The sequence below is a fragment of the Dermochelys coriacea genome, chromosome 7 (assembly GCF_009764565.3).
Source record: "Dermochelys coriacea isolate rDerCor1 chromosome 7, rDerCor1.pri.v4, whole genome shotgun sequence".
In the NCBI taxonomy this organism is placed as follows: domain Eukaryota; kingdom Metazoa; phylum Chordata; order Testudines; family Dermochelyidae; genus Dermochelys; species Dermochelys coriacea.
In genome coordinates this window covers 60735533-61310262 of record NC_050074.1, presented here as the reverse complement: position 1 = coordinate 61310262, position 574730 = coordinate 60735533, and the positions used below count along the sequence as shown (strand labels likewise).

The 574730-nt window shown below is 45.4% G+C and overlaps 6 protein-coding genes, 2 long non-coding RNA genes and 1 other non-coding gene across 32 annotated transcripts; 6 read left to right on the top strand and 3 right to left on the bottom strand.

Annotated features, from left to right (window-relative positions):
• Positions 1–1907: 1907 nt before the first annotated feature.
• On the top strand, positions 1908–12802 carry LOC119859256. Of its 5 annotated transcripts, none has more exons than XR_006283014.1 (7): positions 1908–2006; positions 2281–2474; positions 3212–6618; positions 8854–8962; positions 9259–9397; positions 10786–11045; positions 12223–12802. It is a non-coding gene; the product is annotated as an uncharacterized LOC119859256 (long non-coding RNA). The 5 variants fall into 5 exon arrangements; XR_006283016.1 differs by lacking the exon at positions 1908–2006 and having other exon boundaries at positions 2200–2474; positions 3212–3293; positions 4612–6618; XR_006283017.1 differs by lacking the exon at positions 1908–2006 and having other exon boundaries at positions 2200–2474; positions 3212–5060; positions 5543–6618.
• LOC119859605 lies at positions 6190–6332 on the top strand. The gene has a single exon (XR_005294269.1). It is a non-coding gene; the product is annotated as a small nucleolar RNA SNORA12 (small nucleolar RNA).
• A 4659-nt stretch (positions 12803–17461) lies between the features above and the next one.
• On the top strand, positions 17462–97670 carry CHUK (component of inhibitor of nuclear factor kappa B kinase complex). Its single transcript, XM_038409688.2, has 21 exons — positions 17462–17769; positions 18566–18660; positions 22595–22709; positions 27872–27941; positions 41125–41213; positions 41915–42004; positions 42190–42314; positions 43370–43477; positions 46362–46497; positions 46930–47124; positions 61060–61162; positions 62952–63075; positions 64519–64670; positions 69351–69412; positions 74557–74666; positions 77645–77694; positions 85107–85203; positions 85975–86122; positions 86963–87099; positions 94392–94491; positions 96458–97670. Exons 1-21 carry the CDS (start codon positions 17647–17649, stop codon positions 96482–96484), a joined length of 2256 nt encoding a protein of 751 aa, XP_038265616.1. The 5' UTR covers positions 17462–17646; the 3' UTR covers positions 96485–97670.
• Positions 97671–101625: 3955 nt separating this feature from the next.
• Positions 101626–161347, top strand: ERLIN1 (ER lipid raft associated 1). 9 transcript variants are annotated; one of them, XM_038409689.2, is made up of 12 exons: positions 101626–101647; positions 117883–118006; positions 127507–127588; positions 129033–129079; positions 142531–142592; positions 145045–145170; positions 147965–148038; positions 150885–150943; positions 155010–155101; positions 156340–156429; positions 156801–156880; positions 157145–161347. In XM_038409689.2, exons 1-12 carry the CDS (start codon positions 101641–101643, stop codon positions 157361–157363), a joined length of 1062 nt encoding a protein of 353 aa, XP_038265617.1. In that variant the 5' UTR covers positions 101626–101640; the 3' UTR covers positions 157364–161347. The 9 variants fall into 9 exon arrangements, 8 of the variants coding, with proteins under 8 accessions (XP_038265617.1, XP_038265622.1, XP_038265618.1 ...); XM_038409690.2 differs by lacking the exon at positions 101626–101647 and adding an exon at positions 104406–104516; XM_038409693.2 differs by lacking the exon at positions 101626–101647 and adding an exon at positions 104535–104662.
• ADAM8 (ADAM metallopeptidase domain 8) lies at positions 155322–265164 on the bottom strand. 3 transcript variants are annotated; one of them, XR_006283012.1, is made up of 26 exons: positions 265000–265136; positions 257083–257192; positions 249998–250074; positions 247963–248041; positions 245111–245187; positions 225550–225736; positions 219402–219467; positions 211736–211804; positions 210541–210710; positions 209835–209916; positions 205494–205642; positions 204987–205164; positions 197174–197263; positions 195081–195276; positions 194219–194318; positions 180263–180446; positions 179941–180018; positions 178563–178647; positions 178184–178298; positions 174288–174480; positions 171876–171938; positions 166746–166814; positions 165927–165977; positions 165124–165234; positions 163699–164811; positions 155322–155332 (listed from the first exon to the last, which is right to left on the bottom strand). XR_006283012.1 is itself a non-coding variant. In XM_038409684.2 (25 exons), exons 1-25 carry the CDS (start codon positions 265049–265051, stop codon positions 164761–164763), a joined length of 2682 nt encoding a protein of 893 aa, XP_038265612.1. In that variant the 5' UTR covers positions 265052–265164; the 3' UTR covers positions 163417–164760. The 3 variants fall into 3 exon arrangements, 2 of the variants coding, with proteins under 2 accessions (XP_038265612.1, XP_038265613.1); XM_038409684.2 differs by lacking the exon at positions 155322–155332 and having other exon boundaries at positions 163417–164811; positions 265000–265164; XM_038409685.2 differs by lacking the exon at positions 155322–155332 and having other exon boundaries at positions 163417–164808.
• A 19437-nt stretch (positions 265165–284601) lies between these two features.
• Positions 284602–381530, bottom strand: TUBGCP2 (tubulin gamma complex associated protein 2). Of its 6 annotated transcripts, none has more exons than XM_038408165.2 (18): positions 381363–381530; positions 374764–374921; positions 364328–364456; positions 361309–361485; positions 356846–357005; positions 341277–341484; positions 337627–337826; positions 335419–335608; positions 328356–328501; positions 325595–325775; positions 323007–323187; positions 322091–322263; positions 319008–319136; positions 302390–302510; positions 300326–300469; positions 298799–298927; positions 288248–288411; positions 284602–285000 (listed from the first exon to the last, which is right to left on the bottom strand). In XM_038408165.2, the coding sequence occupies exons 2-18, from the start codon at positions 374911–374913 to the stop codon at positions 284886–284888; spliced, it is 2697 nt and encodes an 898-aa protein (XP_038264093.1). In that variant the 5' UTR covers positions 374914–374921; positions 381363–381530; the 3' UTR covers positions 284602–284885. The 6 variants fall into 6 exon arrangements, with proteins under 6 accessions (XP_038264093.1, XP_043375853.1, XP_043375852.1 ...); XM_043519918.1 differs by lacking the exon at positions 381363–381530 and adding an exon at positions 381216–381320; XM_043519917.1 differs by lacking the exon at positions 381363–381530 and adding an exon at positions 380495–380555.
• ZNF511 (zinc finger protein 511) lies at positions 362416–395205 on the top strand. 5 transcript variants are annotated; one of them, XM_043519924.1, is made up of 6 exons: positions 362416–362490; positions 384311–384384; positions 385704–385905; positions 387348–387472; positions 388951–389139; positions 390197–390939. In XM_043519924.1, the coding sequence occupies exons 3-6, from the start codon at positions 385798–385800 to the stop codon at positions 390513–390515; spliced, it is 741 nt and encodes a 246-aa protein (XP_043375859.1). In that variant the 5' UTR covers positions 362416–362490; positions 384311–384384; positions 385704–385797; the 3' UTR covers positions 390516–390939. The 5 variants fall into 5 exon arrangements, with proteins under 5 accessions (XP_043375859.1, XP_038264100.1, XP_038264099.2 ...); XM_038408172.2 differs by lacking the exons at positions 362416–362490; positions 390197–390939 and adding exons at positions 381863–382003; positions 395043–395205; XM_038408171.2 differs by lacking the exon at positions 362416–362490 and adding an exon at positions 381863–382003 and having other exon boundaries at positions 388954–389139.
• A 10958-nt stretch (positions 395206–406163) lies between these two features.
• On the bottom strand, positions 406164–410805 carry LOC119858182 (homeobox protein MSX-3-like). Its single transcript, XM_038408153.2, has 2 exons — positions 409213–410805; positions 406164–407939 (listed from the first exon to the last, which is right to left on the bottom strand). Exons 1-2 carry the CDS (start codon positions 409643–409645, stop codon positions 407518–407520), a joined length of 855 nt encoding a protein of 284 aa, XP_038264081.1. The 5' UTR covers positions 409646–410805; the 3' UTR covers positions 406164–407517.
• Positions 410806–553268: 142463 nt separating this feature from the next.
• Positions 553269–571444, top strand: LOC122461214. The gene is made up of 3 exons (XR_006283037.1): positions 553269–553481; positions 570565–570573; positions 571435–571444. It is a non-coding gene; the product is annotated as an uncharacterized LOC122461214 (long non-coding RNA).
• Positions 571445–574730: the final 3286 nt, after the last annotated feature.

Genomic DNA, 574730 nt, shown 5'->3' with positions numbered 1-574730 from the left:
CATTTGATACCATGCCTCATGGGGAATTATTAGTTAAATGGGAGAAGATGGGGATCAATATGAACATCAAAAGGTGGATAAGGAATTGGTTAAAGGGGAGACTGCAACGGTCCTACTGAAAGGCGAACTGTCAGGTTGGAGGGAGGTTACCAGTGGAGTTCCTCAGGGATCGGTTTTGGGACCAATCTTATTTAATCTTTTTATTACTGACCTTGGCACAAAAAGTGGGAGTGTGCTAATAAAGTTTGCAGATGATACAAAGCTGGGAGGTATTGCCAATTCAGAGAAGGATCGGGATATTATACAGGAGGATCTGGATGACCTTGTATACTGGAGTAATAGTAATAGGATGAAATTTAATAGTGAGAAGTGTAAGGTTATGCATTTAGGGATTAATAACAAGAATTTTAGTTATAAACTGGGGACGCATCAATTAGAAATAACAGAAGAGGAGAAGGACCTTGGAGTATTGGTTGATCATAGGATGACTATGAGCTGCCAATGTGATATGGCTGTGAAAAAAGCTAACATGGTTTTGGGATGCATCAGGAGAGGCATTTCCAGTTGGGATAAGGAGGTTTTAGTACCGTATACAAGGCACTGGTGAGACCTCACCTAGAATACTGTGTGCAGTTCTGGTCTCCCATGTTTAAAAAGGATGAATTCAAACTAGAGCAGGTACAGAGAAGGGCTACTAGGATGATCCAAGGAATGGAAAACTTGTCTTATGAAAGGAGACTTAGGAGCTTGGCTTGTTTAGCTTAACTAAAAGAAGGTTGAGGGGAGATACAATTGCTCTCTATAAATATATCAGAGGGATAAATACAGGAGAGGGAGAGGAATTATTTCAGCTCAGCACCAATGTGGACACAAGAACAAATGGGTATAAACTGGCCACCAGGAAGTTTAGACTTGAAATTAGACGAAGGTTTCTAACCATCAGAGGTATGAAGTTTGGATAGCCTTCCAAGGGAAGCAGTGGGGGCAAAAGATCTATCTGGTTTTAAGATTCTACTCGATAAGTTTATGGAGAAGATGGGATAATGGGATTTTGGTAAGTAATTGATCTTTAAATATTCAGGGTAAATAGGACTAATCCACTGAGATGGGATATTAGATGGATGGGATCTGAGTTACACAGGAAAGAATTTTCTGTAGTATCTGGCTGGTGAATCTTGCCCATATGCTCAGGGTTTAGCTGATTGCCGTAGTTGGGGTCGGGAAGGAATTTTCCTCCAGGGCAGATTGGAGAGGCCCTGGAGGTTTTTCGCCTTCCTCTGTAGCATGGGGCATGGGTGACTTGAGGGAGGCTTCTCTGCTCCTTGAAGTCCTTAAATCATGGTTTAAAGACTTCAATAGCTCAGACATAGGTGAGGTTTTTCATAGGAGTGGGTGGGTGAGATTCTGTGGCCTGCACTGTGCAGGAGGTCGGACTAGATGATCAGAATGGTCCCTTCTGACCTTAGTATCTATGAATCTGAATGGATTTACATAAACACTAAACATACCAGAAATAGTCCATTTTCCACGTGGGCCATTGGTAAGGGCCACCTTCGGCAAGGGGTGGGGCCCCAAGGCCAAAAGTTCTCTTTGCCAAATCTAAAAAATGACCCTGAGTCTAACCTAAACCCAGCCTTTTATACCAAATGTCTTATTGTGGCTCCCTGCCGCCTGAAAACAGGAAAAACCTTCCCACTGCCTATTATCCAAGAGGTCAAGCTTCAAAGCTAACCTTGGGGTTTTGCATTAAATTGCATCCATGTGATACAAAGCGCTATGGCTATTCCACAGCTCATGCTGTCTGGCCCATTGCAGTAGAATGGCTGGAGCTGGTTCCGGGGGGAAGCCTTTGGGTGACGCACACAGCGCTCAGGACTGCGTGTGCCGCAGGGGAAGGGTTTAGCTAACGCACGGTGCAAGTCGGGCTACGATTCAGGGGAAGGGTTTGAGTGATGCACGGGCTGCTCCGGGTGGTTGGCTCCTACGTCATCGTGCCGCGCGCCGAGGTATGTCCGCGCTAGGCGGAGGGTGCGGGCGGGGCGGACTCGGCGGGTATTTCGGTCTGAGCGCCCGCCGCTTTCAGGCCTGCCCCGGGCGCGGCCCCGATCGAGCTGTTCCACCCCCCGCTCGGGCCGCCCTGCTAGCGCCTGCGGGGCGGGGGGGGGGGGGCTGCGCTGGGCCGGGCCGGGCCGGGCCGGGCCGGGCCGGTTGTGCTGGCTGCTCCCGAGCCGCGCGGTCCCGTCCTGATACGCTCGGGCGCTTTTCCCTGTTTCCTCGTAGCTATAATAGCCGGGCCTGCAGGGAGACTCTCCGGGCCAAAGGAGAGGTCTTCAGGAGGAAGTTGTTGGAAAACAGGCTTCATAATGGAAGTTGCATAGTGCTGCAGTTTCCGCCTTGCTGTTGCTGTCAGCTAGCATAACTGGAAAAGTATGACACGATTCCGAAGATGCCTAAGTATTTCCCATTTGATTTCGGTAAATAAAACGCTTTTGCAATGTTTGGTGTTTTAATACCTCTTAACAGAGAGCTGCACTGTGCAAGGGTCGTATAATTTAACTTTTTTTTTTAGTGGTTTTAATCACCATTTGGGATGGGGTGTGACTTAGACTGTACTAAACCTGAAGGTGAGTAAGGACTGAGCTAAAGGGCATATCTTGCAGCCCAAATGGTGGGGCTTCCATTGGCATCACACACTTTTTTTTGTTTATTTAAAACCGAAAATGTCGGACGTTTCAGAAAAAATTGTAAAAGAGAATATTAATATTCCATGGTTTAAACACCTAAAATTCAAGATGGTGCTAGTTATGGCTACTCATGTAATCCTAATTCGGTCCCTTGTGTGTGTGTGTTTCAATATAAGTTTTAATTATATGATATTATGTGATAAAGTTGACATTGTTGTAGAACAAGTTGGGGAGATGTACATTACATGAGGCAGCACTTGTTTTTTCCTGATCCTCAGAGGTTTCAGGCAGTCTGTCTCTTAGGACTTCTGTTCTGGGAAGTGGCGTCTGTTTGAGTTAATCACCATTTAGACAGTAGTGACATTTTGGGCAGGATTTCCCCAGCCACACGGGTGAATTGAGTGTGTGAATCCTTGATTGTAAGCAGATGGGGTCACAATTTTTAAGATTACCAATTCAAAAATTATAGATACACAGACTCATTATGGCATCATCTTGTCCTTATTTCTACTTTATTTCTCTCCTAGACTGGCCTTTGGGATGTTGAAGAAAAATTTAATGTTGTTCACATTGTGCCAAGCTGTTCAAAAGAAAAGTGGAGAATTTGATGTAAGATTTATATTTCTGCTTCTGCATTGTGGTCTAGGAGATTAGGAGTGTGTTACTGTATAATGGCTCCCATTGGCAAGTGGAAAAATTCCTGGTCTACAACAATGTTAAATTAAGCCAAATGCTTATTTTATTAGACTCCTCTAAATGTAATGTGAATTAGAAGCACAATGCTTAACATGTGCATAGTGCTTCCCATCTTTAAGATATTGAACAAATATTAAGGCTCACAACCTCTTTAAAGTTGGTACTACAGCTTATCCTCATATTTGCAGGTGGGAAACTGAAGCAAAGAGATGCAAAGTGACTTGATCAAGGTCACTCACTGAGAGTATGTTTACACTATGGAGACTGCATGGACATAGCTGTGGCGCTGTAGCTATGTTGGCATAATCCCATAGCGTAGATGCAGCCTACACTGATGAAAGGGATTTTTCTGTTGTCATAAGAATACCACCTCCCCAAGCAACAATATGTGCATCTTCACTGGGGTTTAGGTTGGCGTAGCTATGGCATTCAGGAGTGTAGATTTTTCACAGCCTTAATTTTAAGCGTAGACCGGGTCTTAGTTAGTGGCAGAGCCAGAAATAGAACCCAGGAGTTCTGGCCTTTGGCTCCCATGCTCATTCTATATTAATCAAAATGTAGAACTTGGATTACTTTACTAAAATTGATTTTTGGTTTCTGAGTGGCAGTTCATACAAAGGTAGCTATTTTTCATAAAACCCAGCCATTTCTGAGTTAAAGTGGATGAAAGGAAGGGTGTCTTTGTAAACATTTTGTAAGTTATATTTGTTTTTTAAAAGTGAGTTAAACGACTAGTGTTACCTGTCACTTCATGTACAACCCCAAACACTTAAGAGTGAAGAAATTAATAGCTGCAAGATATTGTAAATCTTGCTCCTACGCATATGAGAAAATATTATTTTCAAATACAAAGAAATGCATATTTCATTATAACACATCAACTTGAAGTTTGGTTTGTTTTGTTAATGCTTTTAAAAATATTTTGATAAGTACTTTCTTCAGATTCCCTTAAATGGGAAAACTTGTGTTCTTTATCAGTTGGCATCAGTATTTTTGGGTGAAGAGTTCCTAATTTTTGTTTCTTGAAAATGATGTATGTAGCTTAATAGGAAAAGTGTGTTCTGTGTTTGTACAGCACCTAGCCCAATAAGGTCCTGATCCATGACAGGGGCTCCTAGCTGCTACAGGATTACAAATAAGTATAAAACAGTATTGATTTATAATAAAATTAGAATGTATGTGGACTTGCATTTGAGACTGATTATGTGTTACTGATGCCTTTGTTTTTCAGACATGTTTATATTTGAGACTGGTGATGAAAGAATATTGATTTTTTTGCGTTGGAGCCAAGATAGTTGTGATATGTTGCAATAGACATTTATCATATTTAATAAACACGTTACTCTCAAGTGGGAGTGTAAAATAGGATAATCTCTAGACTAGTAAATATTGTTTTGAAGGGCTTTAGTGTAGTAAGTGATGTAACAGGTGTGTAGAGTGTTGTCACTTTTGGTACCTTTTACTGCTTTTTTAATGAGATTTGTTTTTGCATGTTTTAACACCTTCTGGTTTTTTATTTTCTTGTAGTAAATTAACATAATTTTTAAATAAATGGGAAGGAGAAACATGGGACTCAGTGGCCTTTTTTCCTGATTCTGAAAGATGCTGTGAAAAAAGCGAACCAAACACCTTCACCATCTCATGACTCTGTCTTGAGCAACTGCAATTCGGTGACCTTCTGTGAGTTAAACAGTGTTAGTAGGAGTCTATTACACTTGCCTAAAACTACTGTTGCTGTGGAATATAATCCAAATTTTGAGCTGAATATGAACTATCATAGGATCAAATTAATTCATTGTTTACTTTATATCCAACCATAAATTCCCAAGTGGATTTTCTTTCAGGCTGCATCCTATCCATAAATCCCATTCATTGCCATACTTGCTAAAGCCCAACTCGCCTGCATTCAAAGTAATTTTTTGCAGTTCCTTGCGCTTTTTTAAGTCAGCTGATAATTGACAGACTGCTACAAAATCTCCTCTCAGATAGGGCATGGGAGGTTTTGTGGCTTTTGTATTTTGAATCTTGCAACTGTGGGCCTGGTTAGCCATGAAAGTCACTCAATGTATTTTGTGTTCAGGAGGGAATTATCATGGCAAGGTCTGAGTTAGTTTGCTGTAAATAGCTGCTTATATGTTTTCTGACCTCTTGTTATGTTCTAGTGCTTCCTTGCTCTGGCTAAGGGTGGCTAATCAACAGATCATGTCTGGATTTTGCCTAGTGGGCATTACCAATCAGTAGTTGAACTCTTTGCAGAGGTGGTGGAAGAAGTAAACAAGTGTCTTTTGAAAGAAATTACCAGAGTCCGCACCTACAGTTGCAGGTAGGGTTATAGTACATCAGTGGAAGAATACAACCTCAACTGCTTTGAAAGGGAACAGGTCACATTTAAACCTAAGCATTGGCAAACTTCTTTCTCTTTTTTTTTTTCCCCCTCCCCCCCCCCCCCCCTTCTTGGCATTCCACATGGTAGATAAAAATTCCCAACCAGCAGACAGGGAACAGGACAAAAGTAAAACCTGTGACCACTTAAATGGCCACTTGAACATGCTAATTTTTCCTGTTACACCAAGTGCAGAGAGCTGATTTTGTTGAAGGACAATGACAATAGACAGGAACGTTTATTGTCTTCAACTGATAAAAACCAGAGGGGCTTCATATAATCCAGGAGGCTTTCCTCTTTGTTTGGGGTACTGAGATAGGAAGGAAAGCTTAAAAGTGTTTGCTGTAACATGTACAAATCTTTGGTCAGTGTCCACAAACATGGATGCTCAGTGCCAGTTTCTGCTGAATTGATTATGGAAGGGTGCATTGTGGTGGTTTTCTACCTGGCGGATCTGTGACAGTGTCAGAGCAGCCTCAACCTACCACAAAGAGTATAAAGGAGAAGGACAGTCATGAAAACTTTTCCAGAACTTTTAGTTTTCAGTTATTCTTCCAGCTCCTACAAGGCAGACCTGCCTCATAAGTTTAAGTCTGTAGAGACAGGTGATCGTCTGTCTCACATGATGACAAGCAGTACTGAGGGGTGTGCAAACCCCCGTGATGGATTTATTGACTTACCTAGGGGAATAGTATGGTTTGTGTCTTCTTTTTCTTATTGTGCCTTCCATCTCCAGGTGATTCCTGTACCACTCACTCTTGTGCTTCTGAAGACATTAAAGAGTCCTTTATTGTACAAGCGCAAGAACAACGGATCGAATTACTAGAAATCTCAGAGTGCTTGGATATCACGCAAGTATGAAACAAGATTTTCACTTCTCATTTATTTAATCTTAATCCTTTTCTGGTTTGTCATTTCATCGAAAAGTATCCTTTATATGACCAGAGTTAAGCTGTAGGCAGTTGTTGTAATAGAAGATACTGTAGGCCTGATTTTTTCAGAGGTGCTGAGTACTTAGTTATCCAGATGAAGACATTGTGAGCTGCAAGTGCTCTGCATCTCTGAACATTAAGCCCTCTATCAATAATTGCTGTAGGTAGATGGTTTGGTGTAGCATTTAATTAAACATTGCTTGTATAATCTCCTATTCCTTTTATTTGAATAAAACCTCTGAGTTTCCCATAGGTAGGTGTGGTTTTTTCAGCGGTTTTCTTAACGATTTAATTTATAAAAACACCCTTTATGTTTTGTAGATTAGTCATCTCTCTGCTATATGGTGTCTGTAAATAAAGCTCAGGAGCAAGGGGGAGTCAGAAATGTCTCAGGAGAGGGGATATAAGAAATAAGTCTTCATCTGGTGTGCCAGTCATGTGCACACGGTCAGCTGAATTTGTTTCTGGAAGAACAGGTGCAGCTCCATTTGCTCCAGTGGATTAGTACTAGTTTATGCCAGCTGACTGGCTTTTTGGTGCACTTGCCTGGGTAGAGTTTAGAAAGCTCTTGCCCTTCTTGTTTGATCAATGGCTAATAACTAGCAGCAGTGTAGCTTGTTGTTGTGTCCTTTGGACCCATTACTCGTTGGAAATCACATCTGCAGCAGAAGTGAGGCACAAGCCAAAAATTAAGTCCCTGCTTTTTCTTTTAACTTGGACACACTCTGGTTTACCTTCATGCAAGCTACCTGGTCAGCACTACACAGAGAAGCCTGACTTCAAGCAAAGCTGAGGCTTTTCTCAGTCTGGCTCAGAGAAAGCTCTTGTGAGGAAATGGGAACAAAAATACTTAACTTCGTAAAGGACCTAGATGCCATGAATAAAACCAGACTCAATTTTCACAGTGAACATTAACACCTCTTCAGTACAGGAAGGGCCAGATCTTGCCTAATGATCCTGAAGAGTTGACTGGCTAGCGTCTGGGCAATGGCACAGATGTGTTTGTCTTACTATTTAAAGGAATGCAAGTGTTTAATAATAAGCTCTGTGCATTGGGAAGTAAAAGGGCTTGATTTTCAGCAGGCTGGGATGTGCAAATTATGTTTATATGTTGAAACCAAACTAAAATAATTAAAGATGCTTCATGCTGGGCTGTGTAAAACTCCACTAAACTGAGACAAAAACAGCAGTAGCCAGACCAACTGCCTTGCTGTGTACAAAACCAGACATCAGCATGAGATGAACTTCCTTTCTCTTTGCATCCTGCAGATCCCCTAATACCACAACTTCTTTACAAACTCTGCATTCTCCAAATGCTTTTCACCATGTACTAATGGTGAGCATATTCAGTCAGTTTCAGTCAAGGAAATGAATGTCTAATTTGAGGGCCCTGTCCTACCAGCAGCATCCTCTCTGGTAACCAAGGAGGCTGTACTCTGAGCACTTCCATTGATCTTGTGTCAGCAGCTCAAAAGGGTAAAGGTATCTCAGGCCGGCAAGCCTCAGGCCATCTAGAGCTTTATAGGCCAAAACATACACCTGAAACTCCACCCAGCGGCCAATAAGCAGCTGGTGCAGATCACAGAACACTGATGGTAGGAGCTCCTGGCAAGTTACCCTAGTTATTCTGAAGCAACTTTAGTTTCCAAATGGATTTAAGGTACTATAGCCCCATGTTGTACTAGTGAATGACGAAGGCCTGCATGACAGAGGACACCCAAATTGGGTTTGACACACAGGCAGAATAAGCTAGCTGCCTGTCTTGCTGTGTGCATGCAGAAAGTGGGGTGTGCATGCAGTGCATTCATGTGCATATGTGCCTAGGAATGTACTGGAAAAACAGGCCCAGTGAGTTGGTAACAAATTTCAGACATGCAAAGTCTTCCCTTCGGTGTTTTATAAATTCATCATCAGTATCATCAAATGTGCACAATATACTGAGGGCCATTGCGCCGCTGGAGTGACCATAGACTCATAGAACTGGAAGGGACCTCGAGGTCATCTAGTAGTCCAATCCCCTGCACTCAAGGTAGGACTAAGTATTATTTAGACCATCCCTGAGAAGGTGTTTGTCCCACCTGCTCTTAAAAATCCCCAGTGATGGAGATACCCACAACCTCACTAGGCAATTTATTCCAGTGCTTAATCATTCTGACAGGAAGTTTTGGATGATGGCATCGTACCAGACATCATAGAGTGAAGTTCCCAGATATGGCTCAATTCTGAGAATCCATGAATCTCTGGGGCAGTCCTGCAGGCAATGTCAGGTAGATGTCAAGGTGCATCAGTGAAGAGTTTGAGAGCACAATGAGCTGGGGTGTTTTTGGCCCTCTTGGCAACATGGCCAAAGAGAAAGCAATTGGAGGAAGGTCAAATCTCACTCAAAGTTCAACCATTTTATGCACAGCATTTGATGCTGATATCGCATATAGAATGCCTCTAGCTGCTCCAAGTCTGCTTGTAGGAGGGTCCAGGTTTCAGACCCAGACAGCAGTGCAGGCAGTACACAGGTCTGATGGATCTTGAACTTTGTCTTAATACAGACATATTTTTGCATTCATAGGTGAGACATAGACTTCATTCAAGAGGCAGTGAGACCTATTCTTCAGTGGATGTCCAGTTTGCTGCGACCATTTGAACTCGTCCCCACCTGCACCAGGGGTTCTGGTAGCCCAGCTCCGAGGCCTGGTCTACACTACAGAGTGAGTTTGTTTGCAAGGCAGCTTACGTTGACCTAATTCTGTAAGCATCTACATTAAAATGTTGCTCCCGCCGATGTAACTCGCCCTCTCCACTGGCTTAGTAACTCCACCTTCATGAGAGGCATAGTGCTTAGGTCAACATAGTTTGGTTGACACAATATCAGTGACACTACGTTACTTATGTCTACATTAGTGGCTTCCAGGAGGTGTCCCATGATGCCCCATCGTAACTGCTCTGGTCACCTTTTAGAACTCCACTGCCTGGCTGTCAGATACGCATGTACATGCCTCTTCCCCCTTTAAAGCCCCACAAATTTTAAATACTATTTCATGTTTGGTTGGTGTGGAGAGCTCACATAGCAACTGCCCAACTGACGACGCTGGCTCCACGCAGCAAACGTGCTCTTGCCTGGAGTACACAGCAGGTGGTGGATCTCCTCCCTCTGTGGGAAGAAGAGGCGGTGCAGGCTCAGCTCTGATCCATCCGTAGAAACGTTGACATCTATGACCAGATCACTTGGGGCATGGGGGAGAAGGGCTACAAAAGGGACATGCAGCAGCACGATGTAAAAATCAAGGAGCTGCGGCAGGCGTACCAGAAGGCAAGGGAGGCAAACTGTCACTCTGGTTTCAGAGTAGCAGCTGTGTTAGTCTGTATTTGCAAAAAAGAAAAGGAGTACTTGTGGCACCTTAGAGACTAACAAATTTATTTGCGCATAAGCTTTTGTGAGCTAAAGGGGAAAAAAAATTTCTTTTCAAATCTGTGCTCCTTGTTCAAAAAATCAAAATTCTAAAAAAACAAACTAACACCTTTGTCTCCAGGCAAATAGGCAGAAAACCACTCTAGTTGCTCTTAGGTTAAAAAAAAACAACAAAAAACTTCAGGTCTTGTGAATTTCCCTGCTGGAGGTTAACTATCCTGCCTTTAGGTAGAGAAAACTCCCCCTCGCAAAAGACAATTGTCTCTGCTCTGGTCTCAAAGCAGAGGAAAAAAAAAAAACCCTCTATATCTGTTTAACCTGCTTTCCAGCAGCCCAAAGGAAAAAAAATTTCCTTTTCAAATCTGTGCTTCTGGTTCAAAAAAAATCTCAAAATGATTTCAAGTTGATCCCACCGCTCTGCCACCATGTCAAGGTTCCTTCCCCACTCTGAACTCTAGGGTACAGATGTGGGGACCTGCATGAAAACCTCCTAAGCTTACTTTTACCAGTTTAGGTTAAAACTTCCCCAAGGTACAAACTATTTTACCCTTTGCCTTTTGACCTCCACTGCCACCACCAAACGTCATCCGATGAAGTGAGCTGTAGCTCACGAAAGCTTATGCTCAAATAAATTTTAGTCTCTAAGGTGCCACAAGTACTCCTTTTCTTTTTGTCACTCTGGTGCAGAACCGCAGACATGCTGCTTCTACAAGGAGCTGCAAGCCTTCCTTGGCGGAGACACCACCACCAAGAGCCCCGTGGATACTTCGGGGGAGCTGAAATCAGAGGCCTCTGCAGTCACGACGAGGAGGAGGAGTTGTGGAGGACAGGTGAATGGGGGAATCCAGTGGCACAGTGAGCCAGGGCCTCTTTCTGACCACTGGAGCAGTCGAGCAAGTCCCTACTGTCTAGCACTGGCGAGCCTGATGCAGGGGTTGGAACCTCTGGTAAGTATGCTGTTTGTTTTGATGTTGCAGGGACACGTGTTCGTTTACTCTCTTTTAATCAGGCAAGAAGAGAGAGCAACTCTGCCTCTACTGGTTATTTCACTGTCTGCCTCTCATTCCCCTGTACAGCTAGGCAAAGAGGGCCCTGTGGAACAGTTTGTTTATGTGCACGGAGATGTCCTGGGAATCCTCCACAGAGATTTCAAGAAAAATTTCCTGGAGGTAGTTTGCAGTCCTCAGCTGAACATTTCTGGGGAGGACTGCTTTATTTCTTCCACTGCAGTAGGACACTTTCTCACACCAGTGAGCAGTTACATCAGCAGGCACCAATGCAGCACACAGGCTAGCAGCATACGGATCTCCAGCCAGACTCGTTCAGGAGCTGTTCCCTTTCAGCCTCTGTTACCCTTGGGAGTGAGATACCGGCTAAAATTACCACCGCCTGTAGAAAATGATGCTAGTATTCCGTTCAATTGCCCTATTGACATATACTGATGCCTGTGTGCTCACCCCTATTATTGTCCCAAATCGTCCCCTTCCTATCCCAGGCCATAATCATGGCTAAGGTTATGTTTTAGTCATGGGTATTTTTAGTAAAAGTCATGGAGGGGCAGTCTGGGGGTACCACAGGAGGTGGCTTGAGTTGGTGGGGCTGGCAGGGGCTTCCTACCTGGCTCCGCATCTCTGCAGCTCCTAGGTGGCGGAGGCAGGGGTCCCACTGCTCCCACCACAAGCACCAACTGCTGTAGTTCCCATTGGTTGGGAACTGCAGCCAATGGGAGGTGCGGGGGTGGGTCCTGCAGATCCCCCCACCTCTCTGCTGCCTAGGAGCTTCAGGGGGGCCATGTCATTGGGAGCCAAGGAGCCCCCGCACCCCGTGGTAAGTTCCCCTAGCCCTGAGCCCCCACCCACACACCCAAACTGCTGCTGCTGGCCCAAGGGCTGCCCAGCTTGGACTGGCCCGGGGCTGCCCAGCTTGGGCAGTCCCTGAGCCAGGACCAGCTGCTGCAGAAGTCATGGAGGTCACTGAAAGTGACGGAATCTGTGACGTCTGTGACAGACTCACAGCCTTAATCTTGGATGAATACCAAGGGAGCATGTAGTGCTTGTAACTTGTGTGGATCAAGGGGAGTGAAAACACTTACAATAGTACCTCTATGCATTGTGCTTTTTGCAGCTGGAAATTTGCCTTGAGGGTCCCTTCATCCACACCACTGGAACAGCTCAGATGATGAGAAGAAAGGGGATGAGGGATGACATGTTCCAAGAGATTCTGCAAGCCTCTGGTGTTGCACATATCGAGCAGAGGGCTTGGAGAAGCATCCTTGTGGACAGAATGGAAAGAGAGAGTGCAGAGAGGAGTGATACACGCAGCAGGTCATGATAGCGCTTCTCAAGCTCCAGACGGACATGCTGGAGATTCTTACAGATATTCAGGTCCAAGTAACCCTTGTTTGCCTCCCGCTGCAGTCTGTCGATAACTGCATTCTGGGACCACCTTACACTACTGGCCCCTACATTCCACATATATTTCTGGGCCACTGCAGTACCCCTACCACTCCACCCCAAGGGGGAGTACACACAATCCGAGCCGAACGTACACTGACGTATGAGAGACATGGTTGGTGTATTTGTGTTTGAAATGAGAATGATTGTTCTTTCTCCTTCAAAGGTTCTTTTCCCTGTAATTTACATAGTTTCATTCAGTTAGTTATTTTTATTTGCACGAGTTTGTAATAAAAGTCTATTTATGGAAACTTAGTTCATCTTTAATAGTTCACAATATATGGTAGCTGGGGCTGACATCATTCAACGATAGTAGCAATAGGTGTATTTGCAATGTGTTATTACCAGACACACAGCACTCATAAGGTTCAAAGTGGAGTGCTAAAAAACAATACCAAGTAGAGCACACTACAATACTTGACGTCTGATTTGTGTCCATTCATTCTTTTACGTAGAGACTGTCCAGTTTGACCAGTGTACATGGCAGAGGGGCATTACTGGCACATGATGGCATATATCACATTGGTAGATGTGCAGGTGAACGTGATATATGCCATCATGTGCCAGCAATGCCCCTCTGCCATGTACATTGGTCAACCTGGACAGTCTCTATGTAAAAGAATAAATGGACACACATCAGACATCAAGAAAGATAACAACATTCAAAAACCAGTTGGAGAACACTTCAGTCTCTCTGGTCACTCGATTATAGACTTAAGAGTGGCTATCCTTCAACAAAAAAGCTTCAAAAACAGACTCCAATGAGAGAGTGCTGAATTGAAATTAATTTGCAAACTGGATACAATTAACTTAGGCTTGAATAGAGACTGGGAGTGGATGGGTCATTACACAAAGTAAAACTGTTTCCCCATGTTTATCCCACCCCCCACTGTTCCTCAGATGTTCTTGTCAACTGCTGGAAATGGCCCACCTTGCTTATCACTACAAAAGGTTCCCCCCCCGCCCTTGCTCTCCTGCTGGTAATAGCTCACCTTAAGTGATCACTCTGGTTACAGTATGTATGGTAACACCCACTGTTTCATGTTCTCTATGTATATAAATCTCCCCACTGTATTTTCCATTGAATGCATCCGATGAAGTGAGCTGCAGCTCACGAAAGCTTATGCTCAAATAAATTTTAGTCTCTAAGGTGCCACAAGTACTCCTTTTCTTTTTGCGAATACAGACTAACACGGCAGTTACGCTGAAACCTGTCATTCCATGAATGTTGTCTTGTGCATCTGAAAGTTCTGCAGCAACTGCTTGTCATCCCAAACCTGCATAACAATGCAATTGTGACAGAATCCAGAGGTCCGGTGCTCTGTGGAACAGTCCCTAGGATTACCCCTTCAGTATGTTACCCCCTGTGGGTCATTCTCAGAGGGTTAAACCCCTTGGCTTTACTGCCTCCTGGGACCAAACCTCTGAGCCTTCAGCACCCTGGTTCCACTCCGTGAGCTCCCCTCATTGAGTTCATTTGAATTGGGCTCCTGGAGAAGGCTTGCACATCCAAAGGGAGCAATGCACCCCTAAATTCCTTAATCAGGAGTGACTCTCAGACAGTGTTGTAAAAAACAGAAGGATTTAGTAGATGTCTGGAACACAGCGTGGAAAGTTTGTGGTGAACATGAGAACAGAAGGTTACAGCAAAGTCCTTGTGGGTCAGTCCTGAGCCGAGAGCTCTCTCTGACCCCCCCCCCCCCCTTGAATAGAGAATGTGCTGCTTCCAGGCACATTGTGTTCGTAACAGTCAGCACAATATTGAATAGCAGTGCAGGATCCATGCTTGTCACAGAGATGGTGCATGTGTGGGTTTGTGGGGCTTTTGAAAAGGTGCATGAAATATTATGGGATGCAGATGATAATATGGGATGGAGAAAACTGCATCATGGGATGTTGAAACCATGTTCCTTGTCACCCCTGCATGACTTGTTTGCCCCCATGAGGCTTTGCAAACCCTTCCCAAAAACCCTGCACCAGATCGTGAGCTACCCACAATGCACTGTTCTCTGCATCAATGCAAGTGCTGCTAGTGAGGACTTGCACTGCTGACACAAGGAGTGTAGCGTGCATGTGGAAAAGTGATTTTAATTACTGCGGCGGCTGTATGTTGACATAACTTTGGTTGACCTAATTTTGCAGCGTAGACATGCCTTGAGGTTTTTGAACCTTGATTTTCTGCTATGAGATGTTTTAATCTCATAGTGCTGGTGGTATCTTAGAAACTTTGAAGGGCACAGCTGAAAATCTCTGGCTTCTTCACAAACAAGGCAGCATCCCTAACTTGGGTGGCAGGTATCGAAGGCTGGGGAAGGCTGAGGCTGCGCCCAGGCCCCTTCCTGTTTTCTGGCACTGTGATGGGGGGGGGCTCTTCCCGCCAGGGCTCCAGGCTGGGGCTAATGCGGGCTGGCTTGCACTCCAGGGCTTGGTGCGGGACATGCCACCTGCTCAGTGCTCTGTGGCTGGAGGGGGCCGTGCCGCCAGCCCTCCTGCCCGGCACTTGTGGGGGTGGGAGGAGGTGTTGCCTGCTCACCCGCCTGGCACTCCAGGGCTGAGGGAGGGGGGGTCACTCGGGTGGCCTGGGGCTGGTGCCACACGGGGGCTCTGGGCTTTGGTGGGAGGGGTGGGGCCGGGGACTAACCTCCCCGAGCCCAGGGTTCAGAGGCGCCGACTTTCTAATTTCCCTGGGCATGCCCCAGCCCTTCCCCTTCCTTCCCTCAAGGCTCCGCCCCTGCTCTGTCCCTGCCCCTTCCCACCCCTGCTCTGCGTCTTCCCACCCCATTCTGCCCCCTTTCCTGAGCATGCCCCAACCTTGCTCCACCACTTCCTGACCCCACTGCTTCCCCTCCCGCCCCCAGTGGCTCCTGCATGCTGCTAAACAGTTGATCGCGGGTTGGGGAGGCAGAGGAGCTGATCGGCAGGGCTGTTGGTGGATGCTATTTTTTTTCCATGGATGCTCCAGCCCCGGAGCACCCACAGAGTTGGTGTCTATGCCGGGGTTCACCCCACCGCCCATGATCCTGAGCATATTCTTAATTGGTAAACATTTCTTGACCAACTTTGGTTCTAATGTGTAGAGCTGCCAAGTCCTTGTTTCCAGTTAACAGCTTGACAGAATAGTGCTGGGGTGGAAATATAGCTCCAGCTGCACCTCTGAGGTTGTGCAGAAAGAAATTTGGTAAAAGCCATGAACCAATACCTTGGCCCAAATTGGCCTAAGCAAATGCCATTTTGTCCTGTGTTACTACTTTTGCTGCTACTAGTCAGGTGTATGGTCTTCTAGGGAAAAAAGAACGTGATACTATTACAGTACAGGTATTCCATTAATCTGGACGCACATAAACTAGACGTCATTTTAAGCTTTTGTCACAAACCAACACACAAATGTTTAAAGTTAAACCAGTTATCACAGGTTATTGATCAAAAACTTCAGTTAAGTTTCTTTCTACCTGGGCTGCAGGCTGATGAAGACTTGCTCCCAATGTGTTTTCTGCTTTCCAGCCTAGTCACTAACTCTTGATGGTGTGCCTAAACAGTGTTATGTCATGAGTTAACAAAAGCCAAGAAATTTCACTGTGCTTCTGCCCTTTAACACTTTTTCTACAATAGCAAATTGAGTTAACCTAAGACTTAATTTGCTAGCTTTTGTTGGTCAATTTCATGATGTTACCCTCATAGAAACTACAGCAGTTGAGAGGGGATCTGGGGCTACTTAAGGTGTTTGCGTAGAAAAATTAACCATTACTAACTTAAGGTAATATTTTAATGAAATAACATTAAGCTCTTAAGAGCTTATTTCGTCTATAGATCTCAGTCACTTACAAAACAGGAATAAGTATTTAAAGATGAGGAAACTGAGGTCCTGAGATGTGAAGTCACTTGTGCAAGGTCAGGCAGCACCATGGTGGCAGAACAAAGAATAGAACACAAATGTCCTGACTCTCAGTCTTGTGCTTTAACCAAAAGACCCTCCATCCTTTCTCTTCTTCGTTTGTGGAATGAGGCCTGGAGTTTTATATTTGTTTGCAAAGATTCCATGTGCTTCCAGTTAGTTATGTGTTACCTACGTAGCCATCTTAAGATAATAAAATCATAGTACTTAAAATGAAGAGGTTAACATAGTGATGCAAAATCAGGTATGTATGACATTCGGTATAAGGTAATGCTCAGTGGTTTACATTTTATTTCCCATAGTAAAATGCCTTTTAAAATTGAAAAGTGGGGGATGCATCTGAGGAGCCCTAATTCTACCTTAATAATGTTTTTGGCTAGGAATTGTATTTGTTTATAAGTAGGCTTGGCAGAATTTGATATTTATTTGTTATAATTTTGACAGACATAGTTTATTCTTAAGCAATTTTAGATGTTTATTTAAACTTTCAGTTGAAGGAAATTATGGGGGTGGGGTTGTCAGACAATTATTTAATGACCGACAGTTATAATAAAGTTATAATACTTTCGAACTTCTAAAACACAAATGGTCAAACTCACATATCAAAATCTACCACATATACTTAAGTCACATTTTCTTACTTTGCTGATCATCTGTAATCTTTGATGATCAGTACGAGAGAGATTTTTCCATAGGTTTGTGTGCCTTTGAGCACCTTGACAGTCTCGAATAAAAATCAAATCCTGCCAACCCTCTGCCTGAGTGGGATGTAGTGGATCTACGCCCCCTTGAATTCAGTGGCAGATTTGCTGCTGTCTTCAACACCCCCCAGCCTGTGTGACATCAGAGTTTTGAGGCCAAATCTGTAACCTGCCCTGCCAAGGCTTTCAGGGAGCATTTCTGCGTCGCTGAGGCGGGTTGGTGTTCGCCCAGGCTGGGGCTTGCTCAGAGGGGGCGGAGCCCAGGAGGGGGCGGGGCCCGGGGTGAAGGGGGGCCCCTCCCCCGAGCCGGGTGGGGGCGGCGCCGTGGGCTCCAGCACGCGCTGCGCCTCGGCCGTTGGCAGGGAGGGCGAGCGAGTGATGCTTTTACGCGCCGGCCCCCGCCCCGAGCCTCGCGGGAAGTGACGTCAGCGAGCTTGGGGAGAAGCCCTGGTTTCCGGGCTGGTGCGGGGGGAGGGGGGGTTGCTGCGGGTCCTGGCGTGGCATGGAGCGGCCCCCGGTGGGCGCGGCGCTGCGGGGACAGCCCGGGGGCAGCTGCGGCCCCTGGGAAATGCGAGAGCGGCTGGGAACTGGCGGCTTCGGCAACGTCTGTCTGTACCAGCACCAGGTGCGGGGGGAGCCTCCAATAGTCACCCGGCGTCACCGCCCTGCTCCCGGCGCGGGTGTCAGCCGAAGCCCCGGTACCCTCCTCCCCCCCGGCCCTCGCGTGAGCCGCTGTCCCGATATTAGGGGCTTTGTCTTACAGAGGCTGCCTGTTGCCGCCCTCCAGGTTTTCACACTTGCTATCTGGTCACACCCCTCCCCCCCCTCCCTTGCCCGGGTAACCTGCCCCTGGGTACTATTCTTCCCCCCGCTCCCCCCGCCAACCGAGTTCATAGCTACCCCCATCCCCAGTAGCTCCTGCCCACTACTGGGTAATCCCAAGGGATCCCTGGGTAGTGCCCCCACCCCTGGGTAGTCCCTGCTGATCATTTCTTCTATCTAACGCCCTCTCAGCCCCTCCAACCAAACCCACTGACCCCTGGATAACCCCTTCCCCACAGATAATTCCCTACCCCCATCAATCTCATTCTGGCCTTTCGGTAACTCCGTGTTGTTCTCTCCACTGCTTTCCCCAGCTCTCACTGATCTCTGTGACTCCTGACCACCCCCAAATACCTAATAACCCTCCCACTTCAGCTCCACATAGATGCCCCTGGTAACCCAATGAACTGACCCCACCAACATCCCTCCATCCTGACCCACTCATTTCCCCCTTGTTCTGGCTCTACACTGATCTCCCCCCCCCATTGATCCCCAGTATCATGCCCCTCTGCTACAACCATCCCACTCCACTGTGTTGAAACCTGGCTAATTCCCAGACTGATTGTTGTGCCATAGCACGTTGATTGTTTTTGTTGTAGGATTTAGGTGATAAGATAGCTATTAAATCTTGTCGACTGGAACTAAGCATGAAAAACAAAGACCGGTGGTGCCACGAAATCCAAATCATGAAGAAGTAAGTATGCGCCGTCATGTCCTTTTCCCTTGCTTTTGGCAGCTGGTGTCCTCAAATCAATTGGGGAGCATTTGCATTTCAGACTCATAAGTAGACCATAGACTTTTGTTTTGGTCTTAACCTTATCTTAAGAGGTGAGAGTGAGCATCTTTAGCCCACTGGAAAGAAAGCTGTATTTTTTTTTTTTTAAAAATCAACTTTACACTGATACTATAAAGGTAAAACACTATAATTATGATAAATTAATAAGCTTCTCTTTTCACAGTCTTATAGTTTTATGGAAAAACTACCCTCTGCAGTGAGATGTCTTGTTTGCTCCTGGCCCAGACATGAACTTTGCATGTGACAGGATTTCATAGAACTCCAGTTGGCTGTTTTGCATTCAAATTACTAGGTTTATTGAAGAGAAGGTTGAGAGGTGACTTGATCAATGTATTTAGGCACTGCTATGCAGAAAAGAGATTTGAGCAGTTTGTTTGTTTGTTTTTTGTTTTTTTTAAACCTGGCAGACAAAGGGTCCAAGGGCTGGAAGCTGTAATTGGACAAATTCTATCCTGAAACAAGACATGGTTTCCTAGTATTGGAACAGCTTTGGAATATTGGAACAGGGGGGAGTGGGGCACCTACCATTGCTTGGAGTCTTTAAAAATCTTTCTGTCATACTGACTGCCAGTTTTGGGGTCGGGCAGGGTGGTATGGGGTGTGGTTCACCTGCAGGGATCATCTGGGCACGACTCACTTAATCAATTTTCTGCCACTGCTGGGGCCTCCTGTATTTGTGGCACCTCAGTCTCTCCTGTCTTCTGTTTGTGGCACACAACAGTTTAGTTTAACCTCTAAGTTATTGGACTCGATATGGAGGTAACTAGGTGAAATTTAATGGTCTATAATTAAGGCTAAGATTATGTTATGGAGGTTATGGAGTCTGTAACACTTTCGTGACATTTTCTGGTTCAGTCACGGGGCGGCAGGGGGCCTAGTATGTTAAGAACTGCTGGCTATGCTCTAGTGATCTAATATTAATGTATTTCCATCCGCAGTCTCAAACAAAATAGAAACTAAATTTTTATTTGATTTTCTATAATTTGAAACTTGGAAAGATGACTGACTTTCTTAAAAGGGTGGTGTGTGTTAGGGTAACTTGTAGTGGACAGACCCCTTAGCTGAGCTGTTAGCTGCACTCTTGACAATTCAACATAAGGAAGTGCACAGGGCAGAGCTGGAGCTGCATTTGGCACATGAGTGCAACTCAGGGCTTTGCTATGTACACAGTACCCATCTTGAGAGCACCTGCACAAGTTCAGCAGCTGTTCTGCAAGTGTGAAGCTATTATTAATGCATCTTGGGCACTTAACTCTTCTGTGTCCCCAGTACATTTGTGAGACGTATATGAATCACAGTAAGCCAAAGTCATTCTAATAGTAACTACTTATTTTAATTATTACTATATAGTGCTAGAAGTATGCATTTCACTTTTCACAAGTGAAATCCCTGGCTCTTGGAGCATCTGATCTCAGTTGGATGATACTCTATAATGAAAGGTTCAGGCTGGAGGGAGGGAGCAGAAGTATATGGGCCCAGATCCATGTGTGTGTCCAGTATATTCTGTTGTATAGACTTTCTGCTACTGCTCTGATTCGTGTCTTTGCTGCAATGGGTTTCATCCTGTTTTTCTCTGAATATTGCATGTGAGTGATGTAGCATATATAACTGATGAACATAAAACAGAAAATGCACAAGTGTAAGTGATCACATAACTAGAGCTTGTTTTTTAAAACAATATTAGGTTAACATAATCCCTGTCCACGGAATTTCCCTGTAAACCTGTATGGCTTTCTATGCTGATACAGCCCTATCTTGTATTTCGGTAATGGAGTCCAGAGCACTTTGGCCTGAATATGTGCCTAGAAATGACATCTGCCTCTAAAATTCAGCTACCTCTCGGATGGAATGTGGCCTGCCATTTAACAGTTCATTGCTGTGCTTTAGAATAGAACGTGAAGTGAATGTTACAATAGCCATTTAAAACTGCAGGAAGAATTTTAGATAAATTATGACGACTCCTATTGGTATTTGGTCAAAACACCAGGGTTCATACATGGCATAGACTTCCTAATAGACATGAAAAGTCAGAACTTCTATTCTACATCTCATCAGAATCACTGTACCTTCAGTAGTATAGTAACATTTAATACCATACAGGTTCAGTCCTGACTCGGAGAAAGAATTTCACCTGCTGAATCTTCTCTTAGCCTTGGTTTGCTTTGGTCTCCCATCAATGAACTAATCAGGCCCAGCCCTGCTTAGCTCAGTAAGAACAGAAGGGTGACATGCAATGTCTACCTGCACTGGCTAAAACACCACTCCTACATGTGAACAAAATTTCTCTTCTTGTAAGAACTGCAGTAGTTTAAAATTTTTGCTTTCAGCATTGTGTTCCTTTTGACAGGATTTTACCACTTGCCCAAAACCTAGTACTTCAAAGGGTCACTGCAGATTCCATTACTTGACTCAGTTCACTCAGATTTGTCAGCTAACCACTTCATTGGACAGCAATACTGTGACGGTGAAATAGTCAAGAATGGATAAGGGCTACTGGTCTGTCACGGGACTGAGAAGGGGGTTCAATAAGGGGCTGTGTTCTGTTTGGGGGTGGGAGGCTTGGAAAAGCCAGGGGTTGAGTGGGAGCATCACTTTATTTTTGTGTACTTCATAAATTTGTGTTGAACAAAATGTTGAGACCATGGGGCGCAAGCCTGAAACACACTTGGGCATGGCACTGGTTCTCTCCTGGGCTGGTCAGAGCACATGCCTGCTTACAGATACCCTGTGCATTCACTGTCATGGGCTCACTCTGAAATCCTTACCTGAATTTAGAGGTCAGGCCGGGCCAGTGCTTTTGCCCACACAAAGGCATTAGAAGCTGGGTTAAAGTGGGGAAGGAGAAGTAGAAATGGAAGAAAGGAGAGAGGGAAGAAACAGTGGTAGGAAGAGACAGGGGAAAGAAGAGGGACAACATTGACAGTAATAATGGATGACAAGGTAACCACCATACAAAAAAGGGCAAAATTTCGTAGAGCGAGAAAGAGCCTTTTGAGAAGGAACTAGCTGGAAATTGAAAAGGGCAAAAATTTTAGAAAAAGCCAGTCTGAGGGGCAATTGTGATTGAAAGGTAGATGATGTGAGTGAGGCTGCAAAATCTAGAAGGGAAGTAGAGACTAGGAAAGAAAATATTACTAGATGAGTTAACAAAATAAAAAAAGATGGAAATGTTTAGAGTGTTATGGAGAGTTTGCTTTATGCAACATTTTGAATCTCTTAGTTGACGCTGAGTTGGCTGTGTGCTTCCATCAGAAGTACAATCTCAATATTCCCAGCTTTGGCTCTTTGGATACTCAGTGTTCCCCTCATATTGTTTTTGAGAAGTTGACAGGTGTATTTTCAGACATGACCAGGAAATAGATATTAAATGGCTCCCCCTTTCCTTATGTACACATCTTCTACCTATGTAGGTATTCACATAGAAAAGTATCTGAGGGCATCACAGACCTTAACAAATGCTGGGAGGTAAGGAGGTATCATTCCCCTTGTACAGATACAGAAATTGAAGTGCAGATTAAGTGACTCTGCCCATCGTCACACAGGGACTTGAACCCAAATCTCTTGAGTCCCAATCCAGTCCTTAGCCATAAGACTAACTTTCTACTCATCACGGTTCTGCTTGTTCTTAGAAGGTATGAACTTTGTTTATTGTCCTTGGGTAACACTGGGATAACTTGCTGACAATTACGTGCTGGCCATCACACTTTTAACATTAAATGTTTTGGGAAAAGAAATCTTACTGTGCACATATTTGAAACATATTTTGCTTCTGCTGCTTGATCTTCTGCTGAAATATGTGTCAAGATTTTCATCATGCTTTCCATTTGTTTAGGTTAAACAACCCCTACGTAGTAAAGGCCTGTGATGTTCCAGAGGAGATGAACTTCCTAGTTAATGATGTCCCTCTTCTTGCAATGGAGTACTGTTCAGGAGGTGATCTCAGAAAGGTAAAACCTGCTTGTTTGAAATTATAGCTGAATAAGTGATTTCAAAGTTGTGACTGTCTGTGGGACTAAATGGATTGGGATTTTTGCACCTATGTAACAAATGTAGTGCACCTGTGGATTTGCACTTGCACCAGTGTAAGAAGGGGTTTGCACCGGAGTATCTTACAGTGGTGAGTAGTACAAGTGCAATCCCCTTTTTACACTCCCATCATAGGAACTACATCAGTGTGGTGCAAATTCTAGTAGTTAAATCAAGCTCTTATTTAACCAGCAGTGTGTTTGATACAGATACATAATAGAGAAGTTAGTTTGGAGTATGTAAAAGTATGAAAGATGTCTCACTAAAATGCCGATTTATTTAGATTCTCACATGGCCTCCATCAGTGTAGAATCTTCCTGGGCTGAAAAAGCTACCAAAATGCTAATATTCCCTATTGATTTAGGAATGTGTTTAGGCCATTGCATGGGCGACTTTCATTTGGGAAGACACTAGACAGCACCTTGGAAGAAATGCTTAATGGTGTATTCACCAGCACCTTTCAGTAGTTTTAATAGAGGGCAGTGATGTAGACCAGTACACTTTGTACTCCCTTCCCTTGCAGTGGGAATTGGGAACGACGCACGTTCATTTGTAGAAGAAGAAACAAAAATAACTAAATGAGGGATTGGACAAGAATTTGATCTTGTATCTAAAATGATGCTGAAGGCTCTTGACGACAATGTAAATAGCAGACAAGTCAGATGTGCCACAGACTAAGGACTGGGAGAGAGGCAAATGGGCTTTAACAATGAGAGACTTTGAATTCTGTTTAATCAGTAAATAACTCTTATCCTATTATATTCATGATTTTTTCCATTTCACTTTCATCTTCTCTTTGTTTTCTATGTTAACTACTTCTGGCTTTATTTGAAGCAATTGGAGCAATCTCTGGTTGGATATCCTCAGGAGGAGGAAACTGAAAGTCTGACCCCAGAGAGGGCAGGTTAGGGATATGTACAGAGATGCTGAACTGATAATATGGATAGCAGGGCCCCACTCAGAGGTTCTGCTTTTGGTGAATAGGAGCATGGGGAAACCCGAAGGACTAGAAGAAAGGCCAGGCTCAGGCGATCTTGGTTACATCAAATCTCATTTCAGTGTAGGATTTGTTAAGTTTTTCAGACCTTGAAAGCTGTATTGGTGCCTGTGTCTGTTCTGGAAGTGAAATGCTATAGTCCAAATGATCACCTCTAATGCTTCACACCTAAAGAGGGAGAAGCACTACAGCATATTTTTAATTATCTGTGATCTCATTTTCATCTCTTTTCTGCACTTGTGTGGTGACATCTTTATTTTGCACTGATGTCAATATCTAGTTAAAGGTCTGTAACAGCACCCAGGCTGGAAAATAGTCTGATACTAAGTTGTGGTCTCTATCAGTTACTGGACATCTTGATCTGTGGGGAGTGTTGTCTAAAGAGAAATGAGTCAGGAATACCTGAGTTTGAAGCCTGATTCTGCCAATGACTCCTCCTCTGTCCTTAGGCATGCTGTGTAGGCACTGTCTACACTAGTAGATCACTAATGTCACCAACTTCTAAAAACATGATCACCCTAGCACGTATTTAAGATGCTTTGGTGATAGGAGACCCAGGACAGAGGATGGGGTCACTAAAGCCAAGGGAGGACAAGATTTCAAGGATAGGAGCATGGTTGACCATGTCAAAGGCAGCTGATAAGTTGAGGAGCATGAGGCTGGAGGACAGGCCTTCATGTTTGGGCAGAAAGATCATTTTAGACTGACAAGAACACTTTCAGGGAGCATAGATGGTGGGAGCTGGAGGAAGGAAACTCCAGGGGTGGTTACAGTGATTGATTGAGCGTTTTGGAAAGAAGAGATTGGGTGTGAGATGGGGGTCTGGGTGAGTGTTCTGTAATCAGGGGACAAAAGCCTTTTTCCCTGGGTGGAGAACACATGATGAAAGTTAGAAGTTGAGAAGAATGAGGGAAAGGGGGGTGCCTCTGGGTGACACAGGAAAGCAGGTGAGAACTCTGTCAGTGATAGGAAGAGGTCATGTTGTGTGTTATGTTTTTTTCCTTGAAGAAATCCTGAGTAGAGGTAGGACTTGAGGGGGTCAAAGATGTGGGGGGGATTGTCTAGGGTTGTGGGTGTGGCATTCAGTCAGAGGGGAGAAGTAGAACTACTTAGCTGAGACAAGGGAGTGAATATGTAGCGGAGAAAGCTTGCATCGCTGTGGGACTTCTGAGATGTGAGAACAAGGGTGGTGAAAAGCAGAAGAGAGATAATAGATGTTGATGAATTGGTGGTTCCTGAAGTGGGGTGGACAGTGCTTAGGAGATGAGGTAATAGTAAGAGAGCGGAATTCAGTGATCGAAAGGTCAGAGAGAGTTGTATTTGGTGAAGACCAGATCAGGTGAATGAAGAAACTAATCAAATGAAGAGATGAAGGCAGGAAGGTGGTCAGCTAGCTAGGGATCTTTTGGGACATCAGTTTGGAGGCTGAAGTAGCCAAAATGAAAGTGAGGGATTGTGAAGCATGGGAGCCAAGAGTCAGTCATTGAGGATGGTCAATGAGATGGAATAAGGTGGGCCATAGATCACAGCAACATGGAGTGGAAAAAAGAGGAGGGTAGTCCAAAAGATGAGTGAAAAGAAGAAGCAGGAAGGCATTGGAAGTGATAGAAATAAGAGGGGGGAGCCAAATACCCCAACTATGACCTGTGCAGGACAATTTTGTGCAAGGAGAGTTGATGAGGAGTGATTGCAATAGGAAAGTTGCAACAGAGGCAGTATGAGGGGGAGAGAAGGGCCAGGGAGAGTCCAGGTCTCGGGTGAGAGCTGGGAGATCATGAAATTGTGGATGGAAGAAGTTTTCTTTTAGATGGAGTTGGCATTTTAGTGGGGACAGGAGGAAAGAAACAGTTGAGTTTAAAGGAAGCAAAGTGTTAGCGAGGGAGGATTGGAGTGGGACAAGTGATTATGGAAGTGAGGAAGGCAGAAGAGGTATGTGGATTTGTGGGAGTGAGAGAGGTAGAGCAAGGACAGGAAGAAGAGATGAAAATGTACAGATAGTGGTGGGGTATGTGTGTGGTGTTAGGATGAAAGGGTAGGGGATGGGGGAATAGAGGAGCAGAGTTGAGGTTAGCACTTTAAGAGGGTAGCAAATGGTAGTAGAGCCAGCCATGCTGGGGGCAATCCAATGGACAGTTGGTTAATAAGGCAAGTGCTTAGCTTTCAAGTAGTGATCGAGTAGGTTGAAAAATCCAAGAATGAGAGACAGAGTACTTAAATCCCAAATAAATTCAGTGATGAAGAGGGGTTAAATGATAGATAACACACAGGTAGCTAGGCCTTATGATGAAATACCAATCACTCTATCTGCCTGGCTAAATATATAATTAGTAGATGAACAGAAATTAGGTGGAGTGATATAAAAGTACTTACTGACTGCTCAATGGTTCAGAATGCCTGCTGGCGTATAATGAACTCAGTTGATCTGGTAAGGGCAGTAACTTGCAGGCCGGCATTGGGTGGATCAGCATTAGAGGGTTATGCAGTCATTGCAGAAGAGAGCACATCTCTTTCTGATACATTCCAGGCATCAGCATGACTGAGGGGCAGGCTCTCTGCACTGCTCAGGTGGTGCAAATGAAATGGAGAATAATTGCAATGCTCTAGTCAGGGATACCCTAGTGTTCGGGAGGGGGAGTCTCTAGCAGGTGCAGAGACCATGTAGCTGGCTTGTGTGCCTTCCTACCCATAGCTCCTTGTGCTGGTGTGTGGCTAAGGTGCCATGCAATTCCTGCTGATGAATGGTCCATTAAGGGCCATAGCCAACTTGTTCAGATTAAAGCAGCTGTCACTCTAGTTCAAGCAGAGAACGGGGAGCTGTAACTGGTTCCCTGACAGCCTCTTCACCCCTTTTCTTTACGTTAGACATAGCAAAAATCTGGCCCCGTGTTTTTCCTTCCTGTTCTTTTCATGGAGTACTAACCTAGGGACTACAGGGCATCATGCTCCGTGTGTGTGTGTATGTATGCATATGCATGTGCTCCTTTCTGTTTCTTCTTGTCACTTGGCCTGATTTTCCTTGGCTCCTCAGAAATGGTTTAGACCAGGGGTCTCAAACTCAATTTACTTTAGGGCCAGTGCCAGTCCTCAAATCCTCCCAGCGGGCCAATAATGTCACTGAAGATGGTGTTCACGCCACCTCCCCAGCCCATTTCCCACCCTTTTCCCTCGCTCCCTTGTCCTCATGCTGCCCCAACTGACTCTCCCTGGCAACTAATGATGCTGCCTCCATGGCTGACTCTGCCCAGCAATTAGTGGTGGTATCTCTATCCCTCTCCCCCAGCAAGTGGGCGCTGCAGGGGGCAGCGCCTGCAGTAGACAGCGTGGCTGCATGGGTCTCTCCTCCACCGGCAACAACAGGGATACGGAACCGCTTGCAGGGAGACGAGCTGCCCGAGATGAATTACACGTTGCCGAGTGCAACACCTGGGAGGGTCCCAGGAGCAGCAGGATGGAGCAACTTCTGGGGAGAGGCATGTGAATCTTTCCCGCCAGCTCCCCTCCTGACCCTCCTCCCCCCTTCCAGCTAGCAGCCATGAGGGCCGAATGAAAGAACTTTATTAAATGTTTCTGCAGGCCGCAGTGGGGAGGTTCTTGGGCTGCAGATGGCCCATGGGCAGGGACTTTGAGACCCCTAGTTTAGATTTGTTTAGAGCAGTTGATTCTCCAAGCAGTGATCCTGCTCCTGAGACTCGGGCCAGTTATAAATTTCATTTGTTTGCTTTCATATGTTTTGAATTTGTCAAGTTTTTCGGGAATGTGCAGACTCTGGGGGCCATGAGCTTGCCATAATGGCTGTCAGTTTTGAATCTGTCATTGCCTGGCTTCTAAACAGCCTACAAAACTGTGTTATATGTAACTGCAACAGCCTTCACACACTTGAAATCTTCTTTTCAAACTATTTTCTTGCTCATATATACTTTTGTCTTTCTGTACCTTTTATTTTTTTTCACAAGACCAATTAATTTTGTAGCCCAGTTTAATTAAGTGTGAATTTAATTGTTTTCTCATGTTGTAGTGATTGAGGACAGAAGATCTTAACAAATAATTCTTGCATTGCCGACTTAGACTTATTTTTCTTTTCTGTAGTTGTTAAACAAACCAGAAAATTGCTGTGGACTTAAGGAAAGTCAAATACTTTCTCTGCTTTGCGACATTGGTACGTAATCTGCTGCCTTTCTTGCCTTTTCATGATCGCTGTATGTAACTCTTTTGATGTTCCTGCAAAAGCAAGTTGTCAAAACAAAGCAGGTTTCTCTAGTAGTGGAAGGCTCTTTTGTCCTGCTTACTGGGTTAATTTGTGACACTTAAGTCTTGTCTGGAGGTTTAAATCTGCCTTAACTCAGGTTAGTCTGGGATGAAAATGCCCACATACACAGTGTGCAGTTCATTACAGCACATTAAGACTAAGTCCACACTACAGACCTTACAGCAGTGCACTGTACTGCTACAGCTGCGCTGTGGTAAGGTCTCCTGCGTAGCTGCTCTATGCCAGCGGGGGAGAGCTCTCCTGCAAGCATAATTAAAATCACTCCCAATGAGTGGTGGTAGCTAAGTTGGCAGGAGAGCATCTCCCGCTGACATAGCGTGGTCCACACTGGCACTGTGTGAAGCAGCTCTTATAATAGCAGATGCTCAGTGTCATCCTCTTGTTCCTCGTCCTGCTTTCTCCACTGCTGCTGAGGGAAGAGTCACATCTGCAGCCACATCTCTGCTTGGTGATGTGGTGAGTGAAGTCCAAAACCAAAGCCATCTGGTTTTCAGTGCTGCAACACAAGGAGTGTCTGCATATTCACAGTTGTCAGCATAGGATCCATGCTGGCCAACAGCAATTCAAAAATGGTGCTAGCCACCCAGAAAGGAAGCAAGGGATTGAGAGTGTAGAACCATAGGATTTAAAAAAAAAAAAAAAATTTGAACTTGCCTGGCTTCTGCTATACATCCCACAATGCATCCTGCAATATGCAGAATGAGAAAAATTCAAAATGCACCCAGTTCAGCAGCAAAGAACCATGGGATTCCCTCAGAAAATGCCTCGCACTTAATATGCAATAAACCTCGCCATTTGTTGCTAATTGAAAGAGGGCACAGCCATTCTGGATGCATGCTATTAGCGTGGCTTACAAATTGCATGCTAACTCAATGTGGATTAACCCCTCATCATGGTGTAGTCAAGCTTCTAGAGTTGTTTCCTGAGAAATTGATGAATTTGTATTGTCTACATTTATCATTCAACCCAAGATACTTTAAAGAGTATACCTGCTAAGCATATTTTACTAATAATAAAGAGTTTGTGAGCACATGATCTATATACATGATTCTCCTCTTCTTGGGACTACAGGGTGAGTCAAATCTACCAAAAGAAATCTGTTTGCTCTTTGAGTGCTCACACAGATCTGTTCCACTTTAGGTGTGTGTGTTTGCCTCATGAACTGCTTTTAGAGAATATTTTTCCCTCAGCTGTACCTATGTGAGCAGCTTGAGCCCCCTCCTATCTGATGCCATTGTGTGGTGGTATAAGAGGGCGGAGCCACCTCTGGACCCTTTTCAGTTCCTTCATGCTGCCAGTGGCAGTTGTTGCAGCAACCTTCGATTTATTATAAGTGCTTCCTTCAATTCTTTGTCTATATACCCTCTTATTATTAGGAGTGAGTAAGTTAATTTAGCTAGTTATTAGGGCTGTCAAGTGATTAAAAAAATCATGATTAATTGTATGATTGATTGCGCTGTTAAACAATAGAATGCCATTTATATAAATATTTTTGGATGTTTTATACATAATCAAATGTATTGATTTTCAATTACAACACAGCATATAAAGTATACAGTGCTCACTTTGTACTTATTTTTGATTACAAATATTTGCACTGTAAAAAACAAGAAATAATATTTTTCAATTCACCTAATACAAGTACTGTAGTGCAATCTGTCGTGAAAGTTGAACTTACAAATAAATTATTTTTGAATGCAATGTAAAACTTTAGAGCCTACAAGTCCGCTCAGTCCTACTACTTGTTCAGCCAATTGCTCAAACAAGTTTTTTTACATTTGCAGGAGATAATGCTGCCTGCTTCTTGTGTACAATGTCACCCGAAAGTGAGAACAGGCATTCATATGGCTCTGTTGTAGACAGCATTGGAGATATTCACGTGCCAGATGTGCTAAACATTCGTATGCACCTTCATGGTTCGGCCACCAATCCAGAGGACATGCTTCCATGCTGATGGCACTCATTTTTAAAAAAAAAAAATGCATCCATTAAATTTGTGACTGAACTCCTTGTATGTCTTCTGCTCTTGTTTTACCCGCCTTCTGCCATATATTTCATGTTATAGCAGTCTCGGATGATGACCCAGCACGTGTTCCTTTTAAGAACTTTCACTGCAGATTTGACAAAACACAGAGGGTACCAATGTGAGATTTCTAAAAATAGCTACAGCACTCGACCCAAGGTTTAAGAATCTGAATTGCCAGATGAGGTGTGGCGCATGCTTTCAGAAATGTTAAGAGTAATACTCTGATGCGGAAACTACAGAACCGGGACCACCAAAAAAGAAAATCAACCTTCCGCTGATGGCATCTGAGCCACATGATGAAAATGAACACGTGTTGGTCTGTACTGCTTTGGATCATTGTTGAGCAGAACCAGTCATCAGCATGTACGCATGTCCTCTGGAATGGTGATTGAAGTATGAAGGGACATATGAATCTATAGTGCATCTGGCATGTAAATATCTTGCAACACCAGCTACAACAGTGACATGCGAACGCCTATTTCTCACTTTCAGGTGACATTGTAAACAAGAAGCGGGCAGCATTATCTCCTGCAAATGTAAACGAACTTGTTTGTCTGAGTGGCTGAAAAAGAAGTAGGACTGAGTGGACTTGTAGACTCTAAAGTTTTACATTGTGTTGTTTTTGAATGCAGTTATGGAACAAAATACCTTTGTAAGTTGCACTTTCAGGATAGAGATTGCACAACAGTACTTGTATGAGATGATTTGCAAAATACTATTTTTTTTGTTCATCTTTACAGTGCAAATGTTTGTAATAAAAATATAGAGCACTGTACACTGTATTCTGTATTGTAATTGAAATCAATATATTTGAAAATGTAGAAAAACATCCAAAAATATTTAATAAATTACAGTCGATATTCTAACGTTTAATAGTGCAATTAAAGCTGATTAATAATGATTAATCACCATTAACTCATGCGATTAACTAAACAAAATTTAATCGACAGCCCTACTAGTTATACTGGTAGTCCTAAGACTAGACTAAGTTGGTTTTCAGATAACTGGCTTTTGGTATCAGAATGATGCTGTGCTCACTGGAGTTTAAATCCTGCCACAGTTGCACTAAACCCATGCCAGTTAGTGATCCACATCCAACCTGTTTAATGTGTTTGGGTGAATCTCATATCCGTGACAATGTCACATCTCCAAAAGGTTTAAGCTCCTCCGAGTGGTGGGCATCTTTGTATCAGCAGCCCCTGCCAGGGTGGTCCTGCCAATTAGTGAAGCCATTATGGAGCCGGTCAAAGTGTTATGACACCATCCTCCTTACCCCACACAGCAAAGTGTGCTGAAAGGAAATACTACGTCCCCTCTAAGGGTTATAAATACTTGTATTCCCATCCTCCCCTGGGTTCCTTGTTGGTGACAGCTGCTAATAAACAGGAGAGATGTGTACCTAGTGTCAACACTGACAGGCAAAAAAGGTGCAAAGGAACTGGACTTGTTTGGATGCAAACTTTATTCCACAGGGAGTCTTCAGCTCAAGAATCAAATCAACTGGCACTTCTGAGCTGCTCTGACTCCACCCTCTAGGAAAACATCATCTTTAAATTTTATAATCTGCCAAAGCACTGTAAGCAGGAGTTTGCAGTAATAGTAGATGATGGCAAGTTGATTGCCAGAACTGTTCTCCAGGACATCATGTGCAGTGCAGATGTGGTGGTTCGAAACACGGTACATCAGCTGTTACAGTGAGAAGATGTTCATGGTTACAGTCATCCAGGATTTCGCCAGAAGTCCAGTAAACCATCATGGACCTCCCTTTCAAAGGTTCCTGTTTGTCTTCAGATAAGATGGACGATGGGCTCTGTAGCTTAAAGGATTCCAGTGATCTATATTTTGGTGAAAGAGAGGAAACATTTTTGGTCATCAACAGCCATACAGACTCCAGGGTTTTCCTCCTCTGTCTCAAGATTCGCCAAGGAGAAAGGGCAGGAGTTATACAGGGCAGTCTCTATCATCCTCCTCTTCAGAATTAGTGGGCTTGTGCTTTCCAGCTGCTGTGTTCAAACAGGCATTTTGACAGATTTGTTGAGGACAGTACACCAGTGTCTGTAGTTCCCTCTATTTCCTGCCCCCCCCTTTTTTTTAACCGATTATCCCACTTTCTAAGACTGTGGGCCCAAATAACCTCCGATCAGTGGGTCTTAAGCATGGTAGAACAAAAATATTCCCTCCGGTTCACTTATATGCCCCCTCCCCGCCTTCCCTACTCTCCTTCAGTGACTGCTCTGACAAGATCATCCTTCATTAGGAGATCCGGTTGCTTCTGCAATTGGGGCCACAAAGGAGAAGGCTTTTATTTCTGATCCCCAAAGCCAAAGAAGTTCTCAGGCCTATTGTAGATCTAAGAGAGTTAAACAAATTCCTGAAGAAAATAAAGTTGCTCATGGTTAGTGGTTACCATAGCCTTGATTATTCCTTCCTGGAATATGGGGACTGACACACTGCCCTCGACTTAAAGAATGCTTGCTTCCAGGTTGTGATTTGACACTGCCATTGGAAGTTTCTCAGATTTGTGGTAAATGGGTCCCACTGTCAGTTCAGTGCTCCAGTTTGGTCTCTCAGCCACTCCTCAGGTGTTCAAAGTGCATGGTGTTAGTGGGAACTCATCTGCATAAATCAGGAGTCCATGTGTTCTCATACCTAGGGTACTATGAAATCTGTGTTGAAGGATGGAATCATGGAATCGGAACGTTAATGCAGAATTCTGCTCTCCCCAGCACTCAGACCACAGTGGCAGGCAGGGTGGGCTGCATGGCTGAGCTACTGTGCAGCTACACTTGAGTCAAGCTGCTCTGGATCGGGAGCCTCCTGTTTTGTGTTGAGCAGAGCCTGAGGGGTGGGGGCTGAAGTTGGGGTGTCCCCTTCCCCTTGCTGGTCTCCATTGGGGTGGGGGGCAGGGGTGATCCTCTGTGTACCAGCCTCTGTTTCAGGAGTCCGTGTTAGTCTGTATCTGCAAAAAGAAAAGGAGTACTTATGGCACCTTGGAGAATAACAAATTTATTTGAGCATAAGCTTTCGTGAGCTACAGCTCACTTCATCGGATGCATGTCTCAGGAGTGCCACTTACTGTCTGAACAAGTATTTAAGCTGTGAGTGCCCTCCTTAAAGAGAGAGCGTCCATGCACCCTGCCCCCCCATGCGTGCCCACACATTTCTGTGGATTTTTTGTATTACTGTTTAGCAATGTCAGTTTGGTCACATTAGCAAGTGCTACTTTAAAAAGTGATTTAAAATGTTAATTTTCACATATACTGTATATCTGCAGCATGTTTTCCTTAAATTGTAGGGTTTGTTTTTGTAAAATCTGTTTTCCCATTGCAATTCAATTCTGAACATTTTAATGCATTTATAGAAAGGCTACTTAATTGTCAGTGTATCAAACAATTTTGATTTTAAAAAAAACCATAAATTTTTTAAAAATGGAAAAAATCTGAAAATCCATAATAAAACATTTCATAGGGCCCTATGTACCTGGATAACTGGTTGAGGCTCAGGTGTTATACAGCATCTTCACTATCGTATCAATGTTAGATGCACTGGAGCTCCTGGTGAATGGGACAGATTAGTTCTACTACCTGTATCCAAGATAGTTTATTGGTGTGGTCTTGGATTCCACAAAGGCCAAGGTCTTACCACCTCAATCCAGGTTTGAGATTCTACAGGATCTGGTGCGATGTCTGAAACCATATCCTCTCACCATGGCACACAACTACCTCTTGCGTACCTGTGTGGTTCAACACACCAGGCTACACCTCAGAAAGCTTCAGCCATGGCTAGCATCTGTGTATACCCCAAATCAACAACATGTGGAAAAAGATGGTTCAGGTGCTAATGTCAGTTTTGTAGTCCCTGGATTGGAGGATAGATCCTCTGAAACTCTGTGTGGATCCCCTTTGCTCCCCTGCAACCAACCCTAACTTTAGTCACAAACACTTCAGACCTGGTCTGGGGCAGCAAGAATGCCAGATGTGTGTTCCTGCTTCTGTATTTCAAGGAATCCCTGTTGAGGTTACAGGGACAAACCATCCCGATGAGTCGAAAGAATAGTAAATATGGCAGGCGACCAGCTTGGCTTAATGGTGAAATCCTAGCGGATCTTAAACATAAAAAAGAAGCTTACAAGAAGTGGAAGGTTGGACATATGACCAGGGAAGAGTATAAAAATATTGCTCGGGCATGTAGGAAAGATATCAGGAGGGCCAAATCGCACCTGGAGCTGCAGCTAGCAAGAGATGTCAAGAGTAACAAGAAGGGTTTCTTCAGGTATGTTGGCAACAAGAAGAAAGCCAAGGAAAGTGTGGGCCCCTTACTGAATGAGGGAGGCAAGCTAGTGACAGAGGATGTGGAAAAAGCTAATGTACTCAATGCTTTTTTTGCCTCTGTTTTCACTAACAAGGTCAGCTCCCAGACTGCTGTGCTGGGCAACACAAAATGGGGAAGAGATGGCCAGCCCTCTGTAGAGATAGAGGTGGTTAGGGACTATTTAGAAAAGCTGGACGTGCACAAGTCCATGGGGCCGGACGAATTGCATCCGAGAGTGCTGAAGGAATTGGCGGCTGTGATTGCAGAGCCCTTGGCCATTATCTTTGAAAACTCGTGGCGAACGGGGGAAGTCCCGGATGACTGGAAAAAGGCTAATGTAGTGCCCATCTTTAAAAAAGGGAAGAAGGAGGATCCTGGGAACTACAGGCCGGTCAGCCTCACCTCAGTCCCTGGAAAAATCATGGAGCAGGTCCTCAAAGAATCAATCCTGAAGCACTTAGAGGAGAGGAAAGTGATCAGGAACAGTCAGCATGGATTCACCAAGGGAAGGTCATGCCTGACTAATCTAATCGCCTTTTATGATGAGATTACTGGTTCTGTGGATGAAGGGAAAGCAGTGGATGTATTGTTTCTTGACTTTAGCAAAGCTTTTGACACGGTCTCCCACAGCATTCTTGTCAGCAAGTTAAGGAAGTATGGGCTGGATGAATGCACTATAAGGTGGGTAGAAAGCTGGCTAGATTGTCGGGCTCAACGGGTAGTGATCAATGGCTCCATGTCTAGTTGGCAGCCGGTGTCAAGTGGAGTGCCCCAGGGGTCGGTCCTGGGGCCCGTTTTGTTCAATATCTTCATAAATGATCTGGAGGATGGTGTGGATTGCACTCTCAGCAAATTTGCGGATGATACTAAACTGGGAGGAGTGGTAGATACGCTGGAGGGGAGGGATAGGATACAGAAGGACCTAGACAAATTGGAGGATTGGGCCAAAAGAAATCTAATGAGGTTCAATAAGGATAAATGCAGGGTCCTGCACTTAGGATGGAAGAATCCAATGCACCGCTACAGACTAGGGACCGAATGGCTCGGCAGCAGTTCTGCGGAAAAGGACCTAGGGGTGACAGTGGACGAGAAGCTGGATATGAGTCAGCAGTGTGCCCTTGTTGCCAAGAAGGCCAATGGCATTTTGGGATGTATAAGTAGGGGCATAGCGAGCAGATCGAGGGACGTGATCGTTCCCCTCTATTCGACACTGGTGAGGCCTCATCTGGAGTACTGTGTCCAGTTTTGGGCCCCACACTACAGGAAGGATGTGGATAAATTGGAAAGAGTACAACGAAGGGCAACAAAATGATTAGGGGTCTAGAGCACATGACTTATGAGGAGAGGCTGAGGGAGCTGGGATTGTTTAGTCTGCAGAAGAGAAGAATGAGGGGGGATTTGATAGCTGCTTTCAACTACCTGAAAGGGGGTTTCAAAGAGGATGGCTCTAGACTGTTCTCAATGGTAGCAGATGACAGAACGAGGAGTAATGGTCTCAAGTTGCAATGGGGGAGGTTTAGATTGGATATTAGGAAAAACTTTTCACTAAGAGGGTGGTGAAACACTGGAATGCGTTACCTAGGGAGGTGGTAGAATCTCCTTCCTTAGAGGTTTTTAAGGTCAGGCTTGACAAAGCCCTGGCTGGGATGATTTAACTGGGACTTGGTCCTGCTTTGAGCAGGGGGTTGGACTAGATGACCTTCTGGGGTCCCTTCCAACCCTGATATTCTATGATTCTATGATTCTGGTGGGCAGCATCTTCTCATTACTCCTTCTGCTGAGTTGGACTGGCGTCTAGAGTCACAGCAATGATATCTTTGCTATACTGCCTTTTCAGATGCCTGCTCTTGGCTTCCATTGCTCTGCCAGCAGCACTGCTAGGAGAGAGTAGCAGCCATGTTAGTCAGTATTTGCAAAAAATAAAAGGAATACTTGTGGCACCTTAGAGACTAACAAATTTGAGCATAAGCTTTTGTGAGCTACAGCTCACTTCATCGGATGCATCCAATGAAGTGAGCTGTAGCTCACGAAAGCTTATGCTCAAATAAATTTGTTAGTCTCTAAGGTGCCACAAGTACTCCTTTTATTTTTTTTGCTAGGAGAGAGTTGGTGCTTTTTAGTCCATCTCGAGTCAGCACAGCTCTCTGTCTAGGGAGATAGTGTTGGGGGTCTTGGCTGGTGAAAATGTCTTCTCTACACCCAGGTGGGCGTATCTGCAGGAAGAGCTTCTGGAGAATGGTCTAATGAAGTCATTCCAAGGAACTGTCCAGCCAGATACACTTTAACATGCACATGGCCATTTAAACAACACTGAATTGTATAGTTCAATAAACAATTAAACATTGGAAAGTGGAAACTTACAAGTAATGTTGCAAAACAAATCTTAACTCTGTCTTGTATTCCTGCCTGCCTTCGACTTTTAGGAAAGGCCCTATGTACTCTGTGGGGAGCTGCATCTAAATTCTTTGGCCTGGTCTATAGGGTCAGAGATTTCCCCAGTGGCTGGCTGGAAATTCTGTGGCCTGGCCCCTGGATCCATAGCACTCTTGTCCAGCTGGCTGGAAATTCTGTTGCCTGGCCCCAAGGGCCTGTGGTGCTCCACTCTAGCTGGCTGGAAATTCTGTGGCGCCTTCAGGTAAACTCAGACTTCTTAAATTAAATTACATACTAAAACTAATAATATGGTATCCCTCGTGTGTTCCTGACATAATGTTCAACTTATTTTACTGTGCCTCTACATTGCCAGTCCTCCATTTCCTGCAGATTTTTGTATTGACTGTGGATAAGTGCATTTTTGAAGCTGTAAATTATGGATTGAAGATTTTTAGCAGCTGGTATGGAAGAGGTGAGGCTTCTGGTACCTGGATCATGTGTGGAAGGCAGCTTGGAATTGTGAGCTAAGCGCATTAGTTTCATATTTTGAAAAAATGATCTATAATGAAATATATTGTAGCACGGTTGAAGATTCACCAGTGCGGCACCTCCTGCTGGTAGTCTTGGGAATTAGCTCTTGTCCAGCCCAGAGCGCCCTCTGCAGGCCGGTGGCTCACCTGCCTCAGGCCCGTCTCCTTCCCGAACCCCGCTGCCCCTTTACCTCGGGGTTCTGTCTCCAGCAGTAATCCACAGTCTGGGTCTTCCCTCCCAGGGGGACACCCCAACCCATTATCCCTAACTTGCCTCAGTGGCTACTGCCAGTCATCATCTAGCTCCCACTCACTGGGGCAGACTGCAGTCTGTAATGGCCACTCATCATTGGCAATGGGGTCTGGACCAGCTGTTTTTGCCTAACCCCGGACTGTACCTCTGCAGCCCCAGTACCTTCTTTAGGCCTTGGACAAGGCCTGCAGTCTGGGGAGTTACCAGGCTGGAGCTCCCCAATTCCTCTTGCCTTTCCCAGCACTACTCTACTTCAGGTACCCTTCTCTCCCAGGCAGCCAGGTCTTTCTCTCTCCAGAGCTAGAGAGAGACTGACTCAGCTCCTGGCTCAGCCCTTTTATAGGGCCAGCTGTGGCCTGATTGTGGCGTTACCCTAGCTGTGGCTGCTTCCCCAATCAGCCTAGCCTTTCACAGGAGCGGGATAACTGCCCCGCTACATACATAACAATGTTCATGATTATTCATTGTTATGTTTCAGAGTTAACATATGGTGCAGATTTAATGGTTTGTAGTGTGCTAAAATTAAAAAGTTGCACTATTGCTACTTATTGCCACATCATTGACAATTGTTTGGTTTGGGGGTTTTGTTGCTAGAATCTTGGTTTCGTTTGCACATCACCAAGCCAAAAAATAAACACGAAGTGCATGCACAGTTGAATCCCAAAAGAGCAAATATATCTTCATTTTAGCAAATTCCCTTTTTCCTTCTGTTTTCAGTTCTTTAGACTCATAGAGGGAAACCCCTAGTATGATCATTTTGTAGGTGTGGCTCAGTGCCCTTGTGTGGATAGGAGAAGAGGATGCACCTCTTTGGATGGCTGTATTTAGTACTCAGGATTTTGTAGTTAGTCTGATCCTGTTTCTTCTTAAATACAAGCACTATATGAAGGAGAAGAAAGGAAAATGCAGCTGTAGTAGAGAGAGCGAGCTTGGAACACTGAGCCTGGTGCAAAATTTAAGGCCTGAATTGGAGGCTGTAAACCAGGGGTTTTCAAACTGGGTTGGGACCACTCAGGGTGTTGCAAGGGTTATTACATAGGGGGTTGTGAGCTGTCAGCCTAGACCCCAAACCCCGCTTTGCCTCCAGCATTTATAATGGTGTTAAATAGATAAACAAGTGTTTTTAATTTGTAAGGAGGTTTCTCACTCAGAGGCTTGCTATGTGAAAGGGGTCACCAGTACAACAGTTTGAGAACCACTTCTGTAAACCAGTCAGGCCATATGTTAAAGCAAACGAACATAAGTTCACTGTCCAGTACATGAACTTGGCAAAGTTGTTGCTATTGTACTAGGCTACAGTATTTACATGCGTATATTTTAACTAGTACAAATGCATCCAAATTTAGTACAAAATAAAATTGTTAGACAAAATAATGAATAAGTATGTTTTATCCAAGATATTAGGAACAAGGGGAAGTAACAAACAAATGTCGTAAAACATGTATAAGGGTATGTAAGTTGTTTATTTCAGTCTATAAATGTTGTCTTAACCCTTTGTGTGGCTGAGGAGACAGCAAAAATTCCTTCTGCTAACTAAACTGTTCCTTGCCCCTGGGCACGTATATATTAGTGTCCTTGTAGCTCCTATAAAACGTTAGTACTGTGCCTTCAGGGCAATAAACCTGGCCAAGTGCCTTTGTTACAAAACTGTGCCTGTTGCCTTTTTTTATAAGTAATATTAAGGTTTGCTAAATTAGCAGGCTGCACTGTTTGCTATTGCTGATAACACTGGAGCGCTAAGGACAAAAGCACCAAGGGGCCGGAACAGCATTACCGAGGCAACAACATTCCATCCTTCAATACTTAGCAGCATAGGAATGGCCCTACTGGGTCAGACCAAAGGTCCATCTAGCTCGGTATCCTCTCTTCCTACAGTGGCTAGTGCCAAGTGCCCCAGAGGGAATGAACAGAACAGGTAATCATCAAATGATCCATCTCCTGTCGCTTATTCCCAGCTTCTGGCAAACAGAGGCTAGGGACACCATTCCTGCCCATCCTGGCTAATAGCCATTGATTGACCTATCCTCCATGAATTTATCTAGTTCTTTTTTGAACCCTGTTATGGTCTTGGCCTGCACAACATCCTCTGGCAAGGAGTTCCAGGTGCTCCTAAAAAAGAAATGTCTGTCTAAGGGGAAGCGTTGTTCAATCAACGTTTAGTTGAAAGCACATTTTCTGATTGAACCTACAGAGATGCTTTCAGTTTAAGAAAGTTTCTGGCCTGTAATTCTGTAACTTCATGAGAAGTTTTGTAACCCCTATTTAGCACTGCCTTTAAGTCAACAAAAACTCAGTTCTCTGCATTCATTTGAATCTGTTCTGTGCTTTCTTTTAGCAACCCTTTACATAACATGCTCTTAACTTAAAACAACCTTTCATCCACTCTGAACAAAGATTATTCCAACACCATGCATCTCACTGAGATAAATGAGGCAGTTGACACTTCTTAGACTGGTTGTTTCAGGCTTTCTGCAGGTGCAGGAAGACTGTTGTAATGGTTTACACTCAGTTCATGTTTTTAATGCTTACTTTGCAACCACAAGCAATGAAAAAAACTTAACAAGAAGTCCAAAACATTTGATGTTTGGAGCACAATTATCCTGCAAGGTACAAATTCTGTAGCAGTCTTGAGTACAGGGACCTGAATTATAAGGTGATGTGTTGGAGTACATTCTTGTTGTGCTGGGATCTGGCACCTATGCAGGTCAATGTGTAATGCACAGCTGATGGGCAGTTGCCAGTAGAATAGTCAGGGAGACTCAGTTAACTGAGCTGGAGGGAGATGTCTAGGATGCGTTTGACACCCTTGTGTGTCATCTGACTTGGGAACCGTCCTAAAGGGAGGGTATAAGGCAGAATATGGCAGCGATGTGCTGCCAAGGGCATGTGGAGTTTCCCAGGCTGCACTTACTAGCTCCCATCTTCCTTCCACACAGAAAGGGTAGAAATATGGCCCCAATTTAGGTGTATGTAGTACTTGGAGGGCTGAGGCCTCTTTGTGCTGAGAGAGTAAGGTAAAGGTAGATTTATATATTATGTCATGAAGGATTGACCCTCCACGTCTTGGAAAGGTGAGAGTAGAAGATGCTATGGAATTTCCAGGTTGTTTTAGCACAGTGGGGGAACAAGTCTGGGAGGTCTGGTCTAGTGAAATGGTAGGTGAGGAACCTCATGTGGCACGTAAAATACAGCATGCTGCTATGTCCTGCAGCAGGAGAATGGGCTGGAGAAGACAGCTGTGTCTGTACGAGGTGCTTCACCAGGCAGTTGATAGGCCAACTGGTTGGTGGCCAATAATGGAAATGCAGATGGCACTTGGTAGGGTAAAAGGTTCTCTGATTTGTTAATGCGGTGTGGGGAGGTTACAGAGGTGAAGGTTAGTATTAGAGCCATAAGTGTAAATTACAAAATTTTATTATATTGTAAACCATTCTTGTTTTTAAAGGGAAATGCATAGAACTTAACTTTATTTATTCTTTTTTTGGTCAGGAAATCATATAGAGGTGTTAGAAATTCTTATAACTTGATTTGTACTGGTGCTGTTTCTGTTTCTTATGTCAAATACTTGATTTTATTCAGGGTCGGGTATCCAGTATTTGCATGAAAACAGAATTATACACAGAGACTTAAAGCCTGAAAATATTGTTCTCCAGGATGATGGTGGAAAGGTAAGTCATATTACTGTGCCAAAGAATATTACCTTTGGTGTCCCAAATATCAGATCTGGAAGTCATGTAACAATTTTGCCTTGACTGATTGAAATGAAGAATGCTGCTGCTTTCTTATTGAGTATAGCACTGAATCCCATAGAATGATGGTCATGCAAAAGACGACCATGATTTTAATAAAGTCATATTCCTTCTTAATATTACAAATTCTATTTGCTTATCCTTGAAGACTTGTCAATTGATTGGTCATTTTACTGTAAAGTATCAACTTTTTTTTTATCCAGTGTTTTTGCTTCCTGCCAGTATCAGCAATGTGACATTGATTGTACCCTGGCATATGTTTTGGATTTCTGTGGGGTACACATCAAAATTGTCCTTGTGCTCAGTTGGATACATTTTTTAGTAAAAAGCGGTATTCTTGATTTACTATTTTTCTGTTTACTTTTCTTGATATCAAAATATTATATCTTGTAAATTCTCAAAAGTATTAGTTTCAGGACAATAATGAATTGTATGTGCATGTTGATGTAAATGAATGAGCTTGGCTTACATGGCTGAACAGCTCTGTGTAGCATTTCATGTTTTTTTAAAATCTTATTTGTGGATTTGTTCCCCCATCCCTGGGTTTGATTCTGCACCTTTTACTTTGAATTTGCCCTTTTCATCATGCTTTATCAAACATTTGTCTTGGATATTGACAGATAATTCACAAAATAATAGACTTGGGATATGCCAAAGATTTGGATCAGGGAAGTTTATGTACATCATTTGTTGGGACCTTACAATATTTGGTAAGTGGTGTTTTTTTGTTTTTTTTTTTTTGGGGTTTTTTTTTCCCATGTTTACAATTTACTTTGGCATAAATTAGCACAATTCTACTTACACATGTTCCTCAAATCATATATTTTCCAGAAATAGAAAAAATACGTTCTCTGGAGTTTTGTCATTTTAAAAATAGTATGATATTGTTTTTTAGGCCCCAGAACTCTTTGAGAGTAAGTCCTACACTGTTACTGTAGATTATTGGAGCTTTGGAACAATGGTGTTCGAGTGTATTGCAGGATTTAGACCCTTTTTACACAATCTACAGCCATTTACCTGGTAAGACATTTGCTATGAAAGAGGGTGCCTGGGTTTGATAGAGTTGCTCTTTTTGTGGGGAGGTGGCTGTATGAACTAGAGCAGTGGTCGCCAACTGGTTGATCGTGATCGAGTGGTCAATCCTAGAGCATCTTCCAGTCGATTGCAATCTCTGGCGGCACAGTGTGTCTACTGTTAAGGCAGATTCCATGCCTACTATCGCCCCATGCCGCTCCCGGAAGCTGCCAGCGTAGCCCCGCGGGCGGGGGGGCAGGAGTCTTCTGCCATGCACTGCTCCTGCCTGCAAGCACTGCCCCCACAGCTTCCATTAGCCGGGAGAGCTGTGGGGGCAGTGCTTGTAGGCAGAAGCAGCACACGGAGACATGAGCTCCCAGCTTCCCTCCTCCCCCAGAGGCCACAGGGGTGCGTTAGTCCCTTCTGGGAGCAGTGTGGGGGCAGGGTAGGCAGGGAGCCTGCCTTAGCCTCTCCGCACGTGCTGCTGACTGGGAGCCGCTGGAGGTAAGTGCTGCTTGGTGGGAGGCCACACCGCAACCCCCATCGCTGAGCGCCCTCCTGCACCCCCAAGCCCCAGCCCTGATCCCCTCCCAGAGCCAGCCTCCTGCCCCAGCTTGGAGCCCCCTCCTAGAGCCAGCACACCATAACCCCTCCTCCAAACCAGCCCCAGCCCAGAGCCCTCTCCTGCACCAAACTCCCTCCTAGAGCTTGCACCCCTCACCCCCTCCTGCATCCCAATCCCCTGCCCCAGGCTCAGCCCAGAGCTCCCTCCCACACTGCTGACCCCTCAGCCCCAGCCCAGAGCCTGCACCCTCTCCCAAGCCCCAACCCCCTGCCGCAGCCTGGTGAAAGTGAGTGAGGGTGGGGGAGAGCGAGTGACGGAGAGAGTGGAGGCTGGAGTGAGTGGGGTGGGGCTTTGGGGAAGAGGCGGGTTAGATCCTGGGTTGCTCTTAGATTCAAAAAGTGATCTTGGGCTTAAAAAGGTTGGAGACCACTGAACTAGAGCAAGTAAAATAAGAGTACATAAAGTCAGTTTGTCCACAGAGAATTTTATTTTATAGGCATGAAAAAATCAAGAAAAAGGATCCAAAGCACATTTTTGCTTTTGAAGAGATGACTGGGGAGGTTCGGTTTAGTACCCATTTGCCACAGCCTAACAGTCTTTGTAGGTAAGTATGTTTATAGTTTTGTGCACATTAATCTCAGAGTTTTCTTTTAAACCATTAAGAGCCAATAGTACATATGACCAGATTTATTATTTCAGGTAGTTTTGCAAGAAAATGGCCACAATTTTACTACAAATCAAAAATATGAAAATTGCAGCAGGTTTCCATTGGTTAATGTGTTTTGCAACACAATAAAGCTAATATCTAGCAGTTGTTTAGAACTTTATCCAAAAACTTTGAAGGTTCTTATGTTTTATGAATGAAAAAGAGGATTACTGGAGTTCTGTGGTTCTCCTTAGAGTAGTTGTCCACGTGCACATTACACTACTTGTGGTGCACATGCACCTCATGTGCCAGAGTTCAGTCTTGTGTCCAGAAGTATCCGCCCAGAGTGTATGTGCCTTGAGTCTTGTCATATCCTTCTGCAAGGGGATATAAGAGAGAAGGGCACTAGTTGCCATTAGTCCCTATCAACCACCTTGTGACTTGGATCACTCATGGTATCTGCAACTGTCAGCAACCTTCCCTACCAGTTAGTTAGCTTACAGTTAGTAAGCTGTTCATTTCAGATGTGTTCCAGTTCTACTAGGGAATGTGTATCCTCTATGCCTTTCTCCCATTTCTTCAAATCCAAAGAGTAGAATGGAAGATAAAGCAGACAATGCCCTTGTAATTCTGGTTATTATAGCAAGGGCAAGATTGCAGTGGTTTCCAGTTCTCCTTCACCTCTCCAAGGGAGTGTACTGTTCTCTTCCTGTGACCACAGATCTGTTATCTCAGTTGGATGCCCAGATCTTGCACCCATGCCTGCAGTCCCTATACGTAACAGCATGGTCTATAGGACTAACTGATCTGGGGGAATCTTGTTTGTCAGATGTGCAACATATCATGCGAAACTTTTGAAGCAATCTATTCATAAGTGGTATGACCTCAAGTGGGTAAGATTTGTCTTCTGGAGATCTGATCTTCATAGTCTGCAACAAATCAGCCCCTGCTTACTGCACCTGATACTATCTAGTATCTATATCCTCTCTGAAAGTCCATTTAGCACCCATTTCAGCCTACCACGTATTAGAAGACAACACAACCTTATTTACTCAGGACTTGATTGAGAAGTTTGATAGGTGTGGTGAATGTATAGCCACCTTGCCATCATAGGACCTTATCTTAGTCCTTACTCAACTTATGAGACCACCTTTTGAGCCAATAAATTAGTGCTCACTGCTTCATCTGTCAGTCAGGACAGCATTTGTTATAGCAGTATTATCGGCCAGAAGGGTAAATGAACTGCAAGTCTTGATGGTGGAACCACAGTTTTCCACAAGGACAAAGTTGGTCCTCTGTCCATATCCTAAATTTTTGCCCAAGGTGGTAACTGATTTCCATCTTAACCAATCGGCTTGTCTACAGATGCTTTCTCAGATTTCATGTGCATTTAGGCAAGTCAAAACTCCACAGACTAGATGCTAAAACGGTATTGGCATTCTATTTTGATTGGACTAAAAACTTTAGAAAGTTCCCAGACCCTTTTATATCCTACAGAGAGAAATAGTTAAAGGTCAGGCAATTTCATCTCAGTGCTTGACTAAATGGGTTACACTATGCATTGAAGAGAGCTACAGACTAGCCTGTGTCCCTCTTCCTGTAAAGGTATGGGCACGTTCCACTAGGATTAAGACAGCCTTAGACATATACCCATTACTGAATTCTGCAGCTCTACAAAGTGGACCTCTATAAAAACATTTATTAAATGTTACTTATTTAGCATTCAGATCGGACATGCACTTTGGTAGGGCAGTACTCCAGTTGCTGTTTAATTAGGACTCTATCCCACTTTCTACACAAGACAATATTGCATAACAAACTATCCCAACAGTGATAATGTGTCGGGGCCTCTCGAAGAAGAAATTCAAGTTACTCGCCTGTAACTAGGGCTTTTTGATATGGACTCTGCACATTCACATTCCCTGCCACTCTTCCTTGGGGTCCTAATAATAATCTCAGACTTGAGGAGGTCACCTCAGTTCCTTCCGCTACTGGAGTGCCACGCTCCCTTTCATTGCCCCTCCCTCAGAACATACAGCAACAGTGAGGAGAAGGGAGGGATGTGAGAGCTCTCCAGTTGGCACTGCTATGGAATGTTCCACTGTTAGAGCTGCACTAAGCACGTCCCCAAAGTGGGAATGTACAGAGTTAATCTCAAATGTCAGTATCAGGTGAGTAATCTTCATTTCTCTTGCCCCCATTTGGAATTGGGAGCCTGGGATGGGCAGCAGCAAAGGCATACTCCTCTCCATTTTTCTCTCTATTGGGTGAACACCAAAGACTAACTGGGACCATTAAAATGCACATATTAAATACAGGCAAATTGTTTTTCCTTTAAAAAATAAAGATTAAATCTACAGAGACCGCATTGAAGTGGAGTGGTTTCAGAAGTCAGGAGATGCAGGAGTTAATGTTCCAGAAGCAACATTCTGGAACCTTCTGCTGTCTTGTTCTTCCTATTTCTTGTTTCATATGTAGATTTCATATGTAGATTTCTATTACAGTTTCATGTAAAACATGTAAACAGTACACTATACGGGATTCCCAGTGTGGCCAAGATAATGTTGTTGTTGAAACTTTAACTTTTGCCTTGCCTAAGGTGTAACTGTTATAGTAATAATTTTCTTGTAACTACTTTATCAGAGGGAAATAAAACAGAGGGTACATACTTTGGATGGAATCCTGGTCCCACTGAAGTCAATGGGATTTTTGTGTCTTAGTATTTTTTTCCTAGTACTGGTAGAAAACACGTTTGAATTAACTGGACTCTTCGTTGTAGAATGCCTGCCTTCTTCGTTTGTATTACACATGTCAATGTATGGTTTGTTTTTGTGTTGTTTAGTATAATTGTAGAACCAACAGAGAGTTGGTTACAACTGATGCTGAATTGGGATCCACAGCAGAGGGGTGGAGGTATAGACACAGAAACCAGTCGACCGAGATGTTTCCTGTTAATGGATCACATACTGAATTTGAAGGTACTTTTTTAAATGTGTTATCTAAATACTGAGGGTAAAGACCTCTCAGTGGACAATGAATGTGCTAATTGAGTGGAAATCCTTGCACCCTCCAAATCCAGTGTCAGGGGATGCATTCTTTCTTTCCTCAGAGAGAAAACACGTAATTCAGTTCATATCTGAAGGTAAGAATATTAGTAGTAATGTGATTCTTTCATCCTTATTCTGGAAGCGTAAGGGTGGCCTCAGACCAATATGTGCCATGTGTTAAGGATGCACTGTTGACAGTAATTAAAACTCAATTTATCTAATCAGCCTAACTTTTATTTATCTGTATATTAGCACATCTTCTTTCTAGGACAGCATATCATTTAGCCTGATACCTTAGTGCCATTTGTCTCTTGAAAGAAATGATGACTAGAAATGAAGATGACTTTGTTCTTGGTTTTACAGATAGTACACATCTTAAATATGACTTCTGCCAAGATTGTTTCTTTCCTCTTGCATCCTGAGGAAAGTCTTCATTCACTTCAGTCTCGCATTGAGCTTGATACTGGAATAAGTACTGGAAATCAAGAGTTGCTTTTGGAGATGGGAATTTCCCTGGATCCTCGGAAACCTGCTTCCCAATGTGTTATTGATGGTGTGGTAAGATTATTTCCATTTTACTCCAGTTGTGTTATATCTGTTTTAAATTTTCACATTGAAAATCTCAGGGAAAATTAATTGCTTTCATTTCATCATAGTGGAGATTGTAGCTTACACTGTGGTCTTTCAGTTTAGTTAGTGGTTAGATAAGTTCTAGCACCCCTTGCTTTACAGATTTAATGTGAAGTCAAGTGAGTGGCTATACAGAATTCCACTCTTGGTGCACATGTACCCCATAGGCATGAGATCACATTCTTTTGAATATCCGTGTCTGCTGTGGCTGTGCTTGTACCCCTCTTGTTCTCTTGCTTCCTTGTCGGAGGGAATAAGGGGTGTGGCAGCTGCAAACTGCACTCAGTTCCTTCTTATCGCCTGTGGCTACAAGATAGAAAATCATAACATCCTTGTTCTTTGTCTAATGTCCTCTGCAGTATTCCCACTCTTGGGAATGCGCCAACCGGTGCAGCTTGGATGGGGGAACCTTCTGGTAGTGTCTGAGTGCTCAGGTGCCCCACCCCTCAGCATCCGAGCATGGTTTGAGGCCATGGCGGCAAAAGGGGGCGTGGCACCAACTGTCACCTCAGTTCATTCCAGCCACCTCAGCAGAAGGACATGGACTTCTCCAGATTGCAAGGATCCATAGCAATAAATAGCTTTCTGTTTTCTAGATTAGCTAATGTTAATAGTTTTTAAACTGAGTTAATTTTAGGTTAAAGTAGTTTAGCTAAGTAGAAGATTGAGAATTAAATATTTACCCAGTACTGACATCATGGTGCATCTAAATGTGAAAAAGGATGGATTTAAAAAGCATGTGTCGTGCCCAGTGGTCTTTCCTGCACCTTCCCCCCCTCCCCATAAAAGTCCAATACCAAAATGCTTAGGAGAGAAGTGTTCTCCTTCATATTGCGATGTTGGCTGCACATTTACTCCTCAGGCCCATAGAGAGATGGAATGGATTTCAGGCCCTTTTGTTACACAAGGCTTGTCAGCCAAATCTCCAGGATCGGATATATAGCTAGAGGATCTGAGTGGAAGGATGGGAGAATTGGCTGATAGTACTTCTGGATCCAAGAAGGCTTCAGTAGTTAAGGCTTTGGTTTTGGGACTGAACTTCACTTCCAAGTGGATTTGAGCTTGCAGTAGCCAAATCCTCTGATCCAACTCCAGAGATATTACAACCTCCATCAGAGCTTGCTCTAGCTAAGGATCACAAAGCTCAGGAGAAATTGCCTCAACCAAGCACTTCAGTTATGCTTCAGTCTGGCCTCTTTTCCTCATATCTCAAGTGGTTCTTTGGGCCATTCAGAACTCGGCGTGGATCCAAAACCTAAAGATATAACAACTAGGAATCATTCTAAGGGAATGGATCTGAAAAAGAGACCAACAGAATCCTGTACCTCAACTCTAAGGATCCTTCAGTTACAGTGCAGGTTCACATAGATCTGCAACATGGACTGATCTGACTACATATCATTTTTCTCTGAACAAGAGACCAAGAAAGTAGCTTGAACATGATAGATCTCCATAGACTGTACTCCCCCATCTAAGACTCCAATTGCCTCTCCAAGAAAGACTGTCTCCATTCTCCAGATCCTAACTTCGGTCATATCTCTTACTGTTTCACTATTGGATCAGGGTAGGAGCCAGATCTGATGATAGCATCTAATAATCAACAGTTTTTCTGAAACAGGGCTTTCCTTTTCTAACAGACATCTCAAGACATTCTACACAGCAGTGTCTTCTGTGGTGCTAGTACGGGGTAAATGGCAAGACTGGCACATGCCACTGTGGATGCCTTGCCCCTGTTGGCCAACTCCTGCTTATCCATACTATGCAAGAAGAGCTGACTCCTGAGTAGCCTCCATCTAAATCTACAGATTTACTTCAATTACATGGACTATTTGATAGGATGGAGTTAACTTTAAATTTGTCATTAGTAGCTTTGGAAGAAGCCACCCACCCAATATTTGACATTGCGTTCTTCTGTGAAAAATAACTTTTTTTGCCAGTACTGGAGGGACTTTGATAACAGGACCAGCTCTAGGCACCAGCAAAGCAAGCATGTGCTTGGGGTGGCACATTTCCAGGGGCGGCATTCCAGCCATCCTTTTTTTTTTTTTTTCGGGTCAGTTGTGCTCTCGGAGCTGTGCCACTTAGATGGGGCGAGGGCTCTGCGCTCCCAGCTGTAGTGGGAAGGGGAAGTCCCAGTCCCGGGATGCTGAGCTGCCAGGGCCCAGCCGCTACCTGGGGAGGAGAGGGCGAGTCCTGCTGGGGAGCTGGGGCTGCGCGGCCTTGTGCCACCCCTTATATCAGGGCTTCTCTGTGCGGCCAGGCCGGGGAGGGAGTAAAGCCCCTGCAGGCACTGGGAGAAGGTGACATCACTCCCTCCGCTTCCAGCGCCACCTGCAAGCCCCAATCCCATCTGAGCTTGGAGCGGCAAATTTTTTGCTTGGGGTGGCAAAAAACCTAGTGCCGGCCTTGTTTGATCATCAGCAAAAGCTATATGAACCAATACTTCCTCTTGTCAACCCATTTAAAAAAGGCTGACAAATTCTGCTAGATCACGTATGAAGAGTTCTCTTCTTTTCATGTTTACCCAGTACAAAGAACCAGATCAGATCTTCCACACTTTATTCCCTGTGAAAGAGAAGGGGAAAAGTTATACTCCTTAGGGAGAAAATTATTTTTTTCAAGCAGAGATGGCCAGATGTTAGTGGGAAAAGACTTTGAATGTCACTAAAACTCTTCCAGAGGATCAGAGAAAATTAATGGTAGCTCTTGTCAAAGAGAGTCAAAACATTGCCAAGCATGCCTTCAGGAGATCATTTAATGTTTCAGGTACTGCCTCATGATCAGTTGCATCAGCTGTAGATCTCCGTAGGCACGCATGGTTAAGATCATCATTATTTATGGAAATGAAATCAAAGATAGAGGATCTTCCCTTTGAAGGGGATGGACTATTCAGTGCTAAAACTGAAGAAGTGTTGGAAAAGATAAGACATTCCACAGCTAGATCTCTTGACTTACTGCATTTTTTTATTTTTTTTTTTTATTTTTTTTTTTAGAAGAGCGGTTTTCAACCTTTTTTCATTTGTGGACCTAAAAAATTTTGAATGGAGATACAGACCTCTTTGGAAATCTTAGACATAGGGTTCTGAGGAGCCTGGGTTGAAAACCACTCTTCTATGGTAATAACTATCTTTCATGGATCCCCTAGATATAGTCTGCGGACCCCTAAGAGTCCACGGACTGCAAACCACTGGTTTAGAAGGAAACCACCTCTGCCTGTGTTGGGATACCATAAGCAGTACTGTCCTCCTTCATTTCTCTTCAAGCTATATGCAAAGGAGACAGCCGTAGCAGCACCAGTCATCTTATCAATTCCAAGAAAGAAGAAAGTCCTTTAAACCTGGGACGAGGACAAAGGATTTTTCAGCTGCATCTTCATTGCCCCATGTCAGGCCTCAGATTTTTACATTGAAATTGAGAGCTTTGAACCAGTTTTAGAAAGCACAACCCATGTTTTTGGAGACTTGTCATACCATTTCTACAATGCATGATCAGCTATCGCCTCTGAGAGAGAGGATTTAGAAACAGTAAGGGGGTATTATACTATTCTGTTTGAATCCCTTTCTCCCTACAGCCCTCTCCTTCCCTCCTTTTTCAGGTATCCTTCTCATAAGATTATATTAAGAACAGAAGTTCTACAGAGGTGGCCCCATTAACTTACAGAAACATGGGGTTCTTCTCTGTAACTTTCTGATCTCCAAGAAGAATGGAGCTTTCAGACCAATTCTGGACCTCGGAGCTCTAAACAAATATATCTGAAAGTTTCAGTTCAGAATGCTACCCCTGCCATTGATTCTTCCTTCCCTGTCCACTCTATCTTGGTTTGCTGCTCTCGGTCTTAGATGCATGCTTTCTTATTTCTATAAGACCCTCACTGCAAATATCTTTGTTCTTTGCTTGGTCAAGACTGTTTTGAGTTCAAAGTTGTCTTTTGGCCTCTCCACTGCACTGAGTTTTTACCATATACCTGTGTCTACTAGCAGCTTACCTATGGAGACAAGGAATTTTTGTCTCCCTATGCTTAGACTATTGACTGCTGAAATAGCATTCCCAGGAGGAATTGAGAAGAACAATTCAAATCACTTGTTCTCTCTTTGAAACGTTGGGCCTTCTAACAAACAGAAGTCTCTACTCTCTGCATCCCAGAAGGTCCCATTCATTGGTACAGTTTTGAAGCCCAGGAAAGAAAGGGCTGTCCTTTTAGAAGAGAGGTTTTTGAAACTACAAACGACTATCTTGAAACTACTTTGGGAGCCCTCTCTAAAACTAATACGCTTTTTTGACTTTACTAGGCCTTATGGTCTCAATGACATTGGTGCCATATGCCAGACTCGGAATGAAGCTACTTCAGCCCTGGGTTTCAAAAAAATTTCAGATGTGCTACAGACAACATGTCAAAGAATCCTTAAAATGCTCAATATTCTGAGAACAATTCAGCTAATCCCTAATGTGGTAGCTAAAACCAGAGTATGTTCTCAAAGGAGTGTGGCTTTTTTTTTTTTCTTCAACCCTGCTCCTCCTGTGTAATAGTTATGACAGATGCTTCCAAAATGAGTTGGGGAGCACATCTCAACAACTTTTTCATTCGAGGGCTTTGGAACCCATAAGAATCTGTATTACACATAAACATATTAACTCACAGCTATTTGGCTCTCAAATCCTTTCTTCCTCAGGTGCAAAATTCAGTAATTCAAGTAGACACACATAGTATGTCAGTTTATATATTACTTGAATAAATAAGGAGGCTCATTTGTCTCAGAACTTGTCTTCGCTACTGTGCTAAATTGGTGCTGCTGCAATCAATACAATGACCTTGATTTAGCAAGTCTGCTGAAGATGCAATAAATTGACGAGAGTACTCTCCCATCAATGTAATTAATCCACCTCAACAAAAAGCAGAAGCCATGTCGAAGGGAGAGTGTCTCCCGCTGACAGTGCGGTGTAGACACCGCGTTAAGTCGATGTAAGTTACGTCACTCAAGGGGGTGCTCTTCTCGACCTCTCCTTTGGTCCAGGACTTGGCCAGGGCTGTATCAGTTTATAGCTCTGTTGGCTGGACGGGCTTCTGAACCCTTGGTTCTGTTGGCACTACTTCCCAGTGTTCCCCTGCCACAGTCCGTGGAAGCAGGGCCAGTACCAGGCTCAGTGCAAGGGACTTCGGCCCTTGGAAACTCCTACGTTGTTGTCAGCACCACAGATGTTACTGTAGTGGATTTCACTTCCCTCTATTTCAGTTTTATCAGCTGTTACAATACCACTACTGACATCAGGAACAATACAGAGTCCAGCACCGATGTACTCTGTGCCGGTGGTACCACTTCCATCATCGCCGCTGGTCCCGTCCTCATTCTCAGTGACTGATGAGTCAGACCAGTTACTCACTCCATCAGGACTGGCTCCACCTTTCTCCCTGGAGACTCGGGATTCCTTGGCATCAAGGTCAGGATCTTCCTCCTCCTGCTCTTCTTCGTTCAATCCACATCAGGGGCCATTTATGGAGTGCTACAGGCACCAGGATTGGCACTCGTCTTGCACTGGGGTTGGGGGCCCCTGGCCCGGTGCCTACTGGCCACCAATGCCCTATCCTTACCAGTGGCCTCCTTGGAATCCATGGGACCTAAGTTCCCTCTAAGCTGCGCAGCTGCCCAGCAGGATATCAAGTGCCGCACAATTTAGGTGTAGCGCTTCAGGTGTCTTTCCCCCCCTCTGCTGTACGGCTCCTGGCCTCTGCTTTGGAGCTTGCTATGCAGAGCAGCGGAGGAGTGGGGTGCTGATGTCAGTGTGTCCCCCTGCCCCTGTACCCCATCTTTACAGAGCAGGGGCGGGGGTACACAACAGGGTCAGGATGGAGGGAGCTTGCTGGCAACTGCTGCTGTGTCTGAACACTGATCTATTTAAAAGGGCAGCATACTTAAACTGGAGACAGTGTATTTAAAGGGGCAACTTGCGTCTGTCTCTCACACACTGTATTTCACACTGCCCTCCCAACACATACTTGTGGTGGTGGTGGTGTTACTACTTGATACTTCTTTCAAAGTGTGTTTTAGTTTTTTGACTGGTCTATGCATTTCATAATTTGTATTTTTCTCATATGGTTACATTTAATTCTTTGATTCTAAAATGCCTAACCTGGCTGGAGTAATTATCTCTATGGTAACTTTTTAAAAATATATATTCTATCTAGGTTTTTGGTTTCTACTGGTGATGCACATCCACACATTACCTCGATATGGTGCACATAACAAACTTCATTCTGCACTTGGATGGAAAAAAATAGAGGGAATGCTGTGTGGGACGCTCATTGTAGAGCTCGCATGCTTCAGCTTGCTCTAAGGCAAAGTCTCACTGGGCAGATTGGTGGGAGAAACTGTGGACTTACCGCAGATTTAGGCACCAGTTAGCCTTCCCCATGCACAGCCTGTGGAGCTGCTCCTTCCAGCTCTGCCAGTTCAGGAATGGGAACCAGCCTTGGCGCAGTTAACCACCTCTTCTTCTTTGAGTAGTATCCCTATGAGTGCTCCACTCTCTAGATGTGTTTGTGCTTCAGATCGGATATTTTATGTAGTAGTGTCCATTCAGCCCACACATGTACTCCCTCTGGTTCATGCCCTGCATCTTAGCTTCTCAACTGCCTTGGTCTGAGCCGGAGCCTCAGCAGCATCCAAATTGAGATGATCTCATTTATGTTTTGTTCTCTTGTTTTGAAATAGTTAATGGATTCTGTTAATAGTAGTAGTACTACCTTTTTCTTAATTTTTTAAAAAAATTCAATATTTTTTTCTTCCCTTATTAGAATGTGAACTAATCCTCATCCTTGTTATATTTTTCCTTGTCTCTTCCCTCTGTGGAAGTGAAATATGGACAGGATATGCCTGTCTCTCCTGGGTTTAAATGTTGCCTTTCCTGCTGAGAAGCAATCCTGGTCAGTGATAGACATTCCCACTACATATGCTGGTCTCGGGGAGTCACATGTCCCTCAAAAGTGTACTTTCTGCCTTAAGTTAAAATCAAGAGCCAGAAAGAACTGAGTTAAAACTGCAGCTGCTAATGGTGGAGAGTTCACTCCAATCAGCTTCCGATCCCAGCCCAGGGACTCACCCTGTACAACAGTCTCTAATGAGGCTGATTCCATCAACTTCCTCGGTGCAACATTCCCCCATGATTTTGAAGAGGAAATCCTTGGATTCCTCTCAAAAAGACTCAAAAAAGCTGGCTTCAAGTCCCTTGGGTAGAGAAGATCCCTGACAAGGTTGACCACCTCAGCACCCACCCATCTCCGACTCGGTACCCATGAGGCTGCAGGCCAGACTTAGTCTGTGGTCCCTGGTAAGAGTGATATCTGCGAAAGAGACATGGTATGGACCAGGTGGTCAGGCTCCCCTGGAAGTCCTCTCCTGTCTAGATTGGTGGACAATTCCAAATCAAGAAGGCAACAGAATAGCCTTCTCAGACATTACCAATAAAGATTGATCACGGATGCCTCCATTGCCGGGTGGGGAGCACACACAGACTGTCTGAAAACTCGGGGACAGTGGCCCCTCTACAGGCTGTTCTGCACATAAACACGCTGGAACTCAGAGCTATCAGATTGGCTTACAAAGCCTTCCTACCCCAATCAAGGATCTGATGATACACGTGCTTGCAGACAACACCACAGCAATGCATTGTGTAAATCAGCAAGGGGGAGCCAGATCCTTTCCCCTTTGTCAGGAAGCTACATGCCTCACACTGGTGCCTCAAGTAGCATGTTGCACTGGTGGTCCTTCATCTCCTGGGTTTCCAAGAGGTTGTCCACCTCAAAAGGGACTTGTTGGGGAACCACAAATGGTCTCTTAAAAAGTGAGGCCCTTCTGGAGGTCTTTCAGAAATGGGGGCTCCCATAGGTGGATTTTTTTTTTGATGAGCGTTAATGCCAGATAGTACAAACAGTTCTGTTCCAAAGGGGGTTTGTGCCTAGATTTGCTGTCAGATATCTGTTCTCCTGGGCCCCCAGCCTGATGCACCTTTTCTCTTATTGCCTCAATATCCACTGTGCTGAAGGAGTTAAGGCAGGGTCAAGGGTCAAGTTGTCATGATAGCACCAGCGTGGGCCAGGTAGTTTTGGTTCTCGGACCTGGTGAACCTGTCCATTTAATGGTCCGTCACTCTGCTCGACCCGCCAAACCTGGTCTCTCTCAGAGCAGTGAATGGATTCTTCATCTGGACTTGATGTCCCTCCTGACCACCTGGATGCTGGCTAGACCCAATCACCTGGTTGCTGGTTATGAAAAGAAACTGCTTTGCTGCAGTGCAAGACCTTCTTTTTCACAATAGGAAACCCTCGACCAGGCTGACACACAGTGCCAAATGGAACAGTCTCTATCTGGGCAATGGAGCTGTTTTGTTAAAGCTGACAGTGCAATACCTGCCATTCTTCAGAGAACTGCAACACAAAGTGGAAGACTTGCCCTTGGACAGAGACAAACTATTTTCGGCCAAAACCGACGACGTTCTCCACTCCATGAAAGACTACAGGGCGACCATTGGAACGTTAGGGCTATACACAATTCCAAACAGGAGACAGCATTATCAGCCATACCACAGAAATAGAGACAACACGTCTCAGTGACAGCAGAGACCATACGAAGCAAGGGGACAAAGAAATAGACTACAAAGATGCCGACAGACCCAACCCCAGTATTCAGTGTCTCCACCACCACCAAACAAACCACAATTTTGAAGTATTGGTCAAGGGTCTGCATGACCTCCCCATAACACCGTCAGCAGACAACATCTAAATCTTTGGGCACCGACTCAGGCCATTTTACACCAACTGGGCCTTGATCACATCTGATCAGTTGGTTTTAGAACTAATTCTAATGGCTATACCATCCGTTTTACATCTATCCAACTACCCACCCCCCTTCCCTGTCCCTCTTCACGGACCTTCCCACGAGCATCTATTGAGACAAGAGATGCATCACCTTCTGCAAATAGGTGTGGTGGAACACAACACACCGGGAAGGGATTTTATTCCCATTACTTTCTGACTTGAAAGAAAAATAGAGGGTGGAGACCCATCCTAGACCTGAGAAAACTCAACAAATTTGTCCGTGCCCACAGATTCAAAATGGTCACCCTGAACTTGATCATCCCTACGCTGGAAGAAGGGGACTGGTTCGCAGCCCTCAACCTGCAAGATGCATACTTTCACATTACAATCCACCTGGCTCACAGACTCTTCCTAAGGTTCACAGTAGGACAAGAACACTTCCATTACAGAGTCCTACCATTCGACTTATCGACAGCACCGAGAGTGTTCACCAAAACACTGGCGGTAGTAGTAACGCACTTATGCAGACAAGGGATACTCCTATTCCTTTACTTAGACAACTGCCTAATCAAGGGCTCCATAAAGACAGAAACAGAAAGAAGTGTTCAACTAACCATCTACCTCTTCAACTCCTTGGGGCTACAAATCAACGAAAAGAAATCCACCCTCACTCCAGTACAACAACTGGAATTCATAAGTGCTCACCTGGGCTCGCTCATGGCCAGAGCATCCCTTCCAGAGCCCCACTTTACAACGATGACCTCCCTTATATCGATGGTCTCACACAGCTCATGGGTGCATGCAGGCACCTGCTTACAACTACTGGCGCACATGGCCCAACACGCCAGATTACACATGCAGTGGTCAAGCATGCCAGGCTACACATGCAGTGCCAACGAAGTCTACATACCATGAAGGCACAGCCTAAACAAGAGAATCACACCCATCGCAGAGGTGATTCAGTCACTGCACTAGTGGACAAACCCATCAAACGTGTGCTCGGGCATATCTTTCCAACAGGAAACACCATCAGTTCAAATTACAACAGATGCCTCCCTGATTGGATCGGGGGCCCACCTGAAACAACGTACTGCCCAGGGCAAATGGTCACCAAGAAGAGAGACACCTTCACATAAACCTGCTAGAACTACATGTGGTCTGCAATGCATGCTACCACTTCCTTCCACTAATAAGAAACGCATACAATGTTGTCTGTTAATATCCTTAATGTTCCATGTTCTTTATCAACCGCCAGGGTGGAGTGTGATCCCACTCGTTATGTGTGGAAGCTCTAAAGTTATGAAACTGGTGCATAAAACACATCATCGCTATAACAGTTTCATATCTACCAGGCCACCTGAATATCATGGCAGACACACTAAGCAGACAGTTCTCACCAGAACACAAATGGGAACTGAATGAAGAAATAACACAACGCGTCTTTCGGAGGAGAGGAAATGTGTCCATAGACCTATTTGTCACATGAGCAAACAAGAAATGCCCAAGATCCTGCTCCTGAGCAGGACAGGGAGCACAATCACTGGGAGATGCATTCATGATCAAATGGAATGCCCCTCTCCTTTATGCTTTCCCTCTAATTTCCTCTAATCTTCAGAGTCATACACAAAATATAAACAGGGCCAAGATCATCCTCTTAATGCCAACATGGTGCAGACTGGCTCGGTTCCCTTACCTGAATCGCAAGGCAATATGCACTGCATTCGCTATCCCTTGATGACACAATCTCCTCTGACAGGACAATGGACATGTCGTCCATCCTGATCCAGGGAAATTTCTCCTGAGAGCGTGGCTCCTTCATGGCTCTGGGGATGAATTAACCTGTTTGGATCAAGTATTAGTAGTACTGATTAACAGCAGGAAAGAAAACACATGACAAACTTACCTCCAAAAATGGGAGATTTTCCATTTGGTGCCAAAGCAAATATCGGCAAACCAGGCCCCACTTCCATTGATCCTGGAGTACCTACTATTGTTAAAGAAATCAGGACTGGCTGCCAACTCGATCAAGGTTCACCTTGTGGCAATAACTGCCTTTCACCAACAAGTAGAAGGGACCTCATTATTCGCCCACCCAATTACAAAGAGATTCATAACGAGCCTACAAAACATGTACCCGGACATCCGTGAACCCACTCCGGCATGGAACTTAAACCTAGTGCTCAAATCCTTAACCGGAAAACCATTCAAACCCTTAGAATCTTTCTTTATGCTTCATTTATCAATGAAAATAGCATTCTTAATATTCATCACATTGGCACGAACAGTGAGCGAGATTGGGGCACTCATGGCTCACCCCCCCATACACAATAGTCTACAAGGAAAAACTGAGGACTCACCCAAAATTCATGCCCAAAATATTGTTCTCATTCCATCTTAACCAGCCAATTCACCTAACCACTTTCCACCCTAAACCATGCAACAACCCACAAGAGGCAACATTACACATGTAAGAAGTCTGCTGCACTCTGGCCTTTTACCTAGACAGGACAAAGACCTTTAGTAAGTCCCCCAGACTGTTCATATCGACAACGGAAAGGTCGAAAGGCACAGCTGTATCAACATAAATACTATTTAAGTGGATATCAAACTGAATCCACTTGTACAACTCCGTATGCAACACTGAAGCTCTAAAGGGTATCGGAAGACGCTCGACAAGGGCTGTAGCAACTTCTACAGCATTTCTGCACTACGTGTCCATTCTTGTTATACGCAGAGCAGCTGCATGGGCATCCGAACACACTTTCACCAATCATTACTCAATCACGCTTAGCTCAAGTGCAGATGCTAAATTAGGCTGCACAGTCCTAGCAGCAGCTACACAATCAACTCCGAAGCCTCTTCCATCCGCATGCGGGCACTGCTCTACGCTTACCTGAAGGGGAGCACCCACAGGGACACAACTCGATGAAGAAAAGTGTGCAGTAACTGAGGTTCTTTGAGACGTGTGTCCCTGTGGGTGTTTCACTACCCACCCTCCTCTCCTCTGCTTTGGAGTAAGAATCAACTGCTCCACGATAGAAAAGGAACTGACGGGATTGAGGCGTGTGCGTGCCAGAAGAGGGGTCAGTGCTACCAAGAGACAGCTACCGCACATGCACACCCCAACCAGACGCTGCTAGCAAAATCTTGGATCGATGGCGCTGGGATGCACCACCACCTGAAGTGGAGCACACACAGGGGGACACCTCTCGAAGAACCTCAGTTACTGCACAAGATGAGTAACCTTTTCTTTTGGACTATTTACTCTTCTTTAAGCTTGGTACAGCTACACCTAGCGGTGATATCTGCTAGTCAGCCCCATGTTCAAGGTCACACTGTTTTTTCACGCCCTATGGCAGGTATGGCCAAACTGCGGCTTGTGAGCTGCTGTAGCTCTTTTACTGTTAAAGCGCAGCTCGTGGAGCCACTTTCCTCCCCCGTCCTCCCACTTCATCTACCAGACTGGGGGCGGGGGGAAAGCTCAGGGCTTCTGTCTTGTGGCAGGGTGGTGGGGCTAGGGGCTTCTGCCTTGTGGGGAGGGGGATGTCTGGGCTTTAGCTTCACAGGAGGTGTTGGGGCAGAAGCCCTGCACCCTGGTATACACCGTCCTGCGGGGCAGATAGTGCATGTCTTGCAGCTTTCGAACTTCTGAAGATTATACTATGCGGCTCGGAGGGTCAGTAAGTTTGGCCACGCCTGCCCTATGGCATCAAAAAATTTTAAGGGGCTCATGTTTTTCCCCATCATCAAATCTCAGCATGGTACTGACAGATGGATGGGCCTTCTCTGTTTGAGTTTCTGGCTGTGCATTCTCTTTACCATCTGTCAATGAACATTGCCTTCTAGATATCCTTCTAGCTGATATGATGGCTAGGAGAGATTCAAGCTTTCAGGGCAAGACCTCCATGTATGATTTTCCTCAGGGCTAGTCTTCCTCGGGGCTCACCTGATATATCCTCCTAAGTTAGTGTCCAACTGTCATACCAACCAATCTATTCACTTCCTGGTTTTCCTTCTGAAACCTCACTCCTCCCTGATCAAAGAGACTTCACATTCTGGATGTTGTTGTTGTTTTATTTTGAACAGAATCAAACCAAAGATGTATGTCTAGACTTTTTTCATGGTGTTTTCTGAGTGGGTTAAGGGTCAATCAATATTTTCACAGAGACTAAGTAGGTCTTGGACTGTGTCAAGACTTGCTATCCCCTAGCCAATAAAGACACACTTGGACAAGTTAGAGCTCACTCCATCTGCCCAGGAAGCCTCTATGGCCTGCCTTACAATGTCTCCATTTCAGAAATATGTGGAGCAGTGGCATGGAATTCAGTCTGCACTTTTATCTCCCAGTATTCCCTTGTGCAAACTTACAATTACTGTTCAAGTAAATGTCCCCTCACCCACCTTCTGGCTTTCAGATGATTGATTGCTAATCATGAAGAGAGGAACCTGTGTGGGCAAATACTTGAAGAAAATATGGTTACTTGCCCTACAGTAATTGTAGTTCTTTGAGATGGGTTATCCACACAGATTCCACATCTTCCCAACGTTCCTGATGATAGAAGTCCTATTAATGGGATTTTTTTTTTTTTTTTTTTACTGGCGAAGGAACAGAGCATGGGTTGCTGCCACCCTGCCCTATATACTTTCTGCTGTGGAAAGCAACAGGGTTTGGGGGTCACAGGCGCAGCCCCAAAGGACACTGCTGTTCAAAATAATCCAATCTTGGGCTTGTGTGTGGGACCGGCCTAAGCTGTGCTCCATGTTTCTATCCCTCTATAGCCAGGGGCCAATATTATAAAAAATAGGTGCTTAACATTAGGATTCTTACTCCCTGTTTAAGGACCTAAATAGAATAGCTCGATTCACCAAAGTGCTGAGTCCTCATCAGCTCTGTGTATAAAATGATGGTTGTATCTGAGATCAGCATCTCCCCTAACTAGTTCATAAAATTGCATAGTAGCAAACCATTGAATTGGTGAGATTTGTTGAAGTCCTTCTGATGACAGTTTGTGTTTGGGATTCTCTCTGTTTATAATCTTTCTTTTCCTCACCAGAGAGGCTGGGACAGTTACATGGTTTATTTGTTCGATAAAAGCAAAATTGTGTATGAAGGACCCTTTGCTTCCAGAAGTCTGTCTGATTGTGTAAATTACATTGGTAAGTGTATTCCAATAGACTTTGAACCTGAATGCCCTTAAACTAGTTTAATATCGAAATTTGTCTTGTCTTAAAAATCTGCATGGGTGTTCTACAGAGCATCTGTCTGAGCTATTTTCTCTTTGAGCTCTTTAAAGATTTATATTAAAATCCCTGAGCATTGAGGGAACACGGTCCATCTCCACTGTCAGTAAATAAATCCCAGCCAAATAGAACCACAATCGGTGTGGCCAAAAACTTTATAGTGTGAGTTCCTGTGGGAGCAGATTGCTATGGAATCATATGAATTGGAAAGGGAAAAGATGTTACCTGACTGTCTCTTAGTCCTCAGGTGTTCCATTACAGCTTTTGGTAACACAGCTGGGTGGAAGTGGACACCTTTGCCCATGCCTTATTGACCAAGATGAGTCGGGGCGGAGATTAGATTCCAGAACCTCTTTTCTCTCCTGTTCCTCTTTGGAGTGTAATAGATTGTATTGTTATGTGGCATACACACAAGGACTAAGGTTATACATGCAACCTTAACTTTGGCATCTCCTAACTGTTGAGTGCTCAACTGTGCAACATTAGTGTTCTTCAAATGGAGTTTTATCTGGAATTATCTGTATTGCACTATAGATGTGCATGGGATTTGACTGACAAATAGCAGTTCTTTTGTGAGTGATTGCACATGTCCATTCCACTGTAGGGGTGTGACTGCTCCAGGGCACAATTGTCAGAGTTTTTCCCCCGTGGTACTCATTGAGGCAGCACAAGCCCCCTCTGTGCCTTGTGCACAGTATGCAGGGAGACAGGGTGGAGCCACCCTGACCCTCCTCAGTTCCTTCCTGCTGCCCACGATGGTTGTTGGCATTCCCTTTTATTGCTTCTGCAAGGCTTTTTGTCAAGCGTGTAAATAGTGCCCATTTGTAAGTTTCTGTACAGTTAGTGTAGGTTGGTTAGTTAGTGTAGTTTAAAAAAAAAATGGTTTTGTTGGTTTTGTGGCTCTGGCACCCAGGCTGGGTACCAGCTCTAATACTGGAGATATGCTGGGCTCTCTGCTTTTCAAGTCCTGCCACTCTTGTAAGTAAGGCAATGCCTAACAGTGACCCTCATCTCATTTCCCTTCAGTGCTTGGGGAAGGCTCACATGAGTGACAAATGTATCATTTGTAAGGGCTTTGAGTGCTGCTCCAAGAAGAACAGGGCAGCCAGACTTAAATATCTGCTGCTGGGATTGGTGCTACATTGTCAGTCTGAACCATCTACCTTGGTCCAGATATGAAGTGCCTTGGCATCAGTTAGTAATGCAGCTCCAGCGTTACTGGTACTGAGAGGCAGATTGGTGTTGCTGGTATTGAAGAGGAGGCATCAAAGGAGACGAAGAGGTTGATCTTATCTAAAGACTTGGGAGTGTGCCCATAGAGGAGGCACAGTCCAGGGCACACCTATAAGCAGGGAAGTTTATTGACTTCAGAGCCCAGTATGGGCCAGTTGAGACCGACAGAAGATCAAAATCCTGTGTGTCCCTGTCTAGCTGTTCTCGCTATCAGGAGTATATGAGAAATCAGTGATGATTTGGCTGAATTAGAAATGTCTCTTAATTCTGATGATGATTTGTAATTTTTTAATGAGTCTGAGTGGATCTTCACCCACTATTTTATTATTCTCTTGAAATAGATTATTTTTATAGCTAAAAGTTTTGCAATGTGAAAAATAACACTGTCAGTGATACAGACATGCAATGCTATCCTCTTACAAATATTCCAGGAAACTTCATTTACACAGTTTTCTTTTTCTCTTGTGTGCAGTTCAGGACAGCAAAATCCAGTTGCCAATTTCACAGCTGCGTAAAGTGTGGGCAGAAGCCGTGCACTATGTGACAGGGCTAAAAGAAGATTACAGCCGGCTATTCCAAGGGCAGAGAGCTGCAATGTAAGTTGGTGCAAATTCAGTAGACCAGGAAGAGAGATGTGAACATGGAAGACGTTTGAACTGAAAGCTGTATGAATTAAAGGATTCTTGGATACCCACTCTTTTGAAGTGAATTGTTTTTTGTCCATAAACTTAAATTGTAAACCAGATGAGAACTTGTCCTAATCTGTTAAATTATCAGTGCTTCTGTATATTATTATTATTTACATCAGTAAAAGCAACTTCAACTTTAAAAATGAATAAGCTAGTCCCAGATTAGTTTAAAGTAAACTGATTTTTTAAAGACGCATTAGATTTTTTTTTTTTCTTCATGGTGTCAGACCATTAGTCTATTTAAAAAAAGAGTATTCAAATGTAGCCTGTGCCCAAGATTTCAGTGAGTGTTAACTATATGGTAAATTGGAAGTTTCTGTTACTGTAAGACTGTTCGGAACACAAGGTAATTACATTATCTTTAGAGAACCCACTTCAGAATTTAAATTTTTAACTCCTAAACTAATGAATTTACCTGCAAATACTCAGAAAATTCATTCTGTGTTCAGAGTAAATGCTGTAAGTTTGGTGAGGGTACGCTGCATTCTTCTTCGTACACCAGAGTGGTCGAATCTTCACCTTATGTGCAAAACTCAATTCAGCCTTAACTGTGGGATCACGCGTAGCAGCTCCATTATATTTACTCAGTTTTATTGAATGTAGCAAAACAGTACTCCTCTCATTGAGGGGTACCTTCACAGGCTAAATTTAAAGTTTCAAAGTTCAGTTCTATGAAATAACACAAGTATCCTGTGTGTTGGAAAATGGTAACTGTAGAATTTTCAGTGGGGAAAACTGGACTTCAGATGTTCATAAACCAGAAAAAGCTAAAAGGGATTTTCAAAAAAAAATTCACCATATTCCAGAAACAGATAACAGATGATGATAAAGATAGTTTTTGCAATTTTAACTGTGATGGTTACTCTGTGACCAATATAATAATACTAATACAGATTGTTCAGAGTGGTTTGTATATGCAGGGATAGATGGTCGTATTTATTATTGGTATTATGGTAGCACCGGGAGGCCCCAGCCATGAACATGCCCCTTTTGTGCTTGGTGCTGTACAAATGCATACCCAGTCAGTCCCAGCCATGGAGAGCTCACTGTCTAAATAGCCAAGACAACTAAAATGGGGGAAAAAATTATTATTCTCCCCAATTTACATATGGGGAACTGAGGCCCAGAGGGATTTAAGTGACTTGCCCAGGGTCATACAGGGAGTCTGTCTCTCTGCTGGAAACCTTATGCCAAAAGGTCGTAAAAAATTCAGTGCCACTGATGCATTTCCTTTAGGTGTTAGAATTCGGGTTCTCCATGCATTGATTATAGCAGTTCATTCTTTGTTACTAACTCACAGAATTGCAGTTGTATTCATTTTAACAGGCTCTGTTTGCAATTATTGTTTAGGTTGAGTCTTCTTCGATATAATGCCAACTTAACCAAGATGAAAAATAATATGGTGTCCGCATCTCAGCAACTGAAAGCAAAGCTGGAATTCTTTCATCAGAGTATTCATCTTGATCTGGAGAGATACAGTGACCAGATGGCTTATGGAATATGTAAGTATTTTCGGAATAGTTGAAGGCCCCAATGAAGGTCAAGGTGGGTGCTATTCCCCATGGTGGGTAGACAGTTCCTGCTGCAGAGAATTTGTAATGTAAAAGATATAGATAGAGGTTTGAGGATGACGACTCACACACAAGCAAATGAACTTATTGGGGGATCAGCACAGTTTTGTTCGTGTGTTGTATTTTTTTAACTGGGGACAGAGTCAGGGGACCTAGTTAACATTTTTATTAATGACCGGGAAGAAAACACACAATCATCACTAATAAAGTTTGCAGATAGATATGGTAGGTGAGTGATGTATTTTATCGGACCTAATTCTGTTGGTGCAAGGTACAAACTTTTGAGTTACACAGAGCTCTTCTTCAGGTCTGAGCTTTCCAATCCTGAAGAAGAGCTCTATGTAGCTCAAAAGTTTGTACCTTCCACCAACAGAAGTTGGTCTGATAAAAGACATCACTTGTTGTGTTTCTTACATCTTAGGACCAATACTTCTGCAACAGCACTGCAAACAAAGTTTGCAGATGAGACACAGATTGAGTGAATGGTAAATAATGAAGAGGAAGTTAATGATACAAAGTGATCAGATCGCGCTGTAAGCTGGGCGCAAGCAAATAATATACGTTTTAATATGGTAAATGTATGCAGGGAGTCCTCGGACTTGCAACACAATTCAATCCTCAGAATTACGTTGTAAGTCGAAACTCCTTTTCCTATAGGAATCCATGGTATAAAGGGGGGATTGGTTCCTGAACCAAGGCATGATGCACTATTTTCACCACACGAACACAGATTTTTGTACTAAATGAATTATAGTATGACTAACGTAGCAACATCAATGTGTGTGTTTGGTCAACAGCATTCAAATAAACACACAAAATCACATATGCTTTGACTTCCCAGAACTCTTGGGCTCTTGGCTGGTGGCTTCTCTGCAATCTTGAAGTGTCCAAGGAAGTTTCGACAGATGTTTTCTTCTTCTTCTTTGTAAATTTCTTTATAGCAGCTGTTATAATGAATGGAGCTGGAAGGGGGACCCTTGGAGTTGCTTGTCTGATGGGCTTCCATGGCTAGGGTAGCTTGTTGCTGGGTAGCCTTGCTGTTTGTTTTTAATTATCTGAGCCCGGGGCCAGGAGCCAATGAGAGCTTGAACAGTGGAAATCGATGATTGGCTGAGGCTCAGCATGTGATGTGTGCTGTTCTCCCTGCCAGCTTTCGTCATAAGGGTGAAACAAGAGTTGTAGGGGCGAAACGGGCAGGCAATTGAAAAGCGTCATAAGTGGCGTCCTACGTAAGTTGGGCATCATAAGTCCAAGGACTCCCTGTACATCTAGGAACAAAGAATGTAGGTCATGCTTGTGGGATGAGGGACTCTATCCTGGGAACCGGTGACTCTGAAAAAGATTTGGTGGGAGAGGAGAATAATCAGCTGAACATTTGCTCCCAGTGTGATGCTGTGGACACAAGGGCTAATGCGATCCTGAGATGTGTAAACGGACATCCTGAGTAGTAGAGACTATTATAAGGCTATATTTGGCACTGGAATGCTGTGTTTAGTTCTAGTGTCCATGGTTCAAGAACAATGTTGAACAATTGGAGAGGGTTCAGAGAAGAGCCCGGAGAATGATTGATTTAAAAACATAGAAAACGTATCTTAGAGTGATTAAGTAGCTCCATAAGCTATTTAACTTAACAAAAAGTAGGTTAAGAGGTGACTTGATTGCAGTTGCTAAGTATGGGGAACAAATACTTAATAATGAAGTCTTCAGCCTAGTGGAGAAAGGTTTAACATGATCCAATGGCTGGACGTTGAAGCTAGACTAATTCAGGTGTACATTTTTAATAGGGTAATTAACCTTTGGAACTATTTACCCAAGGTTGTAGGTAAATTTGTGGTGGATTCTCCATCACTGACTATTTTTAAATCAAGATTGGATATTTTGCTGAAAGACAGGCTCTAAGAATATTTTGGGAACCTTGTATGGTCTGTGTTATACAGCAGGTCCGAGTACATGATCACAATGATCCCTTCTGTCCTTAGAATCTGTGGATGGCAGAAGTGAGGGAATTCATGAGAGAAAGGGAGTAGGAAAAGGAAGAAACAGAAGGATAGTCCTATTTTCGCACACACCTTGTCATGGTAGGGTTTTGTAGGCATCACGGTGGGCATGTCCTAAAGAGGGATTTCTAGGAGATATGGGAAGGGCATGGCTCTGTGAATTTAGTTATGGAATTTTCCTAGGTAGAAAGGTTGTGGGAGAAGATGGCTGGTAGGGAGGGAAGTTGAGAATGTTGGCAGAGTGAAAGTGGGGTCAACATTGCAAAAAACGAATAGAGCAGCTAGATAGGGTGGGACTAAGTTGTCAAGGACCTTAAAGGTGAAGACAAGATGGCTGATGCTTGATGCAAAGTGAAGGAAGAGCAAGGGGTTAATGTGGTCAGTAACAAGCCAGAAAGGTGAATGTAGCCTCAGCGATTTGAATAGGTAAGTCTGTTGTAATCGAGGACAGAAAGGTTGCAGGAGACAGAACGGAAGAAGATGAAACCCTGGATGAGCATTTTGGTGGCATAAACAGAGGATAGGCTGTTACGTATGGAAAAGCAGCAAGATTTATACATGGTTGATATGTGTAGCCATAGAGAGGCTAAAAAATGCCACCTGAATATCTGTTAGGATAGTCATGGTGTCCACAGATATGGAGGAAAGGAGAGAGAGGGCTTCAGGGAATGATTGCAAGATAAATTTTTCCCATGTTGTGTTTAATCTGCCAACAGGACATAATCCATGAAGAGATATCAGAGAGAGGATGAGATGCTGGGTTGGATGGGGGTAGATTTGTGAGTCATCAGCAATGACAGTGGTGGCTGAAGCCGTGCTTGTTAGATATGTGCACCTAGACAGGACATAGAGGGTGTCAATGATTGCGCCAATCAAGAGGATGGGTAAAGAGCCTGCTATAGGAGCGGTCAGAGAAGCAGGAGAAGGACCCTGAGAGAACGGAGCTAGGAAAGCCATTGGAAAAGAGTTAAAAAGTTAGGGAGTGGTCAGTGGTGGGAGAAGCTATCAAAAGGTCGAGGAGGAAGATGATATACGAGATTTGGCTTGGAAGAGGTTATTAGAGGTTTGGTGTGAGCAGCTTCCATGGAACAGAAAGGGTGAAAGCTGGATTGAAGAGTTAGGGTGTGAGGTGTGGGATCGTGGGTTCAGAAAGGCAGTTAAGTAAAGGACTACATTTTTTTTTAAGATAGGGGAGACTCCTATTGGGAGGTGAATGAACCTGAAGTGAAGTGAGTTGAGGGGGTAGCGAGGAAGCTGTTCTAAGCATGCTTTGCTAGGCCTCCAAAAAATCTAGTTGCTATTGTGTTGAGCAGCATTTATTTCAGTTCATTTCCTTCTCAAACTTCAGTTTGTACTTTCCTGAACCTGTTCTCTTAATTGTAATCCATGTGGCTGTCGAGATGTGTGGCACATGTTCATTCCATGACCTGCTCTCCTTCCCCTGTAAATCAGAGTCTATTCATTTTGGATTCTGGTGCGAAGGAACTGAAGGGGGATCAGGGCAGCTCTGCCTTTTATACTTTGGCCTGGGAGCAAAAGCATATGGAGGATGCAAGATGGGTACAGCATTGGGAAAAAGTCTTTGACTTCAGAGTGTGCATGCCCAAAACACCAAAGCGGAATGGATATGTGGAACACATCTTGAAGAACAACTTACAAAAGAAGTGAATAGCTGTCTTTAAAAAATCTGCCACATGTTCATTTCCTTCCCTTGAGTTCCTGCCCATTCCAAAGTTTGAATTCATTGAAGGCTTCCTTGCCCCCTTTGTATAAAGTTTTTTACATTTGAAGCAATGGGCAATTGTCATTGTTGACAGCTTTATACATAGCGCAGTTTTGCTGATCATTTCTCACTTTTGCCATTCTGGTGGCACGTTACTTTTCTGTTGGAAATCTATTTGTACATGTTCCCCATTACCATAGTATCGGAGTCCCTTATTGTCTCGAATATATTTATTCTCACAACAGTCCTATGAGGTAGAAAAGTGCTGTTACCTGCATTTTAGATTCATAGATGTTAAGGCCAGAAGGGACTGTTCTGATCATCTAGTTTGGCACAGACCAGAGGACCTCATCCAATGGTTCCTGCCTCAAGTTCATAACTTCTGGTTGAGCTATTTTTAATAGTGAGGGTGATTAAATGTAGTTACAACTGATATAGGAATGTGGTGAATTTTCCATCATTTGGAGTCTTTGAATCAAAATGGGATGTCTCTTTCTAAGAGACCTGCTCTAGCTCAACCAGAAAATACGAGTTTGATGCTGGAATGACTGTGTGAAGTTCTTTGGCCTATGTTATACAGGCCATGAAAATTTCCAAAAGTGGGAACCTGAAGTTATGAGATGAAGTTCATAGGCTTGATTTTCAAAAAGTAGCTGAACTCAAGATAACTGAAGCCATTGCAAGCTGTTTGGGTTCTCAGTACTCTTGAAGTTCAGGACACTTAGGACACTTGAAGTTAGGTGCCTAACTATGGACTTCAGAGTGTTTCTTTAGGCACTCATTTTCTAAAATTTTTGTCTGTGTATATATATGCATTTATCTAGGTTCGTTCCCAGTTCATTTGATATCTGTGCCTTTTTTGTTCATTAATCAAACTCCATTTCTTTTAAGCCTCAGAAAAGATGCTCAAAGCCTGGAAGGAAATGGAAGTAAAGGCCATCCAGTGTGCTGAGGTATGGGAGTGAAAGCAGGATGCTTGATGTCTAGGGGAGGGGGACTTGGCAGGCAGAGATGCTGAAAAATTTTGTATTTGGGTCAGTTTCCCCTCTGAAGCTTTACCGAGGAATAACTTATGCAGCCACAGAAGCTGTGTATGGTGTAAGAAAACTCAAGGGACTCTCTCAGGCAATTTATAGCATGTTTAAAGGAACTGAATCATTGAGTCTGACTGATGAAATACATTCACTTACATAAATGTTAAATCATGACTTATTAAACTTAAGCTATAGTGTGTGCCATAGCTGAAGCACCTGTTCAAGATGTCTCATGTACTGAGTGAAATAGCAATAACAAAATTACTATTTCAGCCAGAGATCTTCCTCAAGAAACAATCCAACTGTGATCATGTTGTTCAAATATAACAATTTATTTCTCCATTGTACTCTTTCCATTATCTCCTTAGAGTCCATATTAGAAACACAAGATCATAGAAAACTATTATTCATTTGGGATTTGGGAGGTGATTTGGGAGTAACTGAGATTTTTGTAGTCATTACCACTTCCAACCCCCACACAGATATTTTTGGTTTACCAAGCTTGACGGGGAACCAGTCACTTAACATCTTACCACTTCATTTTAAACTTGTCTTGACATCAGAATAATTGAAATACCTAAACCATCCACTTTGACGTTCTCTTTATAAGGCTCACTTCTCATTATGGAAGCATCTCTTATAATACTGTTCATAGCTTCCAAAGCCAGAAGGGACTGCTGTGATCATCTAGTCTGATCTCCTGTGTAACACAGGCCACAGGACTTCCCTGAATTAACTCCTGCTTGAACTAGAGCATCTCTTTTAGAAAAACATCTAATCTTGATTTTAAAATTTCTGGAGATGGCAAATCCACCACAAACCTTGTTAAGTGTCACGGATCCACAGGTTTGGTGCTACATCCTTAGCTTTTGAACAGTCTCTTGGAGGAATCCCCTTCGTATGCCAGACTCTCAAAGGGTCTCATTCTTCCTTCAAGGAAGACAATGCAGACTCAATGCATCCTTGATTGGAGGCTCCAGCATTCCTGCTTCACACCATGAATTCTGCTCAGCAAGTCCAACTGAGAAAGACTCCTGGTAGAGACTTGTATGCTCTTCAGGGACTAATGCATCCTAGCCATTATTTCCAGTGACATCCTAAACAGCGTTTTGAAAACAAAGTAGGATTTATTAGAGATATGACAGGTGAGGTAATATTTTTTTTCTCAGTCCAGTAAAAGATATTACCTCACCTACCTGCCTTCTCTCTCTAATATCCTGGGACCAACATGGCTACAAATACACGGCATACAACAATGTAGGATTTATTAGTCAATTGGAACACAGCGTTGGAAGTCCTTAGATTAGCAAAGAGAAATAAAGGTTAAAGCACAGTCCATTCAGGTCAGCCTAGAACATTTCACCAGCCAAGCCTAAATTTACTTATGGGCAGTTTATTGCCCTTTGCTCTTGTGCTAACATTGTCCTTTAGTTTAAATAGGTCTTCTTCCTCCCTGGTGTTTACTTCCCTCATGTGTTTATAGAGAGCAATCAGATCCCTTCCCAGCCTTCATTTTGCTAGGCTAAGAAAGCCAAGCTCTTTGTCTCTTCTCATAAGAGAGCCTTTCCATTCCCCTAATCATCCTTGCAGCCTTACTCTGCACCTCTTGCAGTTTTAATTAATCTTTCTTGAACATGGGTGATCAGAATTGTATACAGTATTCTGGATTCCTTGTATAATGGTATTAATACTTCCCTATCTCTGCTGGAAATACATCACCTTATACATCCTAGGATCGCCTTTATCTTTTTCATGGCCTTGGTACATTTGTGGCTTATTGTCATTCTGGGATCAATACACCCAGGTCTTTCTCCTCCTCTGTCATTTCCAACTATGAGCTCCCAGTTTATAGCAGAAATCCTTGGTTTTTAGCCCTTAAATACATGACCTTGCACGCTGTACTACTACATGTCATCCCATTTCTATTCCTCCGATGAAGTGAGCTGTAGCTCACGAAAGCTTATGCTCTAATAAATTTGTTAGTCTCTAAGGTGCCACAAGTACTCCTTTTCTTTTTCCAATCCTCTAGGTTATTCAATTCTTACTGGATAATATTTTTTCCTCCTCTGTGTTGATGCCTCCCAATTTTGTGTTGTCAGTGAATTGCATTAGTACATTGCTACTTTTTGTCCCCAGATCACTAATTAAAATATTAAATAATAATTGTCCCAAGACTGATAGTTGGGAGGCTCCACTAATAACCTCCTTCCAGGCACACTCCTGTCCCTTTTAGCCAGTTTATTTTCTCGAATTCATCTAACAATTTCCAATGTGGAACTTGAAATCCAGGTAGATTTGATTGATTGTATTTTCCTGGTCTAGACTATCATTTATCTTACCTAAGAAAGATGATCTGCCTTTTTTAAACCCATGTTGCATTTTGTCCTATTTTCCATTTACCTCCATGTCTTTGGAAAAAACCTTTAATCAATCTTTTCTTTAAAGTCTTGCATGCTATTGAGATCAGACTAATCTGATCTGTAGTTGCCTGGAGCCTTTTTTTCCTTAAACTGCTTTTGATATTCTCTAGTCTATATGGTACTACTATCCATTTACTAGATTTATCAAAAATCCTTGCTGCCGAATTTGTAATGTATGCTGGTTGCTCCAGTATTCTGGGATGGAGATTATCCAGTCCCTCCACTTTGAATTTAAAGATTGGATGGCTCTTTTTAAAAGATAAGCTCCAGCTCAACTACCAGATGTGGGTTTAATGCAGGAATCATTGGTCTGTTTTCACGTCTGTATTGTGCAGGAGCTCAGACTGGATGATCATAATGGTCCCTTCTAGCCTTAACATCTGTGAAACCTTTATTCCACCATAATGTTGTTTTTGCCTTGGAATTGTACTGTTTTTTTTCCTCCAAAACAATCAAGCATCACTTCATGTGTTCTGGAAGTAGTTGTGGGCCAGTCAGATAAATATATTGAAGCAACTTTTACACAGTGCATTCAGATGGTGGAGGTGATTCCTATATTAGTGTTGCCTAATACTCTGCATTTTATTTATTTAAATAAAGTGTGTCCTGTGGAAGTGGGGTGTTATATAGAGTCCCGTCCCTTTCCACAAATTGCTCAAACTTTTTTTCTAGGAGTGGCCAGTTAGGAAAGGCTCAGTTTAAAGGCTGCAGGATCTGACATCCATAATCCTGTTCTTCTGGATAGGGGAGTTTAGGGTCCTACCTCTGATTTTTTTGGATGTCCATAAGATGCGGGGGGTTCCATCTTGATTGTTGTGCTTGCATGACACAGGAAATGTGTACTTGGTGCTGCTGCCAGCACACTAGCTGAATTATGGTCTTTACTGCAGCTTCCCCTGTTGACCATTCTTTGTTCAAGTGTTCAGGATGATTAGAAAATGCTACATCTAGTTTTTCCTCTGGTCCTCCTGACTCAAGGAGGATGTCCATATGTTTCCTTGGTGTTTTTCCCCCACCAGCCTAGATATGCTATTGTAATGTCCAGTGTCTGGGTCCCAGCAGATTTAGTTTGATGACTTGGACCTCAAGGTCCATCTCCCAGAGTAGTAGGTAGATGTTATCTTCTCTGTCTATAGCTAGTGCTGGAAGTCTTCTAATCAGTGCACTCTCAGGATAGCTTTAATGCCACGTCAGTATCTAACAGAACTTGTCTTTGGGTCATATTGGGTGGCTTGACTAATAAGGCTTAGTCTCAGCACTCTATTGCATGGTCCTGTCTTGAGCACCCTGAAGATAGAGCAGTGCTTTGATCCAAGTGCTGCTTCCACCTGGATTCTTTTTCTTAAGAATTAAGAAGTTAAGTTAAGAGTTTGTCTTGTCAAACTCCAGTTGTTTCTCTTAGAAGGATAAGTGACATTTTTATTTTATCCTCAGGATTTTTTTCAACCCAGAGTACTTTTCAAAACTACTCCCAGGTTTCTTGAACTAGTATAGTTGCTCTGTATCATCTCTGTGAGGGGACAACTTTCCTTTCTTATGGCTTAACTTCATGTATTTCCAAGGAAACAGATGCAGTCAACTGGATGTCAGCAGAACAACCAGTTCCATTTGATTAGGACATAGTCCACCTGGAATTCAGATACCTAATTCATATCCTTGCTGGCAAAATCAAAGATCTAAAAGATTCAAAATCTACCATCTCCTGATGACTCAGTTCAGCTATTTTAAAAGAATTTAGGGAAAAAATCTGAACATCTACAAGTCTCAGAGCAAGGTCAACTCATTTGATTCCATAACCTGGGTAGAAAGAAATAGAACCTCTTATGAGAAGAATTGCAGATCTCTGGCAATCAAAGTGTACGTTGATCAGACTCAAGGAGATACACCACCTTCTTCCAATGCTGTCTTTGGTCAGAGTCCTTCAGTCTGCCATTCTCTCTACATGTCTCCTCATCTCATCCTGGTGTCTTCCATATCCCACACTTGGAGTAACAATATGTTCACTTGTCAACATGACTCCAGACTAGTAGGTTCCTTCTACGTGTGAGAACAGACCATATGGACTTACTGCAAGTTTGTCTCCTCTTAACAGAGGAATCACTACAGTGGCATTTTCCTATTCAGATACATAGTTTATCTATTTATAGCTTTTTAAATTTTTCAAGTTCTGGAAGCATCTCAACTTGGACTGTAATACAGTTCCCCAGCTTCTATATGGGAGCAGTTTTGGCACCAAAATTGAGACTATCTGCTTATTCTGTGGTCTTGTGGATGTGGTTAACGTAACAATGCTGACTCTAGAGGAATCCTTTGTTAGAAGAAGATATGTTTTCAGTTTGTTGGTATTGTCTGTGTCTATACAAGGTTGTTGAGGGTATTGTACATTGTGTGGAAATTGGTCTGATTTCTATAGAACTATAGCAGCAACTGATCTAGTGAATGATTATTGTCCCTTAATGACAGCAAGACTCTCACTTTCAGAAAATTGTTTTTCACTCAGATTCACTTGTCTATTGAACAAAGTAATTGGGAGAATCTTTTTGTTGATTTTTATGTATTTCTACTCCTGAAAGTATTTAATACGTGGACTGTTACTTTCCAGTCAAAACTTGAGATCTATGGCGAGTTATTTTTTCTCATTAGGCTGGAGATATCGGATACCTAGATGAACAGATTATGGCTTTGCACACAGAGATTGTGGAACTGCAGAGGAGTCCATATGCAAGGCGCCAGGGAGATGTCATGGAGAGTCTGTAAGGAAAAGGGCTATTCTCTCATACTTGTTGAAATCATTTTACATTGTAACAGGTTTTATATTTTTTGTTCTTTTTTTTTGGTTTTATTCTCCATTTTGAAGAGGTGAAAATAAGTGTGGGGAGGGAGGGTGAAGAGTGGGTTTGTGTTTACTTCAGTGCTCTAGAATTATGTACCCAGGCTCTTTGAAAACTGCATGCTTGAGAGAGCTAAGATTTTTCTTGCTTTGTTTTTAGCCCAAAGAGGGAAGTAAACTTCATTGAGCCATTATTGTATGAAAATGACAATATTTTCTCAAACATCAAGTGTTTCAAATGTGGTTTTGGAGCAATAACATTTGTTTTAAAAAACAACAACCTTGAACTTGAAAATCATTAGTATATTCTATTTAAATCCTACTTTAAAAGAACATAAGGGTTGCAAAGTGAAGCACTCAAGTTAGGAAGTGCCAAAGTAAAGTTTGCACATGCAGTCTTAACTTTGTCCCTTTGTGCATACGTATAACCATATAGCCTGTAGTTACTGGATCTGTTATTTCCAAAGAAACTCTGTTCTATACAGTGCTCAGTGAATACCTACTGACTGAGGTAGGTGTCTTCCCGATCTCTGCTTTATTCACTGTACATCCCTGAATGATTCCCTACGCACTGTCCATTCTGGGCATTCTAGAGCCATATCTGCTCTGAGTTACGCTGCTGTCAATTCAGAGTAAGCGCACACATTTCAGTATATTTGCTTTGGAGTGAAAGCAGCCAATGGGGGAAGGATGAGGGGTGCTGGATACTCTCTGATAATGGTAGTGGATCCAGCTGGCTTGGTGTGCAGTCTCCAGCAGTGCCACAGGTCTGATCAAGGCTGCAGACTACTGCCTGATGTGTTGATGAGTAATTTGTGTTGTGAAATTGCTGGTTTGGGATTGGGGTTCAGAGTGGGTGGAGGAAGCCTACTTGAAACGGATAAGGAAAAAAATGTGCTGCTGAGTATGTAACAAATTATCACGTAAACCACAGATAGGTAGAGAGCAGGAAGAAATGTCCCTTCCCTTCCTGAGGTAAGTGAATGTTTAGAGCCAGGAAATGAGAAGAAAGGATGATCTCGTGGCTAAGGCACGGACAGAGGCACAGGAGATCTCGTTTTTTCCCCAGCTGTGTCAGATTCCCTGTATGACTTTGAGCAGTCACTGTTGCGGGGGGTGAAGAGCAGGCTGGGTGCCTGGCCTCTTGGCAGTTGGGGGCTGGCAGGGGTGAGAAGCATATTGGGGTATGATGGGGTGGGGATTTTCTCTCCTCTATGTATTGATTTTTCAAGCACCAGTGCATACCAACAAGCACCGGACTGGGATTAGGGCACAAGAGAGACTGCTGGATCTTCACACTTGTTTGCACGGCATCTAAAACTTATTTGAGGGAGTTGAATGCTAATAAGCTTTCCTCCCCCTGCATTACAGGTGCAGTGTAGTGGTCTGTTGTCTGGTTTGGGGGTGCCAAGAAGAAGGCAGTCTCTTAGCTATTTCCAGTGCTTATTTAACTCATGACCAACTGGCAATGGCTGTGTAAGCCCTTGTGATCTTGAGACATCAGCTGTTGTAATTCCCTCTTGTAGGGCTGCCAACAAGACTGATGCACCGCTTGCAGCTCATTCAGATTAAATCACATGACAGCTTGCGAGTTTGAGCTGTTGAGCATATTCAGTCTGCATTGTGTTCTTTACATTAGTTGCCTATTAAATGACAGAGTCAGTCAATTATCCTTACTGGTTTATAAAGCTCTGAATGGGACTGGCTCTGGTTATATTTAAGACTCCCTTCTTGAGTCTCTATCTAATGGAATTTTGCTCTCCCACACCACCTGGTGCTTAGGGGTTCTACCATCATGCCTGAAGCAGGCCTGCAGTTGAGCCTTGGCTGTGGCGGTCCCTGCAGTGTGGAACTCCCTCCTTCCTGAAATCTGGCTATTTCATCTCCCCACTCAAAAAACACCAAAAACTTGTTTTTTTCAGAGGTGTTTTTAAATTACTCCTGATGTTGCTGTTGTTCTGTTTTTTTTTTCTTACTATTTTTGTTTACCCACCCTGATGGCAATTTTGTTGAGGTTGGGGTATTTTCTGATAGTTAACAAGAAAATGCTGTTGTGGTTGTTCAGCAACCCCAGCATTTTTGTGGAGGAGGGTGCTCTATACATATTATTATTATTGGGACAAAACACAGGACATTTGACTGGAATATGTGATTCCCTTGAAACTCTTTTGGGGGTGAGTAAAGGTGGGTGGGTGGGCTGGCCAGGGAATGGGAGATTCCAGGTTTATGAATGGTCTGCATGATGGGAGAAACTAATCTGCTGTGAAAGGTTATGCTGAACTTTTTGAAATGGGAAAGGGAGGATTTGACATGTAATTGGAAGCTTCCACATGTAGCTGCTTTTGAGTTATTTAAGGTAGGCAGAGTAGCAAAACTTACTTTAAAGGGAGAAAGAAATGTACCTTTTTGGTGATCTCTTCTCGTACTCTTCCCAAATGTCCACAATGGAACTGAGAGCAATCAAGGAAACATGAGTGCAAATGGGAAATTTGTCAGGCAGTTATACAGAAGAAAAGCAAACACAGTTACTAAAATCAAACCTTCAGTGTTTAAATGTTATATGGGAACAAAATCCTGGTAGATTTTATGGAAATAATAAATATGTTCAAAGTAATTGAAGAAAGCATAGAATTAATGCCATTTAGACTGAATATCAGCAAGGTAAATACAGAATTGTGAAGAAAAGGGGACATCTTTTTAGGAAATGTGGACTTCTATCATGGAATGAATTGACATGGATTCCTAATGTTGGAGGGGCAGGATATCTATTAGAGCCAATTTTTAAATCTTACTATCTTAATAAAGACCTGAATATGAAATCTTGTTACTCTTGAATATTCCAGATGAACAGTTCCTCTGTGTGTGTGAATACATGTATGAAGTGATTTCTTCTTTTTGCAGTGAACAAAAAGCCATAGAACTATACAAGCAATTAAAACCAAGACCTCCAGGTATGGAACAGGCTTATTCTGTGACCTACATAAAACTCAAACTTTGCAAGTAATCTTTGCTTTCAACAGTAAAGATCAGACTTTTTACATTTCCATTTTCAGCAGGGCAGAGGGAATGCTGGGCAGGGAGGGGTGGAGATACACTTAGAGTGATGGGGTGGGGAAGACCGCAAGGTCTTGATGGGAGCTGAGGGGCGTGGTTTGATGGTTTGCCTGTCCAAGACATAGGTGGTGAGTGGAGGAAACGTCGGCAACATTTGTGAGTTGTTTAAATAATATCATGTATCAATTTCACAACCAAAAAATTACATGGCCCGTAAAATGTAATTTGTTTAGTGATCCGTTTCATTACATGTTCTTTTATATAGTGTCAGAACTGCCATGCCCCTTAACTTTGGCCTGGCCCTGACCAGGTGGGTCTGGGGTAGAGGAGGTAGGTGTCATGATGTATAAATCAGTCCGGTGTTACGTAGCATCAAGTATAGGGTAAAAGGTGTTAGGGTTCTGGTCTTGTCATCTAAGGCTTAATTGCTCCAGGGCTATGCATGCTGTTAACCCTTCTTAGTCAGTTACTAAGGTTTTTAGAAAATCATGCAGATTACCAACCCAGCCTTGTTGCTTAGATCTTATTTTAGTGTGGGATGGTGCCGTCAAAATCTTCTGTGCTACTTACAGAGCTTTCAGTTTGTCAGGTCACTGTCACTGGCCAAACCCAAGCTGATTCGCAGATGAGAGGGGAAAGAGGAAGAACAGATGCTCTAATGTGACCGTAGTGCCTTGATGGGCCATACTGAGAAAGTCTCTACTCTATTACTTAGTCTGCCCAGAGCGAAGCAATCTCCCAAACTGGTGGTTTATTCTAAAATTAGATTCACCAAGCCAGTAACAAAATAGCTTCTGAAGTATTGCCACCCTTACTTCTGTGCTGCTGCTGTGACAGCACTGCTTTCAGAGTTAGGCAGCTGGTCGGCAGCTGCTGGTCTCCAGCCATTCAGCTGGGAAGGCAGCGCAAAAGTAAAGGTGACAATACAGTTTTTCATGGCTGTGAATTTGATAGGTCCCTAACCATATTTAAAGCTCTACCACTCCCAAAGGATCAGATACATTGCCCATTAGGTCAATGAATATTTTAGATCGTACCCAAATGCATGCTTACAGCCAATCCTTATTAACTAAGTCTAAGATTTATTAATATATAATATATATATAATATATATAAAAAGAAATATATATTTCTAAGAGATCAATATATATATACAAATGTGTAAAGTTCTTAGGTCAGCTTCGTAGTTGAGATGGTAAGGCTGCTGATTTGTAAAAGTCTTTCTGGAATCAATATAAAAGGTTACAGTCCAGTAGGCAGTCCAGTTATAGAGTCTGTTCACATTGTTCCATGAGAAATTCAGGCTAAACCTGGAAACCTCAGTCTTGTGGCTTAGACCTTCCCTGTTAAAGTTTAAGCAGACCTGAGATGAAAAGGATCAGGGGAGATGAGGACAATATTATTACACCACCAGTCCCATCTAAATGATGATATCCCCTTTGATCTCTGAGTCAATAGAATATAGTAATGAAGTATTATAAGATAGGAACAGGATTTAGCAACTACAAGCTAATCGGATCACATTGTTAGATTTCTACTTGGATGCAGGCAAACAGATACATTTAGCACTTATTCTTTGATTGTCTAACCATACAGGCAAAAAGGATATTCTAGTCTACTTAATGTGGCTCTGATAACTCTACAAGGAATGGCCCTGAGCGTTAAAGACACAGAGAGGAAGCGCACACTTTTTCTGAACTGGTGATGGAGGTGGTAGTTACTGTGAGCCTTAAGCTGGAGTCACACCTCTTCCACTGGGTAGGGGAGTCCTGGCCCTGGTTAGAAGGTTGGGCTGGAGCTGGTGGATGGTGTTTCTCCCTCTCCCTGTGCCAAGAGCCAGTAGGACAATGTCAGGGGAGCAGGCAAAAGCCACACCTCAGTCTGGTTAGGTAACCCTGAGAAACACCATGACCCGAGGTTGACAGGGCTCAAGGCTTTGTAGAACCAGGAATTGATGCAGAAAGCAAAAGTCAGACATGGAACAAACAAAAAACGACCAAAATGCAGTTGTGCCACACCCTGTCCCTCCAGTTACCCTAAATGTTATGCTTCAGTTCATGGAAACTGATCAGCCGTTCTCCCAGAGCTTCCCAGTGGCCTTTTTAACCCATGCATATGGCAATTGTTGAGCAAGATCACCATGACAGACACAGCTGTCCTAAAACCTCACCAAGAGCTCAGCCTTTGTAACAGTTTTCTATATGGCGGAGGTGGTCCTACTACAGTAGTACCTAGAGTTCCCAGTCAGGAATGAGAGCCCCATTGTGCTGGTCACTGGACATATAGAAAAAACAAAGGCAGCTTTTGCCCTCTGAAAGCGCTCACTCCTAGTAGAAGGAGGTGGAACAGATGGATAAACAGTCAAGTCCTTCTTAGCATTGCTCTGGTTTAAATGATTTTTTGGCTTTTTCTCAAAGGTCTAGAAAAATAGCTCATAGGCCTTAAATCCATTAATCTATCTGTGGTAGCCAGTCCTGTGTCTTGATTTCACTCCCATGACCTAGTCAAGTGTAGCTGATCAAGCCAGCATACAAAAAATAAGTCTATCCATGGCACCACAAGTGATGGGAAGGGCTAGGCACCTGTGTATATACCTATGGGCTTAGAAAGGCACATACTCAGATGGCTAGCTGCCCCACCACCACTTACAGCTATGCTTCTATTTTTAGCTCTCTAGCTAAATGAGAACTAGCACAGTTATGCCTCTTGAGTTGGAAGTTACATCTCTAGCTCAAAAATTGATGGACTTTTAGGGAGTGCTTTGGTGGAGGCCTGGAGTGGGAGTGCTGTGGAGATTGTAGCACCCTTCTCTCTGAATGTCCCAACTTGTGCACATTTACATGCTCACATGTGACATTCTCTTCATTTATTAGTTTGTTATATTTATTATTTTGGGGGTTTTCAAACATTTATCAGGTGTTCCCTGCTTACTTAATAATTGTATCCTGGGCTAAACAAACTCTGAAAACTGAAGTCCAAGTCATGTTAGTCCCAGGTTTCCATTATTACTGCATTGATGAGTCTCAAGTTAGTGCTACACTGGAATCATAGACTTTAAGGTCAGAAGGGACCATTATGATCATCTAGTCTGACCTCCTGCACAACACAAGCTACAGAATCTCACCCACCCACTCCTGTAACAAACCTCTAACCTATGTCTGAGCTACTGAAGTCCTCAAATTGTGGTTTAAAGACTTGGAGGTGCAGAGAATCCTCCAGCAAGTGACCCATGCCCAACGCTGCAGAGGAAGGTGAAAAGCCCCCAGGGCCTCTGCCAATCTGCCTTGGAGGAAAATTCCTTCCCGACCCCAAATATGGCGATCAGCTAAACCCTGAGCATGTGGGCAAGACTCACCAGCCAGACACCCAGGAAAGAATTCTCTGTAGTAACTCAGATCCCACCGCATCTAACATCTCATCGCAGGCCATTGGGCATATCTACCGCCAATAGTTGAAGATCAATTAATTGCCGAAAAATTAGGCTATCCCATCCCCTCCATAAACTTATCAAGCTTAGTCTTGAAGCCAGATATGTCTTTTGCCCCCACTGCTTTCCTTGGAAGGCAGTTCCAGAACTTCACTCCTCTGATGGTTAGAAACCTTCATTTAATTTCAAGTCTAAACTTCCTGATGGCCAGTTTATATCCATTTGTTCTTATGTCCGCATTGGTACTGAGCTTAAATAATTCCTCTCCCTCCCTGGTATTTATCCCTCTGATATATTTATAGAGAGCAATCATATCTCCCCTCAGCCTTCTTTTGGTTAGGCTAAGCAAGCCAAGCTCTTTGAGTCTCCTTTCATAAGACAGGTTTTCCATTCCTCGGATCCTCCTAGTAGCCCTTCTCTGTACCTGTTCCAGTTTGAATTAATCTTTCTTAAACATGGGAGACCAGAACTGTACACAATATTCCAGATGAGGTCTCATCAGTGCCTTGTATAACGGTACTAACGCCTCCTTATCTCTACTGGAAATACCTCGCCTGATGCATCCCAAGACCGCATTAGCCTTTTTCACGGCCATATCACATTGGCGGCTCATAATCATCCTGTGATCAACCAATACTCTGAGGTCCTTCTCCTCCTCTGTTACTTCCAAGTAATGCTTCCCCAGTTTATAACAAAAATTCTTGTTGTTAATCCCTAAATGTATGACCTTTCACCTTCAAAATTTTTTTACAAGACCTTGCATACTACAGATGTCAAACTAACAGGCGTGTAGTTACCTGGATCACTTTTTTTCCTTTCTTAAAAATAGAAACTATGTTAGCAATTCTCTAGTCATACGGTACAATCCTGAGTTTACAGATTCATTAAAATTTTTTGCTAATGGGCTTGCAATTTCATGTGCCAGTTCCTTTAATATTCTTGGATGAAGATTATCTGGGCCCCTGATTTAGTCTCATTAAGATGTTCAAGTTTGCCTTCTGCCTCGGATGTGGTAATATCTACCTCCATATCCTCATTCCCATTTGTCGTCCTACCATTATCCCTAAGCTCCTCATTAGTCTCATTAAAGATTGAGGCAAAGTATTTGTTTAGATATTGGGCCATGCCTAGATTATCCTTAACCTCCACTCCATTCTCAGTGTTTAGCGGTCCCACTTCTTCCTTTTGTTTTTCTTATTTATATGGCTATAGGACCCTTTACTATTGGTTTTAATTCCCTTTGCAAGGTCCAACTCTACATGGCTTTTTGGCCTTTCTCACTTTATCCCTACATGTTCTGACCTCAATAAGGTAGCTTTCCTTGCTGATCCCTCCCATCTTCCACTCCTTGCAGGCTTTCTGCTTTTTCTTAAAAAGAAAAGGAGTACTTGTGGCACCTTAGAGACTAACAAATTTATTAGAGCATAAGCTTTTGTGAGCTACAGCTCACTTCATCGGATGCATCCGATGAAGCGAGCTGTAGCTCACGAAAGCTTATGCTCTAATAAATTTGTTAGTCTCTAAGGTGCCACAAGTACTCCTTTTCTTTTTGCGAATACAGACTAACACGGCTGCTACTCTGAAACCTGCTTTTTCTTAATCACCTCTCTAAGATGCTTGCTCATCCAGTTTGGTCTACAACTCTTGCCTATGAATTTTTTCCCCTTTTTTTGGGATGCAGGCTTCTGATAGTTTCTGCAACTTTGACTTGAAGTAATTCCAGGCTTCCTCCACCTTTAGATCCACAAGTTCGTCAGTTCAATCCACTTCCCTAACTAATTTCCTTAATTTTTGAAAGTTAGCTCTTCTGAAATCAAAAACCCTAGTCACAGATCTATTTTTGTTTATCCTTCCATTTAGTTTGAACTGAATTGGCTCATGATCGCTTGAACCAAAGTTGTCCCCTACAACCATTTCTTCTATGAGGTCCTCACTACTCACCAAAACCAAATCTAAAATGGCATCCCCTCTTGTCGCTTCAGCAGCTACTTGGTGAAGGAATCCATCAGCTATTGCATCCAGGAAAATCTGAGCCCTATTATTATTACTAGCACTTGTCCTCCAGTCTATATCTGGGAAGTTAAAGTCTCCCATGATCACGCAGTTTCCATTATTATTTACTTCATTAAAAAGGTCTCTATCCATATCCAGATCGGATCCCGATGGTCTATAGCACACCCCAAGCTCTATCCGAGGGGAGGCTCTAGTAGCTTTCTTCCCCAATGTGATTTTTGCCCAGACTCAGAAATGCTCCTTCTACCTTTTGATTCATGCACTCTTGTGACTATTCTAAGCCCAATGTCCTTGCAGTTCCTCATCCTGATGCCCACAATAAATATGATCGCTTTCTGGCATCTTCCCTTCCTTGCCATTGCATCTAACATTCTTAATCTTTCCCTCTGCTCCTCCTCCCCCACTTCTTAAATTATACTGGCTGACGTGATGGTGGGGACGGTGGCAGAAATTGAGATGGCCCTGAATGTTGTGGCGAGGGTATTCTAAGGGCAGTCAGAGGAGGGATTTTTGCATAGCTATGTGATGGGTAAAGAGCTGTAGTCATTAGGGAAATTCGTGCTCGGCAGAGTGCCTGGAATTGTATAGTGAGTATGGAGAGGTGGATGATTAGTGTCGGCTCCCCTGTGCTCTGACTGGTTCAGATGATTGATGTGTAGTATAACTGCGTGCACCGGAGAAGGCTTTTTGATTTAGTAGATTTAACCCCCTTTTTTTTTTTAATCGGGTCATAAATGATCTGGAAAAAGGGATAAACAGTGAGGTGGCAAAATGTGCAGATACAAAACTACTTAAGATCATTGAATCCCAAGCAGACTGTGAAGAGCTACAAAAGGATCTCTCAGAACTGGGTGGTTGGGCAACAAAATAGCATATGAAATTCAGTGTTTATAAATGCCCGGTGGAAAACATAATCCCAACTATACGTATACAATGATGGGGTCTAAATTAGCTGTTGCCACCCAAGAAAGACATCTTGGAGTCATTGTGGATAGTTCTCTGAAAACATCCTCTCAATGTGCAGCAGCAGTCAAAAAAGCAAACCATGTTGGGAATCGTTAAGAAAGGGATAGATCATAAGACAGAAAATATCATATTGCCTCTATATAAATCCATGCTACGCCCACATCTTGAATATTGTGTGAAGATGTGGTCGCCCTATCTCAAAAAAGATGTATTGGAATTAGAAAAGGTTCACAAAAGGACAACAAAAAAGATTAGGGGTATGGAACGGCTTCCATATGAGGAGAGATTAATAAGAATGGGACTTTTCAGTTTGGAAAAGAGATGACTAAGGAGGGATACGATTGAGGTTATAAAATCATGACTGGTGTGGAGAAAGTAAATAAGGAAGGGTTATTTACTCATAACACAAGAACTAAAAGTCACCAAATGAAATTAATAGGCAGCAGGTTTAAAACAAACAAAAGGAAGTATTTTTTCACACAACGCACAGTCAATCTGTGGAACTCCTTGCCAGAGATTTTGTGAAGGCCAAGACTATAATAGGGTTCAAAAAAGAACTAGATAAGTTCATGGAGGATAGGTCCATCAATGGCTATTAGCCAGGAAGGGCAGGGATGGTGTCCCTAGCCTCAGAAGCTGGGAATAGGTGACAGGGGATGAATCACTTGATGATTAACTGTTAATTCCCTCTGGTGCACCTGGTATTGGCCACTGTTGGAAGACAGGATACTGGGCTATATGGATCTTTGATCTGACCCCGTATGGCTGCTCTTATATTCTTCTGTAGGTCTCTGTTTCTTTGACAGAGCTTGTTGGGTGAAATCCTTCTTTCACTTGTGGGTTTGTGTCTGAACTGTTTGCTGAGAAACACTCTGTTAACCAGACGATTGGTATCCCTTCCAGATCACGCCTACAGTGACAGCACTGACATGGTGAAGATTATCGTGCAGACAGTGCAGAGCCAGGATCGAGTTCTCAAGGAGCTCTTTGGACACCTTAGGTACCAGAAGAGCTTTCCTTTCTGGAGGAAAATGGAGATAAGATGCAGCTTCCGTCATTCTGGGCTGGAGACCTTTTAACATTCTAATTCTGTTTGGAGAGCAGAGAGAGCCCTTGCATTCATATTCCAAGAGCAAAATCTTCATTCAGAGACGGTTCAGATTGCTGAAGGGCACATTCCCATCACTGTCCCTAAACCTTCAGGGCTAGTAAAGGGGAAGATCTGTCTCAGATCTTGCTATATATCCCCCTCAAATTATCTGTTGTCAGTGGGGCACTGCAGCTCCCCACCAAGAATTGCTTTCCCCTTCAAGGACATGCAGACACTCTATACTCCTCACATTCATTTGACTCGTACTGTGACACAACCCCTTAACGCTTTCCCTAAAAGCATTTCACATCTCCTCTGGGAACCTTCCCTCAAGAAACAGTACATATGTGACTGTTGCTGAGGTGGAGGGGTCCATGGCAAGAGGTTTCTTTGTGAAGAAAGACTAAAATACAGCAAATTCTAAGTCCTGAAGCCTTACTTGCATTGAACTTTTTGTGCTGTGTACCTTGATCATTAGACCCGAAGACTTCCAGGAGCCACCATGGTCCTAAAGAATCTCTGTTGTGCATCTGTGCCTGCAGCTATCAGTGTAAATGCTGAGGGACAAGTACATGTTTTTCCTTAAATAGCAAGATGTAAAATCAGTGTAGCCACATTGATTCTTCCAAAGCCTGTGCCCCACTGAATGGCAAAGTGATTGTGATTTCTCCTTTGTTACAGCAAGCTGTTAGGCTGTAAGCAGAAGATTATTGATTTGCTTCCAAAGATTGAAGTGGCTCTGAATAACATCAAGGAGGCTGACAGTTCGGTGATGCAGATGCAGGGAAAAAGGCAGAGGGAGATCTGGCATTTGCTGAAAATAGCTTGTGTAAGTGACTTTAGGATTGAAGTCCCTAAACGCTAACAATAACCTCTTTAGCCAGGCAGTGTGTGACCTGTCAGATCTCTGATGGTTGGTAAAGTGTTGTGAAAGGTTTGAAGTACTACGTGCTGAGTATATACAGGAATTGTTCTGTGGCTTATGCATGCTGTGTGTTTGTTACAGTAGCACTTAGAGGCCTCAGCCAGAATCAGGGCCATGTTTTGCTGGGTGCTGCACAGACACACAGCAAGAGACAGACAGTTGCTACCCTAAAGAACTTAGTCTAAATAGCCAAAACAAGGAAAAAGCCTGCTTTGAAGTAGCACATCTGCTTCCTACATTGCTGCTGTTTTGCTGGGGAAGCAAAGGCAGACTGTGTGGCTGGAGCACCAGTCATATCAGTTTGAGTCTCTGCTCCCCAAGGCTACCCCTTCGGGTCCTGCAGAAGTGCAAGCCTTGCATCTCCTGGCCACTTGCCTGTTCAGTTCTGAAACCATATACAGCTCTTCCCAGCGAGGAGGGTTACTATAGTGCATGGCCTTGGGAGGGCGAGTGCCAAGGTGACTTCAGCTTAAAATGTACAGTATGTGCAATATGGGTGAGTTACTGTGGATGTGAGAACCTTTAACACTGGCAATTCATCGCCCTTTGGGGCTTGAATTTGTTGCCTTGATGCTTCATTGCCATAGCTTTTGCATTAATGTACATTTATCTTGAATGATGCTTATAATGCACTAATCACAGGTCTCTTGGTTTGTATACACAGTATAAACCCAAATGAAGCAGGACTAAAATCTGTGCGTCCACTGAATATGTGCAATGAAAATAATTCTGCTTCTATCCTAGACTCAGAGTTCTGCTCGATCTCTTGTGAGTTCCAGCATTGAAAGTGCAGCCACCCCTCCAACTGCTACATGGTTCCCGCCGAACTCCTCTGGCAACATACCCCATCCCCTCTCTTCTATGGCAGCTCCTCGAGATGGGTAAGAGTCAAGGAGGGGAGGCTATTGCTAAGACCAGTCTGCCTCTTTTCTGAAGAATATACCTATTTTATATGCAAGAGCTCTGAAAGCTTGCCCTCCCTCACTGAGTTGTAGTGTAGACAGGCTCCAACTGCGATACATTAGCATGTTAGACTTCTTGAAAAGCACACAGCTTGTGTGCTGCCTGGTACGTTTTGGAAGAGTAACTGTGACTTTAGACATACCGTTGTGATGGCCATGGTGTAAGAACCAGAATAGAATAAGGCTGGCCTATGAAACACTGTGGACCACAATCCACCCTCTCTTTTTGTCCAAGTCCTCTTGTCGGCAGAGGCTGCCTGGCCTTTCGTTAATTCTGATTAAAGCTGGCCGCATTCGGCGTCCATTGCAGCTGCAGTAGCCTGAATCTTCAGTTCAAGTGGACTCTGATTGTTCAGTGTCTCTTGACTGATCTGGAGCTGGGGTCACTGAGGTCGCCTGGGCTCAGGGCAGCAATTAACCCGTGATCTTGAGCTCCTGTTCAGTTGATTGTTGGTGCCTTTTCTGAGTATGTGGAAGGACAGAGTCCTAATACATCTCGTATGTTACCACCATACTGAATATCAGAATCGGAAACGAGACTGAAGTCTTTTCTTTTATGAAACTTGCTGGCCCCGACTGCGTCTCTTGTGATGCTATGGGGGTCCACCCAAACTAGCAAGGGGTTCTGGCACTGCCTGCTTCTGTGCTGTGCAGCTTTGGCTCAGAGTCCACATACCAGCAGCCTGTTCACTGCACAATGATTTCACCTTGGTTTCCGCCTGCCTGGTTACTCCTTGCAGGGTGACACCAACAGCTCTTTCAATTCTGAGTCTCCTCAAAACAGTGTCCAGTTGCTCTCTCGGATACCCAGAAGTTGTATGTGCTGCCTCCAAAGAGACAGAACACACACCAGCCTGTTAGTTTAGCTGAGGACTTCACCCTTTAGTAGACAGCACTGAGATGGTTTTGTAGTAAAACGAGCAAGTTTTATAACAAAGAGCACATATTTAAGTGATAAGTAAGAATAGAAGACACAGATGTGGTTACAAGTAAAACAAAACATGCTTTCTAGTGACTAAAACTTAACTTCAGCAAGTTCCCAAAGGCTTTAACCCACTTAGCTAAAGGTTCCACCTTTTTCAGATTACCAGGGCTCTGTCCTCTTTTGTCTGCCCAGTGATGGATGCCAAAACGGTTTTATGCTTCTGCTTGTATTTCCCAAAATCTGTTGTCTATTTCAAGAGCTACGAAGGCTTCCTAGAGTGTGGGCTCCATCCTCCATCATGATAGCTAAGCGGTCTTCCCCTTCGCTCATTTAGCTTGATGGCTTTGTTAACTTTATATGTACATGTACTTTTCCTCCGAGATGTTACCTGGCTCAATTTACTCTGGAGATGCAGGAAAGCCGGTGAGATGACATTCCTTTGTCTAGGAAAGGCTGGATTTATGCACTCCTTGCAAAACACCTATTTTCAGCACACATCTATCATTTACACCACCTGTTACATACATCACGTGGTAATATTAAAGATGAGCATGTTACTGGTTTGCATACTTTACATGATGCCTTGTATTTACATATTATGACAACACTGTGTTGAGGCAATGAATGTCAGACCTGATGTGAGTTATGGTATAGTATGCCCTCTGCCAGTTGGCATTGAGGGACTTCCTGGGTTACACCTAACAACTGTAAAAGTTCTTGTCTTAGCTCAGAGCAGTGTGCTTCTTTGCAGGCACCCTACAATGCCGAGAGCATATCTTTAAAAATGGGTAGCTGCTGTGTTCTATTTGTTGAGTCTGTGGTTGAATCTGGTGTACCTGCTGTCTCACCAAAACTAGCTTTTTCTTTACTTTAACTAATTTATGTTCAGTGAATCTAGTCAAGTTGTACCCTGGCAGAGGAAAAGTAATGTGCGCCTCAGAGTTACTCTTAGGCCACTGGAAGTTGGATCAGGAATCTCTTAAGTTGGGTTTATCTGTGTGAAAAAGATTCATGTGATGTCATTCACTCTAGAAGCAGGACAGGTTCTTTTCTGTGTTTGGGAGTTGGCTACTCACAGAGTGGTGCAGACAGTGTCTGCTTGCCCTATTTGGAGTAAGAGAAGACTATTTTGGCACCAGGTATCACCACCTCCATTTTGTCTTTAGAGTGAAGATGCTTGCTAGCAGTCATACAAGTTGCCCAGCACTGACATCTGCTCTATCTGAAGCACTATGAAAGAAAATAAATCAAAGGGCAGTTCATAGAGTTAAAGGCCAGAAGGGACCACCAGATCACCTAGACTGATCTCCTGTATGTCACAGGCCACCAGTATCCGCACGCTAAACCCAACAACCAAAATTAGACCAAAGTATTACAGTCTACAGGAGACTAGACTAATTAGATGCCACAGGGAGGGAAATAGGAAGGACCAAGGTGCACCAGTGCATAAGGCATGGTAGGGAAATGGTGGGAGATAATCCTGGCAAGTGAGCCACACTCCATGCTGCAGAGGAAGGCAAAAAATCCCCAAAGTTATTGTCAGTCTGACCTGAGGGGAAATTCCTTTCTGACCCTACCTTTGGCAAAGTGTTCATTCAGTTTTTGGGCCATACATATATCTTTAATCTCCTTCCCATCTATGCTACATAGCAGCCTGACCTCATCCTTCCTTATTCTCTTTTTATTTCTAAAGTCATATGCAGTGTTGTTGTAGCCATGTTGGTCCCAGGATATTAGAGAGACAAAGTGGGTGAGGTAATATCTTTTATTGGACCAACTTCTGTTGGTGAGAGAGAGACAAGCTTTTGAGCTTACCTGAAGAAGAGCTCTTTGTATGTCTCTCTCACCAACAGAAGTTGGTCCAATAAAAGATATTATCTCACCTACCTTCTCTCTTAAAAAAAAAAAAAAAAAAAAAAATTTCTTTTAATCTCCTTGACAAGAGCTAATTCACATAGACTTTTAGCAGTTCATTTTATTCTTACATTTCTTAACCTCCAAGATGTCGCTTTCATTCCCAAAAGGTTCTCTGCTTACTATTAACTTTTTTGAGGTGGTTATTCATCCAGCTGGGTCTGGAGTCTTTCCCTACAAGATTTTTTTCCCTTGCTTGGGATGCAAATTTCAGACAGTTTTTTGAATAGTTGATCTGAAGAAATTGCAAGCCGCCTTGATTGCTAAGTCTTTGAGCTCTTTAGCCCAGTTGATTTCTTGAATTAATTCCCTTAATTTTCTAAAGTTTTCCCTTTTGAAATGAAAAACCATAATTGATGCTTGGTTTTGATTATCCTTCCATTTAATCGAAACTGAATCACTCGATCCAAGGTTATTTCCTACGACCAGCTCTTTTATGATTTCCTCACTACTTATCAAAACCAAGTATAAAGTTGCATCACCTCTTGTTAATTCAGTGACAAGTTGAAAATAAAAACTGTCATCTATCGCATCCAAGAATACCTGGGCCATATCAGCATTAGCAACATTTATTTTTCAATCTCTATCCAGCATAGTCTCCATTATGACACAATTCCCCAAAGTATTTATCTCTCAAATAATATTAGAGATCTCTATCCATATCTGAGTCCAGTCCTGGAGATCTGTTGCATACCCCAACCATATCCTAATAGAACCTCTTTTACAATCCTTCCCCAAAATGATTTTGACCCAAACGGATTCAGTTTTGTATATGCTATCACATTGTATTTAACGGTTTACTGCATCATTGATATAGAACTCTATCCCTCCACTTTTACCTTTATTCCTATCTTTCCTAAACAGCGCATATCCTTCAATGCCTGTATTCCAGCCATGAGCACTATTCCACCATGATCTCTTATCCCTATAATACCTGGTTTGGCCTCCTGCACCAGTAGTTCCAATTCCACTGTTTTATTGTCCTGACGACTTGCATTCATGTTCAGGCATTTCAGTTGTTTCCCTCAAACCTCACCCAGTTTTCTAGCTGGATTAGGTATATTCCTTTTGCTAACTGTAACACCTGCCTGACTACATTGCAATCAGGTGTACTGATTTTCTCCTTGTACATAGTTTCTTCTTCTTTCTGTCTTTCCTTGTGGTGTTCCATTCTTCCTCGAGTGCTTATCTATATGTGCTCCACATGCACTGGAGATCAGAATGCTTTAGTCAACAGTGTCCGTTGGCTGCAGCTGCTTCCTGCATAGCCTCAAGCTCCTCCCCTATAAAAGGGGATGGAGTGACCAACTGACCCCTCAATTCCTTTCACCACTTTTGACTGTGAGATAATGCCAACTGACAGTGCCATCTCATCCACTCACACATTAGTTTATCTATAAATAGTTTAGTTAGTGGTAGTTAGGGTGTATTGTAGTAGTTGATGGGTTTTAATTTAATAGTATTTTTTTTATTTGGTTTGTTTTTTTCCAAGTAGGGGACCTCCTCGTGTCTGTTTAAAATTGTTGAGGTTTTAAATGTTTGTCATGTGAGGCTGTTATGCATCTTAATAATGCTCACTCCAAGGCTATGTCTATACTACGAACTATGATCGATTCAAGTTACATGGGTGTACAGCTGCCAAAATTAGTACATCACTCATGCGCATTCAAACTTGTCTGCTTGCATCAGAACTGCGTGTACTCACCAGCAGTGCTTGTGTCGATAAAAGTGCAGTGCGCCACAGGTAGGTATTCCACTGTGTCACACCCCACTGTCTGGCACAATGCCTTTTGGGAAACTTTTGCAATGTGTTGTCAGATAGAAACGACTTGCCCAGAGATCTCTGGGAGCTGGGGGCCATGGTCCCAGCATGCAACTTTCTCCATTCGATAATGCCATGCATAGCCTATAATTTTCATACCATTTTTTAAAAATCCCACAAACCTGTGCAGCACTTCTTGATGTTTCCCAATTATGTCTACTTCCTGGGTGAGTGAGATGTTAGGAAATGTTTAAGGATTGCAAGTCCTTATCCAAAGAGCTGCTAGATCCAGAGAAAACTGTCTGAAAACTTTATTGGTTAGAGAAATCAGCGAGACCTGCTTCAGATGGTAACATTACCCAAGGTACAATCTGGACAGTTGAACAGCTTTGTATCCATAACTCTTTAGCCTGGGGTGCCTTTTACACTGTGGTGTTATCAGAACAACCAATTCTTGCCTGTTCACGCAGCCTTCAGCATGCAGATTCACTCCCAGCTAAATAATAAGCACTCTCACCAGTCACTCATACATATAGGGCAACACCCGCAAGCTCTCTAGTCCCAGCCTTGTTCCCGCAGAGATGTGCATCTTGTACTGCTCAGTACCTTTTTGAACAGTGCCAGATCATAGGAAGTCCATCATTTCATCAAAGGAAAATGATGCATGTACTTGCCTTGTTATCCCAAATGGAGTTTCCCACACTTCAATCCAAATACGCTGGTTAAGATAAAACAGTAAGTTTATTAACTACAGAAAGATAGATTTTAAGTGATTACAAATGATGATGCATAAATGTCAGGATTAGTTACAAAAGAAAATGAGTAAAACGCAAGCTAATACTTAATTTAACAAGCTAAGTGGGGCCCACCTGGTGGGGACATCCAAGACATCTTGGAGAAAATTGCTACACCTTTAGAAATCAGGCTTGGCTCCCAGTTCTCTGAGAGTGTACTTGGCAGCAATATCAGTGTTTCATCCCGCTATCGAAGGGAAATCAATTTGTTTCAGTGCCATGGTGATGAGATTTCTGAGAGGACTTCTCCACCTACATTTTTCTGGTCCAAGAGCCAGTCCCTTTATGGGACCTGAATATGATTTTTAACAGCTCTATTGGAGCCTTCATTCGACTCTCTTGCATCCTATCCTGCCACCTCTTAGAAAACTGCATTCATGATAGCCATTACCTCTGTCAGGAGGGTGGGTGAGTTGCAGGCCCTAATGGTGGGGCCTCCTTACATGCAGTTCTCCAAGGACAAGGTAATGTTCCAACCACACCCAAACTTCTTATCCAAGGCAGACTCTGTTTCGTTTGCACCAGGCTGTGTATTTGCCTGTATTTTTCCCTAAGCCGCATCCTTCCCTGGAGGAGTAACCTCCATACGTTAGACTGTGGTTCTTTGACATGTGATGCAGACATGTATTCCAGGGGGCGTGTGTGCACCCCACATGCCGGAGACTTTTGCCTAGCAGTACTCTTAGACTGGTAGCGCTCATGTCTTTTTACAAGACATTGCCACCTAGAGATGGTCCGCACAGAAATTTTGTCCCTTCATGCAATCCGCATACGATATGAACAAGCGAGGCAAGCATGAAACTGTTCAGTCCTGCTCAGATAAAAGGCTAGACAGATGTGTATTCCACAATGGACCCTCTGTCCCCTCTGCATCAGTCTTCCTCTGGACGTTTGGTGCAAAGGAACTGAGCGTTGTTGCTTGCGAATCACCTACCTGGTGGAATATATTCATCTGCATCTACTTGAAGAAGAAACAGTTACTTATAGTAACTGTGGTTCTTTGAGATGTGATGCAGAAGTGTATTCCACAACTCGCCCTCTATTCCTCTGCATCAGTGTCTTCCCCTGGGCGTTCAGTGCCAAGGAACTGAGAGGGGTTGCGGTGGTGCTGCCTCATATAGTCAGGAGAGGGGCTACAGACATGAGTGCCACCCCTCTAAGAGTACTGATAGGCAAAAGTCTCTGGCCTGCAGGGTGAACGTGCCTACCTGGAATACACGTCTGCATCACATCTTGAAGAACAACAATTACAGTAAGTAACCATTTCTACATCATGCAGTATTAATGACCAGAGGGGTCACCAGTTTTTATAAGATGCTTTTTGGATAAATATTATGACAGCAGCGTTAAGATGCAGTGAGTTTGGCAGGCCTGGTAACCATTGTATTTACAGAACAGTGAGTCTTTTGCCATTTGCCATCAAGGGGCTCTTAAGGTCATACTTGGTTACTCAGAATTTTAGAAATTGGCTGCTTCAGATTAGATCCCAGGTAATTCATGATATTTCTGCTCATCTTTGAGGTCTCCGTATTATGGCATCTCTTTGGAACTCTGCTCTGTCCTGAGTGAAGTGCAGGATATTATTGTGCAGCGAATCATTCCTTTGATCCACTTAATCTTTGCCCTGTGGATGGTGGCTGGAAGCCCTTTGTCAATCCCTTGGCATCAGTAGAGTGGCATGCCAAATACAGTTGCAGAGTAACTTTTTGAATTGCAGATAAACTGCTGTAAATTTATCTCCTCCTCTCCCTGTTCTCCTTCCAGAGGAGTGGGTCAGTCACAGTTTAAATCTGCCCCCTTATACCTTTTTTTATAGGGAAGTTTTTGCCCGTGTGATAGAAGAGAATCTGAACTATCTGGACCGCTTTAGCACTATCATTCAAGAGGCAAAACAGGAGCAGAACAGCAGCATGATGGTAAGTCTGTTTCTATGATTCAGAGGCTTGATTTTCAAAGCTGTCATTGGCTTGGAAGCTTTAGCTTACTGAGCACATCTTAAAATATATCTCTGGTCCTTTGTGACAAGTCAGGCTACTGCTGTCAAGCGTATATGTGCAGTGTCCCGGTGAGTTGCTCACAAAGGATACCAGGTGCACTGACAAAAGCATCCGCTAAGGAATCCTATTCCTGGCTCTGGAAATGTGCAAGGTAGATGGGCTATTCAAGCAGGGATGTGGCAAGCAGGGGACAGTGGTGGGAGCATTATCTCTCAAGATCTTGTTATAGAGTAGAAAGAACTGCCTGCAGTAAACCTTTTTTCCTGTTCCTGAGCCCTGTCCACCCTTTGACTTGACAAGAGCAGAAGGGGCAGTAGGAATGGGCTTAAGGTTCAGAGGGAGTAGGCAATAGGAGGAACAAGTAGTGTGACTGGACAAGTATGATGTCAATCTGGGACTTAGTGTCTGAGCAGAAGGATACTTCACCTTTCTCTAAATAATGAGAAACTGGAATTCATAAGTCATTGGGCTAGGCAGAAACTATGGGCCAGCTAGTTCTTCTCCTCCTATCCTTCCCCTTGAGCAGGCAAGGCCCTCACCTGTTTCAGCCCATCTATAATGGATGAAATGAAGCTGTTCCCATGAGCACTCAGTATGGTATCCAGACTAATGATGATGATCTGTTTCAGATGCCACACTCTCTCCTGGCAGCTTTTTCTGTTGCAAGCTCCTTATGCAGTTACATTTATCTAAATGTCCCTGATGTGACCTTGGGATTAAGATTTCATTTATCTCCTCCAACTGTGACATTAAGCTACTCTACTAGCTAGAATGTTAGATGTTCCCTTCAATACACGTTTCCCTGAGAATGATTTCCTATGAAGCCATGCTAAAATCTACATATACAAAATGCTTCCGCTCCTCACCAGCCACTTGAGAACATGTTAAGGGGATCACTGCTCTGACCCCTATAACCTTTGTGGCAGTTGTGTAAGAGACCAGTAAAGAATTTTCCCAACACAGGAACAGCACATGGCCAGTATAATCTGCCCTTTGTGGACCCACAAACCCTAGAGTAGGGTGGGGTAGGGAGGTAGAGTAGCCAAAGTGAACACTGGATTCTTGAACAGCCATAGGCAGCCCTGGGGAAGTTACTGTAAGTTAGATCAGCTCCCAGGGCAGAGCCCAGTTGCCCAGAATCTGGAGGATGAAATGTTATCTAAAGCCTCCTTGGCCTCCTCTCCTGGGCTGCTTTCAGGGGCATAGCACAGAATCTAGCCTTTAGGGTTTAATGTTTGGTTTTGATGACCCTGTGTTGCTTACTACTTACCTTATTTTCTGCTAATTTACAAACCAACTGCTTATGAATAGCTCTGACACTTTATCAAGTAATGCTGCTGAGACTACGACCAAGGTCCAGTTAGTGCCAGCTAATGTGGTCGGTTTGTGATAGTAGGGACTGAGCTGACACCATTAATTCATGTCATGTGGTTACCCAATAGCCTTCAGACAGTAAGGACTTCTGGTCCCTGCTGATCTGTGTCAGATGAAACCAGTAGCTTAGAGGTCAAAGGTTAACTGTCTGCCAGTATACTGAGTTTCAATAGCTCACAGTCCCTGGACATAAAATTCCTCATTTCTGGCTTCTCATCAGTTCCTCCCCAATGCTGAGAATAGATTCAGGGTGACTTCTTTTCAGGCTCTTGATCCAGAAAGTAGTTGCTGTTTGTGAAATGTCAGAAGCCTTTGAAATACCTCGATTAGCTGTGTTTGTTACCAGCGGGTCTTGGATAGTTAAAACACTGCCCACTTCAGTCTCTCCTTATAATTCCAAGACTGCCATCAGTGAGTGGTTTTGGACAATGCGGGCTCCCAGGCAGGTGGTTGTTGATTTGAAAATTGATAAGCTGATTGAACTCTAGTTGCTGTTTTGCTTCTTTTCTAGAGTCTTGATTGGAGTTGGCTGAAATAATTAAGGAAATCAAGCTGGCATTGTTGCCATCCCCAATATGTCCATGTGCTCGAGGTTGGCTGACAGTCTGCGATGAGATGAAACAGCCCAGTATCAATGTTGTGGTGTTGATTCCACACTCTGCTGATTCAGGACTGAATAATCTTCTCTCCCACTGCATCTGGATGACAGTTAGTTCTGCAAGAGGCATTTTGTGTTTTGTAGATGTTAGCAGACTTGATTATAAAGTACATGGGCAGCAACAGAGACCCTACCTTGTATGTTTTGCTGCTAGAGGCAAATGTTTTCCAACCTGCTGCCTCATTTCAAGCCTTTTAAATCCATATTAAGCTACCTAAAGAAGTAGCCTGATTTTCAGAGATGCTATGTGATCCTGGCTCCCACTACATCCCTGGGCACTGCAGATGCTCAGCACATTTGAAAATGACACCCTTTATATTTAGAAGCTTTTTAGGCACCTGGGTTTGGTTTGAAAATGTTTGCAATGGCCAGTCTTTGTAGCAGTATGACCTGTCCATGCAGTCTGTGCCTGATAGGCACTGCTAAGGAAGACAGCTGTTGCTCTGACTGATGAGCTGAGGTTAGAGCACTATTTGAAATTTTCTGTCTATGGAGAACCTCTCCTGGTGGGAGGTACTCTGCCTCAGCATTTGGCGTTAATTTGTTTGGTGTTAGAGCAGCTGTGAGCTCTAGGGGAAGCAGAGGGGGCAGGTACCAGGGAGGTGTTCTCCTTATTTCCTCTGAGTAGGGAGAAGGCAGGGAGTGCCTTCTAGGTGCAGACAGATATCTGCCTTAAGTGGACAAGATGCACAGTACAGGCAACAGCAGTATCTGCAGTGTCCTGCTGGGGTGCTGGGCTACTGCACCCTCATCTCCTGGGGCAGGCATCTCGCATGCAAAATGACATATTACTTAAGTTATCTTGCACCCCAGCCCTCGCTAAATCCCAACCATCTGAGCCCTGGTCTGCGGAATGCAATTTCTGATGGATGAAAGAAAAACACTACAGCCATGGCTTTCCACTCCTGATGTGCGCTCTTGTCTACCAAGAAGCAGTTTTGACAGGTGTTTCTTACTGATCAGAAAATGCTCCCCAATTCCAAACAGAATTTTATTTCCACTGGCTACTTTAAAATATTTAAGACTTCTATTTGTTCATTTGTGATAAATATTATATTATGTAGAACCTCTTTGTGATTCTTATTCTGTTCCAGATTTGCGTCATTTTAAAGATGCTACCCTCAAATGGTTTGACTTGCCAATGTTCTGTTTGGGCAGGATGCAGGATCGGAAGGGTAACAGGCTACCTCTTGGACTTCAGTTTATGAGCAAGATTTTCAAAAATGGCTAGTGATTTTTGGTGTGCAACCCAACCTCTTTAACAGAGGGCAGGTGCTCAGCACTTTCTGAAAATTACGCCCTTTTAAGATGTCTTAAGTTGGGCATTCAAAAGCATAAACTGCTTTTGAAAATCTTGAATCCATGCTAGTCTCTCTCCATATAAGGCTGAATTACTCTAAAACCAAAACATTTCAAAACCAGGTAGCTATGAAGTAACAAGTTCACGTCACTTACCAAATCCAAGTATTGAATAGCAAGAAATAAAAAGCGAAGGAAATTGTAAATTTCACATCACCCACAAAATAACCAGCAATACACTAAGTGGGCCTCCATTCTCTTGCCTTCTTGTGCAGTCATTTACATCTGTGCAAAGTGGGTGTACATTTTACATGCACTTTGCACCAGTATGAGTGATCAAGGATACAAGGCAATAGAGAATGGAGCTCACTAGTAAATGAAGTACAAAAAGGCATTTTTCATCCCAAAACAGCAAACTGAATTCTGATCAATGGGATTAAAATATATTCGAGCACTTGTCTAAATGTCTTCTGTGTCTATACCTCTTCATGCGGGAGATGAAGCTCTCTGATCCAGAGATCAGAACATTTTTGCCAGCAGTGTCCATTGATTTCATCCGTTCCCAGTGTAGCCTCAAGCCTCTCTCCCCTTAAGGAGATGGTCAGGCCATCTACAAGGGGATGGCGTGACCAAAGGACCCCGAGTTCCTTTCACCACTTCTGGCTGTGAGACAGAGCCACCTGGATATGTTACATTTTGTCCACTCACACATTACTTTATCTCAGTGGTTCCCAAACTTTAACAGCCTGTGAACCCATTTCTCTAAATTGTGAACCCCCTCCCAAAAATGAATATTTCCAGGGATTTAAGTTTAAATTTCCACAGTGTGATGGATGCTCTTGCTTTGCTCTGCATAAACAAAAGGAGTACTTGTGGCACCTTAGAGACTAACAAATTTATTTGAGCATAAGCTTTCGTGAGCTACAGCTCATGCTCAAATAAATGTTAGTCTCTAAGGTGCCACAAGTACTCCTTTTCTTTTTGCGAATACAGACTAACACGGCTGCTACTCTGAAACCTGTCATTATGCATTGCTCTGCATAGTTCTTGGAAGTCCGGAACCACTGGAGAAAGATGAAGTCTCAGGTCTGGTTCAGCATCAAGTCTGTTTCTGTATTTGGTTTTCAGATGTGCATATGAGGAAAACGCTTTCTCGCATAAGTACGTTGTTGAAAATGGTAACAAAACTGCAGCAGTTTTTTCTGCCAGAAGGGGGTATTCGTTTCTTAAATTCAGCCAAAAGTTGATCAATGACAGATTTCTGAAACTCCTTTTCAGTTCATAATCACAGGAGATCTCAATCAATTTATCTTTTTCCTTAGTGTTCAGTATCTGTGTGGAGAAAGTGGTATCATCAAATAGGGTTGCGAATCCAGTAATTATCACCTGACGTATCTGGAAAGTATTCCCTGAAAGTTGTGCAAAGTCCTTTTAGGTGTGCAGTTATATTGGTTTTAGTGCACTGATCCAATTGAAGTTCATGTTCTGCCAGGAAGTCATGAAGATTACTGAAACACTCTGTCTGATTGTTTTCCAAACAACTTTCCCAGAACTGCAACTTCTTTGTCATGGATTCAGCTTGCTCTTGCACATTGAAAACTGTTGTATTGAGGCTTTGAAGAGATAAATTTAGGTCATTAATTCTTGAGAAAATACCTGCTAAATAAGCTATGCTATGGAGCCAGACATTATTTTCCATACAGCTGGCAAGGTAGAAAGGATGGCTGTTGAAAAAAACTAGGATTTCCGTTCTAAGCTCAAACAAAGGCACAAGGATTTTGCCCTGTGCGAGCCATCTAACTTCAGTATGAGTCAGACAATTGTGTATGCTACCCATTTCTTCACAAAGTATGTGAAATATTCTGGAATTTTTTGTCCGTGATTTTATGAAATTCACCATTTTCACTGCATTGTCCAGCACTTCCTTCAGTCCCTCAGGCATGCGTTTTGTTGTGAGGGCTTGTCTGTGGATGCTGCAATGAGTCCAAGAGTCTTTTGATGCAACCTTTTTTTGTACGAGCTACAAATCCAGTATACTTCCCCATTATTGATATGGTCCCATCAGTGCAAATGCCTATGCAACGAGACCAATCTATTTCCTTTTCTTGAAAATATGCATTAGTCAGATTGAAGATATCTTCTCCAGTTGTACATTCTTCCAATGGTCAGCAAAACAAGAAGTTGTCTTCAACCATACCTTCATTCACATAATGTACAAACAGTAGCAAAATAGCTAGATTAGCTACATCAGTTGTACATCCAACTGTATAGCATAATATGGACTGTTTTTCACTATGTACAATTGTGGTCTCTACATTATTTGATGTCATTAATTCTTCATGACAACGTATTATTGGACAAAGGTACCATGTGAATCCTTTTTGCAGCCTTTTCTCTGAGCATGCAGTGAATTACGTCTTTTATACATGAACCAATCAAGCTCTCTGCTATGGTATGGGCTTCTGATGCTTTTGCTAATTGGTAGCTCACACAGTATGACGCTTCAAGTGCATTTTCATTATCAGTACTTGCTTTGGATATAAAACTGGTAATGTCACTTTTCCTCTCAGCTAATTTTCGCTTGAAAAAATCAACAGGCTTGTCGAGTTGTGCAGGATGCCCAGTTTCTAAATGGCGCCGAAGTAGAGAAGATTTGAGGCTGCTCTTTGTTAGAACATCACCACAAATCTCACACACTGGTTTTGGATGTTCTTGATCACCAATGCATGTAAAGCCATATTTTATATAATCATAGTCATATTTTCTTTTCTTTGTAAGTGACTTTCTAGGACCATCATGATCATTAGATTTAATTTCCACAGTGTGGACTTGAGGAAACACTAGCTGATTCTTGTGTCTTTACATTTTCCTTTTTCAGCCACTTATCCATTGAACTTGTGTACAAAAGTGCTAATAAAAATAACACAGAGAGACTACTAACAACCAACAAACTAAGAAATGAGAAGATTCATTCAAGTCTCACTGAAGCAAAACAGCACTCCAGAGAGAATGACATTACTGAGGTACCTTAACACTGCTACACTGGCTACAATGTGCTTCCGGCTGGTTTGACTTGCAAACAGCTTTTCTTCCGCCACGAACTCCGTCCCTATGAGGGTGCCCTGCAAGGGACAAATTAGCTTGGACCACTCCCCACATACAGCGTGGCCCCTGTTCACTCTGCCCTCACTGACAAGGACAGGGGTCTGGGCTGCCACCTGCGCGCCTGGGGTCTCAGCTCCCGCCCTGCCCACCACAGGGCTCAGGCTATTGGCCCTGCACCGGGGTCTAGCAGCTCTCCATTGTGTGCAACTGCCTGACCATCCAGGCTGGTTCCAAGCACTAGACATGCGCCTGACTGGAGTAGGCAGAAATACTGGATCTCCTGAGCCTGAGAGAAGAGACTTTGCAAGCACAGCTGCAGAAGAGCTATAGCAATGTGAAAACAGATTGTTCAGGGGATGCAGGCAAAGGGGTATAACAGGGATCAGCAGCAGTGCTGTGTGCACTTTGTCAGGGATGCCATAAAGCTAAGGAGTGCAATAGATTTGGTGCTGTGCCACAGACCTGCCACTTCATGTCATACTTGCTGCAGACCGCACCAGCACCCAGCAGACCATCGTGAATACCTCTGAGGAGCCTAAGCCAGAGACCCCTGCCATGAGTGGTGAAGAGGAGATGGGGCGGGGGACTCCTACCAGGCCATGAGCCAATTTGAGAAGTCAGTGTAGCCAGTCATGCCAGGTGAGTGCAGATGAGCCTGATGAAGGGGAAGGGAACTCGGGTAAGTGTGTGCATGCATTTTTTCTTATATTGCTCAAATTTAAGATGCACCCGAACCATTCCAGGCTAGCACGCCAAAGATACTGACTTTCACTGTTTTACTCATACTAGAAGGGTAATGGTACAAGAGACATATAGACAGATTTGGTATCTTCTTTTCATTCCCATTAGGTTGGGTGGGGTGGTGGTGGCATGCAGAGTATTTTGTTTATATTGCACAGAGATTTCCTTTTTGTCCTCCTGAGAGATCTCGAAACTTTCAGGGAGATGCTCTGCAATCCTCTCCCAAAGGTTCCCATGGATGGCTGCCTTATTTCTTCCTCCACAGGTGAACACTTTCCCACACCGCTCTGTTGTGAGTTCGGTTGATACCATTGCAGTAAACTGGCTAGCAACATTCAAACTCAGGATGCCAGTAGCAGCTGTGTTCTCTGTGCCTTTGTGACCCTTACGTGCGATCAGCTAAAACCACCACCGTCTGTGGAAAATAGTTCTAATATTCATTGCTTTTGTCTTATACCCATGGAACAAGGACCAATATTTTATAGCTTCCTGCAAAAGAAAATCCTTATCCCCCTTGTCCTTGGTGGGGAACAGAGTGGTGCAGGGCTGAGCTGTTCCAATGCTGAAGCATCAATAAGCATTTCTTATTAAAAGTATTTATGCAAATAGGAGAAGGCAGCTTTGAAACTTATCTTTCCCTTTCCCCTGTGACTGTAAATTCAGTGGTACAGCTGTACTACTTTTATAAAGCAGCTTCTCGCATGGTGGCTTTGAGCGATGCTCCCTTTACACCTGCAGAACTCCTGCCCCTGCTAGAGAGAGAGCGAGAGAGAAGAAAACTAGGGAGGACATGTTCTGAGAGATGCTGTACTGGATCATGAAAAAAGGACCGATATGACCAATAGCATGGAAAAATGTGATACTTCCATTGTCGTTTTGCAGTGTTTCTTGGAGCTGTGTTGGTCCTAGGATACTAGAGAAACAAGGTAGGTGAGGTAGTATCTTTTATTGGGCCAACTTTGGTTGGTGAAAAAGTCACAAGCTTTTAGCTCATCACTGAGCTCTTCTTCAGGTCAGGTGTGAAAAACTCTAAGTAAGCTTAAAAGTTTCTCTTCTAGCAACAGAAGTTAGTCTAATAAAAGATACTACCTTGCCCTCTTGTTTCTCCAGCATGGAAAAAAAGTCCCCAGAATCCCACCAGGATAAAGAGGGGAAACACTAAGCCATAATGTAACAAATCCACAGGCTGTACATCCTCGTTCACCCTGCTTGCAGTTTTCAGAACAGCTCTGTGTTCTTAAAGAAGTGAATGTTATGCACTTTCCCTGACCAACCCATGTTGATATCTGTGAAATGTTACTTATAAGTCACTAATGCTTGAAAAAGCATGGAACAGTAGCCATTTTTGCTGATCTGCTTTGTGGCAAGGTGGCCTGTTGCCAAAAGAGGAATATGCGTCCTCTATGTAGCCCCACCTCAGTTTGGGTAGTCTATTATTGCAAATCTATTCACTATGTCCTTCATATTGCCAACAGTCACAGTCCTATGTAGCAGATAACTGGCCCTACACACTTGCATAAGTGAGTTACCTTCTGTTCTTTAGGGGGCATTGTCCTGTCCCCTTCCTTCCTCATGTACTCTCACCCACAACACACCTTCCTTCCTCTCCTTTGTTTTTGTTTCCTCCTGCCACCATCACCCCCCATTTTTGTAACTTCAGCTCTAAATTCTAGATGGTCAGTTCTTCAAGCCAGAATCCAATATATTTTAGAACAGACACCGTCATGGCCTGGCTTTTAAATGCTTGTTTGTGCCATGGGGGGGGGAGATGAGCATCTTTTACTTTTTTATCCTTTATGTAAAGAAATGGAGACGTTAGGTCATTTTTCAGCTTTTTCTCTGGCCCGTTTGTGCTGCCTCGGTGCCACAAAACACTTGACAGCTATCCTGACAAAAGCGCATAGAGCTTCCCCAACCCAACTTTAGTGGATGGCTATAGCTGTTGTAAGAGGAGCAGCCCTATTGTTCCACAAATTAACAATGGGGATCGACGGGGGGGGAGAGTATGGGCTTTTCAGGAGTCAGATCACTTTTAAACAATGTTACAGAAGAACGACACAATACCATTGCCCAGACCTGCCCCCTGGCATCGACCCTCAGTCCTATTGCTCCACTCATGACTCGGCATGCCCCCTACAGTGTGACACTCCCTAGCCCTAACCCTGAGCATCACCCCCACTGTGACACCTCTGGCCCCAGCATTTATCCTCATTGCCGTGAAATTGCCCAGCCCCACCTATGCAGTATAGTACATTGTCCAACCGTGCACCATTGCTCTGTAACACCCCGAGCTGCCCAGTCACGACCCCAGTACTAAGTGCTGCCCCTAGTGTGACGCTGCCCAACCTCATCCCTCCCAGCACTGACTCTCATCCCTGTGTAAGGCTGCCCTATGCCACCCCAGCACTGAGCTCTCCCCCCAACATTGAGCATCACCCCCCAATGTGACACCTCTGCCCCCAACATTGATCCTCATCCCATTCCTGCCCACCCAGCCCAGTGCATCACCTTCACGGTGTGATGCCCCTAGCCCTGATCCTCCTCCTAATGTGGCACTACCCAGCCAGCCCACTCGCACTGAACGTTGCCCCAATGGGCGTGACGTGGCTGAGCCCCACCTCTCAGCTACCCTCAGTGTGACACGGCCCAGTCCTGCACTGAGCCTGCCCCGTAGTGCGGCACCGCCTTGCCCCCAGCACTGAGCCCCGACCCCCCGTTGGATTCGATGTGGGGGGGCTTCTAGTACTACGCGGATCCGTGGCGACAGGTATTTTGTTCTCGCTGCCTTACCGTACATGGGAACTGGCCCCTTCTGGTCGGTGATTGGCTGGTAGGAGGTGGAAGCGGGCGCTGTTAGCTGCGTGTGCGCGGGAGCGACGCGTCCGCTGGCTCGCGAGGGGCGGCGCTGAGCAGGTACCGCGGGGCGGCGGAGATCCCCTCACGCCACATGCCTCGTCTGGGGGAGCGCGCTGGCCCTGCCGCTGGCGCGGCGGCGGCCGAGACCCGCACGGCGTGCCTGGCGGCCGGGCAGCCGCTGCTCCGGGGCGGGGCCCGGGGCCCCTCGCTGCGGCCCGGAGCGTTCTCAGCGGTCCTCTGGCGAGCCCCTGGCTGTGCCTGCGGGGGCGTTGGGGGGCGGCCGGGGACATGGCTCCGGAGGAGCGAGGGAGCTGCTGCGCTGGGCTGGGGAAGGGCCGCGCGGCTGCAGCCTGCCCCTGGGCGGGTGTTGAAAGCGGCAGGACCGTTTCCTCCCGCTTCAGAAAGCGAGTCCGAGGCGGGCGGTGGAACGGTTAGCGCTGAGGCTCCGTAACGCTGCGCCGAGGTCCCCGCGGCTGACTCGGGCTAAGGAGCTGGAGTCCGGGCCCAAGGGCACTGCGAACGGGGAGCCTGCGAGCATGGACACCGCAATAAAACCGCCTCTTAGCCCGAGGTCCACGAGCCGGAGTCGGCGGGTACGGGCCAGCCGCGGGTGTCTAGTCACAGCGTAGACATGTCCTAAGAGCTCAGGTAGAACAGACCCAAACAGTAGGTAAAGCAGTTCTTGCTTACAGGACACGGTGCGCCTTGTCAGGAGAGACTGGGCGATGTGAGGTAAACGTATGAATGCTCGCGTTGCGTTGCAGGATGAGAAGTGCAATAGCGGTGCTTGACGTGCTCCAGAGTTTGAATAGGTCTCGTGGAGAAACTCCCAGACTAATTGATTTTGCAGCAGGTGGGGTGACTAAAGCAGCAATCCAGACTCCTGGCTGCGGAGGTCTGTGCTTAGGAAGCTGCAGCTGTGTCTTAGTTTATTCTCGCTGGGCCATTTTTAATCATGCTGAAGAGTCTGGTGGTGTAGTGCTGTGTGAAAAAGTGTGAGCATATTAATAGTAAGAGCTCTTCACTTTCCCACAAGCTGAAGGTGAAATGTCCTGGGGGGCATGTTCTAGTATGGCTGTCTATTGGTGCTTGCTGAGATAGGCAATCATTACACCAGTTTCTTGATAGCCTCATATGTCAGCTGTGGGTTTCTTAGGCTGATTCTTATGAACACAGACACATTCTACCCAGTCCCTTAGCTTCTGTGGTTTTGGGCTCTCTTCCCCAGTGAATAATTTCACTGCTGCCTACAGTTCTGAGCAGCCACAGGGAGACTTATCCAGAAACTTGATAACTTCATTCTGTAGCTGCTTGGCAAAATTCTGAGCCTTTAATGCTGTTTTATCTGCAGATACAGGAAGACAAGACTGCGCATTAGTTACACCTGATTCTTTGCAATCTGTCACGAGAAATGTCACTTTTTCAAATAAAGGAAAAGCAAAGAGTCTGCAAAAATAGATGACCAGCTTCTCCCCTTCTCACCCTAAACATTCAGAAGTGAGAAGCTTTTGGTTCTCAGCCATTCCCTTGGGGGCCCTTTGATCTCTACCACTCTTCTGATTTGCACCAAGCTAGTCGTCACAGCAGCCCTCAGTCAGGGAAGGACTAGCTTGTCAAAGATTGTTCTAGGAAGTGTCCAGTTTAGTTCAGGAGAAAGATGTTTAGACACCTGGGCTGGATGAGGAACTTAGAGAAAGGCTCCTTAATACTTTTCTAGATAGTTCTGCACCCTGGAGCAACTGTTGGCACCAAAGGGAAAGTTGATCTCCTTGCCCTGCTAAAACCCACAAGCTGAAAAACTTAATTTCAGTTCTGTGAGGTGACTATTTAAAAGTGCATAGTCTTGCTGGCCTCGGTGAAATTGTGAATGTTTATTCCTGCCTGTTCCTGCCACCTTTCAGCTGTTTGGCTGGAGCAGCCTAAGCAAGACATCAAAGAGCTGAGGCTTTACTTTCTGATCAAAGTCCTCCCCCACGCCCCAAGTAAACAAGGCTGTCTCTCAGCTACTTCTGTGCCTGTTTGAGGGAAGGGCAGATTGTGTCTACAATATTTATTACAATGGGAAAAAGTCTTAACAGTCCCATAACTCAGGAGCTCAAGGGCATTTTCTCTAACTGTTTAAATCCTGTCTGGGTAGAGATGACACATGACAAATTTCACTCCCAAATGTGGAAGTTTTGGGATACCCTAGTGTGTGAGTTCTCACCTTTTGTGCATACCCCAGCTAGTCAGTGTTGGCTGAAGGCAGGAACTCCCCCTCCAGGATGCTTTCCATAAGTAGCCAGTCCAAGGGTTCTTGCATCTTCCTCTGAAATACCTGCACTGGCTTCTCTTGGAGAAAAGATACCAGACTACAAGTCATACTCCTGGGGGAATTCTGCACCAAAAAATTAAAAATTCTGCACACAATATTTTAAAACTGCACAATTGTGCAAATTTTATTTGTCAAAATAACACTATATAATCACATCAGTTTCAGTTATTTTGGTTATTTATTTCAAAATATCTGCCATCAAGTATGTCTGTAACTCTCTACTCCTGGGGGAATTTTTTGTCTGTGTTGTTAAAGAAAACCCTCTGACGGCTGGGCAGACTATGGCCTGCGGGCCACATCTGTCCTGTCAGACCATTACATCTGGCCCTCAGCTCCCACTGGGGAGCAGGATCAGGGGCTTGCCCCGCTCCATGAGGCTTCCAGGAAGCAGCCAGCATGATTTCCCCACTGGCTCCTACATAGTACCCAGATTTCAGAGTAGCAGCCGTGTTAGTCTGTATTCGCAAAAAGAAAAGGAGTACTTGTGGCACCTTAGAGACTAACAAATTTATTTGAGCATAAGCTTTCGTGAGCTACAGCTTACACGAAAGCTTATGCTCAAATAAATTTGTTAGTCTCTATGGTGCCACAAGTACTCCTTTTCATAGTACCCAGAGGCGTGGTCAAGTGGCTCTGCACACCACCCCATCCACAGGCGCTGCCCCTGCAGCTCCTGTTGACCGTGGTTCCCAGCCAGTGGGAGCTGCAAGGGTGGCGCTTGCAGATGGGGAGGCGCGCAGAGCCATCTGGCCGTGCATTGGAGCTAGAGGGGGGACATGCCGCCGGGAGCTGCTTGAGGTAGGCGCGCCAATCTCGTGCGCCGGGAGCTTGCCCCAATCCCCTGCCACAGCCCTGATCCCCCTTCAAACTCCTTGATCCCAGCCCAGAGCCCCCTCTTGTACCCCAAGCCCCTCATCCCCAGCCCCATCCCAGAGCCTCCACCCCCAGCCAGAGCCCCAGTAGCCTGCCCCATCCTGATCCCCCTCCGAACCCATTGGTTCCAGCCTGGAGCCCACTCCTGCACCCTGAACTCCTCATTTCTGTCCCCACCCCAGAGTCCACACCCCCAGCAGGAGCCCTTGCCCCCTCCTGCACCCCTACCCTGAATTTCATGAGTATTCATGACCCGCCATGCAATTTCCATATCCCAATGTGGCCCTCATGCCAACAAATTTGCCCACCCCTTCACTCTGACAACTCAATTCCTGTTTCTCTGCTCCCTCCCCCCCCCATAGCCCAGCTGCGGGGACCAGACACACTTTCCCCCACCCTCCCAGAGACCAGCTGCAGGCCCCCCAGAGCCTAGCCATAAGGCCCTTCCTGGCCTAGACACACTCATCCACTCCTCCTAGAGGTTGGCTGCAGCCCCCCCCCACCCAGACACACACACCCTTTCCCCCTCCGAGCCCAGCCATGCACCCTCCCCTAGCCCAGATACTTCCCCTTCTCTCCTCCCCCCCCCCCCCCCCCCCCGAGGCCAGCTGTGGGCCTCCCCTCTCCCAGAAATATACACCCCTCCCCCCCAGCCCAGCCATGCACAACACCCCCCCCAGCCCAGACACTTCCTCTCCCCCTCCCTTGAGGCCAGCTTTGCCTCCCCAGCCCAGACACAGTCACCCCCTCCCACCTAGAGTCCTGCCATAAGGCTTTCCCCAGCCTAGACACTCACTCCTCCCCCTCAGAGCCCAGCTGTGGGGCCTTCCCCAGATCAGACACTCTCACCTCGTACCCAGGGATCCAGAGCAGAAACAGCCTGATACTGGGTTCCAGCTTTGCACAGAGTTTCCTGTGCACCATTGCCTCGTTGCTTCAGGGCATGCTGGGAACTGCAGCTGCTGGGAGCCCTCTACTTCACTCCACTTTCCCCTAGCCTTGTCTTCTATTTGTGAGCTGGGCTCTGCCGGGTCCAGTGGCCCCTGATGGCAGCCAACATCTCTGCAGCCCATTTCTGTGGGAGCGGGAAGGAAATTCTGCGCACACAACATTAATTTCTGCAAAATTCTGCCTTGTGCAGTGGTGCAGAATTCCTCCAGGAGTAAAGTCGGATCCAGTGTGAAAATTGCTATGTTCCTAAAGAAAAATGTGCAAGCTTAAACTTGCTGGGTTAAGAAGTGGGGTATGGGGGGAGTGTTTACCCTTTTTTAGCTGTCTAGAAGTGTTTAATTGCAAATTTTGGGTGTTGGCTATCCATTTTTACCTGGAGAGCTAGTAGGGTTGTGGTACTGTGTGAAGGAAGCAATTCCTGAGCCAACCGAGAGGAAAGGGTTTTTAGTCAGTTTATCTAAAATTGTATTTAAACTCATATTTAACTGAAATGTTAGACAAACAGTTGAGAAGGAAGATCTCTGAAGATCTGCCTTTTCTTCTTAGGGCACAGAGCTCTTTTTCCAGTTCTTTGGCTCTTGTAGGGGACACCTTATTCAAAAGCAGAAAATGAAACGTTGTTATTTTTAAAGGTAAAACAAGCACTGCATCTGCCTTTTGGGGGGAGAGAGAAAATATACGTACAGTATAAAGAAGCAAAAAAGACATAAATTAGGTGACTTATTTTTTGCAGATCACCTTAAATTATAGGTGTGACTAAGTGTCTGCAGTAGCAAAATAAGAACAGCTTGCTGAGGACAGCTGTACACTCCTTCCTGCATACAAAGGTTTTTACTTGGCTGTTTACAGGTTCTAAAGTTGCAGTAAAATTAATAGCCAAGTTCATATAGCGTAGAGGCCAAGATACTTCAGAAACCAATTAAGTACTGAACCCTTGATTCTTTTCAGAGTAGCAGCTGTGTTAGTCTGTATCCGCAAAAAGAAAAGGAGTACGTGTGGCACCTTAAGAGACTAAGAAGTGAGATGTAGCTCACAAAAGCTTATGCTCAAATAAATTTTAGTCTCTAAGGTGCCACAAGTGCTCCTTGATTCTTGTCACTTTGCCACTGTAACTTCCAATTGCATGGAGAATTTAAAGAGGTGTTGTGAGGCGCACAAACAGAGTTCTGTTCTTTTTTTTTTTTTTTTAATTTCCTTATTTGTTACTAATAGCATCTTAGCTGACAGAATTTGAAAATATCAAATTCACTGCACATGACTGCTTAGGCAATAAGAATCGGCAAGTCATTTTCTAATATGTGCCTGCACTGCATTTGGACATGAATCTACAAAGTTCAGGCTACAAATGCTGCAGAACATATTGTGTTCCTTTAAAAAAGCTTTTGTGAAAGTAGAGGGGGGGAAGGTTTCCATGGAAACATTTCTATTGGTGGGAGGCCTTTTTAAACTAGATTTACCTTGGGCCTAAGTCAATTTTTCAGTGTCATTCTAGGCCCATTTACACTACAAGTTCAGCCATATCACAGGGAACCACTTAACATACTGTTGTGTCCCCAGTCATGGTTAGAGTATGACTTTGGTGTTGAAACAGGACCGTTAAAGGATACAGTCAACAGTGGTCCTTGTGACTGAGGTGTTCTTTTAGGTAGCTGGGTGTTTCTGTGGAGGAGCTTGGAAGGCAGGACCCATTGGTGTGACTCCTTATTTAAATTGAGCCAATGCAGGAGCCAGGCTCTGGAGTGATGTCCTTTTGAGTGTTTGTATTGCTAAGAAGATGAGCTGCTGCGGTTTGAACCAGTTGGAGCCTTATGTTGGTGAATTCATTTCTAGATATATTGCTACGGTAATCTAGTTGAACGATCACAAATGCTGAGGTCACTTGTGTCTGGACCCGAGTCTGACAAGCTGAGACAAACACAGATGGAAGAGGATCTTTCCGCAGCTAGAGATTTATGATGGGTTCAAGATTGTGTCTATAGACTTGGCTATCTGAGGAGAGGTAATATGCTGGCAGCAAGTTCTTTGAAGCATTTTACTCCACTGGTATTGGCTCCATCTAAACCAGGTTTAGTTTCATCATTATCTCTTCATCCGGCACTACTGTTTCCTTTTGTATTTGGATAGCTAGGTATCATCCATGTATTGCTGAGTCCATGAGGCCCTGTGATTTTACCTACTGGCTCCATGCAACCCATCTGTCAATAGTATGGATCCCTATGGTACTCCATAGGAGTGGGCTCTGGAGATGGAAGACAGTTTCCCATCATGACTCTTGTGGTTTGGCCTAAAAAGGAAGGATTGGAATGTTTTTTTCAGTGTGCTGTTGCATGCCTCTGCTGTGTCTCTGAGATGGGACAGCTGCATTTTATGACTGACAGTATACAAGGCCTTACAGATCCAGCAGTCATAGTATGGCTATACACCAAAATCCAGGGACAAAAAGCAGTCATCAGTATGTCCACAGCATCAGCTCTATCATGCCCTGGCCTGAAGCTTTATTGGGAGAGATCCAGGATATTCATAGTGGAGTGGGAGACAGCTATTTACTCAGAAATGGGAGGTTGGACTCTGAGCATTGGGCAATGAGATTGGTTACATTGAATAATAGTTTCTTGTTGCATTTGGAATCTTTTCTGAGGGATGGTAGAATTTGCTCCCCAGAAAAGATTTTGGTTGTCGTATGATTTCATGCAGAGCCTCTGGGACTTCCTTTTGGGCCAGTTTGAGAGGAAGGGTGTTGTGTTTTTGGGCCTGTATTTTATTACTGTTTCCTGACACTAATTACTCACGACTTTAATGTGGATTGCGCACATAGTTAGGGTTCCCATCTACACAACAAAATGCAGACATGCTTTAGCCATGTTGGGTCACAGGTGTCTCCTTTGACGTGTCTGCCTGTATTTCTAGCACAAATGGGAAGCCACTTTTGTGTCCTTATATTTTTGCAGCTGTTTATGCCACTGAAACTCAAGAACAAGTTTGTTCTGCCACCTTGCTCACTTAAATATACTTCAGGGAATATATTAAGCTTTTAATAGATTTTTTTTTTTTTTTTTTAATACCAGAAGTGATTCATGATCTAGTCTGACCTCCTGAATAATGCAATTCATGGAGCGTAGTGACTCCTGAATCTTAGGCCTTCTCTACACTGGCAAGTTTCTGCACAGTAAAGCAGCTTTCTGCGGTGTAATTCCCAAGATGTACACACTACCGAGCCATTTAGTGCACAGAAACTGCGCAGTTGCAGCACTGTAAAAAAACAAAAAAAAAAAAAACAAAACCCCACCATCCCGACGATAGGCATACAGCTTTCTGCGCCGGGGCTAGAGCGCTGCAGTGCCAGTGTAGACACCCTGGTTGATTACAGCGCTGCAGTTGGCCTCCAGGAGGTGTGTCTCAATGCCTGTTCTTGCCTCTCTGGTCGTGGGTTTGAACTCTACTACCCTGCCCTCAGATGACCAACTGTGAGCCCCACCCCTTAAATTCCTTGGAATTTTGAAAGTCCCCTTCCTGTTTGCTCGGAGACGCATGCAGTGGTCTCAGTGCATCTTTCCAGGTGACATTGCCTGCTCCATGCACCAGGCAATCCCCCTCTTGGAGCAATGCTAAGCTTCTGGACCTCATTAGCATTTGGGGAGAGGAGGTGGTCCAGTCCCAGCTGTGCTCCAGCAGCAGGAATTATGATACCTATGGGCAGATGTCACAATGCATGACAGAAAGGGGCTGTGACCTGGACACACTACAGTGCAGGGTCAAAGTGAAGGAGCTGCGGATCGCCTACCACAAGGCACAAGAGGCAAACCACTGCTCACGAGCTGCCGGTTCTACAGAGAGCTGGATGCGATACTCTGTGGCGACCCCACTCCACTGCGAAGGCCCCTGTGGATACTTCAGTGGCTCGCGTGCAAGTCGAGACTGGACAGAGCCAGGAGGAGGAAATCTTGGATGAGGATGTGGAGTGGGAGGGGGACCCAGAGGCAGAGGATGACTCGGAGGTCAGAGCTGCATGCAGCCAGGAGCTCTTTTCTACCCCAGAGGAGGCTAGCCAGTCGCAGCTTTCGGAGCTTGGTGAAGCACAAACAGGCAAGGAGGCCCCCGGTAAGTGGCTTTGATTTGGGAATAGTTGAAGCGTGTTGTTGGAGGCAGGAGGATGGCAGAAAGCAGGTTTGTGTCTGACGCACGTACCACCATATGCCTAGTCTGAGCAGCGGAACAGGGTCTTGACTCCCTCACTTCATGGGAATCTCCCTCGGAGATCTCCAGGAAGCTCTCAAGGAGATATTGGGCAATCCACTGCCGCAGGTTCTTTGGCAGAGTTTCTTTGTTTCTTGCCCTATTAAGGGTGACTTTCCCACGCCACTCCGCTGTCACTGGCAGGGTAGACGACTGTTGCGGCACACAGGTGAGCCGCATAAGGGCCAGGGCAGAAGCTGCAGTCTTGGAGAAGACCCTCCCTTGATTCCCTGCTCACCCTCAGCAGTGAGATATCTTCCATAATGAACACAGCCTGTGGAAAATGTGGGGACGGTAATGATTATAAGGCCCCCGCTACGGTGCCGGCTCTCCCCAAGATCCACGTGCCCAGTGTACAGTACGGTCCTGGAACACGGATTTTTTCCCCCTGCAATTACTCACCATTTTGGGGGTCTTGTGGCTTGTGTGCTTGCCTGGGGTCAGCCAGTTAGTGACAGGTATGTGAATAGTGGCTGTGTTTTGAATCACTGAGTCAGTGGTCTGTATGTTGCAAACAATACTGTTTCTGTAAAATGTTGCATTTTGGCTTCACAGGATGCCCATCCTCCCTCTTCATCGGCGGCTGAACAGCTGCGCAGAATTAGAAAGCAGCCATGAAGAACTAAAGGTTTCAGAGTAGCAGCTGTGTTAGTCTGTATTCGCAAAAAGACGAGGAGTACTTGTGGCACCTTAGAGACTAACAAATTTATTTGAGCATAAGCTTTCGTGAGCTACAGCTCACTTCATTGGATGCATTCAGTGGAAAATACAGTGGGGAGATTTACATACACACACAGAGAACATGAAACAATGGGTTTTATCATACACACTGTAAAGAGAAAAGGAGTACTTGTGGCACCTTAGAGACTAACAAATTTATTAGATGCATCCGATGAAGTGAGCTGTAGCTCACGAAAGCTTATGCTCTAATAAATTTGTTAGTCTCTAAGGTGCCACAAGTACTCCTTTTCTTTTTGCGAATACAGACTAACACGGCTGCTACTCTGAAAACTGTAAAGAGAGTGATCGCTTAAGATGAGCTAACTTTGTGACTTTGTCCTCACCCCTAACTATTTCACATTTGGGGACAATGTATACCTTCAAATCAGCGGCACTGCTATGGGAACCCACATGGCCCCACAGTATGCCAACATTTTTATGGCTGACTTAGAACAACGCTTCCTCAGCACTCATCCCCTAATGCCTCTGCTCTTCTTGTGCTACACTGATGACATCTTCATCATCTGGACCCATGGAAAAGAAGCCCTTGAGGAATTCCACCATGATTTCAACAATTTCCATCCCACCATCAACCTCAGCCTGGACCAGTCCACACAAGAGATCCACTTCCTGGACACTACGGTGCTAATAAGCGATGGTCACATAAACACCACCCTATACCGGAAACCTACTGACCGCTATTCCTATCTACATGCCTCCAGCTTTCACCCAGATCGCACCACATGATCCATTGTCTACAGCCAAGCTCTACGATATAACTGCATTTGCTCCAACCCCTCAGGCAGAGACAAACACCTACAAGATCTCTATCATGCATTCTTACAACTGTAGTACCCACCTGCTGAAGTGAAGAAACAGATTGACAGAGCCAGAAGAGTACCCAGAAGTCACCTACTACAGGAGAGGCCCAACCAAGAAAATAACAGAACGCCACTAGCCATCACCTTCAGCCCCCAACTAAAACCTCTCCAATGCATCATCAAGGATCTACAACCTATCCTGAAGGACGACCTATCACTCTCACAGATCTTGGGAGACGGGCCAGTCCTTGCTTACAGACAACCCCCCAACCTGAAGCAGATACTCACCAGCAACCACACACCACACAACAGAACCACTAACCCAGGAACCTATCCTTCCAACAAAGCCCTTTGCCAACTCTGTCCACATAACTATTCAGGGGACACCATCATAGGGCCTAATCACATCAGCCAAACTATCAGAGGCTCGTTCACCTGCACATCTACCAATGTGATATATGCCATCATGTGCCAGCAATGCCCCTCTGCCATGTACATTGGTCAAACTGGACAGTCTCTACGTAAAAGAATAAATGGACACAAATCAGACGTCAAGAATTATAACCTTCAAAAACCAGTCGGAGAACACTTCAATCTCTCTGGTCACTCGATTACAGACCTGAGAGTGGCTAATCTTCAACAAAAAAGCTTCAAAAACAGACTCCAACGAGAGACTGCTGAATTGGAATTAGTTTGCAAACTGGATACAATTAACTTAGGCTTGAATAGAGACTGGGAGTGGATGGGTTATTACACAAAGTAAAACTAAAACTATATTCCCTTCCCCACCCCCCACTGTTCCTCAGGCATTCTTGTCAACTGCTGGAAATGGCCCACCTTGATTATCACCACAAAAGGTTTTCTTCCTCCCCCCTCCTCCCCTTCCTGCTGGTAATAGCTCATCTTAAGTGACCACTCTCCTTACAGTGTGTATGATAAAACCCATTGTTTCATGTTCTCTGTGTATGTATATAAATCTCCCCACTGTATTTTCCGCTGAATGCATCCAATGAAGTGAGCTGTAGCTCACGAAAGCTTATGCTCAAATAAATTTGTTAGTCTCTAAGGTGCCACAAGTACTCCTTTTCTTTTTATGAAGAACTAAAGAGGACTTTCTGCGTGATGTTATGATGCACTCTATGGCCAAAAAACAGGAACTGAAGGCATGGCGGGACAGCGAGAAGAGGGACCAAAAGGAGAATGGGGCGTGCCAGAACAAAGCTATGGAGCGGCTCTTAAATGTTATGGAGAGCCAAGCAGACATGCTCCAGGCACTAGTAGCATTGCAAACCTAGCAGCTCCATGCCTGCCCTCCCCTGCAGCTACTGTAGCAAAACACTTTCCCATGTGCCCCCCAGACACCACCAACACACTCTTATCAACCTCCTGGCTCCAGTCTGTACCCGCTGCATTCCACTCCTGTCCCGTCACAGTCCAGCCTTGCGGACTTCCAGTAACCACTACACTCAGCACCCGCCCCTCTGCCGTTTAGCTCTGCTGAAATACAGTACCCGCTGCGCTGTATTCCAAAGGACAAGGTTGCATATGATACCTGGACATATACAAATCTTTAACTGTCCTGGGACCCCACCTCCTCCTAGGGCTGGATGAATGCACTATAAGGTGGGTAGAAAGCTGGCTAGATTGTCGGGCTCAACGGGTAGTGATCAATGGCTCCATGTCTAGTTGGCAGCCGGTGTCAAGTGGAGTGCCCCAGGGGTCGGTCCTGGGGCCCATTTTGTTCAATATCTTCATAAATGATCTGGAGGATGGTGTGGATTGCACTCTCAGCAAATTTGCGGATGATACTAAACTGGGAGGAGTGGTAGATACGCTGGAGGGGAGGGATAGGATACAGAAGGACCTAGACAAATTGGAAGATTGGGCCAAAAGAAATCTAATGAGGTTCAATAAGGATAAGTGCAGGGTCCTGCACTTAGGATGGAAGAATCCAATGCACCGCTACAGACTAGGGACCGAATGGCTCGGCAGCAGTTCTGCGGAAAAGGACCTAGGGGTGACAGTGGACGAGAAGCTGGATATGAGTCAGCAGTGTGCCCTTGTTGCCAAGAAGGCCAATGGCATTTTGGGATGTATAAGTAGGGGCATAGCGAGCAGATCGAGGGACGTGATCGTTCCCCTCTATTCGACACTGGTGAGGCCTCATCTGGAGTACTGTGTCCAGTTTTGGGCCCCACACTACAAGAAGGATGTGGATAAATTGGAAAGAGTACAGCGAAGGGCAACAAAAATGATTAGGGGTCTAGAGCACATGACTTACGAGGAGAGGCTGAGGGAGCTGGGATTGTTTAGTCTGCAGAAGAGAAGAATGAGGGGGGATTTGATAGCTGCTTTCAACTACCTGAAAGGGGGTTTCAAAGAGGATGGCTCTAGACTGTTCTCAATGGTAGCAGATGACAGAACGAGGAGTAATGGTCTCAAGTTGCAATGGGGGAGGTTTAGATTGGATATTAGGAAAAACTTTTTCACTAAGAGGGTGGTGAAACACTGGAATGCGTTACCTAGGGAGGTGGTAGAATCTCCTTCCTTAGAGGTTTTTAAGGTCAGGCTTGACAAAGCCCTGGCTAGGATGATTTAACTGGGACTTGGTCCTGCTTTGAGCAGGGGGTTGGACTAGATGACCTTCTGGGGTCCCTTCCAACCCTGATATTCTATGATTCTATGATTCTATGTCTCCACTGCCCACCCCGTCAAAGAACAAGGGTTAAAAAACCCCAAAATCTTGTGACTGACTAGAGGAGCAGCACTGAAAATACTCCTCCTCCTTCCTAGCTGCTGACCTGAGTGGCTCGACAGAGGAGGAAGCTGTAGAGCCGCCTTCTGCCTTTTGGTGCTGCTGTGTCCTAGGATGCAGATTACAAATGTGTTGCAATTTCTCTTGAATCTTAGATGTTGTACACAAGGTCTTGAAACAATTGATTTAGCTGGATGGTGCTAAGAAAGCTTGTGCTTCTGAGTTGAGACATCTTAATACAACTGAGTGGGCAAAGCTCTTGTAGGTGGGTCTGTGGAGTACTGGTCAGCCACATGGTCCTAGCTCCTTCTCTTGATTTCCAGCTGACAAATCACATTAAATGAAGTTTAATATATATACAGTACTCTCTGAATATTGGTCGTGTAAGTATAGGATTATCGTGCAATTCTGAGCAGGAATGGAAATGGTCTGTGATCGAGAATGGGAGAGGTGTGTCTGAAATGTTTTCTGTGAAGTTGTGGTCTGCATTATAAAAAGGTTTGGGAGCTTCTGCTAGTAAGAAGAATTCATAGGCAAGGGAGGGATTAGGGAATCCTTTTCATTCACTGACAACAACATTGGTGGATGACCATGTGTTTTGTTCCCACAGATGACGTTAGTATGACTATGGCCCAGCCTGGGGCGGTAGTAGCAGCTGCTGCAGGAGTCCTGATTCTCCTCCTCTACTTCTCCATTCACAAAGTTGATGAGGGCCACCTGGCAGTGTATTACAGGTACTATTCCAATGAGTACACCCAAGGTTCTCAACATTCTGCGTTTAATTCTTTCCATTACGGTTCATCCAAGGAAGGTCTTGTGTAAGAGTTTGCCCTGTTCCATTCCTGGGCCTCATCTCAGGAGGGCAATTATTGCTGACTAAAGCGGTAAAAAATTATGACAGTCTAATAATCATGAGATATTATAAAAACATTTTCTGGTCTGTTTGGATTTTGAACTCCCCTGTCACCCTAGTGTGCATGAAACAATTACAGGCTTAAAATTCAGCTTTAAATGCATACAGACAGAGGCTCTAGCTCCCCAACTCCCTCCCCCAGTACCCAGAGCCTTTTCCACATCCCTGTACGCTTGCTTCACAACTCCCACTCTTCCCATACCACTGTGTGCCTAGTCCCCAAGTCCTACCAATAGTCCTTCCTGTATCCCTGTGCACCTGATCTGACTCCCCACTCCTTCCTGCACCTCTGTATGCCTGCTTTCCAGCTCCTACCATGCAGACCTTCCCAGAACCTCTGATCCTGAACTCCTCACCCTTCTTTGGGTACCTGGTCCCTGCCCAGCGATCTGGCTTAGAGCCCTTCCCCGCTACTCTGTGTGCCTAGTCTCCACCTTCCACTTTGGAGGCCAGCTCCCAACTCTGTCAAAAGGGAGCAGTTGGGGCAAAAAACCTAACTGGCTTCAAGACTGAATTTGATAAGTTTATGGAGGGGGTGGTATGATGGGACTGCCTACAATGGCACGTAGCCAATTTATGACTTTTAGCAGCAAATAGCTCCAATGGCTGATGATGGAGCACTAGCTCTGAGTTAGTACAAAGAATTCTTTCCCAGGTGTCTGGCTGGTGGGTCTTGCCCACATGCTCAGGGTCTGATTGCCATATTTGCAGTTGGGAAGGATTTTTCCCCCAGGTCAGATTGTCAGAGACTCTGAGGATTTTTGCCTTTCTGTGCAGCATAGGGCACAGGTCACCTGTAGGTTTAAAATAGTATAAATGGTGGATTCTCTTAACTTGAAGTCTTTAAATCATGGTTTGAGGACTTCAGTAACTCAGCCAGAGGTTAGGGGTCTGTTACAGGAGTGGGTGGATGAGGTGCTATGGCCTGCGATGTGCAGGAGGTCAAACGAGATGATCATGATGGTCCCATCTAGTCTTAAAGTTTAGTCTACGCAAGTTGTTTTTTGTCCAAGTTTTTAACTGACTATGAATTACCACTGCCCTATTCATCCCAGTTTGTCACAGGTCTTGTCTGCCCTAGGTTTCTAGCTATACTCAATGTGTGTTATGCACTGGGACCGTGACCCACACAGCAGGCACATCGCACACTGAACACAGATGCCCCTAAGGCAGCAACATTGGTGTAAAAAGTCCAGTGTAAGCAAGACCTTAATCTGATGGTCTAATTGATCCTGCTGATATTTAAGAATAGGGAATGAAGGAAACAAGTTACCTCAGTCACAGTCTATCCTGTTGCTAAACTTCCCATGGATACTGGCTGCTGGTAAACTACCTAGAGCAGAGCTCCCCAGACTGCTCTGTGGACTTCTTGCAGGCAGGCTATTGGCTCCTCCTATTCATAGAGTCCAAGGCCAGAAGAGACCATTATGATCTCCTGTATTACACAGGCCAGAGAACTTCCCCCCAAAATAATTCCTATAGCAGAGCTTTTAGGGGAAAAAAAAAATCCAATCGTGATTTAAAAATTATCAGTTATGGAGAATCCACCATGACTCTTGGTAAATTGTTTGAATGGTTAATTACCCTCACTGTTAAAAATTTTTTTGCCTTTATTGGATCATATTTGACCTTTCTCTGTTCGATTGAGGTATGCATTATTAATATTTGTTCTCCATATATTTATAGACTGTAATCAAGTTATCCCTTAACCTTCTTTTTGTTAAGCTAAATAGATTGTGTTCCTTCAGTCCATCACTATAAAGGCATGTTTTCTAATCCTTTAGTCATTCTTGTGGCTCTTCTGTGAATCAATTTATGAACATCTGTCTTGAATTGGACGCAGTATTCCAGCATTGGTCATACCAGTGCCAAATACAGAGGTAAAATAACTGCTCTACTCCTGCTTGAGATTCCCCTGTTTATACATCAAAGGGTCACGTTACCCCATTTGACCACAGTATTGTACTGGGAACCTCATTGTCTACCTCCCTTCCCCCAAAAAATATTTTTCAGTCACTGCTTCCCAGGATAGATTATGGTCGACATCCTTACTTCCAGGATGTATGCTTTTACATATGTATCCATTAAAATGCATGTTGCTTGCTTGCTTATTAGGCAGTGCGGATCACTCTGAATCAATGACCTGTCCTCTTCATCGTTTACCACTCCCTCAATTTTTGTGTTTATCTGCAAATTTTCAGTGATTTGTTTTCTTCCAGGTCATTGATACAAATATTAAATAGCATAGGGCCAACAACCAATCTCTGCAGGACCCCACTAAACACTCCCACTCAGTGATGATTCCCCATTTACAATTGCATTTTGAGGGCGATCATTTAGTCATCATTTAATCCATTTAAAGTGCCATGTTAATTGTTACCTTCTAGTTTATAATCAAAACGTCTTGTGCAACCAAGTTAAAAAAAAAAAAAAAAAGATATCAAATTAGTTTGACAGGATCTGTTTTTCGTAAACTCATGTTGATTGGCATTAATTATATTCCTTGACCTTAGTTCCTTCTGTGCTGCAGACACAGCAGGCAAGTCCAGTTCCTCCGTTGATTATGGCAACTTGCTAGTTGTGGTGTTTCTTCGTAGGCAGTGCCAACACATTCATTTTCCTCTATCCCTGTCTTCTGCCGATTCTTCATTGGCCTTACCCACTTTCTCTTTCTTACCACAAGTACCCAGTTCAATGCTTGCTTAGCATGCCTCCTATTTTCCATACAGTATACATGTCCCAACCACCTGAACTTTTTTTCTTTGGTTATATTTTCTAACATCTCCTGCTCTGTCAGCCCTCTTACTCTTGTGTGAATCATTCAGTGTGTTTTTCAGCCTTCTGGAATGGACATCATCTAATCTCTTTTTGTTAGCCACTGTTATCGGTCAAGTCTCTGCTCCGTATAGCAGCGTGATCCTTACAATTGCACAGTATAATCTGACTTTTAGTTTGTGCCGATCTCTGTGTGATCAGACGTTCCTTCTTCCAAAAATGATGTTTGCTTTTCCTAATCTCATATAAATATGTTTATTACAGCCACCTGAAAATGTCGTCACTGTCCCTGGCTAGCAGAACTTTTTCTATCTGTTAGATTTCATTTCCCTCCACTTCTGCATTTTGTTGTCCAGTTTCCTACCTTCATAGTCTTGGTTTTCTCTGCTTTTACTTTCAGTACTTTTTTTTGGCTTCCTGTTCTGCCACAGAGGGCATCAGAACAAAGGGCAATCTTTCTGTTCTGCATCATACTTAGTAAAGCTATGTTGCCTGTAAAGTCAAGGTCTTGTAACCCATCTACACTAATCCATTATATACTGTCCACCATGCTGCTTGTTGCCCACATCATCACCCAGTCTATTGCTAATGCTAAGAAGATTGGTTACAGGCCTAGGTGAGAGGTTCAATATTGTGACTGGAGTTAGACAAGGATGTGTGTTATCACCAGTCTTACTGCGCATCTGTTTCCATAGCTTCTCTGGTCTCCCTGTGGAATATTGCTAGGGCAATGGGTCTCTGTGAACCCTGTCGGATGTTTTCTTGAAGATGAGAAAGTTGATTAAGGTGGGTTTTTGCCATGCAGTAGTTTTTTCAATGATCTGTTGAAAAGTGAATGCCTGTTCCCAGTGTGATGTACATAGATAGAACTTACCCTGCTAATTATATTGCTCTCCTTTAATTCTTTATTAATTGGGTGCTGTATTAGCAGCTACATTATCTTGCCTGGGATCAATGCCAGACTGCTAGGCCTATAATTACCCAGATTATCCTGTTTACTTTTTTGAATATTGATACATTAACTTTCTTCCAGAACTTTCCCAGTATTCCAAGATTTATTAAAAACCGACATTAATGGTCCAGCGAGCTCCTTAGCCAACTCTCTTTTAAAATGTTGAGATGCATGTTATGTGGACCTGCTGACTTAAAATGCTCTAACCTTAGTAGCTTCTGTTTAATATCCTCCTACTTGTTTTCAGTTGCTAAATACCTCTAACGCAAGTTACATGTACATTATTTTCCTATTATATTTTTCCACATAAGCAATTGCTGTAGATGCCACAGAGATTTTATGCGATTGTGGTTGAGAAGAGATGTCCAGCAGACAGTCTCTCTTCTAAGATGTGGGTGACCCCAGGACACTGTTGGAGCCCCCCCAGTCCAAAGAGTACTAAATGCAGAAATCAATGGCAGTGTAATTGTTACATTCCCCAGCATTTATGGAATGCAGAAGCGAAATCCCACAGCCTCCTTAACTTGGCCATGGTGCTCACCCTGCAGGTTTTGCTTTACACTTTAACATATGCAAATGGAATATTGAACTGCACCCTAATCAGACAAGCAGGAAATATAAGATCTGGGCTATGCTGCCCTTGGAACCATCCCTTTTCTATTAAATAAACCATAAATGTAATTGGGGTATTTCCCAGGTCAGCAAGCATAATGATGAATTCATCATCACTTAGGGTATGTCTACACGGCAATTCAAAAACCCACCGCTGGCCTGTGTCAGACGACTCTGGCTCACAGAGCTCAAGCTATGGGGCTGTTTAATTATGGTGTAGACATTAGGGCTTGGGCTGGAGCCCAGGCTCTGGGATCCCACAAGAGGGGAGGGTCCCTGAACGTTTGTGCTAAATTAACAGATCCACAGCATGAGTCCTGTGAGCCCAAGTCAGCTGACACAGGCCTGCTGTGGGTGCTTAATTGCAGTGTAGATGTACCCTTGGAGTCTTTAAAGTAAGACTGGATGTCTCCGTGTGTGTGTGTGTGTAAAAAAAAAAAAAAAAAAAAAAAAAAAAGCTCTAGTTCCACAGGGTATTGGGTGCTAAAGTGTTCACGTATGTAGTCGGGAAGAACAATTCCTTTGACTGCAGGAATCATTGGGTGAGATTCTCTGGTCTGTGATATCCAGGAAGTCAGACTAGATGATCTAATGGTTCCTTCTGGCTCTAACATCTGTGAAAAATCACCTTGACCCTCAGTTATTACATGCTCCGCACAGTGGCCAAAACATCTGTTGTGTTGGGAGAGAGTAGTGAAGAACTGAAAGATTTTTTTTTTTTTTTTTTTTTTTGCAGCCCCTGCAAAATGCTAAGGTCAAATCTGACTGTTCCTTAACTCCCTGTGTGGCTCATCACACAGCGCACACTTGATAATGTTCTGCTGCATATCTTCAATTTTCGTACATTTTTAAATCTTTTCAAATGTTCCTAACTTCATTTAAAATAATTTTTTGGACTGAGATGACCTCTCTTTGTCAAATTAGAAGTTTCAAAGTTCAGTTGTTTTGAGGTTTCTTCTGACTTCCCCCACAATGAGGGTTTTGGGGGGGTTTTTTGAGTAGGAAAAATATTTTTTTCTAATCTCTCCACTCTTAAATGGCTCAGCAGTTTTACCAATCTTTCTAAAAATGTCACCTTTTGGCAGAGACTGGCCATGGCAGTGTTCAACCCCAAAAATAAATCTTTCAGGAATTCTAAAAGTTAAATCTGGCTATTTCTAAAGAAAGCTGCTTTGTAGCCCTAACTGTAGAAGTTATCACCAGCTGCTATATTCATTAAGTTGATAATACTTATGGCATCTGCTTTATGCTTGTCCCTTCTTCTCATGTTATCAGGTAATCAAGGGTCATGTACTTCATGAGTTATCCAAATGGGATTTCATCTGGGCCAATCCTGTATTAAACTGGGGCCAGTATTTCTCTTGTCTAAAGCATAATTTTATCTGTGGTCAAAATGTTTGATACATCTATTGTTTCTCATTTGGAGGGAAATGTGGTTTTAGAATGTGTCCCAAGACCTCATGCCTTGATGCAGGAGATTATTAAGATGTGGGAAACTATATACATATACACTATAATTTTCATAAACAGACCCAGTAGGGAAATATTTGCCATGATTGGGCTTGTGGGAGCTGAAGCCCTTAAATGTTGGTGTGGATACTGTCTGTGGTTGTGTAATGTGTTATAAGTCTGCCACTGCTTGATTTAAAACATTCTGGGACTTTCTGTCTTAAACTTATGTGTGAAAGTTTTGATATAGTCCTCACGTTTTGGAAGTAGTTTCTATGAATGGAAGGGTAGAAATTAGGGAGAGAGAACCCAGTGCTTTCTATATCCCATTCGTAAAGCCTGTGCTGGATTATTCACTTCAGGGCTTTCTCCATTCGAGCTTCCAGTGACCCAAGTGGCAGGGCTCCTGCCGCTTGCTTAAGAGATGATTCTGTAGTTAATACTTTAGCTCTCGCTGTCATGGACCATTTGGGATAATCCAGGCTGGACTTTTTTCCCTCAGTTTTATCTTGTTACTCTTGTCACCTGACTATCAGTCAATGCTTAGTATTATGGATAGTCTCCTGGGTCTCCCGCCCTCCTTGGCAGTTTATTGCCCCAGGCTGTTCTCTAGTTATTAATTGTACCTAAAGTTCTGCCAAGGACTCTGCAAATTAGATTCAATACCTCTTCCTTTAAATAGAGCACAGATAGTGATAAAACACTGAGGACCATGGAGAGAACTTCAAGCTTTGGCACACTTACTCTTCATTCTTCCTTGCCAGCCCAAAAGTAGGGATTCTAGTTCTTCCCATCCAGCAGATGGAGACAGTGCAGTTTTCATGGCAATGCACATCCTTATTAAAAGGATCCAGCTGTCACTCTAATTGTTTCTGCATATAACCGTGGTTCTCAACCTATTTACAGTTGTGGGCCATATATGCGGCCCATAATGTGTTATGTGGGCCACATCCAATACTACCTGTATGGCCCTGACGATTTCACATGGGCCACAGCTCTGTTTCAGTGGAAGGTGTAAGAGCCTTCAGTAGCGGATGTATAATAATCTGCCGCCACATTAGTTTTCATCCTGGTTTGTAATAGTTATTGATTGGCTTAAGTCCTGAAGCAATAAGTTTAATATCCCTGCCACAATGTTTGTTGTCATTAACTATGCTAACTCTGGACAGTCTTCTATCCCAAGAATAAATGGGATATAAATGTTCCATCCTTTTTTTTTTTTTTAATCTTGTTAAATTCATGGCTTCAACTACTTCATGTGGCAGTGAGTTCTACAGTTTAATCGTGCATTGTATGATAAGGCCCTTTTTTGTTCATTTTGAATTTTCCACCTTTTAATTACGCTGCACGTCCCCTTGTTCTTGTGTTGCGACAAGGAGAACAGATATTTCCAATCTCCCTGAGCAGTCATCATTTAAGATACTTCTGTCGTGCCCCCTGTCAGGGTTCCCTCCCCACTCTGAATTCTAGGGTACAGATGTGGGGACCGGCATGAAAGACCCCCTAAGCTTATTTCTACCAGCTTGTGTTAAAAACTTCCCCAAGGCACAAATCCATCCTTGTCTTTGGATGGGTACTGCTGCCACCACCACGTGAGTTAGAAAAAGATTCAGGAAAAGGACCACTTGGAGTTTGTTTCCCTAAAATATCCCCCCAAACCGCTTCACCCTCTTTTCTGGGGAGGCTTGAGAATTATATGCCAAGCAGATAGGTAAACAAGGTGAGCACAGACCAGACCCTAAAAACCAATCAGTTTCTTAAAAACAGAACTTTATAATAAAACAAAATAAAAGAAGCACCTGTGAAAAATCAGGATGGAAGGTAATTTTACAGGATAGTCAGATTCAAAACACAGAGGATTCCCGTCTAGGCAAAACTTCAAAATTACAAAAAAACCCAGGAATAAACCTCCCTCTTAGCCTAGGGAAAATTCACAAGCTAAAACAAAAGATCCTCTACCGCATTTCCTTGCTATTACTTACTATGTCTGTAAGTTTAGATGTATCATTCAGTGGGAGCTAGATTACTTGCTTGGTTTCTCTCTCTCTCTTTGTCTCCGGAGAGAATACACAAACAAAAACCTTCCCCCACGGATTTGAAAGTATCTTCTTCCCTTATTAGTCCTTTTGGTCGGATGCCAACCTGCTGTCATAAATATAAAGCGAAGGGTAACAACCTTTCTGTATACAGTGCTATAAAATCCCTCCTGGCCAGAGGCAACATCCTGTTGCCTATAAAGGGTTAAGAAGCTCAGTTAACCTGGCTGGCACCTGACCCAAAGGACCAATAAGGGAACAAGATACTTTCAAATCTTGGGCGGGGGGAAGGCTTTTGTTTGTGCTCTTTGTTTACGTGTTTGATCTCTCTTGGGACAGAGAGGCCAAACAGAAATCCATTTTCTCCAATCCATCCTAATCCAAGTCTCCAATATTGCAACCAGTATAAGTAAGTCAGGCAAGGCGGATTAGTTTATCTTTTGTTTTATGTGTATTTTCCCTGTGTTAAGAGGGAGGTTTATTCCTGTTTTCTGTACGTTTAAGGTTTTGCCCAGAGGGGGATCCTCTGTGTTTTAAATCTGAATACCCTGTAAAGTATTTTCCATCCTGATTTTACAGAGGTGATTCTTTTACCTTTTCTTTCATTAAAATTCTTCTTTTAAGATCCTGATTGCTTTTTCATTGTTCTTAAGATCCAAGGGTTTGGGTCTGTGTTCACCTGTACAAATTGGTAAGGATTATTATCAAGCCCTCCCTGGGAAAGGGGGTATAGGGCTTGGGGGGATATTTTGGGAGAAGACGTCTCCAGGTGGTCTCTTTCCCTGTTCTTTGTTTAAAACACTTGGTGGTGGCAGCATACTGTTCAAGGCCAAGGCAAAGTTTGTACCTTAGGGAAGTTTTTAATTTAAACTGGTAAGAATAAGCTTAGGGGGTCTTTCATGTGGGTCCCCACATCTGTACCCTAGAGTTCAGAGTGGGGAAGGAACCCTGACACCTCTCCTCTGCTCCTGACCCCAAAATGAGATCCTTTGTCGTCGTGTCTCTTCTCCCCCCCCCCCCCTTGTCACAAGTGTCACAAAGCTGGCAAACTGAACACAGCAGATACAGGGCAAATGTTATCTTGTACTAGTACCCCATAAAAGAGCTGATGAAATCAATAATTCCTGGGAAACTTTTAGTATTTAGTCTGCATTGAATAGCTTGCTCTTTAGTCCAGTGACCTATTAGGTCACAAATATATTTTCTTTACCATATGTTTCTGTAACGCTGTGTATCAATGGAGCCCTGTCAAATTTGATTTGCCCGGGCAAGTGACTTGTTTTTGGTGGGTGAGCAAAATAATCATTCTCACCCTCCCATTGTCAGTCGTGGTAACAAGCAGGCTAGTAGAGCTTATCTGAGCTGTTGTGACTTATTGATCTATAGAAGCTCGTGGCCATTTCTGTCCAGTACTTTGAACACTTACCAGAGGTCTGGAAGAGTCAGTACATCTACTTCTTCAGCTTCTTGAGAACTGACCCATTTGTCTCTTCACAGGGGTGGTGCATTATTAACCAGCCCAAGTGGACCAGGCTATCACATCATGCTCCCATTCATTACCACCTTCAAATCAGTGCAGGTTAGTAACTTCTCACAGGGGAGCTGGAACCGGGTGGGGTTGTATGGAGTATCTGTCAAATATGACAGTGGAGCTGGAATTTAGCTTAAATAAAGGCCACGTTAGCCAGTTCTTAATAGCATAAGAGCACACTAGTTTGGCACACTGATCAGATTTTAGCCACCCTCCTTTCTGATGTTGGGGTGCAACCCCTAGTGTGCCCATAGTACTACAGATTCCAGTATGCAGCATGGCCTGTAGCAGCTGCAGGTCCCAGAATGCAATGATCCATTTTGCTGCAAGAGGCCAGGCCCCGCTGCACATGGTGGCTGTGCACTACTTAGTAGATCACAATGAACTATGTTTGCTCTATTGCCTTTTGTTGTGCTTTGCTCTCCCCTGAATTGTTACCACTACAGAGAGTTTGGAAGGGCTGAATGAATTAATCTACTTTACTGTGGCTAGAGATGCTGGTGGCTTCCTGAGAGCATGTAGTGTGGAAAAACCCTGCACTGCAAGTAAATGTGGGCTCCATGCTGTGTTTCCAGTGGGAGCTCTTCACTGCACAAACAAAAAGCTACTCAATGACCCTGAGGCTCCTGCCTTGGGACATCTCCGCTGCCGACACCATGTGTCCTCCAAATGCTTGGGTCTGCAAGTGTTCACTTTGTCATTTGCCTGGCAGGGAGCTGCAATCCTTTTGGGCACTGAGGGAAGGAGAGGAAGGGGGAAAGAGAATGGAGTTCCCTGCACCATCCCCTTCTTCCTCAACCATCACCGTGGAGTGGGTGCCAGAGAAGTTCCTTCTGCTCCCTGCCTATAGCAGCCACAACCCCCAACAGTCTGAAGGGTGGTGCTCCTCCTAGTGCAGGGGTGGCAAACCTGAGCCTGAGAAGTGAGCCAGACTTTACCAATGTACATGGCCAAAGAGCCACAGTAATATATCAGCAGCCCCCCATCAACTGCCCCCCCGCTCCCAGCGCCTCCCACCCACCGGCAGCCCCACCAGTCAGCACCTCCCCTCCCTCCCTGCACCTCCCAATCAGCTGTTTTGTGGCATGTGGAGGGGGAGGAGCGAGGGGGGCATGACAGGCTCAGGATAGGGGGCAAGAAGGGGCGGAGTGGGGGCAGGGCCTGTGGCAGAACCAGGAGTTGAGCAGTGAGCACCCCCTTGTACATTATAAAGTTGGAACCTGTAGCTCCAGCCCCAGAGTTGGTGCCTATACAAGGAGCCGCACATTAACTTCTGAAGAGCTGCATGTGGCTCAGGTTGGCCACCCCTGTCCCTGTCCTTGTGCATCTCCCTCTTCTCAGCAACAATTAAAGAGCATGAGTGCTGAGCTTCCACTGAGAGTATGGCCTGAACTGGACTAGAACGCTCTGTGACGGCCTGTGTAGGGCTTGGCCGTTGACTGTTAAGTGTTTGGTTTCTCTGTGAGCCCTGATTACATGTCTCTTGTTTCAGACAACATTGCAAACTGATGAAGTAAAAAACGTGCCTTGTGGGACGAGGTATGTTGCTCCTGTATGTTCTTCCTGGATGTGGCAAGCCAGTGTGGTCAGTCTGATTCTCAACTTGTGGCTAATTCACTCTGAGACACTCAGGCCTGGGGGCTGGGAATTATGGGCAAAGGCCTTTGAGTAGTTTTTGAGGGGGGTTTGATCTGGCATAAAGCCTGTTCAGAGTGTTTGTCTGTAAACAGTGGATATGGGTGGGAATAGTAAAGGTTGCTCTTACTTTGCTCCCTGCTGGGGCCAGAACTGACTTTCTGCAGTTACCTGTGCCACTTTCTCCAGCGTGTGTGCTTGTCTGTCTCTCTCTTGTTTTATTTTTCTCCTGTTATCTGATCCTCCATCACTCATTCTTTCCCTTAGCCAACCTCTTAGTGCTTTTAGTTTGGAATTCGCTCTCTGATAGAAGCCCAACCACTGATTTCCATGCTATCCCAGGGAAGTAAGAACAGCATCCCCTTGGATTGGGCTTGCGCATTTGGAATGTAGTCCCACCACCTGAAATGAACCCTGACGAAAAGCCAGGATCTGGTTCATTGCAGACTAACTGTTAGTCTGGGTGGTCAGAAACTTTCTCTGAAGTAAAAGAACAGATGAATATTATACAAGATATAAACCTTTTAAGTCAAGTTTAGCACTTCAATAGCATTTAAATATCCAAGTGCTGTCTAAGCATTAGTTAAAGGAGCAGTAACAATGCTTTGTATGTGCAGTGCTTATCTTCACAAAGTATTCCAAAGTGCTTTATTTATACACGTGTTCATGCATTGTTAATGTTGCAAAATCAACCTCTTGGGTCTGAAAAATTCTAGAACTGAAAGTTTCTTCTGAAACATTAACCTAGCTGTATTGCACATCCTGTATATTTTATGGCATAAGTCAGTAATATTCCACCTGTTTCTGTGTGTCAGTTAACGAGATCGTGCCACAAAATGAAACCCCTCTTTCTTGAGTTATAGACCAATCAGCCTAACTTTGATACCTGAAAAGATACTGGAACAAACTGTAAGCAATCAGTTTGAAAGTACCTAGAGAATAATAAGGAATACAGCAGGTCCCTGGTATATGTTGAGGTTGTGTTCTTGGAAAGGGCCACATATACCAAAATGATGTATACCAGGCACCCGCTGGTACAGCATAGGCATGGGCAGGAGTGGGGTTGAGGCCTGGGGGCTTCTCCCACTCCGCCTGGCACTCCTGCTGGGGAGCCGGGTGCAGGGGCTTCTTCTGCTCCGCCCGGCGCTCCTGCCAGGGTGCGGGGAAGTGGAGCAGGGCAAGCCACTGACCCTGGAGCGCCAGGTGGGTGGTGTGGGGCAAGCGCTGGGGCAGGAGCAGAGCCAGGATTGGGGAGAGAGGGGGGCTGGATGTATACACCTCCCCCTTATCCCTTGTTTCATGTATCCATCGCTAATCAGTAGGGGAACGTGTTCAGATTCACATCAGTCCGCATATCCATTGTTTGCAGTACTGTACTATAAGTTGCAAACGATGGATATGTGGATTGGGACCGACATGAATCGGAACATGTTCCTCTACGGATGAGTGATGGATATGTGAAATAATGGATAAGGGGGAGACATATACCGGAGACCGCCTGTAGCCAGCATAGATTTGTCAAAAACAAAATCATGCCAAATCAGCTTACTTGACTCTTTTGACAAGGGTTACTGGCCTAGTGTAGAGTGGGGAAGGAGTAGATGTGATATATCTTCATTTTAGTAAGGCTTTTGATTCAGTCTCATAAACAAAAAATAAAATTACTATAAGAGTACAAAACTGGTTGAAAGACCGTACGCAGAGAGTTATCAGTGATTTGCTGTCAAACTGGGAGGGTGTATCTGGTGGGGCGCCACAGGGATCGGTCCTGGGTGCAGTAGTAATCAGTATTGTCATTAACTACTTGGATAATGGAATGGAGAATATGCTTATAAAATCTGCAGATGACACCAAGCTGGGGGGAGGGGTTGCAAGCACTTTGGGGGAAAGGTTTAGCATTCATGATGACCTTGACAAATTGGAGAAATTGGACTGAATTCAACAAGATGAAATCCAATAAAAATAAGGGCAAAGTGCTTCACTTGAGGAAAAATCAAATGCACATCTACAAAATGGGGACTAGCTACTTAAGTGGTAGTACTGCTGAAAACGATCTGGGGGCTATAGTGGATTACAAATTGAATGAGTCAGCAAGCTGAGGCAGGTGTGAAAAAAGACTGATATTCTAGGGTGTATTAACAGGAGTGTTGTATGCACGACATGGAAGGTAATTGTCCTGGTCCACTCAGCACTGGCGAGGCCTCAGCTGGAGTACTGTCCCCATTTCTGGGCTCCACACTTTAGGAAAGATGTGAACAAATTGGGAAGTCCAGAGAAGAGCAACAAAAATGATAAAAGGTTAGAAAACCTGACCTGTGACGAAAGGTTAAAAAAAACTGGGCATGTTTCATCGTGAGAAAAGATGACCCGGGGGGGGCAGGGGGAACCTATAACAGTCTTCAGATATGTTAAGGGCGGCTGTTGTCATAAAGAGGACTCTGATCAGTTGTTCTTCATGTCTAGTAAAGGTTGGACAAGAAGTAATGCACTTAATCTTTAGCGAGGGAGATTTAGGTTAGATATTTAAGAAAAACATTCTAACTATAAGGGTAGTTAAACTCTGGAATAGGCTTCCAGGGGAGGTTTTTGGACCCTTATCTGTTGGAATTAATATTATTTATGTAGGATGTTACCATGGCACTAATTTAACCATAAATTCCTGTATTAAATCCAAAGACCATGTATACAGTTTCTCTAAACATTCCTTAAAAAGCCTAAATAATCAATGTACTACATCCAACAGTAACAAAACATTTATAAACATTTGATCAAGATACTTACAAACAGGCTAAACCCTGGGGTGCTTAGACCTGTATTGGTTGGTTCCAGCATGGTCAGGCAGGTATTAGCAATGAACCCTTTAAGAGTTTACTTTTTTTCCCTTCAACAAATAAGTGATGTCATTCCCAATTACTAATTTTAGCTAAAAACCCATTTAAGACAGTTGATCCTTATTTCCAATGTTAATCCAGATAAGATTTACAACTTCCTTTCTTCCCAGGGCCTTTCCTCCCCACCTTGCTGATCAACAATTTGTCTATTGCCCCTCTGTTCACATTGGCTTTAACACTACTGTGTGGATTGGGAAAGGCTATGTTGGCTCACTTTAAGAAAGATTCTTTGTTTTATTTAAAACAATCTGCAATCACCCACATTGGTCAGAGGCCTTCTTTTTAGAACTTTTCCTTCTCATTAGTTATTCTTTGAACAGACATCATCCTTCCTTCATTCCTTCAGGCCTTATGACTCATTTCCTTCCTTCTACTTGCTAGTCAGGGCCTTTCTTTACAACACATCTATTTCCTTAACTAAATTCAAGCTAACCCTAATCCTTTAGTTTTTGTATTTATTCTACATTCTCTGTCTTAAAAAACCTGCATGCTGTGTGGGTTTTACTACATTTAAGCATTTTAAACATAACTTTTATGATTTTACAACATCTTATATAACCGTTAAACTTGACACTACAAAATCAAAGTTTCAGTTACCACAATTTATATGGTTAACTACCCTAGCTTTAAATGACAGTAGTTACCATGGATATAATCAACTTTGTTTGTGCTTGTTCTACCACCAGGGGCTAGTTAACTCCTGAATTTCCTATTCTTGGCTATTAATATTTGAAGATCCAGGCTCAAGGGAAGACTAGGATGCCCACACTTGGGTACTGCTTTCATAGCGTCCTCTTGGAATTTGAATTCAGCCTGTATTTCAGTTACAGTGGATTTTGTTATGAAACAAAACATTGGCCACTTGAAATAACACTCTGGGTCCACACTAGAAGTGGTTTATTTCCAGTCCCCACACAATATTTACCATTCCACTTCACCAGTTCCTCAGCGACTCAACTATACTATGCAGATTGGAGATGTCTCCCCCAGAGTGAGCCTGCATGCTGGCAACTGTGTCTGTAAGACATTACAGCTGCTGCAGATGTAGGTGTCCCCCACTTTTGAGCAACAGAACAAGTCCAAGGCTCACCAGACCTTGTCATTATCTTGAAACAGTATTTGAGGAGAAACAAACTCTTCTAAAACCTTATGGGTTAGTCCTTTCCAGTACTCCCGGTGGTAGTACCCTAATAATGGTTTGAACATGGTGTTCTGCAGTTATTGGATGGGACAGTATGAGTGGGATAAAGAGTACTATACCAAGTTTTTTAAATTTCTCTGTGGTAATAAGAGGGCAATTTACCTTGCTCTATATGAGTGAGGATGGCCTTGATTTTTGTCTAGTGCATATTGCTCCGTACACACATTGTTATGGCCCTGGCTGTTGGCCTGCTTTGATCTTTATTAGTTTGGTTATCTATTTCATCTACTTTATGCTGTACTTCCTTAAGCAAATTTACTATGTCATGTATATTATATTAAGAACTTTGGAATGTATATGTTCTTTGCTGTGCTCATTCATTGGACTCTATAGGTCCACAGCCAGCTTGTGTTGGAATGCTAGTTTGTGTTCCCACGGGGTCCAGCTGATTCCAGCTTGAAACCACCCTGTACAGCATTGGTGGATAGGCCCCATCGGTTTTGCCTTTGAATTAATTCAAGTGCCTTTTCCTCTACGTTTCTGTCAAGAAAGACTTTCTAATAGTCCTCTATCATTTTATCATACAAGTGGCTAAGCCCTGGCAGACATAACCCTTTTGGCAGCTGCAACCAAGTCAAATTCAACAACACAGGTACATATATAAATTGAACGTCGTTGCACAGCAGTTCTTTAAGGGACCTTAATACCCATTCATTATTAGGTCCTACCTCCACCTTAGAGCATTTTGAGTTTTTCTTTTTTTTCCCCCACCCCCCCCAATGTACAGTATTTGTGCCACCCTTATTGATATGTGCCCTTTTGAGAATCAGGAAGGGTAGAAATAAGCCCTTATTTGAATAAATTTTACAGGAAACACAAAATATGTATAATGTCGCTTATGCCTAGCAGGCACATATGGAAAATTCAGGTTACCATTTCCTAAACGGGGATTGATGCTGATTGTTGTTTCTTACACAATCACCACAATTTCACTTTTCTGTAAGGCCACTTGCGGAATTGTACGTGATACACCGGCATCATTTATTTTGCACCATAATTGAATTGGGCTTCTGGCTGTCACTTTGGATTGTTGTTTCTGTGTTTTATTAAGTTGTGTTCTCTGTGCACCAAGACTACTTATGCATGATTACACCAGCTTCTCCATACAATTCCTACAGACTGAAAAATCAAAACACAATTTCTGGTGCTCCCTTAGTGGGAACCTTTGAACAACTTTTAGCTGAGTAGCATCTAGTCATCAATCCTTGTTTTTTAGATCTTGCTTCTATTCATACCAGATAAACTGCAGGGTTGGCTTTTTGTATTATATAGTAGGCCCCCTCTTGATGCCAGAAACGTTTTTATTTGTTTTTTTTCCCTCCAGTGTTCACTACACCATCACTCTGCCCCCAACTTGACAATCTACACCTTGGGCTGGTTTGTTAAAGTATGCCCTCATTTTGGCATGAACCTGCCCCTGTTGCTGTGTCTGGATAAATCCATGTTTTGTTTTTTCCCTGGTGGTGGATTGCTTTTAGCAGAAACCAGGTAATTGTTAACATGAATTTTTACATCCTTTTTATTTATTTATTTATTTATTTGTACAATAGGGCCACCAGGCTGCCTTAATTAGTCACTGATAAGTGGTATCAGCATTTTGGTGGGTCACTGATGGCACATCATGCACCAGACTTAACATTTCCCTTTTAAGGGGTTATGGTGGAACTTCTCCTGGTAAAGAGTGATTTACCATTTAACTCCCCATGCATTATTTTTTGTGTAAGAGCAGATATCTCTGGATCAGATTCTTGCAATGTTACTAAATCAGTGGTTTTTACTTGTGCTCGAATGGTAATGGCAAGAACTGGATAATCGGGGATGGGACCATACCAAAGCTTGGCTATCAGCACTTTTATTCACTCTGTTTTTTCTTGCTCACTTCCCCATGTCTGGTATGAGCTTTTACTTTAACCACATATACCACTCAGTTAGCCCATTTACCTGCTAGTTCCCACACATAGGACAAAAGGGCTTGATAGCATAAAGGCTTGAAATCTGCACTGCAAAATGAATTTGTACTATACCAAGGAAGGTGGTGGTTGTTAAGGCATCACAGACCCTTCCAGTCTGAACATATTACACTATCTGGCACTTGCCCTTTATTACTGAGCGATAATGCCTCTGATACAGCAGCCAACACAGTATGCAGTGTGTGAACTACATCTGTGTTGCACAAGTTCATCCTGAACCGAGAGAGCCCAAACCATAAATTCTGTGATGGGTCCCTTTTGGTATTAGGGCAACCCATTAGCATATATTGTCAGACCCTCTGGGTGCAGCCCTTCGCAATTTAAACTTATGTACTGCACGTGGATAAAAGGGTTAGGGGCCCCTCGTGAGAGGGAATTTCACCACGACACTTGTATGGATTACCATCAATGAATAGTTCTGCTGGCAAAGGTGAGAGTTGTTTAAGCGAACACACTTCAGTTTGGTGCTCTTCCAGCAGCAGGAACCACAGTGTCAGTCTAGGACTAGACACTGTACTATTTTTAATTTTACCAGACAGAAGACACTGTAGAGGATGACGAGCAATGTACATTTTTATAAAAAGAAAAGGAGTTCTTGTGGCGCCTTAGAGACTAACAAATTTATTTGAGCATAAGCTTTCGTGAGCTACAGCTCACTTCATCGGCTGCACTTCGTCTGAATGCATCCGATGAAGTGAGCTGTAGCTCACGAAAGCTTATGCTCAAATAAATTTTAGTCTCTAAGGTTCCACAAGTACTCCTTTTCTTTTTGCGAATACAGACTAACACAGCTGCTACTCTGAAACCTGTACATTTTTATGCATCCGAACTCCACCAGATATCTGAAATGTGTCGGGGCCCACCACACAGCAAAAATTGGTTTTCATAGGGAGAAAGTAGACTGCTTTTCAACTCCATTCAGTACTCTGGAAGCATAAGCTTTCTCTATAACTAGTCCTGAGTTAACACAGTTGAAATGGCTGTGTCCTTGGTTGCTACAAACAATCCAAAAGCCAAATGGTACAGTTGCTCTAAATTTGCCTAAAAAGCTGCCTAATAAGCAATTTACTACATCCAAACAGTAACAAAACCATTTATACACATTTGATCAAGATACTTAAACAAGAGAAACCTAGGGATGCTTAGACCCGTATTGGTCAGCTCCAACATGGTCAGGCAGGTATTAGCAATGAACCCTTTTAAGAGTTTACCCTTTGAGTTCGCCCTTATTTCCAATCTCTATCTAGATAAAAATTTTTACAACTTCCTTTCTTCTCAAGGCCTTTCCTCCCCTTCTTCTTGCTTACCAGTTTGTCCATTGCCCCAGGTTCATGTAGGCTTTAACACAGGTGTGTGGGTTGAGAAGAGTCATGTTGGGCTCATTTTAAGATGGATCTTTTTTCACATCTATCAGTCAGAGGCCTTCTTTTTAGAAACTTCCCCTTATCTCATTAGTTATTCTTTGAACCAAACATTCTCCCTACTTCATTCCTTCTGGCCTTATAGCTCATTATTTTCAAGGAATTCTACTTGCTAGTGATGGCCTTTCTTTGCAACACACATTTCCTTAACTAAACTTAAGTTAACCATAATTTTTTAATTTCATATTTATCCTACACTGTCATTAGAAGTTTTTATGAACAGGTTGGACAAACACCTCTCAGGGATGGTCTAAGTTTAGTTGGTCCTGCCTCAGCACAAGGGGCTGGACTTGATGACCTCTCAAGGTCTTTTCCAGCCCTACATTTCTATAATTCCCTAACCTCCCAGTCCCGCAGTACATGGTTCTATGTGATCCACTCTTCTGTTGCCATTTCAAAACTTTGTTTTGACTCACCACTCCAATTGTGTTGCTCTCATACATGGTAGTTAACTATGCTCAATGTGAAGCGTCAGAGGAGGAGATAAAGCATTCTCAGTCAAGCTGTGGACCAGACTTCCAAAGGAGCTTAGCCTCATACAGCGTGTGACTGCTCTTGGCTCATTGCAAGATTCTCCCCTTTGGCAAAGTATTTCCACCAATCACAGTAGTGATTTTATTTATGTATGTAATAAACATGATATACTTGTGTTTATATTTGAAGCAAAGTCACCTTATTCAGGGAGGGGGGACAAACAGAAATCCTCATGAAGTTTACAGGAAGCCTGACCCTGGAGATTCAGTCCACAGGGGAAAAGCTTAGATATACCGTGTTGGGCACTACAGACAAACTAAATGCGTCCCAGATATGCCTGGAAGCCTGAACGGCCCATCACATTATCTCAGATCTGGCGTAACCACTAAAAAGGCTCTAAGGACTATAACTGGAGAGAGTAGTATAAATGATTAACAAAAATGTCAGGATTTAGCAATGTTAATAATGACCAAAGGAATGTCAAATACTACTTACATGCAATGTAATTTCAGTTGCAGGGAAAGCTGCTTAGGGACACAAGCTTGAAAATCACATTTCCATCAGCAGAGGTTGTACCTTGTCTCTAGTATAGTTAAAAGTAAACTCTGTGATGCCTGTAACTGGCAGATGTAAGCAAAACAAACTTTTTCCCTGTATTTTCAACATGCGTACTGTCCATGTGACCGCTTGTGTGCTGGGTCAGTGTGACTGGGCTGTTGGCTCATTGCAATTCCTATTTCATCATTAGTATAGTGAGATCACTGTTCTGCAGGGAGAATATATGCATGCTCTGTCTCAAGTCCTGCAGGAAAGGGCGAACCAATAACAGCAAAGCTGAAAAAGAAGAGGCAGCTGGTAGGTGTACACTCGGAGGAAAAGAGAGAGGCCACGCATGTTTGGCAGTGCTCTCAGGACCACCCAGAAGACTCTTCTAAACAGCAGCAGCAGAGCAGTAAACCTTTACAATGTTTCTTAAAAGAGAAATTTTCCAAAAAGTTGGCCATATAAACTGAAGGGCGATCCTACAGGAAAACTATTTTTTACAGTTAAGTTTAAAAAAAAAAAGTTGAGTGTCCCTTTAATTACTGGAATTTCCTAACTCTTCAGAGCTTGATTTCTCCAACTTAACATGAGAATTTAATTTAAAGCACTGCACACCTTTCAGCTTTTGCCATAAGGGTTCCTGCAGATGGCAGCTTCATTCATTGCCAAGCCCTGGTTCATGCCCAGAGCATGTTCCATCCTGAGCACCAAAGCAAGATTTCTATGGAAAAAATAGTATGGAATCATGTAACTAAAGACTCTGTGACAATGCATATGCACAAGGAAGATTGCTTATGCAGCCTTAATCAACCTTAATTCTGGCATTTCCTAACTTATAAGTGCTTGACTTTCATTCTTTTATCCTAGTTCTTGGTGTGAAAGGAACTAGGATTTTTGTAAGGAGCACATGGGAGTATGGGGGTATGCATTCCATTATGTGGAATCAGATTGACCCCAGCAGTGTCATCAGTGGGGTCTGAACACAGGAACTTCAGATCACAGCAAAGACGTCTTCTCCTTGAGCTAAAGGAATAACTGGTAGTATTAGTAAGCTGTTATCCTCTGCAGACTAATCACTCCCAGGAAGAGGACACGTGTTTGCTAGACATCAACAAAATGTTGAAAATCAGGATTTATATGTTCTGTTTTTGGCTCTGGAGGTCAAGTGGTTATAGACTGCAAAGCCAAGTACACATTTGGCAGATTCATTCCAAGCTTCGTTGTGGATGAGATTTAAATCTGCCATATTGGAGACCTTGATTCTATTCTTATCTCTGCTAGAAGTGTGACCTTGTGCAATGTCTGTAACCTCATTTGTAAAATGGGGGAATATTAGCTTGCCTCACAGGGTAGGAGGTATGAGGCTTTGTTCAATATTGAGGGTTGTGAAGAGTGTAGGACTAAGCAGTGAAAGAGTTAGGTTTTGAGTGGTTTTTTTTTTAAAGATAAACTTTTAATAATTGACAAAACTGCCCATTTAGTTTTTACTAACCTTGTTTTTAACAATGGCTGATGATGTTGAAAGTTTTAAAATTCAATCTGAAGTAGAGCGCAAGGTTGAAAGTTTGTCAAGATAGTTAGACTTGAACTTGTGCTCTCTTGGCTCCAAGGCCAGTGCGCACCCTCCTAAGCTAAAAGATATTTTCATGTGGTAGGTGGGCAGGCATTTCCCTAGGCTACAACGCATTTTGAAGTGACTGGCTGGCAGCTCACCAATGTTTAGGAGCACGAGCAATGCAATTAGAATACTTAGAAAATTAAGGAGCAAGAGAAGAACAAGGTCTACTACATGTGTTGCAGTGGGTGATTTTCAGAGGCCAAATATCTGAGTGTCCGTGGGGTAAAGCATCTCCCAGGATGACCTACCTGCCAAATTTCAGGTTCCTTCTCCAAGCCAGGGAGGAGCTAGAGTTGTTTTAAGAAGTTTAATAATCTTTAATTGACAAAACTGCCCGTTTTTTTCACTAATCTTGTTCTTAAAAATGGCTGATTTTTTTGTTGTTGAAAGTTTTAATATAAATTCAGTCTGAGGCAGACAGCAAGATTGAAAAGTTTGTCAAGATCGTTAAAGCTGGATAAAGGTGAAGTACATACTGTCCGAGATTGAAGTGTCAGAAGAGGTGCTAGGGCAAATTGGTAATTTTAAAGAGCAGTAAACTACCAAAGCCCAGATAGTAAATCCAAGAGTTCTGAAGAAGCTTGAGTATGAAATGACTGAGCTGCTAACAATGGCAGGTGCTTGTGCATGTTAGGATACAGAAGGAATGGGATGGAGAATAATGCAGAGAATGTTGTAATGCCATTATATAAATAAATCTGGATATTGTGTGCAGCACCAGTCACTTCATCGTAAACAAAGATGGTAGAAATAGCGGGAGCTCAGAGAAGGCCAGCAAGAATGCTTAAGGGCCTGGAAAATCTCTCATTTGAAAAGATTGGGATTGTTATCTTGGAAAGCAGATGAATAAGAAGGGATGTGATAAAAGTGTATAAAATAATGAATGGTCTAGAGAAAGTAGATTGGGAACTTTTGTTCTCCCTGCCTCCTAAAATAAGACCAAAGGGACATTAAATGAAACATGGGAAAAAAAAGAAATATTTTTCCACACTGTGCATAATTAGACAGTGGAACTTGCTGCCACAGGATATTGTTGAGGCTAAGAAATTAAGATGGAAAAAAGGATTGAACATACATGAATATCTGGAGCTGCTATAACTAATTCTTACAAAAAAGGAATTGCAGCAGAGATAAAGCCTCAGATTTAAGCCACTCTCTCTAATGATCAGGGATGAGGAGACTTTCACAAAAGGAAGATTATGCCTCATATGTCTACTTTTGGGTTCTTGCACCTTCCTCTAAAGCAGCTAATGCTGGCCACTGTCATACCCAGGGTACTGGGCTAGATGGGCCACAGGTGTGATCCCATCTGGAAATTCCTGTATTATTAAAGTTTGTCAAAATTATTAACAACTAAAAACAGGTTTATAATATAAGGTGTTGAGCAATCTTATCTCTGTGCCACAGTGCACTCAGCCATGTTTGTGTAAAACTGAAAATCTCTGAATATAATAGCCTCAAATCTCTGGCCTACATATGTGCAAGATGGCCAGGTTTAATTGCAGGAGAGATTTACACTTCTTGCATTTCCTGACTCTGGAGTGCTTCGTATTGTATTAAATGAGAGGATTTCTTGATTTTTCTTTTTTAAAGAAAAATAATCCAGATCATGTTGATCAAGGAGTTCACAAATTCAGCCAGCAGAGCCCATGATATCATAAACAGGAGTTTTTCATTTTTGGGGCTATGCTTAATCACTTTCTGACTCAGAAGTTCTCTTTCCTACAGGCACCCACCCTTGACAGACCTAACTCAGTCCCCTCCCGCCTGCCAAATGATGCTGATCAGTTCTTTGCTATGAAACATTTTCATTTGCAGTGCTCGTAAGACCCTGTCATTGTGGAGCCCTTAAATGGGAAATCCTTAAAAAGAACAGAAAAATTAGCACATGTGGAATTGTCAAATGTAACAACGTATAACTCAAACTAATGAACTGACTTTCTTCAAACTTGTCTTTGTCTTTTAAGTCTCAGTGAGATCTGCAAAGCAAGTCAAGTCAGAAGTTTGCAGTAAGAGCCATGCTTGAGTTATCTGAGCACACAAATTCAGCTTGGAATATACAAGATCAGTGTTTAGTGTTTATACTTGTGTGATTCAATAATGGCTTAGCTCATTTTGCTAAAGCTTTCCCTCCAAATATTACCTTTGAACTGAGGGAAAAAAGCATGGGAGATCCTAGCCCCAAAGGAATGTGTATTTGAGAAAGTTAAGAGCTTCTGGAAAACGTGGGTTTGGAAAATAGAATTTAGAACTTCCCTTTTCTGTAGTGGATGGTACTGGTTCTCTGTGTGATAAATACAGCTTTAGTTGGTGGGCTTTTTCTGTTATGAATCATATTAAAAAGTGAAGGGATCGAGGGGGAAGGACTTGCCCAGCTAGGAAACAGAAGCATGGCAGAGCAGGTTAACTACTTCACAGCTTTTGGGGAAAGCCTGCAGGCTGTACTTTATTGTACTTCTGGTGCCTTCCCTTAAGGGCTCTTAGGGAGCTGCTCAAATGCTAATGAATTAAGACTCTCAGCCCCTTGTGAGATATAGAGGGAACACAACTTACTCAAGGTCATGTCATGAGCCGTAGCAGAATTGGGAATAGAGTTCACATTATTTCACTCCCAGTGTTTGGGCTTTAGCCATAACACCACCCTAATGTAGTCAGCAGCGTGTCTTGTCTGGCATGGTGTAACTTAAGTTGTGACAGTGATCTTTTTGCAGTGGACATGGTATCCATTGAGCTCAGTTCAGCCTCGCTGCTTGTCGCAAGTGGTCTTGCGTATGGGCCTGTTTGAAGTCACTAAATGTGTGCAACTTGTGCAGACAGAATTCTCTACTTAGGACAGAATATCTGCTGAAGTCTGTCTCCCATCTGTATCTTTTTTTTTTTTTTTTCCTGATGCTAACAGTTGCATGGCCATTCCAAGGGCATTTTCCTTTTCTTATTTACATCCCTGGCTAAACACAGTGAGGCATCAGAAGGAAAAATGAAAGTGCACTGGGGTCATCCTGGAGCTCACTTTGATTCACGCAGAAGGAGTGAAATGCCAGATTATTAAACTGGGATTTACTACCATCTGCAGTCTTCCAAGACAGCATGGAAAAACAGTGTGTCCTGGGTAAAAAGTCAACTCTACAAATCTCCAGCAAATTCCATTAAGGATTGTTGGACTCTGAATTGGGGCTGCTGTGAATATCTGTTCATGTAACTCACAAAGCTTTTTTTTTTTTTTTTTTTTTTAAATAGCGGTGGGGTTATGATCTACATTGACCGAATAGAAGTTGTGAATATGTTAGCACCATATGCAGGTATTTACTCTTTTCTGTTTCATCAAGCAATATTGTACCTGACCATGTATGTCTGTTGGTGCAATGGAATAGTCTCACAAGGGAAGAGGAGGAAGTCCACTATGTGGGACATCTAAAACTGGACTGGTCAAAGCACTTGTAAAAAGCTTGTAGTGAACACTCCTGGGTGGGATACACATGGCCTCCCTTCTGTTGGTATGGATTTTGCCTTTTGACCAGGATGTTTTATCTAGTTCTACCTGAGATTCACTAATCTGTGCTGAAGACTTGCAGCTACTCCCACCCCATGCTCAGACAGGGAAAGCCTTGTTTTCAGAACACTTCAGCACTGAATGCACTCCTCATGTACTGAGCCCTTTGAAAATCTGGCAGCTTATTTGTCTGCCAGTGGGAGCTGGGCTTTTTTGGAAAACTGGCTCCAATTGTGGGTGTCAACCACTTGTAAATGTGGCCCATAGAGTCCAAATCCAGCTCAATTCCTAGATAGTCCTTCTTGTGAATGCCCTAGACTGCCTGGAAGGTGCCCTGGTTAAAGATAATTGAGCCCAGAAGAGAAAAGCACTGATGCCAAACTGTCAAGAGGGTGTTCAGCACTCGAGCGCTGTCTCATCCTGCTGTTTCTACTTCTCTCATGTATCACTCTGTTTGGGCTGAGCTTCCCTGGATCCATCTGAGACACATGATTGAGGCGTCATTGCCATAGTACCCTGGTGACTCGAACACAGTACCCACCTACTAGACCTGTCCCATTCTAGAGCACTTAGAAAAGTGACCCTACAATGAGCATCTCCAAGTATTTGATCTTTTTAAAGCCTTTCTTCAAGTAGCCTAGCATCCAGCAAAGGCCAGGAAACCGCGAAGAAGGATGGCTTTGTGCTTAAGGCCCTGGATTTGGGGCCAGGAAAACCAGGTTCTTTTGGTGCTAACACAGGCTTCCTGTGTGACTTTGTGCCAAGTCCCTGCCTCCCTTTGGCCTCTGTAGGCCACCAATAGCATGGGTAGAATGAGGCTGCCCCCTATCTTTCAGGGTGGCTGGGAGATGCCATGGTTAATGTTTTTATAAGGTGCTGGAGAAGTGCAGAGAGCTTCATAGAGTGTAGCTCTGTGCAGGTCTTGCCTTGAAATGTGGGGGTCTTTCAGAAGATGGGCAGTCTTGTAGGCACAATTGTGCTCTAAACTCATTGCTTGCATTTATTTGCTATGTCGACTCTTAACATTACTGTAACGGACTTTATAAGTGAACAGACAAAATGGTGCCTGCTTTTGAGAGAGTGCAGAGCTAGTGAAGTTACTGCATGTGTCATTAAATAGGGATGTGAACAGCTGAGGGGACTTTCCTTTCTTGGGAGCAGCATCCTCTTTATCTCCTGTTTATAAACCAGTTACTCTTAGCTTGGGCCTTACTCTTAGGCTGACATCTGTGTTTGTAGCCATTGTCCCTCAGGGGAGTGCATTAAACCTGAGCATTGCAGGAATTGCCTACCTGATTTTCCAGATAGCAGGGCAAAAATGGGCATTGCTCACATCAAGTTGCTCCAGACAATTAGAATGGGGGCGAAAGCAGAAAAGCAAAATCTGAATATCTTTACGACATCAGAGCAGCCGTCCTACAGCAGCTATAGCATAGGTTGGCAATACCACTTCCATTCTCCTTATCCTGTTGCTGTTATGGCTCCCCTCACCAGAGAATCTGATTCTAACCCCATGTTTCCACGCTCCCCTAGACTGGAATTTTCCAGGCATGGGTTGTCCGAAGGTGAATGAGCAAGTGTGAACAAACTAAAGAGAGTGACTGCCTCTTGATCTTGAAATCATTTGTGAAATGGCAAGCTTGGTTTGCAAAGAGCCCACATTAGGAAGAACTTAATTTGCTTAGTTTCGGGGGCAAAAACTGCAGAACCAAGCACGTGCAACAAGCTCAGCTACTGAAAAGCTGGCAAAGCTTACAAGTTTTTGAGCAAGGTAGAGTAGCTTGTGAAGGCAGCAGGCTTGGCCTAAGGCTTCTGTTGCTCCACAGGGTCACCAGTTGTGGAACAGGAAAGTGAAATCCCTGCTGCTGCCGCACGTGGAACATGCGAGTTCCATAAGATGAAGAGCCTTTGGCTTTTTTCCCTTCAAAGCAGGGAAACATAATGCTGGAAACTAGTGTTAATGCAGCATTGAGAAAGAAACACCTGCTCGGGTGTCGGGGATTCACAGCATCTACTGTATTCAGCACTGTCTGTTCCTGTATATGGCTCATAGCAGACTTCCCTGTTTTATTTGTTGTTGCAGACCATAAAGCAGGGCTGTGCAATATCCTTATCTGTGCATAATTATCCTACCCTTCTAGGTTTAGTTTCTCCAATCTAGAATGGAGGGTATCTTACCTAGTGAGTGTGCTAGGGCTGTTAGAATGGCCATGTAGACTGAAAAGCATTGTTGTGTTGCCCTGTGGTAACTCTTTCCTCAGTGTACGATGTTGTGAAGAACTACACTGCAGACTACGATAAGACCCTGATCTTCAATAAAATTCACCATGAGCTGAATCAATTCTGCAGTGCCCATACCCTCCAGGAAGTGTACATTGAGCTGTTTGGTAAGTATGTGGGGACCAGGGAGTATACAACAAATGGAAGTGTAATTCAATAGCCAGCTATGCCTCTGCCCACAATTGTCTCCATTCACAATTGTCTCCATTCACAAGTGTCCATCAGGAAGCCAGGATTGTGCTGAGATCACCAACAAGAACAGTCTCCTTGAGAAGGCACAGTTCACTACAATTATTCTAAGTCCTTATCAATGCGGGTTATTTCATTGTTCATGTGATGTCATATTGTGGGTTTATGGAGATAATAGTAGCTGTTAGCCCAGAACTGGACTTTGGATATAAGATCAAAGCAAAGCCTGTGTAAGTGGTCATAACCTGTCACCACTGCAGCGAAAGGAGGTTCCTGGAAACAGAAGTTTGGAATGTCACACATTGCTCAGACCCTTGCACCATTGCTAAATGAGTTGTCTTCACCACCTTGGAATCCTCCTTTGATTTCTGTGTGGAAGAAAGGGAAGGGAGTTCTTTTCAGTCCCTTTGCCTCTTGTTGTAAATATAAAGGGAAGGGTAACCACCTTTCTGTATACAGTGCTATAAAATCCCTCCTGGCCAGAGGCAACATCCTGTTGCCTATAAAGGGTTAAGAAGCTCAGTTAACCTGGCTGGCACCTGACTCAAAGGACCAATAAGGGAACAAGATACTTTCAAATCTTGGGCAGGGGGAAGGCTTTTGTTTGTGCTCTTTGTTTATGTGTTTGATCTCTCTTGGGACTGAGAGAGGCCAGACAAAAATCCATCTTCTCCAACCCATCCTAATCCAAGTCTCCCATATTGCAACCAGTATAGGTAAGACAGGCAAGGCGGATTAGTTTATCTTTTGTTTTATGTGAATTTTCCCTATGTTAAGAGGGAGGTTTATTCCTGTTTTCTGTAACTTTAAGGTTTTGCCCAGAGGGGGATCCTCTGTGTTTTGAATCTGAATACCCTGTAAAGTATTTTCCATCCTGATTTTACAGAGGTGATTCTTTTACCTTTTCTTTCATTAAAATTCTTCTTTTAAGATCCTGATTGCTTTTTCATTGTTCTTAAGATCCAAGGATTTGGGTCTGTGTTCACCTGTACAAATTGGTAAGGATTATTATCAAGCCTTCCCCAGGAAAAGGGGTGTAGGGCTTGGGGGGATATTTTGGGAGAAGACGTCTCCAGGTGGTCTCTTTCCCTGTTCTTTGTTTAAAACACTTGGTGGTGGCAGCATACTGTTCAAGGCCAAGGCAAAGTTTGTACCTTAGGGAAGTTTTTAATTTAAGCTGGTAAGAATAAGCTTAGGGGGTCTTCCATGTGGGTCCCCACATCTGTACCCTAGAGTTCAGAGTGGGGAAGGAACCCTGACACCTCTCCTTTGCTCCTGACCCCAAAATGAGATCCTTTGTCGTCGTCTCTCCCCCCCACTCCCCTTCTCGTCACAAGTGGCACGTGTTGGTGTGTCATGTCTTGACTTGACACCCGAGTTCTAGATGCATGTTACCCATCCTCTACTAGTATCCCAATCAGGGGCAGAGTTTTCGAAGCAGCATCTGGGGGATGCTTGCTTTTGGAAGGGCAGGGCAAAGCGGGTTCTTGGCATTGGAAAACCGGCTAGATCAGGACTTGACTCTGAATGTAAATTGCTGTGTACAGCACAGGTATGGTAAGGCTGGGTGGGCTCAATAAATATCCATGGTAGAGGAATCTTCCTAGAGCTATTTGCAGATTATCTTTAACCTTTTGGAAATTGGCTAATTCCAAAGGAGGAGTGTCCTGGGGAATGATTGATTTCCAAGCCTGCTGGCAGATGTGGATGGGCATCGTTCATCCACAAAGGCTTCCCTTTGCCTCTGTGCTGATGTGCATGGGCTCCTGTTATCAGATCAGGCAGTAAAGTTGTAACAACCCGGGAGAAGGGGTGTTGTAGAGTGCTCCAAAGATGGCCAGGCTTTGGCTCAATCTTATTTCCCTGGTAGCTTGATCCACAGTTTGGCATCCGTGACAGAGACTTTATTTCCAGCTCCAGTGCTTCATCCTAGACCTCATTAACTGCACTCTTCCCAAAGAGCACAGCTGTATTGGAGGGGTGGTGGATGGAGAAGTAGATTGTGCTGTAGGTGGGCCCTGATCTCTCCAGGGCCTTGCAGATTTAAGGCCAGAGCATCAAACTGGCATTGGAGTCAGTGTGGCAAGGGATGGTGCCCTAAGTTCCACATGGTATTTCCTGCTGTGGCATTGAGCTGGGGCAGTCTGCACAGAACAGTCTGTGTGTTGCGTTTTACCATCAGCACTGGCTGCAGTGAGTTTGCTAGTGGGGGAGCCAACGTGGAAGCAATCAGCCTGTGGATCACTGTGTCAAGGTCTTCTCCTGAAGAGGTGAGGGGGAACAGGGTTTCCAGTGAGCTGTCGACAGATGCAGGCATTTCTCACTGTGCCCTTTAAAACTCCGTGCTGAATGTCCCAGAGAACAGCAGGTGAGAGGGACATTCAGCATCAAACTAAACATAGAGGTTACCTCCCAAAAGCATACATATAGAGCTCCCACTACCACAGCAGCTGGCGTCCGTATGGTGCAGCGGTCCAGGCATTGGGCTGGCAATAGTATGCCCATGATCCCAAGTTCACACATAGCACTGTGGAATCAGGAGGCGGGAAGCATATTGCAGGGTTTTGCAAAGCTCTTTATCCTTATTTTGTACTGTCTGGATGGACCTCTCTGCTGAGTGCTAATCACTACATGCACGTTAGCCAGGGAGAATACTAAATTTTGCAGTGCAGGCTGCAGTGTTGCTGAATCTCTCTTGTTCCTTGAACACAGATCAGATTGATGAGAACCTGAAGCTGGCCCTGCAAAAAGAGCTGAATGTCATGGCACCAGGTCTCACCATCCAGGTAGGCTCTTTCCTAAAGGGAAACTCTTCTATATTTCACTCACGTAAAGCTTACAGTTGAAAAGGGATGGAAATGGTTTCCTGCCTCCATGTTTCATATGGCTTTCAATTAAGTACTGGGCACATGCCAATTTGTCTGCTCTTTGCAAGGAACATTTTCTTGTTCTCCATGCCAACTGCCACCACTTCTGTACACCCTTCAATGTGATTACATGGATTGTATTGAAGTGTGCAGCTGCATCTAGCAGAGAAATGTTGTAATTCCACGGGCAGCTTCCCCAGCATGCTTCTGCATAGAAGCATTCTTTCTCGGCAGATTTGCAAAGCTCTGGCTATTCTAGCCACCTCGGCTTTTCCCAAAACCCATTTAGGACTTAGATGTTGCCCTTTTTTCCATGGAAAACTTGTCATTATGGTCAGAAAAGAGAGAGTGTGAAAGAGAGAGAAGTGGTCCCTTCTTTCTGCACAGATCTGCATGTATTAGTTACATCTGCAAACATATTAGTGACAAAAATAAGTTTTTACTACTTCTGTCATCCCTGCAGAGCCAACCCAGCTCTGAGAGTGTGAGCGGGAGTCTGTCCCAGCCTACTCATCATCAGCATACTTGTTAAAGGTAACTTGAACAGGAGAAAATTGGGCTTGTTCCTCTTCTGTGTCTGTGTCATGTGTACAGAGGGAGGTTGTTTCCAAAAGACTTCTTTCTGCTTGCATTTTACATTAGAAATCAGGTTCCATCTAGGCTGTGAGACTCTTTGTGATGGCTGAAGAACCTGTGAGCAGTCACTTGAGAGGCCCCCATTCTGGTACCCCATCACAAGAATTAAATAAGTGAAAGTTGAGTCAGCGGGAGGGGTCAGACTCCTTCTACTTTGCTTTTTGTTTTTGTTACCAAATTTAACTTGCCCAATTAATATTCTGAGTGGAGAGGAGCCTATATTAAAAAATCTATGGCCTCAGTCCTTCCATCGGGTGTGAAGAGCTCACAAAAAACATCCTTCCACCTCACAGCTTGTCTTTGCAATTGCACAGTCCCTGTAGACAATGACAGATTGTGGTAAGCATCATGTCACAATCAACTTTGGAAGAGCCCTGAGGCCTTGCCTTTCCTAACCACCTAAGCCATCCAGATTTAAGAGGCCTGATGATATTTTTAAGGTAAAAAACAAGCAGGAAAAACCCTCTTTAAGTTTTAAAAACCAACTCTTTCAGACCCTCTGTATCCATCAAAAAGAGCCAAAAAGGGCACAAGCACAGTTTTAAAAGTTCTTTGCAGGTCACCATTAACTGAATTTAAATTGCAGAACTAAATCCTGTTCTCAGACATGTGCTATCCTATTGAAGACAACTGAGGATAGCTCTCAGCCTGCCAGATCTTTGTCACTTGTTAGGAATTGGAAGGCAGCCAGCTTGAATGAGCCCAAACTGAGTTTGTAGGACCTACAGTTAGAAGCCACATTGTTTAACTTGTAAACTAAGCACACTTCATCTTGAGTCCTGCCTGGCATTTTCAGTCCCGTCTCAGAATAGCATTGCATTTTAATGTTATATTATATATATTATAATGTTTAATCTGGTATAATGTTCCTGACTGTGCAACTTGCCCAGCGTTCTGTATCCTGTGTCACTGAAGCCATGTGCTCACTTGGCTAAGGTTGCATCAGGATTTTTAATACAGCCCTTTATGTACAATGGCTTATAACTTTGTAGGCTGAAATTACATGTGCTAGGCAGGGGAGTGAGATCTCTGTTTTGATGGCCACTCCGCCTTACACTTTGGTTCACCATGAGGCTCCATTCCAGCTTCATGTCTAGGATGGTCTGTCCTATCTCAATGCATTTCCCTCCCTATGTTCTTCCCCAGGCCTCATTCCTATCCAAGGGCAACTCTGTATCCATACAGTTGTAAAGAGGGTGTTCTGTTATCTGGAAAAGACCAAATCCCTTTAGAAAATGCAGTAGGTTATTTGTTGCATATAAGGAGAGATGCCATGGAGGAACCCATTGTTGAACAGACGCTTGCACTGGGTTAGGAGACGACTAGAACATTCATACATCTTAGCTAGGGAACTAGTACCCCCTGGTTTCAATACCGACTTCATGAGAGCTTGCACAGCAGCAACTTGGAGTTCGGTGCACGCTTTCATCAGATGCTAGTCTCAGATTTAGCACCATGCTCCAGTGCCGAGTCTGGGAGAGCTGTGCTGTCATCCATATTTAGCTAAGGATCTGGTGGAACTCTGCTTGATAATCACCCACAAGAGGAATGCACAGAGGCCCTTAAAGGAGAGAAATGTTACTTTCTAGTAACTGTTCTTGGAGAGCTGCCTGTGTACAATCACACTGTCCTGTTCTTTTGGGTTTTTCTGAAGGATAAAAGTTAAACATGTGAATGTTGCCGACTCCCTTCCAGTTGGCTTTGTTGGGGAGGGGAATTCTGAAGAGGGAATGCAATGAGGAGAGCAGGATGGCGTGGCAGACCAGAGTATGGAGGAAGTTGCGTGTATGAGGGCAACTCAAAAAGAGGCAGACAGACGTGGAGAGGTTCAAAGGGGGTGACCTTTTCAGAGTGACCTCATAGGTGGAGATGTTCTATTCTCAGTGACAACTTGTTGTAGGACAGGATGAATGGAACCACCAACCCGTAAGTCACTTTCTGAATCTCACATAGTGATGTCCAATGTCTAAGTTCTGCTGGCATGAGATTTTGAGCTTTCTCTACTAGATGGCACTGCCTGGATCAGGTTATTTTAGCAGAATAAGTTGCATTTCTTGCAGGTGGTTTCCCAGCTGTGCAGTTCTAATTGTAGAGAGTCTGTTTTTAAATGCCCTTGGCTTCTTTTTCAGGCTGTGCGTGTTACAAAGCCCAAAATCCCAGAAGCCATCCGAAGAAACTTTGAACTAATGTGAGTAGTTGCTCAGCAGATCCCATTGTTTAGCAGGTTCTTGTTGCTCACACCAACTAGGGTGTGTAATAGTCCCAGAATGTGCTATCGGGAGTGGTGGGCCCCTTCACACCCACTGCAGTTGGTGCCGAGGACCCCATAGGGGTCCACACTTCTTATTCCTCATTGTATGTTAGTGGAGAAATTCCGTGGAATTGACTAGAGGGGGAGGCTCTTCCTCTTACCATCTTCTGTTGCTAGAATTCAACTCCTGCTGGCAGCGAGCAAAGACACTTACAGTAGGATCTCCTTCCCTATCCATGGGTAGCAGAATTCATCTCAGCAAAACTCTAGTGGATTCATACGTATTGAATTAGACAGGGCTCTTCTGTAAGGTCACTATCTCACTGCAGCAGTGTGCTGAACCCTGTATCTGCTGAGCATGCTTTGTGAGTGTCCCTTCCCTGGTGGAAGGAAAGGCCGAATTGGCCACTGGCTCGGATGTAAATGGAGATTGTCAAGGACTAAAGTGGGGCTCTTCTCTCACCTTTCTCTCCTGTTCTTCTGAGGAGATAAATTCCCCCTCTCCAATTTCATGTGGAGATGAAATTTGAACTGGCTTTTTTGCCTTCCTGGTTGGTGCATCATCTTCCAAACCATTAACAGCTGCTGCAGTACCAGAGGAGGGAGCCCTGGAGATGGCTAGTTTGCTTCCCTTTCCTCCCTGTGTGTGTTTGGAAGAGTAAAGCAGCTATAAAACCAGTGCAGCCTGCTTGCCATGAAGGTGTCTGTAGGTGGATGATGATGCAGAACTGGTCTCTATTTGTTTCTGTGCAGATTGCAACTTCAGCCATCACAAAGCTCCCTGGAACTTGTCTGGGAGAGTTTAGCAGACTCAAGCATTACCCATCTGATATTGTCCATGCTTTCTAGAAATTCCCTTGGGACTCTGAGGGAGGATCACACTGTGCTGCTTCCCCTGCCTGCTGTCCTTTCCCAGAGTCACGGTTAGGTGCAGAGCTGAGGCATGGGAGCCATTCAGGGTTTACGTTAACTAGTCTATAGCATACAGTTAAACTGCCCATCACAGTTAACACTCACTCTGCTGTCCCTGCTTGGGGGTGGGTGGTGTCTGTCTGCAGCAGCTGCACAAGGGCAGTCTTTGCTGCTGGTTGGCACTGGTGCTGGGATGGTGGGAAATAGATGAACCTGGGAAGTTGCCTCCAGAAAGGGGAGGGGGTAGGTGTCTGGAAGAAAAAAAGGAGAGCAAAGATACACAAGGCCAAGCAGAATGTAAGGACAGCAGGAGCAATAGAATAAGCGAGGTGCTTAATCCCAGGCATGGGTAGGAGAATGTTGGACAGTTTTTGCACCACGCACGCTACTCATTACGCGGACTATTTTCCCATCTGTGTAACAAGGCCAGGTGGAGGCTTTATCTAGCTGTGGGCCGTGCTCCCCTTGGGGACCGCATGCACTCCGTGGCATGGCAGGATAGGGTGACTTGGCAGTGTTGCTCACTTTCGCTATTGTATCACAAGTCTTGTGATATTTGCTGTTTTCCATCAAGCCCTAGCTGCTGGAGTCATGTGATCACATGAGAATTTTGGCTTAATTACCAAAAAGTAAGTTTCTAGCATTTGTGGTTGTGAAAGAAAGCTTGAAAGTGACCCTGATGCAGCCCTGTAAGTTAAGGTATTGGACTGCAAATAAACGCAAAACTTATTAGTGAAAACAGATCAATATTTTTAAATGGAATCTCAAGACTTTTTGAGTTCTGACTTGTGACTTTTTGATAATCTGGGGTTAGCAGTGCTGCCTTTTTGCTCCCATCACCAGGGCCATCTCTAAGCACCTTTCAAACATTCATTAAGTTACCTTCACAGACCTCCTGGAAACTAGGGCAGTGCTATTATCCCCAATGTATGGATGGGAACTGAGATGCATGGAGTCTGGCAGAGCCAAGAACCAAGCCCAACTCTCCTAAGTTTTGAACAAATGCCTTAATAGCTAAGGCAGCTGGTGGGTGGTGTTAGTAAAAAGTTTGGGAACCACTTCTTCACCACCAGACCATCCTTCCACTCCAGCAGCCTGTGTCACAGGGATCCTCGGTATCCTCAGAGAGCAGCAAGCTTGTGGTGAGGGCAGTCTGGGGCTCTGAATCAACGAATGAGATGATAGCTTGCCTGAATGTTTAGTGTAAACACTTTTAGGGGAGTCCCAATAGTCAGCCCTGTAACCTGATCTTCCCCTGGGTCCATCTGTGCCCCCTTCTTAAAACTCCTGGGCCCATGGTCCTGGTGTGAATCCTGTGTTCTAAGCAGCATCCTTTGAAGCAGAGGACTGCTTGGCCTCCCCTTAAGAGAAGCTCCTTAATTGACCACAAATCTCTTGTCCTCTAGGCTCATCAGGTTTTCTATGTCACTCCCCCGAACTCCAGTAAGAGTGTTGCATGGAGGTCCCTCAGACAGCCAGAGTAGCTATCTGTGCCATGTGGATGCAGCTTGTCTCACTGGTAGACACCTTATGTGCATCTGCAAGAGATGTTTGGGGTCAGGAGAAGTTCAGTGCATGGTGAAGTTCCTGAGTTTAAATCCTATTTTAATATTCTGGCTCAGCTGCTTTATTCTTAACCAGTCTGTTTGTGCCCTTCTCAGATCTCTAGCATTTTGAACTTCTCTCCCCTTTCATGTGCCTCTGCAAATAATGAAAGCTCTTCCATTTCCTTCGCTTGTGTTAGCAGGAATATACTTGGTGCTTGGGCCGGTTGTTAATTTCATCTACCACAGCTGGCAGAGAGCACCAGAATGCAAAGCAGAGACATCATCGTAGGTCCTTGCACAGGGTAGCGTGCTGTCTTTTGGGTAGACTAGTGGAGTGGAGAGTTGAAGCAGGTTACCTTGGAAGGGAGCTAACTGACTTTGGCTCCACTTGGTCACATGGATATGATGCTGATTTACCCGGGTTCACATCTGGAACCAGGAATAGAGAGTACCCTCTACTGAAGGGGTGTTGTTGCCTTGTTGTCAGGACATGGTTTAGTCTTGGGGTTGTTAGGGGAGCCTTGGCTGTTTGGCTTCCCAGGTGACAATGGTGGCACAGCTGCAAGCATCTTTTCCAGGATAATTGACCCTTCCGGCCCAGAGGCTCTGTCACTGCAGTGTGCTCTACCTTGGAGCTGTCCCAGAAAAGCAGTGGGGTGCTCTAGCTAGAGCAGAATGCAGTAGTTTGTCTTTTGAGTGGAGTACTTTTTTTGTGTAAGCTCAGTGCCTTGTCCCAGGTACTGGCTGCCTGTTTCTAGGTGCAGGTCTTTGATCCCTAAAGCTTTCAGTGGTCTAGGATACACTTCCTAGCAACCCCACCCATAAGTCATGTCAACTACAAGCCACCTTTGCTGTTTGGTTCAGGATGGGCAGCAAGACTTTCTCATGCAGGATACGGTGTCAGACTCCGGTGTCAGGCTGAAGCCCTAGATCATTTTAGGTGCAGAGGGCAGGTATTTCTGCACTCCACCCCTTTCATGAATTAAGTGCTTCCATGTAATGAGGCTCCCATGTGCAAAGGACCATTCAGGGCCATCTTTAAAACAGTAACTCCTCCTTCCCTTGCTAAGCTTGTACTGGGCAGAGCCTCAGGGAGGGCTCGGTTAATCTCCCCTTTGCTCAAGCAGTCAGCTGGCCTCCAGTTATGTCATGTAGAGTAAATCCCGCTAATTGGATTCTGAGTTAAATGATGATATTAAGAGATTCACACAATGGACTCCAAGGGCAGCCTGTGGTGACACAGCGACCACCAATTAAGTGCAGCACAAAAAAGCCCAGGAGCAAAAGCAAAATCCCAAATACATGAGCGAACTGCTCCGATTCTGCAGTCAACTTACTGGAGTTTTTAATAAGTAAACCTGCAGTTCACCCTATATTCACCAAGCATACTTGTCTGTGTGCTGTCTCTGGTTGTTCTGTACCTGCCACTCCATGTCTCTCCCACCTGCACTCAACTGCTCTCCTTTGGGATGGTGACATTGCTGGCTGTGTTTATTCTAAATCTATACCCTGAAAGCTCACTTGCAAACTCTTTTGTGGTGCAGGGAGGCTGAAAAGACCAAACTGCTCCTAGTAGCACAGAAGCAAAAGGTTGTGGAGAAGGAGGCGGAGACTGAGAGGAAGAAGGCTCTCATAGGTATGTTGAAGAGTCATTGACACACAAGCATGCCAAGGACTAGTATCTTCAGATTTCATCTTCTCACAAGCTATTTACTGGAGTGGGCTTGGACAGAACATCCTAGCCAGGCCCTTTTGACAGTCTGCTGTCCCTAGCCAAGCAGGAACAGGCTAGGTCACTATCCAGGATAAATCCTGCAGCTGATGATTCAGTAGATGAGGCTCCTCCCTCTGAATCTGCACTGACTCCCTCACCGGGGACAGCAGATCTCTGAGTGCTGCATTGCACCCTGCAGCAGTCGATGCACGGGCTACTAGTTTTTGTGGAGATGCTGCTTCTGACCATTCAAGGATGCAGTGGGGCCTGTTATTGCCCAGCGGGCACATGGTGCAGAAGCACGTTATGCTATGAAGCCATGTGTTTAACTTTGGCAATTTTATTCTCTCTTGTCATGTCAACAGTTTGTGTTGTGCTGACCCCAGTCCCCCATGTGGCATTAGGAATGCTGTGATGGAGGGGCAGTCTTTCAGAGGGGTTGTAAAGCCTACTCCGGGGAGTCATGGCCCTTTTGGAAAGGAATGGAGAGCAGCCCTAGTGGCCCTGTCCAACTCTAGTTCAAGGAACACATGCCACTTCCATGAATGATTCCCCCTTGTAAAGTGCTACATTGTGGTGCAGGCAGGGGCTTAGAAGCTTGCTAGAGTTCTCAACACCCCTTCCTTGGAAGCTGCTTAGAACTTAGAGATGTTCCTTTTGAAGTGAAATTCTTAGTTGTTTGGCTTCTACCCAAAATGTGTGCATCACATCACTAAACGGTTTGTTTTCAGTACATTGTAGGGGTATTTGGGATGGGGCTGCATACTGCACTGGGGACACCTGTAAGCCAGCTCAGTCCTGTGGACTGGAATCACAAGCTGTCCTGGTGAAAGTGGCAGAGCTCTGCAGGCTGAATGTCTCCACACCAAGGAAGTTTGTAGGGCATAATTTACTGGTCGCACCACCTGCGTGAAAGGTGGCTGAGTTACTGCAGTGCTAGGACCCATCACTGTTGTGTTTCCTGATCGTGCCACCCAAATGTAACAGTTAATTTTTGAAGCACCTTGAGGGGGTGGAAGAAGTGAGCTGTAGGAATAGCCTGGTACTGTAGCCTCTTATCAGCAATAATATCCAGTGCAGTCCATTCAAAACTACTGTCCACATGCTGTGGCCACAGGTGCTTGAGCGAGCATTGTCTGAGCTGCTGTTTGTAATTGCAGAAGCTGAGAAGGTGGCTGAGGTGGCCAAGATTCATTATCGACAGAAGGTTATGGAGAAGGAAACAGAGAAGAAAATTTCTGAGATTGAAGGTAACTGGAGCTTGAGTACTGACATTTCTCCTCTCTTCTTTCTCCCCCCCGACTCCCCATGCTAGCTGTTAGCACAAGGTGTCCCAGAGGCTATGTAACTATGGATGGAGGAGAAATCTCAGCCCGGGGATCCAAGGTGCTATCACAATGCAAATAATAAACCTCACACAACTGTAGCTCTTAACTGTGAGGGTAAATTCTCCCCGAGTGTTTTCCACTAGCTCTTCCGTGCCTGCACATATGTGTTGCTCAGCCTGGCTGTGACCAGGCACAGCCAGTGATCTCCTTACATCACAGTCCTAGAGGGCTTGTAGTAATGTTGCTATTTCAATTCTAATGCTCTTTTCTATTTGACTTTCTCTTGCTGTTAGATGCTGTTTTGCTAGCAAGAAAGAGAACAAAAGCTGATGCAGAATATTACACGGCTCAGAAAATGGCTGACTCTAACAAGGTATGGGGAGTGTTTAGAACAAAGTGACCCAAATCTTAGACTTGCTTAGTCTCTTCACTCCACCGAGGAAGGGGAGGGCTCCAAATGGCAAGTGATATGGGAATGTTTAATTTATCTGATAGCAATCCAGTTTTCTGGTGCAGGGATTTAAATGTTGACCACAAACCTCTGTTACTGGGTGAGAGGGGACCTGTGGGGATAAATCCAGTGATGTCTGCATGAGAATGCTGCCTCTTATGGGATCTGCTCTCTCGCTCTGTATAGCTGAAACTCACACCAGCATATCTGGAGCTGAAGAAGTATCAGGCCATCGCTGCCAACAGCAGGCTGTATTTTGGTAACAGCATCCCCAGCATGTTTTTGGATTCCTGCACCTTCAAACATGTGGTTATGAGCACCGTGCCAGAAGCCAGCCTCCTTTCAAAGGAGGATCCTGCACTCTCTGGGGAAAGCCACCTCAAAAAACCAGAGAGCACAGGCTGATACAAGAGGTGAAAAAGCTTCAGCAAGCCCTGGAGGAAGCGGCTGCGTCATGCAGACTAGTGTCCTCCCTGCTGTGCTACAAGGGCACTGCCTGCTCTCTGCCATGCCCCAGTGGGGTGGACAAAGCACACGCAGCCTCTTTCTACACAGATGAGACAATTGGGTTGATTTCTTTAAGCAAGAACTGTGCTGAGGACTCTGCCTTTCCCTTTTCTCACTCCCTGTTTGAGCTGGTGTTTCCGAATGAGGGACAATCCTGTACTTAAACCTGCCTATACTGGAATATTAAAGGACAGAAGCCAGGGAGCCTTCTGCAGGAGGTGCAGTTCTTTAGAAGGCCTGTGTTCTGCATTACCTTTGTGGCAGGAGGTTTGGCCTAGGGGCCCTCAAGGGTGCTGGGTGAGTGGGGTGGAAAGCTTGGTCGTTTTGCTGCCTATGCCCTGAGGCTGGACTGACTCATTAACCTCCCTCATGCTGCTCTTAGGCCCGTCGCTCATCTAGATGTAAACTTAATTTCTTCTTGTAAAATGCTACTGACTTTCATCTGGGTTGTGCCTCACTGTGCACACCTGCTCAGCTCCCTAGATCCCAGAGGCCCAGCTAGGATGGGTTTGGTGGCAAGTAGATTATTTTTTTTTTTTTAAATAGGAACCAGATAGCTCTAACCCTTTCTGTAGATAGCAACACTAACTGCTTTGAACTTGGCACTAGTCTATAATGGTGATGCTGTACTACCTGGGCTGCCTGTCTCCTTAGCTGCCCTACATGCAATGAAGATAAGTGTTCTGCTCTTTGGTGCTGTATGGCTCTGTCTCCTCCCATCCAAAGATGTGGATTGAGGAGCAGGCAGCATATGGCGCCAGGTACTGAAGGCAAGGGGACAGACTTGTGAAACCTGCCCTGACCACATATGCCTCTGCCAGGCCCCCCAGCCTCCTTTCAGTTAGCTTTGCGTCCTTGCCCTGGGAGGGCTGCTACCTCTCTGCATCTGGCAGACAAAGGGAGGAGAGCAAGTGCAGATGGAGGATGCAGGAGACAACGCTCCCAGGTCTGGGTCAAAGTGGTCTCCCTCCTTCTCCCCCTCCCCCCCATGCATGAGGGACTCAGTTGACTGTCCTGCTGCCCACCTCTCTGGTGCTGGGGTGGCCCAGTGTTCGTTCTGTCTCCAAGCAGGGAATGGGCTCATCCTGCTGCTTCAGCTCAGTCTTGCTCCACCACTTCTGCAGCTCTGCCCCAGGGTGCCGGTATCAGGCAGCTGAGCTCCTGCGGTGGGAGCTCTGCAGAAGCAGCTCCCATTTGGAGTCATTTAATTTGGGGATATTCTGTTTTTGAAGTATTGTCGCTTCCCCAGAGAGCAGGCGCTCAGTGTGAACAGCTCCCGTTGTCCAACCCAGTGTCTGTTAGCATTTTTGACCATCCATAATGTCATCAACTGAGCGGCGCTGCTGCTTGGGATGCTTCCCTGCTAGTGGCACAGGAAGGAAGCCCCCTGCTGGGGATACTGTGCTACATCTGCTGTCTGTTCCCTGACCTACTATCCTATGGTGGGGGGAATTCCTACAGGAGCTGGGCTTGGTGTAGGCTCCTCCCCTCCTCTCCAGTGGTAGGGTCACTGTTCAGGTGGTATTTCACATACTGTCGAGTAGATGCTTCCTTTTAAGTCCTGGGGTGGGGTTTAGATCACTGAGATTGGTTCCAGAATGTCTTGCCTCCCATCTGGCCCTGACCCCCGCTCTGCTAAGGTGGGAAAAGAGCCATCCATTCTCATCCGCCAGAATTGGAGTCTACATGCTCATTCCACCCTGCTGGCTCTACGGGCTGCACTAGCCGACTTGGCCCTGTGGGTGCTTCCCAGAGACGCTGGGCACCTGCACTTTGCCCTGCAGTTGATGTTGCAGGGAGTGTGGAGCTGGGGCTGGACTGGAGAACGTGCTCTTTATTTTTTCCTGAATGCTAATAATTTACCTTGTTCTCTGAAGTATTCAGTTCAATGTTGAAAAACCCGAACCTGCCTTAGCACCTGCTGATGACCTCCTGAGTGGGCACAGGGCTCTCACCAGGACTGGCCCACACACTGATTTTGTGCCGAATTTACTTGGGTGGGGGGGGGTGTTCCCTTGTTGAAATAGTTAACTGAGTGTGAGCCCTCAAGTGTGTGCTGTTACACTGGTGTGAAGGTTCCTCTTCCTCTGCAGAACTAGCAATACTACCCCAACCTCTTTTGTCCGGGTATAGTTGTGGCCATGCTCAGGGAGTTGGCCTGCTCTGTCTTACTGTCAGTGTGGTACAATTTGTGTGTGGACCGGGCCTGAGGGTTGGTGCTTTGCTTCTGACATTTCTATTCCTAGTGTCTGTAGATCTCATGTGGCACAAGGCTGTTCTCTCCTCAGCATTGCTCCTGTGCTGCCCTCCCTTGGGGAGTCCTTGTGCTGCCTCGCTCCCCTGGCAGACAGTGCCCCCTTTCTGCTTCACAGCATGAGCCCTGTGGCTCTCACTGGAGCTATTGTTCTCAACCCACTGCCCCTTTTGCAGCATTTCTGCTGTTACTTTGTTCAGCCAGAGGGTAGCATGTCTCTTGGAGGAGGTGTCCCAGCATGAATACATTGTGCTTTACAGACCAGTTACTCTGCATCCACTTTGCTGTAGGCTTGTCAGCTGTTTTGGGATGCACACCCTAGTTCCCATTTAGTTGCTGCAGCCAGAGTATTCTCTTGTCCAGATACTTCCAAGCTAGTGCCCATAGGAAAGGAAGGCCCTGAGCCTCCCTGTGCATTGGGCTGTCGGCATTTGTTTGCCAGTCTCCTAGAGCCCAGCTAAGGTGGGAACCAAGGAACAATTAGCCACCTGAGGATTAAAATGCCATGCAGCTCCTGGAGCCAGGCAGTAGCAGAGATGGCACTCCTTGATTGGGAGTTTGTGCATTCCTGCAGCTTCTGGGGTGAGGACAGACTAATGTTACCATAGTGCCATTGCTCCCTTGCCCCACTGTGATAAGGTGGGAGAAGAGCAGGCTCATCCACCAGAACTGGAGTCTACATGCTCATGGCTCCATGGCACAGTCCTGCTGACAGCTTCCTGGCAGTTCCACCATCTCGTGGAGAGAAGCCAGGCCTTGCCAAGCAGCCTGTGGCCCCATGGACTTGTCAGAGTTTGAAGTAGCAGCCTCTGAATCTGCATCCTCGCCAGGGAGAACTCACCTGCTCTGTTGTTGAAGGTCTGCTAGGTGAGATAGGCCTGAGCCCCCTGCTGTAATGACTAGCAGCCACGGCACACTGGGTGTGTCTGGCTCTGGCCTCTGCCAAGACTGCTGGCTAGCAGGAAGTTAGACTGGTTGACATCTGTGCCTCTGTCCCCAGGGAAATTGGTCTCTGTGCCCTCCCATTTCCCCAAGCTGCTAAGCACCAAGCTATTAGCTGATGGGTGTCAGTCCTCTAGCCATATGCCAAGTACCTGCTTTCAAGGTCTCTGTGCCCTAGTCCAGGTTCTGAGCTGTCCAGTTGCCTGGCTGTGGGCTACACCAGTCTGCATTCCTGGGAGCACCTGCACTGCGGTAGGAAAGCATGGTCACAAGTACAAACTATGACTGAACGAGCATCTGCTCCAGCTGTTTGAAAGTCTGCTACAAGCAGGGTTCTGTGCCCACCAGAGTTCTCACTGCTTGAGGATGAGTGGGAGCTTGGTGTCTAAGGGATGCCTGATGGGGCAGGGGATGGTGACATGTCCTGCACTCTCTCAGGTGGCTGGGTGTACAAGACCTATGTATTGCTGTAAGAGCGGACCACTCCTCCAGCTCCAGGAGGCAGGCAACAGTGCAGTGCACAAAACTGCAATGGCTGGCTCTACAGCCAGTGGGTGATGCTAGATTCAGGGTGTGTACAGAGAACAGCTCCTTCTCTGCAAGAGGGGAGGTGCTCCCTGGACACCAAACTTCTGTTCACTTGGGGCCCTCAGTCTGCTGCCAAGGAGGGAGCTGCAGGCTGGACTTGGCCTGTATGGCTTGGCGTTAGATGTGCTCTTTATCTGGATTGGAATATATGTGTCATACTCACCCTCCCTTGCTTGGTGTGATTTGCTTTTGTACATTTCTCTTTAAGGAGTGCCTGAGGATGTTCCCAGGGATTCCCAGTCCTTTGGCAATACTTGATCAGTGCTTCCTGCACTAGACACAAATCGCCTGTTTTCCTAACCAACATTTTAGGGTCCACATTCGGATCACTTTTACCTACTCTAAAATACTGTCCATGACATGCTGGTCATAAGTGAGACAGGTGGTTTTATCAGTGTGGGTCACTTGTGCATTAGTTTGAATTCTCACAGGGCTCATGGTCTGGAATTTACCTGTTTGAAAATGAATTTTGAAGTATCCATGTTTGGAGATAGCAACCAACTTTCCCTCCACAAGCTGCTGGATTGGGTCTGAGGGTGGGGGGGCTCTGGGGCCTGGACAAGTTTCTGTGGAATTTACTTTTTTAAAAATTATTCATTTATATGGCAAAATGTTAAATTTTTGGATAAGAATAAAATTATTTTGATACCATGTGTTGGGTGGCTGCCTTGCCTGTGTTGGGACTAGGCTGCTTCTTACTCAATCTCCCACCCTGCATTTCCCCCAGATACATGTGAAGGCAGGTTACTGTGTCTCACCCTCTGCAAACTCAGGGGAGGACCCAGCCCTGTATAAACAGACTGACCAGCTCCATTTCCTGTCCTGTCTAGGTTTCCATATTGGAAATATTCAGTGTCTTTGAGGGTGCACAGAACCTGTGTAGCCCAACTACCTTCAGCCCCTGCTCTCCTGCCACAGCTAGAGGCTGTTGTAGGGACCCTGCTGTTTAGGGCTCTAAAGCAAGATCTGCTCACAGTTGGGGGCTGAGGTTCTCAGAGGGAAAGATTTCCCATGCCCAGGGCTTCTCCAGACCTAGCACTCCCCACTGGCGGGATCCAGGAGGGTGGAGCAGTGATGGCCAGATGGAGAATCATTACCTGCCATGCAGTCACACGTGCATCCATCCTCCCACAGCTCCAGGACAATCTGCCCTGTACATGCACCAGGGCAAGGAGACAGCCCCTACTCCAATTTGATGAGACAGCCCAGGGGTGATGGGGTAACACAACTCTGCTCCACAGCGACTGTGGCCACTGTGGGGCCCTCCTTGTCACTGGTGTCAAGGTAACAAGGCTGCCAGGAGCTTAGCCTCTCCTATCTCTGAGTGAAGGGAGATGGGAGGGTTGGGGGTCAGAGGAACTGCAAAAGGGGTTAAGGCTAAGGAGTAGGAGAGCAGCTTCAATCCCCTCCCTCCTGTTCAGGCCAAGTCATTTTATGGCTGCTGAAAAACCAAAGTTGTTTTGTTCAGTTTGGGACAGCAGAGGGCCACATCCATTGATGGGCGCAGAGATGTACTATCTGCACTGCTTTCTCACAGCTGAAAAATGGAGCAGCTACACTGCATTCAACAAAGCCATTTAGGCTCTCCTGCCTTCCATGGAAACCAGATGAAGTTAGAAGCTTAAATATCTGTGTATTGAAGGGAGAGATGCAGCCTTCCTCCTGGGAGCACAGGCCTACCCTGGGCTACTGGACAAGTGAAGAATCTGCTCCGTTGCAGGTGGGGTTCAGAGCAGCAGCTTTCCTCTAACTTTGTCAGTAACCAATGGAGGGGAGAGCCACTGTATGAGCTGACTTACCTCGGCATGGCAGCTGCTGCTGCTAAAGTGCTAAGCAACTCTGTGTGTGGATACCCTCTCCTGCCCTGTGCCCCCCATGAAGTCAGGGTTGGGCCCCAGGACATCAGTCCTCTAAAGTACAATGTGAGTTTAGATTAAAGCCCTCAGCCCATGATTGAGACAAAGACTAGGGGCTGGATCTGTGCCCCAAGCTCTCCAAAGACACATACAGGGGGGCAAGGGATCATGAGAGTCCTACCTCCCTCCCTCCCTTAGCAGTCACTGTTCAACCTTCCCTAAGCCAGTGTCCAGAAACCCTGCACCAAGCTGTCCTGCAGCTTGCACTCTTACCAATGCTTTTGATTTAACTCCTATCAAACTGAGCAGCATCAGATTTAACACCACGCTGAGTGAAAAGGTCCCATTAAAGGTTATAAATTATCATGATTAAAAAAAACCCCATCTATGACTTGCCTTTCAGACAGACCATAACTCAGACAATAATTTAAATGATAAAATACATTGGCTGCCAACAGAATAACCCAACACCAGCTGCCTGTGATGTGCGCTGGGTGGCTAGGGCTGTTTGCTCAGTGCAGCATGTACTACTGTGGCATCAAGTTACTGCAGGAGATTCTGGGGTCTTGGCTGCTACCTGCCAGGCACCGTACAGCATTGGCAGTAGCTGGTCATGTCTACATACTGAACAGCTGGTAGCTTTGGAAATCTGTGCTGGGGAGAGAGTGGCTACTGCTTGCCCAAACTCCGGGACATCCCAAACACTAGCTCAAGACAGGAGTCCCAGTTCATCCTGACATGCTTTGGAAGGACTGGGCTGGAAAGTGCCATACCAGGGTCTGTGCTGCGCATAGTAGGAGCTGACACTTGATGGAATTGGGCTGGCAGCTTGGCACAGTTGTTTTGCCTATAAGGAGAGGCCCTATGGAGGACTGGGGAGCCAGCCCAGGCTCCCAGATGTGTCACTATCAGCAAAACCATTTGGCTGGGTTCAGGCACTAGGGGCAGGGCAAAAACAGTCTCTGAACATGCTAAGGTTCCAGCTGTTACCTAAGAGGCCATTGCTGGAATGGCCTTCCACAACCTCGGCCTGACTGCCGAATTGGATCACCCACAGGGGTGGGGCATGTTTGCTATGGTCAGCACCTGAAAGCAACATCATCATTCCAGGCAGCAGCATGGGGGGATGCAGTGGGCAGAGATTACAGCTGCCAGCTTGCAATGCTGGGGTTAGTCCCCTCGATCTAGCTGACACAGTCCATGCTAGGATGGGTGGTCGTGGCAGTGCCATGACACAGTGATCTGCTGGGCTCATTGCTACAGATCATGCATGGCATGGAAATAGGAACGGTCCCCTGAGCTGCTCCCCCCGCCCTCCCATGCCTGCAGGGTGAGAGGAGTGTCCCTCATTTGTACTTTTAGTAAGGCCTTGCCCTTTCACTAGTAAAAATCTAAGAACATTTCCCTACATCTGCTGGTGTGAGCCCCCCTGGCCTCCAAGCAGCCATTGCTGGCCAGCCCTGCTGTATTGTGCAGCCACAGCATCTGTGTTAAGGCACAGCTGAGTCAAGCATTTCATGTAAACACTCAAGACCTTGAAGGAAGACTCTGTTAAGCGAGTCGTGTACCATTAAGCAAGAAGCAGAAATGCTCAATCATTCTAGAAGAACGTTGGAGCCAGCCACACTTTGCTGTCCCAACCGCCACAGTCTGGGTCATCTCCGTGAAGCTGGAGGCTTCAGTGCCACCTTCAAGGAAGCGGCCTGCTGGAAAACAGAAAGAGAGGAGCCATGGGAGGGGCTGGGTCCTGGGATGCTGTTAAAGCCACCCTGGCAGTGACTGAATGAGCGTGGCACACTGGCCCAGCCCAGTGCCCTCACTGGCACAGGATGGGGAGGAACAGCTCAGTCACTGTAAAACAAAACAAAAAGCCTACTAGCCTGCTACTCAGCTAGTGAGGGAGCAGGGCATGATAGCTACCTGAGCAGGGAGCCTAGCCAGGCAAAGGGAACCCCCCCCCAGCCCCACTGGGTAACACAACAGCCAATCTGATCACAGACACGCAGAGCTGGGCTCACCTGGGGCTGGCTGGATTGACACATCAGGGCAGTAGGTTTGGCAGGCAGGATAGGCAGAGCTGACAATTTGGTCCCCTCCATGCTATAGCCATTCAGCTTATCTGCCTTACACTGCCAAGAGCAAGACACAAAGCATTCCTTTAATGTGCAATGTTATAAATCTTTTGGGATCAGCATCCATTTCAGCTGCAAAAACTGGCAGCTGTTCTCCCAGAAACTGCTGCTATCAGAATAGGGAAATGGGAAAGAAAAGAAATGAGACCCCCTCTCCCCCCCCCAGTGAATCCCAGTAAGCCAAGGCAGGGCCTCACTGAAGACAGCTGTAATGATTTTTTTCCAGTGCTGGAGGCAGCTGGTTGGTTGGTTGGCAGAAAGCAGCCCATTGCACAGCACAGACCATACAGTATCTAGCCCTGGACACTCCTGAGCACCTGGAGCACAGCCTAGATGAATTCAAGCCATGCCACTGTAGTGGTGTGGATGCAGCACAGCTGACCCCAGCACTCCTGACTCTGCGCTGCCCCCCCACCCAGGCCCAGCACACCATGCTGCACATTCCAAGGGTTGACTCTGGCAGGCACACAACCTCCTGGATAAGGCCCCCCCAGCTCTTGTGGGGGGCTGCCCCCCCCATCAGACTGTCCCCCCCACAGCCAGCCATGGGCCCTCAGTACTGGTCACGGAGCTGGGGGTGGGTGGGGGGGAAGGGGTGTGTGTGTGTGTGCAGATCCCCTACTTGTGAAGTGAGAGCTGAGTCGCTAGTGGACAGAAAGTACAGTGTGAGGACCCAGGATGAGACGCACCTGTTTGCTTCTCAGCTCGGGGAGAGGCCGGGTGGGTGGTTTCGGCTTCATCTAACAACGGGATGCAATAGAGTCAGTCAACTAGTTCCAAACCAACTCCCACCAGGTGCCCCCTGACCCCTACCACATCTCAGTGCTGCCACGTGGCTCAGCAAAAGCACTGGTGGGGCCAGTGGCACGAGGGCAGGGGCCACACTTTCCATGCAAAGAACGAGGACAATCTGCTGGGAAGGAAGCGCTGTGAGGCTCTAGCCAAGTAACTCAGCCTGCCTGGCTCTGTGTCTGATGGGGCCAAAGGCCATGTGGAAGTGGGGGTGTTTGAACTTTGCTGATTCAGGCTTTCAGCATCATGGAGAAACCTAGCCGGGACCTTGGCTGAGGGGGCTTCTGCACCGGGGTGGGCAGATGCCCCGGGAGGTGCCAAGGGTCTTTGAGACCCACCAGCATTATAGGGCTAGTGGGGCTGGCCTGTGGACATGCTGCCCCACTGGCTCTCCCTGACAGCTCCACATGGGGCTGGGTAATGGGGGAGAGAGTTCTGCACTGGGAGGAGCAGTGGGGTCATCACACACCGTCTGGGTGGTGGGATTGCAGCACGGGGAGCTGCAAGGAGAGGGCAGGGGGCACCCCCGAGCAGCACATGCTGTCTTGGGGCCTGAAAGCAGGCTGAGGATGGCTTCAGGCATGGAGGTGACATGCTGGGCAGGCCTGCAGGCGTCCGATGTCGAGCACCAGCTCCAGCAGGGATGGTGATGCTGCCAGTTAGGGTCCCTGCTAGCACACGTGTGTGTTCCAAAGCTTGGTGAGAAGCAGCATTACCTCGCCAGCAGCTGGTTTGGGCTTTGCAGAGACCAAAGGGGGAGGTGCCACGCTGGGTTTAACTCCAACCTAATTCAAATGCAGAGAAAAGAAAACAAGCCTAAGGTTTCACGGTCGTCTTTGAATTAAAATACTGTGTCTCCTGTCACTTCCCAGGCCAGCTGCACACGGCAGTCTGTGCTGGGATTCAGTGGGGGAGCAGTTACTCACATGCCCACGTTTACACATCTGCAGGGCCATGTCCTGAGGGAGTGACTGGAATCACAGCGCATGCTAGAGCCTTTCCAGCTTCCTGCATTCACTAGGGGCAGGCCAGCGTGGAGAGCCTGGTGCCATGTGCATCACTGGCACCCCTCCCCCGCATGCTGCTGCCCCTAAGGGAGCTGAGGACCAGCTGGCTCCAACCTGCCCACCTCTTCCCTATCCTGTCCCCCCACAGGCTCCTGCCCCCAAGGGAGTTGAGGCCCAGCTGCAGGAGCTTTTTCCAAGCAGTTCTTCGGCCTGGCACTCTACCCAGAGGCAGCATCTCTGCTCTGGAAGCTGCTCATAGCTAATGTTCTGTCTAACGCTGTGCGCAGCCCTAGAGCCAGGTGGGGTGGAGAGATGGGGGTATAAGGGTGTCTTGAGCTGCACTTAGCGCAGCCTTGCCAGGGACGGAGCTGCCTGTCTGGGTGGGGATTGCCTTGGGCTTTTGAAAGGCTCTCATTTATTGTGATGCCAGAGGCCACCAAGGCCCAGGAGCAATTTTCCCAAAGCAGTTCAATTGTCATCAGGCCAGTAAGCAAGACTAAGAGTGACTCTCCAGCCTGACAAACTGGAGAAATGGTCTGAAGTGAACAGGATGAAATTCAATAAGGACAAATGTAAAGTGCTGCACTTAGGAAAGAACAATCACAGTTGCACACATACAAAATGGGAAATGACTGCCTAGGTAGGCGTACTGCAGAAAGGGATCTGGGGGTCATAGTGGATCACAAGCTAAATATGAGTCAACAGTGTAATGCTGTCGCAAAAAACGCAAACATCATTCTGCAGGAGCTCTGTAAGCAAGACACGAGAAGTAATTCTTCCACTCTACTCTGCGCTGATTAGGCCTCATCTGGAGTATTTTTTCCAGTTCTGGGTGCCACATTCAGGAAAGATGGTGCCACATTTCAGGAAAGATGTGGATAAATTTGACAAAGTCCAGAGAACAGCAACAGAAATTATTAAAGGTCTAGAAAACATGACCAGTGAGAGAAAATTGAAAAAAAAATTAGGTTTGTTTAGTCTGGAAAAGAGAAGACCAAAGGGGGACATGATAAGAGTTTTCAAGTACATGAAAGGTTGTTACAGGAGGAGGGAGAAAAATTGTTCTCGTTAACCTCTGAGGATAGGACAAGAAGCAAATGGCTTAAATTGAAGCAAGGGCAGTTTAGGTTGGACATTAGGAAAAACTCCCTGGTAGGGTGGTTAAGCACTGGAATAAATAAATAGCCTAGGGAAGTTGTGGAATCTTCATCACTGGAGATTTTTAAGAGCAAGTTAGACAAACACCTGTCAGGGATGGTCTAGATAATACGTAGTCCTGCCCTGAGTGCAGGGGACTGGGCTAGAAGACGTCTCAAGGTCCCTTCCAGTCCTACAGTTCTGATAGCTAGGTGCTCTCCTGGGAGGAGGCAGACCCAGAGGCTAGTCCCTGCCCCATTGACCCCTCCAGTATTTTATACAAAGCAGAACAGCTTCAACAGGTTAGACTGAGAACCCCCACTACCCATTGCCCCACAGCCCAGTGGTTAGCGCACTCCCCTGGGAAGGTGAGATCCAGGTTCAGAGTCTATTCTCGATTGAGAGATTCAAACCTGGGTCTCCTGCCCCACAGGGACATGCCCTAACCATTAGGGTAATGATTATAAAGGGGGGGGCACTAACCACCTCCTCCTCCAGCCATTTGGTGAAACTAGCCCCTTTTAAAAAAAGTACTGCATAAGCAGGAAGCCTGCCCAAAGATCAATGGGGCCACTAGAAGATTGAGATGTTAAAACAGCACTCAAGGAAGACAAAGCTGTTGTGGAGAACCTAAATTAATTCTTTGCATTGGTCTTTACTGCAGAGGATGTGAGGGAGATTCCCAAATCTGAGCCATTCTTTTTAGGTGACAAATCTGAGGAACTGTCCCAGATGGATAGGTCCATCAATGGCTATTAACCAGGATGGGCAGGGATGGTGTACCTAGCCTCTGTTTGCCAGAAGTTGGGAATGGGCGACGGGATGGATCACTGGATGATTGCCTGTTCTGTTGATTCCCTCTGGGGCACCTGGCATTGGCCACTGTCAGAAGACAGGATACTGGGCAAGATGGACCTTTGGGCTGACGCAGTATGGCTGTTCTTATATTCTTATTGAGGTGTTGATAGAGTAAGTTTTGGAACAAATTGATAAATAAAACAGTAATAAGTCACCAGGACCAGATGGGATTCAGACAAGAGTTCTGAAGGAACTCAGATATGAAATTGCAGAACTACTAAGTGCAATTAGTAACCTATCGCATAAATCAGCCTCTGTATTGGATGACTAGAGGATAGCTAATGTAATGTTGATTTTTAAAACGGCTCCAGAAGCGATCCTGTCAATTACAGGCCGGTAAGACTAACTTAAGTACCAGGCAAATTGGTTGAAACTATAGAGAATTATCAGACACATAGATGAAAACGATTTGTTGGGGAGGAGTCAATACAGCTTTTATAAAGGGAAAATCATGCCTCCCCAATCTATTAGATTTTTTTGAGGGGATCAACAAACATGTGGACAAGGTGACTTAGTGGATATAGTATATATATAGTACACTTGGACTTTCAGAAAGCCCTTAACAAGGTTCCTCAGCAAAGAATCTTAAGAAAAGTAAGCAGTAATGGGATAAGGTTAAGTCCTCTCATGAGTCAGAAACTGGTTAAAAGATAGGAAACAAAGGATAGGAATAAATGATCAGTTTACAGAATGGAGAGAGGTAAATAGCACAGTTCCCCACGGATCTGTACTGAGACCAGTGCTGTTCAACATATTCATAAATGATCTGGAAAAAGAGGTAGGTGGCACAGTTTGCAGTTGACACAAAATTATTCAAGATACTGAAGTCCAAAGCAGACTGAAGAGTTACAAAGAGATCTTACAAACTGGGTGATTGGGCAAAAAAATGGCTGATGAAATTCCATGTTGATAAATGCAAAGTAATGCACATTGGAAAACATAATTCCAACTATACATACAAAATGATGGGGTCTAAATTAGCTGTTGCCACTCAAGAAAGAGCTCTTGGGTCACTGTGGATAATTCTCCGAAAACATCTGTTCAATGTGCAGCGGCAATCAGAAAAGCTAATAGAATGTTATGAACCATTAGGAAAGGGAAAGATGATAAGACAGAAAATATCATAATGCCACTATAGAAATCCATGGTACGCCCACACCTTGAATACTGAATGCAGTTCTGGTCTCCCCAAGTCAAAAATACATATTAGGATTGGAAAGGATAAAGAGAAGGGCTACAAAAATGATTGGTGGTATGGAACAGCTTCCGTATGAGGAGAGATTAAAAAGACTGGGACTGTTCAGCTTGGAAAGGAGACGACTGAGGGGGGATATGATTGAGGTCTATAAAATCATATATGGCGGAGAAAGGGAATAAGGAAGTGTTATTTACCCCTTCACGTAACACAGGAAATGAATAGGCAGCAGGTTTAAAACACACAAAAGTAAGTACCTTTTCTCACAACACACAGTCAACCTGTGGAACCCACTGCCAGGGGATGCCTGTGAAGGCCAAAGTATAACTGGGTTTAAAATAATTAGATAAATTCATGGAGGATTGGTCCCACAATAGCTATTCGCCAACATGATTAAGAATGCAACCCATGCTCTCTGTATCCCTAAACCTCTTACTGCCAGATGGTGGGACTGGATGACAAGGAATGGATCATTAAATAATTGCTATGTTCTGTTAATTCCCTCTGAAGCATCTGGCACTGGCCACTGTCAGAAGACGGGATACTGGGCTACATGGACCATTGGTCTGACCCAGTATGGCCGTTCTTATGTTCTTATCTAAAGGCTCCTTATGAAGAGAGTTGGAACCACTTTTCCTGTCACCCTTTTAGGAGGTCTTTGGAGATTTTCCCTTCCTGGGAGAGAGCTGACCTGAGGTCAAAGAGGCACTGAATCTGCCCAGAGACTGGTATATGGGGAGGTGTCCTTCTGATCTGGCTCTGAAGTGGGGCAAAGGGCAGTGCTCCATCATTAGTAGTCTAAACTTCATCTCCTAGTTCTTCCTCACCCTGAATTTAAGGGCCAGACAGAAGTTCACTTCTGAGGGTCATGTAACTCTCCAAGGCAGAGAACACCGTTTGAGTGACCTTCACTAACCGGGCTTCCTTCCTTGCAAGATAGGCAGTGTTTGAGGCAGTGTCCAAGGAAGACAAGACTTCCCAGAGGGAAGGGCAAGGAACAAAACTAAGTCTCTCAACTATTAAACTAAGATAATCTAAACTGAAACTATCTAAAACTAAACTAGCAGCTAGGGGAAAAAAGGTATAGCCGTGGCACACTCCAAAGGTGGACAAACAGAAGCTCCATCTCAGGCTGAGATAGTTGAAGAAGAACTGAAGGTGGTTCACTCGCACAGTACTATAAGGTCTCAGCGTGAGGCATGAGGCAGTGTAGGATGCACGGACACACTGAAAATCTCTGCTCGAAGGCACACGGGGCGCATGCCCATCTGAAGTGGAGCACCCACAGGGACACTACTCGAAGAAGAACGCTGTGCTCTCCAGTTGGGGCATCCACAGAAAGTCTATGCTAGAACACGGGCATTTCCACACACAGCTCCCTCCAGCACTACGTCCCTTCACCACAGAGCACTGTCAACTCTCCGCCACTAGATCTGAGAGCAGGAGCACAGAGCAGCCCAAGTGAGCTGTGCAGGGTCACACAGTCAGGGCCACAGCAGTGGCTCCAGACCCCTGGATTCATTGCACTCAGCTCAGCTGTCATGAGGGGTATTCAGCAGACTACTGCTAAGAGTGCAGCTGTAACTGTCTCAGGCATTTGACAGCAAAGCAGTAACATCAGACACAGCAGTCCCAGGCCAGTCACTTACCTGCACAGGTTTGGCTGGATACGCTAGCGAGCTCAGACAGGCACTACTGGCCACTGCAGGAGGCTGAGAAGGAACAAGTGAAAATTATTTGCTTCTCATCAACCACCGTGTTTACCCCTCTCCCTGCGAAAAGTGTGAATGGAACCCAAAGCAAACCCAACAGACAGTGTCCTACCTCAAATGGGGAGATCCCCCCCCCCGCACCCCAGCCCAGCTCAGTCTGCCCCAAATGGAGAAACATCCGCCCCATCCTGCCATGACCCAGCCCAACCTGTCCAGAGTGGAGATATGGCCACCCCGTTCCAGCCCACCCCAAGTGAAAAGATGCCCACCCCATCCTAGTCTGCCCAGAATAGACAGACACTCACCCAATCCCACTATTGTCCAGCCCAACCCACCCTAAGTGGAGAGACACCCAGTCCAGCTCAGCCCAGCCTGAGTGGAGAGATGCCTGCCCAATCCCACATGGTGCAGCCCAGCCCACCCCGAGTGATGTTGGGGGCTAACCCAGCACACCCAGCTACTCAGACCAAGGAGCTGCCAGCCCAGAGCAGAGCAGGGTCCATCTAACCCTAATGGACAATCCAGGAATGCCCTGTCATTAGGGGTGGCAACAGGCAGATGTCTTGCAGGCTCCAGCCCCAGCCATGAGCAACACACAGCCACACTGGGGACACTGGGGTTTGTTGTGACACAAGCGAGAGACAATAAACACTGCCCAGGTTCAAACCCGTCTCGAAGGTGGTTTTCTTGCTGGGAGAATTGGAGGAGGCAGCCCTGACACAAGCAGCCAAAATGCCCTGCCCGATCCAGCCAAGAGAATAGCCCTACAGACTGGTAGCCATGGTAATCAGCCTTTGGGGCAGAGCATGTTCGGCATATGGGGCTCTCCTTGGAGTTCAGGTGCAGGGTGCTTTGGGGGTCCCTGCCCAGAGTGATGGGGACAGTTAGTGAGGGGATCTGCCCTTCCACTCCCCCAGGAGGCACCAAAGGAAATTTAGTTCATGCAGCTCACCCCTTACCACTTAGTTAATGAACCTCCCCAACAGATGCAGCACCCAGCCAGCCCCTCAGCCATTCCTGCCAGCCCACACAAGCCATGTCCCCCACATGTGGGCCGTCATCCCAACTTGACTCCTGACACTGCCAAGGCTGCAACCCCATCACCCACACCTATCTCTAGCACCGCCACCATACCCCGCTGCAGCTCCCTGCCCAGGACTCTCAGAGGGCAGGCAAAGAGGAGAGGTGCCCCGGGAGCAGCATCACTGTCAGCTTTGTGGAGATTCACATTTTGCAAAGTATTTGCAAATATGCAAATTAGCTCATTAAACTACTTTAAAATTTGCAAACAATGAGTGTCTGGCCAGAAATGTCATTGTGAAGGGCCATTCACCGGAGTGGCAGGGCCAAAGACGGAACTGCACCAAGCTCAGCAGGTGGGTACTAAAGGGAACAGCCATGGGGGGATGAACTAGAAGCAGAAGAGGTAACCCAGGGACAACTGGGGGGAATGAGGGTGCTAAAGGAAGCTAGGAGTAGGGGTGCTGGTTGAATGGGGGGCTCTCAGGTCAAAACAGCCAACTGCAGTTTCCTTCCTTTTACAGGCCTCCTGCCTATCAGACATGACGGACCAGGCCGGGAGGGTGGGGGTGGGAAGGCCCTCTCTGGCACCTTCCTCATCAATGTGGGGTCTATATGCCTCATCATAGTCCCCCCTCCCGAGGGTAGATACATTCCTCAAATCCAGTTCTGCCCCTGTTGGAGCTCACCCAGCCCCAGGCTTACCCACGCAGCATGTGCTATGGGGCCTCTCCTGGTGGAAAGTCCTCTTTCTTCCCCACATTTTAACCTGGAGCAAACTAACTGGGGAAATAGGAGCATCTTGGGGAAGCTCAGACACAGCCTGGGCTGTAGGGGGATAATACAACCAAGCTACGGGACCATCTCCCCAGCTCAAAGAACTGTATCCATCCTTGGCATCCAGCTCCATTGAGGGGCTCTTACAGCACCCAGTTGCCTAGCAATAGCAGAAAGCACCAACTGGAGAAGCCGAGGCGCAGAGGGCCAGGCCTGCATCCCTTAGCCTACCCCTATGCTCAGATTCACACCATCCTGGGTTTGTTCTCCCCTCCAGCTCTGCAGGAACAAGCTCCTAACTGCGTAACTTGTATGACAGTGCTGCCTTGGTGTGTAACGGGGGCCTTGTGCTACCTGTGTGGGCATGGAAATGCAATTCCCACCACTCCAGCAGAGGGCTCTTGGGAAGGACAGTGATAGGAAGCAGCCTGACTCCCCTCTCTACAGCATCATTGCAGGGACACAGTGGCCAGGAGCCCAAAATTCCCCAGTAAAAATCCCCAGCCACAAGAGCTGCCTTCCTGCTCCCCAGGCTGCCTGGGCCACACATACCTCGGGCGGCGGCCTGCTGGGAGTCATGGGCACGTACACAGACCTGGGGCTCTTCAGGTCTGAGGTTGTGGTGATCAGATTTGGGCTGCTGATGTCGCAACTCTGAAGCCCATGCCTCATGTTCCTAGTATTGCTGCCCTCTTGAAACAAGGGGTTGGAGAGCCCTTTGGTGGTGGTGGTGGTCACAATCCTCCTGAAACACACACACACAAAAAAGAGCCACAGCCATATTTTCCCTCTGGTTTGATTTCACCCAAAGGCCACCAATTTTCAGGTCTGCTGAACACCTCAATGGCTCTTTGGCAGTGAGGCACAAAACAGCCCAGGATTCACCAGGGCCCTGCTGCCACCTGGCCCTAAAAACGTGCTACGTCGTAGACAAAAGGAGAATAATACACTTTTCAACACTACTCATGGAAAACCATATATCATAGAAAAGATCAGACCTTGAAAGACGGATGTATATCAGGGACCTCAAAATGTGTCCCAAGGGACTGGAAAGCACACCCAGCCCTGTGTCATCACAGATCATGATGACATAATTATTACATGCTGATTACTGGGCACACTGGGGTTCATTTTCTTCTTTTTTCAGTTTTTAAAAACAAACCCAGCATTGTAATCACTTTATTGCAAAAATAACTTAAGCCCATGACAGTCAGCGGACCTGAGTGCTATTCCTGTTTCTGCCTGAAGTGACTTTGTACCAGCTCAACTCCTCAATTACCTGAGCTGTAGAGCTAACAGGTCTGCCCATCCATCTATCCCATACCATCACCTTGGAATCCAGAGACACTTTTCTCCAATTTTGGAATGTGGGCAACACATTCTGTAACTCCTTTGAACACGGATTCTTACTTCTAAAGGGTGTAGTGAACATTTTAATTTCACCAATTAAATGATAGCTTAATTTAGCATTATTTTTCAAAGAGCTCCTGCAAGTAGTGAATTACTTTTCCTAGCTGCAGCACTGGAATGATGTAGTTTTGGGAGGGCGGGGGGAGAGGGGGGCTGTGTTAATTTCTGATTTTTAAAATGTCTTTTTAAAAAAGGTGAAATGGGAAAATTAAAATGGATTCTGCTCCAACCCCATCTTGGTCTCTGACTCATCCTGTGCGGCACATTGTCACACAGCTCAGCCACCAGCCGGAGAGATTCATTAATTTATCCTGCACCCAACTCCTAAATGATTCTTTGGGCAGAGATCAATAGGGAAGTTCCAACCCCATTGACAAATTTTCCAGGTTATGAGGGAATGGTCTCATGCAGCTGTTAAAAAGTCACATATTTATCAGGTGAGGCATTTCCAATACAAAGAGGGAAGTATTAATGCCATTGTACAAGGCACTGGTAAGCCCTCATCTGGAATCCTGTGTACAGTTCGGGTCAGCCATGTTCAAGACAGACAAATCCACACTGGAACAGGTGCAGAGAAGAGCTAATAGGATGATCAAGGGAACAAAGGGCCTATTTTATGCGAGATTACAAGAACGTGGCTTTTTGAGCCTAGCAAAATGCAGACTGAGAGAGACTTAAATTGCTCTCTACAAATCCATCAAGGTAAACACCAGGGAGGGGAAAGAGCTACCGAAGCTAAGGGACCGTGTGGGCACAAGAACAAATAGAGATAAACTGGCCATGAACAAACTGTAGCTGGAAATGAGAAGAAAGTTTCTAACCATCAGAGGGTGAGGTTCAGGAACAGCCTCCCAACAGGAGCAGTGGGGGCAAGAAACCGAACTTGTTTGAGGATGGAGCTGGATAAGTTTCTGAAGCGGATGAGATGCTGGAGTTACCTGTGATACCAGGGACTGGACACTATGGCCCAGGGGGCCCCTTCCAGCCCTGTGTCCTATATTCTTATATCTCATGGGTTTTGCATGGAACAGCCCCATCAGTTGTATGAACATGCTTAGCTGCTCTGTCCCAAATCTGGATGCAGAGTGCTCCCAGAAAGAGGGCCCAAAGGGGCTTGTGTGTTGCCATGCAGGGTATGTCTCGATTGCTTCCTCATGCCTGATTGGGGAAAAGCCCAAGTAGGTGCATGCTTGGGACTGTTTAAGCCCATCCGCACAGCTGAGTGTTCAGCTGTGAATCACAGGAGCAAACCCAGCCCTGTGCTGCTCACTCACACTGTCAGTCCTCACCCTTTCTGACACATCCTGGCTCTGCCACTTCACGTTCTGTAAGTGCTGTGAGCAATAGCAGCAGCGAAGGTGTGGTTGTGCCTTGGGGCGCTGAGAGGCCAGCTGAGAATCCCAAGTGCTTGGCAGACACTCCTGGCATGGAGCTACTGCTTTTATAACAATGGCTACTAACTGCCAATCCCCTGAAGCCCACAGAGCCTCAGCCTGCGGATTGTAACCCGATGCCCAGAGGCGCAAGACAGGATCGGGGCCTCACTGTGCCGGACACTCTACAGTGCACATGATCCCAGCCCCAGGAGCCTGTGATGAGGGGACAGGGAGAAGGAGGAGGTGCCATGGGAGAGGGACACCCTCACAGTCTGTTACACACACTAGGCTATTGCTGCTCCTTCAGGTTTGGTTCTCGTTCCAGTTGTATCTAACTCCCCATTGGCCTGCCCCTCCCAAGAAGCCCTAAAACCATCAGATGATGTCCAGGCTGGGACCAGAACCCAAGGGCGGGGGGCGGGAAGGCCTGCGATTTTAAGCCCTCCTCGTAGTTGTGTAGTAAATTCCCACAAATGGCCTTTGAGCTCGGGTTTCTCAGCTCTGGGGCAGGAAGGAGAGTGAGCATTGGCCCACCTCTTTCTGGTTCAACACGAAGAGGGGCTTTCATCCTCAGAGAAGTTACTGCACCCTCCCACTGCTTCAGGTCAGGGGTGTCACACTTGGCCCAGGCATCGCTCAGGGCATATTGGTGAGAAAATGCAGTTGTGAGTGAACGAGAGCAGCAGAGAACAGAGAGCAGCTCTTTGGCCCTATGCCCAGCCCCTCTCCAGAACCCTCAATATTCCCCTCCTGCCTAGAGAGGGCACTGGCAGGGCTCTGTAAGCACCAGAACCTGCATCTCCTTGTTTGGTGAGAGCACAGGGACAGGGTCTGATGGCACTGCAGGGAGAGTCCAAACAACTGGGCCCTGCAGGGGATTGGGAACCATACCACGCTCTCCGGGGGGTGCTCACTTAGCAGGGAGGCCCATCAGAAACTCCTGCTGTCAAACAAGGAGTGGACAGGACCTGCACCCACCCCGCTCCTCCAGGGTCCTCCTGAGCAGGCTGCTCAGTGACCAAACACCCACCAGCAGGCAGCAGATGAAGGCGGTGGGGGTGTAGGAAGGAAGAGCCCAGAGGGGCTGGCCAAGCGAGATCTCCAGAGGGTGGGAGAAGGGGTGGTATTTCAGGGATTCAGGGCATACAGCTTCCCATGCCTGTCACTGATCAGAACCCAGAGCAGGGGCAGTGAACAGCAGCAGCTCCCATGTGATGGCCAGACAGTGGCTCCTCTTGGCACGGGGCTGGGCTTGTCAGTGCAGATCACAATGACAAAAACCACCGGGACAAATTGACCAGCTTGTCAGCAGCCTCGGCTGAAGGGCTAGGGTTGGATAGGCCATGGAGGAATGAACTCTTCTCTCCCACAGGCCATAGGGGAAGTGCACAGGGGAAAGCATAGAGACACTTGCCTGTCAGCACAGGACTCAGACAAGCACCTGGATATCTGGAGCCGAGCACAAGTACTAATGGCCAGTGGACTGGTGTGGAGAGAGTCAACCAACCGTATCGATTCAGTCTGTCCATCCAGCTGCCCAATCAGCCTGTCGCTTGCTCCTCACCATGAAATCTGGCTATTGTGTATCCCAGCAAATCAGAGGAGCTGCCTGCCATGGGGACTGAGCTCTGTGGGGGCATGGTACAGCAGCGGGAGTCTTACCCTTTCTGGAAGTATTTCTTCCCATTGCCTTTGTAGAACACAAAGCCTCCAATGGTCAGCATGGCTACCAGCACCACCACTGTCAGCACGGCTGCCACAACCACGTTGCTTCCACCTGTTGAGAGCCAGAGAGGGATCAGGGAGGGATTCAGTTTGGGGAATTCAGTCCCTATCCCATCCCAGCCCCTGGTGGGCAGGGCAGGACCAGACTGTCCACTGTTCTTCAGTGCTTTAGCCAATCTAAGCAGCTCCTGAAAGGAGTGTGTTACCCAGCCTATCAAATGTCACCATCAGGACATTGCCACTGCCTGCAGCCCAGCTTTTTCCTCCAGCAGGTCCATCCCGAACCCTGCCCTCCTGGCCCTAGTGAGCGCTGTACCTGATGCAATCTCCGAGAGCTTCCGCTCGCAGTAGGGCGCGGCCCAGCCAGGCTCACAGTGGCATTTCCGCTTGTGATTGCAGACCTGAAATCCAATCCGGCAGAATTAGGGACCAGGCAGCAACTCTGACCGTGCTTTACAATGGGAGGGTTTGGGCTCAATCCTGCAGCCTCTACCCAGGTCACACTCCCATTGGCTTTAGCAGCAGTCTGGCTTTACTGAGCAGGCATGCAGGATTGGGTGCCTTCTAACTGCTGCACATTTGCTCTGGCCTCAGGATCAGGACCGGTGAATTATCATTACTGCACAGATACTGACAGCAGGAGCCCTGTTCTCCTGAAGCGGGGTATGAGTAACTCGTGCTGGCATCACCCAGGACTCAGCCCAGACAGTGCCTGTCTCTGTCTGACATGCAACAGCGTGTGATGTTGCTGTGCCCCATTTGTTGCACTCAGCACCAGCGTCTGGAACAGTCCAGCCACCCCATCTCAGCACCCGTGAGCAGCTCACAGATGTCCCACCGGGGCAGGGCCTTCCACAATCACAGCTGCTGGAGGAGAGGAAGTTCTGCTGAACTCATTGGCAGACAATGTCCCCTCCCAACTTGGGCCAAATTGCTCCCTGAACCAAAGTGCCCAGCAAAAGGCAGAGCACAAGGCCATTGGAGTGTGGCCTGATTTGTTCCTTCAGGGTGGGCTTGCTGAGAAAACCAAAGTGCTGCAGGAGCTCTCTCAGGGACGAGGGCCCTGTTACCACACAGTGACCACACAGCCCAGCCATGGGTGGCCTGTGACCATGTGCTTTGAGGGAGGCAATGCTGTGATGGTGCAACATGAAAAGAGACATCGTGAGTAGCATAGACAGACATAGCAAATGGACCCTGTGGGTCCTGGGAACATGACAGATTGCTGGCTGAAAGGCTGCATTTACCAGCAGATCACAGGAGAAGACATCAGCACCGAGGTTCTGCAGACTAAGCACAGGACGTGCAGTGCTGCAGGACAGGGAGAGCTGCTCTGATATCAGACACAGAATGGGGTATGGACGGATAGAGAGGAAGGTCTGTGAAGCACCAAGAACCCATGTGAGATGGTCCCAGGGGTCCAGCAGTGCATGGCAGTGGCACACAGCACATTCATGTCTGCTGTGTGCGCTCACAGAAAACATGGGGTGTCTGGGCGAAGACCTATCAGGAACAATACTTAGCATCTTTCAACCACACACCTCCCAGCACTCTACAACACAATCAGTGCTCCGATGTTACAGCTGGGGGATCTGAGGGACAGTCGCTCCAGTACAGTCAGAGGACACCCAGGGTATCGTGGCCACACCAGCACCTCTGTGTGATGCCATGCCCTTTCCATGGCCTGAACCTACCCCGTGACCATTGCACTTTGCAGAGCAGTTTTTGGCACCGTAAATCAGGAGGTCCTGGCAGCGCCCGGCATAGCAGACCTGGAATGAGAAGGCACAATGCTTTCAGCATGGTGTATACAGCACCTTGCCATCATCCATCCTGCACTCACAGCCACTCAGCCCAGACAGTGACTCAGCAGCTATGTTACCTCCTTGCTCCTGACCTTCACCTCCTCTCCAGCAGATCCCATGGAAAACCCATCCTTCCCCAGCACCCACAAAGCCAAGCACACGTCACCAGCACAGCAGACAAGAATAGCAGCAGCTTGTGCAGGGTGCTCACCATTTCCTCCCCACACTTGGTGCCTGTTGGCACCAGCGCAAGATTCGCCACCACATCAGTTTCTTCCTTGTCAGTGACAGCTGCTTTGCAGGTCACCCCCCCGAGAGACAGGGAGTAGACGCCACCCCCTCCAATGGGGGTCCTGTTCCCACTCAGGCAATGCAGCGTGCCACACTTAACGTCTCTGCGGGAAAAGTAAACGTCAGGAATGAGCGTGCTGGGTCTCATCTCGCTTTAGCTTTGGCATGGCCCCAAAGCCTCGCACCCCACAGCCTGTGCCAATGTGGGACAGTTTCTCTGCCTTTGCCTGGAGGGTGGGCTCAGTGCTAGCAAAAGGTCCTGGCTCAGCAGCCCTTGCTGATGTCTGGGCCCAGCATAGCACCGTCACCCACCTAGGGGCCTCAGCTCTGACCTGCAAGAAACCATCTCTAGGAGGAGAGGGGAGCTCAGCGTCTGACCGGTTGTGAGGGCAGGGGTGTGAGCAGGCCCAGCTCAGCAGCTCCTGGACAGACCACCAATTCCTGTTGCACACACTACCAAAGAGCTGCCTGACAGTTCAGGTCAGCACTGGTGCATTGCACTGGTGCATTGCACTGGGGCTGGCCCCTTAGTAGTGAAGGGCTCCCTCCCTCTCTCCTTCTGTACCCCACACACTTGGCCAGGCTCCATGGCCATATGCTGGGAGCCAGCGGGGCAGCTCCAAGCTGTGCAGCCTGCACTACACTGCCAGGATCCTAGCAGAAATTTCTGTAAAATGTCCATGTCAGAGACCAGCAGGGGCCCAGAGTAACATCACTGCCTGAAGCCTGAGCTCTGTGGGGATATCAAAGTAATCTACCTCCATTGACCCCTGAAACGGACTAACCTTCTCCTCCCAAAAAAAGAGCAGAGAGTTGCAGAGAATGGATTCTTCAAAGAAATCTGAACATTTACACAGATACCTCGCTAAGAAAGGTGTTTCCAGCTCGCAGCATGGAGAGACATCTCAGACTCCAATGAATACTTGGCAGCCAAGCCAGGGCTCAGAAAAAACAAATGGCCACCAAACTGGACATTCTGGAGATGATCTCTTGAGTCTGAGACCATGAGAGAGGACCAAGAGTCTAGCAGTAAAGAAGGAAGTTACAGATTTGGAAGAGCAAGTCACTGTGCTAGAGACTGGCCTCAGAGAGACAGAGCTGCAGAGCCGCATGGCACAGATGGAGCAGAGAGAGAGAGATGCAGCTTAAACTGCAAGATTCAGAAAACAGAAGGAGAAGGAACACAAGAATTAAGGGACTACCTGAAAACACTGAAGGAGGAAATCCAGTATGGCATGTAAAAATGGTGGCTGAGGAATTGTGAAATTTGAGCTCTCTGAGATAGGTGACAGTGGAGAGAGTGTATAGAGTGCTGCTCCCCTCGCAGCTAAACCTTTTAATAGGCCCAGAGACCTAATTGTGAAATTTCATGGTTATCAGCAGAAAAATTTAATTATGAAAAAAGCCAGAGAGCATTCAGAACTCATACTCAAAGGCTACAAGCTGCAATCTTCCACAGTCTCTCTGCCCTAACTTAAAAAAAGACGAGTTGGGAGAAATTACATCAGCACTCAGAAGGGCAAAAATCCACGACAACTGGAGATTCCCAGTCAGACTCTCTTTCAGGTTCAAAAATCAGCATTATTTAGGCTATGTCTACACTACAGACGTTACAGCGGCAGGGCACTGCAGGCCGGCAGTAACATGAAGTGGGAGGGCAAGGAAGAAGAGAAGAGTGGCTAGTCCTACAAGAAGAGGAGAAGAATCAGTGGAGATAGCCAAAGTTTGGAGTCCCAGGAGGATACAGGATGACTCGTAAAGATTGCCAGGGAGGACAAGAGGAAGGCCAGAAAAATCACACCAACACCAGCAAGAGGCAGGTTTATGCGATTGGTGACTCCCTACTGAGAATGGACAGACCTGTCACCAGAGCTGATCCGGAGAACAGAAGAGTGTGCTGTCTTCCGGGAGCTAAGATACAGGTAGTGGACCTGAGGCTGAAGAGTATCTTAATGGGAGCAGTAAAGAATCCACTGATTGTCCTTCATGTGGGAACAAATGATACTAGATTCTTGTTGGAAAGCATCAAGGGAGACTATGCCAGGCTGGGGAAGACACTTAAAGAAATAGAGGCTCAGTAGGATTGTACCTGCCCCTACAGGAGAAGAATGAAGGCGAGACAAGATTATGATGATCAACAGATGGTTCAGGCAGTGGTGGCATAAGGAGGGTTTTGGGATGTTCGACCACTGGGAGGCATTCACAGATAGAAGACTGTTCTCATGGGATGGATTCCACCTAAGCAGGGAGGGAACTAGACTTCTGGGATGGGGGTTGGCATATCCAATTAAAAGAGCTTTAAACTAGGAATTTGGGGAGATGGTGGGGAGATGCTCATGTAATCTTTATGCTTGATTCTAATACTGACTGGGAGGAAAATACGGAAAGTGAGAATGGAGAAAGGAACGGCAGCAGCTATGAGAACGGACATGAAGAGGAAAGAGTGCCAATACCAATGACACTAACTGTCGGATAGGTGACACAGGAAGTAACCTGACTGTACCTAATCAGGTGAGGAATCTGGGCTAAGCCAAGCAGAAACTACTAGGATGTTTGTACATCAATGCAAGGAGCGCATTTTAGTACATTTTTCCTGGATGTAAAATGGAAGAACTAGCTCTACTGGTGCAGGAAATGAAACCAGACATTATAGGGGTAATAGGAACGTGGTGGAATAGTAGTCATGACAGGAACACAGGTGTCAAAGAGTGTGTGCTGTTCAGGAAAGACCAGAATAAAGGTAAAGATGGGAGCGTAGCAGCACAGTATATTAATGACAAGGTAGACTGTAAAGAAATTAGAAGTGAGAGAATGATAGAACAGAGTCTGTTTGGATCAAAATCACTTTGGGGAAGAAAGCCAAGTCTGAGATAGTGCTTGGGGTGTACTACAAACACACAGGATCCGATCTGGGTACGGAGAGAGACCTGTTTAATGTTTTTAATGAAATAAATACTACATGGAATTGTGTGATTATGGGAGACTTTAATTTCCCAGATATAGATTGGAGAACAAATGTAATTGATAATGGTAGGGCTCAGATTTTCCTGAAGGTAATAGCAGACAGATTTCTTCAACAAATAGACACTGAACCAACAAAAAAGATGATGCCATTTTAGATTTGTTATTGGTGAATAGTGAGGACCTCATAGAGGAACTGGTTGTAGGTTGCAACCTTGGTTCAAGTGATCATGAGTTAATTCAGTTAAAACTAAATGGAAGGATAAACAAAAACAGATCTGCAACTAGGGTCCTTGATTTCAAAAGGGCAAAACTTTAAAAAATAAAGGGAATTAGCTAGAGAAGTGGACTTGACTGAAGAACTCAAGGATCTGAATGTGGAGGAGGCTTGGAATTACTTTAAGACAAAGTTGCGGAAGCTATCTGAAGCCTGAATCCTAAGCAAGGGCAAAAAAATTGCAGGGAAGGGTTGTAGACCATGCTGGATGAGCAAGCATCTCAAACAGGTGATAAAGAGAAAGACGAAAGCCTCCAAGGAATGGAAGATGGGATAGGTCAGCAAGGTAAGTCATCTCTCGGAGGTCAGACAGTGTGGGGAAAAAAAGTTCTGCCAAAAGCCAATCAGAGTTGGACCTTGCAAAGGGAATTAAAACCAATAGTAAAAGGTTCTTTAGCCATATAAACAAGAAGAAAACATGGAAAGAAGTGGGACCACTAAGCACTGCGAGGAGCAATAAATACTGGGATAGAGATTAAAAAAATCTAGGCATGTCCCAACACCTAAACAAATATTTTGCCTCAGTTTCTAATAAGGGTAATAAGAATCTTAAGGACAGTAGCAGGTGGCTAATGTAAATGAGGGTATGGAAGTAGAAATTACCACATCCGAAGGGGAAGTCAAACTCAAATAGCTTAATAGGACCAAATTGGTGGGCCTAACCAAAAGAAGGCTGAGGGAAGATATGATTGCTCTCTATAAATACATGAGAGGGATAAATACCAGGGAAGGAGAGGAATTATTGGAGTTAAGCGCCAATGTGGACACAAGAACAAATGGATATAAAACTGGCCATCAACAAGTTTAGGCTTGAAATTAGGCAAAGGTTTCCAACCATCAGAGTGAAGTTCTGGAACAGCCTTCCAAGGGAAGCAGTGGGGACAAAAAAAACTAACTGGCTTCAAGACTCAGCTTGATACATTTATGGAGGGGGTGGTATGATGGGACAATGGCACGTAGCCGATCTGCAACTGCCAGTAGCAAATATCTCCAACAGCCAGTGATGGGACACTAGAGGGGAAGAGCTCTGAATTATTACAGAGAATTTTTCCCAGGTGTCTGGCCGGTGGGTCTTGACAAAATGCTCAGGGTCCAAGTAATTGCCATATCTGGGGTCAAAAAGGAATGTTTCTCCGAGTCAGACTGGCAGAAACCTGGTGGGGGTTGCCTTCCTCTGCAGCATGGGGCACGTCTCACTTGCAGGTTCAAACTAGTGTATATGGTGAATTCACTGTAACTGGAAGTCTTTAAATCATGATTTGAGGATTTCAGTAACTCAGCGAAAGGTTATGGGTCTATTACAGGAGTGGATGGGCGAGGGTCTGTAGCCTGCAATGTGCAGGAGGTCAGACTAGATGATCATGATGATCCCTTCTGGCCTTAAAGCCTATGAGGAGGGGGCAAATTATGAACATGAAAGGTTATTGGTTTCTGCAGACATTTTTTGCTTCAGCTAAAGAAAAGAAAAGAGGAGTGGACATGATATTTGCTAAACATGTACCTTTTTAGATTAAAGATCAATTTCAGGATAAAAAGAGGGATAGATTATTTTATTGAAGGGCACAATTGCTGGGTTATTAATAACAGTGGCTCAGTGTATGCTCCCAACCAGAACAAAAAAAAAACCTTCTTTAAGGACTTCTTTAAAATACAGCAATGCTTTGGGGAAGGGGAAATTATACTTGGAGGAGACTTCAGTTGCACATTGATTCTTATTGGGACAGGTGGAATAAAAAAGACAAGGTGGATAGGGACGTAGGTGCAGCATTGACTTCTCTGTGCCTACAACTGAATCTCTCTCAGTTTGCTGAAGAGAATGGCACCCAGGGTATGGAATTACATATTTCATTCACACCCTCATCAGTTGTATACTAGAATAGATTTAATGTTAATCTCTAAATTCTTAATGAAGCAGACAAGAACTGCAGAAATTGGCACCATTACATGGTCAGATTATGCACCATTGGAAACAATATTTGATGGCTGGGATGGTCCCCCAAAATCACTTTTTGGGAAAATGAACTGCTTACTTCTCCAGGACAAAGATCGAGTTGCAGCCACTGTTCAATACTTTCAAATAAATATACTGACAATATAAAAAAAAAAAGAGGTCTTCTCTGGGAGGCGGATGAAGCAATATTTAGGGGCCAGTTAATAAGCAGAACCTTTCAACTGAAAAAAGAAAGAGCTCAAGAAAAAATAAAACTAGAACAGGAGATACAAAGTTTAAAAGCCATTCATAAAAATGTAGGTTAAAAAAAGCATATCCACAACTAACTAATATGAAGAAGAAATTCAGTATGTTGATGACGGATGCCATTGAAAATGCTCTTAGGTATTCAAAGCAGATGTTTTACGAAAAAAAGGGAATAAATGTGATAAACTCTGGGCTCAAAAGCTTAAATGGATTAAAGAGCAAATATTATTCCATCAATTAAAAACAATCAGTAAAGGATAATTACACACCCTAAAGAAATATGTGCTACTTTTGCCACTTACTATAAAAACCTCTATACGTCAGATACTCCAAATTCTGAAGTTATTGAAAAATATCTGGAAGTTTCAGACTTGCCAAATATAAATAAAATTGATAAAGAAACTTTAGATAAAGAAATAACAGAAGAAGAAGAAATTTTAGATGCAGTAGCAAATATCAAAAGTGGTAAAACTCTAAAACATTAGTGGCTTCCCAGCTGAATTTTACGAAGTACTTAAGGAGGTATTAGTGGGTCCTTGGAGTAGTACTTTTAATGTTATTCTGTTAGGGAAGGAACTTCAACAACCTATGGAAGAAATGGAGGTTACTTATTGTAACTGGGAGTTCTTTTGAGATCTGTGGACTCTATCTATATTCCACACATGGGTATGCATGCGCGCCATGTGCCTGAGTCCAGAAATTCTTACAAGCAGTGTCTGTTGGCCCACACATGCACCATAGATCTCTTCATACTCCCTACAGAGGGTAAAAGAGACAATGCGGGTCAAACTTGTCCAATTCCTCTTCTTATTGCAATCCCATATGATCCGAAGCAGAGGGGATGGAGGGCAGGTAGTGGAATTCATATGTGCACCACACATCTCAAAGAACTTCCAGTTACAGTAAGTAAAGCCCACTTCTTCAAGAGATGGTCCCTATATGTCTTCCACCAATGGGTGACTGGCAAGCAGCGCTGAGACTAGAGGTGGGTGTGAGGAAGCCTGTAGCAAATATGCTTGCAGCACTGCAGGTTCCACTGCTGCATCCACAGCAGAGGCATGAACTAAAGCGCAGTGTGTCGCGAACATGTGGACAGAACTCTAGCGGCTGCCCTGCAGGTGTCTTGTGACATAGGGATGCCCTGGAGGGAGCCTGCATTCCCATGGAGTGAATTGTGGAACTGGGGGGAAGAGATTTTTGCTATCCTGTAGCACTGTAGGATGCATCCTGAAACCCACTTAGAAATCCTCTGGGACGATGTAGCTTGTCCATGTGATCTTTCTGCAATGGTGATAGAATGTCTCAGTGATTTTCTAATAGGTTTGGTCCATTGCAAGTAGAAATAAGTGAATAGTTTGATTGATGTGGAACTCAGAATCCACCTGAGGGAGAAACTTAGGGTGTAGGTGAAGAGGGGCCTTTTCTTTGTGAAAAAGAGTCCACCAGGATAGCTCTGAGTTCGCAACCCTCCTGGCTGAAGTGACAGCCACAAAAGTGCTACCGCCATGGACAGGTGGGGGCATGGAACATGTCACCATGGGTTTGAAGGGAGGACTGGTGAGTCTTGACAGGACGAGATTAAGGCCCCTTTGAGGTGTTGGTTTAACCACTGTTGGGAAGGTCCTGATTAGGCCTTTCATAAACCATATTATAGTTGGGTGAGTAAGATGTAACGTCCCTCCACCGGAGGGAGGAATGTACTAATCACTACTAGGTGCTCTTGCAGCAAATAAAGGGAGGGACCCGAGGTCTTCAAAGACAGGAGATTAATCTAAAATGACCAGGATACTTGCAGTGGCTGGAGAATTTCGGTGGATTTGTGCCCAGGCCAAGAAATATCTCCATTTAGCCAGGTAGCAGGTTCTAGTAGAACCTTCCCTACTTTGGTTAAGGATAATTTGAACAGGGGCCCAAGCATGAGCATTCTGTCTGATGCCCATCCAAACACTAGGGCGTGAGGTGGCAAGACCTTGGGTTGGGATGCTGGATTTCCCCCCTGTCCTGAGCTAGGAGGTCTGGGAGTGGGCGGATCCTAATTGGGAGGCAGACAGGCATCATCAGAAGTTCTGTGAATCAGAAGTGTCTGGGTGCTAAGAGAATACTGTTGGCTTCATCGTGACATATCTTACCTACAACCGTGGAAGCAAGGGAATGGGAGGAAAGGCATATCTGAGGTTGTTTGTCCATCGCCCCGGGAGCCATTACCCATGGCTTCTGTGGAGCAATATAGGGAAAATTTCCTGTTCGTTTGGGATAAAAAGAGGTCCCATTGTGGTGTTCCCCATTGTGTAAATATCTCGTTTAGGACTGTGTCGTAGATCTCCCACTCGCGGTCTGCCAAGAAGTCTCTGCTTAGTCTGCCTTCAAGGGAGTTGTGGATATCCAGAAGGGTAAACAGCCTGTATCATGATACAGTTCCTGATGCATCAGTTCCATAGTCTGATGGCTTCCAAGCAGAGGGAATCAGATCTTGCCCCTCCCTTATTATGCAGACCACAGTGGTGATATAGTCTGACATTACCTATATATGGAGTGAGTGTATGAGCTGGAGGAAAGCCTTGCATGTAAGGCAGACTGCCCTCAGTTCCAGTATGTTGATATGTAGTCTGGCCTCTTTTGGAGTCCCGGTGCCCTGAGCAATGTCATTGTCCAAGTGAGCATCCCCCATAGGAGGGAGGCTTCCATCACAATGGTGGCTCTGTGGGTGGAAGAGCAGAAGGGAACTCCCACCATGATCTTTCCTGGGTTCAACCACCAGGCAATGGAGGAGATAACTCTGGTGGGAATGGGCTCCTTGTCCAGTCGATAGAATGAGTGGAGCCAGGTTTGCACGCACTGCAAGTGGAACCTTGCGAATGGTGTCAAGTAGGTGCGTGGGGCCATGAGGCCTAACAGTGAAAGGCACCTGTGCACTTTAGTTCCTGGTCTGCAGGTAGTGTATGAAATAAGGGTGCTCATGATATGAAATCTGACTGAGGGGGAGGAACGCTCTCGCAGAAACCGCATATAAAATTGCCCCAGAAGGTTTATCGACATTGTGGGTGACAAAACGGACTATTCTCCAGTTAAGTGAATGCCTAGATCTGATGGAAGCTGTATGAGGAACCTTGTTACCGACTTGACCTCCTGATGCGAGCAGCTTACCAGGAGCCAATCATCCAGGTATGGCAATATCATATAGCCCTAGTGTCTCATCTGGGCTGCTACCACAGAGAAAACTTTTCAAAATACTCCAGGTGCCCTTGCTTGCCCAAGAGGAGAGGATTTGAAACTGGAAGTGTTCCTGGCCTATCATAAACCTGTGTGAGGAGTGAATGTCCACACGGAAATATACGTCCTTCATGTCAAGAGTCACGGATCACATCCCCTCCTGAAGGCAGGGGATTACTGCCACCAACGGAATCATCTGGAATTTCAGCTTTCAAATAAAGATGTTGAGTTGCCAAAGGTCCAGGAAAGGTTTTAAGAAATACGATGAGTAGAAGAGGAGACTGAGACTGTTGATAAGGGAGAAACATATCATCTGATGTTATGTAAGTGTCCATATGCCCTGGTGTCCGAGAGGTTCCAGGAGTCCATGGCAGTAGGGAAGTCCTTGGACGAATGAGGTGGTACTGACAATGGGTCTGGACCAGCGCTTGTGGATAGAGCTGTTGAACATTGGTCCTTACACTTCAGTACCCAGATGACCAATGGAACTGGTGAATCTTTCTTTTTAACTTCTTTGCCCTCCAATCTGGGGGTCTTAAGCAGAGCCAGTCCCTCAGGTTCCATGCATGCAGTTTCCATGGGAGTGCCCTCTTCCCTCATGGTTAGCCCTAGAAGAAGAATCTTTGGGCTTAAGTGGTGGAGGTTCTGCTCCTAGGCACATGCTTGGAGGGCACTGCTCGTTAGTTGAGGCCTCTGTACAGCACATGTGCAGGCCAACAGACACTGCTTGGAAGAATTTCCAGACTCAGGTTGGCATGTATACCCACATATGGAATACACATAGGGACCATCACTCAAAGAAGCTATTGTTGTTCTACCCTAAAGCTAGAAAAGACCCTACCATATGTAGTTCTTATAGGCCCATATTACTGCTGCAACATGACAGATTTTAGCAAAAATACTAGCTAGCCGATTGCAGTCCATGCTCTTGGTGAATATAAGCTCACATCAAACTGGGTTAATTAAGGATAGACAATTTCAAACAATATTCAAAGACTCCTTGGAATCATCCACAATGCTAGAAGAAAGAAAGATCCATTTATTTTGTTATCATTTGATGCAGAGAAAGCCTTTGGTAGAATAGAGTGGAACTTTCTGTTTCAAGTCCTGTCCTATGTGGACATTGGTCCCCAGTTCCTTAAAATGATCTTCACACCAGCCCAAAAGGAGATGTGAGAGTTAATGGATTTAAATCTCCATTTGAATTATGCAGAGGAACTAGGCAGGGATGTCCATTGTCTCCTTTTTTGCCCTGGCCATGGAGCCTTTTGCACAGAGGATAAGAAATAATGAATATATCACAGCAATAAAACTTGCAGGAACACATCCGAAAATAGCTTTATTTGCAGATGATGTAATACTATATTTATCTGAATGAAATATTTCCCTAAAATTAGTATACAAGGAAATCCAGGACTTTGGGAAAGCATCTGGATTTACAGTAAATTATGCCAAATCTGAACAGCCAGACTTAAATTTGCCAGACTTAAGAAGTCATTCCCCCAGAAAACATTTGGGTACAAATGGGCAACAAATTCTGTAAGATACCCTAGAACAGTCAAAGTGGATCAGAACAATGGTCCATTTAGTCCAGTATTCTTCAGAGGCAATGAACAGAACTGGGCAATTTTCAGTGATCCGTCCTATGTTGTCCAATTCCAGCTTCCGGCAGTTGGAGGTTTAGGGGCACTCTGAGCATCTTGGAATTTGTATCTTAAGCAACCTAGACAGGGTTTACGATTTAAATATCAAACCACTACTTCGGCAAATGAAAAAAGATCTGGAGTGCTAGGGCTAATATGCAATTTCTTGATTGGGCAGAACAGCCAAAGTCAAAATGAACATTTTCCAAGGATATTTTACTTGTTTCAAAATCTTCCTGGTAATCAGATAAAATCCTAGCAGGAATACAGAGGATGTTGTTAGAATTTATATGGACTAAGAAAAGACCAAGAGCGAGTCCAGATACTTTGTATTGACCCATTAACCAGGGTGGACTAGCTGTTCCAAATATTCTATCCAACCAGACAGTTCAAAGCAGTAGTTGACTGGGGGCTCTAAACTAGCCAAATACTGGGTCTTCACTGAACAAGAAAATTGTGGCAATGTAAGCTCTGCTAGACTACCATGAACTAATAAAAAAAATCACACGCTCCAGAAATCTGTACATATTCTTTATCGTAAGCTATGGGTTTGGGATGGAACTAGAGACTAAATAAATCATGTTACCTCACCAGTGACACCCATCGCAAACAATACAAATCTTAACCCAAATCACGAACCAGAGAGCTTAAAGACTTGAAAAGCCATAGAATACGCACAGTTGGCCAGTTATTCAGCAAAGAAACATTTCTAACTTATTTAGAGATCAAAACTAACTTTAATTGGACTACTCTCCTCTCCCAAGTACTAGTACTTTCAAGTTATGCATTATGTTTTTCGACTTTCTAGAAAAGCAGTTTTATACAGAAAGCTAACTTTAATAAAAGAAATGGGGTCTGCTCAATTAGGAAACAAACAAGTATAATTAAATTTATTGACTGACACCTCTGCAGATAACTTTGCTAACAAAAACATGCCCATATATGACATGGTAGGAAAAGGATGTGGATAGATGAATTACCACAGATGAATGGGCTTTGATCTGGAAAAGAGGACCAGTAAACCTCAGTCTGTAGCACAATAAAAGAAAATGTATTTAAGATACTGTTTCAACTCAGACAGGTTACACTATATACATAGAAAGAGACAGAGAGCGACAGAGATTGAATGGAGATAAACGGTGGCGAAATTGTGGTGAAAGAGGAGATTTTATGCTTATATGGTGGACATGTTCAGTCACTGAACAGTACTGGGATGAAATTTGTAACCAGATATCACCAACTGTTGGATATTTATTATCAAATGATCCCAAGCTGCTGGGCTACTGATAGCCTCCCTTGCAAAAGAAAAATAGCCTAACCACAGAAGAATGGTTCAAAAAACATGGGAGGTTGTTATGGAAAAATTAACACACCAGTTACATACCCAGCAAAAAGAAAAGAAAAAGAAATGGAAAAGAATGGAAAAGAAGCTCTTGAGGAATTCCACCATGATTTCAACAATTTCCATCCCACCATCAACCTCAGCCTGGACCAGTCCACACAAGAGATCCACTTCCTGGACACGACGGTGCTAATAAGCGATGATCACATAAACACCACCCTATATCGGAAACCTACTGACCGCTATTCCTACCTACATGCCTCTAGCTTTCATCCAGATCATACCACTCGATCCATTGTCTACAGCCAAGCGCTACGATATAACCGCATTTGCTCCAACCCCTCAGACAGAGACAAACACCTACAAGATCTCTATCATGCATTCCTACAACTACAATACCCACCTGCTGAAGTGAAGAAACAGATTGACAGAGCCAGAAGAGTACCTAGAAGTCACCTACTACAGGACAGGCCCAACAAAGAAAACAACAGAACGCCACTAGCCATCACCTTCAGCCCCCAACTAAAACCTCTCCAACGCATCATCAAGGATCTACAACCTATCCTGAAGGACGAGCCATCGCTCTCTCAGATCTTGGGAGACAGACCAGTCCTTGCTTACAGACAGCCCCCCAATCTGAAGCAAATACTCACCAGCAACCACACACCACACAACAGAACCACTAACCCAGGAACCTATCCTTGCAACAAAGCCCGTTGCCAACTCTGTCCACATATCTATTCAGGGGATACCATCATAGGGCCTAATCACATCAGCCACACTATCAGAGGCTCGTTCACCTGCGCATCTACCAATGTGATATATGCCATCATGTGCCAGCAATGCCCCTCTGCCATGTACATTGGCCAAACTGGACAGTCTCTACGTAAAAGAATGAATGGACACAAATCAGACGTCAAGAATTATAACATTCAAAAACCAGTTGGAGAACACTTCAATCTCTCTGGTCACTCGATCACAGACCTAAGAGTGGCTATACTTCAACAAAAAAGCTTCAAAAACAGACTCCAACGAGAGACTGCTGAATTGGAATTAATTTGCAAACTGGATACAATTAACTTAGGCTTGAAGAGAGACTGGGAATGGATGAGTCATTACACAAAGTAAAACTATTTCCCCATGGTATTTCTCCCTCCCACCCCACCCCCCACTGTTCCTCTGATATTCTTGTTAACTGCTAGAATTAGCCTACCTGCTTGTCACCATGAAAGGTTTTCCTCCTTCCCCCCCCTGCTGTTGGTGATGGCTTATCTTAAGTGATCACTCTCCTTACAGTGTGTATGATAAACCCATTGTTTCATGTTCTCCGTGTGTGTGTATATCTCTCCTCTGTTTTTTCCACCAAATGCATCCGATGAAGTGAGCTGTAGCCCACGAAAGCTTATGCTCTAATAAATTTGTTAGTCTCTAAGGTGCCACAAGTACTCCTTTTCTTTATACCCAGCAAAATAGACAGGGGACAAACAGCTACTTAGATACTTAGTTACCATTTATTCACTATTCAGACAAAGTACTTTCGCCTGCAAAAGAACCAGCACACCTGTCCAGTTGTTTTTGTTTGTTTATTTAATATTTGATAGACAGGCCTGGTCTGTTAAATGTGTGTAATCAGAGAATTCACTACATTTAATAAAATCACCAGAAATGATATGTCATGGGTAGTGTAAAGGTGCTCAGGATAACATGGTAAAACCCTGCTAAATAGAGAGATTCAATAATTATATTACTGAATAGTGTTTCTCTAAACACTGCTGTAATGATTACTGTATTATCTCTGATATTTACATAGCTGGGATTTGTAAACCTGTCAAAACTTCCTAGATAAAGACATGGCTTAAAGTAAAAAAAAGTGGCCCTGTCTCTGAAAGTGAAGGACTGGAGCATGGCCCCTCATACAATGGCCTGGAACTGCAGCTTGGGGACACCACCTCCTCCCTATAGAGATCTCCTCCGCTGGGACCAGCTCACAATGACTCTGCCTTGTCCTCATAGAGATCCCCTCCCCCACAGGACCAGCTTACAGTGACTCCGCCACCTCCCCATAGAGATCCCCTGCCCAATGGGACTAGTTCACAATGACTCCACCTTCACCACACAGAGATCCCCTCCCCCTCAGGACTGGCTCACAATAATAACGCCACCTCCCACTCCGGATCAGCTCACCACGACTCCACTCCCATGCACAGACTCACACACCGTTGGCACTGGGTGCTTCAGTTCCTTACTTTGGGCTGCAGGGCCTTTTCCCGTTCTCTGTCAAGCAATGCAGGTAGTCCTTCTGGCGGCCATTGTACTCAAAGCAGATATCAGGGGCCACCTGGGCCTCTGCAGGGACACAGAGAAGAGCTGACGCTGGAGTTTCACAAAGGCAAGCTAACCTGAGCCTGTGTGACAGCACCACGCCTCATGGGGTGACACCTCTGCCACCTTTCCCCCAACACCAGGCACATCGAAAACTTCCCCCACCACCCTCTTCCTTTGGCAGGTGATTCTGGGGCTCCACAGTTCCCTGCACCCCACTGGACTCCTTACAACTCACATCACCCTTCTGTCAGGAACTAGTGATAAAAACAATGCCTGTCCCTAGTGCCTTCCATCCAAGATCTCAAAGCTCTTCATAAACATTAAGGCCTATACTTCCAGAAGCAGCCATAGAATCCGGGAGCCTCTGATCTCAGGTGTCTGACTTAAGGAACTTTGAAGCCCCCAAACTTAGTGGCCAGGGTGGCTGATTTGGCATCACCAATCCCTTGTGTCCTACACACAGTGAAGTGGGGAAACTGATGCACAGAGGCGCCAAGGCCAAGCTAGTCAGGCCTGTGCTTATCTGTAGTTCCTAAACTAGTGGCCTAAAGTTCAGAGTGCAAACCACTGCCCTCGACTTTGTTGGGTTACAGCAACTAGCCTGCCAAATGCCATGCACACTGCTGGGATGGGTGGGTGCATGTCCCATGAGAGCATTGAGGAAGACCTGGGCTCCCAGTCTGTGTGCTGCAGCCTCAGCAATGGATACACACAGCACTGCACTGGCATGAGCTTGCCCTGTGAGCATGGAGCTGAAGGAGCGCATGCAAAGAGCCATGTTACCTGCACCCCAGAGCGTGCGGCAGTGCTCGCTGTGCGAGGGGCACACCCCGTTGTAACAGTAGCCATTCCCATACTGGCACGGCACACCATTCTCTTGGAAGACGTCCTCCGGGCACTCTGCTGAGAAGCCAGTGCAGTGTTCGGGCAGATCACAGCTGTTCTTACTGGCACGGCACAACACACCAGCAGCCTTCACCTTAGCAAACACAAAACACAATCCCCAAGGAATGGGGGGTGGGGGATGTCAGCGAGTGCCCATCAGTCAGGCTGCACCCTAGCCTTACACATTCCCTGGTTTGCTGATCTGGCAGAGTGGGAGGGGCTGATCCTGGTCCCACTGAAGTCAAAGCCAGTTGGAGCTCTGGTATAAACTTCTGTATAGGTCTGACTCTTAGTCAGGGAACTACCTGGGGTTGGAGTATGACTTTGCGGAGTTGTGCTAAGCTTTACCCTGCAGTCTTCAACATCAGGTGGTCATGGGTGAATACTGCTTGGACCAGGAAAGTGAAAACACATCCTTAGCATGTGAGCTGGCCCTGGAGACGTTCAACCACTTGTAATGTGACCCTTCCTCAGTGATTCACACCCAACCTGTTTGCCTTAACAATTTGTACAATGTTATCTGGAAGCAACTGAGTTCAACTACCTTTTCTTAACCACAGAGTCACAGCTGTTAAGGTCAGAAAGGACCATTATGATCATCTAGTGTGACTTCTGAACAACAGGAATGGCCACCGGTGATTCCCGTTTCAGAACCATATCTCGTGGTTCAGTTAGAGGATGTCTCATACTATGACATTCTGTACTGATTTAAAGACTACAAATGATAGAGAATCTACCAAATTCCTACATCAGCTGTTCCAATGGATAATTACCCTCCCTGTTAAAAAAATAAAGCTTTATTTCTAGTCTGAATTTGTCTTCAGCTTCCAGTCACTGGATCTCATTCTGCCTTTGTCTGCTAAACTAAAGATCCCTCTGCAAAAGTCTTGTCCCCATGTAGGTACTAATAGACTGTCATCAAGTCATCTCTTAACCTTTTCTTGTGTAAATTAAATAAATTGAGCTTCCTTTGGCAGGCAGGTTTTCCAGAACTCAAATTATTGTTGCGGCTCTTTTCTGAACCCTTTTCAATTTTTCAATACCCTTTCTGAAGTGTGGACACTAAAACTGGACGCAGGATGCATTAATGCCATATGCAGAGATAACACCATCTCCTTGCTACTGCTCAATATTCCCCTGCTTATACAGTCAAGGATCACATTCGCCCCTTTAGGGTATATCTACGTAGTAGGTGTGATTTCCAGCTCAGGTAGACATATGCATGCTAGCTCTGCTCAAGCTAGCGAGCTAAAAACAGAACTGTGGCTACGGCAGCATAGGTGGTGGCTCAGGCTAGAAGCCAGAGTTTGTACCCATGGGGTCAGATGGGACTGTACTCTGGTGACTAGCCAAAGCTGCTGCCTGGTCACACAGCTATTTTTAGCACATGAGCTCATATATCCACTTGGGCTGGGAATTACACCTCACAGCTGCTGTGCAGATATACCCCTAGGTACAGCATCCCACTGACAGCTCATGTTCAGCTGGTTCCTATCACGACTCTAAGTCCCTTTTTAAGCCCTTGCTTTCCAAAAAGCAGCCCCCCAGCCTGTAAGTGTAGCCTACATTCAGTTAGTCAGTTTTTAATCCATTTAATTAGGGCTACAATGCTATTGACTGGCAGCCTTTGGGACCCCCAGGACAAAGCCCTTGACTTAGAGACCTGTATGGTTGCTTTGATGTAGCCAGGGGTTACCTGAGAAGCCAGACACGTTTGTTCACATCTCTGAGCATCCCAGTGGCTTCATACCTTTTTACCCAATAACCTAGCAGTAGCATGTGCATGTCGGGCTTACTTAGACTCTCACCCTGAGAGAAATATGTTGACCATAAAGCCAGGAAATATCATGTTCATACACCATGTGCTGGGCACTTTAGCAGGCTGGGGAATTGGCCTCATTTCATTTCTTGGGGCCCTTTTCCCCAGTTGTCAATCAGCCAGACTTCCCCAAGGCAGCTCTTAGCAGACATCATCCGGAGACTGATTTTACCTTACACCGTTGGCAGCATTCTCCCTGAGCACATTCTGCTCCGTCACTTAGTCGGCAGGTGGTGGCGTTGCAGCAGGGATCCCTGCATTCCTAACAAACAAAACACAACACACATGGGTTAGGGAGTGAATACACTGGGGATGGGAGCAGTGAGTCACCTGGATAACCTCCTAAAATCAGCAACCCTTTGATCATCATCAAGGGGGGCTCCTGCAAAAGGGCTGTGTATGTCTCCTGTTGTATGGCACCACTGGGGGATGTAGGCAGAAATGGCACTGTTTTCTCCTGTGAGTACACTGTGAAGTTATCTGTATGCCACATTCCTACCCACACAGCAATCTGTTACTAGCTTCTGACTATGGCCATAGTTATTATAATCATCCTTAGCTCTTCTATAGCATACTTCTATGGGTCCCAAAGCACTGTACAATGAAGGGGACATACTGTTATCCCGATGTTACATAAAAGGGATGTCAGAATAGCAGGCCAGTACCCTCCCAGGAAGACACAGCCAGTAACGGGGGGGGGGGAGGGGAAGAAAGCAGCTGGGAATAGATAAATAGCAGGATAACATCCTTCTGTGAGCACCAGAACAAAACATCTGTCTATTGATCCTTGGATGACTCTGTGCTGCTATCTCCCTCTGGCTGACTTTCAGACCAGAGATGAGAAAGATTGTGCTTTGCAGACTGGCTGCCCTGGAGTGATTTGCTTAATTGACAAGTTCAAAAATCTAAATCCAAACTCAAAACCTGGACACAAGATTACAAACTAAACACCATGGGAAGGTGTGAAACACCACTTCTTCTATACTGCTTGCTAGAGAGGGCAGGGCTCCAGCAGCAGAGAGAGTACATTGCGAAACCGTCTGCCCACTGGACAGAAAGGGTGTACTAAGAAGGATGTGAGTCACAGGAGAGAAAGAGAAGACAGGCATGGCCTGGAGAGGTTTCTGCAGTCACTGCTTCTTGATCAAATTCCTGGCACTAATCAGAAAGTTACCAAAGTTCTGCAGAAGTTTTGGGCAGCTGCTGAAAACAGGCAGCTGAGCAGGAAGTGCTAGAGGGAACTCCTCCCTTATCTACCAGAGTGTGCATCAAGGGGTCTTACCACAGAGCCTCTGCACTGGTGGGAATGGACAGACCGCAGAGTCATTCTGAATAATTACTTTTATTAACATCGCAAAAAATGTACAGGAGGGCTTGGCCTGAGACTGGCTGGAGACAACACTAAGCATTAATGCCGCAACTCCTGACAATGGTCTGTGACTGATTGTGCTAAAATTCACGAACCTTGGGGCATTTCTGAACATTTTATAAATATCCAGCACTCACGCAAATGCACATGAACAGAAAATAGTAAGAGCCCACAAACAACCACCACCAAAACTCGGCACTTCTACTTGTGAAGAGATTAATGAACCAGTTTATTGGACCAACTCTAATTACATACAGAAAGCAGATCTGTGCTTTAAAGAGGACCCGCAAAGGAAAACAAAGTGGATATGCACCCTTCATGGCTTCCTGGGGCTGGAACTCACATTTTCTGTGAACGATAACCAGTTAAATCCATGTAATGCCTTGTAGGTTATACTGGTGTGAAATGTTTTATACCAGTAATGGAATGGAGTTATTGGATTAATTGGTTATGGAAATAAGCAATACTGCTGTAATGGTGTAATGAGGCAAGTGGCCTCATTCTGATGCAGAGGGGGTTTAACTCACCCTGCTGGGCTCAGCTAACCATGCACCATCCCCTTCGCAGGAAGTGCAGAGGTGGAACAGGCAGTATAAGAGTAGGATCCTGCAGCTCAGCTGGAGCCAGACCAGGGAAAGAGCCAGAAGTCCTTCCCAGGGAGCTGAACCACTAGCAGAGCCTATGATAGGCTGTGGCAGGCAACAACTCTCCAGAGCCAGTTTAGAGAGAAGGCAAACCACTGTCTCGGGAGACTGAGAAACTCGAAGAGGGAATGGAGAGTGAGCTTAGTGGCTGCGGAGCTGCCCACCAGACACCAGTAGGAAGAAGCCTAGGGAAGGGAGACATTGGTCTTGTTGTGTCATCATGAGGCAAGGCAGCGACCCCATGTTTCCCTGCCAACCCCACGACAGGACCACTTCTAGGGCCCAGAACTGGGACACCGTGGGCCCAAGTCCCGCTAACTCCAGCCCTGCATTCAGGGCTGGTTGAGTGCTAACCCTTAGGCCGGGAGGCCTGAGCTATAGACTGTTTGTCTGCTCAGTCCTCATCCAAGAGGCCTGGCCTATTACTTGCTCTGTTGCCCAGCCAATACACCTGACAGACCAACCCAGCTTGAGCGCTGATTCCCTGATGCCCCTGAAGGGGGCGCCCTGGCCCTGAGACACAGTAAGCATAGAAATGGGAATAAGTGAGGCTGCAATGGATTTCCCTATACCTCCCCCAGGGGGGTGTTTATCACCTGAATTTCCCCCAACACCCCCACCAGTTTTGTGAACTAGTTACATGCAGTGTTGCCAATTTAGTGATTATTTGGAAATTTGAATTGAAATTGAAACATTAATACATATTGTGACAGGGTCGGGCCAGACGGCTACATGAGAGTGATAGAAGGCAGATATACTAGCCCCAGGTTAAGTAGGTCCCTTTTCCCTGGGTAAGGCAACAGGGAAAGTTCCAGAACAATCAGGAACTTTCTGGAAACAATTAAGGCAGACAGGCTGATTAGAACACCTGCAGCCAATCAAGAAGCTGCTAGAATTAATTAAGGCAGGCTAATCAGGGTACCTGGGTTTTAAAAAGGAGCTCACTTCAGTTTGTGGTGCGTGCGAGGAGCTGGGAGCAAGAGGTGCAAGAAGTGGAGAGAGTGAGAAGGCGTACTACTGGAAGACTGAAAAGTACAAGCATTATTAGACATCAGGAGGAAGGTCCTGTGGTAAGAATAAAGAAGCTGTTGGGAGGAGGCCATGGGGAAATAGCCCAGTGAGTTGTAGCTGTCATGCAGCTGTTACAGGAGCCACTGTGGACAGCTGCAATCCACAGGGCCCTGGGCTGGAACCCGGAGTAGAGGGTGGGCCCAGGTTCCCCACATCTCCCTACTTGATCCCAGAGAAGTTGAATTGGACTGTGGGTTCCACCAGAGGGGAAGGTGTCTGGCCTGTTCCCCGATCCACTAGGTGGATCAGCAGAGACTGTGGGGATTGTTCTTTTTCCTTTCCCCATCTTGGCCAGTGATGAGGCTAACTGAGTGAATGGCAGATTTGAGCCATGAAAGTGGCCAAACTGAGGGCTGCTGTGAACCTCTGAGGCGAGAAAATCCGCCAATAAGCACAGGACCCACCAAGGCAGAGGAGGAACTTTGTCACAATATTTTAAAAGCATATAAAGTGTACGATAAAATAAGTGTATCTGAAAAAGTATAATAGATTTGAAAAGTAGGAACTTAGACTATCTTCCTCGTACAGCTGTTTATGACAATGTCAGTGCATTCACTTCGGTGATGTTGGCCAACCTAATAATTTCAAATTATGATTTGTAAGCAAAGTCTAAATGAGTTCTCCCTGACAGCTAATGATGAGCTGGGGGCTGGGGGGAAAGACTTCAGGACCAGACTGTATTTACATTCACACCTAATCTACCTAGGTATCCAGCAAACAGACCGGTGTTGCCCAAGTGATAGATTTTGGCTGGAGTTGGGTTACAAATCACTTGAATGCGGGGGGGGGGGGCGGAAGTGTAATGAAATGCTGTTGTTCTTATTGTACAAGTAAAGGGCAGTAGAACTGTACTTAGTCTGTGCTGTTTGAGGGCATCGAGAGAGAGAGGGTGGGGACAGGTGTTTTGCTTGATGGTCTGCCTGAATCACAAGTACTATTAGACCTGCCCCTCTCCGCTGTTTAAAGACAGAGATGATTAGGCTTCATAGATAGTCTTTGTTTTGTTAAGTGACCACTACAGCTGAAATCATTGATAATCAGGTCTAAGTGCTTAGACCTGCTGTGGGACAGTGTTTCTGTGGAAGAGATGGCCCAGTCTGCATTAGCAGCGAGGTTCCCCCACTGAGAGCTCAGCTAAAAGTCACTGAGAGCTGGGTGGAACCTCAAAAGACCAACTCTCAGAGGTCACAGTGGCAGGTGGCAGCAGCAGGTGACGGCGCAGGGCCATTGGCAACAAAGCGGTAGAGTGAACGGTGGCACAACGAACAACCGTGGCCAGAGAGAACAATGAGCAGCTGGAGGAACAAGCAAGGTGCCTTATTGCCCCCCACCTGGGAGATGAACTCATGTGAAAGCAGCTCTGAACTCTGAGTCTCCACTGATCAAAGGACAACACCTGTGAGTATTAATGAGGCTGTTACATAATACAGTTCATGCGAACAAACATGGCCGTGGCATCATACTTTCTCTTTAAGCAAGAGATACCATACACTACAAACTGGAGGCCAATGTTAAGTGCATTGTCACTTGTTCATCCTGAATTTGAACACTGGTTCTGAACAAGACCAGCAAATGCTCACTATCTTTCTGCAAGAAACTCAACTGACTGGCTAGACACATGTGGTGCAACAGTGAAAGATTCAACAGTTGAAAAAGAAGAACTCTCTCTCCACATTCAAAAAATTTGCATACATGGCTGATGAATGCACCAATGGTCATCAAGTATTAAGTCATTGTGTACGTTATCTTGATGTCAGTGGTAGGCCAGTAGATGCATTTCTGGATGTTCAAGTTATAGAAGACACCTTGGCTGCATCTGTGACAACCCACATCTTAGAAGAGTTAAATGCCTGTCAATGGGACCCAAACAGATGGCTGCTTGTGCATTTGATGGAGATGCAAACTTCTCTGGAAGACATAGTGTAGCACAAGCATTGCTCAGAGAAAAGTGTAACCCTAATCTCTCCAAAACACATTGCAGAGGCTATCTACCCCAACTAGTGCTAGAACGAGCTGCAGACTCTTTAAAAGACATTAAAAAAAGCTATAAATTTAATGTCTTCATTATATTCTTTTTTCAGCAGGAGTCCAAAAAGACTGAGTATCTTGGAAAATATAGAAGATACACTGGGACTGAAGTTCAAATTAGTCCAACCTGGGAAAACCCTCTGGCTTTCTCATGAGCGATCCTTGGCTATTGTCTTAAAATTACTCCAGCCATTATTGCTGGCTTTGGAAAGTATCTACCAACATGGGATGGATCTAAGTAGTGAGACTGGTGGATTACTCTTACAACTATGTTCAGAGAAGACTATTGCCATTCTCTCCCTTGTAAGTCTACTGTTGAAACCACTTGGGTCATTAAACAATCCAGGCATCTGCTACAACAGTAGTAGATCTTTGTCCAGCAATAGAAGCTATATTTGGATCAATCAGAGAGCTATCCATTGAAAAAGTACTGGAAGAAGCAAAGACTTCAGTCCAGAAGTTGACAAATGAAGGCATTTATATTGAATCCTTAAGTGAAGAGGATAAGAAGTGTTTGTTAAGACAACTGAAAAAGTACACAGACTTGATTCTTAAAAATCTACAACAGCGACTTCTAGATTCTACTCAACCTCTATGTAGCTTTTACCGATCCTTGTCTTATAAAACACTGACAGTTGAGTGGAGTGAGGCACTACCAGCAATAGGGCTGCCATGTGCTCAGGACAGAATAGAGAATTTGAACACACAGTGGAATATCATATGACGAATGAATGAAGATTTGACTTCAACTTCTTTTTTATCGTCATCACTAGTGGCTCGATTCGATCTTTATGCTATGTTTCCTGGGCTGAAAGAAGTAGGAATTCATCTCTTGCTACTCCCAGTCACAACAGCTACAGTTGAGTGTTCTTTTTCATCACTGAATAGAATTTTGTGTTCTGAAAGAAGTCGCCTTCTGCCTGATCATGTAAATGATCTAATGAGCATATATCAATTGAAGGAATGGAAGTACCGGACACAAGAGAAGCCACCAAAGATGAATGCATTGCATCCAAGAAATTCATTAACAGAGTTGTACAAAATTATAACAAGAAACCAAGAAGGGTGTAGATGTAGTGCTTCATAGAAGGCTTGAGTAGCCAACTTTAATTTGTGTGATGATTTTAAAATCTAATAAAATGGTCATGAAACATTTTTCAGTTTTTACTATGGTGCCATACAGCCCACCTTCTCCCTCATGATCTCACCCATATCGGCTCTGATCCCACCCCTGTAAATTTGAACACCCCCCACTTAATTTCAATTCCTGGGGGAAAAACACTGCACATGCATCTTAATACCACCTGTGATGGGGTGTTCACCCCACACCCGAGTGGAAGGGGTAAATGGAGGCCAGATGGGCCAATTAACCTACTAGACTGGAGGCTAAGAAAGTCCTAATTAGAGGAACTGGCTCACCAGTGCAGGAACAGGCGAGGCCTATATAAAGCCAGGTAGCTGGATGCAGAATGGAGTGGCTGTTGCTGGGAAAAGCTGCAGGGAAGTAGGCTGCAGTGACTCCCTGAGTGGAGGGAGTTGGAGACTGGCAAACCCAGAGTGGGTGGGAACCAGCAATGTAGGAAGAAGACAGGGAAATGGCAGCAAGAGGTAGGACTGCAAAGGGACTGTGGCTGCTTGTTATAAGGTCCCTGGGCTGGAACTCAGTGTAGAGGGCAGGCCTGGGTTCCCCTTCCAGACACTGGGGAGTGGCAAAGGGCATTGAAGATGCCAGCCAGACAGCAGGTCTGGAAAGACTGTGAAATCCCTGGAAGGGGTGGACCTTAGTGACCTGACCAGAGGGCCAAGCCCATGAAGAGGAGACTAAAGATCCAGGAATGAGCAGGGCTGCGGAGTGAGAAAAGGGGGAAGACACCACCAGAGGGAGAACGCAAGATTGAAAAAGCTAATCCCCAGGACAGCCAGAGGGAGACGCTGCTAGCCACCATAATTCTGTCCACAGCAGGGATTGCACCACTTTGCTATAACAGTATTTATCAGTACAAAGATGGAATGCATCCCTGCCCTATATTATTTATGAAGAAGGCTTGAAAGATTCAACATCCTATCCCTTTAATGAAGGTGTAATACCACATCTCGCCCCAGAATTGTACAGGGCAAAACCCTCTCTCCAGGGAACACGAGGACCCAGGAAATGTCCCTCCCTCCCTCTCCAGTCATTTGAGGGTGAGGGATTTTCATGACAAAATAAAACCCAACAAAATGCTGGCCCTAACCCGGCACTGGCAGATCTTTCCTTGTCTGGCCTCTGCCTGTGTGTCCAAACCCCTCCCCTACTCTGTCTGTCTGCTCTGGTCAGTCTGTGAGCTGTTTGGGACAGGAACTGTCCCTCACTAGGTGTATGTACAGTGCCTGGCACACTGAGACTCTGATCTTGGTTGAGGTCTTCAGGCACTGCTGCAATATACATAGTAAGAATCATATGCTCCATGTCACCCAGAAAGTCCTCAAACACAACTAGGGAAGCCACATTTGCCATGTGTGAAGCTGAAACAAGCAGAAGGAACCATTGTTTACTATAAAAAAAAAACAAAAAGAAACAGCTTCTCTGGCCCTCTGTATCCAGCACAAAAGAAGCAAAACCAAGTGGCAAACCTAAGATGCAAAACATCTTTCACAAGTCACTTTTAAGCAGAAATATGGGCAACACCAAGAGAAGAACACAGGAAGGAAGCGTTCATCAGGCAAATACAGCAGCAGGGGCTCTGGAAATCTGCTTGCAGCAACAAAAACAGCTCATTGGCTCTGATCAGCTCATAGGCAGCGGCACGGCATTAGGGTTCCAGACCAACCCACAGTTCTGCTGCCACACTTCCCTTCCCTTATTTAAAATCTCCCAGTGGGAGTCAACATACCTTGGGCGTCCCACAATCACACTGCTCCCCTCGCTCTACAAACTGGTTTCCACAGACAGGCACCCCATACAGCTCATCAGCCTTGGGGATATTCAGTAAGCAGCTAGTCCGGGGATCACTTAGAAACTTCTGCAGGTCACTTACACTGCAGCTGCTGAAGTACTTTGGGTAAATCATGCTGGAAGGAAAGAAAAACAGGCATTATGGCAAACAGCACTTTCTGGTTAAAAGCTCCATTTACCAGTACTAACTGCACAACACCCTCTACCCCTTCACAGCTAAAACAGCTGAGTCGAACCTTCCAAAAAACATAAAGCTGAAGAAGAAAATGTCCATGAAGACTCAATCTGCTCTCACTAAAGTCCATGAGAGTGCTACCATTGATTTCAATGGAAGCGAGTACCTTAACTACTGGGGCACCAGCCTGATGTGCTCAATCAGAGGTCAATATGTACACTGAACAGTGATGCCCGATGCCCATGGCCATTCTCTTTTTGTTCTCCTTACCCAACACTAGCTGCCATAACGCATCCTCCATCGGTCTTTGGGGCCAAGCAGCTGCAGCCAACAACGTCTTCATCATGAGACATTCCCAGGTTGTGTCCCATCTCATGAGCCACGGTTGAGGCAGCTCCTATAGGATTCAAGCTGTGGTCCTATGCAACAACAAGAACGATACAGGCTAGTGGATACCAGATGCTTCAGTCCTATCTTTCTTTGGGTTTCTACCATGCCCATCACCATAGTTTCTTGCCTGGTTCAATGTCAAGATAAATTTAGGCTGCTAAGTAAGAGATTGAAGTCCAGGGCCTCCATAGTAGCATTCTCTGAAATGCTTGCAAGTGCAGGGCCAGTTAGACATGCAGAACTGCAGGGTCTCAATGCATCAATAAGATGATGGTGTAGGGAGGAGAAATGTAGGTTTATTAGGAACTGGGGAGCCTTTTGGGAAAGAAAGAGACGATACAGGAAGGATGGACTCCACCTAAACCAAAATGGAACCAGACTGCTGGAAGGTAAAATTAAAAAGGTCATAGAGGAGTTTGTAAACTAAAGCCTGGGGGAAAACTAACAAGTGCGGAAGAGCACATAGTTCAGACAGAGACATCTCTTAGGGGAGGATCTATTAACAGGGATTCTCTATATCCTAGTAAAGAGGAAAGGATAGATGTTTATAAAGTACAGATAGGAGCTGAAGAGAAACAGTCAAATGAAAAAAAGCCCCATTCATTTACATCACATGAAGGCAGACAACTAAAGATTGACAAATTTGATAAGTGCTTGTATACAAATGCTAGAAGTCTAAATACTAGAATGGGTGAGCTTGAGTGTCTGGTATTAAATGAGGACATTGATACAATAGGCATCACAAACTTGGTGGACTGATGATAATCAATGGGACATGATAACACAAGGGTATAAAATATACAGGAATTACAGAAAAGGGCATGCTGGTTGGGAAGAGGCATTCTATGTAAAAGAAAGCATAGAGTCAAATACAGTAAGTATCTTAAATGAATCAAACTGTACCATAGACACTATGGATAGAAATTCCATGTTTGAATAATAAGACAGTAGCAGTAGGAATATACTATCGACCACCTGACCAGGATGGTGATGGTGATTTTGAAATGCTCAGTGAGATTAGAGAGGCTACGAAATAGAAAACTCAATAATAATGGAGGATTAGAACTATCCGCATACTGACTGGTGTGCATGTCACCTAAGGATGGAAAACAGATACAATTTCTAGACACCATTAACGTAGGTTTCTTGGAGTAGCTAGTCCTTGAATCCACAAGTGGAGAGGCAATTCTTGATTTAGTCCTAAGTGGCGCACAGGGTCTGGTCCAAGAGGTGAATATAGTCGAACTGCTCAGTCATAGCGACCATAACGTAATTAAATTTAACATCCTTGTGGGAGAGTAATACCAAAGAAGCCCCCATCATAGAAGCATTCAACTTCCAAAAGGGGAACTACACAAAAATGAGCAAGCTAGTGAAATGGAAATTAAAAGGAACAGTCACGAGAGTGAAATGTCTGCAAACTGCATGGAAATTTTTTTAAAAACACTATAATAGAGGCACAAATTAAATGTGTATGGACAAAAAAAAAAAAAAAGGTAAGAGGACCAAAAAATGACAGTATGGCTAAACAGAGTAAAAGAGGCAGAGTTAAAAAGGCATCCTTTAAAAACCAGAAGTCAAATTCTATTAAGAAAAATTGAAAGGAACATAAACAAGTGAAGTATAAAAGCATAATTCGGCAGGCTAAAAAAGAATCTGAATAGCACCTAGCAAAAGACACAAAAACTAACAGCAAATTTTTTTTAAGTACACCAGAAGCAGGAAGCCTGCCAAAAAGATCAGTGGGGCCACTAGACAATCAAGGTGCTGAAGCAGCACTCGAGAGTGACAAGGCCATTGCAGAGAAGCTAAATGAATTCTTTGGATCAGTGCTCAATGCAGAGGATGTGAGGGAGATTTCCACACTTGAACCATTCTTCTTAGGTGATAAATCTGAGGAACTGTTCCAGATTGAGGAGTCAGAAGAGAAGGTTTTGGAACAAACTGATAATTAAACAGTAATCCAACAACCAGGTGGGATTCATCCAAGAGTTCTGAAGGAACTCAAATATGAAATTGTAGAACTACAAACTGTGGTATGAAGCCTATCGCTTAAATCAGCTTCTGTACCAGATGACAGGAGAATAGCTAATGTGATGCCAACTTTTTTTAAATGCTCCAGAAGCGATCCTGGTAATTACAGGCCAGTAAGCCTAACTTCAGTACCAGGCAAACTGGTTGAAACTATAGTACAGAACAGATTTATCAGACACATAGGTGAACACAATTTGTTGGGGAAGTGTCAACACGACTTTTATAAAAGGATAAAAGGTAATTAGTAGTATCCCCCAGGGATCTGTACTGGGACCAGTGCTGTTCAACTTAGTCATAAATGATCTGAAAAAAAGGGGTAATCAGTGAGGTGGCACAGTTTCCACGTGATACAAAATTACTCAAGATACTGAAGTCCAAAGCAGACGGAAGAGTTCCAAAGGGATCTTACAAAATTGGGTGACTGAGCAACAAAATGGCAGATAAAATTCAAATGTTGATAAATGCAAAGTAATGCACATTGGAAAACATAATCCCAATGATACATTAAAAAAGTATGGGGTCTAAATCAGCTGTTACCACTCTAGTGAGAGATCTTGGAGTCATTGTGGATAGTTCTTTGAAAACAGCCGCTCAATGTGCAGCGACAATCAAAAAAGCGAACAGAATGTTATGAACCATTAGGAAAGGGGGAGATAATAAAACAGTAAATATCAAAATGCCACTATAGAAATCCATGATACGACCATGCCTTGAATACTGCATGAAATTCTGGTTACCCCATCTCAAAAAAGATCTATTAGAAATGATACAAAGAAGGAACAAAAATGATTGGTGCTATGGAACAGCTTCCACATGAGGAGAGATTAAAAAGACTGGGACCATTCCGCTTAGAAAAAAGCTGATTTAGGGGGGATATTATAGAGGTCTATAAAATCATTAATGATGTGAAGAAAATGAATAAGGTAGTTTTTATTTACCCCTTCACATGGTACAAGAACCATGGTCATCTAATGATATTAATAGGCAGCAGGTTTCAAACAGAAGGAAGTACTTCTTCACACAACACACAATCAACCTGTGGAACTCGTTGCCATGGGATGATGTGAAGGCCAAAGTATAACTGGGTTCAAAAAAGAATTAGATAAGTTCATGGAGGACAGGTCCAACAATAGCTATTAGCCAAGATGGTCAGTGATGCAATCTCATGCTCTAAGTGTCCCTAAGTATCTGACTGCTAGAAGATGGGACTAGATGACAGGGGATGGTTAACTTGGTAATTGCCCTGTTCTGTTCACTCCCTCTAAAACATCTGGTAGCAGCCACTGTCAGAAGTGGCTGCTACCAGATGCTTTAGAGGGAGTGAACAGAACAGGGGATCATTGATCTGACCCAGGAGGGCCATTCTTATGTTTCCTCTGAAACTGCCACCCTAAATGGCTAGAAAACCAGAAGTCAACTACTACAATTCCAGTAAATAAAGAATACAACAGTGCAGACCCAAATGGAGACTTAATAACAATTTCAGTTCCTGAGGGCTCACTTCTTGGGCTGAGAGGCTTGGGTGTGGATAGAGAAAGGGTGAAGGGGAACATTCAAAGAGTCTGATTTTTTTAATATATAAATCAAGTCCCAGGCAGCTAAAAAGGAAAGGTCTTGTGTTACTGTAGCCATTTTGGGAGAGCAGCTGGGCTCTTTCCATGTGTTTGAAACATTTGTAAAAAGAGTTTGAACATTGTACATTCCACCCCAGAGAAAGCTCCAGGCTACTCAGGAGCCACTCATCCACCATACATCTCCGTCCATGTTGATGGTGGGTACCTGCAGCGTCAAGTCTGGTCAAGCCAATTGAAGCTGCTCACAGGCAGCTGAATGTGGCCGTAAGTGTTTAGGTCACAGATCACAATGGATTGTGCCATTTGGGCAGGATTTGGCCTTTCTGATCTCCCTGAGCCAGCACAGAGAGGCCTATAGCAGGATAGAACTGGAGATAGCCCCTCCCTGGTTGCATGAGCATGCGTCACTCGCAGACAGAAAGGCAAAGCACAGAGAGCCTTCAGTTTGATGGGGAGACAGGAAGAGCATGGGAAGCCATGGAGCCAATGGTACAGATCAGCCAGAAGCAGAGGGTGATTTCTTTGCCATCAGGCCCTGGCGTGCCTCCAGCTCTGGGATCTCACTTCTGTTCCTCTTCTATTGCTTAGAATGGAAGCAGTTATCAAGCCCCACCTGATTTACTCCTCCTGAGTCCCTGGTGCACATTGCATACTTCTTGGCCAGTCCCACCGTTGTGCCTTGGAAGTCTATGCCTCTGCAGGAAGGCAAAACACTCATAAAAGGACAAATATCATCCACAGTTAGTACTGTGGCCTCAAGCAGCATTGCCACGTGTCCCCCCAGCTACCCCACAGCTCCCAGCAAACCAGAACCCCCACCAGCAGCTCCCAGCAACATCTCCATTTACACCAAAAATTTGCAAGAGAGATCTAAATCCTCCTGCTCTGGGGAACGACCAAGACTTAACTGATGGAGGTCAGGAAGGCATGTCACTTGTGGGAAGGTTATCCCAGAACTGGCCACTTCATGGTCCTTGCCCCACCCTCTGAAGCAGCTTGTACCAGCCCTCTCAGAGTCAGGGATGCCTACACGGCTCTCTCTAACCAGTCCTACCATGCTAGCACTGCCACACAGAGTTCAGAGTAATAGAGTCTAAGGCCAGAAGAGGCCACCAGTTCACCCAGTCTGTATCACAGGCCACCAATCCCATCCAGCATTCGTACGCTAAACCCAACGACTGACATTAGACCACATCTGGGCATTCCTACTGCATCAGATACTGTAAGTATCTCAGCCCCAGCATTGGGCTCCCTGGCGCCCTGTGCCCACGGTCAGCAGCCTTGGCTCATGTTGTGGGCAGTGTAATGGCAGCGCTTACGTGATCAGTTGGGCATTGTCATGCTTCTTCTTCTGTAACAGTTCAGTCTCTCGCCAGTGAAGAAAATTGTCCAGTGTGGTGTCTGGGTTTGGACTCACAGTGATCCTGTCTTTGTAATTCCAGACTTCCAGGCCTATCAAGGCCACACGGATATTGAGAGTCTGATAAAGCTGCAGCAGAAAGAGCGAGAGACTGTATTAGAGCTGGACTGCAGGAGACAGAATCCCTCCACACAAAGATGGCACTTGGCCACACTCAGGACAGGGGCTTGATACCTGAGCCTTGTGCCCTTCTGGGAGAGGGAGAATTCATCGTTTTCACTCAGAATGCAATTCCAAACCCATAGCCTCTACTGCTGCTTCCCCCCAGGCCAGGCTCTGCCTGTGGATCCCTATCAAAGGGATCAGGAGGAAGCCATCACATTTCAGTCAGCTTTTAACACCCCGGTAGTTTTCACCATTCTTGTTTGGCCTGCAGCTCTGGGCCACAAGATTTGGCAATCCCAAAAGCAATGGAAAGGGCACTTGTGCTGCTCTGAGAAGAACTGAACTCTCCCAGACTAATTTAGGGCTAGACAATGGCATGACATGCAGTACTAGCAGGCACCCAGCAGCAGCCCCACTAGGGCCTGAGCCTTAGGCCAGCCTTTGTGAAATCAATGGGTCTACATATATTCCTAAAGATAATGACATCCTTATGAGTTCTCCCGGATCAAGGTCAGAGTGCTCAGGACTCTGCCAGATCAGGCCTGAGCCTGTAAGTGCCATTTCTCCCGTTCTGTAATTCCCCAGCATGCTGCTTACACACTGCAAACAATTGTCTTTCGAAAGTGCCTGCCGCAAACACCGTGATACAGAGAATGCGTTAATAAATTTTCCATCTGGTTGGTTGCCTAGCAGGACTGAGATGGGCCCTGTACTTTGCACAGGAAGACATTCCAGTCAGCCCCAGTTTCTATTCTTATATATGGTGAAAACAGGAGCAATGGTCTTTTGTCCCTTAAAGTGACCTTGTATTTTGACTCATGTGTGTAACAAGAGTTCATTGTTGCAAGCAAACAACGGGACAAGTTCTGCCAGCCTTACAACATGGGAGTCGGTGGGAACGGTCTTAGCAGTGCTGGGAGCTTTGCCTGAGCAAGAATTGCAGGACAGGACCCCATCCTCGCTGCAGCCTGGGGATACCTCATTGTTACCTTGTCAACGTGATTAACAATTTCCTTCATGCGATTCTGAATCATCCGCATGTCTTTGGATTTCTTGTACTAAGGGAAGAAACAAAGAGATTTCCAATTAAGCTGCTGTAATGGAATGCTCAACCATATGGTTGTTCAGCCTGTGGGTGTGCCACATGTAACACACCTTATTTAAGATCACAACAGCCATTCCTGGCAGAGTATTAAAGGATCCTATAGTGAACACTTCTGGTGTCTCTCTCTAGTAAGCTAAGTTCTCAAATACTGTGATGTGAACAAACCCACAATGGGGGTCAGCGCAGATGCAAGCAGCTATGGCCTAGGTGGTGTACTGCTGTAGCAACATGGACCTGAGTGGAAGCCAGATGCATTTTGCTTTCACACACTCACAGAAGCAGACAAACGAAACGCACAGATTGAAAAGAAGCATCTGGCAAGTGTATGGGGAGGTGAGAACTTTTACAGCTATGGGTGTGGACTGGATTCATTTACACTGATAACAGACCATAAACCACTTATAACCCTCATCAATGGAAAAGATCAAGCACTTGGATCAAGACCACTGAGACATAAAAATCTATTGCTAAGGTTAATGCAATGTAATTACTAAATATGTTCCTGAGCAAAATGTGGTAGTAGCAGACCCTCTGTCACATATCCCAGCATCACACTCAACTACCCATTAGCTCAAAGATGATGTAAAGGTGCACGTGGATGTGTAGACACATATAGACCAGTGCCGGAAAAGAGACTACACCAGCTACAACAAGCAACCTTGAGAGACATGCAACTTCAAGATCTAAATTACATTAGGGCTGGTTGGTCCAAGTATCTAAAGGACACTAAGGAAGTGACAAGAGACTATGCAGTGCGTGGGTAACTAAGAGTCATATGGACTCATGATTGTGACAGAATATACCCGTGTTCACACCCTTCACACTATTGTAATAACCTTTGTACAAAGTATGCCTTGTGAAGCATCATTTGAAAACTCATAATTTGCTGGTCATTATTGGTAAATGGTAAATTATGTAAAATATGGTAAAATATGTGTGGCAACATTGTATATGAAGTTATGAGATTCCACTATATGATGTTATTAACATATATTCCAAACAGGTCTGTCTGAAATAAAAGAATGGGTGCTCTGCTTAATTTGCATTTAAGCCAAAAACAGAGTCATCAAGCAGGAAGGAAAACAAAAGAAGCTCAAACAGGTGAGAACAAAGCAGCAGGGAACATTCTTCCACATAGACTTTTTGTCTCCTGGTACCCAGCTAGAAATGTTTTTCAAGAGGGGAGACTGAAACTATGAAAAGGAAGGACGAACACCTCTCTCTCTCTTTGCCCATCGATTCACTGCATCTGAAGAGACAAAAGAAGCAGCTCATGGACTAGGGGAGGAGTTCTGACCTAAGAAGTTTGGTCAATAAGACTGCTGAAAAACGTGTGGTGAGAAAACTTTACTTTGAATTTAACATTGTTAAGTTAGGCACCAGTTGAATTTTATCTTTATTTTTCTTGTAACCATTTCTGACTTTTATGCCTCATTACTTGTATGCACTTCAAATCTAACTCTTTGCAGTTGGTGAACTTGTTTTATTGTTTCATCTAATGCAGTGTGTTTAAATCAAAGTGCCTGAATAACTACTTGAAATAATAAGTTGGCATATTTATTTTTTTTAAAGAAATAACGGACCTAATGTAAGAAACAGTTACTTACAGTAACTGTGGTTCTTCAAGATGTGATGCAGATGGGTATTCTAGGTAAGTACGTGCATGCCCCATACTTACCTAGCTGCAGCTGGAGACTTTTGCCTAGCAGTACCTGTAGAGGGGTGGCGCTCATGTCTTCTGTCGCTCCTTCCCTGATTATATGAGGCAATGCCACCACAACCCCCCTCATTTCCTTCACACTGAACGTTCAAGGAAAGACTTCGATGCAGAGGGGATGGAGAGTGGGTCACGGAATACACATCTGCATCACATCTCAAAGAACCACAGTAACAGTAAATAACCGTTTCTTCTTCTTTGAGTAGATGCAGAGGTGTATTCCAAGTAGGTGAATCACAAGCAGTACCCCGTAGGAGGTGGGGCTTGGAATATATCAGAGTAAGGATCACAGGACTGTTCTGACACTAGTGCAGGGCTTCTCAAACCAGGGGTTGGGAGCCCTCAGGGGGTTACGAGGTTATTACATGGGGGGGGGGGTCATGAGCTGTCAACCTCCACCTCAAACCCCGCTTAGCCTCCAACATTTATAATGGTGTTAAATATATAAAAAAGTGTTTTTAATTTATAAGGAGGGGGTCGCACTCAGAGGCTTGCTGTGTGAAAGGGTCACTGGTACAAAAGTTTGAGAACCACTGCACTAGTGTCTGCTCAGGAAGATGTAGTGATAGCATAATGGTCTGTAAATGTATGTATGGACGATCATGTGGCTGCCCTGCAAATGTCTAATATGAAAATATCATTAAGGAACACTACCAACACTGCCTGTGCTCTTGTCGAATGAGCTCATATCTGCTGAGGAGGCATTGCTGATGCTATTTCATACACAGTCCTGATACAAAATATCCATCTGGAGATGGCCTGTGCAGAGACCACTTGACCTTTCATACGGTCCGCATATGACAAGAACAGGCGAGGCGAAGCCTGAAACAGTTCAGTTCTGTTCAGGTAAAAGGCTAGATGCCATCTAATGTCTAACATATGGAAGCACTGCTCCTCCGGAAGCAATGTGGATTAGGGAAGAACACAGGCAAATACACAACCTAGCTCAAATGAAACTAAGAGACCAATTTAGATAAGAACTTAGGGTGTGGTCGGAGTGTTATCTTGTCCCTGGAGAACTGCATGTAGGGCGACCCCGCCAACAGGGCATTCAATTCATCCACCCTCCTGGCAGAGGTAATGGCTATCAAGAACAGTTTTCTGAGACAGGAGGAGCAGAAGACAGGATCCAAAATGCTCAAATTGAGGCCTCTTCAGAGCTGCTAAAACCATGGTCAGGTCCCAAAGGGGGACTGTCTCTCGGACTGGAGAAATCTTGTCACCATAGCATTGGAAAAAAACGATTTCCCTTGGCTGGGGGGATAAAATGCTGATATTGCTGCCAAGTGCACTCTCAGGTAACTGAGTGCCAAGCCCAATTTCTAAAGGTGTGGCAGGTACTCTAAGATGTCCTGGATGGAAGGTCCCGCCAGATGGGTCCTGCGGACCGAGGACCACACAGAAAACCTCTTCCACTAGGATGGCCTACTTAGTGAAGTGGAAGACTTCCTGCTGATAAGTAGGACCTGCTGGACAGCCTTTAAGCAATGCTCTTCCTCCTTGTTCAGCCATGTCATAAGGTGCAGAGAGCTGATTGCCAGATGCAGGGTGAGGCCATGGCCCTCTGTGAGGAGGTCAGGGTGGAGAGGAAGCAGCATGGGAGGCTGGGCGGACAGAGCAAGGATGTCTGAGAACCAGCACTGTCTCGGCCATGCCGGAGTGATCAGGATGAGTCTGGCTCAATCCTCCTTGAGCTTGGTGATGACCTGAGGAACAACTGGAACAGGAGGGAAGGTGTGTAGTCACTGTCAGCTGCAGTGGAAGGCATCAGAGAGAGTGAGCCTAGGCTGAATCCCCCCCAACTGACAGCCGAATAGACACATCCTGTTTTCTCTCATTGCAAATAGATCGATCGTGAGGATGCTCCACGCTGAGAAAACATAGGGGGACACAGCCAACCGATTGAGAAAGTCATATCTGGACAGCAAAATTTGCTTATTCGCGATAGTCATCTAATGACAATGAGGTATATATATCTTTCTGCCCAAAAGGTCCAGCCGCTTAGACTCTCTGTCCTTTGATGTGGACTTGAACCAGCCCTGCTGGGATCTGTCATTCATTGCCATGACCATCAGGGTGTTTGTGACCATATCCCAGTACAGGCATGAAATAGCGCTTCTCCAAGCACTTAGCCACCAGTGATACTGAGGCAAGAGTACCCCAAATGTCTCTCACAGGTTCGAGAACTGCATCATTTATTGGGGAGTGCATCATTTAGGGGGTGGCACCTTCCCAGGAACAGAGGGCTGGATAATTGTCCACAAGTTTGTGGATATTCTCCTGGAGAAACTCCACTTGAATACCCAGGGATGAGGCCACCTAGTGTAAAAGGTGCTAGTATGCCTTAAAGTTCTCTGGGGTAGAAGGGGAGGATGAACACGGCAGCACCATCTTGTACAGGGATGAGGACAAGGACCTTGGCTGAGCCACAGCTGGGTCCTACTCCTGGGATAACATATCCAGATTGGGAAAGTCTGAAGGCTCCAGAGGAAGGGGAGACGTGGGAGCCTGAGCCTGATCTGCAGTCACCAACACAGAGCAGATGGGTGATCTCACCTTTGACTGGGCCGACGAACGAGACCTCCAGGAGAGAGGAAGAGAGTGTCCCACTGAGGCCAGGGGGCCCGATATGGGTAAGGCATTGGTGGCCAGTAGGCACCAGGCCAGGGGCCTCCATACCAGCCTCAGGGCACATGCCAACCCTGGTAGCCATATTGCTCCTCTGGTGGCCTTCAGACCTCCTCAGGCAAAAGGGAGTGATAATCCTGACTCTGAAGCAGAGGAGCCCTGGGATCTAGGGGACAGAGGCAAAGCAACCCTGAGGGAACCAAAAGGTGATCCGACTCATCCATCGACCAGAATGAGATTGGACTCTGTGCTCCCAATGAAGCTGGTATCACTAGTACCAAATATGTCAGTGCCACAAGCAAGGTTGGAGAGGAAAAAGTGGTATTGGAGCACCTGAGTGCCTAGATGTCGAGCATGGTGACAACCGCTACGGACGCATCTGTGGCATTGATTGCACCAGTGCTGAGGAGGGTATCAGTACTGAGGTACCCCATACTGACTTGGATGCCGTTCCCATCCCAACGACTGAGGCGGTGCATCTGAGTGTAGTGCCGAGGGGCCCAACGGTTCAGAGGCATGCTCCATCTATGGGGCTACTGAAGGCGCCAGTCTTGCAAAGTCTTGGACCAGCAGCAAGGATGGGACTGAAATGCAGAGTAGGTCCACTGAAGCCTGGTATGCCGATGTCACAAACATAGTGGGTACTGGTACTGCTCCTATCAGCACCAGACTCAACGGATGCTGGGCAGCCAGAACCAGAGTTGACAGTACAGGGTTTCTGCCCTCCCTACTTGGTGCTACACCATCCTGTGTGCTGGAGCCAGTCCCGTGCCAGCCTGAGCTGTTAGGGGAGGCAGAAGAGTAGCCCCATGACCTGGAGCACTCATGATTGGTCTTATGAGAGCTCTTCTTTTATGCCAATGATGGAGAACAGCTTCTGCGCCTCATTGGAGAGGCGCCTGCCCTGAAACAAGAAGCAGCAGCATTTTCCAAGCTTGAAGGTATCTGTGGCCAGAGGAGGGCCTCAGTGCTGGGTCAGGCTGCATGGCCTGTTCAAGCAGGTGCTGTTGAGGCAAAGGCCCCATGACACCCGAGTCTTCTTTTTAAATGATCTACAGATCTAACAACACTTTTTAAGGTGGGCTTTGCCAAGGCAGAGCAAGCACTGTGTGTGTGGGGCGGAGCACTCTTAGGGATCGCCACTCCACATGAAGGGCAGTGCTTGAACCCCTGTGAGGGCATCACCAGAGAGCACTACCACTACATTCTATAGCTTTCTTCTTTTTTTTTTTAGTTTACTAACAAAAACACTGACTATTTGTACAACAAACTAGGCTAAGAAAGGATAAATGCAAAGTTGTTAGACTACAACCACACAGAGCTCCCACTCCACCCAACAGGTGGTGAGAAGGAACTGAGAGGGGTCACGATGGCTCCACCTCATATAGCCAGGGGAGAGGCTACAGACACAAGGCTGGTGAGAGCCAGAGTGTGGCAGGCAGGCTGCAATTGTACACTAGGGGTGTAACCTGCATGCTGGAGAGCTATTTGTGGGCGGCCCAGGTGGGAGCTCCTTTAGCAGGGCATTGTAGAGCATCCAACATTGCAGGACAGGGATGACACAGCTGATCACTGGTCTGGATTGTGCCCTAGTATGTCACAATGATTAAAGGGAATTGCACTGTAATTCCAAACTAAATGAAAGGAGAAATCCTAAACTTCATCCATGAAGAACATCAAGGATTAACTAAATGCTGTGAATGGGCCGACCAGTGTGGTGGCTGTACATCAGCAAGGACATAAAGAATAAAATATCTGCATGTGAGCATTTCAGAACTAAGACAAAGTATCTTTAATAACAACACCTCTGCCAGACAGACTAGCTTGGAAGAGACTAGCTGCAGATTTATGCAAATTCAGAAGACAGCATTACCTGGTCGTCATGGCCTATTTTTCCAGGTATATAGAAATAACACACTTGGAAGACATAACATGTTGCAGTGTTATAGAGAAACTGAAGTCCACTTTCGCTCATTTTGGTATTCCAGAACAACTAGTGGTAGACAACAGACCACAATTCACCGCAGCAGAATTTAAGTAATTCCAAATGAAATAAGATTTTGATCCCATTACTAGCAGGTGCTTTACCCACAAGCGAATGGAGAGGCTGAAAAAGTTGTACGGACAGCCAAGAAAAATAATACAGCAGGAAGATTCATTTCTTATTCTTCTGAGTTATAGATCAACACTGATAACATATAGTCCAGCACAACTCCTGATGGGAAGATAACACAGAACTACTGGTCCAACTTTGGAAAAGAATGTATCCAGACATGGAGAGTAGCCAATTCAGATAAAAAGGCAAAAAAAGCTTACGAACATTTTTATAACAGATGTCACTCAGTTAGGGAACTGCCAGGTCTAGACCCTGGTCACCATGTTTGTGTCAGGCTGGATGCAGAAAAAGGGTGGACAGCTCCACCTGTTATAAAGGAAAAGCACTCATTGCCCAGATCATGTGTGATTGAGACCGACAGTGGAGAGTTCCTCAGAAAATATCAACATCTCCAATTTATTCCTCAGAAATAACAATCAACAGAACAAACTCTACAGATAGCAGATGTAGAACAAGACGACAATGACTCAAAGATTCCAAACTGACCAGAGACAGTCGTTGCAACTAATGGACAGCCAGATGACTATGTTACTTCACGTTCAGGTTGTGTAATTAGAAAAACAGAACAATTCAAAGACACTTAGCACACTGATCCGTACTGAACTTCAAAGACAGTGTGATAGTGTAATGGAAGGAATGTAGAAGTTAAAGCGGGAGATGGAATGGAATGGTAAACCATATTATATTGTTCAGCCACATGGTGGCATATATAAACATACCTTACATAAAAAGAAAAGGAGTACTTGTAGCACCTTAGAGACTAACAGCTCACGAAAGCTTATGCTCTAATAAATTTGTTAGTCTCTAAGGTGCCACAAGTACTCCTTTTCTTTTTGCGAATATAGACTAACACGGCTGCTACTCTGAAACATACCTTACATAAGCTCACAACAGCCATTTCCTAGCAGTGCATTAAAGGTTCTTGTACTGAACAGCTCTGGTGTCTCTCTCTGGGAGGGAAACTCTATAGCAAGTCCATATCTGCTACAGAAACCAGACCTGCTAATTGTAGTCTTGTAACCTACCATATACAAGTAGTACATGACAGCAGTGGAGAATGAAATGCTGGTCTCAGCTTGTTCCCCTTACCTCCGCATTGTCCACGACCAAGACCAACTCCACATATCGGGTCCCTTTCTGAAATGGAGCCGATTTCTGAAAGTCAAAAGCAAATGCCATGCAGGATTTGAATTCCATCTCTGACAGTTCTGAGCACAAGCAGCGCACAAGCCACGTTCTCACAGGGACACTTTCCTTCATATATGTTGTATTCTGGAACATGGCCTACCTGTTTCTGGGTGACTTATTTTAGCTGCTAAACTTGTTGGTGCTGGTTTGCTTTACAACTTCTGCCTCCCACTCCAAACTGCAGAAGAAGTGTCCCAAGTTACCAAGCAGCCACAAACCCAATGGTCAATATGGTTTAGCTCAAGGGGTACATATCATTCATGAGCAGTCCCAAGTTTCTTGTTTCTTTCACTAGTGGTTCAGTATACAGTAACTTAGTCTATTAGAATGAATTTTCTCAAAGTCCATGGGCTAACAGTTTTGGGGCTTGTACTGCAAACACTTCCTTATAAACTCTTTCTATACAATTCCCAGGGAATGCTAAAACAATAAGCTAAATTATGGGGAATGACACTTGAACGGAGTCTGAAACAATAGCTCAGAGAAGGCTCAGCTCAATGGATTGTAACTCTGAAACCCAGGGAAGGCAGTTGAAATGTAAATTTAAATGCAAAGATAATTAATCGTGTCACTGCTGATCATTTAATCAGAAACACTTGCCCAACGTCCTTACCCTACCAACCCAAACTGCCTTCCAGGAGCCCAAAACCCCAACTGATCCCACCTCCAGCCTCCTCTGTGGTGCAGGTGGGAGCTGTCAATAAAAAACACACAGCATTTTGAAATGGAATGTCTTTTTATGGACTATCTGCATCGCAATAGCACCTGGCCCCTAAATCTGGGTCATGACACCAGCGATAGATGCTGCACACATTGGCAATAAAAGGGCAATCCCTGCACGAACAGCTCACAATCCAGGGGGAGAAAAATCAACAAACCAAGGGGAGGGGAAGGACCAGGTAGGAGGGAAGCCACCTAGCACACCCACTGCCAAGCCACTGCTCCCAGGTGTTTTGCGCATGTCATAGCAGAAGGCAACTGCAGGGATTTGAAGTAGGACAACGTAGTAACTCTGGGGACTTTGACAAGGGCAACTCCTGTGTATGGGAGAAGCATGGCAGAGAACATGGCGGTATCTCCAGGGAAACAGGACTAATGGACATGGCAGGTTGGCGTCGCTGGCAGAACAGAGGCAGGGCTGACAGCTCAGTAATGCAGGAAAGGAAATTTGTAGGGTGAACATAAGAATGGCCACAATGGGTCAAGACCAATGTGCCATCTAGCCCAGTATCCTGTCATCCAACAGTGACCAGTGCCAGATGCTTCCAAGAGAATAAACAAAACAGGGCAATCATCAAGTGATCCATTCCCTGTCGTCCAGTCCCAGCAACTGGCAGTCAGAGGCTTAGGGTACCCAGAGCATGGGGTTGCATCCCTGACCATCTTAGTTAATAGCCATTGATGGGCCGATCCTCTATGATCATCTCTTTTCCAAGTTGAACAACCCAGTCTTTTTAATCTCTCCTCATGTGGACACTGTTCCATACCCCCAATCATTTTTGTTGTCCTTCTCTGTACCTTTTCCATTTCTAATAATTTTTTTTTTTGAGGTGGAGCAACCAGAACTGTATGCAGTATTCAAGGTGTGGGCATACCATGGATTAATATAGTAGCATTATGATATTTACTGTTTTATTATCTACCCCTTTCCTAATGGTTCCTAACATTGTTAGCTTTTTTGACTGTCACTCCACATTGAGTTGATGTTTTCAGCTGGTAACTGCTGATTTAAACCCCATCATTTTGTATGTAGTTAGGACTATGTTTTCCAATATGATTACTTTGCGTTCATCAACAAATTTCATCATTTTGTTGCTCAGTCATCCAGTTTTGTGAGATCTCTTTGGAACTCTTTGCAGCCTGCTTTGGATTTTACTATCTTGAGTAGTTTTGTATCACCTGCAAACTGTTTACCCATTTTTCTAGATCATTTATGAATATGTTGAACATACTGATCCCAGTACAGATCCCTGGGGGACTCTCCTATTTACCCTTCTCCATTCTGTAAACTGGCCATTTATTCCTACCCTTTATTATCTGTCTTTTAACCAGTTACTGGTCCATGAGAGGACCTTCCCTCTTATCCCATGATTGCTTAATTTACTTCAGAGCTTTTGTTGAGAGACCTTCTCAAAGGCTTTCTGAAAGTTCAACTACATTATATCCACTGGACCATCTTGTTCACATCTTTGTTGACCCTCTCAAGAGAATTCTAATACATTGGTGAGGCATGATTTCTCTTTACAAAAGCCAAGTTGACTCTTCCTCAACAAATCATGTTCATCTATGTGTTTGATAATTCTTCTTTACTATAGTTTCAACCAGTTTGCCAGGTACTGAAGTTAGGCTTACTGACCTGTAATTATCAGGATCACTTCTGAAGTCTCTTTTTAAAAATTGGCATCACATTAGTTATCATCCTGTCATCTGGTACAGAAGCTGATTTAAGTGATAGGTTACATACCACAGTTAGTAGTTCTGCAATTTCATATTTGAGTTCCTTCAGAACTCTTGGGTGGATTCCATCTGGTCTGGGACAGTTTCTAAGATGTGTCACCTAAGAAGAATGGCTCAGGTGTGGGAATGTCCCTCACATCCTCCACTGTGAAGACTGATGCAAAGAATTCATTTAGCTTCTGTGCAATGACCTTGTCTTCTTTGAGTGCTCCTTTAGTACCTTCATCATCCAGGGGCCGCACCGATTGTTTGGCAGGCTTCCTGATTCTAATATACTTAAATTTTTTTGCTAATAGTTTTTGAGTCTTTTGCTAGTTGCTCTTCAAATTCTTTTTTGGCCTGCCTAATTATATACTTTTACACTTGACTTGACATATTTTATGCTTCTATTTTCCTCAGTGGGATTTGACTTTCATTTGTTAAAGGATGCTATTTCCCTCCAACCATCTCTTTTACGCAGTTGCTTAACCATGCTGGCATTTTTTTGGTCCTCTAACTATTCTTTTTATTTGGGGTACACATTGATTTGTGCCTTTATTTTGGTGTTTTTGAAAAGTTTCCATTCAACTTGCAGGCATAGAATCATAGAATCATAGAATCATAGAATATCAGGGTTGGAAGGGACCCCAGAAGGTCATCTAGTCCAACCCCCTGCTCAAAGCAGGACCAAGTCCCAGTTAAATCATCCCAGCCAGGGCTTTGTCAAGCCTGACCTTAAAAACCTCTAAGGAAGGAGATTCTACCACCTCCCTAGGTAACGCATTCCAGTGTTTCACCACCCTCTTAGTGAAAAAGTTTTTCCTAATATCCAATCTAAACCTCCCCCATTGCAACTTGAGACCATTACTCCTCGTTCTGTCATCTGCTACCATTGAGAACAGTCTAGAGCCATCCTCTTTGAAACCCCCTTTCAGGTAGTTGAAAGCAGCTATCAAATCCCCCCTCATTCTTCTCTTCTGCAGACTAAACAATCCCAGCTCCCTCAGCCTCTCCTCATAAGTCATGTGCTCTAGACCCCTAATCATTTTTGTTGCCCTTCGCTGTACTCTTTCCAATTTATCCACATCCTTCCTGTAGTGTGGGGCCCAAAACTGGACACAGTACTCCAGATGAGGCCTCACCAGTGTCGAATAGAGGGGAACGATCACGTCCCTCGATCTGCTCGCTATGCCCCTACTTATACATCCCAAAATGCCATTGGCCTTCTTGGCAACAAGGGCACACTGCTGACTCATATCCAGCTTCTCGTCCACTGTCACCCCTAGGTCCTTTTCCGCAGAACTGCTGCCGAGCCATTCGGTCCCTAGTCTGTAGCGGTGCATTGGATTCTTCCATCCTAAGTGCAGGACCCTGCATTTATCCTTATTGAACCTCATTAGATTTCTTTTGGCCCAATCCTCCAATTTGTCTAGGTCCTTCTGTATCCTATCCCTCCCCTCCAGCGTATCTACCACTCCTCCCAGTTTAGTATCATCCGCAAATTTGCTGAGAGTGCAATCCACACCATCCTCCAGATCATTTATGAAGATATTGAACAAAACGGGCCCCAGGACCGACCCCTGGGGCACTCCACTTGACACCGGCTGCCAACTAGACATGGAGCCATTGATCACTACCCGTTGAGCCCGACAATCTAGCCAGCTTTCTACCCACCTTATAGTGCATTCATCCAGCCCATACTTCCTTAACTTGCTGACAAGAATGCTGTGGGAGACCGTGTCAAAAGCTTTGCTAAAGTCAAGAAACAATACATCCACTGCTTTCCCTTCATCCACAGAACCAGTAATCTCATCATAAAAGGCGATTAGATTAGTCAGGCATGACCTTCCCTTGGTGAATCCATGCTGACTGTTCCTGATCACTTTCCTCTCCTCTAAGTGCTTCAGGATTGATTCTTTGAGGACCTGCTCCATGATTTTTCCAGGGACTGAGGTGAGGCTGACCGGCCTGTAGTTCCCAGGATCCTCCTTCTTCCCTTTTTTAAAGATGGGCACTACATTAGCCTTTTTCCAGTCATCCGGGACTTCCCCCGTTCGCCACGAGTTTTCAAAGATAATGGCCAAGGGCTCTGCAATCACAGCCGCCAATTCCTTCAGCACTCTCGGATGCAATTCGTCCGGCCCCATGGACTTGTGCACGTCCAGCTTTTCTAAATAGTCCCTAACCACCTCTATCTCTACAGAGGGCTGGCCATCTCTTCCCCGTTTTGTGTTGCCCAGCACAGCAGTCTGGGAGCTGACCTTGTTAGTGAAAACAGAGGCAAAAAAAGCATTGAGTACATTAGCTTTTTCCACATCCTCTGTCACTAGCTTGCCTCCCTCATTCAGTAAGGGGCCCACACTTTCCTTGGCTTTCTTCTTGTTGCCAACATACCTGAAGAAACCCTTCTTGTTACTCTTGACATCTCTTGCTAGCTGCAGCTCCAGGTGCGATTTGGCCCTCCTGATATCTTTCCTACATGCCCGAGCAATATTTTTATACTCTTCCCTGGTCATATGTCCAACCTTCCACTTCTTGTAAGCTTCTTTTTTATGTTTAAGATCCGCTAGGATTTCACCATTAAGCCAAGCTGGTCGCCTGCCATATTTACTATTCTTTCGACTCATCGGGATGGTTTGTCCCTGTAACCTCAACAGGGATTCCTTGAAATACAGCCAGCTCTCCTGGACTCCCTTCCACTCTTGTGGCATTTCACTCTTGTGACTGTTCCTTTTAATTTCCATTTAACTTGCTTCTTCATTTTTGTGTAGTTCCCTTCTCTGAAGTTTAAATGCAACTGTGGTGAGTTTCTTTGGTACTTCTCTTCCCCCCCCCCCACACACACACAAAGGATGTTAAAATATAATAACATCATGGTTGCTATTACCAAGTTCAGCTATAGTTACCCCTTGGACCAGATTGTGTGTTCCATTTAGGACTAAATCAAGAATTACCTCTCCCCTTGTGGGTTCCAGAACCAGCTGCTTTAAGCAGCAGTCATTAATGGGTCAGGCTAAGCCTTGGAGGATCTCAAAGGTAAAGACATGCACTCTGTGTTTGATATGGTGGGAAAGGGGAGACGGCAATGAAATGAGGATGGCCTTTGCAGCCAGGCCTGAATTTGTCCAGGTCAGAGAGGACAGGAAGGGAGGGAAAGACAGACTATGTCAGTTACCTAAGTTACACAGGGAGTCTGTGGTGCAGCAGGGAACTGAATCTGGCCCTCCTGAACCCAATGCTGGGGCCTTGACATCCCAGCGACAACTACAGCAATTGTTCACAGCCAGACACTCCACTTAGCAGGCAGTGAAGTATCTGAAGTGTGAGAAATGCCTTAGCCTTTAGAAATCTCCTCAGCCCGTGTCTGTGTGCTCTTCCTTTCAGTATCCCCTGGAAATGAGGAGGAGAAGCTGGCACTGTGCGACCAACCAGCTCCTTGCAGGCCCCCAGCAAGTGCGTGCAGAACCTTTGCAATCAGGCACTGTGCTAGGGACCCGATCGAAGGCCCAGCAAAGTCAATGGGAAGACTCGCACTGACCTCAGTGGGCTTTGGATCAGGCCCTACATTCCTACAAATTAAACTACAACACAGAGGAACAGGGTGATTTCCTACCCAGTGATGGGACTTCATTGCGGCAGCAACTTTCGGTTCATGGTCGTATTCCAAAGTGACATTGGCATCTCCGCAGGTCCCACGCTTCACTCTCAGGTGATCCGCTCGGTACACCGCATGCTCCCCCTTATCATCACCTCCCAACGGCTCAATTAAATAGACTGTTTGATCGGCCCAGAAAAATCCACTGCAAAGAGATGGGGGCAACATGAATCGGTGTCCGGTATCCGATCAGAGAAAGGGTTTCACACACATTCGCAGAGGAAACACAAGGTGCGGGAGGTAATATCTTTTATTAGACTAACTTCTGTTGGTGAGAGAAACAAGCTTTCAAGCTTAAACAGAGCTCTTCTTCAGGTCTGGGAAACTAACTCAAAGTGTCACTGCTAAATACAAGATTTGAACAGATTGTTTAGCATAAGAAGTGACATAGACTGACCCACTGCACTTGAGAGGCTGGGTGCTGTCTGGCTGCAGTGTAGAGTGGGAGCATCACATTACAAGGAGAACGCAGTCATTTTTTCACCTGGCTAGAGCCCCTCTCTCAGCCAGGGAACAGCACATTCCTTACATCTACCTGGAGGTTAACATTTCATGCATATATGTGTAATCAGGACTTCAGCAGACCACTTACAGGCCATGGCAGCCTGGCCCTTGGCAGACCATGTATATCAATCTGGGATCTTTTCAGAAGGAAAATCTAAGCAGAATTCCCTGCTTTGAATTCATGGCCAGCCTGGGCTCTCAATGACTGTTTCTCCATGTCAAATGCCATTTAGGGAGAAAGAAGCAAACCTGGCCCTGCCAAATTCAGCCAGGATCTGTCCCTGTAATGTGAGGAAGAGGCGAGCAGGGCAGGGTAGTCCCTAATAGATTCCCAGGTCCTGTCACTGTAGCATAGGTGACCAGTAGGGAAGGACAGGATAGTTCCTACTTTGAACCTTCGTGCCAGGATTCTTTGTCCCTTAAATTCCTTTACAGAGTTACCAAGTATAGAGGCTAATGATAAAACCATAGGGCCTGACCCCACAATCCTGCCTTCCTGTTGCTCCCAGACACACTCCCTGCCACCAATGAGAGGGTGACTGCACAATGGGGCTGTCTCCTAAGAGACTCTGGGGGTATACTCTGGAGGTGAAATGAGTGATTTGGGATTACTTTTCCCTTGGGAAAATAGGAAAATGAGCTGCTCTCCAGAGCCTGTCAGCCCTGTGCTGCCAAGCTACATTCCAGAGAGCAGGGTGCTTGTGGCAATCACGTGTGGCACTTGAAGATTGTTTTTCAGACAAACTAAAAGGTGGTCTGATTTCACTGCAGGGTGGAGGAACTTTTTAATTTAAACAGGATTTTTTGATTTTGTTATTTTAAATTGTAATACATTTTTCTTTGTCAAACTAAATGAAATTTAAATGTAATACAAAATATGTTAAGGCTAAACTTAGTAGAATCTCTAAAACATTTAAATAAAAAATAAATATACTGTATCCCTGAGCCCCTATCAAAACTGTGTTAAAGCCTGTTTTTCTGTAAAAAGAATGAATCGGGAAAAAACATCTAACTTTCGAGGTCAAGCATTAGAAATAAGGCACAATAGGTCATGTACTGTATTAAGGAATGCATCATGGATAGTTCCCTGAAAACATTCACTCACTATGCAGCAGCAGTCAAAAAAGTGAACAGAATGTTATGAACCATTAGGAAAAGGATAGATAAGACAGAAAATATCGGAATGCCTCCATATAAATCCATGATAAGCCCACACTTTGAATATTGTGTGCAGTTCTGGTCACCTCATCTCAAAAACAAATATATTAGAAACGGACAGGCTACAGAGAAGGTGCTCACTACATTCATGCAGGTAACCAGAGAGGCAGGTTCAGAAGCTCCTCAGCCAGGGCTCGAGGCACTTGCATCCCATCAGTGCTAAGGTTCCCCTCTGCTACCACCAGGCTACAGCGTGTGTCTTCCGCTCTCTCCTTGCCTCCAAACAAATGCAGTGACATAGACTGACCCACTGCGCTTGAGCAGCTGTCTGCTGTCTGGCTGCAGCATAGGGTGGGAGAGTCACACTACAGGGAGAACGCAGCCCCTCTCTCAGCCAGGGAATAGCACACTCATCACATGTCCCTGGAGGTTACCAGTTCATCCATATATGTGTAATCAGGACTTCAGCAGGCCACGTACATGCCAAGACAGTCTGGCCCTTCCTGGCTCTGGGATCAGAGTGTGGTAAAGCAGCTAAAGACACTAAAGTACTCAAGTGTAGCCACCTGCAGGGACTGAATGTGGGACAAGCCTGAGCTGCGGCCACTTGAACGAAAGGAAAATGCACATTAGCACAGAGACAATAGCAGCCTCACAACCCTGTGTCTGTCTAGTGTAAATGATGAATTCTCTGTAACTGCAGGTCGCTAAACCATGATCTGAGTAATTCAGTAACTCAGCCAGGGGTTAGGGGTCTGTTACAGAAATGGGTGGGTGAGATTCTGTGGCCTGCGACGTGCAGAAGGTCAGACTAGGTGATCAGGATGGTCCCTTCTGACCTTAAAGTCTATGAGTCTATTTCCAGCTCTGCTTGTGGAAAATTCACCCAGCCACTCAGTTACATTCTCTGTAAAATAGGTGAAGGATAGCTGCTACCTCTGAGGTAGGCGCATGAGTTGTGAAGAACACAGAAATAACTAGAGCAGTTAAAGAAGCTGGGATTAGAATTTACAAGCATTTAGCTCAGTGCATCTGTCCCAGGTTACAGAGCAGTGTGTGCACAGAAAGGAGGGTCTCTCTTCTTCTCCCCTGCCTCAAGGAGGACACTTTACCATTTATGCACAACAGGGCAAAGAGACTGAAACCAAAGGATGGAATCCAAACCTCAGTGAATGTTGTGGTGTGGGAGGCTCCAGTCTGATTTACAGCAGTGTCTATGGCTATGATTCCACAGAGAATCCCCAAATAGCAGAGCCTGTTTCCTAGATCCAGTTCAGATGGGGCCCACCTCGTGGCAGACCCACAAGAATGGCTGATCTTGCGAGGTTTCCCAATTTGGGCCATGATCTCATGAGAACAGCTCATTGAACTGTATCCCCATCTAATCCAAACCCAAGCCAGGTTTATCTCAATCCTGCCCCTGTACCTTTGTCTGACATTATTCCAGATCGAGAGCCAAAGCTCATCTCCTTGGGCCATCTCGGGTTCAACTACATATAAATGCAAGAAGCATGACTAAGAGTCATCTAGGGCCCCCATGGGAGGAGAGGGCAATAGAAAGGTGGGGAAAGGGCAATGCCAGGGCACTGTTCATCACTTCACCACAGGGGAAATGCCCCTTTCGGGGCACTGGTCACAGGAAGTCAGAGCATGTTCTTGGCAGAGATCAAAGTCTCTAGCAGGGGAGTTATGGGGCAACTGGAGAGATTTGAGTGCAGTAAATCACCAGGTCTGGACAGCATCATCCAAGGACTCTGGAGGGAAGAAAGTGTGAGGCCCAGCATATCGCAAAGACAGACCCATCCCCTGGAGATGGAGCAAGACAAGCATAACTATCTGTCAGCCCCAGAGCAGTAGCCTCATCTCAGCACCAAGCCAGCTGAGGGGAAGGTCTGATTAAGGACAAAGCAGGATAACTGGAACTTCATTGGGTCTAATTAGGGGAAACAGATCTTCTCTGTCCTATGAGAATTGCATGCTGACAAGCTATTCACAGGTCAGCTGCAATCTTCAAAGATGTTACATAGGATGCTTCACATGATACTGTGAACATAATACCTGACTAACTGTGCTACGGGGGGGGGGGGGGGGGGGGGGGGAGGGGGGAAGCAGGTAGGAGGAAGGCGCTAACAGCAGGAAGCCTCCAGGGCTGTTATGTGATAATGAAGGACACAGTGAAAATGGTCCCTCCTTTGCCCTTGATGAAAGGGCAGCACATATAGAGCTAATGAGTGAAACAGCTACTGCACACCACGGAAGTGTGAGAGACCCATGGCCTCAGGGGCCAGAGGCGCCAATGGTGCATCGAGTAAAAGAGTTGGGTAATTCCTTGACCACTCACATGATTTGTTCTCAGAGAAGCTAAGACAATGATGAGGGGAATCATGTTTTCGGGTGGAAGCTAAATCACTGCACATGGCAGGAAGAAATTCCTGATGGGCTCTGCTCCATGACCACCATGGCACAGTTAGAAAGGGGAATGATGAACCTGAACCTCTATAGTATCCATATTGACCTGAAACGGTGGCAGAAAACTGGACTAGATCACCAGCACAACTGGTTCGATCCAGTATGGAAGGGAGGTGAGAGACCAGACTAGATGCACCAGGGGTTCAATCAGATAAGACTGTGAGGTGGGCCACCTGGCAGTATGTACCAGTAGAGTGATAAGATGGAACAAGTTCTACATTCTTCACTAAGATTAAAATTAAACAAACATGAAACTATACAAACTATTAGCAAAATGTAGCCTGGGGTAAGGCTGCTGATCCAATGTTAGAAACAATCCATTATCACAGAAACTGATCTAAAGGGTACAAAGTCATTACAGTTCTGTTACTTTCTGAAGATTCTTAATTTCTTGTGTGGGGAAGATCTTCCTGGGTTCACGCTGCTAAGGACGATATGAGTGGGGTGGTGAGCTGGCTTAGTCATAACATTACCACTTTAATTCTGGTCTCCAAGCACCCAGATAGCAGCAGCACATACACCTGGGAAGGAAGCCGCTATCACTAACAACGATTTAACTCCTGAATGACTAATTCAGTGAGCAACAATCACTCCCGTTTTAGTTTATTCACAGTTTCCTCTAAGAATATATTGGCTTTCCCCTCCCTCAGCAAAGGCCTTATTTTACTTGTTCTCTCTGAGCTGACACTGAAAAAGCAGGAGACACATTTCAAAGCCACTTGGTGTGTGTTTGCTCTGCATACCTTTTAATATCAGATGCCAAAGACAGCCTTTGTGGCTTATCAGCCCAGACATAAACTGTAGATTTTACACTGCAAGGATTAGGGTCTCAGAGTTGTTCTGAGAAAGATGGACACAGATAATTGATGCTGTTACCAGACAGACAATCTGGGCTTTTCACATCAAAGAGCCATTTAGCAAAGACTACAAAGCAGGTTTGACACCTACGAGTTAAAGGAACCTGTCCTTCCCAGCAACAGCAGAGAAACAAATCTGCAGCTTTCAGAGTAGCAGCCGTGTTAGTCTGTATTCGCAAAAAGAAAAGGAGTACTTGTGGCACCTTAGAGACTAACAAATTTATTTGAGCATAAGCTTTCGTGAGCTACAGCTCACTTCATCGGATGCATTCAGTGGAAAATACAGTGGGGAGATTTATATCTATCTGCAGCTCTATCCTTCAAGGAGAGTCTATTTAAGATCCAATATACTGCATAACTGGCAGTATCACCAATTCTTAAGTACTGATATTAGCTATATTGGGAGGAAAATATCTCCACTGAAGTCAATGGGTCAGACTCAGAGGCAGTGTGTAAGGATATGTAAGCTAGCCCTGCCTAGAATCTAACTCTCTTAAACACACTTATCCACGCATAAGGGAGACTAAATTACTGTAATTTACACACCAAGGAGCAGCAGGAAGGTGTACGGAGAGTTTACGTTCCATAAGAGGGGGTGATTGTTGTTGCTTTTCTTGCTATGCTCCTTCCTTCAGGGAAAGTCACAGCCACGCTGAGAACTGATGTGTAAGGAGGGCATAAGTGGGGGTGAGTCGAGGCAGAGAGACTAAAAATATGTTTGTACAGCCCACAGACACGTCTATACAGCCCAAGTTGACACACTTGGGCTAGTGAGGCTCATGCTAGTGCTCCAAAGCGCTGTCTACGCAGCTATTTTTAAAGTTACGGCTTAGGTTGGAGCTCAGGTACTGAAGCCTGTCCCCCCCCCCCCCCGTTGCCCCCTCTGGCTTCAGAGCCTGAAAGCGCTGTCTGCACAGTTATTTTTAAGAGTGCTAACGTGAGCCCCGCTACTGCTACTATGTTGACTGGAGCTGGAAGGCTCACTTCTGTGGCTGTGTAGACACATGCCATGGAGCTCTTGCCAGGTGGGGCATGCAAGGTGAGGTGCTAGGGGGAAGACCTAAATTACACTGGTTTATGCTTTGGCCCATTATCTTTTCTTGTATAATTATCCTTTCCCACCACAAAGGGAAATAATCTCAAACTCCCAAGGAAATGACTGGTGGGAGCAGAAATTGAAAGCTAGGACATGTGCAGAAGCAGATTATCTGTGGGAGCAAACCATCTGGGAAGAGTTTGAAATGTCAGAGGGCCAGAGCACAGAGAATGTACAGTCTAGGGGGAAACCAGGAGCTTGCTACTTTTGTACTTCTAGCTGGACTGCCCAGCACTCCACCCCTGATGCTGGTTTCCAACACATAGGGCAATCAACTTTTTGCTGTTCCGGAGCGGCAAGCCTGCTGCCCCTTTACACACACACACACACACACACACACACACACACACTAGCACCCTACTGCACAGATCGCACCATTCCCTACTCATGGGGAAAGATACCAGTCAGCAGAGTAAAGAGTACCACAATCTGCCCTTCAGGGATGAAACTGAAAGAAACCCCCACTTCAATTTGGAGTCGGGATTGTTTTCCATGGGGGTTAGAAGGCACCTAATCCCAAGCAACCAAAGCATACCCCCCAAAGGCAGGGTTTATTGGCTGATTTATTTCTGAGATGATTAGATGGACAGTCCTGGGCCCAAACTCACTCCCAGGGAAGCCATCAGAGAATTTTGCCATTAACATAAATGGCAGAAGGCTGGGCCCTTTGTGAATCATGCCAAGAGCCTGGGTTGGTGTTTCTGGTCATGTGGGACTGGAAGCTGCCTTGCTTGAGCACCAAGGCTAGACAAAACCTCCTGTTCTCCAGCCTCCAAAGCAGAGCAAAGACTGACATGGGTGCAAGAGAGGAAAGGCAAACCTGCATTCCCCCCACGCTGTAACATCATTCATACTGCGTAAGGAGACAGAGATGCCTGATCTCTGGGAGGGCAGTAGTGAGGGGTAGGCAGAGCTGTGCAGGGGCGATTCCCATCCCCTTCAGGGGCACTGGGACCCATGCAGAGCCCCCCAATGGTTCGGGGGAGGGATGGGGAAATAAAATTCCTGGAAGTGAAACTCTCTCATTTTCTTACAGCTATTTTACTGGAGAACTTAAGGGTAGCACTGTAATATCTATATTTTAAAAGGGCTCTAAAGTTGATTTAGTGAAATACTGAGCATCTGTGGCTGGCAAACTGGCAGAAACAATAATAGAATTAGAAAACACCTACAAGATCAGGAGAGCATTTAAGCACCAGGGTTTCTGCAAAGAGAAATTGTCTCTCACTACTCTCTGAGAATTCTTCAAAAGTGTCAATAAAGCAATGGATAATGGAAAACTAGTGGACATAATTTATTTGGACTTTCAAAGGGCCTTTGACAAAGTCCCTCACAAAGGGCTACTAATGAAGCTACGTTGCTATGGGGTCAGAGGCAAAGTACTGTTATCTGTTTTGGGCCTGAGCAGCTAGCCAAAAATTTGGGCCTTATAGATTGTTCAAGTTGGGAAGAGAAGTGGACAATGGAGCTTGGTGCCTTTGATGCCATTTTGTTTAATTACAAGGAAAGTACAAAGTCCTGTTTCTCTGAACACAGAGGGAACCCAACAACAGGAGATATGGCTTTTTGCTTACGCCCCCAAGCCTGTTTCAGCCACCACCACCGGGTGTGTGTGTCCAAGCTAGGTCTAGTTTTCTTCTCAGTTTGTTTCAGTGTACTTCTTTCCCCCTCTCCATCAACACCCTTACCCAAGACAATAACTAGCAAAGCCCCCATTCACATAATCCTAATTCCTGATCAGATTCTCATATGCCTTTGTTTTGGGTGGGGGTTGCTATAAAGGAGCTTAATCATTTTTTACAGCTATCTTAAATGAAGGGTGGTGGTTCCACCTACCAACTTCACTGATGTTTCATCCAATCCACAATAGTATTGTCATGGATCAAAAACTGGCTAGTTGGCTGACAGCAAAAAGTAGGATTAAATTAACTTCCCCAAAACTTCATTAATAGACTTAAGGTTGCCCAGTAATGCCTCAGCTACTTTCAAACCTCTGAAAGCCAGGAAATAAAGAGTTATGGTAATTGAAAAAAAAAAATGTCCAAAAACTAGGAAAGACTAAATTAAAATATACATCATCCCTGTAATACAACCTTAACTCTGCCCTCTGTAACTGGCAATACCCACTGGGAATGGCTCAGTAAGGGTGGTGCCATAATAGGTGGACAAGAACAACTATGAGAACATGTAATTGTTTGAGTTGGGTTCCACATATCTGAATTTCAGTATTTATCTGCAAACACTCCAGCTGTGTTCACTGTGTCGGGTATAGCTGTAGTGAATGGTGGAGGGAGTAGTTGGAGCAGGTTGGCAGAGTTGTCACTGTGATAACAGGAGAAGTACACGTGTACCAAGAGAGATCAAGAATGTCTAATTTCAGCACTGAGTTTTGTGGGTTGTCAGTAGACGTGCACAGGGATCTTTCAGCCATGGGATTTGGGGGGGAGGGATAGCTCAGTGGTTTGAGCATTGGCCTGCTAAACCTAGGGCTGTGAGTTCAATCCTTGAGGGGGCCATTTAGGGATCTGGGGCAAAAAATGGAGCTTGGTCCTGCTTTGAGCAAGGGGTTGGACTAGATGATCTCATGAGGTCCCTTCCAACCCTGATATTCTATGATTGTTATCCATCTATTACCATACACGTCTATGGTCTCCAGGGCTTAGTGAGGAATAAGTGAAAGCAATGTCTCAGCAAGAATCATCAGTGAAGGGGTGGTAACATGTAGCGTATCTGGGGTAGTTTATGTGGAGCAGGCTCAGTGTTTGAGTGCAGCCAGGTGTAGGTAGCTCCTGTTCCCTTGACCTAAACCTGAATTTTGCGTTAGCAAACAGATGTTAGACTGGGTCCTACAGGTCTCATGTGCTCTGTCTCCAGAGTGTTCCGGAGCAGGTGAGTGCTAGTATGTATGCTCACATCACACTGGGATATGGCACAAAAAGGGCAGAGTTAAGGTTGCATTGTGGAGTTGGCATGGACTTTAATTCTGTAGTTGCTGGTTTTCAGAGGTTTGTTCTCAAATGGGGACAGAAATGGAGGAGTATTGCTGTGGGTTGGATTAGAAAGCAGAGCTGAAGCCCTCCCTCCATTCTCCACTGCACAGCTCTGACTCTCCTGCACTGCTCTGCCCTCCCCTTTCTCCTAGAAACAGCAGCATCAGAAGCAGCTGTCCCTTCCTCACTGCTGCAGGCAGCATGGGGAAGAAGGGATGTTCTAGGTTCTTTCCTGGGAGGAAAGAACAGTGGAGGGAAGGGGACTCTGGAGACACTCCCTCAGCCTGGTGGAACAGTCGCGGGGAGGAATTGTTGAGGGGGGTAGGAATGGGAGCAGATACATATGGTGGGGAAGGGAAGCAGAGCGAGGTATGTCACAAGAGGGGAAGTTGCCCAGTTTTCCCCACTTATGGCTCTGCTCTGTCAGAGCTCCCAGGCAGCAAAACTCCCTGTAACAGGGTGCTCTGCCCCTTCAGGGCCTGAGGCCAGCCAGCCCTGTTCTGAGGTAGAGACCTTTTAAGAACAGCTATTTGGGCCAGGTAGAGGCCCAGATGGGAAAAAGTCAGGTGACTGCCTGATGAGCATCTGATTCCAATAAAGGGGAAAAAAAGAGTCAGTTTGAGAAGTGGAGTGGGGTGAGCTCACCATGGCAGGTTCTAGAGAAGGTGGAAACCTAGGCAGATGGGGCTGATCCACAAAGTGACTTAAGCATTGAAACACCTAACTTTGAGGTACCTAGAAAAATCACTGGAACCACCATGGGATTTACAAAGCCTGAGTTTGGCACCTAGTCTCCTATACAATGCATGGGGAGAGATGGAAACCTAAGAATGCAATCCACAAAACGCAGCACTCTAGGTGAGGAGCCACCTAAGTAGCAAATGGGAGATACTGATGAAGGTGGGTGTCCTAAGCCCCAATCCTCTTACAGAATTCAGCACCACATAAAATGGCCAGGGAAAGGCTCAGAGCAAGTGGTGCTAAGAAGAAACTCATGCTACAATTTGAGTCTTCAAAGACATGTCTGTCAAGAGCAAAAGCAAAGGCTGAATGAACTTTGGAATGGGGGCAAGTCATTGCTTTAGAAAGAGAAGGAACGTGGATGGTCAACTCAGGCAGCTGATGCAGAACAGGCTGCTGCCAAGCATGATCTCCGCACCCTTTATTCAACTGGGTGGCATATGCAAGGCACCAGCTGGGCCAGTGAAGAATGAGGATGGCAGCATCAGGCAGAGTCTACAGGATCCATTGTGTCGATGGGAAGATCATTTCAAGATGCTCCTCAATTGTCCATTACTGTTGCCCTTCTTCCATTTGAAGAGGAGCAGACAGTTCCAGTTGAGCTACCTTCCTTCAGCCAAGAAGAGATCCAGAGCCCAGTCTATAAGCTGAAGTCTGAGAAGGCACCAGGGGTTTGTTACATCACCCACACACGTTTAACTTTACTACCAGGACCGTCCCGTCCCATTCCGTTTCCCCCCTGGCCCCTCTTGAATTAGAGGGACTCAAAGATAAGCATGTGCATAAATGTTTGCAAGCTCCAAGCCTGGGGGGCCGAGTTGCTGAAGACATGGGAGTATTGTTGTACCGTGGATGCCTAGTCTCTTCCAGACCATTTTGGTGCACTAATATCACCCCCCGATGACTGGAAGGTTATTCTGCCTCTGTTAAAAAAGGGCAGTCAGGCCTGTAGCAACTACAAATTTATTATGCCGTTGTCAGCCTCAGGAAAAGTCTTTGCTTCTGTGTTGACATCTCTGATCAGCAATGCACTTCATGGCAAAGGCCAGGATATTCAATGTGGCTTAGACTTGGGTTGTTCCACCATCAACCAGATCTTTACCGTGAGACAGCTTTTTGAGAAGATGGGTAAATTTAATAAGCCTTGTGCAGTCCTTTTTATAGACTTCCATCAGACCTTTGATTCAGCATGTGAGACAGAGTCCCATTGGTACCAACTGGCAAAGGGTTCATTATTCTTTACAAGCAACTCCTACCTCAGACCTGACAAACTCACTACACCAATACATCACTTCCATGCTATTTATTCATAAAGCCTAGCATGTGAGGTCTCTACGGAAAGCTTGTAACTTCTCAATACTCATAATCATTGCAAGATGTGCATACAGGTAATATTTAAGGAATAATGCAACTATATCAAAAATTATGCCTTATGGTCTTGGAGTAAGAGTTAGTCACCATGGAATCATATGTCTCAGTGATAGACCATTTAAACAGGAGGAAGTTGTCACCCCTCCTCGGTCAGCTGGGGATGTAATGCCAGGCTCAATTGTCTGTCCTTAACCCTTCCCAGAACAGTCAATGGAAAACTATCAAAACCACTTGAATGTGAGAAGGAACATAACAGACCGGGGATCACCCTGTCAATAAAGACAAAGGACTGATTCAGTATATCAGAGGGTGAAGAAAGACTCTGCACTCATTCACTGAGGAGACATCTTGTTGAGCAGGAGTATTTCATGAAAGACTGAATCCTGGGAAGCCAGCCAGCTCTGACACAGTCTGCACTGTGCTGGCGAGGGGGGAAATTACTTTACTAGTTAGGAAAGGTAACTGTTAATACAGTATAGGCCCTAGTTCACAGTTTATGATTTTGTTTTATATTGTAACAATTTGTTTCCAACACTTTTTCTTGCTTCTAGTGGAATCTCTATTCCTTCCCTTAAATAAATTGTAATTTGTTTTACAACAAGTGCTCACAAGGGCTGTGTGTGATACAGGAGTGGTTGTACATTGCTCCTTTGGGGGCAAAGGATCTGGGATTTCTGAGAGTAGCCAGTATCGGAGGTTGGATATCACTGGGGAATGTTTCAAGGGGACTCGGGGACTGGGGTGCACCTGTTGTGAACCTGCAGGACAAAGACAGGAGGGCTGGTGCAGCCCAGAGAAGAGTGCTTGAGCGGCTGACAGGCTGGTTGTGTCAGGGAGCTGACACCTAGCCTCCCCAGCTGAGACTCTCGCTAAAGATGATTCAGCCCTTGGTACCCCAAAGAAACATCAGACTGTGCATCAAGCAAGTCTAGGGGCTGTGATGAGATGACCAGCAGCTGAAGCCAGGGCTGGAGGCAAGACTGCGTCCCCGCCCTGTGGCTTCCGTTGGGAGCTGCAGCTGGGACCGCACGCCCCAGCTGCAGTGGGGGCCATGTGTCCCCCCTGGCTTCCCAGGGCTGTCGCCGGAGCTTGGCGGGGGGAGGCTGCAGCCAAGGCTGTGCATCCCTGTCCTAAAGCTGCGACCAGCTCCAGAGCGGGGTGTGTACACCCCCAGAGGCTGCGCTCCCTGCTGCAGCCACTGGAACCGGGGCTGTGCCCTCTGCCATGGTGGGGGGCTCAGCCTATGGGTCCCTCCCCAGACTCCATTCTTCCCCCTACTTAGCCCTGACCCCAGTTATTTTTTAGTATAGTCATAGACAGACTCCATGAATTTTTGTTTATTACCTGTGACTTGTCTGTGACTTTTACTTATCTGTGATAAAATCTTAGTCTTATTTATAACTTACAAAGCAAAGAAAGGAATGGGAAAGGTAGTCTGCCTGCACTGCCCCTGACATCCTCGGATGCGGGGATGAGAAGGAGATGGCAGGCACAGATCAACAACAGACATGGCCATGAAATATCATCCAGTCTCAGGAGCATGGAGCACATGCATGCTCAAGTGGAATGTACATGGGACCTCCATTCAAAGAAGAACCAGCTCTCTTGTGCGAGGCCTGATCCTGTACATTTGCTTTGAGCACACTTATAGGGTCAGGCCCCAGTGGTGAGACAGACAGGTAAATGTCTAGTTTGAGAATCCTACTTTGGGGCCTCTGGGGCTTTAACTTGAGCTAGGGCTCTGAGCAGTGTATTCATTGTGGGGTGGTGTCAGTACTTAGGTGGCTTTGTGCATGCTCACTGTAAGAAACATAGGCACCTCCTATACTCTCGGAAAGTACGCAGTGTAGTTGTATTGGTCCCAGGATATTACAGAAGTTGGTCCAATAAAAGATATTACCTCACCCACCTTGGAAAGTAGACAGCTATGAAGGGTTATAATAAAATAATATAAAATAATGAATGGTCTAGAGAAGGTAGATTGGGAACATCTGTTCTCCCTGCCTCATAACACAACAAGGGACATTAAATGAAATCGAAAGGTGGCAAGTTCAAAACAGATAAAAGGAAACGCTTCTACTCAACATGTAATTAGATGTGGGAACTCATTGACAAAGGATATTGCTGAGGACAAGAATGTATCAAAATTCAGAGACATTGATATGAATAACAAGAATATCCAGAGTTGTTGTGAGTGTTAAAAATATTTTTTTGCAAGACAATAAATCTCCGGCTTCTGGGTTTAAACCAGTCTCTAGCTATTAGGAATTGGATAACACTTCTGCTGGAAGGGAAGAGCTGTGAGTTCAGACCACCCGGGATTGCCTAAAGAGGCCTCCCATGATCATCTGCAAGCAGAACCAGCAAGAGTTGGTCCTCCATCACCTGGAAGGGCTGGAAGCAGGCGGAGGCCAATCAGGGTACAGCAGGCCAGATAAAAAAGGCTGGCTGCTTCTGCTGGGGCAAAGTTCTGGGTGAAGATGGAATGAGAACCAAGCGGCTTGACTGAGAGCTGACCTGGCTGAGGGGGCTAGACCATGGAAGAGACAGATCATTGTGAAACCAGGGCAGGAAGGGGCACTCTGGTGGTGAGAGCACACCATAATATAGGCAAAAAGAAAAGGAGGACTTGTGGCACCTTAGAGACTAACAAATTTAGTCTCTAAGGTGCCACAAGTCCTCCTTTTCTTTTTGCGGATACAGACTAACACAGCTGCTACCTGAAACCTGTCATAATATAGGGATTATATTCTGGATCCACCGGGGAGAACCGCCGAGCTTTGTCCAGGAACTAAAACCCGGGGTAGGGTGTGGGGCAGAACTGCATAGACTGGTTTGGAATGGGTTCCAGAGGCCCACAAGACAAAGAATGGGCTTTTGGTATAAAGGGCCAGCCTGAACTGTGTGACCCTAATTTTGATGCGAAAACTGACATGAGACTGTAACCAAGACGACAAACCCTGCTGGAAGGAATGGAACCTGCCAGGGTCTTCCTGTGGAAGACAAAAGACCCCTCTAGTAAGCTGGCACACGTGTGGACAGTACATTGTTTTAGGATAGTTGTTTTCTCTGTAATGGTTTTGTCCTAAATAAATGAACTGTGCTCTGGGAAAGCTGGCTGGTCACTGGTAACCCTGTCATAGACCCTGGGAGACAGCAAAACAGCCGGCGCTGGACTAAAAACAGACCTGCTGGGATAAGCATAACTTCAAACCTAAATCCTCAATCTGGAAGGAGAAGGATGAGGGTTCCCACCCACAAAGAGGTGACAGCAGGAGGACTGAGACCTGAGCAGACCACAGAAGGGACCAAGGTGCAGTTAATCCCAGAACTGGAACACTTAGCCACTGTCAGAGAGAGAAGCCTGGACTAGATGAACAGCAGGTCTCATCCAGTCCAGCAACGTCTAGGTTACTAGGGGTCATAGAAATGTTGCATTTTTTACACTCTTGTGAAAGGTGAGAACTTCCTTGGTTTTTTGGCAACTTTACTTTTTTTTTTTTATTGTAGGGTGAAAAAATGTGAAAGATGTTCAAATAAAAGACAATTAAGAGGGTTTGTTTCTTGGCAAATTTAAAGACCTAGCCTATGTAAGTGCTAGATAAGCAGAGTTTATCAGAAAAGCTTAAATCTGAGAAACCAACTACTAGCACCTGAAGAACTCAGGACACCAGGCCCTGGAGAAACCAGATTCAGCTTCAGTGAACCCATTGCTCGGAAAAGAGAGGAAAACAGTACTCTATTTATCAGCCAATTAAATAGTAGGAATGAACATTTTTTGCACAATTAATTATGCTTCTGCCTGCCATCAACCAGGCCAGCAATCCCCCTACATGTGTGTCTCTGGCAGAAGTAGCAGGTCACCTGCAAAGCTTTCCCTGCCAGCTTACTGAAGTGCTCCAGACAGCAGAATGGGCCCTGTCCTGCTGCATCATCTGCCACTCTCTCTCCTCCTTCTCCTCACAGACATCACCCCTTCCATCTCCTCCTCTCCTTGAGCCCCCTTCATTCCCCTCTCCAGGTAAGACAGCTGACACTCCATTTTGGATTCCTGTGCAATCTGGAAATCAAAACATTTCCCTTTTCAAGAATTGAAAGTAAGGAGATGGGGGAGACATCTAAAAAAAATGTTTAGAAAAATCAAAACCATTAATTTTATTTCCTGAGAGGAATGTGGGAATTTTGTAAATATTTTTATTATGCTTATGTATGCGTCAGTTTCCCTCTGTGCTTTGCATTGCTATGCTCTGAAGGCAAAGACAAGAGAGGAGGGGTTTGACTCACTAGCAGCCTGGTTGGAGACTAGAGTCAAACAAACTAGACAAAGTCTACACACACGTGAATGGAGAATCCAGAAGAGACAATGGAAGCCCCAGTGGCTGGGACATTCACACCTAGTGACTTACAGCCCAGAGGAAGGAGGTTCCCCTCACCTCTCTGCCGGGAAGCAGAGCAAATGCCCAGAGCTGGAGATCAAAGGGGAAAGGACTCATGTGGCTGTGCTGAGAGCTAAGATACAGGGGCTGTCACCTGGAACTGACAGATAGCGAGACAAGATGGAGTCTACAGCAGCTTTGTTGGGTGGAGCCCTGGGGTTGGCCAGTCTGAACTCTGTCTTAACCTTTGTTTCTCGACGCTAACCTAAAGACTTGCTGATGCTGAACTCCAGCTGAATACTAAGCCCTACTCTGTTTTCAAAAGGCTGCTTAGTGCCACTGCAAATACCTACTGAGCTGCACTGATCCCTAAAGAGGGTCAAAGTCTTTCACCCAGAGCGAATCTCAGGCCTGATCTATGGTAGAAAATTAGATTGGTTTAACTACATTGGTCAGGGATGTGAAAAATCCACACCTCTGAGCAGTGCTGTTAAGCCAACTTAAATCCCCTAATAGACAGTGTAGTGTAGACCTAGCTACAGCCTCTCGGGGATTACCTATGCCGATGGGAGAATCCTGTAGAGCTAAGCTGCTGTAGCATGTAGATATACCCTCAGCTGGACTCGCTGAGCGGAGCTTAAGGAGTTAAGCAGGAGGGCTGGAGCCCAGAGGCTCAGTCTCAGAGGCGGTGAGGCAGTGTATCCTAACCTGAAGGAAGAGTGAGACTACTCGGGGGTCTGACACACCAAAGGATTCCTCCAAGGGACTGTTTAAAAAGAGGGGTGTAGCACTGATCCTGTGGATCCATGACAACCCCACCCCCATATTTCAACCAGCTCTAATTCTTTCCCCACCCCATTGTCTATCTTGCCTACTCAGACTATGAGCTCTCCAGGGCAGGGACAGTCTCTCTTACTTCGTACAGTACCCGGAACGTGCGGTTTTCAAATTCGTTGGTCCTTAGGCAATACCCTAATAAACATAATAATTAACAACAGAGTGGCAGGGAAATAAGCTGGGATTTCTAGAGATCAAGCATAATTCTCTATCAAGGGGCTCAGGTAGCAAAAGAATATCAGCTTCTGATATGTCATGCTGCCTGGACATATGTGATTCAATCAGACAGTCTCATCACTACTTCAGACATCCAGTCTTCAGGGCCAAGTATTACATGAATCTCTGTCATTGTGCAGAAGGGCAGTCACAGCAAGTCTAGCAGGGTTCTCTGCCTTTGTTTACATTTACATTGATAAAGAGACTTCAAATTAAAAGATCTGAGCTGCAAAGTTCAGGTCTGGAACCACACACCCCTATAAATCCTGAGTATCCACATCTGGGGTTTGGTTCAGGCCCATCTCTAAGACAAACATTTCCAAAAGGCTCAGATTACATTGCTGGGAAACAGACATGCAAAGCCAATGAGTCAGAAATACAGCTCAAAGCCAAGTCAGCACTGACTGGCAAATAATTCCTGACCAAACACTTCATATACAATCACAATGTCCAGGCCTAATTTCATCTTGGTTCCCCCAAATTCCCCAACAGTTACAAACAGATCGAAGAATCATGTTCCCTTCCTCTCCTGAACTGCTGTGCACTGTAAAACAGCGGCAGTGTTCACGCCAGAGATGGCTGCATTTCAATGGTTGGAGAAAGTGATTCCTGTATAGATACAGGTTGCAAAGTACTTTAGGATCTGTGACAAAGTTCCTCCTCTACCTTGGTGGGTCTTGCACTTACTGGCAGATTTGCTCACCTTGGAGCTTCCCGGCAGCCCTTAGTTTGGCTGTTTTCATGAACCCACAGTCCAGGTCAACTCTTCCTGTGTCCAACCAGGAGTTGGGAGGTTTGCGGGGAACCCAGGCCCACCTTCTACTCCGGGTTCCAGCGCAGGGCCCTATGGAATGCGCTGTCTAGAGTGCCTCCTGGAACAGCTGTGCGACAGCTACAACTCCCTGGGCTACTTCCCCATGGCCTCCTCTCAACACCTTCTTTATTTTCACCATAGGACCTTCCTCCTGGTGTCTGATAATACTGTACACCTCAGTCCTCCAACAGTCCGTGTTCTCACTCTCAGCTCCTAGTGCCTCTTGCTCCCAGTTCCTCACATACACACCACAAACTGAAGTGAGCTCCTTTTTAAAACCCAGGTGCCCTGATTAGCCTGCCTTAATTGATTCTAGCAGTTTCTTGATTGGCTGCAGGTGTTCTAATCAGCCTTTCTGTCTTAATTGTCTCCAGAAGGTTCCTGATTGTTCTGGAACCTTCCCTGTTACCTTACCTAGGGAAAAGGGACCTACTTAGCCTGGGGCTAATATATCTGCCTTCTATTACTCTCCTGTAGCCATCTGGCCCAACCCTGTCACAGATCCTTATTATAATAGCATAATACTGTTTTCCAGTATCTCCAACCCCAGTTGTTCAAAAATCATTTAACATTTTTATTAATTACTTGAGAAGGGGACTAAACTAGAAGACCTCTTGAGTTCCGTTCCAGTCCTACTATTCTCTGTTCTATTAAAATATAAACTCAACACTGATCAAGTTTGCAGATGACACAAAGATTGGGGCAGTGATAAATAATGAGGACAGGTCACTGATACAGAGCGATCTAGATCACTTAGTAAACTGGGCACAAGAAAAAAAATATGCATTTTAATATGGCTAAATGTAAATGTATACATCTGTGAACAAAGAACATAGGCCTTTCTTACAGGCTGGGGGACTCTAACCTGGGAAGCAGTGACTCTGACAAAGATTTGGGAGTCGTGGGGGATAATCAGCTGAACATACGCTCCCAGTGTGATGCTGTGGTCAAAAGAGCTAATGCGATCCTGGGATGCACAAACAGGGGAATCTTGAGTAAGAATAGGGAGATTATTTTAGCTCTGTATTTGACACTGGTGCAATCACTGCTGGAATACTGTGTCCAGTTCTGGTGCCCACAATTCAAGAAGGATAATGATAAATTGGAGAGGGTTCAGAGAAGAGCCATGAGAATGATTAAAGGATTAGAAAACCTGTCTTATAGTGATAGACAAAGGAGCTCAATCTATTACTCTTAAGAAAGAGAAGGTTAAGGGGTGACTTGATTATAGTCTGTAAGTACCTACCTGGGGAACAAATATTTAATTATGGGCTCTTCAATCTAGCAGAGAAAGGTGTAACATGAACTAATGGCTGGAAGTTGAAGCTAGACAAATTCAGACTGGAAATAAATCACACGTTTTTAATGGTGAGAGTAATTAATCATTGGAACAATTTACCAAGGTCATGATGGATGACAATTTTTAAATCAAGATTGGATGTTTTTCTAAAAGATCTGATCTAGGAATTATTGTGGGGAAGTTTTATGGCCTGTGTGATACAGAAGGTCAGACTATCACAGTGGTCCCTTCTGGCCTTAGAATCTATACATCTATGACTCAGGCCACAAAAATCATGATATTTTAAAAATTTCATTCATTGAATTTGCCTTTTGGTTTTTGAGCCTTCAGGGGTCACATATTCAAGCTGTTCTCCACAACCAGGAGCAAACTTACTTTTTTCCCTAAATGAAAGGTGAAATGCCTCCCTAAGTCACCTGACTCCAGTGGGTGGGACTTTATAGAAACACCAAATGAAAAGAGGTTTGCCATAAAAGTTGTGAGAGTTGGCAACACTGGTTTGAAAGTACACCAATATATTTTGACATCACTGTATTGCACAACATAACCAAGTTCTTCTGACATAGTGACACATATTGGGGCTGAGTCTCTATTGACCTGCACTGTGTATAGTCATTTACACTACAGCCAAATGGGTGTAAATGCTACCAGATCAGAACAGCAGCATTTTATACCCAGTCTGGACTACTGAAAATGACACAAGTGTGGGGCAACACACACTCGGGCCCCCTGGTGCTTTTTGCTTTCTGATGTTCCCTCCCCTCTGTGTGCCCTGTGTCAAAGATCATACCTGAGTCCTCTGCAGGTACTGATGCTTGCCGCTGAATCACTGTGTCCGTGAACATGCCCGTGATAAAAGCAGTGATCCTGCAGCAGAGAAAGCAGAAGTCAAAAGCCAATCAGCACCATACTGGGGACACTTAGGGTAGAAGAGAAGTCACTAACAAGGTACAGATCCTGGAAAGCAGAGATCTGTTACAGAGCTTCTTCCAGGCAAAAACAAGCCTTTCCCGCCTCATTTATTACCCATGCGTGATTTTCAGATCTTTCAAGAAAACACAAGTGCTCCCAGTTGCCACCTGAAGAGCACAAGGTGTGGGAGGTAATATCTTTTATTGGACCAACTTCTGTTGGTGAGAGAGACAAGCTTTTGAGCTATACAGCGCTCTTCTTCAGGTGACCTCAGGTAAGCCTGAAAGCTTGTCTCTCTCACCAGCAGAAGTTTGTCCAATAAAAGATATTATCTCACCCACTCTGTCTAAAAACCTGGGACCAAGACGGCTACAACAACCCTGCACACCTGAACAGCAGGCAGTTCCACACCATACATGAGCAGTATACTACAGTGACATGGGCAGCCTAACATTCATGGGCAGATTGGAGGCTTGACTGGATCAGCACAATACACAACACAGCACTGCTCCTGACTGCCATGGTGCCTGAGCACAGCGCTAATACACACACACACACACACACACACACACACACACAAAGAAGACTTAGCATTTCAAAATTCTGCACATAATATATTGACAGATCCTCACAATCTCTGGAAAAGCAGGCCAGGGCTGTCCCCATTTTACAGATGGGGAAAATGTGGCACAGACTGAGGAAGTAACCTGACCAAAGTCACAGGGTGGGATTAGAAATCAGATGCTCTGAACTCCCAGCTGTAAGAGCTGGCTGGCTGGAGGGGAAAAGACTATCAAGGGGCAGGAGTGTTGTCTCCCAGTGTAGGCAAGGGCCAGGAAGAAAAAGATCCAGGCACAGTGTGGGCATTATCCCCACAAAAGGACGGGGGAGAGTTGGGAGGCGGGGGAGGGAATCCAGCAACAGAGCATGCGGGACACACAGGAGCATCCAAGGAACCTTGCAGGTATAGTCCCCCAGAGTAGGCCAGGCCAGGCAAACTGGGGGAGGGAGCATGGGAGCATCCAAGAAACAGCGCGGGTGTTGACCCTCATAGTAGGTAGAGGTGGGAGAGGGGGCGCAGGAGCTTCCCCTGCAGAACTACAGAGGTTCCTCTCTACCTGCTGCTCCATAGGGCAGGTTTGCAGCTACAGCAGGCATGGGGGGCAGGACAATGAGGCATGGGATGGGAGAAGCCCTAGCCTTGCCACTCCAGGCATTTGCAGAGCTGCTGAAGGAAGGAAGGGAATTCATTCATATTAGCTGTTCTCCATACACCGGCCCCCTATCTGCACTGTGCAGCAGATGCTAGAATGGGAGTGTCTGCTGTGCAACACAAAATTTAGCTGACATTTGGAGGGCCCACAGGGGCTATACTACCTCCCGTTTGCCCTGGTTATGGGGAGCTGTAAGCCAGCTCTGCAGGCTGAGGACTAGACCCTCCCAACAATCTCCTTTGCTGGGGCTAAAGCACTGACAGCACTTCAGTGAAGGGCTGGCGTTGCGGACCATCACGAAAAGCCCAGGTGGCCTGCTGAGCTGTGTGCAGGGTTTGCCCAATACTGTTAGAGTTTACAGAGCGCTTTGGAAACATTATCTAAAACCATTAGCCCAGAACACCAGCAGGGCAGGAAAGAATAATTAGCCGACACCAGTCAAACCTCACGCTCCTGAGGGCTGCTCTGACCACTCACCACTGAAAGCAAGTTCGCCGCTAATCTCTGTGGCACCATTTCTCTAATGGGAAGCCAACTCATGCACTGAAAAGGAAGCATGGTCTAGTAGTGAGAGGTTATGGTGGGGTGTCGGAAGAACTGGGTTCTGCTCCTGGCTCTATCAAGACAGCTGGGACTTGTGCAATTGTGTGCTCTCTGAGCCTTTGTTTCCCTAGCTGTGACATGGGGTTGACAATATTATTGCTCCTTCTCTCAGGGAATGTGATGCATTCCTTGGTGCTTTGAGATCTTTGCCTGAGAAGGGCAAAGTAATGTTATGGTCTAACTCAGCCAGAAGCTATTGGATTCAGTACAGGAGTCCCTGGGTGAGGTTCTCTGACCGGTGTTATCTGATCCAGTCTGACCTGTAAGGGTCCCTTCCAGCCTTAAGGTCTATGGCTCTATGAAAGACCCAATGCCAAATGGCCTGCTCGTGGGGAGGAAGGTGGGTCAATCAGCACCCGGCAGCCTTCAGCCCCTCTCCTACAGACAACATCAGCATCTGCAGCCTTCAGCAAGGACTCGTTGTGGACTTGCCCCCCAATGAGTACAGCGTTGTACAGAACGTGGAGGGCAGGCAGGCACATGGGAGGCAGTAGGATGACTGCCAACTAGACTGATCTTATGTGCCCACAGGTGTATGAAGGAGAAGAAGGTGAGTGCCCATTTCCCAAACATGTCATGGATCATATGAGCAGCTCAGTCCACCTCTGTTCACAGAGCCCCAGCCTATCATCCAGTGGTAAAGAGGAAGTGCTTACCACAAGGATCTGAGCCTCCTCAGCTCCCTACCTGACCTATAGCATCTCAGGCACCCATAGCATAGCACCGAGCACCAAGGAAATGTGAAGCATCAAACAAGATGTCTTGCTTTGCTGTGAAAAGGACTGGGGGAGACACCACAGGTTCTAGTGAATTTGTTTTGAGTGTCCCAAGCCTCCACGCAATCCCCCAGCCCCAGTACGTCTCCTCTAAGAAACATGCACCAGATCATACAGCACAGCCCTTGGATTCATACCTGAGTGTCTGGCCTCTCAGTGACCTCGGTGCCATTTTCTGAGTAATAGGTTTCAGTGTAGTGCTCCCCAATCAGTCCCCTGAAAAAAAGAGACAGACAGAAGCAGTGAGCACTCAGAGCGCCACCTGCAGCTCCGAGGGACAGAGAACCACATGGTGCAGGAGGAACCAGCATTACCCTGTACTCCTCTGGCCAAATCCTGCTTGTCTGACTCACAGCAGTGGGTGCCACTGAAGTCAGCAGTACTGACACTGCTCCCCGTGCCAATATGCGATTGAGAAAGGCAAGCTGGATCTGGCACCGCATCACTGCTTGAACTCCCACCAGAAAATCCCAGCAATGGTTCCTCATCTTCACACTTCTGATGCATCCTATATAGAGGGAGGGGGAGACAGGGTCCTGCACAGCCTCCATAGAAAAAGTTGTTGTTGCCTCTGTTGCGTGTAGGGTGACCAGATTGCAAAAATAAAATACTGGGACACGTGTGGGAGGAGGGGGGCAGCCACAGGCTCATAGTCCCCACCAGAGTCATGAGGGAGGCGGGCGCACAGTCCTAGGAAGCCGCAGGTTGTGGGGCGCGTGGCCCCAGCTCCGGCCCCCGCTACAAGCCGTGTGTTGGTCAGGGGCACACAGCCCCAGCTCCAGCCCCACTGCAAGGGGGGGTGTCTCAGGGGTGGGGCAGGGAGCTGGGGACCTGGGAAGAGGTTCGGGGTGCTGACTCCGGGAGAGAGTTGGGGTGCGGGGGGGGGGTGCAGGTTCCAGGCGTGGCTTACCTCAGGCGGCTCCCCGAAAGTGGCAACAATTCCCTCTGGGTCCTAGGCGGAGGCACAGCCAGGCGGCAGTGCACACTGCCTCACCAGCAGGAGCCATCCCCACAGCTCCCATTGGCCGCGGTTCCTGGGAAATGGAAGCTGCGGAGCAGGCACTCATGGTGGGGGCAGCACGCAGAGCCCCCCTGGCCGTCCCTGTGCCTAGGACCCAGAGGGAACAGTCGTCACTTCCAGGGAGCTGCATGGATCCAGGTAGGGAGCCTGCCAGCTCTGCACCAGCCGGACACCTGGCAACTTTACAATATCGGGACAAATGGCATCCCGACGCAGGACATAGAGTTAAATATCAGGACGTCTGGTCACCCTAGATGGGGTCATGGAACAGCAGCTGCCATTGATGTTCTGTCTGCTGAATGGTTTGTAAACAGGTGCCTGACTCTTTGCCCTGCAGCCAGCGTTTGGGGTGGGTTCACGGTCACCCAGACCATCACATCATTTACTGCACAACAGGCTGCAAAAAGACAAAGTCTTTCAAATGGAGTAAGAAGGACTGGGCCATTAGGTGGGCTGGGACTGGTTTCTCCTGCCTAAATGCTGGAGGGGCAGCCAGATGGGGATAGATCCATGAGTCACAAAATTTTGTTCCCCTGCCATCAGTCTGCCAACTTGTACATGCAGGTCCCTTGTAATGAGCTCCATAGCGTACAGTAACAGTAGGGGGAGATTGACCCTTTCCTCCTTAAGAGTGGGGGTCAAGAGGTAAATGGGTCCAGTAGCATAATATCCCAGCGGAGGCAGCAGGGCAACTGCCAATCACACCTCATACAGAGCTCAAAGCAGTTTGAGTAATAGTGTCTCCTCCTAAATTCGATGGACTGAGGAGATGGTATTTGATGCTAAATAAGAGTTAGACCATTATGAGGGGGACAGAATAAAAACATAGGCAGGCAAGAGGCTTGGGTCTGAGGGTGAGAGAGCTGGGTTTAGGTTCATATCTGATGGTTCTGTGTCAGAAACGGAAAATAAGCCCCTTCTTGTTTTCGATCTGAACCTAAGCCATTGCAGGGGCCAGTTTCAATCCAGTGATCCCTCTGAAATTCAAAAAGGTTCAGTTAGAGGTCCCAGCTGTTGGCTCTCCTCTAGCTTTATGCCCTGCAATGTTCCACGCACAATCCACACAAAGTGGCCTGTGGAGGAAGCTAACCTAATGGCCCAGGGCTTTCACTAGGGAACCCTGCAAGCCACACTAGCCGCTGCACACTTACCTGTTCTTTTCCAGACGGAGAACATAGTCCCTCCCTTCTGCACGGATGCTGTAATGAACGTGGTCTGGATACATGTTCTGCATGGGGTAAAACAATAACCGAAACTTGTCATCATCGGGCTAAAGAGGTATGAAGTAGAAGATTTCTATTCTGTGTGCTACGCAGACCTCCCAGGATAGTCACATGGGACCTCAGACTCACCTACCCGAGCCCATTCAATGTTCCTCTATTTATATGTGGATTTTGTTGAAATATTCTATTGGAATATTTCTGCCCTGTTTTCAAAGGCGTTGTGCATCTGCAGCTCCCACTGATTCAGAGTTTGTGTGAGGGCCCAGCACCTCTGGAAACCCGGATGCACATGCTCGCTGCCAATGTACCCATTACAGACATAGCACAAGTGGAAACCAACAGCCAACTATATCAGCACAGAAATAATCTCAGTTTGCAAAACCCAATATGCCTTGGATTAAAGAACACTACAGATGAGTACAATGAGATTAAACTAAGACTCAGTGTTCATATCTGGCACAAGACCACAAGTTGTTGCACAAGGAACTAAAATCTTACTGCTCATCAAAATGCCTTTTTTGGCATTTAATTCATCATTTACTCAAAACCAAGAACCACAGAGTCCCCTGATAACTCACCCCCTGACTCACTAACGCTTCCGCTAGTAAAGTCTTCCTTCTCTTTGACTGATTATGCGCACAGCCTCATTGTGTGAGAATCAACTTCTTTTTGTGTGTGCTCTCAAAAGTAGATTGTCAGGAAATCATACTGAAGACACTTAGCCTGAAGAAATAAACTCTGCTTCCAGAGTCATTCTTTATTCCTACAAGCTCCTGCAATGCACAAGACACAGCACCTTTTCACCTAGTAAAACAGATCATTACCATTAAGTTTCTGGACAGCCCCCCAACTCCCATATGTGCATAAGAGTGGGTGGTTGCAGTAAAAGGGACAATAAACAAGCAACTTGGTCAGCCTCACGAGTGCACATACTGGACCACATTTCTTGGGGAGCTCACTTGTGATGCAAACAAGCTGGAAAGCAGCCAAATCTGGCCAACTGAGAAGCCCTCAGCAATTGTGTGCCAGACTGCTGGGCCACATCGTCACCTGACCTGGGTGCAGGGAGCACATCAGGGCACAGGGAAGGGGTTATAGCCAGAGTGTGCCGTGCTCCAGCAATCCCCAGCTGGCCTACAGGACCAGGCGGTGGAATTTACAGCAGCCCCACAAGTGAGAGGACATGTATCTAGGAGTTAAACCAAGGGTCTGGGAGTTGGGACCAGGAGTCAGGATGCCTGGGTTCTTTTCCTGCCTGTACCAATAACTTGCTGTATGACCTTGGACAAGTCACTAAAGCTCAATGCCTCAGTTTCCCCATGTGTAAAATGGCGACAACCCCACCTACCAGTGACAAGAATTGTGAGTAAATTGCTTTGAGATCCTCAGCCAAACAGTAATGCTAATGAATAATTACACCCTTGGTAGTGTGGAGGTCTCCCTCTCCGGTTAATGACAGCTGACCAGGCAACCGAGCATCTCACGGCAGAGTCGCTGGCTAAGGCTCTTCCCAGATGGAAGCCATGGCTGGCAGAAGTGGTGAGGTGAACTCCTTGGGCACCACAAGGCAAACTCAGCAGCTCTGATTTGCTGGGGTTTGCTCTCAGTTGGGGAGTTTGACCTCTCTAGTGGGGGTGATGGTATAAATTACCCCATGACAGTCTGGAATTCCCCCCAGGAAAGCATTGGGGAGCTGCAATCAGATAGGGGCTGGGGTTATATGGAAAGTATTTCTGTGCCACAGTCAGGACCAGCTGGGATAGGAAGCATGATTTTCCTTGTGAGTCAACTTCTCTAATTCCACTGCTTTGCGTTTTTACTTTGGGCTCATTCTGGGAATGAAAAATCCATTTCTGGTTATAAAAAAAAAAAGCCCCTTTGCCTGCTGAGTAAAATGCAGCCAGGGTCGCTCTTCCCCCTCAAGTGGACACTGGCTGCAGCCCTGGGAAGTGAGGGGCTCTTCAGCAAAGTGCTGAAGACTTGAGAGATGCTGTCAGCTAAACAAACATGATGCCTAAGCTGGAGACAAAGGAACTGTCTACGGGGCTTGGTGATAAATTTTTCTTAGATGAACGTTACTGTCTCTTTTAGTGTTTGCCAACAAAATGATGTTTTGTTATTGTTGGCAACTTAGGAGACAGAAACCAATCCTTGAGAAATGCAGATCTGCAGAAAAGCCACTGAAGGCGCTAGAAGAGAACTCTGACTGCAAGTCGGATGGGAAAGGTAGAGCAGTGATCAACTTTCTGAGAAACCACAAAAAATGCAAAGCCATTTAAAAGGCCTGATAAAGCTTCCCCCAAGCTCCTACTTCCAGAGGGCTTTTCGAGTGTTTCAAATGCAGAAGGTCTGACTCAGAACAGTGGGGGACTGAGCCTGGACTCTGGTTAAACTCCTGCTCACTCCAGTGCCTGCTGAGTAAGTCAGGGCAGGGCCATGACTGCAGGATTTGGCCTGAGGTGCAGAAAGAGCAGTTCTGGAGAGGCAGGCTCAAGCACTGGGGGCTGGACTCTTGGAATACTTTTCATTCCAGTGAGTCAGCAGGAACTCCAGGAGATCCACCAGTGTCAGCAAGAGGGGAATAACAGCCCAACAGCTACCTGGGCCTTCAGTGCTTTGGGAAAATAGGATGTGCAACAGCAGGTCAGGGTGGTTGGGTCATTTCTTCACCTGGTGTGAAAGGGACAATGGGGCTCTACAGAGCACACTGGACTAGATCCTCCAGAGCCAATGCACTGGGAGAGGAGGCAAGGGAGAGGGAAGGTTTACACCATCTTTCTGCCCCCATTCTCTGGGGGCCAAACCAGCCCTGTCACAAGTTAAAGCAGTCTCAGGAGCACCCTCATTTGTGCTGGAGGAGAGCAGCCAACATCATTGGCATGCATGCACCTTAACCCTGCCCCCACCTCCTCCGCTCTAGAGTGCCCCAGCTCATCATCCCCTACACAAAGGCTCATCAGCTGCTACCTGAAACTTGCTGCTGTGGGTTTTGTTTTTTTTTTTTTGCAGTGTAGATGTAGCCATAGAATCCCCTGCAAGTCACCCCATCTCTTAAAATGACGGGATCCAGCTCAGGTGCCCCTGCTGACCACAGCTGTAGCAATATGGCCTGGAAAGAGAGGTGACCCCTAAAGCAAGTGTTGTTTGGGGAGGAGATTCCACCTTTAAGGCAGAAAGAACAGAGCATTTTGATGGCAGGCTGCTTTATATTTTTTAAGGTATCAGGTTTGTAATATTAGAAACTGTCCTGGGGAAATGGCTGAGAGGACAGCATGAGCCAGTTTCACCATTCCTAACTTGGCCATCCTAAACATGTGCAGATAGATCACCCCTCCCTGCACCGCTACATCCCATCATGCACTGCAGTCTCTTGTTGTATGCATGTCTTACAGATATCTAACAGATGGATGTTCTATTACATGTGATCTCTTTCCTTTGGTACGAACACTGACAGAAAGAAAGGAGGAAAGTTGTTCAATGTGCACAGCACAGATGGGATCTCTAAATAGCCTGGAGAATGTTTATTTCACAGACAAGTTTAGGATTCTGGAGCAAAGAAAACAGATGCCTTTGGGAAGAATTTTTGAAGCTATTTTATCTGAAAGGGTTTGAATCACAAGTGAACATGCTGTACCAAGAATTTACTAGGCAATTTATATCTCAAAATTGACATGATTCCTAGGCCTTCTGAGGTGCTAATGTTTGTGCTTTTAAGATATGATTTCTGGTGCTTTCTGAATTTTAAAGACTAAAATGCAGTCAAGAAACTGCCATTAGGTTATGATCACAAATTCAGCCTTGCTGACTCCAAACATTCAAAAATCATGAGTCAAACCCCAACAAAGATAAGATTGGCTTGAAAATCATGAGATTTTTTTCAAAATAATAAAATGTGGATTCTTTTGTATTTGGCTTCTTTTTTCTGAGTCTTTTGGGTTCATGTTTTCTTGCTTGTCTCCACAACCACAAGGACTAGTATCTGACATTTTTTACAAAATGAAAAATGAAATTCTCCCACATTCACATAACTCCAGGTACTGAGGCTTTAAGAAAACACCAAGTATCATGAGACTTGTGCTAAATCGTGAGAGATGGCAACACTGCAGAATGATCTAACATCCTTTCTGCTTCCATTTCATTACTTCTTCCCTTTATCCCATCAACCAGGGTCAGGTCATCATGTAAGCATCCACCATCGTTGTCTGTCTGCGGTAGCATTAAGGTCCACCTGCTTACCATCTTCTTTGATGTGATCCATCCATCACTTCCTCAGGGTCTCTTTCCTACCATGCTATCTTCACCAGGTCCCCTTCATTCATCCTCTGCACATATCTGAACTGGCAAAGTCCCGATTCCTGGATTTTATCAGCCATATCATGGACTTGGACTTCCATCCTAAAACTTTCCTTTTGACATCTCTCTCTTTGTATAACTCCTCTTCTGGCATGAAGACATCTCATCTCGAACACTTGTAGGCATTGAACTCGGCCTCTCTGTTTTGGCCATGTTTCTGCAACATATAGCATTACAGGGCACACCACTGTTCTCCACAGTTCAGTCTCAGTGGCGGATGTTTGTTATATACAGCCCTTGAGATGTTATTCCACACTTATTCAGCACTCCCCAGTCTGGACTGGGACTCACATTCAAGCTCACCATTTTCCATAACCCAGCCGCCAAAGTACTTGAACTGGTCGGTCTGGTTTAGTTCCACTCCATTAAGCTCTATGTCAAGTTTCCCTGTGGCTGCTCTATTGACCCATGCCCTCAGTCTTAGTCAAGCTCCTTTTCATCAGATGCCGGCTTAGTTGATCATAGCACTGGTTTATTATTTTCTCTAGGTCTTCTTTTGAGGAGGCCCTTATTGCTAGGTCATCCACATATAGCAGCTTCTCCCCTTTTCTCACTGACATCTTCCTGCAGTCCATCAAAATGATAAAGAGCAGCGGGTTGAGGGCCGACCCCGGGTGGAATCCAACTTCTACATCAAAGGGACTTGTTGTTCCACAATATGTTCGGATCTCTGTTTTCCATCCACTTTATCATAGGCCTGTTCTTGGTCTATAAGAAGCTATCCTGCTGGTGCTTGAGCTGCTTCTCCATCCCTTGCCAAATTACAAACATGGCATCCCTGCGCCTCATCCTTTCCTAAAGCCACACTGTGCTTGGTCAATGAGGGGTTCTGGCATTTTTCTAATTCTAGCAACCAAGATTCATTCCAGTATCTTCATCCCATGTGACAACAGCTTTGTCCCTCGATAGTTCCAAATTCCTGGATACTTCCCTTCCTATATATTGGTACCAGGACAGACATGCACCAGTCTTTTCTTGTCATATGGCTTCAACCACTTTGATCCATTTCATGCCGCTCTTGCCCAAGACTTTCACCAGGTCTGCTGTCACTTCATCAGGTCCCTCTGCCTTATTAGTCTTTGTCTCCTGGACTGAATTTCCACTTCCTCCTCTTATGTCAAGCTCAGGTACCGCATTAGGATCACATGTTGACAACACCACAAAGGGTTTGCCTCATTTAAGTGACTCTCAAAGTATTGTTTCCACCTCTCCTTCACTTGTTTGGGTGTTACTAACAGTCTCCTCTGATCACCATTCACAAACGATGTCACATTACCATCCTCCTTTCTTTGGGGCCCATTTTTTCAATGCTGCAGAACTTTCTGCCAGCCAGCTGTGGGTCATTTACAAGCTCAGCATGCAAATGGTCTAGGGCACTCTCTTTGCCCTTCTTCATTGCCCACTTGGCAGACCACTTTGCTTCTTTGTATTTGCTTTCATTTACACTTGATGGATTCATTTCTTTTCTTTGTGCACCATTTTCTTTTTTCAAATTGCTACTTGCACTTTGTTGGTCCACCCCCACTCCTCTCCTTTGGTTTTCTCAATCTGCATCATCCACAAACCTCTTCCACTGCGGCAATCTACATTCTTTAGAAGTGGTTCCACGCCTCTTCAGCTGATGCCAAATTTGTTTCCTGACACAGATTTCATTCTACCATTAGTGATTCTAATTTTGACCTCAAACACAACAAGAGGCTGCTTTGATTGGTCTCTCAAGAGTGCCATCATTTATGATAAAAAGAAAAGGAGGACTTGTGGCACCTTAGAGACTAACAAATTTATTTGAGCATAAACTTTCGTGAGCTACAGCTCACTTCATCGGATGCATTCATTTTCCACTGAAAATGAAAGCTTATGCTCAAATAAATTTGTTAGTCTCTAAGGTGCTACAAGTACTCCTTTTCTTTTTGCAGATACAGACTAACACAGCTGCTACTCTGAAACCTATAATTTATGATGGAGATGATGCAGAAAGCTCACACTAGCTGGTGTCATTCATCCCATAAGGGTGTCACATTAAAGGAACTAAGACTCCGAGTCTGGATCTTTGCTGACTGTGCACTCAAGGTGCCTGCCAGACAGATCAAGAGGGAGAGAATTCCTTTTTCTGAACCAGTGTGCATCTCCTGCGGCATTCTCTATTAATTTCAGTATATGTTTGAAAGGGAGGGATGGCCCAGTGGATAGGGTGCCAACGTGGGACTCTGGAGACCTGAGTTCAATGCCTGGCTTTGTCACACCCTTTCTGTGTCACACTAGGCATGTCACTTCACTTCCAAGGGGCTGTGAGGATAAATGCATTAAAGATTATGAAGTGCTCAGATATAATGCTGATTGGGGCCATAGACAGTAACAGTATGTGAGTGTTGTGATCCTGTTTTCTCTGTTCTGCAGCTTTCCATGTCTCTGTCTGTTTACAGAGGCAGCTGCAGTTCTGCAAGGCAGCACTGAGGTAGCCTATTCCACAATGTACGTTCTCTCATATTTAATCTAAAACAAAAGTCAGTCTCCAACTGCTCAGTGTCTGGGAAAGCTGGAACTGTGCATGCCTAATCTGAGGGTTGGCACCAGGCCCTAGTTTAACCGCCTCTGAGTCTGGAGTTGTTGGAGCTGGGCTTGTAGTGTCCCCTGATATTTCAGAGGCGACAGATACTTACGAGTTGAGCAGAAAGGTCTCTCTTCCCAAGAGCTGCAGGCACTCTGTGAGGTGTCACCCTTTCATATTGTACCACATGTGCGAGTTTCTCCAATGGGCTGCCAAAAACTCCTGTAAAGACATTCAAAGGGTCAGGGCTTTCTGCAGAGTTCCCTAGAGGGGTACAGTGCTGCATGATATTACAGGGTGGTAGAGCAGCTGTGCTCAATAACCCCATTAAGGCTTGTTCCTAATCCCAGAGAGGGGGACAGAGCAAGGTTAGCTTTGTAACTCCCTCCCCTTCCGTATTGCCCTCACCGCTCATTGTTGGTTGATGTTTTGCTGCTTCCTCACAGTATGCACAAAGCATGCAACATCCACCACGAGCTCAAGGCACTAGCAGGCAGCAGTAAAATGCCAAAGATGGACTAGCAGCTCCCCTGTCCTGCACTCTGCACTCTTTGGCCATTGAGCCCTTACCAGATGGTGTACCCAAGTGAATAGGGACAGGCCAAGCTTTACAAAAGAGAATGAAAATCTTAAACTGAGTGAAAAAATACGTGGAGGCTCCAAGACTACACACAATTATAATAGTATTTGTAGGTCTTGCAAGGTAACATCTGAAAACTCATAATTTGCTAATTAACACTGTCCTGATAAAATGTGTGTGACAACACTGAAAAGTTGTAAGATTCCATTGTGTAGTGATTTTAACACATGTTCCAAACCGAGGTTGGCAAGCAGATCTGTCTCAAACAGAGGAATGGGTGTTCTGCTTAATTTGCATTTAAGCCATAAATAGAGTCATCAAGCAGGAAGGAAAATGAAGGATGCTCAAACTGGTGAGGAAGAGTAGCAGAGCACATCCTTTCCTGTAGCTTCTCTGTCTCCTGAATCTCAGCTGGAAATGTTTCCCAAGGATGGGGGCTGACACTATAAAAATGAGGGACAAACACCCCAAGGTCCCCTCCTCCTCTCTCTATCCATTGATTCACTGCACAAGAAGGGACAAAGGTAGCAGCCATTAACCAGAAGAAGGGGTTCCGGCCTAAGAAGTTTGGCCAGTAAGATGATTGAGAGCATGTGATGAGAAAAACTTTGCTAGTTGTGTTTCATCTTTTCTTGTAACCATTTCTGATTTTTATGCCTCATTACTTATACCCAATTAAAATCTCTCTCTTGGTAGTTAATAAACTTGTTTTATTGTTTTATCTAATCCAGTATGTTTAAACTGAAGTTTAAACTCCAGTTGAGATAACAAGATGTGTGCATATTATTTCTTTTAATAAAATGATGGACTTTATTTGAATTTGTAGTGTCCAGGAGAGGGCTGGGCAGTACAGGACATACATTTCTGGGGGAAAATCTAGGACTGAAGATATGTTGGGGTCACCCTGCAGTATAACTGAGGTGTGGCTGACTGGCTGCAGCACACACACACAGTCATAGCTGGAGGCTGTTCGTGAACAGGTCAGACTGGAGGCCACAGCAGCAAAGCAGTGTAAAGGGCACCCCAGGTTAGAGGGCAGGGTTGACACAGCTACTCATTAGTCTGTATTCTGGGTATGTCAAAGGGTGATTACAGCATCACCTCAGGTTTCATTTTATTTTGTTAAGAAGCCAGTTGCCAGCTTCTTGACTGCAAAGCAAAGCTTGAAAATGTGACAACCAAATGTTCAGAAAGCAGAAGACAAAAATACACAGGACCCCAAATGTATTATTTTAAAATATCTCATGATTTCTGGGGCCTGACTCATGATTTTTTAATGTTTGAGGTTGGCAATACTTTGTTGTGGATTCTGTAGGATGTTTTGCATTTACGCTGAATCAGGCTTCCTGATTCACCAAGACAGCAAGCCACCCCACTACTTCTATAGTGCTGCACAGTTCATAACCCATAGTATTGCCCAAAGCTTCGCACCCTACACTAGAAGGAAAGTTGAGCATCTTCCCTCTTCCCCCAGTCCCCACACACCCATTTTGCAAACAATTTAACTATGGGACTGCACAAGATAACATCTGGCAGAGTTGAGTGTAGAACTCAGGATTTTAACATGACACAGCCAAGACTTCAGCCACACTGCCTTTCAGAATAAATGTGCCAGAGCTATGTGCTTGGCAAGCTTACAACTGCTAAGATCACACTGCTCTATGATCACCAGGAATCCTAATCACCAATAATCTACTGCTGCCTGGCCAGAAGTTGTATAACCTCCCTCTAATGGCTGCTCCATATAGAGGATAACAAACCGTTACCAGCTGCTACTTTAGCTCAAGTAGTAGAGATGTGGTTGGAGATCTGAAAGTCCAGGCTTCCAGTCCTACTGCTGGTCCCTGGGGACAGAATAGTCCATAGAACTGAATGCACATGATGCAATTTATTTTTCCAGTTTTCTTCTTTATAAATTGGTTTGTTTGATTCACACAGTGAGAAAAAGAACTTAGAAGCAAGCTTTAGAGTTAGAAACCATTCTAATCTGTCAGTTCTGGTGCAACACTCTAGACCCTGGCATGCCACTTGATGGCCACTGTTCACACATTTCAGAAGCATCACCCATGATGGCAGGTTTGATGGCTGTATGAAGCCGACAGTCCCCATGTCAGCTAGCCATGTTAGTTAGTTACCTTGCTGGAGCACTGGGATCCCCACAGGGTGTTGAAGAGCAAAAGGAGAGCAGACCACTTCGTTCTGCTGGTGCTAAGCAAGCCTCTCCCACAGTGCATTTCGTGCCTGAGCCGGAACCAAAGCTACTCTTCTCACTACCCCCGCCCATTTGTGAGTCACAATTTCACTGCTAGTGCGGGCTCGGTTCTGGCTGTCATGATGTAGCTACTTTCTCTAAAGCAGCAGCTCATCTGGGCTGGATCAGATGGGTACGAGAGTCATCTGCTGGCAGCACTTTCTGGTCAAACCACAACAGCAGCCTGTAGATGGTACCTAGATATCTGGATGAATGACTGGGTGACCCAGAAGACTGGCTGGGCCGACAGATATAAACTCAATCCACTCATGAAATCATAAGAACTGCCCCTTACTGCATGTACTGCCATGGCAGCTGGAAGTGCAGACTAAGAGTCCTAAAGTTAAATAGCTGTGAGGCTGGATGTTCTCTGCAAAGGGTCCACCTGACCTAGGAAACTGTGGAAAGTCAGACATGCCCGAGACCATGTGGCTGCTCGAACTTGGCCTGTTCAGAATGCTTGAGACGCATGCATTACAGAAGATGCGCACACTGTATCTTGGAGGCAGGTCTGTACTGCAATCCCCTTTTTACAGAGCGGGTACTGAGGCACAAGACTTGCCCAAAGCTGCCCAGCAAATCAGAGGCAGAATTACGATTAGCCCTTAGGAACTCTTCCCTCTTGTCCTCCATGTTCATGCCTCTAGAACAGACCAGAACCAAAGCATCGCACACGATGCTGCTGCTATACCACCCGGAAAGAGGGCTGCACTTTGACATGGACACAAACTCCTTCAGCATGAGCCAGGCTTGAATTGATCTGTCCAGCCCTTGTACCATGCAGGCCATGGCTGGTGATCTTGGGTACACAGCAAATGCCTCACTATGCCTACTGCCCACTGAGCTCAGCCACTTTAATAATCCCATTTCACCCAGCCCAGTCAATGCAGGCCTATCAGAAATGGGGCTAGATGAGAGCTACATGGCTGAGGCACAGCTGAGCTAATACCTGACAGCTGAAAGAAGCAACCAGAAGAAATAGCTATTGCTTGATGGAGCCTGCCCTTTGTCTCCCAGGCTCCTGGGTGCTTCTAGAAGTCAAGGGAACAACACTAACCCAAAAAGCTTTTTATCCATCTGCAGCTGGCTAGAAGGCTGTTTTCAATGGCTGAAGTTGAATCTAGACAGATTCAGACTGGAAAGGAGGTATAAATTCATAACACTGAGGGTAACTGATCACTGGAACAACTTACCAAGGTTGTGAGGGATTCTCCATCACTGGCCATTTTAAAATCAAGATTGGATTTTTTTTAAAGATATGTTCTAGTTCAAAAGGAATTATTCATACAAGAAGTCAGACTAGATCAGTGGGTTTCAATCTGTGGTCCACAGACCCTGAGGGGATGTGGGGGGAGGACAGACTATGTCTGAAAAAAGGCTGAAAACCACTGGACTAGATGATCACAGTGGTCTCTTGAAAGCTAGGAATTTACTTTCAGGTTCAAGCACTTGCTTCAGGGATCCAGGCCTGTGTTCCCTTGAGGTTGGGTCATTGTGAGCAGCCATATGGAAACTACAGCTAATGATGAATGCAGCAGCTTGCTTTCTGAGGCCTGCTCTTCACACAAAGCTGCACTAGTTTACCTAATGGGGTGGTTCTAAATGGAACTAGTTAAGGCAGTTGAAAACACCTGGGTGGGCAATTTAGCAAGATGCAGCAAGTTCGCAGATGACACTAAGCTGGGGGGAGAGGTAGATATGCTGGAGGGTAAGGGTTCAGAGAGACCTAGACAAATTGGAGGATTGGGCCAAAAGAAATCTGATGAGGTTCAACAAAGACAAGTGTAGAGTCTTGCACTTAGAAAGGAAGAATCCCATGCACTGCTACAGGCTGGGGACCGACTAGCTAAGCAGCAGTTCTGCAGAAAAGGACCTGGGGATTACAGTGGACAAGAAGCTGGATATGAGTCAGCAGTGTGCCCTTGTTGCCAAGAAGGCCAACAACATATTGGGCTGTATTAATCTTTTGGGGCAAAAGATCTATCTGGTTTTAAGATTCTACTTGATAAGTTTATGGAGGAGATGGTATGATGGGATAATGGGATTTTGGTAAGTAATTGATCTTTAAATATTCAGGGTAAATAGGACTAATCCCCTGAGATGGGATATTAGATGGATGGGATCTGAGTTACCCAGGAAAGAATTTTCTGTAGTATCTGGCTGGTGAATCTTGCCCATATGCTCAGGGTTTAGCTGATTGCCATATTTGGGGTTGGGAAGGAATTTTCCTCCAGGGCACATTGGAGAGGCTCTGGAGGTTTTTCGCCTTCCTCTGTAGCATGGGGCATGGTTGACTTGAGGTAGGCTTCTCTGCTCCTTGAAGTCTTTAAACCATGATTTAAGGACTTCAATAGCTGAGACATAGGTGAGGTTTTTCATAGGAGTGGGTGGGTGAGATTCCGTGGCCTGCACTGTGCAGGAGGTTGGACTAGATGATCAGAATGGTCCCTTCTGACCTTAGTATCTATGAATAGGCGCATTGCCAGCAGATTGAGGGAAGTGATCATTCCCCTCTATTTGACACTGGTGAGGCCACACCTGAAGTATTGCAACCAGTTTTGGTCCCCACACTACAGAAGGGATATGGACAAATTGGAGAGAGTCCAGTGGAGGGTAATGAAAATGATTAGGGGGCTGGGGCACATGACTTATGAGGAGAGACTGAGGGAACTCGGGTTATTTAGTCTGCAGAAGAGAAGAGCGAGGGGGGATTTGATAGCAGCCTTCAATTACCTGAAGGGGGGTTCCAAAGAGGATGGAGCTCGGCTGTTCTCAGTGGTGGTAGATGACAGAACAAGGAGCAATGGTCTCAAGTTGCAGTGCGGGAGGTCTAGGTTGGATATTAGGAAACACTATTTCACTAGAAGGGTGGTGAAGAACTGGAATGGGTTACCTAGGGAGGTGGTGGAATCTACATCCTTAGAGGTTTTTAAGGCCCTGCTTGACAAAGCCTTGACTGGGATGATTTAGTTAGTGTTGGTCCTGCTTTGAGCAGGGGATTGGACTAGATGACCTCTCTTCCAACCCTAATATTCTATGATTCAATTTAAACCTAGCTTGGACCAATTTAAACTGATTCCTTGTTAGACAAATATGAGCCAGGCTTCTATATTTTTAAAAGCGTGCACACAAGAGTTCGCACCAGATTAACTAGGCCAGGGGTGGGCAAACGTTTTGGCCCAAGGGCCACATCTGGATGGGGAAATTGTAGGCAGGGCCATGAATGTAGGGCTGGGGCAGGGAGAGTGGAGTGTGGGGTGCAGGAAGGGGCTCAGGGCAAGTGGTTGGGGTACAGGAGGGATGCAGGGTACAGGAGAGGGCTCAGGAGGGGGCTCAGGGCAGGGGGTTGGAGTGCAGGAAGGGTGTAGGAGGGGTGTGGGGTGCAGGAGGAGTTCGGGGTGCGGGCTCTGGCCCGGCACCGCTTACTTTGAGTGGCTCCAGGGTGGCAGCGGCGTGCAGCAGGGCTAAGGCAGGCTCCATTCCTGCCCTGGCCCTGCCCCACTCCCGGAAGCAGCCAGCATGTCTGGCAGTAGGTCCTAGGGGTGGGGTAGGGCAGGCAGCTCCGCCGCATGCTGCCCTTGCCTGTGGGTACCACACCCAAAGCTCCCATTGACCACAGTTCCCTGTTTCCAGCCGATGGGAGCTGCGGGGGGCGGTGCCTGCAGGTGAGGACAGTGCACAGAGCCCTCTGCCTCCTCCCCTCCCCCAGGGGTCGCAGGGATGTGGTGCCAGCTGCTTCCGGGAGCAATGCCAGGCCCGGGCAGGCAGGGAGTCTGCCTTAGCCCTGCTGCGCCACGGGGCTGGCAATCCTGCTGGACGGATTGAGAGACCGGATCCAGCCTGCAGACTGTAGTTTATCCTTCCCTTAACTAGGCTGTCTTTAAAAAATGGTTTGAGTCAAGTAAGCATTATTTGTTGTGTGAAGATAAGTCTGAAGAATTGTTTCCCATATGGGTTGCATTACCACTCATTCATTACTGAGTGCACTGGAAATTATGCAGCTATTTCACTAAAAAACTGAGGTTTTTAATGGAATAAGTGAGAAAATGTATAATAACTCAGTGCTCCAGCCCATTATTTTGATAGTTAGGTTCATTTATTTTATGCTATCTACATAGTTTAAGTTTTCAATATGAGAAAGATTTTTGTAGTGACACCTGAGGCCTGGTTACACTAGAAAATTTGGCTGGCATAACTATATTGCAGAAGGATGTGAAAAATCCACACCCCTGAGCAGCACAGTTAAGCCACCCTAAATCCACGTGTAGACAGGGCTAGGTTGACAGAAGAACTAGCTATGGCCTCTTTGAGAGGTAGACTAACTACAGTGACAGGAGAACCCCTCCTGTTGGTGGAGCTGGTGTCTACACTGAAGCGCTACAGCGCCGCAGCTGTAGTGTTTTAAGTGTAGACGCAAGCCCTTCGAAGTTAAGAGGCAAAGCCAGAGGTTTTGGCATCTGGGTGAAGCATTTGTGGCTTTTGGTCCTTTGTGGGCAGTTTGGAACAATGGGGTAAATATATTAGTTAAGTGCTTCGGAAAAAAAATTATCAGCAGTGAAATCATACAGACAGCTGCTAGCAACCTTTTATACTAAAATTCTTGCAAATTTATTTTTGTTAGACCTTCCAATACCATCACTGGTTGCGCTGGCAAGGGGGAAGCCCTCTTGCTAGAAAAGCACCTCTTCTTTGTCCGATGAACGCCCGTCAGTTTTGCTGAAATACACGCTTCTGAAAAATCGCCATTTCCCTTCCCTCACTCGTGCCACTCAGGAAAAGTTTGCCAACCGCCAAAATATTAACCCAAAACCAGCAACGCTGGACAGCAACCTGCTCCATGCCGGCTTGTCCCCTCCACCCCCAAGCCCAGCACGCAGCTGCACAACCCCGACCCGCTTCCCAGGCGCCATGGGGCAGACAGCGCCCAGCTCGAGAATGAAGCGGGCAGAAGCCGCTGCCTTGAAAAGTCAGCACGTGGCCCCAGTTCCCCATTTCTGAGACCCCAGCCCCGCCCCGCCGGCCAGTCTCCGCGCGGAACAGACCCGGACCGTCCGCCGGGCGGCACCGCGTGGCCCCGACGCCCCTCCGAGCAGGCGGGCGGGAAGCGCAGCCCGAGCCCGTCCAGACGCGCCGCTGTGGCTACTGCCCACGTTCCCCGACGGAGCCCGCCGCGCCCAGCGCCCAGCGAGCGCACTCACCACGGCGCCCCAGCGCCACGCACAGCGCCAGCAGGGCGAGCGTCCGGGCCATGGCGCGCGGCGGTGCGGGGCGGTGCGGTGCGGTGCGGAGCGCTCTTCTCTGCCGGCGGCCCCGGCTCCATCTGACTCAGCCCCGCCTGACTCAGCCTCCCGCCCAGGAAACTGAGGGGGCCGAGCCTACCCCCCCCCCACCCCAGCGGCCCCTCCCTGGGCCGGCCCCACCCCCCGCCTGCACACTGCCCCGACTCCCCACCCCCCGCCCCACACTGAACACTGCCCCGACTCCCCACCCCCGCCTGCACGCTGCCCCCCGCCCCACACTGAACACTGCCCCGCCTGTACGCTGCCCCCCTGCCCCACAGTGTACACTGCCCCGACTCCCCACCCCCCGCCCCACACTGCCCCCCCGCCCCACACTGAACACTGCCCCGACTCCCCACCCCCGCCTGCACGCTGCCCCCCTGCCCCACAGTGTACACTGCCCCGACTACCCACCCCCCGCCCCACACTGAACACTGCCCCGACTCCCCACCCCCGCCTGCACGCTGCCCCCCGCCCCACACTGAACACTGCCCCGCCTGTACGCTGCCCCCCTGCCCCACAGTGTACACTGCCCCGACTCCCCACCCCCCGCCCCACACTGAACACTGCCCCGACTCCCCACCCCCGCCTGCACGCTGCCCCCCGCCCCACACTGAACACTGCCCCGCCTGTACGCTGCCCCCCTGCCCCACAGTGTACACTGCCCCGACTACCCACCCCCCGCCTGTACACTGCCCCCCTGCCCCACAGTGTAAACTGCCCCGACTACCCATCCCCCGCCTGTACACTGCCCCCCTGCCCCACAGTGTAAACTGCCCCGACTACCCATCCCCCGCCTGCACACTGCCCCCTGCCCCACACTGAACACTGCCCCGACTACCCATACATTGCCTCCCACCCCAACTACCCACCCCCTGCCTGCACACTGACACCCCTCGCCCTGCTCACTGACTCCTCTACCCTGACTACCTACCCTCACCCTGCACACTGACCCCCAGCCCCACCCTACACACTGACCCCCCTGCCCAGACTACCCATCCCTACCCTGCATACTGACAACCCTGCCCAGACTATCCAACCCCACACTGCATCCTGTCCCACACTGACACTCCCCTTCCCTGGCACTTGTCTCTCTTTTGTACACTGATACACCCTCCCCCACCGCCACCCCCACATTGACCCCACCAGCACTGCACACAGACCTCGCCCTCTCTGGCCCCATCCTGCACACTGACCCACCCCTGCACCTCACACTGACTCCTCTTCCAAGGCCCCTCCCTGCCCCCCCACACTGATCCCCCATCCCTGGCCCCCCACATACACTGACCCCCTCTCCCAGCTCCTCCCCATCCTGTACACTGATACATCCCTGACCCAGCCTAGCCCCTCCCTACCCCACACACTGACCATGGAGCCATCGCTCCTCCCAGTCCGCAGCAGTGTCCCAATGGCTGGAACAGGACCTGGGGCAGGAACAGAGGCAGGGATTTGGCTGGAACAAGGATGGTGCAGAGGATATGCCAGAACTATCTCCCTCCAACCCTGTCTCACCCTACATTGTCCCCCCCAGTCCCCTATTGGGGCTCTCTCCATCCCCATCCGTTGCCCATTTCATTCCCCTGTTAGTACACAGGGGCTCATGCGCAGGTGCTGGTGGATTAATTGGTATTGGCCCGCAGCTGCATTTCCACCATCACAGGCCAGCTCCTCCTCTAAACCCACACAATGAAGCATTGAGATCCTGGGTAACTAATACCCCAGAACTCCATTGTAAAGCTGTCATGTAACAATCTACAGGGCACCAGCAACCCCTCTCCCTTTCCAGGGATCTCTGCAGCAAATACAGCTCAGACAGAGTCCTGTGGGAGCCATGTGCTGGGCCCCTCTGGCCCAGTACTCTCAGGGAGTATGGATAGACACAGGCAGCCTTTGCAAAACAAGGGAACCATAGATCAGTCTCCTGGCTACAGAAATTGAACCTCTGAAGGTGAGCACACAGAGAGGCAAAGGTTAAACCATGGTCCATGCTGGCTAAGCCTAGTATTGCCAATTTCAAGAGATCAACAATCACAAGTCGGACCTCCAGAAATCATGAGATTTTTTTTTTAATTATATTGTGGTTTTTAGGTCAGTCTCTCTATTTTTGAACTCACCCTGGGATGGGTAGGGGATGTCTTGTGACAGTTAGTGGTACCAGGTTTCAGAGTAGCAGCCGTGTTAGTCTGTATTCGCAAAAAGAAAAGGAGTACTTGTGGCACCTTAGAGACTAACAAATTTATTAGAGCATAAGCTTTCGTGAGCTACAGCTCAAATGCATCCGATGAAGTGAGCTGTAGCTCACGAAAGCTTATGCTCTAATAAATTTGTTAGTCTCTAAGGTGCCACAAGTACTCCTTTTCTTTTAGTGGTACCACTCTCCCACATGTGCTGGATAAAGTGATTTTGGCCTCAGCTGCAGGAGCGCTCACCCCCACATCTGCCCCTCTCCTGCTGAGCAATTAATCCTGTCCCCCAATTCCCCATCAGTTCTGTCCCCACCCAATGCCCCTCAATTCAGCCCTTCAGCTTCCATCATCACCACCCCATCAGTTCAGTCCCCCTATCTCATTGACCCCCACAGCCCTCAGTGCACCCTTCTAGCACTCACCCCATCTGCTCAGAACCCACCATCAATACAGCCCCCCCACCCCCACCCTCCTCACTTCAGCTTCCCTGCAGCCCCCAGGCTAGAGTTCAACCCTCCCAGCCCTCATCTCTGCTCCTCTTGGGGCTCTTCATCCTCCTCAGGCCTGGGAGGCCTGCAGTGGGGTCCCCTCACCTACTTCCCAGGCTGGCAGGGGAACCCCAACAGCAGGCGTCCTGGCTGCCCAGGGCTGGGGCTGGCAGCGATTTCTCAGTAAAAGGATTAAGCCTGACTCATGATCTTTCTCAGGATAGAACTCTCAGCAGTGGCTGAAAAAAAAAATTGACACGTTTGAGAGTTCTATTGCGAGATCATGATTCAGGCTTAATTTTACTTAGAAATCGTGTTTCTCACCATTAATTTGTGAGAGTTGGCGTGTCTGTAAGCCAATGCCAGGAGCCAGCTGAGCTGTGATGGACTCCATCTCTGGTTTGCTCCTAGTCTCTTTGTCCTTAGTCCCAGGTGAGACTTTCTGAGTCCCTCCAAAGGGCAGCTCTTATTCCACCCACCTGACACCTTTTCTTCTTTGTTCTCCAATTCAGTCCACTGCTAAGTGTTGCTTGTTTGATCATGGGGGGATGGATCTCTTTGTCTTTCTGGATCCTCTGTTGATTTGGGTTTGTTTCAACCAATTCTTTAATGATCGCATTATTCCCCCCAAAGTTAGGTGACATACATATCTCCTGTCTCCTGCAGTCTTCCCACTAGGTAGCAATGCATTGTACAGAGGGAAATGGAGGCATTCATTGAAGACATAAAAATATTACAGAAAATTCCCACGTCATCCCTGAAGTGCTTTGGGATGCCAGACTCCAAAAATTTGACTCTTATTTCTAGTTGGAACTTTTCTGACTTCTCCTTCCAGCCATTGGCTCTTGTTCTGTTTTTGTCTACTAGATTAAAGACCCCTCTGGGATCAGCTGAGGACTAACAAGACTGAATTACTTGTGCTATAACTAATAATCAGGTCAAAGCAAAGTCATTGTGGGGAAGGGTCACCCTCACATATGCAGTAATAACCAGTTTTGCAAGCCCCTCAATGTCAGCACGAACAACTGAGGAATACAGGAGCAAAATATATACAGGAGTTCAGAGCTGGAGGACAAAGCTGCGGGGTGTAGATGTAGAAACAGAATTCCTGGTTGGATCTCTTAATATCTCAAGCAAAGTTCTACAACAGATTGATTTGTGACAATGGAACTGTGTGAACAGCAAATGAATGTCAAACCAGACCCTCGAGCTCAGTACAAAGTAGTTTTATTGCAGAGGTACTCAACGGTTCCTGACTGCCCAATGTTAAAATGGCAAACTCAGGTGAGTTCATGTAAGAACACAGAATGTGCCCATGCAGCCGAGCTAGTAGCTCTGGCAAGTCCGTATAAGGAGACATACCACTTGCTGAAGAGGAACAGGAAGCCCCATGTGTGACTAGATTAAAGCACAGCCTACAGATCCATCTGATTGGGGGTGTGTCTGACCTGTCAACAGGGGAAATCAGTGCCTGGCCTGCATCAGCTCAGCGAGGATCAGGGTGGTGCCTCTGGGCTCCAGCACTCCTGCTTCATGCCACTCGCTCTGCCCTGTAAGCCCAATTGAGATAGATGCCTAGTAGAGACTTGTATACACTGCAGGGACTGATGTACCCCAGCCCGTATTTGCAGTGACACCAAACAAACCCCACTGTTTGAAAAAAGCTATTAATCAGCTGGACACAGCATTTGGAGGCCTTAGGTTAGCATAGAGAAAGGAAAGTTAAAGCATGGTCCATTCGGATCCAGTCAGAGCAAACCATCAACCAAACTGTAGCGAACTCCATTTCAGGCTCTGTCTCTCTGACTCTTGTGTCAGTCCCACAAGAGAGCAGCCAGCTTCCTCCAGCCTCCCACTCTTTAACCCCTGCTGGTCATGTCTCAGGCCTTTGTTCTCAAGCTGGTCTCTCTTCTGCTGAGAAGTGGGGATAACAGCTCCTTCCTCCTGCTTGTTGTTTCCTAGGTGTCAATGTTCCGATTTCTGTTGTCTCTTTGGGATTCTGCATTGACATGGGGTCAATTTGAGCCAGTTCCTTAAGGACTCTGTTCACTGAGGCCCAGACAGCAATGTAACAGCCCACCCCCATGTCCTGCACTGCCCCAACAGCAGACTTAACTCTTTTCCTGCCACTGGTAGCAATACAAAGTGCAGAGAGAAACTGAGGCACACATAGGAGTAATAAAAATATTACAAAAAATTCCCACTTTGTCATAATCTGTCTCTCTCTGCCTCTGCCCCCCCCCCCCCCCGCTTCTGTCTCACACTCAACTGGCCCTGGCTCTCCCTGAACCCTCAGCCCCTTCCCCACACTGCACTGACCCTGCCCCGACCCTGCCCCCCCCCCAAGTTCCTACTCCTGACTGCACTGCATGTGGCTCCCTCTGAATCCCCAGCCCCTGCCCCTCAGTAGCAGCGGGTTGTCTTGGCAGCCGCAATCCACCCAGTGAGAGGCAGGGAGGCCAAAGAGCAGAGGCAGCCACACTCAGGGGAGGGCTGGGGGTTGGTAAGGCAGGGCTCCCAGTGAGGGGCTGGAAGGTAACTAGTCTCCAAGCTGGCTCAAGGCCCCAAATTCCCCAAAGCTGGCAGGTTCCAGTGTCTGGATTTGGTTCAGGCCCATCTTGAAATGTCAGGCCCTTTCATCTCTCTCTGTGGCAGCCGGCTGGCTGTCACCTTGTGTATGTGTAACCCTCTTGCCAGCTCAAGGGCTGGAGGGAAGCAGCCCTCTCTGGCCAGGGGCACACGGAGGGGAGAAGAGAACGGCACCAAACTTGTCTGTGCTGGAGGGACACACACAGCCTGTGGGGGCTGGGCCAGAAGTCCAAGGGACAGGCAGGGTGACCGATGGCAGGCCCGAGAGCCAGCAGGTGGCTGGACTGTGAGCTGTGCCCGCTGCCCAAGGTGAGCGCTGGCTGCAGGGTGCTGGGTTAGAGCAGCTGCACGGTAATGGAGTGGCTCCCTGATGCACGGCTCTGACACTCCATCTTGGTTGGTTCTCTCACCCAGAGAGCAGCGCCCGGCAGCCAGGGACTTGTCCAGCTGGAAGGGACCCCAGCCCCTCGTGTCAACACTACCCCGGACAAGGCCTGCAGTGAGGCTTAGGAGCATGCATTACGATTAGACTGACCTGCTCTGCAGACTTCAGTTTGTGTTGCTGTGGGTTTGGTTAACTCCTCATTTGATTCCTTGGTTTCCTGCTTGTTCCCTTCCTCTTCTCCTAGCTCCCCTGGCCTGGCTGGGGAAGCAGTGTCTAGCCTTAGCTGGCTCCCTCTTGTAGCAAGTCATAGAGGCTTATGCACCTGGCCATCTGCTAGAGGACTGAGAACAAAGAACCCAGGCCCACTGGTCGTAGGACAGTCACCGCACCCTTGAAGAGCAGGAACAAAGGGCTGTACCCCTTGGGGTTGGATTGCCCTGCGGAGTGCACAGTACAGCAGAGATCTGTTGCATCTCTATCCTAACTCACGGCAACGTGAACCCCCCCACCTCTGGCAAGCAGCTCTCGCAGCCTGCAGGACACTGGGCACAAAGCTTGGAGTGGGGTGAGGAGTCAGTTTCTGACACATGCACAGCAACAAACTACACAGAAAACACCTCAATTTCCTGGCTCTTGCGAGTCACTTCTGCTTTGCAGAGGATGCGAGGAGAATGATTTTATCACCAGCGCCTTCCAGGAAGTGAGGCAACCAGAGAGCCCGCCTGCCCTGACCCCTCCAGCTCAGCTCCAGCCATCACTGCTCCCTATAGTTCACACTGCAGTGCTTCAAGCAGCAAACTGTAATGTCTCGAGGCATGGGCTTCCACCTGTGCCTGGGGGAGAAGCTGCAGAGCCTTGTACAGCCAGGCCCCTTTGTGCTGCTGGTGGGGAGTGGGTTCCCTGGGGACAATAAGCAGCAGTAGGGGCCAGATGAAACACAACAGACCTGTGCCAAGGGCCTTGCACAATGGAGTCACCATGGCCCTGTTCCAGTCAGCCAACAGGTGTGTGACCATCTGCTCCACGAGGGGAGGGAGTTGAGCAGGAGGCAGCACCTGCTGGAGCCTAAGAGTAGGATGATGCCTGGCCCCCACCCCACGCTGTGGTGTTCATGCTGCCCAGAGAACAGTCATCACAGTGACCAGGAGGATGGACCCCAGGCAGCTGCAGCAGATCAGATGGGAGGGGGTGGCAGGGCCAGGCAGCATCCTCTTCAACTCCAGCAGGTGCTGCCTCCCACTAAACTCCCTCCCCTGGGCAAGTCATTCAGTCTCTCTGAGTCGCCACCACATCTGCCTGCTCTGTTCAGCCCCTGAGCTCTTCGGTCAGGGACTGTCTCACTGTGTTTGTGCAGCCCCTGGCACCCCTAGGCTCTGATCTCAGCAGGCCCCTAGGTACTAATGTAATACACCTAATATGGGGAGTTGTGTTGGAGTGGCAGCAAGGCATCTCCAGATTGCATGAAATCCTTTCATTTAACTCTTGCGTTGATCACTGTGTAATAGCAGAGAACAGATTCTGTGTCTGAGCCAGAGTCCCTAACACTCTCCATGGCTCTCTAGCCTCCTTGCTCCTGCCCTTCCTGTTAGACACATGTAGAGTCCACAAGATGCCACACTAATAACAGACACGTGTTGATCATTTAGCTAAGTGAGCTATGGGATGAGCTGCGTGAGCTGTGCTCTGATGCACATGCCCAGAGCCATGACAGCCATGTACTGAGCCACATGCGGAGTCTGGTGAGCCATGTGATGAGCTGTGTGCTGAGCCGTGTGCCCTGGGACACATGAGCCATGCACTGAGCCATGTGTCCTGAGCCAGGTGAGCTATGTGTTGAGCTGCATGCCCTGAGCCCCAAGCCATGTGAGCCCCATGCTGAGCAACATGAGCCAGGTGCCCCGACCTGCTTGAGCTGTGTGCCGGGACATGTGCCCCAAGCCATCTGTGCTGTGTGCTGAGACAGGAGCCCCGAGCCGCCTGAGCTGTGTGACCCACTGCATGCTGAACCATACGCTGCACCTGCCTTTCTCTTGAACATTAGCACCTCATTAAAGAAACCACCCTATCAGTGTTAAACTAGGACAAGCAGCAGTTTTTGAAGCCTCATAACTGGAACCAGTCTTGGTCGCTTCCCAGGATCCAGCAGGCCCTGATTCTTGGGGACAGTGACTCCTCCAGATGAACCTCAGTGCTGCCTCCAAGGGGCTTGGTGCCAGAGCTCTCCTCAAAAGCTTGCAGGATTTCTGGTGTAGAGAGCGAAATGAGTTCTGGTGCTCATAAATGGCTAAGCGGGTTGTTCCCGATTACCCAGGAAACTTGCCTTTGAATGGAGGATTTCAGTCTGGAAGGGGAGCATTTACGAAGGCTAACAGAGGCTGAGAGCAGGGAGCTGGAGCAGAAACATGAGGATGACGGCAGCACAAAAAGTCCCAGGTTGTACTTAACTTAGGAAATGACCTTTTTTAGAATGTAGAGAGCTCCAGTGGAAATACATTACAGATGCTGATCTCCTGGGGCCAAAGGCAAAGCTGCTGGCAGCAGCTCGGATTCTGCTAACTCCATGGTAGTGGCACCTGTTTTCATCAGGTCTGACTTTGACCCATCAAAAAGAGGAAGTGATAATGTGTGTAATGTGGAACTATAGGAAGATAGAGCGCTTGTGGAGAGAGATTAAGGAAATGAGAAATGAATGACAGCATGCCCAAAGAGCTGAACTGTGCTGTTAGCAATATCCCCGGAAAAGTGAGCAAGTGCCTCCCCAAAGAGGAAACTGCTCAATGTGCTCATCTTTCCGGTGCCAAAATCCAGATATGGCAACCGCCTGGGACAAAAGCAGCACAAGGCTGCATCAGCAAGCAAGGGAAGTTGTAGAATCCCAGTCACTGGAGATCTTTTAGAACAGGTTAGGCAAACACATATTGGAGTGATCAAGGAATACCTTGTCCTGCCTCAGTGCAAGGGACTGGACTAGCTGACCTCTCGAGGTCCATTGCAGCCCAACATTTGTATGGTTCTATTATCATATCCCAATACAAAACCAGCAAAGGCATGCTGAACAAATTCAACACTCAGGGCAAATGTGTGCATGTACAGCTGTGTATTCCTTGATCAGCACTTGGGGCAAACATAGAGTGAGGGTGTTGTGACACTACGCGCCATATTCTTCATAGAGACATTATTATGATATGAGATTATGGCATAACTATGATGTATTTAATACAAGATAGGTCATGTGAGATATCATTGAAAAGGTTAGGATTTACTTAATATGATTATCCTATTTGTATGCATGTATCATTTTGTTATCTTAAGTTAGGAATATTGTCTATGCATCTATTACAAATGTGTTTACACCTGGGGAACATCCACTAGGCAGAATGTAATCAGTCTAGATGGCTGGGTAGGAAGGGCCATTAGAGAAAACAATAGGCCTTATAAGAAGTTTATCTCCCACTGGGGAGCCTTCCTGAGGACCTTACAAACAGCCTCCGAGTCATGGCTGCTATGACACTACAAGGGCATGTTACCAGATGACCTGGTGCTCGACTCCATCTTGGAATACCAGTGTTTTTCCACTGAAAGGCATGGGAACCAAGCTTGGAGACAAAGGGTTCCTGCCATGTGCAAAAGCTATTTAAGGTAGGGAGTGACATCATTATAGTTCTTCACTGATTCCCCCCCCCCCAAGAGACTCCTGGAAACACCTCAGGAACAAGGATTGAACTGGGGGAGCACTGGACCTAGGCTAGAGGGATTTCTAGCCTGTGAAAGGAATAGTTGGGGTTTTAAGCTGCAAGCAAGTGCAGTTTGCCCTTTAAGAGCCTGCAGCCAGCTCAAATCATCAGTTAGGGTGAGAATTTGCTACTCATATCCAATCTCTTTAGTATATTAAGCTTAGATTGCATTTTAGTTTATTTGCTAGGTAACCTGCTTTGATCTGTTTGCTATCCCTTATAATCACTCAAAATCTATCTTTTGTAGTTAATAACTGTGTTTTTGCTTTATCACAAACAAGTGTGGAAGTTATAACTTGGGGTAAAAATCTGTTGTATATTTCCTCTCCACATTGATGGAGGGGGCAAATCTCATGAGCTTATGTTGTACAGTTCTCTGTGCAGTGCAAGATGGTATAATATTCGGTTTGCCCTCTAGAGGGGTGTGGGCACTTGAGTATCTGGGCAGTTCCTTAGCTGAAGCCTTCCCATGCAGAGCTCATCTCAGCGTCTGTATGTAGCTGCAGCTGGGTGTGTCCCCCTGTATGTGTGCTGGAGAGGGCCTGTCACAGCAGTACAGTGTAAAGGGAGCCCAGGCTGGTGGGTCAGGTGGACTCAGTTGTACCCCAGTCCCAGGTGGCACCCCGGGGGAAACCAGTCACAGGTGTAACAGAGTGAGTGTGTAACCTGCCCTTCCCTACCAGTTTTTTTTCCACAAACTTAATCATCATCATCATCTTGCAGAAAGACTAACCCACTTACAAGCACGTACTTGCACCTCTGTGTTTGGCCCACAGAGTCAGAGTCTGAGCTGCTGTAACTCATAGGCCAAAAGGGTGAAAAGCAGGTGGCAGGAAAAGCAACTGGTAGCGATGAGTTGGTGAGCACACTGAGGCTATTCAACCCTGTAGATGTCTGAGGTGCAGTTTGGCATACTGCACCATAGAAGAGCACACTGCCATGTGCCCTAGAAGTTTGAGGCAGTTCTGAACTGTTGTGGCAGGGTGTGCCTTTAGATCTAGAGCAGGGGTAGGCAACCCATGGCATGTGTGCCAAAGGCGGCACGTCAGCTGATTTTCAGTGGCACTCACACTGTCTGGGTCCTGGCCACCAGTGGGGGGAGTTTCTGCATTTTAATTTAATTTTAAATGAAGCTTCTTAAACATTTTAAAAACCTTATTTACTTTACATACAATAATAGTTTAGTTATATATTATAGACTTATAGAAAGAGACCTTCTAAAAACGTTAAAATGTACTACTGGCACGTGAAACCTTATATTAGAGTAAATAAATGAAGACTAGGCATACCACTTCTGAAAAGTTGCCGACCCCTGATCTAGAGCAACTAACTGCATTGTTTGGAACCTCAGCACTAGCAGGAAAGCCCTGGCCCTTTTAGAGTCCAGGACTCACCCAATAAATTCTATTCTTTGAACAGGAGACTAAATGGATTTCTCTGTAGTGATTAGGAATCCCTGCATGTTGAAAGTGGTACAAATAGTGGCAACGCTGGAGAGCACCTGAGACCTAGACTGGCCTCTCACCTCCCAGGCAACCAGGTAAGGAAACATATGAACTCCTGACCTTTGCCAGAATGCCACCATCACAGCCAAGCATTTTATGAAGATGTGAAGGGCTGCTGGTAATCCAAAAGGCAGTACTGTGAATTGGTAGAGGGATCTGCTGACCATGAACCTGAGAAATTTTCAGTGACTCTGGTGAATTGCCACATAAAAATAAGTTTCTTTTGGGGCTGGCAAGCAATTAAAAAAAATTAATTGCCATTAATCGTGCTGTTAAACAATAATAGAATATAATTTATTTAAATATTTTTCAATGTTTTCTACATTTTCAAATATATTGATTTCAATTACAACACAGAATACAAAGTGTACAGTGCTAATTTTATTTGTGATTGCAAATATTTGCACTGTAAAAAACAAAAAAAACAGTATTTTTCAATTCACCTAATACAAGTACTGTAGTGCAATCTCTACCATGAAAGTTGAACTTACAGATGTAGAATTGTGTACAAAAAACCTGCATTCAAAAATAAAACAATGTAAAACTTTACAGCCTACAAGTCTACTCAGTCCTACTTCTTGTTCAACCAACTGCTCAAACAAGTTTGTTTACATTTCCAGAAGACAATGCTGCCTGCTTCTTGTTTACAATGTCACCTAAAAGTGAGAACAAGCGTTCCCATGACACAGTTGTAGCTGGTGTCATAAGATATTTACGTGCCAGATGCGCTAAAGATTCACATGTCCCTTGATGCTTCAACCACCATTCCAGAGGACATGTATCAGTGTTGATGATGGGTTCTGCTCGATAACAATCCAAAGCATTATAACAGGTTTCAGAGTAGCAGCCATGTTAGTCTGTATTTGCAAAAAAGAAAAGGAGTACTTGTGGCACCTTAGAGACTAACAAATTTATTTGAGCATAAGCTTTCGTGAGCTACAGCTCACTTCATCGGATGCATTCCATGAAGTGAGCTGTAGCTCACGAAAGCTTATGCTCAAATAAATTTGGTAGTCTCTAAGGTGCCACAAATACTCCTTTTCTTTTTTGATCCAAAGCATTGCAGACCAACGCATGTTCATTTTCATCATCATGAGTTAGATGCCACCAGCAGAAGATTGATTTTCTTTTTTGGCGGTTTGGGTTCTGTAGTTTCCACATCAGAGTGTTGTTCTTTTAAGAATTCTGAAAGCATGCTCCACACCTTATCCCTCTCAGATTTTGGAAGGCACTTCAGATTCTTAAATCTTGGGTAGAGTGCTGTTGCTATCTTTAGAAATTTCACATTGGTATCTTCTTTGCATTTTATCAAATTTGCAGTGAAAGTATTCTTAAAATGAACAACATGCTGGGTCATCATCAGAGACTGCTATAACATGAAATATAGGGCAGAATGTCAGTAAAACAGAGCAGAAGACGTACAATTCTCCCCCAAGGAATTCAGTCACAAATTTAATTAACACATTATTTTTTAACAAGCATCATCAGCATGGAAGCATGTCCTCTGGAACAATGGCTGAAGCATGAAGAGACATACGAATCTTTAGCGCATCTGGCACGTAAATATCTTGTAACACCAGCTACAACAGTGCCATGCGAACGCCTGTTCTCATTTTCAGGTGTCTTGTAATTAAGAAGTGGCCAGCATTATCTCCCATAAATGTAAACAAACTTGTTTCTCTTAGTGACTGGCTGAACAAGAAGTAGGACTGAGTGGACTTGTACACTTTAAAGTTTTACATTGTTTTGTTTTTGAGTGCAGTTATGTAACCAAAAACTACATTTGTAAGTTGCACTTTCATGATAAAGAGATTGCACTACAGTACTTGTATGAGGTGAATTGAAAAATACTTTCTTTTCTTTACAAATATTTGCACTGTGAAAATGATAATCAAAAATAATACGAAGTGAGCACCGTACCCTTCGTATTCTGTATTGCAATTGAAATAAATATTTGAAAATGTAGAAAAACATCCAAAAATATTTAATAAATTTCAATTGGTATTCTATTGTTTAACAGTACAATTAATCATGATTAATTTTTTTTAATCACAATTAATTTTTGAGTTAATCACATGAGTTAACTGCGATTAATTGACAGCCTTAGTTTCTTTTAAGTCAAGAGCAGCATACCAGTCCCCAGGATCTAACAAAGGCATAACAGATGTGCTAAAGTAGCCATCTAGAATTTTGCTTTCTTCATGTATTTGTTTAACTGCCTTAGATCTAAAAGTGAAAAGTGACCCCTGAAGAGGGACATGAAAGGGGGGAATAGAAATACACTGAAGGGTGTATTCCAGTTCCACCATGCTTAAAACCCACTGATCCTTGGTGATGCGGGTCCAAGCATATACAAAATGGTATAGGTGGTTAGCAAAATTAGGAGTAGGGAAAGATGGTATTCTGGGAGGTAGCAGACTGTTCTCAACCAACAGGTCAAAATGAATGTTTAGAAGACCCAGTTTGCCTATAAGAACTGGCAGCTGCAAAGACGTGTGGAGGATGATGCCTATTGTGATTCCTGCCCTCTATTTGGGCAGGTCCTGGGAACACTGCAAGAAGGTCTGAAACTGTTGGGACCACTCTAGGCGGTACCGTTTTCTTTTTGTTGCCGGTGTATAAATCCACAGAGACTCAAAGGTCACTCTTGAATCTCTTCAGTTTTATTGGAAAACAGCGAGGGGCCTTCAAAAGAGGTCTTGAATTGTTTGTTGCACCTCGGGGGGAAGGGGGGATAGGCTTGATGATTGCAGCCAAGATGAACACTCCATAGTGATGGCAGAAGCCATAGCTTGAGCTGCAGAGCCCGCTGCCTCCAGCTCGACTGCAGTGTTGTTCTGGCAATTCATAGAATCATAGAATCATAGAATATCAGGGTTGGAAGGGACCCCAGAAGGTCATCTAGTCCAACCCCCTGCTCAAAGCAGGACCAAGTCCCAGTTAAATCATCCTAGCCAGGGCTTTGTCAAGCCTGACCTTAAAAACCTCTAAGGAAGGAGATTCTACCACCTCCCTAGGTAACGCATTCCAGTGTTTCACCACCCTCTTAGTGAAAAAGTTTTTCCTAATATCCAATCTAAACCTCCCCCATTGCAACTTGAGACCATTACTCCTCGTTCTGTCATCTGCTACCATTGAGAACAGTCTAGAGCCATCCTCTTTGAAACCCCCTTTCAGGTAGTTGAAAGCAGCTATCAAATCCCCCCTCATTCTTCTCTTCTGCAGACTAAACAATCCCAGCTCCCTCAGCCTCTCCTCATAAGTCATGTGCTCTAGACCCCTAATCATTTTTGTTGCCCTTCGCTGTACTCTTTCCAATTTATCCACATCCTTCTTGTAGTGTGGGGCCCAAAACTGGACACAGTACTCCAGATGAGGCCTCACCAGTGTCGAATAGAGGGGAACGATCACGTCCCTCGATCTGCTCGCTATGCCCCTACTTATACATCCCAAAATGCCATTGGCCTTCTTGGCAACAAGGGCACACTGCTGACTCATATCCAGCTTCTCGTCCACTGTCACCCCTAGGTCCTTTTCCGCAGAACTGCTGCCGAGCCATTCGGTCCCTAGTCTGTAGCGGTGCATTGGATTCTTCCATCCTAAGTGCAGGACCCTGCACTTATCCTTATTGAACCTCATTAGATTTCTTTTGGCTCAATCTTCCAATTTGTCTAGGTCCTTCTGTATCCTATCCCTCCCCTCCAGCGTATCTACCACTCCTCCCAGTTTAGTATCATCCGCAAATTTGCTGAGAGTGCAATCCACACCATCCTCCAGATCATTTATGAAGATATTGAACAAAACGGGCCCCAGGACCGACCCCTGGGGCACTCCACTTGACACCGGCTGCCAACTAGACATGGAGCCATTGATCACTACCCGTTGAGCCCGACAATCTAGCCAGCTTTCTACCCACCTTATAGTGCATTCATCCAGCCCATACTTCCTTAACTTGCTGACAAGAATGCTGTGGGAGACCGTGTCAAAAGCTTTGCTAAAGTCAAGAAACAATACATCCACTGCTTTCCCTTCATCCACAGAACCAGTAATCTCATCATAAAAGGCGATTAGATTAGTCAGGCATGACCTTCCCTTGGTGAATCCATGCTGACTGTTCCTGATCACTTTCCTCTCCTCTAAGTGCTTCAGGATTGATTCTTTGAGGACCTGCTCCATGATTTTTCCAGGGACTGGCAATTAATTTGCCCTCCCCCACCATAGCAGAGAACTCCTCTTTTGCCTCATCAGGAACCTTGTCTTTGAACTTCAGGATAATTTCCCACAGGCTGAAACTGGAGCAACCCAACAGAGGCTGCTGGTTTGTGATCCTCGGCTGTAAACCTCTTGTGGAACAAAGCTTCCTGCCAAACAGGTCCAGCTTTTTTTTTGAACCCCAGAGTTTTCAGCATAATCCAGTACTCAGGCCTGGGTGCTGGCAGGGTGGGGGAAGCAGAGACCGGTAAAACAGCGTCCCAAAGTCCGTAAAAGTCCTAAAAACTACTACTAACACTAAACTACTGTAAAAATAACAAAAATACTATCTATATAAAAGTACAAAACAGTTCCTTTTTTGTGTTTTAGAAAGTGTGTCTCAAGAGATGAGAGAACAGCAGAGACTCAGATGTGGAACATGCAGCAGTGAGAAGGAACTGAGGGTCCCATCAGTCCGCCCCACCTTCATCACCTTGGATGAAACCATGAGGGGAACAACGGCTCATCCGCGGACCAACAGACACTACTAAATCTCTTGCTCCAGACACATAGCGCATACATATAACCCTCACTGGAATACCACCACTTGAAGAAGAATACTGGTACTTAACCGTGCTCCAGGGCTGGAGATGGGATCACTGGAGTGAGCAGTTCCAATCCCGGTACCGGGCAAGACTCCTGAACGGTGGAGAAGCCAGCACCAACAGGTTAAGCAACTCCCTGGCTGCCTCAAATGTCTTGGGTATAGAAGCATTGGAAAGGGCTCCTGAGCTTGCGGTACCAAAAGGTGCACTGATCCTTCAGGGATTGGTCTCAATGGACCCTTTCTAGACTCTGGAGTCAGCGATCCATCTTGGCTTACGGACAGCATCTGGGGGCTGCATCTTCTTTGGCTGCACCTATTAGTTCTTGCCTCAGCTCAGTACCTTCACAGTAGACTTCCAAGGCCCTGATACTGAGTCTTTAAGAAGAGACTGTATAAGTCTCCCCTTAGGCACTGGCAGTGAGGATCTACCTGTGGAGTCAGTCAGAAAAGAGGTTTCAGAGTAGCAGCCATGTTAGTCTGTATTCGCAAAAAGAAAAGGAGTACTTGTGGTACCTTAGAAACTAACAAATTTAGACTCTAAGGTGTCACAATTACTCCTTTTCTTTTTTCAGAAAAGAGGGTGCACTCCAAACTGATTCAGATGCACTCATTACCCATTCAGAGCAGGAAGTTTCCGAAAGCAGATGAAGTGCAGACTCCATAAGCAGGTACTTGAGTCTGGCAGTCCTTTTTCGAGCAGGATTTGAACCCTCTACAAAGATGACATTTATCACTTACATGCACCAATCCCAGACACTTGAGGTAGCTGAGGTGTGGGTAGCTTACTGGCATGGACCTGTTATAAGAGCAAGAAGTCTTGAAGCCAGAAGTATGAGGCATTAGCCCAGTACCCAGCTAAGCATCAGTAACCCTATACTTAAAAATTCTATTCTAAACATTCAACAACTATTTAGGCTTTAGGCATTCAAGCCTAAAAATTAACACAACAGGTACTCTATATACTACGGGAGGAAAGATTTGCGGATACAAGGATCACAACTGCAACAACCAGAAAGGAACTGAGGGCAATTGGGGGTAGCACAGCCCTTTATACCTGCGTCCACTGGCGTGAGGAACCAGAGGGTGCTCACACTGCCTCAACAGGTACTTCTGAGGGAAAAAAAATCTATGACAACTGTGCATGAGGCGCACACACCTATATTGGAATGGACATGTTCTATCACTTAAAGAAGAACCTGCACCTACTTTCTATTGGAACAAAGTTTGGTAGTTCTTCATGAATACAATTTTTGGTATTTTTCTGCTAGACAACTGGGCAGTACCAAACTGGGCCCTAGAACCATCTCTTACCTGATGTATTGGTGTTTGAACCTGGCAGAGAACTATCCCTACAGCTCTCACAGCTTCCTAAGAAGGAATGTCCTGTGAAATTAATACTTAGTTATTGGCCACATTCAGCTAGTAGCTCATCAACTCTGCCTTCAGATGAGCTTTCACTGCAGCCCACTAGAGCAGCCTGATGAACATGCATGTAGTGAGATTAACTTAGAAACTAAAATGCTAAACTCTACGAGCAGCTCAGTGTCAGCAATCTCAATTCCGTTTTATAGTCTGTGGGTCTGTCAACGGGGGAAATATTTTCGGCCTGAATGGCCAAACACAGGTTCTCTTATTTATCTGGCATCTTATCCCACTTTAATTAAAATGCTTTGGAAGCAGCACAACTACTTTGGAATGAGTTATCCACTCTACAGTTCATGTGGAAACATCCTTATTTGTAATTAAACTATACCACTTCAGGCCATCCTCTGCCATTCTGCACTGCTTCACATCTGGATTAGCCTGTATTTCCTGTGTACCTTCTACTGCTCCAGGGTCATCCTGACTGGATGTCACCTTCCCATTTAAATGTTGGTGTTCAGTCCAAGTGTGCCCCTTCACAATTCAAGTTTGTAGCAAGTTCACATGCACAGAGTCCATTATAGCAGCCATGTGCTGTAAGTCCTGTGCTTTGCTCCTATCTGGAAGTCCTCGATTTCCTTGTCTCCCTGGGGAGATGAGCACATCCAGTCCCATCTTAACAAGAGTCAGTGGAATGTGAAGAGAGATGAGTGGCTATCACTGCAAATGTGGGAATGGGGCACTCCCAGGACATGGACTAGCGCCACAACAAAACAAAGGAGCTCCAGCAGAATTACAAAAACAGCTGCAGTAACGCTCCCAGTACATGCACTAGGAGGAGCTGGACTGCAGTTTTGCCAGGGAGGCCACAATGAAATGGATATTCCTGCGCCATCAGAAGGCACCCAGTTGACCACAGGCGTCAGTGAGGAGATACCCTCAGAGAACCAAGATCTCTGGCATGTCCAACCCTGAGCCACAGACCCAGGCAGATGCATTGCCAGAGATGGTCCCCAAGACCCAGCTGGAGAGCCAGCCTGACAGCACTGCAGAGGGGACCTTTTCCTGTAAGTATTATGTGTTGTATTGCAATAAACTGCCCTGATACTGACTGCATAGGGGGATTTAAACAACTTTGTTCTGGATACCAGCTGGGTGCCACCATGTGGGGTGGATATTACTATGAGAGAGGCCAGACATGTCTGTCTCTGTACAGCACCCTTAACTCTCCATCAGCTTGGCTTTTATTATCCTCCCCTTCCCACAAGCATGCTCAAAAAGGCATCTGTGCTAGAAAGTGTATGATCAAAAGTGGTCAAAAGTTTAATGCATGTGATGAGAGGAAAAGGGGAAAGAAAAGACACTCCTTTCCTGATCTGGTGATGGAAGTGATGGTTCCTATAAGTCTAAGGCTGCAGTCAGAGCCATCAATTATTCAACTAATGAACCTATTGTGAGGAAAAACAGCCTCCCCTTGTTAGGCAATCCCAGAAAAATAGAATGCCCTGAAGGCCACCATATCTGGGTTGTGTGGAAATGGGAATATGTAGCCAGAACCAAAACCATATAGGATTCTACAGGTCAAATCCAACACCCTGAGTTACACCTGAAAAACAACTACAGGGCAAACCCACAGAGCATAAGGGCTCTTTAAGCTCTGCAGGCAGCCTTGTGTTTGCCATGCGTAGGCAGCTGCCTGTACATGGCATACACAAACTCTCCTGAGGAGTAGCCTTATGGGGAGTACATGCCCATAGTCTCTTGCAGAGCTGACAAAGGCCTAGATAACTGGAGTGCCTCAATTTGCAAGCCTGAGTAGTAGGGGATGGAGGTGATGAGCTCTGCCATTTCTCTGGGTCACTCCTCCCAACATAGCAACATTACTTACTTGAATAATGAGTGGGTTGAGCCTCAGACAGATGTTCTGATTCCATTAGACCTGGGAACAATATTTCAGATGAACCTCTCCCAATTTTCCCGCCCAATGAAAAATGCGGATTCATGTCAACCAAAACATTTGCAAACTTACATGGAATTCACTGAACTATTTTGGTTAAAAATTCAAAATGACTTTTTGTTTTGAATTTTACTTTAATTTCATTTAATAAGTTTGAACTAAAAAATGGAACAAAAAGTTTAGTTTAATCCAAAAAAAATTCAGTTTGGCAAAAACCAAAAATATGTTTCAGGTCATCTGAAAGTGAATTTCTCTTTCCATTTTTCAGTTTGGACAGTGAACTGAAAAGTCTGTTATTTGCATAGCTCTGGCATCTATGCCACAATTGCAGACAGATACTGAAAAAGGTCCTGGATCCAAACCTAAGTCAATGGAGGGACTCCACTGGGCTTCAGCAAGCTTTCTTCAAGCCCTAAGTCACAACACGGAACCACCTTACATCTCTATCTGTGAATTAGCAGAACTACATAAGATGACCAAGCTGTAGTCACCCAGAACGACTGAAGTGAGCTGTAAGTTCAGGCCAACAGAGACCAAATAATTCTGATGTTTTATTTCTTTATATATTTTACAACACATGCAGTTTTAATATTTGGTAAAAAAGTTAACAAATGTATCTCAGAAGTGACAAAATCCTTTCCCCGTTTAGATTTCAGAAGCTCAAACACTATCTTACCAGACGACTGCTGTTTTACAGCTTTTATGGAGTTTAAAGTGCAAACTACTCACAGATACAACTGGGCAAGAGCACTGTATTCTGATGCGAAAGGTGCAGCATCTAAAATATGTAACATAAAAGCTTCATTGGGTGGATACAACAACCCTGGGAAGAAGGGGAGCTTCGGAAACTACTTTCTGACTCCTCTGTGCAGAAATATGCTCCAGCCGCTCTGTGTAGAATCCATTGAAATCCAGCCTAGGGGAAAGCAAACACATGTTCAATAGTCTTCCCACAAATGGCCCACAAGTGTGAAAACAGAGAGAAGTGGTAACAGGCTTCAAATGCTTTCAAAATTCCACAGTAAAAATGAGAACAATTCCCAAGCATACACCTAAAATTCACCAGTTATCATAATTACCATTATTTATGATCTACAGTGTATTTATACCTATGTATTTACAGTATATTTATACCTTATAGAGGTAAATTCCAGTTATCTAAATGGCTCAGGGGTGGAAGCATATTGGAATTTCAGAAAATAAGAGTTTGCCAAAATTGGAATTTTTGTAAATGAAAACGGTGATTCTGGGAGACTTTTCTGATATCGTTTACCTGTGTTTAAAACAGAATCATCACAAATATGCCATAAAAGCAAGTTATAAGGCTTTCTGTCTGAAGCTTTCAACATACTTTACAAAGGAAGATAGGCAGCATTAGCCTCATTTTACAAATGGGGAAACTGAGGCACAGAGGGCTTGCATGATTTGCACTAGGCCAAATAGCAAGTCAGTGTCAAAACTGGGAATAGATCCCAGATCTCCCAACCTTCAGTCTGGACTATGCTGTAAAACTGAATGTTACTAATCTAAATCTCAACTATTGTTAGGGAAAAATTATTCTGAAACATCAAGCAAAGCAGTGTGTTTTGGGAAGGCTCTCTGAGTGACAAATGGATATTATAAATTTTGGTTACAAGCTACTACTAGCCATTTAAAATTACTTCTATAAGCAATAAACACACAGTCTCCTCAATGGAAAAAACAAGACTATACACTTTAAAATACGGATTCTTGCTTTGTTAATCAAAGCTACTATGGCTCACTGGGGCTGTGCATCTTGCATCTGCCCATCAATTCTGTAACTGCAGCTATTTCAACTTATAAATGTTAATACAAGGAACATTTCCATGCTTTTAAGTCCAAGCTGGTAAGTATCCTAGGCGGTAACTTCACTGCTTTTCCTATCAGAAACCTACTGACTGCTATTCCTATCTATATGCCTCTAGCTTTCATCCAGATCACACCACACGATCCATTGTCTACAGCCAAGCTCTACGATATAACCACATTTGCTCCAACCCTTCAGACAGAGACAAACACCTACAAGATCTCTATCATGCATTCTTACAACTACAATACCCACCTGCTGAAGTGAAGAAACAGATTGACAGAGCCAGAAGAGTACCCAGAAGTCACCTACTACAGGACAGGCCCAACCAAGAAAATAACAGAACGCCACTAGCCATCACCTTCAGCCTCCAACTAAAACCTCTCCAACGCATCATCAACGATCTACAACCTATCCTGAAGGACGACCCATCACTCTCACAGATCTTGGGAGACAGGCCAGTCCTTGCTTACAGACAGCCCCCCAATCTGAAGCAAATACTCACCAGCAACCACACACCACACAACAGAACCACTAACCCAGGAACCTATCCTTGCAACAAAGCCCGTTGCCAACTTTGTCCACACATCTATTCAGGGGACACCATCATAGGGCCTAATCACATCAGCCACACTATCAGAGGCTCCAGAGTAGCAGCCGTGTTAGTCTGTATTCGCAAAAAGAAAAGGAGTACTTGTGGCACCTTAGAGACTAACAAATTTATTAGAGCATAAGCTTTCGTGAGCTGCATCCGATGAAGTGAGCTGTAGCTCACGAAAGCTTATGCTCTAATAAATTTGTTAGTCTCTAAGGTGCCACAAGTACTCCTTTTCTTTCTATCAGAGGCTCGTTCACCTGAGCATCTACAATGTGTTATATGCCATCATGTGCCAGCAATGCCCCTCTGCCATGTACATTGGTCAAACTGGACAGTCTCTACGTAAAAGAATAAATGGACACAAATCAGATGTCAAGAATTATAACATTCAAAAACCAGTCAGAGAACACTTCAGTCTCTCCGGTCACACGATTACAGACCTGAGAGTGGCTATCCTTCAACAAAAAAACTTCAAAAACAGACTCCAACGAGAGACTGCTGAATTGGAATTAATTTGCAAACTGGATACAATTAACTTAGGCTTGAATAAAGACTGGGAGTGGATGGGTCATTACACCCACTGTTCTTCAGACGTTCTTGTTAACTGCTGGACATGACCCATCTTGCTTGTCACCACAAAAGGTTTTCCTCCTTCCTGCTGGTAATAGCTCATCTTAAGTGATCACTCTCCTTACAGTGTGTATGATAAAACCCATTGTTTCATGTTCTCTGTGTGTGTATATAAATCTCCCCACTGTATTTTCCACCGAATGCATCCAATGAAGTGAGCTGATGCTCACGAACCTTATGCTCAAATAATTTTGTTAGTCTCTAAGGTGCCACAAGTCCTCCTTTTCTTTTTTGCTTTTCCTCCTGTGACACATCAGATTAGGAATGCCAAGTCTCTCTGCCCCGCTCCATCCTCACCCATCCCCTTAATCCTACAATTGTTTGGTGCCTTAGTTGTGCATTTCCAGATATTAACATATTTGGATTTAATTTAATTTTAATCTTCTCTCATAAAAAATAACCCCAGTCCAGTACTGTACATGGCTTGCCACCAGTAGACATCAACAGCAACAACAGTCTCAGTTCCTCTGGGGAAAAAAATACTGGCAGGAATGCACAGAGCGAGAGGCACTTCTGTTTGATGCACTTCATCCAAGCTCAACTGAGAAGGATTTCCCAGTGCATACCCTGTGGGGATGAGAAACTGGCAGTGCCTCAGCAGGCTCTACGCATTTCGCACCATGTTCCAATGTAGCTGCGGAGAGATCTTAAAGACCCAGTGTTACTAATAATACTTGGCACTTTTATAGCAGCTGTTCATGCGTAGATCTGAAAGCATTTCAAAGGCAGCACTATTATCCCCATCTTGGAGATGGAGAAACTGAGGCATGGAGCGGGTAGGTCAGTTTCCCAAGAAGTATAGTCATTTCAGTGACACAGGACAAGGCTATGACCAAATACAGTGAGGCTAGCATCATTTACAAAGTCAGATTTGCAATAGCTTAAAAAAGAACCTCCATTTCCCCAACTTTATTCCTTGCAAAAGTACATTTGAAAAAGCTATTTGCTGAACTACTGACTAAAGATTCTTGCTATTCCAGTGTTACACTGATAGAACATCTGGCTGCCATGATACCACGAAAAAGGAATAAAGAACAAACTTCAGCCTGGTCTAGAGTTGGACTCTTTCCTTCCTGTGCTACTAGGAGACAGTTCCACTCTGCTCACCTGTAGATGATGTTGATCATGCTGTGCTCACAGTCATTGGTGCTGTAAACACTCAGCTTATCCAGAAGGTCCAGGAGATGTGTTGAGAAATTGCTGTCAAACTTGTTGATAGTTGCCTCAAAGCCAGATGTTAGTTGGAAGGCATCTGCATGCTCTGCTAAAAGCTATCAAGAGGAGGCCACAGTAAGTGAGAGTGGTTCTGGGTGTCAACCAGACACATACTGTACAAGGACTCTCTCTTTTCTTTTTTCAAACTTCTGTTTCTATGAAAGAATATTGACATAAAATTTCAAAACTGCTCCATCCCAGATGCACCTTTTCTCATGCGGCATACAACAGGATGAACAGTTGTGAAATGAATTCTATATACTGCCTCTCAGGTATGATGCGAGACCCAAGCCTAGAGCATGCTCCCTGGGCAAGGAACTGACACTGAGAAGACATCATGCCCTGGGGGTTTAAAAATCTTGTCCTGCTGGTCTGAAACACAATCCAAGGGTCTGAAATGGACCCTGTTATTCTGCCTCTAGAACATGGCCGATCAAAGCCTGGCACTGATGACATATCTCCCTTCTCAATAATAAACATTAAGAGCATTTCTTATCTTCAGTAGTAGCGTGGCTTTAACTGATCTCTACAGTATTTCAGCACAGGTACTATGATCAGAAGCATCCTGTGGGTGGCTTGTTTTCAAATGCTACGTGCTGCTCTACATGAAATAGGTTCATCAGACAAACAACACAAGCAGGGAATGTCCAGCAGACCACTTCAAGCATTTACAGTGCACTGTTCTTTCGTGGCCCCCTAGTGGCTGTCTGCAGGAATGGTGTGTCAGCCTAGTAGAAAGCAGATTGTGAGCTGCAGGGTGAGAAAAGTGAGCATACATATACACAGAAAGGAAACAAAAAAGCCAGGTGTCCTAGCCTCAAAAGGGATGGGCTGGAAATGGTCTAACAGTCTACACACTAACTGATTCATTTGCCATGAGATACTACTTTGGAGATGTGAAAGAACCCGAGCCACAAAGAACCCACGCGTTAGTGCCCACTACCCTTGATGAAAACAGTTCAGAACTAAGTAATAAGTCCAATGTTTGCTGTAAGCAACACAATTCTGCTGCAGCTGGGTAACAATGTACATGTTTAGCAGGGTCAGGGCTCTCATTAAACCACAGAGGAAGAAGGAAAATGACATGAAAAAATGTTTACTAATCTTTTGTAATTGTTGTTATTCAAGATGAGTTGCACTTGGTCCATTCCACTCTTAGTGCCTGTGTGCCCCATGCACCGTTGCCAGCAATTTTTCCCTCAGTGGTACCTATTAGGGCAGCAACCTCTGCTGCCGTGCACTGCTATAAAATGCCTAACTGCCCCTGAGCCCCCCTCAGTTCTTTCTTTCCAGAAAGTCCGACATAGAAGGGTAGGAGGGTAGGTCGTGGAATAGACATGTGCAACACATCTCAAAGAACAACAATTACAAAAGGTTCATAACCGTCTCTTCTTCATCAAGTGCTTGCACATTCCACTCTTGGTGACTCCCAAGCAGTAATAAAGCTGGAGGGATCAGAGTTCACATACATACAGCTTAACCAAATTTGGCATCATCCCTAGAATAATAGGTGATGGTGTAATGGGAGGAGAAAGTGCACCGATGACCGGCTTGCTGCTTTTCAAATGTCCTAGATAGGGATTTGCACTAAGAACACCGCTAAGGATGCTTGAGATCTTGTGGAATGAATAATCAGGTTACTTGGTGGCCAAATGCCTGCCTGTTCATAACAAGCGTGGATACATGAAGTTATCCAAGACAAAATCCTCTGTGAACATTTGGATGGACTGCTGAAGTGGTTCAGTCCTGTCTATGTAGAAATCTAGAGCTCATGTAACATCCAGTGTGTGTAGTCGTTGATTCCTATTTCTGTGAGGTTTTGGGTATAACACAGGTAAGTAGACTTATTGATTGCTATGAAAATTTGAAACTGCTTTACAAAGGAAACTCAGGTGAGGGTGTAAATATACCTTATCTTTAAAGAAAACCGTATATGGAGGTTCCGATGTCAGGGCATGGAGTTCCAAGACTCTTCTAGCAGAAGTGATGGCAATTAGAAAAGCCACCTTCTAGGGAGGTATAGAAAGGAGCACATTGCTAAAAAGGTCAAACGGTGGTCCCATAGATTTAGACAAGACCAGGGTCTAGTCCCAAGGGTGGAGGGACAAGCTCTCTTCATTGAGGATACAACTTTTCAAGGCCTTTAAGAAATCTGATTCTCATGTCATGTGAAAAAACAGAACTGTTATCCACACAATGGTGGAAAGCGGATATTGTTACCAGGTGAACCTTGACAGAGGAAATTGCTAAGCCTTGCTGTTTCAGGTGCAGCAAACAGTATATGTTGGATGGATGAACGCATCAGCAAGACTCTGGTTTGGGAAGCCAAGACTAAGAACCGCTTCCATTTTGACAGGTAGGTGGCTCTGGTGGAGGGCTTTCTACTGCTTAGTAAGACTTGGCGAATTTACTCCAAGCAAGATTGTTCTCTGGGATTTAGCCATGGAGCTTCCAGGCTGTTAAATGAAGGGAACACAGGTTCGGGGGAGCAGCTGACTGTGGTATTACATAAGAGCATAAGAGCAGCCATACTGGTTCAGACCAAAGGTTTATCTAGCCCAGTATCCTGTCTTCCGACAGTGGACAATGCCAGGTACCCCAGAGGGAATGAACAGAATAGGTAATCATCAAGTGATCCATTCCCTGTCGCCCATTCCCAGCTTCTGGCAAACAGAGACTAGGGATACCATCCCTGCCCATCCTGGCTAATAGCCATTGATGGACCTATCCTCCATGAACTTATCTAGTTCTTTTCTGAACCGTGTTTTAGTCTTGGCTTTCACAACATCCTCTGGCAAAGAGTTCCGCAGACTGACTGTGCGTTGTGTGAAAAAATACCTTTTGTGTGTTTTAAACCTGCAGCCTATTAATTTCATTTGGTGACCCACACTTCTTGTGTTATGAGAAGGAATAAATAACACTTCCTTTTTTACTTTCTCCACTCCAGTCATGATTTTATAGCCTTCTATCATATCCCCCCTTAGTAGTCTCTTTTCCAAGCTGAAAAGTCCCAGTCGTATTAATCTCTCCTCATACAGAAGCTGTCCCATACCCCTAATAATTTTTGTTGCCCTTTTCTGAACCTTTTCCAATTCCAATATATCCTTTTTGAGATGGGGTAACTACCTCTGCATGCAGTATTCAAGATGTGGGCGTACCATGAATTTATATAGAAGCAATATGATATTTTTTGTCTTATTACCTATCCCTTTCTTAATTATGCCCAATATTCTGTTTGCTTTTTCGACTGCCACTACACATTGAGTGGATGTATTCAGAGAACTATCCACAATGATACCAAGATCTCTTTCTTGAGTGGTAACAGCTAATTTAGACCCCATCATTTTATATGTATAACTGGGATTGTGTTTTCCAATGTGCATTACTTTGAATTTATCAACATTGAATTTCATCTGCCATTTTGTTGCCCAGTCACCCAGTTTTGAGAGATCCTTTTGTTGCTCTTCACAGTCTGCCTGGGATTTAAAATATCTTGAGTAGTTTTGTATCATCTGCAAATTTTGTCACTTCACTGTTTACCCCTTTTTCCAGATCATTTATGAATATGTCGAATAGGATTGGTCCCAGTACAGACTCCTGGGGGACACTACTATTTGCCTCTCTCCATTCTGAAAACTGACCATTTATTCCTACCCTTTTGTTTCCTATCTTTTAACCAGTTACCAATCCACGAGAGGACCTTCCCTCTTATCCCATGACAGCTTACTTTGCTTAAGAGACTTTGGTGAGGGACCTTGTCATCTTTGGAGCCCTTTTTAAGAATTGGAGTCATATTAGCTATCCTCCAGTCATTTGGTACAGAAGCTGATTTAAATGATAGATTACGGATTATAGTTAGTAGTTCTGCAATTTCACATTTGAGTTCCTTCAGAACTCTTGGGTGAATACCATCTGATCCTGCTGACTTATTACTGTTTAGTTTAACAATTTGTTCCAAAACCTCCTCTAATGACGTCAATCTGGGCAGTTCCTCAGATTTGTCACCTAAAAAGAATGGCTCAGGTTTGGGAATCTCCCTCAGATCTTCAGGCATGAAGTCCGATGCAAAGAATTCATTTAGTTTCTCCGCAATGGCTTTCTCGTCCTTGAGTACACCTTTAGCATCTTGATTGTCCAATGGCCCCCTTGGTTGTTTAGCAGGCTTCCTGCTTCTGATGTACTTACAATTTTTTTTGGTTATTATTTTTTGAGTCTTTGGCTAGCTGTTCTTCAAATTCTTTTTTGGCTTCCTAATTATATTTTTACACTTGATTTGCCAGAATTTATGCTCCTTTCTATTTTCCTCACTAGGCTATAACTTCCATTTCTTAAAGGATGCCTTTTTGCCGCTCACTGTTTCTTTTACTTAATTGTTTAGCCATGATGGCACTTTTTTGGTTCTCTTACAGTTTTTTAATTTGATGTATACATTTAAGTTGAGCCTCTATTATGGTGTTTTTAAAAAGTTTCCATGTAGCTTGCAGGGATTTCACTTTTGGTGCTGTACCTTTTAATTTCTGTTTACCTAACTTCCTCATTTTTGTGTAGTCCCCTTTTCTGAAATTAAAGGGGTTGGGGCTGGGCTGCTGTGGTGTTTTCCCTGCCATAAGGATGTTAAATTTAATTATATTATGGTCACTATTACCAAGCAGTCCAGCTATATTTACCTCTTGGATCAGATCCTGTGCTCCACTTCGGACTAAATCAAGAATTGCCTCTCCTCTTGTGGTAGCTGCTAAGAGCTAGCTGCTCTTAGAAGCAGTTATTTAAGGTGTCAAGAAACTTTATCCCTGCATCCCTTCCTGAGGTGACATGTACCCAGTCAATATGGGGATAGTTGAAATACCCAGTTATTACGTTTTTTATTTTAATAGCCTCTCTAATCTCCCGGAGCATTTCACAGTCACTATCACCATCCTGGTCAGGTGGTTGATAATATATCCCTGCTGTTATATTCTTATTATTAGAGCATGGAATTACTATCCACAGAGATTCAATGGTACAGTTTGGTTCATTTAAGATTTTTTCTTCATTTGATTCTACGCTTTCTTTCACATATAGTGCCAGTCCCCCACCAGCATGACCTGTTCTGTCCTTCCAATATATTTTGTACCCTGATATTATTGTGTCCCATTGATTATCCTCATTCCACCAAGTTTCTGTGATGCCTATTATATCAATATCCTCATTTAATATGAGGCAGTTCAGTAAACGCATCTTATTATTTAGACTTCTAGCATTTGTATATAAGCACTTTAAAAACTTGTCACTTTTTAGCTGTCTGCCATTATATGATGTAATTGAATGAGACTTTTTTCATTTGACTGTTTCTCATCAGATCCTACCTGTATTTTATCATCTTCCATCCTCTCCTCCTTAATAGGACATAGAGAATCTCCATGAATAGATCCTCCCCTAAGGGACGTCTCTGTCCGAACCACTTGCTCCTCCGCACCTGTAGGCTTTCCCCCAGCCCTTTGTTTAAAAACTGCTCTACGATCTTTTTAATTTTAAGTGCCAGCAATCTGATTCCATTTTGGTTTAGGTGGAGCACATCCTTCCTCTATAGGCTCCCGCTTTCCCCAAAGTTTCCCCAGTTTCTAATAAACCTAAACCCCTCCTCCCTACACCATTGTCTCATCCACACATTGAGGCCCTGCAGTTCTGCCTGTCTAACTGGACCTGCGTGTGGAACTGGAAGCATTTCAGAGAATGCTATCATAAAGGTCCTGGACTTCAATCTCTTACCTAGCAGCCTAAATTTGGCCTCCAGGACCTCTCTTATATCCTTCCCTATGTCATTGGTACCTACATGTACCACGACCACTGGCTCCTCCCCAGCACTCCACCTAAGTCTATCTAGATGTCTCGAGAGATCCGCAACCTTTGCACGAGGTAGGCAAGTAACCAGGCGGTTCTCCCGGTTATCGCAAACCCAGCCAACTATGTTTCTAATGATCGAATCACCCAATACCAGTTTCTTCCTAATAACTGGAGTTCCTCCCCCCACTCCCCAGAGAAGTATCCTCAGTGCGAGAGGATACCACATCATCATCTGGAAGTAGGGTCCCAACTATGGGATCATTTCCCTCTGCTCCAGTTGGATGTTCTCCTTCCCTGAGACTTTCATCCTCCTCAACAACACAGAGGCTGTCAGACCGGGGGTGGGACCATTCTACTGTATCTCATTTATGTACCTCTCTGTCTCCCTTAGCTCTTCCAGATCAGCGACTCTGGGCTCCAAAGCCCATACACAGTCTCTGAGAGCCAGGAGCTCCTTGCACTAAATGCACACATATGCCACCTGCCCATAGGGCAGGTAACCATACATGCTGCATTGGGTGCAATAAACTGGATAGCCCCCACTCTGTTGCTGGATGTCTGCCTGCATTATATTTTTATTTATTATCTATTTGAGTGGTCAAATCCAGGTGCAACAGAAGTAAGATTGGAGTCACCACTAAGAGATCAAGTCTAGTGGAGAACCAGTATTGGTGTGGGCATACCAATTGGAACTGGGGGTAAAGCATAATAAAGCTTTACCGTCCAGGGTAGCAGGAAGGCGTCTACAATGGAACCCAGACTGCAGCCTTGAAAGGAGAAGAATTGGTGACATTTTCTGTTGTACTTGTTCACATACAGGTCTGCCTGGGAAGTCCCCTACTGCTTGAATATGCCTCTGACTACATCCAGGAGAACAGACCACTCGTGATGACTAAAGAAAGACCTGCTCAAGTGATCTGCTATCTCGTTCTGCACCCCTGGAAGGTAAGAGGAGTCGAGGTAGAATGAATGAGCTATAAAAAATTCCCATAGATGAACTGCTTACTGAAAAAGGAGGGATGAGCGAGCTCCTCCCTTCCTGTTGAGGTAAAACATGGCTGCGGTGTTGTCTGTCAGAACAAATAGGTTTCTCCTTCTGATATGAGGCGGGGATGACTGACAAGCAAGACTAACCACTCTGAGCTCTCTAATGTCGATATGAAGAGATATCTTTGTAAATGACCAAAGACCTTGAGTTCTGAGGGGCCCCAAGTGAGCTCCCCATCCTAGCACTAACGCGTCTGAGACCAGAGTCATTGACGGTCGAGGGGGGATGAAGGGAACATCCACACAAATGTTGAGAGGATCTAACAACCAACTCAGAAAAACAAGAACCCGAGAAGGAACTGTGAATACAATGTCCACAGGAAGATGGCTTGGCAAGTACCCTGAGACCATCCAAGTCTGGAAGAGTATGAGATACAGTCTCACACGTTATACCACTTGTGGGCACAAGACCATGAGGCTCAGGAGCCTTATACAGTTTTGGGCTGTTGTGATTGGATGACATTTGAGGTGTGTAACCAGGGATTGGACCAATTGGAATTGTAACTTGGGGGAAAGGGGGGTAACACCCTCGCCTGGATAGAGTCCAACACACACCAATAAACTCTATCCTCTGTACCAGACAGAGTGTAGATTTGTCTGCATTGACCAATAGACTTAAGGCCTTGAATGTTGACTGGATGAGTCAAACAGTGGACACAACCAGAGCCCTGGACCAGCCCATGACTAGTCAGTCATTCAGATAAGGGTAGGCCTGAACTCCTAATCTCCTCAGGAACACTGCCACTACAGCTATACATTTTGTGAATACCCGAGAAACTGCAGACAGGCCAAACGGAAGCACCGTGAACTGGTAATGCTTCACTACAAACCTGAGGAACCTTCTGTGCCCGCAGTATATTGAGGCATAGAAGGAGGCATCTCGTAAATCAAGGGTGGCGTACCAGTCCCTGGGATCCAGAGAAAGAATAATTGATGCCATGAGGACCATGCAGAACTTTATATTTTTGAGATAGTTGTTAAGTTGATGCAGGTCTGAAATAGATCTGAGACCTCCCTTGGCTGTCAGGATTAGGAAATAACGGGAGTAGAAACCCTTCCAGGCTGTGAGAGGAATCTTTTTCTACCTCTATCTGTATGCCCAGATTTAAGGCTACTCCCTTTAACAACTCTAGGTGAGCTTTATAGTCATCTGGGGGAGGTGAGATGCCCTTGACTGAGACTGCCTTGTCAGGAGAGGAGGACAAGGAAGCCTGCACTGGCTGTGGATACTCTTCCTTCCCTTCTTTATCTATGGGGTCCTGTTGAACCTGGTTTTGGAATCTGGTACTGGGCTCAGTACCAGAATTGGGAAGAGGTGCTGCCCAGCGGGAAGGTGCAGGACACCTTTCTGAGGCCAACAAATACAAGTGCCTGGAATGCATCCTGGAAACCAGAGGAAAACCCCACAGGTTCCAAAAGGGCCTCTGTACTGGCGTAGGGCCCCAGTGACCTCCTGGCCAACCACTTGATGCTGCTCCTGTGACTGGAACCATGGAAGGGTAGAAATGTCTGGAGGAGTAACAAGAGCAGCTTTGAAACTGGGAAGAGTAGGACCCAATCTCTGACTCAAAAGAGGACAATTCTCACTCTGGTGGCCACAGGAGTACAGCTCCTGACTGTGCTGGCGATCAGTGCCAAGGTGGAGAGGTCTGCAGCAAGACCAGCATAATGAGTTTCCCCTTTGATGATGCCAAAGGGCAAGCTGTCATGGGTACATGAGACTGGTTCCGTGCCATGCGTTGTAATGATCCAACCAGTTCACCTGTGTCCGCCAGCACTGAAAGCGACGACTCTTGTACTGCGAGCGACACCAGTACTGACAGCAAGAGGAGATCACTAGCAGCTGCAAACACCTCTGGCAATGTTAGTACCGAGAGCGTTGGTACGGTGCAGTGCTGCAGATATGGGAGCCTCTTCTGGCTCCAGACTTGACAGTACCTGCATACGGCTTCCGCGGTACCAAGGCAGAGGAGTGCTTGGGTTTAGAGTGCAATTTACTCTGATCCCCATGCCTGGCAGACTTCATGTAGCTTGCCCCCTTTCGGCAGTCTGCTTTTTATGCCTCTTCCTAGGCACTAGGATTGGTACCAGGACTCTGACATGGTAGGATGCCAAAGCACTCGGTGCTGATTCTATCTGTCTGGCTCAGATGGAGGAGGTCTCGGTGCTTTCTCCATGAGCAGAAACTTTAGCCGGGCTTCCTGATCTTTTTTTGTGTGAGATTTAAAGTCCTTGCAAATTTGGCAAAGGTCCCAGTATGAGCTACTTCAAGCAACTAGCTTGTGAGTTGCTCATGGGCATAGACTTATTATAGGAAACACAGGGTTTGAAGCACAGTGACCAAAATATCTCTTGGCACCAGGGATTGATGGAAAAGCAAATACACAGAAAATCTAACTGACTGACTAAACACTAGTAATTTTACTACTAGTGACTAATTATTTACAATACATAAAGAACAAAATCAACTGTGAGAACTTGCAAATGCAAGAAGAATAGTTCCAGAGACCATCATGGTTGGCAAAAAGAAGCTGAGGGGCACAGGGTTGTCTAGGAGCTTTTTACCAAAGCTAGTGGCACATGGCAGCAGAGGGTGCTCAAGCCACCCCAATGGATACCACTGAGGGAAAAATTTCTGGCAACTTTGAACTGGGCACATACACACCAAGAGTGGAATGCATTGTGCAAGCACTCAAAGAACACTTGTGATGAAATGAGAAGGTAGGCATTAGTGGAAATGTGTTGTTCTGAAGTATGCATGGATTTGTAACACTGAGTCTGTAAGCATTCTGTATCTCATCAAGGATCTGTGCTGAACAGCTGCTGTGTGGAAGTGTCCCTTACTCAGCAGGCCCACTCCATGTGTGTATGCAGAGGTAGATATGCTGACTTCAGTGACCAAAGTAAGCATTCAATGCTTTTTATCCCTATTGACTGGGCTGGCTCTGTAGGGGTGAGACTGACATAAAGCTGGATTCTGTTCCTTTCCTCTAGCATCAGAATTGTGTATTAAGTTCCAGTCAGTTACACTATGCAAACCCACTGAAGACAAGAGAGCTGAATGGCTCTCACTGGAAGCTTGCAGAACCTCTATGCATGATGACCATCCCTGAGAAGAAAAAAGCTCAGCCTGACTGTCAGAGCCTTGGCTGAGCTTGTAGTGCTAGCAGTTAGAAAAATATTTTTTTTTCTCTTGTAACCTGAGCACATTTGATCTGAATTCACTACAGGCATGTCTAAGGGCATAACAGACATGGAACCTTGAGGGGCCATTTCTCAGAATGAAGCCGCTCTTTGAGGAATGTTTTGAGTGTATTTATTTACACAAGCTTTTAAGTTCACACTTAAAGGAGCCTGGCTGGTTAGTTTAAAGAACACTTATTCCCTCCTTGTTACCAAATGGAAACAGCACACGCTGCAAGCTAGATGATTGTGAAGTACCTCTATGGCTTTTTCAGTGCAGTGGAAGAAAGGTAGAAATAAGAGAAACCTGACTTCCAAGGTGCTCTCTGGAAGGAAGAATTAGCCGGTTAAGAACAAGCAAATAAATATTCTTAGAAGTGGGTGCCTTACTTTATTAGTTAGCTGCTTCTTCACAACTTCCTCAGCACGCTCCTGCTCTGTTGGTGGGCCCAACATTGTGCCGTGTGCTAATGTAAGCCGGTCCATTTCATTATTCAGCTTCATGCTTTGGGTAAATCTCTGTGGGAAGAGTAGATGATAAAACATGGTAAACGTCAAGCCACATTTCTATAGTTAAAATGAAGCATAAGAACTGATTTTAATTCAGGCAGGACTTTAGAACTTCAATAGTTCACAAAAGCTTTCTTCCATAGCAGCGGGGTACATGGGATCAAATCCTGGTTAAGGCAGCAATGAAGTTGGTGTTTCCCATCAAACTGCCTATTTGTGTACATCACTAAAACACAACATCATTCTGCATGAGACACCAGTGCCGGGTCATGATAGGCAGACACAACTGTATTACAGGTCAGGATTGAGGTGCACTGGGGGTGCCCACAACTGGAACAGTAAAGGGTGCTGCAGATCAGTACAGTGGTGCACTAGCAGAGTTTTGGGGAAGAGGACAGAAAGGAAGAGCCTGGGGTGCTGAGGGTTAAAGCTGAGATGCAATGACAGATATATACAGAGAACTTGCACAATGCACAACTGAATATTCCTGACTACCGACTCCTGGTCTAACCACTAGGTTAGAAGGCTGAGTTCAAGGAGGAACGGGATTAGAACAAGGCTGGGAACAAACAGGTGCAGGAACTATCGCAGCTGTGGGCAAATGCTTTGAGCAGCCATTGAATGCTGCTGCTCCTGGGTTTAACAGCCAGTCTGCTGACTCTTCCAACCAATCAGGCATAGATGACAAATCTGAGGAACTGTCACAGAGGTGTCGGAACACATGAACAAGGCGGTCATCCAATGAAATTAATAGGCATCAGGTTTCAAACAAACAAAAGGAAGTACTTGTTCACATAATATACAGTCCACCAGTGGAACTTGCTGCCATGGAATGACGTGAAGATGAAAAGTAGAAGTGGGTTCAAAAAAGAATTGGGTAAGTTCATGGAAGGTAGGTCCATCAATGGCTAGTAGCCAAGATGGTCAGGGATGCAGTCTCATGCTCTGGATGTCCCTAAGTATCTGACTGCCAGAAAATGGGACTAGATGACAGAGGATAGTTCACTCAGTAATTGCCCAGTTCTGTTCATTTCCTCTGATGCATCTGGCAGTGGCCACTGGCGGAAGACAGGATATTGGACTAAATGAACCATTGACCTGACTCAGTATGGCCATTTTTATATTCTTTACAAGCACTACGAGTCAATTCTCATCCGTACTAAACTATCAGTATTCTTGTAAGAACATAAAATCAAACTTTCCCTAACGTAGGATGTTTCAGTCATCATCTTCTTGCCAAAGCAGCTGCCAGAATAGTAAAAAGAAAGCTAAAGAGGCCAGTGAAAGAAGCAAAGTATTTCAGAGGGAGGAGAGAAGGGCAAGTCAAAAGAAATGGCACTTTGAGAAGAGGGAAGTGGCATTTTGAGCAGCTGCATGCACTCTGGTGCGTGCTGGGAGGCTCCATACCTGCATACAGTTTGTGAACATGACACAAACAGACATCAGCTTGGAAAAGATCTTCAGCAGCTCAGGATTTGTTAGCATGCAGTCCTTTAGACAGTTATCCAGAAAGCTCGTATGGTGGCTCAGGACATCATCAATATTGGAAGCCTGTTATAGGAAAACACAACAATAAACACCACATCAACCAGTTCCTTACACTAACCTGCTACCAGAGATTTAAAATATCGGTTAGTGATGTGAAATAAATTAATGGAAAAAGAAAAATTAAAATTGCTTTGAGATATTGAGAAGATCATAGTGCTTAAAATGTAAAGTTAAACTCAGACAGGAAATACATTATAGGAACAAAATGAGATTGGGAAATGCTAACTGTTTCTGTAGGGTTTTACAAGTTTTTAGTCATCTCAACTGATATGGCAAGTTTACATTCAGATAAAACTCTACACTGACTCAAGATGTGCAGAGATTAAAAATGCAAATTGAGTCATGAGAAAGGTATTATAGCAAACACATCCAAGACATCTGCTCATACTTCTCAGAGCCAACAAGGGTCAAAAGCACAACCTTTCCCAGAACTAGAATGGAATAGGGATAAACCCGTTCCCTGATGAGTCAGGGATGTTGGTTCTTTTTCCTTATGCCAAGGGGTTCCTTTTCCATTTCAGAGCTCTTTTTCATGAGAGTGCTTGGTGAAAACAGGGGGAGACTGGCACAATGCAGAACATCAGACTGAAAGGGGCTGCCCTTTCCTGTCATTTCTAAATCTCAGTGATTCTAATTCATGGAATACCAGGAAGGGAAAACCTGGCCCAAACAGTCCCAAAGTGTGATTAAAAGCTAGTTCTGTGCTCCAAACCTGTAGTGCAATATATGCCTTATTGAAATCAATGGAAGTTTTGCCCAGATGCTTGGGGAGGTCTAAACCCTTGCTGACAATTCCCTTACAAAACTTATATACATACCTTTAATAGCAAATTAGTGATTAGGATTATTCTGTTTCATAACTGACTGTCATAACAAACAAAAGCAATGTACATGTCACCCAACCTTCCTGATCAACAGTCCAGTCCTCTGGACTCTCAGGGAGAGTTGAATGAACATACAAAAGAATTCAGAGTGATCATTAGTCATAGTCACAGTCAGAGAGTCAGCCAAAGCTCCGTATCAGTGATTCCTGGGTATGTCTAAAACCTTTGCATCCCAGTACTCTGGGACCATTCTCCCCTCATGCAAAGAGCTGCAATCTTTCTTCTGTTCCTGTTATTTTCTTCTCTCTTGGTAGATGGGATCCAGCCACTGCTGGCACCATGTCACATGGTGGCGTAAGCAGGAGCTGGAGCACAGAGAAAAGTGTGGTTCTAAGAGAGGAAAAGCCTTTATTAAGAATAGAGCTGGGAAGTGATGAAGAAGAGTCAGCATAACTGTGATATGGCGAGACCAACAATTTTAGCCCTGTAACTGTCTGCCTGCACAGCAACAGCCTCTGGAGGAATACATTTTGGAAAGAAAGACAGCTACTTTTGTGGGTCTCCCACACCCAAAAGTGTGTGTTGCAAACTCTTCTGTGGGAGTTAACTACTCTCCTAGCAAGTGCTGGTGCACAAAGACATACCAAAAAAAAAAAAAAATCAAACTAGCATTGTAAACTTCAACCACTGGAACAGTCACATGCCAAGGGACAACATTGCTAGGGAGAGTCACTCTAATCTAGACTTCTAAGAAGGCAATAAAATAATGGGGAGTAAGACAAATGTCCTTCTGGAAAACTCTTGTCTGGATCCCCTTAGCTGCTTCTCCTTAAATTTCTTTCTTTTCTAGGCAGAAGCACTGTCAGACTTCTGGTGTTATCATCACAGGAACAGCTCTTAAAGAATTCCCAACAATCTCTTCTGGAGCAGTAAGTGTGGGGAACATAGTAACTGTTTTCTGGAGAACAGTATATTTAAATATTTACTTTAAGTAACTGAAATCTGATTTTTTTTTCCTTAAACAAGAGGGATAAGAAGTAACAGTTCGGTGACTTGGGAATCTTGTCCATCTGGTAACAGGTCAAACCACTAAACTCACCGATTTCAAGTTTTTCTCAAGGATATGCCATGTTGGTTCCATCACTTCAAACATCATATAATACTGGATATTCTGTACAAAATTCAGCATCCGCTGTCGTAGTGTGAAAGCACCAGCAAACCTGAAAGAGGCAACAAGCTGCAAGCTCAGAGATGGGAACTGGCACTGGGAATTGATTTTAGAGAGGCAGGTGAAGCACAACTGAAGACAACTACCCAGAAGACAGGAAATAAAACGTTTGCTCACCTTCTCGTAACTTATTCCTCGAGATGTGTTGCTCACATCCATTCCAATTAGGTGCCCGTGCACCACATGCACCGTTCCCCAGAAGGTTTTTCCCTTAGCAGCATCCATCGGGTCGGCTCTGGAGCCCCCTGGAGTCGTGCCTTCACGACACCGCATATAAGGCCCTGCTGACCCGCCACCTCTCCAGTTCCTTCTTGTCGGATACTCCGATAAAGGGGAAGGTGGGTGGGTTTGGAATGGATATGAGCAACACATCTCGAAGAACAACAGTTAAAAGAAGGTGAGTAACCGTTTTTTCTTCTTCTTCGAGTGCTTGCTCAAATCGATTCCAATTAGGTGACTCCCAAGCCTTACCTAGGAGGTGGGCTTGGAGTTTATGGAATCACTGATTGAAGGACAGCCCTGCTGAACACTGCATTGTCCCTGGTGTGCTGGGTGATGGCATAATGTGAAGTAAACGTGCGGACTGAAGACCATGTAGCCGCTCTACATATCTCCTGGATTGGTACCAGGGCCAGGAAGGCCAATGAAGATGCCTGAGCTCTGGTGGAGCGTGGAGCCAGAGAGGGGGCAGGGATCTTTGCAAGATCGTAGCAAACCCAGATACAGGATGTGATCCAGGATGATATCCTTTGCGTGGACACTGGGAGGCCTTTCATCCTGTCCGCTACCGCAACAAACAGCTGGTTTGACTTGTGGAACGGCTTAGTTCATTCAACATAAAAGGCCAATGCATGCCGCACATTCAAGGAATGGAGCCTCTGCTTGTGGCTACTAGCATGGGGTTTCAGGAAAAAGACCGGAAGGAATAGGTCTTGATTGGCACGGAAATTCGAGACCACCTTCAGGAGGAACACCGGGTGAGGTTGCAGTTGCACCTTATCTTTGTAAGAAATAGTATATGGGGGGTCGGATGTGAGAGCCTTGAGCTTGGACACCCTTCTGGCTGATGTTATTGCCACCAAAAAGGCCACCTTGTAGGAAAGGTAGAGAAGTGGGCACGTTGCTCAGGGCTCAAACGGGGGCCCTCCATCAGCCTCGAGAGTATCAAGTTAAGGTCCCATGTGGGGGCTGGGCCACCAAATATGAGGATATAACCTGTCCAACCCCTTAAGGAACCACCGCACCATTTCATTAGTGAAGATGGTGCATCCATGCTCTCCTGGGTGAAAAGCTGAGATGGCAGCCAGGTGAACCTTTATCGAGGAGTGAGACAAACCCTGCTGTTTCAGCTTTAGGAGGTAATCCAAGATAAAGGGGACTGACAATTGTGTTGGAGGGATATGACTCCGCAAGCACCAAATCGCAAATCTTTTCCACTTGGCTAGGTAAGTCACTCTGGTTGAAGGTTTTCTGCTACCCAGAAGAACCTCTCTAACGGGGTCTGAGCATGTGAGCTCTAGCAGGTTCAGCGATGCAGCTTCCAAGCCGTGAGGTGGAGAGACTCGAGATTGGGGTGTTGAAGCCTTCTGCGATGTTGAGTGATGAGGTCCGGAACTAGTGGTAGAGTGATTGGAGTATCTACCGATTGCTCCAGTAGCATGCTGTACCAATACTGACGTAGCCAGGACAGTGCCACCAGGATCACTGAGGTTCCAGTGCTCCGGATTTTGACGAGGATCTTGTGAATCAACAATATAGGAGGGAATACGTAGAGCAGGCAGTTCTTCCATGGAAGCAGAAATGCATCTGCCAATGAATCCGGGCTATGGTTCAGGAAGGAGCAAAATTGTAGACACTTTCTGTTGGCCCTTGTGGTGAACAGATCTATCTGGGGAACTCCCCACCACAGGAAGATATTGTTTATTACATCTGGATGGATAGACTACTTGTGATTGTGAAAAGACCTGCTGAGGTGGACTGCTAGGTCATTCTGCGACCCTGGAAAACAGACTCATAGACTTTAAGATCAGAAGGGACCATTATGATCACCTAGTCTGACCTCCTGCACAACGCAGGCTATAGAATCTCACCCACCCACTCCTGTAACAAACCCCTCACCTATGTCTGAGCTAATGAAGTCCTCAAATCGTGGTTTAAAGACTTCAAGGTGCAGAGAATCCTTCAGCAAGTGACCGGTGCCTGAAGCTGTAGAGGAAGGCGAAAAACCCCTAAGGCCTCTGCCAATCTGTCCAGGAGGAAAATTCCTTCCCGACCCCAAATATGGCGATCCGCTAAATCCTGAGCATGTGGGCAAGACTCACGAGCCAGTCACCCAGGAAAGAATTCTCTGTAACTCAGATCCCACCCCATCTAACATCCCACCATAGGCCATTGGGCATATTTACCCCTAATAGTCAAAGATCAATTAATTCCCAAAATTAGGCTATCCCATCATACCATCCCTTCCATAAACATATCAAGCTTAGTCTTGAAGCCAGATATGTCTTTTGCCCCCACTGCTCCCCTTGGAAAGCTGTTCCCGAACTTCACTCCTCCGATGCTTAGAAACCTTTGTCTAATTTCAAGTCTAAACTTCCTGATGGCCAGTTTATATCCATTTGTTCTTGTGTCCACATTGGTACTGAGCTTATATAATTCCTCTCTCTCCCTGGTATTTATCCCTCTGATATATTTACAGAGAGCAATCATATCTCCCCTCAGTCTTCTTTTGGTTAGGCTAAACAAGCCAAGCTCTTTGAGTCTCCTTTCATAAGACAGGTTTTCCATTCCTCGGATCCTCCTAGTAGCCCTTCTCTGTACCTGTTCCAGTTTGAATTCATCCTTCTTAAACATGGGAGACCAGAACTGCACACAGTATTCCAGATGAGGTCTCACCAGTGTATTATGTACGGGTACTAACACCTCCTTATCTCTACTGGAAATACCTTGCCTGACACATCCCAAGACCGCATTAGCTTTTTGCACGGCCACATCACATTGGCAGCTCATAGTCATCCAGTGATCAACCAATACTCTGAGATCCTTCTCCTCCTCTGTTACTTCCAACTGATGAGTTCCCAGTTTATAACAAAAATTCTTGTTATTAATCCCTAAATGTATGACCTTGCACTTTTCACTATTAAATTTCATCCTATTACTATTACTCTAGTTTACAAGGTCATCCAATATCTTCCTGAGGATATCCCTGTCTTTTTCTATATTGGTAATACCTCCCAGCTTTGTATCATCTGGAATTTTACTAGCACACTCCCACTTTTTGTGCCGAGGTCAGTAATAAAAAGATTAAATAAGATTGGTCCCAAAACCGATCCCTGAGGAACTCCACTAGTAACCTCCCTCCAGCCTGACAGTTCACCTTTCAGTGTGACCCGTTGTAGTCTCCCCTTTAACCAGTTCCTTATCCACCTTTCAATTTTCATATTGATCCCCATCTTTTCCAATTTAACTAATAATTCCCCATGTAGAGCCGTATCAAATACTTTACTGAAATTGAGGTAAATTAGATCCACTGTGTTTTGTCTAAAAAAATCTGTTACCTTCTCAAAGAAGGAAATCAGTTTGGTTTGCCATGATCTACCTTTTGTAAAACTATGTTGTATTTTGTCCCAATTATCATTGACCTCCATGTCCTTAACTACTTTCTCCTTCAAAAATTTTTCCAAGACCTTGCACACTACAGATGTCAAACCAACAGACCTGTAGTTACCCAGATCACTTCCTAAAGTACGCTTCCAAAGGTACGGAGTGTGCTATGCAGAACTCCCAGAGCTTGAGGGCTTCCTGACAGAGGGGAGAGGAGTGTGGTCCCCCCGTCAGTTGATATAAAACATCGCTGTTGTATTATCTGTCAGGGACAATATGCACTTGCCCTCCAGGAGACGACAAAAGGCCTGACATGCCAGTTGGACTGCCCTGAGCTTCCTTACATTGATGTGAAGCATCAGTTCCTCCTGAGACCAGAGGCCCTGAGTTCTGTGCTCCCCTAGGTGTGCCCCCAACTGATGGCTGAGGCGTTGGTGGTCAGACATAGGGATGGACAAGGTTTGGAGAATGCAACCCCTGCGCACACCAAGTGCAGGTCGAGCCACAAGTGAAGAGATTTGAGAACCTCCGGTGGAAGGGTAACCATCATATCTAGACTGTGCCTGTTTGGTCGATACACCAATGCTAGCCAAGCTTGGAGAGGTCCAAGTCTGAGCCTCACATGTTGCACTACATATGTGGAAGATGCAGAGTTTTAAGTAACTCCTTACTGTGATTATAGGGAATTGTTTGAGGTCCTGTATGATGTTGTGAATGGCCTGGAAGTGGGATTAAGGCAAGAACGTTCTGGCCTGAGTTGAGTCTAGCACTGCCCCTATGAACTCTATTCTCTGAGTAGGGGTGAGCGGTGACTTTTGAGTGTTTAGGAAGAGGCCCAATGCATTGAAGGTGGATCTTATGAGGGAGACATGCTGATCCACTTGTGTTCCGGACCGGCCCTTGACTAGACAGTAGTCTAGGTAAGGAAATATCTGAACCTGCCTTTTCCGCAGAAAAGTGGCCATGACGGCCATACATTTGGTGAACATCTGAGGTGCTGATGATAGGCCGAATGCTAGTACTGTGAATTAGTAGTGGCAACTCCTGACTGTAAACCTTAAGAAGCGTCTGTGGGACAGGATTACGGCAATGTGGAAGTATGCATCATTCAAGACAAAGGCAGTATACCAATCTCCTGGATCCAGGGAGGGGATGATAGTGGCCAAAGAAGCCATTCAGAAATTTAGTTTCTTCATGAACCTGTTGAGATTGTGCAGGTCCAAGATGGGTCTGAGGCCCCCTTTTGCTTTTGGTATTAGGAAATACCAGGAGTAAAACCCCTTTCCCCTGAGCTCCAGCGGAACCTCCTCCACAGCCCCCACCGATAGGAGGGTTTGTATCTCAAGAACGAGAAGTTGCTCGTAAGAAGGGTCCCTGAAGAGGGACAGGTAAGGGGGGGCGTCGAGGGAAATTTGAGAGAATATCCCACTTCTACCATGCATAGGACCCAACAGTCTGAGGTGATTTGGGACCACACTCGGTAGCAATGGGACAGACATTCCGAAAACAGGAAAGAAGGATTCAGTTGAGAGGTTGGTATAACGCTCTCGGGCGCATCCTCAGAAGGTCTGCCTGGTGGCTGCCTAGATGACACAAATCCCCTGTTATCTGGGGTTTGGCGATGGTGGTTCTGGTTTCTGGGATGCCTACGATTCTGGTCCTGCCTCAACTGCCCCTGGTATGGTCATGTCATGGGCTGAGGCCTAAATTGTCTACGCTGGGTGGCAGAGGTATGCAGTCCCAGCGATCTCAGAGTGTCTTTCAAACTGTGGAGTCTCAAATCCATTTTCTCTGAAAATAATGTGGACCCTTCAAACAGTAGGTCCTGAACTATCTGTTGGACCTCCCTGGGGAGGCCCAAGGCTTGCAGACATAAGCAACGGAGCATTGTGATGCCCGAAGACAACGTCCACGTTGCGGAGTCCGCCGAGTCTAATGCCGCTTGCAGCGACATCCTGGTGAGTTTTGCCGTCATCAACGAGAGCTGAGAATTCCAGCTTAGAATCCGGTGGGACAAGGTCCGAGAATTTGGACACTGCATCCCATGTCTTAAAGTTATAATGGCTAAGGATTGCTTGTTGGTTTGCGATATGAAGCCGGAGCCCTCCAGGGGAATATATCTTCCTCCTGAAGAGGTCCAGCTTCTTTGCACCCTTAGCTCGAGGGGTAGGCCCTTGTTGCCCTTGCCTCTCCCTCGTGTTAACAGCTGCCATTACCAATGAGTCTGGTGAGGGGTGGGTAAACAAATATTCATAGCCCTTCGAAGGCACAAAGTAATTTCTCTCAACTCCTTAGCTGTGGGAACCAGAGAGGATGGTGTTTTCCAAAGAGTTTTTTTGTTCTCCTGAATGGTCTTTATCAGGGGAAGGGCCAGCCTGGTGGGTCCTCCTGGGAATAAAACGTCCACCATTGGATTGGACACCTCAGTGACCTCCTCCATCTGTATCCTGAGGTTCTGAGAGACCTGCCTCAGAAGTTCAAGGTGGGCTCTGTTGTCAGGAAGGGAAGGCCCCAAGGATGTTCCTGCCACTGCCTCATCTGGAGACGATGATGATGAGTCCCAAACATGGGAGGGGCCCTCCTGTCCACCCAGCTCCTCAAAACGCTGCGGCTCTTCCCCCAAGTCAGAGTCTGCCTTGATGCCGGCCCCGCTACCGGTCGCAGCAGCAGTCACGGTACCGTCCGTGGTACTGAGTAGCTGAAGTGCCGGGTACAGTGCCAGATGTGCTGTCAATGCCAGGCGTGGTACCGATTGTGGTGCTGGTGGTGGTAGTGGTGGCTGATGCCCAGGAGAAATCCCTGGCTCTAGATGCAGTCCTTCTCTCAGACACGACCGAAAATGAGTGTACAGAGGTGGACTCCTGGGAGTGGTGGTAAGCCCATGGGGTCCAGAAGGGCCACTGAGTCGGCATTTGAGCCAGTTCTTCTCACTGTGGTGGCCATGGTACCGGGGGGAAGTTTGGGTCACCCCCGCTGTCTGGGAGTGCTGGCAGCTACAGTGTTGACCTCTCCGGGACGCATACGAGTCAATGTCCAATTCAGACTCCGATGAGTCAGCATGCAGGGACCACGGTGGCACCGTGCCCGTCGGTGCTAGGGCGATGTGGATCGTTGCCAAGTCATAGCCAGCTTGCCCCTGGACTGCACCAGTGACCTCTGAGTCATTTGTGGCCTCGGAACCGATGCAGTGGCACCATGGTCGGGGAAGTGTGGATATGTCAGTGTTATCAGGTCCCATGCCGCCTCATAAGTCTCGGGCATGGAAGGAAGGTCCAAATCCTCCACCTGGGTCTCTAGTGATACCAGACTCAACGGTCCCTCCTGTGGGCCCAGAATTGACAGTGCCAGCTACTGAGCTGGAGGGGAGGTGCGATCTTGCGCCAGTTTCCGTCCCTGGGGTGGTTCACGTTCCCATGAATGGGAAAGGAAGCACTCTCTATCAAGAGACTGAGAGCGGTGCCGAGATTGATCCCACGCTGTGGTTGGTACCGAGGAATGCTGGGTCCAAGCGTCTCTGACCCGAGAGTCCTTCTTTGGCGCCTCCCAGACCAAAACTGGCACGCTGTGCACCGACGCTCAGGTGCCGTGTCCATGGGGCTCGACTCAGACTGAGGGCGGAGGGCTGCTTCATTAGCAGTAACTTTAGTCTGTGGTCCCTCTCTTTCTTTGTGCGGGGGCAAAAGCTCCTACAGACCTTGCACTTGTCCGCTTGATGGGACTCCCCCGAGCACTTTAGACAAGCTGAGTGTGGGTCACTCTTGGGCATAGCCTTCTGGCAAACCCCACGTAGCTTAAATCCCTGGGTCCGAGGCATGCCCCGGGACCTTGAGAGGGACGGGGAAACGGGGGAGGGAAACACTTACCAGTACTCCAGGTGTCTAACTAACTACAACAATTTTTTTTAAACTAACTACACTACAGGATCACTCGAACATGAGAGATGAAACGCTCCGATGACCCTCACTGATGGTAAGAAGGAACTGGAGAGGCAGCAGGACGGCAGGGCCCTATATGCGGTGCCATGAAGGTGCGACTCCAGGGGGCTCCAGAGCCAACCTGACAGATGCTGCTTGGGGAAAAACTTTCCGGCGAACTGTGCACACAGACCGAATTGGAATTGATATGAGCAAGCACTTGAAGAATCCCTTTCTGAAATTATTGTTTGAGAGGGATTTTACTGTTAACTGAAACCATCTTTAGTTGTTTTCTGCCATTATATGATTTCCCATTCATTGGATAACTGGACATATTTCAGCTGGATTTTACAGTAGACAAATATCTTGAATATTTATTTACACTTGAATAAAAAAAATACTTTAAAACATTTATTTGGTGTCACTATCTTCAAATCTTGGTGATAAATCCAGCATGCATTATTGTACATTTGTTATTAGGATAGAATTTAATAAGATAAGTGAGTAATGTTTGTATGGTAGACTACAAGCATATTACTGGTTCAATGAAGACTTTAAAATATTGTTTTTTGCACCAGAGTAAAACTCTGAGAAATTCAAATACTTGAACAAGTCACTTATGGTGAAGTTATACTCTAAAACAATTATACTAAACAATTGACACCAAAAATAGAGCGGTTAGGGGTCCATATTCATCCACTTAGAGTAAGTTTGCTTAGGCTGTCTGGAGAAAGGTAGCTTGTCTAGCTGCCAGCCCTGCAAACTCCACTTGGGCTCTGAGACTGAAACTGGGATTTTGCTTGTATTTCGTCACCATTAATAAGTAATCTAAAAAGAGAATGTAGTTTACAATTCTGCTGAGGTGTAAGCAAGCTAAAATAGACCCCAGCTCCCTCTGCCATAGACATACAGTATCAACATGAAAAGAGTGAAAATGGTAAAAATGAATTTTAGTCAATAGTCAGCAGCTATAAACCTGACTCTGGAAGACGGTATTCACAGGCAAAACAACAACCAGGCATGTCTTGGGACCAGGTAAAGGACAATTGCTGTTACCTGGTGCATTTATTTAAGCCTAGCTGTCTTTTTGGGAGGACATGTCCATAGGCTCCCTGATAAACAACCAGTGGGGGCCACTGGACAATCGAGATGCTAAAGGAGCACTCAAAGATGATAAGGCCATTGTGGAGAAACTAAATGAATTCTTTGCATCGGTCTTCACAGCTGAGGATGTGAGGGAGATTGCCAAACCTGAGCCATTCTTTATAGGTGACAAACCTGAGGAACTGTCCCAGATTGAGATGTCATTAGAGGAGGTTCTGGAACAAATCGATAAACTAGACAGTAATAAATCACCAGGATCAGATGATATTCACCCAAGAATTCTGAAGTAACTCAAAATATGAAATTGAAGAACTACTAACTGAAGTCTGTAACCTATCATTTAAATCAGCTTCTGTACCAAATGACTGGAGGATAGCTAATGTGACACCAATTTTTAAAAAGGGCTCCAGAGGTGATCCTGGCAATTACAGGCCGGCAAACCTGACTCCAGTACCAGGCAAACTGATTGAAACTATAGTAAAGAACAAAATAGTCAGACATATAGATGAATATAATTTGTTGGGGAAGAGTCAACATGGTTTTTGTAAAGGGAAATCATGTGGACAAGAGGGATCCAATGGATATAGTGTACTTAGATTTTCAGAAAGCCTTTGACAAGGTCCATCACCAAAGGCTCGTAAGCAAAGTAAGCTGTCATGGGATAAGAGGGAAGGTCCTCTCATGGATTGGTAACTAGTTAAAAGATAGGGAACAAAGGGCAGGAATAAATGGTCAGTTTTTAGAATGGAGAGAGGTAAATAGTGTTGTCCCCCAGGGGTCTGTACTGGAACCAGTCCTATTCAACTTAGTCAAAAATGATCTGGAAAAAGGGATAAACAGCGTGGTGGCAAGATTTGCAGATGATACAAAACTACTCAGGATAGTTAAGTTCCAGGCAGACTGCAAAGAGCTACAAAAGGATCTCTCAAAACTGAGCAACAAAATGGCAGATGAAATTCAATGTTGATAAATGCAAAGTGATGCACATTGGAAAACATAATCCCAACTATACATATAAAATGATGGGGGTCTAAATTGGCTGGTACCACTCAAGAAAAAGATCTTGGAGTCATTGTGGATAGTTCTCTGAAAACATCCACTCTAAAAAGCAGTCAAAAAGCAAACAGAATTTGGGAATCATTAAGAAAGGGGACAGATAAAAAGACAGAAAATATCATATTGGGTCTATATAAATCCAATGGTATGCCCACATCTTGAATACTGCGTGCAGAGGTGGTTATCCATCTCAAAAGATATATTGGAATTGGAAAAGGTTCAGTAAAGGACAACAAAAATGATTAGGAGTATGGAATGGCTTCTGTATGAGGAGAGATTAATAAGACTGGGACTTTTTAGCTTGGAAAAGAGACGACTAAGGGAGATATGATAGACGTCTATGAAATGATGGCTGGTGTGGAAAAAGTAAATAAGGAAGTGTTATTTACTCCGCCTCATAACACAAGAACTAAGGGTCACCAAATTAGATTAACAGGCAGCAGGTTTAAAACAAACAAAAGGAAGTATTTTTTTAAACAACCCACAGTCAACTTGTGGAGCTTTTTGCTGGAGGATGTTGTGAAGGCCAAGACTATAACAGGGTTAAAAAAAGAACTAGATAAATTCATGGAGAAAAGGTCCATCAATGACCATTAGCCAGGACGGGCAGGGATGGTGACCCTAGCATCTGTTTGCCAGAAGCTGGGAATGGGCGACAGTGAATGGATCACTTGATGATTACCTGTTCTGTTCATTCTCTCTGGGGCACCTGGCATTGTCCACTGATGGAAGACAGAATACTGGGCTAGATGGACCTTTGGTCTGACCCAGTATGTCTGTTATATTAATTCAAAAACTCTTCAGAAGTGTATGCTTCAATATCATTGCCAAAGAAATCTTTAAAAAATTATGAATAAGACAGTGGATTTCACCTTCCAAGTCTTTCACTATCTGTGAAAAGCACAGTTTTACATAGTACCCATATGTAGGGTTTACATAGTACCCATATTTCCCTGCATATTTTGTGCTAGGCTAGGACTACAGCATGGTTGCCCAGACAGCCTGAATTTCCCAGCCTGTCTTGCTCTCCTGCTTCCAAGAGAGAGAGACTGGCTGGAATCACCAGGAGCTACCATGATTTTCCTCACACTGAAGATGAAGGGAGGTTCTAGTCCACACTGTTCATGGAACTCCAACCTTGGGCCTTAAGGCTAGGGACCAATGCATGCGCTCCTTCATGAATTTCAGTGTGCCACCCCGAGACCATTTCTGTCCCCTGAGAGAAATCACTAACCATTTACACCTGCAAACCTGAGACAAGGCAGTACAGCCCAGGAGAGATCTCATTCGTTTTAAGCCTAGACAACATTACAAGGGTACTTTCAGAGAAGCAGAATTACAAAGTACTTTAATAAAATTTTCCTTCTCTAAAGATTCTGAGTTGTCCACGAACTGTGCTTGGTGCAAATCAGAAAGGGGCATGTTAAGAACCTTAAGCTATCTTAGTACCTTCAGGGTATTCTGAGCTGACCCAGTTTCTGGTGTAAAGTAGGGTAGCCTCATGGCTACCAGCTATCCACAGGCCCCAAAGGGCCATTAAAGCAACAGGGAATCACCAGGGAAGATTTGTTCTTAACTGTAAGGGAGGGATAAAGCAGCTCCCCAAATCAAAATCCTTAATTGCGGCCAGCTCAAATAAGGGACATTGCAAAAGAAACCATTATTTTAGCAGTGAGAGAGTTTGGGTTCATGTCTTAGAAACAGTTTCTGCAGGACTGACAGACCAAGGCTACAGTTGCTTTGTACATATATAGAGGAGAAACTATGTGTCTGGCTTTCATATGTCTGGAAAAGAAACATCCCTGGGAAAGACAGACATGGCCTTTCCTCAGATCAAATGGGCTCTGACATAGAGGTAACTATGCTTTAGACCAGCTAGGTCATAGCAATGCAAAACGCATGAGACAACCTTCTAAGACCTGGTCCTCTTAGTGACAAGAAGGAAACAGGATCAAATGAAAAAAATAGCCACGTGGCCTGTGAAGCATTGCAGCCAGGACCAGTAAACCCACCAAGCACATTAATTCCAGTACAGAGTGCTAGGATGCAGTACCAGAGATTTGGTTGTTTTCCCCTAAACCCTGGCTGTCTCCACTATCAAGCTCTTGGGTGATAGTGGGAGAGACAGCCAGAGGAAGAAGGGGTTACTAACCTTGTGCAGTAACTGTGGTTCTTCGAGATGAGAGTCCTTACGGATGCTCCACTGTAAGTGTATCTGCATCCCTGTGCTTTTGATCAGAGATTTTAGGTAGCAGTCTCCATTCGGCCCGCACTTGTGCTCTCCCTGTCTTGTTCCTTGTCTTGAGGCTATCTAGCCCTGGGCAGGCAAACTGCCCTCAGTTCCTTCTCTTAATTGAGAACTCCAAAATAGAGGGGAGGAGGGTGGGTCGTGGAGCACCCATGGGGACACACATCTCAAAGAACCACAGTTATTACACAAGGTGAGTAACCCATGTGATAAATGAGAGGGGGGATAGCTCCCTTTTGTGGGCACCCAGCCAGCCAGTTGGCTATAGAATCCCTCTTGGTGGTTGTTCTCTACGTGCTTCACCTGTAAAGGGTTAATACCAAGCCCACAGGTAAAAGAAATGGAGTGGGTACCTGTCAAGGTCCTTCCCCACTCTGAACTCTAGGGTACAGATGTGGGGACCTGTATGAAAGACCCCCTAAGCTTATTCTTACCAGCTTAGGTTAAAAACTTGCCCAATGTACAAACTTTGCCTTGTCCTTGAACCCTACGTTGCCACCACCAAGCGTGTTAAACAAAGAACAGGGAAAGAGCCAACTTGAAGATGTCTTCCCCCCAAAATATCCCCCCAAGCCCTAGGGGAAGGCTTGATAAAAATCCTCACCAATTTGTACAGGTGAACACAAACCCAAACCCTTGGATCTTAAGAACAATGGAAAAACAATCAGGTTCTTAAAAAGAAGAATTTTAATTAAAGAAAAGGTAAAAGAATCACCTCCGTAAAATCAGGATGGTAAATACCTTACAGGGTAATCAGATTCAAAACATAGAGAATCCCTCTAGGAAAAACCTTAAGTTACAAAAAGAGACAAAAACATTCCATGCAGCACAGCTATTTTACCAGCCATTAAACAAAAGAAAATCTAATGCATTTCTAGCTATATTACTTATTAACTTTTTACAGGAGTTCTGAGCTGCATTCCTGATCTGTTCCCGGCAAAAGCATCACACAGACAGACAGACCCTTTGTTCCCCCCACTCCAGCTTTGAAAGTATCTTGTCTCCTCATTGGTCATTTTGGTCAGGTGCCAGCAAGGTTATCTTAGCTTCTTAACCCTTTACAGGTGAAAGGTTTTGCCTATGGCCAGGAGGGATTTTATAGCACTGTGGACAGAAAGGTGGTTACCCTTCCCTTTATATTTATGACAGCACCTGACCAAAAGAGCCAGTGGGAGGGCTAGAACTTTTTACAATTGGGAAAAAACTTCCCTTTGTCTGTCTGTTGTGATTCTCTGGGAAAGAGGGGAACAGGGAGCAGTTATGCTGTAAGAAGCTTTAAGCCAGACAAGAAAATCATCAGATCATATCTAGAACTACTTTTAACAACCCAAATGTGTAAGTAGATCAAATATGTTTAGAAAGATGTTATTAGGATTATTTCTGTTTATTTCTTATGGCTAGTGGACTCCTCTGGGCTAACCCCAGATGCTTTTGTTTGCTTGTAACCTTTAAAGCTGAACCCCCAAGAAAGCTATTTTGGGTGCTTAATTTTTGGAATTGCTTTTAAAATCTAGCAAAAGCTCAAATTCCAGATGTATTTTCTTTCTTTTTGTTTTTTAATAAAACTTACTTTTTTTAAGGACAGGATTGGATTTTTGGTGTCCCAAGAGGTTTGTGCATATGTTGTTTAATTAACTGGGGGCAACAGCTAATTTCCTTTGTTTTCTTTCTCAGCTCTTCCCCGGAGGGGGGTGAAAGGGCTTGAGGGTATCCCACAGGAAGGAATTCTCAAGTGTGCCTTCCTGGATTCCCAGGGGTTTGCATTTGGGTGGTGGCAACATTTACCAAGCCAAGGTCAGAGAAAAGCTGTAACCTTGGGAGTTTAATACAAGCCTGGAGTGGCCAGTATTAATTAAAATCCTTGAAGGCCCCCACCTTCTGCACTCAAAGTGCCAGAGTGGGGAATCAGCCTTGACACCCATTCTTTCTTCTTTGAGTAGTATCATTATGGGTGCTCCACTGTGGGTGACTCTACAGAGGTATTCCTGATGGAGGGGTGGGGCTTCACAGACGAGTCTACAACTGATATTAATACTGTGGAGGCAAACATAACATCACATGCTGAGTCATGGGTAATTGCATAATGTTCTGAAAATATATGAGTGGATGCCCACGTTGCTGCTCTGCATATTTCTGTAATGGGAACATTTCTGATGAAGGCTACAGAAGTGGAAACGGATCTCATGGAATGAGTTTGGACTCCAGATGGAGGTTGCGGATTGCAGGCATGATAGCAATAGTTAATGCAGTTCGATATTCATCAGGAGTCTCTGATTTAATATTGCAGATCACTTGAATCTGACTGCAATTGAGATGAATAGTTTAGGAGATTTCCTAAAGTCTTTTGTTCTATCCAAATAGAATGCCAAAGCTTTCCTGACATTGAGCGTATGCAATATTGCTTCTCTGTTGTTACGGTGAGATTTTGGGAAGAAGGTGGGAGGGTGAATGATCTGTTTTATATGGAAGGACAGGCTATTTTGGAGAGGAACTCTGGGTGTGGTCTCAGTGTGACCTTACCCTTAAAGAAAATTGTGAAGGGAGGGTGTACCATTAGAGCCCCTATTTCCTTGATCCTCTGAGCTGAGGTGATGTCCACTAGGAATGCTGTTTTCATAGACAGATGCATAAATGAGCATGTGGCCAGGGATTTAAAAAGGGGTTTTGTTAGGCCCCTGAAGACCAGATTAAGGTCCCATGCTGGTAAGGTACATCTGCTTTGTGGGAAGAGGTTACACATACCCTTGAGGAATCTCTTTGCTGTTGGATGAGCAAATATTGAATATCCATCTATCTTCTGACAAAAAGCTGTTATGACTGCAAGAAGCCTGAGGCAATTTCACACTGTCACAGTGGCATAAATCTTCAGATCTAAAGCAATGGCCAGCATCATCTAGAATTGTACCTGGGGAAGGAAGGCCTTGCTTTTGAAGAGTCCAAGACTGCTCCTATGAACTCTATTTTTGTACAGGAGACAGGACTGACTTCTCTGTGTTGATGCCTAGCGTGTCAAAGATGGATTGGATCACAATCATGCTGGACAGTACCTGAGCATTGGACCACCATCTCACCAACCTGTCATCCAGGAAGGGAAACATTTGAATGCCTGATTTTCTGAGGAAAGGAGCCACTGCCACCATATACTTTTGGTTCTGACATTGCCATAGGCAAATGCGCATCTTTTAAGTTGAGTGCAGAATTCCAGTCTCCAGGACCAAGAGAGGGGATAATGGAAGCCAGCATGACTGTGCAAAACTTTATCCATTTCAAATGTTTGTTGAGGTGTCACAGGTCTAGTACGGGTCTGAAGCCTCGTTTTGCTTTTGGGATCAGGAAATAGAGGGAATAAGACCCCTTCCCTCTGTTCAGCTGTGGATCCTCCTCTATGGCTCCCAACTGGAGGAGGCACTGCATCTCCCAAAGGAGAGCTTCCTCATGAGAGTGGTCCCTGAAGAGGGATAGGGAAGGGAGTGGGAAGGGGGGATAGAAATGAACTAAAGGGTGTATCCACTGTGCTTCAGACCCACTGGTCTGTGGTGATGCAAGAACAAATACTCGGGTAGTGTGATAGCTGCTTGGTAAACAGAGGAATAGGAGAGGTTGGCAGTATGGAAACTGGTAGGCGGTCTTTGATAAACACATCATAGTGTTTGCTTTGCACTCCCAGATTGTCAAGATGAACTAGCAGCTTCTGAAGAAAGGGGAGGTCTTCCCCTATATCTTCTGCTCTTCTTTCTTGCTAGGTCCTAGTGGCAAGGTGTGAAAGCAAAATAGTGTGACTGCTGAAGATAAAACTTCTTTTTCTTGGGGGCAGGTATATATGTGCCCAAAGATCTGAGTGTTGACCTGGCGTCTTTCAGGCTATGTGGCTTGTCATGTAGACTGCTTGGAGAAAAACGGATGATCCTTCAGAGGGAAAGTCTGTTCGACCTCTTGAGGGAGACCTAATGACTGGAGCCACGAACAGCTGTATATTGAAATGGCCGATGCCATGCCTTGGCAGCAGAGTCAGCAGCATCCAACCCCGCCTGAAATGAGGTTCTAGCCAATAACTTTCCCTCATCCAGCCACCGAGAAATTCTTGTCTTGCATACTTTGGCAATCGGTCTACAAATTTTAATATATTGTTCCAGAAGTTAAAGTCATACTGCCCCAGCAGTGCCAGCTGGTTAGTGATCCTGAACTGCAGGCCAACTTTCTGCCAAACAGGTCAAGTGTTTTACCATACTTTGATTTCGGGGTAGACACCTATTGACCTGTTCTCTTTCTTATTGATGGCTAAGACCACCAGCGACCTCAGCGGGGGTGGGTACGCTTTACTAATATTTTATTAGCACTAAATTCTCTTTAAAGAAGAATAACCATCAAGTACAAGGTTTGAATTAATCAGCAGGCTTTCTATCAGATGCTGAAATGCTGCTTAAAACAACTTCTCTTCGCTTGGCAAAAACATGTATCATGACTTAGCGAAGGGACCAGAACAGGGGACATTTAAAATGTGTAACCACTAAGAAGAAAAAACAAACAAACTTCAAAATGCTCCAGTGGGAGAAAAAAGCCATACCACTTAGCTGAATGCAGTGAGTACTCCTTAGCAGCCTTATTGCTGATCCAAACATTGCACAACTGTCTCTCCACATGCTTGCAATAGAACATGTGTCTGAAAAGCATCTGGTATCTGGTTAAAGCTTTCCTGGAAATAGAATACAGGAAGAACAAAAATAATAAAGATTAAACCCCATTCTAATTAGCAGACAATATAAAGTTGCTCTGTACGCCACACATAATACAAAACCACCAAAGCAAGGAAATAAAAAGCTAAGGCATCTAACATGACATACCTTTTACTCCTCCACCCAGAGATGCACTACTCATCACTAAAGCAACCACAATCATAATTGCCCCAGTAGCGATGCCAGCCTTCCAGCACCCCCTCCGCAAACTCCCCAACACCATGAACAGCCAGCCAGCCCCCACCCCCCACCTGACTGTTCTGCACAGTTCTGAAAAAACACACTCATGAATGACTGGGAAAGGGGTGCTGGAAGGCTAGCTGATGCCAAAGCATGCAGCAGTGCACCAACTACACTAAAAACTAATGTTAATGCTTCAACTTTTCACCAAGATTTTTAAGAGAAAAAGGAGAAAGACATGTGGCCAAGGATCAGGCTCTGGACACAGTGACAGTTCCTCTACTTGCTGTCATTCCACTAAAAGGGGGAACAGAGGTGAGTGGGACTGGCACTTCTGTTAATATCTTTGGACCCAAACATTCAGTGCCACAAAGAGGTGCTGTGCCCCACCCAATAGATGCAGCTCTCTGCAGAGCTCTAAAGCTCTGCAGCAGAGACCTGCATCCCAAAAGCAGAAACATGAAGGGACCACCTCACAGAACATTTGCTTTTTAAGTACAGCCCTCGTTACAGAGTAGACTTTAGTCTAGAGCCTCTCCAACTATGGAAGAAAAGAGTCAGACACCTGGAGGCTGTGGTACTTTTGCTGACAATCATAGAATCACAGAATATTAGGGTTGGAAGGGACCTCAGGAGGGAATCTAGTCTAACCCCCTGCTCAAAGCAGAACCAATCCCCAACTAAATCATCCAAGCCAGGGCTTTGTCAAGCCTGACCTTAAAAACTTCCAAGAAAGGAGATTCAACCACCTCCCTAGGTAACACATTCCAGTGTTTCACCACCCTCCTAGTGAAAAAGTTTTTCCTAATATCCACTCTAAACCTCCCCCACTGCAACTTGAGACCATTACTCCTCGTTCTGTCATCTGCTACCACTGAGAACAGTCAAGATCCATCCTCTTTGGAACCCTCTTTCAGGTAGTTGAAAGCAGCTATTAAATCCCCCCTCATTCTTATCTTCCACAGACTGAACAATCCCAGTTCCCTCAGCCTCTCCTCATAAGCCATGTGTTCCAGTCCCCTAATCATTTTTATTGCCCTCCGCTGGACGTTTTCCAATTTTTCCACATCCTTCTTGTAGTGTGGGGCACAAAACTGGACACAGTACTCCAGATGAGGCCTCACCATTGTCAAATAGAGTGGAATGTTCACATCCCTCAATCTGCTGGCAATGCCCCTACTTATACAGTCCAAAATGCCATTGGCCTTCCCAACAATGGCACACTGTTGACTCATATCCAGCTTCTCATCCACTGTAACCCCTAGGTCCTTTTCTGCAGAACTGCTGCCTAGCCATTCGGTCCCTAGTCTGTAGCAGTGCATGGGATTCTTCCGTCCTAAGTGCAAGACTCTGCACTTGAACCTCCTCAGATTTCTTTTGGCACAATCCTCTAATTTGTCTAGGTCCCTCTGTATCCTATCCCCCTACCCTCCAGTGAATCTACCTCTCCTCCCAGTTTAGTGTCATCTGCAAACTTGCTGAAAGTGCAATCCACACCAATACTTCTCCCAAGTACTCAGCTCAATGAACTTGTTAACTTAAGCCTAAACCCCAGAATATGGATCTAGTTTACACCCACTCTCACCTTCAGAGAGCAGAAATCTTTTCTTTAAGCACGATTTATTTTTAACTGTCCCTCAAGCCTGTTGATTTTTAAAAGGTGAAGCCCAGATTAAGGGATATACCATTTTGGTCATTTATTAACAGCTTATTGTGGGACCCCAGGTGAACTCATTTTGTTCCTTCCTGTTGAAAAGGCAACCTCCTGTCTGTTTGTGTGTCATGGGTAGGATTGCCAGTGTAACACCAACAGACCCCAGTTGTTCGTGGGCGGGATCGAACCTGGGACCTCTGGAGCTAAATACATGAGTTCTACTGCATGAGCTAAAAACCATATGGCCCTTAGCTAAGGCTGTAGATCAGACTCAATCTCTCTCTAAGTGGTCTGGGTGCCATTAGATGGGACAGAGCATTTCACCCAGGAGGTGTGGGGGTTATACCAACATTTGCTGATGAAGGCAGGAGATTGTGCTGCAGCTTACGTGGAATTTTCAAACTCTCATAACTTGGTCAAATAAAAACTAACTTTCACCACAACATTCAAGGCATTTCTCAATGACAATGGTTTGCCCATACCACCCCTCCATTTTGTTTCAAGAGCTACTAAAAACATGCCTTTTTTAAAATAGAGGAGGAAATGTATTTCCCCAACTCTTCTCTCATTCAAAGAATGGCTGATCCATTTGCTCAAACTTTAAAACAAGAATTCACCTTCAAGCAGAGACCTAACCTGGAATATTTATGCCTGAAAGGCAACCATTTCAGAAAGTTATGAGTGACTGACAACAGGGGATGATGAGGGTTTGCCTAAATATTTCCAGTCCATCTTAAGTTATAAAATATGTTGCTAGAATTTCCAGCTAAGTTTTATGTTTTTATATAGTTTAAAAAACAGAAGCCTGAAATTCTAAAGACACCTCAGGTATTTTGGTCATATAACCAACCATTGGGCAGTGTTTTAATGCAGATAAAAGTCATGGTCTAAGGTATCTAACAAGCATAGCAATGGAAGTAAATGACTTCAGTGCTCCCCCTTTACGTATCACTAACGTAGGTAGTTTACATCTTTGAAGAAAGACATTCTGTTATTTTGTCTTGCTTTTTTAACTACTGTGTTAAGTGAGTTCTGTGCAGAAGTAGGTTTGCGTTTTTTCTTTGTGGCCTAATACTTTACCTGTTTATAATGAGTGACAGAGGCCATTTGACAATGTAATCAAAAGAAAAAGCTTCTAGGCCACTGAGAGTGAGCTCTGTGGGATCAGCATTGATAATGGCCTTTTCCTGTTTCGTTTCAATGGCCAGAACTCTCAAGAGCTGTGTAATGAGATCATGGGGCATCAAGTCAATCTGTAAAGAAACAAAGAGCAGGAAAAAGATGCTGCTGGACATTTTCTATTATTGTTTAGCTGCAGATATGTGTGGCAATAGGACTGGCCTGAATGCACTGTATGGAGTGTTAGATTCATTCTCAAGTCTTGAAAACAACACCCAATTAAGTAATAGCGACTGGTTGGAAGGAATATCATGCTGTTGATGAGTCAATCAGCTGTGTCAGTTCTGGTGATATTAGAGCATGAACAGTTAGAAGAATAGTCATTCTGATGTTTTGTGGAGAGATCATTAACTTCAAGAGAGCTAAACATCGGGCAGCAAAGATCCATCTCTGCTGAATGTTAGTCACTACTGGACAACTAGACCTGAATAAAGGTTCAAAAAGCTCTTGGGACTTTCATGCTAAAGTTTCTGAACATAATAGGTAGATAGAAGCTACTAATTGACTCAAACACTTCATTTTATTATTTTGGGCTATGGGGTTCAGAGCTAGGAATAAAAGCAGAAGCACTGTACACACTCAGCAATACTGTGTCCACCTCATCCTGTCAGCACAGGAGTCAATAATGAAGCAGAAATGGAAGTGGAAAGGAGATTATCCTGAGACAGCTGAAAAGGGCTCTCTTTCTTCCATCTATATTTTCTAGGATTCTTTGCTTTGCTTTTACAATTTTCTTTAGAGCATATGGATTTTTCTACGACATGGATGGACCTCACTGCTCTATTTCAGATTATTTTCTGTTTATATAGACTCTTACCTTTAAATCATCTTTAAATGGGTCTGTGTTGGCAGTGCTCATTCTCAAGGCTAATTCAAGCAAAGCTTCTAATCTAGTAGGTATAATATCATCTACAGGCTTTTTCAGTTCCTCTTCTGTTAGATCCATGAAGTGAACAAAGAAATCTCCTTGGTCCATTAGGAAGTAGTGCTTTATAGACCTGCTCAACAAAATGCAAAGACAAAAAAGAAGAGAGTTAGAAAGTAAGTTAACTATCTATAATACTAAATCTAGGGAAAAAAAGGAGCAAAAGTCATCAGCTCTCAGCCAGTATGCAGGCTCCAATCACAGGAAAATCCATCCTCTACATACCTACAACTAGAACTATGATGTCTTCCTTTTTCTCCACCCTCAGATCCAGTTGTTGTGTGTTCAGATTTTATTAAACATGTGTCCCATTCCTGGGCAAAAATTCTCGTGAAAACATGCATTTTACCTTTGGATCAGAACAGTCAGGTGGGGCTCAGCCTAAAGAAGATTCTGCCCCCGGTGCCTGACAACCTAATCTTGGTCTACCCAACTGCATCATTCCTGCGCAGCATAGCTGTCCTGGAGGATGAGGATCTCTCTAAAGTAGCCAGGGCCCAGCCAATCCATTCAGAGCTGTCAATTAGGCGCAGTATCTTGAACTCTACTCTGATGTGAAGGAGCGGAGCTCACAAAACGTGTGTGATATATTTGCGTAGGCTTTTGCTGCTAATGAGGTGAGCTGCCATGTAGAGTGTCAACTTCAGCCTTCTTGTGGTGGCAGGAGCAAAGGTGAGTCTGGCATGACCCTGAGACTGTGTGTCACCTGGACAATCTGATGCCCTTGATCACTGGTGAGTTTAGAGTATGAAGTCACTCAAAATGTGCCCCTTCTTATCGTCATTTTTGTCTTTCGTACGTTGAACCTGAGCCAACTACTCTCATCCATCTATTGATATCTTCCAGGAGCTGAGATATCTTGATGATTGCAGAAATTGAAAAGTGGAGAAGACATACAGTTGTGTCATCTGCTGTTGCTGGCACACGAGTGTATGGTGTCTCACTCAGCAAGAACTCAAATAGGTGTTAAAGAGGGAAAGAGTGGAGGACTCTGCATGAGACGGGATGGGTGATGGGGAGCAGTTCCCTATTACAATTCTCTGGGATCTCAACCACAGTTAGTCCCCAAAACTCTGGTGTTCACCAAAAGCACAGTAGGACTCATACAATGAAAGGCTGCTGAGAAATCTAGTAGTATCAGCAAAGAAATTTATTTCCTGTCTAAAATAAGTTGTTCATATATCAGCCCCAGCAGGGCTGGTTCTGAGCAGTGTTCTGGCCTGAAACCTGACTGTGGTATCCAGCACACTGACCGAGGACATACTCTATCGGAGCTTGGAAGCCAGCAACTTTTCAATGTCTTAGCCAAAAAAGGGGAGGAGACTGGAAACACGACAATGGTTGGCGAACTATTAGCACTAAGCGGAAGCTTCTGAAAGATGGTAGGGTATCTGCAAGCTCTCTTTCAAAGAAGCTTTTATGGTCTTGACCATGAATTACAGTTAGCAGTTTCAGAAGAGGTGGGCAAGACACAGCTCAGAGCTTCCAGTGCCTCTATTCAGGGGATTGGTCTAAAATCCACCAAGGGAGGTGGACAGGAGGCAACCTTGGCTCGGGAGAAGTTACCTTTGTTGAAGTGAAGTCCTCTGATTCAAGCAATTTTGTTTGTGAAATAGGCAGAGAGCTCTCTACCGAGATGGGGGCTTTGGTCTGCAGGGATTATGGGTCTGTTAGGTATCTTACTGCATGGACCAGCTCTGCTGGTCATGATTTAACAAATGCAATTCTATAAGGTTCTTTCAGTTGCCTTTAAGGCTGTAGCAGCTGTCCACAGGTAAGTACTCATTTTTTCAGGGATTGACCATGAAGAATTTGCACCATAGGTGCTCCAGCCTTTTGCTTTCATGCTTTAGTTGATGTGGTCTTTTGGAGAACCACAGTGACCTGTGTGGGCAATATGGGGGAAGGGGCTATTTTAAGGCTTGCTTGTTGAGGTTTCTGGCCAGCAGCTAATTGCAGTGTTTTACTAGGTTGTTTTTGCACTGGTCCTTTGCCTGGGTGGTTTCCCCCAGTAAGTGTCTTCTGAAGGTTCTGAAGGTTTTGAGGGACCAAGAACTTGGGTCACAAAGGGATCTACAAATATGCTTGACAAGTGAAAGTTTCAGATAGAATACATCTGCTGTTGGCTGAATAGATTACATATAACATAAAAGTGCACGATCATTAAAATCAGACTGGACAAATCACTACAAAGCATCCTATTAAGAATGATCCTGCACTGGCCCTGAGGCTGATTTAATATATCTGTGATTCTGTGAATTCCAACTGAGATACATTTTTGACCTAATCCTTGACAGAACCATTTGTTCTTCACATTAAACTCATAAATCTAGTTTGTTTTATTTTTGCAGATCAGAATCTCTATTGGAACTGCAATGATGGCAATGGTAACATGGCATCGAAAAAGCCCAAAGGTGAAAAGATCATTACTTCACTATTTACATACAAACATTAACATACATTTAGGAAATAAATCAAACCTCAAATGAGCCACAAGTTCTTTTTCCTCCATTAGGAAATCCAGAAGAACCTTGCTAGCATAGTTATAAGCTTTTTCTATTTGCTCCACATATGCTCGCTCTTTCGATGTGTAGATGACCTCTTTAGCCTCAGGGCAGGTAACATCACAACCACATTCTCGAACAACATTTAAATATTTCCCTAAAAGAAAAAAGTGGCAGCTGCTGTTTAGTCTGACTAATATTAATGCAATTAATTTGCACTCTCTCAGACAGGGAGACATTTAGGCCAAAACTTTCAAATAGAAGAGTAACATTTTCAAAAATGTCTATGAGATTTAGAAGTCAAAAGGACATAAGCACTTTTAAAAATTTTACCCTAGGTATCTAAAATTAGAATCTTAAATCCATATTTAGGCACTCAGAAATAGCCTGATATCCAGAAATGCTGAGCAACCTTAGCTCTCAATGAAGTCTATGGGAACTGTAGATACGCAAAACCTTTGAAAAATCAGGGATTATACCTCAGAAGTGCCCAGCACCTAGCACTTCTCATTAAGAACAATGGGCACTGATGGGATATTGGAGACTTGTGAAAAACTGGATTATTTCATTTATGTACCTAAATCAGAACAAAGACCTTTTGAAACTCAGGCTCGTTGTGGGTGATGAGTTCTTCTGAAAGTCAGGCCCCAGGCTACACGTGAGGATTTCAAAGCAGTTTACAAAGACTCACAACCCCACTTTTGTGAGGTAAGTATGGATTATAGGACTGTCAATTAATCGCAGTCAACTCACGCAATTAACTCAAAAAAATTAATCACAATTAAAAAAATAAATCACTATTAATCGCAGTTTTAATAGCACTGTTAAACAATAGACTACCAATTGAAATTTATTAAATATTTTGGATGTTTTTCTACATTTTCATATATTTTATTTCAATTTACAACACAGAATACAAAGTGTATAGTGCTCACTTTATATTATTATTTTTATTACAAATATTTGCACTGTAAAAATGATAAAAATAGTATTTTTCAATTCACCTCATACAAGTATTGTAGTGCAATCTCTTTATCATGAAAGTGCAACTTACAAATGTAGATTTTTTTTGTTACATAACTGTACTCAAAAACAAAACAATGTAAAACTTTAGAGCCTACAAGTCCATTCAGTCCTACTTCTTTTTCAGCCAATCACTAAGACAAACAAGTTTGTTTACATTTACGGGAGATAATGCTGCCCACTTCCTATTTACGTCACCTGAAAATGAGAAAAGGTGTTCTCATGGCACTGTTGTAGCCAGCATTGCTAGGTATTTACATGTCAGGTATGCTAAACATTTGTATATCCCTTCATGCTTTGGCCACCATTCCAGAGGACATGCTTCCATGCTGATAACGCTCGTTAAAAAAAAATGCCTTAATTAAATTTGTGACTGAACTCCTTGGAGGAGAACTGTGTATCTTCTGCTCGGTTTTACCTGCATTCTGCCATATATTTCGTGTTAAGAACACTTTCACTGCAGATTTGACAAAATGCAAAGAAGGTACCAAAGTGAGATTTCTAAAAGTAGCTACAGCACTTGACCCAAGGGTTTAAGAATCTGAAGTGCCTTCCAAAATCTGAGAGGGACGGGGTGTGGAGCATGTTTTCAGAAGTCGTAAAAGAGCAACAGTCCAATGTGGAAACTACAGAACCCGAACAACCAAAAAAGAAAATCAAACTTTTGATTGGGGCATCTGATTCAAATGATGAAAACGAACATGTGTCAGTCCGCACTGCTTTGCATTTTTATAGAGCAGAACCGGTCATTAGAATGGTTGAAGCACGAAGGGACCAATGAATCTTTAGCGCATCTGACACACAAATATCTTGCGATGTTGGCTACAACAGTGCCATGCAACCACCTGTTCTCAATTTCAGGTAATGTAAACAAGAAGCGGGCAGCATTATCTCCTGCAAATGTAAGCAAACTTGTTTGTCTGGGCACTGGCTGAACAAGTAGTAAGACTGAGTGGACTTGTACATTGTTTTGTTTTTGAGTGCAGTTTCTTTTTGTACATAATTCTACATTTGTAACTTCAACTTTCATGATAAAGAGATTGCACTACAGTACTTGTATTAGGTGAACTGAAAAATACTATTTCTTTTATTTTTACAGTGCAAATATTTGTAATAAAAAATAAATATAAAGTGAGCACTGTACACTTTGTATTCTGTGTTGTAATTGAAATCAATATATTTGAAAACGTAGAAAACATCAAAAATATTTAAATACAAGGCATTCTATTATTAAGAGAGCGAGTAATTTTTTTTAATTGCTTGACAGCCCTAATGGATTATCATCACCGTTTTACAGACAAGTAAACTGAGGCACAGTGAAGGGAAATGACATACTCAAGGTCACACACAATGCTACTGCCAGAGCCAGGAATAGAACTCAGCACTCCCAGGTTCCAATCCTGTGTCTTAACCATTAGTTGATCCTTCTTCTCTGGAAGGAGTATGCCAAGGCATACTGTAATCTTCCCATAATAAAAAATGCTGATTAATAGCCCCAAATCATACACTGACAGTGTGAAACAGAAAAGTTGATGTGATTACTGACTTTATGCACGTCTGTGCATCTCAAGTGCACTTTAAAATATTAATGTCATTTAGGGCAACTATGACCTGAGCAGTAGAAGAATTTATAGCAACCAATCACTTTCATCCTGTGTTGTCATTGTACATCTTAGACACTTCTATACATTCAGAGTCACAGTCACTTACTTACCTGTGCTAAGTATCTTGTCAGCCATTTTCTGTAGGAATGATGGAATTTGTTGCTGAACAACAGTATATCTTTGATCCCAATATTTGTCATTATAATCCTCTTGTATCTTCTCCTTCTGCAACTCATGTTCTTCCACCATGAACTCACTGTGCAATTAAAGCAGGTGTTTTAGATACAACAACAAGTACAAAGAAGATTACTCTTTAACTTGACCTCAAACAGGTAATGTGATCTATCAGAAATGGGAATCCATAAGACTTCTGGCTCCTGGAATATTTCCTAATAAATGTTTCATGAGCACTGGTGTCTTGATGATTGGTATTCAGCTGTGGCAAGAGAAATGGCAATATGGCGAGTCTCAGTATTGACCTGTAGCTTTCACCAATGGGGAATGTAAATAACTAAAGCCATATATAAAGCACCATTTGTAATTACGTAATTTTAGAAGACCTCTACCAGGTCTAAACACAGTTCAACTACAGTGGAATAAACGAAGAAATTAGCATTAATTTTAGAGAAATATGTACATTCCCTCCACAAGAAAACATGCTTTTCTCAAAAATAAAATATCTAATCAATCAATATGAGCGATAATTTTTCTAGCATTCTAAAAACGTTATCCAATCATTAAACACACATAATGAACATATTGCATAATCTCTTACAATACAAAAAAATGCATCAATAAAAACTTAATTCCAAAAAAATCCAGGATATTTCACATTTCAGTGAACCTCAGCCTGGACCAGTCCACACAAGAGATCCACTTCCTGGACACTGTCGTGCTAATAAGCGGTTGTCACATGAACACCACCCTATACCAGAAACCTACTGACCGCTATGCCTACCTATATCCCTCCAGCTTTCATCCAGACCACACCACACGATCCATTGTCTACAGCCAAGCTCTACGATACAACCACATTTGCTCCAACCCTTCAGACAGAGACAAACATTTACAAGATCTCTATCAAGCATTCTTACAACTACAATACCCACCTGCTGAAGTGACGAAACAGATGGACAGAGCCAGAAGGGTACCCAGAAGTTACATACTAAATAACAGGCCCAACAAAGAAAATAACAGAATGCCACTAGCCATCACCTTCAGCCTCTCCAACCTAAAACCTCTCCAATGCATCATTAAGGATCTACAACCTATCCTGAAGGACGACCCATCACTCTCACAGATCTTGGGAGACTGACCAGTCCTTGCTTATAGACAGCCCCTCAACCTGAAGCAAATACTCACCAGCAACCACACACCACACAACAGAACCACTAACCCAGGAACTTATCCTTGCAACAAAGCCCGTTGCCAACTCTGTCCACATATCTATTCAGGGGACACCATCATAGGGCCTAATCACATCAGCCACACTATCAGAGGCTCATTCACCTGCACATCTACCAATGGGATATATGCCATCATGTGCCAGCAATGCCCCTCTGCCATGTACATTGGTCAAACTGGACAGTCTCTATGTAAAAGAATAAATGGACACAAATTAGAGGTCAAGAATTATAACATTCAAAAACTAGTCGGAGAACACTTCAATCTCTTTGGTCACTCGATTACAGACCTAAAAGTGGCAATTCTTCAACAAAAAAACCTTCAAAAACAGACTCCAACGAGAGACTGCTGAATTGGAATTAATTTGCAAACTGGATACAATTAACTTAGGCTTGAATAAAGACTGGGAGTGGATGTGTCATTACACAAAGTAAAACTATTTCCCCTTGTTTATTTCCCCTCCTACTGTCCTTGTAAATTGCTGAAAATGGCCCACCTTGATTATCACTACAAAAGGTTCCGCCCCGCCCCCGCCACTCTCCTGCTGGTAATAGCTCACCTTTCCTGATCACTCTTGTTATAGTCTGTATGGTAACACCCATTGTTTCATGTTCGCTGTGTATATAAAATCTCCCCACTATATTTTCCACTGTATGCATCCGATGAAGTGAGCTGTAGGTCACGAAAGCTTATGCACAAATAAATTTGTTAGTCTCTAAGGTGCCACAAGTACTCCTTTTCTTTTTACAGATACAGACTAACACAGCTGCTACTCTGAAACCTGTAACTCAAACTGTTGATAACACGTCCTGTTAAATAATCCTGTTAATGGATGTAATGAGGTGGAGTGGCCTCCCTCAAACTTGAGAGCAAGGGAACACTACATTCCCTGGTGAGAAGAGACAAGCCTGTCCCACCCCCCCTCGCCGGAAGTACCAGGGTGGGGCAGGACATATAAAGGGAGGGTGAGGCAGCTCAGTTGAGTGGGACACATGGAAGGAGGCAAATGTCTCCAGTCCACTGCAGAACTCTGAAGCTGAGACTGCACTGTGCAGAACCCTGCCCCCAGAAGAAACCGATTCTGGACAGGCATTGCCAGGACCCCTGGGCTGGGGTAGGAAGTAACCCAGGTAAACCAGATTTTGTCTGGTTTTGTTACTGGAGCACAAGTCAGCGTGTTTTGGTGGGATCCCCAGTGAAGTAGCGTGGGGCCGGGTTCTCCTATCTCCACCCCCCCGCAGCCCCGGGCTGGCGGCCTATTCACTCTAGGCCAGAAGGCATTCTTTGTGGCTTGCCCCAGTCAGGAGACTGGGGGGTCCAGACTGTATTTGCTGGCTGCCCTAGCCAGGATGCTTAGGCTAAAGTCTGCCCCTTTCTCTGCCCAAAGAGTCCTAGACTGTTGAGTTCGGTCTGACTTAGCCTGGAGACTTAGGCTAAAGACTGCTCCCTGCTCTGTCCCGCCCAGAGGGCCAGAGTTTTCCTTATAGACTGTTAATGCTGTCTGCCTCAGCCAGGAGGCTGTGGGCTAAAGACTGCTTGTGCTCTGCCCACCTATAGGCCACGAGCCCTAGACTCTTGATTGGGGTCAGCCCTAGCCAGAAGACTATGGGCTAAAGACTGCTTACTGCTCTGCTTCACCCCTCCCGAGGGGGCTAGAACTCCAGACTGTTAATGGTTGTGTCCCCCCTGCTAGGAGGCTATGAGCTATAGACTGCTTGCAGCTCAGCCCCGCCCACGGGGCCTGAGCCCAACTGCTGCTGCCTGCTGCAGTGAGGCAGAGTGGCCTCCCTCCCTGCTTTAGCGCGAGGGACCACTACAACGGACTATAGCTAACACTATACAGAGCAGAAATAGGGTAGTTTTCAATCTGACCTGAGCGTGTGTGAAATCTCAACTATAACTCTGCGTTAACAGTTTTTTGCACTTAATTTCCTTGAATTTTAAAAACAAAAGAGACAAAGAAGGTTCCAGTGCATTTGACTATATGGCCACAGACTAAAAAGATGTGCATTTAAACACGTGATCTAACAACCCCACATTCCAGTCAAATTTTGCTGAGTCTGGAGCTGTGCATCCCTGAGAAAATTAGTGACTGACAGAACAGGGGACCCAGCAGGAAGTCTCCCTGACCAGCTGGGCCCCCTATTTTTGAGGTTTTTTGTTTGTTTTTTTTAACATAGTCCTGCAGAATGCAAAAGCACATTTAATTATCACATTTTCAAATATGGCAGGATGATGAAAAGGAAAGCTAGCTGACAGGGAGCTGAAGCAGTCATGGTTAAGATGATTCAAAGCTCAAATGGTCTGTCATAATCAGTTTACACCATATTCTGTGTGCAGAGCTCCACAGAGACATGAATTTATACAGTACGTATTGTTCAAAATGAGATGACAGCAGCATGCAGTATGAAATTTTACAATATTTTTAATTTTATTAAATTATAATTTTAGTTGTCGCTAAATGAAATTCCTTAAACTATGTCAAAGCCACCAATCCTCAGGAAGAATGTTATCTATACTACAGCTAGAACCAAACAACTGGGGTCAGAGTCTACTTATAGCAACAAGGTCCAGTATAATCAAACAGCAGCATTCTTCTGGCATAATCTTGTTGGCTTGCCCACATCTACCATGATGTACAATAACCCTGGCATCAGTGCATTCTGAGAAAAAAAAAAATAAGCAGCTATCCCTCCCGCATGTTGCCGCAAACACTCATGTCAGGGGCAGAGGACTGCAAATATTTTACACAATGGATTTTGGGATGTTCTTCAGCACAGACACCTGGGATGTAGGAAGATTGGCTAGCCTGGTTGCACAGACCCAGATGGGTGTGTGATGGAATACTCCCCTGTATTCACATCCTACATACTACTGTAGTAATCGTTGCGCAAGGTATGCCTTGTAAGGTATCATTTGAAAACTCAAAATTGGCTGGTCAGTATAGTCATGATAAAATATGTGTGGCAACATTATGTATGAAGTTAAAAGATTCCTCTGTATGATTTTATTAACATGTTCCAAACCCCACAGCTCTGCCCTGAAGAGTTTGGTCGGTAATCTTGCTGGAAGCATGTGGTGAGAAATTTTGCTTGAATCTGATACAGTTTGTTAAGTTAGGCACTAGAAAGTGTTTTATTTTTATTGTAACCATTTCTGACTTTTATGCCGCATTACTCGTATTCACTTAAGATCTCTCTTTGTGATTAATAAATATGTTTTATTGTTTTGTCTAATCCAGCGTGTCGGGGTAACTCTATTTAGGATAACAGGCTAGTGTATATTATTCCCTTCAAGGAATAATGGGCTTAATATATTTGGACTGGCCAGGAGAGGGATGGGCAGTACAGGATACATATTTATGGGGGGAAATCCGGAACTGGGAGTGTGTTGGGGTCACCCTGCAGTATAACCCAGGCTGATGAAAGCCAGGCTGCAACTGACAGACTGCAGTTACACAAACATATGTGGGAGTGATCTGCATGCTGGTGGGAGTTTGTGAGCAGTCCAGGTTGGAGGCTACAGCAGCAAGTTATTGTACAGCAACCCAGATTAGAGGGCATGGTGACATAGCTCCCCACTGGTCTTAATTGTACCCTGGTATGTCACAAGTTGGTTCCATCTCCAGTGCAGGTTGTCACAGCCTGAAAAATTGTGTTACAGCCTTGTTATTGAGCAGTACTGGTACCACTCACACTGAGGAACCATGTTTTAACCATGGCAAGAGAAGCAAACCTTGTGTGGAGTCAGATAAAGTTTGTTGATGACACAAAGCTGGGAAGTATTGCCAATAGAGAGAAGGATCAGGATACAGGAAGATCTCGATGACCTTGTAAACTGGAGTAATAGTAATAGGATGAAATTTAATAGTGAAAAGTACAAGGTCATGCATTTATGAATTAATAACAAGAATTTCTGTTATAAACTGGGGACGCATTACTTGGAAGTAACAGAGGAGAAGGACTTCGGAGTATTGGTTGATCACAGGATGACTATGAGCCGCCAATGTGATATGGCCGTGAAAAAGGATAATGCGGTCTTGGGATGCATCAGGCAAGGTATTTCCTGTAGAGATAAGGAGGTGTTGGTACCGTTATACAAGGCACTGGTGAGACCTCATCTGGAATATTATGTGCAGCTCTGGTCTCCCATGTTTAAGAAGGATGAATTCAAACTGGAACAGATACAGAGAAGGGTTATTAGGATGATCTGAGGAATGGAAAACCTGTTTTATGAAAGGAGACTCAATGAGCTTGGCTTGTTTAGCTTAAGTAAAAGAAGGCTGAGAGGAGATATGATTGCTATCTATAAATATATCAGAGGGATAAATACCATGGAGAGAGAAGAATTATTTAAGCTCAGTACCAATGTGGACACAAGAACAAATGGATATAAACTGGTCATCAGGAAGTTTAGACTTGAAATTAGATGAAGGTTTTTAAAGCATCAGAGGAGTGAAGTTCTGGAACAGCCTTCCAAGGGAAGCAGTGGGGGCAAAAGACATATCTGGCTTCAAGACAAAGCTTCATAAATTTATGGAGCTGATATGATGGGATAGCCTAATTTTGGCAATTAATTGATCTTCGACTACTAACGGTAGATATGCCCAATGGCCTGTGATGGGATGTTAGATGGGGTGGGATCTGAGTTACTACAGAGAATTCTTTCCTGGATGTCTGGCTGGTGAGTCTTGCCCACATGCTCAGGGTTTAGCTGATCGCCATATCTCGGGTCGGGAAGGAATTTTCCCCTAGGGCAGATTGGCAGAGGCGCTGGGGGTTATTCGCCTTCCTCTGCAGTGTGGGGCACGGGTCACTTGCTGGAGGATTGCCTGCACCCTGAAGTCTTTAAATCACGATTTGAGGACTAGTTGAGAATAGCTCAGACTTAAGTTTGGGGTTTGTTACAGGAGTTGGTGGGTGAGATTCCATAGCCTCCATTGTGCAGGAGGTCAGAATAGACATTCATAGTGGTCCCTTCTGACCATAGAGTCTATGATTCTATGATATTGTATAGCGTGGCCACAAACTGAGCAAATCTCTGTAGGATAGATTGGCCTTCAAATTAAAAGCCAAGTCACTGAAGAAAAATCTGGTTTGAGTTATAAAAGGATGAAAAGTAAATATAAAAAGTGTGAACTCTGGAAAATGCCATTTTCCCATATTATGGTAAAATCCATTTATGCCATTTTTAAGTTATCAAACTTTGTAAAAAGAAAAAAATTACTGCTGGACTGTGAACAAGCATGATCTGCACTGGTTTCTTATTGCTTTCCATGTTGAACATGAGGAGTTGGTTTTCATTTATAAAGCCCTCCATGGCTTGGGACCAGGGCAGTTGAAAGAAGACCCTCTCCCTGTGACATACCTCCACAGCTGTGGACTTCCCTCAGAAAAAGTGAGCACTGTTGGCAGAACATTCTTCCAAAGAGCTCCTGACTTTGAAATTTGCTTCTCCATCCCTGGAAATGGCTTGAATCTGATTACCTATATTCCCAGGCTTTGGGGAATGCCTGGCTGCCCTGAGGGCACAGGAGGGGAGATGACTGGACTTCATTTTCAGGTTTTTTTTCACCCCCCCAGGATCAGGGACAAAGACAGGCTACTAGTTTTATTCTTCGTTGTACAATTATGTTTTTAATATATGCAAAATCGGCACTTTATTTTGGTGCTACCATCATTTACTCAAAAGCATATCAATATTACAGTGCACTAGAAAATGTAAAACTAATAATCAGGATTTATTAACTTTGTTTCAATGTTTCTGTACCTGTATGGATCATTGATGATTCCTCTATAGATCCACTTCTCCAGAATTTCAAAATAAGGCACGCTGGCTGCCTTGGTTAAGTATAGACACAGCTCTTGTGCTTGGCTGTCTCCTGTATAGTTGAAGGTCCTGTCGTGAAGTAAGCTAAGGGTTGACCCTCCCATACACTCACCTTTATCCACCGAAGTGGCTAAAATTAAAAAAGGAAAAACTCTTAAGGCAAAAGGCATTTAATTTAAATCTACACATTCACAGAATGAGTCATTTTGTTAAAGGTTATCAAGGCTCAAAATAATAGACTGAGAATTCTGAAACACTGGTTCATCTATTGACAGTTCACACAAACATCTTGTTATGGAAAGAGTTATCAGCTAATTATTTGGCTAGATTTCAGCATAAGAATTGTGGCTTATTAACTCAGCTGCTACATTGAATGCAGCACGCTCCTCACTTTTGAAATGCACACATGCTATTATTTAGCTGATTCTCAGCAGCTATTCCGCTATGCAGCCAACATTTAAGGGTGACCTGAAAACAATTTTTTAATAAAACAAGAACTGATGTTAAAAAATCCTCAAATCCTCCAAGTCACTAGGGTTAAAGTCAAGCACATGCACAAGTGTTTGCAGGATCAAGGTCCAAAAAGCTCCCTGTACCTAGGGGACCCGGAACAGGTCCATTCTCCAGATAGATAATTGAGGAATCCTAATTTATGTTCTACACTGCAGCTCAGAGTGAGCCTCCTAGCCTGGGTAGACAAGACTCATACTAGCTTAAGCTAGTGTACTAAAAATAGCAGTGTGGACATTGCGACTCAAGCAGCAGCTCGGGCTTTCAAGTCCCTTTGGGACTGAGCTCAGGTAGCTAGTCTGAGTCTCCACTAGAGCCCCAACATCCAAACTGTTATTTTTAGTATGCTAGCTTGAGTGGAACTAGCAATAGTCTCTCTACCCGGGCTGGGAGACTCACTCCCAGCGGGAGTGCAGACATACCTAAAGTGACTTGCTAAAGGTTACATAGGACATTAGTGACACAGGTGGGAAGAGAAATCTTGTCTCTAAGGGTACATCTAACACAGGAAGTAGCAGCAAGTCTGAGTCCAGGTTGACAGACTCGGGCTCGCAGGGCTCATGCTCCAACACTAAAATAGATATGTAGATGTTGTGGCTCGGGCTCTGAAGCCTGGAAGGAGGGGAGGGCTTCAGAACCGTAGCTCCAACTCAAGCCACAATGTCTACACAGCTATTTTTAGTGTGTAGCATAAGCCTGAGTCTGTTGACCTGGGCTCAGACTTGCTGCTGCTCACTATGTAGATATAGATGGTGGTAGATGTTTATTTTCTCCACTAACACACAGGTTCTCATGCAAATTGCTTCAACCTCTGAATTCAGTTAGGATAACAGTAAAATTTGGGTAAAGGGGATGCTTTGCTAAAGCAATGGGGCAAGTGCAAAGCACTACTAGCCATAATTGAGAGGAATCTGTTGAATTGCATGCGAGACTGGAAGTACGTGGTCATGCCAGGGAAATACACTCCCAAACTTGGCACAGCATCCTTCAGCTATGTCAGAATGACTTTCTTCTTTAAAAGTACTATACTAAAGAAATACTGTACTTGGGGAAAATGAATGGGTTAGTATTACAGTGTGGGGCAGGAGATGGGAACTGCAGGACACCTGCAAGTTTCAGAGCAAGGGGAACCTTAACTTAGCTTGTTACCTATAGCATTCCAGGAAAGGGAAATTTAAGGAAGTGGCACTTTTAAGACAGTTCGTCTTGTCTCCCTCAAGCAATACACACCCACCCCCCAACTTCAAAATTCAGAGAATCTTTAAAGAACAGATTTTTATTTTGACCAAAAATCTCTGGTTAGGCTACAGAGGGGTTTTAAGGTCCCATCAAACTGAAAAGGTTTGATTAACTGTGGTTGTCACTAATGTGCCTCCATAACACTGTTTGTTAAAGTCAGTAACAAGTCAGTAAACCTGTTAATACAGCACTAATTAAACCATTGCTACTTGGTCCTCTTCTGTAATCTCATAACAGAGTTTTGATAATTAAAATCCTCTTTAGAGTTCACTTTGAACAATGTACAGAAGCAGATTACTGCATGTAATGTGGGCATCATTTATAGTTCTACTCAGCTTTTGGAACCTCATGACAAAGGCATGAAAAATTTAACAATCATTAGAAAGTATGGACACCTACCAAGTGAAGCAAGAATCTCCATAGTCCTCATTGTGGGCTGGATATAAAACCAGAGTTTCTGTAGGGACAAAAGCCCTTGTCTCTGAAGATGTTCCAGCTGGGTGATAAGAATCATATATTCTTTGATAAGGGTCCTCATTGCTGCTGCCAAAGCATGATTTACCTGTCCGTACTCGAACGAAGATTTTTCCTCAATGAACCTGCAAAAAGCCATACAAAAAATTGTTTGGCAAGGCAGTGTTTATATTTTCAGGAGCTGTATTTACATGTCATTGTAGAAGCACGAAGGGCAGAGAGCAACCTAGTTAGAAGCTGCACTGTCATCTTGAAATCTATGCAGTTAAAATATATATATCTAAAGTAGCTGTAGGAGCTATACCTGCCTTGACTCCCTCCAGTCAATTTTTGTTGTTTAACCATCACATTTTTCTGTTTTTTAAAAGCATTCCCTCCCCCTGGTGCTGTCTGAAATGTAGGGTAATAAGCTATTGCTGACTTCAGACATGCTTCTGATTCTAGCATGATTCCGATTCTGATTCTGGAGGACTTTAACAACAATAATTTTTATTAAAGTAGCACCCAAGGGCAAACACAGATGAAGAACATTCCCTGCTCCAGTGAGCTTACAAAAAATACACACAGATGAAATCAGGGAATAACATACATGCAAATAGGCATGGTGCTGATCAACACATATTAATTAGTTTGGGCTCCACTTTGGGTTTTTAATCTGGGAACACAGGTCAGGGGAGAGGAATGGCAGGTCTGGGGGAGTTAGCGAGAGTAAAAAAGTAGGAAGAGGAAGGAAGGAACAGAAAGTCCCATCTCACCACCTGCCTAGTCATGGTCACAGCCGGGCTCAGCGACTAACTGCTAGGTGGTAAAGGATGGGCAAGTTGGCAAAGTGAAAGTGAACTTGACATTGCAATAAACTAAGAAAGCAACTCAGTACGGTGGAGTTAAAGTGTCAAGGTACATGAAGGTGAAGCCAGTAAAGGGACAAAGAGAAGGGGGTGATGTGATCAACAACAAGCCAGGAAAATTATCTTAGCAGCAGCAATGTGAACGGACTAAAGAAGGGCAAGGTTGCAGAGAAGAGGTGATTACTGTAGGACCCGGATGAGATTTAAACTGTGTAGACAGAAAGAGAAGGCTGAATCTTAGAAATATTACATAGGAAGAAGTGGAAAAATTAGACATGGTCTGGGTTTTTAAACAAGTTTTGTCCAAATTAATTAATATCCCACTAGAATCAGTCATCGAAGCAGATTTTAGTGAGGTGTTGGACTCTTTTTTTGGACAAGTCAAGCTGGCCCAAGCATACACAGTCACATGCTAGAAGCATTATAAAAGATCATATGTAAAAAATAGGGTGAAAAGATGTCTAGAGGTTGCAAAAGCCTACAATGAAGGATTTTACTTTTTTTTCCTCCTCTCCACATTCCACATATTCACAAATAGATTTCTTCCTGATTTCTACAAAATTTGATGGACTCAGTGCTTTATAACAAAATCAAGTCTATCATGCTAATAAAGTTTGCAGATGATACAAAGCTGGGAGGTATTGCCAATTCGGAGAAGGATCGGGATATTATACAGGAGGATCTGGATGACCTTGTAAACTGGAGTAATAGTAATAGGATGAAATTTAATAGTGAGAAGTGTAAGGTTATGCATTTAGGGATTAATAAGAATTTTAGTTATAAGTTGGGGACGCATCAATTAGAAGTAACAGAAGAGGAGAAGGACCTTGGAGTATTGGTTGATCATAGGATGACTATGAGCTGCCAATGTGATATGGCTGTGAAAAAAGCTAACGCGGTTTTGGGATGCATCAGGAGAGGCATTTCCAGTAGGGATAAGGAGGTTTTAGTACCGTTATACAAGGCACTGGTGAGACCTCACCTAGAATACTGTGTGCAGTTCTGGTCTCCCATGTTTAAAAAGGATGAATTCAAACTGGAGCAGGTACAGAGAAGGGCTACTAGGATGATCCAAGGAATGGAAAACTTGTCTTATGAAAGGAGACTTAAGGAGCTTGGCTTGTTTAGCCTAACTAAAAGAAGGTTGAGGGGAGATATGATTGCTCTCTATAAATATATCAGAGGGATAAATACAGGAGAGGGAGAGGAATTATTTCAGCTCAGCACCAATGTGGACACAAGAACAAATGGGTATAAACTGGCCACCAGGAAGTTTAGACTTGAAATCAGACGAAGGTTTTTAACCATCAGAGGAGTGAAGTTTTGGAATAGCCTTCCAAGGGAAGCAGTGGGGGCAAAAGATCTATCTGGTTTTAAGATTCTACTCGATAAGTTTATGGAGAAGATGGTATGATGGGATAATGGGATTATGGTAAGTAACTGATCTTTAAATATTCAGGGTAAATAGGACTAATCCCCTGAGATGGGATATTAGATGGATGGGATCTGAGTTACCCAGGAAAGAATTTTCTATAGTATCTGGCTGGTGAACCTTGCCCATATGCTCAGAGTTTAGCTGATTGCCATATTTGGGGTTGGGAAGGAATTTTCCTCCAGGGCAGATTGGAGAGGCTCTGGAGGTTTTTCGCCTTCCTCTGTAGCATGGGGCATGGTTGACTTGAGGTAGGCTTCTCTGCTCCTTGAAGTCTTTAAACCATGATTTAAGGACTTCAATAGCTGAGACATAGGTGAGGTTTTTCATAGGAGTGGGTGGGTGAGATTCTGTGGCCTGCGCTGTGCAGGAGGTCGGACTAGATGATCAGAATGGTCCCTTCTGACCTTCGTATCTATGAATCTATGATCTCTGATCATGCACCAGCAATACTACAATTTCCCCCTCCCAAGACAAACTGGATTTGTAAAGGATGGAGACTGAACACCTCTCTTTTGAAAGATAAACATTCTCAGTACTCTGTCACAGATAAATTAGTTTTTTCTTCAAAACAAATGATATGCCAGAGATATTCTGATCTACCCTATAGGATAAGCTTTTATTAGAGGAAGGATCATTTTATACTCAATGGTTAGAAAGAGAGCTTACCAGGCTCAGCTCCTGGAATTAACCAAACAATGTAAAGGTCTAGCTTTAGAATGTGCAAACTATCCCTCCCAAGAAAATCTTAAAAAATTAATCTTCAGTGTGACTTAAATAGATTGATTTCAGCACAAACCAAATCTGCTCTTTTTGGACTCAAACAAACACACTGGGAGTTGGGAAATAGAGGATAAAATTCTTGCATGCGGATTAAAAGTGAGAGGCCAAACATCCCGAATAGTATCACTCAAATCAGAATAAGGATAGGAATAAGGAAACTGCACTTTCCGCCCCCATTTAAGACCCCAAAAGCCCTGAACCCCATTAACAGCTGTGTTGCTAGGACATCACAACTACTGCTCCACTCTGCTGACACTAAGGTGCTGACCCAATAGAAACTCAGGTAGGGGCTGGGTTGTAAGCCAGCTGCACTACTTGAGGAGCTCCTATTTTTATTTTACATCCCAATAAGTATAAACTAAATTAAGGTGGTTTCTAAACCAGGCAGCATACTTGCAAATAAAACATCTGCATAAAACATCACAAACAGATTCTGTAATTCAATTCTGGGTGTCAGACCCAACCAGACAGACACATCCTGACATGGGGAAAACAAAGGCCACATCAGATACCTGGTCACAGTGGAGTAACTCGCAGCTACGGGAAGAATCCTGGTCACTAGCTCTTTGACTGACATGTCCAAATTGGGATCCACTAAGAAAGCTCGGTTCTGCCTGCCTATGAGAGGCTGTGCTGTGATGTATCTTCCATCCACGCCAATCAAGACATACAGCAAGTCTTCCACAATTGTGGACTCTTGAGAAGCTAAGGGTAAGGTACCTATTTGAAAACAGAGGACAAAAAGTACAAAATCTGAACACACGACAGAACTAGTCTCAGCCCTTTTTCATTCCTCTGTGGCTTTTTGATTGGTATGCTCAGGCTGGATTAAAAGACAGTGAAACATGGAGGCGAGGTGCTGTTAAAAGGGACAGTATGCATCATTCTCCTCAATGGCAATGCTGTCTTCCCACCTTTTAGTACAAGCAAAGTGAAATTACATCTTGTAGTAAGGGTAAACCAAAGCAATCTTCAGGGAAGAGGGACCACTGTGCACTGAGTTTTTATTGAACGTTCAGAAGTCATCAAGAGACTTTGTAAACGAAAATTGCATAGTTTTGATCTAGTACTTGGACCTCAACAGAAAATACTATGAGTCAAGGAGAACAAGACTAAGCTACACACACAATGATGAGGTAAGGGATGGAAAACAATTCATTTGGGGTAAAATCCATAAAATATCCACCTAGCTTTCTAAACCAGAGAACAGAATCCTTTACTTTTTTTGTGTGTCAAAATGTAAGTTATACAGTTATACATACATACCCAGCATATATGACGATGATAGCTATGGAACAAATTACATTCACTTTGCACCTCTGATCTTCCCACCTGTACTCTGCCCATTAATCTAATTGCACTGGAACTGGGGAAGTACCAGTCTTGTCAGCAGTTTTCCTAACGTTGAAATTTTTCAGTAAAAAGAAATGAAGGTTACTTACTTGTAACTGGAGTTCTTCAAGATGACTGAATATTCACACTTATGGACACTGTGCTGCCTGATGGAGCCCAATGGTAGAACCTTCTCCCACTCCAGGCAGTGCCTGTTGGAGCACTTGTGCACCCCCTCCTACTCCTTCTCTCGGTGTCTCTGAACATTCCGAGGGTGAGGCTATAAAAGGGAATGCTGCTCCCTCTACCACCTCAGTTCCTTCCACCGCCAACCCAGAAGACTTGGATAGGACTCTGAGAAAAAGGGGAAGGTGCGTGGGAAGTGTGACTATGCAGAGTCAACGCAAAGAAATCTGATAACAAATAAGCAACCTTCATTTCTTTTTAGAGTGGCTCTAGATATTCCTATTTACAGGTAGATTGACAAGCGGTGCTGAAAATCCCTGAAGAGGAGAACAGAGTCCTAATTAAATCATCATCAAACCAAAGAAATGTAGGACGAGAAAGGATCTTGAGAAATCATCTAGTCCAGCCCCCTGTGGTAATGTAGGACCAAATAAACCAGGATGACCTGACAGTTGTTTGTCCTACTTGTTTTTAAAAACCTCTAGCGACGTGGATTCCACAACTTCCCTGAGTAATAACGACTGAGCCACCTCTCTGCCAAATTTGGCACCCACTCTAGACACTAGATCCAGTACATAATGTTTAGTGAATGTGTGCACTGACTTCCAAGTAGCAACTTTAGAAATATCGCTAATAGGAACACATTTAAAACAAGCAAAGGATGCAGCTACAGCTCTGGTAGAATGAGACAGCAAAACAGGCAGCTCAGGAATTTCCGTAACTCATAACACTGAACAATGCATTGTTTAACCCATCCGGAAGTAGTCTGAGCAGACACACCATGACTCATGATTCTTAGCAAAATAAACAGTCTAGATGACTTCCTAAAACTCTTAATTCTACCTGAGTGGTATGTAAGAGCTCATCTAGCACCGAAAATATGTAAGGCAGACACTCCTTTATTATCATGAGGTTTGGGAAAGAAAATTGGTAAATTAATTGTCTAACTGATATGAAATTCAGACACTGTTTTTGATAAAAACCTGGGATCAGGAGTAAGAACCAGCTAATCTTTGTCAAAATTCATAAATGACATAGGTTAGCCATCAAGGCATGCAATGCATTCACCCTTCTGGCTGATGTAATAGCAATAACGAAGACTGCTTTAATAGATGAATAAAATAGGGAACCATACACGAAGTGTTCAAGTAATGATCAAAACATGGTAAGCTGAAATAACAGCCAGATGAACTTTTAAAGACGAATTAGACAATCTTTCAGATGCTAAGTACATTAAATATTGCAAAATACAGCATATGAAAATTAGTGAAAAATCAAATTTATCCCTCAACTAAGCAACAAATCTGGTCCATTTTAACAGGTAACACTTTCTTGTAGACAGCCTTCTAGAACTAAACAGAACATTTTGTACCAATGAAGAACATGATGGCTCAAGACTAGTCAAAGTCCTATAGCCTAATCTGTCACATGAGCAACTGTAGATTTGAACAAAGAATCCTGTCTTGTTGCTGTCAGAAGATATTTGGAGAGACAGAGGAAGACGCATGTTTTATCTGTCTGACAGCTGATGAAGATCCGTGTATCACTGCTGTCTTGGCCAAGCTGGTGCAATCAATATCATTTTGCTGTCCTAACAAATCTTCTTCGCCACTTTCTAAATTAATGGAAAAGAGTGAAAGCATACAGAAGGCCTGTGATCCAGGGAGGCTTTAGTGCCAATTGGCAGAGGGAATAAGAGGTGCACAGGGGTTTACAGGGATCCCCTAGATCTGATGTTTACATAATAGCGTGCCAAAGGGTGGCATGTGAGGTCTCTATCAACAGCCAGTAATGCACTGGTCTACCTAATCACTGCAAGATACATGTATAGATGATATTTAAGGAGTTGTTTTCAGTATAGATACACTATGTTCTTAAGGTATGTGAGTTAAGACAGGTCGCCAGAAGGTGATAAACAAGTTCTGTTCAAGTAGGGGGTAATGAATGCTTTTCTCTTGGGCTAGTCATTGCATATGATCTGAGAACAATCTGAGAACCAAGCAATGGCTGATTCTATGATTAATGTGCAAAGCTCTTTCCCTGAAAAGCCCAGTGACTTTGGATTGTAAATTGAGCTAAATAGGATCCCCATCCAGTGTTGGAAGTTCAGACATTATAATTGGTGAAGGCCAATTGAACAGAACACTCCTGAGAACGCTTGACCTGTTTGTTCACATGTTTAGGGCAAGAGTGTGAGGTTGTACCCCATAATGCTTTATGGGAATATGACATAACCGGAATATGTTTTATGCTACAGGGCCTGTGCAGAGCAGTGAGCACCCCCCCCACTGGAAAGTTGGTGCCTGTAGCTCTACTCTTGGAGTCAGTGCCTATTCAAGGAGCCACATATTAACTTCTGAAGAGCCGCATGTGGCTCCGGAGCACCAGGTTGGCCACCCCTGGCCCAGACACTTAAGACACCTCGCACATTTGTCCAATGCTGTGAGAACAGCAGGAAGCATCTCTCTTAAAGGCTGGCTTCTTTTTCTTCTGTGGTTCCTCCATAACACAACACACAGAACTGACTTTGACAAGCATATGCACGGATTATACTATACTAAAAACTATACTAAGAACAAACAACTATAAAGTTAACAAGGCACTGAAATAGAGAAAACCCTGGATCCAAAGAACCAGAGCAATTCACTTGTGTCTACAAGTTGGTAGAGGATGCAGCACTCTCTTATATAGTCTCACCCTTGGAACATTTGGAGACCCTAAGTGTAGGATAGGAAGGGGCACATGTGCTCCAGCAGACACTGCTTGGAGAAGGTTCAATTGTTAGGCGCCACCTGGCGGTGCAGTACCCATAACTGGCAACATGCAGAGCCACTCAAAGAAAAGACAATTACCTTTCTGTGTTAGGTGTGTGCACTCATCACATGCACCGGTGCAGGTAGTTTTTCCCTCAGCAATATCCATAGGGGAGCAGCTCTGGTGCCCTCTGGAGTGCTGCCTGCATGGCATGATATAAGGGGTGCTGCCAGCCCCACCCACCCTCCATTCTTTCTTGCCAGAAACTCCGACAGTGGGTAAGGAGGATGGGTCGTGGACTGGACATGAGGGTGTAGCCGTGCTCCACCGTACTGAGGACCTAGCAGTCTACAGTTATCGCCGACCACGCCAGCAGGGAAAAGGAAAGGCGGTGGCAAAAAAAAATTGGGAAAACAGGATCCAGGAAACAGACTGGTAGGTTGCCCCTGGGCGCACCCTCAAAATGACTTTTTAGCTCCTTGCTTGAAGCAGATCAAGCCCAACTGGGCAGAGACTGGGGGCAGGTGGCTCATGCACCATCTGTAGCCCTTGGGCTTTCTGTGTGGTGGGTACTGCCGGGGATGGCTCCCTTGCCCCTGGGGAAGTTGCGGTTTGAACCGTTTACATGCTGGGCCTGGAACTTAGAGCCCCAGGATTTTTAGGGTGGTTCGGGAGTCCTTCAGTCCATATAACTTCTTGTCCGTCTGGCCATTGAAGGAACCCGGACAGGAGCAGCCAGGATGCTCACTGTATGAAGATGACGGATGCCATGTTGCGGGTGGCAGAGTCTGCAGCATCAGATGCTGCTTGAAGGGCCTGGTGATTGACCACCCTCAACTGTAAGCTAGACAAGGAATAAATTTTTTGTCCAAACAAGTCCAGTCTCCTGGAGTCTTTATTTTTGGGGATAGCTCCGGGTTGGCCCCTGACACTCCCTGTGGTTAACTGCCTTGACCACCAAGGAATTTGGGGCAGGATGGGAGTAAAGGTATTCGTGCCCCTCAGTGGGGAATAAGTACTTACGCTCTGCCTGTTTGAAAATGGGGGGCAGAGAGGAGGGGGTTTGCCACAAGGCGTTAGATATCTTCAGTACCCCTTCGTGAAGGGGAAGGCCTACTCTAGCAGGGACTGTGGAGGAGAGGACGTCAAATAGGGAGTCCACTTGCTCCTCCAACTCCTCCACCTGCAGGCCAAGGTTGGACATGATCCTCTTCAACAGCTCCTGGTGTGCTTTAGCATCATCTGGAGGAACCGGGTGAGTGGGCTCCGTGATGCCCCCTTGTCCAGTGAAGAGGAGGAGGAGGCAGCGGCGGCGGCGGCTGGTACCATGGGTTCCATGACACCCATTGGTGGTCCGACAGGCTGTTCCCCTTGGTCCACATGGACTTTTGGGGTCTTATCCCCGGGGCCTCAGCCCCTGGAGGGAGTTGGGTCGTTGATGCCACAGGCCTGTCTGAGGCTCCCAATGCTGAGCAGGCAGGCTGGAAGGGCTGGGTGAACGCCCACGGGTTTCAGAGGTACCATGGGCCCGGCCACTGGGCAGAGTTTGGTACCGACGATGCAGGCAGTACCGAGGGTCTGGAAGACTGCCCTGCCAATGTGGAGCCTTGCTCCATGCTGGAGCCATATCCAGAGTGATTGCTGCCCGGTGACCCAGATCCACTGGAGTGGCAACCGTGTGTCTGACGATAATCACATTTGTGTCTAGAGGAGGGCCGGTCCGAGCATGACATGTGTCTCCACGGGGACCTTGGTGACCGTCGGTGATCCACACCTCGCGCTCTGAGACTGGTACCAGGAGCGGGACCCGGAGGTATCATAGGCCGGGCGCCAGGGACACCTCCCTGAACACAGTGACACCCGTCCCGGGGATCGTCGGCAGGGACCACGGCTGCGGTCCTCTGATCGTTCCCGGGATCTGTAACAGTGTTCTGGTGATGAGTGACAGTGACACGAAGGTTCCAATCCTGACGTTCCTGCCGGGGAACGCGTACCTCTGAAGTACCTGTGCCAGGTAACTGGCGAAGTCCGCCTCAAATCCCACTGCCGGTGCCCGAGGTCCAGTGACTGTAGAGGGCTCCAATGCGTCTGCCTCCCTAACTCCAATGCACGGCAGCTTTGAGTGGGTGAGCGGTGGCAGGACGGTCCCCGCGATGGGGAGTGGTACCATTGAGGCAAGGGTGGACAGAAAGATCCCAAGGCAGGCTTTCCCGAGGTCTGGGCACCACCAGGACTGGGATGGACAGGACTGCGAGAGTCAGGATCTCCTGCAAGAGCCTGGAGCCCTTCAGGCGTCAACAGCACTTGAAACTGATGAAGGCCCGCCTCTGTGTCCGGGCTTAAAGGCAAGGAACGGGGTGGGCTGCATCACTTAATGTGAGCTAAGGCCCGACTTCCCGACAGAGGAGATGAGTCACCTGGCACAGGTTTTAGCTCGCCCCCAGCTCTGTTCTTCCTCTTGTGGGGAGTAGGAGACCGTCCCCTACCAGCATTCTTCAAACTTCTTGGCTGGGGCCGTGGATGGGGATCGGTGCCGGCTCGTTGACGGTACGGCACTATACACCGATGCCACGGTGCTGGGTCGGACTTTTGCTCCGGGGCTGGAGTGAGCACCGACTCCATCAGGAGCACTTGGAGTCTGATCTCACGCTCTTTCTTGATCTTAGATTTAAAGGACTTGCAGATTCGACACTTATCACTTATGTGTCCCTTCACTGAGGCACCTCAGACAGCTACTATGCGTATCGCTCACGGGCATATACCATTTGCAGTAATCGCAGGGCTTGAAGCCTGGGGACCCGGGTATGCCACATACCCCGGCTAAGTCCCCAACGAGACTAACAAAAAACTCTAACTACTGCTAAGGACTAACTAACTCGATTACTAACTATGTACACTATGAGACAGGCCAGTCCTCGCTTACAGACAGCCCTCCAACCTGAAGCAAATACTCACCAGCAACCATACACCACACAACAGAAACACTAACCCAGGAACCAATCCTTGCAACAAACCGCACTGCCAACTCTGTCTGCATATCTATTCAAGGGACACCAGCACCGGACCTAACCACATCAGTCACACCATCAGGGCTTGTTCACCTGCACATCTACCAATATATGCCATCATGTGCCAGCAATGCCCTTCTGCCATGTACATTGGACAAACCAGGCAGTCTCTACGCAAAAAAAAAAAAAAATGGACACAAATCAAATATCAAGAATTATAACATTCAAAAACTAGTCGGAGAACACTTCAATCTCCCTGCACGCTCAACAACAGACTTAAAAGTGGCAATTCTTCAACAAAAAAACTTCAAAAACAGACTTCAACGAGAAACTGCAGAACTGGAATTAATTTGCAAAATTGACACCATCAAATTAGGCCTGAATAAAGACTGGGAGCGGCTGGGTCACTACAAAAAATAAATTTTCCCTCTGTGGATACTCACACCTTCCTATCAACTTCTGGAAATGGGCCACATCCACTCTAACTGAATTGGCCTCATTAGCATTGACCCCCCCACTCGGTAAGGTAACTCCTATCTTTTCATGAGCTGTGTATTTATACCTGCCTACTATATTTTCTACTCCATGCATTTGATGAAGTGGTTTATAGTCCACGAAAGCTTATGCCCAAACAAATTTGTTAGTCTTTAAGGTGCCACAAGGACTCCTCGTTGTTTATGTACACTAACTTTATAAGAACTCTAGTTTGTATGAATGAAGCCTAAGCAATGCTAGTAAGAGCAGTGAATGTTCCGTGCACTGTTACTGGTGGCAAGAAGGAACTGAAGATGCGTGGAGCCGGTGGCGCCCCTTATGCTGTGCCATGAGGGCACCACTTCAGAGGGTGCCAGAGCCGCTCCACTACGGATACTGCTGAGGGAAAAACTTCCGGCACCGGTGCATGTGGCGAGCACACATACCTAATGTGGAATGGACATGAGCAAGCACTCAAAGAAGAACCTACCGTGCCACAAAAGAAGCCTGTGACCCAGCAAAAGTTGACTACAGTGTGAAAAGGCACAGGCTCTCAGAGCAATGCACTGTCAAGGTGACTACACATTAGCTGTGAGGAAAGTGGTAGAAAAATCAGAATCCCAAGGCTTGAGAAAGTCAGGGAGCATCATATGGTTGTAGCAACCAAGCCACAAAGCAGGGTGGATAAAAATCAATGATTTTTAAAAAAAAAATTAAAAAATCTGATTTTTTTATTTAAATCTAATTGTTTTGATAGATTTTTTTCCTCAAAAAAAATGTTATCTAAAGATAGTTTTAATTAAGATACATTATAGCTCAAAAATATCTCATCATGGAATAGGGATTATAAATTCTAATTCTATAGTATGAGACAATATTTTCATGTAATGTTTAAGAAAAGTTTTGTAAATGAATTCCAATAGTTCATGGATTAGAGACCCAATTTTACAGGGTACCAGGGGCTTCTGTATAGATTATTTAGGTTAATCTTTCTATCTACCTACCCAATGGGACTCAGTGCTCACTCTAGAAGAGACCATCAGAGATGCTTAGTTTTGCAGTTCTGAAATTGTGGATTTGTGTCTCCAGAGATAACATGCTTGTTAACAGCAAAAATGTTTTAAAACAAATAAATAAATATAAAGAGGTGAGAAATGACAGACCTTGTCCCTCTGCAGATTTGTGTACACAGAGTCAATCCCTTACCTCTCTCTAAAAGTGCAAAGTTTCAAAAAGTTCAATGAATAGAAAATTGTTGGGGGCGAAATAGATCTGAACAAGGAGAAGAAATCTGGAGATAAATGTGAGAAGAGAGGGATAGGCAGAAGAAACAAAAGTGAAACTGAGCAGCATATTCCAGAAGTCTTGAGGTCTTTCTGAGTGTAGCCTTCATTGACTTGAGATCTACCATACCATTCTCTGACTAGAAGGGAAAACCTATAATGGCAGCAGGCCAAAAAGAAAAGACCCTCTTTGGGAAATAAGAACCATTCAAGAAATATATGTTTGCTGATGATGTTTTAAAGAAAGTCACACCAGTGAACTGGTGGAAGTCACTTAAGCACTTGGATTCAGAGACTACTGAAGTGATAATCTCACTTTTAACAGCAGTAGCTTCTTCTGCTGGTGTAGAAAGAATATTTTCCTACTTTGGACTAATTCAGTCCAAATTGAGAAATCGTCTGGGACCTGAAAAAGCAGGATAGCTTGTTTTTCTTTTCCAGATTATTAACAAACAGGAAAATGAAGGCAAAGACAACTGAGTTAGCTGCAGAAGGCAATATTCATTTTCTGATATAGCTGTAAAACTAATCTGAAAAGTTTTCAAAATACATCATTTAAAAATGTATAGTGTGTACTTTCTAAAAATGAAACTTACATCTATCTCTGAGTTGTAAAGAATGTGTGTTAAGGTTATAACAACCAACAAGAATGCACTTTTATGTAGAAATCCATGATTAAATTGAGTCTTCCTGACTAGTGATTTAAATCAATTTGATTTAAATCAAATCCACCCTGCCACAAAGCTTAGCTTACGGAACCAGGGAAGAACAGACACCGCAGTTTGCATGTTCTTTGGGCAGGAACTGTCTTTGCCTATGGGTCTGTACAGCATCTAGCACAATGGTTTTCAAATTTTGATTGGGGTCTGTGTGTGTTAAGCAATATAATAATCCTGAGACGAGACAATTCATTACGTTATAGTTAAGGTGGAAAGCATATCACATTATCCTAAGAGTTAAAAATCTTACACAAAAGTAGAAGTTATAAAAAATAAAGTATGTATTAGAACCCCCACCCCAGTCAGTTATGGCAACTTTTAAAAAGCAACCCAAACATTTGAAAATATGGAACTGCACAGCTAAAACCAACCAAACAGATGCACCAGAGGCAAAGAGATCCCAGAAACCCCGTTCTGATTAGAGGGCTGAGCGCCAAGCTCACAAACAATTTACATAACTTGCTGGGCATAGCAGCTGAAGGGAATCTCCAGAGCTGCAGCCGTTCTCCCCATCATGTCCCCAGGAGGCTCCAGAGTCATTTGGAGGAGGAGAAGGGATTAAGGCAGCCTCATCATGGGATAAGAGAGAAAAGAACACATCTGAGAATTATTTTATCCTCCTTTTCTGAGACATAGTCTGACTCCACATCAGGTAGAACTACTGATCTTACGGGCTCATGGAAAGGAGGCCAAGGGATTCTTGCAGGAGCCTCTGCCTTCTTGGGAACAGACTTCTAAAGGTGAGAAGAGAACTGATGGAGAGCAACTGCCTCCAGGCCAAGAACTCCAAGGAGCACAGTACCAGTACAGAGAAATTCTAGGTCAGATATGAACTCATCTCAAGATGATGTCTGAGGTTCCTAAGATGATCCTGTGTCTGATCTAGACTTCCAATCAAGATGTTCTGAGAACTCCACAGCATCAGTTCAGATCCAACAGGAACTGTGGAGCTCAATGTCATTGGATCCATGACTTTCTCCAGAAAAATGGTTACCTACCTTTCTGTAATTGTTGCTTTTTGAGATGTGTCACAGATGTACATTCACTGTAGGGATGTGCATGAGCCTTGTGCAGAGTTGTCAGAGAACATTTTCCCTCAGTGGTACCCATGGGGCAGCTTGAGCACCCTCTGCCATCATGTGCGAATGTGCGCAGGTATAGAGAGGGTGGAGACACCCCCATCCTCCCTCTGTTCCTTCTTACTGGATAGAATCCGATAGAGAGAAGAAGAACTTGGAGATTTAACTATTTTATTTCTTCGAGTGATTGCACATGTCCATTCCACCGTAGGTGACTTACAAGCAGATTAATGTGGAGGTGGGTTCAGTCTTCCTGAGCAGCCGTTATAGAACAACCCACCCAAAACTGGCATTGTTCTTGGACTGAAGGGAAATGGCATGATGAGCAGCAAAAGTGTGAACTAATAACCAATATGTCACTTTGCAAATCTCTCAGATAGTACTTGTGCCAGGAAAGCTGCTAAAGCTGCTTTTGCTCTAGTCAAATGGGCCAATACTCTAGGGAAGTGGTGTAATATTAGCTAACTGGTAGCACAAATGAATGCAAGAGGAAATTCAGAAAGATATCGTCTGAGTGGAAACTAGATTGTATTTCACCCTGTCTGCAAGTGAGACAAATAACTGCGTTAAGGATCGAGAGGATCTGGTGCAGTCCAAGTAGAAGACTAAAGCCCTCCTTACATTCATTGATAGGAGCGTGTCCTCATCTCTATCCATATGAGAAGAAAGCTGGCAAATAAATTTCCCAGTTCAAGAGGAAATTGGAAACCACCTTTGTCAGGAATTTTGGGTGAGGGCGGAGATAAACTTTATCCTTATGGGAAACTGTATAAAGAGGATCTCGAACAAAGGCTGTCAAAACTCATCCACTCTCCTTGCTGAGGTTTTTGCAACCAAGAAATGTCACTTTCATACAGAGGTGGAGTATGGAGCAATACATGAGAGGTTCAGAGGGTGGTCCAATTAATTTTGTTAGCAACAGGCTAAGATCCCTTGGGGGAACAAGTTCTTGTACCTGTGAGTATAACCTTTCTAACCTTTTTAGAAATCTGATAGTTACCGAGTCGAAAAAAGCCATCTATTACCCACTGAATGGTGAAAAACAAATAGCTGCTTGATGTATTCTAACAGGACTAACTGTCAGATCTTGATATTTTAGGTGCAATAGGTAGTTCAAAACATGGTTAATAGAAGCTTGCTCTGGAGAGACACATTTCTATTAAGACCAGATAGAAAAACATTTTCATTTAGCCAAGTAAGTACACCTGGTTGAAGGCTTTTTGCTATTTAGAAGTACTTCCTTAACGTCTTTTGAGCAAGCACTTTCTAATGGTGTTAACCATGAAGCATCCATGCTGTCAAGCAGAGGGCTTGCAGATTTGGGTAGAGCAGACAGCCAAGGTCCTGGGAAATCATATTTTGATCCAAGAGGAGAGACAGAGAAGCTCTCACCGACAATGCTAGTAGGGCTGAGGTTTAGTATTGCCGAGGCCACGCAGGTGCTATTAGTATAAGGCAAACATCGTCCAGTTTGGTCTTCCATGAGACTCTGGAGAGGAATGTTATCGGAGGAAAGGCATAGAGCAGGGAGTGAAGTGTTTGGCATAGAGCAGGGAGTAAAGCGTAGTATAAGGCAAGCAGTAAAGCATTTGTTAATGAACCTGGCTGTGACCCCCTGGGGAGCAGAACTGATGGCATTTTCTGTTGGCCTTTGTTGCAAACATATCCATTGGGGAGCCCCACAGCTGAAAGGTGGATCTGGCCATTTATGGTGAATTGACTTGTTCAGGTGATCTGTCGATATGTTATGCTCTCCTGGAAGGTAAGCAGTTTTTAGGTGAATAGAGTTGGTTATGCAGAACTCCCACAGGAGAATTGCCTCCTGGCACAATTGCCCTCAACACTCTTCACTTTCAGTTTACATAGGACATAGATGCGGTGTTGTCCATTAAAACTACCAGATTTCCCCCGCATAATATATGTGGGTGGAAGGCCAAAACAGGCTAGATGGACAGCACATAGCTCCCTGATGTTTACATGGGTCCTCAGATCCTGTGAAGACCACAAACCTTTAGTTCACACTCAAGGTTCCCATGTGTGCCACCCCTGCCCCAAACACAGGGATGAGGCATCCAAGACCAATGTATACATTGGTTATGGGGGAACGAAGGGAACTGAAGAGGGACAGGGAAGGAGGTGGGAAGGGAGGACAGAAACAAATTGAAGGGAATATCCCAGATACACTGTGTTTAGGACCCACCAGTCCAATCCAAGAACAGAGGAAGTGGGATAGATGATTGACAAACATATGGGAAGGAACAGATGGGCCTGTAGGAACAGTAATATTGCCATCAACAAACCTGTCAAAATGCACACTTAGACTGAGCTGCTTGTCGAAAGGAACCTGCTGTCACAAAGGAAGAAGGGGTGGAGGTAGTCGATGCCAGTAACTTCTGCCCCTTTTTCTTGGAAAGTCTTGGGGCCATGGGATAAATGTCTGATATCTCTGAGCTGCTGGGGCTGGAACTCCTTCCTCCTTGTCACAGTGTATTGACTCCAAGCAACTTCAGAGTTATCCTTGAATCTTTTAGGCTATGTAGCCTATCGTCCATTTTTTCCACAAAAAGGGAGGCCCTTCAAAGGACAGATCTTGAATGTTCTGCTGTACTTCAGGAGGAAGATCGGATGCCTGCAGCAAAGCTGCTGAATCTGCTATATCCAACCTGTCCTGGCCACCAGCTTGCTCTCTTCCATCACCACATTAAACTCCTGCCTGAAGTTCTCTGGTAGCCTGTCTTTAAACTTCATGTTTTCCCACAGAGTGAAGTCAAAGCGACTTAGAAAAGCTTGCTGGTTAGCAATTCTAAGTTGTAGCCCTATCATCTAATAAAGTTTGCAACCAAACTAGTCCAGTCTCTGATTCCTTCCCCTTTTGCGTCGATGCTTGGTGCCCCTTCCTCATTCACTCATTATCTGCTGCCACGACACCAAGAGCCTGTATAGAATGTAGAGGTATTCAAAACACTTAGAAAGGACACATTTCGCTGTAGGAGTTAGGGAAGAAAGGGTGTGCCAGAGTGTTCTGACTGGATCCAGAATTGCTTCATTAATCAGGAGCACCACTTTGGAGGGATCCGTTGAAGCTAGTATGTCCACTAATTTGTGAGACTTCTTGCAGACCAATTCCACCCGAATGTCTTACACTGAAGCCACCCTTTTAAGCAGTTCTTTGTGAGCCTGGTAATCTTCCAATGTCAGTGAATTGCTCACCATCTCTAAAGCCTCATCCGGTGATGAGGAAGACAACACACCAGAATGCTGAAGCAATGTCTGGTCTCTCTTGTGGTGGAGGAGCTGTCTGAGCAACTTCCAGCTGCTTGGTACCTGCACTAGGTGTCAGAGAATGTTATCTGCAGTGACGATGATCTCAGTACACCATCGAAGTCAACTGAGATGGGTGAGGTAAGGTCCTAGAAGGAGAGAGACACCCCACAGAATCCAGAAAGGCCACTGACATGGTGGTGAGGTCCGTGCTTGCACAGGCCATTGTGCCTTGAGATGTGCTCACTGCTGGGACTGTGAGACCCATTTCGAATGGGACACCAAGACCCAAACTTTGAGTCTGAAGGAGATGACTCTGAGTCCTGTGACAAGAGTGGAGCAGATCCTGTGTGGACAGGAAATAGATAAGCATAAGCTGAGCCTGGGGATGGTGGTACTGAGGATTTTAATGGTGGATTTCCTCTGGAATGTACTGGCTCTTAGGTACTGGAAGTGTAGAGGGCATCAGGTTGCATGCTCTAGCAGAGGTGGTGCAGGAACTGCAGTCACCAGTATTGGCTGAAATTCTTCCTGTATCGCCAGGGACACTGGTACAGAAAGACTGAGTAGTTCTCTGGCAGCCGTGTATGCCTCTGGCATCATCAATACTTGAACTGGGTCTTGAGCTTGTTGTCTTTGCATAGGAACTTCAGGGGTCAGCCGCAATGGAAGTGGCAAAAGTTCCAAAATTGACAAAAACACCTTTCAGGATGCGGAGCGTTCTGGGAATATTTCCCCTCAGAGTGTTCCCCCGAGTCTTTGCCTCTAGGTGACCTTGGCAGCAATGATCTTGCTGAATGGGGTACCAGGTCTTTGGAAGTTCTCTCTCTTCTTTGACAGATCAAGGTGCTGCAGACATCTCGGGTGGTGTACTCCATACTTAAAGTGCAGCATTCAGAGCATGCTCTGAATCAGATGGCTTGCTGCCTCCATAGGAAGACACTTAAGGCTCGCTGCTCTATCTTTTTTTAGAGAGGCTAAAATCCTTTACAAATGTGATACCTGTCACTGACCAGCACTGACCTCGCACACAACCAGAGGGACTTAATCCCTGGAGAACTAGGCATGGCTGCAAATACCGGTCCCAAGATTCAAATTTGGTCCAAAAAGGACCTAAAGCTAAAACCTATCACTAACACTAATTAAACTCTATATCTAACTAATTACTAAAGAGAACAAACTATATACAAAGAGTGAGGGGAAAAACTTGCAATATCAAGATTGTTGGAGCTCTCCAACAACTGTCACTGGTGGTAAGAAGGAACAAAGGTGTTAGGGGTGGTTCCATCCTCTTATACCTGCACCCAATGGTGCATGATGGCAGAGGGCGCTCGAGCTGCCCTGATGGGTGCTGCAGAGGGAAAAGATTTCTGATATCTGTACATGAGGCATGCACACATACCAACAGTGGCATAGACATGTGGAATCACTCAAAGAAGCAGCATCATTTTCATCTCCACAATGCTGGGGGAAGGTGGCTCCAGAGAAAATCTTGCATGAACTGATCTGACAGATCCTATGAGTATACAGTCAGGACTAGCACCGTGACATTTCCAAGTCACCCTACATCCCATCCCTCAGAGCCATCAAATGACATTGATTCCTGGTGCTTTGGCCAGATGTTTCTGACATGCACCCAGGTGGGGATGAGTTATCTGAATGGCCACGATCTCAGGTGGCCCCATCTTTCTGAGGGGCTACAGTATCTGAAGAAACCTGTCACACTGGGGTCTGACTGGACCAAACAGATGTGTTATCATCTGGTTTCAAACATGACATCCAATAAAATTTTGGGGCTGGGATTCAGTATTGACAAATACTGTAAACAAAGCCTTAAGGCTTTTCTCTCAGCCCATTTCTTCCTTAGCAGAGTTAACTGGATCTAAGCTTTCTCCTCATCTTGAATATTTGGTGAAATCTGAATGAGACCAGAGAGCAAATGCACTGAATAAAACACTCATCATTTTTGTCTGTGTGATACATACCTATAGGCACTGTTGTGTCAGTGCTTAAACTGGATCCAGTTAAGAAATCCCCATTAAGTGCAGATCTCTCATATACCCAGGCTGGAAATGATGGAATAGGTTGGCCAGAATTCTTCTTGTTTTGCTTGTCTCGGAGTATCTTTCGTATAAGCTCAAGAGGCTGTCAGAAAGGAGAGAGGGGCTTCATTAAAAACACCAACCTGGAAAAGCATCATTTCAAACCAGACATCAATTACAAACTGCTGAACTACTCAATCTGAGGACAACGGTGGAGAGAACAGGATGCAGGACCTGGCTACTGGTTATAACACTGCAGGGCTTTTTTCTTTGTATGCTCATAATAATTTTTAGAAGTTTTGTTTATTTCACTAAGTAAAGACAAAACAGCCTGGCTTTCCCATTCCCAACTCTAGGGCTCAGTCACTAAAAGAAGACAGAAAGGCAGGTTAACTTTTCTGCCTACAAGGGACTGGCCAGTACCATGGAAGACATCATTTTTGCATTTTGCCATTCTCAGGTAGAGTTTACCAGCGTCCACAGAATAAACTGGTGATTTTACAGTTTTATTTCTCAGCTGTGACAATTTACTAAGGGTTGAAATCTGGGTCACAACCCAGAATTAAATCCCATCTTTCAAATTATGAAGAGAATAATGTGTTGGCTAACAAACCACAGAACAGCTCTAGGGATACTGAGAATCTGAAGAAATGCATGGCACTTTCCCACCCTAATGCACCATTCTCCCTGGTAAACGTCTGACACATTCCACCCCTGTACACTGTCCCCTGCAATCCCTGGCACACACTGACCCAGTGCTCCCCACAATATGCAGATGCTCATAAAAATATCCCAAGTCCTACCTGATGTAGGAATTGGCTTTGCTGGACTCTGTGCTTCTCATTTGACCAACCCCAAATATCTTCCGTGATGCGATGAATTCTCTATGTTCTTGTCTTTTCCACTTTTTTCTCCTCCAACAATACCATCACCTCCACCTTGGCCAGTTCCATCTCCAAACACTTCTGGCATTAGTAGGGCTAGCCTTAAGCACAAGCAAAGCAACCAGATGCTTGGGGCCCTCTATTGCATGCAATCTCCCTTTCTAAAGTTAGGACCAGATGAGGAGGCAGCTCATGGTCTGATCCCCTTCTCCTTCCAACAGTTTGGGATTCTGAGCCTAACAGTCACAAGGCTAATCCTGAGGACTAGACACTGGCAGGAGTCCTAATGAGAGAACCAAGGACTGAAGTCAGATGCACTGGCCACTAGTGACTCCAATAGGGCAGCACATCATACTGTCCCAAGGATAAATGTCATGAAGACACTGGAAGAGGAGCGTGCATTCAAGGTGCAACCCCACAGCCAGAAAAGAACCCTATATTCTTTATGGTGAATAGGGGTTGAGGACAGCTCTTATACTGGATTTCTGTACTTCCAGACCATATTACTATCACTGTGTCACACTCTGGGTGCAACCCACACCTGTGAGAGGTTGTCATCACTTGCCCTGTAACCCTGAGTGCCTTAAAATGCTCTGGTGCTGTAGCTGGATGCTCCCAGCCAGCATACAAGATGAGTATGTGTAATAAGTTACCCCGGATCAGTTCTGACTCCAGCAGCCTGCTTGTTACAACACAGTCACATTCTGGACTCCACCTACTTAGGGTCATCTTGCCAGGTGTAACCAAACATCTCTCAGTGCCAAATTTTCCCAAAACTGTGCACTCTGCAATGTCCAGCCCTTTTCCTGGACCATTCAGAGGAATAAGGTTTGTTTGCTCCTCTAAAGAGACAAAGTGCACAGTTTATCACTATAACTGGAGTTAACTATCACTTCAATTCTAACACAGCACTGGGTTGGTTTAGATTAAAAGTAAAACAAGTTTATTATCAAAAGGAAATAGGATTTTAAGTAAGTTCAAGTATAAAGGACAGAGTTAGAAATAGTTACACGCAAATAAAAGTGAAAAATGCTTTCTAGAGACCAAGACTTAACAAAACTACAGCCCTGGTTCAAAGTAAGATTCTTACAACACTACCTTCCAGGCATTCCTGACCACCCACTTGGTCAGGATCTGCCACCAAGTCCAAAGTGCTCCGTTCTTTTGTCTTCTTAGATGAAAGATAATCTGAGGTTCTTTGCCTCTCTCTCTTTTATCGTTCACTGAACCTTTGAAATGGATTCTCCTGACAGTTACCCCCAATTAAAGTTCATTCTCGCTGTGAGGAAGAAGTTATGGAGTCTTGTGGGGAAGGAAGTTCCATGCTGGCTTCTTTCCCAGCTGGTTTGTTAAAATATAAATTGATCTGTTCCTGCAATCTCCCCACTGACATGATGTTGAGTGGTTATCTCCTCCCCTTGTTAGCTTGATGGTTCTGTTTACATTATGTAAATGCATTCCCACTGTCTTTTAATGTACCCCAGAAGTACCTTTGACTAGGTTGGGGTAACTTCAGCCATGCCTTGCAAACACACTTCAAGATCATAATTCCCAGTATGTCTGCAATTTTGAATTTGTCCTCCGTATATACGCTACAGAATAATATTAATGATCAGTATGTTATTAGCTTTCTATTGATAACTTACATGACACCTTTTATATACAGGTTATGATATTAGTGAGTGGAGGAATACTGAATGGGTCAGGTCAGATAAAACTCTCTACCAGATACCTGTCAGTTCCTTGCCCTCCTGCACTGGGATTCTGTTATGGTCATTCTCGAATCCACAGAATCTGTGCGATGCTCCAGCTTTTAAACAGTCTCTTGGAGGAATCTTTTCAGTGTGCCAGACCACCAAAGGGTCGGTCTCTTCCTTCAGAGTAGGCCATCTGGCCTCACTGCCTCCAAGACTGAACCTCTTGGCTCCAGAATTTCTGCTTCATACTGTGAGCTCTGCTCAATGAGTCCAACTGAAATAGACTGCTGGTTAGAGACTTGTACATTCTTTAGGGAATGACACATCCCAGCAAGTATTTGCAGTGATACCAAAGAGCATTTTCAAAAAAGAGCAGGATTTGTGAGCTAATTGGACCACAGAATTGGAAGATGTCATAAATATAAAGGGAAGGGTAACCACCTCTCTGTATACAGTGCTATAAAATCCTTCCTGGCCAGAGGCAAAGTTCTTTTATGCGTAAAGGGTTAAGAAGCTCAGGTAACCTGGCTGGCACCTGACCCAAAAAGACCAATGAGGGGACAAGATACTTTCAAAGCTGGAGGGGGGGGAGGGGGGGAAAGGCTTTTGTCTGTCTGTGTGATACCTTTGCCCTCCAACGCCTGTAAAGTTAGTAAGTAATATAGCTAGAAAATGCATTAGGTTTTCTTTATTTTCGCTTGTGAAATTTGCTGTACTGGAAGAAACGTGTATGCCCGTTTTTTGTGTCTTTTTGTAACTTAAGGTTTTGCCTACAGGGATTCTCTATGTTTTGAATCTGACTACCCTGTAAAATATTTACCATCCTGATTTTACAGAGGTGATTCTTTTACCTTTTCTTTAAATAAACTTCTTATTTTAAGAACCTGATTGCTTTTTCATTGTTCTTAAGATCCAAGGGTTTGGGTCTGTGTTCACCTGTACCAATTGGTGAGGATATCATTATCAAGCCTTCCCCAGGAAAGGGGGTGTAGGGCCTAGGGGAATATTTTGGGGGAATAGGACTCCAAGTGGTTCCATGGTTCTTTGTCTAAATCACTTGATGGTGGCAGCGTTTAATTAATCCAAGAGCAAAGACTTTGTGCCTTGGGGAAGTTTTAACCTAAGCTGGTAGAAATACGCTATGGGGATCTTTCATGCAGGTTCCCACAGCTGTACCCTAGAGTTCAGAGTGGGGAAGGAACCCTGACAGAAATCCTTGAGTTAGCATAGAGAAACAAATGTTAAAACATAGTCCATGTTGGTCTAGCTAGAGCAATCCAGCATCCAAGCTGTAATGGACTCCCTCTTAGGCTCTGTCTCTCTGACTTCTTTTTCAGTCCCAGATGAGAGCAGCCAGCTTCTTCCAGAAGCCCACTCTTTATGCCCTCCCAGTCCTCTGTCTCCAGGCAGGGCCATGCTGAGTTTGCAGCCCCATCTACCAAGTATTGAGTGTCAATTGTTCAGTCATTGGGACTTTCATTGTCCCTTTGGAACCCATTTTGATCTGCATCAGTTTCAACCAGTTCCTTAATTATACTGCAGTTAATTATACTATTTACTGCAGACCAGATAACAAGGTGACACCCACACCATATTCTGCGTCCGGCCACCTCCCCGCCCCACACACAAGAGAAGACTTATCCTTTTTTCTTCCACTGGGAAGCAATGCAAAGTACAGAGGGAAAGTGAGGCACACATAGGATTCATAAAAATATTACAGAAAATTCACACTTTGCCACAATTACACCACAAGGTAATAAAAGGTAATGATTAAAGCCCTACACGCTCAAAGTACTCTTGTATCTCCAGATTGAAGAGACAGTACCTGCTGTACACTGGAGCTAGTTGTTACACTGCCAAGTTGCTTGCGTAACTCCTCAAGTTCTTGCATGGATATCTTGGAAGTGGTTGAGGGAATGGTAAAACTGGTACTACCACTTGTTGTGGCATTCACTGCAAGTTCTGCCCTTTCCTTAGCATTCTGCTGTAAATACTGGAGTGTCTACAAATACACAGCAACAACAAAAAACTTATTCATGAATGCAGCAGAACAAGGATTTAGACAAGATGCTCCAGAAATATTGAAAAATGATAGATCAGAGAGACCTTCACCCACATGGACACAGTCATTGCACATCTCACCCCTTTCAACAATTCCTTGATTCAAGTATTTTATAAGCTGTCTTTGTGCAAGATAAGGGATGTAAAATGTTTACCGGTTAACTGGTAAGCATTACTCTTACCGGTTAACCCACCTTAACTGTTAACCCCGCTCCCCGCCAGCCCCAGCTGGTTAACCATTTAAATGAAATATATTTTAATCATTTAAACGGTTAACTTTTTAAACGGTATTTACATCCCTATGCAAGATCCTCTTTTTAATGTTGCCATGGCAAGCAAAAACATACATTTGTGTGCCATTAAGGTCACTAAGTTAAACATTCAAAAACAGTTTTCTGTCTGTATGTATGCCATAAAACAAGCAGTAATATATTAAGATATACATTTTAAAAGAAACTGGACTATAACGAACTCTATGTACAATGTAATTGAGTTAAATTTAGTGAGAATTTTTTTCATTTCTTGACTTCTGGGCATTTAACGTGCAATGTGAATGCTACATTAACATAACTTTTTCTACCCCTCACCCTCTTTTTTAAAGAGGAAATTGTTGGGATATGTAAGGGTTAAGTAGAGACCTGGGAAACTGCTGGTATGCTGACATGGTATTAGGAAGTAGAAGCATGGGCACCATTTCTGCACTTGATAGATAAAGTGCTATCCCTCTCCTTTCCCTTCTGCTTGTTAAGGATTGATAAGCACTGCAGCTGCATAAGGAATGTGGGGCTCTAAAGGATACGCTTTGTGTAAAGTAGTGTTATCTCCCCCCCTTCCTTTCCCAGCTACATAAACGAGCTCGGGGTCATGGCCCTTTCCTCCCTTCCCTGTGAGCTGCTGATCAAGAGAATTTGTGCCTGCAATTACTGCAAAGAAATATATCTTCAAGGTAAAATTGTCTGTAGAATATGCTTAATGCTGTAAACAGGGGCAGGGATCATTATATTCCGTATATAGCTATTAATATTCATTGTATGGGCGTTCATATTACTCAATAAGGGTTTGGGGAATGTTCTAGTAAATGTAGGTATTTACATACTAACATAGATAAAAAGTTTGCTGTAACTAATTCAGTGCTTACTCGACAATTGGGTCGAGGGAAACAAGTACTGCAACAAAGAAGCCCGTCTACTCAATCCGCCTCTGGGTCCTCCTGCTCATTCTCTAACAGAAATCACAAAGGAAAAAAGGAGAAAAAAAGCTCCAAAGGGGTGCACTTTACAAGCTCTGTAGATGTGGCACTTACAAGGACACAGCAATTTAAAAATCACAATTTTCTTTGCATTTTTTCACCTTCTATTGTTTCAAATAACCTCCCAGACAATTGTAACAGAGAACAGAGGGGAAAAAAGTCTCTTTCTGTATGTTTACTCTGTGCATTTGACAGCCCTTCCTGTATTCATCTTTACTCTTTCCCTGATGTAGTCAGTTAGAAACAATAGATGAAACTGCGGATTTCTCACAAAGAAATAGAGAGATTAATTTTTTTAAAAACAAAACAACAACAACAAAGAAAACAGAAGATAAGATTCTGAACCAAGAAATTGTCAGGGGTATTAGCGGCAGGGAGAGTACCTGTAACTCCTTATAATTCATTTTAAAAAAACCTGAGATGATTTCAGCTACACTGTATTCGTTTACTTGTTCACATTGCAAATACCAAGAGTGCAGGACTTGTAATGTGCAGTGAGACGTGCTTGAAGAGTGGGTTTGAAAAAAACAAAATTAAGATTTATAGCACAAAACATTCAACAAAGAGAGACATCAGTGTTTACATTTTTTTTATGTTTTAGTTTTTTTTTTCCCCACAGAAAACAAACACTTTAGGGCATGCGGTTATCTCCCCAGGAAACTAACTGCTGAAGTCTTGAAGGTCAGAATTCTCAAAAGTGACCTCTGATTTTGGGTGCCCAACTTTGAAGCACTTGGGACTGATTCAACAGGATCTGCAGATGCAGCCATGGGTGCTTAAAGCTTCTGTAAATCAGGGCCAACATGTGTCAAGCTGGCCATCCAAAAATGGAGACATCCAATATAAGAAGCCACTTTTGAAAAATTTCAGCCATTAAGTTCACTTTGTTGAAGATTTCCAGATAAGTTTTAAGAAAGATTTTGAATGCAGAAATTTTATCTGAAGATTAAGTTTTGTACACTGAGTACTTTCTCCACAGATATTAGTTCAGACTCTAACTAAGGCCCCCAAATCCTGCAATATAATCTGTATGCTTACATCCACATGGAAAAGAAATGAAATCAATGGGGCTCTGTATGGGCACAAGAGTTATCCTGTGCAGAACAGATTGCAGGAACAGGGCCTTAGCAGTGTAGTGATGAGCATAAGAGAAGACCTGTTCTGGTGAAATGTCCAATTTTTAAATGCTTAGAACTGTTATTTTTCCAATTTTATACATATTATGCACAAAGACATTTTAACATCTTCTCAGAGTGTGAAATTTATGGTTTTTACCCTTATATAATTCAAAATAGCTTGAATGGATTTTTCTCAAAATCAAAATTAAAATTCATGTCTAGACCCAAAAGAAAACTTGCTGGAAACAGAGGGTTAAAATGAATGCCCTCACATACCTATTGTAATCTTAACTAGTTGGTTCAGATATGTTTATCTGAACAGCTTCTTAATACGGTTTATTATAATCAGAATTCATTGTTGCTACTTCCAAATATTATGTATCAGACTGACAGAAACGCAGAAACAAATATGCTACCTCTTTGTCTTCTGTGAGCTTTGACAGCAGATACACCAAAGGATCTAGATTTCTTGTATTTTTAGATTTCAGCTCATCATACTTCTTTAAAAAATCTTCTGGAGTTCGAGAAAATTCTGCTATTTTAACCTGTAAAACATCATATAATATATACAAGTTAAGTATTTAAACATAAAGTTTAGCATTTTAGGAGAAAGTTTCAAATGCACTATTTAGAAGAACAAAGAAAATGTTAAATCTTGGCTATGGTGTTTGTAAAATGGGGCTACCTTTGCATACCCAACTTTACAAAGAGCCACAGAGGTGCTGTGCAAAAACCAGCATGTGATCATATACCATATACACTTGTTCATAAGCCGAATATTTTTGGTAAAAAAGCGACACATCAAAGAGCGGGGGTCGGCTTATAAACGGGTCTACAACAAAAATTAATGATTTTAAACTCTATGGAATCATTGAATTGAACATCCAATACATTGTCGTTTTGTTTACCTGGAGCGTGTACAAGCATGGAGCCCCTCAACTCCCTGTGGCTGCGGTTCACCATTCCCAGCCAATGGGAGCTACAGGAAGTGGCTGCGAATGGTGAAGCGCGGCCACAGGGAGCTGAGGGGCTCCATGCCTGCAGATGCTCCAGGTAAACAAAACGTCCCAACCCGCCAGCGGCTTACACTGACAGGCTGGGAGCCAAAGTTTGCCAACCCATTTATTGATGTCAATACTGCAGCCTTTTAAAATTGCAAAGGCTTTGTTTAGTGGACTAGATCGGCTTGAAACGAATACTAAAAAAACAGTGCTGCAGATCTGCATGACATTTGACCTATGCATTTCACAAAATGCTATGCCTTACAAGCCAATCAGAAAAATACAATGAACGATAATACTATAGCACTGGTGTCAGTCTGCTACTGTATAATTTGATCTCTTCATGCACTTCTACCAATGGACCCCGTAAGTCTCTAGCCAATATGAAAATATAACATGCAGAATTGATATAGCCTGTTATCCCCACAGACATGCCAATCTACAGGGCTGCTTTGAAATAAGCCAAGAACAATAATAATTTGACAGTGATAAAGCATGTGACATTCCTATATAAAGTCCTACAAAATCTATAACTACAATAATAATAATAATCTATTTTCATCCTAGTATTTAAAATGAACAATGGTGAAATCAAAAGATAAAGGTCTGCTTATCACACAGCATTCAAACTTAAAGTTGTTGAATATGCAGAAGCAAACAATAATTGTGCCACTGCTGGTAAATTCTGCATCAATGAGAAGTAAGAGAATGGCGAAAAAATAAAACAACACTAAAAGACATGCCAAGAAGCAAGAAAAAATGTCCAACGAGGTGCGCTTCATTTCCTGAGCTAGAGAAAGCTATCACTAATTGGGTTGTTGAATGTTGACAAAATGGGTACATTGTCACTAGAACTGGAATTCGTCTGTGTGCTCTGCAAATGTCAAAAGATGACAAACACAAGGCAGTAAAGCCATCAATGTTTGTCGCATCAGTGGGTTAGTGTACTCACTTCATGAACCGTCATAACCTCTGTCTTTGTCAGTGAACAAAGAAAGAGCAAAAGCTGCCGAGAGATCTGGAAGAAAAAAATCGAATCTTTCCAAGATTAATTATAAAATATCGAAAGGAATATGCATTTGAACTGTCACAAATAAGAAATATGGACAAAACACTGATGACATTCGATCTCCCGAGCAACAGAATGGTAACCGGTGTTGGTGAAAAAACAGTTTTAATTAAAACCACTGGCCATGAAAAAAATCCATTTTACGATGGTTTTATCGTGTTTGGCAAATGCATCAAAGCTCCCTCATTCTATTTTTAAAAGAAAAACCTTGCCTAAAAACATGGAATTTCCTGCTAGTGTCATCATACGAGCACACAAAAAGGGATGGATGGCTGAAAGTGGGACTACTGAATGGCTGGAAAAAGTGTGGAATAAGAGACCAGGCACATCTTTCAAGAAACCTGATATGCTTGTTTGGAACATGTTCAGGGCATACAAGACGGATGAGGTTAAAAATGTGGCCAAAAATATGAAAGCTACTTTGGCTGTAATACCTGGAGGCTTAAATTCAGTTCTACAACTGCTTGATGTCTGCCTGAACAGACCCTTTAAAGACAGACTATGCAAAATGTGGTCTGAATGGATGTGCTCAGGCATGGCGAAGTTGACAAAAGGCAGGAATCTTATGAAGCCCGAAATCAATCTGGTCGCCCAGTGGATCTAGGACACGTGAGTGTCCATTCCCTCAGAAATGATAGAAAAATCATTTAGGAAATGCGGTATCAGCAACACACTCGACGGGTCAGAAGATGATGCCATATTTGATAATGACACAACAAAGGCTGATAATGAGAAGGAATCTGAGTCTGAAAACAACACTGCCGACATCTACAATAACAACGCAGGTGCAGCTGTGACTGAAGCAGAGTTTAATGAACTGTTTGATGAAACAGAGACTGATTCAGACTTTGAAGGATTTTAAGACTTTTTAAAGTCCCATATTGTTCTAAGTTACTTGTTTTAAATATCCATTTACTGATTTTAAATATAGACTGTAATTTTGAAGGTGAATACATATTTGTTCAGTTATTATTATAACAAAAGGTTTTTTTGTTATATTACATTAAAATAATTCTAGCAAAACTTTTGAGTGTTTCTTGTGACTCTAGCTTTTGAAATATAGCAGGGGTTGGCAAACTTTGGCTCTTGGCCCGTCAGGGTAAGCCGCTGGCGGGTCGGGACGTTTTGTTTACCTGGAGCGTTCACGAGCACGGAGCCCCTCAGCTCCCAGTGGCCGCGGTTTGCCATTCCCAGCCAATGGAGCTCTGGGAACAGCAAACCCTGGCCACTGGGAGCTGAGGGGCTCCGTTCTTGTGAACGCTCCAGGTAAACAAAACGGCCCGACCCACCAGCGGCTTACCCTGATGGGCCAGGAGCCAAAGTTTGCCAACCCCTGAAATATAGGATCCGCTTATGAAAGTGTCATACAGTTTTTACTATTTTTACCTATCCATCTTGGGGGGTTGGCTTATAATTGAAGGGGCTAATGAATGAGTATATACGGCAACTAAAGACTGTATCAAAATGCATATGCACAAGTGCAAGGAGTAAGCTTACATGTGTATGACAGAATACACCCCTGCGTCCAAACTCTACACACTACTGTAATAATGTTTGTATAAGATATACCTTGTGAGGTATCATTTAAAAACTCATAATTTGCTGATCAATAATGTCATGGCAAAATGCACATAGCAACATTATATGTAAAGTTATAAACATAAACTGAAATCATGAATGAAGTATTTTTCCCAGATAAGTCTGGGGAGTGGCTAAGCCAATTTCTTGGAGACAAAGGGCAAGCTGATGCTTCAGCCAGATGTCAACACGGCTGATGGACCATTACTTCCTGAGTGGCCATTCCTTGGCAAGGAAGAGAGCAGGGACAAAAATCTACATTTTAGCAAAGACACAGCATGGAGTTTCCTTTCTTCACTAGACTGCCTGTCATCTTGCTCCCAGCTGAAAATGCTCCTCAAAGGGGAGACAGGACTATAAAAAGAAAGGGCACACACTCAAGACACCCTCCTCTCTCTGGCATTGCACCTAAGATGACAAAGGAAAACGGCCATTGAACTCGGGGAGGGTGTGGGGGGTGGAGGGTCTTGACCTAAGAGTTTGATCAGTAATCTGCTGGACCATGTGCTAAGAAACTTTGCTTGAGTCTCAGGTTATGTCTACACTATAGACCTTACAGCGGCACAACTGTACTGCTGCAGCTGCGCCACTGTAAGGTCTCCCATTTAATCGCTCTATGCTGGCAGGAGAGAGCTCTTCTGCCAGCATAATTAAACCACCCCCAACAAGTGGCAGTAGCTACGTCGGCCGGACAGCGTCTCCCGCCAGCATAGTGCTGTCCACATTGGCACTTTTGTTGGTGAGACTTATGTCGGTCAGGGGTGTGCTTTCTTCACACCCCTTCACAACAAAAGTTTTGCCAACAAAAGTGCTAGTGTAGACAAAGTTTAACATAGTTTCTTAAATTAGACACTACTAACTGACATGATTATATTATGTTATTTTGACAAAAAATATTCAGAATTTTAAATTATTATGTGCAGAAATTTTATTTTTTTGGAACAGAATTCTCCCAGGAGTAACTCTTCATACAGTTCTTTTAACTATATGTAATTGTATGGAATTTCCAGGATCTAAAAATAAAGAGTGAAAATAAAGATATACCGTCATCTGCAACTATCTGCTAGACAGAAATAGAATACTGGGGTCTCTTACTGACTCTGGGTGAGGAGTATGGTCCAGTTGTTAAAGTAACAGACTAAGTTAGGGTTCTACTTGTTTATTTAATGTTGTTTATATTTACAAAATTCTCATTCATCTGTGGGTCTCAAAGTTCTTTGCAAAGGTAGGTATACAGAATATCCCTATTATACAGACACCATAGAATCATAGAATATCAGGGTTGGAAGGGACCCCAGAAGGTCATCTAGTCCAACCCCCTGCTCAAAGCAGGACCAAGTCCCAGTTAAATCATCCTAGCCAGGGCTTTGTCAAGCCTGACCTTAAAAACCTCTAAGGAAGGAGATTCTACCACCTCCCTAGGTAACGCATTCCAGTGTTTCACCACCCTCTTAGTGAAAAAGTTTTTCCTAATATCCAATCTAAACCTCCCCCATTGCAACTTGAGACCATTACTCCTCGTTCTGTCATCTGCTACCATTGAGAACAGTCTAGAGCCATCCTCTTTGAAACCCCCTTTCAGGTAGTTGAAAGCAGCTATCAAATCCCCCCTCATTCTTCTCTTCTGCAGACTAAACAATCCCAGCTCCCTCAGCCTCTCCTCATAAGTCATGTGCTCTAGACCCCTAATCATTTTTGTTGCCCTTCGCTGTACTCTTTCCAATTTATCCACATCCTTCCTGTAGTGTGGGGCCCAAAACTGGACACAGTACTCCAGATGAGGCCTCACCAGTGTCGAATAGAGGGGAACGATCACGTCCCTCGATCTGCTCGCTATGCCCCTACTTATACATCCCAAAATGTCATTGGCCTTCTTGGCAACAAGAGCACACTGCTGACTCATATCCAGCTTCTCGTCCACTGTCACCCCTAGGTCCTTTTCCGCAGAACTGCTGCCGAGCCATTCGGTCCCTAGTCTGTAGCGGTGCATTGGATTCTTCCATCCTAAGTGCAGGACCCTGCACTTATCCTTATTGAACCTCACTAGATTTCTTTTGGCCCAATCTTCCAATTTGTCTAGGTCCTTCTGTATCCTATCCCTCCCCTCCAGCGTATCTACCACTCCTCCCAGTTTAGTATCATCCGCAAATTTGCTGAGAGTGCAATCCACACCATCCTCCAGATCATTTATGAAGATATTGAACAAAACGGGCCCCAGGACCGACCCCTGGGGCACTCCACTTGACACCGGCTGCCAACTAGACATGGAGCCATTGATCACTACCCGTTGAGCCCGACAATCTAGCCAGCTTTCTACCCACCTTATAGTGCATTCATCCAGCCCATACTTCCTTAACTTGCTGACAAGAATGCTGTGGGAGACCGTGTCAAAAGCTTTGCTAAAGTCAAGAAACAATACATCCACTGCTTTCCCTTCATCCACAGAACCAGTAATCTCATCATAAAAGGCGATTAGATTAGTCAGGCATGACCTTCCCTTGGTGAATCCATGCTGACTGTTCCTGATCACTTTCCTCTCCTCTAAGTGCTTCAGGATTGATTCTTTGAGGACCTGCTCCATGATTTTTCCAGGGACTGAGGTGAGGCTGACCGGCCTGTAGTTCCCAGGATCCTCCTTCTTCCCTTTTTTAAAGATGGGCACTACATTAGCCTTTTTCCAGTCATCCGGGACTTCCCCCGTTCACCACGAGTTTTCAAAGATAATGGCCAAGGGCTCTGCAATCACAGCCGCCAATTCCCTCAGCACTCTCGGATGCAATTCGTCCGGCCCCATGGACTTGTGCACGTCCAGCTTTTCTAAATAGTCCCTAACCACCTCTATCTCTACAGAGGGCTGGCCATCTCTTCCCCATTTTGTGATGCCCAGCACAGCAGTCTGGGAGCTGACCTTGTTAGTGAAAACAGAGGCAAAAAAAGCTTGTAAGCTCTACCATGGCCAAGATCTGGCATATTCTTTCTGAAAAACAGTGTGGCTAAATGAATGAGTTACAGATCTAGGTTCTGTTCCAGATTCCTTCAGAGAGGGCTTTGTACAAACTCTAAACTCCGGATTCCCTTCCCATTTTACAGACAGGGTATGATACCTATACTCTAGGCCAGAGGTGGGCAAACTACGGCCCAGAGGCTGCACCCAGCCCTTCAGACATTTTAATCTGGCCCTCAAGCTCCCACCAGGGAGCGGTGTCCGGGGCTTGCCCCTCTCCGTCGCTCCAGCCTGGGAGCGGGGCTCAGGGCTTGCCCTGCTCTGTGTGTGCCATAGCTCTGTGTAGCTCCCAGAAGCAGCGGCATGTCCCCGCTCCAGCTCCTATGCGGAGGGGCAGCCAGGGGGCTCCACATGCTACCCTCGCAGCTCCCATTGGCCAGGAACCATGGCCAATAGTAGCTGCGGGGCGATGCCTGCGGATGGGGCAGCGTGCAGAGCTGCCTGGCCACGTTGCTGCATAGGAGCTGGAGGCGAGACATGCCGCTGCTTCCGGGAGCTGCTTGAGGTAAGCACCACCAGGAGAAAGCACCCCATACCCTCTGCTGTGCGCCGACCCCCTGCCCCAGCCCAGATCCCCCTCTCACCTTCTGAACCCCTCGGTCCCAGCCCCGAGTACCCTCCTGCACCTCCAACCGCTCAACCCCAGCCCCACCCCAGAGCCCACCCCCCCAGCCAGAGCCCTCACCTCCCCCCACCTCCCGCATCCCAACACCCTGCCCCTGCCTGGAAGACAGCATTAGCCCTTTGGGCCACAGCATTGTGCTGAGAGCTGATGTTCAGCTAGTTATCCACTACAAACCCCAAGTCTTTCTCAAGAGTCACTGCTTCCCAGGATAGAGTCCCCCATCATATCAGCCAGGGGTGGATAAAATTCATGATTTTTTTTTAAATCTGATCTCTTTTATTAGATCGAATTTTTGATAGTTTTAATTAAGATACATTATAGCTCAAAAATATCTCATCATGGAATAGGGATTATAAATTCTAATTCTATAGTATGAGACAATATAGTCATGTAATGTTTAAGAAAAGTTTTGTAAATGAATTCCAATAGTTCATGGATTAGAGACCCAATTTTACAGGGTACCAGGACCTTCTGTATAGTTTATTTAGGTTAATCTTTCTATTTACCCAATGGGACTCAGTGCTCACTCTAGAAGATACCATCAGAGATGCTTAGTTTTGCAGTTTTCAAACTGTGGATTTGTGTCTCCAGAGATAACATGCTTGTTAACAGCAAAAATGTTTTAAAACAAATAAATAAATAAATATAAAGAGGTGAGAAACGACAGACCTTGTCCCTCTGCAAATTTGTGTACACAGCGTCAATCCCTTACCTCTCTCTAAAAATGCAAAGTTTCAGAAAGTTCAATGAATAGAAAATTGTTGGGGGCGAAATAGATCTGAACAAGGAGAAGAAGTCTGGAGATAAATGTGAGAAGAGAGGGATAGGCAGAAGAAACAAAAGGGAAACTGTTTGAGCAGCATATTCCAGAAGTCTTTCTGAGTGTAGCCTTCATTGATTTGAGATCTACCATACCATTCTCTCACTAGAACGAAAAATCTATAATGGCAGCAGACCGTAAAAGGGAGACCCAGTTTGACAATATTTAAATGAAGTTCCTCTACCCGTGGGTAAGACAGGCATGCATGCAAAATGCAAACAGTGCAACAAAGAAATGCAAGGCCTGGTTGCCTGAATAAAACAACATCATGAGAAGTGTTCAATCTCAGGAGGAAGCTGCGCTGAAGATGATGAAAGGAACATGTCTGAACATGCAGGATCTTCAGATTGGTAAACTTTTTTATTTCATACTTCTTTCTTAAGGACTGCCTGTCTTCCTTCTGGACTATTCTTGAATTCTCATGTTTGAGCAAAAAAATATAGTTATTACTCTATGGTACTATCGTTTTAGATGCAGTTGTGATAAAAAATAAATAGCTGAAATAGGCAGATCTTCCTTTTACAATTTCACCTTTAAAGTAGTACTGAGTGTCAGTGAATGCAATGAGTAGTACTAAATGAGCAGTATGGTAATAATAATTAAATAACTGCATTGACTTATTTTGTTTAGGAGAATCCATCCTCAACACACAGGATTCTGAAGACTATCCACCTTCAAGATCACCATAATTTTCTATATTTTTAGAGTTATCTGGCAATGATAGTGTTTCAATCACATCATATATGTCACATAGCCACAGTATATCACCTGTAGCAAAAAGAAAAAAACAAAACTCCATCATCCAGAAACAACCACAGATAAGTTTATAAGAACCAATAGATTAAAAAAAAGAGGTAATCGATGAAAAAACTGCCTGGTTTGTTTATGAAACAAACTCTCCGTTCCGTCTGACTGAGAACCCACGCTTCATTAACATGGTTCAGTCATTAAGACCAGGATACAGTCCACCCAACAGAGCAGATATTGCAGGCAAATTGCTGGATAAAATGTATGAAAGAGAAATTGAGCAGTGTGCAAAAGGTTTAGAGAGTAAAATTGTTAACCTGAGTCTTGATGGGTGGAGCAATGTCCACAATGATCCTGTTGTATGTGTTTGTGTGACAACAGAAGGGAATGCCTTCCTTACAGAAACAATTGATACATCAGGAAATGCAGACACAGCAGAACAGAATGTCTAGTACGCAGCTTGGTCACAGACAATGCTGCAAATGTATCCAAGATGAGAAGAACTTATTTAGAAGAGAGTCCCAAACTAATAACATATGGTTGCAGTGCTCATTTGATGCACCTCCTAGCCAAAGACTTCAGTGTTCCAGAAATAAAGGTTAATGTTGTTGAAATTGCAAAATACTTCCGTAACAACCACTTTCCAGCAGCTGCTCTGAAAAAAATGGGAGGAACCAAGCTAACTCTCCCATAAGACGTGCGATGGAACTCAGTAGTGAACTGTTTTGAGCACTATATCAAGAACTGGCCTATCCTGATGACAGTTTGTGAACAAATCATGAAAAATAGATGGCACTGTCACAGCCAAAGTTCTCAACATTGGGCTTAAGAGAAACGTTGAACACATGCTGAGTACCTTGAAGCCTATTTCTATAGCCTTGAACAAAGTGTAGGGAAATAGCTGTTTTATTACTGACTGTTGAAAGTTGGGAAGAACTGAGTGAGATCTTAAAAAGAGAAATATGCAATGACAGAGTTAAATTACAAACATTAAAAAAATGAATGCGACAAGCACCATCTCCAGCTCATTTTCTTGCAAATATTCTGAATATTCGATGCCAGGGTCAACCTTAACTGCTGAAGAGGAGGAGTTGGCTATGATATGGACATCCAGCAATCATCCCTCCATAATGTGAACTATAATGAACTTCAGAGCTAAGGGTGAACCATTCAAGAAATCCAGAATACATAACGTTGTTGTTTTAGTTAAATAAAACAATTTAAATGTCTGTCTGATGATGTTCTCCTTCTAATACAGCATGGCAAGAAAATCCTCCAAATATTAATGATTAACCTGTTGAATTGGAGATAGTTCACCTCCCAATGACTTCACAACTATCTGCTTCAATTACCTTTTGAAAATGAAATAATCAAACAATCATTCATTTTCTGATATAGCTGTAAAATTAATCCAAAAAGTTTTCAAAATAAATCACTTTAAAAATGTATAGTGTAACCTTCTAAAAATGAAACCTACATCTCTCTCCGAGTTGTAAAGAATATGTATTAAGATTATAACAACCAACAAGAATGAATGCACTCTTATGTAGAAATCCATGATTAAATTGAGTCTTCCTGATGAGTGATTTAAATCAAATCCACCCCGATATCAGCATGGCCTTTATTCTTTGTTCCTAGATGTATACATTACATGTCATTATTAAATAATATATCATTTGATAGTGTCTATCTTACCAAGCAATCCAGATTGCTCTGCATCAGTGACCTGTCCTCTTCATTATTTACCACCCCCCCCAATTTTTGTGTCATCTGCACACTTTATCAGTGATGATTTTATATTTTCTTCCAGGTCATTGATAAAAATGGTAAATAGGATAGGGCCAGTAATGATCGCTGTGAGCCCACACAAGACACATCCCTGTTGGATGACAATTCCCTGTTTATGGTTACATTTTGAGACCTGTCACCTAGTCACACTCCAATTAAGAAAAAAATGCATTTCAATCATCACTGCAGCCTAGCAGCAAGTAAACCCAAATTAACTCACCTTAGCACTGTGTGCAGAAACAGTTGTGGTAACATAAGGCGTTCGGTTCTTTTGTAGGAGATCTATGTACACTTCAGCTCCTTCCTCTCTATGAACACGTAGCAGGCTTAACAGCTCATTGACATCATGGTGAATGCGGAATTCACTCATGCTTCCACCTAGGGTTACAGATTTCACAGTACACTGAATGCAAAGCACAACAGATGATCCTTATTACTAAAACTCAAAGCTAATCAACAAGGGTAAAAAAATTCAAAATTGCCTTAGTGGCCTAGGAGCCCAAGTCTCATTTTCAAAAATGACTTTGGCACTTCAGAGCTTAAATGTCCTTGAAAGTCAATGTAATTTAGACTCTTCAGTACCTAAATCATTTTTGAAAATGGGACTTAGAGCTTGTTTACACATGGCTACGACTACACTATAGAACTTAGCGCTGCTAGTGCAGAGGCTCGTAGTTATGTCAGCAGGAGAAGCTCTCCCACCGACATAGCACTGTCCACACTGGAGCTTAGGTTGGTTTAATTTACATCACTCAACGGGGTGGTTTATTCACACTCCTGAGCGACATAACTTATACCAACTTAAGCTGCAGTGTGTACATAGCCATGGAGTTGTGCAGAAATAACAGTTTTTGCATAACTCCATATGTGGACATTTTTTCTGGAATAATAGTGCTTTATTCCTCTTTAGTTCAATCCATTTTTAAATTGTATTAAACTAAACAGGAACAAGGCACAAATATTCTTGAATAAGTGGGTGTCCACACATAGCTGTCCCTGAATAGTTCCATGTATAAACAATAGTTCCTAAACCCCTTAGGCACTTTTGAAACTTTTACCCCACAGCTTTGCAGTATGCAAAGTACAGGCTCTCCTCAACAGAGGTTAAATTTGAAGGTGCTGCTGCAGGCTTCTGAAGGCTGGATTGATTATACTTACACCAAAATAAAAAAATCCTTTGTAATCACACCTTGTTATTTTTACGAGTTTGGTCAGTGATTTTGGAATAAGTGTCCATATACAGACTTGTACCAAAAAAATCACAAAAGACGCAACTTAAAACTGAGTTAGGCCTTGTCTATCCGAGGGAAATTGACCAGGATAGCTATTTCAGAAAAATTATGCCAGTATAATTTAGCTTTGTGTAAATAGATATGTGGACACAGTTGGCAACAGGCTTTGTTGCAAGGATAGGCTCCTGGGTTAGTGGTTCTGTTGTGTGGTTGCTGGTGAGTATTTGCTTCAGGTTGGGGGGCTGTCTGTCCACTAACCCTGAACCTATCCTTGCAACAAAGCCCGTTCCCAACTCTGTCCACGTACCTATTCAGGGGACGCCATCATAGGGCCTAATCACATCAGCCACATTATCGGAGGCTCGTTCACCTGTACATCTACCAATGCGATATATGCCATCATGTGCCAGCAATGTCCCTCTGCCATGTACATTGGTCAAACTGGACAGTCTCTATGTAAAAGAATAAATGGACACAAATCAGACGTCAGGTATTATAACATTCAAAAACCAGTTGGAGAACACTTCAATCTCTTTGGTCACTCGATTACAGACCTAAAAGTGGCAATTCTTCAACAAAAAAACTTCAAAAACAGACTCCAACGAGAGACTGCTGAATTGGAATTAATTTGCAAACTGGATACAATTAACTTAGGCTTGAATAAAGACTGGGAGTGGATGGGTCATTACACAAAGTAAAACTATTTCCCCATGTTTATTACCCCCCTTCCCCCCTCCCCACTGTTCCTCAGACGTTGTCAACTGCTGGAAATGCCCCACCTTGATTATCACTACAAAAGGTCCTCCCCCTCCCCCCCGCTGGTAAGAGCTCACCTTAAGTGATCACTCTCCTTACAGTGTGTATGGTAACACCCATTGTTTCACGTTCTCTATGTATATAAATCTCCCCACTCTATTTTCCACTGAATGCATCCGATGAAGTGGGCTGTAGCTCATGAAAGCTTATGCTCAAATAAATTTGTTAGTCTCTAAGGTGCCACAAGTACGCCTTTTCTTTTTGCGAATACAGACTAACACGGCTGCTACTCTGAAACCTGTTATTCTGAAATAGTGACAGTAGTCAATTTCCACATGTAGACTAGCTGTTAGCGATTACAATGGAAAAGCTAGAGAAAGAAAAGTATTTCCTTTCCTTTGCCTCTCAGCCTCTGCCTACTTTGTCTCTTCATTTGATGACCAGATATCTAAGCTCCCCATTAGTTACACTGACTCAACCATAAAGTAAGCTTGGGGAGACAGTCTCCCAAATGCATCCGATGAAGTGAGCTGTAGCTCACGAAAGCTTATGCTCTAATAAATTTGTTAGTCTCTAAGGTGCCACAAGTACTCCTTTTCTTTTTATTGAAGGGGGAGGAAGTCATCTAGAGGTTAAATGGCAGGAAGGCAGCTAACCATTAGTTTACACTAGCAAGTCTGCATGTCAAATAGGAAACATCTTGACCAAAGACACAAAACTGAAAAGCCCCATTAAGCAGGAAATGGTATTTAAATAATGGGCAAATACTGAACAGCTGAATACTGGCAATAAGATACAAAGGTGATGGGCATGGTATAGAACCATAGATTTGATTACAAAGAGCAAAATGCTCTAAGATCTGCAGGGCCTTTCCCTAAACCAATATTCTGCTCTCTATATATGCTTGGATCGCACAGTGAGGTCTTGTCTAGACTAGGGTTTGGAAATTTTTAGCTAATACATGTTAATAACCCAAACACTTTCCAAATCCAAGTCTAGAAAAGCCCTGGGAGAAAAGAGTAGCACAGCAGATCTTCTCATCTTTAGAGAGTCAAGGGTAAAAATAGGTTTCAGAGTAGCAGCCGTGTTAGTCTGTATTCGCAAAAAGAAAAGGAGTACTTGTGGCACCTTAGAGACTAACAAATTTATTAGAGCATAAGCTTTCGTGAGCTACAGCTCACTTCATCGGATGCATTTGGTGGAAAAAACAGAGGAGAGATTTATATACACACACACAGAGAACATGAAACAATGGGTTTATCATACACACTGTAAGGAGAGTGATCACTTAAGATAAGCCATCACCAGCAGCAGGGGGGGAAAGGAGGAAAACCTTTCATGGTGACAAGCAAGGTAGGCTAATTCCAGCAGTTAACAAGAATATCAGAGTGATCACTCTCCTTACAGTGTGTATGATAAACCCATTGTTTCATGTTCTCTGTGTGTGTGTGTGTATATAAATCTCTCCTCTGTTTTTTCCACCAAATGCATCCGATGAAGTGAGCTGTAGCTTACGAAAGCTTATGCTCTAATAAATTTGTTAGTCTCTAAGGTGCCACAAGTACTCCTTTTCTTTTTACTGTAAGGAGAGTGATCACTTAAGATAAGCCATCACCAACAGCAGGGGGGGGGGAAGGAGGAAAACCTTTCATGGTGACAAGCAGGTAGGCTAATTCCAGCAGTTAACAAGAATATCAGAGGAACAGTGGGGGGTGGGGTGGGAGGGAGAAATACCATGGGGAAATAGTTTTACTTTGTGTAATGACTCATCCATTCCCAGTCTCTATTCAAGCCTAAGTTAATTGTATCCAGTTTGCAAATTAATTCCAATTCAGCAGTCTCTCGTTGGAGTCTGTTTTTGAAGCTTTTTTTTGTTGAAGGATAGCCACTCTTAGGTCTGTGATCGAGTGACCAGAGAGATTGAAGTGTTCTCCAACTGGTTTTTGAATGTTATAATTCTTGACGTCTGATTTGTGTCCATTCATTCTTTTACGTAGAGACTGTCCAGTTTGGCCAATGTACATGGCAGAGGGGCATTGCTGGCACATGATGGCATATATCACATTGGTAGATGCGCAGGTGAACGAGCCTCTGATAGTGTGGCTGATGTGATTAGGCCCTATGATGGTATCCCCTGAATAGATATGTGGACAGAGTTGGCAACGGGCTTTGTTGCAAGGATAGGTTCCTGGGTTAGTGGTTCTGTTGTGTGGTTGCTGGTGAGTATTTGCTTCAGATTGGGGGGCTGTCTGTAAGCAAGGACTGGTCTGTCTCCCAAGATCTGAGAGAGCGATGGCTCGTCCTTCAGGATAGGTTGTAGATCCTTGATGATGCGTTGGAGAGGTTTTAGTTGGGGGCTGAAGGTGATGGCTAGTGGCGTTCTGTTGTTTTCTTTGTTGGGCCTGTCCTGTAGTAGGTGACTTCTGGGTACTCTTCTGGCTCTGTCAATCTGTTTCTTCACTTCAGCAGGTGGGTATTGTAGTTGTAGGAATGCATGATAGAGATCTTGTAGGTGTTTGTCTCTGTCTGAGGGGTTGGAGCAAATGCGGTTATATCGTAGCGCTTGGCTGTAGACAATGGATCGAGTGGAATGGTCTGGATGAAAGCGAGAGGCATGTAGGTAGGAATAGCGGTCAGTAGGTTTCCGATATAGGGTGGTGTTTATGTGACCATCGCTTATTAGCACCGTAGTGTCCAGGAAGTGGATCTCTTGTGTGGACTGGTCCAGGCTGAGGTTGATGGTGGGATGGAAATTGTTGAAATCATGGTGGAATTCCTCAAGAGCTTCTTTTCCATGGGTCCAGATGATGAAGATGTCATCAATGTAGCGCAAGTAGAGTAGGGGCATTAGGGGACGAGAGCTGAGGAAGCGTTGTTCTAAGTCAGCCATAAAAATGTTGGCATACTGTGGGGCCATGCGGGTACCCATCGCAGTGCCGCTGATTTGAAGGTATACATTGTCACCAAATGTGAAATAGTTATGGGTCAGGACAAAGTCACAAAGTTCTGGTTAGCCGTGACAGTATCGAGGAAACAGACTCCAACGAGAGACTGCTGAATTGGAATTAATTTGCAAACTGGATACAATTAACTGAGGCTTGAATAGAGACTGGGAATGGATGAGTCATACACAAAGTAAAACTATTTCCCCATGCATCCGATGAAGTGAGCTGTAGCTCACGAAAGCTTATGCTCTAATAAATTTGTTAGTCTCTAAGGTGCCACAAGTACTCATTTTCTTTTTGCGAATACAGACTAACAGGGCTGCTACTCTGAAACCTATTTCCCCATGGTATTTCTCCCTCCCACCCCACCCCCCACTGTTCCTCTGATATTCTTGTTAACTGCTGGAATTAGCCTACCTGCTTGTCACCATGAAAGGTTTTCCTCCTTTCCCCCCCCCCGCTGTTGGTGATGGCTTATCTTAAGTGATCACTCTCCTTACAGTGTGTATGATAAACCCATTGTTTCATGTTCTCTGTGTGTGTGTATATAATCTCTCCTCTGTTTTTTCCACCAAATGCATCCGATGAAGTGAGCTGTAGCTCACGAAAGCTTATGCTCTAATAAATTTGTTAGTCTCTAAGGTGCCACAAGTACTCCTTTCATTAAAGGTAAAAATGTGTCCAGTTTCTACTTATTACAGCTCCACACATTTTCTTGCAACATCACATACAGTAACAACTAATGGGAAAGAGATAACTGAATCCTCACAGTTATTCTGAATTTAGCATCATTTTTTAATATACTTAGCTAACCTCACTGGGAATGTCAATCAAACCCACACTTAAGAAAGGAACATACTAACAGTAAATCTGTGGGAAAATAAGACTGAGTGGAACCTGGTGGATTTATTTCACAACAGGATTTGACCTGTAAAGGAAACCGAAATACATTTGGAGTTTTGGCGAGGAGGAAACAGCGACTGATTTTGACTTATTGTCAGTAGATATCCTTACATACCAACATAAATTAGACAGTACAGGACCAGGCAAAGAGAAGATGAAAGGAGCAGAGAGAGAGAGAGAGAGAGAGACTGCATAAAAATAAAAGACGCTACTTCAGCTAATAATTTTAAAAGATCCAAATAAAATCCAGACAGAGAACGAACCCTTAGAATAATGGGACCAAGGGTCCTGTCACATTAATTCAGACTAAGGTAAGTGATGTAATAATATGCACTAGCTTGATGGGAAAGATATTCCCACACAATTAGAGCTAATTTTGATCCCTGCAGGCAGTAGTGGGGCTCCTCCGTAACCAAGAGCAGTGACACAACCAAAATGCTATAGCCAGGGGGGCTAGAAATCACCTGCTATGCAAACTAAGCAGGGAGCCTCTCTCTCTATCGGGTGAGCCCAGTGCCTGAACCTCTAAAGGAAACCTCTCGTCAAGAAAGCCTTTCTACACCTCTGCACGGACACTACTGTCATTCATCGGCCCGCCCCAGAAGATACGGTAATAAATAAATCAAAGACCAAGAAGAACCCAAGCGGGAGGAGGGCCAGAGACCCCCGAGTCGTGGTGTTGCCATTGGTTTCGGCGGGAGGGCAGATCCCCTTGGGGATCAGTACCACCGCGCAGAGCCAGCTCCCCCTGCCCGCCGCGTTGCCACTACGGGAACGGCTACCCCAGGCCCGCGGTTGCTGTGGGGTCCCCACCCGAGGCCCAGGTTCCCGCTCACTCCCTGGCGCCAGCGACAATGGCTCTGCAGCCAGGCTTGCGCTGAGGGCCGCGGGGAGGGGTGGATGTGACAGGGCCGAGCTCGCAAGCCTCGCGCGTCCCACCGCCCGCGCCCGCGCCCGCGCCCGCTCGGCTGGAAAGCGGGTACCTTGTGCCGGGCCTGAGCCGGCCCCGCCGCCGCTCGTTGGGAGGGGAGATGGCGCGCGCGGAGAGGGCCCCACGTCGATGGGCAGGTAGGTGGGTTCCGGGGCGCGCGCCCAGTGGGAGCGGGGAGAGCCAGGGGCTATTCAGGAATTCACACCGCAGCCGTTAACGGGAGCCAGCCGCGCGCGGGCAAGAGGCGCGCAGACTCCGATTGGCTGACGCAGTAACGGTAGCATCCCTGGAGCCAATCAGAGAACAGTGTCGGGACCTGTCATTTCAGGGCACCGCTGCCCAGCTCGCTGAGGAACCGCGGGAGCGGGGTGGTCCGGAAGCCTCCTCGCTAACCGCAACCCCGGATCGCCCCAAGGCCTCAGGGTACGCGACCCGCTCCGAGGTGACCTGGAGGTACCCAGCGACCCGGAAGTGATCTGCTCTTTCCCCTCGCCCCCAAAAGATGGCGGTCGGGTGAGCGCGTCCTGTTCGCGGGGACACCGCTTCGACAGGATGCTGCTGCCGCCGGAGCTCAGCGTCTCATTGCGAGTAGAGCGGCCCCTGCTGCCCGTCTGGCCCCGCACCCCGCCGCGGGCCCCGTTCGGCTTCTCCCCCAGCCGCCTCCGCTTCCATCGCCAGCACGAGTTCTTTGAGGTAAAGGCCCTGGCTGCGACGACAGCTCCCGGCAGCCCTCGCGTGGCCTCCCGGCCTGCTACCCGCGGGGCAGGATGGGAAATGCAGAGTCCCAGCGGAGAGGGTACCTGTACGCCCGACGGCACCAGCTGGGCCGAGCAGCAGCGAGCTCTGTTCTCGGTGCTCTTCCCCCCCCCCCCCGGTAGGGTTCCTCCGACCCAGTGCCCGGGGGCTGCCCCTGCCCGCGAGAGACACCTGCTCCAGTGCCGCCAGGGCACAAATCACCAACTGGATCCAACCGAGACTCTCTTCGGCAGTACTGTGTGTTTCGGTCTGACTGAGCTGTGAATCCCCGCTGTGCCCCCGCTGCCCCTACCCGCGCCTCGCCTCGCCTCGCCTCGCGCTTCACGCTGTTCTGCCCCCGGCAGGCAGAGCAGCCAGCCAAAGAGAAGGCTCAGATTTTCTAGACTTCTCACGTCATTGCCAGACTGGCCCCAGCCGCAGCCAAAATCCCTTCCCCCCCCTCCCCCCCAAAATCAGGAGTGTTAACACCGTGCTCCTGTTGAACGACGGGAGCGTTTCATGTAGTCATGTGACGCAGGACCTGTGGTTACAGGAAAATTGCCCGAAATTGAGTGACTTGCTGTAAGCCTATCCTACTGGTGGCAGGAGTCGCTCCAGCCCAGCAGCCTCCAGGGTTGAGTCCCTCATGTGGTCTAGCTGGGGAATGCTTTCGGTTAAATCTCCCTCATCCCTGACGTGCTGAGCACTGCTGATGGCCAGGGTCTTCAGGCTCCTGGACATGGGTCCTATGTGTCTGCGCCGCTAGACTCCATGACATAGTTTTATGCAGATACTCATGTCTCTAGCCCGTTTGGTTGCAAAAAATGTCTTTTAGGGCAAAGCAAACTGAGGTGAGCCTAAGTCTGCAGACAGATGGCTGCAGTACCTCGGTTGCTGTTCAGAGCTGTGTAAGTAGCAATGACAGTCAGGAATCCTGTCTGTGTTGTGCAGCTCTCAGGAAATGTCCGAGCAGCAGCAGAGACAAGCACAAGAGTTCGTCACAGAGGTTGAGGACCAAGTTCGAAACCAGTTAGAACCAGGAGCAAAACTGTGCAGACTCGTCGTCCACCACCACTCTTCATCACAGTGGCTAAAAGGCCCTACGTTGTGAGGGTGGAAGAGCGGCCAGGTTGGGGTGAGAAGCACACAAGTGGGCATCAAATATATAAGACTTCTGTTTGCAGACACAAAAACTAGAGCCCTCTAGCATGGCTAAGGACAACACACTGGAAGGAGTTACAACCCTCCCCTTTCCCAGCATCTAGGGTGGGCTTGTCTTTTTTCACCTGGATAGTGAGGCTTCTGCCTTTGGTTATAGACTCCGGCACTGTTAACTGAGTTTGTAACTAGTTAATGGCATGACTGGCAGCTCAATGTGTTGCTTAGGTTGGAACATGGCTGTCTCACTGTAACTAATTCAGCAGTTTTGTCAGTCTTCCGTCCTCCCAACTTTCTGTGATATGATGTCTGAAGTGTAGTGTTGTCTGTGTTAGTGGTGCCTGTCAGGGCACTCTATCACCTGGTGAGGCCCTGTGGGAGAACTGCTGAGTCTATTCCAGAACGCTCTGGTATGCAGCTAGGGCAACATACGTGCAGATGTGTGAATGTGATTGTAATGACAGAAAAGAAGCTGTATGGAAACAGATTGACAAGTAAAATGGTTCAAAGTGACTGTTGTCTTTGAAAACTGCAGTGGACTGTGTCCCTTTTTTTATTTATTTTTTTTTTTATAAAGAAAAATACTGAAACCAGTCCATGATAGCAGCACATTTGTTGCTGTGCTGCCTGATTTAGCCACTTGGAACTTCTCAGCCATGGCACAGATAGAACTCTTGACTCCTGCTCCAGAAGCACAGCCCATTTCCACTAGAGTTAGAGAAGAATCCCCTTTGGATGTGTGATCCTTTGCAAACATTATACCCATGAGTTAGTCTCGGTGACCTTGAGTGTCTCTAGAATTATGTCCTCAGTTAGCAACAAAGCAGCTCATAGTAACAGTAAAGGACACTGGTACTTGTGTGTACGCAAACCCAGGGGCTCAGCTGAGTATGCCAAGTTGCACTTTTAATCGTGGTCTATAAGCTGGGTTTAGCAAAGTTAAGTCAATATATTATCCTTGACCCAGAGTCGAGTTCACAGTAACATGTATTCTCATTCTTAACTCTGTTTTAACAGACTTACTTGTTGGGAATAAAAATAATTTCCAATTTGATTTTTCAACACACGTTGCTGTAACATGCCTATAATCGCTATTCCCTGTTCCAGGATGGAGACATACATAGACACTTGTATCTCCAAGATATCTTAACAAATGTTACCGAAGTGACCGAAAGATCCAAGTAAGTGGTGGTGTTCATACAAATTCTGTTGTGAGTCCTGTTAACAAAAATGTATTTGATTGATTTTTGACCCTCCCTCTAACTACCAGTTTGTGGTCCATGCTGTCTGTCAGCGTTGTATATATCTGGCTCAGACTGGAGTCATTAAGGATAAACAAATGTTGAATAATTATGGAGTACTTTCAATCATTCCTAGTACTAGATCAAAGTAAACTGATTCCCCTTTGTTATTTCTTGACAAAGAGAGGTTTCTTGATGGATGGTACCGTTTGTTTGTTTGTTTGTTTTGTTTGTTGCATCTTCAGATAAGCTTTGGCTCTTGTTTTCTTAAGAGGAATATTTCTCTTTACACCAGTCCAAAAACATCAGCATAAGTCATTGGAGTTGAGTCTTATCTGTCTGAGTTATAAAGACACTAGACAGGGATGTCTTCAGTCTCCTTTTTTTTTTTTTTTTTTTCCCCACTAACCATGGAGATGGGAGGGAAGGAAGGAAGGAAGGAAGGAAGACATCACAAAGTGCCTTAAAGGAGGATGATGTGATAGTTATTGAACCTGAAGTTTTCCCTATAGTTATTGAAAGAAATTCAGGTTTTGAGGAAGTGTCTGGCTTTAAAACGATGTTAAATCTGAAATGTTGGTTATCTCTTTGCCAGATCTGGAGAAATCATCCCTTCAGAAAACATGGTTGTAAATGGGCAATGCATTCCTGAAGGTACCTGGGAATTTAAATCTCAGCTAATCTAGAAGATCTGAGCAAATTACATGATAGATCATTACTGCAGTCAATTAAAAATATTTGGAGTTCAGGGGAAAATATGCAGTTGTTTGGTCAGGGAGAATAACCTGGTCAAAATGAACACATTGCCCAAGATCTTCATCTAGTTTCAAAATATTCAGTAATCATCCCAGAAAAAACTGGAAGGTACCTAGAGAACAAACTGAAAGCAAGTGTAGCTATTTCATAGAGATCTACTGGGATTTTATAATATAATAGCTCATACTGCTGCTTGGTATTAATTCATTCCTTAATTAATCGTAAGTTCAGCTCTCTATGTATGCCCCACAGGTTCTAGCTGTGAGTTAGGTAAAAGGAGTTTGAGCCACAAATATGAGTTCCTAATTACAATAGAAGTAGTTTGTGAGGATTTTGTATCTCCAGTTTAATAGTGCTCATCTTCTCCTGTGTCGAGTAGATATTAATGAAAACTGCCATAATGTAGAGATTTTATTTAGATGTATGCAGAAGAACTGAGCCATATGCTCTGGGTGGCCTTGACATAACCTAAAAATACAAATGTTTTCATCGCTTCCTTCTAGGGTGTCAGAATTCTGTTGTCATATTGTTGGGTGCTGCCAGGTCTTTGATACCTTGGAGGGTTATGAACATCACTACAACACACTGCACAGGAACATGTGCTCTTTCTGCAAACGCTCTTTCCCCTCTGGGCATCTGTTGGATACTCACATCCTAGAGTGGCATGACTCTCTCTTCCAGATAATGGCAGAGAAGCAAAATATGGTGAGTTGCAAGCAAAGATTTCATTGTGTATCCAGCACGTGATAAATTTCTAGTAAAAATTCCCCCTGCACAGTAACCTTGCTACCTCCTCTCCCCCAACTCATTTTTGGGTCAGGACCCCTACAATTACAAGACTGAAATTTCAGATTTAAATAGCGGAAATAATAAAATTTACTATTTTTAAAATGTTATGACCATGAAATTGACCAAAATGGACTGTACATTTGGTATGGTCCTAGTTATAGACAGAGTACAAGACACAAGTTGATTCATGCAAAAGGAAAACAATAACATTCTTTGCAGTCTCTAGTGCCTTGTGTCCAAGGATCTCTAAGCACTACATGTGCTTTATGCCTCATAATGTCCAGTGATTTAAGAATGTATTATTCTTGTTTTTCTGATGGAGAAACTGTGGCTCTCGGCGAGGAAGAGACTTTCCCATGGTCACACACAGTGCCAGGAGTAGAACCCAGATCTCCTGCGTGTAGGACTAGCCATCCTTTCTCCTTTGCTTATTGTAAAAATGAGACTCGGTGGATAAACACAAGTGTGTATGTCTGACTTGAGCTAACTTCTCCCTAGGATAATAGTACCTAAAGTGAAGACAGGAAAGAAACAAGGGAAATGGGTTTCTTGTCAAACAGGCTCTGTCCTGCATGTGCAGTGCTGGAGTAGTCAGTTTGCCCATCTGTGGAATTGGAATAGTTAACTGGTTTAATCAGACTAGCTTCCAACTTTGCTAATATTTAAGCATCCTGAGATCAGTCAGCAGATAATTCTCTCTTCTGTCCTCTGTAAACTACACATTTTTGATCAAGGAGGTTTCCTGCTGCCACCATGTGCAGGTACTTGCCAGTATTGGACTTTCCAGGCGTTTTGCTTGATGGGCCTTAGCAGTTTGGACTTTGCCTCATACACAGGCAGTCAAGAAACCATGTGCAAGGGGTGGCAGAAAATGAACAATATTTTCCTAATACCCGAGATGGAAGTAGTTTCCCAACAAGTTAAACTAGTTCCAAATTTTGTGAAACAATCTCAGTGCACCCATGTAACTTGGAGATTGTAATGTGTGAATTATATTGGTTTTCGTAGGTTTTTAAGGCTAAAAGGAACCATACAATCATATGGTCTTAATAATAACACAGGCCATAAAATATACTTCACCCAGTGGCTCCTATGGTGGAGGGAAAAGTCATTCCCTCCATGCATAAACAAAGCTGTAGAGCCCAATAGTTTGTGATTGGACCAAATCACTTATCAGAGAGGATCCAGTAGATGATGATGATGATGATACATCTTTAGAACTGTGTATCAATGTGGAAGTGCCAGGTAAACATCTTGCCTTGCCTTGCCTTGCCTTGGAAAAATTCTGTGAGAATAACTCCCATCTTGCTTATACTGCGTGAGTTTTAGGATTACCTTTCCCTCTTCTTGCTTTTTAGTACCAGTGTTTGGTAGAAGGCTGTGCAGAGAAGTTCAAGAGCAGCAAAGACAGAAAAGATCACTTAGTCAAAGTTCATCTTTATCCTTCTGATTTTCGATTTGATAAACCAAAAAAAGCTAAAAGGTAAGTGCCAAATACACTGACAAAGCAAGAATTTATCCTTCTGTGTGCTGGGGACTGGTCCTCGGAAGCAGAGAACACCTGAAAATCCAGCAATCTCATGCTTCTCTGGGTTTAGTCAGTAGCACTTCATATTTACACAAGCTAGTGTCAGATTCCAGAGCTCCTGCATTCCTTCCTGTAATTGCACTAGTTTATTTCTGGCCTCTGGTGTATAAAGAGGTTGTTTACTGAGTGCAAAAATGTTAGAGCCTAACATGTGAATTCATGAGCCAAGGAATACTGGACTTCAGGTCCTTCCAACAGGGATGACTCGCCCACATCACGTGCGTGAAAGGGGTGCTAAAAAGACATTTTGCTCACTCCTCATCGGTGAACCAATGAGCCCTCCCCGTTCTGCCCAGCCCCCTGCTTCCCTTGCACTCTCCTGAAGTACAGAGAGACGAGCTGCAATCCCAGCAGCACCAGCTCTGCTCCAAAGGGTGCACTCTGTTCCCTTTTCTGAGTGAGTGCAGGGCTGAAGGGCAAACAGTCTCCATTGTGGCAGCAGTGGCAGGAAAAGGCCTGCCAAGCTGTGTCAAGTGGAGGAATCCATCCCCAGAATGGGTGCATGGGCCTGGAGAGCCCAACACGTGCTCAGGAATCCTATCCCAGATGGAGGAAGCTGGCAAGTCAACCAGAGGGTACCAGTGACCCTGCACAAGCAAGGGCCAGAGCCATTCCCTCCCAGTTTACACTATCTGTGGGTTAGGGTGCTGCCCACAGCCGGAAGACGCCTGTCCCTTGCGTCTTCTGCAGCACTCTATTCTGGCACGGGCTGCGGGATGTGCTGGCGGCTGCTTCCCGCAGCCCCCATTGGCCTGGAATGGCAAACCGCGGCTGGTGGGAGCTGCGATTGGCTGAACCTGTGGATGCGGCAGGTAAACAAACTGGCCTGCCCCGCCAAGGGGCTTGCCCTGGTGGACCGCGTGCCATAGATTGCCGATCCCTGGCTTAGAACTTGGAAAGAAAGTGAACTGCTGATTGTAGAAAGTGTCTTTCTTAGCCATGGGTCAGGCACCAACATTTATCTCTTTGGAGCATGATGCCCTAAGCTATGGAAGGAAGGAAACTCATTGGCCCTGCTCAGCCAGATGTATCCAGTTATGCTTTGTGGGTATAAGAAAGAAGCTTGTGGTGAAGCCCCTGTACTGTAATGCAGTAGTTCTGACTCCCCACTCTGAAGATCCCCTTGTAAGAGAGCTCCTCCTGTGAGACAGCTTCCCTCTAGAACTGCAGTGCTCTGCTTGCTTGAACATTTCACAGGCCACCAAGAGTGACCAAGGACACTCGCTGCCTTCTGCTAGCCCCCCTCTGACTCTCCTGAGCCTATTTTACTTAATTTGTTTTGTAACCTCCTGATCAAATGATCTTGGGCCCTTGATCCTAGGCTGACTAGGAGACAGTTGGCAGCTCCTGAAAAGAGGGTTTTGTTTCTGCAGCAGCACCAAGCACAGTAAGCCTCCCTCTAAGCTGGATGTGAGCATGCCAATGGATGTGAATGTGGAGACTTATGAGCAGTTGCAAGTGGATTCCATGGAAATCTGTCCCAGTGAGAGTGTGGAGAATCCTACCCAGCCTGTGAGTGGCCCAATTTCATCACTGCAGGAGAAAAAGCTCTATAAATCCAGGTCTGTTTTCCTTTATGTCACTCCTTGCAGCAGGGACTGGGTGGTCTTATGTGCTGGGGCAGTACCTAGCACAATAGGGCCCTGACCTTATCTGGGGCCTTTGGATGCGCTTGTGATGTATTGCGAAGTAATACCTTTAAGTGTTCATCCCAAGTGAGGGGTGAGCCTTCTAAATACACATTTATGCACAAAGCTTAGCACTTGTGAAAAGTTAACATGACTTTTGATGTTTGCAAAGAGCTTTGAAGAAAAAAGCAAATTCTAAGTGTTTATTTGCAGCTTACTAGGATTAAACTGCTGTTTCTGTACTTAACAGGTGGAAGCGGCAAATTTAATGCATTGTGTATTGATAGTGATTCATTTCTTTGATTCTTGTGGTCATAACTGAGAATCTTTGCAGTAACAGAGAACTGTAATGAATGAGAAGCACAAACTCACCCAAGGAAATGCCCTCAAATTCACCTTTTTTAAATAATCAGCCAGCCTGGGGGACCCGGAAGGGGTGCAATTTTCTCTTGAGTCTTACTTAGTAGGGTTACCATATTTGAACATTCAAAAAGAGGACACCCACAGTCCACCCCCACTCTGCCCCGGGTCATGCCCCTCCCCGCTCGGCCTCGTCACCACACCCCTCCTCACCCTCTGGCCCGCCACTGGCTTGCTGCATCCCTCCTCAGTCCCCCATCCACTGCTCGCCTTCTCCCACCTGCCACTCACCTCCTCACTCCCCTGCCAGAAACCCCCATGCCTGCCCCGAGGAACCCCTGCCTGCTGCTGGCTCGCTGCTTGCCTCCTCACCCCTGCCCGCCGCTGACTCCGTCACCGCTCGCCTCTTCAACCGCCACAGCCCGCTGCTGGCCTTTTCACCGCCCCCGCCTGCCGCTGGCTCGCCGCCTGCCTCCTCACCCTCTCTCCAGCCCGCAGATGGCTCCCTCACTGCTTGCCTCTTCACCCTCCCCGCCTGCCACTTGCCTCCTCGCCCACCCACCAGCCACTGGCTAGCTCGACATTTCACCCCTCCCCCCGGCTCGCCTACTCACGGTCCCTCGGCTCCTAGGATCGGTCGGGGCTTGCAGGCACCGGCAGCAGGCAGAGAGCCCTCCGCCCCCCAACCCAACCCTAGGAGCCAGAGGGACCTGCTGGATGCTTCCCGGAAGCCATCCCAGGTAAGTACCGCTGGGACTCCCCACCTTGCCCCCCAGCAGGTCCCTCTGGCTTTTAGGGTCGGGGGGGAAGGGCTCTCTGCGCGCTGCTGGCGCCTGCAAGCCTCGCTCCACGGCTCTGGCAGCTCCCATCTAGGGTTACCATACATCCCTATTTTCCCGGACGTTTTTAGATATTTAAAAATTCCTCCCGGATGGCAATTTAAGAACTAAAAAGCCGGACATGTCCGGGAAAATACGGACATATGGTAACCCTATACTTAGGATCCAGTTAAAGCAAGTGGATTTGATTGTGTGCTGCACCTCCAGCAGGTGAGATGAGGTTGTGCAAATGTGGCTCCAAGTTCTGGGCTGCTCTGTGGATTGAAACTGCCATCAGTATAGTTAGAGCAGCCTCTGGTGTAACTGGGACTTGCAAGGGGCAGTGTAGAGCCAATTGTGGTTCCTGTACAGCCCTTGTATGCTACTGCAGCAATGCGCAGGAGCCAGGATGGGGGTCAAAACCTATAGCTATATATGTATTCTTTTCTTTTAAATCTGAAGTTCATTATGTGTACCAATCTAAATTTATTATAAGTATTTTCTACATTTTCAAATATATTTCAATTACAATGCCGAATACAATGCTCACTTTATATTATTATTTTTTATTACAAATATTTTCAAATTGAAGCATGAAGGGGCATAAGAATGTTTAACATATCTGGCAGATAAATATCTTGCAACACTGGCTGCAACAGTGCCATGTGAATGCCTGTTCTCACTTTCAAGTGACATTGTAAATAAGTAGCAGGCAGCATTGTCTCCTGTAAATGTAAACAAACTTGTTTGTCTTAGTGATTGGCTGAATAAGAAGTAGGACTGAGTGGGCTTGCAGGCTCTAAAGCAGGGTTGGGCAAACTTTTTGGGCCAAGGGCCACATCTGGGTGGGGAAATTGTATGCAGGGCTGGGACAGGGAGTTGGGGTGCAGGAGGGGGTGTGGTGTGCAGGATCAGGTCCAGGGCAAGGGATTGGGGCAGAGGAGGGATATGGGGTGTATGAGGGGCCCCAGGGCAAGGGATTGGGGCAGAGGACGGGTGCAAGGTGTATGGGGGGCTCAGGGAAGGGAATTGGGGTGCAGGTGCAGCAGGGGGCTCAGAGCAGGAAGTTGGGATGCAGGAGGGGTGCGAGGTGCAGGAAAGGGGCTCAGGGCAGGGGGTTGGGGTGCAGGAATGTGCGAGGTGCAGGCAGGGAGTTGGGGGGCAGGGTGCAGAAGGGGTTTGGGCTCCGGCCCGGTGCCACTTACCTAAAGCGGCTCCAGGGTGGCAGCGGTGCGCACTGGGGCCAGGGCAGGCTTCCTGCCTGCCTGCCCTGCCCTACGCAGTGCTGATCCAGGAAGCAGCTGGAACCATGTCCCTGCACAACACCTGGGGGCACAGGGCTCTGCGTGCTACCCTTGCCACACTTCCAGGTACCTCCCCCAAAGCTCCCACTGGCCGCAGTTCCCTGTTCCCGGCCAATGGGTGCTGTGGGTGGCAGTGCCTGGGGGCAAGGGCAACGCACAGAGCCCTCTGCCCCACCTCCCCCAGGGGCCGTGCAGGGATGTAGTGCCGGCCGCTTCTGAGAGCAGCGCAGGGCCTGTGGCACCACGGGGGACAATCCCGCGGGTCAGATCCAAAGCCGTGACGGGACGAAGTTTGCCCACCCCTGTGCTAAAGTTTTACACTTTTTTGTTTTTGACTGCAGTTATGTAAATAAAAATAATTCTCCATTTGTAAGTTGCACTTTCATGATAAAGATATTGTACTACAATACTTGTATGAGGTGAATTGAAAAATACTATTTCTTTTTTACAGTGCAAATATTTGTAATAAAGTGAGCACTGTACATTTTGTATTCTGAAATTAATAACTGAGTAACTGAAATTAATATATTTGAAAATGTAGAAAAAAATCCAAAATATTTATAATAAATTTAAATTGGTATTCTATTATTGTTTAACAGTGTGATTAAAACTGCAGTTAATCACAATTAATTTTTTAATCAAGTTAATTTGTTTTGAGGAATCACTTGAGTTAATAGTGATTAATTGACAGCCCTAATTGTTAGTAACACATGAGGTTTTAATTCTAAAATAATTCTAGAGATCTAATTCACTTGTCACCATTTCTGCTGTTTTATTATTTGCATTTTCTCTCAAACCTAAGCTAGTCACTTTCACTTAACAAAAATTCCCCACCAGTTCTGCTGAGCTGGCATTAGCACTAGTGGGAGCCATAGTATAGACAAGGCTCTACTGGCCAGGCACATTTTTACCATTTTGTCCATTAATATGGTGAAAAAAATTAAATGAGATAGTGGGGAAAAATGGCTCTACCTGCAGGAGACTTGCTAATACTGGTCCAGAAAAACAGGGTGAATATTTTTGTAAAATTCCATAACTTGACTCAGGCCTCAGTCCCAGGCTTCAAGCCTTGCCTACCCATAATAATGGTAAAAATTTCAAAGCCTACAAAAGGAGATTTCACCCATTTAGCTATATTGCTTTTTAAACCAGTGAAGTTAAATCAGTGCAACTTTGTTGTGTAGACAGGGCCTAGCCACAGACTTTTCAGTCTCCTTTAAGATACAAATGTATAACTTCAAGCCTGTTGCATGCCTCATTAAACTTCACTTTACCAAAAAATCGAATTGGGGGCGAGTAGTGGTTTTCCAAGTTCTGCCCACAAAATAAGGTCCTTATGCTTCAGATGCCAAAATAAGACACTGTGTAGATGTTCAAAAAATGATGATGTGTGTTCTACGTGACTTAACTCCCCCTTGGTGAGGCTTGCCCTGCTAGCCTCTTGGGGCTTGGCTCCTTGATTTCGGAAGAGGAAGGAATAAGAGGAGGTATCCTTCACGTGTAACATGCATGGTGCCAAAATGAGCTTGTGGAGATCTTCATAATGTGATATTTTTTTCCCCCTCTCCTTTGGGCAGTGAAATAGTTAAGTGTTGACATGTCAACTCAGATGCCTAACAATAGCTCACCAACTTGATGAGATGAACAGGGAAACTCAAACCTCAGAGATGCTGTTTCAGATTTTCTGCAGGCAGACACCGCTGCATCTGTTAAAAACCCTTCAAAATGTGAACAGAATGTATCATTCGTAGATTCCAAAGCCGGAAGGGACCATTGTGATGATCTAGCCTGACCTCCTGTATGTCACAGGCCAGAGAACTTCCCCAAAATAATTCCCAGACAGGATCTTTTAGAAAACATCCAATCTTGCTTTAAAAATTGTCAGTGATGGAGAATCTATTGTGACCCTTGGTAAATTGTTCTAATGATTCATTACTCTCACCATTAAAAATGTATGCCTTTATTTCCAGTCTGAATTTGTCTAGCTTCAAATTCTAGCCTTTGGATCATATTATATCTTTATCTGCTACATTGAAGAGCCCATAATTAATTATTTGCTCCCCATGTAGATACTTGTAGACTGTAATCAAGTCACTCCTTAACCTTCTTTTTGTTACACTCAAGAAGCTTAATCTATTTAACTTATCATTATAAGGGGACATAACAGTTTTCAAGTATATAAAAGGTTGTTACAAGGAGGAGAGAGAAAAATTGTTCTTAACCACTGAGGATAGGACAAGAAATAATGGGCGTAAATTCAAGCAAGGGAGGTTTGGGTTGGACATTAGGAAAAACTTCCTAACTGTCAGGGTGGTTAAGAACTGGAATAAATTGCCTGGGGAGATTGTGGAACCTTCATCGTTGGAGATTTTAAGAGCAGGTTAGACAAACACCTGTCAGGGATAGTCTAGATAACACATAGCCCTGCCGTGAGTGCAGAGGACTGGACTAGATGACCTCTTGAGGTCCTCTCCAGTCCTATGATTCTACAAGGCATGTTTTCTAATTCTTTAATAGTTCTATGGACCCTCTCCAATCTATCAACATCCTTCTTGAATTATGGGCACCAGAACTGGACACAGTATTACAGCAGCAGTTGCACCAGTGGCAAATACTGAGCTAAAATAACCTCTCTATTCCTACTTGAAATTTCCCTGTTTATGCATCTCAGGATCACATTAACTTTTTGACCAGTGGCACACTGGGAACTCATGTTCAGTTGATTATCTGTCATGACCTCCAAATCTCTTTGTGTCACTGCTTCCCAGGATAGGGTCCCCCGTCCTGTAAGCATGGCCTAGATTCTTTATTCAAAAATGCATACATTTACATTTAACTGTATTAAAATGCATATTATTTGCTTGTGGCCAGTTTACCAAGTGATCCATATAGCTCTGAATCAGTGATCTGTCCTCTTCATTATTTACCACTCTCCCAATCTTTGTATCATTCACAAACATTATCAGTCATGATTTTATGGTTTCTTCCAGGTCATTGATGAAGATGTTAAATAGCATTCATAAGGGCTAGAGGGATTTTTAAAGAGTTTAGGGTGTGGAGAACTAAAGGGTTGCCAAGGAGAGGTAGAAGTATGCTGCATCTTCACAGACCCATCTGTCCCCGTTCAAGTCCTGCCTTTACAATGCTGTGTCCCTATGAGGCAGAACTTTTGCTAATGTGTGTTCTGTTAAAGAGTAGTCATTGTCATTCCCTTTCAAACTAAATTGGTTTCTTGTTAGGCATCTCAGCAAAGTGACGATTCCGTTTAGTGTGCTTGCTCTGAGTGGCACATACATAAGTACAAAGAAACAAGACATCAAGATTTTTGTATTAACATGGTATGTTTTTGTTGTAGAATCCCATCATCCGTTTGCTTTGGGCAGGGCGCCAGCCGAGGATTTAAAAGCATGAAGAAGAAAGTATGAAAGTCACTGCGGCAGATTCACAAGGAATGACAAGTAAAGACAAACAGAAAAGGCCTCACCTACTGAGGTTAATAAAAGATACAACTAATCATTCATGGGTTTGCTTGCTCCTCCTGGTTGAGCACAATCTGTGTGTTGAATCTGCTGTATGCTGAGGACAGGGAAGGCTTGGGGCTGTCCATTGTGATCATGGATAATCCAGTGCCAGCAATTTCTGCAGCAAAGGAAAAAGCAAGAGAGAAGGAAGGAGGAGGGGATCTTGTGTTTGTAGATGTTTGAGTTCCATAAATGCATGGAGAAGGGTCACTTAACCAAAGGGCTGTATTTGTTTCTCCCTTCCCTGCTCCACCACGGGCTTCTGTACTCCCTCCACCACTCACTCCTTTGTCCGGGGACGAGGTGGACAATGTTGTAAAAGGTGGTGGTATGCCGGCTTTCCATCACCATCAAAGTAGGAACAAACACTCCCCTGCCCAAAAGGCTGTGGGGACATTGATTGGGGCCAGCTGGAGGATAACTGGGAGTCCATGGGCTCAGTCAAGTCTGGAGACCTCAGCCCCTGTCATGCTACAGGACAAGCTGTACCAATTCCTGGAAGACTTGCGAGGCTCCAGGAGGAAGGTGCTCTCCAGAAGTGGAGGGATTTCAATCTCTTTTTCCAGGGTGCCAGGGCCCTATCAGTGGAGAGTCAAGGGACCAAGGAGTGGCACTCTGCAGCCTACCACTGAACTCACAGATTCCACAATTCCCTGACACCTTTGGGATCAAGCACAGGTTGCAGGTGCAGGTGGTGCCGCTGCCCCCAATTAAACCAACTATCATTGCATCTCTGAATACAAGAGGCTGTAGGGTGAGTCTCTGCTGATGCTAGGTATTCTCCTCACTTTGGGGACGTGGGGTGGGACGCGGTGATCTTCCTGCAGGAGACTCACATAGATTTAGCTGCCGAAGCCAGCTGGTAGCGGGGTGGGAGGGAACAGGGTGTACTTCAACCATCTCACTGCACTCTTGGATGGGGTGATCACCCTGTTTTCCCCGGACGAATGGCCCAAGTTCCTGGGGTTGCCAAGGTCATGCCAGGGTGCCAGCTGCACCTCTAGGTCTGCAAGGAGGGGCTGATCCATAGTCTTGTCAACATCTGTGCCCCGATACCAATCCCAAAGTGGGTGCAGTTGTATCAGTGGGCATCTGCCTTCCTTGGCACTTGGATTCCTTGGATTCTCCTGGTCCTGGTGCCTGGTCCTAGGCAGGGATTTTAACAGCACCCTGGATGTGCATGAGAGAAGTGCTAGGCCACAGTGGATGTCCTCAGGGAGATTGTTATGCCCTGGTAGATGTCTGGAGCAACCACCACCTGGATGACTCCACCTCCTTTTCCTGTGTCTGTGTGGAGCATACTCAGTCATGCCACTCCCGACTGGACCACATTGACATTTCCTATTTTAACTCCTTGTGGGTCCACTCCTCCAGCATCAGGTCGGTCCTCTTCTTGGACCACCATGTGGTATCCGTGATGGTTTATTTGATGCCTGGGCAGCTGCGGCTGGCCTACTGGCATTTTAACAGCCTCCTGGAAGATGTGGGTTCTGTGGCATCCTTCCAAGAGTTCTGGCTGGCCTGGCGGGGCGGGGCGGGGGGAGAGGTGGTCGGATGTGGGGAAGGGACATGCCCAGTTCTTCTGCCATGACTAGATCTGGGGGGCCAGTCAGACGAGGGATGTGGCGATTGAGCAGTTGGAGTGGAAGGTTTTGGAGCAGGAGAGGTGCCTGGCCACTCGCCCTGGGGATCCATCCTGCTGCAGGTAGTGCGAGGAGAAACGGGATGAGCTCTGGGCCCTTGATGACTATTGGACGCAGGATGCTTTTGTCTGATCGTGTATCCAGCTTCTTCAGGACGTGGATTGCAGCTCCTGCTTCTATGCCATGGAGAAAAAGAGGACATGGAAGAGGACAGCACCCCTCTTATGGATCCAGTGGAGAAGCAGGAAAGGGTTGGAACTTTCTACCTAGACTTCTTCTCCATGGTCCAACTAATGCTGATGCTTGTGAGATGCTGTGGGACGAACTCCCTATAGTCAATTCGAGTGACCGGGACTGGCTAGAGCTTCTTCTCACTCTGGCTGAGTTAGAATCATAGAATATCAGGGTTGGAAGGAACCTCAGGAGGTCATCTAGTCCAACCCCCTGCTCAAAGCAGGACCAATCCCCAACTAAATCATCCAAGCCAGGGCTTTGTCAAGCCTGACCTTAAAAACTTCCAAGAAAGGAGATTCAACCACCTCCCTAGATAACACATTCCAGTGTTTCACCACCCTCCTAGTGAAAAAGTTTTTCCTAATATCCAACCTAAACTCCCCCATTGCAACTTGAGACCATTACTCCTTTTTGTCATCTGCTACCACTGAGAACAGTCTAGATCCACCCTCTTTGGAACCCCCTTTCAGGTAGTTGAAAGCAGCTATCAAATCCCCCCCTCATTCTTCTCTTCCACAGACTAAACAATCCCAGTTCCCTCAGCCTCTCCTCATAAGTCATGTGTTCCAGTCCCCTAATCATTTTTGTTCCCTTCGCTGGACTCTTTCCAATTTTTCCACATCCTTATTGTAGTGTGGGGCACAAAACTGGACACAGTACTCCAGATGAGGCCTCACCAATGTCAAATAGAGGGTCCCTCGATCTGCTGGCAATGCCCCTACTTATACATCCCAAAATGCCATTGGCCTTCTTGGCAACAAGGGCACACTGTTGACTCGTATCCAGCTTCTCGTCCACTGTAACCCCTAGGTCCTTTTCTGCAGAACTGCTGCCGAGCCATTCGGTCCCTAGTCTGTAGCGGTGCATGGGATTCTTCCGTCCTAAGTGCAGGACTCTGCACTTGTCCTTGTTGAACCTCCTCAGATATCTTTTGGCCCAATCCTCTAATTTGTCTAGGGCCCTCTGTATCCTATCCCTACCCTCCAGCGTATCTTGGAAACCCTTCATCTGATGCCTAATATAAAATATCTATGCATCAAAGGGCTGAACTGGGGAGTTCTACTGTACATTCTGGAACGTTCTTGGGCCAGACATTGCCATTGTCTGAACCAAGGCCCTGGGGAGTGGGACATGTCTCACATTGTGCAGGGCAGGCCATGCTTGCCCTGCTGTCCAAAAAGTGGGACCTCCATGACATGAAGAATTGGTGCCTAGTATCACTACTCAGCCTGGACTTCAAGGTCATAGCTGTGAAGAAGTAGGGATTTTTTGTAATAACTTTTATGAAGCCTATGTGCCTCGGTTTCCCCTATGCTTTACGTGGCTACACAGTGGGGGAATAAGTTTGGTCTTGGGGCAGGCTGAGACACATAGGTGTGTGTGTTGCCTCGCTGTTTGTGCTGGCAGAATGTGTCATTAAAAGGACTGAAAGAGACCGACCCATATCAGTGGAAAATCCGAGAGGACAACAGAAAGCCCAGTCATCAGGACATTGACACCTAACAACCAATGACCCAGAGGGAGGAGGATCTCCCCAACTCTCAGCAGGGAAGCTGAGCAGAGGCTACATCTTAAGAACAAAGGATTAGGAGGTGTAAGGTGAGGGAATAAGAGTTGGCTTGTGGCGGAACCTTGGAGTTCTCTCACCTAGGAGCTGACTAAGGCCATGTCTACGTTGCACTTCTGTCATTAAAACTTTTGTCACTCGGGTGTGAAAAAAACCATCCCCCTAATCGACAAAAGTTTTAACGATGAGAAGCGTTGGTGTGGACAGTGCTTCGTTGGCAGGAGCCATGCTCTTGGTGATGAAGATACCACCCCTCGGTTTTATTTTGTCAGGAGAGTGCTCTCCCAGTGATAGAGTGACTACACTGCGCACCTTACAACAGCACAGCCGCGCCATTGTAAGGTGCACAGTGTAGACAGAGCCTAAGGAAGGAAGTCAGAGAGAGAGACAGAGAGCCTGAAAATGGGGTTCATTATAGCTTTCCTGGTCTCTGGGCTGACCAAAATGGACTGTGCTTTAACCTTATGTCTCTATGCTAACCTAAGGATTTCTGATGCTTTGTTCTTGGTGACTAATAAACCCAACTCTTTTCCAAACATTGCTGGAATGTCACTGTAAAAAACTTGGTGGGATGCATTAATCCCTGAAGGGTGTATAAATCTCTAACCAGGACAACCTCTGTCTGGTCTGAAATCTTCTCCAGCTGGCAAGTAGGTGTGTTCGGTCACTCCACCTCCTGTACCTTGACCAGGAGAACACCTGTGACAGGTGGATCACTGGTATCTCATCTCATTTGGTCTCCAATTCATGGGGTTTCTCTAGGTACTGTACACCTCTGCAGAATGCTTGGGGAAGCTCAGCTGCCCGTCATCTTTGGTCAAGGGGTGCATCATCGTTTTGTGGGGACCTGTATGCTATTGCCATTGAGCCCTTCTCAATCTCCTCTGCAAGAGAATGACAGGTTGGTGCTTTGAAAGCTGCACTTGAGAGTAGCCCTACTGGCATGTTCTGACAATGTGCTCCTCGTGACCCAGGATCTGAGGGAACTGGCATGGGTGGAGGCTTGCCATGCCATATATTCAGCAGTCTCTGCTGCATGGGTCAAGAGCTCTGCCCTGATGTTTGGTAGAGGTGGCAGGTGGTCTCTCTCCTACCACGTTCTCTGCCATCTGGTAGAGCAGGAGTCCATTGCTCTATTTTGGCATGTACCTTTCTGCCACCAATCCCTCCTACCTAGAGAATTGGATCGATCTAGAGGCCAGGTTATCTGCCCAGTTGCAGAGGTGGATGGGGCCGCTCTGGTGCCTTTCCCTTTGAGGCAGAGCTCTTCTGATCAACCAGCCTGTCCATGCTCTAGCACCAGTTCAATACCCCGAGCCTGCTCTTGAGAAGCCTGGACAGTCTCCAGAAGAAGATCCTGGAGTTTGTCTAGTTGGGGGTGCATTGCCAGTCTCTGTGAGGGTCCCGACTGTATCATCATGCATATGCACAAGGGGGCTAAATTAAGATTGTGTTCATAAGCAATGTTTCTTCTGGCATTTTCTAACTTGAGAGTGCTTGACTTTGCAAACTTTTAATCCTTTAATTTTGTATTTTCTAATTTTTATGGATTAGTTTATTGTTGAGAGCAACCTTAACTAATGTTAAACACAGTTTTTTGTTTGAGCATTGTACAAAGTCTTGTTTGAGGGGGGAACAATCGCAAGTCTGTCTTGTGATAGGAGGGGACAGGTAAATATTCAGAAAGGCATATCTAGCTCCCAATTGGTAAGAAGCAAATAAACAAACAAACATGAAAGGAGCTGTAATTCTCTTCGTTTCATGTAACCCCCTTTTCAGCAAGTACCTTTGAAAAGGACCAGTGTAAAGTATCCCAGTACAAGCCCAAAGGAGCCCATTAGCAGCTGCTCCAAGCCTGGCTTTGACTGCAGCTCCTCTGAAATAATGTTATGGGAAATCAGCAAAGGCAGCTGTTGCCATTTCATCCAGGGCCCTGGTGACTTTCCCAGTATACAAATGACCTGGAGGGAGAGAGTGCTAAGTGGCTGATAATCTCTGATGTCACAATGTTACTGCTCAGGCAGCTGCAGGGGGCAGCAAATGTTCAGGGTGTGAAAAAATCAGGCTTTTCTGGTGCTCTGGTTTTCCCAAACTTCCTAAAAAAACCCAGCAACATCCAAACCCAAACTACACATTGAAAATCATTCCACATACGTAGTCATTAGTGGCTGAAATGTGGTTCAATTCTCCATGGCATGCTTATAAAAAAGGGTTCTGAAACAAGGTTAGATTTCGAGGTACTGACCCTGTTAAATCAGAAAATATTGACACAACCTAAACTATGGTATCACTACTGACAGCCCATAATAGCAAGGCATGAAAAAACAACTCTCCCAAACCCAGAGGAATTACCTTTAGAAAGCAGCTAGTTTATTTTTTAAAAAGTTCAGCTATATCTACAGTAAAAAGAAAAGGAGTACTTGTGGCACCTTAGAGACTAACAAATTTATTAGAGCATAAGCTTTCGTGAGCTACAGCTCACTTCGTAGCTCACGAAAGCTTATGCTCTAATAAATTTGTTAGTCTCTAAGGTGCCACAAGTACTCCTTTTCTTTTTGCGAATACAGACTAACACAGCTGCTACTCTGAAACCTATATCTACAGTATATTCCACTTATTAGCAACCTCTTAGTTATCAGCAAAAAAGTGCTGCTATCCAGCAGTTGCTAATACACTATGTGGAAGGCAGGTTTGTGAGGCTGCAGCCCTGCAAACCTGCCTGCTCACAAGGCAGCAGTGGTGGGGAGGGTTGCAGCCAGGCTGTGGGGGTTTGTACATGGAGCTAGGGGCCCACAGAGCTGCATGGTGCATCTCCCTATGCTCTCCGGGAGTTGGGCCTCAGCAACTCTCAGCACTTTCTTTCCTGGGCAGGGCACAGCCCAGAGAGTGCAGGGAGAAGTACCATGCAGCCCTGCTACTGCCCAGCCCATAGCCCCCTACCTCCTATGTGGTCCCTGTGCACATGCAGATTTGCAGGGCTTCAGCCCCAGAAGGAAGCGCCATAACCCAAAGAAAGGAGATGGCCCTGTAAGGTGCCTCCTGGTTGGAAGGGTTATTCGGGCTGTTTTGTTCACAAATGACAGTGATTGTTTGCTGATAAAGCAGTTGGAGTGGTTTTTGAATCAATTCCTGCTGCCTCAACAGCTGTGGGAGGGGTCTCCACCCCCTGGGGAGGGTGGGAGTTTGGAACGAATGACTGAGAGATCACAAAGTGCTGTGCAGTATAGTCCAGGAGCTCCAGACACCTAAAGTCAGAATCATACCCATAGACCAAGCAGCATACCACTTATAGTTTCTAGGGTTTAGGAATAAAGTAATATCCCTTTAAATAATTTGTGAGCCCTCTAGTGGTACTCACTGTTCTATATTTTAGAAGTTGCCAGAACCCAACCAGTGTGGCAATGTGTGTATGGAGCTAGGTCTGGCATATTGTGTCCATTGAATAAACACTGCTAGTTGGATTCCACTGTGCCTGTATGGTTCCTTTGGGCCCTGTTTGTTGCTTAAAGAGCAAGAGACGCAACGCTTTAGCAGCAAGGCAGGGATCGTAATCTGGAAATACAGTCAGGAATAGGGAGCAGCCTAGGGACAGTGCAACTAAAAAGGGAACTGCACTTTGCAGCACTCGGACCATAAGTGATCTGCTCACTTAGAGAAAAATTGTGTTAAAAATGTCTGGCACTTTGGGGGGGAATGGACTTGTTTGGTAGTTCATAGCAGACTGGCCTGCCTCTAGAAAGAGATTGGAACAGGATAGACGAGCGAATGGTATAACTGATGAGAAGAGAGTCCTAGTTTTACTGAGCATAATGAGCTAAAACGTGCACCTTGCTAAGCAGACTAACAGCTTCTTAAACTTGCAGCCAAAACATTTGCTGATTATGTGGAAATTCTTCAAACTCGCCTGTTCCCAAAAGCCATGGTGATCATAGTCATTCCTGCTTTTATAAATAGAGTCAAAAAGGCAATGAAAGAGTTTCTGAGTATGTGCTTGAATTAAGGAAAGTAACAGAGCACTGCCAGTTTGGAGAGAGTTTACATGGTGCAGTAAGGCACTAGTTAGTGTGTGATAAGCAAAATGAAGCACCTAAAAACAGTTATTGACTGTGGCTGATTTGGCCCTAAAACAAGCACTATAAATTGCTGTTTCAGTGGAGATGGCCTAAGGGACTGTCTCTTCTTCCCAATTAGGACAGTTAACATCATCTGTAATATCCTGCCAAGGACTGCCATGTCTTTAAGAGAGTCTAGTCAGCTAAAAGGCCACGCCAGAATAGGGGAAAATGTTGAAATTAAAATGTGTGTAACCTTTTATGGTTGGAATGTTTTAATTGTTTTCCTTTCTTATGCAAGCTTAATAAGAGGGATTTTAAAGGGGATTCTTCACAATGGGAACTGGGACTAACAGACCAGAGCCCCCGTAGGCATTTAACATGTAACAGTAAACAAGGGCTTTAAACACCATAGCTCAGTTGCTCCCTAGACCCCCACTCTTTAGCTATACAACAGCCTGATATAGCCTTTATTGGGAGGGATAAAACACACCCTTTGCCAGTGGGTTAAACCACTGTGTTGTAGACATTTGTAGAATGCTGGGAATGTGGGTCCATGTTCTTTCCTGGCTCTGGTGGGGGAGTGTGGTCTAATGAGTAGAGAAGGGATCTGCAAATTAGCACTCTTGAGTGGTCTTTGCTTTTAAATGATGCTTTGCATTTACAATGTGCTCATTAATCTGTACGTCTCAAACCTATTTGTGAACCGGGGTATGTTGGAATAGCTCCATTTTGAAGACATGGAGCATGATTCATAAGTGCTTTGTGGCCCCTTTGTGCGGGCTGAACTGCACCTCCATAAAGGGACGTACAAGCTGCCTCCCCTTGTCCCCTGTGGCAAATACTTCACTGGTGCAGGAGTGAATTGGGCCACCGTAGCCAAGCACAAAGATTTAGCACAGTCCTTCCGAAACGCAGTATGGCTAAGTGACTGAAAGGTAGGTCTGCCACTTCAAAGGCCTGGGTTCTCTTCCTAGCCCTGCCAGAAGTGACCCTGTGCAACTTTACTGATCCCCAGTTATCTATGAAGATGCCTCTGTCTTAAAGCAGGTGTATGAAGCCCTACTTGATATTAAGTGTTAGTGATTAGGGTTCACAGGCTTGTGTCTCCCAGCCTAGCTACTTTCCTTGTGGCCGAAGGACAGCTGCACGGCTGGCATGCTCCTGCCCTACCACCTTATTGATACTGTTAGTCTATGCAGTTATTTGGAAACAATGAAGAAGGCTAAGGGGGGCTTGGAAGCAAGCTTGGTGCAGTAGGAATGTTCAAAAAATAACAAGCGTGTGCCAAAGGATATTTCCTATGGCTTACAAATCTGAAGAGATTTTTATGGAGGAGGTGAAAGGCACTGCTCTGACCCTACGACTGTCCCTTTGCCAAATGTCCAGTTCCTGCTGCATAACCCTAGGGATGTTTAAACCAGCATTGAAAATGTTTTTAGCGTTGGTGAAAGTATCTATTTTTTTATTGATCTGGATCTAAAAATGGCTAACCTAATTTGCTGAAACTTTCAAAAGAAATGTTTGTTGACGTTATAAGCAGCGAGTCTAGGAAATTACAATGGAAAGGATTAGGTAACTTGAAATATTGGCATCATTACCACTTTGCCAAAATGTAATGGGGAGACTTTGTCAAAGGAGTAAAAAGAAAAGGAGTACTTGTGGCACCTTAGAGACTAACAAATTTATTTGAGCATAAGCTTTCATGAGCTACAGCTCACTTCATCGGATGCATCCGATGAAGTGAGCTGTAGCTCACGAAAGCTTATGCTCAAATAAATTTGTTAGTTGCTAAGGTGCCACAAGTACTCCTTTTCTTTTTGCGAATACAGACTAACACGGCTGCTACTCTGAAACTTGTCAAAGGAGTGAGTCTCACATTTTGTCCTGAAGGCAATGAGATCTGGTTACTCTAATCTCTTCTTGGAAGGGATTCTAAGTTGGGGGGCTGTTGAGCAGAAATCTATCTCCAGCTCTCATACCTTTCACTCTTACAGTGGAAAGTGTCATCGTTCCTGAGGAGCACAGCTGCTGCAGGAGGTTATGGCCTCAGAGTCTTGAAGGCAACTTGGGGATGTGGCCCAACACCACTCCCTTAGAGGCTGCAGTAAAGCAGAGGCAGTTCAGAGCAGGAGAGGGCAGGTATGGGGAGAAGTAGTTGAAGGACTGGGCATTGGAGGGCAGTTGCTAGAACCATTCCCACAGAAGCTTGAGTAGTGCTGTAACAGTAGCTTCTTCAAGGGATGGATTCTAGCCCGGTCGGTGCAGAGTGTCTGGCATCCAGCAGGTGGCAATAGTGCCTAAAGGAAAAGCAAAGGCAGGTCTGGAGCCCCAGCCCCAGCCCCAGCCCCTTACTCCACACAGCCAGCCACAGTTTGAAACTTGACAGGTCTCCAAGAAATACCAGTAATTTCCTGTTCGGAGGGCTGACGCTGCCTAGCGCAAACACACACTGTTTGCTACACATTTAGAATCATGACAAAGTCTGAGACATGGGCTTCCAGTTCAGAATGGCTGCTAGGCACCAAGCCTTCCCTGACTGGGAGCAGGGCAAGTGCTTGGGACCCGCAGGGCTACCTAAGGGGCAGTGAGCTGTAAGACCCCTTCCCACCCCAGCATTCCTGGGAGCAGGAAGGGAGCCTAGGTTTCCCAAAGCCTCCTCCAGAAAGTAGGGGCAGTGTGACAGGGGTCACCCAGAGAGGTGCATTCCCCTGACACCATGCTGGGGCCTTCTCAGGCAGCACCTCAGGAAGCTTCTTAAGAGCTGTGGCTGAAAAGACACACTTAAAGCCCTGGCCAGTGCCTGGGCTTGCCCTACTTCCTGCCAATGGTAAGCAGCCCCAGGCTGCGCCCTTCCTGACATGAGCCCTGAGCCAGGAAGATGGGCAGTGAGCCGGGGAGCACCACAAGAGCAGCAACCCCAACGCTGTGTGTTGTGTGTGTTTGTGGGCGGAGGGAAAGCGGGGCTTCAGAGTACTAGAGAGTGGACCGGAGCCATTGCCTGGGGACTTGGAGCAAGACCCTTGGCAAATGGGAGGCCCCCAACACCTGGAGAAGTGGTTCTGCTCTCCAGTGGGGCAGCTACCTCAATTCCGTTCACTCCTCTGAGATGGCTGGGGGGGTTGCCTCTAGCAGTGGCAGTGCACAGTAACTGGCTGGAGCAATGGCAGAGGTAGTTTTTTGCAGTACATCCAAAGAGCCCCAAGAATTACTGCACCAGCAGGGCAAGGAGCAGTGCTGTGTGTGCGGCACAAGCCTGACACCTTCTGGGCAGGCAGACCTGGCTAATCTGTGTAGTATTTTATAGGAATCCCTCGTGGCTCTCCCCAGCAGCCAGGCCTCATTGTACAGGCTGAATACACTGGCTCTGGTGGTCTCTGGTTAGGAGACTGTTTGTTACATTTTGGGGAAAGCTACAACATTTTTTATAAAGAACAAAGCTGCGAGCGGTACCGCTGCCTTGATTAACTTAGAGGCTTTATTGACTGGCTGCTTTGTACAAAACGGAGATTTCTGCCCCAGCCCATTCAGGGCTCTGTACAAAACCCAAACTATGTACATGAAATTAGGTTTGTGTCTTTCACATGGGCTGAAATGCACACAGCATAGACACATCTGTGAATACCTGTGAGCATTCACCTATAAACAGCTTAGCATCCTCAAATACAGCCCCAGTGACCCATACAAAAATCAGACTGTCCCCTATTTACAGCAAGAGAACGCTAAGGGACCTGGCCTCGAGTCACTGCCAGCTCCACAGAAGGCAGCATGGACCTGGCAGAGCTCCATCCCGCAATGGGGTGACTCCGTAGGGCTGGCTGCTCAGGAAATAATGGCTGTAGACTCAGGCCCATTGGTCCCATACCTTGAAGTCATGACTGGATGGAACTCATTCATGCCAGGGGGAGCCTTGCAGAGGGGTAGTCGGGGTGGAGGGGGGAGGACGAGGTCACTGAGGAGGGCTGATTAACCAAACCCAAGCTGGTTCTGGAAGAATGTGCGTGTGTTGGGGGGGCAGGGGTGAACGGTCTCTGCTTTCTGCTGTTTTACTCTCGTTGTCCTTCAACACCTTGCGCTCTGTCATGCATGATCGGGAGCAGGGGAAGCACCAGGCTTCTCACACAGTACTGCAGTATCAGTATCAAGCACAATCGCATCCATGGGTGTTCAGGCCACGCAGTACCATCACGCTGAGTCAGTCAGATCAGCACAGGCCAGAGATCTGCTCTCTGCAACCCCAGCATCGAGACCAGTGACTTGTGGTTGTTGTAAACACTCAGGGACAAGCTCCGCTAGACTAGGATATGCTTGGGAGAGAGAGACGCTAAGAGGAAAGGCCATTAGAGACCAATACAAGGAGATGGGAACTTCCTGTCGTACTGTGATCAGGTCTCCCCTGTTCAGAGGCTGGGAGACAGGATCAGATTCACACCAGGATTAAGAGGAACCTGACACAGTTGAGCTAAAGTCAGCCCTGTGCCAGCTGGGCTGGGAAGCAAGTGCATTGCACTAGGGTGCTGCAGTCAGGGAGCCCATAGGTAAGGAACTTTTTCTTGCCTACAATTTGGGAGGCAGCGATCCTTCAGTGTTGAAGCCCAAACACTATTCCGAGTGGATTTTCGCCTGCTGTTCCACAGCCAGGGACTGACCCTCGGCAGCTGTAAGCCACTCAGTGCATGCTGGTCAGAAGGGGGCTAGTCCACAATCAGCAACGAGCGAAGAAGCGGGTTTGCAGGCCCACATATTGTGCTGCTCGCCCCATGTGCAGCAGCACAAGCCGGGGCACACACAGCCTGTTCCCTGCACCAGGTTGTTAGGACAGGTAGTACATGCCATAGGTGACTGGCGCTGTGAAGAGACCTGGGACAGGCTGCAGGGTTGCTCTGCTGGGGAAAGTGCTGGTGGCTCCGTACAGGGAGGGGGAGCCCACGTGTGCTCCCAGAGGGAAGGGCAGGGCAAAAGAGGGCAGCAAGGGCTTGGTGGCCAGTTTGAGCTTCTCCAGCTCTGCTTCCTGCAACCTCTTGGCCTTAGCCCTGCGGTTCTGGAACCAAATCTTGACCTGGGTCTCTGTGAGATTGAGGGAGCTGGAGAACTCAGCCCGCTCGGCGATGGACAAATACTGCTTCTGCCGGAACTTCCTCTCAAGCGCTAGCAGCTGCGAGGTGGTGAAGGGCGTGCGGGGCTTGCGATTGTTCTTGTGCTTCCTCAGAGTGCAGGGTGGAGGGCTTGGCTGCCCTGCAAGGTGACACAAACAAACAGCCCAGCTGCTTAATGCGGAGCGGCCTTGGCCCGGCTACCAGGTCAAAGGCGCAATCTCCGGGACCCTCCAACCCTGTAAATACCCTACCCACCTCAGATGTGGAGTCCATCCTGGGCTCCAGCCCTTCCATGAATGTGCGTTTCCCCAGTGGGGCTAGCTCCCTCAGGGCTGGGAATTCAGCATGGCACAGAGCAGGCCTTCCCCTCGGTGACCACATGACAGGTACTCACAAAGCCCCTATTTGGGGCCCAGAGACTCCCTCATGCATGGAACCAGGAATGCTGAGTTGGGATGCGGATGGGTCACTGGCCGTCAGGGAGTAGGGCACTGTGGCACGCAGGCTCCACATGTCAGTCCCTAGGAGCTCCTGTCTCAGCTGGAGAGAGCAGGCAGGTCCCTCCCTTGCCCATGGGGTTCCCAGTGCCCAGCTGCACTGAGTGACCAGAGTGCCATTCAGCTTACAGGGGCAGAAGTGCCTGGGACCAGAGTCATGGGGTTCACCGTGCGCCTGGCCTGGGCGTGGGCAGAGGAGCTGAGCTCACAGGCAGGCACCAAGTGGTGTGAGCTGTGGCCCTTGGCCCAGGTGGGACCCCCAAGGGAGGAGTACAGGCCAGGTCCAGGTAGCCTGCACACCATTAGCAATGTACGGCGCTATCTGCAGGGGAGAGCACTGGGCCTTTCCCCCACTGTTCAGAAGCGAGTGGCTGGCTAGGGTTGATGGGGGCGCAGAGTGATGGCAGGGCCAATGGCCTGGCAGACCCTACCAGGAGGCTGTAGGTCCCAGCAGGAACCTGGGTCAGGCTGTGCTGCTCACACAGGGCTCATAGGCACAGAGCATTGGAAGCTGCAGCTGCCTCACTGTCAGCTTGGGGGTGAAGCGATGGCACCTCAGCCTGGCTGGAGCTTCACAGCACAAGCGAGGGGCTGGGGTGAGTTAGGGCCCACTGAATGGCTGTTGTCTCCCTATCTACTATCCTGCGGGCAACATGCCCTTCCCACTGGTGGGACCGGGTCCTGATCATTCTGCTGTTCAGAGGAAGCCACAGGTGAGCCTGGCCTGGGATCTCAGGTGGGGAGAGGGTCACATACCAACAAGGGAGGAAGCCCACGCCCCATGAGTTTAGTGCTCCCCTGATGCTCTGGCTGGCAGGGGAGGGGTCCCAGGTGTCCTGCTAGTTGGACTGACAGTTGCCCAGGCTGGCTCTGTGTTCTGACACACAGAGGTGCGGGGTCACTTTAGGTACTTACTTGATGGAGAACAGGCAGACTTTGCAAACCAGGAGTTGGGCTCCTTGTCACCAGGACTCTCCACCGCTGGTGGCTGCTGCTTAGCCCGCTGCTCTGGGAAATCTTGGCCTGACTCCGCCGTGTACAAGCTGCTCCGGGCCCGGGCAGGTGGCACTTCGGCAGTGGCAGCAGGGGGTGGCTGGTGAGAGCGGCTGCTCCGGGGACACAGCTTGCGCTCCGTGATCAGCAGGGACTCCACACTGAAGGGCAGCAGAGGGCTAGAGGTGGTTTGGCCCCTGCATCCCGGTGCCTTGGAGCCCATTCTGGGCGGCTCCTCCTCAGAGAGGGGGCTCCCCTTGGCGAGGGCGGCCACTCCTTTGCTGGTCTCTGTGCAGGCTGTCTCCGGGCTCAGCAACCTCTGGCAAGGATTCATCCTCAGGGAGGAGGGAGCCATAAAACTGCTGCTGGGGGCAAGGGGGCATACACACCCTGGGAGGCTCCAGACACCGCCCCAGAGCTCAGGCCCAAGCAACAGCCTCAGGGGTGAGGTCCAGGCTCCAGGGTCCCAGCTCCAGTCTCAGGGCTGGGGTCCAGGCTCCAGGGACCCAGCTCCAGCCTCAGGGGTGGGATCCAGGCTCCAGGGCTCCCAACTCCAGCCTCAGGGGTGGGGTCCAGGCTTCAGGGTCCCAGCCCCAGGCTCAGGCACCACCAGTGCAAGGCTCAGGGTGGGAGATGGGGTCCCGGGCTCCATGCTTGAGGCAGGGCGGCAGGCTCGCGATGGGACTCAAGGACCCTGCAGGCTTCTCCTGCACTTTAACAGCTATAAAAGTTCTGCCGCTCCTCTTTCATGTGGCCGCCCTCCAATCTCCCCCCTGCAGCCCGTGACGTGCCGGGCGAGGGGCTGCCATTGGCCGCCTGCACTCTCAGGCCGGTGCCGTCTGGCGGGGGCGGCGGGTGGCCCCCGGGCTGCCGTCTCTGGGAGCACGGTTCAGTGCAGTTAACAAGTTGGGCAGCAGCCCCTCTTCTCCCATTGCTGGGCGCTTGTTGGCACCAGGGGGAGCGGCTCCCCCGCACTCCCCACTAGCATTTCCCTGCTGGATTCACCTCTCCCCAAAATCCTGCCTTTGCACACCAATGGGCCCCGAACATTTATTTCATCGGCCCCTCGCTAGCCACAAACCTGGCAGCCCCCCAGTCTACCAGCAGCGGAGGCTGGGAGCCCAGCCTGCTCCAGGGGCTAATTTGCTGTTTTTGAGACTGGAGTTTGTTCTTTAAATCCCCCCCCCCTTCTCCCCCGCTCAGTTTTCTTGAACTTTGCTGCGACTTTCAGTCTCCTATTTTACTTACCAGGGTAATTGCTAATTTATTACATTGGTCCTAGTCTTTCTGCCGTGCAGCTCGTCTTGGTCCTTCTGATTGTTGCTGCTTCATTTGAAAAGCACCGGGCAATCCTTCACCATAGGTTGGAGCATTTTAATAAGGCAGACAAATTATGTTTTGGAAGGCGCCAGGCGCAGCAGGATCAAAAGGGAAGCTACCTCACGGAGAATAGGCAACAGTTAACTCTACTTAATTGTCCTCCCAAAATTTAATGTCTAGTGCATGGCTGAAAGGACTAGATTCACACACAGGCGGGCTTTTTATGGGCTGTTAACTGTTGAGCTGCCGGAATTACTTGAAAAGCAATTAAGTTTGACATTATTACCACTAATAATGTTTTCTCTGAGGGACACATTAAATGCAGCTAAAAGTAAACTCTAGTGCATAGGATGAAAAGGTCTTTTCTTTTCAGATTTACAAGAGCTTTTCGATTGAATGTTTGATATATTTATTCCAGAACATTTGCTATTGTAAATGGTACTGCTGAAAAATTCCAAATGTGCTACAGTATGTTCCAATCCATTAATCTGAAGGTGGATTTATGTTTGTTTGTATTTTTTTAATTTAGCATGTGTCAGAATTTATTCACTGAAGTGACACAACTCACAAAGTAACAGCATATTGTTTTGAGAGAAAAATCCTGGTTTACCACTCTGGTCCGTAATGTTTTCTAAATAAGAAAATATTCTTCAACCTCTCTTTTAAGATCTTTTGGTGGTTGCCTAATACAAAGTGGGCTATGTTCACTTTAAACAGTTGCACACACGGCTCTGCCTGCTCATATACCCAGTAAACAATTCCATTTGGTCAAATAGTGTAGCAAGAGTTAATGGGAATCTGCACGTCCCAAGGAGGAGTGGGTCTGTGATACTGCAGAGCCGGCAGTCCATCAGCTCCAGGACAATGCACATACCTCTCCCTAGAGTTAAATAAACACGTGTTCTATGTGATTTTGTGCTCACCTAGGAGCACACGATGTGCTTGAAAATCTATTTGGTATCTGTAAAAATAAATGAATATCAGGCTCTCCAGATATTCTGATTTTGATCAAAAAAGGTCTCAGGAGCTGTAAAATTTTATTCCACTTAATGTCCATATGTAAACAAAAATCTACAAAGGAATAAAGTCTGATCTACCTTTGTTGTGCCATGGGCACCCTCATCTTTACAGAAACAGCCCATGCATTATCTGATTGCTGTTCAACCCCACTAATATTATTTTATAAATGAGATTAGACTAACTAAATCTTTGACCACGCTTGACACTGCTGTAACTCTTGGGACAGCAAGCACGGACTGCATCCCCATGTGCTGCAGATCAGAAATGAGTCAGGGTCCAACAAACACTCTGGATGGAGAGACAGGACCCCGGGGGAATCCTGGGATGGACATTATACAGAAAACAAAATGTTGGCTTTCAAACCCAGAGTTGGCTGTGGGGGGAAATCGCTGTCTAGAAATTGCCAGCACCTTTGTATTGAGAAAATTGCAGCGTCCTTGTTCGGGCAAACTCTGGGAAACACTCAGCACAGCCTGCAAGATCAGGCATTTGTGAGCTGAAGGGATGCACAGACCAGACTGCGAGCTGCACAGGCAGAGCCAGTGTCTGGAGGAGACTGCCTCTAAAGCTGCTGAGAAAGACCGCAAAGGTACATTAGTCCCTATTCAGGGCCAGCCCTGCAACCAGTGGACACTTCCATGGGAGTCTGGCCTGGCCAAGGACAACGGGATTAGGCCCCTTGCTGCAGTCTGTGTTCTTATATCCCTGCCTATCTCCTCTTCAGACAGCAGAATTCAACTCCAAGGACACCAAGAACTTCCCAAAGAGATGCACAGACTCCCTGTACATTCGGAATTGTTCCCTATGCATTCAGTCCCTCTAAACTCCCAACACTACGCAATATGGTTTAGCAGGACTGCTGTCGGACAGGTAAGAAACGCAGTGATACGTCGCTGAGCCCTAACGAGCAAACAGCAACTGGGACAAGGTTTTATTCTTAGACAAAAAGTTCACTGGCTTGACACTTTTAACATGTACATTACTAACTGTTCTGCTGCCAGACTTCATTGACAGGTATCTGTGTGCATATACTGTGTCTGTTCACAGTTGGCACACAATATTACAAATTATTCGGGAGGGGAGGGAGTTTTCAAATGAGCTTTATTTTGGTTTTGCATGTAAGCAGTTGGATCTAATGATCAGAGCACAGGACAATCCAGCTAGTATGTAAATATATATATATAAATGCAACAATAACATCATTTTGAGCAATTTGGACCATTTAAGGACAGATCTATAAACATATTATTTTGATATCAATAGATGGCTCATGGTGAGAAGGAAGGAAGGTTAGGAATATGAACATCCATTGAGCCATGTTATCTAGTTACAAAAATAAGGTCAAGGTGTAGGTAAGAATCATGGCTTCATGTTCAGGAAGCCTGCAAAATATTTCTATTGTTTTGAAAAAAATTGTTCATTTAATTAAATCCAGATTTGTTTTCATTTTATTGCAATTGCTCAGCAATGCTAAGGAAATTCAATTAAAACAAAGTTCTCCCCAGTGCAAATATAGAAGCACTGGCTGAAAAGCCCACAACACAGGCAAATTCCCTGGGGCTCTCATGCCATATTGTAAGAACTCCTCTAAGGTTATAAAGAGGGACTAAAGTGACTGTAGATAATTTTGTTAACATTGTTTCTTTAAAGCTGTAGATTATGATAATCTGTTTTAGGAGTAGTAAACTTCAGTGTGCTTTAGGGCGATGAAATTTTTAATGAATATAGTTTCATTGCAGGGATAGATTCTTTATTGACATGTTAATTTAAATATGTGCAATTTATATATATATATATATATAAATATATATATATACACACACACACTCACACTCCCAGGGGCAAGGAGGACACATATATAAACTTGAATACCCTGGAATTTGTGAATTGTTTTTCTCTAACAAAGTGCAGGGGATAAATAAACTGACAAGCAGAAAAATCACTATGAAATACCTTCCCATAAATGCTGGGTTTTCATCTGTATGCATGTTATATCCATGTTACTATGCACAAGGCCTGAATTCATGGAAAAAATAGTGCAGAATGACTTTCTAGCCACTGTACCTAACATTGAACTGAATGCTTTCCTGACAAAGCACTAGAATCAAATACAACTGGGCATTTGTCTTCTCGGTAAATTTTGTCGTCGTCGTTTTGTGGTTGTGTTTATGCCACTAGTGATGCTTAGTGCTTTGCATGTGTGTACTGGAAGGACTTCTCCTTTCCCGTTGCCTACAGCAGGACACACCATCTGTTTTCAGGTTGGTTCTGGTGTCTATGTGCCTGGACTTTTTTTTCTGTTTGCCCGCATTCTTGTGTCTAGTGCTTATGTCACACGGCAATACTGTTTACAACACACCATTATACTATGGCGCAGTGTCTTTAGCAGCCTCAGACTTTTTGTCTGCCAGTTTAAACTGGTAGCATCTTTCATTCTGTTTCACCCTGTTGCTATCCGTTCATATGGCAATGATATTTTCAAAAGGAAGGACAACGAATGAAGGATGCATTAGAATGCGTGATTGACACACCTTAGGGTAGCTTCTTTTTACATTGAATTGAATTGAAATAAATCTAGTTAGATTTGACATTGTGAAACAAAGACACACTCAATGTAATAACACAGAAAGTAAGTTGGGCTGGCCTCAGATCAAGCTGTAGAATACTTGTACTTTCAAGGCATTTTTAATATTCAGAGCTATTGGACTGTGAATTGCTCAAAAGTTTGTGTGTTTGATCACTTGTTAGTTACATATACTGGGCCAAGATAAAACGTCTGATCGTTAACCTTGGCTAGTAGCTTTAAATTTCATTTTTAAAAGACTGCTTTTAGACAGAGAGAAATGGAGCCTATTTGCTCTGTATACCCAACTGCAGCAAGCGGTGGGAACAAAAACCATTTGAAAAAGAGTACTGCAAACAAGGGAGAGCGAGACCGTGATGAAACTACAGCTCCCAGCTCCTTTCCCCTCTTTCTGTAAGGGTCCTGGAGACCCTGCTCTCACCATACTGGTTGGAATGTAATTTCCATTTCATGGCAATCACAGTGCAACCATAGGCATAGCTTGACTTCTCTATTTGAGAGGCCTGGGGGCCAGTACTCAGGGGGTGCATCTTTCCATTCTCCTCCCAACCCTGGCCCTTCTGTGCTGTGGCCTAAGGGCAGGTGCCACCCCTCTTCCCCAAAGGCAGTGCACTCCATTGATGCCCAGCACCCTGTCCCTTGCAGAGCCAGGGGCAAAAGCCCTGACCTCATCCTCCCAAATTGAGCCAAAGCTCCATGACCGCTCCCCCCATATGCAAGGTCCCTTGGCCTTTGCCCCCAGGGGCACTGGTGGGGGGGATGGCTGAGGTCTCTTGGTGTTGCCCATCACCGGTGGCGGGCATGGCACATTCTGCTCAGTCCTGGGACTGTGACAGCACCAGGTCAGCCTGCATAGTCCAGTTCTCCTGCAAGCAGACAGAAGAGTGCTCCCTCCCGCTGTGGAGGGTAACAGAGAGAGGAGACTGAACCTGTTATCCCAGTCATAGCAGGGATTCAGCCCCAGAGAGCCTCAGACTGGCCCTGGGGCAGAGGGGGTGACACCGAGACTAGTTTGGTCCAAAATGGAGGACAATGATGGCTCATGGGGAGGTGGAGATGGTGGGGTGGACTATGTTGTATGAAGAGTTAAGGATGTTTTGGAAGGAGTGGGGAAGCCACGTTGGTGGGGGGGGGGGGGTTGAGGAGTGTGGGGAGATACCAAGTTTGGGGGGAATGGGGCAGGGGAACCCTGGGTTTGGCAGGAGAGCCCCCAGTTGGCAAAACGGCTGACCAAGTGGAGATGGGACCGGGACAGGTAAGTATCCTGGGGAGGGAGATTCTCTGACCCCTCTCACTACAAAACAGCAAACTGGGGTGCTGAAACAGGCAGGGCCCAGGGGCCATGGTGGTCCCACTTTTTGAAAGTGGATGGGCCTGGCCCATCCACTTTTTACCATGAACCCAGCGTCCTTCCCCTCCTCTTCCCCACAAGGCCCTGCCTCCCGGCCAGGCCAGAAGCAGACCCCAGCCTGGGGAGCCTGGACAGCTGTGGGGAGCCATGGACCCTCCACCTGCCTGGGATGCGGGTGGAGGGGCCCAGAGCAGCTCTCAGGGACAGGGGCTAGGGTGTGCCCACTCCGGGGTACTCTCTCTGCACTGGACACTTCCCTGACCCACTGATCATTATATACATAAAAGAATAAGGAAAAATGGGATAGGTTAAAGGAAAACACATCACCCTGCTCTGTGGCAGGGAACATCATAAACAGTGTCTCTGGAATGTCAGGGCAGTTCAGTCTGTTCCTTATAGGTCCCAGGCCTCCATCTCAGGCCCTGGGTGTGCTGCAGGGATGCTGTGGGTTGGACAATTGCTCTGGTGGTGGCCACACACTTCCGGGCTTTGGGTGGTGGGACCCTTCTTCCCAACGTCAGCCCCCTGTCAGGTTAAGATCCCCCTCCCAGTCTGGCCTGCAAGAACCCTTGCCTGGGGGTGTCTTTCTGCGCTGGGCCCTTTGCCCAAGGTCCCCCCTAGGCTGGCCCCAGTTCCTCATCCCACCCAGCTCCAAACTGCTCCAGCTCCAGCTCCAGCTCCAGCTCCACTCTGCCTCAGCACTGATGCTACTGCTCTGCCTCCAGCCCCCTGGGCTGCTTCTCTGGCCCCTCTGGCTCTGTGGCTGCCGCCCTGCTCCCAGCACAGGGTCTGCTCTCCCTGGGCTGTGTCTCTGGCTCTGGTGGCTGCCGCCCTGCTCCCAGCACAGGGTCTGCTCTCCCTGGGCTGTGTCTCTGGCTCTGGTTGCTGCAGCTCTCCTCCCAGGACAGGTCTGCTCTGTGGGCTGCTTCTGTGACTCTGCTCCCAGCTCTGGCCTGCTTCCTGGGCTGCTTTTCTGGCCCCTCTGGCTGGCACGGCTCTGCTCCCCAGCTCAGCTTGGGCTCCTGCTTTCTTCTTAGCTTAGCCCCACGCTGTCTGACCCAGGCAATTGCAGCTCACACAGAGGACAGGAACCCCCTGGCCTCCTGACTCCCTGATTAGCTTGACACGCTGGCAGGTCATTGGCCTCTCCCCATTGTTCCTGGGGGCTGTCAGTCTCAGGGTCCTGATTTCCCATCGACTGTTCCCCTTTTAGTACTGGGATCTAGTCAACCAAAACACCTCCGCTGAATGTCAGTAAGGGGACAACAGTCCCCTTACATATGGGTAAGAGCTGCATGGGTAACTGTGGAGAGCCACTGACTGTCCACCTGCCCTGGGTGGGAAGCCTGAAGGGCAGGGACACGGGCCAGGGGCTGCTCTCAGGCTCCCCACCCTGGCTCCGGCTTGATCGGGGTGTGGGGCCTCAGGGGAAAGAGGAGTGGCAGAGCCATGTAGGGGGCAGGGCCTTGTGGCCCCCCACTTTTAGGCAGAATCCGTCACCCCTGCAGCACACCCAGACCCTGCTGCTGGCAACTGATATGGATGGGACAGCTAAGTGCATGGGGGGGGGTCCCCGATACTCCCCACTGCAAAATAGCATCCCTCCCCACCCATTGCCTGCAAGCCAGACTCTGAGGAAGGGAGGAGAAAGCCTTCCAGCTGTGCCTCCGCTACTCCCCCGACCCCAGCTCCCCACCCCCCTAGGGTAAAATCCCTCTCTTCCAGACCCACCTCCCAAACTCCCCCCTACACATGCTTTCCACGCAGGCTCTGTCAGGCAGGGCAAATGCTGTGTGCCCTGAAGCTGTGCTGAAAAGCCAGGATTAGGAGGGGAGTGGAAAGATACACCCGAGTGCAACATCCTGTAAGATAAATACTTTAAAATCATTTAATTTCTCACTGGCTTTGGGCTGTGCAACCCCTGCCTCTGTCCGCTCCTGCTTGCGACAGGCGAGCCGTGGCTTTCCTGGAGACTTTGATCCCCAGCCATCTCACTCATAAGCCGTTTCTGTTAAGGCCGGGGGGCCCAGTGGCCAAGTGCAGTGTTTGTGCATCTTTGCCAATCTCTCACCCAGGCAAGCATTTGCTTGGTCCCCGGGCCCGGCCATGAGGCTGTGCTAGCCTGCCTGCCATCCCCTTCATCAAAACATGCATCTGGGGGAGGCGGAATGCTGATATTCATCCCAGTATTCGAGCTGGACCAGCATGAATGGGGAGCTTATGCAGGCCGTGGGCAGGAACCCTTCTGTAACCTCCAGGGGCTGATGGCCAAGGACAGCACCTGCCCATGGATTAGTGGTTGGGGATTTGCAGTATCCCTCCTCTTATTGTAGTGGGTGTCACTTTTACACAGCTTAATCCCACTCCCAGCCTTAAACAGAATGAGAAGGAGCCCAGAGGTGCCACAAGTTTTCCTAGGAGTCTCCCATCCGAGTGTGCTCTGTACTAGGAAGAGTGCTGTAGCCCTGGTCTCTCTCACCCTAGCCAGACGAGCAATAACTTATTTGAAAACATTGTCCTGGGATCAGCCCTCACTTTCTGGGCTTGGCTCATTCCTTCTCTCGCTAACAGAGAGCCCCTCAATGGTGGGGAAAGCAGAGCCTGCTCAAAGGAGCCCCTGCTCTGCCTCTGTGAATTCCACCCACTCTTTGCAGCTCCCACACCACAGGGACCTGTGGAGGATCCCAGTCAGCTACACGTAACCCAGTACAGTAACTGGCCTCTGTGATGAAGTGGGACTTTTCTGTCATATTTTTATGAATCCTCAGCCTGCCTCAGTTTCCTTCTGTAGGGTGCATTGCTACCCAATGGGTGCAAAAGGGTTAACACTGTTCCTGGAACAGTCTGGAAGGCAGGGGGTGGGGGTCACCTCTCTGTCTGGGGGGCACCAATAGGATCATTATTAAACTGGCTCAAACTGGCCCACATCAGCGGAAAGTCCAGTCAGACACAGAGATGCCCCCAAGGAGTGTACAACCCATCTAAGAGCAGGAAACCCTGGCAGGAACTTAGGGACTGAGCTAGAGAACAAGGTGTCAGGTGGCTGGAATTAAGGGGCTTTTTGGAGGGACTCAGGAGCCTGGACTTGGGGAGACAATCAAATGGAGCTGGGGAGAGCCAGGGATGGAGTCCATCCCACCTTGACTGGCTCTCATGGCACTGGCTTGCCCAGAACGGACAGACTATAGAGTAGTCTGTGTGCTCTCCAAGGGACGTTCAGCTTCTGTAGCCAGATGACTGATAGATAGTTCCCTTGTTTTGCAAAGGCTGCCTGTATCTGTCCCTACTCCCTGAGAGCATTGCGCCCAAGGGGCCAAGCACATGTCTCCTGCAGGACTCTGGTGGCTGGATTTGCTGCAGGGATCCCCAGAGAGAGATAGGGATCTCTGGTACCAACAGCCCAGTCTCAGAGTCATGGAGACTACAGCCTTGCCCCTGTGGCACTGGGTGAGTCGTTGGGGCCCAGCCCTCTAAGAGACTGCTTGCAGGCTGGGGCATAGCTTAGACCCTGTGACTCCATGACAATTGCCACAGGGCAGCCTGTCTGCAGAACTGTTTGTGGGTATTATTATTTGAGTTATACAGTCTTAGAGCCTAGAAGCGCCAGTCATGGCTCAGGGCCCCTTTGTGTCAGGCCCTGCAAACAAAGAGCTTAGGATCTGAGGTTCCCTGATACTCAGAGGACCCTTTTAGATCTGGAGTTGGGGAGAAGAGGGATAAGGTGATTGAAAGCAACAGCATTTTGGCACACTTTGAAAGGAGCCTTCATCTCCAGGTGAGGAGCCTCACCTTGTCTGATACCATATCTCTGCCAGGCCAGACCAGCTGGTCTGAGTCTGGCCACCTTTACATTGGTCCTGAAATTATTACCCCCCAGGTCCATGCTGCTCCCAACCTGCCCTCTGGAGTGTGTGTGTGGGGAGGGGGATTTGAATGTGTGAACCTGAGTGCACAAATAGACTCATTCATTTTCAAACCTGCCCTTCATTCCTTCAGGGGGAAGGCCTGTTTGTTGGCAGGTCCCAGCTCAGTATCCCATTCTCCAGCCAAGGGGGCAGCTGGCTGGGTTGAGACTCACCTCTTGCACTCCTGAGTCCAGTGGAGTCAGCCCAGATTGCTTGATGGGCCAGCTCCTTTGTAAGGTGCCCCAGCCCAAATAGCCATGTGCTCCTCCACCCTCTAGGGGGTAGAGCAAAGCTGCCTCCTTTTGCGGGGGTGCTATTCACCTCAGGGAACTGGGTGAGCAGGTCACGGTTTGCTGTTAGTCTCTGGAGGGGAATTATCTCCAACACAGGCACAGAGCAACTCAAAGAGGAGAAACCACTCCTGCCAGATCAGTTTGCTTCCCCCAAGCATTAGAGGAGTGGATTGCCCCCTGTACTCGTAGGCTGCAGGGAGGCTGTCTGTGCAGTGCACACACGCTGTCCCTCAGGACTTTGTGATGGGGGGTACTCCTCAGGCTGGTTCCAAGAGGGCTGAATTAGGTCAGGTAGGCCCAATCAGCCAAGTAAGCAGCAAATGAGGGAGACATAAGCTGTGTGGAGGGAGCTAATTGGGAGGAACTCACCTGTGAAGGGGCCTGCACATAGGCCAGGAGTTCAGAGCAGAACGGGGCTGCAGTCAGTGCCTGGGGGAGGGGAGGTGTGTGTCTGGAGGCTACAGTAGGTAGCCTACAGTCACTCCCAGGAGGAGGGAGGTGTGGTGCAGGCAAACCCAAAGGGGGAGGAAGCCAGACAGGTGGGAAGAGCTCAGGGGAAGGCAGTGAGATCCAGGAGTGAACAGACCTTGGCAGCTGATTCCCTGAGCTGGAACCTGGAGGAGAAGGTGGTTCCCCTGCCAGCCCCTGTGGCAGTGAAAGGGAAGACTGCCTGAGACTGCTGAAGAAAGACTTTGATACCCTCGAAGGGCAAAATGTATATAGTGACCCGGGGTTGGGGCCGAGTCATGAAGAGGCAGTAGCAGCTTGTGGAGTGAGAGAGGGGCTGCGGAGTGAGAGAGGGGCTGCGGACTGAGATGGAGAGATGGCATGTTCCTGTGGGAAGGGGCTGTGACCTTGTGAAGCTAAGCCCCTGAACAGCCAGGGGGAGGCGCTATCTGGCGGTGAGTAGAATGCTCCTGTCACAAGGAGTCACCTTGACAGATTGCTGTAGGAAATACTTTTCTCCCCTAGAATTTACAGTCTAAGCAAACTATTTCCTTGTCTGTGTGGCCATTACTGTGGCACTGAGCTCTCCTTTAAGGCAAGTGCCCACAAGTGGGGCCTACTGGGCAGAATGAATGACTCCAGAAATACAGCTGCAGTAGAGATTGGGGGCTGTCTGCCCAGTGTTAGCATCTGTGAATGTGTTTGTAGAGGCAGTAGAAGGACAAACACAATATAGGAGTTTTAAACAAAATTGCCCCCAATTTTTCAAATGTGCATATAAATATATACACAAAATACATACATAATCTCTGCTCCCATCCCCCTCCCACACTATTCATAGATTCCAAAGCCAGCAGGAATCCATTGTGATCATCTAGTTTGACCTCCTGTGTAACACAGACCAGAGAACTGCCTCACATTAATTGATTTAAAAACTGTAAGTCCACCACAACCCTCGGTAAAGTGTGTTCCGATGGTTAATTTGTATCACCACTAAAAATGTACACCTTATTTCTAGTCTGAATTTGTCTAGCTTCAACCTCCAGCTATTGGATGGTGCTACACCTCTTTCTGCTAGATTGACAATTCCATTATTATCTGTTTGTTCCCCATGTAGATACTTATTGACTGTACAGTACTCAAGTCATCCCTTAACTTTCTCTTTGCTAAGCAAAATAGATGGAGCTCTTTGAGTCTATCACTGAAAGGCAGGGGTTCTCACAACAAATTTTTTGGTGGTCTCAGAGTGCGGCCACTAACAAGAGTTGATGACTGCATCAACACTTCCCTAAAATACATAATTAACTTTAGGCAAAACAAATATGCATCCAGATCATTGTAATTTATTTTATGTAGGGTTTTTTTTTTGCAGACTTAATAAAAAATAATGCTGTGAAAAGTGACATTTGTATGTTTGTTAATATCACTTTTTTCACAGCAAGTCCTGGCAAGTTAAGACCTGGTTGGAGGGATGAGGCAACAGGGGTGAGGGGTGATGGATGGGTGGCCCCGCTGCCGTGTGGTCGGAGGTGTGGGTTGGCACCTGGAGCTGGCAGTTGGTGCCTTGGGCCAGCACCCACTGGAATCCAGCATTGGTGCCCACAGTTGCGTGGCCAGGGCTGGGGATTGGCACCCAGTGCCATGCAGCTGGGGGTTGATACCCAGAGCTGGCACCTGCTGCTGTGTGACAGGAGCCAGCGGTTGGCGCTTGGGATCCATGCCTGCTGCTGCACAGCCAGGGGCTAGGAGTCAGTGTCCTGGGCCTGCACTCCCCGGAGCCAGCTGCTGCGTGACTGGGATTGGAGATTGGCATCAAGGGCCAGCACCTGCTGGAACGTGGGGTTGGTGCCTGCTGCTGTGTGACCGGGGCTGGGGATCTGCACCTGGGGCTGGGGATCGGTGTCCATGGCCAGCACCTGCTGGAACCCTGGGTTGATATCCATGAGCAGTGCCCCGGGGTCAGCAGTCTGGGCTGGGGGTCGGAGCCCGGGGCTGGGGTTTGATTGCCACCAGTAGTTGGGGCTTGGGGTCTGCGCCTGCTGCTGCATGGTCAGTGCTAGGGGACGGCATCCAGAGCTAACACCTGCTGGAGCCCAAGACCAGTGCCAGGGATCTGCACCCAGGGCTGGCAGCTGCTGGAGCTCAAGGTTGGCGCCTGGGGCTGGCACCCGGGGTCAGCCAGCCAGATTGGGGGTTGGCACCATGTGATCAGATCCAGGGATTGGAGCCTGCTGTCACGCAGCCAGGGGTTGGAGTCTGAAGCCCTAGTCTGCAGCCAGGCTCTCTAAGTCCCCATGGTCCAACCACCCCCAAGGCTGAAGTCAGAGTCCCACTAAGCCCCCGTGTTTCCTCACCCCCCACCCCCAGGTAGAGAACTCACTTTTCTCCTTCAGTGTTGTGCCCCACCTGTCTTCGGAGACATGCAGATTGGCGCATTCAGGAGCAACAGGGAGGGCGCGGGAGGGGCCAACGCTTTGCTGTCCCGTTCTCCCCCCACCCCATCACCACCCAGGAAGCTGTTGTGGCTGTAGGGAAACCCCCTGGTGGCTGCATTTTAGAAATGGTGCTAAAAGGCATGTTTTCTAATCCTTCCATCATTCTCATGGTTCTTCTCTGAACCTTCTCCAATTTATCAGCATCCTCCTTGAATTGTGAATACTAGAACTGGACACAGTATTCCCGCACTGGTCATACCAGTGCCAAATCCAGAGGTAAAAACCTCTCTACTTCTACTTGAGATTCTCATGTTTATGCATCCTAGGACTGTATTAGCTCTTTTAGCCGCAGCATCACACTGGGAGCTCACATTCAGCTGATTATCCACCATGACCCCCAAGTCTCTTTCAGAGTCACTGCTTCCCAGGATAGAGCCACCCCATCCTGTAAATATGGCCTACATTCTTTCTTCCCAGACATATACATTTGGCTGTATTAAAACACATTGTTTGCTTGTACTCAGTTTACCAAGCAATCCAGAATCAGTGACCTGTCTTTGTTGTTCACCACTCACAATTTTTGTGTAATCTGCACACTTTTTCTGGGATTTATTGTTCTCTTCCAGTCATTGATAAAAATGTTAAATAGTGAAGGGCCAGAACTGATCCGAAGGACCCCACTAAAAACATATCTACTCAATGATGGTTCCCTGTTTAGAGTTGTATTTTGAGACAATCAGCTAGCTGAGCTTTTAATCCATTTAATGTGTGTCATGTTAGTTTTATATTCTAGCTTTTAAATCAAAATGCCACATGCTACTAAACCTGTGTATATTACATCAACACAATTACCTTTATCAATTGAACTTGTAACTTCACTTTAAAAAAAAATCAAATTAAACAGGATTTATTTTCCATAAACCCATGTTGATTGGCATTAATTATATTACCCTCCTTTACTTCTTTATTAATCAAGTCCCATATCAGCCACTTCATTATCTTGCCTGGGATTGAAGTCAGACTAACAGACAATCCTATAATGCCCAAGTCATCCTATTCACCCTCTTAAAATATTAGCACAACAATGGCTTTCTTCTGGAACTTCCCCAGTATTCCAGGACTTTCTGAAAAACAACATTAATAGTCTAGTGAGCTCCTCAGCCAGCTCTTTTAAGGCTCTTGGATGCATGTTATCTGGACCGGCTGATTTTTAACATGTCTAACTTTAATAGCTGCTGTTTAACATCCTCCTGAGATACTAGTGAAATGGAGAGGGTTATCATAATCAGGTTGGTTACTACAGCATCTGTTTATTCCAAAATGCAGAACAGAAATACTTTATTCAATAAGCATTTGAACACTTCTGCATTTTCTGCATTATTATTAATAACTCTACCATTTCCATCTAATAACGGACCAACACCATTGTTAGGATTCTTTTTATTCCTAATATACTCTAAAAAAAAAAAAAAATCCCTCTTATTCTCCTTAACTCTGCTTTCCATAGATTTCTCCTTATGTTCCTTTGCCTCCCTCATCAACTTTCCATAATTCCTAGCTTCTGCTTATATACATTATCAACTTCCATTTTCTCTCTCTCTCTAATTTATTTGTTATAGCTGCCTTCACTTCTCCCCCAATCAGTAGTTTGTTTGTTTTTTTAAAAAACAGTATGACCTTCTTTCTCAATTGAAGCTTTTGGGGTAATTGTGGCTTTAACTCTTAGTTCTGTTATCAGTTCCTCTTTATCTGTCAAGAAAAGGTATAATGCAGAATTCTCTACTTATGTGTGGATGTTCTTCTCCCTACACCACACACACTCACTACGCCCCTTGGTCAGGAGATGTCAGGGCCACAGTGAGCTGCAGCAGGGTGACTTTGGAGGCCACATACCCTCTTGGGGCCTCACACCTGGATGCTACCCTGGGTTATTTCACTCAGTGAGTGTCAAGGCCTAACACTACTCTGACAGGGGCCCAGCCCATTCCTCCCCAGGGCTTGCTCTCCAGTGACCTGGTGTGTCTGAACAGATCAGAGCCTGGGTATTCCAGCAGGGGGTCACAGAGTCTCTCTCTCTCACACACACACACTCTCTCTCTCTGCCTCTGCAGGCAGTGGGCACAGCAGTGTAGGAAGAGGCGGGCTGATGTTCCCACGTGGATTGTCCATGCACCTAGCTGGAGTGGGAAATGTATGGCAATACAGGCTGAGCTCCACCCTGCTGGCCATGGGGCCACTGCAGATAGCATGGGGAATGGAGCAGAGCTGAGCACGCTGCTCCAAGTGCCAACAAGTCTACCCAGTGCCACTGCATCCAGGATTGGCCTGGGGAGAGCAGCCAGGACCGGCATCCTGGTGGCAGCAGGGCAAAGTCATGGGCTGAGGCCCCACTGCAAGTTCTGCCTGCCAGCTCCAGGGACAGCCACCTAGATGTACATGCCCATATGCCCTCATGCACACACCTCTCAGGTGGCATCGAGTTGGGATATTTCACCACTTCCTACTTGTTCTTGGTAACTGGGCAGTAAAAGCTCATGCCAGAATATTCCTTTTTGTCCCTGTCTTGCACAGGAAGTGTTCATGGAGCTGGCCGGGGTAATGAAGTGCAAACTACAGCATGCGTCCCAAGCAGAGGTGTGATGCACTGAGGCTGGAGACATGGTAATCAGTAGATATAAAACCTGAGGGTGGCATTTCTTTCTACAGCGCAGCCTTGACGCTGTCTTTATCTCAAACTGTGGAGACGTGTGGTTTGGTGCTGCAGGGTATGTAACAGGTTCCCTCCTTGATGATGGCCACAGTCACAGTGGTCGCTGCAGAAGTGTTCTGACCTATCTGTCTGTAGCCATGGGTCATTTCATGAGTCCTCTGTCCAGTTAATCTGGATGTCACCTGCTGAAGACTATGAAGACACTTGAGCCCTGGGTATCCTTAGGCACCAACTGAGAATGGAAGCTTAAATAACAGATGATGTGTTAGAGAGCACTCAGGATATACGCAGAGCCCACCCAGCCTTGAGGAGATGCCACTGATGTCCTTGTGAAGACATACAAATTGTTAAATTTTGTCTGTGTTCCTGGGAGAATGCCAGTCCTTTCCATTATTGACTATTGGCAGCACCGCCCCTATGGTTCATGACAGTTCAGTTTGCATCAGCACACACCTCACCTACCAGATCCTTGAAAGCATAGAAATCAAAAGTGAAGGGAAAACTCTCTCCTTTCTTGCAACACTGCCAATAACCTCCTCCAAAACTTCACAGGGCATTCACTGCCACTCGCAACAGATGCCAAAAGGCAATGCATACTCATCTTGGTCAAATTAACTGTCGTGCAAAGCCTTGAGGGTGATTTTATCCTTGTTTGTATCACTGCATTGGCACCTCTGGGCAGGGCTGGCACCAGCGTTCCAAGCAAGTGCTTGGGGCGGCAGTTAGAAAGGGGCAGCAGTGTTTCCATGGTGGCGGCAATTCGGCAGCAGCCCCTCTGTCCCGCCGGCCGCAGCAGCAAATCGGCTGCAGCTTATCCCTTTTGCCGTCCGCGGTGGCAGTTTTGTTTCACTGCTTGGGGCCGCAAAAACTGTAGAGCCGGCCCTGCCTCTGGGTCAGTCTGTCCCACGCTGCGCTAATTTGGAAAGTTATTCTGGTTTAACATTGCTGAGGTCATCACTAATACGTCGCATGACAGAGCAGTTGTATGAAGCTGGGATGTGTCCTCACCTCTGGGCATCTCCCCAATGACTTGTTGGCTTTGCAGGGGAGATTACTTCCTCCGTATCCCAGTGGCCACTTCCTTGGCCCTGCAATGGCCAGTCCAAGCCAGTGTCTTCTCCCAACTCCCTCTTTGGGTCTTCTGTGGCTTGACCCTGTGGCCAAGCCACAGAACAGTTCATTCCCTTTCTGGGGTAACCAAAGATCCAACTTTAATGTTCACAAATGAAGTCCAGACTTATAGTTCTTCTGTCGTTCTTGGGCTTGAGTGAAATCCTCTGCTTTCTGGGCCCCACAGAGACTCTTTGCACTGCTTCTTCCCCAGCAAGATTCCCCCACTGCTTCCCTTCACCAGGGACTCCAGCAGTTTACCTCCAAGAATCTCTCTGCTCCTTGTAGATGTTAGTTCAGGGCTCCCCAACAGGAGCCTATGCCGCTGCCTTTTGGGTGACTTGGCCTTCCCAGAGGAGAACTCCCCTTGTTCCTCTCTACTGAGTTCCCAGCTCTACTTAAGCAATGCTTGCCCTGCTTCTCCCACACAGGTGAGGTCAGTCTTTCTAATTAAGTGCCATTACACACAGCTGGGGTCATCAGTTAGTTCTTATGATGCCAGCTCATCAATGGGACTGAGGGATAGCTGGTAAGTCCTAGGCAAGGCTCAGCCCAGCTTGCCTCTATGGTCCAGCCTGCCCATGACATGGGGTATTTTTTTGGTATCTGTTGCCAACAGCCCTCAATAGAAACACATTCTCAATACCTGTGCCAGTCATTTTCCCCATGTAGACAAGGCCTGTGTTTTCTGTTGGCAACCTCCTTTCTGACCACTCTGGGTAGCACATCCAGCATTGCTTTGCTGCCTAAGGACACACATTTGTCTCCTTCCTTCAACCTGCTTTTCAAGCCCTTCTGACTGAAACTAACCATGGCCAGATAACCTGGTGGGTGGAGTGGGCTCAGATGGAACCTGAACTGTCACTAAACACAGCTTTGGTTTAATTCCCTGTTGTTTTTATACAGGGTTGGTTCACCTATATCTCGTTGGATTGTTCTCCAGGGTTAGGGAGGGGAGAGGGGGCTCAGGAAACCAGATACAGTTCCATGTGGGAAATTATTAGTTAAATTGAAGAAGATGGGAATTAATGAGAATTGAAAGGTGACTAAGGAACTGGTTAAAGAGTTCATACTAAAAGGTGAGCTGTCAGGCTGGAGGGAGGTTACTAGTGGAGTTCCTCAGGGACCAATCTTACTTAACATTTTCATTCATGACCTTGGCACAAAAAGTGGGAGTGTGCTAATAAAATTGACCGATGACCCCAAGTTGGGAGGTATTGCCAATATGGAGGAGGAGCAGACTATCGTGCAAGATCTGGAGGACCTTGAAAACTGGAGTAATAGAAATGGGATGAAATTTAATAGTGCAAGGTAACCATAAGGATTTTTGCTTTAAACTGGGGATGTGCCAGTTGGAAATGACAGAGGAGGAGAAAGACCTAGGTGTATTGGTTGATCACAGGATAACTATGAACTACCAATATGATGCAGCCGTGAAAAAGGCTAATGCAGTCCTAGGATGCATCAGGCAAGGTATTTTCAGTAGAGCTAGGGAGATGTTAGTACCATTATACAAGGCACTGGTAAGACCTAATCTATAAATATGGTGTGTAATTCTGGTCTCCCATGTTTAAGAAAAATGAATTCAAACTGGAACAGGTGCAGAGAAGGGCTATTAAGATAAGAGGCATGGAAAACCTATGTTACAAGAGGAGACTCAAGGAGCTTGGCTTGCTTAGCCTACCCAAACAAAGGCTGAGAGGACATAGTATTGCTCTTTATAAATACAATAGAGGCATAACTTCTCCCCTTCACTGGTATTTAACTGTCAATGTGGACACAAGAACAAATAGAAAAGCAGTACTTGTGGCACCTTAGAGACTAACAAATTTATTAGAGCATAAGCTTTCGTGAGCTACAGCTCACTTCATCGGATGCATCCGATGAAGTGAGCTATAGCTCACGAAAGCTTATGCTCTAATAAATTTGTTAGTCTCTAAGGTGCCACAAGTACTGCTTTTCTTTTTGCGAATACAGACTAACACGGTTGCTACTCTGAAACAAGAACAAATGAATATAAACTGGCCATCGACAAGTTTAGGCTCCAAATTAGATGACAGTTACTAACCATGAGAGGAGTGAAGTTCTGGAGCAGCTTTCCAAGGGGAGAAGTGAGGGCAAAAAAACCTAATTCGCTTCAGGACTGAGCTTGATAAGTTTATGGAGGGTATGGTATGATAGGACTGCCTACAATGGCATGTGGCTCATCTGTGACTGCTACAGCAAAAAGTCCCCTATGGCTGGATATGGGGCATTAGATGGGGAGGGCTCTGAGTTATTACAGAGAATTCTTTCCCAGGAGTTTGGCTGGGCGGGTCTTGCCCACATGCTCAGGGTCTAACTGGTCACCATATTTGGAGTCAGGAAGGAATTTTCCCCCCCAGGTCACACTGATGGAGACCTTGCGGGAGGGGTTCACCTTCCTGGGCAACATGGGCACAGGTCATTGCAGATTTAAACTAGAGTAAATGGTGGATTCTCTGTAACTTGAAGTCTTTAAACCATGATTTGAGGAGTTCAGTAAATCAGTCAGAGGTTGGGGGGGTATATTACAAGGGTGGGTGGATAAGGTGCTGTGGCCTGTGACGTACAAGAGGTCAGACTAGATGGTCACAATGGTCCCTTCTGGCCTTTATGTTTGAGTCTGAGAGAGAAACTGACACAGCCAGGAGCAGGGCAAACCTACTGAAGGGTGTAAGAGGCTGTAACCATTGAAAAGTTACTGTAGGTAACTACACCAAGAGCAAGCTGCTGCAGAGCAGTGAGGATGTCACCTGTCAGATGAAGGCTGCAAGAGCTGGCATCATTGCTCCCTTCCTGAAACATACAACCCATGCTTCTGGAAATGAATCCAGCCAAGAGCGGCAGCAGCAGGGGGCAGGTGCCTGTACTACCCCAGCAGGTCTGCCTAATGGTCTCCCCATTCCTTTGGTTTCCCTGTCTGTAATCCAGGACCTTCTTGGTACCAATTGGTAAAGGGCACACGACATTACAGGAATCTCCTGAGACTGATATGTGCAGTCTAGTTCATGTGAAGTCTTAAAAGCTGGTATCAGCTTGGTCATCAATATCCTTGCAAAACATGTGTACGGATGTCTGTAAGGTGGAAAAAAGGTTTTTGTCTGACGAGATGTTTATTCATCTGTTTACAAGCAAACTACGTACTGACTTGTTCACAAAGGGTCTCCTAGCATTAGTCTGAACTGAATGCAAATGGAGGGTTGAGAACTTTGTGAAAAAACAGTGGAGAGGGGAGACCCTGCTTAGAGGTACCCTTCAAAAGTTTGCTCTGCTATAGTTTGGGTCCAAGAATACACCCAACCATCTCTCACCTGGGAAGTAAATGGACAGCAAACTTGCTTCATGAAAAAGGGGTCTCAACCAGGCTTGGTTGAAAATGGTGGCGAGAACTTTGGGTTAGATCAGCTTCTTTAGAGGAGATTAACCTCTTATGTTTACTCCCTAGAAAGCATGTTATGATTTTGTTCTACAAGTAACCATTTGCTTCCAGTATTCTTACTCACTGTCCCTTGAATTTATTTGATGATAAACTTGTCCTTTGTTTTCACTATAAATAGATTGAACTGCTGTGTCTTAAGCCAAAGGTGATGCTGAGTTGAATCTTACAAGCTGATTTGTTCTGTTCCTTTGGGAATAGCAGGCCTGGTAATTCTGAGTGTTCAGTGGCTAAGGGCCTTGACACTGGGGGACACTCTGAAGGCACAGGGTTGGTGTGTGCCTCTCACTACTTGTCCAGAGAGTGAGGTCTGCAGAGACCTGGAGGACTGCACTTATGTGGCCAGAGGCTGGTGGTGCCAGGGCACTGAGCCATGGCAGGCACAGACAAATCAAACATTTCATGCAAAGAGCTGGTGGTGGTGAGGTGCCTCGCAGCCCTGGGTATCCCTGGGCACGTTACACCCTCCTCAGTAGCGTGGAGACCCTTGCTTCCAGCACACATGCCATTGTGCCACAGCTGTGCTCCGGGGTTCACCAAATAACTGACCTGTTTGGAGGGGGAGGTTTTCCTTCTGCCTCTGCTGTTTATATAAAGAACATCTGTCCCTGTGGAAGTCCTCACCGATGTATGTGTGCATACCCTTCCTCCCCAACCTCCTATTCCTGCTGGCATCTGCTTGTGGAACCCCAGTGCCTTGCAAGAGATTGTCAGTCTGCCAGAGGAGGAATCATAGAATCATAGAATCATAGAATATCAGGGTTGGAAGGGACCCCAGAAGGTCATCTAGTCCAACCCCCTGCTCAAAGCAGGACCAAGTCCCAGTTAAATCATCCCAGCCAGGGCTTTGTCAAGCCTGACCTTAAAAACCTCTAAGGAAGGAGATTCTACCACCTCCCTAGGTAACGCATTCCAGTGTTTCACCACCCTCTTAGTGAAAAAGTTTTTCCTAATATCCAATCTAAACCTCCCCCATTGCAACTTGAGACCATTACTCCTCGTTCTGTCATCTGCTACCATTGAGAACAGTCTAGAGCCATCCTCTTTGAAACCCCCTTTCAGGTAGTTGAAAGCAGCTATCAAATCCCCCCTCATTCTTCTCTTCTGCAGACTAAACAATCCCAGCTCCCTCAGCCTCTCCTCATAAGTCATGTGCTCTAGACCCCTAATCATTTTCGTTGCCCTTCGTTGTACTCTTTCCAATTTATCCACATCCTTCCTGTAGTGTGGGGCCCAAAACTGGACACAGTACTCCAGATGAGGCCTCACCAGTGTCGAATAGAGGGGAACGATCACGTCCCTCGATCTGCTCGCTATGCCCCTACTTATACATCCCAAAATGCCATTGGCCTTCTTGGCAACAAGGGCACACTGCTGACTCATATCCAGCTTCTCGTCCACTGTCACCCCTAGGTCCTTTTCCGCAGAACTGCTGCCGAGCCATTCAGTCCCTAGTCTGTAGCGGTGCATTGGATTCTTCCATCCTAAGTGCAGGACCCTGCACTTATCCTTATTGAACCTCATTAGATTTCTTTTGGCTCAATCTTCCAATTTGTCTAGGTCCTTCTGTATCCTATCCCTCCCCTCCAGCGTATCTACCACTCCTCCCAGTTTAGTATCATCCGCAAATTTGCTGAGAGTGCAATCCACACCATCCTCCAGATCATTTATGAAGATATTGAACAAAACGGGCCCCAGGACCGACCCCTGGGGCACTCCACTTGACACCGGCTGCCAACTAGACATGGAGCCATTGATCACTACTCGTTGAGCCCGACAATCTAGCCAGCTTTCTACCCACCTTATAGTGCATTCATCCAGCCCATACTTCCTTAACTTGCTGACAAGAATGCTGTGGGAGACCGTGTCAAAAGCTTTGCTAAAGTCAAGAAACAATACATCCACTGCTTTCCCTTCATCCACAGAACCAGTAATCTCATCATAAAAGGCGATTAGATTAGTCAGGCATGACCTTCCCTTGGTGAATCCATGCTGACTGTTCCTGATCACTTTCCTCTCCTCTAAGTGCTTCAGGATTGATTCTTTGAGGACCTGCTCCATGATTTTTCCAGGGACTGAGGTGAGGCTGACCGGCCTGTAGTTCCCAGGATCCTCCTTCTTCCCTTTTTTAAAGATGGGCACTACATTAGCCTTTTTCCAGTCATCCGGGACTTCCCCCGTTCGCCACGAGTTTTCAAAGATAATGGCCAAGGGCTCTGCAATCACAGCCGCCAATTCCTTCAGCACTCTCGGATGCAATTCGTCCGGCCCCATGGACTTGTGCACGTCCAGCTTTTCTAAATAGTCCCTAACCACCTCTATCTCTACAGAGGGCTGGCCATCTCTTCCCCATTTTGTGTTGCCCAGCACAGCAGTCTGGGAGCTGACCTTGTTAGTGAAAACAGAGGCAAAAAAAGCATTGAGTACATTAGCTTTTTCCACATCCTCTGTCACTAGCTTGCCTCCCTCATTCAGTAAGGGGCCCACACTTTCCTTGGCTTTCTTCTTGTTGCCAACATACCTGAAGAAACCCTTCTTGTTACTCTTGACATCTCTTGCTAGCTGCAGCTCCAGGTGCGATTTGGCCCTCCTGATATCTTTCCTACATGCCCGAGCAATATTTTTATACTCTTCCCTGGTCATATGTCCAACCTTCCACTTCTTGTAAGCTTCTTTTTTATGTTTAAGATCCGCTAGGATTTCACCATTAAGCCAAGCTGGTCGCCTGCCATATTTACTATTCTTTCGACTCATCGGGATGGTTTGTCCCTGTAACCTCAACAGGGATTCCTTGAAATACAGCCAGCTCTCCTGGACTCCCTTCCCTTTCATGTTAGTCCCCCAGGGGATCCTGGCCATCTGTTCCCTGAGGGAGTCAAAGTCTGCTTTCCTGAAGTCCAGGGTCCGTATCCTGCTGCTTACCTTTCTTCCCTGCGTCAGGATCCTGAACTCAACCAACTCATGGTCACTGCCTCCCAGATTCCCATCCACTTTTGCTTCCCCCACTAATTCTACCCGGTGTGTGAGCAGCAGGTCAAGAAAAGCGCTCCCCCTAGTTGGCTCCCCTAGCACTTGCACCAGGAAATTGTCCCCTACGCTTTCCAAAAACTTCCTGGATTGTCTATGCACCGCTGTATTGCTCTCCCAGCAGATATCAGGAAAATTAAAGTCACCCATGAGAATCAGGGCATGCGATCTAGTAGCTTCCGTGAGTTGCCGGAAGAAAGCCTCATCCACCTCATCCCCCTGGTCCGGTGGTCTATAGCAGACTCCCACCATGACATCACTCTTGTTGCACACACTTCTAAACTTAATCCAGAGACACTCAGGTTTTTCCACAGTTTCGTACCGGAGCTCTGAGCAGTCATACTGCTCCCTTACATACAGTGCTACTCCCCCACCTTTTCTGCCCTGCCTGTCCTTCCTGAACAGTTTATAACCATCCATGACTGTACTCCAGTCATGTGAGTTATCCCACCAAGTCTCTGTTATTCCAATCACGTCATAATTCCTTGACATCACCAGGACCTCCAGTTCTCCCTGCTTGTTTCTAAGGCTTTGTGGGGGTCAAGGTGAATTGGGAGTTGTTTGAGGGCCAAAGAGGAGTATGGGTCCCTTGCCAGCCAGGGCCAGCAGGGACTGACAACAATGACCTTTGGTAACACAGGCCTCCCCCATGGGATGAGAGAGCGCCACACTTGGGGAATGAAGGCTCTCTATGCCCCTGTAGGGGTTAGGCCAGGTAGTGAGGTTTATCTGCTGCTTTTGAGAGAGAGTGCAAACATCTACTGCTTAAGTCTCCTCAAGCTGCTCCTGGCAAAGAATCAAACACGATTCATTTCATACCCCCCTCTCTTCTCCAGGGCATTTTAAAACTGTGGGACACTGGAAAAATAATGACTTTATGGTTTTGGGTTTTTTTAAATAACTAATTTCATATTGCCCCCTCCTTCCCCCGTCAGCCTGCCCTAGAAAATTCAACCCGTTCCTAAATTACAATAGGTGTTTGAAACTGATCACCTGACTCAAAACAGAGATTGAATAGAACGTTTCCATTCCTGTTAAGGTCACCTCCGATTAACGTTTTAACTATAGCAGTGTTACCATCAAAGAGAACCTGAAAGGTCACAGTACAATGGCAAAGACTGTAATGTATATGAACCTCCATGTTTACCTCTGTGTCAGAGTTGGGGCAGTGTGGAGGGTCAGGTGACATCCCAAGGACTGTAAGATGGCACTGAAGGCTGCTCACCAGTATGGATATAGTACAGTCACCCAGTTTGTACCAAGTGTAAGAAGTCACAGGTCTTTACTCACTCTCAAGATATAAAGGTGAATATGACTCATGGGGTCACTTAAACCAGTGGTGCTACATGTAGAGCAAGCAGCTGTTGCTGTCTAGCTATGGTCAAGTCCTCACTGCACTTCAGTCTCCAGATGTGAAAAAGACAGAGAGAGCTAGTGTCTCCCCTCACAGCCCTGTTCTCCAGTGATGGTTCTAATTCTGAACTGCTCTGAAAATGTAAAATGCCCTCTTTTTGTGATTACTATGTCAGACCAATCCTTTGATAATACCAACCGATAATTTAATTTACCGGCCCCCCCATGTACATTAGAGCCTTTCCAGCACCAAGGAACTAGGCTTCCTGCCACTGCCTGGTACACATCCCAGGATCCTCCAACACAGGACCCACTGCACATAACCCTCTCCCCAACCTATTATTTGCCTGCCAGTTATAATTTGATTAGAGGTTTTTTACTTTATTAGGTCTGTCCATAGCCTGAAAATGCCCATTCTGGTCCCATGTCAGCAGCTGACTATCACACTCTGATTCAGCGTTAGCATACCCAATTGATCATTTTATATATATATATATACAAACACACACACTTTCATCTTAGAGAAAAATCCTTTAATTTTATTGTGTGTTGTGTTGTGAATAGAAATAGTTGCCTGGGCTGAAGAGTTTTAATTTACTGGCAGAATTAGACGATATATCTATTCATTATAAAAGAGCCTGTTATTTCATTCTCCTGAGGCATCCATCTGGCTGGCTTTTTAGTTCTTTAAAAAACAACAACAACAACTTTCTCTTGATTCATCATTTCTCCTCATTTGGAATCACTCCTTGGCTCTGCTCAGATAACATCTCTGCAATCTGCTTATCTAGAGTGACCATCCCTCAGGGTGTGAAAATCAAATTCTGATGGGGGTGGTAATTGCAAAATGCTGGGTCACATGTAGCATCTCTGCTGTTTTACCAGCTTACAGAGCCCATTGTTGACACCACGTGGAGGTTACAGAGGCTCGGGACATGATGGTGGAAGTGATTACCAGACTGACTTTATTTTCTGCTTACACCTCCCTGCTATATGCCCCCCAGTGGCTTTATCTTTCCACACCTAATACTACCATGTTCCCAGCTGGTACCCAGAGACAGGGAAGCTGGAGCATGTCTACATTGCAATTAGACACCCACAGCTGGCTTGTGGCTTGGGCTGCAGGGCTGTTTGATTGCAGTGTTTGATTTCTGGGTTCTGGCTGGAGCCCAGGCTCTAGGACCCTGCAAGGTGGGAGGGTCTCAGAGCTCAGGCTGCAGCCTGAGCCCAAATGTTCCTCCCACAGTTTGGGGGCCAAGGTCCTAGAGAGTGGCAGTTGCAGCAGTAGAGTTGTCCTTATCCTTTTACCATGTATGACCTTGGTGCTGCTCTTTGTCTACATCAGGGATCGGCAACCTTTCAGAAGTGGTGTGCCGAGTTTTAATTTATTCATTCTAATTTAAGGTTTCGTGTGCCAGTAATACATTTTTAACGTTTTTAGAAGGTCTCTTTCTATAAGTCTTTAATATATAACTAAACTATTGTTGTATGTAAAGTAAATAAGGTTTTTAAAATGTTTAAGAAGCTTCATTTAAAATGCAAAGACTCATGGACCAGTGGCCAGAACCCAGGCAGTGTGAGTACCACTGAAAATCAGCTCACGTGTCGCCTTAGGCAACCTATGGCACATGTGCCAATCCCTGGTCTACATGTTTCCACCTTCCATCATTTGTGTCTGTTAGGTGCTGGCTGGCTATGGTATCTGGCACGCAGGTGCATCTGGCACTGTAGTATTTTGCTTGTTATTGTTTTGGATTTGCTGTAGACAATAGAGGAACATGGGTCCAGTCTAGATAGATTAGATCTAGAGCACACTGGATCAGTCCATTGTATCCTGTGTCCAGCAGGACACTGCACCAGATGCTTTGAAGGAAGGTGTAAGAACCTCACAGCAGGGAGGCAATGGGATAATCTTCCTGGCTGCTAGTAGAGTTGGGTGAAATTTTTCAGCTGAGACTTTTTTTTGGTGAAATATGCAGATTCAGCAACACCAGATTGTTTTGTGAAGTCCTGTCAGTTTTTGTCAAATCGTTCCTGTAAGAAAAAAGACACAATATTTCGATTTTTTTTTTCAGGTCAGAATGACTTTTCATTTGGGAATTTCCTTGGTTCTTTTTTTTTTTTTTTTTTAAATCAAACGTTTTAAATGGTTGAAACTGAAATGAAACCTTTCACTTACACAAAATCAAAATGAAACATGTAGTTTTGGGTTCAATGAAAGTTTTGTTTAGACAAAATCTATTTATCATAAATTAAAAAAAAATTGGGTTCAACTGAAAATAAATTTTTTTTTAAAATTTTTCAAAATTGCCAGCAAACTCAAAAATCTGTTGTTCATCCAGCTCTAGTTGCTAGTAGTTAAAGATTTGCTTAAGCTGGCAATCATGAGGTTTTATATTCCTTCCAAAATTAACAAAAATATCCAGATTTATAGTAGCCAATCCTATCCGTGTAAATGTCCAATTCCTTTTTGAGTCTTGCTAAGTTATTGGCCTCGGTTGTATCCAGTGGCAATGAGTTCCACAGGCTAAGCAGCTGCTATTTGTAAAAGTATTTCCTTTTACTGGTTTTGAATTTGCCACCTTTCAGTTGCTGCTTGTTTTTGTGTGACAGGGAAAACTGAAGTTCCTGATCTACTGTCTCTAGATTATTCAGTATTATAAACTTGTATCATGTCCCCTCTTATTCGTCTTCTTCCCAAGGTAACAATCCCAGTCTTAAGCAGTATTGAATACTAAGTCTGTGTGTGGTATGGTGTGAGACACTGCATGGACCTGTGCCCATCCCTCTGTTGGTGTCCAGTAACACTGATCATGGGTCCTTATTATCCCACTATGCCTTTTTTTGTTAATACATCTCTCTGGACAGCTGCTCCTGCTCTGCTATTAGACTGGCCGTGAGGCAAGGAGAATGCAATGTAATCAAATTCTGCTGGTGCTGCAAACTGTGCAAATTCCCAGCAGGCAAATTGCAGTCCTTTATCTGTAATAATGGCCTGTGGAGTTCTATGCTAGGCAAAGTGAGCTTTGCCGCATTCTCGGCAGGAGGGTGAGGATTTTGTGCATAGGGGATATATTTCCCAATAATCTGAATAGCAACCACCCATCACAAGGCAGCCTGGATTTCCCATTGGACATTAACCTTGAAGCGAGCATGGCATGGATTTATTGGCTATTTCATTTATCAGTTGATTTGTTTGTTGATTTGGTACACGCTCATTTCATATATTTTCCTGGTTATGAAGTCTTGGACATAACTGCTCACATTTTGGCCAATAGCCTGAGCCCTGGATGATGCCTGACATTCTGGCTGGGTCAAATTTTCAAGAGAGTTCAGCGTATTGGGTGTATGGTGCTATGGCCAACAGGATCACAGAGGAAGCTGCAGGAAGCTCAGCAGCTTTTAAACCTGGCCTTTGTTTACGTGTCTGAATGGGAGCTGAGCTCATCTGGAGAACTAGTTCCAGTTCTGGGTGCTGAGTTTTGAAAATCTGGTCCTACATTATAGAATTGTTTTTTCCATATGGCAATAAGCGCATATATTACTGTACGCTGCACATTTGCCTTGTTAATGTTTTCTCCCACAATATATTCATTGCCTGTCTTTCTTTGTTAGCCAAATGTTTTATTTTCTGTGCTCCTTCTATTTGTGTGTGATGTAGATCTTCCACTATTTCAGATGCTTTTAGGTTTTGGAACTATTTGCTTCTTTGCTGCTACAGTTTTTATCAATAGAAAGACTGAGTGCCAACTCTGGCGCAACATATGTTCTTTGGCTTCATTGTCTTTGGTACCTAAAACTATACATGCAAGCAGTGTTGGCAAGAGGATGCTAACGGGCAGAGCCTGACTGCTTATCAGTTTGTGGTTTCAATTTTATTTTGATTGATAGGGTCCTACCAAATTCATGGCCATGGAAAAAGACGTCACACACCGCGAAATCTGTTCTTTTGTGTTCTTTTACCCTGTACTATACAGATTTCATGAGGGAGACCAGCGTTTCTCAAATTGGGGGTCCTGACCCAAAAGGGCATTGCAGAGGGGTTGCAAGGTTATTTTGGAGGGGGGTCAGAGCTGGGCACCCAGAGAGTATCAGCTGGAGAATGGTTGACTGAGGGCCCAGCTCTGCAGGCAGTAGCGCAGAAGTAAGGGTGGCAATACCATACCATGCCATTCTTACTTCTGTGCTGTTGCGGACGGCAGTGCTGCCTTCAGAGCTGGGCTCCTAGCCTGCAGCCACCGCTCTCCAGCTGCCCAGCTCTGAAGGCAGCACTGCCGCCAGCAGCAGCGCAGAAGTAAGGGTAGCAGTACTGCAACAACCCCCCCCCAGTAACCTGGCAGGCCCCCCCCCAACTCATTTTTGGGTCAGAACCCCTACAATTATAACACCATGAAATTTCATATTTAAATAGCTAAAATCATGAAACTTACGATTTTTAAAATCCTATGACTGTGAAATTGACCAAAATGGACCATGGATTTGGTAGGGCCCCCCCTATATATTGAAAATCTCTCTCATGTGGTACATTTCTTTAAGGTACAAAATTGTTTGCTAAAGCATCTATGGTTTTAATTTTACCTTTCTTTTCTCATCTGCTAGCTGTAAACACTAAGACGTTAGCAACAGTCCAGGCTGTATTTAGCATGGCCATTCTGATTGCCAGGTCATACTCTATCAAGTCTTGCAGCCAGACTGTATTGCTTGTTTGTGTAGCTCTGAAGAAGCTCTGGTTTTCACAGAAATCCACTTGCATTGCAGCAGGGAGTGAAATGTTGCTCACAACGATTGCCAGTGACTCTGCTTATCATCAGCAAGGAATTAAAACAGTATAAACTGATTTACGTCTGTGAGCAGATTAAGAGCTCAACCAGGAAGTGGCTTGCAGTGCGTACCACCAATAACTTTGTTGCTCCAACAATAAACATGTGTATTCCAGTAGCTAGTTAATGTGAAGAGTGCCATCTCTGTGCACAACACATAGGCACTCCTTTTTACATAGGATTTTTCGGAACACAGAAGAAGAGTTGGAAACTCCCTTGCATAAATTATTTTTAAAACTGGATAGGACATGGAATGATGCTCCCCAGGGCTGTGTGTAGTGGTGGTGGTGGGGAAATGGATCTCTTCCCCCCCACCCCCGCCCCCATCAAACAGATCTCACTGTTAGGAAGTTTCACCCAACATTTTCTCTTCCTTACTTTCCTCCCACTACCCTTAGTTATGCACGCTTGCACCACATTCCCTACTTGATATTTCTCTCTTTCAAGTACTTCTGCAGGGTTATCATGGTCCCCTCTTTTATCACTTTTTGGGCCAAGTTTTACATTTTCACCTCTTTTAATCTTTTTCTCACCTGACATCCCTTCCAGCCCCTGGTCATTTTTGTTACTTTCCCTGAACTCGCTCCCGTTTGTTCATATTGCATGTTACTGGGCAGCTCATTTGCAGTGTCCCTCTTCCCATCTCTCTTTCCATTCTATGCATAGGGCTTAAACATTACTGTAATAAACATCTGTCATAAATATAAAGGGAAGGGTAAATACCTTTAAAATCCTTCCTGGCCAGAGGAAAAACCCTTTCACCTGTAAAGGGTTAAGAAGCTAGGATAACTTCGCTGGCACCTGACCAAAATGACCAATGTGAGACAAGATACTTTCAAAGCTGGAGGGGGGAGAAACAAAGGTTCTCTCTGTCTGTGTGTTGTTTTGCCAGGAACAGAAAAGGAATGGAGTCTTAGAACTTAATAAGTAATCTAGCTATATATGCGATAGATTCTGTTTTGTTTAAATGGCTGATAAAATAAGCGTGCTGAATGGAATGTATATTCCTGTTTTTGTGTCTTTTTGTAACTTAAGGTTTTGTCTAGAGGGATTCTCTATGTTTTGAATCTGATTACCCTGTAAGGTATTTACCATCCTGATTTTACAGAGATGATTCTTTTTACTTTTTCTTCAATTAAAATTCTTCTTTTAAGAACCTGATTGCTTTTTCATTGTTCTTAAGATCCAAGGGTTTGTGTCTGTGTTCACCCATGCAAATTGGTGAGCCTTCCCCAGGAAAGGGGGTGTAGGATTTGGGGGGGAAAGATGTTTCCAGGCGGCCTCTTTCCCTGTTATATATTTGTTAGACGCTTGGTGGTGGCAGCAGTAAAGTCCAAGGGCAAAAGGTAAAATAGTTTGTTCCTTGGGGAAGTTTTAACCTAAACTGGTAAAAAATAAGCTTAGGGGGTTTTCATGCAGGTCCCCACATCTGTACCCTAGAGTACATAGGGCCTAAACATTACTGTAATAAACATCTCTATAACATAGGCCCCAAACAGTCTGTCACTCTGCAGTAACTTCTGAATGATGTAATATTCTGTGTACTTGTTCACCGTTTCCAATAATTATAGATGTCCCTTTTATATCCTTTTCATAGAATCATGGAGTATCAGGGTTGGAAGGGACCTCAGGAGGTCATCTAGTCCAACCCCCTGCTCAAAGCAGGTCCAATCCCCAACTAAATCATCCCAGCCAGGATATGTCAAGCCAGGCCTTAAAAACCTCTTAGGAAGGAGATTCCACCACCTCTCTAGGTAATCCATTCCAGTGCTTCACCACCCTTCTAATGAAAGTTTTTCCTAATAGCCAACCTAAACCTCCTCAAGTTGCAGTGGGAACCATTACTCCTTGTTCTGTCATCTGCTACCACTGAGAACAGTCTAGATACATCCTCTTTGGAACCCCTTTCAGGTAGTTGAAAGCAGCTATCAAATCCCCCCCCCCCCCCCCGCATTCTTCTCTTCTGCAGACTAAATAATCCCAGTTCTCTCAGCCTCTCCTCATAAAACATGTGCTCCAGCCCCTAATCATTTGCTCTCTGCTGGACTCTTTCCAATTTTTCCACATCCTCCTTGCAGTGTGGGGACCAAAACTGGACACAGTACTCCAGATGAGGCCTTACCAATGCCAAATAGAGGGGAATGATCAAGTCCCTCGATCTGCTGGCAATGCTCCTATTTATACAGCTCAAAATGCCATTGGCCTTCTTGGCAACAAGGGCACACTGTTGATTCATATCCAGCTTGTCCACTGTAACCCCTAGGTCCTTTTCTGCAGAACTTCTGCCTAGCAACTCAATCCCTAGTCTATAATAGTGCACAGGATTCTGCACTTGTCCTTGTTGAACCTCATCAGATTTCTTTTGGCTCAATCCTCTAATTTAGCTAGGTCCCTCTGTATCCTACCCTCCAGCAAATCTACCACTCCTCCCAGTTTATTGTTGTCTGCAATCCACACCATCCTCCAGATCATTAATTAAAATATTGAACAAAATTGGCCCCAGGAGTGACCCTTGGTGCACTCCGCTTGATACCGGCTGCCAACTAGACATGGAGCCATTGATCACTACCCGTTGAGCCTGATGATCTGGCCAGCTTTCTATCCACCTTATAGTCCATTAATCTAGGCCATACTACTTTAACTTGCTGGCAAGAATACTGTGGGAGACCATATCAAAAGCTTTGCTACAGCTTTGCTTTTAAAGTATAAACTAAGGACATTTTTGAAGAAATGCCAAGAACAATGTCTGATCATAGCTTTAAATATGGAGAACAGATAATTCACATCAACTTGTAATCTGCTAAGTATCCAAAAGTGGTCCATCTCTTTTCGACTATTGTCTCCTGGTTGGCTACAGATAAATAACAGTATGAGGAAATCCAGTCAGGCAAGATGTCATCACAGGACATTTGGCCAGAAAGTGTTTTGAATTTCAGCATCATTTAAGCCATCTAGGTATTGCAGCTTTGCTGATAAGGGTTAAATAAAACTCTATTCATGGAAGAACTTGTGCACATTTATGATAATGAAACCCCTGCTTTAAAAATAAAAATGGGCATGTGATTTAAAGCAGAGAAACCTCATGCCAGGTTAAAGAGCCTATGGGCCTAACTATCCCCATCTTGTTATGCCTGCAGGGAGGAGAAAAGGAGGGAACCTGGCTCAGTTCAGGGCTGACTAGCAGAGGCAAGAGCTAGCTGCCTCCTATCTGAGAGGAGCATCACTAGGAACCTGACAGCCAGGATGGACACTGGGCAAGAAGCTCTGCCTCCCTGTCCAAGGGAGACTGCAGAGGAGTGAGCAAATGAATGACTGAACAATAGAGACACTGTAGGGTTAGGCCTTGCCAAACTAACAGCTGTCCGCCCGGAGGCACCAGGGGGTATGCCAGGATGCCAACCAAGGTCCATGAGGGAGTGCTGCTTGAGTCAAGCCACTACAAACTGTTGGACTGTAGGGTCATGCCCCAAACTTAAAGGCCAGTGGTAAGAAGTAGCCCAGGGCAGTGGACTTAGACCCTCTGCCAAAAGGTCCCTGTTTTGGGGTTGCTTTGCTCACAGCCCTGTACTAGGACAGGGTGATAGGGAGGGCCCAGGTGCCCCTACCCCACTGCCTTCAAGACTGAGGCATCACTGCCAAGAAAGCAATGGCTGTAAGGCAGGCATGCCAACCACTAGGCTGCTCAGCCCTCCAAGCACCCTGCTACAATGCAAAACAAAACTAATGTAAGCAGAGTCAGGATGAGCTCCACCCTGACATCTGGTGGTGAGTTGTGGCAAGTTATGGAAAAGAACTTCAGGTGCTGATCTCATTTGCATAGGCACACCCACCCCACCTAGCATGAGCCCATAGCTGCCCAAATGGTCACTTTGGCTGCTGTGGGATCCCCAGTTTCTCTGTTATTGGGGCAGGAAGAATAAATTGTTATTATCCTGATTATGTGAACCAAGGACAGTGAAACTGAACTTGGCCTTTTGTTATGATGGAGGGACTTGCCATCAACTAAGTAGCACTTGCTAAGTAAGGGACATGGGTTCCCAAACTCAGTGAATTGAGGGGGAGGGCCTTGGCATCGGCATCCACTGTCTCCTCCTTTCTACTGTGGAATTTCAGAGCTAATTTTGATTCCATTAGGAGTCTAGTTATAGGCTGTTGAGCTGAATTCACTCTTGGCCAATGGTGCACCAGCATGGAGGGTCCCCTACTATAAGCTGAAATCACAAAAGAGCTAAACTTACTAAGAGCTGAAATCACTGAGTGTTGTGTTAAGTAGTGGGGGGGGGCCCCTGAAGATATATTGCAGAGCAGATTGCGGGACGGCTGGAGCAGCTCATGGGACGGCTGGCAGAGCAGAGCAGCTGGTGCGGCAGAGCAGTTTGCGGGCTGGCTGGAACGGCTTATGGGGCGGCTGGTGGAGCAGAGCGATTCGTGGGACGGCTGGTGGAGCAGAGCGGAGCAGAGCCCCATGGAGAGGCGGGGCAATCGGTTTTGAACCACGTAAGGTGCCCCCTTAATCCCCCTATCTCCACCCAGGTTGGGAGGTAAAACTGCAGATAAACTATTGATCTCTGATGCTGTACTGGCCAGGGACAGAGACTTTTGGGTTGTTGGACTTTGGGTGATTTTGGGTTGCTGGACTCAAGAACCAAAGGGAAAGGACATGCCCCAATTTGCTTGGGGTGGGTTTTTGCTCATGCTTTGTGTTATGAATCCTGTTGGTGGTGTTTCCCCAACATAATGCCACATTGTTTCTCTTTGTTATTATTTTGCTACACTCAGACTCTCTGTGCTTGCGAAAGGGGAATTATTGCCTCTTGGATGTGCCCAGCGGGGGTGGTATATATTTGTCCCAGGTCACTGGGTGGGGGCTCGAGCCAGCTTTGCATTGTGTTATTGTAATGGAACCCCTAGATACTGAACCTGGCTCTTGTTGCTACCAACTCTGACGGGCAGAAGGGTTACACTGAAATGAGATGTGCCTCCTCATAGTTGTTCATTTCCATTTTGTTTTAAGCTGTGTAAGGTACAGGAAGTTGATACTGTCACAGATTTTTGGGACAAGTAATTACAAATCTCTCTTTCTTGTGAATGCAGCACAGAGGTTATGGGAAAGTCCTCCGCAGGACTTGCTTTCTCAGTCTTCACAGCAGCTCATTAGTGCCCTCATTCACTTTGGCATTTTGAAGTGGCAGTCACCACCCTTACCAGAAATCACCAGGGAGCTGTGAACTCTCATTCACATCATTCCCACTAAGAAGCATGATTTAGTTTCAGATCTCACAGCTGATGTTGACAGCGAGTCTCAGAAATGACATTGTTAGACTAGGAGCCCTTCTAAGGGCTTGTTTACACAGGGAAGTTTACTTCAAAATACATTTTAGTGCTTGAGCTAATCAAATAAAACTATTTGGGCTGGGAGCATAATGTGGTAAAATCTCATTCTGTGAGCAAGTTAATGATAGGTCAGGGAGGTGTCCTATGATTCTGTAGATTTTTATGAATCAAAAGTTCAGTGGTGTCACTCTCTGCAGACTGGCAATGGGACTTGCTGCTCCCTCCCAGCACCAGGTCCTCCAGTTGGTTGAAATGTTGATGATGAAACGGGTCCAGCTAGGTATCCTTTGAAAGCCCTTTCTCCCATGAACACAATGGTACCAAACATGATATCCTAGAACAATTTATATAGATATGTATTCTAGAAAAAGTTAAAAATTAACATTTATTTAATCATGCTTTAACACAGGGATGCATTGTTTTACAAAAGAAGACACGGTTCTTTGGTAATCCTTGGGTAATTAGCCTTGACATGTAGGACTGAAAACGTGTGTTCATCAAAGACATCATCAGTGGTGCGTTGTCCCTGTCTAGAACACCACTGCTAGACACTCACACTAATCCTCGTCTGTGCACATATATCACACATATCTGTGAAGGCAGGCTGCTGATCAAACATTTGTAGGGTGATGAGCATCTGGTCTTTGCACATGAGCATTTGATTAGCTGAAGGATTGATTTGGAAGCCACCATATTTCACACATAACTGATGTGATCAGTCCATCTTCCAAGCCTCATCCATGCCCAGTATGGGAGCGTAGTTTTGGTTGCACTCAGTTATCTCATTGCTTGATAATTTACTCTCTTGAGAATAGGTATAAATGCACTCCTTGTTGGTAGCAATTTTTCTCTGTTTGCTTCTTGGAAATATCCACCAATGAAGCTCTGCAAGTGTCATAATGTTGGTCTTCACATGGTAACCTCAGCATATGAATGACTCCAGTGCATTTATGATCTCATCAGTGACTATTTCAGCCATTCTGAGCGCTTTCAGAGCAAGGAGAGAGACTTTGGATGCTGAATCAAATGCCTTTAATGAGATTATCTGGTCTTTCCAGCCAGCCTTCCAGTAGTGTCACATCCTGAAAGGGTGTGGGAACCTGGCAGTGTGGCAGCTTTTAATGTTCCAAGTGATAGGAACACCTCTTGGAGGGATATACAGTAATTCTGTTCCCCAACAGTAGACACAAAAAGAGAGTCTTGCAGAAGTCTTGGGTAGCGTCTCAGAGAGCATTAGAATATCCGTTTTGTGCAAAAATCCGGAGATTAGAAGTACCTCTCTGTGTGCACCCAAGGCATGCAAATAATTTTAGTGTCTGCCTCCTCATAGGAACTATGAAGACACTCTACTGAACAGTGCAAGGCAGCCGCTTCATTATGCCATGTGATGGCAAAATTCTTTGACCAATTATTTGCATGTAGTAGCATTTTTCCTGCAAGGTATATCACAAACTCATCCTGTGTGCGAATATGAGACAGAAGCTTCTTCATTGTGACACCGGAGATGTTTGTGGAATCAATGATTTTGTATTGGAGTGCAATACCATGGAGTCTCTTCTTTCTGGTAATATTTTTAATTGATTCCTCTGCATATCAGACATGAGCTGGACTTCGTCATAGGTCCAGTATTTGCTCTGTAGTCTCATAATGAAGTGTGCAGCCAAATGTCGGCAGGTGTTAACAGTTTCTAATTTGTCGAATGCTTTTACCTCAGACCTACCATCTACGATTGCCAGCAATGGCCTGTCAGTGTAGCAAAGGTACCAGACATATTTTCAGTAGGTGCTGGCTTAGGAAGACCGTGCAAGATGTGCATTAGTTTGCTCTTCACGTGGCACAGATGCATTGTTGCATCACATTTGAATATTGATCATGGTACCACAGAGAACTTGTACTTTCCTATAGTATCACACAGATCAACATCACTCTGAGATCTGGATGTGAGCAGGAGATGAACAAACAATGACTTATCTGTGGTTAAAAGAAAAGGAGTACTTGTGGCACCTTAGAGACTAACAAATTTATTAGAGCATAAGCTTTCGTGAGCTACAGCTCACTTCATCGGATGCATTTGGTGGAAAAAACAGAGGAGAGATTTATATACACACACACAGAGAACATGAAACAATGGGTTTATCATATACACTGTAAGGAGAGTGATCACTTAAGATAAGCCATCACCAACAGCAGGGGGGGAAGGAGGAAAACCTTTCATGGTGACAAGCAGGTAGGCTAATTCCAGCAGTTAACAAGAATATCAGAGGAACAGTGGGGGGTGGGGTGGGAGGGAGAAATACCATGGGGAAATAGTTTTACTTTGTGTAATGACTCATCCATTCCCAGTCTCTATTCAAGCCTAAGTTAATTGTATCCAGTTTGCAAATTAATTCCAATTCAGCAGTCTCTCGTTGGAGTCTGTTTTTGAAGCTTTTTTGTTGAAGTATAGCCACTCTTAGGTCTGTGATCGAGTGACCAGAGAGATTGAAGTGTTCTCCAACTGGTTTTTGAATGTTATAATTCTTGACGTCTGATTTGTGTCCATTCATTCTTTTTCGAATGGACACAAATCAGACGTCAAGAATTATAACATTCAAAAACCAGTTGGAGAACACTTCAATCTCTCTGGTCACTCGATCACAGACCTAAGAGTGGCTATACTTCAACAAAAAAGCTTCAAAAACAGACTCCAACGAGAGACTGCTGAATTGGAATTAATTTGCAAACTGGATACAATTAACTTAGGCTTGAATAGAGACTGGGAATGGATGAGTCATTACACAAAGTAAAACTATTTCCCCATGGTATTTCTCCCTCCCACCCCACCCCCCACTGTTCCTCCTGATATTCTTGTTAACTGCTGGAATTAGCCTACCTGCTTGTCACCATGAAAGGTTTTCCTCCTTCCCCCCCTGCTGTTGGTGATGGCTTATCTTAAGTGATCACTCTCCTTACAGTGTATATGATAAACCCATTGTTTCATGTTCTCTGTGTGTGTGTATATAAATCTCTCCTCTGTTTTTTCCACCAAATGCATCCGATGAAGTGAGCTGTAGCTCACGAAAGCTTATGCTCTAATAAATTTGTTAGTCTCTAAGGTGCCACAAGTACTCCTTTTCTTTTTGCGAATACAGACTAACACGGCTGCTACTCTGAAACCTGTTATCTGTGGTTAGTTCTGTAATAGTCCCTACCGTCTTCACATTGACTTTCTTCTTTGCATTCAAGCTTTAGTCTGTTCTTCTTGATTTGGAGCTTATAGACTGATGGAACCTTGGATAATTCTTTAGGTTTTGAAGGCTTCATACAAGTCATGACCCAAAATATCCACTCGACTTGACATCTTAATCTATCTCCTCACTGAAGCCTGCTCTTGTCCTGATATTGATGATTCTTGGTCTATACATGAGTGCATTGTAGTACGAATAAGCTCATTCTGTAGCTTCAAAATTATCCCTTCTTGGCATTTAACAGACTAAGTGGTGGTTGGTTACTTTTGGTGAGGTCATAAAATATACCCTTATCCCACAGTTCATCCTCAATAAGTGCTTTAAGAGCCTTTCTGGTAAGTGTGTGTTCCTCTTCAGTCCTGTTCAAAGCACGTATTTCTCTGAATGTCACCTCTACATCAGCCATCACCATACGTTTTGCTCTGTGAGGCAATGAACTCCAGCTGAGTTGCACAGTTTGCAGTAGTAAAATTAGTATTTGTTTCTATTGCTCTTACCTTTTGACGCAACACATTACATACATTCTTGGTGTAGTGTGGTGACCTGGATAGGCTAGACTATGAGAACTGTGAGGTGAGACAGAGGTAATCCAGTGGGATCGTTTACATTTTTTCAGAACTTTATAAGGGAAAACCCCAAAACTGTACCAGAAGCAGAAATAATATAGAACCTTACCGAAGACTTACTATTTCTGCTACTAAACTGTAGGTTACCAACTCTTTAACATTTGTGAGCCTATTAACACTGTGCAGTTAGTACCAAATGCATTGTGAACAAGAACAAAAGAGATTACTTAACAATATACTGTCCTGTCTGAGAAGAATAGCATTTCCTCTCCTTGGTTGTAAGTCCAGCTCCACTCTTGCTGTTCTTTTCTTCGATTTGAAGTGCTCCTTAGTTTTGATGTTCCTCTGCCTGTATCTCTTTTCACCGAGTTATCCACTAGCAGGGTTTCTTCACCTAGTGGGTCCTCACTTATCCATTAGGCAACTTTTGAACTGTATTCCGTCAAAAGATGTTCAACAGTCATTGTCTCTGTTCATAAACGTTAGGTCCTTTTGTGAATGGGCTTCTCATTTATTGTTTTCAGGATCTGTTTTCATCTAAGACAGCTTTTTGATCAATTCCCTTTTTCACCACTTATATTTCCTGTCAGTTTCTTTCCCCCTTGTTACTCTCTGTGGTAAGTCTGTAGATTTTTTTTTCTCTCTCTCCTTCCTTTTTCTCATTCCCACGACTATGGTTTCCTCCCTCCCCCCACCCCTGCCAGCTTCTCCTGACCTGAAACCTTTCTTTCTGCCTGTTCACTTTCCAGTCCCCTACTTTTATTCTCCTCCTGTTCTCCTTTTATTTTATCACCTCACCCCCTAACCAGGCTCCAGTTCATTCACTGGCTCAGCATCTCGATTCTTCTCCTTCTCTAACAGCTTTTTCCAGCTGCCCCTTTGGGAAGATTCCGAGCCCCTGCCCAGCTCGAGCTGCCCTCTCCTTGGCAGCATTCTGTGCTGCTGCATCGCTGCTGCAGCAGGTGGTAGAGCCAGGGTGAGGGTTACTACAGTAGCACTTGATGTGATATGTAGTGTCGTATGCATGGGTGTTTTTTGGGTCAATGCACCTCTCAAGCTGTCCTACAGTGACTCAAGAGCATGAGCACCAACCTTATGGCAGACTGTTAGGAAGCAGGGCACAAACCCCAAACTGTTGTGTTCTATACTTAGATTTCACTAATCAAGTTAAACTCCACAGGCGCTATACCAGCCTTAACATGGAGTCTCACGCAGTCCCCTTGGGTACTCTGGTCTGTCTCGCCATCCAGGAGATCCTACCTTTATGATAGATGGTCCCTTACACCAAGAATCACAGCAATATTCATGTTACTCCCAGTCCCAAAGGACCAGCCACGTACCCCAGGTTGTCAACACCTTATATCTCACACCAAAGATAATGCTTCTAGCCAGTCCGATAATAAATTTTATAGAGATTTATTAACTAGGAAAAGGAAATAAGTGTTAATTACAAGGTTAAAACATACACACAAATGAATTACAAGTTTAAGTTTTAAAAGGTAATAGAAGCTTCCATAATAAGCAAGCTTTATATGGCTTTTAGGGCTAACCCAGGCAGAGCAGCTGGGGATCCCTTGCTTAGGCCTACAAATCTTGTCTCCAAAGAGTCCAAGCAGCAGTGAGATACAGTTCCTTCTTGTTAGGGGGTTTTTGTTCCCCTCCTTGTATGTGCTTTGAGCTGCGAATTCAGTTGACTGGAGGAATCCACTTGCATGACTTGTCTTTGGAGCGGGGAAGAGCAGAGCAAAGACAAAATGACAATGACAAAAGTCATTTGTCCTCTTTAACATCCCACAATAGTCCATCTAATGATGGTGGGCCTTCCCTGTTGGCCAGGATGAAACACCTTCTGTTGGAGACCAGCACTTTTACACTAGTTAATGTCTCTCCTGTCTGGTGATTTACACGATCACTGAGACTTGCAATACAAATGATATGGGATACAGATATTATAAGTGAGATCAATACATGCAGCAATTCACAAGCATTCAATAAAGTCTAAATGCTAAACACATTCTTATAAACCTAACACCTACTTTAACAATACTAATACACACATCAGCCAGACTGATGCTAGCTATGTATTTGTCAGTGTTCAGCTGAGACATGGGGACTATGTCATGAACTGGCGCATGGCATGCCCACATCACAGCACCCACTTGTTTACTTTCCATGCAACGTGCTCACTAACAGTGACTGCTCCATACATTTTTCTCACCTGGCTCATGTGTGGAAACTGTGCTTAAGGGATGCCTTTGGGCTTCAGGTTTACCATAGAAGAAGCGAGTGTTCTTCTTGAAATGCATCCCATGGGACCTAGAATAAGGAAAGTCTTGCCCACAGCTGGCACTTGTCCCAGTATCTCCAACTTCTTCCTAAAGCTCAATGTACTTCCTCTTCATCTTGGCAAAATTCAGTTTATGGGCACACTTGTTATAGTGTATAAGGTGCTGTGTTTAACCAAGTCCTCCACGGTAATACACTTCAATGATTCACCTACTAGCCAGTACTCTTCATCTCTCTATTGATGCCTAAAAATGATCAAGACCAAAGTAAAAACAAAGCTTTTGTAATAAATTATTGTGGGACTGTAATTAATTTTTGATATTCAATGTATGTCATGGAACTATGTGCATACTGTTTGTGGATGAATTTGAGTCATTTGCCTAATCACAACTTTTTTGGCACAATAAACAAAGCCGACAAACAGTACCACTGAACTGCTGCTGCTGCTTCTTTTTTTTTTTTTTTTTTTTTCCAATAATGGCAAATCAACTTGAAGAGCTCCTTCCTTCCATTTGTGGTAATTTGTAATGTAAAAAAAATAAAAATAAAAAATCAGGTCTCATGTTCTCAGCATAAAACAATAACACAGTGCTGTCAGTCAAGGGCCACTATTTAACTTGGTGAGGGCTGCATGTTTGACATGCCTGTGTTTAAAGTATAATTAAAAGATTTTAAAGCATTTTTCTGCAATAAATATTTATTGTCCTAGGTTTGTCATGTTTGGAACCACTATGCTCATGGGAGAAAGGGCTTTTGAATGATTCCCAACTCAACCCATTGCTGTTGACATTGTATTATCCAAATTTCCAGAGGAGGTGGAGCTGGAAGCAGGGGGGGAATAGCAAATCACACCAGCCACACTGCAGAGGGTGACACCATTGAAATTATGATTTGGTGGATTTTTATGAATCAAATGACACCTCCCTGACCTTTCTATCACTACTTGCCCACAGAATTACACCTCCTCCAGACTAATTCCAAAAGCTTATGCATCTTAAGCTACTTCCCTTGTGAATCATTGAGTCTACACAGCACTGCGCTTTTTTGAAATAAGTGCACAGCATTATGGGAAGACATTCCCTGGTGTAAAATTCTGCCACTAAGCTCTATGCATTATGGGATACTTGCATTGTGTTCATGCACAGTTAGCTAACTGGGACGCAGTCCCTTTGAGAGGCATAGGAAATGACTCTGAAGTACTGGCTCTCTGTATCTGTCTGGTTCTTCATTCCTATGAGCAATCTAACCAAAGATTATCCCACTGCTTATACCATGTATTAAGTATAAACATTTTTTTAAAATGCTTAAAAACATTGGCACAGTAACCTTCTACAGGTAACTCTGCTTATTGGTTAATGCTTCTGGGCTTTTTGAAAAACAGATTTGTCTTAACTGGGGGAGAAAAGGGGAGTGGTACCAGGATAGTAATCTGGATATGATCTTCCAAAATATGAAACAAAACTAAAATACTGCAATGAAAAAACAGTGCAAATAGATGCTTCGCAGGCAGCAATTGGAGCAGCATTGTTGCAGGAAGGAGCTCCAATTGTGTATGGATCAAGAGCACTGATGCTAACACAGCAAAATTGTGCTTGCATGAAAAAGGATTTATTTGCTATTGTCACTAGATCAGAAATTTAATCACTACCTATATGGATGCAAAATAAGAGTTGAAACCAATCACAAACCTCTGGAGAACATTCTTAAGAAACCTCTAGTTCCTGCATCACTAAGGCTTCAGCACATGATCTTAAAGTTACAAAGGTATCTTTTGAAATTGAAATACAATCCAGGAAGAGAAATTCCTGTATAGCAGATTTTTCTCTCTCAATTTTGTAGAGGGACAAGATACCAAAAAAAAAAAAAGTGGGGCGTCGGGAACTTGGAGGGACAGGTACACATGGTATTACAACAGTGTCTACAAGAAAGCTGTCAGAAATAGTGAGAGACAGAGAGGAAACAATGCAATGAATCTTTTGTAAGCAAGAATAAAGTCAGGATGCCCTGGTCAAAAACAAGTTCCCGTAGCTATCAGAGATGTTTGGAATAAAAACAGTGTTGAGTGTGAAGAATGGACTAATGCTGAAAGGGAAGGAAATAGTGATTGCAAAGAAAATGTATCCAAAGATCCGGAAAAAGATCTAGGAGGGACTCCTCAGTATGGTAGTATGCAAAAGACAGGCAAGAAACACGTACAAATAGAAGAAATGGCCAGAGACTGGTACTTTGCACAAATGCAACAGACACAGAACTGCAAAGAACCTATGACAACTCCTGACGCACCTAGCACAGCCTGGCAGCAATTGACAACTGATCTATATGAACATAAAGGAAACCACTCTCTGCTGATAGTTGATTATTACAGTTGGTTTTTTGAAGTCACTCAATGGTGCAACATGCTAGTCAGCACAGCAGTCAATCCCACCAACACAATATTTGCCAGGCATGGTATTTTGTGATGAGCTCATTTCCGATAACGGACCATAATAGATACCTGGAGAATTTTGAAGATTTATAAAAGATTGGGGTTGCATACCCACAGATGGATAGTTCCTGGGTGGATCTCCATTCCTGTGAGCAGTCTAACCAAATAGAATACAATATTGGAAGCCACTGGAATTCTGGAACAAATTTCAATGATTCCTCTCCTGTCACCCCATCATTAATCTGGCTTTAGGAGCCAGCTCTGTTTCCAAACTGCTGTCAGGCTTCATGGAAGAAACACTGCTGAGGACTGCGATCCTGCCTGTTGTTAGTACAAACAGACCGATACACATGTGGGACTGGTGGGATGAGACAGTGCTGCAGGCCTGGGATGACCGCCAGTGGGAACAAAACTTCAGGATGCTGAAGACTCCTTTCCTAGATGTAAAGGGACTGTTGCCCCCATACTAACATTCAATGGGGGTATTTTAGTTATTAGCTCCCAGTAATAAAAGTGGGAAGGATCGATGGGAAATCGGGACCCTGAGACTGATAGTCTGCAGGAACAATGGAGAGAGACTAATGCTCCAGGTCAGCCTGATTGACAGAGTGGGCAGGCTAATCAGGGAGTCAAGAGGCCAGGGAGGTCCCATCCTCTGTGTGAGCTGGCATTGCCTGGGTCAGACAGAGTGGGACCAAGCTAAGGAGAAAACAGGTCCAAGCTGAGCTGGGGAGCAGAGCTGTGCCAGAGCCAGAGGGGTCAGAAAAGCAGCCCAGGAAGCAGGTCAATGGATGGAGCAGAGTCACAGAAGCAGCCTGCAGAGCAGACCTGTCCTGGGAGGAGAGCTGTAGCAACTAGAGCCAGAGGGGCCAGAGAAGCAGCCCAGGGAGCTGGAGGCAGAGCAGCAGCTGTGCTGACGCAGAGTGGAGATGGGGCTGGAGCAGTCCAGAGCCGGGTATGGTGAGCAGCTGGGAAGAGCAAGGAGGGACCCTGAGCAGCGGGCCCAGCACAGGGAGACGCCTCAGCCAGGAGGCTCTGCAGGCCAGACTCGGAGGGGGATTGGTAACCCCGACAGGGCGGGGGCAATGCTGGGAAGAAGGACCACCTAGAGCTTGAGAACATGTGGCCACCACTAGAGAGAGTGTCCAACCCACAGCATCCCTGCAGCACAGCCAGGGCCTGGGAAGGAGGCCTGGGACTTACAAGGAACAGACTGAACTGCCCTGACATTCCAGAGACACTGTTTGTGATGTTCCCTGCCACAGAGCAGGATGATGTGTTTCCTTTAACCTTTCCCATTTTTCCTTATTCTTTTTAAAATTAATTGTTGATTAAATAAGTTGCATTTGCTTCAAATTGTATGTAATGATCAGTAGGTCAGAGAAGTGCCCAGTGCAGAGGGAGTACCCCAGAGTGGGGACACCCTAGCCCCTGTCCTAGGTGACCACAGCAGGGTTGGGGGTCGAGCCCCCCAGGAATCCTGGGCCCAGCCTTGTTGGGGTTACGAGGACTCTGCCAGACAGGAGAGTGGACGGGAGGCCTCTGGGTAAAGGAAGTGGGAGCGAGGACTCAGATCCTTTCGCTAGCCCACTTCACCAGGGTAGTGCAGAAGCCAGGAAAGTTCCTCACAATAGCAGGACTATTCCCCCGCTTTACATAGAGAAGTGTGCAGAGCTCACCTCAGAGCTGCAGTGATGGCACACCAGCGTGAAAAGAAGCATATTGATGAATTGGAGAGGGTTCAGAGAAGAGTCACGAGAATTTCTAAAGGATTAGAAAACGTGCCCTACAGTGATAGACTTTCAAAGAGCTCAATCTATTTAATTTAAACAATAGAAGATTAAGGGATGACTTGATCACAGTCTATAAGTACCTTCACGGGCAACAAATAATTAATAATGGCCTCTTCAATCTAGCAGAGAAAGGTGTAACGTGATCCAATAGCTGGAAGTTGAAGCTAAATAAATTCAGACTAGAAATAAGGCAAAAAAATTAACAGTGAGGGCAATTAGTCACTAAAACAATTTACCAAGGTTCATGGTGGATTCTCCATTGACCATTTTAAAATCAAGATTGGATGCATTTCTAAAAGCTGTGTTCTAGGAATAATTGTGGGGAAGTTCTCTGGCCTGTACTATACTGGAGTTAAGACTAGGTGATCACAATGGTTCCTTCTGGCCTAAGAGTTCCCCCTCAAGGTTGAGAAACGTGCCACCTGGAAGCCTGCCACCCCCAGTTACTACTGGTCAGTAGCTAACCAGTTTGGTGACAGTACATAAGTGTCAGGGCTGCTATCATGGAGGCATGTGTTGTAGGTGGAGAAGGGAACGGGGGCTCCCAGTGCTCTCAAAGCACAGCAGGATATGGCTAGGTTGGGGTGCTGGCTATGAACATCGATAGCATCCCAACATTCTCAGCAGGACTCTCTGCCTCTGCATTGTCTCTAGCATCTGTACCTGCATGTCCTGTTCTTTGTCTATGTGCTCCCCTGAGAGCCTCTGGGACTGTTCCCTGGTACCATGGTGAAAGAAACCTTCCCTCCACTCTTCAGCCTTCTGCTTCCTCTGATGAGATATAGCCACAAGGTCAATGAATAAGTTGGCCCTCATCCTCTTTCTGCTCCCTTGGAGTTTACCAGGCATTCAGTGACTATCCTTGAGGGCCACGGCATGGCAAGTGCTAAGGGGCCAGAGAAACAGCACATATAGTTCTTGTCCCTGTTCTCATTTCCTTGCAAACAATGATCAAATGTTACTTTTCCCTCTGTTTTGGAATGCCATTACCATCTGTTCCTCCCAGTCTGGGATGCGCTTGCAGAAGAAAAGATGCTTTCCACCATACTTCTCCCTTGCATATGACTCCTGTTCCAGTGCTGGGTGGGTGGTGGACTTGGGGCAGGTTAGTGATTGCACATGCATGCTGCAGGACGTTAGGGACAAACCTCAGAGTAACAACCTCCAAGAGGCAAATAAGGGTCTTGTTCAAAGATTATGTCTACACTTGGAGTTGGGGCTGAACCATGTAGTGTACATATACCTCACAGGATTCCTATCCCATTACTTCAAAAAGTGGAAACTGGGTTAAAGAAAATGGAGCACATTGGCATAATTGAGAAAATTTTTGAGCCAACACCATGGTTTGCTGCAATGGTACTGGTTATAAAGAAAGATGGAAAAATGCAAATCTGTGGATTTTAAAAGACTTAATGAAGCAGTTGTGAGAGAAAAATGTATCCTCCAAACACTGGATGGCTTCCTCCTCAAAGTGAAAGAAGTTACAGTATTCTTCAAGTTGGATGCCTTGAGGATTCCTGCAAATTCCTTTAGCCAAAGAAAATTCTAAACTGACTTCATTTATAAACACCTTTTGGGAGATTTTGCTTTTGGAGATTACTTTTTGGGATTACCAGTGCACCTGAAATTTTCCAAAGAAAGATGGCAGAACTGTTTTTGAATACAAATGGAGTTTGTAGTTTTCATGGATGATGATCTGATATATGGCTCTCTGATGAAAGAACACAACAAAACCCTCAATGAAGTTCTAAGCCTAATCAGACAGTATGGACTGAAGCTAGGCAGAAAACATATTTTTTTTCTTGTTTTTCTCAAATCGAGTTTCTAGGACAGACAATAACCGGAATCAGTTCTAGCCCTGAGCAAGTAAAAGCAATTCAAGAATTGAATGCACAAACTAGTGTACCAGAGCTGAAACATATACTAGGGATGGTAATTACCTTAGTCAAAACCTACAAGACATTTCTACGGTGACAAAACCACTGAATTAACTGTTAAAGTCTTGGCTATGGAGGCTGTCATAAATATAAAGGGAACGGTAACAACAACCTTCCTGTATACCGTACTATAAAATCCCTCCTGGCCAGAGGCACAATATCCTTTTACATGTAAAGGGTTAAGAAGCTCAGGTAACCTGGCTGGCACCTGACCAAAAGGACAAATAAGGGGACAAGATACTTTCAAATCTGGGGGGGGGGGTCCTTTTGTCTGTCCGTTCTGTATTCTTGCTGGAGAGAGATCAAGAAAGTAAGCAATCCAACTCCAGTAGAATTAGTAAGTACTAGCAAGGAAATGTATGTGTTTACTTTTGTTTTGGCTTGTGATTTTCTCTGTGCTGAGAGGAAGGTGTATTCCTGGTTTTCTTTTTGTAACTTTAAAGTTTTTGCCCAGAGGGAAATCCTCCGTGTTTTAAATCTGATTGCCCTGTGAGATTAGCTTCCCTTCTAATTTTACAGAGGTGCTTCTTTTACCTTTTTTCTTTCTAATAAAGTTCTGTTGTCTTTTAAGAGCCTGACTGATTTCATTATGGTCCTAAGACCCAGGGATTTGGGTCTGTGATCACTTTGTAACCAATTGGTTAGGATATTATTCTCAAGCCTCCCCAGGAAAGGGGGTGTAAGGGCTTGAGGGGATATTTTGGGGGAATAGGAACTCCAGGTGATCCTGTCCCTGATCCTTTGTTAAATCACTTGCTGGTGGCAGCGTACCTGCCAAGGGCAAAGAGTTTGTGTCTTGGGGAAGTTTTACCCTAAGTTGATAGAAATAAGCTTAGGGGGTCTTTCATGTGGGTCCCCACATCTGTACCCTAGAGTTCAGAGTGGGGAGGGACCCTGACAGAGGCCAAATCAAGAAATTACCTTCAACAAGATAAAAGAAATTATCTCAACAGCTCCAGTTCTCAAGTACTATGTTATGTAGAAACTCACAATCGTCAGTATGGATGCAAACAGTTCTGGCCTAGATGACCTATTGTTGCAATAACCGCTCTAAGTGGAAGCCAGTTCTGCCATCCTTCTTTGGAAAATTCCAGGTGCAATGGTAAAGGTAATCTTTGAAAGCAAAATCTCCCACATTTACAGAGGCAGACAAACCATATGCACTGATTAAAAAGGAGTGCCTGACAAGTGTATGAGCATGTGAGAACTTTTACAGCTATCTGCATGGTCTGTTATTAATTTACATTGATAACAGACCATAAACCACTTGTAATCCTCATCAATGGAAAAGACTTGGATCTTGGACACCAGTGTCACCACTGAGACACCAACATCTATTGCTATGGTTAATGCGATTTAACCCAATTGCTAAATATGTTTCTGGGAAAAATCTGGTAGTAGCAGACACTCTGTCACGGAGCCAAGCATTGCATTGAACTTTCCATGAGCTCAAAGATGATGTAAAGGCATACGTGGATGCTGTGGATATGTACACACTAGTGTCATATATACAAACTACTCCCAGCTACAAAAAGCAAACTCAACAGACATGCAATTTCAGGAAGTTCTAAGTTATATTTGAGGTGGCTGGCTCAAGTATCTAAAGGATACAAAGGAAGAGAAAAGAAACTACTTTGCGGTGCATGGACCATTAAACGAGTCAAATGGAATCATCAATAAAGGCAACTGCATCGTAATTCCAAACGAAATGAGAAGTGAAATCCTAAACCTCATCCATGCAGGACATCAAGGATTAACTGAATGCCATGAATGGCCCAACCAGTCAGTGTGGTGGCTGGGTATCAGCAAGGACATAAAGAATAAAATATCTGCATGTGAACATTACAAAACTAACAGACCACAACAAAAAGAATCTTTTAATAACACCTCCTACCAGGTAGACATTGGAAGAAACTAGTTGTAGATTTATGCAAATTCAGAAGACATCATACATGCTGGAACTATGGGTGCTGCAGCACCCCCTGGCTTGAGGTAGTTTGCATTATATCCAGGGTTTACAGTTTGGTTCAATGGCTCTCAGCACCCCCACTATAAAAATTGTTCCAGCACCCCTGGACATAATCACTATTTTTCTAGGTATACAGAAATAATGTATTCAAAAGACATAATATACTGCAGTGTTACCGAGAAACTGAAGTGCACTATTGCTCACTTTCGTAATCCAGAACAACTAGTGACAGACAATGGAGCAACAATTGACTGACTGCAGCAAAATTTAAGTAATTCCAAACAAAATATAATTTTGATCATATTACTAACAGCCCACATTACCCACAAGCAAATGGAGTGGCTGAGGGAGCTGTACAGACAGCCAAGAAAATGCTACAGCAGGAAGATCCATTCTTTGTTCTTCATAGTTACACAACGCCAATAGCAGCTACTGGATATAGTCCAGCACAACTCCTCATGGGAAGAGAACTCAGAACTACTGCTCCGACTTTGGAAAATAATCTATCTCCAAAGTAGCCAGACATGGAGAGAATAGCCAAATTGGATAAAAAGGCTAAAAGAGCTTACCAACACTTTTTTACAACAGACGTCACTCAGAGAACTGCCAAGTCTAGAACCTGGTGACCATTTTCATGTGAAATTGGATAGAGAAAAAAGATGGACAGCTCCAGCTGTGGTAAAGAAAAAGAATTCAGCATCCATTTCATATGTGATTGAGACCCACAGTGGAGAGTTCAACAGAACAAACTCTGCAGAAGGCAGAACAAGAAGACGGTTTTAGGATTCCAAACTGACCACAGCCAGTTGTTGCAACTAATGAGCAGTCAGATGACCAAGTTGTTATGTATTCAGGTTGTGTAATTAGAAAATCGGCATGATTCAGAGAGACTTAACAGACTGATCCATACTGAACTTGAAAGACATTGTGATAGTGTAAATATTATAAATGGAAGGAATGTAGAACTTAAATGGGGAGATGTAATGGAATGCTAAACAGTATTATAACGTTCACTCACTAGGTGGCACTGGGTGTAAAATACCTTATTTAAATATACCTCAGCCGTACCTGGCAGATCATTAAAGGATCCAATGATGAACACAGCTGGTGTGTGTATGAGCGAGCTCTGTACCTAGGCTACATCTGGTTCAGAAGTATACGGCAGAAGCATGCAGCAAAGCCATGTCAGCGAATGCCTTCCTGGATTCAGCAGCTGGAAACAAAGGGGAGATGCAGCTGTACGTGTCCAATCTGACCCCTGGTGGTCACCAGTGACTGCTCCATGTCTCTCCAGTGCTGAATGAACACACCATGCTATGGACATAGGAGCCATGCCTAGTCTGCTTGACCAACCAGAGGCCAAGAGGATTGTGTTGTTTTCTGACCCATCCCTGACTGTTTATTTGTTTTCCCCCAAACCTTAGTTGCTGCAGCTTCCTGCCCTGGAGTGGTGCAGCTGTGCCTGCATGCCCTTCTCTTGCTGTCTGCCGCTCCCTGCCGCACTGTGTGCACGCTGTAGAGTGAGAGGCACTCCTTGGCAGGTACTTTCACACTGGATGCAGCATGTATACAACAGTGAGATGGCGGCGACTGATAAGAGCAGGACATGCAGCTGCCTCCACGCTGACCCCACGGGAACAAGGAGGAGACCCTACTTGATCCCGAGAGGGTCTGGTTCTTTTTCCACCTGACCTAACCCAGATCTGACACTTGTAGGGTTCCAGCTTATAGTTTGGTGGGCACAAACAAAATGAAAGTGTATGTCATGGGAGAGAAAGGAACTTGCATTGTGATTCCTTCGGAGCATCTTTTCTGGGTAAGTGAAGGAACTTTCCTGGTTAGAGTGCGTATGGTAACACCCATTGTTTCATGTTCTCTATGTATATAAATTTCCCCACTGTATTTTCCACTGAATGCATCCAATGAAGTGAGCTGTAGCTCACAAAAGCTTATGCTCAAATAAATTTGTTAGTCTCTAAGGTGCCACAAGTACTCCTTTTCTTTTTGCAAATACAGACTAACATGGCTGCTACTCTGAAACCTTTGTTTTTAACGTTAATGTTTCTTAAAGGTGATACGCACTCAGACACTCAGGCTGACAAGTGCCTGCAAAACTAGCTTCTCCTTGGTGAGGTCTTGTGTGTGAGAATGGAAGCATTAGCCAGACTAGGCTGTTCTCTATTGACTGAGGAAAGGGGCAACTATGGGATGAAATAAAGACATACCAAGCTGTAAAATTTAAATCTGAGATCAAAATCTGGGATGTTTGACTTGGGCAATTTGTTTAGATCCTACAGGAGATGGAAACTTACCTCCAAGTCCCAAGCCAGGTCAGAACTTTCTAAAATTATGGGAAGGCTGGTGTTTGCATAGAGGATTTAGGGTTAGGAACCTCTCCGGTGTGAATGGCAATGGATGATTCATTTGAAAGCTCTTATTGGATGAAGTAATTGATGAGAGAGGCTCTTTTTTCCCTTAGTTATAGAGCAGTTTTGGGTTTCATCACTGAGTCTCATGACTGTCATGGTCTGTCAACACGAATATCACTCCTTACTGTTACTATGGGATGGCAGGGTTCATTCTAAATGTCTGATTTAGGCAATGTCCATTTACCCTTGTTTTGGTCTGGCCCCAATTGCTGTCACATTGGGTCTGTGTCTGTAATATTTAGGATGTGCAGCCTTTGTATGCTCAAATGAACAGAGCAACACACTAACTCTGAAAGTTAGGCTAATCAGCAACAGCTGTCTGTGATGCTGGATTCTGAATTAAACGGTTGGACCAGGGAATAAAAATCCTATAGAGGAGGTTCAGTAGAATTGGCTTAGAACCAGACAGACTCTTAGCCAGAAACTCAAACTGAATACGAGTCTTGTCTCTTCTGTGGGGCTGGCCACAGACCATTTCTCTTCCTGTCACTGTTGTTGGTGTCATTCACCTTTTGGCACCTCTGACCTTCCTGGTTGCAGCTAGTTCTGGAAACGGAGGCACTGGAATAACATGACACCATGTGACACTAGTATTTCTGAGCTATCTGAAAGCAGGGAGTAGGGAATTCTCACCAGAAAGTCAGTTCAGGCTGATTTCAGCACCAGGTGATTTCTGTGCAGGTTGGCTCAGATCATTGTGTCTGGATATTTTTTTGAACTGACTCTCTGATCATTTTAGGTTCACCCAAAGTCTCACACATCTGCCAGCACTTGGTAGATGCAATATCAGTTATCCAACTGAACTGCAGATCCAGTAGTGAGCAATAGACAACTCTCCTGGATGTTCTAGGATTGAATGAATCCTGCTCTGCTAGCAGTAGGAGGCCCTACTGAGCAGAAAGGGATGGTGGAATAGCTACTCTAGCTCAGCCAGACCCTCTGTGTGACCCCTCATGGTGTCTGTGCCCTTGGCTTAGTGCCCACTTGGGATCTTCCAGTCAGTTACACAGACCAGATTACTTCAAAGAAAACACCCCTGTTCGTGGTCCTGGTTTATTAACTCTCTTTGCCAAGTACAAACCACTTCTTTAGTGTCTCAAGTTCACACCCTCTTGAGGGCAGCACCTTGTCACACTCTGATCGTTCATCCATCAACCCTGTACAAACCAGATTTGAACAGTAGAGGTTCTGGCCTGATGGCAAGGATGAACTGACCTTTGAACCCTGCAGTGAACCCTGAACCCTATTATGGGGAAGTTTAAAAATGCTCAGCTTGCTTTTGGGCTCCATCTCCTACCTGAGGAAGAGCAGACATTTCCCATCCTGGTGTTCTTTATTGAATGTTTCCACCCTAATGTAATATTCCTGAGTTAATGTCTGCAGGCTGCCCAGTGCAGTTCAAGAGACCCAGAAGGGAGACCGTCCCTGCCTCAGAGTGTTCATGAGCTAAAAAGGCTGGCACAGAAAATAAATAAATAAATAAATAAATATATATATATATATATATATGAAACCCAGTGAGGGGAAGAACTTGGAGCTGGTTTTTCATGTTGTTGATGCTGTTGATGTTGGCTCAAAAATTCATAGATTCCAAGGCCAGACGGGACCATTGTAATCATCTAGTCTGACCTCCTGTATACACAGCCCTTGGTGCTGCCCTTTCAGTGCTACAAGGCTCACTGCTTGGGGACTTTGTGGAAGGAAGTGGGTCTTTGGGGTGGACTTAATGTTGCTTAGCAGAAAGGGCCTGGGAGTGGGCATAGGAGTTGTGTGCTAGGAAGCAGAGAAAGGGGATTGGGAGAAGGAAACTAAGCGGCACAACACATCAGTGGCTGATTGAAGGCACTGGAGAAAATGCAGTGAGAGCTGAGAGCAGAGAAGGAAGCTGGAGTGCAGTTGTGCAGGTGTTGAATGTGCAGCAGAACACATGCATAAGGAGTGCAGATTGCAGTCTCCTCATTGGTACCCTGTTCAAAAGAGCTAAGCCAGGCTGGCCAGTCCAGGGGTCTGCACTAGGACGGAATATGGGCAGATATGAATGTAGTATGGGCAAATGCTAGTCTCTCTATGGCTGAGATTGAAATTAGGGCTCCATTATAAATCCTACTTCCGCTGCACCTATAATTGTGGATGGGAAGCAACTTCTAACCTAAACTGTCATGTGGCTACTCTCGGGCATTAGTAGCATTTCTCTAATGATGAAGGTTTGGAGTAAATTGATGAATCGATTAGAGTTCCAGACTGTTGAGAATGGCCCTTTAGAAAATTTGAATCATAATGTATGATTTTTGGGGGGGCGGTCCTTGTAACTTAAAACTGACTTTCTTTTTACACAGCAAATGTTCAATGCCTCTGTACCATTCCATGCACAGGCTACTTTAAAAGAGAAGTATCAGAAAAAAAATTATCAGCATCCCTTGTCATTTGGCAGGTTCCCCATGTGGATGCTGGCATGGGAAGTGTCAGTGTCAAAGTTCTGCACTTTAAGACCTGGGAAATGAGACTGAGTGATGGATGAGGACTGTGGCAGCTGGGAGAGAGAGAGGAGTGGGTACCTTTCTGCTCATGAAGCTTTTGGCGCATATGTCGTTGTGGGCAGAAGTCTTCTCATCCTGTGCGGAGTTGTGTGCATTCATCTCTCTGCCCTGAAGATAACTTATGCTGTATCTGCAGTTGGAGTTGGGAGTGTGAGACCCAGTTTGCGTAGATATACCTGCGCTAGCTCTGCTCCAGCTGGTGCATTAAAAATAGCAGTGTAGCCCAGGCTGTGGCTTGGGCTAGCAGCTTGAGTATATACCCACCTGGGTGCGTACTTGGGTGGTTAGCCTGGGCTGCTGCCTGTGGTACAGTGGCTACACTTCTATTTTTAGTGCACTAGCTGGAGCAGAGCTAGCGTTGGTACATCTACGCAAGCAGGGAATTGCACCTCCAGCTTCAAGTGTAGATGTAGCCTTAGTGTAGGTAGTTTTATACACATGGCACTTTATTTCTTTCATAGAGATTTCTGCTTTTCTTTTCCTAAAGAGGCAATGAGATAGAAATGAAAAAATCCTGGTGCGGAATGGGTTATACAGAATTCTGCATGTAGAGGTGCTTATGAACTGAATGCTAGGCTTTTCCTCATGCCTGCCTTTGGCTTCCTGAGAGGAAATCAAATTGGAGAGCCAGGCTCTAGTGCTCCTGCTAGGGAGTTGTAAACTACTGTACTTGTTGTTGGAATCTGAGCCTATTTCCCTTAAGACAAAACAAGATAAACACAAACAAAGGGAGAAAGAACAGACAGCAAAAAAATACCAAACACAGTTTCTGACTCCCATGTTCACTCTGTCTGGCTTGTAGCCTTGCTGCTGGGAAACGCAGACCTAGCACATGATCTGATCAGACACGCTGAGACCTGGCAAACTACTTGTACCAGTGTGAGCTGTTTAAGGCCTTGCTTTGAGCTCCCTCTCCCCTCACGAGCTCCCAGCGATGTTGCAAAAGATGCAGCTGTTTTGGAGGCTCAAGAGACTCATGTTAGAGGCAAAAGGAGAGACAAGGACAAGCTGGGGAAAGAAAATGATAGATGGGGGGTGGTGATAGCAGGAGCTCAAGTCTTCCACCCCAGGTGCTGTTCTGGTGCACGGGGTGATGAGATCAGTTCCCCCGCTCTGGCCAGGACGTCTCTCAGGATCAGGACAATGCAGGCCCAGACGTGTCAGACTGGATCCGGGGTCCTAGGAGAGGGTGAGAGTGGCATCTTTAACAACAAAGCTCACTCCTTCCGGTCTAACCCCACTGCTCCAGCTCTCTGTGACACCCCCCCCTCCAGGTAAGCAATGTCCAAGAAGAGGTGGCTGCCTCATGGCAGTGACATTCCCCAACCAGAACCCAGTTGGTGAATGTCCTAACTGACATTTCTTCCCGTTTCTAAAAGCTTTCAGCTCACGGCCATTTCAACTGCAGATCCCTTTGCATTGCTCCATTCGGTCAAACCATCCCATCTGGGCCAGCCCCTCTGCTGCCAGTCCCGCTGCCTTTTCTAGTCAGTTTTACATAACAGGGTGAATTGTTGTTGCTTTGCAAGTTGGAGTCCAGGCCCCTACGCAACAGGGGGGAGGAGAGGGGAGTGGAGCAAGTGACCTAAACTCCCCTGAACGGAAGAGTTCGGAAATTAACAAACAATAAACATCATTAACTTTCAGTTCAGGTTCTTTCTTGTTATGAAAATTAAAGGTAATGTTCAAAGCGGGGAAAAGATATAAGGAAGGTCTAAGTAGCGTGGGGCTTGCATGGGAGTGTGGATTGGTTGGTAAAAATCCTCTTTTTTTTTTTCTCTCCCCCCCCCCCCCGAGTTTGCCCTTGAGCCAGTAATACTGGGTATGTCCACGTAGCAGAGCTAACTCTGGCTCTTACCTGAGTTTTAGCCCTAATCCCTTTCCCACCTAGACTGACAAACCTCTGAGCCAGGTTTGGGTGGGAGGGTGGGTGAGAGCCTGGGCTCTGCTTTAACTTGGGCAGCAAACTACCTATCTACCCACCCACTTTTCAGTTAGGATGCTGGCAAATTCATCGAGTACTGGTAGTCCTCCAAAGCCTTCCCACAATTCTCCCCAAAAGGGGCAGTCAAGTTCTCCTGCAATTGAATGGGCAAGGAATCTGGAGCATCTCAAACCAAAGAATCATGGGAGATACCCTCCCAGACATACACTGGCATGTGCAGAAACAGTGAGGGAGCCATCAGGTAGGCAGATATTTACAGTGAGCACATGCATATGTGGGCTAGGCTAACCTGGTTGCTCAGACCCGGAGCCAATCACCCAGGTTAAATGTGCCATGTAGATATGGCTATAGAGTAAAAACTTCTGACAATCACAGAATGGAATTAGACCCAGCTTTGGATATAGCCTGTCATCCTACCTTGTTATCCATTCTTCACCCACAGCTGCCCAGTTCAATGTAAATCAGGCAACATTCACACCACAAAAGGGAATTTTGTTTATAACAGAAAAGATTAGGAGCCATCTTAGCTGTTCCAGTTGGGGGGCTTTGTGGAGATAGGCGAAGACGGAGAGAGAGAGAGAAGTTTGAGGAGGGAGGGAGAGAAGAGAGAGAAATCCTTGGAAGGAAGGCTTTGGGAGGGAAAACGGGTGCAAGGCTGGACACAGAAGGACAGGACTGTGACTGGAGGAGCTGGTTCTGTGCAGGTTGAGTTTGAAAATGTTTGGGAGAGACGGGCAAGACAAGATACCTCGTAAAACATGGACGTGTCAGCATGGAGGGCTCAACATGGGCTGGATGGGTGGGAAGAGAAGGCCAGCCCCTTAGGGAAGGCAAGGGCTGCAGAATGGCCAGCCACAGGCGTGGATATGTTACACATTCAACTCTAGAAAATCATCAGATTGGCCTAAAGAAAACATCATGATTTTTAAGATTCACTTTATTTTGTCTGTCTAGTTGCTGAGCCTCTATGAGGTAGTCACTGGCCCCCAAAGCACGTGGGGTATTTCAGATTCAAAGTTCAACCTCCAGCGCACACACACAAATGCAGTCTCTGCACTGGCTTCTTGGAGGGGGCTCCCCTTGACCCCTCCCAGGTATTCTGCATCTCTCCAATCCCCTCCCTCATCACGAGCCTACATCCTTCCCAAACCCACCTAGTCTCTTGCCCTTCTCACATTCATCCTCTGTGCTCATTTCCATAGAGTTAAAACTCACTCAGATCTTGCCCTCCATTAAGATGCCATTTTCTAAAATGGCTACCACCACCCAGTGGTTTGACTATGAGTGAAGCCAAGCTGCCCTCAGGGAAGTGTGTGGCTCTGTGGTGTCAGGAAGCAAAGAGGAGCCTTTTGAGGGCTAGGTGCATGGAGACAGTGGCCATTTTTGCTAGGGACAGAAGGTGATTCTAGTCCTATGAAGAACAGGAGATGGCAGCCCTTTATGAAAAAGGGCAGTTCTTTGTGAAATTCCTTGAAGTAGATCATTATTCTTCAGCCTCTGCTGAGGGAAAAACTTCCAGTTATAAAGAATAACAGCAACAAATGCCCATTACACTTAAAGAAACCTTTACATGTAGCCCATGCACAAGACTGGTGAGAGTTTTAACTACAGAGGATGTTTGAAGAGTATGCCTTAGTCCATTATTAAGATAATTGGGACAAAAGGTCTGATTCTGGGACCTAAATCTCTTGAAGGTCCTATTTTTAATTTCATTTGAACTCAAACTGATTAGCAGATTTACTTGTAAATTCTCAAACCCATTCTACACTCAGAGTCAGTGGTGAAATTTTGGGGAGGAGACACTTTTTTTTTCCAGGTGGAATCGGCAGCAACAAGAGCCAGGTTCAGTATTGGGGGTCTTTTGTAACAATACAACACAGAATCTGCTCAAGTCCCCACCCAGGAACCAGTGAAAATTATACACCACCTCTTGGCACCTCTAAGAGGCAATACTTCCCCTCTTGCAAGCACTGAATCTATGTGTAGAAAAGAAACTTTTAATTAGAATGGGAAAGAAATCCGGCATTAACTTGGGAAAATGCCACAAGCAGGATTCAGAGGCACATGACCATGAGCAAAACAACCATGTCAGAGTAGGTTGGGCAGCATCCTTTGCCTCAGGTTCTCAGCTTGCAGTGAGAAAATCCAACAAACAAAAGTTCCTTTAACATGCCCATCCCCACTCCCAGGTGTTGTCCTTGGTCAGTGAAGATCCCGAGTTCAGAGCTGCATTCATCTGAGTTCACCTCCCACTCTGGATAATTTTGGAATATTCTGTAGCTGTTCATCTTCACAAACATTTCATGTCCCTGTAACAGCTCAATTGCTCCTCTTCTGGCTGCAGTAGGCAATGGAAGTGCCCGAAGACTATGAGAAGCGGTGCTACTTCTGGCCCTAGCTGAAAAAGGAAGTGAAGGAACAATTTAATTTCCAGCCCATGTTTCCAGACCCAAGAGATCTGGATAAGTCACATATATTTCCCTAATTTTCAGAAGTGCTCAGCATTAGCAGGAAGTAGTCAACCCTTCTGAAAATCAGGCAAAATCTTCTCTTTGGAGCTGAGGAAACATCCAGTCATATTTGGGAGGCAATCGGATACTGCAGCTCCGAGTGGCACATAGGAACCTTTCCATAAATACATAGTTGAGAAGTTTGCAAACCACTTTGTGCATTGTGCTGATTTCCTTTCAAACATCCACATTCACACTGTAGGAGTCTCTTTTAAAAGGTCATAAAACCCTTTCTACATTGGCACTGTGACAGATGTTTGTGTGGTTAGAGGTCCCCTTTAATTACTAAAGAGAGAAACCAGAATAAATATGTGGGCCCAATTGTCCTGAAATTGCCGTTTAGAATTCCTCCCATGTGTGCTGAACAATAGGTGGGAGGAATGTTAAAAGCTCCTTGAATAAACAAGCACTACGTTTTCTTTTAATAATGGGTGGTTTTGGTTTCAGAAGTTGGGAGGGATTTGTGAAATATACAAAGTAAAGAGGCAGAGAGATTTTCAGGAGGGGAAAAAAATTTGTGTTCTTTCTCTAAGCCCTGTTCGGTTACTCTTAAGCAAGCTGAGATTTGCAGTAGCTTTGTTGTGCTGCTGATTAATGGACTGGAAAATACAATTGCACTTCTCTGACTGTGAAAATTGCTTTACAGGCATCATAACTTAACTGCTGGGAGATACTTACATTGATGTTCTTTTGGAGAGTTTATACAAGCTTTGTGTTGAGCCACACCCTTCCATAGTACCCACTGGGCAAACTGAGATCAAAAGCAGAGGAATTTAAATGCATTTGGCTGTATTTGAGTAAAAAGTTATTCCTCTCTGTGACTGGCAGAATTTTACTAATATATTTTTTAAAGATCTTTCTCTGATTTTTCCAGTTTTTACTTTTTACACTAACTTTAATATATTTCTTTAGTTGCCAAAATACAGTAGTTTCTGTAGAAAGAAAACATCCAAACATAGAAGATGAGACCAGAATGATAATTCATTGGGTCACTAGCTGCAGAACTGCTTTCAGTTGCTATGAATTCTAGTTTCTGGAAGCCAGCAACTTCAGCCTGTAATTTCCAGTTAGATTTCACAGTGGAACCCATCTGTACTATATTTGTGCTACACATGGGGCTAGTCTCCTCTTCATAATGACCCTTCCTCACAGTTTGTGCCAGACTTAAACTGTTGATTCATTTGCCTGGGTAGAGAGCAAATTCTGGGGGAATCTGCAGTCGGTGTATTGACTTCCAGAGGGTGTCAGCACTAAACAGCTATGTCTCAGAGTCACTTATTGGTGATTCAGAAAAGATGGAATGAAGATTCTAATAAAAAGTGGGAAAGAGAGAGGGGCTATTTTTCTATGGAAAATGCACACTGAAGGCCCTGGCAGCCACGCAGTGGGGGGACCGGGCCGGGCAGCTGGCCTGCCCCGTGTGGCAGGTATCCTGGGGTCCAGGGCAGCCAGCCCACCCCCAGGGTCTAGGGCAGCGGCCCAGCTTTGCTAGCTCCGGGAGCTGGGGCCGCCACATGACGGGGCAAAGGGGCAGGTAGCCAGCCTGCCCCACGTGGCAGGGGTCCCAGGATCAGGGCAGCCGGCCAGCCCCTGGGGTCCGGGGGCGGCAGCCCGTCCAGTGGAAGTCGGGGTTGCCACTGTCCTGACCCCAGTGGTTCTAGTTACATATTGTGGGCTGCATATGTGATCCACAATGTGTAATATGTTGAGAATCACTGTCCTAGTATAACCAATTTAATACTTTTATTAATGATGTTTGCACAAAAAGTAGGAGTCTGCTGTGGAAATGTGTTGATGATACAAAGTTGAGACATCATCAGTACAGAGGAGGATCAGATTATTATTCAGGAAGAATTTGTTGACCTTCATACATTCCAAGGCCATAAGTCATCATTGTGATCTTCTGGTCTGACCTCCTGTGTAACACAGGCCAGAGAACTGCCCCACTATAATTTCTAGAGCAGAGCTTTTAGAAACACAGCCAGTCTTGATTTTAAAAATTGCCAGGAGTGGAGAATTCACCATGACCCTTGATAAGTTGTTCCAAGATAGTTACCCTCACTGTTAAAAATGCATGCTGTATTTCCAGTCTGAGTTTGTCTAGTTTCAACTTCCAGCCACTGCATGGTGTTATACCTTTCTCTGCTAGACTGAAGAGCTCATTATTAAGTATTTGTTCCCTTGAGTCTATCACTTTAAGGCATGTTTTCTAATCCTTTAATCGTTCTTGTGGCTCTTCTCTGAACCAGTGTTAACATCCTGCTTGAATTGTGTGGGCACCAGAACTGGACACAATATTCCAGCAGTGGTCACACCAGTGCCAAATCCAGAGGTAACATAACCTCTCTGCTCCTATTTCAGATTCCCCGGTTTATGCATTCAAGGATTGCATTAGCTCTTTTGGCCTCAGTATTGCACTGGGAGCTCATGTTCAGCTGATTATCTCCATACACCTCCCCCCAAATCTTTTCCAGAGTCCTTGAAGACTGGAGTAACAGAAGTAAGATGAAATTCAATAGTGCAAAGTGCAAGGTCTAATAATAAGAATTTCTGCTCCGTGCTGGGAGCTCCTCAGTTGGAAGTGCCAGAGGAGGGGAGAGATATGGGTGCATGGGGCAATCACAGGATGATTATGAGCCACCAATGTAATGCACCTAGAAAAAAGGGCAAATGCAGTCCTAGGATGTATCAGGTGAGGCATTTCCAGCAGAAAGAGGGAAGTATTAATGGCACTGTGCAAGGCATTGGTGAGCCCTCATCTAGAATCCTGTGTACAGTTCTGGTTAGCTATGTTTGAGACAGATGAACCCAAACTGGAACAGGTGCAGAGAAGAGCTACTAGGATGATCAGGGGAACAAAGGGCTTGTCTTATGAGAGGAGATTGCAACAACTTGGCTTGTTGAACCTAGCAAAATGCAGGCTTAGAGGGGCTCTGACTGCTCTCTACAAATCCATCTGAGGTAAACACCAGGGAGGGGGAAGAGCTATTAAGGCTAAAGGACAGTGTGGGCACAAGAACAAATAGGGAGAAACTAGACATGAACAAACTGCAGCTGGAAATGAGAAGAAAATTTCTAACCATTAGAGGGTGAGGTTCTGGAATGGCCTCCCAACGGGAGCAGTGGAAGCAAGCAACTTAATTAGTCATAAAATCGAAGGCCAGAAGGGGCTACCAGACTTCTAGTATTGAGAAAGAGATGGACAATTTTATGAGTGTGACTGTATGATGGGATTTCTTGTGATAGTGGGAGGCGGGGGGCACGGCTCAGCAGCCCTAGGAGTCCCTTTCAATGTATGTCTTATGTTTCAAAAAGTCATGCTTCAGGACTTCAGCTGGTTACCTGTTGAGTCAGGAAGGGATTTTTCCCATCCACTATGTTTTTGGATTTGGTGGGATTTTCTTCCTCTGAAGCATAAGAGATGGCCACAGCGGGAGATGGCACACTGGACAGGGTGGGTCAGGACTCTGAGATGGTACAGAGCATTCTTTCTCTCAGGTGTGTGGCTGGTTAGTTATTGCTCACATGTTCAGGGTCTAACGAATCACCATATGTGGGGTCAGGAAGGAATTCCCCTCAGGTCAGATGGACAGAGACCTTGTTTTTTTTGGTTTGGTTTGGTTTGATTTTTTGGCCTTCCTCTGCAGTGTGTGTTGTGGGTCTCTTTCTGGAATTGTTTGGGTGTCCAGCCCCACACAAGCATGGAAGGGGTTAATGGAGGCCAGGTGTGCCAACTAACCTAATAGATTGAATGCTGAGGGGGAAGAGCCCTAATCAGAGGAACAGGCATACCTGTGCCAGAACAGGTGGGGCCAGCACAAAGCCAGGTAGCCAGCTGCACACAGGGGGTTGCAGTGGCGGGGAAAAGGCAGATGCTCTCAGGAAAAGAGGAGGACTTGGTGGAGGCTGTTGCACTCCCTGGGAAGAGGGAGGAGACGTTGGGAACTGGTAGGCCCAGGAAGTAGGAAGCAGCCCAGGGATAGAGTAGTGAGGCCAGAGAGAGAAGGCCCAGACTGCTGAGCTGAGGGTCCCTGGGCTGGAACAGAGAAGAGGGCTGGCCTGGGTTCCCCTGCCAGCCACTGGGCAATTGTCAGTGAGCAGGAAGACTGCCTAGGGCTATTGAGGAGCTAACCTCTCCCCGCTGAAGGGGGCATTTCAAGTGACCTTGCTGGAGGGCTGAATCACAGCGAAGACAATGCGGTTGCTGAGGTGGAGAGAGGGGCTGTGGGCTGGTCAGGGAGGTTGTGATGGTGTGGGAACCATGGAAAAGGGCATCACTTGAAAGCTAATCCCCAGAGCGACCAGCAGGAGGTGCCTCAAGCGGTGAGCAATGCACCCCATGATAGTATGTCTCCCTTAATCGTTTCTGCATTGATACACCTTGGTTCCTCCTTTCCTCTGTCTGTGGCACACAGTACTATCGTAATACTTTTGTCTACCTTCGGTTGTTGGGTTTAACGTGCAGGTGCTGTGTGGTGCTGGTGGCCTGTGCTATACGAGAGGTCAAACAAGGCGATCTGGTGGTCCCTTCTGGCCTTACTCTCTATCTCTCTGAGAGAGTGTCAAAGACTGGAAGTGCAATGGGCTATCCTCTTTGGCTAGTTGTCTACAAAGGAGACTTTCCTAACTTGAGAAAAATCAAACCCTGTTTTAATTGTATCACTATCCCCTATCACCAGTACCTTTCAATAAGGCAGCATGTCTCTCCATTTTCTAGAGAAAGTATTTTGTACAGAAAGCTAATTTTAATAGAAGTGATGACTTCTGGGCTAATAGGAGACCAAGAAATGCAATTAATTTATATCTATCTTTGCTGGTAACTTTTCTAATAAAGACCTATCTGTATACTATATGATGGGAATGCCTCTGAAAATATATCGCAGAGGAACGAACTTTGAGTTGGAAAAAGGGAATCAGCAACCTCAATTCTTAGTATACAAGGAAATTCCTGTTTCATTAGAACCAGAAATGTTAAAAATTATGCAGACTGGGGGTGGGGGTGAATGTTGAAGAGTGAATTTTATGCTATTAAAATGTATTGAGATGTGATTCATTATCCAAGGTTCCAACTGCTGGACATTTATTATGGGGTGATTTATTGATAATCCTTCTGGGTTGTCTCACCAGAAATGGTCACACACAAGGAAATTAAGAATTAATCACTAGTACTGGTAGCTTCTTGTTATTAAAGAGAATTATTGCCCCCAAATTAGCAGAATAGTGTCAAAAAGATGGCATGTTATTGTTATGGAGAAGTTTGTGCATCAAGTACATACTCAGCAAAAAGACACAGGCCAACTACTTAGGTAGCAGGTTACCATTTGTTTGTAACTAGGGGATGAACCCAAATGTTTCAGGGGTGGGTATATTAATGTAACCCTTCTGCCAGTCAGAGTTGGTAGCAACAAGGGCCGGGTTCAACAATACAACACAAAACCGACTCGAGCCCCACCCGCTGACCTGGGACAATTGCACACCACCCCCTCAGTGCCTGTAAGAGGCAATACTTCCCCTCTCACAAGCACAGAGTCTAAGTGTAGCAAAAAAACTTTTAATAAAAAGAGGGAAATAATACGGCATTAATTGGGGAAACACCGCAAACAGGGTTTATAAACATAAATCATGATCAAAAGACCCACCACCAAGTACGTTGGGCAGAGTCCTTTTCCCCTAAGGTTCTTAAATCCAGCAACCCAATCCCTTTAACATAGCCATCCCGTATCTGCACCCCACTCATAGTTGCTGTCCTTGGACAGTGCAGACCCAGAGTTCAGAGGTGCACCTGCAGAGTTCAACTCCCACCCTGGGAGAAGGGGAATTAAGGAGGCCCCTTACTCGCTCCACTGCTTGGGCACTCACTCACCGCCCCTCTCTACAGAGTTGCCCTGCTGGCCACACCAAGATGTCTTCAGGGCCCCCCACTTAACACAGCTCTCAGTGATTTCAGTTGTTAGTGAGGGAGCCTCCCTGCTGGTGCACACTGGGCAGTCTTTTGCATCAGAGACACTGTCCCAAAGCAGGTCTAATACTTAGACTTAGGTATCAGTGATTTCAGCTCTGCAGCATGTAACAAGACTTTCAATTGAGTCTAAAGTAGCTCTGTTATTAAACGGTGGAGAGAGGGAAGGGTCAAGTGGTGGCTGGAGCCCTTGGGCAAGGCCCACACCACCAGGTACAAGTGCCTGTCCCCAACCTTTCTCAACTCACTGGGCTTTGGAACCCATGTCCCCGCCTAGCGAGTAATGTTTAGTTGAGGGTGAGTCCTCAACTATGATGAAGATGTCCTCAATGTAGCACAAGTAGAGTAGGGGCATTAGGGGACGAGAGCTGAGGAAGCATTGTTCTAAGTCAGCCATAAAAATGTTGGCATATTGTGGGGCCATGTGGGTACCCATAGCAGTGCCGCTGATTTGAAGGTATACATTGTCCCCAAATGTGAAATAGTTTTGGGTGAGGACAAAGTCACAAAGTTCAGCCACTAGGTTTGCCGTGACATTATCGGGGATACTGTTCCTGACAGCTGGTAGTCCATCTTTGTGTGGAATGTTGGTGTAGAGGGCTTCTACATCCATAGTGGCCAGGATGGTGTTTTCAGGAAGATCACTGATGGATTGTAGTTTCCTCAGGAAGTCAGTGGTGTCTCAAAGATAGCTAGGAGTGCTGGTAGCGTAGGGCCTGAGGAGGGAGTCTACATAGCCAGAAAATCTTGCTGTCAGGGTGCCAATGCCTGAGATGATGGGGCGACCAGGATTCCCAGGTTTATGGATCTTGGGTAGCAGATAGAGTACAGTATGCCAACATTTGTATGGCTGACTTAGAACAACGCTACCTCAGCTCTCGTCCCCTAATGCCCCTATTCTACTTGCACTACATTGATGACAACTTCATCATCTGGACCTATGGAAAAGAAGCCCTTGAGGAATTCCATCATGATTTCAACAATATCCATCCCACCATCAACCTCAGCCTGGACCAGTCCACACAAGAGATCCACTTCCTGGACACTACAGTGCTAATAAGCGATGGTCACATAAACACCGCCCTGTACCGGAAACCTACTGACCGCTATTCCTACCTACATGCCTCCAGCTTTCATCCGGACCACACCACACGATCCATTGTCTACAGCCAAGCTCTATGATACAACCATATTTGCTCCAACTCCTCAGACAGAGACAAACTGAAGGCCGACCCATCACTCTCACAGATCTTGGGAGACAGGCCCATCCTTGCTTACAGACAGCCCCCCAACCTCAAGCAAATACTCACCAGCAACCACACACCACAAAACAAAAACACTAACCCAGGAACCTATCCTTGCAACAAAGCCCGTTGCCATCTGAGTCCACATATCTATTCAGGGGACACCATCATAGGGCCTAATCACATCAGCCACGCTATCAGAAGCACGTTCACCTGCATATCTACCAATGTGATATATGCTGTCATGTACCAGCAATGCCCCTCTGCCATGTACATTAGCCAAATCGGACAGTCTCTACGTAAAAGAATAAATGGACACAAATCAGATGTCAAGAATTATAACATTCAAAAACCAGTCGGAGAACACTTCAATCTCTCTGGTCACTCGATTACAGACCTAAAAGTCACAATTCTTCAACAAAAAAACTTCAAAAACAGACTCCAACAAGAGACTGCTGAATTGGAATTAATTTGCAAACTGGACACCATTACATTAGGCTTGAATAAAGACTGGGAGTGGATGGGTCATTACACAAAGTAAAACAATTCCCCCCCGCCCCCCACTGTTCCTCAAATTTTTTGTCAACTGCTGGAAATGGCCCACCTTGATTATCTCTACAAAAGGTTTTTTTCTCTCCTGCTGGTAATAGCTCACCTTACCTGATCGCTCTCGTTACAGTGTGTAAGGTAATACCCATTGTTTCATGTTCTCTGTGTATATAAAATCTCTCCACTGTATTTTCCACTGCATGCAGCTGATGAAGTGAGCTGTAGCTCACGAAAGCTTATGCTCAAATAAATTTGTTAGTCTCTAAGATGCTACAAGTACTCCTTTTCTTTTTGCCAATACAGACTAACACGGCTGCTACTCTGAACGCTTTATTACTCCTTCCCCAATAACAAGGAGACTGGGGATGCCACACCAGCCAAAAGTAATCATTTGGACAAGCAATCCCATCATGCTGAGCATCTAGGCACGGTGGGTGTGCCCATGCAAACAAGATCAGCTCCTGAAGTCCTTTTCCACAGCTCACCACTAGATGTCAGGGGAGAGCGCATTCAGACTCTGCTTACATTAAAATCAACCCATAGAAACAATCAATTTTTGGGCTCACCAAGGAGCAGCTCTAAAACAACTCTGGGGCAGCTTCTTTTTTCGTTTCCAATCTTTGGACATGTCTTGATCCTTGAATTTTTCTTTTTTGGTTGCACCTTAATCCCAGCCGTGTATCTGTTTTTGTAGTTTGCTGAGTACTGTATGTTTGCTCTGCAGGTTAGAATAACATCACAAAGTCTGGGCTTACCCCATTTACCTGCCCATTTGTTTTCTCAGCAACAGATTCTCCTCTGCTTGTGAGCATGTGCACATATGCATTTTGCATTCAGGAAACAGGAGTAAGTTTAAATAACTTGAAAATAGAGACCCTTCCCCTCCCCCACAACCCTTGTAGGGGCCAAATCCCTTTTGAGAGGTCCTAAACACACTCAGCCCCCACTGAAGTCAGGATTTGGCCTTAAATTAGTTTTGCTCTGATTCTGACACACACAGCACATAAGTGTTAGGAAAGACTTTCTAACTTGGCATTAGGAGCTCACCATTTACTTCCCAGCCTGCCCTACTCAGAAGATTGCTAAGGCTTGTTTTGCTTGGAATTATTGTATAACCTAGCCTTGGTTTCCACTGCCTCCATACAGTTTGTAAACCAGAAAGCTGAGGTAAACAACAGCTTTTGGTAGAACTGTGATAACCAGAGAGTATTAATCGTTAGTTGCCATGTCCTGACTAGATCAAATTGTTTCTCAGGACACAATAACCTTCACAACAATAGAGAACTCTTTCCAGACACGTAGGTGTTCATTGCTGAGTTGCCAGGAATGTTGCTTTAGAGTGAAATGGCAGAGCTAATACACACTGTTTTGAGAACTTATTTAAATGTCCATTGGATCCTAAAATGTGCAAGTGCAAATGCAAATAGTTTGTATAAATGAAAACAAGGAATGTTCAAAGCTATTATTGGGAGGAAAAGTATCTATTCTGAGGGCAGATTCAAAGTAGCTTTATGCCACTGACTGCAAAAACCATGTCAGACTTGATGACACAGCATATCAGGCAGGGTGAAAATAAATGTAAAATTTATTCTGGAGAAATGTTTCAAACTGAGAAGTACTTATCAATATACTGAGCACATGTACAACAGGGTCCCCAGTTGAGACAGAAAATGAAGTGCTAGTCTACATGTTAAGTAAACTCACAATCTCCGTTGCACCAAACCAAACATAGTGCTCTCTCAGGGGAGCTCTGGAGTTACTGCAACTTGAACTGGAATAATAGGAAGCTGCAGGGGAAGGAGTGGAGAACTCATGAGAGTAGTGTGGGAAACCTTGCAATCATGGGCAATGTTTACACAAATTGAAGGAAGCCAATTAAGTCACATAATAGAGGTCTGTTCAATTCTTCTTCTTTTTCTTGATCAAAGATAATTGGAAGATGAGTCTCAGGTGTCTGAGTCTGTGTACAATCTCTCACAGCTAACCCAGAGACTTGGTACATTTGAAAACTCTAAGAAGGAAAAACAATGCGGAATCCTTGTGGCACCTTAAACCCACTTGAAGTTATTGGAATTATTGTATAACCTAGCCTTGGTTTCCACTGCCTCCGTACAGTTTGTAAACCACAAAGCTGAGGTAAACAACAGCTTTTGGTAGAACTGTGATAACCAGAGAGTATTAATCATTAGTTGCCATGTCCTTGAAGTGGGTTTTAGCCCACAAAAGCTTATGCCCAAATAAATTTGTACAGTCTCTAAGGTGCCACAAGGATTCCTCGTTGTTATTCCTTCTTAGAGTATTTTGATGGCTGAGGGTTCTGGCTAACTCACTTGCTTGTAAATGGTTTGTCAGGGGTGATGTTTCATAATGAAATTCTATTGAGTTCATAGGTTTTAATGAACTTCCTTCTTAGGTTTCAGAGGGGTAGCCGTGTTAGTCTGTATCAGCAAAAACAACGAGGAATCCTTGTGGAACCTTAGAGACTAACAAATTTATTTAGGCATAAGCTTTCGTGGGCTAAATGCCTCAGCCATCAAAATACCATATCTGTTGCCCATCTCCTCATTAAACTCTGATTCTCTGCTTGCTGGCTTGGAGGCTCTGTACATTAGACAATTCCTGCATCATTAAAGGTAAAAATTGCCAACTATTATTCAAAAAGCATCATTAAAGGATCCCTTGGCAGGGGCTCAGGAACTAATCTCCTCGCACAGTCGTGGCCCTACCTCCTGACAGACTGGGGGCTCAGGGCCTACCTCCTGACAGACTGGGGGCTCAGGGCCTACCTCCTGACAGACTGAAGCGGTGTAGTGGGGTGTACTACCCTCTTAAGGGCTAGTGGCATGTACAGTCAGGCAGTCTGGGGGAAGTCAAGGAGCCCCCTGCCCTTGTGGCTGGGCTATATAAGCAGGAAAAGGAAGCTGAGGAGGGCAGAGCAGCCATGGTGCCTGCTCCAGGTTGCAGGCCCCAGGTCATTAGCCTGACCTGGGCCCTAGAAATGATGTTTTTCTGACTATAACTTAGGTGGCTGAGAGGCAAGTTCTTTATGAGCTGGGTTAAGCAGCTCCTCCCCTGACCTGATGTAGAAGGGAAGGGGAAAGCCAGCCTGCGTCCTAGAACCAGAAAGGAACTAGGAGCCCTGCGGCTAGGGGGGTTGATTCGGAGCCCTTCCTAAAGGGGACATGGGGTTTTTGTTGGTGGGTTTTGGCCTCCTACTTCTTGAATCCCGTACAGGGAGTGTGGGGGGAAGCCAGCCCACAGCCCTAGCTCCTCAGGGACTGAGTGAGTGTCTGAAGGCGAGATGTCTATACATACATGGAAGGAGTAAGGGGAATTAAATAGGAAAAGTAATATAGCAAAACACAAAATTTTCAGAAAATTCTTGGAATGTATTGGGGACTATTTTTTTGTCCCAGAAAGTGGATGAAGTTACCAGGAGGACAGCCATTTTCAACTTGATTTTGTTCAACAGGGAGGAATTGGTTGTGAATTTGAAGGCAGAAGGCAAATTGGGTGAAAGTGATCATGAAATAACAGATTTCATGATTCTAAGGAAAGAAAGGAGGAAGAACAGTGGAATAAGGACAATGGAATTCAAAAAGCAGACTTTAACAAACTCAGAGAACTGGTAGGTAAGGTCCCATGGAAAGAAAATCTAAAAGAAAAAAAGGAAGTCAGAAGAGCTGCCAAACTGCACAAGCACAACTGTGAACTATCCCAACACAAAGGAAAGATAGGAAGAATCTTTATAGCTTCATCAAGAGCTCTTTAATGAAAATCAGAAAGGAATCCTACAAAAAGTGAAAACATGGACAAATTGCTAAGAATGAGTACACAAGAATAGCACAAGCATGTAGGGAGAAAATCAGAAAGGCTGAGTGACAAAATGAGTTACACCCAGCAAGGGACATGGAAGGCAATAAGAAGAGGTTCTTTAAATACATTAGGAGCACGAGAAAGAAGACGGAAAGTGCAGGTCCTCTACTTAGTGGGGAAGGAGAGCTAATAACTGATGACATTCAAGAAGGCGGAGGTGTTTAATGTCTACTTTGCTTCAGTCTTCACTAAAATGGGTGATGGGTGATCAGGTACTCAACACAATTAATACTAAAAAGGGGGAAGGAACAGGTAATGATTATTTAGATAAATTAGATGTGTTCAGCTCAGCAGGATCTGATGAAATTCATCCTTGGGTACTTGAGGAACTAGTTAAAGCAATCTTGAAACCATTAGCAATTATCTTTAAGAACTCATGGAGAATGGGTGAGGTCCCAGAGGATGGGAAAGAGCAAACATAACACCTATTTTTAAAAAGGGGAACAAAGAGGACCTAGGGGATTATAGACCAGTCAGCCAAACTTTGATACCTGGAAAGATCCTGAAACAAATGATTGTATAATCAGTTTGTAAGCACCTGGAGGATATTAGAGTTATAAGGCATAGCTAACATGGATTTGTCAAGAACAAATTATGCCAAACCAACCCAATTTACTTCTTTGACAGGGTTACTGGCCTAGTGGATGGGGGGCAGCAGTAGACTTGATATATCTTGATTTTAGTAAGGCTTTTGACAAAGTCACACATGACATTCTCATAAGCAAACTAGAGAAATTTGGTCTAAATTAAATTACTATAAGGTGGGTGTCATGTACATCTTGTACACAATAGGTTGCAGGTCAAGCACTTGTACCAGATATGGACTGGCTACAGGGCTTCCATCCCACAGAGAGAGAGACACCAGAGATTTGTTTGCTATAAGAGCCTTTAATGTACTGCCAGTAATGGCTATTATGAAATATGTTACATATGTCACCATCTAGTGGCTGAATTGTACAACACAGTTTAGCATTCCATTACATCTCCCCCTTTATGTTTTACATTCCTGCTATTTACAAAATGTACATTATCATGCTATCTTTAAGTTCACTATGGATCAGTCTGTTAAGTATCTCTGAATCATACTGTTTCTTCTAATTATATGACCCAAATGCATAACAACTTGGTTATCTGGTTGTCCATTAGTTGCAACGAGTGGCTGTAGTCAGTTTGGAATCTGAGTCTTCTTTTTGTTTTGTGTCTGCCATCTGTAGAGTTTGCTCTGCAAATTGTTCTTTCTGAGGAACAAACCATAGAAGTTGACGGTTTCTGTTGAACCCTTCACTTTCAATCTCAATCACATTTGATCTGGGTGATAAGTTCCTTTTTCTTGTCCAATTTGACATAAACATGGTCACCAGGTTCTAGACCTGGCAGTTCTGTAACTGAGTCATGTCTGTTATGAAAGTGTTTGTAAGCTCTTTTTGTCTTTTTATCTGATTTGGCTACTCTCTTCATGTCTGACCATTCTGAGAAAGATTCTCTTCCAACTTTGGAACAATAGTTCTGATTTGTCTTCTCATCAGGAATTTTGCTGGCTATATCCAGCCATTCGTGCTGATCTCTAACTCTGAAGAGCAAGGAATGGATCTCCTGGCTGCAGGATTTTCTCGGCTGTCTGTATAGCTCTCTCAGCCTCTCCATTAGCCTGTGGTAAATGTGGGCTGCTAGTAATATGCATCCGATGAAGTGAGCTGTAGCTCACGAAAGCTTATGCTCTAATAAATTTGTTAGTCTCTAAGGTGCCACAAGTACTCCTTTTCTTTTCAAGTATAGTAGTATCTCCAAGTTACGAACTGACCACTCAACCACACACCTCATTTGGAATCGAAAGTATGGAATCAGGCAGCAGCAGCAGAGGGAAAAAAAAGGCAAGTACAGTACAGTACAGTACAGTACTGTGTTAAATGTAAGCTACTTTAAAAAAGGGAAAGTTAATGATTTGGCAAGGTAAGGAAACTGTTTTTGTGCTTGTTTCATTTAAATTAAGATGGTTAAAAGCAGAATTTTTCTTCTGCTGTATTAAGCAATGTTCAGTTGTAAACTTTTGAAAGAACAACGTTTTATTCAGAGTTACAAACATTTCAGAGTTATGAACAATGTCCATTCCCAAGGTGTTCATAACTCTGAGGTTCTACTGTACATTGTTTCTATATATGTGGGAAAATAGTCCACTATGACCAGGTAATAATATCCTCTGAATCTGCATAAATCTGCAGCTAGTCTCTTCCAAGATGAGTCCTGTAGAGATGTTGTTGTTCTATCTGTAGAGCATTGTCTCTTAAAGTTATTTATACAGGATCTCCTTTCGAAAGTCCTTTATCATCAAATCCTCTGAGTTCTGCCACTTTTCTCCTTAGGCCCATAATGATTGCCATACTGTGGAGAAGGTTGTTGGTCTTTGAATGCAGAGTGCCTTTGATCAAAGCTTTTGTCTTTGTTAAGTTATTTCTGTGGTAAACTAGCCTGTGCAGTTCAGAATATGTCCAGGTCTAGTCAGAACTGTGTCAGGTGACTTCAGCACTTGCTGAAGTTGAAGGTGATTGTAAGTCCCTTCAGAGATGACTGTGATGTCTGCTTCTAAGGCCTGGTCTACACTTTGAGTTTATGTTGGATTTAGCAGCATTAAATCGAATTAACCCTGCAGCTGTCCACAAACGAAGCCATTTTTTTCGACATAAAGGGCTCTTAAAACTGATTTCTGTACTCTTCCCCAATGAGGGGATTAGCGCTGAAATTGACATCGCCGTTTCAAATTAGGGTTCGTGTGGACGCAATTCAAAGGTATTGGCCTCCAGGAGCTATCCCACACCATTGTGACCGCTCTGGACAGCACTCTGAACTCTGATGCACTGGCCAGGTGTACAGGAAAAGCCCCAGGAACTTTTGAATCTCATTCCCTGTTTGGCCAGGCGAGCTCATCAGCACAGGTGACCATGCAGTCCCAGAATTGAAAAAGAGCTCCAGCATGGACTGAACGGGAGGTACTGGATCTGATCGCTGTATGGGGAGAGGAATCCGTGCTATCAGAACTACGTTCCAAAAGATGAAATGCCAAAACATTTCAAAAAATCTCCGGGGCCATGAGGGACAGAGGCTACAGCAGGGACGCAACACAGTGCCACGTGAAACTTAAGGAGCTCAGACAAGCGTACCAGAAAACCAAAGAATCAAACAGACGCTCTGGGACAGAGCCCCAGACATGCTGCTTCTATGCTGAGCTGCATGCAATTCTAGGGGGGGCTGCCACCACTACCCCACCCCTGTCCATGGACTCCGATGATGGGGTACTCTCCGCCATGCCTGAGGAGTTTGCGGACGGGGAAAATGAGGAGGAGGAGGAGAACGAACTTGAGGAGAGCACACAGCACACCGTTCTCCCTGACAGCCAGGATCTTTTATCACCCTGACTGAAATACCCTCCCAACCCAACCAAGCTGGAGAAGGGACCTCTGGTGAGTGTACTTTTTTAAATATAATACATGTTATAAAAGCAAGCATTTTTAATGATTAAGTAGCCCTGAGGATTTGGGATGCATTCATGGCCAGTACAGCTACTGGAAAAGTCTGTTAATGTGTCTGGGGATGGAGCAGAAATCCTCCAGGGACATCTCCATGAAGCTCTCCTGGAGAGCCTACTCTAAAAGCCTTTGCAGAAGGTTTCTGGGGAGAGCAGCCTTATTCCATCCTCCATGGTAGCACAGTTTACCACGCCATGCTAGTAGCAAGTAATCTGGTATCATTGCATGACAAAGCCTGGTAGCATACGGTCCTGGTGTTTGCAGGCATTCAAGCAACATCCTTTCTTTATCTCTCTGTGTTATCCTCAGGAGAGTGATAGCATTCATGGTTGAAACAGGGGAATTTAATTAAGGGGACATTCAGAGGTGGCTGTTCCTACTGGGCTGTTTGCCTCTGGCTGAAAAGAAATCCTCCTCGCAGTTAGCCACGTGGTGGAAGGGGGGGGCATTGGCATTGAGCTGTTCGCGTTTGGCTAGCAGGGATCTCCCCTGATACCAGCCATGTGGTGGGGTGAGGGGTAAAGCAATCATCCCAGAGAACTGGATGGGGGCGGTGGTTAGTTTGGTTTCTGCTGCTGCAATTTAACAGGAAAACCGCAGCACTAAATGGCCAACTCTACGTGCTTTGCTTGGTATGGGAGGGGAGGGCGCTGCTGTTATGAAGGTTGCAGAAGCCGAAAGACTACGGCTTACCATGGCCGCCTGCAAGCCGAATTCTGTTGCCTGGCACTGCATGTGTGATCTCTAACACCAAAGCCGCAGGCATTCAATATAAGATGCAAAATGCGACCTTGTACCAAAATCACATGTGCTATGTAATGTGAATAGTGTTGTTCACCGTGAAAGAGTATAGCTATTGTTCTGTAAAATGTATCTTTTTAAATATTTCACTACCTTTTTTTTTCCTCCAGCAGCTGCAAACGTTTCAAGCCTTCCTCCTCCGTCCCAAAGGCTATCTCAGATAAGGCGGCAAAAAAAACGCACGCGCGATGAAATGTTCTCTGAGCTCATGCAGCCATCCAGCACTGACAGAGCTCAGCAGAATGTGTGGAGGGACACAATAGCAGAGGGAAAGTGGCCGATGAATGTGAGGAGAGGTGCCAGCAGGAAGATCAGAGGGAGGCATGAGGCAACGCTGGGGCTATTGCGGGATCAAACGGACATGCTCCGGCATCTGGTGGAGATTCATGAACAGCAGCAGGATCACAGACTGCTGCTGCGGCCCCTGTTTAACCGTCCTCCCTCCTCCCCAAGTTCCATAGCCTCCTCACCCAGAGGCCCAAGAATGGGGTGGGGGGGGAGGCTCCAGGCACCCAACCATTCCACCCCAGTGGACAGCCCAAGCAACAGAAGGCTGTCATTCAAGAAGTTTTAAAGTGGCCTTTTCCTTCCCTCCTCCCCTCCTCCCACACCCTACCCAGGCTACCTTGTGAGTTATCTCCCTATTTTTATAATCAATTAATAAAGAATACATGTTTTTAAATGATAGTGACTTTATTTCCTTTGCAAGCAAGCTGTGATCAAAGGGGGGAGGGTGGGTGGCTTACAGGGAATTTAGAAGCAACAAAGGGGGCGGGTTTTCATCAAAGAGAAACAAACAGAAGTGTCACACAGTACCCTGGCCAGTCATGAAACTGGTTTTAAAGCTTATCTGATGCGCAGCGCTTCCTGCTGTGCTCTTCTAACCGCCCTGGTGTCCGGCTGCACGTATTCAGCGGCCAGGTGATGCCTCAACCTCCCACTCCGCCATAAACGTCTCCCCCTTACTCTCACAGAGATTGTGGAGCACACAGCAAGCAGCAATAGCAATGGGAATATTGGCTTTGCTGATTGATTACAAACTGACCGGTAGCTGTTTGGTGTTGCAAGCTTTCACAAGGCTATTGCCACTCGCTTGTGAACTGTGAGGGCTGCTCTCATCTTGGTATTCTTGTACTTCAGGGCAGGGGAAAGCAAGTCACAAAGTTCCATGAAAGTGCCCTTACGCATGTGAAAGTTTCGGAGCCACAGGGAATCATCCCAAACCTGCAACACTATGTGGTCCCACCACTCTGTGCTTGTTTCTTGGGCCCAGAATCAGCGTTCCATGGCATGAGCCTGCCCCAGTAACACCATGATCTCCAAATTGCTGGGGACCACGGTTTTAGAGAAATCTGTGTTCATATCCTCATCACCGTGCTGTCATCGCCTCCTCGCCTGGTTTTTCAGGTTCTGGTTCTGCATAAACTGCACATAATGCGCAAGGTGTTTACAATGGTCATATCTGCTCTGCTGAGCTGAATGGGCTCCATGCTTGCCGTGCTATGGCGTCTGCTTGGGCAATCCAGGGAAAAGGGCGTGAAATGATTGTCTGCTGTTGCTTTCACGGAGGGAGGAAGGGAAGGAGGGTTGACTGATGACATTTACCCATAACCACCCGCGACAAATTTTTGGCCCCATCAGACATTGGGAGCTCAGCCCAGAATTCCAATGGGCAGCAGGGACTGTGGGAACTGTGGGATAGCTACCCACAGTGCACTGCTCGGAATGTCAACGCTTGCCATGGTACTGTGGACACACATCACCGAATTAATGTGCTTAGTGTGGACGCATGCACTTGATTTTGTACAATCTGTTCCCAAAAATAGTCTTCTGTAAAATCGGAGTACTTTTGTCGTGTAGACATGGCCTAAAAGTCAATTTTCAATTCAATAGTCTTTGACTCTCCAGGCCAGTTCTATGTCATCAAGCAGGATAGATCCCAGAAACAATGTGTATCTTATGTATCTGTAGTATTAGACAACTCCCTGACTACCTTGGTGTGGCAAACTGCTTCAAAATGTCCACATTTTATATATATATGTTTATTTATGTCCCTATCTTGCACCTTTGGCTGGACATGCATCATCTCTTAGGCTATGATTTTTTTCCACATCTTGTGCATTTAGGCTGAAAGGCTTTGGTGTTTGCCTGGAATTTCCTCATAGCTTTTATGGTAATGGCCTTCAGAACTCATGTGTCTGTTTACAGCTTCTAAGCTGGTTTCAGTTTTTTCAAGTTTGACAAGTTGCTCTAGGGTTTTGCTGTTTTACTAGCTCAGACTGTTCTGCTATTTCAACAGCTATATGTAGGTTTAAGTCTGTCTTTAACTGTAGCTGCTGTGAAAGGTTCTTTTTTTTAACCATATAACCAGTCTGTCTCTGATATTTTCATGTTTTGCAGTCCCAAAATCACAGTTTTCAACCAATGCATGCAAAGCTGTTATAAAAGATTCAGCATTTTCTCTTAGTTCCTGAATTGTCTGGTAAAAACATGCCCTTTCATAAACCACATTTCTCAGAGGTATAAAGTATGCATCAAGCATAGCTCAAATCCTTGTATAGGTTTCAGAGTAGCAGCCATGTTAGTCTGTATTCGCAAAAGAAAAGGAGTACTTGTGGCACCTTAGAGACTAACAAATTTATTTGAGCATAAGCTTTCATGAGCTACAGCTCATAGTCATCTATGTGACTATCTTCAGTAAAGTCAAAAGATTTAAAGATTTGCTCTGCTTGCTTCCCCATAGCATAAATTTAAGAGCACACATGAATGTCTGCAGTTTTCTTGTGGAATTTGCTTGTAATGAAAATCCTTGCAAAATATTGTTTCCAATCTGTCCATTCTGTAGGTCTACCAAAACTGAAGTTCTAGGTGGCACTGAAGAGTGGTATGTTGCTGAGATTGATCCTGAAACCTTTGTTGCTTTGACACCCATTTGCAATCTTTGTTGCTGATTTTCTTCTGTTCTTCTCGGATACTAGTTTACTTCTGACACCATGTCACGTACATGGTAGGTTGCAGGCCAGGCTCTTGTACCAGATATGGTGTGGCTACAAAACTTCCTTCCCAGACAAATACACCAGAGATTTGTTAACAATTAGATACTTTAATGTACAGTCAAGAATGGGTATTGTGAGCTCAAGTTAAATATAAAAAGAAAAGGAGTACTTGTGGCACCTTAGAGACAAACAAATTTATTTGAGCATAAGCTTTTGTGAGCTAAATATGTTACATGTGATTCCACCTAGTGGCTGAACAGTATGATACAATTTAGCAGTTCATCGCAGTTGGTGCACAACTGGTTGAAAGATGGTACTCAAAAAGTTATCAATGGTTCCCTGTCCCACTGGGGGGGCATATCTAGTAGGGTCCCACAGGGGTCAGTCCTGGGATTGGTACTATTCAATATTTTTAATAATTACTTGGATAATAGAGTGGAGAGTAAGCTTATAAAATTTGCAGATGGGAGGCATTGGAAAAATTTTGGAGGACAGGGTTAGAATTCAAACAACTTTGTCAAATTGGAGAATTGGTCTGAAATAAACAAGATGAAATTTAATAAAGACAAGCACAAAGTACTTCATTTATGAAGGAAAAATCAAATGCACAACTACAAAATGGGGAATAACTGGCTAGGTGGTCATACTACTGAAAAGGATCTGGGGGTTAGCGTGGATCACAAATGGAACGAGTCAACAGTGTAATGCAGTTCCCAAAAAAGACTCCTATAATTCCGGGATGTATTAACAGGAGTGTTGTACATAGGACATGGGAGGTAATTGTCCTGCTATACTCTGCAGTGGTGAGGACTCAGCTGGAGTACAGTATCCAATTCAGGGCACCACACTTTAGGAAAGATGTGGATAAACTGGAACAAGAGGAGAGCAACAAAAATTAATAAATGTTTAGAAAATCTGACCTATGATGAAAGGTTAAAAAATGGGGCATGTTTAGTCCTGAGAAAAGAAGACTGAGGGAGAAGCTGATAACAGTCTTCCAATATGTTAAAGGCTGTTTTGGAAAGAGGAGGTGATCAGTTGTTTTCCATGTCCACTGAAGGTAGGACAAGAAGTAATGGGCTTCATCTGCAGCCCAGGAAATTTAGGTTAGATATTAGGAAAAATATTTCAAATTATAAGGTTGTTAAGATCTGAAATAGGTTAACAAGCATTACCCATCATTGGAGTTTTTTAAGAACAGGTTGGACAAACGTGTTGGGGATGGTCTAGGTTTGCCTGGTCCTGTCACAGCGCAGGGGTCTGGACCAGACCTACATTTCTATGATTCTACAATTGGGGGTGGGGGTGGGGGAAGAGAAGGGAGACAGCAGGGCACTAGCTCCTCATAGACTGTGTGTGTGCATGCGCTGGGGGGTTTAGCTCCTCTTGGACACTGTGTGGGAGAGATTAGCTCCCCCTGGACTGGGTGGGGGCGAGGGTGTTAGCTCCTCATGGACTGTGTGGGAGACAGAAACAAACTTTTCTGCCTTTTCAGATCTCATTGGTTTTTTAACTTTGAATTTAGTATGAACCAGTTGAATAAACTAAAATGAAGAAAACATTCTCTCTGTGCCTCCAAAAGAGGCTACTGCTGTCAAAAGTTAGGTTAGCACTTCAACAAACTCTGGTTCCAGGTGCTTAGCCAGTGACTTCTCCCAGTTCAGTCGTTTGGACTTTCTTTAGAACAAGGCAGCAAGCATGCTCTGTTTGATATTTTTAAATTTAATTTAAATGGTTTGAATAGATTATAGTAAATGTAGACTGTAACACATCATAATTTCAAATTTAATTTGAAATAGAGTTTATTTAAAAAAAACCCTGTATTTAATTTAAATCAAAAATCAAAAAATCTGGATTTTTTTAAACATAATTTTTTATCCACCCTGTTTAAAGGTAGTCTCTAGGGTTGGTCAGAAATTTTTCACCAAAATGATTTTTCAATGGAATATGCAGTTTCTGCCAAAACAATTTTCCATGGGAAAATTTAGATGTCAAAATGTTTTGATTTTACGTCAGGAAAACTGAAATGAAATATTTCCTTTCCTTTCCTTTCCTTTCAGGTCAGTTTGATCCAGATTGGCATATTTCAGTTTGTTGAACTGACCTGAAACGTTGCATTTTTGAAATCAGTGGAGATGTTTCCCAGAGACATTTAGATATGGGTCCTGGCCAGACTGGAGTAAGTCAGGGCACTGACAAGTTGAGTGTGGCACATGCATGAGCCGTACTGTCAACCCCTGCTCCCAGTGATGCTTAAAATTGCCCCAGTGGCACTGTGAACACATGCAATATGATTTTCAACTGATAATAGCTTAAGTTCAATTGGCATAAGATGCTCAAGTGCTTTTGTAAACCCACTAAATGCCTATCTGCATCTTTTGATATTTTTCAAATTTTTAAATTCCATCTAAATTGATAAAGAAAAACCCACTTTCACCTGCTTTTTTACTCTCCCCATCTCTTCACTTTTTTCCCCACTGGAAAAAAAAAAGATGAGGACACGTGACTGAAACAGAGTGCTCTGTAATACAGCCAAATATGAAATCACGTGGCTAGGAACAAAGGGTAAGATTCTGTCTTGCACCTCTTAAGAGACACAGTAGAGACCTCGGAGCCAAAGGGAAGAGAGGGCTAATGCAGCTTTAAGCCACATTTGCACCCTCCTGATCCTGGGCTGGCTTGGGGGCTGGAGAGGTCCCTTGTGTAATTTACATACCCTTAGAGGGTGTTTTCCAGTGGGGAAAAAGGGGGAATTTTTTAAGTAATAGAAAATGGAGAGAAAAAACTATTTCTGTCACTTTTTTCAATTTTTTCCCCCATTGGAGAAATAGGCTATGTCTACACTACCACAGTAAGTTGATCTACACTACGCAACTCCAGCTTCGTGAATAACATAACTGAAGTTGATGTACCTTAGGTTGAGTTACCGCATGGGGTCGACGGGAGAAATTATCCTGTCAATGTACCTTACTCTTCTCGTTGGGGGTAGAGTACAGGGATTGACTGGAGAGCAATCTGCTGTCAATTTGGCGGGTCTTCACTAAACCCACTAAATCAACCACTGGTGGATTGATCTTAGAGTGTGGATCCTGGCTGTAGTGTAGCCTAAGAGAGACGTTCTTGTTCAACCAGAAGTTCTAGGCTTGATGCAGAAATTACTAGATGTTAAGCAGGAGGTCAGATGGGGTGGTCATAAGGGTCCCTTCTGGCCTTAGCATCTTTGAATCTATGAATCAAGTGTCATTACCAGCTCCCTACTGTACACATACTGTTGATGTATAGATTCTTCAGATGTGATAGTCTGGTGATACTACCAAGCATCTCCACTGCTCACAAAGGAAAGACCAAATGAAGGCTGTCTCTGAATTTCTACAGATGTTCGACAAGTCAAAAATAAAAGATTGAAATAGGCCAGATATTAAGAAACAATTATTTATTCTCTGCTGCACTTTAGTCAGCAGCAGCCATTCCAGCTATCAACAGGGAATGAATCAATTTGCAACAGCTGTGTGGACAGCATTTGATTTACAGTAAATAGCTGTCCGCTGCTGCAAGTTGATTTATACCCCTGTGATGATCAGAGCTCTGGACTGAGCTGTCAGAGGGAGACAAGGTTCTTCAGTTAGTTGGTGACTAATTTGAACTTTTTAAAAAATCTTGTTTGTAATGGATATAAATATCTGCAAATGTTTTAGAGGTGATCTGCTTCCTATTGCACAGTACAGAGCTCACAGTCTTTACCAATGACACTTCTGTGCACCATTGTTTCCTGGTACTAGAGGTGAACAAATAATTTATTTGAGGAATTTAGCCTCTTTTTTTTTTTTCATTTCCAAATGATGGTGAGTCCAGTTTTCAGACAGGCTTAACTCTGTTCAGCATGCTGTTTTTACAGCAGCGCCCCGCATCCACTCTCCCCTCTCCTCTTCTGTAGCTTTCCAGTCTGTCATAAGTGTAGAGGCATAGTGATCTTTCAAAATACTGATGGATCAAATCCAATTCTAGTGGCTGCTGTTCACTAATCCTATGAGATAAGGTTGCAGAATAGTTTCTCTAATAACCCCCTATTTTTATAAATTAACAACTTTCTAAAACTCACATTTTGGACTGAAAATTTCCATACATAGCCACTCTCCAAGGTCCCCCCCCCCAAATTTAAGCAAAATCAGATGTTTTTGAGTTATGGGGAAAGTAGGAGGGAAAACACTTCCCTGTCTGGAAAAAGACAATTGTAACCACACTTGTTAGAAAAGGATTTCAGCAAGCTTTTGGGCTATATGGAGCCCTTACTATGAGGAATGTAATCAGGTGACCAGACTGCGATAGGTTTGGGGAGCCATGACATACGAAATGTTTAAGTGAGTGAGAAATCATTTCTGAGTAAACTCAGTGGCATCTGCAAAAATGTAAACACAGTTTCATGATGTGCTTCCCCTTGTGCCATAACTACAAACTCTTTGCTCAGGCTGTCAAAACTTGGCCAGGATGGTGCATGGTTCAGTGGCATACAGTCCTGTGAGTCTGGGAAGAGGTCTTGCTTTCTCTCCAGAAAACTGCCCTATCCAACTTCCTTTCCTCTGAGACCTCTTCTCTGACAAACCTAGCCTCCGAATCCCAAATCCTCCCCTTCATCCAGCCACCTAATCCCAGTCCTCCCCCTGTTTTCCTAATCCCAATCCTTCCTCCACCTAATCCAAATTCTAACCAGCTGCCTAACTTCCTAATCCCAACTCTCTGCTCCATCCAGACTCCTAATCCCTATCCTCCTCTTCCACCTAGTCTCCTAATCTCATTCATTCCCTCCATCCAGCCTCCTACTCCTAATCCTCCCTTTCCACCTAGCCACCTAATATCAATCCTTCCCCTCTCCCTGTCTTTCTAATCCCAATCCTCTCCTCTTCTTGGCCTCCTAATCCAAACCCAGACATCTGCCTAGTCTCATAATCCCAATCTTTCCATCCACCTAATCCCAATATTCCCCCTCTATCCTGACCCCTAATCCCAGGCTAATGGTACTATGGATATGGTGGACTGGCCAGGGCTCAAATTACTATTGGGGACATGAGATTAGCCAGGGCCCATGACATTCTTGAAGTGTGGAATTAGCCAGAGCCTATGTCATGCTGGAGGTATGGAATTATCTGGGAGCTATGTCATTATGGAGGCATGGGATTAAGTATCACATATCACAGTGGAGGAGAGGGATTAGCTGGAACCCACATCACTATGGAGGTGTTTGATTAGACAGAACTATATTTTATTTGAGTGAGAGATTAGTGCACTGGATCTGTGGGATTAGCCAGGGCTCATGTCCCACTACAGTTGTGAGATTAGTCAGTCACTGTGCAGATTTGGAATTATCCATTTTCCATATCTGTCTGGAGGTGATTGCTCACTGCGTTGTCATAATTTTGTAGATATTTGCACCGTCAGTGTAGAGAGTTAAGGGAATTTCTTCCTTTTCCCATATTGTGGCTAATGTCTGAGGATCCTGGTGGTTTCTGCCCTCAGGGAATGTGTACCTGATTGTACCAAGTGTTCCAAAATCAGCCAAGGCATTCAGAAGAGTTGCAGAAAGAGGTCTCAGTGTCGATTAGTGGAGTTGCATCCTCCAAGAAAAGTAATCAGCAATGGCAGTGGGATGGAAGGTTAATCCTCATTAATTACCTGCATATCATTCTTGAGGAACATGGTGGATCAGTTTGCTCCAGGCATATACCTGCTGCCTTGCCTCATCCCTTCCTATTTTCCTCTGCAGCTACCAGAAGAGGATTTGATTAGACATGGTAGTATTTGTGATGCTTAAATGCAACAATTTGAATGTGTCCTGTTTTTTCTCAGTCCTTCATCATTGTGAGTGAGTGGAAGTGACACTTGTTCATAAACACTGGAACAATGTACATCAAGAAGGATGATGATGAATTGGAGAGGGTTCAGAGAAGAGCCACGAGAATGATTAAACAACTAGAAAACAGGCCTTGTAGTGACAGACTCAAGGAGCTCAGTCTATTTAGCTTATCAAAGAGAAGGTTCAGAGGTGACTTGATCATAGTCTATAAATACCTACACAGGGAACAAATATTTACTACGGGATTCTTCATTCTTACAGAGAAAGGTGTAACACGATCCAGGGAAGTTTTACCCTGCGTTACACACACATGATCACAATGGTCCCTTCTGGCCTTGGAATCTAGGAATCTATGAATTGGCAGAGGCTTTTTGCTGCAGATCACTTTTGGAGGCTGTGGTTTTGAAGAGTTATAAGCTTTCTTCGTCCCAGTGCAAACAAAATACAGTTGAGGCCTCTTACTATGGCCAGCTCTGTATATTTTAGCACGGGGCTGTGTGCGCCTCTCAGACACTTTTTATGTCTGCAGATGGTTTTCTCATCCATTATGATTATTAATCATGTTTATTATAGTTGTATCCAGGGCCCCATTGTGCTAGGTGCTGCACAGATACACAGCAACAGATTGACCCTGCCTCAAAGAGTTTACAAGCTAAATAGACCAGGCAGGCCCAGGGTGGGGGCAGGAGTCCAACACACCACAGAGGAAACATGTGATGGCAGAAAATATCATGTTAGTGTCATAATTTTTTTTCTTGTCTGGGTTGAGTTAGGAAGGTATCAGCCAAAGAGAAGGGAGGGGAACGGATGAGGGGGACAGGGCAGGGGAGGAGAAAGCAGATGTGTAGTGAAGCTGAGATGAGGAGGCTGTGAGGAAGAGGGTTGGAACAGACAACCAGTCAGCGCAGGGCAGAGCAACTGCTAAGTTTCTGCACTGGAGAGGGTTGGTTTTGGTCAGAGTTCCCCATAGCTCTTTAGGGGATGTATACCTGGGGCGAGGGAGAAGAATTATCCACTCAACGGTTCCTGCACCTCCCACGGCATCGCAGAACCGGGAGATGAGCTAGATGGACCACGTGTCTGATTTGGCCTGGCAGTGCCACTGCTCCTGTGTTTTTGGAGTGTGCATATAGGGTTCTTCATGGGGAAGTGGAGGTGGCTGGATAAATCCTCTGCACAGACATGCAGGGTTGGCTGAGTACTCTGAATGGAGCTGCTCTCCTTAATAGCCCAGGCAAATACTCAGTTGCTCTCCTGACCATCTTTCATGCTCTCTGATGCCTCACATTGGCCAGGTAGTTTGCTGTTCTGCTTGCTTTGGAGAGAATTTTAGGAAACAAAATTAGCTAAGCACATTTTTAAAAGTCTCCTTTTTTATTTGTCCATTACTTGTTTGAAATGGTAGAATTATAACTAATAATGCAAAAGTGTTCAATAAATACTTCTGTTCGGTATTTGGCCTGCTCTCATGGTCTTTTTGCTCCTCCTGTCTTCCACTCCTCCCACCCCCATCCTGTCTTCTGTCCTGCCCACCCTACCTGCTTCTCATCTGCTCAGCACAAACAGTATATGACCCCATCCAGAGATAAGCCTGGACTCCTACGTTAAACTTTCTCTCCAGAAGCAAAGCACTCCAAACTGTGAGAAAACTTGGATCTGGCTCTGGGTGTGAACCCCATGGTTGGCTTTGCTCCCTGCAATGGAAAAACTGAAAATCCCAGATCTGACCCAATCACTGAGACAATTCAGCTGTGGTGCTGTCACTTCTTCCCTCTATATCCCCCTCCCCATCACTGTCCTGGCTGTACCCACCCAGCCCTCCCCATATCTCTCCCAGACTCACCAGTCTCCTGCCTCGTTCATTTTATCCATCCATGCTCCCCAATCTCCTATCTCCCGTGTGCAGCCCATATTGTCTCATTTTCTATTCAGTCTCCTCCCACACAAGGTCTCTCTTCTGCTCCCCATGCTCCCCTGAGCAGATTTTTAAAACTGATATAGATATTGTGAGATAACCTGAGAGCAGGTGATGCTGCTCTTGGCGGATGGTCCCTGCTCAGTGCCCACTATAAAAATAGTCATTTGCCATTATTTACTCTGGGGAAGTTGCTCCCCATCCCAAATCTTTGTGATCACTTTACCGTGGTGCCTACAGCAAGAATCACCAAGGTATTGTCAAGCTCTTGGTGGCAATGGCTTAGCAAAGTCCCCCACCATTTGCTTCGGGAACCTACTTCCTAGTGTTTTTCATTCTAAAATATCACTCAGCCATGGCTAATTCTCTTCTTATTCAACCAGAACTCCGTGAGAAAAGAGCTGACCCTCGGAGATATGGCAGGCTTTCCTTTGGGTGGCATTTCTCATCAAGAACATCATTGAATGGATCCATCTCAGGACCTTCTTTTAGGCCAATGTAGATTGTAACCACAGAGTCCTTCAGTGACTGGAGTTGATAGCCCAAGCAGCCCCCAACAGAGCACAGCTAGTTCTTACTCCTCAGGTGATGCCCTTGGGCTCTTCTGGCAGTGAATAGCAGTAAGCTGACAATGGAAACAACCCAAGAAGTAGGAGTGAAAAGAGGAGAGGACATTGTTAAGGATGCCGTTTCTCTTGTGCAGACAGTGTATCTCTAGAGATTTCATGCCCTCTGCCTCAACCACTCAGGGGCTGGATTCTATCTCTGTTCCATTCATTTCATATTCCAGGCCTGGAGGGAGCTGCCCTGGACTCTGAGCAGCTGCTCGATGGCATTCTCACCTGTACCCAGATTTGCTTCATGGGAATGTTCCTCCAGTGCATTTTCTCCTCCTCACTGAACTAACTAATTGGGGTTAGCTTTCGGTTGTTGGGTGGTGTTTGGTGGCCTGTGCTATGCAGAAGGTCAAACTAGATGATCCGGTGATCCCTTCTGGCCTTAAATTCTATGATGGTGTTTGCCTTTCCAGGTGGCTCTTGTTGACATGCCAATTGAGACCTGATATCCTCCATTGTGTGCTCTGACTCCTTGAGGCCCTGGTAAATGTGAACCTGGACTTCAGTGAGGGTGGCCACCCTGGTGCTAAGACCCAAAGGAGCATTGTACAGCTGTGCTCACATTAGGAGACACCAAACTGTCTGAGGATATAATGCATGCAGTAGGGCCTGGTCAGGTCACTTTCCAAGCTAACAAGGACATACTTGGGATTCTGTGGATATTTCAAAATTCCAAAGGAACCCCAGGTTATTTAGCTTGTCAGTGCAGATTTTTCTGTTTAAAGCTGGACTGACTTCACTACTGTGGGATCACTGAAGAAAGTAGCTGCAAGAATTTCTCTTTGAGGCATTAATTTGGAAATCTAGCTGTGAGAAGCACTAGATTTAAATATCTTTTTGTGCCTTAGTCATAACCCTTGGATATCTCCCAAATAACTCGCTAGAGCAGCCCTGGGCCCATGTCCCCACCCCCTGGGGTGTGCCACCCAGAGCAGGTGGAGGTCCCGGGGCTCCTCACAGTGGCCCAGGCTCCCTGGGCAGCTATTAGGGATATCGGGAGGGAGAGGAGGAGCAGGGGGCATTGCCCTTTGGTGAGGGGGGGATAATGCCCACCACAGCCCTCCCACTGGGAAGAAGCTGACGCCCCTAGCAGGGGCTGAACTTTGTGGCGGGGGAGTTGATCACCTTATCAGCTACAGCACTGAGAAGTGCAGCCCCTGCCGCCCCCGCTCTGCACCTACCCAAGGCTTTCTACGCCCATGTTAAAAAGTGGGAGAGCATAGCTCCGGCCCCCCTGCTCTAGTGCCTCTGTGCCCTCGAGGTGTGGGGGGCCCATATGTTCTTTGTGCCCAGGGCCCCAATACATCTTAATCTGCCTCTCAGAGTGCAGGCACAACACATCCAGTGTGGTTGATGGCTTTGATCTTAACTTCTTTTGCAACTGTTTGAATCAGATAATGGCAGATGTTCAGGGTGGCCAGAGCTGGGTCCTTCCCTGCAGTACAACTTCTAGATCTCTAGTCCAGTCACGTTTTAATAAATAACCCAAGAGATGGGGACTCCTTTCCGTTTCTTCAGAGATGATTCCATGGCCAATAAATCAGGCCATCTCCTTCACATTTGGCTTACTTTGTCCTTAGCTTAATTTCATCCCCTTACTCTTTATTTCACCTCCCCAGGCCACCCTCATAATTCCTGGCACTCCTTGATATTTACTTCTACAAATACATGCAGGCAGTGATCCCTGCAGCACCCTCCTGGACAACTCCCACCCCTCGAGTCTGATACTTGAGTCCATTTTCTATTTGCTTGGTTCTCCATCCAGTTATCATATCCATGCATGGCTGGAACAATAGAGAAGTCCCTGTTTACTGATGCATAGGCCTTTGCCTGTCCGCAGGCATGCGCACTAGAGAGATGTTCAAATCATCCATGCTGCAGTTGTGGGTCTGGCTGACTTCACACCTAGCAAGGCTACAAGTTTTCCTGGTACTGCAAATTTTCAGACACTTGTACATGTCTGCAGGGAAGTCTCCTCTGATTGGCTGCCCTTTGCCATTCCCCCTGCCTCTTGGGTAAGGGCAGCCAGTCAGAGCTGCTGCATTTGCCAAGGGTCAGCCTGGTCTCTCAGCATGGGGAAAAAGGACGCTCACTCCTCTCTCCCTACCTCCTAGCTGATGGGCTGAGAGCTTCTCAGGGCAGTAGCCAGCCCTACTGTCTCCTTGTGCTGTCACCTCCCAGGCCTAGAGGAGGGAGAGAAAAACCTCCTTGTGCTGTACTCCCCTGCGCTTTTGAAGTTGATGGACCCAAGGGTTAGAAGGAAATGGCTGGTATGGGTGAGGGGAGGTAAAATCAATTTGGTGGACTTTTTGGGGGAGCTTTTGGTAAAAGAACTTGTTCTGGGGATGAATTTACACTCCTTAAGCAATGACTTGGATCTGTGGAAGGGGAAATGACTTCTCATGTCAGTTTTTGGGGCAGGGAGTGTTTGAAAAAGGAAGAAATGTGTTTGAAAAATGGGGTGAGCGATCTTGGAGGGGGAACTAAGTGAAGTTATTTTTTGGAAGTAAGAGGAGGGTATTTTGAAATTCACTTGCTTTTGGAGGGAACCAATCAGGGCCGGCTCTAGGTTTTTTGCCGTCCCAAGCAAAAAATTTGCCACCCCAAGCTCCAAGAGCACAACTGCCCACGCCAAAAAAAAAAGGTGGCTGGAATGCTGCCCCTGATATTGTGCCACCCCAAGTACGTGCTTGCTTTGCTGGTGCCTAGAGCCGGTCCTGGAACAATTAAAAGCTTTGGTGGAGAGGGAAGGGGATAATGAATGCTGATGCAGAGAGAGAGAATGAAATGCCGAGGTCTCAGTGCCCCCATCTCTCCAATTTCTCTCCTTGTTTTCTCAGTATCTGAGCAGAGATCATTGTGAATGTATGCAAATTATTTAAATGTATGTTAATGGTGCATATTTATGCAAACCTGCAATTTATGGATTTTCATACAGACAGAGCCTATAGGCAGGAAGATGTGTGACTTACCACATCTAAAAATTTGGGATGTCCCCCGGAGTACAGAGCTGGGAGAGGGAAAAGGGCTGAGGGTTAGAGCATAAGATAGGTAGCAGGGATGGCTCAGGAGTACTGGAAAGCTGGTTCATTTAGGCTGGCTGTGCAGCTATAGAGCTCTATAAGGTGCTTTGATTCCTGAATGCCCATGGTTCCAGTGTCCTGCTGAGCTCCCTGGCACACCTGACCCCACTGTGCTGCAGAACTTAGGGCTATCTTGCTCCCAGGACATGCCATAAACTTTTCACACTTTTAAAGCTCCAAAGGGAATCCCCAGACCAAACCTTTGTTATGCTAGAGCTCAAGCTGAAAGCACATACCACAATCCAGATCAAACCAAACAGCAAACTAGTAAAGAGAAGGAGAAAGTGGCTGTGGAAGCAGCCACCCAGAAAAGCAGCCCTGGTTCGAGCAGAGTGTTACACTGAATTTAGCCATATGGAGTGGAAATCTATCAACTTAATGAAAAAGCTTGTACAGATACAGACAGACATCATCTTCCTTTCCAAATGCAAACCTGGACATCATACCAAAAGGACTGAAGGTAAAAAAAAGAAAAAAAAAAACCATTACAATCTACATACCACACAGACTATGCTGACAGCTTGTGCCACACACTCTCAAAGAAACTGTGGAACCACTTGATCAACATCCTCTACAGCAAAAAGGGAAAGATTAAGAATGAGCTCTCAAAACTGGATACTCTCATAAAAAACAACCTTCCACACAAACTTCCTCATGGCTGGACTTTACAAAAACTAGACAAGCCATTTACAACACACACTTTGCTTCTCTACAAAAGAAAAAGGACACTAAACTATCTACACTACTACATGCCAAAAGGGGCCACAACAGTAATATTAACCCACCCAGCAATATTGTTAATCTATCCAACTATACTCTTAGCCCAGCAGAAGAATCTGTCCTATCTCGGGTTTCAGAGCAGCAGCCGTGTTAGTCTGTATTCGCAAAAAGAAAAGGAGTACTTGTGGCACCTTAGGTCTCTCCTTCTGCACTTCCACCCCCAGGAACATGATACAGTTCTGTGGTGACCTAGAATCCTATTTTCGACATCTCCGACTCAAGGAATATTTCCAACACACCTCTGAACAGCATACTAACCCACAGATACCTTCCTACTAAGACTACAAAAAGAAGGATTCTGGGTGGACTCCTCCTGAAGGTCAAAACAACAGACTGGACTTCTACATAGAGTGCTTCTGCCGACGTGCACGGGCTGAAATTGTGGAAAAGCAGCATCACTTGCCCCATAACCTCAGCCGTGCAGAACACAATGCCATCCACAGGCTCAGAAACAACTCTGACATCATAATCAAAAAGGCTGACAAAGGAGGTGCTGTCGTCATCATGAATAGGTTGGAATATGAACAAGAGGCTGCTAGGCAGCTCTCCAGCACCACTTTCTACAAGCCATTACCCTCTGATCCCACTGAGGGTTACCAAAAGAAACTACACCATTTGCTCAAGAAACTCCCTGAAAAAGCACAAGAACAAATCCACACAGACACACCCCTGGAACCCTGACCTGGGGTATTCTATCTGCTACCCAAGATCCATAAACCTGGAAATCCTGAATGCCCAATCATCTCAGGCATTGGCACCCTGATAGCAGGATTGTCTGGCTATGTAGACTCCCTCCTCAGGCCCTACGCTACCAGCACTCCCAGCTATCTTCGAGACACCACTGACTTCCTGAGGAAACTACAGTCCATCGGTGATCTTCCTGAAAACACCATCCTAGCCACTATGGATGAAGAAGCCCTCTACGCCAACAATTCACACAAAGATGGACTACAAGCCGTCAGGAACAGTATCCCTGATAATGTCACAGCAAACCTGATGGCTGAACTTTGTGACTTTGTCCTCACCCATAACTATTTCACATTTGGGGACAATGTATACCTTCAAATCAGCGGCACTGCCGCTGGGTACCCACATTGCCCCACCATATGCCAACATTTTTATGGCTGACTTAGAACAACGCTTCCTCAGCTCTTGTCCCCTAATGCCCCTACTCTACTTGTGCTACATTGATGACATCTTCATCATCTGTACCCATGGAAAAGAAGTCCTTTGGAATTCCACCATGATTTCAACAATTTCCATTCCACCAACAACCTCAGCCTGGACCAGTCCACACAAGAGATCCACTTCCTGGACACTATAGTACTGATAAGCAATGGTCACATAAACACCACCCTATATCGGAAACCTACTGACCGCTATGCCTACCTACATGCCTCCAGCTTTCATCCAGACCACACCACATGATCCATTGTCTACAGCCAAGCTCTACGATGCAACCGCATTTGCTCCAACTGCTCAGACAGAGACAAACACCTAAAAGATCTCTATCAAGCGTTCTTCCAACTACAATACCCACCTGCTGAAGTGAAGAAACAGATTGACAGAGCTAGAAGAGTACCCAGAAGTCACCTACTACAGGACAGGGCCAACAAAGAAAATAACAGAATGCCACTAGCCATCACCTTCAGCCCCAACTAAAACCTCTCCAACGCATCATCAACGATCTACAACCTATCCTGAAGGATGACCCATCACTCTCACAGATCTTGGGAGATAGGCCAGTCCTTGCTTACAAACAGCCCCCCAACCTGAAGCAAATACTCGCCAGCCACCACACACCACACACCAGAACCACGAACCCAGGAACCTATCCTTGCAACAAAGCCTGTTGCCAACTGCGTCCACATATCTATTCAGGGGACACCATCATAGGGCCTAATCACATCAGCCACACTATCAGAGGCTCGTTCACCTGTGCATCTACCAATGTGATATATGCCATCATGTTCCAGCAATGCCCCTCTGCCATGTACATTGACCAAACGGGACAGTCTCTACGTAAAAGAATAAATGGACACAAATCAGACGTCAAGAATTATAACACTCAAAAACCAGTCGGAGAACACTTCAATCTCTTTGGTCACTCGATTACAGACCTAAAAGTGGCAATTCTTCAACAAAAAAACTTCAAAAACAGACTCCAACAAGAGACTGCTGAATTGGAATTAATTTGCAAACTGGATACAATTAATTTAGGCTTGAATAAAGACTGGGCGTGGATGTGTCATTACACAAAGTAAAACTATTTCCCCATGTTTATTACCCCTCTCCCCCCCCCCCACTGTTCCTCAGACATTCTTGTCAACTGCTGGAAATGACTCACCTTGATTATCACAACAAAAGGTTCCCCCACTCCTGCTGGTAATAGCTCACCTTACCTGATCACTCTCGTTACAGTGTGTATGGTAACACCCATTGTTTCATGTTCTCTATGTATATAAATCTCCCCACTGTATTTTCCACTGAATGCATCCGATGAAGTGAGCTGTAGCTCATGAAAGCTTATGCTCAAATAAATTCGTTAGTCTCTAAAGTGCCACAAGTACTCCTTTTCTTTTTACAGTCTGTAATGATTCCTTCATCAAGAGTTCTCTTAACTGTTAAAATGAAAAGAAAAATAGAAATCAAGCATCTGTGTTAAACATTATGTCTCCAATTCAGGAAAACACTTAAGCACATGCTTAAAGTTAGGTGTATGCTAACTGCTTTCCTGAATAGAGAGGCTGTTTCAAGCATGTTCTTAAGTGCTTCTTGAATCACGGTGGTGAAAAATATTGCGCAAGAATTAATTTCAAGAAATTGCTGGAAACATATCACAGTTCGTGGAACACTTTAGATCAATGGCTTTCAACCTTTTTTCTTTTGCGGACCCCTAAAAAATTTCTAACGGAGGTGGGGACCCCTTTGGAAATCTTAGACATAGTCCGCGGACCTGGTTAAAAACCACTATTTTAGATTAATCACATTAGATTCAGAAAGTATTTTCAAAATTGATATTTATACACATGTAAATGTTGATGTTGAAAGATAACTATCAGCTATTGTAGGAAAAATTAATATTAAATATTTTGTTTTCCAAATCAGCATACTTTAAAATTAAATGTTGAAGTTTAACTTGATGTCTACATTGTTAGTTATATCCATAATTCTATGGTGTACGACTTCCAAAAAAACAAGGAGATTAAAATACAAAAACACTACCCAGTGTTTCAGTGAAGGTTGCTCAAGTATAGTAACCACCAACCCAAATATTAACAAAAACTAAATAAACTAGGAATCCGCAGCAACAACTAAAAAGTGCAGTCTTCCTCCAGCACCATTAACACGTGTCACTCATCATATGGATTAGCAAACTGCCCATCTAAACAACCTTAACTCTGCTCTGGACCAATGCAAGCATAAAATCTGAATAAATCTGAGACAGCCATCTCCATCCATAACAAAGAGGTTTAAAACCCTCAGCAACCACAAGTTGCTAGAATAATTTATTCTTGGTTGTACAGTTATTCTGCAAACTTTGGCCTCCTTTAAGTCCACAGAGTAAGATGTACTTAGGGAATTAATGAACAGACAAATTGCCTGCTGAAAGCCAGCTGTTACAAAGCTGTTCTGTTGGGTTGATTGCTCTTTCAGGTTACTTTTGAAATGTTCTGTGATGAATCAGCTCGGGACAGAGCTCGAAAGAGCTCTTAGGAAAGTATAAAGCTTTGCAGAAGATGGCTGAGAAACAACTCAAAACACAAACACAAAACTGATTTGCTTCCTTTTTGGGGTCAGATGCTAGATAAGTCCATTTCCTCTGCCAAATTTCTGGAGATGCTTATTTCCAACTGTGCCAAAGAAATCATGTAAGATTACAAGCAGTGTCCTTACTGTCTGGGCTTTCATTTAATTGAGATAACCAAGCTTATTTTTCTTAGGCCAGCAACTTAAACTTAAAACCACAGTTCTTCCTCCATGAAGATACTAGAGCTTTGTCTACACTTAGGAAATTTTCTGAAAATTTCCAGTTTAGTCAATTTCCCTTCAGACACTGGATAAGAAGAAACCTGACAGACTAATGAAAGCAAACCTGTTTGACACTTGGCTTTAGAATGTTCACTGAGCTGAAATGTGAAATTGTGTTTGCAAGAGGAAATACATCAAGCAAGATTTTCAAGAAATTAAGCTCATGCTTTTAAATGTTTTGCTGAACTGGGGTCTGGGAGCTGTTGTGTGCTCAGTTCTTTTGGCCACTTATTTAGAAGCCTAAATATGGATTTAGAAGCCTAATTTTAGACCATCCTAAAAAAAAACACTTGACTTTACATATATCATCTAAATGACTAATGCCTAATATAATTTCTTCTTTTTAAACATAGTAACTTAATTTTTGATGACCAGGCTGCACTAGGAAAATACAATATTAACAGTGTTGTGTTGCATCTATTGATGCTAACATAGGCAGGGAAAAAAGCTGAACGAGAAAAATAAAATGCAACAACTCCTACTTGCGGATGTGAAATGCACATTACTTTGCTATAGCACTGCAAGTAATTAATTATAGAAACACATTGACGGGGCATCTGCTCACTTTGCCTACATAACTCTGCTTAGAATGTGCATTTCCTGCTGGGTTTTTAGCTTTTGCTCTCTTTAATTGATGGCTTCCACACTTCAGTTAACTCTTCACCCTTTTCATTGGCTGATTGTTTGTATATTTCTGCAGTGCAGTGACTTTGTTGCTTGCATTGTTATTCACATGAGGGGGACAGAATAGCTGAGAAAAAAGTTTCCTTCAAATATTTAGTAAACTCTGAAGAGCAGTTTTCTTTCTTACTTTGCAAGCTTGGCACATGCCTTCTGTTACTAAGTGGCCTCTCATTCAAAGGCTCCCCATCTTCTATTCTTCTTCCCACTAGGTGCCCAGACTTACAGCCCTGGCAGCTGCTGTGCTTTCAAAAGGACTATAGACTTCTCTCTGCAGGTGAGCCCCCCTGCCAAAGCAATTTCCAATCAAAGGCTCTTTGAGAACGTCACTAGGAAGCTGACTTTGTATGTGCCACTGCTCAAAGTGCCTTCACAATGGCTGTCCTCACTAAATATGCAGCTCATACTGAGTGCAGCCATTGGACTCTTTTTGTGTCACATAGGAGCCATTGGCTAACATGCGCTGTCTCCCTTGGTTCAGGGGCAGGACACTCTTACAATTATCATGTGTTACCCTGCATTAGTCAAAGGTGTGGTGCTCCTTCAAAGAGCTTTTCTGTTTTCAAAGCTGCTGGCAAGCTGTAATATCTATTCATTGCTTTACTTAAGTATAATTGCTTTCTTTGAAGCCTGACAGAGGCAAATAATTTGCACTGCCCTCAGGCAGCAATGGCAACACATCACCCCCTTCCTGGAAGCTGCCAGCACCTCCAAGAGGGCAGCTCCCATACTGAGAAGCAATAATACAGCTTGGGCTGCTCAATTTCATCTTCTTTTCATCCCTTCCTTTTTAACTTTATTAAAAACAGCTTTTGTATCAAGTGACAACTTTGCACAGCGAGACAGAGGGCTCGGAAAAAGTGCGTTTTTTAGGGGCACGCTAGTGCCGGAGCCGCTTCAGAGGAGGGTTGAGGGAAAGTGGGGAGAGGTTATACTGCAGAGGGCAGCAACTTTAATTTAGATCAAAAAGAGTCTCTGGAATGCATGCGGCCCTGCCTCCTCTGCCAGGGAATTAAAGATATAAACACCATTCTGCCTCTCTGTGCTAGGGACCTGCAAAAGGCTCACAGAGCTAGAGCTCAGCCTCTGTCTTTACGTCACAGCTCTGTAACAAACAAACCAATCAAAGCACACAAGGACCTGGACTGGGGCCTGCACTTTACGGTGCCCAGCTTGCTGTGCTTTGTTTCACACAACTGTGATGTTCAACAGTGCTGGCTTGGGGCCTGATCCAAAGCCCTTGGCAGTCACCGGGTCCTGTGCATATTGGTGATGTAGCTGGGCCATCCCTGCTAACTGAAAGTGCCATGGCAAACACTGACACATGCTGACATTATCTCCCATTGTGTGTTGCCTTCAAAATGTTAAAGCGGGTTGAAACACCCTAGAATTATGTTAGTTGTGAGGGATCACTGTGGGACCCAATTGAATGCAATCAGCCCAGATAGTTATACTGTGCTCATTGCTGTACCAGCCCAGTGCCTGACTCTGGCTGTTTTCATTGGCTAAGGAGCAGGGTTATCTCTCTGGGCAGAGTCAACTTTTGTCAACTAGTGCCTGCTGGCAATGGAAGTGAGGAAAGTGGGTGGGGCTCTGTGATTGGCTGGTGGGTGGGTCTTCTGTGGTTTGGGGAGTTTTTGGTTGATTGGTGCCAGTGGGGAGAATTAGTGACCTTTCCTGTCACTGATGAGCCGTTAAGAAAGAATGTACTTTTAAAAGTATTTGTTTATTTTTCACTCAGTAGATGATTAATTATTATTATTTATCAGGTGCTAACAATGTCCTTGTGAAGAAAAATAAAGGTAGCCTGTGCCCCAAAGAGTAACAATATTATATCTGCAATTAGACCAAATTAAATCTAGATTCTTTCTTTGAAACTTGGGTTATCAATTCTTCAGGGCGGGGATCATTTTTCTTATATGTTTGTACAGCTCCCAGCATAGTGGGAACCCAATCTTGATTGAGTCTTTAAGTGCTACTTTAGTGTAAATATTAAATTACATACGAAAGCTCCATTATTAAAGTTATATAGTTCTCAAAGTCAAGCACTCAGTAATCAGGAAATGGCAGATTTAAGGTTGCCTGATGTTATGTATACATATTCATATACAGTCTTTAATTACATGGTCACATGCTATTTTTTTCCCCACAGTACCCCTGCCTCAGTCAGTGCACAGGATGGATGGTGCTCAGGAATGAGAGAACTGTTCAATATTTTTTTTTCTCATCATATTTTAGCACATGCCCCCTGCTTTGTGTACTGCATCCCATTCAAACCTTACTTGAAAGATGGGATTAGTAATGGCCTAGTAGTGGCTGTGCCACTGTAACACCATAGTGTAGATGTGTCCTACATCGAAAGAAGGGATTTTTTTCTGTCAGTGTAGTTAATCCACCTCTCTGGATGGCATCTAGATTGATGGAAAAATTCTTCCATTGACCTAGCTGCATCTACAGTGGGGGTTATGTCGACCTAACTATGGCACATTGGGTGTGAAATTTAGGTGTAGTAATTTTTAGGTGTAGACCTGGCCTAAGAAATGAGGCACTACACATGCATGGGCATTACTAACTTCACTGGATAATGACTCCAAACAGCCTTGACAACATACCATGCTAAGAACTCCTCTGCTACTCCCAGAACAAAATTTCTCCTCCCTCCTAGGGCTGCATTCTAATCCCCCATTTCCCACCAACTGCCCTCAGTAATTGTTTATACTATACAGCCCTTATTTAGTCAGACCAGGACAGGGCTACTGTAAGGCCCAGAAGGTCTAGAACCCAGGCCTGCCAGGAGGCAGATATTTTCATGCTGCCACCCAGTAAAAGTTGTAACCAGCTGGTGCTCCACTACCCATGACTCGCTGTGAACACAGACCATGGGTCTAAAAGGCAGCAGCCTCATGGCTCCTGATTGGCTCCCTGCTGTATATAAACCCAAGTGGCATTCCAGGAAGTGTCCAGGCAACAGTGCAGATTTCCTGCTCTGCACTCCTGGCATTGGCCTTGACTTGATTTGGAATTCACTCCTGATCTGGACCCTGAAGCCTGACTCCGACTCTAACAGTTGGGGTCAACCCTGGCCTGGAACCTGACTATGAACTCTTTTGCTACTCCCAGCTTCAGGTTTGACCCTGCTCTGACCCTTGGTCCTGACAACCCTTGTTAGGATCCTGACAGTTTGCCTGGACCACCCTAGACTGTGGGAAGGCCTACGCTGGGGGAACATGGTGGTAGCAGACCACTCCCTGCCTGGCATTTCCCCGCCAGTACTGGAGATGCCTGAATGAATTGACCATTCCCAGGAGGAGTTCCCCATGCTTCAAGCCCAAGCATCACAGCTCATAACAGAGAACCACACTCTGTTCAGACAATCCACCCAGCTCCATGATGAAAAGGTGGCACTGTGGGCCCAGCTGGCATAGCCAACTGCAGATCACCATATGCTATGACAGCAGGCTGCCCGGCAGCAGGATGAGAACATTGCACTTATGGGCAAGCACTGCGCCTGTGTACCCGGACCCAGTCCCCCTCCCAGAACACTTTAATGGGGACTGCCAAACATTCAGGGGGTTATCAACCAATGCCACCCGCTGTTTCTACTCCAGCCCTGGTCCTACTCCACTGACCAAGCAAAAGTAGAGCTTATTGTTAACCTTCTGACGGGAGATGCATTGGACTGGGCCTTGCCTCTACTCGAATGAGCGAGCCCGATGCTAGCAAACCGGGATGCCTTCCTCCATGGGTCCCAACATATTTGATGATCTCCACCATGCCTGCTTGGCAGAGGGGGCCCTGTCCAAACTCCAGTAGGGGCAGGAACTGGGCTTCTCCTACGCCACCCACTTTTGGCAACTAGTGTCCAACACTGAGTAGAATGAAGCGGCTCAGCTCTACCAGTTCTGGTGGGGACTACGCAAGGAGATTAAGGACGAGTTAACTCACGAGGAGCCCTGATCAACTTAGATGCCTTTGTCAACTTTGTCATACACGTTGACAATAGGCTTAATGAGCAACGTGAGGAAGAGAAGAGGTCTGTGCTACTACTTGACCGATGCCCATTGATACCTGTTTCCAACCTGGACCCTGAACCCATGCAGCTGGATAGCACCCACTGCCATGTGACCCCTGAGGAAAAAGCATCATTGCCGCCATAGGCTGTGTTTCTCCTGTGGAGGATCTGGCCCTACTCTTGCCCACTGCCTATCCTGATAAAGGGGGTTGGCCTGAGCAAGCCATGAGACAATGCCCCCTTACTTCTCACCAAGGCATGCCCCTGGCATGGTGAGCATTCCCCACACCTTAAAGTCCAGGTCTGCCTCTGTGTTCCAGGGAGCCTTACCAAATTCCACTAGAATGGACATGGTGCAATGACCAGGGCATGGGCAGTCAGGCCTAGTGGCCAGAGCAGGAGTCAGTCCTAATGGTCAGAGTCAAAGGTCAAAACTGAAGACAGCATCAGATGCCTAGCCAGGGGTCAGAGCTGGAGACAATGTCAGAAGTAAAGCAAAGGAGCAGGGGTCTGGAGTGAGGCAAGACAGCAGCAATTGGCAATAGACTGAAGTCTGGGATAAGAGGACTGGAACCAGGAGCAAACAGGAACTGGGAGCAGGCAGGAATGCAGGACTCAGGAGTATGGTAAGCAGGAGGGGTCCATAGAAGCAGTAAGCCAGAGATTCCTCTAGTTGCTCAGACAACTTCCTGTTGTTACTTCCTGGTTTATATAGCGCTCTTCAGCCAACCAGGGTGCTGGATGTTTTCCCCCAATTGAGAACTTTGAGAGTGGAACCCTCTGTGAGCCAACCCTTCTCTGGTTTCTCAGCTGAGCTGCTGGTTGATGGTTGTGGCTTGAGCACTGCCTGGGGAACTGTGGGCCCAGGTTTGAGGCCTGTGATCCCTCACAACTGGTGGATTTTGGGACAGTGGACAGCTTCATAAATGGTGACATGGCCCAAGCCCTGGATATTTCGATTCAACCGAAAACTGCCCCTGACCTAATGGAAACTATAGATGGCTCACTCCTGTCATCGGAGCTAATGACACAGGAGATGGTGCCTCTGGAAATTGCCATTTGGGATCATCAAAAAGTCCTTCAGTTTGGAATGATCCACACTTCCCCATAATCCTTGGGATTTTGTGGCTGGTGGCTCATGATCCACATGCCCTTCACTTTGAGCACCACGTTAACTGCTGCTCCCAGGTCTGCCTATGTATCTGACGAACCTCAGAACTAAGATAGGTCCCCTTTGGCCTTGGCTGTAGGTCAGGTGGAGTCCACCCCCAGAGTTGACTCCAGCATTGCCCCCCAAGTACAGCAACTATGGTGATGTCTTCGAGGAGAAGAATGCTGACACCCTACCACCACACCAGAATTCAGACTGCCTGATGGAGCTGCAGCGGTGGGCCAAGGTGCTGATCTATGCGGTGTTGGAACCTCAGCTGGCTGCCCTGCGGTCCTGTCTTCATGAGAATCTGGCCAAGTGTTTCACACAGCCATCTACTTCTCCTGACAGAACCCCTATTCTGTTCATTAAAAAGAAAGATAGAAACTTGCATCTGTATTGCATGCATGGATTACTGGGCCCTCAAACAGGTTACCGTCAGGTTACGATACCCCTTCCACTCATTCATAAACTACTGGCCATGTACGATCAGCCCAGGTATTCACAAAATTTGACTTACAGAGGGCCTACAGCCTGGTTTGGATCCAAGCCAGAGATGAATAGAAGACAGATTTTCAAACCCAGTATGGCCACTATGGTAACACCATTTGGCCTCATAAATGCCCCTGCAACATTCCTGCACTTTGTAAATGAGGTCTTCCTTGACCTCCTAGACCAGTACATGGTAGTCTACCTAGATGGTATCCTCATGTTTTCTGAGGATCCTGAGTAACACACCCAGCATGTCCCATTGGTTCTGAAATGGCTCTGCCAACATGGCCTATATGCAAGGCTAGAAAAGTGCATCTTTGACCAGCACTCAGTGGAGTTCCTGGGCTACATCTTGTCCCCTGATGGCCTTCAAAGAAGGTGGAGGCTGTATGGACTTCGGCATCCCCCAAAACATCAGGGAGCTACAATGCTTCCTGGAGTTTGCTAAATTTTATAGGCACTTCATCTCTGGGTTTTCAGGCCAAATTGCAGCATTGACAGTACTTTTCTGAAAAAACAGCACCTCCACCCTTGCACCCACTATTCACAGAAGCTCACTCCAGTCAAACAGAATTACAAAATTCTAGATAAGGAGCTTCTAGCCGTCAAAGTGGCCTTTGAAGAATGGTGCCACTATCTGGAGGGTGCATGGTACCCAATACAGATATACATGAATCATAAAAACTTAGTGTATCTCCGCTGAGCCATAGCACTGAATGAGAGGCAGCTTTGGGAGTCAGTTTCACCATGCTTCAGTTTCACCATCATGTACCACCCAGGGGCCCAGAACGAGACACTGGTGCCTTGTCCCGAAAAGGGGAATCCGTCAGCCACATAATCAATCCAGTGACCATGAAGCTTCAGTTACCCAGATTCCTCAAAATACCTCCAGTGTTTCATGTATTCTTGCTAAAACTCTGCATCAATAACCCATTTGCTCACTGGACTCAACCACTGCCCATTGCAGAGCGGATCCAAGCACGTAATGAGTAGGACACAATAAGTATGAGGTTCATGAGATACTGGATTCAAAAATCAGATGCGACTCCCCCGGTAGCTCATGGACTGATAGGACTATGGCACAGAGGAGCAATCCTGGGAGCCCGCCTTCTAATATCCTGGCAGCCTTCCAGGGTGTAATGTAAGGCCCCGGGGGTCTAGAATGCAGGCCTGTAGAGCTACTAGGCAGCAGTCACCTTCAAAAGCTGTTACTAGCTTGTGCTCCACTGCCCATGACACACTGTGGACACAGACCATGGGCAGTCCTGCCTCAAGTGGTCTGATAGGCAGCAGCCTCATGGCTCCCCCACAGCTTCTAATTTTTTCTGGGGGTGCTCAATCCCCACTCAGCCCCAGGCCCTGCCCCAACTCCACCCCTGAGTTTTCTGTCATTTGAAACCAAGTTTTCTTTTGCCAGGATGATTCATTTAAAAAACAAACATGTTTGTAGGGAAAGTTTTTCTTTTACAAGGATGAATGGCCCACTGCAGAGTCTTGGCTGGCCCAGTGAGGTCAGGGAGGGGAAAGAGATGGTCAGTTCAAACGGACACTATATTCAGTCTTCGTATTTATTTTATTTAAAGGAGGGCCGAGTTTAGGAATTGTGCTTCTGTGAAATGGTCTCTCTAGCAAACCATTGCCTAAGTTAGAAAAGCCAGAAAGGAGCTTGCTTACTGGACTAGGAATGGTTCTAAAGAAGGTAGATTGGGGCTTCTCTTCTCCCTGTCTCCAGAACAAGAACTAGAGCATATGAAATGATCTTAAAATGTGTCAAATTCAGAATCGATAAAAGGAAATACTTTCTCATGGAACACAGAATTAGAGTGTCGAAGTTGCTGAGGTCAAGAACTGAGGCAAGGTTCACAAAAGGATCAGACATTTGTATGGGTAACAGAACCATCCAGAGTTATAACTACTGTTAGTAACAATACTTTTGGAAGGGTATTTGGATATTAAACCTTCTACTTCAGGGCTTAAACCAATCTGTAACTACTAGATCTCATCCTGACCCCACTGTGGGTGGCAGATTATTTCACCCCCTCCCCTCCCACCCCCATGTGCTACTGCAGGGTTCTTACACCTTCTTCTGCTCTGGGCACCATCAGACAAGATAGGGGACTAGATGGGCTGTGGGCCTGACCCCATCTGTCAATGCCTATATTCCTGTGTTCCTATCAGCAGCAGCTCTCCTGGTCTTCTCAGCAAGGAGTGCATAGACTGCAGGAGCTTTGGAGTCTGAAGGAATATAAGTGTGGGTAAGGTACATTGCTGTGTCACAACGTCCAGGACATCTGAATTACAGCTGTCCAGTTGGTACCTGTTATTGGAACAAACTGGGACTCCATCCTCCCGCCCCCCCATGCTTCCAAACACACCAGCAATAAACTCATTGCTAAATAAACATAGAAAAATGTTCTGTGGGGGTTTAAAACCCATTGAAAACAATTCACCTTTTTCTGTGCCTGAGCACTCAGTGGCTCTGAGAGTTATGCCATGGCAATCGATGCAAGGGAGCTTTTGTCTAACACCAATTCCCTTTCCATTTTGTAATATACTGCCTTACCATGCTTCAGGGCCTTACAGAACTCCTCAGTCTGTGGCAGTGAAGATCAGTTGTGGGATCCTTTAACTGCACCTTTCATTGATGTCTCATATATGGGAAAGATCTTGCACGACTAGTTTTTAAGCTGCTTTTTCTGGGCCTGTCCCTACATGCAGGACTTCCCTTGCCTTCAGCAGGGGCTCCTAGTGAGAGGGTCTGTAGGGTCAGATGCCATGATTAAACCATTTATTTATGTGAAATATAAAGAGACTACACAAAAGTGGCCCTAATTATAGCATATTAGGGGAGGAGGTTTGGGCAGACATGCAATTACACATGCCATGGAGCCAGGCTACACTGAAGATTGTACAAGAGTGATTCATTACGACCTTAATTATTTCTTGGTTATAAAATCTGAATAAACAGCCTTGTCCCTGTGTGACTGATACAGTCACTTGACTCACATTGTCCATGGTCTGAGCACTATTGTCTTGATGCAAGAGCTGTCATTACCCAGGAAACAGGCAGGCTGAAATTAAGAAGCCAGCTGAAAATCAGCCCTCCTTCATTGATTTTGCAACTGGTAATAAAACTCTCTTCCTTTCTGGACAATTATGGATGTTTTTGCTGCTTGAAAAGCAGTTCTCAGTTTATACTGTCAGCAAGATTTACTGTAGTAGTTTGACTTCACAGACTTAATATTTACTTACAGCTTTATGTCAGGCAGTCTGTCGGGAGTATTTCTTTCAGTATCTTTCTCTGCCAAAGATCTCCTCAGTGATTTCTTCCACCTTTTTCACTGAGGTAGCTGCCCAGGTCACTCCCATGAGAAATGCTAAATCTCCCCTTCAGATGGCTCTTCTAGATGTCACACAGCAAAATCAGTCATTGCCGGGAGTGGACGATGCGGGATGGGATGAGAATAGGAAATTGTTGAGCCTGTTATCAGTTTAAAATTTGGCATCTTTCAGTGTTACTCAATAAATTGTTCACTGTAAGATCCTGCAATATTCAACACAACCATTCTGCCCTTCAGTATACCTCCATGCGAGAGGCAGTGTTGTGGTTTGGATGGGGAGTCTGGCTGGTAGCATTTAATTCGCAAAATGTAATTCTGATCACTTACATCTTCAGACGTATCTTCAATGCAAATGCAACCTCCATAACGAAGGTGACCTTTGCAAGAGGAGAAAACCATGGGACTATTGTAGACTCGATTAGTCAAATAATTGTTTGATAGGATTTTGTCTCGTTATCACAAAACACCAAGATAACATAAACATAAACTGTCTTCTAAAATGGAATTAATATATATAATGAATTTTAGCAATTAATATCTTTAACACATCAGTTTTGGTCACCTTGGCGCAGAAAGGATGTAGAGAAATATTCTTCAGAAAAATCATCCTCAGACAGGTGACAAAAATGAGTTGGGGCAGGGGAAAACTCTCATCTGAAGAGGGACAGAAAAGCTTGTGACTGCTTACTTTCAAAAGGAAATGAACAAAAGGGGAGATGATGAAGATAGAGATAATGGCTGCTCTACAGAGGGGCAATCAGGAGCTTCTAGTCACCCTGTCTCATTGCACAAGGACATTCAGTGACACTGAAAGATGCCAAATTTTAAACTGATAACAGGCTCAACAATTTCCTATGAGTTTCTACTTTGTGGACACAGCAATAGCCCTGTTATGTTTTCTTTCTGGGGATGTGACTCTACCCAAGACAACTGGGATAAATGTCTGTTTGAAGCAGCCAAATGTCTTTCTGATGCAGTGTCATTATTGTGGTGAAGCTATGTAATGTACCTTGTTTTACAAATGTGATGCCGTGCGCCAAAAATCTCTGTGCAGTTGAAGCTGCAGTTCCAGGCACAGATCAGAGAGCATGTGTCACCTTCCCAGGACATCAGAGTTCCCCAAAGCACCAAAGGTTAGAGTCCCAGCATGTTCGGAATTGAGGCTGTACTGCCACAGCAAGCCACACAGTCAAGTTCATTTAACCAGAACAACCTTAACTTTGCTCCAGCAGATCAGTGACAAGTTAGCATTCTCGGAGTGATGGGAAAAGAACTGCATAATGTTATTGTCAGGTTCAGCTGGAGGAAGGCTGTGTTCAGCTGGATGCCTTTACTGGAGGGAAGTCAGGAGAGTGACCTTGAAATTGTTGAAGTGACTTATGTGCTAACTGTTGATGAATGCCTGGCCAAGAAGGTTATTGTCCCTTATTTTCTCCTGGGCCCTGATTCAGCAAGGCACTATCACATGCAGGCCTTCTCAGAGGTCCAGAAAGGCCTGGGCCACTTCCAGCTTTTGAGGCCCCTCGCCATAATAAAAATTTTAAATGACACATGAAAACAAAATAAGGCACCAAAAAAAGAGTGGGACATAATTAAAAAAAAAATTTATTTAACAAATGCTTTTCTAGTCTCTCTCTGTAAATGGGATGCACATAAAAACAAGTTGTGAAACTTATCAAATGCCAAAAAATTAACAAGTGTCTAAATTTGAGGTCCCCTTTGAGCTTGAGGCCCAGGCCAAATGGCCCTCCTGCCCCCCCCCACCCCAATTGGCCCTGATCACATGCCTGACTAAATATAGGAGAGACCTATTGCAGAATCTGGCTCCTGGTGAAAACCAGAATATTCAGATTTAATGAGAGATTTGGCTTTTTGTCTCCTGGGGCAGAGTTAAGGTTGTACTAGTTATGTGAATGAACGTGGCACTGTGAAAGTGCTACCTTAACCCTACATCTGCTGGGATAGTAATATTCAGGTTTTTAGTGATAATTTTCTGGGAAAGTGGCAGGCACTCACCCAGCTCATATGTCTAGAACTGCAACTTCATTGACACAAAGGTGTTTTTCTTCTTGAAAAGGTCTTTGGTGGGCAGGGAGAGGAGTGTGGCGGGGAGAAGGAATAGGTCTGCAATGGGGCTTAGGGAGTGACGTCTCTCTCCTCCAACACAAGCTACACTAGGCTTTACAGCACCAGAGAGCTCCCCACCCTGGCTCTGTCTAGGCTGAGCCATAGGGCCTGTCTGGCTGTCTCCTCCCTGTCGCCAGATCTGGCAATGCTTTTGCACAGACTGGATGGGATTTCAGCTGGGGCTGGCGCCAGTCTGGGCATGGCACAAGAAACTTCATCCCTCTAGCATACTTCAGCCCCCTGATTGGCTGTCTGCCCTGCGGGCCTGCCTCCTGGAGCAGAATAGCCAATCACAGCTGCTGCAGGCAGAGTTCTCTTCCCGTGCCCCTCCCCTCAGCAACCCAAAGCTGTTCTCACAGGAGGGGCTGTGCTGATAGGACAGGGGCCAGGCAGATGTGGGGCAACAGCTCCTGCTGCAGGAGTCAGGCAGTCTTGTACTTGGGTGGCTAGCCAGTGCTGCTGCCCATGCCAGTGTCCACATTGCTATTTTTAACATGGTGGCTCAAGCCACACAGTGTGAGTCTGTCGGCTTGGGTCCGAACTGTGGCGTAGATATAGCCTAACAGCCAGGTTCTCCAAGATTAGGTGCCAAGGCCCACTAATGTCACTTGGAGTTGGGCATTGTAAGACTGTGGCCACTTATTGCCTTCCAATAGCCCCTTTGCATACAAGGTTGCCTCGGTGGCTGTCCTGTCTCTATTTACTCTTTAACCAGGCCCCTCTAAGAAGTAGGTCTCTAGTGACCTTCTGTGCTCAAACCCTTTAATTCACGCTTCACCAGTTTGCTTCAGGCTGGCAATAGTTGGTCAAAAAAGCAGAACTCAAAAGTCCAAAATGAACAAAGATTTTCAGCTCAACCTCCCAGCTTTAACTCACAGTCTATCTAGCCAGGGCTCTGCCGGAACCAGCCTCTCCCCTTTCACTAGCCCCAGCTCCACAGAGTCTCCTGTTTTGTGGTCTTGGCTTCACACCCATTCCTGCAGCTTCCTCCTGCCGTTTATATGGGAATCCCCTGATTCTGCTCACGTGGGGCTCATCTTGTAATCAGGGTTGGCTTAGCCCCAGGCTCTCCAGCCCTTGGGCAAACGATCCTATTACAGGCCCTAACTAATTTTGGTACCTTGGACAATCCCACTTGGTGCCTACAAAGCACCTAGGGCCAGGTTTTCATCAATATTTAAGGCTTAAGTGATTGTGAATTTCCCACCTTTTAATATCATGGAATGCTCCCTTTTTCCTGTTATGAGGCAGGGGAACAGAGGCTCCCCATCTGCCTTCCCTAGACCATTCACTGTTTTATAGAGCTATATCACGTGGCCTCGTATCCACCCCCTTTCTAAGGTAACAATCCCCTTCTTTTCAATTTCTTGCCTTAATGTCTTGTCATGCCTTAAACTGGCAGAACTTGGAGCATTGTGGAGGAGGCAGACTCGGTCTCTGGTGGGGGTTTAAGACATTTACTGGGGACTACATGAGCGTGAAAGTGCGGGAGGGAAAGCAAGGTGAAGGATGGAGCGAGACCCCCTGCCCAGGACCCTTCTTGGATCAATGCTTTAACACTGAGGTTCCTTTCACCAGAGTGGCCCAAATATTGTGACATCCCCTCCCCCACACCCAGTACTTTAGAGTATATTTAAAAACAAAGGGCAAAAAAAGGAGAAAATCAGCCCAGGAATGTGAAAGGCTAGCCAGGCCTCTGCGGCATAGGGAGCTTTTCCACAAGGGTCCTAGCCCTTTTGCCTGACTTTGCTATTCCACAGGAGCTATGCCAGTTGTTTGATCAATGTACATGTGATGCGCTTGTCCAGGGTGAGGGCCGTCAACCAAAACCCTGGGTCCAAATATCCCAAGATGTGGGAGAAGTTTGAATCCAGACTCAGATTTTGCAGCTCAGTCTCCTGTCTAGTTTCTGGAGGGGGTGGGGAGAAAGTGGGACATTCACAGTGGTGAAACTGCTTAGGTAGAAATCAGGACTTCTCCATTTTATTCCCAGCACTGCCATTGTCCGACCCTTAGGGAAATGGAGGCACAGAGCCCCAGGTGTAAAATGGACTCACATTTACCAAGCTCACAAGGTGCTGGGACAACAAGGGTATGTAAAGCACAGTGATGTCCCCAGCCAAGAGCCTCTCAGTGTCATTAAAACTTTTCGTTTTTAGTAGATCACTGGGAGCTGGTGTAGGGTGACAGGAAGCTCAGTGGAACTCATGACAGCAGAACATCCTTTCTTGACTCCACAGACTGAAAGGACTCCCTCTAGAAAGATTTAGATCTTTGCTTGACAGTCTCTAGGCAGCCAGGGTTCTGAGCAGTATTCTAGAGAGGAAACCGGTCATGAGAAGTTCAATAAAGCTTGAGCCAGACACTGGCTCTGACAGCTTGATATACTGAAAACCACCTTAGCTGGCATGCTCTTCCTGATAAAAGAGCAAAGATCAGACTCACCCTCAGCACTTTACATGGCTTGGCTGGTTGCAGCCAAAATTCTCTACCTGCTTTGCTGAAACAGAAGCCAGTGTGGGAGAATGGACGGGGAAGGAATGGGTTGTGTTTCTAGGAGTGTTTTGAGAGCCCAAAGTGATGCCAAGGGAGCATGGAAAAGCAAGATGTTCTTCGGGCAGGGCATGTTTTCACTAGGGCCTGGATTTTATGGGACAAAGCTGAGCTATCTGGGAAATGGCATTGTAAGGTATTGATCAGCTGTTTTTTTCTCTTGATGAAGCTTTCATTCCATGTCCCATCCTTGGCTGCTGAGTGGGGGTGGTGAATATTCTGTTCACAAAATGGGGTACTGCTGGCCAAGCAGCTGAGAGCTCCACTTCCAAATGGAATTTAGAGTTAATAAGTAGACTCTTCCTAGTTCTGATTATTTCTCTTTCTTAGGGCACAGGAGCTCTGAGGTCCCCTACTAGTCCATCTGTGCTATATAGTGCTGGTGGCTGGTTCCTTGTCCATCTGGCTATCTCATATGGGTTAACAGAGAGAGCATTGTATCCTTTTGGAGGAGCTGCACCTGGATCCAGTTTCCAATATCAGGGGTCCCTTTGACAGTGGAAGCTTGTCCTCTCTGCATGTGGAGAGAAGGATGAAACACAGAATATTCTGTATTTGTTGGCTCTCCAGCATGCTTTTTATTTAGAGGTCTTAGCTGAAGGCAAATAGTTCACATTTGAAGTTTGGAGAGACTCACCAAGCTGCAGAGCTGCTCTGCTTTGCATTAGGGAGACTGGTTGCCTCCTTCTTGGAATGGCATTCTTGTTTCCTGAATTTACTTCGTTTTTGTCATGGTCTTCAAGGCTCCTTTTTTTTTTTTGGTGTGGCAGGTTGCTTTAATTAGCCTGATAGAACACATGTGACATCAATCAAGGCTGGCATCTCCCATCAGTAAGTGCTCCCACTGATTGGCTTGCTATGCTAATTAAAAAATGCAGGAGGAAAGAGTAGAGTCCCCCTGATTGCCTTTTATGTTCTTGTCCACCCAGGTTTTTCTCTTTGTGTAGAAGCATTTAATACTCTGAAGGCCTGCAGCTGACCACTGGCAAAAGGCTTGGCTTTTTGGCTCCCTTCTGATCAGTTTGGGAGGTACGGTTTGCTTTAGAAATGCTGCAGTGCTGCTGGCGGACTCCATTCTTTAAGGAAAGACACATTCTTTATACAGCAACATTACAAATAATGTTCCTGCCCTGCTTGTAAAATATGAATGTAGCTGTTCCTTGCCATAGATGTTACCCTTTAACAAGCATTAGACAGATACATATGACAGACAAAAGATATGGCTTCCCTTGGCATGTTTCCTTAAAGCAGTGAACATAGTGGTTTTCAGTATGCTACATATCACACGTATTCATTAAGCCTACAGCTGTATTGATTTCCAAACTTGGGTCTCAGGCATAAATCAATATTAAGGCAACACCCAATCAATGGCCTGGCTTGCACAAGTGCTGAGCCCCCAGATGCTGCCGCTGACATAAGACACCCAAGTTTGAAAATGTTGGCTAACCTTTCACCTAGATTTGGAGAATCCTACATGATGAGCAAACTAGCTTAGCTTTGAACTCAGCTGAGCTGAAAACCAGTCGTCTGTAGCTTGTGCTTCCTTTCAAAGAGTGGGTCCATTAACTTTGAGACCACATTAAACACAGAGATGTAGCAAAGTCAGCTGAGATGCAGCGTCGGAGGAAAGCAAAGGAGAAAGTGGGGAACTAGAGAATCGAGGCAATGGTGTCAGTGGGGAGTGGAGGGATTCACCAGCTATAGCAACCGTGGAAGAAGCTGCTGATGATAGGACCTGGGAGAAGTGCCAAAGAATCAGCAAGAAGTGGCTGACGATAGCATGAGCCTGGGTCCTGGAGATGCTGCTTCTTTTGCTGTTTCCCTGATCATCTGGAGCACATCCCCAAGGACAACTTTCCTGCAGAGCATCCTCCATAGGGGGCTTGTGGACCATATCCCTCTGGTGGTTTGCCAGAGCTCTGGGTTCCCCTAAGCATTTGTTTGACTGCAAAAGGTGTCAGATTCCCAGATGCCAAAGTGGTTGCAGTACACTTATACAGAGCTTTGTTCAGCAAATATAAATATATTCCCAGATAAAAATCACCTCAAGCTGGAATTAAGATGGAGAGCACTTGTAATTATCCCCCAAACAAATGTTATAAACCCAAGAAATTTAGGGTAAGAAATCTAGACATGGTAAGGTATGGAAGCATACAGTTAATGCATCCAAACAACCTTAACTCTGCCCTGTAGCGACATCATGCAATGACCATAGGATATGATTAGTGTATAACATTGTTTGTAGAGGTAACTGACTTTTTTTTAAAGACACATTGCTCCTAGTGTCATGACAGGGCAGAACTGGACAACCAGTGGAAGCAACCAACAGCCACCTCCAAAGCTGCAGCACCCAGTAATGTATTCAAGAGAAGTGCAAACTGCTGCTCTGGCTCCTGAGTGAGAGGGTTTCAGATGCCATATAATGGTTTATTTTAGAAGGTATATCCTGTATGCGGCAGCTATGCACCTAAGAATGATTCTAGTCGGAGATTCAGGCAATGAAGAAACCGTACCGTATGTGATAGCTTCCCAAGGGAATAGCACCATATGTACCAACATATAGATCTAACTGCCAATACACCCAGTTAAACAGAACATATAGGACTGTGTGCAGTAGCATCACCTGGTGACTGACAAATATTAGAGACAAACTGGGTGAGGTAATCTCTTACTGTGAGACATGCTTTTGAGTTTACACAGAGCTCTGGGGTCTGACTTGTGTGGATTTGTGCAGGTGTCGAATGAAGGGTGTGTGTGTGTTAATTTGTGTCTGGGTGTGGGCTGTGCTGGGAAACTTGTGGTGCTCTGAGAGGGTGGTAGTTGGGCCAGGTAATCCACCATCTGTGCAACCTTCTTCCTACAACCTTTGCATGCAAATTAGCTGTAGGGTAAAGGTGGTGATTGGTTGAGTTACCTCTGATAGCACAATGATCTAGGACTTTGGCAAGGCATAGAGACAGGCCTCACTGTAGCTGTACACTGCATTGGTCTAACATTGTAAAGTCAAAATGGCTGAGAACTTAAAAACTGGATGGTGTCACGGGATATACACACCCCATCACCCCTTTGGCGCAGGGTAGGATTGTCTCCCTGACAGTTCTTAGGCTGCAAGTGGCACAGCCCAGAGGCTGGAGACAGTATAATGGCCCTTGGGGTCAGGGCAGTGCAGCCCAATGGCCAGAGTCAAGTGTAGTGGCCCTGGCATTCAGGGCAGCATAGCCTAGCGGCCAGAGTCAATTCCAGCAGCTCCTGTGTTCAGGGCAGCACAGCCTAGCGGCCAGAGTCAATTTCAGCAGCCCCTATGTTCAGGGCAGCACAGCCTAGCGGCCAGAGTCAATTCCAGCAGCCCCTGTGTTTAGGGCAGCACGGCCCAGAGTCAATATCACAACTCCTGTGTATGGGGTGCTGAGGCCCAAAGGCCCACCCAACTCCACCGGGCCTCAACCCAGGGCCCTGACAGTGGTAGGGTGGTCTGCTACTGGGTCAGCAGGGACTCCTACCAAAACACACTGACTTCACTCAGGTGGGAACTACCAGTCATGGACCCTCCCTGAGTCACTTTCTACCACACTTCCAGACACTGTAGTCCATTGAGCATTGGGGTTTCTGGGCTCCTCAGCACGGGTGGTTCCCATGGCTCTGTCAGCTGCAGCCCTCCAGTCTGGCTCTCAGGGTCTCCAGTTCCTTCAGGCAAAGGCTGTGATGGCTCTTCAGCTGGCACCTCCACCCAAAGTCCTTCCCCTCCAGTTGTCCACCCAGAATGAGCTGGGCTGCTCCTTTTTGTACTGAGGCAGTAGTTGGAGCATGCCCAGCACGGTCTGAGGGGTGGGACTTCTGCCGCCCAGAGTGTGCGGTTAACCCTCTCTTGTCCAGTGCAGGGTATACACATCCTATTACAGAGGGTTACAGACCACAAAGCCCAGTGACAACTGAACCTAGGAATAGTCTGAACAAAAAGAGCTCTCGGCCATGCTTGTAGCTGCTTCCATTACTTTACGCTGCCTCACCAGACATTCTAGGCTTCAGAGTGACATTCCTGGAATCTTAGAGACTAACAAATTTATTTGAGCATAAGCTTTCGTGAACTAGTTTATGCTCAAATAAATTTGTTAGTCTCTAAGGTGCCACAAGTACTCCTTTTCTTTTTGCGAATACAGACTAACACGGCTGCTACTCTGATTCTTGGAATCGTATCCTATAGATAATAATGGGGATGAGGGAGCAGGGACAATGGGTATGAGGGGAAGCTGAGGATGTGGTTATAAGGACTCTCACTATTTGGTGCAATGGAAGAATAGGGGACCCTGGATCCAAAATTGCTAATAATTCCTTCTGCAGTTGCACCATCCTCAAAACTGTGCAGGCCTTTGCACCAAGTGATCCCTTATGGGACGCTGGGCTTTGCTCTGAGACTTTAGGAGTGAGTTTTCCTCCATTCCATACACATGATTAAACAGTCAGTTTCTAGCAGCATGTGCACAAAGGACCAGCATAGGCAGGGGGGTAAACTGGGTGGGATTAGAAAAACAGCTTTAGCTCACCCCAGGGCCAAGCCTAGCCTGAAACCAACTAGTGGAGATTTGGGAAATTCAGCTTGTTCTCTGGAGGGGTTAATTTCTGTTCACTTAATTTCCAAGTCTCAGCTCTTCATGGTTCCAGATAAGACTGAATGTGGATGACTCTGAAATTTGGGGAGGAAGGTTGCTCCTATGAGCCTTCCGGTCTGACCTCAACTGGGAGGTACCAGGAATTCCTGGTGAAAGTTCTCATTAAATTTCCATCCTGTATCCAGACCCAAATGGCTCAAAGATCTGGGTGGTTCTGCATGAGTCCCCCATCTTTTCTCTTCCCTGGTGGAATCCCAGGGCATCTGCATTTGTCTTAGTGGAGTGTTGCTTCCTGGACAAATGTAGTGGGAAATGGAGTTATTGTTGGCCCTTGTGGCTGAATTCTTGGACAAGTGCAAAAATCTGCTCCTCCCAGCTATGGAGAGAGGCATGATGGAAATTCTGGCACCCTGCAGGTGTTGGTGCTATTACTTATTGCTGGAGGAATTCCGGTGGTTGGTTTGCCATGTATTTCATTTTGGAGGCTGTGCTCTTCACCACTAAAGTCCATTTCAGTGCTTGACACTGTCATTCCTATGTGCAGAGCTGCAGTCTAGTATTTGTGCTAGGCAAGAAAAGGAGAACAGGATGTCGCAAGGCCTGTGAGTGCAGAAGCAGGCCAGGATTGTACGCTCCCTAGGGCAGGGATTGTCTCTGCTTTATATTTGTACAGCACGTAGCACAATGGGGCCCTGGCCTCACAGCACTACTGTCAAACCAGCAATAGGGTAGAACAGCGTGTGACCATGTAGATAGAGGCTATATCATAATGTACGACACACACTGAGTTAGAGTTGGAAGGACATTTTCTAACCTTCGAGCTGGGGATTTTCAGAAGTGCTCAGTGTTAGTCTGACCCTGCTCTCACTGAAGCCAGAAGTAAAGCTTAATTTCAGTGAGAACAAAGTTCAGCCAGTACTGAGCACTTAGAAATCTCCTTAATGCTTCATTTTGCAACCCTAACTTTCAAATGTGGCTTTCAGACATGGAAATAAATACACAACGGATCAGCAGGAGGAGAGTAGTCTAGGGTCAGAGCAGGTGGTCATGACTGCTGGGTTCAGTTTCTGGCTCAGTCACTAGTGACTCTGGACATTTAACATCTCATTTTACAGAGGTCCTACCTGAAAAATAAGTATAATTACTAATGTGCCTCCTTGCAGGAACATTGTGAGGTTCATGTCATGTTCCTGATGTGATTTTTTTTTAATAAGCTGGGCTTTTTGTTTTGTTTTTTGGTGGCCTGAGTGGTGTTTTTTTGGGGAACTGTGGGGTTGGTGACACTGCACGCTAAATGCCAGTCTGGAACAAACTCTATTAACAGCTTTCTGGGAGAACAAACTTGTTTGGGGGAGGTCTGTCCCTTTTCCAATACAATATAAACCCGGTGCAGGTATCCTGAGCCTATGATGGCTCTCACCTGTCTCTCCAGCTATGGCCCATCCCCTTTTCTCTTCCCTCCAGACCCAGAGAATGCACCAATTTACAGGCATTGCCATAAATCTCATCCTCTACCTCAGGGATAGGCAACCTATGGCACCCATGCCGATTTTCAGTGGCACTCACACTGCCCGAGTCCTGGCCACCGGTCTGGGGGGGCTCTGCATTTTAATTTAATTTTAAATGAAGCTTCTTAAACATTTTAAAAACCTTATTTACTTTACATACAACAATAGTTTAGTTATATATTATAGACTTATAGAAAGAGACCTTCTAAAAACACTAAAATGAATTACTGGCACACGAAACCTTAAATTAGAGTGAATAAATGAAGACTCGGCACACCACTGCTGAAAGGTTGCCGACCCCTGCTCTAGCTCCCTCTGGGTTCCCTCCAGCCCAGCTCATCCTTTCACTCTCGCCAAGGTCTTCTTAGCTAAATCTCTTCCATCCTCACCCTCTTTGGCCTCCATGTTGCTTTTGACCCTATTGGTCCATCTTCTCCTCCCTCGACTTTCGTGGATCACTCCCCCCCCATTCACCTCATTTCTGCTTGTGCCCATTCCCTTTCCTTTGGTTGTCCCTCTCCCCACCTCCCTATGGGCTCTGCACTTATGTAATCATAGATATCAGGATTGGAAGGGACCTCAGGAGGTCATCTAGTCCAACCCCCTGCTCAAAGCAGGACTAATCACCAATTTTTGGCCCAGATCCCTAAAAGGTCCCCTCAAGGATTGAAATCACAATCCTGTGTTTAGCAGGCCAATGCTCAAACCACTGAGCTATCCCTCCCCCCTTGCCACTCCCTCCCCCCTCCTCTTAAGCTCTCGGGGACAATTTCCTATGGAATTCATGTGACCTCACCTTCATGCTGCTGACTCCCAGATGTGCTCATCCAATCCCACATCTCAGCCTGCTCCCCGACCGCTCCCACAATGCAATCCTCTCCGTGCCTCCCATTCACTGTACCTGGCAACAACAGCATCCTCCTTCCTGTCAATCAATTCTGTAAAACTAGGGGATCCACACTGGCTCCTATCTCTTGTCCATGCACCCAGACTGTCCTAAAGCCCCACCTCATCTTCTCCCTCTATCATGTTTTTAGCCCTGGTGCTCATCCTTGTTTGCAGGCAGCCAAGCTCTCCCGCAGGCCCTTTCCACCTCCCGCCTGGGTTACAGCAGCTTCCTCCTCACTGGTCACCCCCTTGTGTGTTGCTCTGACCTCCTCATACCTCCCCTAGAATCCCTTTCCTGGATCCCCCTCTCCCACTGCATCGGGTGAAAGATTCTTGTCGTCACCTCGAGGCTCTTTGCGAATCAACCCCTTGTCTTGTCCATCCCTGCCCTCTCCGCTCCCCACACAATGCCAGCTATGGCCTCCTGCTTTCTCCTCTGCTCCCCTAGGCATGGAACTGACCCACCACCAGCCTCCCTCAAACACCTTCTCCAAAGCCACTTCTGCCTCATCACCTCTGTGGAACCAGCCACAGGCTCAGAGGCAGTGGGGAAAGCCAGTATTTATCCATTCACTAACTGGTTACGTACATACAAAATATTGAAGTATTGCAATGTCAGTATCCCAGGGTCTCCTTATGTGCCACGCTTTGTGTCCCCCTCATCTTCTTATGTCAGCTGTCTACAGCTAGGGCCATGCTTAATGTTCTCATAGAACACTGGGGCTCTGAGCCTGGCTGGGGATTCTTGGTCCTAATTCATACAAACAAAGCAGCAGAAGGAAAAAATGCTTCAAAACCATCATTCCTCCTCGCTACACTTTTAAGTATCTAATTGTCATTGAACTTGCTTTGGATGCCTACCACACCTCATTTGCTCTACTCTGTTGGATTCCATTGCTGATTTGGGATACTCCTCCTGGGTTTGTGTTGTAGAAATGTGGACATGTCACTGCTGGTTAGCTTTTACTTAGCACAAAAAGCTTCTGCACATTTTGCAAATGCAAAGTATGAAAATCATGTGTAAATACTCTGACTGTTTTACTAATCAGACCCAGTGTTAATGACCATTTCACATTACACCCAACTGTAAATATGCAGGATGAGAAAGTTTGTGGTTGTTTTCTTTAGACATTAAAACCTAATTGAGGGGCTGTTCTCAAAGGCCTAACAGGAAAGCTGAGAAGTAAATCTCTCCCAATCAGACTAGCCCATAGAATGAAATGCTTTCTTCTACAGCTAATCACCATATATCTCAGCTGGATAGAGGCTAGCTATATCATTTCCTTAGGCATTTGGTACATATTTGAATTTATAATTTGAAACATAAGTGGATCTTTGCATTTAAGAGAGAAAATCTTTGATTCATAGGAATATGAGAAACCTGGCTCCATCCTGCGCTCCTCAGCTTAGAACGGAGAGAGGGAAGTCTTATTTTATTTCTGCTCTGTCACTGTTTGTAGCTCTGTAACTGGAACTCTAAAGGTTCTTTCTTGTCTTGTCCTTTTCTTTCATCTGAAGCAAAAAGTTGCTTTTTGTGTTTGGAAAATATATTAAAAAATCTTAATATCCCAGATAAATCTTCAGAGTATCCTCCATTGACTCTCCTGGTGCCTAGTGGCAGCTGCATTCATTTCCCTGGTGGAGAAAGAGGTCTTTATTACATCTGAACATGGCTGGCAGCTTTATAGAGCACTTTGAGTCTTGGGACGTGCTGTATAAACCAATCATTAATACTCGCTCTCAGTGCAGTGAGTCCGAAGACTCTGCTTCAGTGACTGAGGGGAGCGAAGTGTAATGAATCGTTGTGGGGGTCATTAGAGCTCTGGTGCTCCTGAAGTCTTGTAAGGAATATTATTCCATGCTGTGTGTTCACATGGACCTGATCTCTGGGCTGTACAGTTGAGTTTCTACCATGGGAATCTGGTCAGGCTGTTTCCTGTCTGCCTTCCCAGTAGCAGGGAGCGGGTTTGAGGGTGGGATGATGTTTACTAGAGGATGCTGACCATAGTCCATTTCCGGCCATTAGACACTAGCTAATTCACAAAAAGGGTCAGTAGCTTGGCTAGTGGGCACTATAGTTCAGCATGTCAATCACTCCCAGCAAAGCCCAAAGCTTGCCTTCTCCTTCTGGGTATGGCAGTTCCTCACTATGGGCTTTCCAAGCACATTGTACTGGTGTTTGGAGAAAGGAAGGCTGTGTGTGTGGGAAACAGTTTTTGTAGAGGACTCTCTGCAAAACAAGGGCTCAACCCTCCATTCCTTGCGCCCCCAGACTGTATACTGACCAACATGGGAGTGTGGAGTACACAGGGATGACAGGATCTGCCCCCGCTTTTGTAGCTCCTCACTGTGGTTGGCTGGGAGTTGCAAAGGAGCCTAATCAAATGTCAGTCAGTGAGTTTTGGGTGCTTAACCCCCTTTGGCAATCCCAGCCATCAGGATTAGCTTTGCAGTGCTGACATGGGTCACGGTCAGGATCTGGGCTCTGTGGTGCTACTTGCTATACAAACACAAAGGGAGACGTGGTCCCTGTCCTAGAGAACTCAAGCCGACTCCTGTGGAAGTCCATGGGAAGACTTCAGTGGGGTCAGACTGCACCCTAATCTAAGAGGATTCAAGTGTAACAGGCAGTAAGAGGGAGGGGTGAGGGAGTAAGAGATGGAAGAGCTGCATGTTTCCTGTCATTGATCTGCTCCATGGCTCCCCATCATTTGCATGTCACTGTGCAGGACTGTACCTGTTAGTGTGTGGTGTCTTGTGCAGAGATATATATTTATCATCATATACATACAAACCAGATCTCCCCAGCTGTCTCTCAAATCCGGCCCCATCGCTGCAAACTCCCCCATGGGCTACATAGCGAGGCCCAGTATTTTCTCCACTGGACACTGAAGGATGCTCCTCATCTGGCATGCACCTTGTTCCTGAACAATTCAAACATGCCAGCAGCCAGAGATTTCAGTCAGGAAAAGAGGGATGACCACAGGCTAGGTCTCTAGCTTGGGACTTGGGATATGCAAGTTTAAGTGACTGCTCTGCTACAGACTCTCTGCATGACCTTGGGGGAGTCACTCAGTTTTTCTGGGTCTGTGTTCCCCATTTGCACAGTGGGGTAATAGAGCTGCCCTACCTCCCAGGGGTGTTGAGAGGATAAATGGTGACGTGATCAGATATTACAGTGATGGACATCACTTTTCCCATGTAAAACATACACATATATAATATAGGACTTTCCATGTGTTTGTTATATGTATTGATTGCATTGTATTGCATAATCCTTTAAAATATATTTGCTGATATAACATATTAGCAGTTACAGAATTAGCTGGTTTTATTACATTGAAAATATGGTGTGACACTTTTTCAATAGCTTTAAAATATGTTCCCACATTTTACTCTCTATATACACATACCACATGTGTATGCAGACGTAAATATATTCCAGCACTGAGACATTTGATCAGCTATATGGGGCATGTTTGACATATTGGGAGTATATTATATATTGCAGGGTGTGATATATTGTGTAGTGGGCAACACATTTAGCAAACACTATGTTAAAAAAATCCCCATCCCCCCCAAACCCCAAACCAAATGGCAATTTGTTTGCTTTGGTGCATCTAGACACTGACCCATTCTTCATTTCCTTTTCCATGTAACTCTTCACGGGAAGGATAACTCTGGAGGAAAACTTACTATTGCTGGGAAAGTAGCATATATTTAGGTGTAAGGAAGAGTGGCTAAAGAGTCCTTTCCTTCCTCTGGGACTGGAGGAGTCTGATTATTAGTACTCCTAAGACATAAGCAGCCTTGTCCTTTGCCCCATCTTCCAAACTGCTCTGTACTCTGCCAAAGCAAATCTCCTTTTGCCTTCTCTCTGGAAAGCAGTCTTTATAGCCAAGCCCATTTCAAAACACATTTTACAGAATAAACGAGAAAGGGGAATAAATTAAGATCAAATGTCTGCAGTGAATTAGCAAATTATAAAACAGATCAAATTAACAAATGTTGCCTTTTACAAGCTCTACTGTGCAATTTCACATTTGATACAGATTAAAGTTGACACAAAATTTCTTATAATGCTTGATCAACTCAAACCACAAGAATGTGAAAAACAAGCTTAACATTACAGAATTGTTGTTTTCTATGTGAACTATTGTTCGTGGTTTGGATGGGATTCAAAAGAAATGTTTTGAAGAGCAACAAGCAGATGTGAAGTATTTCCTCCTAACACCCAGCCCAGAGAGGCGAGCAGATGAGAATGAAATCAGATCATCACTCCATCTTGGGATGGAGGCATTTCTAGAGCAGATACATGCCTGCCCCTTTTATTGACTGGAACTCTGCTTTGAGTGGCATTTTAAATATGGGTGAACAAAATGGTCATCTTCACTTTGAAGGGAAGAATTTTTGAAGCCTTAGTGTTTTGTTTCTCTTAATATTTGATAAGTAAGTGCTTGGTATCTCCAATATATGCCTTTCCAGGAAAGAGCTGAGTTATTAGCCAGAACAAGGTTTAGTATTTCACTGTGATTGAGAAAAGATAATGTCATGAAATATCATTAAAAAATGTACATATAGCGGAAGGGACTGGGCCTATTAGACTCTGCTTCTAGGGGAACAGGGGTCCAGGAAGCGCTTCCAGAGAGCTCTTTCTATCACAAGGATACAATAAGCAACACATATGCAACATAGGTACAGTTGTCTGGAAACAAATGGGGTCTTTAAAATCATAATATGCGTTCTAGATCCTAGACCTAATGAACAAAATACTCTTGCATCTGTAGAGTGTGGTTCACCCCAAATCTTGCAGTGCTTTACAACCAGGTTGGCTGTGAACCCTCCTGGCCTGATGGAAGCCTGCTGTCATCTTGCCTCTTAGGTGAAGGATTCAATGTGTTTCTTCTCTCCCACCCCTCAAGATATACCAGTCCCATCCTTTGTCTTTATTCATAAACAGGACCCCACCCCTGCTGTTTGTTTCATCTTGTAGATCTTCTTTCGTGTAGATTTCACAGTCTCTTGTTATGCCTGTGGCTCAGTATGCAAATATGCCGACGCTGACCAGACCGGAGAGATAGGGGTCTGTTACCTGCTGCCTGAAAGGAATGTATGTAAGGAACATAACCTCCTGGTGACCTACCTTAACTCCAAGACCTTGAGAACATATTTTTAGTATAGATACATAACTCCTTAACTATTATCTGTACGTGCAATGATTATATCAACCAGTGGGCTTCTGGCTCTTGCTAGAGACCTCATGCTGTCCCTCAGTGAAGTATTATGCATATATCTGACCCAAGGGATCCCTGAAAATCTCTATACACCCCCTTCACCCTCTTCCAGTTATCCCCAAGGGGTCCTTGGATCACACCACACATATCACTGTCTGAGAGCAGGACCCCTAGGCGGAGCATCTAAATCTTAGAGCTGTTAGGGGGTGCAAATTGGGGGATAGTGGGTATTTGTCCCTGCAGTGCCCAGATTGGCATACTTGGCCTTGGAGTACTGCAGTGATGAGTGTGGTAGAAGAACTTACAGAGAAGAGAAGAGGGAATCTGGGAGTGACCTCTTTCACCTAGCCCAGGGTAAGACCCCCGTGGAGCAGACACCTCACTTTCTTGCTGCTGGGGTTGCCATGAGTCAGTGATTCCTCCCCTGGGCAGCTGTGCCATGTCAGTGTTACTCACCCTTACAACAGCACCAGAGTGCTCATACGTTGTACCTTCTCCCCCCCCAGTACACAGGCAGTGGTAAAAAGGAACAAAGCTTCCTGCTCAGTTTCTGTTGCCCTCTCCCACCGTCCCTTTGAAGGCCAGGGAATTGTGCCCAAGTTCACAGAGGCCAACATCCACAGAGTTTAGTGGGAAGACTTTCATTGATTTGAATGGGCTTTGGATCAGGCTAAAGGAAGTTAGTGGGAGAAGCAGGAACAGAACTCAGAGTCCTCCACTTGACTAATAAGCCCTCCTGCCACCTGCAAAAGCCACCGAAGACCATCTCTCCTCTTGACCCACACAGCTGTTGAATTGATGCAGCAGGAGTAGGATAAAGAATGTGAGCCTTGTGAACTAGGGGCCAGCAGAGAGCTTAGCCAGCTCTGATGGCCTGGCTACCTGGTGAGGAGTGCATTATCCAAACACACAGCTGACAAAGTACTCATGGTCCTGCAAAAATAACACAGCCATGCATCCCCCTTTTTACAGAGACCTTTCTCAGTTGGCAGGAGACCCAGGGAGAGCAGCGAACAGACAAGGGACCTCTTTCCATCCAGGACTGCAGAGCTTGCTGTGCCCCTCCACAGCCTGAGGAAAGCCCCTGGCATCACATGGCCATGCAGCAGCCCTGACCCAGCTTTCTGGACTAGACACACCCAGCTTTCTGCTATTTCTCTGCTAGGCACCGGCCAAACTAGTTTTGTTTGGAGAGGGGCCAGGCGCAATGTCTCATGGAGCTAGTGAGGCAGTGGTAGCTGTGCACTGGCATTGAATATACAACCACTCACCGAAGGCTCTGATCTGAAAACAGGGGCAGGCCTCAGGAGGTGGCAGCTATGAGATCCCCATGCAAAAGCCAGGGTTGCTATTTGCAGGGAGTGCGCCTTGCTATGACCTTCTGCTGACACATGCTGCACCTGGTGTCTGTGCTGCAGGAGATGCTATCGTTGGGTAAGGCATATCTGTCCCTGACAACTTGCGTTGGTCACTAGAGAACCCAGGGCCTTTCTGTAGCAGCCAGGACCATTGCATTCTCTACCATTGTCCTGTAGTTCCATGGTGGGGAAAACTCACTGCCCTGCTCTGCTTGCATTACTCAGGCAGTGCAAGGGAGAGGAAACTATCTGCCTTTGCAGAGCAGCTAGGGGGTAGACATGCCTCAGCTCGACCCACTGGCTGGCCTACCCCAGGAGCTCCCCAAATGCTGCACTACACCCCCTGCACTGGTGGCCCTGCAGAGGTGAATGTGTGTGCAGGATGGTTCCCTATAATAGGTGGGGTGTCATTCCCAAGTGGGCCTGTGACCAACTCCCATGTCTCCTCTCCTCTCCTGCTTGGTGCTTCAGATTCCCTGCCACAGGCTGATGGCAATGGGAGCGGACACCTCTGTTCATGCCCTTGGCTGATATGGGGCAGGAGTTCTCCCACTGAGAGGCTTGCAATGGCAGAGCTCCCCTGCCCCTGTGCCAACACAGACAGTGATAGGCATTTGCTAGCTCTTGATTGATCCAATTATTCTTGGGGATTTAGTAATAAATAAAGCAGCTGGATGAGCACAGGATTCTTAGGGCTTCCTGTTTTGCTCTAGATACTGCACACAGCGCTGAAGCGATTAGTAATCACACAAATACAATATTCCAAGAATATTTATAAAAGAAATAGAAGTAAAATAAGCTCTGAGCACTCCAAATAGACCTTCCACCTGCTATCTGCAACCAGGATAGGTAATAGTGGTACAACCAAATGGGGCAGCTCTGCTGTCCAGAATACGTGATGCTGGGAATACCCGCACCAGCCTGCAGCATCATCATTACACTATAAGGACTGAACTGGGCCCTCAGTGGGGCCTGAGACTTTGTCACTGAAATCCGTGGAAGCTGAACTCATTTGAGGCAGAGTTTGTAGCTAACATTAGAGCCAATGAGAGAATGTGGCTGCCCGGAGGGCTAGGAGGGAAGGGCAAGCCCAGCAGTTGTGGTCAAGAGGCAAACCTGTAGCGTGAGGCAACTTGAAATTGCCCCTGAACGCAGCTCTGATGATGAGCTCTTTCTGTGGCATGGGATGCCCCTCCTTCGGCTCCCACATGGGAAATCCCAAACTTTTGTTCCTGTTTCACTTTATGGGGCACTCAAGTTTACAATCAGTGAGCATGGCCACCTCAGTCCTTGTTTGCTGTGGAAGTCAGTGCTGCCATGGGGTGGACATTTGGGCCCTTGCCACATCAGTTGGGTTTGCAGGTGTGTTTTCTTACATACTGTAGGCATGCATGACCACAGTCTCTGAGCAGCTCCCAAACAGAAATGACCGTAGCCTCGCTACCCCCACGAGGTACTGGGTATTATTTTCCCCAGCGTGGAAAATACATGGGGAACCGAAGAATACATACATGGGGAACCGAGGCACTGAGTACCTTGCCCAAGTCACGCTGAGAGTGTGTGCTAGAGACAGTATCACAGAAACCATAAACCTGTGCTAGTTTATTTCCATTCTGGCCTTGCAATGAGAGGAGGTGGACAGCACATGATGCTATTGTTGCTTAGTCATGGCCCACGGCGTGGTACTGATTCTAGTGCAGTGCTAGGGCCTGGGCCATGCAATGTGGAACTCTGGGGTCTACTTGGTGAGGGGATGTGGTAACCACGGCTGTGTTTGTGAATAGCGAAGCTGGGCAAATCCCATCAATCAGATTCAGCAGGTAGAGTCACGGTTGTTAAAACAAACTTTGCACATGTCCTTAGTGTGATTTGCCCATGCTGATTTTAGCCAGCATTGTGCACAAGAGCCTTCCAATGGGCTGGTGCAACCATGTAGGTCATAGTGCTCTCTGATTGTGCAATGGGCGCAGGATGCCTGGCGCTGGATCTCAGCCCTGTCCACGCACAGCTCCAGTGAGTCATTGAGCTTGGCTTGTTGAGGACACACGCAAGAGTTGGCTTCTGAAACACTTCCTTGGCTCCTGCACATCCCAGGGCCCAGGCCGTAGGTGACAATCCATATGTCATGTATGTCAAATAGCCCCTTGTTGTCACCATAAGCTGAAGTGCTCAATTTAAACTCTTTCTCAACTTCAAAGCCCACCTCCTAGCAATGTGTTCTTTAATCAAAGCAGAGCCTGCAACTGTAGAGCATTTGAGATCTCCAGGATGATACATTTCTGCATCTCAGTCCCTTCCTGCTGGAGCTGACGTGTTCGGGTAACAGAGAACGGAATAGCATGGCAGGCAGAGAAGGGCTTTTGATGCTGGAAAAACCAAAAGCAGAAGGAACTGAGTAATTTTTGACGTTCCCACCCAGCTGAACACTCCTGTCAAGAGGAGGCTGCCAGCTAAAACCCAAAATATCAAAACTGCAGGAACTGCCCATCTCACAGCCATTGACCCATGTATCTCTCCAGCTTCAGAGAGTGAGCTATCCCTTGGTCCACATCCACCTCTTTTTCCTAAGCATCTCTATGGCTAATGGATAATTTGAAGCACATGTGTTTCTGTATTTTATTAACCAACTTTGAAAGGTAACATTTGCTCACCAAAATGCAGCACACCCATTGCAGCCAGCCTTCCTCCACTGGGCAGTGACTCAACTAGTACATCACAAAGGTCAGCTTTATTCAGCTCATCTTCTGCAGCTGTTTGTCCCAAGGTTCCTACAGAAAGATAGGAGTAACACTGGGTTCCGAGGAATTATCTAGTGCCCTATGCAGTGGCATCTCAGGGAGTTTTGTTTGATTCCTCCCTGAGATATAGACCTGGCTGGTCATCATCATGCAGGTTTTAGCTGCTGAAACAAAGACCAAGGTTATCACCTTGAGGCTGGAAAGTAAAAATCATCCCATTTGTTACAAGCTAGAAACCATTTCTCTGACTTCCTTCCCGCTGTTGGTTCCTAGGTCTTCCCTCTCATGGTTTGTTGCAACATGAGGAATCGAGGAGAGGAGAGACAGTTTGTCCCCTCACATGAAGCCCCAGCTCTCTGTGTTGTCCTGTATCCCTTCTTGCTATAGTGAAGAGCTCCGGCTCTCCCTCTCCCTCGTGTGCACCTGAACCCCTGCCCTCTGCTGCTTGAGGGCCAGGCCCATTACAGTGAGTACGGAAAGCCCTGATAGCCCCAGAACCAGCAGGCATTCTCCTTGCTCAGTCATTTGGCATAAGAAAAGAGACATCCTCTCCTCCCTGCCCTGCCTTGCCCTGGGTGGCTCTGGTGAACAGCACAGTGAAGGCTGGGCATGCCCTATGGCTGCAGAATCCAGACACTAAAAGGAAATCATGACCAAAGCACCCCCTCTTCTGCTCCAGGGATGTGTGGAGGGGAGCTTATACCTCTCTTTGTCAGGGGCTGCGAGGGCTGATGTAGTCCTGGCACAGGCATGAGCTAATCAGGGATGCCCGATCTTGCTTCTCTGCTGCAGTGACCCCTATGGCCCATGGCAGGGGTACAGGTCCACTCTGCCATCCCATGCTATAGGCCACAATCCACATCCTGCCTCCTCTGGTCCACCCCAGACACACTTCCACTCCACCCCAGACTGTCCCCTGTGCTGGGGCCTGCTGCTCAGGAACACCACTGGGACTGTCTGTGCCACTCCCTGCAACCATCTCTAGCTACAGGGCTTCTAGCGCGATGATGTCCCTGAACACTTGGCCCATGGGGACCGGCACCCATGCAGTGACCTTTCTGGAACCCGTGGGGGTCTCACCCGGGTCAGAACACCAGTTGAGGCATTCCTACTCAGTCGTCTTAGAGAGACCGGTGCTGAACCCAGTGCCAAGACTGGTACTGAACAACTGGAACAGGTCCCCCCATTCAGAGAACAGAGTGGAGGCTAGGGCACAAGCCTCTTCCTCCTTTTTGCCAGAGGACACACTAGTATCTAAGGGGGCATCTGCGTTCCAGGTCGACTATAAGGCCCAGCAGGATTTACTAAAGTGGGTGGTGTCAAAGCTGGACATACAGGTGGAGGTCGTGAAGGAGCCAGCCCATGGGTTCTTGGACATCTTGTCGGCTGCAGGCCCCACAAGAGTTGCTCTTCACCTTCATGAGGCAATTGTGGAGCCCATCGAGACTCTGTGGCAGAACACAGCCTCCCTTTCTCTTACAGCTAAATGGATGGAGTGGAAGTATTTTATACCTGCCAAAGGTTGGGAATTTTTATTTTCTCACCCTCCCCCTGGTTCACTTGTGGTGGTGGCTGCCAATGAAAGGGACTGTTAATGCCATGTGGGGCCCACACCAAAGGCAAAGGATCCCAAGAAGCTAGACTTGCTCGGGAGGAAAGCCTACTCCATGGAAGGGCGGTGGGGGATGTTACAGCAGGCCTTGCTGGGTTGCTATAGTTTTAATATGTGGGAAGTGATGAAGGACAAACTTTTCCAGGACAGCCAACAGGAGTTCTCAGCCCTTGTGGGAGAGGGCAAGACAGTGGCCAAGGCTTCTCTGCAGGCAGCCTTGGACACCGCCAATTCTGCGGCCAAGTCAGTGGCTACGGCTGTCACCATAGGTAGGAACTCATGGTTGCAGGTATCAGGGGTCCCTCAGGAAGTTCAACAAACTTTACAGGACCTTCCATTTGAGGGATCATCACCTTTTTCAGAGCAAACAGATATCAGGCTGGACAGCCTTAAAGACTTAGGGTGACACTAAAGTCCCTGGGACTGTACACTCCTACACAGTGTAGGAAACATTATAGGCTGCAGCAATACAGACGGTACTACCCCCAACCAGCTAGACACAATCAGCGGAGGAGAAGAAACAAGGGATTTGGGCATAGGCCACCTCCTCCTCCTCATTCCAGCACCTCAAAGTACTCATTTTGACGAGATGCTCAAGGACAACCTACCAATCCCTTCACTTCAGGATACAGTCACCCCCATTTTTTCCAACCACCTTTCACATTACCTCAGACTGCTGGGTCCTAAACACAGTGGAATCTGGATATACCCTCCAGTTTATATCTATCCCACCTTCCCACCCATGTTCCCCATTCCACTTCATGGACCCTTCTTACAAGCTTCTGTGGGAGCAAGAAGTGTAATCCCTTTTTCAGATGAGAGCCGTGGAAGAGGTTCCGCAACAGCTAAGGGGAAAGGGGTTCTATTCCCATTACTTCCTGATCCCCAAGGCCAAGGGAGGTCTCAGACCAACCCTAGACCTACATCATCTTAACCGCTATCTCAAGAAGTTGAAGTTTTGCATGGTCTCCTTGGCCTCCATCATCCCATCACTGTGTCCAGGGGATTGGTATGCTGTCCTCGACTTGAAAGATGCATACTTCACATATCAATTTTCCAAGGCCACAGAAGGTTTCTGAGATTTGTGGTAAATCAGGCCCCATTATTAATTCAAAGCCCTATCATTCGGGCTATCAGCAACCTGAGGTTCTTCACTAAGTGTATGGCTCTGGTAGCGGCCTTTCTGAGGAAAAGAGGAGTCCACATATTCCCATATCTCAATAACTGGCTCATCAAAGGTCGGTCTTGGGCACAAGTGGAGTCCAATTTTGTCCTCATACAATCTAATAAACATACAAAAGTCGACCCTTACGCCGTACAAAGAATAGAATTCATTGTGGGAAGTTCTTGATTCAACACAGGCGAAGGCCCTTCTCTCAGAGGACTGCCTCTGGGCCATCTTGGTACTAATAAGCTCCCTGTAATCTCATCCAATCACAACAGGCCGGGTTTGCTTGAGCCTGCTTGGCCACATGGCATTCTACACCTACGTGGTTCAACATGCGAGGTTGAAACTCAGACCTGTCCAAGCCTGGCTTGCCATGGTATACTGTCCCTCCAGACATCACCTGGACAGGGTTCCCATCTCAAATCCTCGACTTGTTGACAGGGTGGTTAGACCGATGCACAGTCTGTGCGGGGGTATCCTTCACAAGGCCTCGTCTGTCCACATATCTGATCTCTGATGCCTTGGCACTGGGCTGGGGAGCCCACCTGGGGCATCTTAGGACTCCCAAGAGGAGCTTTTGCTCCATATTAATCTCAGGGCAGTCCACCTATCTTGTCAGACATTCTTGCCCCATATCACAAACAAGACAGTCTTGGTTCTCCCACACAATACATCAGCCATGTACTACATCAACTGGCAGAGCGGAGCTCATTCTTCCCCCCTATGCCAGGAGGCAATTCATCTGTGGGAATTTTGCATCATACATTCGATTGGGCTTGAAGCATCTTACTTGCCAGGGGTGCAGAACCAACTGGCAGGTCATTCTCTCCTCACCACAAGTGGTCCCTGTGACGGCTTGGACCCCCCTGTCCGGGATGCCACCTAATGTGCTGGGGTCCCACTGCGTCCGCCCGTGCCACCAGCCTGGACTTCCACACCTGTCCTTGCTGTGCCAAGCCCTCAAACCTTCTCTCGCACACACACACACACACACACACACACACACACACACAAGTAAGGCCACACTCAGCTGCAGACACAGACTGAAATCAGCTCTGTGTGAGAAGATTCAGCTCAGGGATTTATCCAGCACTTATGTGCACACCTTCTTTGGGGTGTAAATCCAAAATAATATTGTCTTGCGCTGTATAGAGAGATCTGCACAACGCAAGCTCATAAAAATCACCCCCTCCCTCAAGTTGGAAAAAGATATGTACAGCTTTTTGCTCCCCAAACCCAAGATATGAATTGCACAAACTGGGTTTTGAAATGAAAAAGAAATAAGTTTATTAACTACAAAAGGTAAATTATAAGGAAAAGCAAACAGAACAAAGCAGATTACTGAACAAATAAAACAAAACATGCAAACTAAGCTTAATACACTCAAGAAACAGGTTACAAAATGTAATTTCTCACCCTCAATGTTGTTTTAGGCAAGTTGGAGAGTTTCTGTAGCTTAGAGTTCCAGTTATTGGACCCCTGTCTCAGCCTGGACTCAACCCTGCCTTTCCCTCCAAGTCTTTTTAGCAGTCTTCCTTCCTGGACAGGCAATGGAGGTGAGTCCTTGCTTCCCAGCCTTAAATAGAATTTACATAAGGTAGGAAGCCTTTGTTTCCAGTGGAAAAGTACCAGCAGCGTCCAAGGTAGTATTTTGTACCAAGTGACCTTAGCACCTGACCTTGCAGTGTCAAAGCAACCATGAAACAAGGTTTATTTGCAATGTCCATAGAAAGGAAGTCCAGGGAAGATGGGAGATCCACATATTCGAAGACTCATTGTCTTTTCCTAATGGCCCATTAAGGCTCATTGCTTACTGTCTGATGGATGTTTCCCAAGTGCACACACAGTAGTAATTTTTACATAGACAATATTCCTAACCTCAGATACAGAAATGATACGTACATACAAATTGGATAAACACATTCAGTAAATCATAACCTTTCCAATGATACCTCATATAACCCATCTTGCATAAAACATATTTTAGTTATGCCATATTCATATCATAACAATATTTTTCTGAAGGATATGGGGTGTAACATCACAGTCCCTTCACCCAGATGTCACAAGGGACATCTTCGACAGGTGGGGGTTTCCACACATAGACCTGTTCGCCACCCATGCCAACAGGAAGTGTCAACAATTCTGCTCCTTGAGGGTTAACAGCCCTGGGTTCCTTACAGACTCCTACCTGATAACATGGTCAACTCATCTGTTCTACACCTTTCCCCCCCATTCTGTTGATTCACAAGGTGCTAACAAAGATCAAGTAGGACCATACTCTGGTCATTCTAATAGCTCCAACGTGGCCAAGACAGCACTGGTACACCATGCTCGTTTGACTTTCAATGGAGGCCCCAATCATGCTCCTTCTTCACCTGGACCTGATCTCCCAGAACCATGGATGGTTGCTCCACCCGAACCTCAGCTCACTGCACGTGAAGGCCTGGAATCTTCATGGCTAAATCCTGAAGAGCAGGCTTGTTCAGAACAGGTTTGTATGGTTCTTCTGGGCAGTAGGAAACCCTCCACAAGGGCAGCTTACTGAGCAAAGTGGAAGTGGTTCTCAATCTGGTCTTCTCAACATGGAGTCCCACTCATGCCGTCTGCATTGCAGCTCATTCTGGATTACCTTCTATCCCTGAGGCAGCAGGGCCTGGTCCTCCGATCAGTCAGGGTACACCTGGCGGTCATCTCAGCATTCCACCTGAAGATCAACAATGGGTCATTCTTCTCTCATGAAATGGTTGTTCATTTCCTCAAAGGCCGGGAGAGGGTATTCCCTCAAATGAAGGAACCAACCCCACTCCTCCCCCCACCACTCAGGGACCTGAACTGTGTCCTCCCAAAGTTAACGGGCCCACCCTTCAAGCTGCTAGCAACATGCTCATTGCTGCACCTCTCTTGGAAGGTAGCATTTCTGTTGACCATTATAAAAAGAAAAGGAGTACTTGTGGCACCTTAGAGACTAACAAATTTATTAGAGCATAAGCTTTCGTGAGCTACAGCTCAATTCATCGGATGCATTTGGTGGAAAAAACTGAGGGGAGATTGATATACACACACAGAGAACATGAAACAATGGGTTTATCATACACACTGTAAGGAGAGTGATCACTTAAGATAAGCCATCACCAGCAGCAGGGGGGGAAAGGAGGAAAACCTTTCATGGTGACAAGCAAGGTAGGCCACCTCCAGCAGCCAACAAGAACATCTGAGGAACAGTGGGGGGCGGGGTGGGGGGGAGAAATAACATGGGGAAATAGCTTCACTCTGTGCAATGACCCATCCATTCCCAGTCTCCACTCAAGCCCAAGCTAACTGCATCTAGCCTGAAAATTAATTCCAAATCAGAAGTCTCCCGTCAGAGTCCGCTCCCGAAGCTCCCCTGTTGAAGGACAGCCACCCCCAGGTCTGCAGCCGAGTGACCAGAGAGATTGAAGTGCCCTCCAATGTCCTTGGATGTCACAGTTCTTGACGTCTGATCTGTGTCCACCCACCCCTCCACGCAGAGACTGTCCAGCCCGACCAACGTACATGGCAGAGGGGCATCGCCGGCACACGATGGCACACATCACACTGGTAGATGCGCAGGTGAACGAGCCCCTGACAGTGTGGCTGACGTGACCAGGCCCCATGATGGCGTCTCCCGAACAGACACGTGGACAGAGTTGGCAACGGGCCCCGCCGCAAGGACAGGTTCCTGGGCCAGCAGCTCCGCCGTGCGGCGCGTGGCCGCCGGCGAGCACTCGCCTCAGACCGGGGGGCCGCCTGCAAGCAAGGACTGGCCTGCCTCCCAAGATCCGCGAGAGCGACGGGCCGTCCCCCAGGACAGGCCGCAGATCCCCGATGATGCGCCGGAGAGGCCCCAGTCGGGGGCCGAAGGCGATGGCCAGTGGCGCCCTGCCACTCTCCCCATTGGGCCCATCCTGCAGCAGGTGACCCCCGGACACTCCTCCGGCTCCGCCAATCCGCCCCTCCACTTCCGCAGGTGGGCACTGCAGCTGCAGGAATGCATGACAGAGAACCTGCAGGTGCCCGTCTCCGTCCAAGGGGCCGGAGCAAACGCGGCCACATCGTAGAGCCTGGCTGCAGACAACAGACTGCGCGGCATGATCTGGACGAAAGCCAGAGGCATGCAGGCAGGAACAGCGGCCAGCAGGCTCCGCCATAGGGTGGTGTCCATGCGACCACCGCCCATCAGCATCGCAGTGTCCAGGAAATGGACCTCCCGCGTGGACCGATCCAGGCCTAGGCCGACGGTGGGATGGAAACTGCCGAAATCACGGTGGAACTCCTCAAGGGCCCCCCCTCCATGGGTCCAGACGACGAAGATGCCACCAATGCAGCGCAAGCAGAGCAGGGGCACCAGGGGACGAGAGCTGAGGAAGCGCCGCTCCAAGCCAGCCTCAAAAATGCTGGCACACTGTGGGGCCATGCGGGCACTCATCGCAGCGCCGCCGATCCGAAGGCACAAACTGTCCCCAAATGTGAAACAGCCATGGGTGAGGACAAAGTCACAAAGTTCAGCCACCAGGCCAGCCGCGACACTATCGGGGACACTGTTCCTGACGGCCTGCAGTCCATCCACGCGTGGAATGTTGGTGCAGAGGGCCTCCACATCCATAGTGGTCAGGATGGCGTTCCCAGGAAGACCATCAATGGACTGTAGCCTCCCCAGGAAGTCAGCGGTGTCCCGAAGACAGCCGGGAGCGCTGGCAACGCAGGGCCCGAGGAGGGAGTCCACACAGCCAGACAACCCCGCTGCCAGGGCGCCAATGCCCGAGACGATGGGGCGTCCAGGATTTCCAGGTTTATGGATCTTGGGTAGCAGATAGAATACCCCAGGTCGGGGTTCTAGGGGTGTGTCTGTACAGATTTGTTCTTGTGCTTTTTCAGGGAGTTTCTTGAGCAAATGCTGTAGTTTCTTTTGGTAACTCTCAGTGGGATCAGAGGGTAATGGCTTGTAGAAAGTGGTGTTGGGGAGCTGCCTAGTAGCCTCTTGTTCATACTCCGACCTATTCATGATGATGACAGCACCTCCTTTGTCAGCCTTTTTGATTATGATGTCAGAGTTGTTTCTGAGGCTGTGGATGGCATTGTGTTCTGCATGGCTGAGGTTATGGGGCAAGCGATGCTGCTTTTCCACAATTTCAGCTCGTGCATGTCGGCGGAAGCACTCTATGTAGAAGTCCAGGCTGCTGTTTCGACCTTCAGGAGGAGTCCACCCAGAACCCTTCTTTTTGTAGTGTTGGTAGGAAGGTCTCTGTGGGTTAATATGTTGGTCAGAGGTGTGTTGGAAATATTCCTTGAGTCGGAGACGTCGAAAGTAGGATTCTAGGTCACCACAGAACTGTATCATGTTCATGGGTGGACTCCTCCTGAAGGTCGAAACAGCAGCCTGGACTGTGATGGGTGCCCGCATGGCCCCACAGTGTGCCAGCATTTTTGTGGCTGGCTTGGAGCGGCACTTCCTCAGCTCTCGTCCCCTGGTGCCCCTGCTCTGCTTGCGCTGCATTGGTGGCATCTTCGTCGTCTGGACCCATGGAGGGGGGGCCCTTGAGGAGTTCCACCGTGATTTCGGCAGTTTCCATCCCACCGTCGGCCTCGGCCTGGACCGGTCCACGCGGGAGGTCCACTTCCTGGACACTGCGATGCTGATGGGCGGTGGTCGCATGGACACCACCCTATGGCGGGAGCCTGCTGGCCGCTGTTCCTGCCTGCATGCCTCTGGCTTTCGTCCAGATCATGCCGCGCAGTCTGTTGTCTGCAGCCAGGCTCTACGATGTGGCCGCGTTTGCTCCGGCCCCTTGGACGGAGACGGGCACCTGCAGGTTCTCTGTCATGCATTCCTGCAGCTGCAGTGCCCACCTGCAGAAGTGGAGGGGTGGATTGGCGGAGCCGGAGGAGTGCCCGGGGGTCACCTGCTGCAGGACGGGCCCAATGGGGAGAGTGGCAGGGCGCCACTGGCCATCGCCTTCGGCCCCCGACTGGGGCCTCTCCGGCGCATCATCGGGGATCTGCGGCCTGTCCTGGGGGACGGCCCGTCACTCTCGCGGATCTTGGGAGGCAGGCCAGTCCTTGCTTGCAGGCGGCACCCCGGTCTGAGGCAAGTGCTCGCCGGCGGCCATGCGCCGCACGGCGGAGCCGCTGGCCCAGGACCCTGTCCTTGCGGCGGGGCCCGTTGCCAACTCTGTCCAGGTGTCTGTTCGGAGGACGCCATCGTGGGGCCTGTCGCGTCAGCCACACTGTCAGGGGCTCGTTCACCTGCGTATCTACCAGTGTGATGTGTGCCATCGTGTGCCGGCGATGCCCCTCTGCCATGTACGTTGGTCGGGCTGGACGGTCTCTGCGTGGAGGGGTGGGTGGACACGGATCAGACGTCAAGAACTGTGACATTCAAGGACCGGTTGGAGAGCACTTCAATCTCTCTGGTCACTCGGCTGCAGACCTGGGGGTGGCTGTCCTTCAACAGGGGAGCTTCGGGAGCGGACTCCGACAGGAGACTGCTGAGTTGGAATTAATTTTCAGGCTGGATACAGTTAGCTTGGGCTTGAGTGGAGACTGGGAATGGATGGGTCATTGCACAGAGTGAAGCTATTTCCCCATGTTATTTCTTCCCCCCACCCCGCCCCCCACTGTTCCTCAGATGTTCTTGTTGGCTGCTGGAGGTGGCCTACCTTGCTTGTCATCAGGAAAGGTTTTCCTCCTTTCCCCCCCCTGCTGCTGGTGATGGCTTATCTTAAGTGATCACTCTCCTTACAGTAAAAAGAAAAGGAGTACTTGTGGCACCTTAGAGACTAACAAATTTATTAGAGCATAAGCTTTCGTGAGCTACAGCTCACTTCATCGGATGCATTTGGTGGAAAAAACAGAGGAGAGATTTATATACACACACACAGAGAACATGAAACAATGGGTTTATCATACACACTGTAAGGAGAGTGATCACTTAAGATAAGCCATCACCAACAGCAGGGGGGGGAAAGGAGGAAAACCTTCCATGGTGACAAGCAGGTAGGCTAATTCCAGCAGTTAACAAGAATATCAGAGGAACAGTGCGGGGTGGGGTGGGGGGGAGAAATACCATGGGGAAATAGTTTTACTTTGTGTAATGACTCATCCATTCCCAGTCTCTATTCAAGCCTAAGTTAATTGTATCCAGTTTGCAAATTAATTCCAATTCAGCAGTCTCTCGTTGGAGTCTGTTTTTGAAGCTTTTTTGTTGAAGTATAGCCACTCTTAGGTCTGTGATCAAGTGACCAGAGAGATTGAAGTATTCTCCAACTGGTTTTTGAATGTTATAATTCTTGACGTCTGATTTGTGTCCATTCATTCTTTTATGTAGAGACTGTCCAGTTTGGCCAATGTACATGGCAGAGGGGCATTGCTGGCACATGATGGCATATATCACATTGGTAGATGCGCAGGTGAACGAGCCTCTGATAGTGTGGCTGATGTGATTAGGCCCTATGATGGTATCCCCTGAATAGATATGTGGACAGAGTTGGCAACGGGCTTTGTTGCAAGGATAGGTTCCTGGGTTAGTGGTTCTGTTGTATGGTGTGTGGTTGCTGGTGAGTATTTGCTTCAGATTGGGGGGCTGTCTGTAAGCAAGGACTGGTCTATCTCCCAAGATCTGAGAGAGCGATGGCTCGTCCTTCAGGATAGGTTGTAGATCCTTGATGATGCGTTGGAGAGGTTTTAGTTGGGGGCTGAAGGTGATGGCTAGTGGCGTTCTGTTGTTTTCTTTGTTGGGCCTGTCCTGTAGTAGGTGACTTCTGGGTACTCTTCTGGCTCTGTCAATCTGTTTCTTCACTTCAGCAGGTGGGTATTGTAGTTGTAGGAATGCATGATAGAGATCTTGTAGGTGTTTGTCTCTGTCTGAGGGGTTGGAGCAAATGCGGTTATATCGTAGCGCTTGGCTGTAGACAATGGATCGAGTGGTATGATCTGGATGAAAGCTAGAGGCATGTAGGTAGGAATAGCGATCAGTAGGTTTCCGATATAGGGTGGTGTTTATGTGACCATCGCTTATTAGCATTAGTGTCCAGGAAGTGGATCTCTTGTGTGGACTGGTCCAGGCTGAGGTTGATGGTGGGATGGAAATTGTTGAAATCATGGTGGAATTCCTCAAGAGCTTCTTTTCCATGGGTCCAGATGATGAAGATGTCATCAATGTAGCGCAAGTAGAGTAGGGGCATTAGGGGACGAGAGCTGAGGAAGCGTTGTTCTAAGTCAGCCATAAAAATGTTGGCATACTGTGGGGCCATGCGGGTACCCATCGCAGTGCCGCTGATTTGAAGGTATACATTGTCACCCAATGTGAAATAGTTATGGGTCAGGACAAAGTCACAAAGTTCTGCCACCAGGTTAGCCGTGACAGTATCGGGGATACTGTTCCTGACGGCTTGTAGTCCATCTTTGTGTGTAATGTTGGTGTAGAGAGCTTCTACATCCATAGTGGCGAGGGTGGTGTTTTTAGGAAGATCACCAATGGACTGTACATTCTGCTACTCTGAAACCTGTGATTATGCAAGGCACTGAATTTAGCCGTATAGAGTGGAAATCTGTCTAAATTTGTTAGTCTCTAAGGTGCCACAAGTACTCCTTTTCTTTTTGCGAATACAGACTAACACGGCTGCTACTCTGAAACCAATGGACTGTAGTTTCCTCAGGAAATCGGTGGTGTCTCGAAGATAGCTGGGAGTGCTGGTAACGAAGGGCCTGAGGAGGGAGTCTACATAGCCAGACAATCCTGCTGTCAGGGTGCCAATGCCTGAGATGATGGGGCGTCCAGGATTTCCAGGTTTATGGATCTTGGGTAGCAGATAGAATACCCCAGGTCGGGGCTCCAGGGGTGTGTCTGTGCGGATTTGTTCTTGTGCTTTTTCAGGGAGTTTCTTGAGCAAATGCTGTAGTTTCTTTTGGTAACTCTCAGTGGGATCAGAGGGTAATGGCTTGTAGAAAGTGGTGTTGGAGAGCTGCCTAGTAGCCTCTTGTTCATACTCCGACCTATTCATGATGACGACAGCACCTCCTTTGTCAGCCTTTTTGATTATGATGTCAGAGTTGTTTCTGAGGCTGTGGATGGCACTGTGTTCTGCATGGCTGAGGTTATGGGGTAAGCGATGCTGCTTTTCCACAATTTCAGCTCGTGCACGTCGGCGGAAGCAGTCTATGTAGAAATCCAGGCTGCTGTTTCGACCTTCAGGAGGAGTCCACCCAGAATCCTTCTTTTTGTAGTGTTGGCAAGAAGGTCTCTGTGGGTTAATATGTTGGTCAGAGGTGTGTTGGAAATATTCCTTGAGTCTGAGACGTCGAAAATAGGATTCTAGGTCACCACAGAACTGTATCATGTTCGTGGGGGTGGAGGGGCAAAAGGAGAGGCCCCGAGATAGGAGAGATTCTTCCGCTGGGCTAAGAGTATAGTTGGATAGATTAACAATATTGCTCGGTGGGTTACGGGAACCATTGTTGTGGCCCCTTGTGGCATATAGTAGTTTAGATAGCTTAGTGTCCTTTTTCTTTTGTAGAGAATCAAAGTGTGTTTTGTAAATGGCTTGTCTAGTTTTTGTAAAGTCCAGCCACGAGGAAGTTTGTGTGGAAGGTTGGTTCTTTATGAGAGTATCCAGTTTTGAGAGCTCATTCTTAATCTTTCCCTGTTTGCTGTAGAGGATGTTGATCAGGTGGTTCCGCAGTTTCCTTGAGAGTGTTACAGTGTGTATGATAAACCCATTGTTTCATGTTCTCTGTGTGTGTGTATATAAATCTCTCCTCTGTTTTTTCCACCAAATGCATCCGATGAAGTGAGCTGTAGCTCACGAAAGCTTATGCTCTAATAAATTTGTTAGTCTCTAAGGTGCCACAAGTACTCCTTTTCTTTTTGCGAATACAGACTAACACGGCTGCTACTCTGAAACCTCTCCTTACAGTGTGTATGATAAACCCATTGTTTCATGTTCTCTGTGTGTGTATATCAATCTCCCCTCTGTTTTTTCCACCAAATGCATCCGATGAAGTGAGCTGTAGCTCACGAAAGCTTATGCTCTAATAAATTTGTTAGTCTCTAAGGTGCCACAAGTACTCCTTTTCTTTTTGCGAATACAGACTAACATGGCTGCTACTCTGAAATTTGTTGACCATTATGTCGACCAGGAGAGTGTCAGAGATCCGAGCCCTCACCGCAGAGCCCCCATATACAATGTTCTTTAAAGACAAGGTGCAGCTGCACCCACATCTGCAATTCCTCCCAAAAATGGTGTCTCAGTTCCACTGCAACCAACCCATTTTTCTCCCAGTCTTGTACCATAAACCACATGTGGACAGGGAAGAGCAACGCCTGCACTCCTTGGATGTTAGACAGGCCCTGATGTTTTATATTGAGAGGACCAAACTGCTTTGTAAGTCACCACAGCTCTTCATAGTGATAGCTGAAAGGATGAAGGGTGTCCCCATCTTCGCTCAGAGAATTTCGCTCAGAGATCACGTCATATATCTGGGCGTGTTATGACTGCACTGGGCTTCCCCCTCCTCTAAACCTGGCTACTCATTCCATGAGGTCCCAGGCCTCTTCGGCGGCCTTTCTAGCTCAAGTCCCAATTCAAGATATTTGTAGAGCTGTGACTTGGCTCTCTGTACACACATTCTCAATGCACTATGCTATTACTTAACAGGCCAGAGATGATGCACACTTTGGCCATGCTGTGCTACAGTTGGCTTGCCATTGAACTCCAAATGTAGTACAAAGTCAAATGCCTTACAGAAATGTAAGTCTATTATATCAACATGAATACCTTTATCAACCACACTTGTAATCTTATCAAAACAAGATATCAAGTTGGTTGGACAGGATCTATTTTCCATAAACCCATGTCGGTTTGCATTAATTACATTACACTCCTTTAATTCTTTATTAATTGAATCCCATATCAGCACTCCATTTTCTTGCTTGGGATTAATGTCAGGCTCACAGGATGAGCTTTCTTCCAGTCTTCTGGAACTTCCCCAGTGCTCCAAGACTTATTGAAACCTTAATGGTCCAGTTCTAAAACTCTTGGATGCAAGTTATCTGGAATTCCTGATTAAAAATATCTAACTTTTTTGTAGCTTCTGTTTAACATCCTCTAGAGATATTAGTGGAATGGGAAAAGTATTATCATCCCCATAGGATGAGACTGCATCATCTGTTTTCCCCCTAAATACTGAACAGAAATGTTTATTGAACACTCCTTCCTTTTTTGCATTATTATTATTGATAATTCGATCATTTCCATCTAACAATGAGCCAATACAATTATTAGGATTCTTTTTGTTCCTAATATATTTAAAAAACTCCTTTTTATTGTCCTTACCTCTGCAGGCCATAGAGTTCTCCTTGTGGCTGTTTGTTTCCCTGATCAATTTGCTACAATTCCTAACTTCTGATTTGTATTTGTTATTATCAACTTCCCCTTTCCTCATTTGTTTTACGTATCCATCTATATATTTACAGCTGCCTTCACTTTCCCCTCTAAATCAGGTTGGTGTTTTAACCAGTCTGGCCTTCTTCCTCAATTGTGGCTTTTTGGGCATCTCATCAGGTGTTGTTAAATGATTCCCAATTATCAATCACATTTTTATGATTAAATTCTTCCTCCCAGCTGATTTGGCTCATAATTGTTTTCAGCTTTGTGAAACTGGGACTGTTAAAGCACCAAATTCATGTATCACTGGTTTGGACTTTATTTTGCTTGCAAATTATAAATTTGATCAAGTCATGATCACTTGTACTTAGGCTACCATTAATTTTTACTCTGTGGTTAGTGCCTCTTTATCTGTTAGGATGAGGTCTAAGACAGAATCCCCCCATGTTGGCTTGTGACAGAGCATTATCAGCAGCACCTTGATCACTGACATTGCTGCAGCCTAGAGAAGGCTGCAGGCCCAGCTGGAGGCAATTATACACTTTCTGTTGGGGGACTGTGAGCTCCTGGGTGGCAATTACTGGGCTAACAAGGCAATTGAGAGAATATAAATGGAAGAAAAAGGAAGCAAGGGGCAGCTCAGAAGCGGGTTTAGTTAGAGGGTGAGTGTGGGCTGAGACATGAGGGCTGCAGGGAAATGTACCTTGCCGTAAACCTGCTTTGCACGGTGTTACTATGTAAGAAAAGAATGAATACATACACCCCTTGGCGAAAGGTAACAACCCAGCATGTGTTTGTGACTGTGAAACCACCTGGACTGGCCAGGCAATGTGGTTCACCGGGGAGTGACAGAGGCACCCTGTGACATGACTGCAATGCTTTTGGAGTTAGGAAATTGTCATCGATAATGTGTAGAAATTCCATGGATGTTTAAGTGCTGGCAGCATGAAACCTCCAGCCTACATCACTCAAGCTGAAGTCCTCCAGGATCACCCAGCTTTTGTCCTACACATTATAGATTGGCGTGTAAGGAGCCGGTCATCCTGTTCCCTCATGTGATCTGGTGGCCTGTAGCAGACACCAACTAGTACACCATCTTGTGCTTTGTCTGTTAGGACATGAATTCATAAGCATTCAAAATAATTTTCTTCTGAGTTATCAGTAACTCAGAAACAGGTAATGCCATTTTTGACACTCCCTCTCCCTTTTTGCCCACTAGAGTCTTCCTAAATAGGTTATAGTCATTGATTTTAACGTTCCAGTCATGTGAATCATCCCACCAGGTTTCCATAATGCCACCTAACCTAAATTCTCTAAGCTGCACGGTTGCGGAGCAGGCTATCAAGGGCCATGAAGGTGCACAGGGGGGAGAGGTGCCTCTCCCCTGGCCTCGGAACTGCTGCGGCAGGGAGAGGGCTGGGGGGAGTCCTCTCTCCCCGCTGAAGCCCCGGGACAGCCTGCATCCCAAACTCCTCATCCGTGGCCCCACCCCAGAGCCCGCACCTCCAGCCAGAGCCCTCACCCCTCTGCACTCCAACCCTCTGTCCTAGCCCTGAGCCCCCTTCCACACTCCAAACCCTCAATCCCACCCCTGCCACACATCACCTCCATATTGGTGCACATCACAAAATTCATTCCGCCCCTGGATGTAAAGAATTAGAGGGAACATTGCACCTACCTCAAATTAATTTTCATAAATGAGCAATTCCAAGTCTTCTTGTTTGTTACCCAGGCTCCTAGCTCTGGTTTATAGGAAAGTGAAAAATTTCTTCTCTTCGTGTCTTTTGGTTCCTCAATTTCATTTTGTTCTCAACATCTCGATTTTGTGCTGAGCGGTCATATCTTCCTTCTTTTTACCCCCCCTTTTGCTATTAGTTTAATCCCCTCCTCGCTACTCTACCTAGCTTGATCCCCAGGAGATTGGTCCCCCTTCTACTGAGGTGGAGGCTATCCAAACTATACAGCCCCCTCTCCCCACTGAAGATGGACCAATGTTCCACAAATCTACCACTCCACCTCCACCACTTACCTAGCAAGTTTCAGAGTAGCAGCCGTGTTAGTCTGTATTCGCAAAAAGAAAAGGAGTACCCGTGGCACCTTAGAGACTAACAAATTTATTAGAGCATAAGCTTTCGTGAGCTACAGCTCACTTCATCGGATGCATTTGGTGGAAAAAGCAGAGGAGAGATTTATATACACACACACACACACAGAGAACATGAAACAATGGGTTTATCATACACACTGTAAGGAGAGTGATCACTTAAGATAAGCCATCACCAGCAGCAGGGGGGGGAAAGGAGGAAAACCTTTCATGGTGACAAGCAAGGTAGGCTAATTCCAGCAGTTAACAAGAATATCAGAGGAACAGTGGGGGGGTGGGGGGGTGGGAGGGAGAAATACCATGGGGAAATAGTTTTACTTTGTGTAATGACTCATCCATTCCCAGTCTCTATTCAAGCCTAAGTTAATTGTATCCAGTTTGCAAATTAATTCCAATTCAGCAGTCTCTCGTTGGAGTCTGTTTTTGAAGCTTTTTTGTTGAAGTATAGCCACTCTTAGGTCTGTGATCGAGTGACCAGAGAGATTGAAGTGTTCTCCAACTGGTTTTTGAATGTTATAATTCTTGACGTCTGATTTGTGTCCATTCATTCTTTTACGTAGAGACTGTCCAGTTTGGCCAATGTACATGGCAGAGGGGCATTGCTGGCACATGATGGCATATATCACATTGGTAGATGCGCAGGTGAAGGAGCCTCTGATAGTGTGGCTGATGTGATTAGGCCCTATGATGGTATCCCCTGAATAGATATGTGGACAGAGTTGGCAACGGGCTTTGTTGCAAGGATAGGTTCCTGGGTTAGTGGTTCTGTTGTGTGGTGTGTGGTTGCTGGTGAGTATTTGCTTCAGATTGGGGGGCTGTCTGTAAGCAAGGACTGGTCTGTCTCCCAAGATCTGTGAGAGTGATGGCTCGTCCTTCAGGATAGGTTGTAGATCCTTGATGATGCGTTGGAGAGGTTTTAGTTGGGGGCTGAAGGTGATGGCTATCGGAAACCTACTGACCGCTATTCCTACCTACATGCCTCTAGCTTTCATCCAGATCATACCACTCGATCCATTGTCTACAGCCAAGCGCTATGATATAACCGCATTTGCTCCAACCCCTCAGACAGAGACAAACACCTACAAGATCTCTATCATGCATTCCTACAACTACAATACCCACCTACTGAAGTGAAGAAACAGATTGACAGAGCCAGAAGAGTACCCAGAAGTCACCTACTACAGGACAGGCCCAACAAAGAAAACAACAGAACGCCACTAGCCATCACCTTCAGCCCCCAACTAAAACCTCTCCAACGCATCATCAAGGATCTACAACCTATCCTGAAGGACGAGCCATCACTCTCACAGATCTTGGGAGACAGACCAGTCCTTGCTTACAGACAGCCCCCCAATCTGAAGCAAATACTCACCAGCAACCACACACCACACAACAGAACCACTAACCCAGGAACCTATCCTTGCAACAAAGCCCGTTGCCAACTCTGTCCACATATCTATTCAGGGGATACCATCATAGGGCCTAATCACATCAGCCACACTATCAGAGGCTCCTTCACCTGCGCATCTACCAATGTGATATATGCCATCATGTGCCAGCAATGCCCCTCTGCCATGTACATTGGCCAAACTGGACAGTCTCTACGTAAAAGAATGAATGGACACAAATCAGACGTCAAGAATTATAACATTCAAAAACCAGTTGGAGAACACTTCAATCTCTCCGGTCACTCGATCACAGACCTAAGAGTGGCTATACTTCAACAAAAAAGCTTCAAAAACAGACTCCAACGAGAGACTGCTGAATTGGAATTAATTTGCAAACTGGATACAATTAACTTAGGCTTGAATAGAGACTGGGAATGGATGAGTCATTACACAAAGTAAAACTATTTCCCCATGGTATTTCTCCCTCCCACCCCCCACCCCCCCCCACTGTTCCTCTGATATTCTTGTTAACTGCTGGAATTAGCCTACCTTGCTTGTCACCATGAAAGGTTTTCCTCCTTTCCCCCCCCTGCTGTTGGTGATGGCTTATCTTAAGTGATCACTCTCCTTACAGTGTGTATGATAAACCCATTGTTTCATGTTCTCTGTGTGTGTGTGTATATAAATCTCTCCTCTGCTTTTTCCACCAAATGCATCCGATGAAGTGAGCTGTAGCTCACGAAAGCTTATGCTCTAATAAATTTGTTAGTCTCTAAGGTGCCACGGGTACTCCTTTTCTTTTTACCTAGCAGGTGATTCACTTCCAGAATCTTCTGCCTTCTGTTTGCTTTTGCTCATGAGACAGGATGGATCTCCAAGAAGATAGCTTGGATAGTCTTCTTTTTCATCACTCTTAGAAGATGTGAGTATGGGTGTATGAGCGCATGTTTGTGGGCATGGATGTGTATGACAGCATGCCTGTGTGTGTGAGCATGGGTGTCTGTGTGTGTATGAGAGAACGTCAGTGCTTAATTTGTGATGAAAGAAGTTCTGGGGCTCAAGCAATTTTTTACATTCATAACTGATGCTGCAAGCCCAGAAGTACCAGGGCTATGAACTGCCAAGCCTAAAGGAGCCGGGGCTCAGCTCTGGGAAACTGTGGCACAAATTAAGCACTGGAGAGCGTATGTGTGAGAGCATTTGTATGTGTGAGCAAGTGTATAAGGTAATATCACATGAATGTGTTCCTAGGTAGAAGGTTTACAGCTTGGAACTAGCTTGGGGCACTGAAATGGGGTACTTGGCAGAAAGAGATCAAAGTGTGAAAAGCTTGCAGAAGTGTAAGATCCCTACAAGATCAGAGTCTGGGGCCAGAAAGGGCTCCAGCATCTGGCACTAATGCAGGAAGACTACTGTAATACTCCCAAGAATGATCTGACAGATTCATAAAAACATCACCTCGTTGTGGGGCCTGACTGGTCCTAGGCAGCTGATAACATTTAGACTGGTCCAATAGCACTGGCTCTAATTGTTCTTGCCTGTCCCACCAGAATGACAGTGTCTCCTGAAACAAACCAGAAAACCCCAAATGTAAGGGGACTGTTGCCCCCTTACTAACATTCAGTGGGGGTGTTTTGGTTGGCTAGCTCCCAGTACTAAAAGGGGAAGGGTCTATGGGAAACCAGGACCCTGAGACTGATAGTCCTCAGGAACAATTGGGAGAGGCAATGCTCCAGGTCAGCCTGAATGACAGGGCGGGCAGGCTAATCAGGGAGTCAGGAGGCCAGGGCGGTCCCATCCTTCGTGTGAGCTGGGTTTGCCTGGGTCAGACAGAGTGGGGCCAAGCTAAGGAGAAAGCAGGGGCCCAAGCTAAGCTGGGGAGCAGAGCTGTGCCAGATCCAGAGGCACGAGAAAAGCAGCCCAGAGAGAGCAGACCGTGTCCTGGGAGCAGAACTGCAGCCCCAAAGCCAGAGGCGCAGCCCAGAGAGAGCAGACTTGCCCTGGGAGCAGAGCTGCAGCAACCAGGGCCAGAAAAGCAGCATAGGAAGCAGGTCAGTGCTGGGAACAGAGTCACAGAAGCAGCCTGCAGAGCAGACCTGTCCTGGGAGCAGAGCTTTAACAACCAGAGGCAAAGGGGCCAAAGAAGCAGCCCAGGGAGCTGGAGGCAGAGCAGCGGCAGCAGTGCAGAGACAGAGTGGTGGAGCTGGAGCTGGGGCTGGAGCAGTCCGGAGCTGGGTGTGGTGAGCAGCTGGGGAGAACGAGGGGGACCCTGGGCAGCGGGCCTAGCACAGGGAGATGCCTCAGCCAAGAGGCTCTGCAGGCCAGGCTTGGATCGTAACCCCGACAGGGCGGTGGCGACACTGGGAAGAAGGGTCCTGCCACCTAGAGCCTGAGAGCGTGTGGCCACCACCAGAGCAACTGTCCAACCCACAGCATCCCTGCAGCACAGCCAGGGCCTGAGAAGAAGGTCTGGGACTTACAAGGACCAGACTGAACTGCCCTGACATTCCAGAGACACTGTTTGTGATGTTTCCTGCCACAGAGCGGGTTGATGTGTTTCCTTTAACTTTTTCCATTTTTCATTAATTCTTTTTAAAATTAATTGTTGATTAAATAACTTGCATTTGCTTTAAATTGTATGTAATGGTCATTGGATCAGAGAAGTGCCCAGTGCAGAGAAAGTACCCTGGAGTGGGGACACCCTAGCCCCTGTCCTAGGTGACCATAGCAGAGTTGGGGGTCGAGCCCCCCAGGAATCCTGGGCCCAGCCTTGTTGGGGTTACGAGGACTCTGCCAGACAGGAGAGAGGAAGGGGAGTCCTCGAGGGCAGGGAGGCCATTGGGTAAAGGAAGTGGGAGCGAGGACTCAGATCCTTCTGCTAGCCCATTTCACTGGGGTAGTACAGAAGCCAGGAAAGCGGGACTATTCCACCGCTTACACAAAGGAAAAGGGAAAAGTAAGTAGGGAGATCAAAGCTCCTCCTCTAAAGCATCCCCTCTCTAAAGCCCCCCCCAGAACATGGTCTTTTTAGCCTGTCCTCCCTTTGATCCTACTAACTGGGAGTGCTAGGGAGTGTTATCAATTACTTAAACATCTCCCAGGTAATAGCCGAATACGGGAATCACCCAGGAATGCAGAATTCAGTGTGAAGAACTAGCTAAGGCTCTGCCAGGGAGTTAAACACCTCCCAGGCCATGATCTGTGATGGAGTTAGCTGGGTACTGACTGCACCAGCTCAGAGAGCAAGAAAGATGCATTGCCACACAAACAAATCTGCACATACATGCACTTGACCACCTAGACAGGCAGACTCTCTCTCTCTCTGTGTCTCATACACACCGCTCCCAGAAAACATAGAATCATAGCAATGTAGGACTGGAAGGGGCCTTGAGAAGTCATTCACCTGTGCTGAGATAGGGCCAAGTAAAGCTAGACCATCCCTGACAGGTGTTTGTCCAGCCTGTTCTTAACAACCTCCAGTGATGGGATTTCACATGTATATCCTTGGGAGAAGCCCACATGGCCTGGCTTTATCTCCATCCTTCCAGAGAACCCAGAATGGGGACATCCAAGAAGACACTTAATGCTCCAGTGCACTCAGTGCTCCCCTCCAGCACACACAAACCTTCCCCCACTGCCTTCATGGGCTGTGCCTCCCCTGCCCCATTAACCTGTGTAACTGGCACCTAGGGCTGAGCACCCAGGTTGGCCTAGTCCGGCTGTGAGCGCCCCCACTGCACAGCTATCCCTGAAGCATACCCGACCTGCTGTGTCCACACTGACACTGCATTCACCCATGTGAGGTACTAGGACTTCCGGGGGCACATCCCCTGGGTCTTAGTGCCACACTAAGCTGCACCACTTTATTAATTCTTGGGAGAGCTTGTTGGTCCTTCCTTTGCCCCTGTCAGAAGTGTTTTTAGCCCAACAATGAGTAAAATAAGCCACTTCCTGCGTTAGTCTTCTGTCTACAGCCTTCATTCCAACCAGTGCCACAGCTGATCCAGCTCAGGAGAGTGACCTATCCCAGTGGCTGGCATTAACACAACTCATTTCGGCTACAGGGCAGCAATTTAATGAGCAGCAGGTTTAAAACAAATAAAAGGAAGTTCTTCTTTACACAGCGCACAGTCAACCTGTGGAACTCCTTGCCTGAGGAGGTTGTCAAGGCTAGGACTATAATAGGGTTTAAAAGAGAACTGGATAAATTCATGGAGGTTAAGTCCATTAATGGCTATTAGCCAGGATGGGTAAGGAATGGTGTCCCTAGCCTCTGTTTGTCAGAGGGTGGAGATGGATGGCAGGAGAGAAATCACTTGATCATTAACTGTTAGGTTCACTCCCTCTGGGGCACCTGGCATTGGCCACTGTCAGTAGACAGGATACTGGGCTGGATGGACCTTTGGTCTGACCCAGTAGGACCATTCTTATGTTAGGAGGCAGATGTAGGGCATGAGATATGGCAAAGGGCATTTCAGGAACAACTTGTCCCCCTGGATAGGGAGGCTGCATGCAGACATGGACCAGTGCAGACAGCTGATGCAGTTAATAGGTGTGGAGCCCATCTATGCTCACCAGCAATTCTGGAGCAGGGTCACAAGCATAGAGTGGTGGAATCACATTGTCATGGAGATGTGGGATAACCAACAGTGGCTCCAGAACTTCCGCATGAGGAAGCAGACCTTCATGGAGCTGTGAGAGGAGTGTCAGCACCAAGACATACAGAAGGGAGGTCATTTCCAGTCCAGAAGCGGGTTGCTGTTGCCATCTAGAAGCTGGCTACCCTGAGTGCTACAGGCCTATGGCTAACAAGTTGGGTGTTGGAAAGTCAACTGTTGGGGCTGTGGGGATGGAGGTTTGTGAGGCAATTACTGTTGTGCTTCACCCACTGATGGTGGAGCTTGCTAATGTCCCCAGAATAAAAGTAAATGGGGATCCTGAACTGTGCTGGGGTCACTGAGGGTGAACATGTGCCCACTGTCTGCCCCCTCCAAGGTGCACATGAATATGTCAATAGGAAAGGATAGTACTCACTCATTATGCAGGCCCTGGTCAACCGTCGAGAGAGGTTCAGGGACACCAACGTGGGATGTACTGGCAAGTGCACGGGCTGCCAGGATATTTCAGAGATGTGATGTTTTCCAACTAGGGCAATCTGGGACTTTATTTCCCACCCAATAATATGGATATCAACAGGTTGTGTGGGCCCACTGTTATTTTGGGAGAGCCATCCTGCTGCCCTGGCTCATGAAGCACTACCCTGCTGAGAGAGCACCAGGCAGGGGAAGGTTCACATGCTGAGCAGTCGCAGGGTGGTGAGGGAATGTGCCTTTCACCCATTGAAGGCAAGATGGTGCCTCTTGCAAACCCATTTGGGCACCAGTGAGTCTAATGCCATCCAGGTTATTTGGGCATCCTGTGCACTGCACAGCAGATGTGAGGAGAAAGGGGAGAACTTTTACCCTCAGGGGAATGATGCCTGCACTGGTACAGGCAGCCAGATAGTGCGTATATGGTAGCTGGGACAGGAGCAACATCCAATGATGAGTCCAGGTTAACGCTGCAGTGAAAACATACCCATGGAGTGATACAGCCCCAGAAGCATGGATCTAATCCAGTGCAGTGTCTGTGTACAGATGCTCAAGTTGTCTACCAGTGACAACTCCTGGTGTGTGAAGGAGTATACATCCCCTTTAAGGATCAGCCAGGTGCTCACAATCAGCACAACTTGGGTATAATCAAGGAAGTTTCCTGCCCCACCCTAGACTGAAATGTTTAAACAGGAACAGAAACCGAACAAGAGAAAGGTACTTTAGTCATTCAAATGGCAGTGTGTGATGATGTCTCTTCCAGGCTCCTGAAGACTGGCCTAACCAGGCTCAGAGACTTTGCTTGAGGACTTGGAGTTGAGGAACTTATAAAGCAGGGGTCCTCAAGCACCTCTTGAGCTGTTATTACAAATGTTCCTTCTGAGAGACCTTATCAAAGGGGACACTCTCTTAGTTTTGACTAGTTTGTTTCTTTTGATTCCCCTGAAGCAGATCCCTGTACAGGGAATGTTTATTGCAGGTCCAGATAACTTGCATCCAAGAGTTTTAAAAGAGCTGGCTGAAGAGCTTGCTGGACTGCTAAATGTTGGTTTTCGATGAGCCTTAGAGCACTGGGGAAGTTCCAGGAGACTGGAAAAAAATCTAATGTTGTGCCAATTTTTAAAAAATGTAGATGGACTGAGCTGGATAATTATAGGCCTGACAGGCTGACATCGATTCCAGACAAATTAATAGAGAGACTGATATGGGACTCAATTAATAAAGAATTAAAGGAGGGTAATGCAATTAATGGAAATCAGCACAGGCTTATGGAAAATAGATACTGTCAAACTACCTTGATATAATTTATTCTGATAACATTACAAGTTTGGTTGATAAAGGTAATAATATTGCTGTAATATACATAGACTTCTATAAAGCATTTGACTTAGTACCATGTGACATTTTGATTGAAAAACTAAAATGATATAAAATTAACATGGCACACATTCAATGGATTAAACACTGGCTAACTGATAGGTCTCAAAATGTAATTATAAACAGGTAATTGTCATTGAGCAGGTGTGTTTCCAGTGGGGTCCCGCAGGAATTGGTTCTTGGCCCTTCGCTGTTTAACATTTTTATCAGTGACCTGGAAGAAAACCTAAAATCACCACTCATCAGGTTTGCAGATGACACAAAAATTGGGGAAGTGGTAAATAGTGAAGAGGACACATCACTGATACAGAGTGATCTGGATCACTAGTTAAGCTGTGCCTAAACACAACCTGTGTTTTAATATGGCTAAATGTAAATGTGTACATCTGGGAACAAATAATGCAGGCCCTACTTATATGATAGGGGACTATATCCTGGGAAGTAGTGACTCTGAAAAAGATTTGGGGGTTGTGGTAGATAATCAGCTGAACATGATCTCCCAGTGTGATGCTGTGACCAAGACAGCTAATGCAATCCTGGAATACATAAATAGGGAATCTTAAGTAGGATCAGAGTTTTTTATCTCTATATTTGGCACTAGTGCAACCACTGCTGAAATATTGTGTGCAGTTCTGGTGCCCAAAATTCAAGGATAATGATAAATTGGAGAGGGTTCAGAGAAGAGATATAAGAATGACTAATGGATTAGAAAACCTGCCTTATAGTGATAGACTTTAGAAGCTCAGTGTGTTTAGATAGGTCAAAGGGTGACCTGATTATAATCTATAAGTACCTATATGGTGAACAAACATTTAGTAAAAGGCTCTTCAATCTAGCAGAGAAAGGTATAAACATGATCCAATGGCTGGAAGTTGGAGCAAGACAAACTCAGGCTGGAAAGAAGGTGTAAATTTTTAACAGTAGAAGTAATTAGCCATTGGAACAAATGATTAAGGGCCATGGTGGATTCTCTATCACCAACCATTTTAAAATCAAGATTGTATGTTTTTCTACAAGAGCTTTTCTAGGAATTATTGTGGGCAATTATCTGGCCTGTGTTATGCAGGAGATCAGACTAGATCATCACAATGTTCTCTTCTGGTCTTGGAATCTATGCATCTATGATGCCCCAGTTGGGGAGGAAATAAGGCAGGCTCACTTGACATGCTAAACCTTGCCACCAGGGACAGCCCACTCTTTCACTGGATGCATGTGCAGTTTCCTTTACCTAATAGAATAGTGGCATGCAAATTAACTGGAGAGAAATGGTGATTGGTGGAGCTATCCCTGATGTCACAATGACACTGTCTGAGAAGGACCTGACCTAGTGACCTTCCCCAGAACTATAGTCATAACAATTAGATAAAACAGGCTAGATCCTCAACTTGTGCAAATCAGTGTAGTTCCATTGACTCCAATTTATACCATCTGAGATCTTACCCCAGAATAGTTAACATCTCTGCTTCATTACAAACTATATTCTTCAAAGATAGCCTCTAACACTGTTGGGTATGGCTCACACATGAGTATCAACCTAAGGGTAGACCATCTATACTTAGATTTCACTAACCAAGTAACAAGTATAAACTCCTCCGGCACTATACAGCCTTAACATGGAGTCAAAGACAGTCCCCTGGGGAATTCCGATCTATCTTCCTACCCAGGCAATCTATCTCTGTGATAGATGGTTGCTTTACACCAAAGATCACAAAATATTCAGGTTATTCCAGGTCCCAAAGGACCACTTACCCCAGGCCAGTTTTCACCTTGGATCTCAAAACAAAGACCGCTAGTAGTCAATCCTATAGTAAACAAACTAACTAGGAGAGTTATTTATAAGGTTAAAACAGGTAAACACACGCACTCAAGTAAATTGCAGTCTTAAGTTTCAGATGGTGATAGAGCTGCTGAAACATGCCAGCTCTATAAATCCTTTCGGGCTAACCCAGGTTAATCCTGGGGATCTCTTGCTTATGTTTAGGAATCTTTGTCCCTTAGGGTATATCTACACTGCAGTTAGACACCCGCGGCTGGCTCATGCCAGCTGAGTCGGGCTTGCGGGGCTTGGGCTCGGGGTCCCTTAATTGCAGGGTAGATGTTTGGGCTCAGGCTGGCGCCTGAGTTCTGAGACTCTTCCACCTCACAGGGTCCTAGAGCTTGGGCTGCAGCCAGAGCATGAACATCTACACTGCAATTAAACATCTCCTTAGCCTGAGCCCCACTAGCCCAAGTCAGCTGGCACAGGCCAGCTGTGGGTTTTTAATTGCAATGTAGACATACTCTTAGAATCCAAACAGCATAAAAAGACCCTAATTCCGTCTGGTCAGGGATTTTTATTCCCATCTCCCTCAAATCTAAGATGATGGGATGAGCATTTCTGAATATCCCTCTTTCATGTGTGTGCCAGGAGCAATCAATAAAATCCTTGTTCTTTGATAGTTCTTTGGATCCAATAGACCTTCCTGATGGGCCAGAGATAACCCCTTCTCATGGGACCAAATCAGTGTTTCAAACCTGGTGATATTTCTTTCCTGAGTGGATTTATAGTTTCAGAGCAAACATTTTTTCACATACAGAACAAACACCTAAGTATTACCTTATATCATAGGCTACAGATGTTCTAAGTGAGATTAATGCATGCAGCAATTTACAAGCATTTCATAAAGTCTAAACACATCGTTAGAAGTCTAATACCTATTTTAGCAATACTAACACACAGGTGAGGCAGACTGGTTTCCAGCTTTGCATTTGACAGTGTTCACTGGAGGCCTAGGGATCTTGGCATGAGCTGGCACCTGCTCTGCCATCGTCACATAGCCTATGCTTGAGTCTTCAATAACTTAACTGTATGGAAAGTTTGAAAGGTTTTTAACAAATCAGTTTCTAACTCGAGGGGTATGAAGAAAGATGAGAAAGAAAAAATAGGTAGGGCCCTTTTATCATTAATTAAACTTATAAACTAGTGAACAGATTTACTTGCACTTTCACAGAAAATTAATTCTGTCCTCCGAAAGCCAAGGGGCATCATCTATGTACAAAGACAATAACTGGGCCTCAGGATCATTAGTAACTGATTTCCCTTATTGTTGGGTACGTATTTGCTCCCTATTTGATGAAGTTATTGCCTCCAGCTGCTTATTATTATTGCTACCAACAAACTGTGTGTAATCAATGAACATAATCCATTGGTTTATTAATGTATTCTCCAAAACAATGAATAACTGGAATTGTACAGCAAGTTTGTGCTTTACAGCGTATACGACTGAAAACATCCTGTGCTGTTAGAGTAAGAACTGGGTGTATTTTTTTAGCTGTTCTTGAGACTTGGTTTTCTGGATATTATTTCTATTTAGAAAGATGACATCTGTCCATCACATGTGGTCACACCCCATTTTATTCCTATAGCCCCAATCCTGCAAGCACTCCTGCATGTGCTGGTCTTTGCTACCAGGAGTGGCTCAGTTCATATAAAACCTTTCCCCAAAACAGCAATAGATAATGCCTTGCTCATTGTGACATGCCAGGTGTGATGCTGGCAGACCAGACACTAGCTCTTGCCCAGGCTCACAAACAATCTGCAGCATGCAAATCACTCCCAGTTATGTCTCTGTGCGCTGCAGCCAGCTAGCCGCACCTCGACTCTTAGCAGCCCTGATTATACTGCAACCCCAACACATTCCCAGTCTTAGATTTCCCCACAGCAATGTATGTTCTGTCCTGCCCAGCCTGTTTTGGACAATACAAAGTTTATATAAAGTCTCAGAGTAGCAGCCGTGTTGGTCTGTATTCACAAAAAGAAAAGGAGTACTTGTGGCACCTTAGAGACTAACAAATTTATTAGAGCATAAGCTTTCGTGAGCTACAGCTCACTTCATCGGATGCATGCATCCGATGAAGTGAGCTGTAGCTCACGAAAGCTTATGCTCTAATAAATTTGTTAGTCTCTAAGGTGCCACAAGTACTCCTTTTCTTTTTATATAAAGTCTGTTATTGCTTTAATAGAAATAATATGCAGATAACTTGCCACCCCACCTGGATTTTCCCAGACACTTCAATTAAACACACTGAACTAGATAAAAGAATAAAATAATTTTATTAACTACAAAGAGAGAGATTTTAAGTGAGCACAAGTGATGAGGCATAAAAGTCAGAAATGGTTACAAGAAAATAGTTAAAACGCTACTGATGCCTAACTTAACAAACTGTATCAGATTCACACAAAGTTTTCTACCATGTGCTTTCAGTAGTCTTACTGACCAAACTTCTTAGGTCTGGACCCCTTCTCCAGTCCAACAAATGCTTCCTTTGTCCTTCAGATACTGTGAATACTGTGGGCAGAGAGAGAAGGGGGTATTTGAGGTATTTGTCCTTCTTTTTTGTAATGTCAGTCTTCCTCTTGAAAAACATTTCCAGCTGAGATTCAGGAGACAAAGAATCTATATGGAAGGATGTTCCCTGCTGCTTTTTCCTGACCTGTTTGAGCATCCTTTGTTTCCCTTCCTGCTTTATAACTCTGTTTGTGGTTTAAATGCAAATTAAGCAGAGCACCCATTCCTTTGTTTGGGACAGACCTGTTTGCCAACCTCTGTTTGGAACAGTTGTTAATAACACCATTGAGTGGAATCTTACAACCTCACATACAATGTTGCTACACATATTGTATCAGGACAATAATGACCAGCAAATTATGGGTTTTTAAATGATACCTCAGAAGGCATACTTTGTACAAAGATTATTACAATAGTTGTAGGGTGTGGACACTGGGGTATATTCTGTCACACTCATTCTGTCCAAAATCTTCCCCTGCTGGAATCTGAAAGAAACCCTGCAAGGTCTTCTCATGGACATAGCCTGCCTGCCCTCAGAGCCCTAGGGGCGTGAGGGATGGGATATATTTGAAACATTGACTATACAGGGAAAAATTACAGGAACTGATTTCCATGCTGGTGTTTAGCCCAGGCAATTGCTGTTATTTCTCTCTCCAGAATGTGATCCATGAAGGTACTTAGGTCCCCAAGTCCTGTTTTTACATGCTGTTACAATCCACAAAACTCCCACTCGGCTGCCACTTAACCCTGTAGGTGCCTAAGTTACAGCCTCTGGACACATGCCCTGCAACTTCTCTTGCGTCTACCTCCTGCCTGAACCCCAGAGAGATTCACAACGTGGGGAAGATAGGTGTTTGGCTGCTGAAGTTGTGTGCAGACACCTGATCCAGTAGCCATGCCCAGAGGCTACCTGTCAGATCAGGCTGACTTCACATAAAGTAGCCGGGTTGGGAGGAGGAGCTCCCTTAGGTGTAAGAAAGGAAAATATTCATCGAGCATCCCTTTCTCTCTCTGCATTTTGAGTTATTCCATTGGAGAGGCCCTAAAATGGCCCAGGCAAATGTGCTATTGTGAATGTCTCAGGCAGAAGTGATTAGAGATAATCAGGCTGAACAGTAGATACTTGGAGACTCTTGGATGACGGTTAATACGTTTTCCATGAATGATATTTAATTAGAGCCGTAAGGGTTTGGGAAGCCAGATCCCTTTGCAAATCTCTCCAAATTCCCTGAAATTAGCTGAATTGTATTTACTCATCCCTTAGCAGCTCCTGGGGTTTAGTGTGAAGGTGAGTAACTTTCAGCATGGATTTGTGGCTGTGGTCTGGGGCTCTTTGGTTTCCCTCCTCCACAAAGACTTATGGCAGTGTTGGCACTGAGAGAGACTAGATGCCAGGGGAAAGTCTGGCTTCCCATTGAATGAGACCCCTTTCTGTTGCACGTTAATTAATTGATTCTGAGCCGTGTCTTTCTGCCCCATCCCTTGTACCAAGCACTATCATTAAAGCACAGCTCTGCTCTGAAAAGTGACTCTGGAAAAATGGCATTGTGGGGTCCTATGGATACTGTGAGCCAACTCAGATGCATTCAATTTACAAGTCAAAAGATATTTTCCTATCTTTGAGTGCTGCACACTCGCCCTGAGCTCTGACAGACCAAAACTGGTGTTCCCGTCTACTGTGTCTTGCAGCATGAGCTAAGGCTGGCCAGGCCACACATTCATTCAGGAAGGGCAGAGGCCTCCTGTCTGGTTATTGGAAAGCAACTAGAATAACGCCCCCTTTGACTTGTTCCCCAAGACCGCCAGCCCCATGGCTTTCCTGCAGCACTGTCTATGCTCTCAGAGCAGGCTCCCAACAGAATGATGCCATGACTCATCTGCCAGAATCTAGAGGTGAGACAGGTGAGATCAAACCCTGGATGGGTTTGGGTTTAGATTAGTGTTTATGTCCAAGGAAGAAACGGGCGAGGGTTTGGATTTGGATAGGGTAGTGCAAAACCTTCACAACATTTTGTGAGACTTCAGCCCCAAATGGTAGTATCCATGAGGTTTCTGACATCCTGGAAAGGCATCCGAATCGGCTGTTGTCATAGGATTTCCCATATCAAGAGCACAATTATGTGAGTTTGTTTTTCGCAAGGTTTTGGCCCCCTATAACCTGGAACTGAAAAATGCTGGGTTCCTTTTGGATTTCCTGAACATGGACCAAAACTACAGAGGCGATGTTGGCCAGGGGGTCTTGACAGCACTGCTCAGCCCTGAGCTCTGGAGTTCCGCTATGTGTCCATCCCTGCTAGATTCTTCTCCCCTCCCAATGGCCTTGGGGAGCCTCAGCATTGTTTTGATTCATCTCTAGTGTCTAATGAGACATTTCTGTGAGCTGTCTTGGAAGAGGCATTAGGGCAGCACAGCCACAGGGGCTTTTCAGAAGCGGAACGCAAAAGAACCCCCTTGAGTTTGTTGATCCAGCTGGAATTCTGCAGCTGGCTGAGGAATGGTAAAAGATGCAGAGACCTTTCCTGAGAGCTGGCACTGTAACGAATGCCAGCTCTAGCCTCAAGGCCACACTGGAAGAGTCGAGAGTCTCTTGAAGCCAAAAGAAAGGCATGCGGTAAAGTACTACAGCAACGAGTAAGTATAATTCAGCTGATTTCAGGGAACTTTAGAGAGACTTTCAAAGGGATCTGGCTTCCCAAACCCTTACAGCTCTAATTAAACATCATTCATTGAAAATGTATAAACTGTCATCTGAGAGCCTCAAGTATCTACTGCTTGGCCTGATTGTCTCTAATCACTTCTGTCCGAGACATTAACAATAGCACATTTGCCTGGGCAATTTTAGGGCCTCTCCAATGGAATAACTCAAAATGCAGAGAGAGAAAAGGGACACTCAATGAATACTTTCCTGTCTGTTTCATGGAGAGACCAATTAAAATAAACCTGACACTTTTGCTCTTCTCAGTCTAGAGTTCCCATTTCCTCTGCCATATACTTAGCTCTATTGTATGCACTTAAATGCTCCTCTGGACTCCTGCAGGGGAGCTCATTTTCCCCTTAGCCTCTTGTGCAAACATTACTGCACTGAAAGATTTCCACTCTACTGTACAAAGGGGTTTGGGTAGGGCTCAGGGATGATTCTTTCAGATCTCAGCTCTATAATTAGTCTGGTCTAGTCTGTTAGATACAACAAAGTCAGATTGTTATTTCAATTGGTGACAACAAGGATGTCCCTGTAAAACCAGTCCCTTTCTCTTGGGCAAGATCAATAACAATTAGGGCTTTCACTGTTGGCAATGGAACATTATTGCCTTGTTAAGAAATGGAATCATTTAGCAGAAGCTCTTTAATGACAGATGAATTTGGATTAGTGAGCGGTTTAAACAAATCACATTACCTCTCAAAAGGACCGGAATGCTGATTTTGTGTATTCCACTGCATTTCAGCATTGCCTTCAAAGGAGTGGCAGACATTGCCTAGTACCTGTAGAAAGTTGCAATTAGTAGTAGTTAAATGTTTTGACACAGTTTTCATTGTAAAAAGAAAAGGAGTACTTGTGGCACCTTAGAGACTAACCAATTTATTTGAGCATAAGTATCTGATGAAGTGAGCTATAGCTCACGAAAGCTTATGCTCAAATAAATTTGTTAGTCTCTAAGGTGCCACAAGTACTCCGGTTCTTTTTGCGGATACAGACTAACACGGCTGCTACTGTGAAACCTGTCAAAGTTTTCATTGTGGCTTTCTGATTTTACCCACTTCACTCACCCCGCAGGCTGGAATTTTCCAGATTTGGTCACTGCCCAAAATTCTTCTTTTTCTTTTTTGGAAAGTTTAACAAAAAACATTTTTTGTGGGAAATGTTTAGCCAAAGTCTGTATTGTGTGAGGATTGTGATTAACACCTATAAACATGCTAGGTTCATTGAAAACCCCCGTCAGCTGCCTCTGATGTAGAGGAAGCTGAAAAAATGCCCTTTTCTCATTGTAAATACATTGTAAATAATAGTAATAATAATAATAATAATAAAGTCCAACCACACTCTTTTTGAACAGAACTAGAGCCAATCTGGTTGAATTTATAACTTGAAATTTGTCCTGGGCTTAATTCTGTCTGAAGAAGAATGTGTCTGGGGGTGGAGGTGGGAAGTAAAAATCAGAAATTTGGAAGAAATTGACCAAGAGAAAGCATGATCTGAAGGCATTGGCTTGCTATGCAAGGAGCCAACTGCCCTGAGCCAACAGAAGAACCCCAGCAAAGCTCTACATGTTAAAGCTCAGTTTCTACTCACCCCACCCGTTTGCTGAATGCGGGCAGGCTCAGACCCATAATTACTAATTCCACAATGCAGCAAAGCGTCTCCATTGCCATTAGAAGCAAATTAAATTACGGAGTTGAAAACCCTAGGGAATTGGTTAAGATACAGTCTCTGAACAGGATTTTCATTTTCCTTAAAGCTCAGCAAACACTCTTGTAGCCAGGAGGTGGACCAAGAGTTGCTACAACGTCATAATCTACCCTATACATACAAAAAGAAAAGGAGTACTTGTGGCACCTTAGAGACTAACAAATTTATTTAAGCATAAGCTTTCGTGAGCTACAGCTCACTTCATCGGATGCATGAAGCTGTAGCTCACGAAAGCTTATGCTCAAATAAATTTGTTAGTCTCTAAGGTGCTACAAGTACTCCTTTTCTTTTTGCGGATACAGACTAACACGGCTGCTACTCTGAAACCTATAAATACAGGTTGCAGTCTTGTCTGCAGTCTGACTGACAAATGAGACCAACTTGCTCTTGCATGGTAAAACCATTCTGAAAAAAACATGATGTTCCCTGTTTATAACCGCGGTCCTTCAGCCCACTCTGACAGGCATTCCTGTCTGATAGTCTCCAAACTTTTTCCTGGGACACAAGAGTTTCTCTGACTTCAGAAAAAGGCAGGAAAGAAATCCACAGCTTTTCCTGATAGGCTGGCAGAACTCAATAGCTGTTCTGCACCAACAGCTATGACAGGTTAAGGGTTGACTTTACTGGCCTTCAATTATCCAATCTTGGGAGCAGCCCAAGCATCACTACAGGCTGAAAAACAATAACAGCTTAGATCTATGGGCTGGCATCTGACAATGGAAATGGCAATGGAATAGCACGCTGGGTTCTTTCTTGGCTGGGCTAGTCCAATGGGAGCACTGTACTGCGAAACCCTTTGCGTTAGGGTTTCAAGCAGGGGCCCAGTGCATACAAGCTATCTCCTCCAGCCAGAGCTTAAGGTTTCTAAAGATTCAGGAGTTTTCTTAGACTGGTAGTCCAGAGCCCATGTGTCCCAGAGGGAGCTATAGAAGGCACCTCTGATATAACACTGCATTTGAACTCCCTATGCTAAGCAGGAGTAGAAGGAGGTACCTTTCTGGTGACATGCATCCTAATATTGGCTCAGCTTACTCTGCCTCACCAGGGGGATGGAGTTCAAATCTGAAACACATCCTCTGCCAAAGCAAGAGATGCCAGGCCATTGATCTGGGCATCCTGTGTCAGAGTCAGCAGAGAGGGGACAACCCAACAAGCTCCTGACTATGTTGGAGAGGCAACAGATATGTTAACCTGTCAGCAGGGCTTCCCAGGACCTGTCCCCCGCCTCTGTCGTTGGTGGCAGAAAAGGCCAGCACAAGCCAGTGTGACAGTCCTCTCGCCACTGCTATCCCTCTTGTTGTTATGGCAGCCATCAAGGTAGTCACCTTAGGGCTGTTATGGCAGCAATATCTTCACCCCAAGGGAAGGACCCTCCCCTCCATTTTCTGAGCTATAAGGATGAGGACCACACATTACCAGCCCTTAATGGCCTTGTACTATGAAGCGGAGATTCAATGAGGCAACCTGCTTTCCATTAAACGTTTGATTTTGCCCAACCCCAAATCCTCAAATAACATCATTTCCACCTCAAATTTTGCATGTGTGGTACCTTTTTACCCAAAATTGAAGTGACTTGGATACAGGATATGAGTGATATAGGATCCCAAATAGGTAGTTTAGGGTTAAAATTCAGTGTGACCTAATCACAGAACAAGTTAAAGTGTACAAAGATTCACTAACTTGCATAAACTTCCTTTATCTAAAGAGTCAAAACTTCCCCTTGCAGTGATAACTGCCAGACTTGCAGGGAAAGTTTCTGAGCATTGCTACATATAAGCAAATACAATGCCAGCATTGACTCTGCCTCTAAACTTTGCTCCACATGTGCCGAGAGTTACTGTGCTTACAGCCAGGAATCCACATGTTACAATGCTGTAGTGAGGAAAATAACATGTGTCACCACTGCATCACTCTTTCAGAATTTTAAAATGTCTTTTTTATATATGTATTTATCTCTTCCAGACTTTTCAAATTTAAATGCATTTAGAGCTTTTTGATGAATGGGCTTTCATTATGTATCCTTATTACTTGTCTTATTTATAGCCTTGTATTTCCTTTATTGCTTCCACATGTTTAACTCAACATAATGTGCAGCCCCAACAAAGATGGAAACTCCAAATAAATGTGTGATTATGTAAATTGTAGATGCTGGGGAAATATATAATATAAACGCTAGAACAAATTGAAGTGAGATTGTCTTGAAATGAAATGGTAACCTAATTTCTCCTCCCTCTTTGTAAGTACAGTGAAAAATTAGCTCAGTGGTGTTTTAACAAAGTTTCTGACCCATCAGTCTTCCATCCACAATGCAGCACAGAACAAAGCTTAGGGAATACACAAGCAAACAAGCAGCTCTGTAGTGGTAAAGCTGCATTCACAGATTTCAGAGTAGCAGCCGTGTTCGTCTGTATTCGCAAAAAGAAAAGGAGTACTTGTGGCACCTTAGAGACTAACAAATTTATTAGAGCATAAGCTTTCGTGAGCTACAACTCACTTCATCGGATGCATCCGATGAAGTGAGCTGTAGCTCACGAAAGCTTATGCTCTAATAAATTTGTTAGTCTCTAAGGTGCCACAAGTACTCCTTTTCTTTCTGCATTCACAGAGATATTCAGGCTCCTAAAGCTGGAGATATTTGCTTAGTGGGATTTTCAAAAGTGCCTAGGTGAGTTGGGTGCCTCAGTCCCATTGATGTCGGCAGGTGTTAGGTGCCTCCGTTCCAACACAGGCGGCACCCTAAATAGGCTCTGCCCAGGAATGGGGCCCAGGTCATGCCATGCCGACAGAGGGGCGCTGGCAGGGCCTGGGTCTGGAGGTTGCATCATGACTGCCAGTGCTGCAGAGAGGGGAAGCAGTTTGGAGGAACGGAGGCATCACCCCAAATTCAAACAAAGATGTTCTGGGGTTTGTGCCAGCCTGGTTACGGTCTCCCATATGGTCTCCATTTGCGCTCATCGCTGGCCAGTACAGGACGTCCAGCGTCTAGCTGGGACCAGCAGCAGGAAGGCTGAAAATACAGTGCAAATTATCCATGGTGTTTCTGGCCTGGCCTGAGACAGGGAGCACCAGAAATCTTGGAAGATAACCTGTGATTTTTTTGCATAATCACAGGTTTCAGAGTAGCAGCCGTGTTAGTCTGTATTCGCAAAAAGAAAAGGAGTACTTGTGGCACCTTAGAGACTAACAAATTTATTAGAGCATAAGCTTTCGTGAGCTACAGCTCACTTCATCGGATGCATCCGATGAAGTGAGCTGTAGCTCACGAAAGCTTATGCTCTAATAAATTTGTTAGTCTCTAAGGTGCCACAAGTACTCCTTTTCTTTTTGTGATTTTTTTCCAACCCAGTTGAGCAGCCCCAGATGGGGAGGATAAACTTCATATCAGCCTCCAGCCTGTCAGGCCTGGCTCCAAACCAAGCCATAGTTCTGAACTGCTACCACGCTGGATCTGGGGGCCTCTCACTCCAGCTCAGGCGATCCTGCACCTGTCCACCCAGGACTGCATTCATGTAAAAGAGGGGAAATGGGGTTGGTCCCTTGTCTGCTTCCTACTGACAGATAAAGAAGGCCTAAATGCTCTTTGCTTAAGCCAGAGTATTTCTTGGGACTGTTCCCCAAGGCAGGTTGCGGACTCTGGGCACAGAGTTAATATCAGCAGGGAGTAGTTATTACGCTGCATAACTCCACCCACAGCAAGCAGCTGGCTGTAAGCCCACTAACAAGCACTCACCCTGATGGCCATTCTTCTTGGAGGAAATTTCAGCAGTGCTTAGACAGTCACTTAATAAAGACAGAGATTCTCCTAGGCCTTTGACAAATCTGCAGACAGACTAATAGATATATTTTTCTTTCAAATGTCTACTTAAAATGCTTTCCCAACGTTACAGAGATTTCAATGATTCATAATAAACAGATGTTCATTGGTGTAAAAAAGGCAGTCATCCCTTAATATTGGCCATGTTTCCTCGGAGTAGATGCTGGCTTTGCTTTGGGACATACAACACAGGGAGGCCTCTTCGTTTTGTTAATTGTTTGAACTTGTAGGAACAAAGTCAGGAGATAGAACAATCATAAAGGAGTGACAGCAGCTGCCCAATTTCATCTTATGCCAATGCTTGCATATAAATGGGCAACCGAATGCACGAGTGCTGCTCTACTCGTGAAGGCTGGTGAATGAACCCATTATTGTCAAGGAGAGAAGGGGGACATTTTTGAAAGCACCTAATTTACACAGGAGCCAACATCCCATTTTCAAAAGTAACATAGGTACTTAAGACTCCAAATCCCAATGACTTTCATTGAGTCAGGCTCCTAAGTCTACCCTGCACTGGCCCTGATAGGATTAAATCCCAGCCTGGAGGACTGCAAGAAAACAGCCAATTAGGGCAGTGACTGCAGCCAATTAGGGCGGTGGCTGGACCAGCCAATCAGGGCCCAGCCAGCCCATATAAAAGGAAGCTGCAGGCCAGAGCAAGTCAGTCTGCTGCAGGAAGCCCAAAGGAGGGGACTGGCTTCCTAGAGGGCTGTAGAGATTAGCGCTGTGAACAGGGCTGGGAAGAGGATGAAGGAACCAGAGGCAGGAGCTGAAGGTGCTGGGGCTGTGGGGAAGTGGCCCAGGGAATTGAGACAGACTGGTGGAGAAAGAAAGGAGTGGCAGTGGGAAGCTGTTGTTTACAGGGTCCCTAGTCTGGGGCCCAGAGTAGTGTGTGGGCCTGGGTCCCCCAACTGCTGAAGAAGTGGCCAGACTATGGACTGCCAAGCCACTGTGAGGAGCGGCTAGACCGTTGAGTGGAATGGGGGAACCTGATTGTGACATGGCCAGAGGGCTGTGTCACGAAGCAGAGGCAGTGAGACTGGAAGTGCAATGGGTCTGCAGGTGGAGATGAGGATGGGAGAGCCACCACCACCAGAGGGCACACCTGCTGACCAGAACTAATTCTCTAAAGGGCCAGCAGGAGGTGTCAGTGTGGTGAGTAAACCCGTGACAATGAGGTAAACTGAACTGCAAACTTCGTTTTATCACATGGGTCACCTCTAGAGAGAACTTCAGCCAAATTGGTCCTTAAATAGCCATTATGAATCAGATCCAATGCGCTTGGACCAGAGATAGGGAAAGAGCTAGAGGGAAGACAGCACAGCACAAAATGAGAATGTGTTTGGGAGATGCTCGTGGAATCACCATGCCTGATTTTAACATTGAATGGGAGGAAAATCAAGTAAGAAAGGACACAGCAATGGAGAAAGGAACAGCAGAGGGTAGGAGAATGAACATTGAGAGGAAAGATAGTGCCAATACCAGTGACACTGACAATCCAGTAAGTGAAACTGGCAGTAGAATGACTGTACCTAATCAGGTGAGGAATCTCTAGGCTAAGCCAAGCAGAAACAACTAAGATGTGTGTACACCAATGCAAGGATCCTGGGTAACAAAACGAAGGAGCTAAAAGTACTGGTGCAAAAAGTGAAACCAGATATCACAGGGGTAACAGGAACATGGTGGAATAGTAGTCATGACTGGAATACAGGTGTTGAAGGGTATGTGCTGTTCAGGAAAGACAGAAAAAGGTAAATGTGGTAGAGTAGCATTGTATATCAATGAGGAGGTAGACTGTAAATAAATTAGAAATGATGGAATGGATAAAACAGAATCTGTTTGGGTCAAAATCACTTTGGGGAAGAAAGCTAACAGAGGCTCTACCAGGATAGTGCTTGGGGTCTGCTACAAACCCTCAGGATCCAGTTTGGATATGGATAGAGACCTCTTTAATTCTTTTAATGAACTAAATACTATTTGAGAATTTTGGGATTATGGGAGAATTTAGTTGCTCAGATATAGATTGGAGGACAAATGCTACTCATAATAGTAGGGCCCAGATTTTCCTAGATGTTAGCTGACAGAATTCTTCAACAAATAGTCACTGAACCATCAAGAGGTGATGCCATTTTAGATTTAGTATTGGTAAGTAGTGAGGAAATAGTAGAAGAACTGGATGTAGAGGACAACCTTGGTTTGAGTGATCATGAGTTAATTCAAACAAAAACAGAACTGTAGCTAGGGTCCTTGATTTAAAAAATGCAAACTTTAAAAAAATGAAGGGAATTAGTTAGGAAAGTGGACTGGACTGAAGAACTCAAGGATCTGAATGTGGAGGAGGCTTGGAATTACTTTAAGTCAAAGTTGTGGAAGCTATCTGAAGCCTGCATCCCAAGCAAGGGGAAAAATTTCATAGGGAACGGTTGCAGACCAAGCTGGATGAGCAAGCATCTGAAACGGGTGATTAAGAGAAAGCAGAAAGCCTACAAGGAATGGAAGATGAGAAAGATCAGTGAGGAAAATGACTTTTTGGAGTCAAAGTGCAGAGAAAAAGCGAGAACTGCCAAAAGCCAAGCAGAGCTGGACCTTGCAAAGGAAATTAAAGCTAATAGTAAAAGGTTCTATAGCCATATAAATAAAGGGGGGGGGGGAAGTAGGACTGCTAAGCACTGAGGATGGGGTGGGGATTAAAGATAACATGGCCCAACACCTAAACGAATACTTTGCCTCAGTTTTTAATAAGGGTAATGAGGAGCTTGGGGGCAGTGGCAGCGTGGCTAATGGGGACAAGGATATGGAAGAAGAAATGATGTCATCGGAGGTGGAAGTCAACCTCTTACAGCTTAATGGGGCCAAATCAGGGTGCCTGGATAATCTCCATCCAAGAATATTAAAGGCACTGGCACATGAAATTGCAAGCCCAATAGCAAGGATTTTTAATGAATCCGTAACTTGGGGGTCATACCCTATGCCTGGAGAATTGCTAATATAGTTTCTATTTTTTTAGAAGAGGGAAAAAAGTGATCCAGGAAACTACAAACCTGTTAGTTTCCCCTCAATTGTATGCAAGGTCTTGGAACAAATTTTGAAAGAGAAAGTAGTTAAGGACATAAACATAAGGAGTAATTTGGGATAAAATACAGCATGGTTTTACAAAAGGTAGATAGTGCCAGACCAACCTGTTCTCCTCCTTTGAGAAGGTATCTGATTTTTTTAGACAAAGGAATTGCAGTAGATCTAATCCACCTGGATTTCAGTAAGGCATTTGATACAGTTCCACATGGGAAATTATTAGTTAAATTGGAGAAGATGGGGAATTAATATGAGATTTGAAAGGTGGATAATAAGGTTAAAGGGGAGAGACTACAATGGGTCATACTGAAAGGTGAACTGTCATGCTAACGGAAGATTTAGTGGAGTTCCTCAGAGATTGGTCTTGGGACCAATCTTATTGAACATTTTCATTAATGAGTTGACATGGCACTAACAGTGGGAGTGTGCTAACAAAATCTGTGGATGATACAAAGTTGGGAAAGAGTCCTGTGGCACCTTATAGACTAACAGACGTATTGAAGCATAAGCTTTTGTGGGTGAATACCCACTTCATCGGATGTTGGGAGGTATTGCCAATATGGAGGAGGACCAGAATATCATACAAGAAGTTCTGGATGACCTTGAAAGCTGGAGTAATATCCAATGAAATTTAATAGTGCAATGTCATGCACTTAGAGTAACAACAAGAATTTTTGCTGTAAGCTGGGGACATACCAGTTGGAAACGACAGAGGAGGAGAAAGACCTGGGTGTATTGGTTGATCACTGGTGGCTCATAGTCATCCTATGTGATGTGGCTGTGACAAAGGCTAATGCAGCCCTTGGATGCATGAGGCAAGGTATTTCCAGTAGAGACAGGGAACTTTTTAATACCATTATACAAAGCACTAGTGAGACCTCATCTGGAACACTGGAATATAGAGGGATGGGGAGCAGTGACATACCTGGCTGAGATAAATGGAGAAATATTGAGGAGTGTGACTGAAAAAGAAGGAA

Excerpts from the sequence above, each read along its gene's own strand:
- TUBGCP2 (XM_038408165.2), bottom strand. The coding sequence starts at position 374,913 with ATGAGTGAATTCCGCATTCACCATGATGTCAATGAGCTGTTAAGCCTG. Across the intron at positions 364,457-374,763 it reads TTTCTGCACACAGTGCTAAG|GTTAAAATAGCAGAATTTTC; the intron begins GTGAGTTAATTT and ends GATGTTTTACAG. Across the intron at positions 285,001-288,247 it reads ATGATCAACATCATCTACAG|GCTGGATTTCAATGGATTCT; the intron begins GTGAGCAGAGTG and ends GCTTTCCCCTAG.
- CHUK (XM_038409688.2), top strand. The coding sequence starts at position 17,647 with ATGGAGCGGCCCCCGGTGGGCGCGGCGCTGCGGGGACAGCCCGGGGGC. Across the intron at positions 43,478-46,361 it reads CAGCCTAACAGTCTTTGTAG|TATAATTGTAGAACCAACAG; the intron begins GTAAGTATGTTT and ends TGTGTTGTTTAG. Across the intron at positions 61,163-62,951 it reads TGATTGTGTAAATTACATTG|TTCAGGACAGCAAAATCCAG; the intron begins GTAAGTGTATTC and ends TCTTGTGTGCAG.
- ADAM8 (XM_038409684.2), bottom strand. The coding sequence starts at position 265,051 with ATGGCCCGGACGCTCGCCCTGCTGGCGCTGTGCGTGGCGCTGGGGCGC. Across the intron at positions 197,264-204,986 it reads GTGATTGTGGGACGCCCAAG|GAATGCAGGGATCCCTGCTG; the intron begins GTATGTTGACTC and ends TTTGTTTGTTAG. Across the intron at positions 195,277-197,173 it reads AATGCTGCCAACGGTGTAAG|GTGAAGGCTGCTGGTGTGTT; the intron begins GTAAAATCAGTC and ends GTGTTTGCTAAG.
- ZNF511 (XM_043519921.1), top strand. The coding sequence starts at position 381,863 with ATGCTGCTGCCGCCGGAGCTCAGCGTCTCATTGCGAGTAGAGCGGCCC. Across the intron at positions 382,004-384,310 it reads GCCAGCACGAGTTCTTTGAG|GATGGAGACATACATAGACA; the intron begins GTAAAGGCCCTG and ends TCCCTGTTCCAG. Across the intron at positions 384,385-385,703 it reads GAAGTGACCGAAAGATCCAA|GGTGTCAGAATTCTGTTGTC; the intron begins GTAAGTGGTGGT and ends GCTTCCTTCTAG.
- ERLIN1 (XM_038409689.2), top strand. Across the intron at positions 148,039-150,884 it reads CACCAGGTCTCACCATCCAG|GCTGTGCGTGTTACAAAGCC; the intron begins GTAGGCTCTTTC and ends CTTCTTTTTCAG. Across the intron at positions 156,430-156,800 it reads GAAAATTTCTGAGATTGAAG|ATGCTGTTTTGCTAGCAAGA; the intron begins GTAACTGGAGCT and ends TCTTGCTGTTAG.
- LOC119858182 (XM_038408153.2), bottom strand. The coding sequence starts at position 409,645 with ATGGCTCCCTCCTCCCTGAGGATGAATCCTTGCCAGAGGTTGCTGAGC. Across the intron at positions 407,940-409,212 it reads GTCTGCCTGTTCTCCATCAA|GGCAGCCAAGCCCTCCACCC; the intron begins GTAAGTACCTAA and ends GTCACCTTGCAG.